At 41.7% G+C, this 576,716-nt stretch overlaps 1 protein-coding gene, 1 long non-coding RNA gene and 1 pseudogene across 3 annotated transcripts; 1 reads left to right on the top strand and 2 right to left on the bottom strand.

Annotated features, from left to right (window-relative positions):
• Positions 1-178,505: 178,505 nt before the first annotated feature.
• On the top strand, positions 178,506-206,635 carry LOC309831930. The gene is made up of 2 exons (XR_014297643.1): positions 178,506-178,571; positions 203,707-206,635. It is a non-coding gene; the product is annotated as an uncharacterized lncRNA (long non-coding RNA).
• On the bottom strand, positions 196,290-485,116 carry UST (uronyl 2-sulfotransferase). The gene is made up of 8 exons (XM_082669303.1): positions 484,790-485,116; positions 372,319-372,362; positions 322,311-322,466; positions 310,723-310,802; positions 300,223-300,376; positions 259,447-259,544; positions 257,451-257,608; positions 196,290-199,162 (listed from the first exon to the last, which is right to left on the bottom strand). The coding sequence occupies exons 1-8, from the start codon at positions 485,043-485,045 to the stop codon at positions 198,879-198,881; spliced, it is 1,230 nt and encodes a 409-aa protein (XP_082525429.1). The 5' UTR covers positions 485,046-485,116; the 3' UTR covers positions 196,290-198,878.
• LOC309831822 (serine/threonine-protein kinase 3-like) lies at positions 284,374-292,352 on the bottom strand (annotated as a pseudogene). Its single transcript has 2 exons — positions 292,201-292,352; positions 284,374-285,033 (listed from the first exon to the last, which is right to left on the bottom strand). The product of its transcript is annotated as a serine/threonine-protein kinase 3-like (transcript).
• Positions 485,117-576,716: the final 91,600 nt, after the last annotated feature.

Below are 576,716 nucleotides of genomic sequence, written 5' to 3'. Positions count from 1 at the left end.
CCCAGTTTTATTGAGGTATAATTCACAGACAGCACTGTATTAGTTTAAGGTGAACAGCATAATGGTTCGATATAAGTATGTAATGTGAAATGATCACCATGGTAAGTCTAGTTAACAGCCATCACCTTACACAGTTATGAATTTGTTTTTCTTACGATGAGAATTTTTAAGATCTATTCCCTTAGCAACTTTCAAATAGACAATACAGTATTGTTAACTATAGTCACCGTTACATCCCCAGGACTTATTTATCTTGTAACTGGAAGTTTCTACTTTTTTTTTTTTTGTGGTACACGGGCTTCTCACTGTTGTGGCCTCTCCCGTTGCGGAGCACAGGCTCCGGACGTGCAGGCTCAGCGGCCATGACTCACGGGCCCAGCCACTCTGCAGCATGTGGGATCTTCCCGGACCGGGGCACGAACCCATGTCCCCTGCATCGGCAGGCGGACTCTCAACCACTGCGCCACCAGGGAAGCCCAAGTTTCTACTTTTTGACCACCTTCACCCATTCCCCTTCAACCCCTGCATCTGGTAACCACCGGTCTGTTCTGTTTCTAAGAGTTCCGTTTTTTTCAGATCTTATGAGTGAGATCATACAGTATTTGTCTTTCTCTGTCTGACTTATTTTACTTAACATAATGGTGTCAAGGTCTATCCATGTTGTTGTAAATGGCAAGATTTCCTTTTTTATGGTTGAATTATGTGTGTGTGTGTGTGTATATATATACACACACACACATTTTCTTTACCCATTCATCCATCGATGGAGACTTAAGTTTCCCTCTCTGGCTTTTATTTTGAGTGAGGTGAGGGTCATTGGATGGTTTTGAGCAGAGGAAAGACAGGACATGATCTATCTTTTAAAAAGCATTCCCTTGATTCCTGTGTTGGGGTGCAAGTGCAGAAGTAGGGAAACCATTGACTTAAGAAAAGCTATTTGTGTGCAGTTTTACAAAGAACTGCCGTAAGTTCAAGACACTCTTATTAGGACATCATCAGATATCGTATAAGTTCCACTATCGAGTATTGCTTGGTCCTAATAAACCAAGTATATTACAAGTTCCTTTGTGCGTAGTACAATTGCATCATTCAAAAAGTATGCTGGAAATCAAAGTTTTCACAAATTTGATTAGCTTTTTCTGCAATGGTGTGGGTTGGAGACGTTTTGCTGGACAAAGAGAAGGCCCTTTTCTTTCTCTACCGGCAGTGGCATATCCCTGTCCCTCATCACTCATGTCTCGGGGACCCCAGAGATGAGCAGGAACAGAGGAAAAGGAGCTGGTAGGGTGGTGATGTGGCCACAGGGGCAGCTTGCGTTTGCTTGAGGCTTTGCCTTGAGGTGCACAGAGCCCAGACGGGGCAGAGGACCCTTGGTTGTCTCTGTGAGTTTGTAACTGTCTACCTTCCGCTGGTCCGCAGAGATGTGAGAGTAAAAGAAGAGGGAGCGAGAAACACATCCACTCTGCTGAGCAGACCGTGGTGTGAGATGGAAACGATGCAGGGACCACTGTGTTCGGATCTTTGCCCCTCGGGTTCCTCATTCAGAGATAACAGTGCCCACCTTATAAAGTGATTTTGGGATGGTTGAGGTAATCCACGTAAAGTGCTTTGCACAGTAGCCGGAGCAGAGCAAGGACTTCAAAATATTTACTGTCATCATGCTATTTGTTTGTTGCTGATATTTTTAAACAATTAACTAATTCATCATAACCATAATTTTATTCTTTGGCATGACAGTAATTTGATGGTTGAATTTAAATATGCTGCACATTTTTATGAGAGCATCAAAACTCCAGATATTATTTAGTGGGAAACTAAATTTTGTGGAGCAATTGAAATGAATGCTTAAGACCTCCTTGTAAAGATTATGCCCAATGCCTAAGTTCTGGGGACTTCTATTTACTTGTCCACTTTAGAGAGTGCTCAGAACTAACCTGCTTTTTCCTGAATTTCTCTTTACAGGGAATAGTGTTACCTGGCAGTTTAAGTGAGCACAATGTCTTTATTTATTAACTTATTTTTTTAACATCTTTATTGGAGTATAATTGCTTTATAATGGTGTGTTAGTTTCTGCTGCATAACAAAGTGAATCAGCTGTACGTACACATATATGCCCATATCCCCTCCCTCTTGCGTCTCCCTCCCACCCTCCCTATCCCACCCCCTAGGTGGTCACACAGCACCGAGCTGATCTCCCTGTGCTATGCAGCTGCTTCCCACTAGCTATCTGTTTTATGTTTGGTAGTGTATATATGTCCATGCCACTCTCTCACTTCGTCCCAGCTTCCCCTTCCCCCTCCTCGTGTCCTCAAGTCCATTCTCTACGTCTGTGTCTTTATTCCTGTCCTGCCCCTATGTTCTTCAGAACCATTTTCTTTTCTTACACAATGTCTTTATTTTAACACATATAAAAAATAAAACCAGGCACAGTACCACATTGAAAACAAATTCTGGAACAGGCTGATGGAGTGGCCCTGTGCTTGGTGGGCTGGAAAGGAAGTTGGTATACACATGAGTAGTTTGTATCAAAAGAAATACCTTTACAACAACTTTTAATAAGCAGATTTCATTTTCCTTCGGAAAAAGTACAACTTCCTACTACTCGTAAAAAAAAAGACACCCAGAAAACAAAGTTTGCTTGTTAATAGTCCCTCCAATATGTAGGGGAAGCTTATTTTTTCTATCCATTTAATATTTCTGGGAACATTTGCAGTTTGGGCATAAATTTATACATTTCAGGGGCTTCTACCCTTTTTATACTTGTTGCTAAAACAATGTTTATTGTTTTCTATTTATAAATTAATACATGTGTAATGTAGGAAAATATAAAGAAGAAAAGAAAATCACCTATAATCCTTTCATCTGAAGAAATGAAAGAAATGTTCATCTGTCAACATTTCGTGTTTTGCTTTCAGTCTTTTAAAAAATACATTCTTTTATGGTTACAAAGGCAAAGTTAAATGATATATACAATTGTTAGCCTGTTTTGTTCCCTTAGCATTATATCATAAATATTGTCCTATGCTACTAAAAATCCTTCATTTTAAGGGCTGTCAAATGTACCAATGTACAGATGTATCATAGTCTACTGAATTAGTCCCCTATTGCGATAGTTGGGCCTCAGATTTTTGCTATAATAAATAATGCAGTGGTGAACGTTTTTGTATATAAACCTTTTGTCAGGTTATTTCCTCAAGATTGGTTTCTGAAAGAGGAATGAATGGGTCAAGACATGTGAAAACTTCTAAGGGTTCTGATATGTACTGGCAAAGCCCTTTCTGGAAAGATTGAACCAGTTTGCCCTCCACGGGACTTCAAAGTACCATGCACTTTCAAACATATATTTTTTTAGAAACATTTTTTCCTTTTTAGAGGGTTTTAAAAAATGCTGTTTATATGCTGTGTGAATAACAAAGTAGAGTAACATCAAGTATTGGTAATAACTTAGAAAACAGCCATAAAAGCAAATTATTGTCTTAGATATACAGAAGTAATTTGTAAGAAATGTACACCGTATAATAATATTTGAAAATTGTTTTTTCTTCATGTTCTGTGCATATGTCAGATATGAAAGTCCATTGATAGCAGCTGGGATTTTTCTAAACTCTAAGACTTAAGACCAGGGCATTGGAAAAAATTAAATAGTAGTGTGTAACTAAGTTTGAGAAACTGGATTGGAACTACTAGATTATTAAAAAGAGGTTTTTTTTGAGTTATATATACCTCATTTTAAAAAAGGAGCAAATTATCTTAGAAGAATTTGTGAAGTATATTTTCAGTGCCTTTCTTTCCCTGAAAGGAAAACTAGGACTTTAGTTGTTTTAAGCCATACACAGTACTATTTAGAGCACTGGTTCTCAAAGTGGAGTCCCCAGGCCAGCGGCAGGAGCATCACCTGGGAACTTGCTAGAAATTCAAATTCTCAGACTCTAAGGCCTAATAATTGGACCCTCTGAGCATAGTTCCCAGCCATGTGATGATTCTGATGCATCCCCAAGATTGAGAACCACTGATTTAGGGTTTAAAAGCAAATCAGTTTGTCCATTTCCCCAACCACCACGACCTGAGGTGAGATAGCAACCGGTTAGACATAGAGAAGGACATTTCTGCCTTCCAGGTTTTGTTTATCTACAAGTGTTTGGGAAGTCACTCAATGTGCTTAATTAGTACATGTCTGTATGTGATGAGGCGGGTATATAAGTATATTAAAATACACATCTTAGAACTTTCCCCCTACTTCTTACTTCATAAGAAGGAAGGATTCTTTGTTGCTCCCAGAGTTTATAGGGATAATAGGTGGAAATGGAGAGAAAGTTAAGAGGAGGAAGTAGCTCACTGTTTAAGATAGGCCTAGTACTACCCCTGGGAGTACTACCCCTGAGATCTGTAAAGAGATTCTAGGAAATGTATAAGACTCTAGGCTCCAGGCACAATTGTAAAATATTTGAGAGTTGTCTTCAGTGCCCTCTGGCTTTCTCTCCCCAGGTCTATGCTTTCCATCTACCCACTTACAAGAGTGTGAGTGGTAACTAACTTATTACTTATGGAATGCCTGTCCTGCACCCTCTTGAAGAGCTCAGTGGGCATTGCATCATGAAATCCTACAACCACACCAGGAGAATGTGGCCTCTTAAAAGCAACTAATACTCAGAGAGGTAAAATAACCTGCCCGACATCACAGAGGTATGAGTCGGAGGCAAGTCAAACCAGACTTTCCTGATTCCGACAGCTGTGCTCTTCGTCTCTGAGCGGTGGCCCAGATGGGAAGTCTTTAGGCAGCGCCCCAGGCTGCAGAACTGCCCTCCTCCTGCCTTTAGCCAGCTCCACTCTCTCGCTCGTGATCTTAGATGCTCCTGGCTCTGTGGGGGCAGTGGGCGTGGGGAAGTAGCTCCAAGGGTATAGTGAGCACAATTCAGGGTAACCTCTTTCAAGATTGTTTGTACCTAAAGGAAGAGGCAGTTTTTTAGATGTTAACAATTTGCGGGTGGCCTCTCTGGCAGTATAGCAGCTAATAGAGAAGGTATTTTGGAGTGGATTCAGGGGAACTTTCTAGTAACTTTTCAAATCATGCCCTTCAGGCAACTGCCTACCCTGACCATGAGTAAGGACAGATTGTTCATGTGCTTTGGGAATGTGTGTGTGTGTGTGTGTGTGTGTGTGTGTCTGTGTAAAGGGATCATTGTGTGGCAGACACAGATTAACCCAGGGTGAAAATTAGCTCTAATTTTTGTTAGATGCTTCCTCCTCTTAGTCTTTGTGAGAGTTGCATTCTCAGAACTAACTAAAAAAGACACTTATTGAGCATTTACTAAAACTCAGCAATAGGCACTGGGATACAAAGACTGACTTCAAGAAAGGCTCTAGTAGGGAAACTAAAGATACAACACTATATAACTTTGTTGAAACAGTGATGGAGATGTTCACAAAGAATTATGGGAAAGAGAAGAGGCACCCAGCTCAGCTTGGGGGCAGTCAGAGGAGGGTTGCCTGTGGTGCAAGTAAGGTGTTGCTTATTCTTGGAGAAAGGATACAAGTCAGGGTAGAGAGCATGGCTAGAGGCACTTGGGCTGGGTATGTGGGGAGCTGAAGCATTTTGGTGTTGTGAACTAGTGGGGAGGTAGCAAGTGGGAGGCTGTTAAATGCGCTAGGAAGAGAAGTTGACAAAGGTCAACTTGCATCTTAAGTGTGTAAGCTGGCAAATGAGTGTTAAGTTTGGGGAAACCAAAGGTCAGATCCTAGTGATAACACACCTACAAGATTGTTGTTATTTGTATTCTGAAACCTTGAACTATTTGCCCTACTAATGTTAATGATTTTTATTATATTTCAAAAATGTTTTTAAAAATCAAAGTTACACATGCCCAGTTATAAGCCGTAGTGCCCTGCCCTCCTTTATTCAACTCTAGTCCTGTTGGGCAAAAGCCACCACTTCTCTTTGAGTTGTTTCTTCTTGCAGTTATTTCTACACCTCCAAATGAGACTCTTTTGCCCCTAATTTGTGATTTATTGATTCTAGTGAACTTCCTGTTACGTTATACGAAGATATGACATACCCTCTCCCCTTCTTCCATATTTCCGTTATACTTATATTACTTTTTAAATTTCCTCTGTTGGTTACTGATCTATTTACATAGGTCATGACCTGAAGTCCTTGGCTTCTACCTATCTACACCCACTTAGCATCAACCAAGTGGTGCAAACAGAGTGGGATAGGAGAGAGTTGCTCCTGAAAGGTTCCAGCCAAGGGAGCCCGCCATGATAGAACTACTCAAGTCTACTAACTGGAGAGATGTTTAATTTATTAGATAACTGTGAGATTATTCTTTCTAGAGTGACAAAACAGTGACAAAATTCAACCTTTTGTTTATTAAGGTAGGAAATAAAGTCTTTGCTAAAAGTTTTTTTTTAAGTCCACCCTTCCCAACAAATCCCCTAAGCTGTCCCAATCAGTTGCAATTTATTATGAACCGGCAGCCAAGAATGCTCTTCTGTGATGTGTTATTACCTGAGGTGGGTGGGAAGAGATTTTTTTTTTTAATGTAGGTAATATTTTATTTTGCCTGTATGTAGCAAGAGCTGCTTCCCTGAAGAGTGGTGGCAACCAGAGCTCCTTCAGTGTGTGACTAGTTCATGTGACCCAGTCACAGTCTTGGTTTTTGTGGTGGAGAGAGAATCAGTTCTGGCTGAATTCACATTTGCTCTGATATTTGTCCTAAACGATGATCTGAAAATGCAGTGAGTAATGGTTTTTAATCACACATTTAATAATCTCAATGGTTTCTCCTTCCATTCCCTTAATTTCTAATTTAATTCCATTGTAGTCAGAGAATATAATTTGTACGACTTGAACCCTTTAACATTATTTGAATTTGTTTTGTGACTCAGATTATAATCTAATTTGGTAAGTGTTCCATATGCACTTCAAAAGAATGTCTATTTTGTTGTTGGCGGAGGGGAGAGGAGATGTTCTACAATGAGGTATCACCTCACACCAGTCAGAATGGCCATCATCAAAAAATCTACAAACAGGGCTTCCCTGGTGGCGCAGTGGTTGAGAGTCCGCCTGCTGATGCAGGGGACGCGGGTTCGTGCCCCGGTCTGGGAAGATCCCACATGCCGCGGAGCGGCTGGGCCCGTGAGCCATGGCCGCTGAGCCTGCGCGTCCGGAGCCTGTGCTCTGCAACGGGAGAGGCCACAACAGTGAGAGGCCCGCTTACCGCAAAATTAAAAAAAAACAAAAACAAAAACAAAAAATCTACAAACAATAAATGCTGGAGAGGGTGTGGAGAAAAGGGAACCCTCTTGCACTGTTGGTGGGAATGTGAATTGATACAGCCACTATGGAGAACAGTATGGAGGTTCCTTAAAAAACTAAAAATAGAGTTACCATACGACCCAGCAATCCCACTACTGGGCATATACCCTGAGAAAACCATAATTCCAAAAGAGTCATGTACCACAATGTTCATTGCAGGTCTGTTTACAATAGTCAGGACATGGAAGCAACCTAAGTGTCCATCGACAGATGAATGGATAAAGAAGATGTGGCACATATATACAATGGAATATTACTCAGCCATAAAAAGAAACGAAATTGCGTTACTTATAGTGAGGTAGATGGACCTAGAGTCTGTCATACAGAGTGAAGTAAATCAGAAAGAGAAAAACAAATGGTGTACGCTAACACATATATATGGAATCTATTGAAAAAAAAAGGTACTGAAGAACCTAGGGGCAGGACAGGTATAAAGACGCAGACGTAGAAAATGGACTTGAGGACACGGGGAGGGGGAAGGGTAAGCTGGGATGAAATGAGAGGGTAGCATTGACATATATACACTACCAAATGTAAAATAGATAGCTAGTGGGAAGCAGCTGCATAGCACAGAGAGATCAGCTCAGTGCTTTGTGACCACCTAGAGGGGTGGGATATGAAGGGTGGGAGGGAGACGCAAGAGGGAGGGGATATGGGGATATATGTATATGTATAGCAGATTCACTTCGTTATAAAGCAGAAACTAACACACCATTGTAAAGCAATTATACACCAATAAAGATGTTAAAAATAAATTAAAAAAATGATTTTTTAAAATTATGAAAAAAAATGTCAGTCAGGTCAAGTTGGTGGATAATTCCGTTTGACTCCTATATTCTTACTGATTTTCTATTTGTTCTGTCGATTATTGAGAGGGGTTATTGAATTCTTCCAGTATAATTATGGATTTGTCTATTTCTCCTTGCCGTTCTGTCAGTTTTTGACTTCATGTGTTTTGAAGCTTTGTTGTAAGGTGCATAAACGTTTAGGATTATTCTGTTCTCCTGATGAATTGACACCTTTATCATTAAGAAATGACTTAAAAAAATCTCTGGTAAAATTCTTTGTTCTGCAATAGATTTTGCCAGATATTAATGTAGCCACTCTGGCCTTCTTTTGGTTAGTGTTGGCATGGTATATTATTTCCATCCTTTTACTTTTAATCTTTTTATGTCTTTATATATAAAGTTGGTTTCTTATAGGAAATATATAGTTGTCTTGCTTTTTAATCCATTCTGAATGATCTTTTACTTTTAATTGTGGTGTTTAGACCCCACTTGCATTAATATGATTACCTCTAAGGTTAGGTTAAAATTGGTCACCTTGCTGTTTGTTGTCAGTTTATCCCATCTGTTCTTTATTCCCTCCCTTTTTTTTTTCTCTTTTCTGCCTTCTTTTGAATTAATCAGGTATTTTTATGGTTCCATTTTATCCTTGTTGACTTACTAGTTATAACACTTTGCTTTGTTAGTTTGGTGGTGGCTTTAGGGTTTATGGTATACATCTTTGACTTATCACAGTCTACCTATCACTTCAAATTAGTATAAGAACCTTACAAGAGTATACTTTCACTTCCATTCCTCCCTCTTTTTGTGCTTATTGTTATATATCTTTATACAACTTTTCAGCTACATTGTTATTATTTTCATTTAAACAGTAAATTAATTTTCTTTTAAGGAGATTTAAATAATTATAGAAAAAAATTTTATATATTTACCTAAGCAGTTACCTTTTTTTTTTTTTTTTTTTTTTTTTGTGGTACGCGGGCCTCTCACTGTTGTGGCCTCTCCCGTTGCGGAGCACAGGCTTCGGACGCGCAGGCTCAGCAGCCATGGCTCACGGGCCCAGCCGCTCCGCGGCATGTGGGATCTTCCCGGACCGGGGCACGAACCCGTGTCCCCTGCATCGGCAGGCGGACTCTCAACCACTGCGCCACCAGGGAAGCCCAGCAGTTACCATTTTTAATTCTCTTCATTCCTCTGTGTAGATCTATATTTCCATTTGGTATCATTTAACTTTATATTATTAAAATATTTTCAAAGAGTGCTGTAATTAGGACTAAATGTATCATAAATCCTGGTTCTAAAACTACCTTTAGGCTGTTTTCAAGGAAAAATGATAGCAAACACTAAAATCGTGAATATCATGCATTAATTCTGTTTCTGTTATGAGTCATTTAAAGGAAATAGAAAATGTAATAACTAACTTGAATTCTAAGTAAGTGCATTTAGACTCTCTGTTATGTGAGTAAGAATTCTGAATCATAAACAGCAGCCTCCTATTTCTCATAAGGTAGAGTTTTAAAATGTTTCCTTTTTTTGTATAGGTATCGTGTTTATGTGGTTCTAACATCAAAAGGTATAAAAAGGTATTCTGTGAAAATCTCCTACCTCTGTCTCCCATTTGCCCAGTTCCTACACCCACCCCCATTCTTTATGCCCAACTAGATAATCACTGTTATTAATATTTGGTTTATCTCTCCAAGGACTTAAAAAATACATTTACAAGCTAATTCCTATCTCCTTATATATGTTAATGATACATCTACTGCTCTGCATCTTGTGTTTTTAACTTAATATATTTTGAAGATTTTCTATATCAATATATAAAGAACTTGCTTATTCTTGAAAAAAAATTATGTAGCATTCCATTGTAGGGATGCATCTTACTTTATTTAACCGACCTTGAATTCATAGACCTTTCAATTTTTTTGCTATTACGTACAATGCTGCAATGAATCCACTTGTACTAACGTTATCTGCATGTGTGTGAGTATCTCACACACACAAATTCCTAGAAATGAAATTGTTGGATCAAAGATATAATCTTTGTAATTTTGATATTGCCCAATTCTTTTCCATTGGGATTTTACCAATTTACATTCCCATTAGCATTGTGGGAAGGTGACTGTTTCCCCACAGCTTTGCCAGCATAGTGTACTTCTAGATTTTTGTATACATTATGTGATAAAAAATGCTATCTCGGTTTTAATTTATATATCTCTTATGATAAGTGAGGTTGAATAGCTTTTCAAATGTTTAAAAGCTGAGGGTAGAATTTTAAAAAGTATATGATTGATTTACTGAATCTCAAGAAAACACTTTGGAGAAAGTAGGGAAATCAAAGAAGGAAAAATTCAAATAATTTAAACATTTTTAACCATAAAATTCCTATTAAAGACAATAAATGTTTCTCAGAATCACTGAGTACCACCTCAAACATCTGCCACTGTTAATATCTCATGTTATATAATATTTTCTTTGGCTCCCAATAGAATACAAACCAATGCACAAATGTATAAGCCAATTAACAATCATACTGACGTCTCTAACTCTAATCCACTATCACATGGATCATTTTAACCTCTTCAAGGGTAGGATTTTTAAAATAGAAAATGATCATTTTAATTATGTAACTTCAGAGTATAGGTTTCCATTGAAAACTGGGGAGATGTATGGGGTATGAATATCAGTCCACAACTCAAGTTCTTTGTTTTCCTTTAAATCAACTTATATCTAGCTCTGAGTCTTATCCTGTGGAGGTAGAAAGAAATTCCATTTCAAACATGCTTGGGGCCTCATGCCTCAGGGCTATCAAAGGTCCAGGGGTCTTGTGTAGCCCCTTGGCACTGGGACGGGTTGTCTTTCCCCCCTGGTTGCTGCTGAGATGCCTGTGGTGGGAGCTCACAGGGGTCCTAAGCCTCCATGCCTTGTGCCACACATGAGGTGGGGTACTCATCAGTAAGAAGAGGGTCCTGCTCTGGTGCGTGTGTGGCCACCAAGGTCTGGCACCTCCTGGGGCCCTCCATAAGCATTGCCCTGGTCCTCACTTTCTCTGGAACCCCGACTTCTTTCCCTATTCCAATCCAGGCCCAAATCTCCACTCTTTTTTTACACTTTTCAAAGGCCCATTCCCTCCAGGACAATAAGTGCAGCTTCTTTAAAGGACTAAAGCTTTTTCAAAAGCAAGAATGGGAATTATCTTTTCAGGCAACCTCCTGAGACATCCCATTATTATAGGGTGCAAAAAATGTCTGGCTACCTGCTTCAAATGGTGGTAGGGGGAAAACACAGGCAGAGCAAAGATAAGGTAATATTTCAGTACATTTCTCCTATAAGTGAGTAATGGTGGGTTTGAAAAGCCAAGGTAATAAAACGCTTTCAATTAGAATTACGAGACAAAAGAAACACTTTCTACTTTGAGGTTGTACAGTCTACAGTTCCACTCTTAAGAACAAAATGCTCAGGTCACATCCATACACGTTAGCAATGGGATCCCTTAACTGGGTGCCTAGTTCCATGAGACTTTTGGATGACAGAAGGCCGGATCACCCAGCCACAGCAATTCTAATGCATTTGCTATTTATGTCACATAGAAAACTGTTAGTTCTGGGCCCGGGATGCAAGATTCCATCACGCTTTTGAGTTTTGAACTGAGGTCCTATCATGTTTCCAACAATGATACTGGTCAATGGAAATATTATACTTTTAAGATATAAAACTAGATTACTAACAGAGATTTAACTTTGTGAGGTGCAAGCCGAAACTTTTATTTTCTCCGATCACTGCTTCCAATTGCCGTCCGTCCTCTCTTTTTTGTTCTATTAAGTAGCAGATTTTTAAGATCCTTTTACTTTCTAGTCACTTTCCATTTATTGAAATTAGTCCAGTTTCAACTCTAATCACATATCACATTCAAAAGCTTCCGTCTCCCCATCACAGGTCAGACTTTTAAAGGACTTTGAACAAGGAAGCTATGTGGTCTGCCTTTCTGTTCCCTTTCCCTGTTTCTTTTTGAGGGATCAGGGACAAAGGGAGGCACAAGGACCACCTCCTCGTGTTGACTGTTGCTGGTTCTTTTGCTAAACTGATGGGCCATGGATACTGGCTCGGTGCCAGGTGAACAAAGGCTGATTCTGTCATGGAATGTATAAATCAGCACATGAAGCATCCTCATTGCACAAGTCCCTTTCTGGAACGTCTGGCCCTGGCCCAACCTCTGCCAGCCTCCTTTAGCACTGCCCTGGCAGTCTGCCCTTGACGGTAGAGTTCACTCACTTGGTAGACAGATCTTTAGAGTGCAGCACTACAGAGCAGATTCCTCTCAGCCCCCGTCCACGAGAGCCACTCAAGTATCTGTTCCACAGGATCTAAGCCACAGGAGCCTCGGGTATCTCTTCTAGGCCAAGAGTAGAAACTCATATGCTGCTCCCTGCCACCTCTTCTCTAAGACCTCTATCTGTTAGATGACAGTTGTGACCATCACAAACGGCCCCAAATATTGCCAAAGGTCTCCTGGTGATAGGGCGACCAACCTTCCTGGCAGTAGGCCTGAAAGTCCCATGTCCTGATGTGGTACACAGAGTACTGTCCCCCCAAAACTGTCCACATGCAAATCCCCCAAACCTGTGACTCTATTACCTTCCATGGCAAAGGGACTTTGCAGAGGTGATTAGTTCAGTATCTTGAGATGGGATGATTATCCTGGGTGATTTGGGTGGGCCCACTGCAATCACGAGGGTCCTTAGAAGAGGGAGGCAGGAGTGCTAAAGTCAGAGAAGGAACCGTGATGATAAGAGCTGAGATCAGAGTGATACAATTGCTGACCTTGAAGATGGAAGGGGGCCATGAGTCGAGGAATGCAGTCAGCCTCTAGAAGTTGAAAAAGGCAAGAAATAGATTCTCCTTGAGAACCTCTAGAAGGAACACGACCCTGTCAACACCTTGATTTTAATCTAAGGAGACTTCTGACCTCCAGAACTGTAAGATAATAAGTTTGCATCACTTAAGCCACTAAATTTATGCTTATTTGTTATAGCAGCAATAGGAAACAAACACACCCACAAACTCCTTGGTCCCAACCCAAACCAGGATTGTGGGTCATCCCACCTGGGGGGCAAAATTGCCCCTGGTTGAGAAACACTGCTCTGTCTTTTAGGAGTAGTTTTCTTGAACTTTGCTCACTTAGCTTCAAGAAGGGACACATGCTTTTCCCTTCTCCGAGGATGAGGAAGGAATTATCTCTTACCACAGAAAATTACATTCCCCACAAGGCAATTACTCAACAACTTCCTCTTACCTCTCAACCAGCTCAGCCTTTGGGAGGTTGAGGGTGGGGCTGGAGGTGTGTGGTATTGGTTTTGTGTCAGCCAATACTGACACAGTTGGTCTTGGCTCCCTTTTTTACTCAGCTTTTTCCAACTCTTTGCAAATTCCAAAGCAAAAGGAAAAAATCACATTCAACTTTCCATTAACCTCGGAAATGGCTTTAAGCAAAGCCTTTTGCAACTTCTGCTTTCTGGTTGTCCATAAGTGTGAGGAAGAAGATCTGACTGTCGGTATGACAGCTTCATTTCCTATCTCTGGTGGACTCTACTGTCCCCCAATATATCCTTTTCCATAGTAATAGTGTTTTAAGGAAACCACTTGGCTGCCCAGCTAATGAGTACACTTTCAAGCCTTCCTAGCAGCTAGCTGTAGGTCAGTGACTAAGATCTGGCCAAGAGGATGTTAGTAACTTCTGGCTCATTTCCTAAAAAGGAAGTGGCTTGCCCTCTACTTCCTCTTTTCCTTAGGGTAGGAATGCAGATAAAATGATGGTGAATTAACTTCAACCAAGCAGATGATGACAATATGTTAGAGGATGATGGAGCCACAAGATAGAAAGAACCTGGGTTCCGGGATGACCCCATGGAGTAGAGCTGCCTACCCATCCTTAAGTAAGCTTAAGCTGTGTACAGTATATACTAACTCACTAATAAAATTATTTGCATCCCTGTCCATTTTCTGTGTTCCGTATAGTAGGAATTCCCAAACACTGTCATGCCGATGACATTCTCGACAATATTTTCAACTGTCCAAGTCAAAATGAAAAAATAAGAATAATGCAGTAGCTAAGAGATGGAAAAGAAAAGCCGCAGACAAAGGAATTGTTTCCAGAATATAAAAAGAACTCTCAAAGGTCAATAATAAGAAAACCAAACAAGCCAATTAAAAATGGGCAAAAGAATTAAACTGACATTTCCTTAAAGAAGATATATAGTTGGCAAATAAGCACATAAAAAGGTGTTTAACATCACTAATCATTAGGGAGATGAACATGGAAACCACGAATACCATCAAACACCTATTAGCATAGTTAAAGGAAACAAAAATTGATGTTATCAAGCACTGTCTAGGATAGTAACCACCGGTGCCCCCATCTATTGCTGGTGTGATGCAAAATGACAGAGCCAGTTTGGAAAACAGTCTGGCAGTTCCTTGTAAAGTTAAAGGTACACATCGTATGACCCAGCGATCCCTCTCCTAGGTATTTACCCAAGTGAAATGAATACCTATGTTCACACAAAAACCTGTATGTGAATGTTTGCAGTGGCTGTATTCATAATCACCAAAAACTGGAAACAAACCAAATGTCTCTCAGTGGGGTAATAGATAAACATAATGTGATGCATTCATGTAATGGAATACTACTCAGTGATAAAAGGAATGAATTACTGATATATGTAACAACATGGCTAAATCTCAAATACCTTATACTAAGTGAAAGAGGTCAGACTCAAAAGTCTACCTATTATCTGATTTCCTTCTATGATAGTGTTGCAAAGACAAAACTACAGATCAGACGACGGAAAAAGATCAATGGTTGCCAGGGGCTGGAGGAGGTGATAGGACTGGATTGCAAAGGGGCACAGAGGAATTTTTTAGGGTAAAGGAACTGTTTTATTTGACTGTTCCTGACAGTCCTGACTGACACTGTGGTGTCATACGATTCTATACATTTGTCAAAATTTGAAGAATTGTGCACTAAAAATGGTGAACTTTATTGTATGTAAACTGTACTTTAATTAAAAAATGGAAAAGAAGAATAATTTGTGGTAAGTTTTAAATTTTTTATTTCTTTAAAAGTTTATTTATTTATTTTTGGTTGCTTTGGTTCTTTGTTGCTGTGCACGGCTTTCTCTAGTTGAAGCGAGCAGGGGCTATTCTTCGTTGCAGTGCATGGGCTTCTCACCGTGGTGGCTTCTCTTGTGGCAGAGCACAGGCTCTAGGCGCGTGGCTTCAGTAGTTGTGGCATGTGGGCTCAGTAGTTGTGGCTCATGGGTTCTAGAGCACAGGCTAAGTAGTTGTGGCGCACGGGCTTCGTTGCTCTGTGGCATGTGGGATTTTCCCGGACCAGGGCTCAAACCCGTGTCCCCTGCATTGGCAGGCAGATTTTTAACCACTGCACCACCAGGGAAGCCCAATTTGTGGTAAGTTTTTAATAAGACTACTCAGTTTTACAATGTTACATATTATACATGCTTTGTAACTTGTAGCACGATGTTGTTGCTTGTATAGTGTAACATTTCTTGGTTTTTATTTGGCACAGTAATGAGTTGGCCACTTTTTACTGGAATCCCAGATTTTTGGTGGACATCTTCCTGGTATATGTAATCTCAGCCTAGGATGCACTGCCTTAGAAGGCCAGGCTCTATAGACTTAATCAGGGATTGTGGTGCAATAAAATAAAACCTACTCAACTCATATCAGGAAAGGAGTTTATGAGGAGATAGAGAGGACTGTTGTAGAACCCAGATGCAAGAGCTCTTCTTGATCTGGGGAAACAAGAACGCCTCAGGCAGCTTTCTCCCCACCCACTCCCTCATTTCTCTCTCCGTTGTAACAAGGTCTCTCCTCTTTGCTGCTGTATCCATACAAGCTCCTCTGCCTTCGCTGCACCCCAGCCTCTTCTGATTATATGTGGCCCAGCATGGCAGCCAGCCCCAAGTCCTAAGTGACCCCTGACTCAATCTCAGTTCAAAGGAGACAGATTCTGGCCAGCCCAGCAACTCATGGGTTAGTTCTTCACTTCAGCGCAGGCAGCTGTGGCCAGAGAGAGGTCATATTATGAAGAACAAAGGCACCAGGGCTACAGGCATACATTAGATTCTTTATGATGGAGTGTGGGCAGGCAATGGCTGGTACCTTTACTACAAATGACTTGTGTTTAACGTTTGCTCTTATTAAATGCCTGGAAATGAGTGAAGTAAACCGAGAATATTCTAATCTTCTCCCTCCAGGTCAACCAGAGCAGGTCCCAAATTGTGAGACTTGGGCCTCCTGAAACTCTGATGTTTACAATATTCTCAGGGGATGCACCATGTTTTCACATCAGAGAGACTAACGAAAGCAGATTTTACTTAGGTGTCAAGCATCTGACTCAGTTCTTGACCTATCTTAAATAAAAACAACACGTTATGGCTTTACAGACTTGGTGAACGTTAACAAGTTGAACTTTCCAATGTCCTGAGTATCCTTATTTATTGCCCAAGGAACCTAAGATTCAGAGAGGTTAAAGGAATTGCAAAAGCTGACAGTGAGGGACTCTTGATGCTTTGATAAGGAATTGGAAGTTTCTAGCTCGCAGACGCATGCTCCGTCTACTAGGTCACTCTCTGAAAAAAAATTTTGATGTTAAAAAGATTGACTCATTCTGTAACCATGAGAATTGGAAACAACTACTGTATTGTGCTTTTTTTCTTTTTTAAAGTTTTTATTACACAAGCAGTACATGTTCATTATAAAGAAATCATAAATTATGGATAACCAGATAGATGAAATCACAGACGCATATATTTTATTTTAAATGCAGAAGGGAAGACTTGTTTTTATAATCACTGTGGTAGATTATCCTCTCTACATTCAAAACAGCACCAGAAAATTCTTTTTTCTCAGAGGTGAAGAAGGGAACATTTTCCTCCTCTTCCCACACTAGAGCTTCCCCTTTGGCCCTTCAGAGAGGGAGAATCTTTCCTCAGCTAGTGGCAGCCAATGTGCTTCCGGTGTGGGAGCTTTACACCCTTCACGGAGATAAAGCAAAACCACGGCTGAGTTTGGAGGAGGCCTGGAGCAAGTACCATGAAAAATGTACTTGAAAAAAAAAAATCCCAGCTCAGTTCAACAGTATTCAAGACCAAATGTATCATAGGCTAGGGAATAATAGTAACAGCCTTACCACCAGATACTCACCATAACAATCCTATGTGGAAAGACAAATCTGTTTTATTTATGAGGACATTGAGGATTTTGAGAGGTTAAATAACTTGACTAAGGAACCACAGCTAGTGAATAATACAGACAGAATTTGAATCCAGACAGTCAGGCTCCAGAGCCTGCTACCTTAACCAGTACTATCTGAAGGGATAAAAACAAATCCAAGAATGAAGAGGCAAAATTTGTAGACTCGTTAAACAAAAATTTGGGGGGGTGGGGGGAGAAGGAATTTAAGAATCACAAAAAGTACAGTGAAGAGATTGAGTCATCCATATTTCTACCACTCAGAATGAACTATGCAACATGTTTGTTTTCAGGATTTTTTTAAAAAGAAAAATCACATGCTTACAATAAATAAGTCAAATAATGTGGAGATATACAAAGTAGAAAGTATCACCCCGAATTCCCACCACATTAGACAAACATCACTGCAGACATTTTTCTGTTTATTCAGATACGGTGGCAGGCAGTTTGCTCAGTGCCTCTGAACTCATCCTGAAGCCCTGTTCAGTGATAAAGCATCACAGGAGATATTTTTCCTACTTCTTTCCTCATTCCTCTTCTTAAATTCATGTAGTGCCCATTTAGGGTAGAGCCTTCCTCCCTCCCTCCCTCCCTCCCTTCCTTCCTTCCTTCCTTCCTTATCATCCATGCAACAATTCAGTGGTTACTCTGTACCAGGAATTGTGCTAGGTGTTTGGGATAAAAAAGTTTCTGATACATGGTAGAAAAAAGCCTGGTGGAGAAAAACAGAGAACAATTGAGAAAATTGAGAACAATTACAGGTTTCTAATGAAATATAAGGGACCCTGCAAACACAGAGGTAAAATGGCAGTAATAAAACTTTACACCTATTGAGAACTTACCATGTCAGTCACTATTCTAAGCACATTATATATATATATTCATTCATTTGCACCTGTGGAGGTCAAGGAAGGCTTCCTGGAGGAAGTGACATTTGAGTTGAATCATGAAAGGTGAGGAATCACTTATCAGAGATTCAGGTGAAGACAGTGTATCCCAGGCAGAGGGAACAACTTGTCCAAAACCAGAAAGAATATCCCGTGAGAACTGTAGCGACCACAGGTGAAGCCCAAAAGGTCAGGTCATGAAGGCGCATCAGGAAGAATTTTAACAACCTGCATGGCATAATCAAAAGTGTAAATGATAAAGATCTCTCTGGCTATAACTGGAAGGTAGATTGAAGAGAATAGGATGAAGGCAAGAGGGTCAATAAGAACTACCTGAGAGTATTGATCCAGCTGAGAATTGATAAGGGCCTACATGGAAGCTGTGCCATTGTGAGTGGAGAGGAGGGAGGAGATTTGAGAGATGTTCAGGGATTAGAACCGTCAGTGAATAATTATAATAATAGGAACATTTATTGCGCATTTAGCCTGTGCTCGACAATCTCCACCATAGCTTGTGGGGCAGACGCCATCATTAGCCCTGTTTTACAAGTGAGGAAACAGAGTTGTTAAGTAACTCGCTCAAGGATATATAGTTAGCAAGTACTGGGCCAGTACTGAACCCAGGTTTTCTGACTCCAGAGTTCATGCATGTGACCCTGTGCTACGCAAACTCCTACCGTTTTCATCAACATCTGTAGAGGGAGATCAAGACAGAGACTCAAAGAACAACTGGACGTGGAAGTAAGAGGGTGCTACCTGTGATGACTTCCAGAATCCCGCACTGGACAAATCCTGGGAGCAACTGGGATTAGTGTAGTATTCTCAAATAATGCCTGGAGAACCATTGCTCTTTTTATATATGTGACAGAGAGAAGAATTTTGCAATGCTCCCTGTGGCAGAGAAAGCCAGTTATCTCTCACATTCATTCTTACCCTCTTCTTTAGTAAATAGTAGCCATTATTTTCAGGTGGGCTCATGACCACCCAGAATACCATTTTGCCCAGCCGCATGTGGGCCACATGACTAAATGTAACAGGAGGAAGAGTGAGCAACTTGAGAAGTGCCCTTTCAGGAGAAAGGGCAGCACTTCTTCTTGCCTTTCTTCTTTTTCCAGGCTGGAATGCTGACATGATGGCTGGAGCTGGAGCAGTCATCCTGAACCATAACATGGAACTGAGGATGGTAGAACGATGACCAAGAAGGAGCCTGGGTCCTTAACACCATGCAGGGCTACATCAGCCCTGGACTGATGACCTTTTTTGTGAGTGTTTTTTGTTTAAGTCATTACCATTTTGATTTTCCTGGTAGTTAAAGCTAACCTAAGTCTAACTAATACATTGATTATGATATCCTTTGGCGAGTATATTTCTCTATAGCCTTTGATTTTCACCTTTTGTTTTGGGTGATGATACTAATTCACTTATTCATTTGATGTATATTTATTGAGTTCTCACCATTTGCCAGAGACTGTTCTAGACATTGGTGGTGTAGCAGTGAGCAAAAAAAAAATCCCTAACCTGTTGGAGCTTACTTTCAAGTGGAGGAAAGAGACAATGAATGAAAATCTGTATACACAATATAATGTCAGTTATTGGGCTATTTTCTTAGTTCCAGACCATCCTTCTTTTGCTTTATGATGCTGGAGCTGGGATACTCTTCTGCTTTTCCTGCAGTATCCTTGTTAGGTCATACCAATAGGGGGCCCCAGAGAGAACTCGGACTACAGGAAGAGTAAGAAGGGATATGTACACTCTTTTCTCTGCAGTGCCAGTCTCATCAATTTCCCTCAGAAACATCAGCACCAGCGGCAGGTAGGTGTCCCCTTCTTAGTTGTCTGAGTTCCAGCTTTGCAGGGATCCCCTCCTTCCTACTTGTACAATATTAGTTTGCTAGGACTGCCATCTCAAAGTACTATATATGGCCTGGGTGACTTGAATAACAGAAATTTATTTCCTCACAGTTCTGAGGGCTGGAAGTCCAAGATCAAGGTGTCAGCAGGGTTGGTTTTTTCTGAGAACTCTCCCCTTGGCTGGTAGTTGGCTGTCTTCTCCCTGAGTCTTCACACAGTCTTCCCTCTGTACACGTCTGTGTACAGATCTCCTCCTCTTATAAGTATAACCAAGCAGGACCCTCTGGGGCCTCCCCTGGACAGACACCCCACCCTCCCCACCACAATGTCCTCTGTCTGCCTCTTGTTTGTAGTAAAACTTTAGCCCCCTAGGCTTTTCCCAACTTCCAAAGAATAAATTTGATCAGAGAAGTGAGAAAATGCAAAAACAATGGAAAACAGTCAAGTAAGTCAAAATAATAATAGTTTAACCATTAAACAAAGTCAAGGGCCTTTGGTTCCTCCTCAAAGGCTAGAGATGATATTCTAAGTCATATCCTTTGAGCTGTTACGCAGATATTGAAAGCCCCACCAGGTGGAAGAAGTTAACTGCATGCTGCCCACAAGCATGTAGACCCCGACATGCTGGAACCAGAAGGTTGATGATATTGACTCACTATGACCTCACCACCAACCAGTCAGAAGACTGTCTGTGAGATGATCATGCCCCACAACCCTCTCCCTCACCCTGTCTTTAAAAATCTTTCCCTGAAACCCATCGGGGAGTTCAGACTTTTTGAGCACTAGCTGTCCCGGACTCCAGCAATAAACACTGCACTTTCTTTTGCCACAACCTGGTGTCAGTAGATTGCCTTTACTACGCATGGGCGAGTGGACCCAAGTGTAGTTAGGTGACATAAGGACACTGGCCATATTGGACTTGGCTCACCCTAATGGCTCATTTTAACTTCATGTCTTTAAAGGCCCTATCTACAAATACAGTCCTGTCCTGAGGTGCTGGAGTTTAACATATGGATTTTTGTGGGGTGGGGAGAACACAATTGATCCCATAACACTACTCCAACTTCTATATGTGTATATTTTTAGTACAGTTAACTTTATTTTTTTTTAATTATTTATTTGGTTGCACCGTGTCTTAGTTGCGGCAGGCGAGCTCCTTAGTTACGGCAGGTGGGCTTTAGTTGCAGCTCGCGGGCTCCTTCGTTGCGGCTCGCCAGCTCCTTAGTTGCAGCATGTGGGCTCCTCAGTTGTGGCATGCAAACTCTTAGTTGCGGCGTGCGTGTGGGATCTGGTTCCCTGACCAGGGATGGAACCCAGGCTCCCCTCCATCGGGGGCGCAGAGTCTTATCCACTGCTCTACCAGGGAAGTCCCAGCTTCTATATTTTAATAATTACAATTTCTTCTCTTTGCTACCCCAGCCCTAGAAGTGGAAACTTCTTGCAGTTGTTATCTCCATGAAGTGCTGATATTCCCCTTTTGCATTTTTGCTTCTTTGATACCTACTGCCCAATTCTTTACATTAATTTCTCTCTGTTAAGGTAACTGGTGCGGGTTCCCACTCTTAATCAGTCCCCGACTGAGGCAAGGGGAGACTCTGTGTCAGTTACAGGGACAGCAGGGTGGTGTCCCAGGGGTTCAGGCTGGCCTCCCCTCCCACACAGGGCTTTCAGGAGGCACTACCTCTGACAGTTACTACATCTGTGCTCTGGTTCTTGGCTTGCGAGGGTCGAAAACCCGATTTGCTCAGTGCGCTTCGAGTTGGTCAGGCTCTCAGCGATGGATGCCTGCAAAACAAAGTCCTGGGAGATGAAGGTGTGGAGCACAAACCGAATGACCATTTGTTAGATGATGTGGGTTTGGGATGTTCATGCTCTCCAGTTAGCCCTTCTCTTCCCTAAGGAAACCTACATAGGAATTCAAATGGGACCAAAGTTTCCTTAGTCAGCATGAAATCTGAGCAACGGCAGAGTCGCTGGTCTCAGCAGCTCATGAGGTGACCAGATTATGATATTCTAGCATACTCGTCTCTACTGAGGGACAGTCTGCCAAGTGGATGAGAACAATCATGTTAACCAGGGAGGATGCCCTCTGCCCTGGAGAGTGACACAGATACGTGGACAATCTATGACTCCTTAGGCAATTGTGGGCTCCCCTTTCCTAGATTTCACACAGGCAATCCTTTTTCTGTTCACCCATCCTCCTTTCTGCACATGAATTTGACTACTGCTCTCCTTTGCGTTCGATTGACACCAGATGATATTTTGAGTTCCATTTATTCTTTTGACCTAAAGATTTTTTAAAAAATTTATGTTATTGAAGTATAGTTGATTTACAATGTTACGTTAATTTCTACTGTACAGCAAAGCGATTCAGTTATACATATATATACATTCTTTTTCATATTCTTTTCCATAATGGTTTATCACAGGATATTGAATAGTTCCCTGTGCCACACAGTAGGACCTTGTTGTTTATCCATTCTATATATAATAGTTTACATCTGCTAATCCCAAACTCCCAATCCATCCCTCCCCAACCCCTCTTCCCCTTGGCAACTACAAGTCTGTTCTCTATGTCTGTGAGTCTGTTTCTGTTTTGTAAATAAGTTCATTTGTGTCATATTTTAGATTCCACATATAAGTGATATCATATCGTGTTGGTATTTCTCTTTCTGACTTACTTCACTTAGGATGATAATCTCTAGGTCTATCCATGTTGCTGCAAATGGCATTATTTCATTCTTTTTTGTGGCTGAGTGGTATTCCATTGTATATATGTACCACATCTTCTTTACCCATTCATCTGTCGATGGACATTTAAGTTTCTTCCATATCTTAGCTGTTATAAATAGTGCTGCAATGAACATTGGAGTGCATGTATCTTTTCGAATTATAATTCTCTCCAGATACAGTGCCCAGGATCATATGGTAACTCTATTTTTAATTTTTTGAGGAACCTCCATACTGTTCTCCATAGTGGCTGCACCAATTTACATTCCCACCATCAGTGCAGGAGTAGTCTCTTTCTCCACACCCTCTCCAGCATTTATTGTTTGTAGACTCTTTTTGGCTCAGCAGCCATGACTCACGGGCCCAGCCGCTCCGTGGCATGTGGGATCTTCCCGGACCGGGGCATGACCCCATGTCCCCTGCATCGGCAGGCGGACTCTCAACCATTGCGCCACCAGGGAAGCCCGTTTGTAGACTTTTTGATGATGGCCATTCTGACCGGTGTGAGGTGATACCTCATTGTAGTTGTGATTTGCGTTTCTCTAATAATTAGTGATGATGAGCATCTTTTCATGTGCCTATTGACCATCTGCATGTCTTCTTTGGAGAAATGTCTATTTAAGTCTTCTGCCCATTTTTTGATTGGGTTGTTTGTTTTTTGTTATTGAGTTGTATGAGCTGTTTGTACATTTTAGAAATGAAGCCCTTGTCTGTCGCATTGTTTGAAAATATTTTCTCCCAGTTCGTTTTGTTTATGGTTCCCTTTTCTATACAAAAGCTTGTAAGTTTGATTAGGTCCCATTTGTTTATGTTTGTTTTTATTTCTATTGCCTTAGGAGACTGATCTAAGAAAACATTTATATGATTTATGTCAGAGAATGTTTTGCCTCTGTTCTCTTCTAAGAGTTTCATGGTGTCATGTCTTAAAGATCTTTCAAGGTGACTTACTGAAAGCTAATATCACTTAATACATCTCACTTGTAATGAGAGTATAACCCTATTTCTGAGTTTGAGTGTGGTAACGCATTGTAGCACTTATGAATGGGCTTCAGGTCAATAGAATCTCTTTAGGGAAGGACGTGGCAGCCATTGTCATCCAATAGGGCCCAGAGCAAAGCACAGAGAGAGCAGGGATGAGCGTGCCCTGTTCGGGAGTGACTTCCCAGTTGGCTGGAGAAGAGAATTTATGTGGGTATTGTGGTAGGAGACGGATGCGGGTCAGTGTCAGATTGTGGAAAACTCTGAATTCCAGGTTAAGGAGCCATACCTTATATAGACATTAGGGAACCCTGGAAGACTCTTGTGTGAGGCTTGCAACGTTAGCATTAGACCCTGGCCTTACGACTCCAAGTTCAGTGCTCTGTAGAAACCAGCCTCTAGGCACAAGCCCTTGTTATATTCCCTTTATCTTATTCTTCCCAAAACTTTACTTTCAGTAAAGATGCTGAGTGGAGCAGTGCTTGAAGGGGTAAGTGGTTGGGGAGGAGAGGGGCTGAGGAAGCTCAAGGAAGCAGGAGCAAAAACACAAACATAAACCACAGAAGAGGAAAGTGAGCTATTGGTTATTATTTCCATTCCTGTGGATATGAAATACTATCCCAATTGTGGGAAGCTGAGAAAGGCCACAGCAAAATAAAAGAGAAGCCGTCCCATTAGCAGTGATGTTTAGATGTTGGAAAACAGCTAAGGTGTAGACTTACGTTATGGAAACATCCTTAACCTCAACCAAATTCCAAGAACATTCTAAAAGAACGCTGGCAAAGCTGGTTTTGCTTTGTAGGGTCTTTGCCATTAGAGACCCACAAAATTGTAAACCTTGGAAACTGCTGTGTTTGAAAAAAAGGATTCTGAACCCTTGTCATTAAAATGCATTTTTCCAGCATCATTTCAAATGAGTCAAAACTCTCTCTTTCTCTCTCTCTTTTTAAGACTCCAGCTCACTAAATTTGTCTAAATTAGATTTAGAAATGATACAGTTCTAAAGATAAGTATCTCCTAAATTCCTAAGCCACTCCAGCTTGTACTGATGTGAAATGTTTGGGTAAAAACAACAAAATATAAGCAACTGAGCTTTCTGATCCTTCTAACCCTTCCTCTATCATGGCAGTCGCTGGAAATGTGGCCACGTTCCCAGCTTCCCTGCAGTGGCTCACGTTTCTCCTTCTCTTCGAAGGAGAGCAGAATATGTCACCCCAAAGCCTCATACTCCAATATATTGATTTTTTTTTTTTTTTCGGTACGCGGGCCTCCCACTTCTGTGGCTTCTCCCATTGCGGAGCACAGGCTCTAGACGCACAGGCTCAGCAGCCATGGCTCACGGGCCCAGCTGCTCCGCGGCATGTGGGATCCTCCCGGACCGGGGCTCGAACCCGTGTCCCCTGCATCAGCAGGCGGACTCTCAACCACTGCGCCACCAGGGAAGCCCTGTATTGATTATTTTGTGTTAAAGTTACTTAAGAAACAGCTGGTGCAAAAAGGACACTCTGACCCTCCCTTGTCCCTCCTAAAAGCAGGAAATAAATCTCCCATGAGAATGTACCCTCCTTGTACCAGGAGGTAGAGAGACATCCTTATCATCAGAGATGGGAAATTTAGGGCTGAGAAGGTTGTATAACAGGACGTGTTACTTCACTAATTTACTACCCCAAGCCCGAACTTCTTTGTCTTGTCAGTTCTTCAAAAACATATTGTTTCTTTGTCTGAAAGATTTGATAAGCTGCCTGTTTTGGTCACTTCTTTGAGTCTCATATTTTCATGAGTTCTCGAACACTGGAAATTAAATTTGTTTTTCTCCTGTTAATCTGTTTTATTATTAGACTAGCCAAAGAACCAAGAAGGGAAAAAGGGAAAAGTTTCCTCCCCTACATCATTAAGTTGTTCTCCAAGGCCAATGCCATGCACCCTGGATCCACTCCTCCTGGCCTCTGCAGTTTTCTGCTGTGCTCACCTTGCTGGGTCATGGGATGTGGTTGCCATGCAAACATCATTCCTGTCACCATCTCTGCAGAGTCACCCATGTTTATGTCATTTCTTGCTTTCCTGCTCTACTTCCTGGTTCCCCGCGTCTTTAGCAGTGACTGCACTGGGTGGAATAAGAACTCTCTCCCCACACAGTGTTACAGTTTTCGATGAGGCCCCTCACGAGGACTGCTTTGCTCCTTCTCTTAACCATGAACATTAGTCACCAATTATTAGCCACTAATGTTAGAAGTCTCGTTTCATTTGGTCTTTGTTTTCGTAAAGCCCCTCTGTGGGGACCCTGGCACACATTCCTGCAGAGAATGGGCAGATGTTGCCTCTTCACAGTAGAGTTTGGGCTTCCCACTGATGGTCACCAAGAGTCCCTGCACCAAGCGTTGGCGCTTCCATTCCGGCCTCACCGTGAGGCCAGGGAATCCCCAGGCCTCCAGGCCCTGCCAAGGAGCCCGGGGGCGGGCCTCGTCCCTCTTCCTTGTCCAGGAGGCTCACACCAGGAAATACCTGCCCCTTCCCCTGGGCCCTCGGGCCAGCACAGCCCACAGTGCCTGCCTTTGCATTTCTGAATTCCCATGACGGGCATGCAGGACAGGTATCGCCTTCAGCACAAACTGAAAAACATTCACTCGATCCTCCCTTGAAGCTGGCAAGAGGCAGGCTGGGAATATGCCATGGAAAGAAGAAAACAACCCTGCCAGATTCTCCAGTTTCCGAAGTCAAGAAGAGATCTGGTTGGTGCCCCAGAACTGACTGCCTACCAAGCAGCCCACAGAGATGGCTCCGTGTGCGAGGCGTGTCCGCTACGGAAGGCTTGGGACAACTCCTGGGTATGAGTACCGCTGGCATGTCCCATAAGAGCTGTTAGCAATTCCTTTTAGGGAAATTGTATGCCTGGGGTTGTGGAAGTGAAGAAGCCTCTTAAGTTACTCTGTGTTTTCAGGGCAGAGGAGGGACTAGTTTTCACCATTTAGGGGAAACTTTGCTCATGCCATTCATTTGGACTGTTCTGTCAACCTCCATAGGTTGATATCCTATCCAATCCTTTGGTTTGGTTAAAATGACACTTCTCCCTTGACCCAGTTCCTCTTGAACTCACTGCCTACACACAGCTTTCATACTATAAATTCCTGCAGGGTGGTGACTAGGAAATCTTGGCTCCCACAAAATATTAACATGATGTTTTGTGCATACTAGGTAGCCAAATTAAATTGAGGTTTCTCTGTCTGGATAGTAATTTGTTAAATTTAGGTTAAAAAATCTGTTTTGATATAGATAACGACCCATTTATTTCTAATTAAAAACATCTGTTTTTATTTTTCTGTAACAGCTATAACATGACTCCTTTTTACGAACAAGCAACAATATTTTAACAGCTCTGAAAATTAGATCTCATTATGAAAACTTCTTGTCTAATAATCTTTGCAACATTTATGCTTTGTCTGAACCCTAGAGGAAAATACAGAATTAAAATTTGATCAGTTGAATTTTTCTTTCACAAAAGAATATTTAACTTTTAAAAAGAGTTAAGAGAATTGTCAGTGTTAGATACAAAATTCAGTTTTTTTCCTCTTGGATTTAATTTTTTCTTATGGGACAGATTCATGGTGGAAGCTAATGGTTAATGTTGAAAATGACGGATAGTGATGTAGATTTGCTTCTTCTTGATGTCCTGTTGTTTTCCCAAAAAGCCGGGGATTTTTATTCAGCACGGAACGTAGTCCTCTCGAATTCCCGCCATTAGCTCCAGAATTTATTTTGCCAGGTGACAACTCTAGCATTTGAAAATTTTACCTAGAAAAGCAGACCTTATAGTGGCTGAATTTGATGCTTGGCATGTGAATGTGGCTATCAGTTAGTCTAATAATCTTCTTGCTTTTGCATTTGTCAAATGTCTCTGTTAAAAGTTTAGACACCCTTAAACATCCACACCCTTCCACCCAACCTGGATTCTTTAGCTAACAATTTCTTGGTAAATATTACATTTCTTCAAGGAACACAGATTCCACTGAGCTTCAACTATACTCAATATCACATATAAATTACCTTTGACAAGCAAAGTTCCACCTGCTTAGAGACAAGAGTCCTGACCTGAACTGGTGTCTTTGGAATTTGGATCCAGAGCTACTGTCGGGGGCTAAATTTATTCCCCTCAGAATGATAAAGTAGCCTGGGTTGTGCCTGCTGTGGAGGGGTGGGCTCAATCCGTGCAGTTGATTAGGACAGAAGTTATTTTACCTTGGAAGCTATTGTGTCTCAGCTGGATCAGTTTAACTTAGCTGTTCTTTGGAGGAGACGTGATGCCTCATTTCTCTTTTTCCTTTTTTTGCCAACAGTCAGCCATCCACGGGTTCTCGGACCCCCAGACATCAGTTAGCTATCATTAAATATAATTTGGAGCTTTAACAATGCTGTCGATATGCCGTGGTATTTTGTCATCACTTTACTATTGGTTACCATCCCTTTCACTTATGGAGACTTCTCCCTCTTTCATCTTTGTGGTTGCCAGACTTGTAATTTGTTTTTCTGTTTAATAGAAACCTTAGAATCATTGGTATAAAGTAAAGTATGCTATGAAAAACACATGCTTTTTAAAATAGCTCTTTTCATCTTTAAAAATTAAAATATTATGTTGTCATCTATTCCAATACCAGTAAATGCATATGTTATAGCATCTCCTTTAAACTCTTCAACAAGATAATTAAAAAAATTTTTGTATACCAAAGTAGTCACCTCTCTGAAACTACTTTTATTTTTTATATATAAATTAATTAATTAATTAATTTTTGGCTGCGTTGGGTCTCTGTTGCTCCACGCGGGCTTTCTCTAGTTTCAGAGAGAGGGGGCTACTCTTCATTGCAGTGCGCGGGCTTCTCGTTGCGGTGGCTTCTCTTGTTGCAGAGCATGGGCTCTAGGAGCGTGGGCTTCAGTAGTTGCAGCACGTGGGCTCAGTAGTTGCAGCACTTGGGCTCAATAGTTGCAGCATGTGGGCTCAGTAGTTGTGGCTCGTGGGCTTTAGAGCGTAGGCTCAGTAGTTGTGGCGAACGAGCTTAGTTGCTCTGCAGCATGTGGGATCTTCCTGGACCAGGGCTCGAACCCATCTTCCCTGCATTGACAGGCAGATTCTTAACGACTGTGCCACCAGGGAAGTCCCTGAAACTACTTTTATACATCTCTTCATGTCCCTTTAAATTTATGCAGTAGAAAGGACACTGTGAAAAATCTCCAATGCCAGCAAAGATTTTGTTTTTCTATAGATAAAAATGTGGAAGAACCAAAATGTAGTAACTCTTAAAATATCTGATTTTTGCTTTGCCTTTAAAAGGACCCCTTTGGAGAGAGTGGATGATATAGGGCCTCTCCACTCATCTTTCTAACTAGAAAGAAAATTCAAGTTGAGAATTGTAATTAAACATGACTTAGATGAAGTACTTTTCAACCTAATCAAGAGTAAATATAGCTTCTACATTTCTAATTTTTAGGATTTCAAAGCTCTAAAAATAGAAATACACCTTCATTTACAGAACTGTTTGGAAATTATGCATTTTATGTGGCAAACGAGGATTTTGTTTTGAATGAGGAATAACATACACATAGTAAAGTTCACAACTCTTAACCACAGGTCCATAAATGTCTTTCATGTGTATACACCTGTGTAACTACCACTCAAATCAAAGTCGAGCATGTTTTCAGCTCCCCAGAAGGCTCCCTTGTGTTTTTTTTCCTAGTCAATAGCACCCCACTCATTCATGCTCTTCCCCAGTAATCGCTCTTCTGACATCAGTCACCATGAATTAGTTCTGCCTGTTCTTGACCTTCATGTAAGTGGAAAATGCTCCTTTGTGTCTGGCTTCTTCCAGTCAATGTAAGGTCTGTGGTATGATTTGTCTGTGTGTGTGTAGCAATAGCTCATTTAAAAGTCAACATTACTTTACAATTAGCCAAGCAAGTTCCAGTAAAACCTCTTACCCCACATACCCACTCCAAAGCAGAGCTCTGATGAGTCCATGCTGGAGCTCATACTGGGTCAGGCCTCTGTCTCACCTTTCTTCTCCGTCCCAAACCCACACAGTAAACTTACCATCACCTGGCCAGCTACATGGTGCCATGACTGGAAAGCTCAGGCAAAGGAAAGTGAGGCCAGGGTCTGTCTCAGTGAAGAGGTGGGTCCTGGGCTACTTATTTCTCCCTTCATATGGAAAATAGAATGTAACCATGTTTGACATTTTAAAATCCAGTGATTCCCTTCCCAGGACAAATGTGGCCTGGTCCAAGTTTGCATTTGAAAGCCATCTTAGTATTGTGTCTTCTTGGGGGAAGATTGAGAAATACGGTAGGTAAAGAGGCCAGAGTAAGGGGGTAGGGGACTGGGAGTTCCTCCCCACCTTATGTAATCCTATATAACTTGCTTATTTTTCAAAACGGTGATATCTATTCTTTGACTCTTGAGTATAGAATGAATCGCAGAATCCAAGTCAGGGCTGCAGTGGAGAGAACAAGGGCTGGGAGGCGGGGCCAGGCTGTGGTCTTGGTTCTGGTGCCCGTGAACTCAAGGGGTGACTTAGGGGCCCCTTGCTTCATCTCTTGTTCCTCGTCTGCAAAAAGGGGATGTTTGACTAATGAGCCTCTTAGCACCGTGGAGAATTTTTAAAGACCTTGAGGGAGTATATATTTTATACCTCAAGGCTCTCCCACCTTTGTATGAATAAGCGTCTGTAGGACGGGCTGCTTGGCTCCTCTGGAGATTTCTGAATGTCCTGCCTTTGACCAGGGAGAGCAGTGGCCAGTGCCAGTTCTGACTGCTGTGCAGGTGTTAACTTCAGGCTAAGGATCTTGTTTTAGGGAATCCAAATGACATAGTGTGTGTGTGTGTGTGTGTGTGTGTGTGTGTGTGTGTGTGTGTGGAGTACTATGGACAGGCTTTCCCTGTCTGCTCTACAGGCAAATGTCGTCAGCGCTTCTAGGGCCATTTTTGACTTTCCATGTATACATTTTTCTTGCTTTGTGTTGCTTCTTTCCTGAAAAACAGGCTCTATTAGTTTCCTCTTACTGCTGCCAAAAATTACCACAAACGTAGTGGCTTGAAACAATACAGATTTATTATCTTCAATAATAAATTCTGGAGGTCAGAAGTCCAAAATGGGCCTCTGGGCTAAAGTCATGGTGTGGGCAGCCGCATGTTCCTCTCTGGAGGCTCTAGGGAAGAATTCATTTTCTTGCCTTTTCCAGGGTCAAGAGGGACCCACGTTCCTTGGCTCATGGTCTCTGCCGCCATCTTCAAACCCAGCCATGGCCCGTTGAGTCTTTCCTACATCACGCCCCTCTGACACTGACTCTTTTGCCTTTCTTCCACTTTTAAGGACTTCCGTGAAAGCACTGGGCTTGTCTGAATAATGCAGATTCATATATCTTAAAATCAGATAATCAGCAAACTCCATTCCGTCTTCCGCCTTAATTCCCCTTTGCCATGTAATTTAACATACGCACAGGTTCTAGGAATTAGGAGGTAGACATCTTGGGGGGGAGCATTATTCTGCCTATTATGTGCCATTATTCACACAGGTACATGGTACTTTCTTAATCCAAACAAAAATAGGTAAGTTAACTGTGATGAACATTTTCTGGATTCAAACTTTTTATTTAATTAAGGAAAATCATCTTTTGCATGAAAATGGATGCCATCTTAATATGTACATTATTAGCAAAGACTAGTTAGGGGACACATTCCTTCTTTTAGACATAGGAGTATGAGAAGGAAAAAATGGTATAAAGGTGAAGAGTGTCTTTATGTGAGGAGAGTGTGTGTGTGTGTGTGTGTGTGTGTGTGTGTGTGGAGGCCATTGTGTGCTGCAGCTGGCTAGTATTAGCCAATGTGAGCCATTATGTGCCTGTTTCCCTAAATCCACATTCAATGACATCTCATGTTAAATGGCTTGAAATTAGCCATGGTGGGAGAATTTACACCATGGAAATTGGCAAATGCTACAAGTCAGGGTTTTATTTTTCCTGGAGACCCTGCTGTTAAACAGTAACCATTAATACCAGCGGGGGAGAGACTCACTGCCTTCAGTTTATACACACAGCAACACTGTGTGGCAACACTGCACCCGTGGGATCTCAAGCCCTGTAGCTGGAGAAGGGGCAAGTTTCACTTGCATCAGGACCATCTGGCAGTTCTCCCAGTACTGTCAAGACCTCCCTACCTGCTGTCGTTGGCTGGACGGGGAGCTAAGTTTTCTCTCATGTAGGTGCAAGGTTGCTCCTTTGTTCCTCATTACTATTTGAACTCTGTCTGTCTAGCATTTGTTTAGGTGTTTGGCCTGACCAGTCCAATCCCCTGTTATCATTCCATCATTTGCACCCACCCTCGCTGGCCCTTTCTGTGTTTATCTTGCTGCTCCAGTAGGTAGGAGGTCACTGGTGTTCAAACTTCAGGGGAATTATCAGGGACACTTATTAAAATGCAGATTCCAAGGTATTGTCCCCAGAGAGTCTCACTCTGAAGGTCTGGGGTGAGGCCCAAGGACCTGCATTCTTGACAAGCACCATGTGATTCTGAGGCAGGAGGTTCGTGGATGCTGACTGCCCCAGCCTGGAAGATTCTGGGAGGCTGGAAGCTCCTTAGCTGCATCCTGTCCATACACCGTGGGTTCTCAGTGGGGAATGAGAAGAGTCATTTTAAAGAAACAGAGTTCCTAGTCTTTAGGAAGTTTTTCTTCCCATCTGGCATACAAGGTTTACAATGCTCCCACATGCAGTGGGTGCAGAATACCATGGCCCAGAGGAAGACATGTTTTGAAAGCTTTATCAGGTGGAAATGTGAAAAATTCCCATGTTTGCTGAGACTGGCCCTATGAGCCTAAATATTCTGAGTGTTTGAAACCATCTGAAGGGTTTATTGAACTTTTCCCTTTCCGTGGACGTGTTTCTTATTTATCGTGCAGATGTAAACCGCCCAGCCACAGACAGTGTCTGTCGAGAGGAGCATTCAGTCTTTACCCAACCCAAACCAACTTGTCTCTTAGCAGCAAACCATTCTGACTGTGGCAATTTTCTTAGCAGGAAAATTTGGGGACGGATGCGTGGTTTTTAACTTTACTCTTTTTCATTTTACATGTGAACTCTTCAGGATCCAGATCAGTTTTGTTTAAAAATATGGTCCAAATTAATTTCTACTGACTTGATTAAAAAAGGGAGAGCAAGAAATTACTACCTTAAGAGACTCTGGCCTCAAGTCCTTTGATATTTGAGACAATTTTTCTTTAATCCCCCAGGACGCAATCTTTCAGTAGCATGTAGGCAAGTTTCAAATAAAGGAAAGAGTAATGAAAAATCTAATATAAAGGTTATAATTTTCTAAAGAAGTCTGTTCCTTATTAAGATCAAGTGCTTGTCAGTCATCTTATATTTTTGGAACATCCACTGAACGGAGAGTGTACTGGGTGCTTCCATGCCTGGGAAATCTAACCCCCTGTAATTAGTTTTTCTAGTCCAATAAACATATTTTAAAAAGCAAATGAGATATTTTCTAGATGTCATCTGCAGAATAATTTGAGTTATTTAGTAGAAGAGACCCCTGATCGTATAGAACTTGGGCTTACATCCTAGCCCTGTCTCTGGGGGTCTCATTTATAGGGAGACTGTAAAAGAATGGAGAGGAGAATATTTGTCTTAGGTCCCACATAGGGAGGTTGTGAGGATCAAATGCAATGACATACGTGAAAGAGTTTTTATAAAAAAGTAAGAACAAAACAATGTAGTTTTATAATAATACAACATAGTTTTTGAGTAGAGTTTTTAATATTAAATTCTATAGGCAAGTAGAGCATTTCAGTCTTAATCCTTCCAAATTCTTTTCCTTCATTCCAATTCCTCTAGAATTGCTGTACCATCATTTTGAGATGGAGCTACTGAATTCTGTTTTAAGATGAATGATTGTATTTTCATTTAAGTCATCAATATGTTTCATCTTCCTTTCCACTTCTTTTTCTTTTTGGAAACTGCTTTCTTTTAAATAGTAGTCAGCCAGCCCCTGGAAGCATCTCAGCGTAATGTGGGTTTTCCCCGTGCTAGTCGGTTGGAGAGTTAAAGGTAGTCAGCTGCTTCCTGCGAGCTGGGATGGAAGGAGTGAGCCTCACTCACTCTTCACCCTCAGGTTGCTGAGTCTCATGACACTCTCTCTATTTCTCCTTTTTCCTGCCCCCCCTGGAAGTGTACCCAGGCTTTTGAGGAGGCCTGAGCAATGAACGTGGTCTGCAGTACCCGTCTGGTTCTTCTTCCTCTTTCCAAATTTCAAATCTGACTTGAAAAGAGAGGCAATTCTAAATGTCCATATGACTTTCTGATTACTTAAAAACATCCCTTTCCTTTGTTCTGTCTGTAGTTCATACACACAGCGAACTTGTGTAAATGTATGTTAAACATCAAGGCTCATTGAAAGAAGAAATATTAATGAATCTAGACAAGGAACACCTCAGGATTTATTAAATTTATCTAGGACAGGAGCATTGTTTCCTTCTTCTGGTGTTTTTCCTGTTTACAGAAGTAATAGGAGTTAATCATAGAAAATGTGATAAATATGGAAAAGCACAAAGAAGAAATAAATTTTTCATTATTCCACTATTTAGAGATAATCCTTATTAATATTTTTAGACTACCTCTCCAGTCTTACTTTCCATGTAGGTATGTACACACACTCCTTTTTCAAGTATTTAAGATCGGTAGTGTAAGTACGTTTTATACCTTGATTTTTTTTCTGGCCTATATTTAACATTCCCCCATCATCAAGTATTCTTCCCTAGCACAGTCCCTGAAACAAAGTAGGTGTTTTTGCCGAATTAACAAATAAACTTTTTAATGGATACTAAAATATGTAATATTTTATCATATAAAAATACCATAATTGATTTCATCAGTTCCCTCTGTTTTCCATTTTAAAGTAGCAATAGCATGGGAAAGGTGAGAAGTTATTTGATAATTATGGCCACATATAGAGGGAGAGAGAGACACCATCTGCAAAGGCAGTTAGGCCACATGAAGCTCTCTATGGAGAAAGCCTGAGGGAAGGAGTGTGGAACTTTCAGTAATGATTATGAACTTTATGCCTGGACTTGATATCAGATGACTCAGAGACTAGACCTATTAAACCTGAAATAATATGGAAAGAGGATCCTAAAGTGACTTCAGAAATGGTCTGAATTACCTAGTAAGAATGCTTTCAGCTGTAAGAAGCCCAACTCAAACTGGCTTAAACAATAAGGACATGTACTGAATCATGAAAATCCAGAGGTAGGTCAGACTTCAGGCATGGTTTGATCAAGCCTTTTTGCTTTATTTTTCTGCTGTTGTCATAGCTCTGTACTCCTTTATTACTGATTATATTCTCAGGCTAGTTCCCCTAGAGGTCTTTGGATGGCAGCTATGGGCCATCAGAGCTACAGTACTTTCTTGTTCACAAAGAAGTAAGGAAGAGAACAAGAGAGAGGACTTGGTGTGTCTTACAAAAGAAAGGAATCATTTCGCCTGAAGACTCCAGCAAATTGCTGTTATATTTTGTTGGCTGTGATGAGCCTAGACATCTCCATTCTGAAGCCAGTTACTGGCAAGGGTTATTAGGATTAACTCACACTAAACATCCAGGGTGAAATAATTGTTAATATGTGTACTACATTTCTGTGTAACCAATAGCCACAAAGTCTCAACAATAAGTGTTTGTTTGAGGTTGTCTGATCTAGGATGGGCCCGGCTGATATGACTTGGCTGGGTTGCCTCTGCTCACCTGTCTCTCCATCTCTGCTGCACCTAACTTCTCTTCCGCGACCACAGGCACATTCTTCTCATGGTGACAGTAGAAGTGAAAGAGGGATTGACATATATACACCAATATGTATAAAATAGATAACTAATAAGAACCTGCTGTATAAAAAAATAAAATAAAATTCAAAAAAAAAAGTGAAGGAGGGCATGTGACAGCAGGCAAGGCCCCATACGTCTTTGATTTGGAAGTAACACACCATCACTTCCATCTCATTTTATTGGCCAAAGTGAGTCACATGGCTAAAGTTAAAGAGGAGGAGAAATATACTCTGTCTGGTTGGTGGAGGAAGTTCAACATCATACGGCAGAGGCTGTGGGCCGTGCTAAGAGTAGGGGGAGGTGAGTGAGCACTTGTCTTCAGTGCAAACTTTAAGAGGTACCAAGATACTTAATTAAGATAGATTATATTTCAATGAAACATTTAAAAATTCAAAATTAATGCAAAAAAAAAATTCATCATGAGCAAACTAATTTTTAACCAAGACAGGATCGGTATGGGGGAGGGTAAAGAATTAGGGCCCCAAACCATAGACCACCAGCCGTAATGTTCCCGTTGTAGGACTCCCACGCCTCACAGCTTTAGGAGCCTTAAAACTAACTCTTCCTTCTTGAGGTTTGCTCCTTGCTTCCTTCTAGGTCTGTAGCTTGAGTATCTGGTTTTCCTGCAAGTCTCTAAGAAATTTAATAGGAATCGTTTCCAAAAACTATTCTGAAGAATAAAATGCTCCTTCAGACTTCTTTGGTAAAAAAAGAAAACAAAACAAGGAAAGAAAATCAAGTTCTAGTCAGCGGTTCTTGTATATTAATCCATTTCTTGATTGCTAGTTTAAGAATTGGTATAATAGCCGTAAGAATGGAAACTGGTAGGGTATGACAGTGATCCTCTAGAGACTGAGTTTCATAATATTTTTAGATTTTAAATACAGTACATGTCTTGACAAAGTACAGTGAAAGTCTTTTTGGCTCAATCACAAGTTATGCCATGGGTGCTTAACTTTTTGTAGATGAGATTGGCTCAGGAATTCAAGAGCATATATTAGTCTGGGGAGATCTTTCTCCCGTCTTGTGTGGCGAGTGATTTGCTGATCCCAGTACTGAGGATGTTGGCGGGAAGGAAAGACTTCCGAGGTCATAGGACTCATCCTGTGAACTTGTGTGGAACTGCCATTGGTCCACGGGCTGCCACAGAATTATGCAGGGAATAAGTTTCAAAGAAACTGGAAGGAAAAAATATTGGCTCCAAAATTTTATCACTGTTTTATTTCAAAAGTAAATCTAGTTTGAAATGCTAGAGATACAATTTATTTCTTCCTAAATTTGTCCCAGTGAGAATCATATGCTGGGTCTTATGGGGTGACAATCACCTTTACACCTCATCAGACACCCCCCAATCCAGCCGCACCCAAAGGCTTATAGAGAGGAGGGGTTGGGTGCAAGCTGGCACCAAACCAAGCCCGATGGAATCTTGTTACGTGGTGAGAACTGACCAATACTAAGTGAACCGTTAGTCTCAAAATACAGAATATTTCCCACGATGGTATGACAAGGAGCTGGAAATACTCACCTTTGTAGTCATTTACTACAAAGTAATGTAGTAAGGCACTGCATCTCCCAGAGTGTGTCAGAAGGCCAACAGGCTAATTGGCAAAGTTAACTCAGATAGTGACTGACTTGTGGTTGACAGGGCTGTGCATGCAGTGGGATTTAAAGTGGAGACAGAGAAAGAGTATAAATCCTTGAAAAGCCAGGGAAAGTGGGCTAGGGAGGACAGCAAGTAGCATTTAAAGGTAAGTGTGAGATTGAGTGAGATTTTGAGAGAAATTGAGTGAGATTTTGGAGAGGCAGAAACAAAGTCGACAGTGTCAGAGGCCTCTATGGCAACATACTAAGCATCAGTATGAAGTGAATTTGACATAGGGTGGTAAATGTGATTTCCAAATAATAAACAAGATTTGGAGCAAATACAGCAAAGGAGGGGATAAACCTAATCAAAGTCAACATACCCATTATAAATAGTTACTTAGTGTGATGCTCTATTTCCCCCCTAAATTTCCCCTTTGAAATCTATTTTATATACAATCTTGAGTTATCCCTTAAAAAGAAACCCCAGATGTAATTATGCCATTTCCTTGATTTAAAAAAGTTTGTTGAGGAGTTCCTTGGGGGTCCAGTGGTTAGGACTCGGCGCTTTCACTGCTGGGGCCTGACTTCAATCCCTGATTGGGGAGCTAAGATCCTGCAGGCTGCACCGTGCAGCCCAAAAAAAAAAAAAAATTAGACTACTCACCTGTAAAATAAAAATCGCTAGCAAACAGAGAGAGTTGAGGTCCAACAATGGCAACCACAGATGGTGTAGTCAAACCTGAAGCAGAGAACACTCCATAAATAATTACCATGCTGCACACATAACGTTAAAAAAAAAGGGAAAAAAGTTTGTTGGGTATTCACTGTCTACAAACTAAAACTTAGACTTCTCTGAATGACATAAAATTCTCTTTAAAATCAGGCTTTATCCTACTTAATTAAAAATCCAAAATAAGTATCTACTGAGGGCCTACTGTGTGCTGTTTCAGGATCTGTATACACTGGTGAACAAAACCACTCCCTGCCCATGCTTCCCACACTGTAGCCTCTAGTTATTTCCATGCGGAGACTTTCCCATACCCTTCTTGTCCTTTGCCCAAGAACTCCTATTCATCCTTCAAGACCCAATTCACATATAGCTCTTCTCCGGTAGCCTTCCCTCACAGGCCAAGCAGAAATGATTGCCCTCTCTTCTGTTTTCAAATAGCTCGTAGTTTGTATTTCAAGTATAAGACATAGAATTTTGTTACTATTATTAGTTGATTATCTATCTCTTGAATCGGTTTGTAAAACCAGCAACAAGTGAGGGCCTGAAACAGATTAGGCAATAACTGACTGTAAGGAAATGAGGAAACAAAAGAGTGACGGAGACACACATCCGTACAGGAAAGCAGAAACCTGAGAGCGAGAGCCAGGCTGAACATGGAAGCAAAGAGCGAAGGAGAGAGAGAAGCCTTCAGCTGGAGTAGTCCATTAGGGCAGGTCCCAGATTTGTAGGTCTTGGTGGGATGTTTTGGAGGGTCCAGTGCTGATGAGAGGAATATGGGAAATAAGCCAGGAGGTGACACTAAAGTGCCAGGAGCAGAGTTCTGTCTGCTTATACTATAAACAAGCCCCAGGTACTGTGCTGAGCTCTGGGGAGATGTACCAGGGAACTGTGCTAGTAGTGTGTGTGCACTACTACTAGAGTGTGTGCACATGTGCGTGTGTATATGTGTGTGTATATGTGGGTGCGTGTATGTGTCTAGGAGAGCAGGGAGTAGGGAGAAAACTCTGTAGCATAGCAAAGTGAGTAAAGCGAAAACTAAAGAAAACATAGGAAGGAATCTTGCAAATAAGGCTGTGTCCACCTGGCTTCCTCTTCTGTGTAATTTGGCCTGTGTGTGTGTGTGTGTGTGTGTGTGTGTGTGTGTGTGTGTGTGTGTGTTTGGGAGGATGGGGTGAGGAATGGGGAAAGAGTTGCCATGTGTCCTATGGCAGAAAATGGATAGAATTGATGGTGGCTGAGGTGGGGGGAATATTACCGCTCCTGGGACAAGACAGAAGAAAATGGCAGATGCCCCAGACTCAAGTCTGGAAACAGGCCAAGGGGGAGCAGTGATGGACAGTCCCCTGGACGTCTCCTTCCTTTTATAGCAGAGCTTCAGAAACAGTCCTGACTTAGCTTGTTGATACTTTCATTTCCCAACTGGAACAGGAGGAACTGGGGAAACTGCCCCCTTTGATAAATTTTAAAGAACAAGGCAGAATTCGAGTTCACGCAGGGCTACTTATGGGCACCTTGGGAGAAAGTCTGCGCTAGCTGGCCAGGGAAACTCAGACACGAACAATCTTTATGAACTCTAAATTTGTGGAATGCTGATTTCTTAAAATTCAGGGGAAAGATGGACATGATTCTATGGCCCAGGAGTTTGGAAGAGAGGGAGGCTCAAGAGGTCCTAATGAACTCACACCTGGGACTTAGGTTGTGTCATGACCACTGATCTTATTGAAAATAAAAGGCAGCCCCCTCCCACCCAGGACAGACCAGCCGCACTAGGAGCTCTCTACTGAACTTTACATCTAAAGGGGCAGGTACGAAAGCTGGGAAAAGAAGCATATAATCAAGATAGAAAGAAGTAAGGAACGTGGTAAACATAACAATAGTGTCAGAAATGCCGAAACCCCAAGAGCTGAAGGCTGTGAAAGGGGCTGAAGACTTGACAGTCATATTAGGTCAGAAGTTCAAGGGAAGAGTTCGGGTGGCAAGAAAGCCCCGTAGTTAAGAGTCTTTCAGCTTCCATGTCTATAAAAGGAACACCAGTAGTAGCTACCCCACAGGGTTGTTTTGAGAATTAAACAAAATACTGTGTATGAAACACTTGGAACAGCAGCTGGCCCACTGTGGGAAACATATATGAGTGCTTGAGGCCACCTGTGTCCTTTCAGGTACCAGGGACATGGCAGTGAACCAAACAGGTGCAGCCCCCAGCCTCCTGGAGCTTCCCTTCATGAGGGAGAGGCACAGGCTACCATGAGAGCTACTGACTGTGGCTGGAGGTGTAGGGGAGAGGGGGGTGCTTACCTGAGGAAGACATCCTTAAACTGAGACCCTAAGAGGGCATGGAGAGGACAGAGGGACAGCGGGAGCGGGGTGCCTGCTGAGCGAGATAAAGAACTGAAAGTTGTCCATGACTGTGGGGTGAGGACAGCAGAGCGAGTGGCTTAGAGAAAACACCAGTAGTAGCTACCCCACAGGGTTGTTTTGAGAATTAAACAAAATACTGTGTATGAAACACTTGGAACAGCAGCTGGCCCACTGTGGGAAACATATATGAGTGCTTGAGGCCACCTGTGTCCTTTCAGGTACCAGGGACATGGCAGTGAACCAAACAGGTGCAGCCCCCAGCCTCCTGGAGCTTCCCTTCATGAGGGAGAGGCACAGGCTACCATGAGAGCTACTGACTGTGGCTGGAGGTGTAGGGGAGAGGGGGGTGCTTACCTGAGGAAGACATCCTTAAACTGAGACCCTAAGAGGGCATGGAGAGGACAGAGGGACAGCGGGAGCGGGGTGCCTGCTGAGCGAGATAAAGAACTGAAAGTTGTCCATGACTGTGGGGTGAGGACAGTAGAGCGAGTGGCTTAGAGAAAACAGAACTCTTGCCCTTTCTGTTTCATTTTAGTCTCTTTGGCCTATAATAGTAGAGTTGAGATGGAAAGGGCCTGAGTATTGGAGGGGGAAATCAGAAGAGCGCCTAGCTCTTCAAGATGGGAGCGAGGTCCTCTACTGAGCCCACAGGCTCCTGACTACCTCACCTTGGGCGGCCCTCGTCAAACCGGTCATGCTTCACGGGCCGTCCAGTAGCACCTGCTTCAAACTTGGGATTTCTCTGACGTTTCGACTTTCATTTTAAAAAGTTGTCGTCAAGCAGAAAACAGAACAACTTCCAAGTAGTGATTTTTAAAAAGAGCTATGTTTCAGTGGTGCCAGTTAGGTATGTAGATTGAGGAAATCATCTTGGAAGATGTGAGTTTACACTTGCTAGAAATTGGTTCCCACAATGTGCCAGGGAAACAGTGTCCTACAAGAAGCAGACTATTGAACATGATTGAATTTTTAGGCCTGAACAAGCCATTTGCTTTTAGGAGGAAATTTTAGGCAGCTCTTTCCCTGTGAGGTAGGAGTACATCTTTGATAAAAAGTCCAGTGGCCACTGTATAATTTTTAAAGCCTAAAGGCACAAGAAGGAGGGGTAGATATACAGAGATATACGTTTCAGCATAGTTTGGAGAGATACAAAGCTGGAAGCCATCCATCAGTGGGGGAGTGGATGAAGCACAGTGTTGTGGGTGCTGTGCTAGACGGTGGTGCAGGAAGTGTACTTAAGTGCGCAAAGCAAGCTGTGCAATAAAGGGTGCACTTCTTCCAAATTCATCAGAAGAAACGGCAAAACCCCAATTTTGTATTATCATCTCATTGTACAAACATAGGCAGAAGTGTTACCTCAGGAAAGTTAAGACTGCAAAAGTGTTAGGAGGAGAAATAACTTTTAATTTATGTGACCATGGGCTCTTTCATTGAGTTAAATAAGTATGAATTACTTCTGTAATGTGAAATTTGATGTTTTAAATACATTAGGGAAACAATTGGAATCAGAGAGCAAAAGGAAGAAGAAACAAGGAAAAAATGTCTTGGTGATCTCACACCCTATTCAATAATATAAAACTGCATTTGAAAGTGAGGTGCTGCGAGATAAAAGCACCAAAGCTCTCCTCTTTGGGAGAATCAGACAACACACCATGTTGATCCGATGGCCGTGAGTCCTCTGGTCATGACTGTATGCACCCAAGGGTGCTCTTAGCCCAGTTTGAGAAGCCAAAGGCCAACTCCATCCAGATCAACACCTATTTTCCAAAGTTGGACTTTAAGCTCCACTGACGCCTAATGTCACGCTCTCCCTCTGCCACTTCACAACATCTATGACTCTTCAAAAAATGTCACTTCATGCCTGTCTGGCAGACTCTTAGCCTCTTGGTTAAGAGTGTGGCCGCTGCAGCGAGATGCCTGAGTTCAAAGCCCAGCTCTGTTGTGTGAGAGCTGCTTGAGTTGGCAAGTTGCTTGATCTGTCGGCACTCCGTGAAATAGAGATCATACTGGTGTCTACACACAGGGCCTTATGAGGATGAAACCAGTTAATACATTAAAAGAGGCTTAAAGCCCCTTCTGTCATGTGTTGCTATAGATGTTGCTTGTCTTTATTACCACTAATCCCTCCAGAGTCAGTCTGGGCAGCAGGGCTCTCCAGGACCCAGCTTTTAGACTCCTCCCCTCTTATTTCCTCAGTAGCCTGCACGGTGTCCTGCATACATTTCATCCCATGATTCTCTCTGTTAAATTGTGTACCCTTACTCCTCACTCTTGGACTTTGAGTAACTTGAGGGCAGGAATCGAGATTCCTTCATCTCTGAGTGGCCAGCATTCAGCACAGCGCCTGGCATAGAGTAGAGGCTAAACTGATGGCAAAGTGTTGGAAGAAACATGGATGGGTAAGTCCATCCCGGAGACCCTTCCTTATTTAGGCCATTTCCGAATACTCCAGGAAGCCTCAGTGCTTGTGTGTGCACCTGTTAGTACTTACATATTATTGGTATACATTGTCTAATTGATCTCTCTTTATACAGTCATGTTCCAACTTAAATTGTGTGCTTCCTGGTTCCTGGTGTGTATTTTCTTTCTTTGGTGTCTTTTTCAGTTGCCCACTAGGAGAGTCTGAGCCTGACTATTTTTTGCCAAATGGGATGGGAGACTCTAGGAGGGAAGAGGTGTGGAGGTGACTTCTCTTGGGATGTCCTAAAGACAGTGACCAGAATCTCAAGGGATGTTTTCAGATTCCACAACATAATGAGAGAAAAGGAACCAACCCCTTAAATGAAGAACTTTCAGTCACCTCTACCCAGGTCCACGTGTCAGTTTCATTTCTTTTCATTAACTCCTCTCCTTTGATGGTCTACTGAAGCGAAAACAGTTAGGAAAGGTAGGCTATTTAAAAGGGACCTACCTGTTAAAGGGACCTTGTTAGGAAGAGATTCATTTCAAAAAACAGCCCTTTAGTCTATCAGGAAATCCTTTCAGTCAAGCCAAAAGCTTGGGTTAAGTCAGTAAGGTGCAAATGCAGACCATCCCTATTCCATTTAAAGATAAAATATTACACGATGTAGTAAAAGGTTTCAGAAGAGGTGTTTCCCGTTTTTTAAGTTATGGGGGTGGGGAAGGGCTTGCACAAACCTATTTCCGTTTCCTAGTACACAGTAACTAGATATAATATCAATCTGTTATAAATAAACATGATGTCTCCTCCAACATTCGTCATTGCTTCTGACTAGTCAACTCAATCTGTGAAAATGAGATTATTTGAAAACCCTGTCCTAGATTTTAAAGCTGAACAAGATATATTGATTATACAAATATTTTTATGTCACTGTATATCTTAATAAAATAACATTCATGTCTGGAGTGCATGTCAGTCTGGAAAGCCTGCCCAAAGGCAGATCTATTTATTTAAATCAGGGATGGCAAAGGGCCGTGTTGGCAGCCAATCAGCTCGTCATGCTCTCATGGTTGAACACAGATAATAATAATTTTGGGTGCACACGAGCAGATTTCTCAAAGGAAGGGATCAACCCCTGTGTTTACATTATGAATCAGCAGGGAACTATTTCAGATGCTGAGACCAACAGTGGGGACAGCTGATTTCTTCTCTTTCTTTAGATTTCAGACACATGTGGAGATCCTCCTGGAATTTCAGACTCAGATTCTAATTTCTGGGAATTCCAGTTTATAATGAAGTGATGAAAGGGCTGGTTTCACAGGGTCAACAGCTGGTTATTCCTGGTGAGGAAGAGACTTGACCAGCCTAGCCATCCTTGGGTCGTTTGTCCAGGGATTCAATGGCCACCCTTGGGGCTGAGTCTAACAGTCCCCTGGAGAGGAGATGGGCCATCCTTATGTCAGATCCTTTTCTCCACTGCTAAACAGCCCAGAACCAGAAGCTGCCTTGGGGTTCACAGGGGATTGCCGAAAGAGAAGAGTTACACACTCCCCAAGAAAAGTGTTGTTTGTTTCACATTGGAAATTCTCTGAAACCATACATTTTGGGACACTCCAATTTTGTTGGCAGCTCAACTCCAGAGGAAATGTCTCCTTTTGGGCATTGTGAGTCAGTTATTAAATCTTTAATTAATTTTCATTGGGAGAAATTTATTTCTTATTTTACTCAAGGACAACTTTATGTACCTTGTAATAACACTAACTGCTACAGACTGAATGCTTGTGTCCCTCCCAAATTCATATGTTGAAGCCCTAACTCCCAAGGCGGTGGTATTTGAAGGTGGGGCCTTTAGGAAGTAATTAAGTTTAGGGTGAAGTCATGGCAGTAGAGCCCCCATGGTGACATTAGTGCCCTTATAAGAAGAGGAAGAGACTACAGTGCTCCGGTTCTTATCAGACACTGAAACTGTAGGCACCTTGATCTTGGACTTCCCAGCCTCGAGAACTGTGAGAAATAAATGTCTACTGTTCAAGCAATACGGTCTATGGTATTTTGTTATAGCAGCCCAAACTGACGATAAGACACTAACAATAAATAGAAAAACATAGGTTCACTTAGATTTCAAAGTGCTAATTGGTTTTGATTTATATTAAAAAATTACTTCTTATTGACATTAGTATTAATGGGACCAAGGGTGATATTTGAGTTATCTCAAACCCTGACTCTTGTGAAATTATATTCTTGTGAAGAAAAAGAATTAACAAAACTTGATAAAGATGAATATTGGGTCCATAAAACCATTATAACTGGAGACCAAAGACTAGAATTGGCATCATCAAAATGATTGCATAAGTTTAAGCATGATGTCTGCAAGGGTGCTGTTTGAATACGGATATGTTTAACTGGCTGGAAGCAGTGACGTACTGAGCAGTGACTTGCCCATTAAATAGAGATTAGCTTATCAGTTTCCTAACAGAAAGTGGAGCCTGATGGCCCAAGGCAGGTAAGCTTTGATGAGGAGGGTGATTGAGGAAAGGTCAGAAGGCTGGGGAGGGCAGAAGAGGATGTGATACCCAAGGAAGACCTTAGGGCCCCCAGGAGCCACCCTTCCAAGCAGTGGAGAGAGGAGGCATGGGTGAGAAGACAGAGTCATCTTCAGGTCAAGTTCCCGTTCCCAAGTCTTGCTGCTTCTTATTTGCACATACGTGTTCAGGGAAGCCTTCCTGAAGTCTGATTCGGTGGCTGTGTGTAGATGCAGTCAAAGTCTAATTTTTCAGCTTGAATTATGATAGAAATCACAATTTAGTTTGTAAATCACTCCAGATAGCCTTGTGTGAGATTAATTTCTGGTAACATCTGTCTGAGAGTCTCACATGTTCTCTTGAAGGTTGCCGTCAGCCTGACCTTCCTTCTGATTTATCTCATTTGCATTCTATTTCTTTATCCGTAGTGTTGAATCAGTGGCTTGTAAACAGAATTAATTTGCATGTTCAAACTAAAATACCTTTGCAGATATTGAAGCTTTTCAAATATTTATTGGATTGGTGTCTGACAGAACAAATCTAGCAAGTATATTACCATTACTTGTAATGACAATTTAAAACCATTGAAATAATCTAGTACACACAATCAACATCCTATTGATGAAAAGAAATTTAGGCAAAAAGTCACCATTTGAAAAAAAACACCATTTGAAAACAAAACAAAAAAAATGGAAAAGTGGTTTGCCTACATATATTATCAACTGTATGTATTAAACTTAGTCAAAAATGTATTGTTTTAGTCTGCTCCTGCTGCCATAACAAAATACTATAAACTGGGAGGCATAACCAATAGAAATTTATTCTCTCACAGTTCTGTGGCTAGAATAGGGTTCATTCTGAGGCCTCTTGTCTTGGTTTGTAGGAGGCTGTCATCTTGCTGTGCTCACAGGATCTCTTCTTTGTGTAGCCAGGAAACAGCCCTAGTGTCTCTTCCTCTTCTGATAAGGGCACCTGCCCTGTGGGATTAGGCCCCCACCCTTATGACCTCATTTAACCTTTATCACTGCCTCATAAGCCTTATTTCCAAATACAGTCACAGTGGGAGATGGGGTTTCAACCAATGAATTTTGGGGGAGGGGTCACAAACACATAGTCCGTAACAGATATCATAATTAAATGTGTAGCTTTAAATATTTGTTTTAGTTAAAATATAACTAGTTGACTTTGTATTATGTGTTAAAATATAACTATTTGACTTTGTTGGTCCAAAAGTAATAAACAAAACTTGATATACTTGACAGTATAATAACTGTCAAGTTTTGTCCAAGTCCATCCATGTTGCTACAAATGGCAAGATTTCATTCATTTTTTATGGCTGAGTGGTATTCCATTCTACAGGCTTATGTTGTTCTCTTGTTTGCTTGTTTTTAAGCATGTTAACAAAGGGTGAATTTTCTCTTGGACTGGGCACTTGGTTACTTCCTCAAGGCTCAGAATCTCTAAGTGTGAATCCTTGTCTGACAAAGGTTTACTAAGTACCTGGTACATGCCAGGCACTGCGTAAATCTCCAGGGATACAATGCTGAATGTGGCAGAGGTGTCTCCTGTCCTCACAGGAGTAACAGTCTACTGGACAGTGTGTCCTAGAGGTGAACTCGGCCTGTTGTCAGGCTTTTCTGCACAGGGTCAAGGCTAGTCTATTCAAATTCCTCAGCCGCAGGACTGGTAGCAGCCCCCGAATGGTAAAAAGGCCCCTGCGACCACAACTGACATCCCAGCTATGGGCACCCCTGAGTTGAAAGTGGTGGAAAGCAGAAGGAGTTTCAGGCCTGAAATGGCCAAGCTGACCCTGCTTATGGTTCTGCCAAGGTTCCTGGCTGTGCTTTTATTATTATTATTAATTCTGGTAACTACACTTTATTGAAGGTTCTCTAGGGACCCTGCCCTTGGCTAAGGGCTGTACCCGTGTAGCCTGCTTCTCTGTCTTGCAGGGCTCTTCCTACTTAGCTCAGGAAGAGGGGGAAGAAGAAGCTGAGAATTCAGTCTTACTGTTCCTTTTGCCAGAGAAGTCACCTAGCTTGCTACCTCCTGCAGTGGTGGCAGGATTCTTCCAAGCTATGAAAGATGGGGAACACTCCCTGCATCCCCCAGAGAGACTGTTCCTCTCTTCTGGAAACCTACCTCCATTCAGAAGACACAGGCATGCAGGGAGAGTTCTGGAGCCCAGTGTAAACAGGTCAGGTAGGTCAAAAGGTTTTGTAAACTGTGAAGTGCTATAAAACTGTAGAATATTATTATTATTATTATTAAATGATAGTGGTAACATCACAATTAGGCTTGCTGACTAGAGAAATTCAAATCAAGAACCATTACAACTTTACTTTTCTACTCTTTCCATTATCTTTTTTTAAAATTTATTAATTTTATCTATTTATTTTTGGCTGCATTGGGTCTTCATTGCTGTGCATGTGCTTTCTCTAGTTGTGGCGAGCGGGGGCTACTCTTCGTTGTGGTGCGTGGGCTTCTCGTTGCAGTGGCTTCTCTTGTTGAGGAGCATGGGCTATAGGTGCGCGGGGTTCAGTAGTTGCGGCATGTGAGCTCAGTAGTTGTGGTGCACGGGCTTAGTTGCTCCGCGGCATGTGGGATCTTCCCGGACCAGGGATTGAACCTGTGTCCCCTGCACTGGCAGGCAGATTCTTAACCACTGCGCCAGGGAAATCCCAAGGTGCAAACTATTATGTATAAAATAAGCTACAAGGATATATTGTGTAACAGGGAATATAACCAATATTTTATAATAACTCTAAATGGAGTCTAATGTTTAGAAGTTGTAAATCACTATATTGTATACTGGTAGCATATAATAGGGCACCTCAGTTATACTTCAACAACAACAAAAAAGAAGCCTGTAGAAGCTGCTTGAATAAAACACAGTCTGATTTTTCTTGCCAGTACCTAAGCTCCCTAAATTTAACTGAAATGTCCCAACACCATGTCAAAACATTTACATATGCCTTTCTAAGCAAAAGCCTAGGATTGTGGCAAGGTCTTAGCGTGCTTCAAGCACCTTTTTTGATCACCACAAATTCTAGGCTTGCCCATGACATTGTTTTGATGGTGATTTTATGGCTGGAGCCATAGCCTGCTCATCAAAAGGCTTAGCCTCTGCTTCCTGGCTCGTCTACTGGCTCAGGTGACCTCACTACATAATCCCAGTAAGCTCGGGCCAGGGCAACCCTGGGCAAGGTTTAAAGTAACGGTGACCACAAGGCTAGGTTCAGCGCGAGTTTGGGCTTGTCTATCAAGCGATCCTATGACATTTGTGTCGGTAACAGTCAGACCTGTCAGGCTCACTGGAAACACAGATGCCCCGAGTGTATGATATCTGCAATGATCCCTTTCTAAGAGTCACTTGAGTTTCAGACAGAGAACCGTATTCAGAGCTGGATATCAGTTGGTGAGGCACCGACATTCCACTGTCAGTTGAGTTAATCCCTTGTAGAGGTCCCGGAGATATTTCCACCACTGCTGTCTTCTCTTCTAAACTGGTCATCTGAATATGATAAATGTGAGTTTTACTGCTAAGATTAGCTCTTCCCTCATCCCTCGCTCTGTAAAGTGAGGTGGTTTTGAACACGCACATTAAAGAAGTTGAAAAGAATGCAAGTCTTGGCTGTACCATCTAAGATGTGGTCGCCTCCATGGGTAAGTCAAGAGGCTTCCTTTGAACAGGAAATATGGCTATGTTCACAAAGCCTACATGAGGTGCACAGGCAAAGGAAGCTTCCAGACTGTGTAGGTTTGTGTCTTTCAGGTCCTCTTCTCACAGGGGAATTACTCTTTTTTTTTTTCAATTGACGTATAATTGGTCTATAATAATGTGTTAGTTTCAGGTGTAGAGCAAAGTGATTCAGTTATATATATATATTTTTCAGATTACTTTCCATTACAGGTTATTACAAGATATTGAATATAGTTCCCTGTGCTATACAGTAAATCCTATTTTTTCTCTTTCACACACACACACACACACACACACACACACAAACACATACACACAGAGCTTTGAGAGTAAATGGCAGGCATGATGCCTCTTTAGTTTTGAATTTTATTTTATTTATTTTTATACAGCAGGTTCTTATTAGTTATCTATTTTATACATATTAGTTTATATATGTCAATCCCAATCTCCGAATTCATTTCCCCCCCCAACTTTCCCCCCTTGGTGTCTATACGTTTGTTCTCTACATTTGTGTCTCTATTTCTGCCTTGCAAACCAGTTCGTCTGTACCATATTTCTAGGTTCCACATATATGCATTAGTATACAATATTTGTTTTTCTCTTTCTGACTTACTTCACTCTGTATGACAGTCTCTAGGTCCATCCACGTCTCTACAAATGACCCAAAATAAAATATTACTTTTATGGCTGAGTAATATTCCATTGTATATATGTACCACATCTTCTTTATCCATTTGTCTGTCAATGGGCGTTTAGGTTGCTTCCATGGCCTGGCTATTGTAAATAGTGCGGCAATGAACATTGGGGTGCATGTATGTTTTTGAATTATGGTTTTCTCTGGGTATATGCCCAGTAGTGGGATTGCTGGGTCATATGGTAATTCTATTTTTAGTTTTTTAAGGAACCTCCATAACTGTTCTCCGTACTGGCTGTATCAATTTACATTACCACCAGCAGTGCAAGAGGGTTCCCTTTTCTCCACACCCCCTCCAGCATTTGTCGTTTGAAGATTTTCTGATGTTGCCCATTCTAACTGGTGTGAGGTGATACCTCATTGTAGTTTTGATTTGCATTTCTCTAATAACTAGTGATGTTGAGCAGCTTTTCATGTGCCTCTTGGCCATCTGTATGACTTCTTTGGAGAAATGTCTATTTAGCTCTTCTGCCCAGTTTTTTCATTGGTTTTTTTAATATTGAGCTGCATGAGCTGTTTATATATTTTGGAGATTATTCCTTTGTCTGTCGATTTGTTTGCAAATATTTTCTCCCATTCTGAGGGTTGTCTTTTCATCTTGTTTATAGTTTCCTTTGCTGTGCAAAAGCTTTTAAGCTTCACTAGGTCCCATTTGTTTATTTTTGTTTTTATTTCCATAACTCTAGGAGGTGGGTCAAAAAAGATCTTGCTGTGATTTATGTCAAAGAGTTTTCTTCCTATTTTTTCCTCTAAGAGTTTTATAGTGTCCGGTCTTACATTTAGGTCTTTAATCCATTTTGAGTTTATTTTTGTATATAGTGTTAGGAAGGGTTCTAATTTCATTCTTTTACATGTAGCTGTCCAGTTTTCCCAGCACCACTTATTGAAGAGACTGTCTTTTCTCCATTGTATATCCTTGCCTCCTTTGTCATAGATTAGTTGACCATAGGTGTGTGGGTTTTTCTCTGGGCTTTCTATCCTGTTCCATTGATCTATGTTTCTGTTTTTGTTCCAGTACCATATTGGCTTGATTACTGTAGCTTTGTAGTATAGTGAGAAGTCAGGGAGTCTGATTCCTCCAGCTCCGTTTTCTTCCCTCAAGATTGCTTTGGCTATTCAGGGTCTTTTGTGTCTCCATACAAAATTTAAGATTTTTTGTTCTAGTTCTGTAAAAAATGCCATTGGTAATTTGATAGGGATTGCATTGAATCTGTGGATTGCTTTGGGTAGTATAGTCATTTTCACAATATTGATTCTTCCAATCCAAGAACAGGGTATATCTCTCCATCTGTTTGTGTCATCTTTGAGTTCTTTCATCAGTGTCTTATAGTTTTCTGAGTACAGGTCTTTTACCTCCTTAGGTAGGTTTATTGCTAGGTATTTTATTCTTTTTGTTGCAGTGGTGAATGGGATTGTTTCCTTAATTTCTCTTTCTGATCTTTCATTGTTAGTGTATAGGAATCCAGGAGACTTCTGTGCATTAATTTTGTATCCTGCAACTTTGCCAAATTCATTGATTAGCTCTGGTAGTTTTCTGGTGGCATCTTTAGCATTATCTATGTATAGTATCATGTCATCTGCAAACAGTGACAGTTTTACTTCTTCTTTTCCAATTTTTATTCCTTTTATTTCTTTTTCTTCTCTGATTGCTGTGGCTAGGACTTCCAAAACTATGTTGAATAATAGTGGTGAGAGTGGACATCCTTGTCTTCTTCCTGTTCTTAGAGGAAATACTTTCAGTTTTCACTATTGAGAATGATGTTTGCCGTGGGTTTGTCATATATGGCCTTTATTATGTTGAGGCAGGTTCCCTCTATGCCCACTTTCTGGAGAGTTTTTATCATAAATGGGTGTTGAATTTTGTCAAAAGCTTTATCTGCATCTATGCAGCTGATCATATGGTTTTTATTCTTCAATCTGTTAATATGGTGTATCACATTGATTGATTTATGTATATTGAAGAATCCTTGCATCCCTGAGATAAATCCCACTTGTTCATGGTGTATGATCCTTTCAATGTGTTGTTGGATCCTGTTTGCTGGTATTTTGTTGAGGATTTTTGCATTTATATTCAACAGTGATATTGGTCTGTAATTTTCTTTTTTTGTAGTCCTTTGTCTGGTTTTCGTATCAGGGTGATGGTGGTCTCATAGAATGAGTCTGGGAGTGTTCCTTCCTCTGCAATTTTTTGGAAGAGTTTGAGAAGGATGGGTGTTAGCTCTTCTCTGTGAAATTCACCTGTGAAACCATCTGGTCTGGGACTTTTGTTTGTTGGAAGGTCTTTAATCATGGTTTCAATTTCATTACTTGTGATCGGTCTGTTCATATTTTCTATTTCTTCCTGGTTCAGTCTTGGAAGGTTATACCTTTCTAAGAATTTGTCCGTTTCTTCCAGGTTGTCCATTTTATTTGCATAGAGTTGCTTGTCATAGTCTCTTATGATGCATTGTATTTCTGTGGTGTCTATTGTAACTTCTCCTTTTTCATTTCTAATTTTATTGATTTGAGTCCTCTCCCTCTTTTTCTTCATGAGTCTGGCTAAAGGTTTCTCAATGAACGAGCTTTTAGTTTTCTTGATCTTTGCTATTGTTTTCTTGGTTTCTATTTCATTTATTTCTGCTCTGATTATGATTTCTTTCCTTCTACTAATTTTGGGTTTTGTTTGTTCTTCTTTCTCTAGTTCCTTTAGGTGTAAGGTTAGACTTTTTATTTGAGATGTTTCTTGTTTCTTGACGTAGGATTGTATTGCTATAAACTTCCCTCTTAGAACTGCTTTTGCTGTATCCCGCTGGTTTTGGATCATTGTGTTTTCATTGTCATTTGTCTCTAGGTATTTTTTGATTTCCTCTTTGATTTCTTCAGTGATCTCTTGGTTATTTAGTAATGTATTGTTTAGCCTCCATGTGTTTGTGTTTTTTATGTTTTTTCCCCTGTAATTGATTTCTAATCTCATAGAGTTGCAGTTGGAAAAGATGCTTGATATGATTTCAATTTTCTTAAATTTACCGAGGCTTGACTTGTGACCCAAGACGTGGTCTATCCTGGAGAATGTTCCATGTGCACTTGAGGAGAAAATGTAATTTGCTGTTTTGGGATGGAATGCCCTATAAATATCAATTAAATCTATCTGGTCTATTGTGTCATTTAAAGCTTGTGTTTCCTTATTAATTTTCTGCCTGGATGATCTGTCCATTGGTGTAAGTGAGGTGTTAAAGTCCCCCACTATTATTGTGTTACTCTCGATTTCCTCTTTTATAGCCGTTAGCAGTTGCCTTACGTATTGAGGTGCTCCTATTTGGGTGCATATATATTTATGATGGTTATATCTTCTTCTTGGATTGATCCCCTGATCATTATGTAGTGTCCTTGCTTGTCTCTTGTAACATTCTTTATTTTAAAGTCTATTTTATCTGACATGAATATTGCTACTCCAGCTTTCTTTTGATTTCCATTTGAATGGGATATCTTTTTCCATCTCCTCACTTTCAGTCTGTTTGTTTCCCTAGGTCTGAAGTGGGTCTCTTGTAGACAGCATATATATGGGTCTTGTTTTTGTATCCATTCAGCGAGCCTGTGTCTTTTGGTTGGAGCATTTAATCCATTCACATTTAAGGTGATTATCGATATGTATATTCCTATTACCATTTTCTTAATTGTTTTGAGTTTTTAAAAAATAAGTAATTCATTAATTTTTGGCTGCATTGGGTCTTCATTGCTGTGTGTGGGCTTTCTCTAGTTGCAGTGAGTGAGGGCTACTCTTCATTGTGGTGCATGGGCTTCTTATTGCAGTGGCTTCTCTCGTTGCAGAGCACAGGCTCTAGGTGCGTGGGCTTCAGTAGCTGTGGCTTGCAGGCTCTAGAGTGCAGGCTCAGTAGTTGTGGCACATGGGCTTAGCTGCTCCACGGTATGTGGGATCTTTCCCTGTTTCCCCTGCATTAGCAGGTAGATTCTTTACCACAGTGCCACCAGGGAAGCCCCTTTGGGTTTGTTTTTGTAGGTCTTTTCCTTCTCTTGTGTTTCCTGCCTAGAGAAGTTCCTTTAGCATTTGTTGTAGTGCTGGTTTGGTTGTGTTGAATTCTCTTAGCTTTTGCTTGTCTGTAAAGCTTTTGATTTCTCCGTTGAATCTGAATGAGATCCTTGCCAGTTAGAGTAATCTTGGTTGTAGGTTCTTCCCTTTCATCACTTTAAATATGTCATGTCACTCCCTTCTGGCTTGTAGAGTTTCTGCCGAGAAATCAGATGTTAACCTTATGGGAGTTCCCTTGTATGTTATTTGTCATTTTTCCCTTGTTGCTTTTAATAATTTTTCTTTGTCTTTAATTTTTGTCAATTTGATTACTATGTGTCTTGGCATGTTTCTCCTTGGGTTTATCCTGCTTGGGACTCTCTTCCTGGACTTGGGTGGCTATTTCCTTTCCCATGTTAGGGAAGTTTTCGACTATAGTCTCTTCAGATATTTTCTTGGGTCCTTTCTCTCTCTCTTCTACTTCTGGGACCCCGATAATGCAAATGTTGGTGTGTTTAATATTGTCCCACAGGTCTCTTAAGCTGTCTTCATTTCCTTTCTTTCTTTTTTCTTTATTCTGTTCCATGGCACTGAATTCCACCATTCTGTCTTCCAGGTCACTTATCTGTTCTTTTGCCTCAGTTATTCTGCTGTTGATTCCTTCTAGTGTATTTTTCCTTTCAGTTATTGTATTATTCATCTCTGTTGGTTTGTTCTTTAATTCTTCTAGGTCTTTGTTAAACATTTCTTGCATCTTCTCAATCTTTGCCTCCATTCTTTTTCTGAGGTCCTGGATCATCTTCACTAACATTATTCTGAATTCTTTTTCTGGAAGGTTACCTATCTCCACTTCATTTAGTTGTTTTTCTGGGGTTTTATCTTGTTCCTTCATCTGGTACATAGTCCTCTGCCTTTTCATTTTGTCTGTCTTTTTGTGAATGTGGTTTTCGTTCTACAGTAAATCCTTGTTGCTTACCTATTTAATGTTTAGTCGTGTGTATCTGTTAATTTCATACTTCTAATTTCTCTCTCCCCGATCTTCCTTTCCCCTTTGGTAACCATAAGTTTGTTTCCTATGTCTGTGAGGGAAATTACTCTTATTAATAGGGTTGGGTGGGAACTGTTGGGTAGCGAAGTGGAGGGGATGGGGAGTCACCCTGCATGGCCAGGGCCCAGAGTGATGGGCATTTGTCCCATGCTCAACACTGGGTCACCAGGCCAGGTCATGTAGCATCAGTCTTAATTGGTCAGTTGAACTTAGTCAGTTTTGCTGTGCCTTGTGTATCTGCGCCCAGGTTTGGAATCCTGGAGGAACACGGGCCAGAAACCCAACGCATCTTGTGACTCCTGTCTTGGGTAGAGAAAAGGAATGCAGAAAGACCAGGGGCCCTCTAAAATAAGAGAAAAGAAACATGGACTTTCAGGGACGTGAAGGGGGTCTTGGAAATTCCGAAGTTTCAATGTGGAGTTGCATGTTTGTTCAGTTATGTTCTTTCTCGTTAGGCCGTTGGATGCGTGATTTGTGCCAGGCACTGTCCTTGGTGTTGGGGACACTGGGGTGATGAGGACGAGGTCCCTGCCCTAGGAGCTCACTAGTTAATAAAGGCAGTGGACTAGCAAACATCAGTAATTGCTAGTAGAAACCCAGTCTACGTATGACAGAAATAGAGGGAAAAAAGAGAACCAAGTGCTGTGGGGATACTGAGTGGGGGTGTACTTCTGCCTGGGGTGGGGCGGGTCCAGGAAAATTTCACAGGGAAGAAATGTCTGAACAGAATATTAAAGAAGTAGACATTTGTCAATTGAGTGGGTTTGATGGGAGAAGTGTCTGAGTCAGAAGGACAGCTCAAGCCCCTGAGAGTAGGGATCGTGCCAGGGGACTGGCTGTCACCTGGGAGGCTCTTAGGTGTCCCCGAGAGGAGAGGGTGAGTGCTAGGAAAGAGTCCTTGTCAGAGGCTGAGCAACACACTGAGGCTAAGGATTTTCGTTTCACAGTGTAGGGCTTAGGAAGCCGTTGAAGGCTTTGTAAGCAGGAGAGGCCTGGATTCCAATGTGAATTTTACGAAGATCAGCCTGGGGCGTTGTATAGACTGTGTGCGAGGAGGTTACAGTGAGTAGCCCATGGAGAGGCAGGGGTGACTGCTTCTCCGCTCCAGCACAGGATTTGGCCCACATTTGGCACGTTGGTAGCTCTGTTGCATCAAAGGTATGTGCGGTGGCCCCGGGAGGTGCTGCCTGGGGGACTCAGTATCCCTGGAGAAGCAGCAGGAGTGCTAGGTGGATGCAGTGCCTCTTGGTGGAAGGAGGCTGGAGCCAGAGAAGAGGAAAACAGTGAAGAGGACCACATTGCATGTTTGGGGACCAGCTCCTGAGCACATGTGACAGTCCCCCGAGGCCTCCAGAAACACATTACAAGAAGACTTTGCAGAGAGTGCTGTTGCAGACTGACGGGAACATACTGTATAGCACAGGGAACTCAATGCACTGTGGTAACCTAAATGGGAGGGAAGTCCAGAAGGGAGGGGATATATGTATGTGCATGGCTGATTCATTTTATTGTGCAGTGGAGGCTAACACAACATTGTAAAGCGACCATACTCCAATAAAAATGAATACAAATAAAAAAAGGAGTGCTGCTGTGTAACTAGGGGTGAGTAAAATAGAGGAAGATTTTTTTTCTTGTATAAATTTACTTTCAAAGAAACAAGACGAAGGTCATGCGTTATATATGGTTTTGTATTTTACTCTGATCACTTAGCATTATTTCAAGAGCATCTGCTTATGCCCTTAGATATCTTGTTATTTCTTGCTAAATTCCAAAGAATCCTTTGTGCTCAGGAATAATGCTTCATAGCGCCTAACACAATCCGCAGAAGGGACCTCCATACAAATAAATTCAAATACTTTACTCAGGTCAATTTAAAAAGTAACGAGAGTTGGGAAGATAAATTATTTGGCTCAGCAGTGGCACATTGGACCAAGTATAATATAGCAAAATATCAGCCTTACAAAAAAAGTCAAAAGAAAAGATTATGTTCAGAATTGCTCCTGGCTGACTGGCCTCCTGGCTATTAATTCCAATGCCCCTCCTATTGGTACTGTTAATGGCGTCAAACAGATCTTGTCTCCTTTTATGCAATGGGGAAACTGGACCCATTCCAAACAAAATAGCAGTAGTAGAAGGAAGCCAACATTTGCAGCATTGTTAGATAACTCCAACTATTTATCTTCTTCAACCAAGTCCCTTTTCATTTTTCACAGATATTTCTTACACTGCTTAACTCTACAAGTTAGACATTCCAAGTGCTTAAACCCATTTTTAAATAAAAGAAGAATTTTCCCATTTGATTAGCATCCTGTCTCCCTTTTCAGGCTATTTCACCAGCACAAGGTACTGACGGAGCAGTAGAAGCCTCAGATGTGATGTGGTTCTTGGTTTTCAACTAGAGATAGAAGATGAGGGATGGGAAGGGACATTAGAATCTTTGGGGACAGGGAGGACAGCTAGGTAGAAATAATTTGAAAAGACTCCTCCCGTGATTCTGACATGTCCCCAGGTTGGAAACTCCTTGGAGTTGTTGAATCTTAGAATTTAAGGGCTCTCTGAGTTCAGCCAACAATGCCTCCTACCTCAGGTCAGAACCCCCTGTTTGATCCTCTGATCCAGCTTGAATAACTTGAAGGACCGCTTTATTTTATTTTTAAAATTTTTATTGGAGTGTAGTTGATTTACAGTGTTGTGTTAATTTCAGGTGTACAGTAAAGTGAATTAGTTATACATATACATATATCCACTCTTTTTTAGATTCTTTTCCCATACGGGCCATTACAGAGTATTGAGCAGAGTTCCCTGTGCTATCCAGTAAATCCTTATTAGTTATCTATTTAATATATAGTAGTATGTATATGTCAATCCCAATCTTCCAGTTTATCTTCCCACCCCTTACCCCCAGTAATCATAAGTTTGTTTTCTACATCTGTAACTCTATTTCTGTTTTGTAGATAAGTTCCCTTGTACCCTTTTTTAAGATTCCACATATAAGTGATATCATATGATATTTGTCTTTCTCCATCTGACTTACTTCACTCAGTATGACAATCTCTAGGTCCATCCATGTTGCTGCAAATGGCATCTATTGTTCTTTTTTGTGGCTGAGTAATATTCCATTGTATATCTGTGCCACATCTTGAATGACCATTTTAATATTTAGAAAGTATTTCTTCATCTTGAACTCTATGTAGTGGTCATTTTTCATTGTTTTAGATGCCTCAGATCCATTCCCCTCTTTCTAAGAGCACCATGATTTTCTTTGGGGGCATAACCTGCTTTCCATCGGAGCAGCCTGTGTTGGACAATGAACTCTCGATGTCCTCCTTCTGTGAACTCAAAGAGATCTCAGGAAGTTCCTCCTGCCAAACTCTTCCTGTTATTTCCCTGGGACAGTCAAGGGGGAGGCAGGTGACCTAAGCATGTCTAGTAAAATTCATGCTTCTGGGACTTGCTACAACGTGATACAAACACCAAGGAAATAGTGGGAATTCTTTTATTCTAGAGGCAGTGCCAGGCAAGGCACTCAAGAGCTTCCTGTTGCCAAGATCTTCCAGAGTTGCCTCTTTCTTGTCAGCCCCGAGTCTGGTTTCTCAGCCTTTCCAGTGCCTGGTGAACTCCTCTGTCCACGTCAGGTGATTTCTGTTGCTCACAACCAGGGGATGCCAGCTGACATCACCCGCCACTCGAACCACCCTCCCGATCCTAGTCCTGCTTTCTGCTGTTACATGAAGTACACCTGATTCCCCTTCAATACGACCTCTGAAATTTTTAAAGACATTTGTCCTGTCCCTCCTAGATCTCTCTTTCTCAACTGAACATCCTCGTTTCCTTGAACACATCCTCACCTATTATGGTTTATAGAGGCTTCACCCTTCTGTTTTCCTTGTGACGTAGAGCCCAGTTTATCAAGGTCCCTCTTGCAGTGTGTCATCTGAGATTGAAAGTATGATCTTTATTTGGTACTTTGACCAGTTCAGATTATGGTCAGAATTTTCCCTCCCTTAACCTCTGTAGTCTATTTACATGATTGCAAATGGAACTTGCATTAGATTTTATTCATTTTATGTAACACGCGACTTGGATTGAGTGTCACGTAGCAGGCATTTAAAAGGCTGGGGTTATTATGAATAATAAACCTCCTGGCGTTTTCATAAGCACTGCTGATGTCAGGTCTCCCATTTTGTATTTTTTGCAATTGATTCTGAAAATCTAAAAGTGTGAGTTAGCATTTATTCTTGTTAAATGTTGTGTCTTTTGGTTTTGGTCTATTCTTACGCCAGTGTCATTAAAATTTTTTTTGACTATTTCTAATCTTAATAGTTCCCACATTTTTTTGGTCATCTACTCATTTGGTAAACATGCCTTTGATGTTCCTTCAGGTCATTGGGAAAAGTGCTGCTCGGTTCAATGGTACAGCACCAGAGACCTCCCCAAAGGGGGAAGTCGATTCATTAATCATCCTGACAGTGTATTGCTTGCTGAGAGTCCAGCCTCACTGTACCAGATTTTCCCATCTTGCTCGTCCACAAGAAGATGATGAGCCACACTGTGGGATGTCTGTCTGAAAGCACCATATGCAACGTGTACGTGAAGGGGTGGGGTGGGCATCTCTGAAACGAGGAGGTTGATCTTCTATCTTGTTGTTCATAATGCTGCCAGGTCCCCCAAACAAAGCCTTAAGCAAAACCCCAATACATAGGAGATCATAGCAGGGTTAGCTCACGGTTAAGTGGGGCTGGGTGGGCAATGTGTGGCCAGGGACCTGCTTGGCTTCCTGCGGGCCCAGCATCCTGTAGCCAATTCCTCACCGCCCCCCTCCGCCCCCGCCACTCCTCATTGCACCACTTCAGAAAGGAATGACCTCTAGGGACTATGTTTTTTTTTTTTTTTTTTTTTTTTGCGGTTCCTGGGCCTCTCACTGTTGTGGCCTCTCCCGTTGCGGAGCACAGGCTCCGGACGCGCAGGCTCAGCGGCCATGGCTCACGGGCCCAGCCGCTCCGCGGCACGTGGGATCTTCCCGGACCGGGGCACGAACCCGTGTCCCCTGCATCGGCAGGCGGACTCTCAACCACTGCGCCACCAGGGAAGCCCGGGACTATGGTTTTAACCTTCTGATTTAAAACATCACGAGTAGCAATAGTTCCCTTTATTATTTCTACTGCCTTTGCATCTACAAATAACTGCAGGAGAAGCCGAGATTTTATCAGATAGTCTGCCTTTAAGTTAAGTTTCTATTTCACCTTAAAAATGTCATTGAAAACCTCCTGCGGGAAAAGCTTTGTGTTAGAGGTTGTTGGTGAATCTTGGGTGTGCCGCTCAATACATTTGCTATAGAAGTAGAGGAAAATATAGATAACAAAAGTGTGAGTGATGATCACTGTTAAGAGACAGAATAAAAAAATGTTCATAAACATTTGGAATGTTTATGAAGGACTGTCGGAATTACATAGAGATAAATGTAAAAATGCTACATTTAGATTTGAAAATGTTTAAAAATGAATTATGCAAGGATAGGATTGAGAGATGTGACTTAATGGCATTTTGCCTTTTTCCTTTTGTAGGGAGTTGCAGGACAAGGGTGGTGAAAATTGTGTTACCATTTATGGAGAGTCTCTTATGGGTCCGGCATTTGATATGGATCAAGGTTAGTGTCTGGCCTTGAGAAACGTATAATCTAAGTAACAGCTATGTGGTGGGAGAGTAGGACTAATTACACAGGGAACGCTTCTTGTGGGGATTTCATCTGGAGAATAAGTAATAGCCACAGATGGTGTGGTAAACAGTTAACCTAGTGCTTCTTGTATTAGGGCACATCCTGTGTTGGTGGTTCAGGGATAAAAAGCAGTCCTGGCCTTTAAGAGGCTCACGGTGTAATGAAAGGGACAGACAAGTGACTGGACAACATGTCTATGTGCCCAGTCTGACACAGGTGAGCGCAGTTGCTGGGCACTGGGTAGCTCGAGGTCAAGGTAGGAAGGAGGGTTAGTTTGCTTCTCCCTGGGGGTGGAACTCCCAGGATAGGCTCCAGGACATAGAGTAGGGGCCTCAAGATGGAGAAGCAAAGGACAAAGGACACTTTGAGAGGAAGGAGACTTACTGTGGACACTTGGTTGGCTGAGATTCTGTCCCTGCACTAAGCACCCCCAATCATAATTAGTGCCGGGAGAGCCCTGTTGCTCTCCCCTGGCCAGGGGGTCACTGTAGGAGTCATTACTTTATTGGTTATTTCCCCTCATCATTTATCCTCACCCACAGGCTCTTCCTGCTACCTCTACCTTCGGGTTAGAGAATTTCCATATAGGATGTCCCTCTCCTGGTATGATGTGTGGAGACAAATGGGCTTACCTCAGGATAAATGGGGCTCATTGTAAAGTGACTTACGGAGGACTCACACGGGAGTGGGTACTCCCTGCTGGGATCTCGGCTGTGGCGCTTGTCCAGCTTCAAGTCCAGCTTCAGGTCCAGTGATGGGAGAAGCACAGCAGCGTCCCTCACAAAGGACTGGTGGATGTGACAGACGTTCTGAGGCTTGTCCTGTTCTGGGCTGCTTCCTCAGGAGGCAATCTCAGAAGGCTAAAAGCAAGGGCTTTGGTTCCAGTGCTTATCAGCTGAGTGGTCCTGGGCAACTCCACTTCCGCAAGCCTCAGTTTTCTCATCTGTAAAATGGGACTCTACTTCATTGGGTTAAAGGAAGTAATGAATAGAAGGCAATGAGTATAATGTTTAGTAAGTAGTGAGAGCCAAATACATCTAATTCTTTTTCTTATTCAATATAGTGATACCCCCTCACCACTTCTGTTGTTGGAACAACGCATATCTTTCCCCAACCATATCCCTGTCACGGACCTAGTTCCCTATCTCCATGACCCTTGGGAGGTCATAGTTCCATCTTGTGTTAGAACATCAAGCTGTCTTTGACTCTGTGCTTCGGTCGATGGTCCCTGGAGGTCAGCACTGTACTCTCCCTTCATGGCTCCTATTTTCTGCTGCTCTTTAACGGGCACCTCCTCCATCATCCTTCTCGCTTTCTCTAGCACACTTCTTATTCCCTGTCCTGTAAAGTTCACCGTTATATTTGGGCAGTTTTCTCCCTTCTTCTCAAACTTCCATCTCTGGTCCTCTTGGTTGGGTCAGCAAGTTTCCGGCTGACATTCTTCCTAGAGTTTGTAGATGTGTTAGCTGTCCTTTGCCCACCTCTTGTTCAGCGTAATGAGCCCTGATCCAGAAACCCAAACCCTGCTCTTGGACACCATGTAAAAGCCAGCTGTTCACTCTTCATTTCCTTTCTTTTCGAAAGCTGTGACACTTTAACTGGAAGAAGAGATGTAAACACCTCCTATATCCTCAGATGTTGAGCATCCTACCAAGGACTACAGATACATTCTAGAGTTCTTCCTGATTGTCAACTTTCCAAACGAGAATTTTACACTCATTTAAAAAATACTTTGATTGATTAAATCGTGTTAATACAGGAGCTCTAACTTAGCTTAATTAAAGTTTTCTTTCAAGAGAAAGTAAACTCATTTATTATTATTATAATATTATAATATATAATATTAATATTATAATATATTATATATTATATAATATATTATTATCATTATTATATACAGAGAGATTTTTAAGTGCTTTTTTCAGATTATCGATATTATATAGAAAAGATATTTAAAGCATATTAAACTTAGTTTGAACATAATCCCCAAATCAAGTTTAAAATTTAATTTGTAGAAAAATTAGAAGAAAACACCATAAAACATTGTTAAACAAACCGTAACTCCCTATATACATGCAATTTACAGAATGCAGTTAAGTATAACTTAAGCACATCAGTATATAGCCACAAATGCATGTCTGTTTCCTTAGTACTTTTTTCAGCTTTTTCTGTGGAACAGAAAATAAAGTCTTCGGTATTACAGTGGTGACTGTTCAAGTTCGCAGAGCACGTGGTCATTAATCATTGGCCCCATTGCCCTTGTCACATGTATAATAAAAGAGAATCATTGTCTACATTTCATCTCTCCTTCCTAATGTTCCCCAAATACTGATGTCGAAGTTCAGAAGTACAAGAACTGAACTCTAGCGTCAAGGGTCCAAGTTCAGCGTGGCAGCCTGGTGTTAGAACAGAAGTGTCCTGTAGGCAGAGAGACCTGTCTTCTATTTCTCAAAGAAGGCCTTCCTGCGGTGAACCCCAAGTCAGAAGGGGGCTGACTTGCCCAGTTGGTGAACTTGCCTGGTTTCTATTCCATAACACCTCTCTCTCCTGCAGCAAAACCACAGGCTGTGAATACACAGAAAGCTCCAGGGAGCTAAGTGGTCTGTTTTCAGTTCCCCTAGGCTGCCAGAATACCAAGCTGACCGTAGAAAAACACTTAATGTACTTACCTAACCTTTATTGTGAATGCCAGCGTGTCAAAAGTGGGGTCAACCTCCTAGGACGAACCTAGACCTTCCAGTTCACCGCACAGCTCTTCCTTATGGCCTTGTAGGGCAAAGAGGCTTCCGCGGAGGCCAGCTTGCTTGTGTGCTGGTGGGATGGCCCAGCCAATTCAACTTGCAGATCCCCCTGTGCTCTATGGATTATGGCTGGCTTGAGTCATCGATTAGTTTATCATTGAAGAAATGGAGTCAGCCATCACATGGGTCAGCGAGCTTGGCTCTGATCCCTCGCTAGAGAACTTGATACATTTATTTTAAAACTCTATTCCTTGCTCCAGGCAATTGACCTAGGGAATATCTATTATTGACGTAAGTTGGACCAGAGACCAATTTATTATTAGTCCCTTCGGTAGAACAACTCAAGCCCCCTGACCCAGGTGGGAGAAGGAAACTGAGAAGCAGCATGCCCTCCACGGGCAGAACAGAACAACTTCTCAGGCTTGCAGAACTTTGGGGTTTTCCACAGGCCAGCACTCCTGAGATGAGGGCGGAGGGAAGGTCATCCCTGATGAAGGGGTTCATCACTCTCCCTGTCATGACTAGCATATGGGAAGGGCTCAGTCATCGAATACAAGAGCAGATGAATTAGTAAATGATCGTCCATGTTTACGCAGGATTAAACGGAAGAGATACCCATTGTTGCTTGTCGATGGCTCATTGCAGTAAATATTCCTCATCAACAGGATATTGCAATAAATACTCCAAAGCCTCTTGCTTTGTTGAATTTCCTCAGTTTCATCCGATATACGTTTGGCCTGAAAGAGCAGAGAGGGAGCTGGGATTTCATTACACCAAGTCCATTAAGCCAAACGTAGGCTTTTTGACATTCCACTGAACTCGGAGCCAAGTCTTTCCGTTATTTTAACTTCTTACCCACTTCTGGGAGAGGTGTTCAAACATATTTCCAGAACTTGAAACTAACCAATGTCCTGAGCAACTGCAATTAGAATTGGGGAAATTTGAAACGGGTCCACATGATAGCATGACCTCTGAAAGAACAAATAAACCAACACAACAGCACTCTGCTCCATAGTTTGAAAACTTAACCCACCAGGGCACTGTTGGAGTTAAGGCTGACACTGTAGGCCACCGGCAGTGCAAACAAGAAACTGAAGACCAGAGCTTGCAAGGGTTCAGACCAGAGTCTTACCGAGCCAGCCAAGCAGGAGGTGGCGGGTCCGATCGTCCACAGTACCCGCTAAGTCCAGAATCCCTGCTCCTCTGGGTAGCCATCCATTGCCAGGCTTCCTCTCTGTGCGCAGCTGACTGTGCAGGCTCCAGTTTCCCCCATGGAACGAAGCCCATGCAGCATTGATATGGCTTCCCGCATCCACGGCAACCAAACACCACCTCTGTGTACCAGCGGCCTGCCTCCTGTGTATGGGGTGGGTCTGCAGTTTTCAGGAGGGAAACCTGCGGGCCAGGGTGGTGGCGAAAGCTGCCCATTGTTGCCACCACCCCTCCCTTTAAAAAATATATGTAAGCCTTTCTTCACGTTTGCTGGGCTGTCTACAAAAAGCACATGTTTTCTTTGTTAGCGAAAGCACTGTGCCAGTTCCGGGTTTTACTTTGCATCGTTGTCAGTTTCATCTTCGCTCTTGTGTTTGGTTTCTGACACTACGTATTTTTTCTTCCCTCTTGGTTTTGGCATCTCTTGTGTTTTCTTCTTTTATCTGTCTCTCCTGCTCCCCCTGCCTCATCCACTTCAGTTGTAGATGGCTGGCTGGTTTGCTTTCTTTGTGCGTTCTGTTAAGAATACTAGTTTGAGGTTCACTCCTTTAAAGGTCCCTTGTGTGCTAACTTTCCCACTCTGTTTTATTATGTGTCAGTCTTTACTACCATCTTCCTAATTGTTCCTTTCCCCTTTGTTTCAACTCAAACAAAAAAAGAACAGTTCAGTTCTATCTGGGGGTTACTCTGCCCTCTCTCCAGGGGACTCTTTCAGCATCTGTGTTGACTCTCTGAACACACACACACACACACACACACACACACACACACACACACACACACACACACACACACACACACACACACACACACACACGCTCCCCTCTTGCTTAACTAATTGGCCATGGCTATCCTGGGGGTTTCTGTGGTTCTTAGAGGCTAGTGTGATTGAATTGGTACTTTGGGACTCTTAAACTGAGCACATTTAAAAGGTTGATTCAGAGAGAGCTTTGACAAAGACTCTTTTAATTATTTTTTCCTCTGCTTTGCCAGTGCACACTGCTGTAGCCTGTCAGAGGCCGGTCCCGGAATCGTTAGGGGGCCAAGCCATTAGGTGTTCCTGCTTACTCTGCAAATATAACAGGCTTATCACGTAGAACTCTGTCTCCAGCTGGTTTAAAATGTAGGTGGTGCCAGTGGGTAGCAGCTGTTACAGGCTGGGGAGCCAGGAGACAGTGGGGACGTTTTATGGTACAAGGAGGTCAGAGTTGACAACTGCATACAGTATAAGGGACCCTTCCATTCTTCCACCCGGGTGGCCGAGGATTCTGAAGGGCAATCTGCCTCCCAGAGTCCCCAGATGCTACCCTCCCCTGGCCAGCCAGATCTTAGGCCAGCTTAGCACTGGCTTTCAACACGTGGGCCCCAAACACTGTCACATTGTGGATAATGAATAATTCATGCATTTGTAATTCAAATGGTCACGGTGATGCATAATTCAAGTGGAAAGTTGTTATTGTAAATGCGGGGGAAATGGATTCATTTCAGAGATTAAAAAAGTTTAAATTATTATTTTCCTTAGGTTTCAGGGTTGGAGCGGCCTCTATTTTTGCAGCTGTTTGATCGGAATTGGTGCTGGGCTTAATGGCTTTGCCACAGTGTAGATTGGATAAGACAGTGCTTAACGGTTAGGGTATTTCACCCAATAACAGGTACTGATTTGCTTGTTTCATCCTGAGGAACGAGGTTAGTGTAGACATTCTATTTGTTCCCTCTCTGTGGACATGCTTGCTTCCTGCCTCAACTGTGTCAGCAGATTTTTTTAAAAAAAACCTTTTATTAGGGAGAGTTTCAACCACACACAAAAGAGAATTGTATAATGAACCCTCATGTGCCCATCATCCAGTATTAATCATTATCAAGACATCCCCTTTTATCCCCATAGATTACTTTAAAGCAAATCTCACATTAAAAAATCATTTCATCTGTTTCATTCAGTACACATCAGCCTGGTAGCAGCTCTTCTCGACTCTCAGGAAGGAGGGTCCATACGGCCCCTTTTGTACCCGAAGTCCAGTAAAGACTCATTGGTGACGTGCTCCGGAGCAGTTGTAGTTTCATGGGAGTGGAGGGCAAGTAGCAACCTGGTCTCACCCCCAGTGACATCACCTAGGAAACCAATCTCTTGAAGGAATGCCCTGAAGTACCTCCCCCTCCCTTCACCCCTCGGCAGTGGCCTGGCATCATGGGAATCTGCCTTGTCTGCTTGTTGGTGGTAACATGACTCTCTTTCCCTTTGAGCCCATATCAAATTTTTTAAGTCTCTCATATTAGCATGTAGTTGGGGCACCGAGGAGCTAGACTTTTCACAAGCAAGCTTCACTCACTTTTCATATTTTCAATACAAAGTAGACAATAAACGTTGTGGTTAAGATGATGAAAGTTTACTGGCGCAAAGCAAAGAGCGTCATTTTAAGATAATGCCCCTGGACATAATACTTAGTCATGTACAGGAAAAGACGGAAGGATTTGTTTACCATTTCTAATTACTATAATTCAGATAACATGGCAGAAAAAAAATCCTCTGTGATTGTAATATTAACCTTTGTTTATAAGAGGTGAGCTTTTCTTTCTATAATATGTGTTTTCTTGAAAAAAACAATGTATACATTGTTTTGCTTTGTTTTTGGTGGAGGGGAGGGCTAAATAATTTCTGTTGAATCTGGAGTTCTCCACAGGGATTTTGAGATAAATCTACTCGAGAAGCAAAGGATTTTTTATAAATGAATAAACACCCCCTTCCTCCACTCATTCATTCATCACTTTTGAGCTCTAAATACTTCGTTAACTTGTACAATTTATAAATCTGGGTTTGGTTGCATACAGCATTGTCCAGCTGGCCTTTTTCTCCCCTCAACAGGGGCCTCATTGAGCGCAGTAACTGACATGGATCTCATGGGATAGAAGCACATCAGTATTAGGAAACATGAAGGTCTTATGTTTGTTTTTACACTTTACTGTCTTACAAAAGCAGTGTTAAGTGAAAAGACACGGCCCTGTGGTGGGGTTTGAAGGGTCAGAGATCTGCCTGTCTCCATATAGCTCTACTTTCTGGCTTGTTCCAGAGGCGGCACCACCAAGATAGCATTTCCTGGGAAAGTGAGCAAATATCTATTTTTCTAAACTAGCAAATGATCCTAAGTAAGTGTATAAGGTGGTGTGAGCATCACAGTGCAGGGAGCTGAGGCAGTGGGGCCTGGACGCAGAGACCCAGGGACTGAAAAGCACCCCAGGTGTCAGTTCGGGTGCCTTTGCAGGGACACATACACACACACCTGCCCGAGGGCTGAGAGGATCACGTTCTTTGGTGTCCGTGAGGAATGGAAGCAGATGGGTCCTCACACCTCCCTTCCTACCCTGCTTTTGGATTCACTCTCAGCCACAGCTGTGCCTTAGCTGGAGGTGTTTCCTGGGTCCTGGAGTCAAGGGCAAGCACATGACCGGCCCCAAAGCCAGGTCCCCAGGCTGTACCAAACAACAGTCGCCACCTGGCATCGTTAGAACTCGGGAACTTCTCATTGTATCTCAGCCCAGTTTAATCCCGTCCACTTCTGGCGGCTGCTCTTTTGTGCGTTTGTCAAGTTCTTTTGTACTTCGTCTGCATGACCCCCCGGTTCTGCCTTTGGAGCTTCTGAGGGGAAAGACCTCAGCAGGACTCAAGTCCTTTTCACTTCAGCAGCCACCCTGGGCCTAGTGCCTGCTTATTTTCCCTGCTTATCCCCTTGAACTTCTCATGCTTTGATCTTGGCTTCTTAGCTGTTAATATTCTGCTTCTCAAATTCTGCTTGTTTTTGGAATGCTTGAAATGCCACGCTCTGTTTTCTCCCAATTCTTAAGCACTGGGATGACCTAACACCAGGACATACTTTTTCATTCACAGGCTCCAGCAGGGAGAATGTCCTGCTCTCTGCTGATTGCCTGGTGACTGTAACAGTGGAGAAAGTTAACTCGGGGGGGGGGAGGGGGGAGATGGGTAAGGCCCTTTAGTTTAAAAATTGTGCCCTGCTTTCCCCAGCTTTGGGACAAATAAAATTCCCATTCTTCTAACAAAGTGGCTGATCCACGAGAGGTGGGAAGTCCTAAGGGAAGCCCCCAGCTACCTTGTAGCCCAGCCCTCATCCTGCCAAATACTGCAGGAAGACGTTTGCCTTGTCTCTTGCTCTGCCTGGTGTCCCCTGGGTCATGTCAAAACACTTCGGGCTACATTTAGAATCCGGCAAATTCTGAAAATTTCCCTGAGCCGTTGAGTTCCACTTTTTCTTTTTGTGAACAGATCCATATTATTTTCCTTCCCACTTTTCTGATGTGCAAATTGGATTTAATGATGGTCAAGCTTTAAAACCGAGATGGATTTTGAAGGCCTAGAAGCAATGTCTCCGGTTGCTATTTCGGATTTTTCAAAAGATTCGTGTCCCTATGGCCTACTTTTACAAATAATTACCAAGTCTCCATTTCTGTTGTGTAGCACGTACACACCTGAAAGCAGAGATAGTGTCCGTTTGTAGTTTTTTTGTTTGGCTTTAATGTACCTAGCACATTGAGGTTATAAATACATTTTAACTGAAAATACTAGCTTTAAAAAAGTCGTAATAGAAATTAGAGGCACTTAACCAAGACACAAATTCCAGAAAGAGACCAATTAATCCCAACATCCTGTATCTACATAGAAATGAAAAATGGTCAAAGAGCATCGTGTGCTATCAATTACACTTGACACATGGAATTGATATGTATGTAGGAGGAAAATACCTTAATTCTTCTGTTAGTTCTCCTTTTACTTTTCAAGAGCCTGCTCAACTCCCCCGTAAAGGTATGTAGGGCAGCATTAATCTATGTGTCAACCTATCTACGGATTAAAAAGGCAAAGCAAAGAATACTCCTCCCCCGCCATTTAGGACTAGTTTCTTCCTGTTGCTCTTTTGTTCTTTGAGACATTTGTGTTCTCCCTCCCCCCTCATGGCACCATGGGCTGGCATGCTTCCCTGGATGGGCACCTGACCAGCAGGATGAATGTTCCCTTTGTGTAATCTGAGTGAGAACCACAGTAAGTGGTGCTGTAAATTACACTAAACCAAGGATTACCAGGAGCAAAGGGAAAACAGGATCCATCATTTCAGCGTTTAGCCTGGGAACCACTGACACGCGTGTCAGCATTTGACAGTACAGATAGGAAGATTTATGGGAAAAATCCATGCGATTTGACCTGATCCAAGAAAGAGTTTTTTGGAGTTTCAGAGTGCAACGTGAATGCATTTTTGCTAAAAATAGAATATCTCTTTCAAAAGGGGAGACTTCAGTTATCTTCCAAAATGATTGGGTCACAATATTGTAAGATAATACTTAAATGCAATTAGCTCCTTGTACTATCCAAAGTGCGTGCCAGAAATACATGACTACATCTCTTTCATTATCACCTTTCCCAGCTCGTGGGCCGCTATAACCATCATTTTCTTCCAAGGTCAGCTGTAGCTCCTGCACTAAGAACTGTCTAGGTATATTTAACTTTGGGGATGGGTCCAACATGCCACTTTAAAAGATGATCGTATTGTTTTTCCTGCTTTCCATTTCTGAAAAGGCGAGGCTTTGGCTAGTGGGTACTCGACATATCTGGCTGCAAATATGTTACTAGGAGCCAGGAAATGTGGTGCCTAATTTCAGCATTCACTTAAGTAAAATTATTTATGACAGTCCCTCCAATTTTTTTTCTTTTCCTAACGGGGGAGAGGTGTAGACTCAGCCAGATTGAAGGCATATTTGCATGCAGTCTCAGCTACTGGTGCCTTTAAAATATGAAGGTTGAAGTTTTAAACTAGCTACAGCATATAAGAAGTTGAATGAAGTGTCCCGAGAATGGAAAGCATTCATCTAAAACATTGCTAAATCGAATTCTCAAATAATCACATAGCTTAACTTTTTTTTTTTTTTTTTACATAAGCAGCTGAAACAACAAAAGAGCTCTCTAGAACGATAGGGTCAATCACTCCACAACAGGCATTTGGTCACTGAAGCCACAGAAAACCTAGATGATGGAGATTCGAGTTGAGAGAATTGTCAGTTATAACCATCTAAGTTTGCATTACAAATTGAGAGCATTTTCCAGTGGATTAGGATGAGGCAGAGAATCTGGACCATATACTTCACGAAGTGGCAGGACAACGAAGCAAGAGACACAGGCTCCAATTTGGAAACTAATGTGGGTTCTAGAATTATTACATGTCAGAGCTGGATGAGTCTTAGAGATGAGCTGTTTTAATTTCTCTTCAGTCGCACTGATTCTGCAAGCTAAAACAAAAGAAAGGAGGTGCAGGAAAAGATCATCTGAGATGTCCTCATTGATAGGTCAGAGAGTTCTGAGAACCAAATTTCACAGGAAGAACACAGAATAGGCTCCGTTTGCACTCAAACAGAGCTGAGAGAGTCCCACATTCTTACCCCAAAGCCTTTTGTGATGAAATGTTCCTTTTGACACTAATAAGATAGTCTTTTGAGTTTATAATTTGTTGCATGCTTGTTGTTACGCTGCAAAAAAGAAAAATTTTTCTTCTTAGACTTGATCTTGGTTCAGAAAATGAGATTGATGCAGAAAATAATGAATAGAAGGGAGGTAGATTCTGTACAATCTAACAGAAAGATGGATTTATAATACTCATGATCTTCCTGTTAACTTTACTTATTAATCAATAATTACTAACAGATGGGATATAGATTACTTAGGAAAAATGATTCCAGCAAAATCGCTTTTCTAACTGTACAGAATCTGAGACGTGTGTGTGTGCGTGTGTATGTGTGTGAGAGAGAGAGAAAGAGAGAGTGAGTGAGTATTGCACTACTGCCTGTGTGGCTAGGCATCAATAAGAAAAGTATGGGTAATACTTCCAATATCCATGAGTTCCTTATTTTCAAAGGGAGTAACTGTTACATACATTCATGTGGTCAAGAGGGGGTGAGTAATGTTCCCCAAGTCTGGTAGTGGAAGTGGAAATTGGAAATTGGAATCCTAGCATTTCTGAATGTCAGACCTGGGCTCAGATAATCAAGAAATTATTTCTCTCCTGCTTTCATTCCAGGATTGATTACCCAGCAGAACCTATTCTACCTAAACTTTATAAAGAGCTTTTGTACTCCCTCCTCCCTAGAATAACTAGACTTTTACCCAGTAAGTTAAATGCTGCAGTTAGAGAGTGTATTAATTGTTTCATTGTGGGAGGGCAGGGACACAGAGCCTGGAGTCTCTGAGGGTCTGGCTTCTGAGGGTTCTCCCTAGCCTCATAGTGGTAGTGGTTCTCCAAGTGTGATTTGTGGACCCCTGAGGGTCCCCAAGTCCTTTAAGGGAGATGTATCAGGTCAAACTACTTTTATCACACTGGGATGTTACTTGCTGTTTTCACTGGGTTGGCTTTTGCATTGATGATGCAGTAGCAGTGGGGGTAAGGCTGCTGATGCCTGAGGTCAAGGCAGTGGTACCAACCTGTCCCAGCAGTTCATTGTGAACTTCACTGTCCTGCGCTTCCTTGTAACGTATACTAGTTCCACTTAAGAGTGCCCTTATGAAGCAGTAAAGTGTATTCATTGCATTCATCTTGATTCTCGGCTACAGTTTTTTAATATTTTGACAAAATGGGAAGTGCACATAAAGCACTTCGTTGCATACAAAAGTACCATCACCATGGTCCTTCCTCTTGAGGAAAGACACCTGGGGAACTGTTTGAGTCGCGAGCTTAACTAGCTGCTTTTTTCATGGGACGCTGTTTTTCCTTGAAAGAATGACCGGCAAACCTTGGTTATTCTGACTAGGATATGTGGCAGATGTATTCTTGAAAATGAATTAAGCAAGCTGTCATTTCAAGGAAAATAACGCACAGTATTTGTTGCTAATGATAAAATTCAAGCTTTCAGGTGAAAATTAGATGTTTAAAATACCTGTATCTTCCACTGTGGGCTTCGTAGCTTCCCCAAACTCCAGTACTTTCTGATGATATTTGTAGTCATATTAACAATGTAAACTCTTTAGGATATTATACAGTGAAATGCATCAACATTTGGAAGATCTGAATAACTCAGTGAGTTTCCAAATGACCAGTGCATGATGTTACAAAATCACTCATGGGTTCATAGTGAAATATAGTCCAATAACAGAGTGGGAAAAATTCATCAATAATGGATTCAGATTCCATGTACAGCTAACCTTTCTAAGAGAAACTCCCACTTGAGTTGAGTTTGGTATGGCATCAAAGAGGAATATCCACGTTTATCTGAAAAGGATATGAAAATATTCCTCCCTTTTCCAAACACACATCGGTATAGAGCTGAATTTTTTTTCAACCAAAACAACATATCACAACAGACTGAATACAGAAGACATAAGAACCTGGGCAATCATTAAAGAGATTTGTAAAAATACACATCTCTCACTAATTTCTTAATATCCTGGTTATTCTTCATGAAAATGTTCTTTATGTAAACATGCAATGGGGTTATTATTATTTTTAAATCAATAGTTTAAAATAGTTTAAAAATTTCCCAGTTGAAAATTCTAAAATATCAATAGATATAACCCACATCAACAAAAGCTCTTTGAGGTCCTCAGTAATTTTTAAGAGTGTAAAAGGGTCCTGAGATTTAAAAAAAAATTGATAACTGCTGTTCTACAGGTTACAGTAATGGCCTCTGGGGCTCTCAGATCTATTAGAAATACACTGGGAAAGTATCCAGTCACAGAAGAATTTGGGACCTGGGGAGATGGGGAAGAGTTTCTTTGAAACAAGGGTGAACTGTTTCTAGGATACCACATAAATGTCTGAGGCTCGGGGGGTGAATCAGGTCATTGAAAATAAAGGCAACATAAAGCAGTAGTTAACTTTAAAAATGCTGCCCTTCCCTTAAGTGGTCCTAAAATCTTTTCTAGCTCTTCATTAAAACAAAAGAATCGTGATTAAAAGAGCAGGTTTTAAATGAACAGAGACTCGGTTGGAATCTCAGCAAGGCCACTTCACTAGCTGTGTAATCTGAGCAAATCTTAGTGTTTACCTTATCTGGAAAATGGGACAGTAGCACCAACCGTTATCAGGTATAAAGTGTGGCATTGCATTCTTATGTACCTGTCTTAGTACCTGGTAAGTGCTCTATAGATGTTAGCAACACACACACACACACACACACACACTCACACACACACACACACACGCACCAGTGTGACACACCTAGGAAAACAAGAGTTAATTTTCGGAACAGATCTGGCACAACTATGGCAACTGGTGCCAGAGATTTTTCTAACTATGAAGCTTCTGGACTCCCGTGGCTTGAGTTCCGAGAAGAGTCCATGGGTTCCTTTATTCATCTGGCTGTCACTGACAACCGTCTCCTTCCCAAACCCTCCCCAGAGACCACTATAATTAGTAACTGAGCAAGTGACAACAAAAGTAAGTTTATAGGGAAAAGATGAGAGAACAAAAAGAGAGTTCACGAGTTTCCTGGACACAGCTCTTTCTTTTCCAAATCTGGTTTTTGCTGGCCGTATACCAGCGGTCTCTTTTCTTTGCAGTCAGGGATTTTAATGGCATTTTAAAAAGTCCTAGAGTTCCCTTCTGTACTCATTAGTAGGTTTCCCAGGCCTCTCCACTGAAGCTCAACCGCCTTAGGACCCAAGATCACAGAAGATCCTTTTCCCAGAAACACCGGGTGTTCCCTGCCTCTGTATATTCTCAGTCAGCTCGCTCTGGAGAAGCAAACTCAGTCTCAGGTCCTCCTTGCCCAGGAGAGTGGGGTGGTGAAGGGTGATGGCCAGGCAGGCGAGGTCTGCTCTTCACACCAGCTGTGTGACCTCTGATGAGTTAGCTTCTGTGAGCCTCAGACTTCTCATCTGTGAGATAATGAAAGCAGTGTCCTTCTATCCTTATTTTCCACCCTGCCAGCTCAGAGCGCTGGCTTCTAAGGGGACAGCCCTTTCTGGGAGCATGGGCCTGTTTTATCCTCTGGCTGTGAGGACCAGCAACCCAGCTTGATCTACTGTGGGCACAAGAATTGGATGCTTTCTTCAAGGCTTAATGTCACACTCTCTCTCCCTCTCTTTAAATCTCCTTCTAAACCTTGATTCCAAATTAATCTTTCTTTCCGGAATAAGCATTTTAATAAATCTTTTTTCCCCCTGAATGAGTGTTAATCTTTTTTCCTGAATAAGTATAAAACATGTGCAATGTTCTTTTGGCATTCTGTAAGAATAAGTGGTCTGCGTGGCCAGGAACCAATTTATTCAAGTACCGAATTTACTACAAAGAGTTTTTTTAGGTCGTATATGAAATAGGAGCCCTTGAGAGCTAACAATAGCTTTGTGTTCTTCTAAATGGGTTTCGCTAGTCTATTTATTAGGATTAGGTTCATCGCTGAGTGCAGAAAATTCCAAATAGGGATCTGGGGATGCTACCGGGTTAGTATGCAGGTCTGCAGTGACAGGGACACAGGCTGCTTTATCTGGTGGCTCTGCCATGAGTGGCCTCCATTCTCAAGGTCACGTCATGTTTTAAGACCTTTCTTCCAGCTTCAGCTTTCTCCCCCCGTGTTGCGTTCTAGGCATCAGGAGGGAGGAGAGGGAAGACCTGTAAGGATTCTTTCCAGCAGTTGCATAAAGCACTTCAGATTACATCCCACTGGCCAGGACTCAATCACATGGCTCCGTCTGGTAGCAAGAGAGTGTGGGAAATGCAGTTTTTATTCCAGGCAATCCTGTGCAGGCTAAATATGGATTCGGTTACTGTAGAAGAAGGAGGCAAGGAGCAGCTGCTGCCACCCATAGTTCTTACGTTAATCTCATCATGGAGGGGGAGGTGCTATGGGCTAAACCAAAAGTTGGCGAACTGTCAAGGGCCAGAGAGCAAATGTTTTAGGCTCTGCAGCCATATTGTTTCTGTTGCAACTCTTCCATTTTGCTTCTGTAGTGAAAGCACACATAGACAAGGTGTAAATGTGTACGGCTGGATTTGGCACTTGGGCCTTCATTTGCCTTTTCCTGGGCTAAACAATAATGCTAATACTAAAAAGAACATTTATCCTCCATTTACTGTGTATGTGTTGGGCTCTGTGCTGAGCACCTCACAGCCATTTTCTTAACTAATGCTGCAAAAACTCTATGAAATAGGTCTCATCATCCTCATCAGTCTTATCTATGAAGAAATTGAGGCTCAGAGAAGTTAAGTGATTTGCTCAGGGTCACACAGCTGGTAAGTGGCAGATGGGTTTTAGACGGAGACATTGACTTTGCGGCCCACTCTTCCCTGCTCCCCCAAAAAGTCTGGACAAGGGGTAACCAGAGCCATGCGACCAGAGATTTGCTCTAAGGCAGTAAATTTAGGGGGCACAAAAGATGGATAATGAGTTTAAAAGCTTAGCACGTCATTAGCAAGAATAGTTAAAATGGGAAGAAGCTCTTACATAGAGATGGCTGGTGAGGAAACCTGTTGTGGGCCACATCGTGAATCACATTGCTGGTTTAAGTCTTCCTGTAAGCGCTCTTCTGGGCACCCTAATTCCTTTGGATCAGGATAACTTGCTATATAGACATTGGTGAGGGCTCTTGGTGTGAGGGCACGCTTGCACGGAGGTGTGGGTTGGTTGGGAAGGCCTTATGCTACCATGGGATGGCGAGGGGCCCCGGGGGGCTGTACAGTGTGCTTTCTGCATCACGGTCTGGGGTGGTCCCAGTGTTAGGTGAGGGCGGAAAGAGAGAGGATTTCAGAGGCTAAGAGAAGCCTGGCTGAGTTGGAGAAATGAGACGGAGACCTCAGCCTATGTCAGTGGAGGCCAGAGCCCAGGTGAGGTTTGTTTCAAACGTTTGGGTAGGAGGCAAGACTAAGGAGACAGGGCTTGCTTTCGGGGAAATGCTTGAACCCAGCACAGAGGTTTTTTTCTCTGGAGGAACTGGCAAGTCACTTTTCAGCATCTAACAGCTTTGCATGACATAGAAACAGATTTTTCTGGAACGATGTGGTCTCCAGGGAGAGCTGCTCAGCTAAGCAAAGCCTGGGCCTCCTCTGCTGGAGTGCTGCGTTGCCACCACAGGCCCAGAGTTCCTTTCCAGCTCCTTTATGACTCCTGGAAAGCCACCCGATTTCTCAAATCAGGGATAATTTATGAGGAAATCCTCTCATTTACGACAACGTGAGTCGACCTTGAGGGCATTATGCTAAGTGAAAGAAGTCAGACAGAGAAAGGCAATACTGTATGATCTCACTCATATGTGGAATCTAAAAAAACCGAACTCAGAGAAATAGAGAACAGATCGGAGGTTGCTGGAAGCAGGGGGATGGGCGGTGGGGGAAATGGGTGAAGGGGGTCAAAAGGTACAACTTTTAGTTATAAGATAAATAAGTCCTGGGGATGTAACGTACACTGTGGTGACTATAGTTAATAATACTGCATTGTATATTTGAAACTTAATAAGAGAGTAGATCCTAAGAGTTCTCATCACAAGGAAAAGAAATTTATAACTACGTGAGGTGATGATTGTTAACTAAACTTACTGTGGTGATCAAATTACAATTTATATGTATATTAAATCATTATGCTGTACACCTTAAACTAATACAATGTTAGATACTGATTATATCTTAATAAGATTGGGAAAAATAAAATAGAAAAAAGATAAGTTTAAAAACAGAATAATTTATTATTGATGGAATATTAATAATCTGAACACTACATATGATTTTCAGAGCACTTGTATATGCATTATCTCATTTAGTCTTCATAAAAGCTCTGAAGGGAAGGGTTGAGCAGAATAAAACTAATACACATTGACCTTGGATGCTATTGGTGTGACTGCCTGGATACTTTGATATGTACTTCAGCCTTCCGAGGAAGTAGGTATAATTTTGTGCCCACTTTACAGAGGGAGAAGCAGAGTTAGAGAAGTTAAGTAATTCCCCTGACCACTCTCAACTCATATGTGATACTGCTGGAAGTTGAAGTCGGTCTTCAAAAATCAAGTTTCATTGCCCCTCTTACTAGTTTTCAGCTGTGGGTCCCTTTAGAGAGTATGACAAGGAAGTCAACACTGCTGGATGTCAGGGTTCTCTGAAGACAACAGATTTTATCCAAACACCAGAGCTACTAGTCCAAATAAAATGGAAAAGCAGCAGTAGCAGTCCCTGCAGAGAATTAACCAGTGGAAGAAAACCAAGAGCCTCACGAGGGGTGCAGATCAGGCCTGGATACAGGGTGGGTACCTAATAACCCCTTCTTTATTCATATAGACCTGTGCTCATGTTGTAACAGTGAAATTAACCAAGAAACGTTTGTTGATTGATTCATTCATACCTTTGGTGGACAATTATTTAGAGCAAGGCTCTGTTGGGATGCTGGGAATAAGAATAAGAAGGCTGACATCCAGCCAGTGTGTTGAGATCGATGTCCTTTCTGATGCTTTGGTGTCCATGCTGTAACTGTTTTAAATAATTTGAATAGCACCACTGGATACAGCAATAAACAAATTATTGCCCTTGTGGAACTTATATCTTCATGAGAGGAGAGAGTCCACTGGGGAAAAAAAATCAACAAGTAAAGAAGTCAGGCGTTGGAAAGAGCCATAAAACAAATAAAACAGGGTGATGCTATGAGGGTGACACATTTCCTGATTCTCATCTTGTACTTAGATTACTGTATTAAGATATTTAATTTTGGATTGAATGACTGTCAATAGAAATGAAATACAAACTTGGATAAAAAGTGACGAAAACAACAACAAAAAACCAGGATGGTGTGACGAAGTTTACTTTAGGCGCAGTGATTGAGAAAGGCATTTCTGAAAAGGTGATCTTTAAGCTGGGACCTAGCGTCAGGAAGGAGCCAGCCTCTGAGAGAAGGATTGGGACGAGGTTGGGGTGTTTGGGGAATGGAAAGATGCCCAGTGTGGCTGGAGCAGAGGGGTGAAGGGGAGTCAAGTATATACAGGAGGTCAGAAGGGGGGATGTGGCTGATTCACAGGGTGCTCTGAAAGGGTTCTAATTTCATTGTGAGTTTCAAGAAAGCCATTGGAGGGTTTTAAACAGGGGAGGGACATGATCTGATTGACGTTCTTAAGAGTTCACGCTGGTTGCGCTGTGGAGAATGGATTCTAAGGGGGCAAGCCTGCCGCGAAGTGTTTGCAATAGGAAGGAGACGGTGATGTGGACTACAGCAAGGGAAGAAAGTGGATTGCTTGGGAATATATTTTGGGTACGGAGTTGACAGATAACTTGGATATGTTGGAAAGGGAGAGGCATCGTGTTTCCCTCCTAGGTTTTGGGCCTGAGCAATGGAGACTAGGAAAAAGCAGGTTTTACATGCAGTTCTGTTTTGGACATGTTAAGTTTGATATGCCTGTTAGGCATTTAAGTCAATATACTTTTATGTGCAAGGCCCATGGTGTGCAAGGTGAACTACATACATAACATACAGAAAACCGTAGTCATAAGATTAGAAAGGATTTCTTAAGGCTACTGTTCTGGAAGTGTGAAAGAGTGAACATCCGAGGTGATTATTGATGTCGGAAGCTAAGACTTGTGCAGGAGAAGAGTAGGAGGTGTATAGGAGAAGAGGGCAAGAGCCAGCTCATGGAAGGCCCTGGAAGGAGATGATGTGGAACTCTTGAAGGGATTTGAATGGAGAATGATGTGACCACACTGAATTTTTCGAAGATAACCCTGAAAGCATCATGCATGGGCGACTGGAGGGGCGCGAGGCTGGATTCAGGATGAACATTGAAGAGTTATTCCCAACGGGTGGGAGAGAATGAAAGCTGAAACTCAGCCAGCGACCTTCTAGAAGAAGAGGAGGAGGCAGATTCAAAAGATTTTCAAAAGATAGATTCGACTGTACTCGGGGATTTTTTGGCTGTGAGAGTGAGAGAGGAGTCCTTACTGAGTCAGTCTTTTAGCCTGGGGGCCTGGGTAGATGTCGGGGGCCATTAAATGAGATCCAGACTATAGGTCCTTGAGGGAGGGACAGATCCAATCTGATCCCATCCTGTGTTCCCTGCACCAACCCCAGGGCTCCTTTTCAGTCTGAGGAGCTGATTTGCTTTAGCGTCTCCACAAAGTGCTTCCTTATTCAAGAAGGTCTGGTGGAATGGATTAGAAGAGAGGTAAGGGCAGAACCTGGGGAACCGCCAACCTTTTAGAGGTAGACGTTAAGGAGACTTGGTAGGTGGCAGGAGAACTGGACATCAGGGGATCCAGAAACCAGCAGAGTAGAAAGTGAGGGAATGGTCAAAGGAAGTGCGTGATGCCAAGGAAAGGCCCAAGGAGAGGAGGTCTTACAAGTGTCCTTTGGATAAGGGCTTCGGCAGGCAGTAGCATCAGCCAGAGTAGTGTCAGTGGTGGTGAAGGTGGACGTCAGGCGGTGGTTGGTGGAGGGACAAACGGTTAGTTCAGGATGTGGGAAATCCTCAGTTGAAAACTTGTGGGCAGTGTGGACAGAGAATTGAGGGATTTCTCCCCCAAGTTGTTCTGTTTGCTCTGTGAATTAGGAGGTGGCACATGATGACCTGAAGCTGAGGGCAGTGGTGTGGAAGATGAAAATCAGGGGTGAATTTGAGAGACACGGAGTTTTAAAAACTCAACTGTGAGAAACAGAAGACTTTGATACTCATTTCAGTCTTATCCTGACCTCTAGAACTGTCCTTCAAGGCAAAACCTCTCGGCGCACGAGACTCAATTGGAACTCGAGTTAACCGAGTTGCGAACTCTTCCACCTCGGGTCACAGAATGATTCTCTGTCAGAACTCAGCTTTAATCCTGTGAGGGTAGCCTTGGTCTGACTAGTTAGCCCAGTTCCATCAGACTTCAGTTTCATTTAGTATTCTAGGTCAGGCCAGTTGGCTGTTTGCAGTTTGCCATGTTGATTTGTTTTAGCACTTTCCTTAAACACAGAAGAGCTTGGATTTGGGACCTTGAGCCATTACTGACACCGGTAGAGGCTGGGGAGGCCTGTTAGGAATTCTAAGTGTTGCTCTTCAGAAAGAGATGTTAAACTCGTGTTTCTCCTGATAGATGTTGGTCGCTGTCCAGAGGAAAGTTAAAGTTCCCATTGCTTTTTCCAGAAACAGTAATGGGGAGCCCTTGTGTTCCAGCCAACAATCCCTCTTCTCAATAAAACAAATAGGTTTTAATGTTGGCAACTTTCTGAGCTGTTGCTGAGAACATAAAGGCTGCTCTGTCTTTCTCTGTGGTAAATATACGGCAAGCATTTAACTCATTACTAGATAAATCATACTGAGACGGATCAGAAGAAGAGGTATCTGGTACCAGTTTTTAATTTTTTCCTTTCTTATTTTATGTTCTTTTTCTCGGCTTTATTGAAGTATACCTGACAAATAAAATTGTAATATGTTTAAACTGTACAAAGTGATGATTTGGTAAATTTCTCCTGTCTTGACGAATTCTGTCCCCTGGAGGGACACAAATAAACTTATTTAATAATGGCAATTTAAATGAGGTGATAATTAGAGAAGTGAATTGTTTAAAGAAATGGTGTGGTGAGATTCTTAGTGTTCATCCAGTGGTCGGGGGCTCTTCCACATTTCCCAGCTCACATAGGCCACGTGGAGTTGTGGGCTACCTGGCCAACGGGAAGATGGACAGAAGTGATCTAAGCCCTTTCTAGGTCTGGCACTTGAAATCATCCCACAGGATTTTCTGGCTCTTTTTCCCCTTCTGTGATGACAATGGAGGCCATGTGTTCTAGTTGGCATGCATTTAAGATGAAAGACGGCCACCCAATCTGTATCAGGCATTATGTGATCAAGAAATAAACTTTTATTGTGTTAAGCCATTGAGTTTTCTGGATTTTACTATTATTGTAGCAAAGCCTGCCCTAACCTGACTAACACACAAACCAAATGATATCACCTTATCAGAAAAGACAAGGTCTTTTACAAGTCCCCAGAGGCAGCAGATACTGAAATGAGACAGCAGGGTTTTCCCATCCCAGAGCTGACTGCAAAGGTCTGCCTTGGCCTTAAGATCATAGTCTATATATTTGCAGAAGTTTCCAGAGGTCTTCACATTGAGCTATTATTGTGGACCATAAGCTACAATAATAGGCTTCTGACAAGAAACCAAGGTTGTTTTCCTTTAAGGCAACAACTTAATGGCAGTCAAAAGAATGACTATTTCTGTATAATCTACTCATGTGCTGGAATCCCCCTAAGCCACACGAACCTATGAGTAAGCTGTAGCTGGGATCATAGTAACCTTCCATGTTTCACTGCCTCTTTTTCTGCTCTCCGGTATAGAGCCTATGAAAATCTCTTCATGTGTTCCTGGGGGTCCCTAGAGGATGCCTCCTACACAGTAATGAGCAACTCTGGTTATCTATAGCTGTCAAATGGCACGTTCCATCTCTTCTTTTGTACGAGCCTCCTCCACTGGGTCCCATCATCTCTGCCAGGTATTCCTTCCTGCTCACCCTGGATGTTGCTGATGCTGAGTACATCTGAGGGACCATCTGCAGTTGGGCACTATTTCTGTTATTTTTGGGCAAAACCAGTAGATAATCCTCATGAATACACAATGCTATAGTCAGAGTTACCTTCCCCTTTAATCACTAAGTCAAGCTTGTCTGTCTAATTCTCTCAACTTTTCTTTGCACAGGAGACTTCTGTTGGGTCTGCCTCACCAGTTTTCCAGATATACACATACACGTAGGATCTAGCAGTATTTACAGGGCTAATGGTGAGTCTCCCATTACACCTATAATGACCATTCACCTAAACATTTTGTTGATGTTGCTGTTAGAGGTTTATTAAACTGCCCAGGAGATTCTTATGAATTTTCTTCACCCACTCACTCATTCACTTACCCACTCACTCTCTTTGTCCTGGGCTTCTCCCATTTTGCCTGCCTTGCTCCAGAAGAGATGGGGAAATGTGGAGATTAGGAAGCAGATGTCAAAGGATGTTGGGTCTCCTCATTGGACCACAGTTTGGATAATATCTTCTTACCACCTACCCACTATAAATAAGCCCCAGACTCAATGGCACACCTTGAATCTGGAGTGAAGTCTTGAGGACTCCAGTCTTTTCCAGCCCATCTTCATGAGAAGTGCCTCATCTAAATCTGATCCCTGGAACCACAGCTAGCAATGAGCTGGTCTAAGAAGGCTGGCCTGCTTGGGATCATTCCTGTTGTTGTCATCCTACTTAAGACCCTTGGTACAATAGTCGTAAATACGTTTTGCAGGGATTAATAAGCAAGCCAGTGCTTTGAAAAATCCACTAATATCTAAGGAACCCCCTCAATGGAGTCTTCGAACATGTTCAAATATGCAGAGCCTTATTTGACCTATTTCCTCATCAGCGATGGTTGTATTTTATTGAGGGTCTCCTATGTGCAAGGCATTCTATAAGACTCCTTGCATACATTTTCTCATTATTTTTCATGACAACCATATGGACTAAATGTTGTTTCTCCATTTGGCAGAAATGGAGGTTGAAGTTCAGAGAATCCAAGTAAATTGCCCAGCGTCACAGAGTGCAACCCTGAGATTACAATGCAAGTCTGCTTGTGTCCAAAGCTTATATGATTTTTTTTAAAAAAACAATATTGGGTTATTGTAGAGGAAAGCTTCTAATCACCCAGTACTACTTATCTAGCCTATGCAACAACTCCTGGGTTCACTATAAAGGTCCAGAGTAGGCTTGAGCCCCTCCAGCTCTGGAACTTTCCATGGTCTCTGCCTCTCATTCTTCCTGATCTTGGACAGCAGGAATAAGAGTGGGGATTTTTGTTGTTATTGTTGTTGCTTTTAATATTTTCTCTTTATCTTTAATCTTTGTCAGTTTGATTACTGTGTGTCTCAGCATGTTCCTCCCTGGGTTGATCCTGTGTGGTACTCTCTGCACTTACTGGACTTGGGTGACTGCTTCCTTTCCCATGTTAGGGAAGTAAGAGTGGGGATTTAAAAAACTAGATTGAATATACTGAACACATCTCCCAAGAACGAATGATAATTCTCAGAAACATCCATATTAAAAAAGAGAGACATTTTTCCCAACTTGAAACACACTCTGCATGGATTTCCCTCATCCATGTTGTAATATATAAAGCAGTTTAAAGCAATTCACTCATTTAATTAATGAGTAGTGTCATTAGCTTCTTTTTTCATGTGACTGCTTTCAAACTTTCTTACTTTTTCACTCTTTACTTTCCCCTGCCCTGTCCAACCAGAAAATAAGAATTTGAACTGAAGAAAAAAATCACTTGCTCCTTAGCTATTCTAAGACCTAATCAAATCTTTGAAATTATTGCCTAAAAATTTAAGAAGTAATAGAGGCACAAGCATTACAGAATTCAAATAGTGTAGAAGGAGATATACTTTTAGGAAGGAAATAAGACCTTTCCTCCCCAGTCTCAAATCTAAGGCCTGAGAGATATCTACGTTTATTTATTGATGTTTAAATTATTTTGGGAACTACAAGAAATATGCTTACACTTCTTTTTCTTAATTTCTCAACCTTGATTAGTATCTATTGGTTGCCCACTAAGAAAGATGAAGGATTTTGCATACTTACAACTGTTATTTCCCACATGCCCTCCTCCTGACAATTGTATTGCATTTTCTGGGGAGGGAAGGGAGAAGACCAGTGTCTGCCCATCTATCCCATCGGCAGTCCTTTCAACAGTTACCCTGGTGCCTGACCCCCGGTTCACTCCTGTTCTCTACTGGTTGACTCAGAGCTTGGCATCTCTTGAAACTTGTGTCAATCCAGGGTCTCATCAGGAAAACAGAACTCATGCCAGATAATTCAATAGAGGGAATCTAATTAGGGGAATTAATTACAAAGTCCTTGGAAGAGCTGACAGAGCAAACGGGATGATGACACAGCTCAGAATTTGGAACCAGAGGAGAGTTAGGGGATGGAGTCCCCAGAGTTTAGTAGCTAAGCCTCTCCCTTGCTGGGTGTCAGACCTCTGGCACACCCCTTGCTGGGTGTGACCTCCAGAGTAGGTCATGCAGCTGGAGCAAGGCCTCCAGGTAGGAAATGGGACCATGGAGAAGATTTAGCTACTGATGGAGACACGGCTCAAAGCCAGAAAGAGGGGAAGAAACACCCTGGCTTCTTCCCTCCTCCCACTGCCAGTCTCTCACCAGTGCCCCCTGTTAGTTGAAACTATCCAGAAGCCAGTTTGGCAAGGGAGTCTGGAAAATGTAGATTGTAGGGGTTAGTAGCCTGAGAGACAGAACTAGTAGGGAGAGGATCTGAGAGCAAACAGGTGGATGAGGTGTCACGGGTTGAATTATGTCCCCCTAAAAAGACATGTTGAAGTTCTAACCCTCAGTATCTCGGAATGTGACCTTATTTGGAAATAAGGTCATTGATGATATAATTGGTTAGGTTAAGATGAGGTCATATTGGAGTAGGGTGTGCCTTTAATCTAATATGACTGGTGTACTTATAAGAAGATGGAGGACACAGAGAAACACAGGGAGAGCATTATGGAGCAACAGAGGCAGAAACCAGAGTCATAAATCTACAAGGCAAGCAATGCCCAAGACTGCTGGGTGTCACAGAAGCTAGGAGAGGGGCATGGAACAGATTCTCCCTCATACCCCTCAGAGGGAACCATCCCTGCCAATACCTTGATTTCAGACTTCCAGATTCCAGAAGTGTGAGAGAATACATTTGTGTTGCTCCAAGCCGCCCAGTTTGGGATACTTTGTTACAGCAGCCCTAGGAAACTGAGAGAGATGAGCACAGGGTTCTCCTGGGAAGAGTGCTCTCACTTTTTACATGTATTCTAGGCTACAACTTTCTCAGCAATGATTTTATATCAATATGATCTCATGTACTTCTTGGTTTTCAAAAATACGTCAAAATCTCTGGTCCATGGTACTCAGTACTATTACGGATTCATTCCAATCCAAGTGTCATTTCAATGGAATTCCATGAAGGAGAGCAAGTAAACATTAGCGCTCAATCTGCCATTCTAAAGCAGAACCCTACCACCCAACATGGGCGAGGTTCAATGTTGAGGGCATCCTCACCTCCTCCTGTCCAGGGGTGAGGTCTTCCAATTACACATACAGTGAATACAGTGAATACACATACAGGATATCAAACACAAAACAAGGTTTTGCATAAAAGAAATCACAACACCCCGTTTATTGAAGAGGGAACCTTTGAGTTTTAACTTACTGATTGATTTAACTTGTCAAAATAATTGGAATGCTGGGGCTTGTCTATGAAAATATCTATCTTATCTAGAAAGAGAACTCATGCCTTCCCTTAAGATTTAGATGATTAATTTATCATAGTTCATGGTTAACGTTTTTGAGAACAATGTTATCTAATGTCTCTTATAAATAACCAGTGTTGGATAATATGTTCTCCTCTGGCTAATCACACTCTATGTTTCTAAATTTTCTAAGAGTTCTTAAAAAGCAAACAGCAATAACAATAGCAATAACAACATGCACAAAAACCCATGTGGTACCAACAGCCTGAGACATGACTGACCACTAGCTCTGAGAAAAATTACTAGTGACGTGCCTACAGACCTGCCAGATTTAAAGGGACCACAGAACCACATGACATCTAGAAGTCCCATATGTTCTTATCATGAGCACTGAATCAGCTATTTAGTAATTGTTTAGGGTGTTCTTGTCTGATGGGAAAAAAATAAAAGCAGCCTTCTGATACATGATACTCCCTCAAAATGACTAATACTAAAAATTTAGAAAATATAAAACCGTTATTTTGGATGGCATTCTTACGTGGGTTTGTGGTATTACAATGCATGGTGTTTAAGATCTAAAAGAAAAGAAAAAAACTGGGACTTCCCTGGTGGTGCAGTGGTTAAGAATCTGCCTGCCAATGCAGGGGACACAGGTTTGATCCCTGGTCCGGGAAGATCCTATATGCCGCGGAGCAACTAAACCCATGCACCACAACTACTGAGCCTGTGCTCTAGAGCCCGTGAGCCACAGCTACTGAGCCCACACACCACAACTGCTGAAGCCCAGAGCCCATGCTCTGCAACAAGAGAAGCCACCGCAATGAGAAGCCCACGCAGTACAATGAAGAGTAGATCCCGCTCGCCATAACTAGAGAAAGCCCACGCGCAGCAATGAAGGCCCAACACGGCCATAAATAAATAAATAAATGAAGTATCCTGATCCACCCTTTCAGCTGTTTTAAATTATTTTTCTCCACCTCCATGGCAGTAAAATGATTTCCAGTGGGAACACTCCTTGTAAAGCTACATCCTGCTTTTTCTGTGTCTGGGGGAAGGAGAAAGCAGGAACTTGTCTTAAGGATTCTCTCAACAAGACTTTCTATGTTATGATCCCAGGGAGGTCTGCACATACTTGCTGATTTTTCTGGCTTCGTGCAAAACGGACTGGGTTTGGTGATAAAAAACCCAACTGTTTCTAAGGGTTAAGCTGGCTAAATTTACTTGACTTCACTGGAAAACTGTGTTCTTTACGATACTATGTGTTCCATTCCATAGGAATGGGAATTATTGTCTGGCTTCTGCAGTGTCGGTATGACACCGAGGTCATGTTCTAGCTCCTGGAAGATCAGAGGCTCAGTTCCCAACAGCACGATCCCTGTGCGTTCTCACAGCCATCTCACAGCTCATGGTCATACCAGAGCCGCAGTCCCTTAGCTTCCTGTAGAAGTAATATCCATTCTGGCAGGGTTCCAGTTTCACCCCACTGCCCAGTGTAAATTTTGGTGGCAGTCACCTGGGCTCTAGTTCATGGAGTCCTGAACTAGAATTCAGGCTCTCCCTAACTCTGTTTCTCCTGAGCCTAGAGCTCAAGACTCAGTTTCCCTATGGTATCTTCCATGAGGAGATGCTCAAGTTGTCTCACCTTTTGCTCCAAAGCTTCCTTAATCATTCAATAAAAATTTAGAGAGCGCTTACCTTGTGTGTTGCCCTTTGCTAAAGCATGGTGAGAATGACCAAGAAATATGTGACATGGGTCCTACGTAGGCACTTATTGGTTGATCCATAACCCACTCTCAAATCCCTTTTCCCTTCTCTGCCTTCCCTTCGAATACTGGAAAAAACAAATATTTGCTTCCTTAGCCTCTTTTTGCAGCTGACAGTGGCCGTGTGGCACAGTTTTAATTGAGACAGAGTTGTAGCAGGGCCAGCATCTCTGCTATTCCTTCCAGGTCAGAGCTATATCTAACTCATTATTTTCAATGTTTACACGATGTTTCCTAGTGTGTATGTATTAAACTCATCCAACCATGCCCCAAGTGATTGATAGTTGTTATTTCTTATTTTTCCCAATACAACAATGCTGCAATAAACATTTTTTTCATATATTCTATGTACTGGTTCTTTTATTTCTTTTAGGATAGAGTCCCAAATGCTATATTACTTTGTTAAAATATATACGTATTTAAATTTCAAAAGATGTTGGCAGTTTTTCAAAAATATAGCAGTCCCATTTCTCAGTAGCTGTATAGAAATGAGCTTATTCCTCTACATCTTTATCAGCACTGGAGTTATTTCTGTTTTCAACTTTTGCCAATCTAATGAATGAAAATAGATAATTAGTGTTGTTTAATTTTAATTTCCCTGAATCCTAATGAAATTGTTCATCATAGATTTATTAGCCATTAGATCCTCGTCAGTGAATTTCCTGTTTATATCCTTTGTCCATTTTTCTAATGGCTCGTTTGTTCTTTTCTTGTCAACTTGTAGACACTTCTTTGCACATTAGAGATATAACCCTATGCCTGCCATGTGTATAGCAAATATTTTTTCAGGCTGCTATATGTCTTTTGAATGGCAAAAGACAAAACAGTTTTAAAAAACAGTTTATATAATCAAATATGTCTTTCCTTTCCTTTCTGACTTTCTTGTTTAGGAAAGTCTACCCACTTCAAGGAGTTGGTTTTCTGAACTTGATTCAACATTTTAGTAACATATACTTTGGGGGGCCTACAGTGTGAGACATACCAATCTTAAGGAGAACAAGACCTGCAAAGGAATATTTGCAGAAAAGCAAGCTGTCGATGGGGAAGAGTATATAGTATATAGTGATTTAGAGCTCTGGAGTCAGATAGTCTTGAGTGTGAGTTCCATTTCGCAGATGGGAATGCTGGGTGAATAACTGCTGAGATTTTAGGCAAGTTACTTAACCTCCTCTTCTGCAGAAGGGAGTACTAGTACCTATTCATATGTTTACTGCAAGTACTAACAACTAACAACAGTGCATATAAAGCCTTTAGCAGAGGGGGTTTAGCACACAACAAGTGATAACCATTATTATTACTGTTATTAGTGCAGAAAAAAGTAGGAGAGAATTTCAGAAAGATACACCGGCGTTCAAGAGATTCGACATTAATCTGTAGGGGATGGAAAACAAAGGAAAGTTCGGTAGCAGAAGAGTAATATGGGAGAGGTGGTGTTTAATAAAAATTGACCTCTCTTTCTGGACCCATGGTTCCCTAAATGCTGTATTTATGTTTTTGTTTTTAAATTTAACATCTTTATTGGAGTATAATTACATTACAATGTAGTGTTAGTTTCTGCTGCATAACAAAGTGAATCAGCTCTATGTATACATATATCCCCATATCCCCTCCATCTTGTGTCTCCCTCCCACTCTCCCTATCCCAGCCCTCTAGGTGGTCACAAAGCACCGGGCTGATCTCCCTTTGCTATGCGACTGCTTCCCACCAGCTATCTATTTTACATTTGGTAGTGTATATATGTCCATGCCACTCTCTCACTTCGTCCCAGCTTCCCCTTCCCCTTCCCCGTGTCCTCAAGTCCATTCTCTACATCTGCGTCTTTCTTCCTGTCCTGCCTCTAGGTTCATCAGAACCATTTTTTTAGATTCTGTATATATATGTGTTAGCATACGGTATTTGTCTTTCTCTTTTTGACTTACTTCACCCTGTATGACAGACTCTATGTCCATCCACCTCATTACAAATTTATCTCAAAATCTTATCTTAGAAAAAGAAGAGCACAACTTAAACCCAATCATACTTTAAAAGTTATTGGGATTTGGTCAGATTGTGATTATTCTATCAATCCACATCTGACTTTAGGTGAAGATTTCTGTCTCATAATCAAAACCATATTCAGTCTAAGAAACAGAACAAAACTCTACAACTTCAACTTTCCATATCCTCATTTGTAGGGAGCTTGGTGTGGCTAATTCAGCTAAGAACATTTGAGGGTCGTCTCACTGGCTCTCACTGAACACCTATCGGCAAAGAGGATACCACCTTACAGAGAGATGAGTCCACCTTCCACAACTATTATGGACTGAAATTTTGTGACCCCTCCAAATTCATATGCTGAAGCTCTAAACACAATATAACTGTATTTGGAGATCGGGCCTTTGTGGAAGTAATTAAAGTTAAATGAGGTCCTGAGCCAATAGGATTAGCGTCCTTACAAGAAGAGACATCAGAGAGCTTGCGCCCCTCTCAGTGCTCATGCAGAAGAAAGGCCATGGGAACACACAGTGAGATCGTGGCTGCCTACAAGCCACAAGTAGAGGCCTCAGTATGGAACCAAACTTGCTGGTCACTTGACTGTGGACTTCCAGCCTCCAGAACTGTGAGAAGATAAATGTCTGTTGTTTACAGCCCCGGTCTGTGGTACTTTGTTATGGAAGCCTGAGCAGACTAATGCGATATTCAGCATCAAACTCTCATTCTACCTGTGAATGCTAGGAGTTATTTTAATCCGAGTAAAATTTATTTTTTAAGAATGGAATTTCTCCATTCCTCCCGAATTAAGGTTGTCTTTGTCTTCAAGGAAAGCATGTCTGGAGCCTGAATTCCAGGGAAGGATGAAGAAACAGCCTTTTTTTTTTTTTTCCTCCACTTTGCAGGATGCTGGGTCCCTCCTTCATGAAGCATGGGAGAATACGGACCAAGAAGCTACACGATCAAGTAAACCAAATACTTGGAAGAGTTATAAAATACAGGAAAAAATACGTCTTGACTTTAACCCAGCCTCATGAAATCCCAGTTATGGTTTCTTCCAGAGAGATGACATGGCTTTACTCATAAGCTGCTCTTCCTACTTGCTGATCTCCTTGTTTCAGAAAATACAGAGAGACTGGATATGCAAATGGACAATGGCCAGAGCATATATAAAAATAGAACTCTGATCTGCAACATGCCCAGGAAACCAAGCCCTTTATCTACAATAAACAACCCAGGCAGGCACCCTGCTGTGAGTCAGACTTGCGGATTGCTATCTCTAGTAACAATCCAGGAAGCTAAAGAATAATTTCTATGACAACTGACCCGGCATCACCAGAACCTGATTAAGAACTGCCAGCTTCTCTAATTTTTGTTGCTGGTTCCAGCTTAGGATCATCCAGGCAAAGCCAAATATGTACCCCAGCCCATCACACGGGAGCCCCACCTATAGTTAGCTCACCTACAGCTGCCCGGGCTAACGACCTCCCACAAGGGCACACCCGAAGCCTTCCCTTTTTTCCGCTAAAAGATTCCCACTACTCTGCCCGCCTTTGAGTCTCTGTCAAAATGTAAATGACTTTGGCCAACTCCCTTGCTATAGCAACTCTGAATAAATAGCCTTTGCTAGTTCTTCTTTGGTTGGTCTTCTTTTATTTCTCCGCTATCTTTTTATATATTCCCTAGAAGATTTGAGAAGTTCTTTTCCTCCCTAATTGTGCTCTGAAAGATTTTCTGTCGTGTTTGTGATGGAGACAGGGTTTTTTTCCCCCCCTCGGGATTGTAAATTGTGAAGGCGCACATGATGTTGTATAAAAAAAATCATACCAGATGTTTGTGAAGATATAAACCAATCCTTAGCATGAGGGAGAGGCGCATCGAGCCTCAAAAAGAGACAATTATCCCGTCTTTGGGTAAATGTGGACTTGGAATAGAGCACACAGGGCTCATGCCCCCAGAGTGATTGTTCTAGGCTGGTGATGTGCATACAGGGCCCCCCGACCACCTGTTCCTGCTCTCTCCCACCCCCGTCACTTTTTCAAGGGTATTTATAGTGACTTAAGCCCGTGTTTCTGAGTTCCTGGATCTGACCCCTGGCAGTCCGTGGCTTCCCTGCCTTCACTGTGCCACTGTCCATTTTGCTGTACTGGTTGTGTCGCCTCCTGGGTGTCCCCTTGGGTACTGGGCACCCAGTCTAGGTGCTTGTTTTTGCTTGAGCCAGTGAAAGAGGGATGGGGAACACCTCAAAGGAGGCTTTCCATCTGCCGATCTTGGCAGTTCTGCTGTTTTGAAAGACAACAGAACAGTGGGAAGGAGGACATTTCATTCCCTTAGTGCCCCTTTGCTTAGCCCTGGCAACAACAGTAGCAAAGTGCCTTTTGCGGGAAATCGTGTGAACCAGGTCCTTATCTGCATTGCTTGGAATAAGCTTTAATAAAAACAGAAACATCAGTCCAAAAAACTCTCCACGAAATTCAGACCAACAGCACTCGTTTTAGTCTGGCTTGCTTCTCATTAATAAAAATGAATAATTAACTCCTTAAAGTTAGGTATTTTTAATAAATAGAAATCCATTTAAATGAATCTGGAAACTGTGAGATTTCTAATTTAACCCTGTAGTTTGCTTCCCTGACAAACTTTAAGTGACTTGATGGAAAATGAAGGTTCCAAGGCGCTATTCGGTGTTCAGCAGCTTGCTCTTATGTTGGTAGATGGGTTGGGCATTTCTCAGGGTTTTCCTCAGCTTCACCTACACGGACATCGGCACTCAGCCAAGGCTCCACAAAGCACTGTATTTTGATTCATCAGCAGTTTTCCAGGAAAATGTTGCTAATGGTTGAACAAGTTAAAGTATCACAGTGTTCAGAATAGAAGAGGTGACACAGGCACAGGGTACCAACTTATCTCTGTCCACCTTTAGATATTGGTCAGGCAGCTACCATGGACTGGAGACATTGGGTCCAATGGCCAGTGACAGTGTAGACTGGAAATTGTGGTTCCTCCCTTTGTGTGAAGCTATCTCCTCGGAATCACAAATGCTCTTTAAAACTCTCTTTCCAGCTATCAGTTCTAAACAGCTGAGCGACCTTGAAGGAGAGGGGTCTATAAAGAGGTTAATAAGTGCAATTAATGGGAAAAATAAAGTAACCTTTCAAAGTATGAATACTAGCCCAGCACTACTCCCCAATGTGGAAGGGAGTGGGCAGTCAACCTCCCCTACGTGACTGTTAGCCAGTGAAGGGCACACAGAATACAGGAAAAAATGCGTAAAATAGGCCTTTATTTTGAATTTGGATTATACATTCCAATCTCTGTCCTGCTCCAGGTATTTCCTGATTCTATCCAAGTGCCTAGTTTCTCACTGGGAGGGCCTGGTAATCAACTCTCTGGGTACCCATGTGGCCACCACTGTGTAACCAGTCACCCTCTCTGACTTTTACCTTCCACACCTCCTTCCTTTCCCATGGCTTCTCAAACCTTGAACCCCGCTTTACTCATGACAAGGGCTCTCCCCTTGACTAAATTTTAGTCAGGCTTCTCTGAACCCTCTTTTCAAGCAGACCTCGTCCTTGGTCCCGTCCTTGGCTTGCTGAGTCCATCCAGCTTTAGCAAAGCATCCTGCTAAGCCAGTTTATTGAGAATTGCCCCACCCTTGATATCCAATCAGTCTCTTCTTCCTTCTACCCACCCTTGATACCTAACCTATTCCTCTTAGTAATTTTCCATCCACTCCCAGACCCTGCCTATTGGCTATGAATTCCTGCTTGTGCCTGTGGTTCAGAGGTAAGTCCAATCTCTCTCCCTTATTGCAGTAGTCTTAAATAAAGTCTTCCTTGCTGTTTTTAACAAGTGTCAGAGTAAGTTCTCTTTATTCCTTCCCAATCCCAGAGTCCCACCTCGCCACACATGGAGCTCTCTTTGTCCTTCAGCTCTCCATCCTCTTCTTCAGATAAATCTGGTGTCCTATTGTTGGGTGCTGGGTCATTGAATCCTGCAGGATGGAAGAGAGGAGAAGAAAAGACGTTTTCTCAGTGGCTTGTTCTCAGAGCCTGGTGGGAAGGATTATCAGAGCTTTCCTACTGCTCATGTTTACTGGAGAAAAAAAGAAAGAAAAAGAAAAAAAAAACCCTCTCATTTGTGATGCTGAAAGAACTCATCCTATAACTCAACCTTTAGAGCCTGGCCACCAAATTTCCAAACCACACAAGACTGCTTTCTGCTTTACAAGCTGGTGGCCAACATTTCTGGTCTCTGCAGAGTTCTCTTTGGTCCCAGTTGCACCCCAGACTTCTACTCCTTGGGAGATCTCTCCATGCCCTCTGTCCCACGTCGGACATTGGAGGGCCACCACCGGGCATTTAGTGAAGGTCCAGAGTGTCTTAGAGGGATTCCTCCCTCCCCTCCTACCCCACTCACAGACTTCACAGGGTTGTTGCTATGTACTCAGCAAAGGCCTAGTGTGCCTCGCAGGGACTTCTCTCCACTTTCCTGCCTTTCTTCCAGCCTTCAGCATGCCATTACCTAGTATTTGGAGAAGGCCTGTGTACCCCAGCAGGAATCTCTCTTTAAGCTCCTTCCCTGCCTTCAGTCTTGGATGGACTTTTTCATGAACTCGATGAAGGCCTATTAGAAAGAGTTGGCTCTTTGGCTGGTGCCACTCAGGACTCTAGTCCATCAAGTGAGCCTATGTAACTGTTACATGTTTGTTCAAAGTTCAACTGGCTTCTCTTGAGTCCCATCTATGAAAGATTTTTTTCCTCTTCCCACCACCCTGCCAAGTACAAAAGCCACTATGGATCTCTTCTCTCCCAGAAAGGATGTGTCACTTTTCTGAAATTAAGTTTCATTTGAGTTTGGCTTTTTAAAAACTATGATTTTGTAGCTTATCTTGTTATTCTTGTTGTTAGGGTCCTTATCATGTTTTTAGGCTTTTTTTTTAAAGCAACTTGTTCTAAAGCAAAATATTACTTGGAATCTGAATACACAAAACAGATCAAAGGTGAATCTCCGGATTAAAACATAATTGGCAGGGGTGGTGGTAGGGTTGGGTGGCATGGGGGGTTCCACTGGCTCTCTCATTACTTTCTGCTATGACTACTTAGAGAAATTTTCAAGTTGTTTGAAAATCATTGATCTGATCATCAATTGTGAAGTTTTTGTTTTACAGTTTGATTTTCTCCATGTTTCCAATGTCCAACACCTTGTTTTCTTCTCACATGCTGCTTCCTCTCCATGGAATGCTTGCCTCCCTACCAATTAAAATTATGTACCCTTGAGGGTCCAGCTCACCCTTAAGGATTTCTGTGTCCTCAGAACTGCTAAGGCTCTTACCATTTGGGCTAGCCAATTTAGACATACTGACTGCGGTATGTCTTTTTCTGGTTTGATGAGTCTTACTCTTGTCTCTGTGGCTGGACATCCTTCCTCCGGATCAAGACTGTGTTGGAACTTGTCATATGTCTTGTTAGGGGCCGAGAAGGATAGACAGACTACGAATATTTGCTGCTGTCACTCTGGAAGTATGAACACTGTCTTTTGGTCAATGACTTTCTGTTAGCCAGGATTGTTCTATATTCATGATTTAACACCATTGCATTGAAGCCCACATGGCTTCTGCTCAAAATAAGCCCTCATTCAGATCACTCTCAGCCCTCTGAGTCACGTGACTGCCTTTGTTTCCACTGGATGCCACGGGATGCGGGAACTCCATTAGTGATGCTTGAAAGCTCACTATACAGATATTTTAACTATCCTGCTTCTCCTACCCTTCATCTTCTTAGCTGGTCAGGTCTGCCTTTGCTAGCTTGGTGTTCCATGGAGCCTTGCCTCAGTGGGGTAGACTGGCTGTGATCCAGAATCACACTTCAGTTGGATTAATGTGGCTATAAGAGGCGCCCACTGAGAGTGTGTCTTTTCCCTGATATGCACTGAGCTGTCAGCAACACCACTGGCCTATTGCACGGTGGCACCTAGAATATCTAGGCAAGCTCTCAACATGTAATTGCCAGGATTTAGAATTAGTATGTTACTTTTGATTCAGCCTATTGCTTTCCCCAGAAACAGCTATTTCCAGGCATCTCTGACTCAAAGAGATTTCTGGGAAATGAGATATCTTCCTCCAACTTAAGGGAAATCAGAAAACTTTTAACTTTTCCTTCTCTAGGGTAAGTCAGCAGCCCCTTTGCCTCAAGTATGTTCTTTTTGAATCTTGGGGCTGATTATTATGATAACAATACCTACCCTAGAGAGTTGCTATGAAGATAAAAAAGGCATCAGCCTTGTTTAAATTCTATGAATGTTCTTCAATATAGATGTTTTTCAAGGTCTTTTATGCATGGTATGCATATTTTCATGCATGTTTTGTGCATGCTTTTCAAGCTCTTTTATGAGATAATTGGGGCCAAAAGCAACAAAGGAAATACACAAATAAACACCAACAAGGCTGTTTTCCTTAAAAAATTCAGACTTTTGGGAGTCTAGCTCCACGTTTTAGGACCATGGACTGAATCCTCATTATGGCATCCAGATCAAATCTGCAGCCTGGCTCACCTGTGGTAGAAGTGCAGGCCCTGAAGTTGTACGGATGTGAAGGCTAGATTGTGGAAGACCCAAATGTGTACACCTCTAACTTGGGAAGAGTTTTTATTATGTTTTCAACGGCACTCTAAAGTACAATTTGCTTAAACTAAATTTTTTTTTATCAGATTTACCTATCTTCCTTAAAAAAAACTTCACTGCATCTTTTAGTAATATTAGAGCTTGTGTATTCATTCTGTTTCGTAAAGTCATTTGCCCAGTTGGCATTCTGCAACTCTGAGCTATACGCTGATAAAAGCTGAAATTTAAAATCTACCCAGTCATCAGCTGGTACTCTGGGACTGTATTACACAACTCAAAATGAAACATGTTTTGAGGTGTGTGTAACTTTAAGTCCAGATTTAACCTTTCATTACCTGGGTGAATCCTGCCCTCTGGTAACCTGTATGGGCACAGGTAGTCAGATTACTGTGTGGATCTCCAGGAAGTTTACAGTAGGACAGCATATTCTCTCTCCCGCTTTGCAAAGGGAGTTGCCAGTATTAAAATTCATTGGAACTTGATTGTACTATTTGGGCACGTTATCATCTCCATCCTGAAATGAAATCTCTTAGGTAGCGGAAGGGCTAAAAACTTGGCTGGCAGCAGTGGTGGAGCAAACCCGCCCTCTTACCAGCTTGATGGGTGAGGGGATTTACTGCTTGTGCAGATAAGATTCGATGTAGTTAGGCCTTGTCAGCACGTCCTGGTGAAAATGCAGTGCCCTTCCTTGACTTTCCCAAGGAAAAACAGATCTCATGACATTGGCTTTTATTTCTCAACTACAATATCTAAAGCATCTTTTCTCATAAAGGGGGCTGAGACGTTGGCCTTTAAAGGTCTCCATTGCCGCGCAGTCTTAGGAACATAATCTGACGTGCAGTTTAATTGTTCAAACATGGACATGTTTACAAATGCAAGCATTCTTTTCTTTTCTTTTCAAGTAAAAAAATTTTAAATTAATTAATTAATTAAATTTTAAATTGAGGTATAGTTGTTTTACAATATTATATTAGCTTCAGGTGTACAACATAGGGATGCAAAACTTTTATAGATTATACTCTATAGCTATTATAAAATATTGGCTGTATTCCCTGTGCTGCACAATATGTGCATGCGTTATCTTACATGTAAATTTAGACACAGAGGAAATGGGGCATATCTGCAGGAAATAAGTATTTACTACTTGATGGCATTAGCATCAGCTTAGATTGTAATGACGGAGACTCCTAGATATCTCAGAAGGAATGAACTAAGCTTCACTGTAGCCAGTTTTGTGCTTGCTTTTTTGTCCCTTTAATTGGTCATTCATTCACTCATTCATCACTTGGTGCAGGCACTGGGCTGGGTGCTAAAGGCATATCTTGAAAAGCATAGATTGTTTGCTTGAGTGATTACAGCAGAATGGGAGAGACAAAATAAACAGGCAATTGGTATACAGTAGGAAAGAGGGGAGGTAGAGAAGCACAACAGAGGGAGTCAGCCTCTGGAAGGAGAAAGAATCCTGGTGGAAGTGAGTGCAGCTTTATATTGTAATATTTGACAGCATAAGGCTCACCCTCTCTCTGGTTCGCCTATTCCTGTTCTTTAAATTCCCCTGCCCCATTTTTCTATGTTTATTCTCCTACATGAACTATGTATTATTTTTATCAAATTTCAAATGTGGACTATGTTGAATAGATTTACGGAGCATCACTTTCTTTATCAGGACTGAGTTTTCTTAAGAACAATATACTTTCATCCCTTTGCTCACATCTTTTTTTTTTTTTTTTTTTTTTTTTGCGGTACGCAGGCCTCTCACTTGTTGTGGCCTCTCCCGCTGCGGAGCACAGGCTCCGGACGCGCAGGCTCAGCGGCCATGGCTCACGGGCCGAGCCGCTCCACGGCATGTGGGATATTCCTGGACCAGGGCACGAACCCGCGTCCCCTGCATCAGCAGGCGGACTCTCCACCACTGCGCCACCAGGGAAGGCCCTGCTCACACCTTTTAAAATGACTTTTAGTAGTGTTTTATTAATGTATATCCTACGCTTGTCTTGTTATGGTTATTCCTAGTTATTTTCTCTGTGTATTTTTTGTTGTTGTGATTGGAATTTTTTCATTATATTTTACAGCTGGTTAATTATGGTTATCAAGAAAGCTAGTGATTGTGGATATTTATTTTTCACTTGGGCATAGAAATATCACACCAGACACAGGTGAGTCCCTTCACATTTACTGATTGTCATAGGTCATGTTCCCTGGGAAACAGACTGGAAGATGGATCTCATGTGTATAGGAGATTTATTGCAGTTTTCCCTCAAGAAAACATCAGAGAGGGGTAAGGGAAGGTGGATTGGGAGAGGGAGAAATTGAACCAGAGTGGGGCTGAAACAGAGACCTCAAATGGTCACATAGGGAGCTCTAGAGCTAAGATCTCCCTGCAGAGACTTGAGATAAGACAAAAAGGGGCCTGGTCTTTGAATTCCAGCATGGACCTCTCATTGGACATGGGCTGCCCTTGAGGAGGAGGTGTAAGCTTGGACAAGGCAGTCCCTTCAGCAGAGGGCAATTCCAGAAGCCACAGGAGGTCACCACTCCCAGCTGCTGGAGGATTGAGTACCTCGGTCTGAAAGGGAGAGCTGGGCAGTGCCCCACATTTATTTTAGTAACGCACTGATATTTTAGTATTTTTTATCCCTAAATGACTGCAGTCAAGGACACCAACACTACTAAGGCACGAAGTTCAAAAACACCTAGGTAGCTCCCTCTTCCTTTACTTTTAAAAGACTTGCTATTTAAATTTACCTTTTAAAACTTGTAAAGCATTTCACTCTGAGACTGATATAGATGATGAAGTTTTTAAAAAACAGATAACACTTATTTTGAACTTACTTTGATGTTCCTTGGAGCACTAAACAATATTTAGGCCCAGAATAAGGAGACTTTCCAAGAAAAAAACAGTGGGTCTTCAGTCCACACAGTATTGGATAGGATTTTTTTTTTTTTTTTTTTTTGGATAGGATTTTTAAATGCTTTGACCAGCCTAGACCTGCTGAAAAAAATCCCACCTCCCCTTAACACACATTCGAAGGAAGACTTCAATACAGCCATTTCTTTGCTTTTCTCCCTAAACTCATTGGGGTATTATGTACATGAAATAAAATGCACCCATCTATTTTAAGTGTAGAGTTTGATGCGTTTTGACAAATGTGTACACCTGTGTAATCACTACTCCAATGAATGTATAAAACATTTCCCTCTCTCCATTCCATCCCATGTCCCTGCTGTATTCTTTTAATGAGCATTGGTTTTCCTCTTGGCAAGCAGTTAGGTTATTTGGGATCAATTTTATCAAGACTTTCTTGTAAGCTTGTTATGGTGGGTCCACGGTCACCTTCAGTCTAGGGTTGATTTATCCCACAACTCAGGCATCATGATTCCTGATAATATATTGTCATTATTTTATTTTGAAGACTTATTTCTAAAGATATTTTAAAAGAGTAAAAATTGGTGTTTTTTTAATAACATATTTTCCATTTCTTTTTCTTCATTTTAGATCATTTCCATTGCTATGCTCAAGTTTACTAAATTTTCCTTCTGTATTTTATATTTTTTTATACTGGTTTTTCCAACCAGTATATTTTTTTCATTTCAGATGTAACATTTTTCATTTCTAGAATTTCCATTTGTGTCTTTTTCATATCTTCTATTTCTCACATCATCATGTGCATGTTTTCCATATATCCTGACCATAATTATAATATTTGTATGAGCAGTTTAAAAATCCTTGACTGCTAATTCCATATTTGTCACTTCTGGGTTTCTTTCTATAGATTAATTGTTTTTCTTGGTTATGAATTATATTTTCCTTCTCTTTTTCATGCCTGGTAATTTTGTTTTTAACATCTTTATTGGGGTATAATTGCTTTACAATGGTGTGTTAGTTTCTGCTTTATAACAAAGTGAATCAGTTATACATATACATATGTTCCCATATGTGCCTGGTAATTTTTGACTAAGTACTAGGCATCATGAATTTTACATTGTTAATGGCTGAATTTTCTTAAATTCCTTTAAAGAGTGTTGGATTTTTTTTACAGCAGGCAATTAGAAGTTACTTGCAGTCTGGTTTAATCCCTTTGTGTTTTATTTTTCAACTCTTTTGGTTTAGGGCTAAATTAGCCTTTACTTTAGATCTATTTCTAGGGCATGGCCCTCCTAGAATAGTTACTAAATGTCCTGTGTATTCGTGAAGTTTCTCTACTTTGCCTCATGAGAACCTGAAATATTACTGACCCTGGTATGAACTCTGGGAGTTGTCTCCGTACACTTCTCTGGTGATTATTCTTCCCTGGAAGTTGTTTTTGCCCGGCCTTGTGGGTTTTCACCCCAGACAGGCACAGACTGGTATTCAGTTAAAGACTCCAGAGGATCCCTATGCAGATTTCTGGAGTTCTTTCTCTACATGGCTCCCTCTTCTCATATATTCTGCCCCACAGAGTTGCCTTGGACTCCCCCAAATTCATATCTTTGTCTCCTCAACTCAGCAAGATAGCTGGGGTCCGTTTGCATTTTACCCCCTTGCAATGAAGTTCAGAAAGGCTTGTCAATGGTAGGACCCTCCTCATTTGTGTTTCTTTTCTCAGGAAAAGCAGTACTGCGTGGCTTGTTATATAATGTCTGAAGATAGCTGTTTTCAATATTTCATCCAGTTTTCTAGTTATTTATGACTGGATGATAATTCAGAGGTTACCAGTACCCTTGGATACAGTACACTCACTACACTGTTAGGAATAATATTAGTTTTATCATCAACATAGAAAAAGCCTTTTGCCTGATTATTGCAGTAATAAATCCAAAGCTCACAGAACAGAAAATAGGATAGACTTTGGTCATAGGTACAAATAAAACTACACACATTAGAAACTAATTAAGGAAGTTGGCATTTCTGTTCCTTTTTTGTCTTTTCTCCTTCTGCATACCTGCTCGCTTTAAATGATTTATGCACATGAATAGTCTCCACCAAAGGATCAAGGTAGACTATGTCCCAACCATGAATAACTGCACATGATGTACCCAGGGCCTAAAAATATACCCTAGTGTTTCTTAAAAAGTCAGTCAGTGAGACTAAATAGAGATAAATATCCCCGTGGCATTTGAGTTTATAAGTCACTTCTGACCAGGAGAATGGTCCGTCAGTGCTTCTACCAATACTCATGGCTCCCCACCCAGAGAGGGTCTGCAACTGATGAAGGATAACCTGGCCGTGAACCTTTAGTGCTAGAAGGGGTTTTATAATCAAGTGCCCTTATTCATTTTACAGTAGAGTGAATGATTCTTGGTGTCCAGAAGGCTGCCACTATAGCTGTTGTGTTTTGTCTGGAAGGGAAGATATGTTCCTGATATATTCACAACCCAGGATGCATTTTTCATAAAAATCATTCACAAATGAGAGTGAGTACAGTTGCAGACAGATTATCCTACTCCAGTCTGCATATATGAGGGTCTCCACTGGCTTTTGGGTTAGATGAGGAACTTAGTGTCTGAGACAGTATGAGTTTCAAACTATAGGGGGTCCTTGTTATCCTCTTATTCATTAGAGGAGTCCCTATAGTTATGAGGATGCATAAGGGAGACAAAGTCAGGGGCAAGCAAAACCCATCAAGGCCTGAAATTGTTCACTAGTGATCTGAGGGCTTGGGAAATTGGTCCTTAGACAAACAGCCATCCCAGCTTAACACTAGAGTATTTCTCTGCTTATCATGTCAAGGCCTTCTGGGGCCTGACTTTTGTTGATGGTCAGATGTTAACATACAACAGTAAAGTACAAACACAGAAAATTCAGGAACTCATATAGTAATGTTGGAAAATTGCTGGAATCACACTCAAAATTTTAAACAATGAGAGTGTGTCAGAGTTAATGAACAATTGAAGGAGGGAAATCTAATGCAAGTAAGGACAGGATATATCCTCAGGCAGAAACTGATTTGATGATCAAAGGGTTAAGAGAAAAGCATTGAAAAAAATTAATGATGGCCAAGATATCTTTTTAAATTACTTTCTTTATGGTCATACTGAAAAAGCCAAATGTAAATATCAAGTGAACTATGATTATCATGCAATTTGTTTGAAAAATAATAATTTCACCCTCAAGAAATACCTTACGCAATTTATCTTTTTTTTAAAACTTAAGGCATAATTGCAATTTAGCCTAAATTTTGTTAAGTTTAACATAAATTTATCTTTTGTAAGTTTTAGTTTTATTATTCAAGATTAAGTTTCCATCAAACGGTTTTATATTTAGTGTGAAATTTTGGTCTCCATTTTAAAAGAGTTTACTTTAGCTGACCTTTAACCAATTGTGTTGCTGTACTTTTATACCAAAGAAATTTGACATGACAGCTCTTTAGTAAATTGAGGATCAAAAAGAAATGCCTTTGGGTGACTTTTCTAGTACGGAGACTTTGAGATCAATATCAATCTATCTGGAGATCTCCAGAAGTGCAAATTACTCACAAGAGACTAGTTGCGTTAAAGGACACTAGTCATAATCCATAGCTCTGGCCCAGCAGCACTTTCACACCCTCTTTATGGCAAGAAAGGGAGGATCCTACCAATCTAGAACCTAGAAGGTGTTCCTGCTGTGGCCCTGCTGTCTCCAGCCTCATCTCCCCTGCCTGGTCCCTGCAGGCCTTTCCTTTCTTACACAGGGCACTCTCTTTCCTGGCCCGAAAACATTCTAGAGCACCAGCAGTCATCCTGATAATTGTCCGAGTATGTCATTCAGCTTTGGGTATTCACAGCCAGAGGTGCATTACCCACATCACAGTCTTGAGGTACAAATACGGTCACAGCTTTAACTTCCCCAGTGATGCACTGGAGCCACCATTTCCTTCATGTAGCGGGAAGTTCATATTTCTTGCGCTTGATCTCACCTACCCCCACTCCCACAATTACTTAAGCATCCTGGAGCTTGTTCAGTTCAAAGGGTCAGTAAGTAAAGAACTGGAAAATCTGTTTAGTCTGCTGGTAGGTCCCACTTTTTGGTTACCATGATTCATTTTCAGCCCTACTGTGGTGTCACAGTTGAAAATGGACCTGTATAGTCCATTGTGTCCTTGTCTAGTGCTTTAAGGATGCCCTTTCTCAGCTAGCTAGATCTGCCAGGGCTTGATAGCACTGTTTTGTTTTTTAAAGTTTACACTCACACGCCCAGCCAACTGATCCCAAAGCCCAGTCTCTGTGCCGAAAGGGCTGTGTCCGGAGGGGTTCGCATCCTCTGCCGTCCCTGTCCCCTCCACCGTCCCTTCCCCATCCACTTGGTGCTGGAGCTGAGCCTGGGTTATCAGTCCAAACTCCTCATTCATCCCTGGGGGTGTCCCGTTTGAAGGCTTAGAGTTCTTCTCCTGCCAACAGACCTCAGCCTTCCAACCTATTAGATCACTTCTCCATAACATGGAACCTCAGAAAGGCTGTTTTCTTGGCAGTGAAGAGAACCACAAAATCTGTGAACTTGCAAGCAGTCATCTAGTTCAAACCCTTTATTTTAGAGAGGAGGAAGAAAGAAATTAAGGCCAGGGCCCAAAATAGAACAGCTGGTCAATAAGAGATGTGGGAGACCAGGACTCTCCAATCTTAGCACAGCGCTCTACATACACTGCTTTAATAATATCATGAAATAATCAATGAAACTGTTTCCAGAAAGCTTTATCTCATATTTTGTTTACCTGAAAGACAACCGAAGCAAGTCACGGGCTTCTTTGAATTGTAGGGCCATTCTTTTGTATGTCCTGCTTTGTCATATATGACAAGAGCAGTGGATGGTAGGTGAATATTAAAGCCCCTTTAATATTAAAGCATCCCCCCCAAATTTTTTATTATCTTAACGGTCAACCAACATTTTTTAAAAACAAAAGGGGAGGGGTAATGAAATACAGAATTGTCACATATATATGTTTATGTGTGTAATATTAATATAGTAACTTGATTGCCCTTTGAATATCACTGTGTTGAATGAATTCCTCTGGGACATTTGACTCCATGAATTGGACCGAAACCATTGGGGTCATGTTAAGATGGCAGATTGAAAGTCCTGACTGAATGTCTGTCCCCTGATAGCTCTTCATATGTCTTTATGAAGAATCTTATTTCTGGTTGGTTCTTCGGGCTTTCTTCTCAGGCTGTGTAGCTAGAGTTTCCTTCTTTTTATCTCAGGGCTGTACCTTTTCCAAACTTCAAAATACTACAACAAGAACTAGTTCATGGGACCAGAACTTCAGAGGTCGTTATTGCTACATTTCCTACCCTGTGGGCGCCTGGAACACTTTTGCAAATTTAGCCATTTGCAAACTGTAAGGTGCATTTGATCAAACCATAGTAAGACCTAGTACTGCTTCTCCCAGGATGAATGGTGCCTACGAACCTTATACTGGCCTAACTAAGAACACTGAGAACAAGCCATGCCATGACTCCTTCCTGAACTTGCGAAAGCCTTCCCAAACTGATCAGAAGGGGACTGTTCAACTCTCTTGCTAAAAAATGTTCAGTCTGCCACATTTTTCTGTCTTTGGATCCAGCTCAGTGCCGGGCACATAATAGACATTCAGAGAATATTTGTTGAGTAAAAAATTTAAAAATTAGTGACCCAACTGAATGGAGAACTCTACTTTGAATTAAAGGGAAAAACGGAGGTGGTGAGTGGGTTCGTGAAGGCTGGGTGTGCCGCAGGCAAGTATAAATGTTAGGAGTGGTTAATGTTGATTTCATAGATGAATTAAAACACTTGATAACCCGGTAAATAGACCACTGTACAGTTATATAAATGGCACACTTAGCTTGTAGTTATAAGGTGCTAAAATAACTATGAAAAATGAAAGAGTCCATCAATCAAATGGTTGTTTTTCCTACGTGAAAGTCAAACAACCAATGTTACTCATTTTTTTCTCCTCTGAATTGACCCTTTGTTTTGTGACCCAACACTGTAGTGCAAACTGCCTGTTTAAGGCAATACTGTCTGTTATGCTGATTACAGCATTCTGCTGGCCCCGGTGTGAAAAATGAAGCAAGGTGGATTTGCTAGGCCATGATGCTGGCTCAGAAAACATTAGTTAAAGTCCATGATCGAGGTTGTCTTATCACTGGGGTTATCAGGTGATTGTTTCTTCTTCCGGGGATTTGTATAGGTGGTTAAAGGAAGAAGAGTGGAATAAATGCGGAAAGTTCTATTTTATGATCTCTCCAACTGAAAGGCAACTCGACTGAATTCAATTCTTTTCTGAGCTGTAGTAGAGAAAGATATATTTATGTATCTGTGTAAGCATGCACTGACCTAAAGACCCAGTGGTAGGCTGAATGGCTCCCTAAAGATATCCAAGTTCTAATCCCAGACACCTGTGCATACGCTGCCTCACACGGCACAGGTCCTCACCCCCTCCCCGTCCCCCTTCCCCCCTTCGTCTCCATCCCTCTCATTCTTTTCTTCTTCTCCTCCTCCCTCTTTGCTTGTAGCCAGCATTTACTTACCGGACATTCTGGTGTTTTCCATGAGTGCTTAGGGGGTGAGCGGTTGCAACGTGGACCCTGCTTTGCATCCTCCACTTCTTCTTTTCTTTGCCTCACCCCAGGCAGGAAGGCAGCATCTTTATAACGTCCCTCCATGCAAAGTCTCCTGCTCTAGCACCTGTTCACACCTGCCCTTTTTGGTCAAGACTCAGCATTCTGGGACTTTTCTGAACTCCTTAGGAGCACCTGTGTTAATTTCCTAGGACTGCTGTAACAAATTACAAAACCTGGGAGGCTTAAAACAACAGAAATTTATTCTTTCAGGCTAGAAGTCTGAAACCAAGGCGTCAGCAGGGCCATGCTCTCTGAAGGAGTGCGTGAAGAATCTGTTCCAACCCAGCCTCTGGTGTTGCCTGCAGTCCTTGGCCTCCCTTGGCTTCAGAACTCCAGCCTCTGCCCCCATCTTCATACGGCGTCCTGCGTGGGTGTCTGTGTTTGTGTCTCTTTTCTTCTCTTCTTATCACATTGAATGGAAAACCCACCCTACTCCAGTATATGGCCTCATCTTAACTTACATTTTGATTACATCTGCCAAGACCCTATTTCCAGATGAGTTCAGATTCTTAGGTACCCAAGGTTAGGACTCCAACGTACCTTTTTTGGGACACAATTCAACCCATAACAGCCATCTTTCCACACGGATTGGCTGCCAGCTCACTCAGCCTTTGAGATGGTACTTGATCTCAGTGGCCGTTCCAGTCAGTCTTGACTCAGACAAACTCAGGTAAAGAAGGGCATCTCATGGCAGGAGTATACAATAAAAATGAGTCGTAACATCCTGGAATGGGAGCCTAATAGGGCTGGTCCTGGAGCTAGAAGGAGATTCCTGATTTCGGGAGGCCCTGAGGCATGGAGATCCATTCTTGTGCTCTGTCATTAACATACCTCAACCGGAATGTAGTGTTGCTTTTTTCCGGCCTCACCACAAAGTGATTTCTAATCTCTTCTCACTGATTTTGCTCCCCTACCTTAACTGCAGCTTCTTTCTGATTTGGCTTTTCCAGGTCTGATTTCACCTTGTGACCTTTCAGCTACATGGTGCACCATGAACTGACACATTCTTGTCATGTTTCTTAGTTCTCATGCTGTTATGGACTGTGTGTTTGTGTCCCCTGAAATTTATACATTGAAGTCCTAACCCTGGACGTGGTAGCATTTGGAGGTGGGGGCTTTGGGAGGTACAGACGTACCTTGTTTTCTTGTGCTTCACTGTATCGCAGACATTGCGTTTTTACAAATGGAAGGTTTGTGGCAACCCAGCGTCGAGCAAGTCTGTCAGCGCCATTTTTCCAACCACATTTGCTCACTTCATGTCTCTGTATCACATTATGGTAATTCTCACAGTATTCCAAACTTTTTCACGATTATTAGTTTTGATACGGTGATCTGCAGTCAGTGATCTTTGATGTTACTACTATGACTCGCTGAAGGCTCGCTGAGGGTTAGCGATTTTTAGCAATAAAGTATTCTTTAATTAAGGTATGTACAGTGGGTTTTTTAGACATAATTATTACACACTTAATAGAATCGTATCGTGTAACATCACTTTTATATGCCCTGGGAAACGAAAAAATTCACACAACCTGCTGTATTGTAATATTAACTTTATCACAGTGGTCTGGAACTGAACCTACAATATTTCTGAGGTCTGCCTGTACTTAGGTTTAGATGAAGTCATGAGAGTGCGCCCCCCATCATGGGATTAATGCCCTTATAAGAAGAGGAAGGGACACCAGAGCGCGCGCTCTCTCTCTCTCTCTCTCTCTCTCTCTCTCTCTTTCTGCCATGTGAGGACACAGCGGGAAGATGGCTGTCTGCAAGGCAGGAGGAGGCCTCTCACTAGGAATCAGATCGGCTGGCACCTTGATCTTGGACTTCTCAGACTCCACAACTGTGAGAATAAATGTCTGTTGTTTAGGCCACCCAGTGTATGGTATTTTGTTACAGCAGGCTGTGTTGACCGAGACACATGCTTTATGGAGAGATTCTTTGTGACTCAGGCTCCAGGGCAGGCCCTGTGAGGGTCAGGCCTGGGGTATTTGCATTCATTTCCCCTGGTCCCAGGGTTGTGTATGTCATGTGTGCGTGTGTTTATGTTGCATTTTAATAGGAGGTGGTGGTCTAACCTGAAGGGCCGCCTCTGTAATGGTGGTATTTGAAGCTTGACTGCGGGCTGCTGAGACACCCAAGCCTTCTCAAAACACAGCACAGATGTGGCCTCTGGTTCTCCTGGGACGGGGCTACCACCAGATTAGGGACTAAACGAGTTCTCAGCACCCTTACAGGCGGCGCTTCTGTGCTGGAGCAGATGCTTGTGCCTCTGACACTGCAGGACTGGTGCATCTCTGCAGGAAAAGAACACTAACAGAACACTCAGAGTGGCTCTGTCCCCAAGAGTGAGAGCCAGATCTGTGGATGTATGCTTGTTTGTTTGTTTTGTTTTGTGTTTTAAGCTGCTGAAGCAGGCACTCTTATATCATGAGTAGAGGCAGCCAACATATGGCTCATAGACCCCCTTTGTTGAACCTATTCCAACTTGGAGATGTGAGTCCCCCTCCTCAAGTGTAAAGAAGCCCCTTTGCTCGTGTAATTGAAATTTTAAGTACCACTCTGGCCTGGTTTCAAGTCTGGCAATAAAACAAAAATCTTTCTTACCATTTCATAGATTGGGTCTCCCTGGTATGTTTCAAGTCAGTGCAGTTAGCTGAACCCTCTAATATTTCTGGAGATGAATTGAATAGGGGTAATTCAGCCTCACCAGCTCAACAGCATCTTGCTTGCCTTCCTTTAATCACAGCTCTGGAAATGTTTTGGCTTGTCTTACTGCACGAGAGAGCTTGATTAGGACAGAATCCGGAAATGTAAGTTAGACATTTTTAAGAAGTAACATTGACTAAGCTCTAACATATATTGGTCTATAAATCTTTAAAAGTCATTGATGCGAAAGAACTTATTTACTCAAATCTTCTAATCTTCCCATTTTAAAGAAAGTTCTTCACAGAACAGTTTATATGTGTTCCAGGTTCCAAAACAAACAGAACTAAAAGTTTCAGATTACCAGAAAGATGTAAAGCACATGGCATTTCGTAAAAGTTTAAGTGGGCTCACAGAACATAGGCAGTAAGGGATTAAATGGCAAAACTAAGACCTCACAGCAGTTACATTACCTCCTAAGACCACTCTGCTGAGCTCTCTCAGGGATACAAAAACTAGAAGTGCTGACCCGCCAGGAACTTACAGTCCATGTGGGAAGATAAGATGTAACTCAGGGAAAAATTAAACAGCATTAGAGTGTTTAAGTGACAGTTTACAAGAGAGCAATGGGTGAACAATTTCATGGTCATCCTGGGCTAATTGCCAAGGCAATCCTATCAGCAGCGTTCGTTCTGCATCGGAAGAAAGGAACTGCGGCCAGAAAAGAAGTCGGGCTTGACCATGGGGGTGGGTAAGAGGTTATCAGATGAAAGGATGGGGGTCTTTCTAGGTGGGCAGAATGAAGTAGGAGATTGAAAGATGTGATCAGGAGAAGCAGAAACTGTGTAGAGATGCTGGGAAAAGCTCAGGCATTTGGACTTCGTGTTTTACAAATGCTCTGAGAAAAATGGGAGGCAAAGAAATCTTTTCTGCAAACTCCAGATTTTGTAATAACTGCTGATAATCTGGGCTTATTTACTGCAGAAGTGTTTAAATGCATGTTTTATTGTAAAACCTTATATCAATCTTGTATACAGCAATACTGAGATACAAACAAAAAAAAATCAGAGTTTAAAAGGCCAATTCTTATACAATTTCTTTGATCTTTTTGTGTCAGGATTTTTTTTTTAATTATAGAAGGAAATGTTGCCTTGTCCAAAGTGGTTTGAAATATCTCACATGGGAGGGTTTCTCAAAGAGAAAACAGTTATGTAATTATACTCATGTTTGCCTCACTTCTATGCACTTTAATTTTCTAGAAGTAAAGCTTCTAGCTGAGGGAACTTCACAGAAACCTCCCCAGTCCTAAGACAGAACTTCAGAATGTTACCATAGGGTAGGAAAACTGGTGGCTTTAGATCTAGGGCTTTATGTCGGTTTACAAAGTGTCAGCCAGAAGGAAGGAAGCACGGCTGCCTTTTTCTCATCCACGTTAAACTGGCTTCTAGCAGACAGACATCGGGACAGCCCCAGAACACACGGAAACTTCTTGCCATCCTGACCCTAAATTCCTGTCCTTCTCCCAGTTAACTTGCGAACGATCCACACTGAGTTAGCCAGTACCGCAAAGTGAGGAATACAAAGGGCACCTCTGGGGGTCTCCTTGGTATCGTTGACTCTTCTGCCCAACTGGTACAGCACAAAGATGACTCAGGGGCTTCAACCACACCCAGAAGGCATTTAGGCTATTTGCGCAAACAGTGAGCCTGGCCAGCTTCAGAGCTCTGCCCCGGCCCTGCCCCTCCGCGAGGGCATGGGTCACTGTTGGACAAAGCGCACTGAAATCAAGCCCAGGCCCAGAAGTTCACATTTTACTGATGAATGTGCCGCATTGTGAGTCTGTGTGTGTCTTTGCGGCCCGTGGCTATCCAGTAAAAAGGCCTGTGTGTGTGCTCTAATTGAAAGGATTGAAGTGTGACAGAGTCTCTGGCTTCTGGAGAAGCAAGGACTGAGGAACCAGGCTTTCCAGGGCCCAGCCAAGGGGAGACTAGAGCCTTGACAACCAGGTGTGTGTGCGGGGGAGGTGGGAAGAGGTGGGCAGCAGTAGCAAGACACAGACAGGAGAAGAAAAGGCTGGCTAAGCTGTGCTCAAGGCCCTTGTGGAGGCAGGGTAATGAAGGAGGGGGGAAAGACGAGTCAGGCTGAGAGCGCCTGCGCAGGTGCTTCTAGGGAGGCTGGCTCATCTTCTTCACTCTCTCTAACAAAGGTGTCTCGTGCCCCACGCTTTGGTATACTAACCATGTCTCTCGTTTTCTGTGTTCTGATGCTTTGACATCTGGGTCCTTGCTGACTCTGGAAGGACCGACTCTCCCAGGGCTGGCCAATTCCTAGAGATAGTCAACAACTTGCCCACAAGTGCACATTTCAAATACAAACCAACCGATCCAGAATCGACATCCGAACACCTCCTTTCCACCTCTGGGCCACTATCCACCTGCCCTAATCACCCCAGAGCCAGGCACCAGACAACTAGGGACAGCCCCTGTGTCCCAGAGCCCACTGAAATTATTCAAGCTGCCCAATCCTACCTAGCACACACTGCCCTGCTCATTCCTTCCTGCAGAAACCACTATCGAGGCTCTTGCCCACAGCTGTTTCCCTTCTCCCTTCTTCTCCTGCCCACCCTGAGGTTTCCCCGTGTGACCCCTCGTGGGAGCTGTGAGTGACAAACTATCTTTTCAATGGTTTTCGTTTATTGATCAGTTGACCTCACTATACGTGAATAATAATAAAACATATGAAACCGTTCAGTTCTAAAAAACTCTCATAAGCCAGGGCCCTGCCCAAGTCAGCATGCTCCCTAAGCCCCCATACTCCTAACTCCACTGCTCCCAGGGGCTCTCTTCTCTCTTTAGCATCAGAGACTTCATCAACTTAATAAGTAAGTCAATTAAGTGAAATTCAAGTGAAAATTAAAGTATAACTAAGAGTCAGCAGTTAGCAGAAGTGCCTAATGTTACCTCTGAAATTATGTATTTCAGGATGAAAGGAAGCCTGAAGAATCTATTTTCTTAGGTGCCCAGTGTTTGGCCTGGGCGTAGAAACTAGGTGAAATTAAGAAGTAGATTTCAGATCCATTGACCTAGAAAGATCCAGACCATGAGTAGGCTGGACTTTGGTGGCAGTCTTGAGGGATGCAAGCGCAAGAAGTCTAACATTTATTGGGGGATTAATATGTGCCAGGACTCTTCCAAAGACTGTGGCTCATTTAACCCGCCAACAAAACTGAGAAAAATGCCATTATTTTCGTGTTGTAGGTAAGGAGACTGAGACACACAGTTGCTGAGGAATTTAGCTAAGCTAAGTGACAGAGATGGAGCTCAAATCCAGGCAGTGTGGTTCCAGAGCCTGTGCTTTGCACCACTTTGTTGTCTGGTACAGTAGAAAGAGCCCCTTTGTGGGAGCAAGACAGACCCACTTATAAATTTAACTCTATCAATTATTAGTTGTGTGACTTGTTAGTAATCTGACCATCTATGATCTAAAGGTTCATCTATAATATAAGGGTGATAATATTTATCCAACAGGGCTGTTATGAGGATAAAATAAGATGATAATCATGAAATAAAAGCACTGAACACTCTGGTATGTAAAGAAGTGGTGGTTTCCCTTTTTTATTCCTAAGCAAGACATAGATGGTCACTGCCCTATTTTACACCAGTGATTCTGTAGCCGCTCATGTCCGAATCATCCCACGCGGCGAGAGTCAGGAAACTGGAAAATGTGTCATTAGCAAAGTCTTACTTCCGAGGAGAGGTATAGGCAAGCAGGGCTGACATCCAGCCGGTATGCTCTGGTGTACCCAGAGCAGTTGTTAACATATGAAATAAGCCCACTTGGGTGGGTCCTTAGCTGTTTTCTTGAGCCTCCTTCCCACCGTGGCTCCTGTCACTCCAAGCACCCAGGTCTGGGCCTCCAGGGTGTGGCTCACAGCACCAGAGCTGGTGTCCATTCTGGCCAGTCGGTGCACACGCCGCTCTGGTTATTAACCACCTAGCAGGTCACAACTGCAGGCAAAAGAAGAAGGGCTTCACAGTGGCCCTCAGAGGAGGAGCCCCAATCCTTGGGTGGGGGCCAGCCAAAGGGGAAGCATGTGCTGGGCGTCTTGCCATCCTTTTACCTGTTTCGGATCAAGGAGAGAAAGAGAGCTGGTTATAGCTTCCTCCTTCTTCTCCTCCCCTCGCCTCATACTCACCTTTGAAAGCAACCTCCTAGGGGCACGTGAACATTTTTAGACCCTTAGGAAAAATGAAAATGTCCATATTTATGAAAATATTATTCCAGAGCAGATCTGTGCTATACTAGGCTGACCCGAGAGATTAAAATCACCTTTCCTTGAGCTTAAGTCTAATCTCATGTGGCCTTTCTGAACTGTAACTGCTCACAATTATAAGAGCCACTTCTTAAAAACACCCTAGGGCTTCCCTGGTGGCGCAGTGGTTGAGAGTCCGCCTGCCGATGCAGGGGACGCGGGTTCGTGCCCCGGTCTGGGAAGATCCCACATGCCGCGGAGCGGCTGGGCCCGTGAGCCATGGCCGCTGAGCCTGCGCGTCCGGAGCCTGTGCTCCGCAATGGGAGAGGCCACAGCAGTGAGAGGCCCGCGTACCGCAAAAAAAAAACACCCTACCATGAATCCCATCTGTGCTGAGACCGCCCAGCCTCTTCACATTTACTATCAGTCTGGATACAATTGGCTTCGATTAGATCTTTTGAAAATATATCTGCAGTTTTCTGTAAGCTCAGTCATGAAGCCAAGAGGCATCTTAACAATCACATTTGAGCTCTCGCTTGAAACAGGCAAGGTTACTCTGCAGTTTGAGCCAAGGATTCCTCCCCTTCGCTGTGGGCATTTGGGAGAAGCCTTCTGAGCTCTGGCAAACTCAGCTAAAGGTGGTTCATGAACCACATTTGTCACACCACTTTCAGAGGGAAACACTCAAATCATACTTCCTTTCATATATAATAACTGCAAGCTTTCCCTGTGATTCCTCATATGTAACCTTGTCTGCTTTCTCAAAAATCCTGTAAAGTACCCCGTTTTACAGATGAAGAAAATGAGATTTAGAGGCATAAATTTCCTTGCTCACAGATGGACTAAAAATAGAATCTTTGAATAGGATACTCTGCCTTTAACCAGATTGCTTTGAACCTAGGAATTGTAAATAAATCAGTTAATAGTTCCTAGGAAGTAGGAGTCCTTTTAAATTATTTTGACCTTTTTTTTTTGCGGTACGCGAGCCTCTCGCTGTTGTGGCCTCTCCCGTTGCGGAGCACAGGCTCCGGATGCGCAGGCTCAGCGACCATGGCTCACGGGCCCAGCCGCTCCGCGGCATGTGGGATACTCCCGGACCGGGGCACGAACCTGTGTCCCCTGCATCGGCAGGTGGACTCTCAACCACTGCGACACCAGGGAAGCCCATTGCAGGGGTTTTTTGTATGTTCTATCATGTAAGCTACAGATGTTTGAAACCTGAGATCTTTAATTTTGATATAATCCATTAATTTTTACTTTTTTATGGCTTCTGCTTTTGAGATCTTTTTCAAGAAATCCTCCAGTATTTTCTCCCATTAATGTTATACCTTTATCTTCACATTTATAGTCTTAATGAGATTTAGATTTAGTGAGATTTGTGAGGTAGTCCTCCAACTTTAGTATTTGCCATGTAATGAGATAACACCATTTCTAAATAATCCATCTTTGCCCAAGAAATATGCCTTATGATTTCTTTTACCTTAAATTCTGTTTTCCCTAATATTACTATTAGATTAAATATAATGTATTACATATAAATATTAAAACTGTGATTGCATCTTTATTTGGTCCATATTTAACTGTTGCATCCTTTTTTCCATCACAGTCTTTTCAACCTTTCTGTATATTTTAATAAAATAAAAAATATTGGAGATAACATTAACAATTAATAATATAGATGTTGAAGATGTCTGTCTTTAGATATCTGTTTTAATTTATATTTTAGTAATAATGGTAGTATATTGTATCTTATATATATGATAAATGATATTATATAATTATTATTATATTAGAATATATTATATATTTCTGCCATCTGATTTCATGTTTTCCATTTATCATGGCTTCTTTTTTTTGTTTCCTTTACTGCCTTCCACAGCCGTCTCACATCTTATTTTGCTTGTTTTAAAGTCGTACCTTCCTCAACGCTGCTAGTTATTAGTGAAATGCAAATCAAAACTACAGTGATGTACAACCTCACACAGTCAGAATGGCCATCATTAAAAAGTCTAAAAATAACAAATACTGGAGAAAAGGGAACCCTCTTACACGTGTTGGTGGGAATGTAAGTTTGTGCAGCAGCTATGGAGAACAGTATGAAGGTTCCTCAAGAAACTAAAAATAGAGTTGCCATATGATCCAGCAGTCCCACTCCTGGGTATATATCTGGACAAAACTATAATTCAAAAAGAAGCATGTGCCTGTATGTTCATAGCAGCACTATTCACAAGAGCCAAGACATGGAAACAACCTAAATGTTCATCAACAGATGAATGGATAAAGAAGTGGTGCATATATACAGTAGAATACTACTGAGCCATAAAAAGAGCAAAATAATGCCATTTGCAGCAACAGTGATGGAACTAGAGATTATTACACTTAAATGAAGTAAGTCAGAAAGAGAAAGACAAATACCATATGATATCACTTATATGTGGAATCTAAAATATGACAAAAATGAACCTATCTATGAAACAGAAACAGACTCACAGACATGGAGAACAGACTTGTGTTTGCCAAGCGGGAGGCGGGTAGGGAAGGGATGGAGTGGGAGTTTGGGCTTTGCAGATACAAACTATTATATACAGAATGGATAAACAACAAGGTCCTACTGTATAGCACAGGGAACTATATTCAATATCCTGAGATAAACCATAATGGAAAAGAATATGAAAAAGAATGTATATATATGTATAACTGGATCACTTTGCTGTACAGCAGAAATTAATACATTGTAAATCAACTATACTTCAATAAAAAAGTCAACAAACCCACAGAAAAAAGAGTTGTACCTTCCATTTTTATTATTCTAGTTAGGTTGCCCTTAGTTTATTAGATTATCTCAGGGCGTTATCTAGTATTTCAAGAAATATTATAAAATTCCCTCTGAAATAAGATCTTCTAATTGACTTTAATAAAAGCAAAACTTTGCTCAATTTCCTATAATCAAATACATGCACATTGAAACCACAATCAAATACTATTTTTTTAAACCTCTAAAATTGGTAAAAAATATTTTTTAACATCTTTATTGGAGTATAATTGCTTTACAATGGTGTGTTAGTTTCTGCTGTATAACAAAGTGAATCAGCTATACATACACATATATCCCCATATCCCCTCCCTCTTGCGTCTCCCGCCCACCTTCCCTATCCCACCCCACTAGGGGGTCACAAAGCACCAATCTGATCTCCCTTTGCTATGCAGCTGCTTCCCACTAGCTATCTATTTTACATTTGGTAGTGTATATATGGCCATGCCACTCTCTCACTTCGTCCCAACTTCCCCTTCCCCCTCCCCGTATCCTCAAGTCCATTCTCTACATCTGCGTCTTTATTCCTGTCCTGCCCCTAGGTTCTTCAGAACCACAAAATTGGTAAAATTTAAAAGCTTGATAATACCCAATGTGGGGAGGTGAATGGAAACAAATATTGTTGGTTGAGGCATAGATTTTGGAGAATGTTTGACAAATATCTATCAAAATTTTGAATGTACATACTCTTTGATCCATTATTTCCACTTCTAGGAATGTATCCAATGGATACGGATTTTATTGTAGCAGTGGTTATTGTAGTAGAAATTCACGCTTTTTTCAATTTCTGTACTCTTTCAAATTCTACTGTATGTATCACTTTTATTATTAAAAATGCACTATATATAAATTTTATATAAATTTTATATTTTTTTTGAAAAGAGAGAAATGTAAAGATGTCACAGAGCTAAAACAAAGAGTTTCTAATTTTACAAGTTTGAGAATCTCTTGACATAACGTATCACTTTAATTGTTTTCTAAATAACGTTTGTCTTAGTTTAGGCTGCTGTTACAAATCACCATAGACTGGGTGGCTTAAACAACAAACTTTTATTTCTCACAGCTCTGGAGGCTGGGAAGTCCAGGTTCAAGGTACCAGCAGACCTGGTGTGTGGTGAGGGCCCTCTTCTTGGTTTGCAGGTGGTGGCTTTCTCCTTGTATCCTCACATGGTGGAGAGAGAGAGGGCTAGCTTTCGTCCTCTTCTTATAAGGACGCTAATCCTATTATGGAGGTCTAGTTAGCTCCTAGAGGCCCCACCTCAAAATACCGTCACATTAGGGCTTCAAAGTGTGAATTTTAGGGGGACACAAACATTCAGTTCATAGCAATATTTTTTTCAATAAAATAAAAATGGGGTTTTCTCTACTCATATCATCGTTTATTTGAGTGCTTCAAATATTCAATACAGTTTTCCTATTTTATTTTTATAGGTGAGTTACCAAAGCTAGGAAGAATCTAAAATAGCTTAACTAAGATCCCACAGTGAGTAGACCTATTGACTACTGTCATCTCTTGTGTGTGTGTGGGGGGGGCGTGTGAATCAGAGACACAGCACAAAGGTAATAGTGACTCTCATTCCTCAGTCATCGTTCAGTTCTTTGCATCTCTATCCCAAGAGGGAAAACCCTAACAAGAGCCAGGAAAGGGCCCGTATTTACTTTGGAATCATTCATTTATTTTTCCTTTCATGGACCATTCAAATTGTAACCATTGGTCAGTCATCTATGTGGCTTGGTAATCAATGAAATTTGATAATTTAAGTGGCCTCTTCCATTAGAAAAAAATGCCCAATATTCCATGAAATTATAATTTTGCACTGCATTCTTGACACAGGCCTAGAAGCCACAGAATGAAAGCAATGGGAAGTGTGAGTGTGGAATGGGCAGATCCGTGAAGCCGTGTTCCCAAGGTCTGGAAGCAGAGATTTGGCAAAATGGAATTCACAGACTCAAGAGGGCATCAGATGGGGAGCCCAGGCAGCCCCCGTTTCCGGCTTTGATTTATGTTGCATTCAAATAAAATACCTTGCTTCCTGAATGCTGCTTTGGCTCAATTTCAGCAGAGTAGCAATTCTTAATCCAAAGCAGTCGAAGAATTTGTTCAGTGGTCAAACAGCATTCTTCTGAATACTTGGAAATCGCAAAGGTCCGCTGTTGCACAATATTCTCTAGCAAACAAGGCAGAGAAAACCGATAAACGTGCCAGACTATGCCAGGGTCAGCCCTGACAGCCCCGAAACTGACCGAGACTCCATAGAAGTGCATGTCTCCATTGCCTCAGCTGTGAAATAGGTACATGATACAACTTTACGTTGAAATCGGAAGTTGTACTCTTACAGGTGAGTATATATATGTGTGTGTGTATGTGTGTGTGTTCACAATTCATCCACTTTACAACTGCCGTTTCAGTTTAGTCCAAAGGTGGCAGAAATAACTTTGATTAATCCTGAATTTTTAAAGAATATATTATTCACTACCGTCTCTCAGCCTCCAAAGCACTTTGTCCATGTTTTCATCAATGTATACATCACATTCTGTCATCATTAGTAATCTATCCATCTATCTTCCCAGATAGGCTTTAAGTTCCTTGGAGATAGAGACTGTATCTTCATCTTCATATTTTCAAAGCCCAGTGCAATGCCTGGCATATATTAGGCACTGTATAATGTCTAAGGAATGAAGCTATAGACCAACAACTGAAGTCTTCCTATATTCTGATCATGCAGTTACAAGATACTTTGAAAGAGTAAATATAACATTCACTATGCATAGATGCAAAGCAGGTATGTGATAGAATGTTAGAAGATAAGACATAGCAGGGGACTCTTCACTGAATGGCAAAGGAAAAAAATATACATCATCATCTTTAGATTTGAACAAAATTGAGGCCAATTTCCTTTTCCATCATTTATTATCTAAATTCTTGGCCACTAAGGTGACTGGAATGTCAAAGGCAGTACAAATGTGCATGATTTAAAAATATATTCCTGGACTTCCCTGGTGGCGCAGTGGTTGAGAGTCCGCCTGCCAATGCAGGGGACAGGGGTTCGTGCCCCAGTCCGGGAGGATCCCTCGTGTCGCGGGGCGGCTGGGCCCGTGAGCCATGGCCGCTGAGCCTGCACGTCTGGAGCCTGTGCTCCGCAACGGGAGAGGCCACAACAGTGAGCGGCCCGTGTACCGCAAAAAAAAAAAAAAAAAAAAAAATATATATATATATATATATATATATATATATATATATTCCTTAACTTCTTAGGGATAGTAATAAGGTCACAGAAAATGCCAGTGGCACAGGTCAATTTCAAGTCTCACTTTTTGCTCACAAAACTTCCCTATATGAGAAGAAATTATTTGAATTTTTACCCATCTTGAACCATTAATCTCAGTAATTTAATTTTACTGAATGTACATTTCTTATATCAAATTAATTTAAAGAACAGAGTAGACAGTGCCAATTATATTCCTAAATTTCAGTTACACCCACTACTCATTTATATAATGGTAACTTAAAAGGAGAATTTGTATATATTTGTATATACTAACATATTCATAGACCTGTGTGTTGAAAGGGACTTGTACTTCCAGAGAGCAGCCCCACTTCTTCATTTTTCAAGGTGGTCTGGAGGGACTAATATGAATTGGTGGGATTTTAGGAATGAATCTTTAGACAGTTGGGTGTAATCAGTTAATATTTTCAAAGAGTTGGGGAAGATTGATTAATACTTCCTAACGAAGAGAGAATCCTTGGGTTGGATGAGCAATTTTCCTTAGTCTGAGATTCAGTACCGACAATTTTGGTGCTTACTCATCAAGGAGATTTGGGGGAGCGGGTAGTGGGTAGCCAGGAGTGCAGCAACAGACACCTGCTACACAGCATCTAAAAATCTTAGAAAGTCAACTTAGGACACAAGAGAAATATAGATGAAATAAACATGAATAATGAGGGCAGGTATTTTCATTTCTTAGATGTAATGATAACATCATTTATGAAAAAACTGTGTAAGGTTATTCTCTGATATGGACCAGTCCTTGAGGACCTAAAGGAGAGAAAGGTAGGGCTTGGGAAAGGGGGCAGGGAAAAGGGGACCTGGTTCTAGATCAGCTGAATGTCTCTCACCCTCAAATTTGGGGGTGACTTGGAAAGTGGCAGTAGCAGTCTGAGTGGCAGCCCTTGAATTCTCAGAAGGGATGAAGGGCTCCACCCAAGATGAGGTGATGCTCTGTGGTCTGGTATTCCCACTGCAATGCAATTCTGTTTTGTAAGATTCTGGTCTTCTTCTGGATGGGAATACAAGCTGCCTGTCTTTCTAGATACTGTCTGCCTAACTACTGTCATCTCATGAACAGGATTATTTCCCTCACCCCAAGACACCACTAAGCTTAAGGGATTGCAAATATCTAGATGGGTAGAAGGAAAGGAATGAGCTTCTACAGCTTGTTCAGCTGAAACTGGGAGAATGTGCATTCCTATTACTTATTCTCAGTAAGACCCCAATACTTGATATCACTGGGATGAGTTCCTTGCAACTGATGAAATCTCACCAGAACATTCATTTTTGTATCCTCCCATCTTGGCACCATTCCTGGTGTCTGAATTATATTTGTTGACTGGAAGTGAATTAAATTTAACTGACTTTCCTGAACTACTTTTGCTTTCATCCCTCAGAAGGATGAAACATAGGACACCTCTCAACTAGCGGGTAATGTTGATGTTATTGATGGTGGCAAATATACTTTAATTAAACATCACTTTAAGGTTTTAGTCCTTTGTCTCATAAGAGCCACTGTGAAGTAGATAGGTAGTTTCAGTGGTACATTCCTGCTTGAGTAGCCTCCCTAATTCTTAGAGGCTATCTAGGCATTCAAATTAAATTTAGCTGGAAACAAATGTACTTCGCTGCCTTGCTTCAGAGTCCTGTATAAAAAACACACAAAAAACACAAACCAAACCAAAAAACAAAAACAGAAGAAAGGACTTCAGTAGTTTCCCCCTTACTTTCCAACTTTCAAAGCACCCTATTCTATGCATATTTTTTTCTGAGAGAGTTCAAATTAATGTAATTCTAAAATAGCATTTTAGATCACTTCTTAAAATTGGTATAGCCACAGAGCAAAGGCTAAATCTAATGTGTTTGCTGCTGCATCCCCTGGAACAGTGCCTGGCACTCACTCACCACTAGTTGAATGAAAGAATGTTAGAATTTTATTCTTTTTTAATTGAAGTGTGCCTGATCTTACAGACCCAAATGCCCAGTTCAGAGTTCTTAGGTTGGAAGGCTATACCCTTATGCCAATGATTCTGCCATTGTTCTAATCCCTTTTGGAATTCTCTTATTGGAATTCCTGTCTTAGACCAAGCCATGTGGTTTTGAAGGATTTATTGGTGGCAAACTTGGTTGTGAGCAGATCTGCTATTTAGAAAATGCAAAATGCATCTGGGGCCCAGTCTGGTAAGTAAGTTAAGTAATTTAACTTTTTAATCTCATTCATATGTGATTAGAAACTAACAAGACTCATTTTCTGATGCATTCCATAAACTATATCTGAGATCAATTCCAAACAGGAATTCCACAGATGTTTTGAAGAATGGTGGTACCACTGGAATAAGTGTATAATCTAGGTGGGCAAACACCTTAAATGGAACTACATTCCTCTTATGTTACTTTAAAAAAGTTTTGAAGTTTTGTCACATTAGAAAAACAAAATTCCAAGTGGTCCTTATTCCATATTTACAGGCAGTGCCTGTAGATTATTTGGAACTGACAGTGGCTGAGCCCATTCCTTTCATTACCTGGACCAGCGGTCCTGATTGCCTTGATGAGTTTGAGTTTGTGGTCATCTTCGCTGGCCCTTCAGGGTACCAGGAGGAGTGACGTTAGTACTCATGCTTCTTTAGCCAGTTATGTTTTTACTGGAATTAAAATAACGAGCTTCTGTGCTACCTATTAACTTCCTGCATGCTGAGATGAGAATAGGTTGAGGCTGTGGAAAAACGCTGATGTACTTAAAATAAAGAACTAAAATAGCCATATAAACAAACCTCAGGGAATTTTAACCAAGAAATTATTGCCAAATAAATCCTCGGCCTGTCAAAATGCTGAATATTTTATTTCGAAAAGGAACTATATTTTTAGTCTCTGCCATGCTTGTCAACACTCTAATAATAAACTTAACATTTGTTAAAATAATAAAAAAAAAAAGATGGGATTGACGATTTTCACAAACCGTACCCGCCTCACTATGCATCAGTGGAAGCAGAAATGCACAATTGACTACTGGTGATCACAAACGTTAGGTTGGGGCATTTGTAGTTCATAACAAAGAGTAAGAAAATAAACAGCTGCTGTCAGATGGCAGTCCCATGGAAACTGCTGGCTTCTGTGGGTAATTCCCACAAGAACAAAAGATAAGCTGAAAACAAAAGCAAACTCTGGTCATGTTTCATGGTAGTTCACTAGTAGTTTCTTCTCTCTCTTTCGCCCTTTAGTATTCATTTTACTGAACCCACTGTTGTAAGGTGGAGAGCTGAAGTAACAAATCAGAAAATTCAGGCAGCAAGACCATTAGAATACGTACAGGCATACCTTGTTTTATTGCTCTTTGCTTTATTACCCTTTGCAGGTATTGTGTTTTTTACAAATTGAACGTTTGTGGCAGCCTTAACTTGCGCAAGTCTGTAGGCATCATTTCCCAACAGCATTTGCTTACTTTGTGTCTCTGTGTCACATCTTGGTAATTCTCATGGTATTTCAAACTTTTTCATCATTATTATATTTGTTACGGTGTTCTGTGATCACTGATCTTTGATTTTGCCATTGTAATTGTTTTGGCATTTTTTAGCAATAAAGTAGTTTTAAATTAAGGTATGTACATTTAAAAAACATAAAGCTATTGTACACTAAGTAGACTACAGTATAGTGTAAATATAACTTTTATATACACTGGGAAACCAAAAAATTTATGTGACTCACTTTATTGTGATATATGCTTTATTGCGGTGATCTGGAACTGAACCCACAATATCTCCAAGGTTGCCTGGTATTTTAAACATATTTTATCTTATAAAGCCAATGTAAATCTGTCTTAGACAATTAGGAAAATAAAATAACAATCAAGAAGAAATTTAAAATTAACATGTCAAAAAAAAAAATTAACATGTCCCCACCATTCAGAAATAATCACTGTTAAAATTTTGATATACTTTCTTCTCATCTTCTTTAAATGCATTATATCTAATATAATATGAAAAATATAATATGAAAAATACTGTAATAATTCCTCCCCACTTACTTTTTTTCAAAAATAAATATTATACACTTGAAACTTGGGATTATTAGTCCCATCTCTATTGGGTACCTCTATGCAAAACCAAATATGATGTATAGGTTCACTAAGATGGACAGTTTGTCATCTCACCATCTGCCACAGGGGATAGGGTTGGATGTGCTAAGAGGTTCAAATGTGAATGCAAGAAGTGTGGTAAATATGTTTGGGGTGAATCCCTCATTCTTACAAATACCTTCATAGACTTTGTTTTAAGTGTAGAATTGGGCAACTATTTTTGTAACAGTAGATCAGGGACTTCTGACTCAACCTGAAGAATTCAGATATAAATCACAAAAATTTGACTTAAGAGACAAAGAGACGCTGTTGTTCCACGGACATTTTTTCAACTAGAAGACTGGACCAGTGCAGCCGTATTGGGGCCATGAGTACTGTGAGTAAACAGAGAGCCAGTCTGTTAAGAGAAGCCAGAGGATGGAGCAAAGGCATAGAGGGAAGTAGAGGTGAGAAACCATCAGGGTGGGGTTGGGGAAGGTGGAAAAAAGAGACAGAGTAAGCAAGCATTTGGTTACCGACAGAATTTCCTAGGTATACATTTTCAAGCTTCATGAAATACTCCTTGCTTCTTATAATAAACAACCCCTTTACTCAAGCTGACTGAAATGACCAAATTGTCCCGACCAAAACAATGGGACTGATGTTGATCCGTCTTCCCTACCACGGCAGTCTCAGGCACATGCTCTTTGCTTATATGGCCTGGTGTTGGTCAACAAAATGTAAAGAACAAGGACAAATTAAAACAATGCATAACTGCTGAATATACGTTAATTTGAAAACGGTATGGATTTTTCTTCTATGGATATGTCTATATCGGTCAAAACATATGCTGCACATAAATTTATTCCCACCAAATGAGTCATTTGGGATTTAAAAAAGCAAAAACTTCAAAAAACCCAAACACCTCCCAATTGTTCTGGAGAATGAAAAAGGAGCTAGTCTGTCTTATTGGCTTGTACTAACAAAAATTAAGCCCCCAAACTCAGTTTCAATATATTTAAAACAATAATATTGGCTGTTTCTGCTAGCCCAGTGGGAATAGAGTTGTAATAAACTGGATATTGTCTGGATTGGTGTGATTTTTAACCCAGCAGGGGACTGAAAAATACTTGTTACATAGTCCAAGGTTGAAATAGTAAGAGCCAGGTGCTCTTTTATTCATGTTTTTCTGAGAAGGTCTCTGTGAATAGAAGACTGTGAACCTGGCCATGTGCAGCTGGGACAGAGTTTTGAGGGATGTCAGCTTCCCTTCCCCCATCCCCCATCGCTACCTGGGTAATGTATGTACTGGAGCTAAGACGAGGTTCTGTGGAGACCGGAGTGTCTTTGGTTGGCTTTGCTTTTTGCTTCTATTTTGCAATTGCAAAGTGTGGGTGAGGAGAGGGTGATGTGATTGTTCAGAGACCCGGCAAGGACACAAGCAGAATCTGCTGCTTCTCCTTCTCTGTCTTCTTCCAAAATCTTAAATACTGTCATATCTTAGATCTGGTTTCTTGGGAAAGCCTCATAGAAAAGCTATTTCTCCAAACTCTACACCCAGAAAATTGCGGCTGTGTCCCGCCGGAGGCTTCTTGCAGGATGTCACCCACGTCCGCCTGTGTGTACGTGAAACACAGCTGAACACTACAGCTTTGGGGTCTCGAGCAAGCCATTCATTTAAAAATACTTCTACTGAAACTAATGATGCCTCAGCTGCATGAGTGAACTTGTTTATGAGAACATATCAGATATTTACGTGGGACCACCAAAAATATTTGGGGAACTTAGGGGCTCCCAAGGTCATACATCAACAGGTAGGGGCAATAACTGATTATATTTAGATTACTACTATTTTGGGAACAGCATCTGTGTCCCCCCAGTGAGGTCGACCCTGGATACAGATAAAAGCAGTGACATTTTACATGATCTTAAGCTAGTTATAATGAGCTGTTATCAACTGAGTGTGTTCCCCTAAAATTCAGATGTTGAAGCCTAATCCCCAGTGTGATAGTATTTGAAGGTGGGGATTCTGGGAGGTAATTAGGTCATGGGGTTGGAGTCCTCACGCTAGAATTAATGCCCTAAGAGAAGGGACACAAGAGAGATGACGGCTGTCTTGGCCAGTGAGGGTGCAGCAAGAAGGGCGCTGTCTACAAGCCAGGAAGCCAGCCTTTACCAGGCACCGGCCCTGCTGGCACCTTGATCTAAGACTTCCCAGCCTCCATAACTGTGAGGAATAAATTTTGGTTGTTTAAGCCACCCAGTCTATGGTATCTTGTTATAGTAGCCCGAACTAAGACACAGGCACTGAACTAATTTTATTTATCAACCCCTGCTTGTCAGAAACAATTGAGAAATTCCCTTCCCATAGTTTCAAGATGTCTGTAATTTTTTTCTTTATTGGAGAGACTTCATATTCTAAGAATAATTTTTGTCTCTGGCTCATCTTCTAACTGAGTGTCCAATTCCTTTCTGAATTTACGATTTAGAGCATTAATTTCCCATCTCTGGGTTTGCCTTGTGTAAATTAAGAATTATAGAAATGATAAAATATATGACAAGAAACATATTAAGAGGATACAGAATTTCACAAATGAAAAGACATTAAAATGTTGCAGTCTGATGTTGGTCACAGAGTACAAACTTTCAGTTGCAAGATGAGTATGTTCTGGAGATCTAATGCACATGGTGAATGTAAAAATGATATATTGTATACTTGAAATTTGCTAAGAAAGAAGCTCTCAAGTGTTCTCCCCCCCTTCCCACACACAAAGTGTAACTATGTGAGTGATGGATCTGTTAATTAGCTTTACTGTGGTAATCATTTCACAACATATATATATCAAAACGTCATATTGTATACCTTAAATATATACAATTTTTACTTTTAATTTTTTTTATTATTTTTTAAACATCTTTATTGGAGTATAATTGCTATACAATGGTGTGTTAGTTTCTGCTTTATAACAAAGTGAATCAGCTATACATATACATATATCCCCATATCTCCTCCCTTTTGCGTCTCCCTCCCACCCTCCCTATCCCACCCCTCTAGGTGGTCACAAAGCACCGAGCTGATCTCCCTGTGCTATGCAGCTGCTTCCCACTAGCGATCTATTTTACATTTGGTAGTGTATATATGTCCATACCACTCTCTCACTTTGTCCCAGCTTACCTTCCCCCTCCCTGTGTCCTCAAGTCCATTCTCTACGTCTGCGTCTTTATTCCTGTCCTGCGCCTAGGTTCTTCAGAACCATTTTTTTTTTTTTTAAGATTCCATATATATGGGTTAGCATACTGTATTTTTCTCCTGACTTACTTCACTCTGTATGACAGACTCTCAGTCCATCCACCTCACTACAAATAACTCGATTTCATTTCTTTTTATGGCTAATATTCCATTGTATATATGTGCCACATCTTCTTTATTCATTCATCTGTTGATGGACACATAGGTTGCTTCCATGTCCTGGCAATTGTAAATAGTGCTGCAATGAACATTGTGGTAGGGTACATGACTCTTTTTGAATTATGGTTTTCTCAGGGTATATGCCCAGTAGTGGGATTGCTGGGTCATATGGTAGTTTTATTTTTAGTTTTTAAGGAACCTCCATAGTGTTCTCCATAGTGGCTCTATCAATTTACATTCCCGCCAACAGTGCAAGAGGGTTCCCTCTTCTCCACACCCTCTCCAGCATTTATTGTTTGTAGGTTTTTTGATGATGGACATTCTGACTGGTGTGAGGTGATACCTCATTGTAATTTTGATTTGCATTTTTCTGATGATTAGTGATGTTGAGCAACCTTTCATGTATTTGTTGGCAATCTGTATATCTTCTTTGGAGAAATGTCTATTGAGGTCTTCTGCCCATTTTTGGATTGGGTCGTTTGTTTTTCTGATATGGAGCTGCATGAGCTGCTTGTAAATTTTGGAGATTAATCCTTTGTCCGTTGATTCATTTGCAAGTATTTTCTCCCATTCTGAAGGTTGTCTTTTCATTTTGTTTATGTTTTCCTTTGCTGTGCAAAAGCTTTTAAGTTTCATTAGGTCCCATTTTATTTTTGTTTTTATTTCCATTACTCTAGGAAGTGGGTCAAAAAGGATCTTGACTTATGTCATAGAGTGTTCCGTCTATGTTTTCCTCTAAGAGTTTTATAGTGTCTGGCCTCACATTTAGGTCTTTAATCCATTTTGAGTTTATTTTTGTGTATGGTGTTAGGGAGTTTTCTAATTTCATTCCTTTACATGTAGCTGTTCAGTTTTCCCAGCACCACTTTTTGAAGAGGCTGTCTTTTCTGCATTGTATATTCTTGCCACCTTTATCAAAGATAAGGTGACCATATGTGCATAGGTTTATCTCTAGGTTTTCTATCCTGTTCCATTGATCTATATTTCTGTTTTTGTGCTAGTACCATACTGTCTTGATTACTGTAGCTTTGTAGTATAGTCTGAAGTCAGGGAGCCTGATTCCTCCAACTCCATTTTTCTTTCTCAAGATTGCTTTGGCTATTCGGGGTCTTTTTTGTTTCCATAAAAATTGTGAAATTTTTTGTTCTAGTTCTGTGAAAAAGACCAGTGGTAGTTTGATAGGGATTGCATTGAATATGTAGATTGCTTTGGGTAGTATAGTCATTTTCACAATGTTGATTCTTCCAATCCAAGAACATGCTATATATCTCCATCTGTCATCTTTAATTTCTTTCATCAGTATCTTATAGTTTTCTGCATACAGGCCTTTTGTCTCCTTAGGTAGGTTTATTCCTAGGTATTTTATTCCTTTTGTTGCAATGGTACATGGGAGTGTTTCCTTAATTTCTCTTTCAGACTCTTCATCATTAGTGTATAGGAATGCAAGAGATTTCTGTGCATTAATTTTGTATCGGCTACTCTACCAAATTCTTTTATTAGCTCTAGTAGTTTTCTGGTAGCATCTTTAGGATTCTCTATGTATAATATCATGTCATCTGCAAACAGTGATAGCTTTACTTCTTCCTTTCTGATTTGGATTCCATTTATTTCTTTTTCTTCTCTGATTGCTGTGGCTAAAACTTCCAAAACTATGTTGAATAATAGTGATGAGAGTGGACAACCTTGTCCTGTTCCTGATCTTAGAGGAAATGGTTTCAGTTTTTCTCCATTGAGAACAACGTTGGCTGTGGGTTTGTCATATATGGCCTTTATTATGTTGAGGTAAGTTCCCTCTTTGCCTACTTTCTGGAGGGTTTTTTTTTTTTTTTAATCATAAATGCGTGTTGAATTTTGTCGAAAGCTTTTTCAGCATCTATTGAGATGATCATATGGTTTTTCTCCTTCAGTTTGTTAATATGGTTTATCACATTGATTCATTTGCATATATTGAAGAATCCTTGCATTCCTGGGATAAACCCCACTTGATCATGGTGTATGATCCTTTTAATGTGCTATTGGATTCTGTTTGCTAGTATTTTGTTGGGGATTTTTGCATCTATGTTCATCAGTGATATTGGCCCGTAGTTTTCTTTCTTTGTGACATCTTTGTCTGGTTTTGGTATCAGGGTGATGGTGGCCTCATAGAATGAGTTTGGGAGTGTTCTCCCTCTGCTACATTTTGGAAGAGTTTGAGAAGGATAGGTGTTAGCTCTTCTCTAAATGTTTGATAGAATTTGCTTGTGAAGCCATCTGGTCCTGGGCTTTTGTTTGTTGGAAGATTTTTAATCACAGTCTCAATTTCAGTGCTTGTGATTGGTCTGTTTATATTTTCTCTTTCTTCCTGGTTCAGTCTCGGAAGGTTGTGCTTTTCTAAGAATGTGTCCATTTCTTCCAGGTTGTCCATTTTATTGGCATATAGTTGCTTGTAGTAATCTCTAATGATCCTTTGTATTTCTGCAGTGTCAGTTGTTACCTCTCCTTTTTCATTCCTAATTCTATTGTTTTGAGTCTTCTCCCTTTTTTTCTTGATGAGTCTGGCTAATGGTTTTTCAATTTTGTTTATCTTCTCAAAGAACCCGCTTTTAGTTTTATTGATTGTTGCTATTGTTTCCTTCATTTCTTTTTCATTTATTTCTGATCTGATCTTTATGATTTCTTCCCTTCCGCTAACTTTTGCATTTTTTTGTTCTTCTTTCTCTAATTGCTTTAGGTGTAAGGTTAGGTTGTTTATTTGAGATGTTTCTTTTTTCTTGAGGTAGGATTGTATTGCTATAGACTTCCCCGTTAGAACTGCTTTTGCTGCATCCCATAGGTTTTGGGTCGTCATGTTTTCATTGCCATTTGTTCAGGTATTTTTGGATTTCCTCTTTGATTTCTTCAGTAATCTCTTGATTCTTTAGTAGTGTATTGTTTAGCCTCCGTGTGTTTGTATTTTTTACAGACTTTTTCCTGTAATTGATATCTAGTGTCATAGCGTTGTGGTTGGAAAAGATACTTGATATGATTTCAATTTTCTTAAGTTTACCAAGATATGATCTATCCTGGAGAATGTTCTAGGAGCACTTGAGAAGAAAGTGTATTCTTTTGTTTGGGAATGGAATGTCCTATAAATATCAATTAAGTCCATCTTGTTTAATGTATTATTTAAAGCTTGTGTTTCCTTATTTATTTTCATTTAGGATGATCTGTCCATTGGTGAAAGTGGGGTGTTCAAGTCCCCTACTATCTTGTGTTACTGTTGACTTCCCCTTTCATGGCTGTTAGCATTTGCCTTGTGTATTGAGGTGCTCTTATATTGGGTGCATAAATATTTACAATTGTTATATCTTCTTCTTGGATTGATCATTATGTAGTGTCCTTCTTTATCTCCTGTTAATAGTTTTTATTTTAAAATCTATTCTGTCTGATATAAGAATTGCTACTCCAGCTTTCTTTTGATTTCCATTTGCATGGAATATCTTTTTCTATCCCCTCACTTTCAGTCTGTATGTGTCCTTAGATCTGAAGTGGGTCTCTTGTAGACAGCATATATATATGGGTTTTGTTTTTGTATCCATTCAGCCAGCCTGTGTCTTTTGGTTGGAGCATTTAATCCATTTACATTTAAGGCAGTTATTGATATGTATGTTCCTATTATCATTTTCTTAATTATTTTGGGCTTGTTATTGTAGGCCTTTTCCTTCTCTTGTGTTTCCTGCCTAGATAAGTTCCTTTAGCATTTGTTGTAGAGCTGGTTTGGTGGTGCTGAATTCTCTTAGCTTTTGCTTCTCTGTAAAGGTTTTAATTTCTCTGTCGAATCTGAATGCGATCCTTGCTGGGTAGAGTAATCTTGGTTGTAGGTTTTTCCCTTTCATCACTTTAAATATGTCCTGCCACTCCCTTCTGGTTTGCAGAGTTTCTGCTGAAAGATCAGCTATTAACCTTGTGGGGATTCCCTTGTATGTTATTTGTTGTTTTTCCCTTGCTGCTTTTAATATTTTTTCTTGGTATTTAATTTTTGATAGTTTGATTAATATGTATTTTGATGTGTTTCTCCTTGGATTTATCCTGTATGGGACTCACTGTTCTTCCTGGACTTGATTGACTATTTCCTTCCCCATATTAGGGAAGTTTTCAACTCTAATCTCTTCAAATATTTTCTCAGTCCCTTTCTTTTTCTCTTCTCCTGGGACCCCTATAATCTGAATGTTGGTGCACTTAATGTTGTCCCAGAGGTCTCTGAGACTGTCCTCAATTCTTTTCATTCTTTTTTTCTTTATTCTGCTGTGTGGTAGTTATTTCCACTATTTTATCTTCCAGGTCAGTTATCTGTTTTTCTGCCTCAGTTATTCTGCTATTGATTCCTTCTAGAGAATTTTTAATTTCATTTATTGTGTTGTTCATCATTCTTTGTTTGCTCTTTAGTTCTTCTAGGTCCTTGTTAAATGTTTCTTGTATTTTCTCCATTCTATTTCCCAGATTTTGGATCATCTCTACTATCATTACTAAGAATTCTTTTTCAGGTAGACTGCCTATTTCCTCCTCCTTTATTTGGTCTGGTGGGTTTTTACCTTGCTCCTTCATCTGCTGTGTGTTTCTCTTTCTTATTTTGCTTAACTTACTGTTTTTGGGCTGTCCTTTTCACAGGCTGCAGGTTTGTAGTTCTCATTGTTTTCTGTGTCTGACCCCAGTGCCTAAGGTTGGTTCAGTGGGTTGTGTAGGCTTCCTGGTGGAGGGGACTGGTGCCTGTGTTCTGGTGGATGAACCTGGATCTTGTCTTTCTGGTGGGTAGGACTGTGTCCAGTGGTGTGTTTTGGGGTGTCTGTGACCTTATTATGATTTTAGGCAGCCTTTGTTCTAATGGGTGGGGTTGTGTTCCTGTCTTGCTAGTTGTTTGGCATAAGGTGTCCAGCACTATAGCTTGCTGGTCATTGAGTGGAGCTAGGTCTTAGCGTTGAGATGAAGATCTCTGGGAGAGCTTTTGCCGTTTGATGTTGCATGGAACTGGGAGGTCTCTGGTGGACCAATGTCCTGAACTCAGCTCTCCCACCTCAGAGGCAGAGGCCTGACACCCAGCTAGATCACCAAGACCCTGTCAGCCACATGGCTCAGAAGAAAAGGAAGTAAAAAAGAAAGAAAATAAAGAAAATAAAAGTTACTAAAATAAAAAAATTATTAAATATAAAATTAAAAGTAATTTAAAAATGAAAGAAAGAAGAGAGCAACCAAACCAAAAAACAAATCCACCAATTTTAACAAGCTCTAAAAACTATACTAAAAAAAAAAAGTACGAAGGACAGATGGAACCCTAGGGCAAATGATAAAAGCAAAGCTCTACAGACAAAATCACACAAAGAAACATATACATACACACTCACAAAAAGGGAAAAAGGAAAAAAGTATATATGTATCTATATTAAAAAAAAAGGAAGAGAGCAACCAAATCAATAAACGAATCTACCAGTGATAATAAACTCTAAATACTAAACTAAGATAAACATAAAACCAGAAACAAATTAGTTACAGAAATCCACTCCCAAGTCTACAGTTGCTCCCAGAGTCCACTGCCTCAATTTTGGGATGATGCGTTGTCTATTCAGGTATTCCACAGATGCAGTGTACCTCAAGTTGATTGTGGAGATTTAATCCGCTGCTCCTGAGGCTGCAGGGAGAGATTTCCCTTTCTCTTCTTTGTTCGCACAGCTCCCGGGGTTCAGCTTTGGATTTAGCCCCACGTATGCGTGTAGGTCACCTGAGGGTGTCTGTTCTTCACCTAGACAGGATGGGGTTAAAGGAGCAGCTGATTCGGGGGCTCTGGCTCACTCAGGCTGGGGGAGGGAGGGGTACGGATGCAGGGCGAGCCTGCGGCGGCAGAGGCCAGCGTGACGTTGCACCGGCCTGAGGTGTGCCATGTGTTCTCCCGGGGAAGTTGTCCCCGGATCACAGGACCCTGGCAGTGGCGGGCTGCACAGGCTCCCGGGAGGGGCGGTATGGAGAGTGACCTGTGCTTGCACACAGGCTTCTTGGTGGCTCCAGCAGCAGCAGCCTTAGCGTCTCATGCCCATCTCTGGGGTCCGCGCTGCTAGCCGTGGCTCGCGCCCTTCTCTGGAGCTCGTTTAGGCAGTGCTCTGAATCCTCTCTCCTCGCGCACCCCAAAACAATGGTCTCTTGCCTCTTCTGCAGCTCCAGACTTTTTCCCGGACTCCCTCCTGGCCAGCTGTGGCGCATTAGCCCCCTTCAGGCTGTGCTCACACATCAACCCCAGTCCTCTCCTTGGGATCAGACCTCCGAAGCCCGAGCCTCAGCTCCCAGCCCCCACCCGCCCCGGCAGGTGAGCAGACAAGCCTCTGTGGCTGGTGAGTGCTGGTCGGCACCGATCCTCCATGCGGGAATCTCTCCGCTTTGCCCTCCGCACCCCTGTTGCTGTGCTCTCATCTGTGGCTCCAATGCTTCCTCCCCTCCACCCCCCCCGCCCCCGTCTCCACCAGTGAAGGGGCTTCCTAGTGTGTGGAAACTTTTCCTCCTTCACTGCTCCCTCCCAGAGGTGCAGGTCCCATCCGTATTCTTTTGTCTCTGGTTTTTCTTTTTTCTTTTGCCCTACCCAGGTATGTGGGTAGTTTCTTGCCTTTTGGGAGGTCTGAGGTCTTCTGCCAGCGTTCAGTAGGTGTTCTGTAGGAGTTGTTCCACATGTAGATGTCTTTCTGATGTATTTGTGGGGAGGAAGGTGATCTCCACATCTTACTCCTCCGCCACCTTAAGGTCTCCTACAATTTTTATTTGTTAATCATACCTCAATAAAGCTAAAAAAAAAACCCAAAGCAAACAAAAAAGAAGTTACATATGCACAGAGTTTTATATCGCATCATTGATTGTATTAATAAAAGAATGTAGACAATATAAATATTTATTAGTAGAGGAGTACTTACCTAAATTATGGTACATATATTCATACAATGAAAACCAATACACCCATTAAAAAGACTGAGGAAGTTCCTTATAAACTGATCTGAAAAAGACTTCCTGTTGGGTAAAAAAAAAAAAAAATGTTGCAATCTGGGTGGGGCACGGAATTGGAGGAGAATGTGGGTAAGCAGAAAAATATTATGAAGATATCTTAGTAAATGATTGGGTAAGATGACAGAGACTAAGGTTAAACCAGGGCTCCTCTGGTCGGCCTGTAGCTCGGGTAGTATTGTTCCCTGCCAGCCCAATGGTACATGGCTGCAGCCAGCCAGAAGTGCTAATGCTGGTCTTCATTGAATAAGTTTGTAAATCCAGGATAAAGAGATTAATGTAATATTGATGTTGTTATGTAAGATATGTATTTGTGGGGATCATATGAACGTAATGTGTTGTCATTACTATGCTACTTTGAATATACTCTATCTGATTTTAAGATAGGTGAGATTAGGATTAATGGTTTCCTATATTTTAAAGTTTATTAGAGTCACGATAGTGACTAACAAAATAAATTTGTTAAATTTACTTGACAGACATTTGACAAGATGTACTAATTATAGATGTGCTAAATATATAATTGTAGTATGAAATGTCTAAGGAAATTTTGTTGGTAATTTAAGAGAGGAGAAATTAGTCCTTTAATTTACGAGTTAATTTAAATATTAATCAAGAGACATAAAAACAACTTTTCTTATTTTTGGACAGTTACTCTATTTCTTAAAAAAAAAGAAACAAGTTTGCAAGTTGAATTTAAATGTTCATAAAAACTGAGATTCTTAATTTATAGCTTTAATAAATTCAGCACTAATTTTAAGCTCTTCTACAGAAAACTTTTCTTTAGGGACACAAAAATTCTCTTTCAAAATCTCCATTGATCATTCCCATTGTGATATCAGAGATACAGTTACTTAAGTGCTTGAGATGGAAAAAGCTCAGAGAAAACCTTAAGTTAATTGTCTCTGACTTTTAAAATCCCTCTCCTATCTCCAGTTTAGCGTACCTTCCTTCAATATTGGTAATCTTGACACTGAAGCATGACTGACATTGACCTTTGCTCCTTTGCTCCTTTGCTCCTTTCCTCCTTGGGGATGCCACTGGAGGGTGGGCAGAAACATAAGATTTAGTTTCCCCTACCTGGCTTCCTAGAGAGGAATTAATTGTAAACATCTCTATTCCTTTCCTAACTGCTTTATCTCTTTTATTGGCTTTCCAACCTCACTCTTCTGCAACTATTCCCAACAAGCAATTAATTCACTTACAGAATTTCTCATTGTTCAAAAAAAGGTATTGAGCAGTGAATTCAGGTATACCAGAAGTCCGCATTAGGGACCCATGCAATGGGGGAGGTATTATGCATCTGCAGTTCCTAAATGGGTCTTGCTGTTCCTTGTCTCTATGACTGCAACATCCTTTCTTCTCTTTGTCTAACTTACTCCTCAGTTTTCAAAATCTCATCTTTTCCTGACTGCTTGAATATATTTTTTCAGGGACTTATTTTTCCCCCATCAACATTACTGAGATTAATTTAGGCTGCTGTCCACAGCTATTTGGTAGTCCATGCTATGACTGTGTCACATTTTATTTATTCATTTCACTGTTGATGGAAATTTCATGTTGTTTTCAGTCTTTCTATTTACTACAAATAATGCTGTTATAAATAATTGTATACTTGTCTCCTGCTGTACTTGTGCAAGAATTTTGCTAGTGTCTATAAATATGTAGGAATGGAATTGATGGGTCAATTTTAATAGGTGATGCACTGATTTCTACTGTGCTACAGCATATAAGACCTCCTCTTACTAAAGGTCTTTATGAACACTTGATATTGGCAAGATTTTTAAAATTTGCCAATCATGTGGGTCTGAAATTATGTCTCATTAGGGTTCTAATTTGCATTTCTTTGAGTACAAATGAGTTGAGCATCTTAGAGTGTTTATTAATATTTGGTTCCCCCCATTATGGAATATGTGTTCTTTTTTTGCCTGTTTTTCCATTCAGTTGGTTATTACTTTTTAAATAGAGCTTAGCACATAGAAATATGTATAAATATACATTTTTTTGAATATATAAAGAACTATACACAGAAGAAACTACCACAACATTGTAAAGCAATTATACTCCAATAAAGATGTTAAAAAAAAGAAGAACTATACTCGTATATGATAGGAGTTCTTTACATATTCATGATCCTAATCCCTTTGTCAGTTTGTGTGTGGCACATGTCTTCTCCCAGCTGACGGCATGTATTTTTCACCCTCTTTATGGTATCTTTCAATGAACAGAAATTATTTTAATCTAATTTATTTTGTCTATATTTTTCTTTATAAGTTTCATACTTTGAGTTGTATTTAATAATGACTTGGCCTTAAACTAGGTGTTAAAGATGTTCTATATTTTCTTCTAAAAGAGCTTTGGGAAAACAAAACTTTTTATTTTGAAATAGTTTCAAGCTTATAGATAAGTTGAAAGGATAACAATAGCACAAAGGACACCTGTATGCTTTATACCCAGATTCACATATTGTTACATTTTTACCTCTATTTCCTTTTGCATTCCCTCTCACTTTTTTTCTCTCTCTTCCTCTCCTGAAACATTTGAAGATAAGGTAAATAAATCTTTTTCTTCCCTCTAAATACTTCAGTGTGTATTTTCTAAAAATAGGGATAGTCTTTTAAAAGTTTTAAAATTTTGTATTCTTCACTTAAATCCTTTATCCCTCAGAAATTAATTTTTGAGTAAGTTATGAATTAGAGATCCAATATGGCTTTTTATAGAGGTAACTAATAGTCCCCCCCTATCTGAGAAGAGTCCAAGCTTTCCTCTGTAATGACACTTCCAACAAATATCAAGTTTTTACACATGCATGGCTCTGGGCTGATTAGTGTATCCCGTTGGTCTGTTTGTCCATCCTATTAAGATTGTCCACACTATCTTAACTACTATAGTACTGTAGTGAGCCTTGCTGTCAGGTTGAGAAAGTTCCCCTACCTTCTTTATCTTCTTCTTCAAGAGTGTTTTGACTACCATAAGCTCTTTGACCTTTCATATAAATATTAAAATTAGTTTGTCAACTTCCAAGAAAAATCATTTGGGGATTTTGATTGCAATTTCATTAAATCTATAAATAAGTTTTGTAAGAACTGACATCCTTGCAAAACTGAGCCTTCCGATCTGTGAAGTTAGTAATGTCTTTCCATTTATTCAGATATTTAAAAATGTCTCTTAATACACATTTATAGACCTTTGCTGACAGAAAGATATTGCATATATTTTTTAGATTTATTACTAATTGATATTATGTATACATATGTATATCTTGATATTGTAAATGGTATCTTTTTAAAATTTAAAACTCAAAATGTTTGTTATTAGTATAGAGAGACTCTTACAAATTGGGATTATGATTAGTAACCTTGCTGGAAGCTCTAATGTTAATAATTTGTAGATTTTTTTCAGTTTTTCTATGCATACAATCATAGGATATGCATATAGTAATAATATTGTTTCTTCTTTTCCAATTCATATATCTTTTATTGTTTTTTGCTTATCTAGGATGATTGCAACTGTTAGAACAATACTGAATAGAAGTGAGAATGGATATCCTTGAATTGTTTCTACTTCAAAGGAAGTAGTCTTTAATATCTCAACATTAAATAAAATAGTTACTGGAATTTTCTATGGGCACCTTTGTTTCAATTAAGGAAATTCTTTTTTATTCCTAATCTGCTGTATATTGAATTTTGTTGAATGTTTTTCTGAATCTATTAAGATGATCACATACCCTCCTCCCTTTAATCTTTATGTCAGTTATATCAATAGATTCTCTGAGTTTGAACTAACCTTGAATTCCTAAAATAAATCTTACTTGATTATAATGTAATATATATTATACTGAATTCAGTTTACCAATTCTTTTTAGAATTTTTGCCTCTATTTTCATGTGTAGGGTATTTTTTCTTGTTTTTTAAAAACTGAATTATACTAAATTTATAAAATAAGTTGAGGTAATATTTCCTCTTTTTCTGCTTTCTGAAAGAGTTTGGTAAGATTGAAAGTATCTGTTCCTGAATTTTGGGAGAACTCACCTGTAAAACCATTGTGGGAAGATTTTAAACTAGAGGTTTAATTTTGTTTGTATTTATCAAGCCATTCAGATTTTCTATTACTGCATGAATCATTTTTGGTAAATTATATTTTTCTGGGAATTTGTCCACTTCATCCAAGTTTTCAATTTATTTTTATGAACTTATTTATAATATTCTTCATTATATTTGTAATCTCTGCTACATCCATGGTTTGGTGCTTTCCTTTTCTTAGTCTTAATATTATTAATATCATCTGTCTTTTTTCTTGATCACTTTTGCGAGAAGTGTATCCATTTATTTGTGTTTTAAAGATCCAACTTCTGGCATCTTGATCTACTCTACTGTTTTTATTTTTCCTGTTTTGTTAATTTCTACTCTTATCTTTATTATTTTCTTTTGCCTACGCTCTTTGGCTGGATTCTGTTGTGTTTTTCATAGTTAACTTCTTAAATCAAATGCTTAGCTCAGTAATTTTTTTTAACGTAAGCAACATAATGGTTGTATTAGTTTATGAGACAAGTTTCCTTCTCTGTATTGCTTTTTCCCCTCTACTAGTTTGGAAGTTATACCGTCTATTTCTAGTCTTTCAGTGGCTCTCCTAGAAATTTTATCATGCGTATCTAATTAACAACTCCAATGTTAATATTTTATCCTTTTGAATAATCCAAGTGTGTCCAGATATCTTACCTACAATTACCTCTCAGTCAATTTCCATGCTCTTTTTGTCAGATATTTAATTCTATTTTGTTTTTATTTCCTAATCTCCACAAATTAGAGCTTTTATTTTTTTATAAATTTATGTATTTATTTTTGGCTGTGTTGGGTCTTCGTTGCTGCACGTGGACTTTCTCTAGTTGTGGTGAACAGGGGCTACTCTTTGCTGCGGTGTGTGGGTTTCTCATTGCAGTGCCTTCTCTTTGTTGTGGAGCGCGGGCTCTAGGTATGCAGGCTTCAGCAGCTGTGGCACGTGGGCTCCGTAGTTGTGGCTCATGGGCTTAGTTGCTCTGTGGTATGTGGGATCCTCCTGGACCAGGGCTCGAACCCATGTCTGCTGCATTGGCAGGCAGACTCTCAACCACTGCACCACCAGGGAAGTCCCTAGACTTTTTTTTTAATATTTAAAATTTTTTGGCTGTGCTGTGAGGCATGTGGGATCTTAGTTCCCAGACCAGGGATTGAACCCGTGCCCTCTGCATTGGAAGCGTGCAGTTTTAACCACTGGACTGCCAGGGAAGCCCCCCCACACACACACAAATTAGACCTTATTGTCTCTAAGTGACTCCCTGATAGTAAAATCATCACCACTTTGGGTCCCAAGTTAATTCTTTAAAGTCCTAAGATAATCCACTGACTTATACCAGCTTTCATATCCCTAAACAGTGTGGACTTTCAGTCCAGGCCTGACTGGGAAGATACCACAACCATTTTAAAAATCAAGTTCATGAAATGATTGCTGTTTCTGAGAACTGTTTACCTCAGACAAATTTCCCCTTGATTGAGATGATCAAACAACGGCTACTCTCTCACCCCTTTCCTGTTATCATACCCTGACACATAGTGTTTTCTCTCTAATGAAACAACTCTAGGGGAATTTTCTAGGGCCTTTGAAAACCTGCTTTAAAAAAAAAAAATTAATAAAACATCTCCCCTTTTACAGGGATTCCACTGAACCCCTGTCCTTTCCCTGTGGCTGAAGTCTTGAATCTTTATTGGCAAATAAATTATTTGGGTAAAGGCATGAGATACCTGATACGTGAAAACAAAGAGCCTCAGTAAATAGTGGGAATGTGGGCTTTACTTGTCAGAGTGCATTCCTCGTGCTTCCTGAGTAAACATTTCAGAAAACCCTTTAAGACTCTAATTGGGCCAGCATAGCACAAAAAGGGCCAAGTAAAAGCTTAAGATAAGAGAGAATTATGGGTATTCTCTCTTAAAAGAAAGCTATATTTCTGAAATGGAGTCTTTGGAGTCAAAGCAATTTAATTCTTTGTCCATATAGTCCTGCTGTAAGTGAAGAACCACTTGATTTCAGACCCCGGATGGACTGGCCGTCCCACTCTTAAACCCATGGCCTGACTCAAATGGCCCTCTCCATGTTTCCGCAGTAAACCACATTAGGCTTTTTTGATTTTGGTCTCTCCCAAAGTTCATTGTGTGCCTAATGTGTAAAAGGGATGGGAGAAGAAAAGGCCGATCTGTGACCATATGAGGAGACGATGCAAATCTCACCGGTTATGGTACTGGGAAGCCACTGCCCCACCACGGGGGCAGCTTGACTCCCCTGCAGAACACCTAGGACAGCAGACAACAGGACTGTAGAAGGTGTATCTGCATCGTTAAGCCACAAGCCACAGTGATGACCTCTGATAAGAAAACAAAAACTGGGCCAAGAAAGTTAATATGTAGATAAGGAATTCCATTTGCAGTATCTACACTCAAAATGAGATTTTTGGGTTCTTTTAGAACCTATAAAATGAGCTTTTTTAAGATAAACAGCCACCTCTTTGCTCAATAATGGGGAAATTTCTTCCATAAATATGCAATAATAGAGGGTTTTTTTTCTCTCTCTTTGAGAGTTCATTGCTTATACTATCTCCAAATCTCAACCTCTGAAAATGAGCAATAGTGGGATATTTTGCTTCATCACTAGGTGTCTTAAGTTTTACTTTTTACTTCTTGAATGGGACCTGCTTTATCTACCCTTCTGGTTGTGGTGTCTGTCAGGTGGAGGTTTGAGGCATCTCTTTGTAAACCTTCCCCAAATCCTTTTAGATCTCATCTTTTCTTAAGACTGAGGGCCGCCGTATTTAACAAATTTTTCTTTCTATGTCTCAAATAGAAAATTCACGTTTATTATCCAAATGAATACAAGGCATTCTTTCTGAGAGTAGACATTTTTGCCTTCTTCATAATAATTAGTTCAAACTATTTGTGTTTCATGAGAATATAAACTTTAGAATTTTACATTTAGACATATGTACCTGTATGTCATTTGTTTTAAATTATATTAACATTTGTCCAGAGCAGACCCTGTGCCAGGCACTGCTGTGTTTTACGTTCATTAGCTTATTTGATCCTCACGATAGCCCCACGAATAGGCACTGTAATTATTTCCATTTTACATGTCAGGAAACCCAGGAACAGAGAGTTTAAATGACTCGTCCCAAATCACACAGCTCGGAATGTTGGACCCAGGCTTCACACCAGGCAGTCTGCCTCAACTGCCCACTCTCGTCACGCTCGGCTGTGATATGTCTCTGGCCAGCTGTGCTCTGCATTTAACCTGTTTCCCAGGCTCATAGACATGTGGAAGCTGCATTAACGTCTAAAAGCCACTAGGACCTTATGCTAAGTCAAGTAAGCCAGACACATACATACTGTAGGATTCCACCTACACGAGGTACCTAGAATATCAAGTTCATAGGGGCAGGTTGGGGGAAAAAACTGGGAGTTGTTTAATGGAGACAGAGTTTCCGTTTGGCAAGATGAAAGGAGTTCTAGAGATGGAAGGTGGTGATGGTGGCACAGCAGTGTGAATGTACTTAACGTCATTGAACTGTGCTCTTAAAAATGACTAAACTGTTAAATTTTATGTTATGTATATTTTTATCACAATAAAAAACCCCCAAATAACCACCACCACAACAACAAACAAAACCTTACTAGGATTCTCTTTAATAGGCCTGTGATTTACTGAATACAGAGTATCCTCTTGTTACTAGGAGTTGCCAGGTAATGGAAAAATTGTGTTCAATTTCTTTGAACACTTCAGAAGTTGGGGATTGACCTGAGAAATATTTCTAATTTGGAAAAGTCTGTGTGGATCAGATTCAGTCACACACATTTCACCTCTGTGTTTCAAGATGCTGCTGTGTATCAGTGGGAAGGAGGGACTGGAGCGGTCTCTGGGCCGGAAGCCAGGAGACCGTGGCGATGCCAGCTCCCTCCCTGCACTGGGGGCCCACAGGTGGTTTGCCCTTGGGGTCCTCCCGAGGCTTGGCTCTGAGACTGGTTTTCAGAGTTCAGTGCTCCAGCCTTTTGATGCTTTTCCTTCTGAGCGATGGTCTGCAGTCCTATGTGTGTCACAGCTCAGCTACCTTCCTGGCCTTCTTGGCCAGCCCTGCTGGGGGATAGCCTCCCTTCCGTTCAGGGGAGAAGCCATCAGCGCCAATGTCCTTCCTCCTCTGTCCATAACCTGAGCCAAGAGGATACATTCCTGAATGTTCTGCCTTCACCACAATAATATAAGCACTGTTTTATCAGGCACCGTGGTGCACACACAAGCACGTTTAATTGTCACAGCAACCCCGCTGGCTCAGTGCTAATGCTCCCAATTAACACTAGGAAGTTGCCTTCCATTCCTCTGGAGGGAAGTAGCGCCCCCACCCCCCACCAAATATATCCTCTCATAGCATTCTGTACCTTTCAGTCAACATTTTTCTCAGTGTATATTTACAGATTTGGATGATTTGTTTTAACATCTAGCTCCCCTGCTAGACAGTAAGCCCCACCCTTGTTTTGCTCATAAAAGTCACTTTAGCAAAGAAGCATAGTGCTAGGTATATATTAGGCAAACATTTGTAGAATGAAGAAATGAGTTATTTGTCCAAGGTCACATGGTTAATAAGTGACAGGTTGGAACAGGATCCAAATAAAACCCCAAAACACATCTCTTCCTTGTGCTCTGTTTTTAAAGTTATATATGCACACATGCACATATATATGTGTTTGTGTGTGTGTGTATGAAATTTAAAAGAATAGGGCACAAGGAAGAGAAAAGGATGAGGAAAGGAAGACGTGTGTTCCCCTAAGTGATGAAGCGCACAGGGGAGGGGCTCTGATCCTTCACTGACCACCATCCTTCACTGGTGGGCAGGTGATGTCACAGAGGATCAGTGCCAGGGCTTAGCTCCTGGCCAGGGCAGCAGAGACCCTTGCGGCTGTCAGCCCTCCTTCCCAAGGCTGGGCTCTGTCCAGCATCAGGGAGAAGTATTGGCTGATATCAGAGCCATGAATTGCCCCCTGCATGAAACTCAGCTCTCACTCCACTCTGAGTAGCCCATCACGGTCACTGACTCACCCCGTCCCCCTTCACACACTGCTACACATACCCACACATTCATACTCACACATTTACACGTACACCCAGACACATGGCACTCACACACACCCACATATGTAGACATATGCACACACACGCAGACGTAGGTAGACATACTTGCACACACCCACACACATCCGCAGACACACACAGACACCCACACATATACATACCTATGATCTCCCACACAGCCTCGTACTCACACCTAGGTGCACACACACCACACATGCACACACACACAGTCACACACACTTGCACAGGTGTGAGTCTGAAAAGTTAATTTATTATGCCTTCTGAGGCTCCTAATACCCTTGGAATTAGGTTCAAACTCTTTGGCTTGGCATTTGGGGCCTGCCACATGGAATCCCAGCATGTTTTTCCAGCCCTTTCTTTTCCCACACCTCTCTGAATATATCCTCCATCAGGAGTCCTATGGATGACAGCCTGGACCATGCTAGCCAGAAGGGAGGTCATGAGGTGGACACCTGACCTGACGCTGGGACCCCTCTTTCCTTATCTACACCTTCCAGGCCTTCTATCACTGGTACGTCCCTGAGGGCTGTCTAAGGAACAAGCTCCCGTTAGGACCCTTCTCACCTTTGCTCAACCATTTTGGTCTGCCGTTATCCTCCCTGACCAACCTTATTGAAATCTGACCGTTCTTCAAAACATAGACAAAGGCACTATTTTGTGTATCTGCTCCCAGGCCCTTCATCCAGGAGGGAACTCTTCATAGCCCCAGGTCTCTATCCCTTCCTCACACCACACACCAGCCTTGCATTAAAGTTACTTGGCTTATTTGCCTCAGTAAGTCTCAAATCCTTGGTAACAGGCCGGTTACATGTTGTATGTGTGGGTACCGTTTCAAAGAATTTGGCAGGATACCTTGCACAAATCAGGTGCTCTAAAAACTCATTTACTCCTCTAAGATATAAAAGGCTATCAAATTTTTTCAGTCAGTAAATTCATCCATAGTTATTTAGCTCAGTTTATAACATTGTGTATTGAAATGTATCTAAAGCAACTATTCAAGTGTAAGTATTATCTGATAGGGATCCATCACTAGGCCTTCCTGTGTTGGTTGATGGGAGAAGCCCTTCCCCCGGCTCGTCCCCAGGGAACAATATCCTGGGGAGATCAGATGTGCAGGCAAGGGTTTCAGGGAAGGGCCAGCTTATGGGATCATAGCTCTTGGTGGGAAACAGGAAGAGGCAGCTAGGTCACAAAATAAAAGTGAGAAATTTCTAGAAAAAGGAATGCATAGAGGGAAGAGAACAGAAAGAAAGTTATAAGAGTTTAAAAAGACCGTTTCTCTTAGTTAAAAATTTTGCCTAGGCTTGACCTGCCAAGCCAAAGGGTCAAACATTAAATTAAGATGTTTATACAAAAGGATTCCCATCACACTCTCTATGCATTTACTGAAGTACACATTTTCTCATTTGAACAGTTTGGTGATTGTTGCTTCTTGTCCATTATTATTATCCCATATGAATAGCTTATCAACTTTATATAAGCTACCATGGGTTATGAGCTCTTCAGAGGAAAATGTCTATCCAAGTGAAAAAATATTATTATTGCTACTTTATTACTTTCAAATTCAGCTGAAGCCTTGCACTGGGGCCGCTAGGGCATCTTACAAGAATTACTTTGATCTCTACATTATTTATTTCCATATCAGCATGAGTGTTTTTTTCCCAGGAATCTCCAGTTTCTGGCTCAGGGATTCTTTGGCAGTACAGATGCTGTACCAAAAAGTGGGACTCTGGGATTTGCCATTTTAGTTCAACGTGTAGAGTTACCTTTGAAAGATTAAAAACTATCCAAAGTGGGGTTAGGAAGGAAAAGGGTTATTTTTTTCCTCCTACCTCTGAGTCCAATTACCAAATAAAGATTCATCATTCCTTTTGTCCGAGGAGCTCTGTGACCTAATTTTGCTCCTTGCCTCGGTTCAGATATCACAACCCATTTTTATGCATTCAGCTTTCCTAATGAAATCCACATGTCTTAAATCAATAAAACCATTGTTTAGCTTCCTTCTCTTTTCCTTTAGTGTCTTTTGCCTGGTCTATTTTTTTTTACATACTTTTTTGGTAGAAAATACAGCTCTTTATCTAGAATCTCTCCCTGTCCCTCCTCTTTTGGGGGTCTTTTCCTTATCTTTCTGTTTAATGACTATTATTTGGTTAGTGTGCAGCAATTAAATGTATAGTTCTTTCTTTAATGGGTTAGTCTAAAGGAAATTTTGTTTATGCAGGTTTTCTTTTTCATTAGTTGTTTGTTTTAGATAGGTTAAGAAATTAACAGTGGAAAACTCAATGTCTTTTTTCAATATCTTTGTATACACGGAGGATGTAAAAGCCTCCTGTGTAAACTTCAGAAACTCAGTTTTATTGCCTGTCAGTGTTCTCTCTTTTCCCCAGAACCCCCAGTGTGTCCCTTCTTTCACTCAAGAGCCAAGCATTACTTAGGATGTAGATCTTTTTATGTTTTGGGGGCCCCCAGATCATGTCAAGACCCTCTTTAGTGGCTTTCTGCTCCTAATGAACTACTGAAAGTAGTTGAAACCCATGAAAGTTGCCTGATGGATAGTCAGACTACTTTTGCTAGTAACATTTTACTTCTCTGAAAATCCAGAGCTTCAAAATAGAAGCCTATGTACAAGTTCCAGAGGTGGTACCAAAGGGTGTTTCTCTCTCGAGACTTGGAGCTGTCTTTAAGTCTCTCCCTAAATTCTAGGTAGTTTTCCGTTAACTTGTTACTGCGCCAAACTTGGGTCTGCTCGCTTGCCATGCAGCAAAGCCAATCTAGTGGCTCTGTGTGGTGGTGAAGGAAAGTACAGCATTTATTGCAGTGAGCCAAACAAGGAGAATGGGCAGCTCATGCTCGAAATGTCCAAACTCCCTGATGGATTTCAGGGAAGGGTTTTTAATGGAACATTTTGGGCGAAGGTTGCAGCTCTTAGACTTTCTTCTGATTGGTTGGTGGTGAGGTAACAGGGTGATATTTTGAGAATCTTAATCATCAACATTTTGGTTCCAACCAGTCTGGGGTTTATGTGCTTTTGGTCAGCATGTTGTCACCATCCTACACCTGGGTGGGGGGTCTTAGTTTCTTCAGAATAACTCAAAGATATGCATCAGATTGTTACGTATATTACCTGAGGAGGAACTGGGACTCTGTTTTATCACTGAACTATTGTTTAAGTTGTCATTACTTTTCTTGCTTGACTGCTTTCCCTTGGTTTCTTCATTCCCTCACTTCCCACTTAGTAACTGCTTAAGTCTGCTCTTTGGAACTCAGGGAAGGCCTAGGAGAACAAAACCTTTTTCTACAAACAAGAAATGGGGGACACGGAGGGGTTTTTGTACCCAGGAGGGCCCCACAGGGTCCTGCTTTGTTTTAATCCACTCCCCTTTTCTTTGATACTCCTCAACCCTGAGGGGAACAGGGGCAAGACAAGAAAGGGAATACAGTTTTTGATAGAGTGGTTAATCATAAACTCAGTTTTAGGGAGACTTGGTTTCACTGTCACTGACTTTCAACAGAGTCTGGCAAGAACCAGCCCAGCAGCATCTCCTGCATTTCTCTGGGAATCTTTCCTCTTCTCATCTCTCCAAGTTATCATGGCAGAAAGTGTGGGCCATCTTAGCAAGCTGAATATAGAAGGCAATGATGATGATGATATGCCAGCTTCCACTCTGAAGTGAAAACATGAGTGTTTGACCATTTTATTCCCTGAATTCTCTTGGATTCAACCTAGCCAAATGGGAGACATAAAAGAAGGAATAAAGAGATGGTGGGTCCTGATGTTCAGACATTCTCCATGATTCTGTTCTTTTTTCTTCTTTCATGATCTTTCTTGGTCTTTTTGTGGGTTCTTGCTCATCTCTCTTGCTCCTGTCTCTTTTTCTCATTTTCAGCATTTTGCCAGAGTCATGGCAACTCTTCTCTTCCCATATAATCTGCTTTTTCTGTAGTTTTATTGAAACATATACTAAGGGTGAAAAAATTTTTCTTTTCCTAAAGAGCTCTATTGTTACCATTCTGGACTTTGTCTGAGAAGGTGAACTTGGAATTCAACCTCCACATATGGCAGGGATAGCTAGCTAGCCACTTTAAAGGACAAAAAGAAAAACTCAAACCTGCACACAACTGCTTTATTAACCTCTTTCCTGGAGGGGAAATAGTTGAAAGGCAAAGCAACGAGCAAAAGTTTCCTGCTTTGTCACACTAAGAAATACCATCAGCTTACAAGTCATTTCAGTTTCCCTTGAGGGAGACAAAGGTAGAGAGACTCCTGCTCTATCTGCTGTGACCAAGGGTAGTCGCCAAGCCCCTTTTTTGTCTTATACATTCTCTCCCTCTGGACTCTTCATTCTTCAGAAACATTTCTTCTTTAAGGTCTAGAATTACTTCTCAGTTACTTCTGCAAACTCATTCTGCAAACCAATTTCAAGTCCTTCTGATATGCAGACATTTCCTGTGGGCAGGCTTTCTTTGGTTCTTCAGATGTATTTTTCGTCTTTGAGCTGGGGAGGTAAGAGGTGGCTGGAGCATGTTTTAACTGGGCTGAAGGTCCTTTAATTGAAAAGGTGAACACCATGTCTGAAAAGCTGGGAGAGTCCCCTGGAGTAACGTCCCAGACATTCTCCCTCTGTCTGGTGACGAGATCCTTTGGCTGGTTTGTGGGCTGGAGCAAGGCCGGAAAATCTCTACAAAGGCTCCACTTCCCCTCCCAGCCTGGGTTGGGAGTAGCACCCAGGACTCCCAGCTTGAGGCCAAGACCGCTGGGCCCCTCTCCAGTGCTCTCTTCTCTTTCCACAGGTGTTTGCTTCTACCTCTATCATGAATTGGCCCAGGCAGCCAAAGGGGGTGTCCTTAGAAGAGCACTTCAGAGCGTTATCAGGGGATGCACTAAGGACCCAGGAAGTAGTGGGCGGATCAGCAGAGCTGTGTGTGACCACCTGGTCACACCTTTGCTTTTGTCATCGTGATTTACCGATTGGGCAGTTCTGCTATGATAAGTCTTATGCCTGAGGTGTAAGTGGGTTTGAGATGTTTCAAAAGAAAGCCAGCTCTGTGTTAGGTAGGTAAAGTGAAAAGTTTTCAAGTTGACTGCCAGTTCCAGTCCCGGCTGCCTAGAGTACTGTGTTGACAAAGACTGAGATTTTTCCCTGGCTCAGTGAGAGTGGGGTGGTCTCGGGTGGGCCTGGGAGCCAGGAGGGGCAGCAAGAGTTTTGGCCCTTGGGGTCTTACTCCTTCTACCGTCTGCTCTCCCGATTCCCAGAACTGAGCTGGTCTAAGCCTCTTCCTCCTTCCTCTCATCCCTGCGGCTCCTTTGGTGCCTCCTGGTCATGACTATCCAGTCTTACCCCACAAGCTCAGCAAGAGACAAGCCACGAGAGAACCACGGGAGGGGTGACTCAAGAAAGAGAAAAGAGAGACTTGCCAGGCACATCCCAGGGAACACAGTGATTGGACACCCAGCTGCTCCCCTTACCAGCTGTGAGATGTAAGGATTCCTAACCACTTGGTGTAAGAGTTTCCACACAGGGTTTCCTAGAATAGGGATAATGAAGCGTTGTCGTGAGGATGCAATGAGATAACATGTGAAAAGTGCTTGGAATATTTTCCTGGCACATATTAAGTTCTCCATAAATTTTAGCTATTCTTATAAAATTATATATGCTGTCTTTCTGTTCTAGTACATGCTCCACCCCTCTGGTGGCCGCAGGTACCCCTATGGTACCTGCATCCCTTGATGACGCCATTTTGAGCTTATCCACGTCATGGCACCTCCCCCTGGGGACTCTCCGAGCTTCCCTTGAAGACAGAGTTTGTGACTTTTGGGGAAATAGAGACATCCCAGGACCAGAGAATGATAAGTGTGGAGGGAATCTGGACCATCTTCTAATTCTCACATGAGGAATTCACAGCACAGAGCCAGACACAATGGGTAGGAGAGGATGCTCAGTGTTCCTCGGCAGTCGTGTGAGTGGATAGAAGCTTTGATAAAACCATGAAGACGATGATTCTGGGGTCTTCCTGCTTCCCTTTCATCTTCTCCGACTTTATCAGCTCTCTTTCTTTCTGGCACCCAAGGGCCCATCTCACCTTGTAGCTCAGGGTGAACCCAGGCCTTTTCTCCTGAGTCCTTTAAACTTTCATTCCCTGGGCGAAGCAAAGTGGTTGGGCTTTAAGAAGTTATCTGACTCCTGTGATTCACATTGGTAGGAATGGTTGGTTCCTACCATTTGGCATTATTTACCCTTTAAAAGAGAAGGCCTTAACCACAATTTTGGGAGTGTTTGGTACACCGTTTAGTCCAGAGGGCTTTTCATTCTCCACCAATATTTCAGAAAATGAGGCGTTAGTAAAAAGGTACCCCCTTTTAGGAAATGGATTGCTGATCACTGATTCAGAGAGCATCATCTCCCCCTCAGTCCATGCTGAGGGTTTTTAAAAAGGATATTCAGAGAAGAGGGCTCTATGCTTCCCCTGTAGCTCTCCCTGACTATTCAACGATTCTCACTGTCAGCATGTTTTCTCTTGTATCTAAGCTAAATCCTGTCTGTGCTGTTTGATCCATTTTATTTCCCTTAGTGGAAACAGAAAACAGCTGGTGACTGTTCCTCATACAACACAAAGGATTCCGGCTTCTTAGGATCTTTGATGAAAAGGTAGCTCACTAGAGCAGCCGTCCCTGATACAGAGGGTTGGGGTAGAGTCTCGCATTTCAGGAAAACCAGGGGCACCGGCATACGCCAGTTTTATGTCATTGCCATGCATGTGTCAAATCCTGTGTTTAGCTTGGGCCAGCTTCAGAAGCTTCTCGCTGCACCACATTCCGACTAAGAGCTGCCACGAAAGGCCTCATTTGAGGCCTGTTAACGTTCTCCACAGCCTTTCAGACTTCCTGAGCACAGCCAACAAAGTAGCCACCGTGGAGGACATGGATAGTGTCACCGTTGTTGAAATGTAGAATTCACCCATTTATTAAAAAGGGGAGTATGCAGAGTGTTGACACGCAGAACTGAGGGGCCCAAGTTCTGAGTGGTCTCATTATACTATTCAGTGTTTCACAGAGCACAAATCCTTCGGCAGCTTGGTGAAAAGAGGGAGGCAGTTTTAATTACCAAATAGATTCAGAACTCTCACTTTAACGTGGCCATATTATGTCTATGCCCAAACATTCTTGCCAACACAACAAAAACATATTGCTTTATGTCTAAATTCACTATCCTGAAGTAGGAATAATTTTTCAGGTTTTTTACCTTGCAAGTTTATCTCTGCTGTGCTGTCAACTGCTTTTCTAGAGGGATCTATGCACTGGTGTGAAATGCCAGAGAGTAAATCATAGTGATACCAGCTAACATTTATTGAGCATGTGTACCAAGTGTTTGATGCGTATTAACTCTTATTTTCCCAACAAGCTCTGAGGTAGGCATGGCTGTAATCCACATAATGTAAATTAGGAAACTGAGGCACGGAAAGATTAGGAACTTGCCCAATCTCATCCAGTTTTCAAGAGGCAGAGGCTGGACTTGCCTCCAGGCAGTTTGGTTCCCAAGCGCAGACCCGCAGCTACAGCACGACACAACCTCTATGTCCATAGCTGAGAGTTGAGTATGGCCATCTCTCTGAAAGATCAGGTTGCTGGATGGTGAGTAATTCAACACATGGCTTTTTTTTTTTTTTTTTTACAGTGATAAAACAGGTATGGTATGGAGTTCTGTGCACATAAGCAACCTCAAGGAAATTTTTAGTGTGCAGTGGGCTCAGATGTTGGGTGCTGATAAGAATCTCTCCCATTTGCCTTAGACCTTTGGTTTACCCTTCTTCCCTCTTGGCAGTGTGAAGGGTAGGAAGGGGGAAGAGGAAGGTCATGCTAGCAGCCTTGCAGGGTGAGAAAGGAGCATCTCCGTAGACATTGGGACGAGCATCACAGAAGTAGGGGCTGTGTACTGTCACTGGCCAGTCACTCCCTGTGCCTTTCCCAGAGTCATGTCCCCCTGATGCCCCACCCCTGGGTGGGCTGCACTTCCTCCGCAGTGCTCTGGGCAGAAATAAGGAGCGATTCTGCATGTGTGCTCATCTCCACCCCATCTGTCTACTGATGATACCGTGAAACTAGGCAGAAGTCAAAGATGAGCTTCTTCTATCATTTAAAGAAGCAAAGATGGATCTGATGTTTGACTGAAGGATGGTCTTCTCAAATCTTGAAATGTGTTCGTGCCACATTCCCCTTCTTTCCGGGAATCAGGGGCACGGGGCTTACAAAAATAGGACCCTTATTAGCTTCTCTTTCATTACGTGTTTACAAAGAGGCACCAACACACGGCTGGGAGGACCTCTTCTGGATAGACTTTGAGTGCCACTGAGAGCTACACTCCATTTCTCATTGAAGAGTCAGCTGCTGGTGAGCAAAAAGTTTACCTTAGCAAAACAAATTCCCTCTGCTGATGTCTCATTCCTTATGCTGATGTGGTATTCCTTTCCTTTCCGTATTGAATCAGGCCAAACTAAACTCTAAGAAAGACTGTCATAAAATGCACCAGGGTGATAAATAGTAAGCTGAACCAGAGTCTATATTGAGAATTTTTCCCCTTGTACTGACTTTTTTCTCTCTTCTGTTTTTTTTTTTTAATTAAACTTTTTAATTTGAAATAACTGCAGAATCACAGGCAGTTGTAAGAAACAATACAGAGAGATCCAGTGTACCCTTCACCCAGTTTCCCCCAGGGGTAACATTCTACGAAACTATAGTAACAGTGTCACAACCAAGACATTGATATTGACACAGTCAAGGTATAGAACAGTTCCATCACCAGAAGAATCACTTGTGTTGATGTTTCATAGCCAAATTCACTTCTCTCCCTCTTGAGCCATTGTAAACCACTACTCTGTTCTCCATTCTATAATTTTGTCATTTCAGTAATGTTATATATATGGAATCAAATATAGGATTGGCTTTTTTAGCTCAGCATAATTCTCTAGAGATTCAGCTAGGTTGTTGTCTGTATCAAGGTTCATTCTTTTTTTGTTTCTGAGAAGTAGTCCATGGTAAGAACATACCAGAGTTTGTTCAACCATTCACTCCCTAAAGGACATATAGGTTGTTTCCAGTTGGGGGCTATTATGAAAAACGCTGCTATAAAAGTTTGTGGCCACGTTTCTGTGTGAACATAAGTTTCATTTCTCTGGGACAAATGCCCAGGAGTGCAATTGCTGAGTCATAAGGTAGCTGCAGGTTTGTCTTTTTTAAGAAACGGCCAAAATGTTTTTCAAAGTGGCTGTACCATTTTGCATTCCCACCAGTATTCTCAGCAATATATCTGCATCCTTGTGATCCCTATAGATGTGTAGTGATATCTCGTTGTGGTTTTAATCTTCATTTGCCCAATGGCTAATGATGTGGAACATTTTCTTGTGTGCTTATCTGTCATCTGTATATCTCTTTTTGAAATACCCCTTCATGTCTTTTGCTCATTTTCTAAACAAAAAATTTTTTATTGTTGAATTTTGAGAGTACTTTATATATTCTAGATACTAGTCCTTTGTTGGATGTGTAGTTTTCAAATATTTTCTCACTGTCTGTGGCTTGTCTTTTCATGTTTTTTAAGTTGTTTACAGTACAAAAGTTTTAAATTTTGAAGTCCAATTTATCCATTTTTTCTTTTATGGACTGTGCTTTTGATGTCAAATCTAAGAAGTCTTTGCCTAGCTCTAGGTCTCAAATATTTTCTACTTTTTTTCCTAAAAGTTTTGTATTTTTACATTTGAGTCTGTGGTCCATTTTGAGTTATTTTTTGTAGAAGGTGTGAGACTGTGGTCTAGGTTCATTTATTTGCCTACGGATGTCTAACTGCTTTAGCACCATTTGTTGAAGATGGCTGCCTTTACTCCATTGAATTGTTCTTATATCACTGTCAAAAGTCAGTTGGGGGCTTCCCTGGTGGCACAGTGGTTGGGAGTCCGCCTGCCGATGCAGGGGACGCGGGTTCGTGCCCCGGTCCGGGAGGATCCCACATGCCGCGGAGCGGCTGGGCCCGTGAGCCATGGCCGCTGGGCCTGTGCGTCCGGAGCCTGTGCTCCGAAGCGGGAGAGGCCACAGCAGTGAGAGGCCCACGTACAGCAAACAAACAAAAAAGTCAGTTGGGCATATTGTCTATTTCTGGTTTCTATATTCTATTCCATTGATCTGTGTGTCTATCCCTCTGCCAATACCACCCTGTTTTGATTACTTATTATGTAGTATTATTTATTACATAATAAGGCTTGAAATCATATAGACAAACAGATTCTTCCCACTTTATTCTTCTTAAATCATTTTTTTAGCTATTCTACTTCATATATATTTTGGAATAATATTTTATCTATAACTACAAAAAATCTTGCTGGGATTTTGATATAAATTTCATTGAACCTGTATATAAATTTGGGAAGAATTAATATCTTTGCTGTTTGAGTCTTCCTGTCCATAAGGTGTCTCTCCTCAGCATTGTGTTTTTAGCATACAGATCTTATGCATGGTTTGCTAGATTTATGCCCAAGCATTTCATTTTTTAAGCACCTATAAATGGTATTGTATTTCTAGTTTCAGTGTCAATTGTTTTTTTTAATATAAATTTATTTATTTTATTGATTGATTTTTGGCTGTGTTGGGTCTTTGTTGCTGCAGGAGGGGTTTCTGTAGTTGCAGTGAGTGGGGCTACTCTTCACTGCGGTGCAGTGTCTTCTCTTGTTGCGGAGCGCGGGGTCTAGGCACGCAGGCTTCAGTAGTTGTGGCTCGCGGACTTAATTGCTCCGCAGCATGTGGGATCTTCCCGGACCAGGGCTCAACCCTTGGCCCCTGCACTGGCAGGGGGATTCTCAACCACTGCCCCACCAGGGAAGCCCATCAATTGGTTTTTGTATGTTTATTTTGTATCCTGTGACCTTGCTGAACTCACTAATTCGAGGGATTTTGGGGTAGATTCCTGGGATTTCCTATGTAGACATTCATGCCGTCTACAAATTGGGACAGTTTTATTTCTTCCTTTCTTATGTGTATGTCTTTTATTTCCTTTTCTTGTCCACTGCACTAGCTAGAACTTGCAGCACTATGTTGAATTAGAGTAGTGGTTGTGGACATTCTTGCCTTGTTCCCAATCTTAGGTGGAAAACACTCAGTGCTTGCAAATGGTCTAAATACGTCAATTAAAAGACAGAGATTGGCAGAGTAAACTAAAAAACTGATCCAACTATATGCTATAAAAGAAATCCACATCAGAGAAAATGATATAAGCAGGTTGGAAACAAACAGATGGCAAAAGATATATCATACAAATATTATTTGAAGGAAAGTAGGAATGGCTATATTAATATCAGATAAAGGAGACTTCAAAGAAAAGGAAAATTACCAGAGACAGATAAGGAGATTATATAATTCTTAAAGGGCCAATCCACTGAGAAGCCATAGTAATCAACTGTTAAGTTTCCAAGTGTTTGGAGATTTTCTTGTTATCTTCCTGTTATTGATTTCTAGTTTGATTCCACTATGGCCCCAATACGGTCTGTCTTGATACCTGTTCTGTGGGCACTTGTAGAAAATGTGCATTCTGCTGCTGTTGAGTGGTGTTACCACCCAGTGGGGTGAAGTCCCAGCTCCCTATTCAGGCTCCTCTGATATCACCTCCATGCAGATAGGGAAGTGCATGGGGGAGGGGTGCCTCTTTGAAGCCTGTAAAGATGAAAGTCTAAGCTCCCTACTTAGTCTTTCCTGGCATGGCTGGGGTCACAGTTTTTTCTGTCATGTTTGACTGGAGTAGAACAGTTATTGTCTAAAATAACCTGTCGTCCCAGGTGGCCCTGTCCCTGTTCTGTTGGCTAGAGAGAGCATGGAGAGAGCATAGAGAGAAGATAGAGAAGACATAGAAGATAGAGAGGGCATGGAGAGGGGATAGAGAGGTTATAGAGAGGTTATGGAGAGGGCATAGAGAGGGCATGAGAGGGCATAGAGAGGACATGGAGAGGGCTAGCTTCACTTGGGACTTTCTCTTATCTGTGCCCATTGGTGTTTCCCAGTTGCCTGCTTCTTCAGCTCAAGTCTGGGACACATGAAGCAAAAAGAAAACTCAGGAACTCACCACTGTGTCATTCTTTGGGTCCCCAGGTCTCTAGCTGATCTGTCCTCTTCTTTCCATCTTTTGTGGTTATACGTAATATCCAGGGTTTCTAGTTGTCTTAACAAAAGGAATAGAGAAGATTGCAACTACCCCATCTTCCTGGAAGTAGACATCAGTCTCTTATGGTTTTAACAATGTTAACATTTTTTTAAAAACACAGCTTTTTGAGACTTCAATACAGTAACATTTAAATTTTTTTTAAATTAAAAAAATACAGCTCTTTGATGCTCTGGACCTCATCTGCTCCATCTCCCACTTCTTTTTTTTTTTTTTTTAAGTCCCCAAATAGGGCAAAACAGTCACTTCCTTTGGGGAGAAGCTTGAAGCTAAGGAGACTGAGACATTGCTTGGGTTACTATGAGCTTGTTAGACTCCATCTCTCTACCTTTTCTTTTTTCCCTCTCTCAGAAAATGAGACTTGGGCTTCCTGTGTTTGCCTAACGTGGTTTGTTCTTGGAGTATATCTTGGGTCCAGAATGCCAAACGTCTTCTGGAACTGAGGTCTGGACACAGATTAACGATAAGTTAAGGCTACTCAGGTGAGACCACCACAGTCAGTAGGAAGCAGGAGCGGGAATGTGAGTCATCTCAACCAGGGGAAGAACTTGGAGTAGTTTGCTTGAGTGCCATAACAAAGCACCACTGATTGGGTGGCTTAACAACAGAAATTTCATTTTCTTACAGTTCTGTAGACTAGAAGTCTGAACTCAAGGTGTAAGCAGGGTTGGTTTCTTCTGAGGTCTCTCTCTTTGGCTTGCAGATGGCCATCTTCTCCCTATGTCTTCACGTGGTCTGTCCCATGTGTGTCTGTGTCCTAATCTCCTCTTATAAGAACACCAGTCAGGTTGGATCAGGGCCCACCCCCATAACCTCATTTAACCTTAATTACCTCTTTAAAGGCTATCTGCAAATACAGTCACATTGGGGGATTAGGTCTACAACGTATAAATTTTGGAGATACAATTCAGTCTATAATAAGCCTCAGATAGGAAAATGTGAAAGTGGAAAGCAGAAGGGGTGGACTGAGCCCCTTGCTGAGACTTCACAATGGGCCAAGTCAGCAGAGGAAGTGTCCGCTGATTTCACCCAATGGTTTTTCCAGTTGATCCTGATGTGATGTTCAATCCCTGCTTCTCTCCCAGAGGGTCCCGGCCTTGCCTGGTTCAACTTCCAATATCTTTTTTTTTTTTTTTTAACACAAGGGAAAGTTAAGTCACTAGGGGAATTTTCCTAGGCACTAAATAGATGTGAGATCTATTTTTCCTTTTTTTTACATTGAGATATAACAGTAAAGAGCATAAAATGTACCAATCTAAAGTGTGCTGCTCCATGTTCAAATACGTGTACACCTTTGTAACCACCACTCAGATCAAGACATAGCACGTGTCCAGCACATGTGTCTAGAAAGTTGCTTGTTCTCCTTCCAGTCAATCCTTGGTTCTCCACCTGGAGTAACCACTCCAGACATCTGTTCTTGAACGTCATACAAGTGAAATCATACAATGCACCCTCTTTTGTGTCTGGCTTCTGTTGCTCAACATAATGTCTGTGAGATTCATCTATGTTGTTGGGAGTAGTTTGTAGCCTTTCTTGCTGAACTGTATCCCATTATATGGATATAGGACAATTTTGGGGGGGTGTGTGTGGAATAAGAAACATGTATTTTCTTCGGTGTGTTCACAATATATGTAAGAGTGATGATTAATGGGTAAATAGTTACCATACAGGATCACGGGTATTTTAAATAAAGAAAATGTAGAAAGTGCTGAGGTTTCATCTGTTCTCCTTGGGCCTTAGGGAAGGCTTCAAAGGGAAGGCTAGGGGGAATTCACCACTGGTACAGGGAGGAGGTTATTCTGGTCAGAGCAGAGACCCAAAGTGGAAAGGAGCATGGCATAGGAGTCCGTCCACACAGGGCATCGGGTCTGTGGGATCCCTGCTGGTGGGCCTGTGAGTTGCAAGATCTTGTCAGTTCCAGCCACACTCTCCTCAGAAGGAAAGAGCCAGGCTTGGGAGACCAACTGTTGTTCCCTTCCGGCAGCACCATTCAGCTACCCAGAATTTGACCTCGGGCTCCTGTGTGTCTTCGCTGCAAAACTGGGCCTAGTTCTGGAGACTAGAAGTCAGAGGTCAGGGTGCCAGTATGGTCGGGTTCCGGTGAGGACCCTCTTCAGGGTTGCAGATGGCTGTTTTCTCGTTGTATTGGTGGTGGGAGTGGGGAGAGAGAGAGACAGGGAGAGACTGGATATAGCGCAATTTACTTATCCATTCTCTGGATGTGTGGGTTGTTTCCAATTTGGGTTGTTATGAATAAAGCCGCTTAGAACATTCTTGTGTATGCCTTTTGGCAGGTCTATGCACGAATTGCTCTTGGGTATATAAACCTAGGAGTAGGATTGCTGGGTCATATTAAAACTACTTATTAAGTTAAATTTTATAAACTGATATAAGCACGTTTAGGTCACTTCTTTCCTTTTTTAGGTTAATTTTAGTATGGTTCCACAGACTTCAGTTAGGGATATCACATATCTTTGTGGTATTGAGTTATATCATAAATTTAATTGAAGGTAAAATAAATTATAGAAATATGGCCACTTAAAAATTTATAGATCAACTTTTTACATTAGACCTGAGATGTGGCAAGGAGGGGATTATCTGAAATAAAATAGAAGATATATTTTGAAACCCTTTGGTGGGATGTTGAATTTCAAAATAAAGCAGCCTTCTTCCAAAGATTTCATGGAAAGAAGAGATTAGGTACAAAATGCCCAGGAGTGATGGGAATCAGAGAAAATTCTTCCTTCATATGCTTTCTCTAGTGCACTGTCAGCTTTCTGGCTGTTTGAGAGAGACAGAATTGATGCTGTGTTGTCCAGTTGACCCTTCTTCACCATCAGGAGTTCAGTATTGCTGGGGGATTAGACTGAGGTGGAGTTTAGGCTCAGACAAGGGAGGGTTTAAGACCTTACTCCAGACCCCAAACAGTAGTGTTGGTTCCTGAGCTACCCGAGGGAGAGATATCCGCATCATTAATAGTAATAGGACTGGGCTCCTCTGGCCTTTCAGCAGACCATTCTATTGGCTTGTCCAGAGGTTCCCAAAGGTGTGCCCAGATTTTGGTCCCTCAGTTTTCGGAGTGGTGGGGGTGGGTCTGGGGCTTCCAGAGCCGCCTGGCCTGTTGCTTCTGGCTGTGAGTGGACACAATTTTTACTCTCTCCCCTGGTGTGTGGTTCAGGTATGAACATATTCTCTGTGTACTGTGACAGCAAAGAGGACGGGAAGCACCATATTGGACCATGTTCCCTCAAGTGAAGTCGTAGAGCCCACCCCAAAACTCTGTTGGAAGAGCTTATGTTTCATCGATCCTCTTTTCAGAGGCTTAATGCACTCAGTCTCCCCTTCTATTATGTCTTCTCTACAGCTACCCACGACGAGTCATTTTGGTAAATAGGTGCAGCAGAGATAATCCTCTGCTTACCTCCCTTAGGGCCAACTACCCCCAGGAGAACTGTGAGATCTGATGGGATAGTTATCTTGGAGGACATGAAAGAATCTGGTAGCCATTGGCTGAGAAGTTGCAAAGACCACTGTGGACACAGCAGTCCTGTTCTGCAGGTTGACAACGTTGCTCCAATCCGTGAAGCAAAGAGTGATGACCAGAGAGGGCATGGGGGACTTCTAACACTGGTCAGGAGTGAGCGGGGAGCAGGGAGACCTGAGCCCACAGCACCAGCAGATTCCACCTCCCCTTTCTTGGGACACACTGCGAGGGCCACTGCGGGCATCTTTGCTTGGTGGGGATCAGTTAGGGGGCAGCCTGAAGACCCTCTCTGCCCCGGGGCCATTTGCCAAAGGCACGGATGTGTTCTCTTCTCTGTTGTAAATGCTCCGTTTCATTTGCTTCTGATGATTAAATATAAGTCATTTGGGAAAAGAGAGAAAGAGGGAGAGAGAGAGAGAGAGAGAACTACCAATGACAGTTTTGATGAGCATGAGGTGACCGTGGTGTTATCTCAGGCTCATCAACGACTGGAGTTGATGTGATTCCCGCCAGGAGCAAAGCAACTCAGCACTTTAATCTTATCTGACCTTAGTGCAGACCAAGATGTGATTTCTCTTAGTTCTTATCGAATATCTACACTAGCTCAGGGATTCCCCCGTTACTGCCATTATGGCTACTAACCCTCTGGGGGAACGATAGCTGTTGTGTGACCACCAGTGATCCTTGTCTGGGCCGATAACTGTCTCCAGGAAAATTCCTTTTAGTAACACAGACCCTGGTGTCCTGGCTTTATCTCAGGTGCCCTACAATATGGTGTCTTTTCTGTCTTCCCCTCTCTATCCCTGCCCACACATGATGGGAGCATCTCAGGAATTTAGGACAATTTAGAACTTTCAGGACTCAGCACAGTGTGACTGGAATGATTTCAGGTTTTGGAAGCAGACTGACTGAGCCTTCCAGGCCATATAACTTGTTAACATTTCTGAACCTGTTGCCTCATCTACTAAATGGAAATTTCAGTAGGGTCCGTTTCCTAGGTCTTTCTGAGGCTTTGAAGAGAAACTGCATCTAAAGTGCCCAGCAAAGAGCCTGCCACACCACAGGTGTTCAATAATGTCGCGTTCCCACGTCACAGTTTCCCTGCACTCTTGGCAGAACCTGGGGAGCGAGGAGAAGAGAGAACAGCAAGGAGGTGTTAGGGCTTTATTCAAGCCCCTCGAAACCGAGGGCAGCTCAGAACCGACCCAGAACTCCCCTCCTGAGCCACTGGCAAGTGGAGCAACTTGCGGGGAGGTACCAGGTTAGCCAGTAACAGCCTGAATCCAGAATGGAGCTGGGACAGCTGGAGGGAACCAGTGACCAGCATCAGTCAGCAGCCGTCACGAAACTAAGTAGCCCCTCTAGGACAGTGGATATTAATCCAGAGACCCAGGGCACATTAAATAACCTCCCATCCAAGTAAGCAGTTTGCTTCCTGATGGGATCAACATTTTCGCTTGAAAATCCTTCCAGCTCCTTGAAAATGATCACTTGCGTAGCCTAACAGTTGGATAACACTGCAATTTTTCAATCCTTTAGGTTAAATATTAAAGTAAGAAATTTTAAACTATTAAATAACCAACTAGTGACCGGACCACACCAGCACATCAATAAGAAAGTACACCAGAGGACCCAAGGTCCTTTGGCAATGGGCAAAATCATCTCTCTTCATTATCTCCTTAAGAAGACACCCAGCTGGACAATGGTCCCAGGACTGGCTGCTGGTTAAAAATAGGGAGAGGCTGGGGGTAAGATGAGTAGTGAGGGAATTTCTTAGCCAGGATGTCCAGTGGGGAATTAGGAAGAATTGAAGAATCCTTTAACTCTTTGCACCACTGAACACATCGGGGAACCCCACGGCCTGCTCACTGTGGTCACATCCTCGCCTCCTGGTGCTGCTACTGCTTCCGTGGGGCGTCCTCAGACCCTCTCACTTCTTAAACTCCCTCTCCTGTTCCCGGGCTGGGGCAAGGCTATGCCCAGGGCCTTGATCTGTCTACAGTGGTAGTTTCAGTGCTGGAACCAGGGATGTGTTTGCTTTTCAATCAATTCTTAGAACATAGCTCAGGCCTATATTAAAAGCTTTTGACACACTTAGGCTAATATGAAAAGAAACCATCGGTGAGGTCTTCCAAAGTTAACATGGTCGAAAACAATAAAAACACCAAACTCCATTTTCAAACCACTGTAGATAAGCCAAACAGAAAACTGTTTTCAAATGTCTTGGATAGAAACTCACAAAACTGACATTTAAAAGCAGTCTTGGAAATCTTGATAATGAGTTGAGGCCGTTCCCGTATGGAAGGAAAAAATCCTACCGTCTCTCGGGTGGAGAGATGAAGCGTCTCATTATTCCTGTCTGCACAGGAAGACCCAGCCCTGGGGAAGACTCAGAAAGTCACCATCTGAATTTTAGGCTGAAGCAATCAACACAAAGTAGAATAAACCCATCCTGAGAGTAGGTTTTGTTACATGTGAGGCCAGCATTCTCCCAGGAAGAACTTTCTCCATCAAGAAGGCTTAGCTGCACAGCATCTAGGATGGGGTTGCAGAAATAGGAGGCTGGGTGGGAGGTCTAAGTCAAGGAATTCAAAATCTCTCAGTTGTCAGCTTGCGTGCCATGTCCCCTGGGGGACCTAGCTTGACCCCCCTCAAACTGAATGCCCCTCCTATGGGTTCCTATGCGCTGTTTATCCCTGTGGAAATATCACACCATATGCTTCCTTTTCAGAATAAAATATTTTAAAAAGTAAAAATTTCAAATAGGCACACATAGGCATGCACACACACACACATAAAACGTTTAAGGGCCATGTGATTTGAACTGCCCCGTGAAGGTTTAGTGGTCTCTTACAGGTTGCTTGGTGCAGGTTGACCAAGCAGCCTTGGAGAGAGAGAGAGACTCTTGCCAGCGTGGCAGGGCAACCTCCCAGCCTGGATCCACTTCCAGGGCCCCTCATGACAATGTCACTGGCCTGGTAAGGAGTCTGAGTCTATGCTCTGTGAAAGCATGTTTCTTGAGAGTTTTTCCACTTCTGAGTAAACATATAACCAGAAAATGCCAATGAACATTGCACGTGGGCTCCCAGATTGAGAAGCCAGTGAAAAACAATCCTGACCAGAGTGAGTAAAAGTTTTCACTTGCTCTGAAAAAGGCCCAGGGATCACGCCACTGACCACGTGAAGAGGTTCACCACACAGACAGACGTCACCAAGGTGAACGTTCTGAGTTTGGAAAAGCACCCAACCTTCTCTCCAAACATTCCAGTGAGGAAGACCCAGAGCTAGAGGTTGAAGGATGATCTGTGATGTGATCAGACACCGTTAGTGAATTCTGATGCTTATTTTATAAATATTTGCTATACTCACGTTTTCCATAAATGGCTTATTGACTATTCTTGATGATGCAACTGAGCAGACCACTGACATTTTTCAACCTCCTGAGACATATCTCAAGCCCTTTGTTAATTTCTTATGAAAAAAGAAATTTCACCGTAAATCTTTATAAAACACCTGACACATCTATGGATGGAAAACCATCACACTGTAAATCAGAACCCAGGCATATCGTCATTACATGTGCTTATGTGCATCTCCCCACTGTGAGCTGCTCACGATTCTGCCCTGAGTCTTGCACAGGCCTTGGGACGTGACCTGTGGGTGGAAGAGAAGCTCCAATACTCTATGAGGATGCGTGTGCTCTCATAGGCTGGCACACATTTGTGATCTTGTTGGCAGTCTTTGTACAGCTGTCTTGGCTTGATGTTCTTTTCTGTGAAGGTCTTCGCTACTGATCTGTGTGAGGCAGCAATGTGTTCAGTTAAAAAACTGCACTTTCCAGCCCCCCTCTTGGCTGGGGTGGGCTTAAACTCAGCTCTGACCACAAGACCTAGGAGAAGTCTGCTGGACATTTCTGGACAAGTTTTGCTTTTCAAAGGCAGGTATTGCCCATTCTTCCTTGGTGTGTCCTGCTCTTTCTGCTTAGAATATGTTTATGATAACAGGATTGCAGCAAAAATTGGCAGAGATCTCAGCCTTACCTCCTTAAGCCTCTCTACCAGTGCTGGTAATGGCTGATAAGGAAAATTAAACCTCCTGATTTGTCGAAGCCATTGGTCAGTCAAGTTTGCTGTTCCTTGGATAGAACATAAACTCTAACTGACCCAGGTTGGGGTGATGGATGAAGGATGTCCTACAAATGGAGGAGCAAAACCAATCAAAGAACAGAGAGAGGTGAAAGAGAGGAGACCTGGATTGGGAAGGGAGGAACAGGGGACAGTCTGCATCGGGGGAGACAGATCTTGTGAACATTCAAAGCTCATTTGAGGGACTTCCCTGGTGGCACAGTGGTTAAGAATCCGCCTGCCAATGCACGGGACACAGGTTTGAGCCCTGGTCCAGGAAGATCCTACATGCCACAGAGAAACTAAGCCCGTGTGCCACAACTACTGAGCCTGTGATCTAGAGCCTGCAAGCCACAACTACTGAGCCCACGTGCCACAACTACTGAAGCCCGCGCGCCTAGAGCCCGTGCTCCACAGCAAGAGAAGCCACTGCAATGAGAAGCATGTGCGCTGCAACGAAGAGTAGCCCCTGCTCACCGCAATTAGAGAAAGCCCTCGAGCAGCAACGAAGACCCAATGCAGCCAAAAATAAATAATAAAATAAAATAAATAAAATTTTTTTAAAAGTTCATTTGTGTAAGTCCTGGAGCCATATGGGTGGCTCAGGGAGAGAAAAGTCACAAGTACTCTGATTGACTGGGCAGTTCTGTTCCCCTGAGTCAATGAACACTTGTCTTTGGACTTAACAGGCCACTGCTAATGAATTTCTTTTTTTTAGCAATAATGTATGTTTTAATTAAGGTATATACATTGTTTATTTCAGACATAATGCTATTGCACACTTGATAGACTACAGTATAGTGTAAGCATAACTTGTATATGCACTGGGAAACCAAAGAATCTATGTGATTTGCAGTATTGCAATATTCAGTTTATTGTGGTGATCTGGAACAAACCTGCAGTGTTGCTGAGGTCTGCCTGTATTAACCTCCAATGTTATTCCAGTATGCCTCATAGGGTCTCATTTTCCATCTCAATTATCTCCTCCATGTATTTCTTCTAAACACATCTGTACAGTTCCCAGCAGAAACTCATAAAAAGTGATTTGTTCCAGGTCTTTATATGTCCACTAATAGCTTGAAACTCAACAATATTGGAAGGTCCCTCATTCATTGGCATCTCCAGATCAACCGTTGTGTTGTCTTGATTCTTAATACATAACTGCTAATGAATTTAATTTGCCTGAATCTTTTTTTTTGAATTTTATTTTATTTATTTTTTTATACAGCAGGTTCTTACTACTTATCCATTTTATACACATCAGTGTATACATGTCTCCCATGTGTACCCAGTCTCCCAATTCATCCCACCACCACCACTACCCCCTGCCGCTGCTTTCCCCTCTTGGTGTCCATACGTTTGTTCTCTACATCTGTGTCTCAATTTCTGCCCTGCAAACTGGTTCATCTGTACCATTTTTCTAGGTTCCACATATATGCGTTAATATACGATATTTGTTTTTCTCTTTCTGACTTACTTCACTCTGTATGACAGTCTCTAGATTCATCCACGTCTCTACAAATGACCCAATTTCATTCCTTTATATGGATGAGTAACATTCCATTGTATATATGTACCACATCTTCTTTATCCATTCATCTGTCAATGGGCATTTAGGTTGCTTCCATGACCTGGCTATTGTAAATAGTGCTGCAATGAACATTGGAGTACATGACTCTTTCTGAATTATGGTTTTCTCTGGGTATATGCCCAGTAGTGGGATTGCTGAGTCATATGGTAATTCTGTTTTTAGTTTTTTAAGGAACCTCCATACTGTTCTCCATACTGGCTGTATCAATTTACATTCCCACCAAAGGTGCAATAGGGTTCACTTTTCTCCACACCCTCTCCAGCATTTGTTGCTTGTAGATTTTCTGATGATGCCCATTCTAACTGGTGTGAGGTGATACCTCATTGTAGCTTTGATTTGCATTTTTCTAATGATTAGTGATGTTGAGCAACCTTTCATGTGTTTGTTGGCACTCTGTATGTCTTTTTTGGAGAAATGTCTATTTAGGTCTTTTGCGCATTTTTGGATTGGGTTGTTTGTTTTTTTAATATTGCGCTGCATGAGCGGTTTATATATTTTGGAGGTTAATCCTTTGTCCATTGATTCGTTTGCAAATATTTTTTCCCATTCTGAAGGTTGTCTTTTCATCTTGTTTGTAGTTTGCTTTGCAAAAGATTTTAAGTTTCATTACATCCCATTTGTTTATTTTTGTTTTTATTTTCATTACTCTAGGAGGTGGATCAAAAAAGATATTGCTGTGATTTATGTGAAAGAGTGTTCTTCCTATGTTTTCCTCTCAGAGTTTTATGGTGTCTGGTCTTACATTTAGGTCTCTAATCCATTTTGAGTTTACTTTTGTGTACGGTGTTAGGGAGTGTTCTAATTTCATTCTTTTACATGTAGCTGTCCAGTTTTCCCAGCACCACTTATTGAAGAGACTGTCTTTTCTCCATTGTATATCCTTGCCTCCTTTGTCATAGATTAGTTGACCATATTTGTGTGGGTTTATCTCTGGGCTTTCTATCCTGTTCCATTGATCTATATTTCTGTTTTTGTGCCAGTATCATATTGTCTTGATTACTGTAGCTTTGTAGTATAGTCTGAAGTCAGGGAGCCTGATTCCTCCAGCTCATTTTTTTTCCCTCAAGACTGCTTTGGCTATTCGGGGTCTTTTGTGTCTCCATACAAATTTTAAGACTTTTTGTTCTAGTTCTGTAAAAAATGCCATTGGTAATTTGATAGGGATTGCACTGAATCTGTAGATTGCTTTGGGTAGTATAGTCATTTTCACAATATTGATTCTTCCAATCCAAGAACATGGTATATCTCTCCATCTGTTTGTATCATCTTTAATTTCTTTCAACAGTGTCTTATAGTGTTTTGCATACAGGTCTTTTGTCTCCCGAGGTAGGTTTATTCCTAGGTATTTTATTCTTTTTGTTGCAATGGTAAATGGGAGTGTTTCCTTAATTTCTCTTTCAAGTTTTTCATCATTAGTGTATAGGAATGCAAGAGATTTCTGTGCTTTAATTTTGTATCCTGCAACTTTACCAAATTCATTGTTTAGCTCTAGTAGTTTTGTGGTGGCATCTTTAGGATTCTCTATGTATAGTATCATGTCATCTGCAAACAGTGACAGTTTTACTTCTTCTTTTCCAATTTGTATTCCTTCTATTTCTTTTCCTTTTCTAATTGCCGTGGCTAGGACTTCCAAAACTGTTGAATAACAATGGCGAGAGTGGACATCCTTGTCTTGTTCCTGATCTTAGAGGATAATTTGCCTGAATCTTCATCCAGGCTTGATCACACCTAGAGACACCTAGCATTGTCAGCTTCCTAATATAATCTAATTTGAAACATATTACTATCATTCTGAATGTAACCATATGCTCTTAGTTTTCTTCTGCAATGTCCTCGCAAGGCTCCATTACTCTTCCTGGAATCGAGCCCCAGTTGGGCAGTGGAGAAACCAAGGGTTGGAGCCATATCCACCTACTTCACCAAGCTCCACAGCTAAGAGCTGGTTCCTCATCTGTCAAAAGTCAACAGTAACCCTGACCTCACTGGATTGTGCTCAAAGAGCCAGTGTGTGCTGTGTCAGCCCTGCCCAAGGCCCCCTCTCCCCTGGCTGCTCATGTTAAATTGACTGAGCTTTTCCTGTCTGTCCCCATCTCACATAAAGTCAGGAATTACCCACTTTGAAACTCTTCCATATGCAGACCCTGGCCGTATCCAAACCTGGGATTGACTTCTCAAGTGTCAAGAGGCTGAGTTTGGCATTCTTTCTCTGTGCTCCCTGAGTTGCCCCAGCTATTTCTTGGCTAGCCCGCATCTGAGGATTGTTATTGGTCAGCGTCGCCGTATTCTTGAGAGGTTCCTGAGCTTAGGGACCTGTTGCATTTGTGATTCTATCCACAACCCTTAGAACAGTTCTCAGTGGGTAATAAACCCAAATTTATTTAATGTGTGAATGAATGAACTCCTGAGCATTACATACGTGTGTGTAGCACAGAAGGGTCCTACTAAAGTGCTTTGTGCAGGCAAATACTTAGATGACGTTTGTGGAATGAAAACATTCCAGTCCTAACTCCCCAGCTTTTGGAAACTCTCTTTAATTGCTATCAATTTCTTATGACTTTCTTCTCTAGTGTTTTGTAGCCAGGGCAGCACAGAAGCTCCATAGAGCTCTATCACCCTGTAACGATGTTTTATAATAGCTTTGTTCTTTCACAGAACTTCTCTTCCCGGCCTACTCAAGGGAAGGAAACTAGGACATTTATCAAACTGCCACTCTAATATTATCTCTGAAAAAAACAATTTGCCCTGGCTCACCAAGCTGAACATAGCAAGTTGTACATTTAAGAGATTACAATGAAACCTTGCAATTGCACTTTTTAATAGTGATGATGGGCCACAACTGACATGAACAAGCACCACTAGGTGCCTGGCACTATTCTAAGCATTTCACTCGTCAACTCTTCTCAACAACCTTATGAGGTGGATACTATAATTATGCCCTTTTTCTAGATGAGGAAACAGATTCAAAGAGGTCAAGAAAGTTGCCTCAAGTTAATGGTAATTGGTGAAGCTGGGATTCGAACCAGGGCAATCTGATCCAGAACTGGCATGCTTAACCATTGAGCTACACTAAAATTCATTATGATTTTGGCCAAAGAATTTAGTGACATTGATCCAATCCAAAGAACTCTCAGTTTTAATAGATTGAATGAAACTCCTGAAAGGACGATTTCACTACACGTCACTTCTCTCTCTCCCAGTTGGATCTCAGAGTTGCACATCGGCTTGCCTAGTCTTACTATGGCCTGGTCAATATTTTTCTATTTTATTTAGAAGAACTTGTAGACTAGTTCTTTGCAAACTCCCTTTGCATACTTCATAGAATGCATCTTGCTTGCACACCAGTCATGAGCCCACAGTGCTGAGTGCATAGTTGGGCCGGCAAAGAAAATGGCTACACCATAGGAACCGTCTGTCATTCTATCCATCTGCTGCCCTAGAGGGATCTTAAAATGGGTTCAATTCACCTTTAAAATCCGTCACTCTATGAGGGGCTTGTAACACTTGGCAGCCCTGGAAGGCTGCCTGAGAAACAGGACTGCTATTCGGACTACTGGTGTCCAGCTGTAAGTCTTTTCAGAGGGAAACAAGCCATCCATTCATCAGGCCCTTGTCAAATTTTCCTTCCCCACCAGCCCTCCCAGCCAAGGAGGAGAGTACCTGGAGGAATGGCTTCTGGATTTTTGTTGTTTCTAACGTGAGGTTTGTTTTTTATTTTTTAAATTGTCTACTCTTTTTTTTTTTCTGCTCAACCCTCTTCTGCTCCAACTCCCCAACCCTACAACTTTCTCCTCTCTTAGCTTTTCCTTCTTCAGCCCTAAAGCTAGGGGGGTTGGGAATAAGTGCATATTTATAATCTAGGAATTTTAAATCAGTTAGTGAGGCGACCATTTACAATTTATCACCCAAACCAGGACACTTTTGAGAATGAAAAGCCCAGACACGTGATCACCGTTTTAACTTTAGCTCCATTGCACAGCACCAAAAGGGCATTTATTTTATTTTATAGTTTTGAAATTCATGTTTATTGAGGTAACATTGATTTATAACCTTATATGTTTCTTTTTTAAAAATCAATTCTATTTATTTATTTATTCATTTGGCTGCATCAGGTCTTAGTTGCATCACGCAGGATCTTCGTTGTGGCATGCGGGATCTTTAGCTGCAGCGGGCGGGCTTCTCTCTAGTTGTGGTGTGAGGGCTCCAGAGCGCGCAGGCTCAGTAGTTGCAGCGCGTAGCCTTAGTTGTTCCACAGCACGTGGAATCTTAGTTCCCCAACCAGGGATCAAACCCACGTCTCCTGCATTGGAAGGCAGATTCTTAACCACTGGACCACCAGGGAAGTCCTCATATAAGTTTCGTGTGTACAGCATTGTGTTTCTACTTCTGTATAACCTACAGTATGCTTACCACCAAAAATTTAGTTTCCGTCCATCACCATACAGTTGATCCCTTTTACCCATTTCACCCTCCCCCCCCCACCCCTTCCCCTCTGGTAAACACTACTGTGTTTTTTTGTATCTAAGTGTTTATTTTTGTTGGGTTTTGTTTGTTTCTTATTTATTAGTTTTTTATATTCCACATATGAGCAAAATCCTATGGTATTTGTCTTTCTCCACCTGACTTATTTCACTTAGCATAATACCCTCAAAGTCCATCTATGTTGTTGCAGATGGCAAGATTTCATCTTTCGTATGGCTGAGTAGTATTCCAGTGTGTGTGTGTGTGTGTGTGTGTACACATCTTCTTTATCCATTCATCCTCTGATGGGCACTTAGGTTGTTCCCGTATATTGGCTACTGTAAATAATGCTGTGATGAACATAGGGGTGCATACGTATTTTCCAATGAGTGTTTTTGTCTTTGGATAAATATCCAGAAATGGGCTAGCTGGATCATATGACAGTTCTAGTCTTAATTTCTTGAGGAATTCCCATACTGTTTTCCACAGTGGCTGCACAAATTCACATTCGTACCAACAGTGTATGAGGGTTCCCTTTTCTCCACATCCTTGCCAATGCTTGTTATTTATTGTCTTTTTGATTATAGCTAATCTAACAGGCATGAGGTGGTATCTCACTGTGGTTTTGATGTGCATTTCCCTAATAATTAGTGATGTTGAACATCCCAAAAGAGCATTTAAATGCTCACCAGGGAGCAGCTGGAAATAACAGCATCACCCTTTCTTGGCTGTTGACTCGACTGCCTGATTGTGTTCAAGGTCAGCGCCTTGTCAATGGGGATTAAAACAGGACAGAGTGTTCTTTTTTTTTCTTACTGAATCTTCAGTCTATAATGATTCCTTTTTGTTCCAGTTCTTTATTTTTCAGAAAGGTCACAGTCTCAGTATTCAAATAGTTTAGCCTATTAGGTCTCTAGTTTGAATGTGAAAGTTATATTTTAAAATTTCAATTCAAATATGCAGGGGATTTTTTTTTCATTTCAAATCCCATCTAGGCTGTGAAACTTAGTTTAAAATAAACGTACAGTTAAGCTCCTTAACTATTCTTTGGGATCGATGTTATCAGATCAAGAATATCCTACATATGTAAAGAGTTCTGTATAATTGTGTATATTCTCATTTGATACCCACACTAAAGCTGTGAGATGGGTGGCAGCGTTGAACCTTGTTTTGAACACAGAACATGCCACTTTGGGTTGGAATCAAATTACGGCAACAAAAAACATTGGGGCATGAAGAATCAATAGTGTCAAACAGAGATTAACTGTCCAATGTTTTCATACTTCTGGTTCAAGTCTAAACACATAGTTACATCATTCTAAAAGCTATATTTGCTCTTGTTTTTTGTTTTTGCTTGTTATTTGTTCCTGAGAAATCATGCCATGGTGACTAGCAAATGGTTTTAATTGTAAACTATAGCCACCCTCCCCCCATATCTTTGCCAGCAGAGCCCACCTCTACTTAATACTGAAAAGGCTGGCTTTCCCAGCTTCCCTTGTAGCCAAGGGCATCTAAGTAAATTCCCGTGGGCCTCTAATTAAATCTTGGTGAATTCAGCCAGAAGGGAAGTCTTCCCTGGAGCTTCTGGGGACAGTCTTCCTCTTTGATAAAAAGAGCCATACAAGGGAAAATCAGTGACTCTTCTTCTTGGAAACAAGCTGAGCAGCCGCAGTTCTCTTGCTTCCATGACGGGACAAGCCTGAGGACAAATGCCTGCACGCTGTAGGTAGCAGGACGTCATCAGCTGGGCTGTTTTCCGTCTTAAACTGCTAAACCGATGTTGGAACTACCAGCCTCTGGGCTTCTTCTTATATGAAAAAATTGTCTTTGTGTTCTTTCTCTAAGCCAAATTTAGCACACTGTTACTTGCATTTGGGCATTCTTAACGATTCCCCGTATAAATGGTACTGCCATAGTTCACTATCAGACTTATCCCCTTTTTTGTTACATTCCTTTCACTCTCTTGGAATTAAATATCTAGATAATAAAACTTCCCTATACACACAATTTTTAAAAATCAATAGATGCCCTTATTATAATGTAAAGGAGGACTATTAAATAATTTAAAAGAAGAATATGCATTTAAATGTGTAAAGGATTGGGCACAGCTATGCTAGAAGACATGAGGATGGAGTCAGAGCTTGTAGGTCTGTGTAGGATCGCCATGAATGAAACAGCTCTCACGTGCAGCCAGTTGTGCTGTGCTGGTGACTCAAATCTCTTCAGAGGTGTAGACGCTGGTATCGAGATTTTTCAAAGGTGAACAATTCTTAGTGACGCTCCAAACCAAGCAATGTACAATCTTACATTGACTTGCGTGGTAGCCTCATTCTTGGAAAATTCAGTGTACATTCAAACGTTGCAAAAGATTACTTTGTGTTATCTAACACTGAGCTGACATCGAGGCTCGCAGAATTATAAACATGTTTTCACCTACATGAATACCTCATGGCACATGTGGAGGTCATGTGAGATTTTGGACAATTCTTTGCTATGTAAGATTTGCTTGCACATTGCAAAATGTCTGGAGTCCCTCCCAATTAACACTGATAGGCATCCCTAATAATCGTGGCAAGCAAAAAGTACCCCCATAAATTTTCAAATCACCCTCTGGGGCAGTTTTGTTACCTTCCCCCTCACCGCAGAGGACAGCGGACCACAGAGACCAAACTGGTCTGGGGCAGGTGCCTCGGGTCACTGACTCTGCATAAGTGTGAGAAGCACCCCTGCTCCCCACTCTGCAAGTTGTAGCAATGCTCTGTTTCTTTGGGTGAGGGTCTGGACAGGTGGAGAGAAAGCACAGAAACTATTGGTCAACGGGACACCCTTTCTTAGCACATGTGCATTTTTTCCCTGACCATTTATTGAGCTCCCACTGCATGCAAGGAGCTGTGGTCACTTCTGTTAGGCACAGGGCCAACCACGATTTCCTTCCTGCCCTCAAGGAGGTAGGAGTCTGAAGTAGAAACTGAGAAAAGTATCCAATTAAGATGGAACAGAGGTTCTTAGTCTGGGATCCAGGAATGTACTTCAGTGGATCCTTTAATCTCTTGACAATGCAGACGAGTGCATGTATCTGTGTGTGTGTGTGTGTGTGTGTGTGTGTTCTCTCATGCATTTTTTTTCTGGGTAGAGGGTGTTTAGGTTTAATCATATTCTCAAAGCACTCCAGGAAACTGTAAAGGTTACAGATTTTTGCATGGGGAAGGCCTGATAAGTAAATACTATCCTATTTGATGGGTTTTCACCAGTTGCCTCTGCTCAAAATACCTCTGACTCAGATACGTCTTTCACTGAAATTCCACAGGTAGACATTCATTTTGAACAGCTGAAGAGCTAGCATGGGTCTCTGTGAGCAACATCTTTCCAACAGTATTCAGGAAATATTTATTGGGACTAGGGACCCAGCCGTGAGTGGAACAGAGCTGCCAGTCCTGTGGACGACGTGGACTGGGGGAGGGATGCCGGGACAGCAGAAGTGCAGGATCTTTCGGGAACCGAGTGGGGTCCACTCCAGGGCAGCAGAGAAGTTCTTAGGAGATAACAAGCCAGCCTGGGCAGCTAACGCCCTGCATGGATGTGTACCAGCCAGCTGTCCCACGTGGACGAAGAGTCCTGGTCAAGAAGGACGTCGCGTTGGGTCTTCGGACACGGCGAGGCAGGGAGGTAGACAGCCTCCACCAGCATCAGGCCTCAGCTGTCTCACAGTTTGGCTTGGGTCAGCCACTCGGTGAACAGGTCGGGCCTCGTCGGATGACTCTGATAACAGGACCTGCATTTCGGTGCATATTTAAAATTCCAACTTATCTGGGCTATCGCTATTTGTTGCAAGAGTGTGTTTGGGAAGCAGACTGCAGACTATCTGGGCTGGAGAATGAGGGGGAGGGTGGTTTTTAACTGGTAAACTATGTGCTGACTATAACCGTGCTGAAAAGCAGTGTGGTTTCTATGGGGTTCATTCTGGAACTAGTACATTTCAGTTTCCCCCTGGAACGGAGCCTCTGCCGAAAAGAAAACATACCTTGGCTTTGAAAATGCAAAACGCTCTCCCTCTGCAGCTCTGAGCAGTTCTCTACGGGGAGGGTTAACGTGTCCTAAGGCCGTCTTGTCTTTGGAAACCCCTAAGGAGTAAAACACAGATCCTTCTATGCTTTCCCTTCCTTTACTAAAAAGGAACAGGAATAACTGCCAATTCGGTAGGCTCCTTGCGCTTTTGTGCATTTCAAAGGCATTTGCTGTTTGGGATTTGGAAGAAAATCAGGAGAAATGAGACTCTCTTGCTGTGTTGGCTGGAAGCAGGCTCATTGTTTGCAGAGAGAGCTGGTTTCCATGCTGTTGGACTAGAGACAGCTGCATTTTTTTTGTTTCAAGAGTAGTTTCTACTTGCAATGGGATCTAATAAACAGCCAAGGTAGTCGGTCTCCCACCAGCGAAAGGTCTCTAAGGTATTTGAAAACATCGTAATACGTTATCATTCACAATCAACTGTACATGTTTTTTAGTTATTACAAGTCACGGATTTCTCTCTGGATAGGCCGTCTTTGGCCCAAATTTCTGCTTTATAAGGACAGCCAATCATGTTTCAGGCTCAGGGTCCTAGTCTTAAAAGTAAACACATTCCTCTCCTCTAAACTACAGGAGACTCGGGGGATGGTCTGGGCAAGGAGAGCAGGGCAGGAACCTGCAGTTTTCAAGGCCTGAGCACTAGCCCTGGGAGCAGCTGGTGGAGCTGAGACCATCACAGCTGTAAGGGGGTGAGAGGCCACCCCTCCTCATGGCGCTGGAGCAGGACCTGCCCTCACAGGAACCATAGGGTGCACTGCCCATGAACCAACACGTGGAAACTGCCTATTTTACTTTCTGTCACTAAAACAGGACACAGGACGAATTTTTGCTTCTTTTTTTTTTATGACATAGAAACAAGAACAAATGTGCTAAAATGAAAAAAAACAATTGTTTCTTGTCTTACTGGGACACTGGCTTGGAGCTAAGGAGGATCAGGTAATGAATTTAGCCATTTCCATGATTAGTAGCAGCAGTAAAGCAATATATCGGGTCCCCGATATCTAGAGTCGCGGGCTCAGCTCAGTGGATTGACCCTAAAGCTGGGGTCTCACTACCATGTCAACAACACACGTAGTCCTTACGGCCCTTTAGCAAAAACCTATATTCTTTTTAAACAGTGGAAATACATGACCACTCTTAAAACCACTAATATTGTCATAATTTTTTTTTTGTGTGTGTGGAATGTTAGAGTCTTTTCTCCCTTTCCTGAACTTACGGTTCTGGGTCATTTTTCATTGTGTTGGCTTTCTCATCATCTGCCCCCTTATATTGCTATTTGATTTTTCTTCTGTTTAGACCTTGCCTTCCCAACTGATTCATTAGTTCTTTGGGAGCAGAGACAATTGGATTTTTTAAATGTTCCTGTGTATCCTGTTTCCCCACATAGAATGGATTTCTGGGTCTCACTCAGGAACCCAAATGGGCCTGTGTTGGGCTGTCTTTCCAATAACATTTTCTTCAAATAGAACTACAGATAACCTTTTTCCACATCCCTGCCTCTTCTCTAAGCATCATGGTTGCTGTGGGTGAGAGTTTTTTGAGGCTCACTTAACCACAAATTTCCCTCCAAATGTATAAAATTCAGAACAAGATCCATTGGATAGATTAACTAAAATTATACTAATGGTAGTTTAGAGTGGAGTTTGGGAAATTAAAGGAAAGGATGATACTTTAATCTGTGACGTAAGCATTGCAACATCTTATTTTTTGTAGCCACCGCCCATCCCCTTGGCAATAACAAGATCTCTCCCCTCTGCCGCTTGAATTTTCTCACTCTCAATTGAATAAACATTTGGCTCGGGAGCCATTATTTCTCTTCCATGGGGACCAATCTGAGAATAATAATAATAATAATAATAATAAGCATTTACTTTCAAGTAACAGAGCACCAAACCTTTCAGGGCCAGGCAGATATGGTCAGAGAAGTTTGACTCACACTCAGAAGAGCATTTCTGGGTGGAAGGAGAAACTCAAGAATGTGTCCTCTGGGGTGAGTGCCCCAGAGACCTGAGGCCCAAGCCCAGCCTTGCCCTTCTTCCAACAACCTCTGTAGCTTGGTTGACAAATGGGGACCAACACCAGGAACGTTGCCCCTAACTCAATTCAGTCTTATAAAATGATATGAAGTCACTTTGTCAAGTGCACTTTCAGGTCATCAATACTATTAAAAAAAAAATCATTGCAAATTCTGCAATGACACTTGAAAATGAGAGTGTTTCAATGTTGCTTTCATAAGGAAACTTCCATTTCTCAGGAATCTAAATACCTGTTACAGTGAGATACAGAGTTTTCTCCTTGGTGGTCTGCTGATGTGTGGAAGAGAAGCCTGCTGATGGGGGAGGGGCTGGGAGAGGGGAGGGGAGTGGAGGAGGGGCGGGAAGAGGAAACACCAGGAGGTGAGGGGGAGAATCTCTGAGTGGACGTGTTTCTATGTGGGACTGATTGTTAGAAAGCAGCTTCCACAATGTGCTTTGAGGTGAGAACTGACTTTAGTCAACTCCCTGTTGTAATGTTGGCATATTTTGTACTTAAGGATGTTAAGTTATGACCCAGCAATCCCACTCCTGGGCATATACCCTGAGAAAACCATAATTCAAAAAGTCATGCACCACAATGTTCATTGCAGCTCTATTTACAATAGCCAGGACATGGAAGCAACATAAGTGTCCATCAACAGACGAATGGATAAAGGAGATGTGGCACATGTATACATGGAATATTACTCAGCCATAAAAAGAAATGAAATTGAGTTATTTGTAGTGAGGTGGACAGACCTAGAGTCTGTCATACTGAGTGAAGTAAGTCAGAAAGAGAAAAACAAATACCGTATGCTAACACATATATATGGAATCTAAAAAAAAAAAATGGTTCTGAAGAACCTAGGGGCAGGATGGGAATAAAGATGCAGACCTACTAGAGAATGGACTTGAGGACATGTCATTGGGGAAGGGTGAGCTGGGACGAAGTGAGAGAGTGGCATGGACATATATACAGTACCAAATGTAAAACAGATAGCTAGTGGGAAGCAGCCGCATAGCACAGGGAGATCAGCTCGGTGCTTTGTGACCACCTAGAGGGGTGGGATAGGGAGGGTGGGAGGGAGACACAAGAGGGAGGAGATATGGGGATATATGTATATGTATAGCTGATTCACTTTGTTATAAAACAGAAACTAACACACCATTGTAAAGCAATTATACTGCAATAAAGTTGTTTAAAAAAAAAACTTACTGGCACCCAACCCAAATGACTGTCATAGAATAGACACTTTTCAATGCATTATTAAATATACAGAAAAAGTTTAGTATCTTGAAATAACTTGAATATACAAAGATGAAATAATATTTTTAAATTTTTAAACATGCATTGCTGTAGCATGTGAAAAAAAATTAGTTTTTACATTAGTACACGTTTATTGAATGTCTCCTAATGTCAGGCACGGAGTCCCCACCAGGAAGAGCCATGAGGAAAGGCACCTTACAGGCGCTCATAGGATACCTTGAGGAGCCAGACATGAGCACGAACCATGAGAGCAAGAGCCACGGAGCTAAGCAGATAGTTGATGAAATGAATAGACGATTAGCTAGACGGCTTCTTTCTTCAGTCATTTGGGATCAATGGGAGTTTGTTTTTGATCTCTGAGTTCTTCACACTGAAGATGGACTTAGACCCCCAGATCACTGAGGTCCTCGGTTAAACAGCACTTAGCTGAGCACACGGTGGTCAGAAATCCCAAGAATCTCCTCTGAATTTTCATTTTAAAGTGCTTCGTTCCTAAGATCTCAAAGGGGAGAAACATGCAACTTCTGGTCATTTTTCTCAGCCTGAGAATTAGGCTTCCTGAGTTCTGGGTAGTGTTGAGGTTTGTCCCAGATTTCCTGAATCACAGCCTCCAGTCTGCACACCAGCCCTAGGGCAGTTACATTACTAAGATGTTGACTTCTTTCCAGGAGTAACTCAAAAAGTACACGAAAAGATGGAGTGAGTTGACTTTTAAAAAGTTAAATGAAAGAAATCGTGCTTTTCAACCTAAGTACATTGCTGCTTAACTGTTAAGAACATCTAGATTTCCAGTCATAAAATGCTTGGTGACCTTCAGAAGTATGTTTTTTCCCCTAGTAGACAGTGATATTGTACTTGCTAAAGTTGGAATACACAGGTATTTCCAACGGCCGGCACCATTGCTTGTTCTTGTTCTGTGGTGTAACACAAAGTTTTTTTTTTTCCTTTCCCTTTGAAGAAGCTCTGCTGTTGAATTATTGATTTTATGCTTCATGCTTCTCCATCTCACCCACCACCTCCCTCTAAACATAAATCTGTGATGAAGCAGCTGATGTCTTTAACAAATAAGATCAACTGAAATTCTAGATGATTTGTAGTTAGTCCTAATTTCAGTTAGCTTTGTCTTTTGCAGAATAGCTTAGGTTATCACCTCGATAGCTAAACATACTGTTTTTGCCTTTAGCTTAACAAAGATTCTAACAAAGCCACTTATTAACCATTCCTTGGCTTCCCTAGAGCTTACCAAACTATAATACTGTTGAAAGACAACTTTCAACTCATGCATGGGTGTTTTACACTTCAAGTTCTTGAAAAACAACTTTCTTTTCCTCTTTTCATTCATTCATTCATTCATTCATGTGATGTGTCAGATTTCGCTGCTGGAGGTTTTATGACAGATGTCACTTACAGGCTCTAATGCTTCCAATATGCTGTAGGTTGAAAGTTAGTCACTCTTTTCAAAATTAGTGAATTTAGCATTCTTTTCTTTGTACTCCCCCTGCGCTCCAGCCTACTTTCTTTGAAGCAAAACTTCAAAGTTTTGTGTCAAGGAAACATGGGCTAAACATGGGCTAAATATCTGTAAGTTGACCTGTTGCTCTATGACTTCAAGGTTTCACTCGGCTTTGTCACACCTCCCACTCACCGTCCTCCACATCACAAGTCCTCCAAGGTTACGACTACTCAGAGGACCTTTTGCTGGCAGTGACACAGACATGTGGGTGGGGGAACCTCTAATTCAAAGAAATCATCAGACTTTGTTGTTACTGCCGAATTTACCAAGAAGGGATGGACAAGAGGGGCAGATGTGCCCAAGAAGAGAGACGTGAAACGGCCAAGAGAAGCGTCAAGGTGAAGGGAAAGAACGAGCCTCAGCCCCCACATCCCTGAGGGGCGAGCTGGGGGTGGAGGAGACTGGTACCTTTTAGGGCCCAAGAGCCCAACCCCAATTTCCTTCTAGGCCTAGGAGCCTGGCCTGCATCTTTGCTTGGCTGGATCTAGATTCCTGCTTTGGGTAAATACAGTTTATGTCCCCTAAATACAAGCTGGCTGCATGTTTTCTCTCCACGCTTTGGAATGTTACCAAAACTGAAAAAGAGAATCCCATAAATCTCTGCTCATCCAGATCTTTCTTGTTCTGAAAAGAAGCCCAGTCAAGCTCCCCATCCGGCATGACCTTCTCCAACTCCTCCACCCCACACTGAGTTCTCCCCTTGAGCCCCTGCAGATTCGGGGGCTGAACCATGAAATCCAGCCGTTAATCATCCTCCAGCTTAGAGGGGTTGTGAAGCTGGGAAATCCCAGGACCCCCGAGGCCAGGACACCCGGACAGCGAGTGGGTCTTGGTCCGACTCTGCTCCCTCCCACCTGGATCAGTTTGTGTGGTCTCTGTTTCCTCATCCGGATCATCAGAAACGTGGGCTACATATCTGTAAGTTGACTGTAAGTTGCTCTATGACTTCGAGCTCACACGTTGCTTTCTCATTGTTGCTGGTTTCGAGTACAAGAGCAAAAATTGTGTTTTATATTCTGCTTCCTCTTGCTCTCCATATGGTAACAGAGAGCTGGGTATGCAGCACTTTGTCTACTCATGAATTTAACGAGCATTTATTGAAGCTCTCCTGTACGTCAGGCACTGTGCTGGATGCCGTATAACTGGTACGTGAGACAGAGGCTCTGAGCAGCTTTAGAGCATTCAGTGAGCCTCATACTTCAGCATCTCCTGGAGGCTGTTTACACACAGATCGCTGGGTTGCACCTTCAGTTTCTGACCTAATAGGTCTGCAGCCCCCCGATTTGTATTTCTAACAAGTCGCCAGGTGATGCAGGTGTTGTTAGCGAAGAGAACCACCTTTGGAGCCCCGGTTTGTTCTCACAGCAGTTAGTGACAGCGCTATTTTACCCAGGTGTTATTTTAACAGCTGGCACCTGAGCTCCTCTTTAGGGAGAATCCGCCACTGCTTGAAAAAGCAGGCCTAGATGAGCCTGCTTGGATGGGGTGAGACCCGTTGGACGCCAGCCAGCACCAAGATATCAGGAAGAGGAAGTGACTCCTCAGGAGACAATGTGAAGAATGTGTGGGGCTTGCTCCGGAAGGGGAGGGGGAGGTGGATGGAGAGGGTGAGAAGGAGGGCAGGAGAAAAGGAGCAGGTGTGGGGCGTGGCCAGCACTCCCTGGAAGGCTTTCGTGCTGTAAAGCCTCTCTTTGCTTCTTCCCTCTGCCCCATGCACCGGCCCTGTATCTTCAGCACAAAGAGGCAGGAACCCAGGAGAGAAGAGGCCATGAGAAGGTAAGCCTCTCTGGAAAACACAAGGATCCTACAGAGGGTCCGGAGGCCCCATGGGCTGCAGAGCTGAAATTCGTGGTGGTGTCGGAGGCCATGTTGGCTGGTGTTTCGAGAGGCAGGAGACCCTTGAGAGCATCTGGGTTACTCCACGGCTGAAAGCCAAGTTTCCATGAGGTCCTGTAGACTGAGACAAGCATTTATTTTATTTGGTATTTTGTTTGTTTGTTTGTTTGCGGTACGCGGGCCTCTCGCTGTCGTGGCCTCTCCCGTTGCGGAGCACAGGCTCCGGACGCGCAGGCTCAGCGGCCATGGCTCACGGGCCCAGCCGCTCCGCGGCATGTGGGATCTTCCCGGACCGGGGCATGAACCAGCGTCCCCTGCATTGGCAGGCGGACTCTCAACCACTGCGCCACCAGGGAAGCTCCTATTTGGTATGTTGTAATTTTAAACTTCAGGCCTTTAAAGAAAGAACAGAGTTGAAACTCCAGTAATATTACCGTGATCACAGTTTTATACCATATTGCATTTTTTAAAATTTACTGTGCTGTGAACTTTTTCAGATCTACAGTGTTCTTTGGTCTTTGCCCCAGTCTTGTTAGAGAGAATCGGCTGGTATTAGTTTTACATTCCTGTTGGGAAACAGAGGCTCAAAGAGATGAACGATCTAGATGCTGTTGAGGGCAGCTCACCTGACAGCCGAGCTGGTACTTCTCCTCAAGGTTACCTGGGAAAGGCCTTGGTTCTTACTGTTCCAGTTTCCTCTACAGAGTTCAGTTCTAATTCTGAGCAAATCAACGTTTAAAACAGCATCTCAGAGTATACCAGTGAGGAGGTGATATCATTTTGCCCAGAACATCTCAAATCCAGAGCCTTAGCTCTTTCCTTTAAAATCTGCTTGTCATTTGTCTGCAGGAGGGAAGTGGGGAGGAGTGTGATCGCACTTAACTCTCGTACATTTTGCGGCCATATCTTCCACTCTGATATAAATCTTGTAGCTAAAAAGGTCTACGGAATGCAAGAACCAGTCACGGCCAAATCCTCTGTTTTTTGGCAACACGTACTTCATCTGTCTTTATGGTCGACAAACAAATCAATTTTTTCTAAATCAAAATGATGGGCTTCTTAGGAGCCCTAGGGGGCTTCCAGCGCTGGCCCAGGAGAATCCCGAGATGGGCAGGACCCAGAGGCCCCTCCCACCTAACTTGTCTCTTCAGGTACCATCTTTAGTCAGATGAGATCAAGTTTAACTGGACTCCCTAACAGGGAAGAGGACAAGATCCCACAGAATCTCGTCTGAGGGGAGGGGTTTGTGGTCCAAAAGAGGCACAGCTTCACGTTGGGGGGGTGGGAGTACCAGGAGTGACCTTTCCTTTCTACCCTTGGCCCCAATCCCAACACTTACCTATACTCACGCTTAGTCTTAGAGATAAAGGAGGGTCAAAGGATACACCCAAGAATAACAGCAGATACTATTTATTAAGCCCTAATGTGCCGGGTTCATTTCCTGCTCACAATTGCCGTTAAGTGAGTGTCCCTGCCTCACAGAAGAGGGAGCTATGTCTGGGGGACTTGAAACAACCAGCTCTAGTTAGTTAGTAGGTGGTCAAGTCGGGATTTGACCCTGTATTGCTTCAAAGCCCACATGCTACACTAGTCCATCAGTTTGTTCCCCAAAACCTGCCTATGAGAAAATGAAAATGAGTGATTTTTTCCATAAATATGAATTCATGTCTTTTTAATTTGGAGATTTTGTTCTTAGCTTTGTGTGTGTGTGTGTGTGTGTGTGTGTGGTGTGGTGTGTTACACTGTCCATTCTTTTCTCGAAATCATGGTCATGGTGGACTGAAGTTCTCTCCTCTTCCCCACACTTCTTTCCCCCTCCCCCTCCTCCTTCTCTCCCCCTCCCCTTCCCCACTTCGTCCTCCACTTCTTATTCCTTCCCTTCCTCTTCCTCCGTTTCTTCTCCTTCTGCTCCTCCCTCTTTGTTTTAACTTGACCAAAAACAAAAACAAAAACCCCTGACAATCCTATTTTGGGTCCATGTCTCCATTAATTTTTTGTTGTTGTTCCCTTCATTCCAGAAGTCTGGGACCTCAACCTTATATGAAGTAACTCTTCATAGTTTAAGACTAGCACAGCTCTCGAATCCAGGGCCACGCCCGCGGCCTAGGTAATGTGCTGAAAATTCGATTTAGGATTCGCTGACACAGTACATTTGGTTCAAGTTTGATGAGAAACTGTAGATAGAACTTACTAGGGACATTTTAGTGAAAGGTCATCTCTTCTGTAAGCTGCAGCCTCTTGTTCCTTTAAGATTTCCATTTTTCCTTCCTGTATTCTCCCTATGTCTGGCTTCTTGAACTGACAGAATGTGCAAATCAGCTAATATCTCTTGGAGACCACTCTTATTTTGTTTTACACACAGTTATTTTCTTTGTATGTAAAGCCTGAGCGTATTTTTTTTCTATTTCAAGCATTCTAATGATTTTTACAAACAGTATGAAATTGCATTAGGCTGTATCAGGTATGATGGCCCCTTACATTTGAACGAAATGCTGCAAATTGGGGACCAACTGAGGAAGTCTGCAGCCTGATCCACGCCCTCCTCCCCTTTCCGACTTTACATTCCATCGTTTTAATCAGCCATGGACAGAGCTGCTGCTGACGCGTCTCCTCTTTTGAACTCCATCCCCCGTGGACTCAGGGCAACTGTGAACCGTCCATCCCTCAGCCTCAGAGCCACGCCTTCAAATACAACCGTGTCTGCGCCATCCCAGCTCCAGGCCTCTGGAGTGTCTCTCAGCTCAAAGTCCTTTAGTTTGCTTTATGGGTGTCGTAAATCATTCCACACACCATGGAGCCAGAGGAAAAGCCTGATTTATTAGACCTACCTGCTTGGTTCTTTCAGAGTAAGATTCCCATATTGAATGATTTTCTCTCTTCAGATTTTTTCTTTTTATGTGTTTTAAATGTTTAAATAAAATACCATGGAGTATCCCTTAGAAGCGGACCAGGGGAATTCCAGTCCTGTCAGACCCTTAGTGATAGTTTCCAAGAGGTAACAGGTTATGGTCGCTTTCTTTCTCTCTCCATTTCTCCTATTTTTTTCTCCTTCCTCTGTCTCACTGCATATTTCCCACCCCTCTTTGCTCAGAGAAAAAGGAATAGTTCATTTATTCACTCGTTCATTCATTCATTCATTCGTTCGTTCACTCATTCATTCCAAATGCTGTGTTAGGTGGTGCAGACCCAGAAGTGAAGAAGACAGGCAAGGTCCCTGCCCTCAAAGAGGGTGTGGTCTATAGGGTAAGGTCATGGTTAGATGGGCATTTACAATGTAGAGTGGCGAGTGCTAGGGAGGAGCAGTTTCTTGAGGGTCAGGTGGGGCTTCCAGAAGGTTTCCCCTAAACTGGAGGCTGAACCCTGGGCACTGGGGAGTGAGCCCTGCCATTCCAAGCTGTCTCCACTGGATTTTCTCAGTTGTTGGGTCTAGTTGCTTTCTGTGTAGTAAAGAACCTATTTGATCAATACATTTTTTCACTTATCAAGGTTAACTCTAAAATCTGCTTCCCATGGGCCGAATGGGAATCCAACAATAAGAAAGGGAGTGTGAGTTTAACCTTGAGAAACTTAAAAGAATTTTATAATTGAGAACTGGATCTTGACATTTCTGAGGAAAATGACTGTGATGAACACCTACCAATCGGGCAAATCAGAGAATGGATCTGAATGAATGGAAACATTGAATGGAGGTGTGGAATTCAGAAACCTCAGCTAAAATTGGAGTCCCAACAGACCTGTAGGGGTAGCTCTCAAGCCCCCGCCATGCATCTTCAATCACTCTGAATAGGAAGAGATGTACACCTACATCTCCAGCAGGAAGATGTTGCTTACTTCCCTACCCAGCCGGAAGAAGAAAAGTTCTCTCGCGGGACAACAGCCCAGGCAATCAGAGACTAGCAGTCCAACCAATGAGAAGCCTCCATACTTTGGATTCTCAGCTTCCTCCAATGGACTCTTTGGTTACTTCAGCCCCTCCCACTCCCCCTTTTTTCCCTGTAAAAGCAAGTTCCCCTTCCTTGTCTCTGCACTTGCCTGTGCTCCGCCGTATTTCGCGTGTCCCAGATTGTAGTTCTTCTGTCTATTCTTGAATAAACTCGCGTTTGCTGGTTAAATAATCGGCTATTATATATTTGAGGGTGACAGAGGCATTTTAAGTAGCAGCATGATGACACAAAGCAGGTGGAGACCTGGCTCTACCTGAGAATGTACCATTAAAGTGGCAGCTGGGGGTTCTTTACGCTGGACCTGGGCTCCCCTGCAGAATGGAGACCCAAGGCAAGTTTAAATGTGTATGTGGTTTTTGTTGAGGGTGAAAGGGTAGTCCCTTGGCAAACGAAGATTAAGATAAATGTGTGCCTAGGAACAGAGAACATGACTTGGGTGAGGTGAAGAGAGCGTACAAGGCTACACTGGATGGAAGGAAAGTTTGCCGTTATCAAATAGTTTAATCAGAGCAGAATCAAAGAGGGTTAAATCCACTGAAGTTGTATGCAGTTCACCACGAAGGGGAGACTTGAATAATAGTTGGCTATTTAATTTATATAGATGAACTTAATACTTTGCCTGAAACCTCTGCTTTTGGCTTTGAATTATCTGAACGATCTTGTCCTGAAGGCACTGCTCCAAGCTCTGTCAGTGCCTAGGAGCCCTAGTCATTCAGGCAGTGAAATAGCTTTAGGCTAAATTGGTTCAGCGAGTTCTATCCATGCCTCTGTAATTCACCAGCAGCACCCTAACCACAAGCCCCTCAGATCTTGTGTTCTCTCTCAGAATCTTAACTCTATAGCACACCACTCCCCTCCCTGCACCTGCCAGCCCCCTTCAACTGTTAACCTTCACAGTTTATAGAAACAGGCGGTTCTCACATTCACAAGTATTAGTCATTATGTGAGGATAAGGGTGCTTGGCTGGGCGGAGATGCTGGTGGACGCCAGCTAGGCTCGCCCACAAGCGAAGGGTCTGGCGTGAACACTTGTGATTCAGATTCATTCATTTACAAGTTGCAGTGTGCCTGTGCCTAATGACACCAACCTTTGCGTCACTTGTGACTAGATGCGAGTAAAATATTAAATATGCAGCAGTTCTGAGTCTATTGTAGTGTGTGTGGAAGTGCTTTGAAAACTTGAATGGCATAGTTCTTAACCATTTTCTTGGTCACAGACCATTTTGAGTATCTGGTGAAAATTTGGACCCCTTCCCAAAAGAAATACACACCAATATGCTTATAAGATTTTGCATATAAAGTCAAGAAGTTCACGCATCTTCTGATGTATTATAGAGCCCCTTATCTAAAGGGATTTATAAGTATAAAATGTTATCAATAATTTTTGTTACATTCAAATGAACAGCACAATATAGAATTGTACATTTGACACGATCTCAGTTATATACTAGATATAGGAAAGAATACATGTATATAGAAAAGACTGGAAAGATATGCCCTAAAATGTGAGATTGTGATTGATTTTAATTTTCTTCTCTAATTTTGTTATATTTTCCCAATTTAAAAATGACATTTTCACTAGTTTATTTTCACAGAAGTATCTGTTCCTTGTGACTGATTATAGAAATACTGAACAGAGCTTTCAAAAGCAAATCTAAAAAGATGCTCCAGTGGACACTCCTTTTTTTTTTTTTTAACACCTTTATTGGGGTATAATTGCTTTACAATGGTGTGTTAGTTTCTGCTTTATAAGAAAGAGAATCAGTTATACATATACATATGTTCCCATATCTCTTCCCTCTTGCGTCTCCCTCCCTCCCACCCTCCCTATCCCACCCCTCTAGGTGGTCACAAAGCACCGAGCTGATCTCCCTGTGCTATGCGGCTGCTTCCCACTAGCTGTCTACCTTACGTTTGGTAGTGTATATATGTCCATGCCTCTCTCTCGCTTTGTCACAGCTCACCCTTCCCCCTCCCCATATCCTCAAGTCCGTTCTCCAGTAGGTCTGTGTTTTTATTCCTGTCTTACCCCTAGGTTCTTCATGACATTTTTTTCCCCTTAATTTCCATATATGTGTGTTGGCATATGGTATTTGTCTTTCTCTTTCTGACTTACTTCACTCTGTATGACAGACTCTAGGTCTGCATCATTCACAATATTTACCAGTCTCTGGGATCATGTGATCTATACCACGGGAACCTTCCTCCGGGCCTTCTGCGGGGGCTGACTCAGCTAAACCAATCAGTGTCTTTCCCCAAGAATTCTCTGAGTTCTAACAAGGAGCCAGTTTCTCTGTGGTGATAGAAGCTCTGAGTGAGGTCTGGGAGCTTTGGAGCCGGGAGGGGGACACATTCCGGCTGGCCTGTAAATGAGACAGAGACAGAGAGAGGCAGAGAGACACCAGATAGTTCCTGGTTCCAGTTGCCCCGGAGCCCAGCTGCTCCCCAGCCCTTCTTGCATTTTGTTTTTTTCAATTCTTCCTTTGATTTTATACTTTTTACTCTTACAGCAGATTTCCTTTTTGTCTGAACTAGTTAAGGTTGGGTTTCTGGCCCTGAAACCAGCAAGTCCACACAATTAACAGAAGTAGATTTATGAGTAGTCAAGAATAAAATTTGACCCAAGCTGTGAAAGAAATGCAATCAACGATATTTCTGGACACAGAAAGTGGCTGGCTTGGGGTGTCTGGCTCTGTGCGGGAAAGAGGAGGTTCAAAGAGCAGAGACAAACCGGGTTGATTGGCTCAGATCTTTAGATCATTCTGTTCCTTTAGGAGGTAGAACTTGTCTTCTTGGCTCTGTGTAGAAACAGACAATAATGGGATTGTTCAAACCTTCGTGATCACCTTAAAAATTGCAAGTCTCTTCTCTCATTTATGAATGCGATGCTTGGGATAACAAACTTACAAATGAATGAAAGGTAAATGTATTTTGTCACTCAGTGAGCTAGAAATTAATCCCTGCCTGAATCTGGCAACCAGAAGATATCTGAGCTCTGTTAAAGAGAAAAATCTCAGCAAATGGCTAGAGATACTCAGTAAGAATAATCACTTTACATGTGGGTTTGTACCCTCCATAGCCAATTCCATTTCAACAAATCTTTAACTGTGGTGAAAGCAGTTAAAAAATACTGAGACATGGCTTAATTATGCTAAGAATGCTTGACATAGTGAAATTTCACAACTTTTTAAAATTAAAATATAACTCATCCGAGCAAAAAGCTCCAACTTCAAATCCAGTCCTATCCATATCCCCAGTGACAGTGTGCAAAACTGTATTTTGCACAAATACAAATGTGTGTTTCTATTGAGTTTAGAAATGGGCTGCCCAGGATGATGTGCTAAGCGGGCCGTCGTGGAGCCGCTTCCGCCTTTGGAGGCTGCTTAGGCTGGCAGTCAGTGGGAAGGAGTTTACATCCAGACTGACTCTAAGATAATGAGACTAATTTAACATTGTTTGATTCAATATACTATAACCTAAATGCTCTAAATCAAATAAAGGCCATGTTCACATTTCTTGGAGATTGAGAGATACTGTTATCACAATATTTTAGACCAAGACTTTGAGTCATTTGCCTGATGTCTTTAGATGATTCTAGATTTTGGTTATGATGCTATGAAATCAGCACTTTCAGCTGAGCTTCCAAACTAGTTAGCATCTCAGTGTTTACCTTATTGTGGGTTTTGGTATGAATTACTAAATTACCTTTCAGAAAGGTACTGATTTTATTGCTATCAGCAGAGTGAGAATGTTTCACCATACTCTGCTCATCCCAGACATTAGCCCACTTTTATGTCTTACGTTTTGTTTGTCACTAAAGTGTCAAAAGTGGCGTCACAGTGATTCAGTTCACATTTCTTTGGTTATTTATGAGGATGACAATTTTTTCATGTTTTTAGCTTTTTGTAGAGCTGAGTTCTGAGAACTAACATGTCTTTTGCACATGTTTTACTCTTTTTATTGATTTATGTAAGTTCTTTATGTAGCAGTTTCAATCTTTTATCTGTCATTTCTGCTGCAAGTATTTCCCCCCATTTGTTATTTACCTTTTTTTATAATTTTTAAATTTATTTTATTTTAAAATTTTTTCAATATTTTTAGGCTGTGTTGGGTCTTCGTTTCCGTGCAAGGGCTTTCTCTAGTTGTGGCAAGCGGGGGCCTCTCACTATGGCGGCCTCTCTTGTGGAGCACAGGCTCCAGGTGCGCAGGCTCAGTAGTTGTGGCTCATGGGCCTAGCTGCTCCGCGGCATGTGGGATCTTCCCAGACCAGGGCTCGAACCCGCGTCCCCTGCATTGGCAGGCAGACTCTCAACCACTGCGCCACCAGGGAAGCCCTGTTATTTACTTTTTAATTGTGATTCTTTTTTTTTTTTTAACCTCAGAGATTCTAATACTTTTTTCTCTGTGAGTTTTCCTAATGTGCTTCTGCTTAAAGTCCTTACTCATCCCCCAATCAGAGTCCTCTATGATTTGTGTTCACTTGCACAAAACAACATAAAGCCTGTCAATTCACTGGAGCATAGAGGCATATATGGGGTAATACAGCAAAATCATTTTCATTTTTTCTTTTCTTTTTTGAAATTGTAGTATAGTTGACTTGCAATGTGGTGTTTGTTTCAGGTGTACAGCAAAGTGGTTCAGTTATACATATGCACATATTCTTTTTCAGATTCTTTTCCATTATAGGTTATTACCTATATGATAATATTGAATATAGTGCCCTGTGCTGTACAGTAGGTCTTTATCTGTTTTACATTCAGTAGTGTGTATCTCTTAATCCCAAATTCCCCATTTATCCCTCTCCCCCCTTTCCCCTTTGGTAACCATAAGTTGGTTTTCTATGTCTGTGAGTCTCTCTCTGTTTTGTAAGTAAGTTCATTTGTATCATTTTTTTTAGATTCCACATATAAGTGATATTGAACAGTATTTTTTATTTGTGCTATTTTAAAAAAAGAAAGAAAAGAGAAGACAAGAAAAGAGGGCATAATAGAAGGGCAAATATCCATAGTCCCTGAGATCCGAGAGTGTTTGCTGCATCTGAGTCTCTGCGTAGAGGCCAGCGACTGGCCTCTGCCCTCGTAGTGCTCCTGGGTTTCAGGCTAGCGTTCTGGCCAGAGTCAGGAAGATAGCTAGAGGCCTGGATTTGCCTAAGACAGCCCCAGTGCAAGCTACAACTAGAACACATATCTCACCTGACCATCACAGGGATTAAGTGCCTGGAAGTCCAGGGATGAAATGAAGGGGAGTCTTTTGGGGAAGGAGGTAAAGTGCGGGGAGACTGGGAAACCTGATTCCTGACATCTTTTCTTTCTGCCCCCGCCTCCCGCTTCCTCATTCTTACAACCTGCCCCCAAGACTTGGACACTAATATACAAGGAATGGGAAAAGGGGACATTTTTAGATTTCCACTTAACTAAGTTTATGTCTTAATCCAATCACATTGCATTTTTTCTCTTTATTTCCATGAAACTAAAATTTACACTAATAGGTAGTATGTAGTAAAGATCAAACCAGGTAAAATATAGGTCTTATTTCAGTAGAATCTCCCCCGTGAAAGGCTTGTGTCTGAGTTAAGAGCTTCAAAAAAATGCCCCAAATGAGGAGCAGCTGTTTCTATTATGTTAAATCAAACTCTTAGTATAAGAGTTCAAATGTTGCACTCCTGTGGACTCCCAGGGGAACCCTGAAGTTATGATGTAGTAAGCATATCTAATGAATGAAGAAAAAAGAATATTACTTCCTGTATGTTGGCTGTGGAGGCATAATTTAGACAAGAAAGCAACAGACAAAAAATTAGAAGTTTCTAGAATCAGTTCAGCTACTCTGTGACTTCATGTAAATCAATTTGCCTCTTTGAGTTTCAGTTTCCTATATATACTCCTATCTTATAGCTGGCTACACATAGGGCTGATACAACATATATCAAAGTTTTTTTTTTTTTTTTTTTTTTGTGGTACGCGGGCCTCTCACTACTGTGGCCTCTCCCGTTGCGGAGCACAGGCTCCGGACGTGCAGGCTTAGCCGCCATGGCTCACGGGCCCAGCCGCTCCGCGGCATGTGGGATCTTCCCCAACCGGGGCACGAACCCACGTCCCCTGCATCGGCAGGCGGACTCCCAACCACTGCGCCATCAGGGAAGCCCTATGCAAGTGTTTTTAAACATGATTTGGAACTATGCAAATGTGCGGCACAGTATGTGTGACTGAAATAAATGTTTACCTCTGACTCCTAAACTATCCAGTCAAATAAACTACCTTTTGCATTTTTAATTTATGAATTCTAAAATATTAATTTCAAACTATTTTAATTTTAGCATGCATATATTTGAATGCCAAGTAATATATACAAAACCCTCTTTGGGGATGAATATCAAGACTGGATATTGATCATGGTTTAGCTGATCAATACTAAATACCATTTATACTTATGGAAGCATTTTACTTTTTAATCATTTCAGTGACAGGGAGACTCTAGCTGCACAGCTTAATTATTTTCAGCATGAGAATGGTAATAAATGTCTGATTCCTATTTTTCTTTGGATATATGGTTGGCCAGTTTGTTCGAGGCGGGTGCTCATGAAGCTGAAATCAAAGATTTGCTTTTATGTCAATTAGTTTTGCCATGTTCTCCAAATTGGTCTGTAGCAGTCTAAGATGGACACGTTTCTAATCCATTATCTTTGCTAGAAAAATTAAACAGGTCCCCTTATTGATGGTGAATCAGTGCTCTGGTATCTGTATATGCTTACTTGGAAGTCAAATAATGATTAGCGTAAAAGAAAAGGAATTGCAGGACCTGGAAAGAAAAGACTTGTGTTAAGAAAAAAAAAATCAAAAGAATTGTGTGTATTTTGGGTAGAGTAAATTAGAAGTGGGCTTCCCAACCTTTTTCTCCACATCATGGCACACCTAGAAATGGTTAGATTTGTACAGCACTCTGGTGCTGACTAGAGGGAATTTGGGACCCAGTCCCAGGTGCTTTGTGGCCACACAGAGGGCTGGGGGGAATCCATGTAATGTCCACTAGGAACCCTGCCACTGAGGACAATGAAATAGAGGAAGGGGTGAGCAAGCACATTGATCTCAACACAGCCACACATCTCCAGCTGCACTCCTCTACCCACTAAGTCAGCTCTTTCACCCCACCATCTCATTTCTATGACTTACATCTCTACCCAAGCTGGAAATATTTGAGTTAATGCTGTATTTTCCCTTAGCTCCTTGTGGTGTATTCAAATCAGCAAATATTTACTGAGCACTTCTATGCAAGGCACTGTTTTCCACTGATTGAAATCAGTCAACTTAAAGTTCTGGCTTCTGTCCTTCCTCTCCAGTCTCATGGCCAACACCAATGAGCCCATCCCCCATGCACACATGGGATGACTAAACCAGAGTTTTGCCTTGTATTTCTTCCCCCATTATATAGTCAGAGGCAGAATTCCATTCAGAAGTTCCCCATTTCCTGCACGCCACCCATCGGTCAAATCTACCAGAGAGGCAGCAGGCAGTGAGGCCAGGTGACACAATTCACAGGGACCAGCATCTCAGGAGATGGAGTCTGTGAAGAAGGGTAGTGAAAGGAAGGGGATGAGGACAAAGGGAGAACAATCAGCTCACCTGTTAATTAATTTAGAAATAGAAAAATGGTTTCCTCATGTTGCTTTCCTCTTCTGAAATGCCCAAGGGAGCTTCTCGTTGCCCTCAGAGTGAAGTACAAATTTCTTCCAAAGTCCTTGGCAGTCAGCCTCCGTCGTATCTTGCCTTTTTGGACATGCATCCTGGCCCTGCTACTTACTGTGCTACCAGGAGCTTATTATTTAACTTCATGGGACCTTTATTTCCTATTATACACACAGGGTACAAGACCCTTCTTGCAGATCTGCTATAAAGGTAGAGTGATCTTTGTGCTTTAGATCTGCCCTGCTATTTTCTGCAAATTCCACTGTCCCTGGGGGTGTAGCACAAATCCCATATGAAACCTTTTTATTCAGGTCTTCACTGATCGTTCACCTTCTCCACATTGAGCCCGTCTGTGTGCCAGTGAGTTTTTGTATATTAAAATAATATGAATTGAGAATTATCTGAATTTTATAGTTTGGGCTGCCTTGATGACAGGGCAATATGGCATTCTTGACTTCTTCTGACATCCATGTTTGTTTCATTGTACTACTTTCTTTTTTCTTTCTTTCTTTCTTTTTTTTTTTTTTTTGCGGTACGCGGGCCTCTCACTGTTGTGGCCTCTCCCGCTACGGAGCACAGGCTCCGGACGCGCAGGCTCAGCGGCCATGGCTCACGGGCCCAGCCGCTCCGCGGCATGTGGGATCTTCCCGGACCGGGGCACGAACCAGCGTCCCCTGCATTGGCAGGCGGACTCTCAACCACTGCGTCACCAGGGAAGCCCCACTGTACTACTTTCTATTTACCTTTTTAGCTGCAATGGCGGGCAATGGCGGGATTGCCTTGAGGGTTATGACGATCATCGAGTCATCACATGAGTCACCTCTTGTGACTCATCAAATCAGAGTTTCAATCATGTTGTAATTATACAACACACTCAGGAGAGATTGATAAAGACTGATTTTAAAAATACTATAGTGGTTTTAGAACAAGAGCAACAAAACTAAAGTAGGTTACAGAGCCTGGGAGAAATAATAACCTATTGCTGGGTTGACAGTGTGTATGTTGTGTCTTAAACACCTTAACCATGACTTGCCTCGCCCATACTACCCTAAAGCATTGAAGGAAAATAAGCAGGAATGGGAGAAAAATTAGGTTTGGAAAGACCTTGGCATTTCTTGAGTAAATTGTTATGGATACGGCTCCCCCTAGTGTGCTGAACAACACAGGTGCAAAAGCTGAGCTCAGGTTCAGGAGCTGAGAGTTCTTATCTCCAAACACCAACCTTATCTGAACGACTTGAGATCTCTCTTTTGCCACTGTTTCCTTCCTACTGTATAACCAACCACAGACCAGGGAAGATAGGGTGCAGATGTCTGTTACCCAATTTGATTTGAGCACCATTGTCATGGAAGGACTGAATGGATTTGAGGTACCCAAATCATATTAAAAAGCAAAAAAAGTTTTATTTTAAAAAGACTTTCTCATGAGGGAGGGAACTGAAATTAGGGCGAATAAGCAAAATTAGAATATGATTCCTTGTTAATTATTTTACTAAACATGTTATTGGCCTTCATCTTCTATTTGTCAAAATGTTAATCATTGGTAAATATATTTTCCTCAGGCAGGATACATGGACCATTGGAAGACCAAAACATGAACCACAGCAGAGGGAAAGAAACTCTTCCAATGAGGAGGAAATGACTTACATTAAAACAATGCTTCTCAAAGCATAATCTCCAGAACACTAGTTCCACAGGCTATTAATGGGTCTTAGTTCTGAGAAATGTAGGGTTTGACAAAATAAACTGAGTTTTTTAACTGCAATATTCCTCCAGGCCCTTAGCATGCCCTTAAAATACCGCTGTACTGTATGACACTAGTCTTTGAACTTCGGCATTTCCCAGGTAAACACAAGGGTTTTCTCCACGCCTATCTCACACACCTGGTTCGTGAATTATCCTTTGGGAACATGCACTGGATTAGAATTTCATTAACTTTCAATCAAAGATGGAGAACACATAGGAGAGTGTGCCAAGGAAAGGAGGAAAGAAAGCAGTACATTTGATACAACCAGCAAATAGGGTGGCTGTAAGGACGTTTGCGGTTAGTGTCGTAGCTCTCCTTTGCATGTGAAACATTAGTAACCAACGTATTAAAGTCTCAAACCATGGCCGTCCTATAGTGGAAGGAAGGCCCTCAGAAGGATGGGCCATGCTGAACACATCAGCAGCCCACAAAATCATTACCAGATTTCTCCCACATCATAGCACTGATGCCACTTCTGAGAATGAGAAATAAGGTTCCAAAAAGTACAGCACCCGTCCTGTCAGGTTTTCAACTTTTATTGAAATTTTCCTTGTGCACAGCCTGTGCTAATTCGCAAGGATGGTCTAAGCTCCTTATTAATAGGATCACAGACACAGGGTCCTTCAAAGGACTTAGAGGAAGGCTGTATTTAGTACAAGCTGTGAGTTAAAGAGGAATCCTATAACTCACAGCTAGATAAACTCCCGAAGGGAGTGTTGAGAAAAATGGAAATCCACAGAGTCGTTTGTCTTGGATAATAACACTGACTCACATCCAGTAGAATGAGCCTCTTCCTATCAGCTCCGTTGACATTTCGGAAGTGCTGCTTTTCGACTCATTGGTACACTGGGCAACTGCACTGGAAGACGTGAGGGACTGGGGGCATCAACGGATCTGGACTTATGTGTAATTCTATTCTCTTTTGCTGGGGACGCAGCCTCAGAAGGACCGTGGTTCTTAGTCTCTTAGCATATGGGGGTAGAGGGTGGGACAAGGTTCAGCCCAGAAGCAGCTCTTCGTTGTCAAGGGACGTCCTATGTTCTTCCTAACGCTTTCCAGCTGGGTTGACTTCAGGCGTGGGGAGGTCAAGTGATTTACTCAAATGCCCAGTGAAACAGACCATCTGAGACTCGGACCTGGGGACTCTGCTGCTTGCCCCAGTCAGTCAACGCTCTGCTTCCTGCTTTTCGCCTCTTCTCTGAGTTGCACCAAGCAGTCAGTGTGCTGCGTCTGGCACAGCCTGTCCTCCCGGCTGTCCCTGCTCAGGACTGGAATGAGGCGTGTTACAGGTCAAGTCTGAATGTTCTGGCAGTGCAGCGTAAGGCAGATTGCTCCATGCCTGCCCAAAGCATACAGTGTCTGGCAAAAGCCAGATTGAAGATAGCTACACCCACACGCCAAGATTCCAAAAGGAAAAACTTAGCTCACAGTTTTCCTTTGCGTGGTGATTTTTCTTCCCTTCCTTTTTTTTTTCTTTTTCTTTCTTTCTTTCTTGCTTTCTTTTTTTAAAAAAGGGAATCCCCATGTTTACAAGTTGAGATCCAAAATGCACAAGTGGTCAGTTCACAATTCTGTGACCCATGAACATCTGTGGGCCTGGGTGTTCCCTGGGAATCAGCAGTGCCCGAGCTGTGAGCCAAGCCTGCCCTAGGCAGAAAGGAATTCTCAAGTGAGTGGAACAGTCGGTGAGCAAGGAGGCCTGCGAGTGATCAGGGCCTGGTTAGCCTCTAGTTCTGGTTTTCCAAGGGCATGTCTGCACTCACCTTCAACTAGTTTTATGAGCTGCGTTTGACTTTATTTTTTGAGATGGGTCCATCTGAAACGCCTTACAGGAAGTAGGACGTGACTTTTCATTTTGCCTCTAAGAAAAATGAAACTCTATAATTTGAGATCGGCGAGCGTGGTTCAAATCTGTTTATCCAAAAACAAGAACCTCTGAGTAGAGAGAAAAATCTAGAATATCTGACACCGGCTTCTGAGGATGTAAGTGCTTGAAAACCAATAGGGCCTCCCTCTGCGGGAGAGGGTCCTACACCCCCAGCTCCTAGGAGAGCTGCAGAGGGCAGCTTGCTGTGCTCCCTTCAGGTGGCAGGTGGTACTGGGAGCGGCTAAATGTGCCTTATCATTTCCACTCCGGATTCTAGGTCGGCAGGTGGACGCTGGCTCCATCACTATTTTACGGTTTTAATTTGGTAGATACTCAAAAGTTAATTAAACTCTGAATGGAAAAAGCCCCTGATGTATTTGCATCTCCCATCTGGACCTTGGTTTCCTCATCTGTAAAATGAGGGAAAGGACCAGATGACTGCTGAGCCCCGTTGCAGCCCTAGTGGTCTGTGATTTTAGGTTTGCTTTTCTGCTAGTTGGAGTTTACTTCATCTCCTCTAACTTTTCTGCTGTCATCTGGGTGTTACAGGCTGATTCGTGTCCCCATGAAATTCATATATTGATGCCCTAACCCACAGTACCTCAGAATGTGATTATATTTGGAGGTAGGGTTTTTACAGAGGTGATCAAATTAAAATGAGGTCTTCAGAGTGGGCCTTAATCCAGGATGACTGGGATCCTTATAAAAAGAGGAAATTTGGATACAGACATGAACACACATGGAGTGAAGACCACGTGAAGACACAGGGAGAAGACGGCCGTGTGCAAGCCAAGGAGAGAGGCCTCAGAAGAAACCAACCCTGCTGACACCTTGAGCTCAGACTTCCAGCCTCCAGAATTGTGAGAAAATAAATTTCTGTTGTTTAAGCCACTCTGTCTGTGGGACTCCGTTATGACAGCTCTAGCAAACGAATACACTGGGTTACACCACAATGAGTTTTCTGAGCTGTGAAAGAAGTTCCATGTGTTTTTCTTAACAGACTCAATACTGGTAGCCTAAAATAGACTTTTCTTTGGCAGGGTATTCAAAATACTTTAAAAAATCGATTTCTTTGTCATCAGGTGGAAGTAAATTATTTTAGTAAAATAAATCCTCTTTATTTTTATTTGAAGGGAGTTTCACAGTTTTGACGCACAGAATTGTCTTCCTGAATGGCTGTGGAGCATCATTTTGCCTTTCAAGAAAGGCTGCCGGGGCTTCCCTGGTGGCGCAGTGGTTGAGAGTCCACCTGCTGATGCAGGGGACACGGGTTCGTGCCCCGGCCCGGGAGGATCCCGCGTGCCGCGGAGCGGCTGGGCCCGTGAGCCATGGCCGCTGGGCCGGCGCGTCCGGAGCCTGTGCTCTGCAACGGGAGAGGCCACAGCAGTGAGAGGCCCGCGTACCGCAAAAAAAAAAAAAAAAAAAAAGAAAGACTGCCGTTGCCTATAAAATTCATTTGAGGCCAAAGAGCTCATTGGGTAAGCCCGCGGGTAACAGCACATTTATAGCGGACTTCAGAACACACAAGCAGCTGCAGAGGGGGCAGAGTCCCGGTTTTGTGTAGTACTTTTGCCTTGAAAGTTCACTGAGAGTCAAACATCTTGTGACTGGGTTACAGACAAATGAACTGATAAAGAAAGGTAACCACTTATCACTTTGCTGTTTAAGACGCTCAGATTCTTACTTGAAGTTAAGCATGCTGTGTTTACCAAAATGGATTTTTCTTTCATCTAGTACCAAGATTCTGGTTCTTTTCTTTTACAAAATAGTCACATGGAGTTGGACTGGAGTGTCCAGTATTTAGAAAGCATGGGGATTCCCTCTCTCTCTGTGTGAGTTCCATTTGATGCAGCAGTGAAACTTCTCAGGAAGAGCATTTCTGGATAAGAGCCTGCTCACTGGGGAGGTTAGAATCACCCACCTTTGGAGGCTCTGCATGTCTGAGAAGGAGATCAGAGTACTCGCCGAGCGACGTGGGATGGCATGGCCTTATTTTCCCACGTGACTGCAGGTGGGCAGCGTAGATACCCCACTATCATGGCTGGGGATTCCAACGAAGCACCCTGACACCCAACCAACCAGTGCACATAGCGACGAAGCCAGCAGGTGTTTAGTGTCATCTAATTATAAGAGTTTCTAGATTGTTAAAAATACATCTTTCCCAAAATCACATCTTAAGGAAGAAGCTTGGCCTACTAAGAAGGCTGAGGGGGCAGTGAGGATCTGCAGGCACCTTTATTTCCAGCTATCGACAGAACGGAAAAAATTTCAACTTATTTATATTCATTTATTTATACGGGTAACGAATAAGTTAAGGAACACTTCATCTCAAACACAGATTGCTTTTATTTTAGCTAAGCTAATGTTTCAGTTCCATATATATTTTTGAATTTCCATCAATGTCAAACACCATGTTTTCTTAAAAAAAAAAAAAACAAAACAATTTACAAGCACTTTTACGGCACTCAAGGAAAGTAGGCTGAAGGTTCATAATAATAATTTTCCTTTTAAAAAACATCCATCAGACCAAAATAAAATCATTTTAATTAACTCCTTCCTGAGTAACTAAAACCTTGGAATGTGCTGAAAGCTTATAATAAATAAGGCAGTCAAAGATCTACCAGCTTAAAATGTATTTTTTTAAATTAAACTATGTAAAATGTACAATATATTTCATGAAGTACAAACTGTGTTGGGCTCAGGGCCAAAGAAACGTTGTCGTGTGTGCCAGACAAACTGATGAAGTGCCTCGACTTTTAGGGCCTAGAGGCTGTTTGTTGGGGCAAAATTACATTAAGGCCCTGTAAGTAAATCAGCCAGCCTCGTTCGCTGTGACGCTATAATGATCACTGCTGACAATAAATGCCTTTGAACACACAGGCAGAAGTGCCCATGTGAACTTGCACTGAGAGGATGCATTTTTTTAAATGACGAATTGTCCTGATGTGCTGACAACAGCAGAGAACACTTAGCAGACCTTATTTTCAGATAATGAGATTGCACAGTGTGTAAACTAACGATCATTCTTTATATGCGATTTCAAAGGAATGGACTCACAAGGTACCAGGCAGCAGCTCTTGCTCTGTTGTTAGTATGATAGCTCGTCTCCAGGTTGATTTTTAAAGTAAGCCTAATGGTAGGGCCCTGGTCTCTCTAAACAGGACAAAGGATCTTTCCTCTTATAAGAACATTTCCCTTCATCACTTCCCTGCCCCAGTTCTCTGAGGCAGAAAGGAGGCCCACAAGCGGCCAAATGCTGGACTCTGTGCCTCTGTGGTCCCAGCCTTCACTGGACTCCTGCGGGGTGAAGCCTTCTCAATACATCTCATAATAAAGTAGCTTTAGTGCACACTTGACAGGTTCCAAACGACTTGCTTTATATCTTGGCTACCGTCCAATTTTAGTGAACGAAGAAAAAATTCTAGAGAGACTTGTTGGTTTCTGAAAAGCAGAAAATGTGTCGCTTGTGTAAAGTCAGTCTTAGTTACTGTTAAGTATTCCCAACTCACACTTTGCTAGTGCTCTTGAAGGGCTGGCTCTAGGGGAAAAAACATGAAGGAGACAAAGTTTGTCCCAAGTACCTTGACTGTCACCAGCACCTGCACCCCTGCTTCTCGGCTGGCTATATAGTATCCACCCAAGAGTATATGTATTTTCGGGGCGGGGCTGGTCAAAGATGAAAACATCTCAAATCCGAAGAAATAGATTTCTAATGACTGAACCAAGGCATCACGGAGATGGGCAGGTGATGGGAATGGGATGGGGAAGAGATATTGTGGAGGAATGGAACTGCCCAACTTCTACTCAGATCACTTTGGGGGCAGACAACTACTCATAATTCTAGCCAAGCAGTCTCTTACCCAGAAGCTCCTGCTTCTCTTCCCGATGTCCTAGTAAGCGTTCTCAGCAGGGAGTTGCTTCCCTAATAAGTGGAACTGTATTTCGACTGCTGCCTGCACAGAACTCAGTATCCCTTTCTGAGCCCCCAAAACACCAAAAACAAGTACCTCTTAAGGGATTAGAAGGTAAAAGATACCAGCTGCTTTGGGACACAGCTGGCCAGGGGTGTGCCTGATAGATCATGCATCATCTGTGGTCAGACTTGGAACTTATGCCACAGGAAATGTCAGAGCTAAATTGGTTCCTGGGTTTCCAGTTAAAGCAATGCTGGTAAGAGACATGCTTCATATAGGGTGCAAAGGACACAGCCATGCCATTTTCCTAGGCCACATGTCCTCCAGAGTTGATCTGTCTTGCCTGTGCTCTTCTTTACACAGCCAACAAACTCTTTTCCTGGCTATGCTACTTTGAAATCTGTCAGAATGGTGCTCGGAAATGAAATGTCTCAATGGAGTTTGCTGTGCGCTTTGACCTTGAGAGGTACTCAAGGCTCTGGACTGGGGAAGGGTGTGGCACAAGCCTACTTGCTCTTTCAGAGATAGTAAGCGTGCTGCTCTTGGTGAAAGTGTCCCCTGAGATGGACCAGAGGCAGAATTCTACCCATGTGGGCAGAAACCACTTACCCAGGGACATCCTTCCTTCTGATGTCCTTATCTGTCTGACCATCTCCTCTTAGATCCTTCTAGAGTAGATTCCCTGGTCTCTGAACTGGTTTTGTGTTTCTACTGAAGTATACACGTCTGGATGTTTCCTACCACTGAGGTAATATTTTTATAGGTCATCTTACAAATGATAAGTTACTGGGCTATAGGCGCTATTTCTCCACGTTCTCTTGTTTATGCTGGGGGAAGAAAAGCTATTTTATGACGAGATGCCTTGTGATGGAGCCATGTAGCGTACCTCAGAAGGACCCAAGGAGCCAGAAAAACACAGAATAAAATCAAACAAAACCCGCAAAACCGGGCATCTCCCAATGACCCCAACCTGTGGGAACGTTTTGTTCTTTTTAATGCTGCCGAGCATTAATTTCGTCCCTTAAGGATTTTTCTTCCCCAAACAAAAAACTTTCTGGAAAGGGAGATTAAGCCATTGGAGGCAACACAGAGCTGGCATCACCTCTTATAAATATCTTCGAGCCACTTCTCATCGTCCTGTTCCTCGTCATCAATCGGCTCCTCTGTTTCCAGTGGGGTCGGAAGGAAGAAGTGGGGTCTCAGCACGGGGTGGCTGACCCGGGACTTCAGTCCGAACTTGCGCTTCAGCAGGTGGAACTGCTCCTTGACGTAGTGGTAGAACTCGTACTCGTATCGCATTCGCTGGTAGAGAATCTGCACAGCCTCAGGAGAGGGGACGGTCTTCTTCACGGTCACAGTCATGTTTCCAAGTTTCCTATGCTCTGCAAAAGAAGCAGGGTTGCACGTGAGCCGTTGTCTGCAATGCTGCAGCTTAAAGGGGATGATGGTGCGGTCCTGTGTTACCTGCATAATACTGGCAGCTCCTAAGGAAAGAAACTAAACATTCAAGGAATAGAAGGGGTAAATGGCTTCCCAACAACATTGGGAAAGATTTCACCGTATTCCACGTGTTAACATCAACACCAGTTGACTAAAACTAGCTAACATCCCTTTCGTGGGATGTGAATAATGAGATTTGACCACAATTCAATGGTAACTATAAGTTATACTTTTTTTTTTAAACCCCACATTTGTTTATTCATTTATTTTTGGCTGTGTTGGGTCTTCGTTTCTGTGCGAGGGCTTTCTCTAGTTGCGGCAAGTGGGGGCCACTCTTCGTCGCGGTGCGCGGCCCTCTCACTATCGCGGTCTCTCTTGTTGCGGAGCACAGGCTCCAGAAGCGCAGGCTCAGTAGTTGTGGCTCACGGGCCTAGTTGCTCCGCGGCATGTGGGATCTTCCCAGACCAGGGCTCAAACCCGTGTCCCCTGCATTAGCAGGCAGATTCTCAACCACCGTGCCACCAGGGAAGCCCCTATACATTCTTTTGGGCAGCAAAATCTACCTGCTTTTCATTTTTATTTCCTGTTACTTTCAGAAGGAAGCACAGAAAAAAGCTGTCTCACCACTTGCTAATCATCTTGGTTTTTTATTTTAAAATATCGACGTCTATTAGTTAAAGTTTAATTTGATACAAACGACATTGCATTTCACTATTTCAGCAAGGTGTCTGCTGAGAAAAGTAAAGGAAGGAATGTTAGATTCCCTAAATACAATTTTAACTGTTGTCAATTTTGAATGGTTATTTTTTATTGTGGTAAAATATATAACTGAAATTTGTTTAATTTAATATTAAAACTTAATAACATAAAATGCTATTTATATGTTATATATATATTTATATGACAAAATTTTAAACATTTTGAAGTGTACGTTTTGGTGGAATTAATTACATTCATAATGCTGTGCAACTATCTCCACTATTTTCAAAATTCTTTCATCCCTCCAAACAGGACCTCTGTAGCCATTAAACAATAGCTCCCTTATACCTCTCCTCTTCCCACCCTTCCCCAGGTCACCTCTAATCTACTTTCTGTCTATGAATCTGTCTATTCTAGGTACCTCATATAAGTGGCATCACACAATACTTGCCCTTTTGTGTCTGGCTTTTTTCCACTTACATAATGTTTTCAAGGTTCATCTATTTTGTAACGTGTATCAGTACTTCATTAGCTTTTATGGCTGAATGATATTCCATTACATGAAAGTACCATAATTTGTTTATCCATATATCCATTGATGGACATTTGGGTTTCTCTACCTTTTGGCTATCGTGAAGAGTGCTGCTATGAACATTTCTGTAAAAGTCTTCATTTGAGTCCCTGTTTTCAATTTTTTCTGGGATTCTACCTAGAAGTGGAGTTGCTGGTTCATACGGTAGTTCTATGTTTAACTTTTTGAGGAACCACCAAACTATTTTCCTCAGTGGCTGAACCACTAAATATTCCTAGCAGCAATGCCTGAAGGTCCCAATTTCTCCAAATCCTCTTCTACAATTGTTATTTTCCATTTTCAAAAAATTGTAGCTATCCCAGTAAGTGTGAACTGGTATCTCATTGTGGTCTTGATTTTCATTTCACTGATGGTTAATGATGCAGAGCATCTTTTTCATGTGTTTGTTGGTCATTTGTATATATCCTTTTTTGATGAATGTCTATTCAAGTCCTTTGCCTGTTTTGAATTGGATTGTTTAATTTTTTTGTGGTTAAGTTGGTATTTTTTTAATATATTCTGGATATTCTACATATATATCAGGAATATGATTTGCAAATATTTTCTCCCATTCTGTAGGTTGTCTTTTTATGTGTTGATAGTTTGATGCACAAAAATCTTTCATTTTAATGAAGACCAGCTTATCTATTTTTTATTTTTTTGTTACCTGTACAAAGTGGGTTTGTGATAGAACATTTTGTAATATCTGTCTTCAGTAAAGATATTAACTATAGCTACTCTGAGGCGATACATGTTAATAGGCTTGACGTATAGATCTCTTTGGGTTTTTAAAAGACAGAGCTTAAAAAGCTGGTATTAAAGATAGACAAGGCACACAGAGGCTCCTCTGGTGCCTTCCTCTTGAAGCACTCTTAAATGTGTGGGGTCTTGCTATCTCATGCCAGAAAAATATTAGGATTCCTATGATTTTAAAGGAAATTCTTTAGTTAAATTATTCGACCCAAGCTATTCCAAAAAGAATGTAAAGAATTTTACAAAAATACATATGATGCAATTAGCTAAACAGTTAAGGAAATTGGGCAAAGGCAGAATGAAGGTAGGAAAGAAAAAAGGAGAAAGGTCAGTGTTGGGGGTAACGGCTTCCCCTCCCCATATGGGAGGGTCTCCACAGAGCCATGCTCCTGCCTCTTGCCCCAGCCCCTCATTCGGGGAGGTAAGCCAGGTTCCAGGGCCAGATGGTTTTTCTGATTGTGCCTTTGGGATAAAGGATTGAGATGCTCTCTCCTCTGGGGAGAGTGTGCCTGTCTGCAGAGACTTCACATCCTCCTGTAGAGGAGGGCGAGGGCTTTCAGCCACAATCTGTGACTCGATGGGCAAGTCTGTGGAAGTCAGGATGGAATGTTACCGGTCCATTTCTCCTCACACCGCAGCTGAGTTCTCCCGCCCAGCTTTACTTGGTAATAAAGCTGACATGTGGACCTCCATCTCTGTCTCCAGTATTGATTTCTCACATAGTTTAGAACCCAGGCAGGAGGAAAGGGGTGTTATTTAGTCATCCATCTCTCAGACTCCAATATCGAGGAACACAAAATATATGTTGTGAAGTCCTAACTGCTTATGTAGGAGGCGGGTCAAGAGTTTGGCCCTAAACTTTCAAGAAGCTAACAAACAGTGTATATTACTCTTTGTGGAAAACAGTCCATTCACATCTATTCCTAGTTGTAATGCCATAGAGAAATATATTCTATGAATTTTCATAAGAAAAAATTGTATGGAATTAGCAATATTCTGATAACATCCTTAGAGCAAGTTCAGCCATGGGTTTCACGGGGGCCAGAGGAAAGTGGCACGTGTCAGGTTCTCAACTCTGGCTTGACTGGGGAACACATTACAGAAAATCTAGAGCAGCGGTTTCTAACTCTCCTGAAAACCTGACTGAAGCCCATGTTCAGGAAGACAGGAAGGGTGCATGGAAACCCATATAGGAAGATCTTAGGCATTTATGGATCTGTAGAAACCCCTGATTTTGAGAAACCAAAACACTGCACTTCCTTCAACAATCCTTCATCTACTCTGTTTGTTCTAATATTAGCCCCAGTGTAATTGATAAATATTGGAATTAGTTATTTTATGCGCTGGCCTGATATATAGTCATAAACATTGCAACGGCAAAGAGAGGAGGACTTAGATTTACATTTTATGAAAAGGGAGGGGCTTAGCAGTGCCTGGAACTTAAATAGAAGGCCACCCTACCCTGTTCTGGAGGAAGGCCCAAGAGAGTAAGCATGGGGAGAGGACTGGGGTTGGCTGCGTAACACAGTCTGAAGGGGGCTAGTGCGCCACAGCTAGATGGGAGGGAGTCTGGGAAAAAGTCTGGAGCTGCCGAAGAGGCAAGAGACCATTGTTTCAGGTGCATGAGGAGAGTGGATTCAGAGCACCGCCTAAACGAGCTCCAGAGGTGGGCACGAGCCGCGGCTATCAGCGCGGACCCCAGAGACGGGCATGGGACGCTAAGGCTGCTGCTGCCGCCACCAAGAAGCCTGTGTGTGAGCACAGGTCACTATCCACACCTCCCCTCCCGGGAGCCTGTGCAGCCCGCCACTGCCAGGGTCCCGGGATCCAGGGACAACTTCCCCAGGAGAGCGCACGGCGCGCCTCAGGCTGGTGCAACGGCACGCAGGCCTCTGCCGCCGCAGGCCCGCCCCGCACTCCGTGCCCGTCCCTCCCCCCAGCCTGAGTGAGCCAGAGCCCCCAAATCAGCGGCTCCTTTAACCCCGTCCTGTCTGAGCGAAGAACAGAGGCCCTCAGGCGACCTACACGCAGAGGCGGGTCCAAATCCAAAGCTGAACCCCAGGAGCTGTGCGAACAAAGAAGAGAAAGGGAAATCTCTCCCAGCAGCCTCAGGAGCAGCGGATTAAATCTCCCCAGTCAACTTGATGTACCCTGCATCTGTGGAATACATGAATAGACAAAGAATCATCCCAAAATTGAGGCGGTGGACTTTGGGAGCAACTGTAGACTTGGGGTTTGCTGTATGTGACTGACTAGTTTCTGATTTTTATGTTTATCATCTTAGTTTAGTTTTTAGGGCTTGTTATCATTGGATTTGTTTATTGGATTGGTTGCTCTCTCTCTTTTTTTAATACTTTAAAATTTCTTTATTTTAATAATATTTTTTATTTTAAATTTTAATAAGTTTATTTTATTTATATATTTATTTATTTTTCTTTCTTTTTTTCTCCCTTTTCTTCTCAGCCACGTGGCTGACAGTGTCTTGGCGCTCCAGCTGGGTGTCAGGCCTGAGCCTCTGAGGTGGGAGAGCCGAGTTCAGGACATTGGATCACCAGAGACTTCCCGGCCCAACGTACTATCAATTGGCGAGAGCTCTCCCAGAGAGCTCCATCTCAACACTAAGACCCAGCTCCACTCAACGAACAGCAAGCTCCAGTGCTGGACACCCAATGCCAAACAACTAGCAAGACAGGAACACAACCCCACCCATTAGCAGAGAGGCCGCCTAAAATCATAATAAGTTTCACAGACACCCCAAAACACACCATCAGATGTGGTCCTGCCAACCAGAAAGACAAGATCCAGCCTCATCCACCAGAACACAGGCACCAGTCCCCCCACCAGGAAGCCTACACAACCCACTGAACCAACCTTACCCACTGGGGGCAGATACCAAAAACAATGGGAACTACAAACCTGCAGCCTGTGAAAAGGAGACCCCAAACACAGTAAGTTAAGCAAAATGAGAAGAGAGAGAAATTTGCAGCAGATCAAGGAGCATGGGAAAAACCCACCAGACTAAACAAATGAAGAGGAAATAGGCAGTCTACCTGAAAAAGAATTCAGAGTAATGATAGTAAAGATGATCCAAAATCTTGGAAATAGGCTGGAGAAAATACAAGAAATGTTTAACAAGGACCTAAAAGAACTAAAGAGCAAACAAACAATGATGAACAACACAATAAATGAAATTAAAAATTCTCTAGAAGGAATCAATAGCAGAATAACTGAGGCAGAAGAACGGATAAGTGACCTGGAAGATAAAATAGTGGAAATAACTACCACACAGCAGAATAAAGAATAAAGAATGCAAAGAATTGAGGACAGTCTCAGAGACCTCTGGGACAATATTAAACACACCAACATTCTAATTATAGGGGTCCCAGAAGAAGAAGAGAAAAAGAAAGGGACTGAGAAAATATTTGAAGAGATTATATTTGAAAACTTCCCTAATATGGGAAAGGAAATAGTTAATCAAGTCCAGGAAGCACAGAGACTCCCATACAGGATAAATCCAAGGAGGAACACGCCAAGACACATATTAATCAAACTATCAAAAATTAAATAGAAAAAATATTAAAGGCAGCAAGAGAAAAACAACAAATAACATAAAAGGGAATCCCCATAAAGTTAACAGCTGATCTTTCAGCAGAAACTCTGCAAGCCAGAAGGGAGTGGCAGGACATATTTAAAGTGATGAAAGGGAAAAACCAACAACCAAGATTACTCCACCCAGCAAGGATCTCATTCAGATTTGACAGAGAAATTAAAACCTTTACAGACAAGCAAAAGCTAAGAGAATTCAGCTCCACCCAACCAGCTTTACAACAAATCCTAAAGGAACTTCTCTAGGCAAGAAACACAAGAGAAGGAAAAGGCCTACAATAACAAACCCAAAACAATTAAGAAAATGGTAATAGGAGCATACATATTGATAATTACCTTAAATGTAAATGGATTAAATGCTCCAACCAAAAGACACAGACTGGCTGAATGGATACAAAAACAAGACCCATATATATGCTGTGTACAAGAGACCCACTTCAGACCTAGGGACACATACAGACTGAAAGTGACGGAATGGAAAAAGATACTCCATGCAAATGGAAATCAGAAGAAAGCTGGAGTAGCAATTCTCATATCAGACAAAACAGACTTTAAAATAAAGACTATTACAAGAGACAAAGAAGGACACTACATTGCGATCAAGGGATCAATCCAAGAAGAAGATATAACAACTGTAAATATTTATGCACCAAACATAGTAGCACTGCAATACATAGGCAAAAGCTAACAGCCATAAAAGGGGAAATTGACAGTAACACAATCATAGTAGGGGACTTGAACAAACACCCCACTTTCACCAATGGACACATCTTCCAAAAGGAAAATAAATAAGGAAACACAAGCTTTAAATGATACATTAAACAACATGGACTTAATTGATATTTATAGGACTTTCCATCCATAAATAACAGAATACACTTTCTTCTCAAGTGCTCAGGGAAAGTTCTCCAGGATAGATCATATATTGGGTCACAAATCAAGCCTTGGTAAATTTAAGAAAATTGAAATCGTATCAAGTATCTTTTCCGACCACAACGCTATGAGACTAGATATCAACTACAGGAAAAAAATCTGTAAAAAACACAAACACATGGAGGCTAAACAATGCACTACTAAAGAATCAAGAGATTACTGAAGAAGTCAAAGAGGAAACCAAAAAATACCTAGAAACAAATGACAATGAAAACGCGATGACCCAAAACCTATGGGATGCAGCAAAAGCAGTTCTAAGAGGGAAGTTTATAGCAATACAATCCTACCTCAAGAAACAAGAAATATCTCAAATAAACAACCTAACCTTACACCTAAAGCAATTAGAGAAAGAAGAACAAAAAAAGCCCAAAGTTAGCAGAAGGAAAGAAATCATAAAGATCAGATCAGAAATAAATGAAAAAGAAATGAAGGAAACAATAGCAAAGATCAATAAAACTAAAAGCTGGTTCTTTGAGAAGATAAAATTGATAAACAATTAGCCAAACAACTCGTCAAGAAAAAAAGGGAGAAGACTCAAATCAATAGAATTAGAATTGAAAAAGATGTAACAACTGACACTGCAGAAATACAAAGGATCATGAGAGATTGCTACAAGAAACTATATGCCGGGGCTTCCCTGGTGGCACAGTGGTTGAGAGTCCGCCTGCCGATGTAGGGAACACGGGTTTGTGTCCCGGTCCGGGAAGATCCCACATGCCGCGGAGCAGCTGGGCCCGTGAACCGTGGCCACTGGGCCCGCGCGTCTGGAGCCTGTGCTCCGCAACGGGAGAGGCCACAACAGTGAGAGGCCCGCATACCGCAAAAAAAAAAAAAGAAAAAAAAGAAAAAATAAGACACTATATGCCAATAAAATGGACAACCTGGAAGAAATGGACAAATTCTTAGAAAAGCACAACCTTCTGAGACTGAACCAGGAAGAAATAGAAAATATAAACAGATCAACCACAAGCACTGAAATTGAGACTGTGATTAAAAATCTTCCAACAAACAAAAGCCCAGGACCAGATGGCTTCACAGGCGAATTCTATCAAACAGAGAAGAGCTAACACCTATCCTCAAACTCTTCCAAAATATAGGAGAGGGAGGAACACTCCCAAACTCATTCTACAAGGCCACCATCACCCTGACACCAAAAGCAGACAAAGATGTCACAAAAACAGAATACAGGCCAGTATCACTGATGAATATAGATGCAAAAATCCTCAACAAAATACTAGCAAACAGAATCCAACAGCACTGTAAAAGGATCATACACCATGATCAAGTGGGGTTTATCCCAGGAATGCAAGGATTCTTCAATATACACAAATCAATCAATGTGATAAACCATATTAACAAATTGAGGGAGAAAAGCCGTATGATAATCTCAATAGAAACAGAAAAAGCTTTCTACAAAAATCAACACCCATTCTTGATAAAAACTCTTTAGAAAGTAGGCGTAGAGGGAACCTACCTCAACATAATAAAGGCCATATATGACAAACCCACAGCCAAACATCGTTCTCAATGGTGAAAAACTGAAACCGTTTCCACTAAGATCAGGAAGAAGACAAGCCTGCCCACTGTCACCACTATTATTTAACATAGTTTGGGAAGTTTTAGCCACAGCAAGCAGAGAAGAAAAAGAAATAAAAGGAATCCAAATCAGGAAAGAAGTAAAACTGTCACCGTTTGCAGATGACATGATAGTATACAAAGAGAATCATAAAGACGCTACCAGAAAACTACTAGAGCTAATCAATGAATTTGGTAAAGTAAAGTAGCAGGATATAAAATTAATGCACAGAAATCTCTCGCACTCCTATACACTAATGATGAATTATCTGAAAGAGAAATTAAGGAAACACTCCATTTACTATTGCAACAAAAAGAATAAAATACCTAGGAATAAACCTACCTAAGGAGACAAAAGACCTGTATGTAGAAAACTATAAGATACTGATGAAAGAAAACAGATGGAGAGATATACCATACCATGTTCTCGGATTGGAAGAAGTAACATTGTGAAAATGACTATATTACTCAAAGCAGTCTACAGATTCAATGCAATCCCTATCAAACTACCAATGGCATTTTCCACAGAAGTAGAACAAAAAATTTCACAATCAGTATGGAAACACAAAAGACCCCGAATAGCCAAAGCAATCTTGAGAGAGAAAAACGGAACTGGAGGAACCAGGCTCCCTGACTTCAGACTATACTACAAAGCTACAGTAATCAAGACAGTATGGTACTGGCACAAAAACAGAAGTATAGATCAATGGAACAGGATAGAAGCCCAGAGATAAACCCACGCACATATGGTCACCTAATCTTTGATAAAGGAGGTAAGAATATACACTGGAGAAAAGACAGCCTCTTCAATAAGTGGTGTTGGGAAAACTGGACCGCTACATGTAAAAGAATGAAATTAGAACACTCCCTAACACCATACACAAAAATAAACTCAAAATGGATTAAAGACCTAAATGTAAGGCCAGACACTATAAAACTCTTAGAGGAAAACATAGGCAGGAACACTCTATGACATAAATCACAGCAAGATTCTTTTTGATCCACCTCCTTGAGAAATGGAAATAAAAACAAAAATAAACAAATGGGACCTATTGAAACTTAAAACCTTTTGCACAGCAAAGGAAAACATAAACAAGATGAAAAGACAACACTCAGAATGGGAGAAAATATTTGCAAATGAAGCAACTGACAAAGGACTAATGTCCAAAATATATAAGCAGCTCATGTAGCTCAATATCAAAGAAACAAACAACCCAATCCAAAAATGGGCAGAAGACCTAAGTAGACATTTCACCAAAGAAAATATACAGATTGCCAACAAACACATGAAAGGATGCTCAACATCACTAATCATTAGAGAAAGGCAAATCAAAACTACAATGAGATATCACCTCACACCAGTCAGAATGGCCATCATCAAAAAATCTACAAACAATAAATGCTGGAGAGGGCGTGGAGAAAAAGGAACCCTCTTGCACTGTTGGTGGGAATGTAAACTGATACAGCCACTACAGACAACAGTATGGAGGTTCCTTAAAAAACTAAAAATAGAACTACCATATGACCCAGCAATCCCACTACTGGGCATATACCCTGAGAAAACCATAATTCAAATAGAGTCATGTATCACAATGTTCATTGCAGCACTACTTACAATAGCCAGGACATGGAAGCAACCTAAGTGTCCATCAACAGATGAATGGATAAAGAATATATTCCATATATACAATGGAATATTACTCAGCCATAAAAAGAAACAAAATTGGGATATTTGTAGTGAGGTGGACGGACCTAGAATCTGTCATACAGAGTGAAATAAGTCAGGAAGAGAAAAACAAATGCCGTATGCTAACACATATATACGGAATCTAAAAAAAAAGAAATGGTTCTGAAGAACCTAGGGGCAGGACAGGAATAAAGACGTAGACGTAGAGAATGGACTTGAGGACATGGGGAGGGAGAAGGGTAAGCTGGGACGAAGTCAGAGAGTGGCATGGACTTATATATACTACCAAATGTAAAATAGATAGCTAGTGGGAAGCAGCTGCATAGCACAGGGAGATCAGCTCGGTGCTTTGTGACCACCTAGAGGGGTGGGATAGGGAGGGTGGGAGAGAGAAGCCAGAGCGAGGGGATATGAGGATATATGTATACATACAGCTGATTCACCTTGTTTTACAGCAGAAACTGACAGCATTGTAAAATAAATACACTCCAATAAAGATGTTAAAAAAAAAGAGTGGATATATGTATATGTATAGCTGATTCACTTTGCTGTATACCTGAAAGTAACACAACATTGTAAATCAACTATACTCCAATAAAATTTTTTTAAAAATTAAAATAACAAATAAATAAAATGTTGATCTATTTAATGGATTGAGTTGACTTGCTCTAATGGGTTATTAATATCAAGCTAGTAAAATTTTGTGAAGGTTTTTTAAAATGATGGCATGATGGATTTATATGTTTCCCTGTTTGGTTGTGATTAGGTTAACTAGGTCGATAGATTTAAAGCTACTCTTGGTTCATCACAACAAAACTCTCTTCCCTGCATGTTTTTCTCCATGGCTGGGGATGGGCAAGTTGGTGGGTGGGCAGAGCAGGTATGTCAAAGATGACAGTATGTCATTCAAGCACAATGGAAAGAACCAGGATATATTTACATCATTCGTTCATTGATTTGTCAAGAGATGCGGATGGTCTCAGCTGAGCCTGATCCCTTGCGGTGTATTTTTATAGTAACAGTTACATTTAGTGAGGACTAAGGTGTGCCAAGCACTAAACTAGGCACTTATACATGGAATCGTATTTAACCCTCACATGAACCCCTCATGGAAGAGCCATGTTATAGATGAAGAAACTGAGGCAGAGCAAGACTCTGACTGCTTCAAGGTCATGTAGCTGAAAAGAGGCAGAGGCAGGAGGGTCTGCATGGTAAGCAATTGTGCTTTTGCTGCAGAAAGGCCAGCAACCTTATCACTGTCCCTCTCATGTTTCTCCAAAAGCAATGGAACATAACGGTAGTCAGCAGGTGGGCCTAAAGCCTACCACTCCTCACGTTGACCGGGGAGTCCAGATTGTAGTAGATCTTGCAGGAAAGAAGCAGGCATTTTAGTAGGGATGGCTAGTGGGTTTATAATCCGGAGGAAGAAAAAGGTTGATTTAAAAAAGGAAACTGGACTAGGTTATCTCTGGGTCCAATAAGAAAGGCCAATGTCCAGAGTCAATGATGAAAATGAACATAATCATCAGTATTTGGAGAGTTCCTCAGTTCCAGGAAACCTCTTCCTGGTGTTTTATTTAGCCTGAACTTTTAAGTGTTTCTAGTAGGAATCATTGTTCAGGAACCCCGTCAGAAAATGACCCAGGATCTACAAAGTCTGGGAAAAGTCAGCCTTCTTGCAATGACCAGAGTCTGAACTTCATAGTGTTCTCCATCAAGTCAGTGCTGGGGATCCCACTTACAGCCCCATTCATTGACTTATTTTATCCAAATTTTATAAGGTAAGGGGAGATCTCTACTAAGATTTATATTTGATAAGATTCCAATTAGCCTTTCCAACCAAATTTCAATGACACATCACCTCACTCTCCTGATGAAAGTGTTTGGGCTATTGGGTAGTACCAGTAAGAACAAACACTAGCAGACTGAGTCCTGTGCTTGCTAGAAAACTCAACAGATAGGACAGACTTTTAGGCTAAGAGTAAAGGGAAATGTTTCATTTGTGGCTACAAGACAAAGTTTTGCAAGATCCTTTTTTGGACAGCAACAGATTGCCAAGTGTATTTTGGTTACCTCAACCCTCCTTACCCTCCTTAGACCCTGTCTAAACATGAGGGGTACTGACAGCTGGTTCAGAGGACACTTATGACAGATGATTTTTTTTAAATTAGGCTCCAGTTTTGCATTGATATCCAATCCTCGCTCCATCCATCTATGCCTTCTCTCTCCCTCACTCTTGCTCTATCTACCTTCTCTCTTCTTCATTGTCAACCTCTCCTTCTCAACTGGCTCCTTACCCCCTGCAAATCAAATGTAGTCAAGTCTCCTTAAAGAAAACCCTTAAGTCTCATGTCCTCCTCTATCTTCTGTCTTCTCTCTCTCCTCTCCATCACAACCAGACTTCTTGAAGAGCTGTCTAAATTTGCTGTCACCAGATTTTCAATGTACTCACACGATTGGACTCATCAAAACCTGGTTTCTGTCCTCTCAATGCTCCAGTCCAGTCAAATTGCTCTTGCTTCCTTGTTGATAACTCAGTGGACATTTCTCAGGCCTTCTATGACTTCTTAGCATGACCTCACAACACGGATGGCCACACACGCCATCTTGGAACCATCTACAAGAGCATTTCCCTGGTGGTCTTGGACTCCTGATTGCTTCCCTTCAGTGCTCTACGCCCAGTGCTCTTTCCCTGCTTGTCCCTTAAGTGTCAGCACTCCCAGGGCTCTGGTCCAGCCTCTTCCCTTCTCCCTTCCTTCCTCTCTGGCTAGTGTCATCCAACCCTCCACCCTCTAGTTTTCATACCACTGTGGACACAAAACCAAAAGTTTATATGAGACAATTATAGCTTCTTTGCCCTTTTGTCTTCCACAGAGCTGCCAAATTTGATAGGAAGGTTAATGATATTGCCAGAGGGTTATGTCATGGTCAGAAATAGTGCAATTTCGTGGCAGGAGAAGCAGAGATTCAGATTCAACCAACACTGATGGCAAATACCTATTGTGGGTTTGGGTTATGCCCACACGTATGTTAGTTTATTCAATATTCCCAATTACCCTTTGAGGTGTCTCAGCCCCTGTTTTGCAGATGGGGGAATAGAAGCTTTTGGAAATTAAATGACTTACCCAAGGTCACATAGCTAGTGAGTAAGCAACAGAGCTGGAATTGGAGCCCAGGTCTCTCATTTGTGATGAGGTTTCCCCTAAGTACTTGGCCATAACCAGCGCAGCCTTCGTGAGCCTGTAGAAAATTATCACCTTCATATGGAAAGAGTAGAGGGCAGTCTGCCTTTTATGGTTAGTGGAGAATTTTTAAAATCACATTTCGAAGACATATGGTTAAGTGTCTTGCTGTACAATAATCAGTGCTATGGAAAAATCATTCCAGTGCTAAGTGTTCCACATTTTTATAAAAGGCCAGACTTTCCCTCCAAACAAAACAAAGCTATGTGAACTATGGAATCAGCCTCTTTCCAGGTTGCCGTAATAGCAGCAGCAGAGGAAGTTGTTAGGAATTGTTGGAGACTGTTGTTATTTCAGCCAGAAAACAATCGTGCTTTAAAAATCCATACTTATTCTCAGTATTCTTTGGGAAATGAAGCAGCCCACGTTAGGTGGGCATATACTGTAGAGCAAACCCATCAAGAAGTGGAGGCCTAAGCCCACGTGCACCCCCTGAAAAGCAGGACCCCCGAGATGACTCCAAGGGGCTCACATCTCTTGTGCCCCTGGTGAACATTTCAGAAGGAAGACACAAATACAGAGCAGCTTCCGTGAAGGCAGGGGCAGCAAGCAGGCAGCCTGAGATCTGACTGCCGGGCTCTGTGTTGTTTGACCTGTGGGTACTTTTTTTAAGAAACTGACTTAGTTGTTGGAGATGTGGTCTGCTTCACAGGGCGTCTGGATTTCTGGCTTCTCTCAAGGTGAGGCGATATTCTTTAGGAGCCGAGTATGGCCGTCCCCTCCGAGGGGCCAGCGCGCTCTGTTTTGTCCCAGACTCTAAATGCCAGTTCATTCTTTCATGTTACCTGCCTGGCTGCTACAGAAATTGGAGTTTTATGCTTCTGATGAAAAGGTTTTGAAATTCTGGGTTTCATAAAACTAGGAAGCAAGTGCTTTTGTGTCAAAATTTAGGCTTCAGTTCGGCCTCATTTGTGTGTCCAGTGTCACCCCCCTTCCTTTTTTTCTGTATTTATTGAATGACTTTTCTGCACCAGGCACAGGAGTTACTAGCAGTGAAGGTAACTTTGTCATCGTCATCATCATCATTATCAGGTATTTCTGAGCACTTTCTCAGTGCAAGGACTGCAAGTTATCTAACAGTGAGTCAGGCTCTCTTATTATCATCATTTTACAGATGTGACACTGGAATTTGGTAACATGGTCAAGGTCACACAGCTCGTAAGTGGAGATGCCACAGTTTGGGTCTGGGACAGTCAGATGACTGAGCCCAAGCTCTTAACCCTTCATGTTGCTCATGGTTGAAGGGGGCTCACAGTGTAAGAGGAGCACCCCTCCTCACGGGCCTGCTCACCGGCGGGGCAGACGGGGCATTTCCCTCCGGTTGGTTTGATGTTATCAGTGTTTCCTCTTCTTGGTCAGAAATCCCTAGAAGAGGAACCAAGCCCAATGGACTTGTCTAACTACTCTGCACGGAGTTGGGTCTTTCATAACTACTATGATTACTGAATCCTGTAGAGGTGCTGTGTGTGCAAGTCTGAGTGTATAGGGTATGTTTGTGTGTGTATGTCTGTATGTGTGTGTGTGTTTCAACCAAAAGATGGAAAACTTTTAGGAGGCCTCTGAGGCACCATGAAACTTTGAAAATATTTTCCCTGGATTTGTTTTCTTCACATGCCCACCAGTTTCATCTAGCTGTTCTCCTAATGCAGCCTATTTTGCTGCGAGTGTCTGGAGAGGGATGGTACCCCTCTGTCTTTGTACTTCCACAGCTCAGCACCTGGGGAAACGCAGCACCCTCTGTACATGCTCATCGAGTGAATGAAAGAAACCAACAGACGGAAGAGGGTGTAGTCAGACCCGAAGAAGGCTTGGCTGTCTCTGTGAGGTGCAGACAGGGCCAAGTGGAGACAAAGGCAGTTATCTGAGTGTGCTTAAGAGAAGATTCTCAAGAGACCCATGAATGCTGGGTGTACCCTCACATCTGGGATTTTTTAGCTCCCACTGGAGTCTATAAATTCCAGTGTTTAGCTTTGTGGTTCAGTTGCCTCTTTGGAACCATAGTGCTGGCCATGTCATGTTTTCCTGCCGCTGTCCTTTAATTAATAAATACATTTTGGCAAAGGGAAGCTGTGGTTTCAGGTGGCTTTTAATTTTTTTTTTCCTTTCTCTTATTTACGTTGAGGGATTGGTCAAAGAAGCCCATTAAATCACAATAATTGCTGAAAATTTCCTCAAAGTAAGCACTGGTTTTGAGCTGTGAAATGATCAGAAGGGCAAACAAACAAGCAAACAAAAAACAACTTCTGATCTTCCGACTTGAATAGCAAAAGAAGGATGATTTTTCCTTATAGACATGTCCAGAGTCAGCCACAGGATCAGGACTGTGTGGGGACAGACTCTTCTGGGCTCCCAGACTCTGGCCTCTTCCTGAGAAGTGGCCCTGAATGGGGACCCTTTTTATACTGTTGATCCTCAACAACAGAAAAATTTGCAGTTGGTCATCCAATGCGGGGAGAGAAAAAAACCCAAGACTATATAATAAGGTCAGTTGGGAGACTGCTGAGTTGGGTCAGCTTTCTGCATTATTAAAGCCTTATAGATAGTGGTATAAACAGCTCAATTAGCAACCCACCCCCCCACACACACATATTCCTCCCACAGCCCATCAGAATAGCATCCCCTTCGCCTGCACAGAGCTCCGCGGATTAACATGTTTTCAAATATCCCCTCCTTACTTCATGCAATCCTCACAACCTGTTCCACAGACACGGTGGCCTGAGAAGTCACAGGACTGGCTCGAGGTTGTACAAGTGACTGTCCTGAGACTAGAAATCGAGCTTTCTGACTCCCAGTCTAGCACCTTTTGCTTCATCACTGGCTGTTAATTTCCAAATTGAGTGGAGATCTATTACCACCCACTTCCCCTCGCCCCGTGTGTACTCTGGCATTAAGGAGATTGGTTGAAAATAAGGGCTTGAGTGTTCCAAGTCAAGGGGAATGCTTTGGTAAGTCCGGGAGAGTCTGGTGAAAAACCTGCAAGCCAGCAAAAACGTTTTCAGACTGAAAGGGACTGTCTTTTTCATTTCTGGCTCCCAAGTGCCCAGCTCCATGCCTGGCACATAACGACCCTCAATAAAGGTTTGTTGATTTGAAACCTGTATGTTGAATCCATCTGTAAGACTGGATTAACCCAGAGGGCAACTTTTGGTGTCGACTGTACATATGTTGTTTTTGCAAAATTCTTTCCTTAGCAGAAGGTCCTGCCTGAGCAAACTTTCCGTTTCTAGAAATTTCTTTAGGGTAGGCTGATAGAGAAGGTTAGGCTTGCTCTGGAGAGGGGGCGGTATTTGCCTTTCTGGGCCCCTCCACTGGAGAGCACCGTGTTATGGTGACAGATCACTTACAAAGACTTAGCGAAGCTTAAGAAATACCTCGATAAGGGACATTTGCTACAAACATAAATACCTTTGTAGAAACATAATATACACCATGACCATGCAGCTAATGAATTTATGCCACATATATTATTTACAGCCATTCACTAAAGAAATCCAAACACTGTTAGGACAATAAGGCATCTGTGTGACCTAATTTTGCTATATTACTTAATTGTAGTTAAGTAATTAAGTTGTTCAATTACTTAATTTGTCATCATTTGGGGTGCTTTTTAATTGCGATTTCTCCATCAGCAAAAGAAAATGTTTCATTTGGAAGGAAAACATTCATTCAGATCACATGAGCTTGACCCAAGTGCAAAGAGCTTTGCTGTGGGTGTCATTTAAACTGTGGCTCTTTGGCCAGTCTTGTATGCTCCCTGCAGAAAGAACTTCAGGCCAGGCCATTGGGAGTATCTTCAGAAGGCTGGTGTCTCTGGGAAAGGACCGCAAGGGAGAAGTTCTACAGTGACCTTGGAAAAGCCTCCGCCTGTCTGCACAGAACGCCGGCCAGTGGAAGGCAAGCAGGCTGGGTTCCCCAACTCATTGCTGCTCCCAAGGCACTGCCAAGCAAACACCAAGAGCTTGACTTTTGAACGTGATGCTAAATGTCATTTACCAGTAACCTGTCTGTATGCAAGACTGAGCAGTGACAAACTGTGCTCCCAACACAGCCTCAGGCTGAGGTCATACACGGATTTTGCTTTACTGCCCAAGATCTGGGCATTTTTGCAAAAGCAGTGGCTCCGTCTACCTCTGCCTCACTGACATTATATTTGGACTGGTTCATAACCTTCAGAACTCTTAAAAGTCCCTCTAACGTAAATAAAAAGGAAATCACAGACCTGCCCCGTGAAATCCCCCTTCCCACCCCTCTTCATCTGTCAAATGTGCATAATGGAAAAATGATGTAGCCCTGGCTCTGGGCCAAAATAAACAATCTGGAAATACTGTGTAAACCCAGCTGCTGCACCGGAGGACAGAGTCCTCGCTTTATGACCTCCGAGATGGTTAACCATATGCAAAATAACAAAACCTCACCACAGGCTTGCCATCTATTCTGCTGCTGGGCTGGTTTTGGCATTCCTTCCCTTGATCTAAGTAAATGCACACTCCACACCTACCAAAGCCCCCTTTCCCCAACAACCCGAGCTTGCTTGAACCTGGTCCAGCAGAGATTATGTGCAAGCGATGAATACAAATTGAATAACAACCAGAAGTTGGGCCAAATTTTACCGCTGGAAAAAAAAAAAAGCATCATCAAAAGACAGGCACCAATTCTTCAGCTTCAGGGGAGTCAGGCCCTGCTGTTGGAAGAAGTGGTCTGTGTTAAAAACTGGGGTTTACGAATCTCAGGTTAGATTACATCCAGACATTTCCAGCACCCAAGGGATGAGGCATACTTTCTCAGGTGGCAGGTGTGATGAAAGTCACGGTCAGGTGGAGAGGGGCTGGGGCTTTGGCAAGCGCGAGGGAAGCACGGTGGGTACACATCCCTGGGCTGCTGCTGCAGAGCCCCACACCCTGCCGGCTGCTCCCCAAACCGTGTGAACACGATGCTTGTCACAGATACAGTAAACTCATTTCCTGAATTATATAGGGAGGCCACACAGTTCAAACACATGCGGCTCCCCTGCAGCTGCCTGAACCAGAAACGAATGTGTGTCACTGTGGCTCGCAGCAACGCGCTGGGCTGAACGGGCCACATTTGATTTGTCACTGGGATGATGGATGGTATGTTAAGACCAGCTTCTTGGAGGTAAGGCAATTAGGGGAGAAAAGAACAAAAAGCACTTCATGGCTGACTCGGAGCTTGGGGTTGGTAAAGTACACAGAGGGTTTTTTTCTTTTTTTTTGCAATCCTCAGATCTGGAAATATCAATAATTAAAAAATAAATCGAGTTCACTTTGAATTTCAAGAGAACCTTTACTCTCTGTGGCCAAGTGAAAGTAACATGATTTACTTTTTTTTTTAACGCCTGAAACTGCTAGGCTCCTTTGATGGAAGAGAATAAAGACTTTTTATAACGCTTCTACTCTGCTTTGAATTTTGGAAGCTGGAGCAAAACAGAAGGAACCAGAAAGAAAAAGTCATTGGCCTGTGTGGGGTGGGTCACGAGGGCGCATGAAGCCCAGGGCACTGGCCTCGTTTGGGAAGGCAGCAGGCACCCAGCCCTGCAAGGAGGCATGCATTTCCAGAGACGTTGCTCAGGCAACGTCCTAACCCCGTGGAATCTTGAGGTGAGGGCGGCCCAGTGGAGGAGCTTCTGGGTTCTTTCCTGGGTGAGCCAACTCCACAGCACTTATCCTCAGAATCTGCCCTGATTGCTGGGGGTGGGGAGTGGTGGTAATTAGTTACCATCTTGCTGTGGCCTCTGTTTGCTCATTCATTACCTCTGCATTGAGCAACTACTAAGCAGACTGACTTCAGGAAATAAAGGAACCGCTAAAGCTGAAAACACAGGCTCCCTGCTGGAGGAGAAAAAGTAAACAGTAAAGAGAGAAACAAATGTACAATCCACCCGACAACTTCCCAGGAGATCTGAAAATCCCTGCTTCACTGCGGGCCAGGAAGGGCTCCCTCAGAGGGGAGCATCAGAGGACGGATGAGAAGGGGGGCCACCACCAAGGGGTGGGCGTTGAGGGCTACCTCTGGTGTCCTTCTGTAGGACCAACGAACACCTGGCTAGACGAATTTAATATGCAACAATTCACCTGGTGAGATGGATGACCCCCGCAGTGACTGCCCTACAAGGGTCTGTGGCCAGGCCCCTGAACTTGCATTTCCGATTAGCACCCCAGGTGACTGTGATGTGGGATCTGTTCAACCCCACTCAGATCCTAAAGCTTAGGATGAAACATGTCAGGGCTGGAAAGATGTCCCAGCTCATCTGTCCAGATACTCATGTGCTCTGAGTAATCGGGGCGAGGGGCACTCCAGTGCCCACAGGGTCAACTGGCCCAGCTCCCCCGCTTTCCCTGCTGCCCTGGTTCACTGCGTGGAGGGCCATTTGCTCCTCTTTCTTTCTCCCCAACTTTGGCCTCATGACCCAGATCATAAAAAAGCTGCTACTATATTTCTTTGAAAGTATAGCCCACCCAATTATACATGCGTGCTTTCCCCAACACAGCATTTTGCCATCAAAATACTGGCTTGATCGTGAGAATGGCAATAACAGAAGGATTTATTTTCACAGCAACAACTGAACCAAACATTTCTGTTTGAAAATATCTATTTCTGAAAAAAAAAAAAACTTACTGGAAGACTTACTATGGCAATATTAATAAAATGTATTTGTTGGAAATACACTTTTTATTTGAAATCTTTATTGAGAAATGCACTTTGTTACTTTTTCTACTTTATTTGGAATCATATTATGGTGGCCCTTATCAATGACTGATGAGGGTATCCAGATCAAATGGATTTATCTGAACAAAAAAGATCGAGAGAAACACTGACCTGGTAGTTCCATCCAAATTTTTTTGGCATCTGACAATCTCATAAATTCTGCTTTTACTTTCTCTGCAAGATTCCTTTTTTCCCTCTTTCTCACAGTCTGTATATTGTTAGCAGGCCTAGGCTATTTGTCTCATACACACACACACACACACACACACACACGCACGCACATATCCCTTCTTTGACAACACACGCATGCATGCACGCACACATCCCTTCTTTGGCAGGGAAGAGGCCCTCTCCTGGAATCACACTGCATTGTCTGAGTCTAGCCCTGATGGTGTTAAAGACAACTGCTGACACCCACAGTCATTCTGGGCACACTACATATAGTCACATCTTTGTCTCAGTTTTTATGTTGCTCTGTTATTTTTTTCTCCAGGGTTTCATATACATCAAGCTACGTATCTACTTATGTATAGGGTCAAAATAAAGTCCTTGGGTAGTTTAAGTTTTAGCTTTGAATTTTAATTTTTGGGAAGGTCTTTTACAACTTAAAAATTCATTTTTTCGGGCTTCCCTGGTGGTGCAGTGGTTGAGAGTCCGCCTGCCAATGCAGGGGACACGGGTTCGTGCCCCGGTCCGGGAAGATCCCGCATGCCGCGGAGCGGCTGGGCCCGTGGGCCATGGCCGCTGAGCCTGCGCATCCGGAGCCTGTGCTCCGCAACGGGAGAGGCCACAACAGTGAGAGGCCCGCGTACCGCAAAAAAAAAAAAAAAAAAAAAATCATTTTTTCTGGTTATGATGTACATAATATATACATAACATACACATACACACTCACGTATACATACTTACACATGCAAATGTATAGATGTGGAAAAAAACTAAGTGATAAAATGACTTTAAATCAAGCCACATTTATTGTAGTAATATATATCCTAGTCTTTTTCTTGCTTATGTATATGAGTTGTAAAATAGACCTCTGCTATACTGTTTATTTAGTTTTATAATCTTTTAAAACTTAACTGATGACAAGCATTCGCCTATAGCATTAATTATTTCAAGTCCTATTTTGCAGTGTATTTTTATGTGCTTCATTTTATGGATGCCTTATAGGTCATAAGCGAGTTTGCGATTGTGGGATAACTGAGCTGTTTTTCAGTTTCTGTGACTAAATAATATGCGATGAACATCCATGTTCGTAAGGGATCATGTGCCTCTTTGCTTGTCTCCCTAAAATAACTGGTAACTTCAGGTATTGAGTGGTGCTCTTCCTCTGATAGCTGATAAGGTCTTAAATTCTGACAGTTCTAGGACACCATTTACTTCTTTTGTCAGAGATCCTGAAATTTGTGTAATGCAATTTTCCTAAATTTTAAGACGTTAAATTTACACAACGTCCGTCTAACTATAACCTAACTTACTAACTGTAAAATGCACAGGGCTTTTTGAAGATCTTGTATGTACTGTCTGTGAGAATAGGAAGTACTTAAGCATAGCACTTAATATGGGAGTACGGTTGCTTGAAAACATTTAGTGCACAAGAAATTCTTAGTAAATTTCACCATATGATGAGTAAATAGTTCCTCATTCTTGGATTCTATAAACTGGGTACTCAGAATCTAGTTTGATCTTTTTTATCATTCGTTCTAGATAAATTTTCTTCAGCAGAACATAGCCTACTTCATTTTCATCGTTGTTGTTTTAGTATTATATTTATCACAGCGATCAGTATCCACGAGTAGACTAAAGGTAAATCCCAAGAACCAGCAGCCTGGATGTTCTCTCTGGAATGTTAAACATGGTGAGATTTTGATAAACCCTTGAAAGTCTTTGAATGAAGTAGCTGTTCATGGAAGCCCAATGTGTAGATAAGTGAGCTATTTAACCTCTTGCCCAGGCATTAAGAAGTTAGGTTAATAAGAGATGCTACTCAAAATAACCATTCCCAAGTCAGGAAAGTGTGAAATGTAGTTCCAAGGATGCTGTCAATTCCACCGAGAGAGTTTCCAATGTTAAGTTAAAATTAAATTTACTTTATCTGGGTAACTTATAGCACGCTGGTAGTACCAGGTCTTAGGAGGATGTAAATTAACAGCTTTATCTCCTTCTCCTTCTCCCCCTGTTAGACATCAGATTTTTTTTTTTTTTTTTTGCGGTACGCGGGCCTCTCACTGTTGTGGCCTCTCCCGTTGCAGAGCACAGGCTCTGGACGCGCAGGCTCAGCGGCCATGGCTCACGGGCCCAGCCGCTCCGCGGCACGTGGGATCTTCCCGGACCGGGGCACGAACCCGTGTCCCCTGCATTGGCAGGCAGACTCTCAACCACTGCGCCACCAGGGAAGCCCTAGATATCAGATTTTTAACTGCATGCTCTATAAGACAGTGTGTACGTCTAAAACGTCCACTTTGCTTTTGCTTTAAGCAAAATCCTAAGAACAGTGAGATGAAATTGCCTCCTGTCCATTTGTATGGAGGAGATCCATTTGTTTACTTAAGGAAGGCCTGATATTGACAGGCTAATACCAGTGGGTACCAAGACCATCTGAAGGGAAAATGCCTGGGTGCCATGGCTACTACTTTGAAGAACAGTAATAGATGTTTGCTATGAATATTTAAATACGGTAAAAATGTTAGACAGTAAAATTTACATTAATTGGAGAAGAAAAAGATAAAATTTTTTCACAATATATTTTTGAAAGGTTTGGTTGTGATATAACTTGTCTTTGTAACTAGAACTTGCCTATGAAAGATGGTCGGCAACAGAAGTTACAGGTTTCCAAGAGAAGATATTTAAATGATTAATTGCCTTTGGGCAGAAGTTACCATTAGAAAGAGATGGTGGGGGAGAAGTATTTTTATTGAGGTAGAATAGAAATGTAAACTTCTTCTGATGAGAAAGATTAAGTTCTTTCATTCTGACAACTGAAAGAGAAAAAGGGAGGAACACTGACCTGTGTTAGGTAGTTAGTGGCTATAAATGAAGGCGTCAGGGGTGATGTCTTGAGCTGAACTTTCCTGGCTAATGGCTGTGAGAAGCTGCAGAAACCTGTGAGGTTTGGTCGAAGGGAGACAGAGGACAGATTGCCAGGGTAGGGTTTGGATGTGGCACGAGCTTGAAATTGTGTAGTTGTGCACCAGATTTCCTCTTCGGCATGATTGGGGCTGAGGGGAAAACTAAAAAGAATCCACCAATGCTGGAAAGACCATACTGGTGCAGTAGAAGCAGCCAAGAAGGAGGTGCTAATGTTTCCAAAAATTGTGCATAGGTATCATTAGGTTCTATCAGGATTGGTTCACTTTAGAAACTGCTTTAGAGACAGGTGGAGGAGGTGACAGGAGAAAAGAATAATTTGAATGACATGCAAGACATTGAAAAAAAAATCTGTTCAAAGAATGGAAAATCAAAAAAATAACAATAAAAAAATAAAGGGGCTTCCCTGGTGGCGCAGTGGTTGAGAGTCCGCCTGCCGATGCAGGGGACACAGGTTCGTGCCCCTGTCTGGGAAGATCCCACGTGCCGCGGAGCGGCTGGGCCCGTGAGCCATGGCTGCTGAGCCTCCGTGTCCGGAGCCTGTGCTCCGCAATGGGAGAGGCCACAACACTGAGAGGCCCGCGTACCGCAAAAAAAAAAAAATCAAAGATGTTTGAAGGAGAAAAATCAACAAACAGAAAAGCTGTAACCCATTACATTTTAGTTTTATTGAGGCATGAAATGAAGCTTCATGATATTCTAAAAACAACTTAAATGCAAAAAAATGAATAAATGAATTAGCATTAAATCCGTACCATATTTTTACCTCATTTTGATATAATAATAGAAACTGGTGAGTTATGTCACAGTCCTCTTCTTAAACCGTACACAGAGAAACATTTAAAAAATTTCAAATGGTTCCTACATTCTAGCAAAACCAGGCATAGACAGGCTGGTTCATTTATGACTTTCCAGTAACATTTCCCTCTAATGGCTTTTACCAAATGATTCATTCACTCAGTCTGTGTTGAGGTAACCTCCTGGCCGCACTGTTTGCAGTTCTCACAGCTCAGACTCTAAGGGCCTGAGTCTCTTCACTAATGTGTCTAGTGAGTTTCTGTGAGGGTTGAGAGTTCTCATGCAGACAAACTAGGAGTCCCGGGTTCATTTGTAAAATGTCCCACTTTCACTGTCATTTCTCTTTGGAGAAAAGAGAAAATCGCGGACACTTTTGACCCACTGAATATTGTAAAGTGGCAAAGTTTCCATACCTTTGCAAAAGGCTGAGTATTTCAAATCTTTGCTGGCTCCGCGGTTCTGATTCACTTTTCTCTTGTCTTTACTGCCTTACTTCCTCTTAGATTACAAGATGAATCTACTAAAAGTCACCTAAAATATCAGGATTTTAAAGTAAGCCCTGTATGGATTCATTAGCTTTCCCATTAGGTATTGGCGTCGCCTCTGGCCCCAGCAGTATCTAGAATTGCAAGAGGTTGTAAAGACAGTGCTAGTATGTCTATGACCTTCTTTAGCTATGAGCTCAAGGTGGCGATGGGGTTGAAGATCAATGATTGTAGAACAGGCTAACAGGAATTAGCATGTACTCCTTAACAACTTTACACAATTTCTACCAAAAAAGATTCTAATTCAATGCTACTCAACTTAATCATCAGTTCTTGGGTTTTACTTGAGACAAGAAAATGAAGGCCTGACTTGCAGGAAGTGAAAGTGAGGGAAAGCTCTTTGGCTTTTCTTTGGGTAGATTTAATCTCACGCTCTTTTTCTGAATGTTGCAAAACACTCTGGAGCATAAGAACTTCTCTTTCTCGCCTTCCTTTTTTTTTTTTTTTTTTTTTGCGGTACGCAGGCCTCTCACTGCTGTGGCCCCTCCCGCCGCGGAGCGCAGGCCCAGCGGCCATGGCCCACGGGCCCAGCCGCTCCGCGGCATGTGGGATCCTCCCGCACCGGGGCAGGGGGTGGGGGGGTGGGGAAACAGTCCACAAATGATAAATGCTTAAGAGGTTGCGGAAAAAGGGAACCCTCCTACACTGTTGGTGAGAATGTAAACTGGTGCAGACACTATGGAAAACACGTTCCTCAGAAAACTAAAAATAGAATTACCACATGATCCAGCAATCCGACTCCTGGGCATATATTTGGAGAAAACTATAATTTGGAAAGATACATATACCCCAATGTTCACAGCAGCACTATTTACAATAGCCAAGAAATGAAAACAACCTAAATGTTCATCAACAGATGACAGATGAATGGATAAAGAAGATGTGGTATATATATACAATGGAATAAAAACTCAGCCATAAAAGAGAATGAAATAATACCATTTGTAGCAACATGAATGGACCTAGAGATTATCATACTAAGTGATGTCAGACAGAAAAAGACGAATGATACCTTTTTTTTTTTTTTTTTTCCGGTACGTGGGCCTCTCACTGTTGTGGCCTCTCCCGTTGCAGAGCACAGGCTCTGGACGCGCAGGCTCAGCGGCCATGGCTCACGGGCTCAGCCGCTCCGCCACGGCATATGGGATACTCCCGGACCAGGGCACAAACTCGTGTCCCCTGCATCGGCAGGTGGACTCTCAACCACTGCACCACCAGGGAAGCCTCGAATGACACCTTTTATATGTGGAATCTAAAATATGATACAAATGGACTTTTTTATACAACAGAAACAGAATCACAGACACAGAAAACAAACATGTGGTTACCAAGGGGAAAAGGGGGAGAGATAAATTAGGAGTTTGGCATTAGCAGATATGAATTACTATATATAAAACAGATAAACAACAAGGTCCTACTGTTTGGCACAAGGAAATATATTCAATATCTTGTAATAACCAACAATGAAAAAGAATCTGAAAAATAATATACATAAACCGAATCACTTTGCTGTACAGCAGAAAAATAACACAACATGGTAAATCTACTATAGTGCAATTTAAAAAATTAAATTAACTCATTCTACGAGGCCACCATCACCCTGATACCAAAACCAGACAAAGATGTCACAAAGAAAGAAAACTACAAACAAAACACCAAAAAGGAAAACTACAGACCAACATCACTGATGAACACAGATGCAAAAATCCTCAACAAAATACTAGCAAACAGAATCCAACAGCACATTAAAAGGATCATATACCATGATCAAGTGGGGTTTATCCCAGGAATGCAAGGATTCTTCAATATACGCAAATCAATCAATGTGATACACCATATTAACAAATTGAAGGAGAAAAACCATATGACCATCTCAATAGATGCAGAGAAAGCTTTCGACAAAATTCAACACCCATTTATGATAAAAAACCCTCCAGAAAGTAGGCATACAGGGAACTTACCTCAACATAATAAAGGCCATATATGACAAACCCACAGCCAACATCATCCTCAATGGTGAAAAACTGAAACCATTTCCATTAAGATCAGGAACAAGACAAGGCTGCCCACTCTCACCACTGTTATTCAACATAGTTTTGGAAGTTTTAGCCACAGCAAGCAGAGAAGAAAGAGAAATAAAAGGAATCCAAATTGGAAAAGAAGAAGTAAAGCTGTCACTGCTTACAGATGACATGATACTATACATAAAGAATCCTAAAGACGCTACCAGAAAACTACTAGAGCTAATCAATGAATTTGGTAAAGTTGCAGGATACAAAATTAATGCACAGAAATCTCTTGCATTCCTATACACTAATGATGAAAAATCTGAAAGTGAAATTAAGAAAACACTCCCATTTACCACTGCAACAAAAAGAATAAAATACCTAGGGATAAACCTACCTAAGGAAACAAAAGACCTGTATGCAGAAAATTATAAGACACTAATGAAAGAAATTAAAGATGATACAAATAGGTGGAGAGATATACCATGTTCTTGGATTGGAAGAATCAACATTGGGAAAATGACTATACTACCCAAAGCAATCTACAGATTCAATGCAATCCCTATCAATCTACCATGGACATTTTTCACAGAACTAGAACAAAAAATTTCACAATTTGTATGGAAGCACAAAAGACCCTGAATAGCCAAAGCAATCTTGAGAAAGAAAAACGGAGCTGGAGGAATCAGGCTCCCAGACTTGACTATACTACAAAGCTACAATAATCAAGACAGTATGGTACTGGCACAAAAGCAGAAATATAGATCAATGGAACAGGATAGGAAGCCCAGAGATACACCCACCCACATAAGGTCACCTTATCTTTGATAAAGGAGGCAAGAATATACAATGGAGAAAAGACAGCCTTTTCAATAGTGAGGCTGGGAAAACTGGACAGGTACATGTAAAAGAATGAAATTAGAACACTCCCTAACACCATACACAAAAATAAACTCAAAATGGATTAAAGACCTAAATGTAAGGCCAGACACTATCAAATTCTTACAGTAAAACATAGGCAGAACACTCTGAAATAAATCACAGCAAGATCCTTTTTGACCCAGCTCCTAGAGAAATGGAAATATAAAAAAAAAATAAACAAATGGGACCTAATGAAACTTAAAAGCTTTTGCACAGCAAAGGAAAACATAAAGAAGACGAAAAGACAACCTTCAGAATGCAAGAAAATATTCGCAAATGAAGCAACTGACAAAGGATTAATCTCCAAAATTTACAAGCAGCTCATGCAGCTCAATATCAAAAAAACAAACAACCCAATCCAAAAATGAGCAGAAGACCTTAATAGACATTTCTCCAAATAAGATATACAGATTGCCAACAAACACATGAAAGGATGCTCAACATCATTAATCAGTAGAGAAATGCAAATCAAAACTACAATGAGATATCATCTCACATCAGTCAGAATGGCCATCATCAAAAAATCTACAAACAATAAATGCTGGAGAGGGTGTGGAGAAAAGGGAACCCTCTTGCACTGTTGGTGGGAATGTAAATTGATGCAGCCACTGTGGAGAACAGTATGGAGGTTCCTTAAAAAAATAAAAATAGAACTACCATACGACCCAGCAAACCCACTACTGGGCATATACCCTGAGAAAACCATAATTCAATAGGAGTCATGTACCCCTATGTTCACTGCAGCTCTGTTTACAATAGCCAGGACATGGAAGCAACCTAAGTGCCCATCATCAGATGAATGGATAAAGGAGATGTGGCACATATATATAATGGAATATTACTCAGCCATAATAAGAAACAAAATTGAGTTATTTGTAGTGAGATGGATGGATCTAGAGTCTGTCATACAGAGTGAAATAACTCAGAAAGAGAAAAACAAATACCGTATGCTAACACATATATGGAATCTAAAAAGAAAAAATGCTCATGAAGAACCTAGGGGCAAGATGCGAATAAAGACACGGACCTACTAGACAATGGACCTGAGGACACGGGGAGGGGGAAGGGTAAGCTGGGACAAAGTGAGAGAGTGGTAGTGTATATATGGACATATATACACTACCAAATGTAAAATAGATAGCTAGTGGGAAGCAGTCGCATAGCACAGGGAGATCAGCTCGGTGCTTTGTGACCAGCTAGAAGGGTGGGATAGGAAGGGTGGGAGGGAGGGAGACGCAAGAGGGAAGAGATATGGGGATATATGTATATGTATAGCTGATTCACTTTGTTATAAAGCAGAAACTAACACACCATTGTAAAGCAGTTACACTCCAATAATAATGTTAAAAAAAATTAAATTGATTTCCCTACTTGGTAACCATATTTATTTCTGATAGATTGTATATTTTGATAAATAAATTTAAAAATAAATGTTACTGAAGGTTGACTCACTATAATTTTAACAGTGAATACATCATGGAATATTTTCCTATCTAAGCAACCAGAATAATGATGATAGGATCCAAAAAAGATCTTAAAGAAGTGCTCATTGGGAATTCCTTAGCTGTCCAGTGGTTAGGACTCCCAGCTTCCACTGCACGGGTTTGATCCCTGATTGGGGAACTAAGATCCCGTGTGCCACATGGCACGGCCAAAAAAAAAAAAAAAAACTTAAAAAAAGAAGTGCTCATTAATGACCTTTTTGTTATATGTGATAAATCATGTACTCTAAGAATTTTTAAGACTTCAACAGACATTTGCAGCAACTAGACTGGAAAAGATTCCCATTTTTGCTTTTGCTATTTTAGAAAAATAAGTGATTTTCCTTAGATTGTTTGCTTTCTTAAATTCCATTCCCCGATTCATTAAAATCCTTCTGAAAGCCAAAGTTGTTGACACGACTGAAACAAACGACTTCACTGTTCACCAGATTGAGGCTTTGCGAGCACTTTATTAAAGCAGTCATTTCTGGTGATTTCAACTAATAAAGAATTTCTCCCAGAAAAAAAACAGAACAAAGTAACATATCTAACAGAACAGTGAACATCATCTCAACAGAATTTCTAAGCTTTCCAGAAACACTGGGTTCTAAGAATTTAGCAGAAAAAAATTTCCTAGAATCATAGGTTTTATTAACTACCCCATCTCCCTCAGAGCTTTATGTTTTTGGTTTTGCTCTTTACATGGAGAGGCAGTAAAGTGGCCAAGAGCAAGGGGTATTGAAAACCCAGGCCAGAGTTTGAGTGCTGGCTCTGTGGATGACCAGCTCATTGACCTAGGAAATCCTCTCTAACTTATCAATTTCCTTATCTGTAAAATTGAGATAATAAGAGTATCTATCTCATAGGAATGTTATTAGGATGAAATGAAATCATATAACTAAAGGATTAAAAAGTGCCTAGGAGACATTTCTCCAAAGATGACATACAGATGGCCAGTAGGCACATGAAAAGATGTTCGTCATCACTAATTATTAGAGAAATGCAAATCAAAACTACAATGAGGTATCACCTCACACTGGTCAGAATGGCCATCATTAAAAAGTCTACAAGTAACAAATGCTGAAGAGGGTGTGAAGAAAAGGGAACCCTCCTACACTGTTGGTGGGAATGTAAGTTGGTGCAGCCACTATGGAAAACAGTATGAAGGTTCCTCAGAAAACTAAAAATAGAATTATCATATGATCTAGTTATCCCACCCCTGGGCATATATCCAGACAAAACCCTAATCCAAAAAGATACATGCACCCCTATGTTCATAGCAGCACTATTCACAATAGCCAAAACATGGAAACAACCTAAATGACAGATGAATGGATAAAGAAGATGTGGTACATATATACAATGGAATATTACTCAGCCATAAAAAAACCCCAAAATAATGCCATTTGCAGCAACAGTGATAGAACTAGAGATCATCATACTAAGTGAAGTAAGTCAGAAAGAAAAAGACAAATACCATATGATATCACTTACGTGGAATCTAAAATATGGCACAAATGAACCTATCTACAAAACAGAAACAAGACTCATAGACATAGAGATCAGACTTGTGGCTGCCAACGGGGAGGCGGGGAGAGAGAGGGATGGACTGGGAATTTGGAGTTGGTAGATGCAAACTATTACATTTAGAATGGATAAACAACAAAGTCCTACTGTACAGCACAGGGCACTATATCCAGTCTCCTGGGATAAACCATAATGGAAAAGAATATTAAAAAAGAATGTATATATCTGTTAAACTGAGTCACTTTGCTGTACAGCAGAGATTGATACAACATTGTAAATCAACTATACTTCAAAAAAAAAAAAAAAGTTCTGGGCTTCCGTGGTGGCGCAGTGGTTGAGAGTCCGCCTGCCAGGTTCGTGCCCCTTCCGGGTTCGTGCCCTGGGCCGGGAAGATCCCACATGCCATGGAGCCGCTAGGCCCATGAGCCATGGCCGCTGAGCCTGTGTGTCTGGAGCCTGTGCTCCGCAATGGGAGAGGCCACAACAGTGAGAGGCCCGCGTACTGCAAAAAAAAAAAAAAAAAAAGGAATCCGCCTGTCAATGCAAGGGACACGGGTTCGAGCCCTGGTCCGGGAAGATCCCACATGTCGCACAGCAACGAAGCCCATGCGCCACAACTACTGAGCCTGTACTCTAGAGCCTGCAAACCACAACTACTGAGCCCACGCGCCACAACTACTGAAGCCTGTGCGCCTAGAGCTTGTGCTCCGCAACAAAAGAAGCCACCGCATTGAGAAGCCCACGCACCACAACAAAGAGTAGCGCACGCTCGCCGCAACTAGAGAAAGCCCCTGCACAGCGACGAAGACCCAACGCAGCCGAAAAAAAGCTTCCTAGGACACAATAAATTCCCAAACAGTTGTTCACTGTAACAAGAACAATGGTGATGGTGGTGATGATGATTACTATTATCATCTTTCTCAAAATCTGTTCTCTCGGAACAACAGTATTCGGCTACTAAAACAGAAAAATGCTAATCTTCCCAGTTGAAACAGAAGAATTTAAGTTTAAATTTAAATGAAACTTAGCAGATATACTTCCTGCAATTACACACATCAAAACTTCAAGATGCACTTCTTCAAAAGTTTAAGACCTGGTGGTCAATGAAAGTAAAGATTCATATCCTATAGAGTATTCATGCACAGTTATAGATAGACTTTCCCCACCTACATATTAACTAGCTTTATAAATTTCTCAGTGTGCCTTTTGCTTACTAATGCCACACAATCTAGAATTGATTCTATAATGCTGTAAATGTCAAAAATTTATTTTGGATATTTCATGTCTTTTTCTCTCCCCAGAGTTCCATTTGGGTAGGACTATCTCTTCTCTCCCCATTTTCTCTTCTGTTGCATTTTGCCTGGGCTGGGAAAATAACAAACTTTAAAAAAAATATTTCATGACTGCAGCATCTGAAATGCTTTAAAAGAAGAATAAAAGTAATATTTTGTTAGAAACTCACCCCCAACCCATCATTATAATAGTGGGCAGTCTAGGGAAATACAATAAAATGCTCAAGATAGAAAGGACAAAACATGGCCCTGTTGAGATCTGGAGTTATGCCATTCAACCCTCTGCCCAATTCCCTGGGTTGCGTAATTTGGCCAAAACCAATTCAGACTTGCTTTCTTTCGGCATGACATGCTATTTAACTGAATAATAAAACACGAAGAGAATCAATTTGAGTTGGTGGGTCAAAAGACCCAACAATACCCATGAATTGGTGTTAAGAAAATCAGGTCCAGTCCCAGGACTTCTTCTGTTCTGTGTTGACTTTCCCATTTTTTTCCAGAATAAAAACCACTACTTGGTGGAAGACCCCAAAAGGTGCACATGGGCTGCCTAACCCTCGAGGTCTTTTCTGGTCAGCTGCGTCCCACAGGGCTGACCAAGGGTTGCTGAGGGCAGTTTTGGAGTTCTCTCCTCTTGAACGTAGGTGTTTCTGAATGAATATGGCTGGGCGAGACCTATAGCTCAATGTGAAACTGAGAGTTCTCAGCTCGTGGCATCCATATTCCACCACGGAGTCTTCTGGTCTCTGTCGGGCTGTGGCCCTCACCCTTACTACCCACTCACAACACTGTTGTCTTCCTGCGCTGCCTACCTGATCTGTCTCTACACTGCAGCCACCTGACATGCCCAGGGCTTGGGTTCCTTGTGCCTTGTGTCCCAGCCACCATCCTAGCTGGGCTGAACTGCCTGCCCAGGTGTTGCCCTGACTCTGGTTCCTTGACCAGTCTGGTTCCTGACTCTCAACATTTTTGTACAATTAATCATTACTTTTATAAAAAACTCAGAATCAATTTGTAGCAACCAGAGGTGTGATGATTATGGCTAATACATATCCAAAGAAAAGTCCATGGCTTTTATTTTTGCCCCTTAATTTTGAAGCAGTTTTGAAAATCGACTTTGAAAAGTATCAACAAAATCTAAACTTCACTCTTGAATAACACTAGTGTTTACCTCTCAGAAAGGATCACCGTCAGTCAAGAGGAAAAGTAAACAGGCACATGTCATCTTAACGTTCCTTTAGAATCGTGCTAAGGAACGCCAGGGAGGGTGACTGGAATTTGGAGTGTCTACACCTACCAAACTTCATCAATCAATGACCTCAAGATATCACAGCATGAAGACTTTATTAGGTGCCACCTGTAATCACTCAATTAAAAACAAATAAAGGATGCGTATTTAAACTTCAGTCCCTGACATGAAAATAATGACACAGTTCACATCTGGTTTGGCTAAACCATGATACTGACATTTACCCTTCGTACTACGATGACTTGTGGGGAGGAAGGTGAGTCAGCTACTGCAGAATAAAGTCAATTTGTTTTCAGACTAAGGATGGTCACACTGCAATAGAAAAGATCTATGAGCTAACTTCGTGTAATTAAACCATCTTAAAATTTGTATGGTTGACCCAAATAGTCAAGTATTCAAGCCTAGGAAGCCAATTCCTGCCCTTTCGGTGTTTATACCATAGTTCTTAAAGCAAGATAAAAATTTCAAGACTATTAAAGAGTTAAGTACAGAATTACAGAATTTTAGTATTTCAGAGTTAGAAACCTTTACACAATTTCAGAGCTCCAATATATCCGCAGAAAGAGCTGTGTGTGTGTGTGTGTGTGTGTGTATGTGTGTGTATGTATGTTGTGTATGTGTGTGTGTGTGTGTATGTATGTTGTGTATGTGTGTGTGTGTGTGTGTGTATGTGTGTGTGTGCGGCTGGCAATTTAATGAACTCCAAAGGAGAGATGCTGATAATAGACTGAACATCTTTAGGGAGTAAGGCTGATGAAGTGACAAAAAGTTGGGCCCTGGATTCCATCTGCATGAATCTTTATTTATTCCATCTCCATGAATCTTTATTTATGATGCTCTTTATTTGTCCCTTCCCGGTCAATGTTGCTTCATGTGCACAAAAGAACATGGAAGAGAGAAAGGATAAAAGTTCTGTTCAATCCCAGCAATGCCATAGTGATCTAGTGGGTACTGTTTCTGCTTTCACATATAAATTTTATGTGACTATTCAATTATTTTCTGAAAATTAATAATCCCTTTCCAAAATTTAAAATTCTATGTGCTTATTATATATTAGTTGGGAAATAAAGAAAAAAAAGTCACTAGAAATCCCACCACCCAGAGATATGAATAATGACCATGAACACTTTGAGTTATTCCAATTTAATTGTATTCCTGTGTTTATATAGTTTTTCTAATAACATTGGTATCATATTGTAAATACTGTTGGCTATCCTTTTCCCTTGCACTTCATGTCCAATCACACTTTGAGAAATCACCTATGTCATTAAATGTTTTCAAAAGCATGTTTAAAGTATGCAATTCAATGAGTTTTGATAGCTACATATACATGTGAAGCCACTGCCACAAATAAGACACAGGATACTTCTATTAGTCTCCCAGCTATGACACCCTGAAGGTTCTTAATATGTATTATTAAATTTCACTTAATATTTATTATTAAGTTACTTTTTACCCCCGTTTGTACTAATTTGTCCTTCTAAAATGCCATTTCTCTACAAAATCCCCATCATCAGGGACTCTCTCATTCTGCTAGAGTTTGTCCATTAACAGATGTATTAATAGAAAATAAGGTGTCATTTTAATGTGCATTTCTTAAATTATTAGTGAGGCTGGGCTTATTTTTAATATATTTATTGGCCACTTGTACTGTTCTCCACTTTTTTCTGTTGGTGTCTTTCTTATGGATTTATAAAAATTCTTTATATATTAATGGTAAGATATTAACCATACTATACCTTATCATTGCTGGAAAAAATATTTTTGCCAACTAAGTGTTTTAGACATGCTTACTTTAAAGTTTTAAGTAAGCATATATATTCTTTATTCTCTTTGTATGTATATATGTGTTTTGTTGCTTTTATACTTAGTAAACCCTTAGCAATACCCCACCACCACAAAAATAGCCACCGATTTTTCTTCTATTTCTTTTTCCATTAAACAAAATAACTCTTTAGAACAATCTGGAACTTATTAAGGCTCATGTTATAACGTGAGATTCTATTTTTTTCTCTGAACGTTTAGCCAACTATTTGACACCTTTATTTACTCCTTCTTTGTAATGGTCTCTACATTTGACACCACAACACTTTTTACACTGGCATGTATTTCTTTTCCACTGACTTGTCTGTCAGAGCTTGTGCCTTTACATCGTCATACTAAACCCAGGAACTTTCTAATATTTTAGAGTCTTGTAGGGCAAATGTCCTCTCATTTCCTTAAAAAAAAAAAATCACTAACCATCTCACATGTTTATTTTTCCAGATAAGCTTGAGAATCACTTAAAAAAAATTCTCTTCGAATTATATGCTAATTTGAGAAAAATGACACATTTACAATATTTTACATTTTCAGGCACAAACATGGATTACCTTCCTGTTTTGCATTTGTGGTGGTTGTTTTTCCCCAAGTAAAGCTTGGTGCTCACATTTCAAGTAGAAATTCTGGGGTCTCTCAAGGGCTAGAACTATTGATGAAAAATTTTGAGCTCACGTGAAGCATACTACACACCAATGGCCAAGGGGTGGGAGAAGCACAAAAGATTAAATTTCACCAAGCCAAGAGGATTTTTACATTTTGAAATGCTCCGTAAATGGTTATGAAAATGTTTCCCTGACTCTGACTAATAAGCTTAGGTGTTAAAATCCTAGTCCTAGCACATTACAGAAATAAGGGTTATGATCACAGTACCATCCTGTACCTATTCCTTAATTCTTCTTAAAAACTCTATGTAATTTGGCATTAGCAACAACTAGTAAAATATGCCTAAGTATTAGCACCATTCTTTTTTCCACTAGGTTACTTACTCCACTTTACAGATATGTGGGAACACAGCCAGGCTTCAATTTGCATCTGAGATGGGGTGTTTTGTATTTTTACTCTTGGTTTATAATACAAATAAACGGCAAGAACAAGTGGGAATGTGCTGCAGGATGTGGTCAGTCAATTTCATGTGCCCTCAACATCTGCATCAGAAAACAACTCTAACTATTGACTTCAAAGGTGATTTTCAAAATAGTGCAGAAGGAAAATAATTCCTCCTTTATTCCCGACAGAGATGCTTCCTTAAAGTTAAGCTGCCCAGATCAGTAGGCACTAAATGGGCAGTTCCACTACGACAGGAAAAGCTGCAGCCCACAGACAACTCAGGCCACACACCACTACGGAGCATGTCAGCGAATACTGGAACTCAGCACTATGACAAATGGACTTTGGAACCATTGTGTTGGTCTCTCCTTTGAAACTCAAAGACGGGACTGCATGAGCACTTGTTGAAAACACTGCCCTATACGAGACTGAAAATGAGGAATCAAATGAGGTGGTTTGAAAAGGGCCCTGGAAACTGCATTTGTGCAGGAGTACATTGTCTCCATTAATCTTCTAAACAGCTCGGTTACCATCCTCTTCTTTCAGATGAGGAAACTGAAGTTCAGAGAGGTTAAGAAACGTGCCCAGGGTTAAACAGCTGCTACGAATTAGAGCTGATTTCAAACCCAAGTCTACTGGCTCCAAAGCCCATGACTGTGACCTGTGTCTCTACTGCTTTCCCATCTCAGGAAAGGAGAAGCAAACCTTGTTAACAGAAGAAACCCTGGGAATTCCCTGGCGGTCCAGTGGTTAGGACTCAGTGCTTTCACTGTCAAGGGCCTGGGTTCAATCCCTGGTTGGAGAACTAAGACCCTAAAAGCCACGTGATATGGCGCATATATATATATATAGTATATGAAGCCTTTTGTGAAAGAGCAGCTGTTAGCTTCCTAACAGACTGTTGAGGACAAGGTGAAGTGAATCAGGCTCCTAGAAGCTCAGCTAATCCCTCGGCCTGCTATAGGGAAGTGGAGGCCCCAGCCCTGGTCAGTAGACCGGCTGAGGGTCCAACCTGCAACCCTCGCCAAGTGTGGCCTGCACAACCCAACCAAAAAGCCTCTGAGCCTCCTTTGGTTCAACTTCCGGGACAGGGCTGCAGCCACTCCTGCTCACCCATAGACTCTGTCCACCAAGTAAAATTCCAAGCTCCGTACCTAGGGTTGCAATGAGGCACTCCAGGCACATGCACATTCGAGGTGTGCTGAAGCTCTGTATGGATTTAAGAGGAAAATCTCTTTCCAATTCTCTATTGAATATTTCTTGACTGTAGCCTGCAGGAAACAATAGTAATTGAGAGACATATGTCTGGCACCCAGCAATCTGGAATCTGTGCTCTCTATGGTGAGCTGGGAAAATTTCCACAGTGCTCCCAAACAGATTTTCTGGGGGATGGTTCTCTTTAGTTATAACTGAAATGACTTCAAGCTTCTAAACTTGGGTGACTGACAAAATGGTGGTGCTGTAGGGCAATCTATCTCCCTTTAAATAAATAAAACACGAAATTTCACAAAGGTGATTAAAGCAAGCAGAGAACCCGAAGGGGCTGCTCTGCTCCTAAAGACTCCGCTACTTCCTCTTGGAGATTCTGGTTGACTTCAAGCTCAGTCTTTCAATCCCAGGAGAGAGATGCTCAGTGTGGGAGGTGGCGACACTGCACTGGAATCATCTGGGGCTTCCCGGGCTGGCACCTCCTGGCACCTTGTCCCTGGGTGGACAAGAGAGTCAGCATGTCCATCATGGGGAGGGGTTCCCCTGGGGACCCTTAGCCCACCAAGAAGCCACTTTCCTGAGAGTTCTTCCTGAGCCCAGCAAGGTCAGGCACATAACAGGTGCTCAAAAACATGCTTGTGACACTGAATTGAGTTTGTTCACCAAATAAATCCCTTTTCCTTATTCCTCTATAGTGCTGCATCTTTAGTAAAAAAAAAAAAATTACTAAAAAATGAAGGGAAACTTATGGGAAAATAAGGAACATAAAAGCAACCCACAAAAGAGACCAGCTTCATATAAAAAAGATGAACTTCAAATACATAGATTTCTGAGCCCAAAATAAATAATGATAGCCTTCAACAAGCAGAAAATCCTGTCCACACATCCACACTTTAGATAAAGACTTTGTCCTCAGAACCTCAGAACTCCTAAATCTCTCTGAATCTGAAAACAGTACCGGATTAGTTACACCCCCTCATAAAGAATGATACTTATCAATTTACAGAATTGGGCACACTGTTGATGAGACATTGATTATTTCAGCAATGTGTGCTCTCTACGGGGTAAGATTGATTATTTCAGCAATGTGTGCTCACTACGGGGTAAGATTCTTTTCCATTTTGTAAAACAAAACAAAGCAAAACAAAACACTAAGCCTTTGATGCTGGCATATTGGCCTTTTTCTCTTGGGTGGATTCCTTTTTGCAAGTGTTTCCTGCCGCACATAATCTGATATCCAAAGCACGTGTTATTGGAAGAAGATTTGGCTGTTTGTGTCCAAAACATCAGACTACTGAGCATGTTATTAGGCAAACTTGAAAACGACTTGGATCTTTCTTAGAAGCTCTCCAGATGCCTTACCGCCTTTCAGCGGGGCCCTGCATTCTTGTCTCTGGTGGTATTAAGCTGGAGCCACAGGCACGTAGCAGATGCCATGTTACCACTAAACCCCATGAATGAGACGTAGAAGGCACCAGTCATGCTCGATATTAAGTTCGACCTATAGATGCAGAATTCTGAATAACACTCCCATCCACTCTCAACACCTTCAGAAAGCAAAATGCAGAAATGCAGAAAACTATAGATGCAGGTCATCGTTTGGACACTGTTTCCTCACTGATACTAAGACAAAAGGAAGTGAGGGAAAAGGGGGAAACTATAACCACAATACTATAATTGAGGCCTCCAATAAGCTACTGTATGTCAATGGAAGTCAGATACTGACAAGAGAACTTCTTTTAAATGGAACAATACTGGCATTTTAAAAGAATACGCTAATACTTCTTAAGGGTTAGGCACTAGTAGAAATCTCGGGCTGAACAGAGGGAACTGGGTAGCAGAACCCTCATGAAATTGATTTAAGTTTTACAAGGAATTAAGTTACAGTTTTTGACTCTGGACCATTAAAACCAACTATTCAGCCAAAATCGTATTTGGGATTTAACATTTTCTTTTGGAAAAACGTCTTAGAAGTGTCATACCCTGGTCACTTAAAGGCTGTGAAACTCTAGTTTAACAATATGATGGGGTCCACTTTCAACCAAAGCAAAGTTAATAATAATATGGTTTAAGATCAAGAATAATAACACATGTGGTTTGGTATCTACTTATAGACACTCTGGGATTTGTGTGGTCTTTCTTGATAGCCATGGGGACTGACTCTGGGTTGGTGAACGTAAGCCAATCTTCCATGGTCGATGCCAGGAACCAACTCATATGCCCTATTATACTTAGGCAAACAATATCCTGTGCTAGAATGTGGAAGTCTGGAAGTACGGCAGAGCCAAAAATCACCCTGAACAAACACAAGGCTTCGTCACCATGTGGCGCTTCAGCTCGATATTCTGGCTCCAAAGAAGATGGCCCACCTCAGGCCGTCAGGCCAGTTCAATAGTCCTCCTGGTCGTTCTCCATCAGATCAGGCCTGTGTCAAAGCTCACAGCCATGGGGCTCCCTCTTCTGTGGTAGGGCTCCACCACAGTCCAGCTGGATGGGCATGTTATCAAGTGGGCAGGCCTTTCCAGAGACCAGCTATTGGAAAGGGAGTATGTGAAACAGCGAGTGTGAGAGGCCCGTGGGGCTGGCCTTACATACAGACTGTGATTCTTACTGTTCGGGGGGTTGGGAACATCTGTGCAAGTCTGAAAATACTTTGCTTCCCAGAGAAAAGAAGGCACACAAAATATTTTCATATTAAATGGATGGGGATGGGGCAGTGTAAGGAGTCCCTGAAAACCATGTGATGGAGCTTCAGGTTAAGAACATTTGCTGTGGGCCGAACAGATAGTCCTATAAATGGTAGGTTTTCTGGGGCTAATGAAGATCCATGCCTCTAGAAAAAGCTCTTGTTCTCAGCAGTAGAGCCCATGTCTGGATTTCTACCATTAATAATTTCTCCCCTTGAAGTGGACTAACAACCTCAGGAAGAACACAGTACACCACAGGAGGCAGGATGCATGGTGGTTACATCCAAATCCTGGTGCTCTGTGACCTTGGATGGGCTACTGGCATAAAGAGTATATTACCACACCCCCAGCCAACCAAGAGTTCACCCTCTGTCCTAGCTGCTGATGTGACGAATGAAAGGAAGTGCCAAAGATGTAAAATAACAAACTGACTTAATGACCAACTGAAGTTCACATCCCCTCCCTATGTTTCTAGTGCACTAAATTTAGGTGAGTAAAGCAACATATTTCCTCCTAAGAAGCTCTTTAGAAACCATTTTTAGTTCACATATAATAAAATGTATCTAAAATGATTCTTTTTCATTTGAAAAAGAATAGATACATGTATACATATAACTGAATCCCTTTGCTGTACACCTGAAACTAACACAACATTGTTAATCAGCTATACTCCAAATTGGGTCATTTGCAGAGACGTGGATGGACCTAGAGACTGTCATACAGAGTGAAGTAACCCAGAAAGAGAAAAACAAATATTGTATATTAACACATATATGTGGAATCTAAAAAAATGGTACAGATGAACCTATTTCCAGGGCAGGAATAGAGACACAGACGTAGAGAATGGACACGTGGACACGGGGAGAAGGGGAGGGTGGGATGAATTGGGAGATTAGGATTGACATATATACACTACCATGTGTAAAACAGATAGCTAGTGGGAACCTGCTGTATAGCACAGGGAGCTCAGCTCGGTGCTCCGTGATGACCTAGATGGGTGGGAAGGAGGGTGGGTGAGAGGGAGGTCCAGGAGGGAGGGGACGTAGGTATACATATAGGTGATTCACTTCATTGTACAGCAGAAACTAACACAACATTGTAAAGCAATTTATACTCCAATAAAAAAAATTTTTTTAATGATTCTTTTTGTAAGGGATCTCCTAATAAAAGAGTGATGTCATCTATATCTCTTTAAACTTCACTTTACTCATCTGTAAAATGGGAATAATGAAAGTATCTACGTCATTGCATTGTTCTGAGGATTAAATTAGAAAGTCCACATAAAAAGCCTTCAATATTATTTCAATAACTTTTTGTTGATTACTCACAATGTGCAAAGCACTGTTCTAGGGGTTGCTATTATTATCATTATTGTTAGAAATTCCCCTGGGCAGCACAAATTGTGTTACTGTCAGCTGTTAAGCCCTTCAAACTTCTAGAATTATTTATCAGGGCTCTAAGGGAGTCATAAGACAGCTAGATTTCGAGAGAGGATAGTTCAGGTGCCAAGTGCTATTAGCACGGAGAGGGCAGTTTAGGGTGTGGGAATGGTGTACAGCAGGGGTCCCCAAGCCCCGGAACATGGACTGGTACCCGTCCGTGGCCTGTTAGGAACCAGACTGCACAGCAGGAGGTGAGTGGCGGGCGAGTGAAGTTTCATCTGTATTTACAGCCGCTCCTCATCACTCGCATTACCACCTGAGCTCCGCCTCCTGTCAGATCAGCGGCGGCGTTATCCTCACAGGAGCTCGAACTGTGAATTGCGCATGTGAGGGATCTAGGTTGCGTGCTCCTTATGAGAATCTGACGCCTGATGACCTGCGGTGGAGCTGAGGCAGTGATGCTAGCGCTGGGGAGCAGCTGCGAATACAGATTATCATTAGCCGAGAGGTTTGACTGCACAGAGACCATAATAAATCGATTGCTTGCAGACTCATATCAAAACCCTATCAGTGAGCGGCAAGTGAAAACAAGCTCAGTGCCCCGCTAATTCTGCATTATGGTGAGTTGTATAATTATTTCATTATATATCACAATGTAATAATAACAGAAATAAAGTGCACAATAAATGTAATGTGCTTGAATCATCCCAAAACCATCCCCCTCCCCCAGTCCGTGGAAAAACTGTCTTCCATAAGACTGGTCCCTGGTGCCAGAAAGGTTGGGGACTGCTGGCTTACAGGTGGACTGGAAGGCTGGAGGCAGGCACAAAGGAAAATGATGCAGTAGGAGGATGCAGAAGAGAAACTTCATTTGCTCACAATGAGGAGGGTCCATTCTGCTCACAGTGACGCATGAGTGAGAGAGGGACCTGGTCTCCAGTTATGGGAGAGAATGAACACTGATGAGGCATCCAGACCGTGGCATGTGCGCTTCACAATGACCAGAGACTGTCGTCAATATTCTCCATCGTCGCAGAAAGTCTGCACGACTAGACTGAAGGTTGGTGCAGTGGGTGTCCCTGGAAAGAGGCGGACGTCTCCAGAAGAGCAAGGAACATGGACTGGGGGACACAAGACAGGAATGCCACAGCTCCAGGTCCTTTCCTTGGCTATGAACCTCGGGATGCCAGTTAGACCTTGCAGCCAAACTACCCAGGTTTATGCCCCTGTCTCTGTGCCTTTCCCTCTGCTCTCCTGCGGAACATTCCAGATCTACCTCTCTGGGCTGGAGGTTGAAGAGGGAGCACAGGGACCAGCAGTGCAAGGAGAACTCAGCCACAGAGACAAGTGTCACGACTATTAAACGGGTTAATATCTATAAAGCGCTCACATGCTGCCTGGCTCATAGTAAGTGCAAAATTGATGTTTGTTAAGTAAGTGACCCAGTTGCTTCTCTCTATCAGGAAATTTCCTTCCTGGGAATAATGGGCTTTACTTATATTTTAGCAAGGAAGGTGACATTTCTGTACAATTGATACCCACCCAAGCTCTTAGGGGAACACACAGACTGTCTCAGAGCAAGGAGGAGCAACGGGCACAATTCATTCATTGGGCTGAAGAATGAATCTGCTACAGCATATTAGGAAGATGGGTGAGAAACGTATTCAGATCACGGAAATAGAATCGGGTAAGAAGAGGCCTTGGGAGTCTTTACCAGGATGCTACTGAGCCTTTAAAGAGCTGTGCCATGGAGTTAACGCCCAGGGAAGTGGCACACCCTCCTAGAGAGGATGCGTGCAGGTGACAGACTGAATTGAAGGCCTTTCACCGACCTACATAAAAAATAAGATTTGATTTTTACAATGCTTATCTGCTGGTATCTGGAGATATTTTTCAGAAAAAATATTAAAAATATAAATAAAAATCAGATCAAAATAATGGAAACAAAGAATCAGACAAATGAGAATTAAAATTCGATGATGAAACTATTTGATATACTAATGGAATAAAACTTGTTTCAATAGTCTATTAAAAATCAACAAGTTTTTTATAGTTAAGGTTTGAATTATTCAAATTGGAAAGGTTCAGGGCTACATCAAACAGAAAACAGTACAGCAAATTTTTTTTCATGCTCTCACTAGCCTTCAGGTGTGCGGGGGCGGGGGGGGGGGTTGGAGGAAAAGGACATCTGGTCACCCAGGCAGGCACTCCCAGGTATTTGTCCTGGAAATGCTCAGTAAGTAACTGTGCTTTACCTAGTGTTCCCAAAACTTTGCCAGGAGGGGGTTTCAGAGAGAAGGGAAGGATGGGAGGACAGCCAGGCATCACCTCTGATGAGTAGCATTCTACAGTGGGTACTACGGGGCATCAGGAAGGTAGCAGCCATGGTCCCTGTCTTCAAGAAGTCTCTGCAGAGTTAATGCCAAAAGGATAACTCCTCTATTTCATACAAATGACCGAGGATGAGCAAGCCCTGCCTGAAGGGGCCATAGTGACAGTCTCTTCCTGTTTCACCACTGTTCACTTGTGCCCCTTCCCACAATCCTTTTTTTTCTGATCATGAAAGTGGAAGAGGCCACCAAGCATAGTGGGTTTGGAGCCAGACAGGCTCTGCCTCTCACCAGCTATGAGACCTCAGATAGAGTCCTTAGATTGTCTGGGTGTGTCTTCTCCTCAGTAGAATTTGGATAATAATATCTAATTTGCTGCACCACTGTGATGATTAAGAAGATACATGGAGGGTACAGAGCACAGTGTCGGGACATACCGCACTGTGGCATCTGCGACGCATGTGTGTTATAAAAAAGGTAGATAAAACAGAAAAGTCTAAAGGAACAAATGAAAACTACTCAGAGCCCACAAGCACAATTAACAACTGCTATTCTTTTGTTTTTTTCCCTTTTAGCTTGTTCTTCTAAGCACATTGTGTGTACACTATAAACATATTGTACAATGTAACAGTGTGTTTGATTTTTCATTAGTGGTTCAGAATGAACAATTCTTCAAAATGAAATTCCAATGGCTTCTTCATATTCCATTGCATTATTGTAAAGTCATTTATTTAACTTTCTCCATATGTTAGATATTTCTTTTTCCCCCAATTCCTGTGTCCCACAAAGACAGGCAATCTGGTGTATTGGGTAGCGCTCACCTTTGCTTAAATCCAGGTCTTGCTACCTGCTGGCTGCTTCGAACGTGGACAGAGCTTATTATCACTGAGTCTCCAGATATTCATCTGGAGATGGGATGAAGATTTCTACTTGCATTAGTTTCCCAGGACTGTCATAAAATTACCATAAACTGGGTAGCTTAAATAACAGAAATGTATCCTTTCACCGTTCCGGAGGTTAGAAGTCCAAAGTCAAGGTGTCAGCAGGGCCATGTTCCCTCTGAAGACTCGAGGGAAGAATTTTTCCTGGCTCTTTCTAGTTTCTGACTGTCCGTGCTGACAATCTTTGACATTCCTTGGCTGGTGGCAACATAATTCCAATCTCTGCCTCAGACTTCAAACGGCCTTCTTTCCTGTGTCTCTGAATTTCTCTCTCTGTATAAGGACACCAGTCATTGGATTTAGGGTCCACCCTAATCCAATGTGACCTCATCTTAACGTGATTATATCTGCAAAGACCCTGTTTCCAAATAAGGTCACGCTCACAGATACATGGGGTTAGGACTTCAGTGTATTTTGGGGGAACACAATTCAACCTACAACACTACCTAACCAAGTTGTGAGGAAGAAGTGAGTCAACATAAATCTAAGGTGCTCTGTTAACTGTAAAAGTGCTATCTTAGTGTGAATCATGACTTTTAAAGGTTTTAGGTCAAGGCACCAGTTTTAGGAAGGCAGAGTTTCAAAGTATCACATCTCCTTGAGTTTGGGTGTTCGGCCACTTCTACGGAACAGCAGTCTGAGATGTGAAGCCAAGAAGGCAAAATCATATGGAAGAATCATGGCGCCTCAGAAGCCCCAAATGCCTTAGGACTGGTCTTGTCAATTGGATGACCTCCTACTTGCTAACCTGGGCAGCCCAAGCCGGTGGGAGAATCTACAACATTGCTTCACAAAAGATCTCTGAATTTTTCCCACTGTAATCCATCTCAGATTGATACTTTTGTAAACTACAATAAAAATGAGTTATTAAAAAAAGAATCAGAGCCATACCAAATTACCATCAAAGTTTCTACAGGCTCATCTCAATTTCTACCTCGTCTCACCATGGGCTGGTAGCAAGCAGCTTACGGGCTGGCAACAGTCCTTGGACCACACTTTGAGAAGTGGTGCTCGTCTGGAGCCAGGGCCAATGCCGACACAGGGGCCCCACTGGACCGTCCTGCTCCCAGGCCTCTGAGGAGGGGGGCTAAAAGGTTCCCAGCCTTCAGCCCCATTCCAGGGGTCATGCCTGGCTGGGGAAAACAAACACACCTCCCACACCCACCTGAGTCTCAGTGTTTTCTTTGAGTTTGTTTTCCCACTGACTTACTTTCCTTTCAGTCTGGGCTTTAAAAACAGCCTTCTGAGTGAATGCAGGAGATCCCAGCTGTCCCAACACCACGGCTCATATGGAATGCATTTAGAGAGGGGAAAAACCTTGAACGGAGTGGTGATACGACTCTGAACTGGCTTGGACATGGCGTGGCTGGAATTTCGGAGCTGGCTTTTGCTTGCATTCGTCATGAAACATTTGTTATATGAGCTGCTGCTACTGCTACCAAAGCAGCTGCTGCTGAGAAGCCCTTTCAATGGCTGCGTTTTCTCCTGGACGTGTGCTGACTGACAGCGCTCGTGGACCGAGGCCCCGGACCCTCCAGGCTTGGGATACCTGTGGCACTATCCCTGCATTAGGTTAGGGAAACGACACAGGACAGCACACAAAACGGTGGTGCCTGTTTCTGCCAAGTTACACGGGCATGGTATCTTTGGATGGTCGGGTACTGCCTCTGATCATGAGAGAGTGTCTTTTTTATCAGTTCTTATAATTTACATTCTCTCCCATCAAATAAATCTCCAATATGGCCCTGATCTGTCTTCCAGGTAATTTTAAAAAAACAGTAGTTTGGGGCCTCATCATAGCAAACATCATTCAGTAAAAAGACGTGGATAGATCTAGAGACTGTCATGCAGAGTGAAGTAAGTCAGAAAGAGAAAAACAAATATATAATATCGCTAATACGTGGAATCTAGAATAACGGTACAGATGAATTTATTTGCAAAGCAGAAATAGAGACACAGATGTAGAGAACAAACTTATGGATACCAAGACGGGGGGATGAATTAGGAGACTGGGATTGACCTGTATACACTACTATGTATAAAATAGGTAACTAACGAGGACCTACTGTATAGCACAGGGAACTCTACTCAGTGCTCTGTGGTGACCTAAACAGGAAGGAAATCCAAAAAAGAGGGGTTATATGTATACGTATAGCTGATTCACTTTGCTATACAGCAGAAACTAACGCAACGTTATAAAGCAACTCTACTCCAATAAAAAGTAAAAAAAAAAAAAAAACACAAAGGAGTTTAACTAATAAACTACCATTAAGGGATCTTGTTTTTGTTTGTTTTGCTTTTGAAATTTCATCAGTAGTATAATCCCAAGATACGGATGCTGAAGGCAGTGCTACGGTGGCCCGATTCACATCATGGCTACGCAGATATCACATGAAAGAAACATTTATAACAGATCTAGCTAGAAGCTATACACACAAAACTGGTAATAGAATCGTAAAGTTCAGGTAGTTAGCACATTCCCAGATAAACGCAGTAGGCTGACTACAGGCCTTCAACACCTCTCCTTTGAAACACTTCACTAAAGTGACAGTAAAGGACGATAATTTTATAAAAAGATTGCAAGGACAAAGAACTGGAGAAGGATTTCAATAGAAGACAAACTTCAAACAACTTCTGGAAGATGAAAAGTGGTTGGAGGAGTGCATTGCACGTGGCAGAGCAGGGTATATGCACTGGAGTGTTGGCAGAGGGGAGACATACATCAGGAGGGTCAGCTCACCCAAAGAACCCTTGAGAGAGAGACGAGTGGCACCAGGTAGCCCAGATGGGAAAGCCGGGCATGAGGCAGGTAGTCTGGCTATGAAGCAGTTGGGCCCCAAATTCCCTCCACACCTGCATGCAGCCAGCTATCTTGCAATGCTTCTTCCCCCATTCTCCACTGCCTGTGATCCGGCAATCTTAGGATTAGTCTCCAGAGAATCTGGCAGAGGCTCCAGACTGATTTGCTAACCCAGCGGAGAGAGGAGAGCATGGGCTAAAATGAGAACAATGAAGTGAATTGTGCCTGAACGTGGGCCTTCAGCTCCTGTCCCTCACCAGCAATCAGACGTGTGTCCTGCTCCCCCATTCCCTCCTCACCTCCCGTCCCCCAAGGGGATATTTGGGGGACTCTTCAGTGGGGAAACTGGATCAACTCCAGAGAAAAAAAGACCTAAAGTCACGAACACATGTTTTCCCAGCAAAACTTCTATCGCTGCCTGATCATCCCAAGTGGGTCCATTAGCTGATAAGCCTCCCCTACTGCACAGCACTTTCAATGAGCGCTTTAGTGTCTCACCCTCAAGTATGAGGTCTGACAAAGATTATCAGAGGAAAGACTTCAGACTGAAAAAGAGATGCCCAAATCAACCACACAGTGAAAAGGGTCCTGGAGCAAGTAGAGATAATGTAAGAAATAGATGAAAACACGTTTCAAAAATCTCTGTACTTTTCAGAGATTTAAGGGGGCATTGTACCCAACAAGCAAGAGCAAGATATTATGCAAAAAGATTAAAAAAGATTAGAAAAGAGCTCTTGGAAAAGAGAAAATTCAACAGAATGACTGGAATACACATTGAGGAACTCTTCCAGAGAGAAAAAGTTGAACAAATGGAAATTAAGAGAGGAAAAAAATATAAAGCACATAGAGAGGACGCACCTAGGGATTCAAATACCCGACCAACAGCATTCCAGAAATGACTCAGAGAAAATGGTGCTGATAAAAGCATGAAAGAAGTAAAACAAGAAAAATTCCCAGAAATGGAAAACACGAGCTGTAAGCTTAAATGTATCTACTGAATGCTCAGTACCCTGAGGCGTTGCAAACTTTCATAAAAGGAATAAACGGAACACTCCAGGAGAGAGAGAGAGAGAATGAAAAAGGCCAGAGAAAAAGATGTGGGAAATGAAGTGCATGTATGAAGAAATCCATACCCAGCCAAACTGGCAATCAGGTGAGATGGTAGAACACTGAGCTTTTCAGACACGCAGCGACTCAAAGAATTTACTACCTCCCACGCACCTTTTATCAGGAAGCAATTTGGGCCTATCTTGGGATAAAATGAGTTATGAAATCAAGAAATAGAATTTGAGGGATTCAGGAGATCAGGGATACAATACATTCAGTAAAATGGTAAAGGGAAGTTGCAGGACAGCTGCGAAGGGAGCTTCTGAGTAATCAGCCCAGATGGAAGTAGGAAGTTAGAGCTCTGGATGGGAAGGAGGGTAGTGGTCCTGGGATGGGGGAGCAGGTATACTTATCTGATAAAAATATGGAAAAAAATCAAAAGTAAGATTGATACAACAGATCTAATGGCACATATGAAAATTCTGATAGGTATAAATAAATCTAAGCGGATAAAAAACCCAAGGCAATAATCAATTCTAGAAAAACAATAAGTTATGCAAGAAATGAAACAAGATGATGGTGTACTACTTGGATCAGCATCGAACAAACATATGCAGTCACAGTAACGTAAACAGGGACTACGCACGTAAAACATGGATAGAGCTATACTATAAAGATGGTGGAGGAGAGGAAGTAGAGGTAAGGGTGGTGGAATAAGAGAACTAAATAACATCTCAAATAAATACATCAAGACAATAAAAATAAAACAAGCCTGTGCATACTAGTTATAATTAGTGTGATGATTATCAGAAGAACCAGCTAACTGTGCTGAAAGTGTTTGCCTCTGCAGAACCAGACTTTGCAATGGAGAGGGTTGAAATAGGAAATGACTGCTTTTCATTACATGTCTTTTAGTACTATTTGATTTTTAATTATATACATGCACTACTTTAATATATAAAGTATAGTTAAAAAACAGGAAGGTAAAATTCTAGGAAAACGTGCTTTGAAAAGTAGCCCCAGTAGTGTCTGGCTATGACAAGGCAACAGAAGTACTTAGAAGCATACTGTAAAAACTGGAGAGGTGAGACTCTCCAGTCAGAGTATCTGAACCTCCCACTCAACAAGTAAAACTTCCCTACTCTCATCAGTGGGGAATTAGGTTGGATTTCTCTATGGGTTTGTGGACAGTGAAATGAATATGCTTAATATAGCTCACAAGAAACCACTAAAAACAGCAATGTTCTGTACACAGGTATATTTGCAGTTTTTCACTGTGTTCTTTCACAGTCCAACACCATTTGCAAGACGTGAAAAGCTAGGACATTATATGTTGATAAAAATGTATGAGATATTAAAAAAATACAGCCCAGGAAATGATATTTTTATTTGAACAAGATTTAGTTGAACAAAAATAGAAGTTTCCATTGTAAAATGTTGAGTCATGCGAAATGGGTAAGGATTGTACTTCGCCCCAGCTGGGGGTACATTTTATAAGCAAAGAATGTCAGCAAGGCAAGACCGTGAGTCAAGGGCACAAAGACAGTTCTGAAATTCTCTGTCTGAGGCCCTTTCCACATCACCACATTAGGCCCTGGGGCGGGTACAGACCTTGGAAGTTTGGGCATGAAAGAGCAGGAAGCTCACTGGGTCTTTTATAAAAAGATCAACTATCACCCTCTGGGGTCGGGTCTCTAATCTTTGCCCCGGCTCTAGGAGCATTTCAGCTTTGCTGAGTTACCAGGAAAGTCCAAAAATTGAAATTTGTGGTGACTAATTCCACACTTAGTAACATTCTTACTCAATGCAAAGCATATTACTGTCAAGTTCAACTAAAAACTGCTCAAAGTAGAAGTGAATAAATTCCCAAGTAGAAGAAATTCACCTATAAACACAGAAGAATGCTGGTACCTCCACCACACACCCAGATATTATTAGCCACCTTTCTGTCTGGGGAAATGAATCATAAGAAAGAAAACTGCATAGCCCATGCTTGGCCACACTGTGGGGAGCATCTGGGGTTCTCCAGAGGATGAGGTTGGGACCTAGAAGAGATCCATTTCCCAGGGTGCATGAATGGGAGGTGGAGACTGGGGGAAACTTCTGGAAAGATGATTCCAAGGGCTCCTAGTGAGGGAGGCCAGGAAGACCAGAGGCAGCATCAAGGGATACAGCGAGCTCACCGGAGTCAGCGAGTGCCTGGGAACAGAAGGGGAGTCCACGCTGGTGGGCAGAGAGGGGAATCTGGGGGTCAGGCAGGGCAGTAGGTGGTATCTGGAGAGGTGTGGTGGGCTCCCCAGTGGAACAGTGCAGGACCGACTGGAGCCAATGGTTACGCCAGGCCTGGAGAGTGGCTGGGTCTTGGGTGCAGAAAAACAGAAAGAAAGCAAGGAGGAAGAATCCCAGCTCTAGGGACCTGGGAACCTGGCAGTATCCTGACACACTGTTAGGAAGTGAGGGATCCTTGGGTGGTGGTCAGGCTTGCAGAGGGCAGGGAAAGCGGGGTTGGGGGAGTGACACATGGCCCTCTGGCAACTGTGGCTTGGCCACTGGTTCTGGGATTGGTATGAGTGACTCAGTTCCAGGTTGTACCACATAGAGATCTAAGGCTGCGGATACTTTTATAAGAGAACATTTATAAGAGAACAGGCTGTGGACTGGCTTAGCAGTAGGGTGACTGAGCTGCGAAGAATTGGGGGCTCAGCTCAAAAAGGCAAGGTCAGTAGGCAAGGGCCGAGGTGGGCTGGACGCCCCTCATGCCTCCCAGGTATGGGACTTGGGACTTCTGTGTCTTCACACCTCCAGGTCTGCACTCATGTTATTTTTTTCTGCCTAACTTGCCTCCTTCCACGTCCACCTTGTGAAGAGCGATGCACCCTTCAAGGCCTGGCCCAAATATCTCCAGTAGGAAATGCCCATCCAGTTTGCGACAGCATTCATGCCAGATATGGTTTTCTTTATCTTTATACGGCTGTTGCCCAGGACTGGAGTGTATTGCAGACATGGAAACACTTGCTGAAAGTGCTTGTTGAATTTTTCTAGTATTTTCAGATTATACCTGCTATTTAGATATTAGTCTTCAAAGAAGAGAAATATTTTTGGAACGTTATTACTACAAAATCAGACCATGTGTTGAATAGAGATAATCTGTAGATTTTATTTTCAAGCATTTACCTTCAACTGCAATACATAAGAGTGCTTAGTACCCACTTAATGCTCTGTATTAGTGATTAAATATGAAGGATGTTCGGAGGGTCATAGATTCATGGAGTTTGTGGTGGTTCTGGGGACAGAAGCTTGCATGTCTGTGGTCACTTAGGACTTGATAACTGTGGGCAAAGCTATTCTACTCTTTGACTCTCAGCTTTCTTATTTAGAAAATGAGACAAAGACTCATTGTCCTCCTCAGCTTCAGAGGATTCCTGTAAGAATCAAATGAGGTCATCTTATGGAAGTGCTTTATAAATGGTAAATTGCTATGCAAATTATTATTATTTAGGAACTGTTGCTGGTGTTCGCATACAAGACTATTCACTAAGATGCCATTGCTGTGTAATAAGGAGTTTAGTTGTTTGAACATGAATGGGTGTACACACACACACACACACACACACACACACACACACGTAATGCAGTACCAACCTGACTAGAATCTGAGCCTAGGACATGACTGGTGATAAACAAATCATTATGGAGAATATTGATGGTACATGAACCAATAACAGATTGGTATCCTAGTTTTTATAAATGATAATTGTTTTGTTTTGTTTTTTTTTTTTGCGGTATGCAGGGCTCTCACTGCTGTGGCCCCTCCCACCGTGGAGCACAGGCCCTGGACGCGCAGGCCCAGTGGCCACAGCTCATGGGCCCAGCCGCTCCACAGCAATGTGGGATCCTCCCGGACCGGGGCACGAACCCGTGTCCCCTGCATCGGCAGGCGGACTCTCAACCACTGCGCCACCAGGGAAGCCCGGTAATTGAGGTTTTTAAATAACTTCATTGGTGCCTGTAAATAGTCTGAATTTCTCCCAACCATCAGTTGTATACCCGTGAAGTTCCAGAATGTTTTTGGGTTTTGTTGTAGCACAAAAGTAATAAGAAGATGGAAATAAAAAATGAGAAATAGCATGTTTAATCCAATCGTTGTAGAATGATGGATGATTTTTATAAAACCAGAGCAGACGGTACATATATTTTTAACCCACGCAAACTTATTTGTAAACTATCCCCCAATTCCCGACCCCACTGGCTCTCAGATAATGTGCTTTGGACTACTGCAATCAATTGTACTTGGAATCCTTTTGATACGATCCCATTTTCAGGCCCCATATTGGGCATAATTGTACATCTGTGTTCAAGCATTCTGTAAACGCCTGTCAGCAGATGCAAACTGTTAGGAAACCACAAGCACTTCCTTGAGAAAATGGAGAGACACTGCCACCTGCTGGACAAAGTTTAATTCATTAACAGCGCTCTGAAGTATGCAATTCTGCATATGGAAAATAAAGGTTTTTCAAGAACTGAATCTTAGGGTCATAGTTAAAATAAAAACGCCATTAAATCACTGAACACCCATCCTATATCTACTAAATAACGTGATGCATAACAGGCTGAAAGATTCAACATTCAACTCGAGTTAATGGTAACTGGTCCTGGTCACATCTCAACAGTGGATTTCATTTAAGGTTGAAATTTTAGCGCCCTGATATTTCTGCTAAGAGTTCAGGCATACAAATAGATGATTTTTAAAAAACCCTCAGTGACTTGCATGGTGTGTGTTTTTCAGTCCTGAGCATGTCACTGTAGTAATATTTCCATTAAACTCATTCCCTGTGCTTGTTTCAGGAATAAAGTATTGGCCAGAATATAATTGTTCCTCTCCTTCTAAGTCAGAAATACTATTTCCTAAAGGCATGCGATTTCACAGTCAGGTCAGCTGTCACTGATGAAATAAGTGAAGGGTGATCAGTTTTTTCTTCTCCCCCCCCCTCCTCCTCTCTTTCCTTCTTTCATGTAGAAGTTACAGAGAGAGCTGAAGCCCTAGTTCCTCCCAGATAATGGCCCTGTCTCTCTCCTGTAATGTGGTTGGCAGGTTAATAGCTAATTATTGAACACTTAATCATATGTTAAGCTCTGGGCTAAGGGCTTTACATGGATTCGATCAGGTTCATCTCTCACAACAACACTGTGAAGTAGACAGTACTGTTTATGTGCTGTCAGATGGGGAAGCTATGGGGTACAGGGGTTACACCTTACCTCTGGTTATCCAGTTAAGTGGAGAACGGGCTTTAATGCCCGGGCTGCCTACTCCAGAGCCTGTGCCCTAATAATTATGATATTCTGTCTTCTGGACAGAAATACATATGGTATGGAGAGAGAAGGGTGGACAGTGTGACCAGAGAGTGTGTTGGGATCCCCGGCTTAGGGAAGAACGGATTCTGAAGGAATGACCCTGCAGCGAGGATTCGTCATGTCCTCTAGGTGGCGATAGTCTCCATAACTAAACCTGGGAATTACGAAGGCAATGGGGACTGCCTGTGGTTTTTGCGGGGCGGGGGGCGGGGGGAAGCACCGTATAATTGTGCTAACCAACAGAAGGTAGAAAGAGCCTTAAAACCTTCTATGTGATACTTTAGTATCATAATAATATAGACCTTAGCGATCAACCACCCAAAGCTACATTTGCTCGGGTCCTCTGGGCAGAACCACGGCAGAAAGAGGACAAGGAGTCTCTTCAAACTCCCAACTCAGTGTTCTTTCCTTAAAAAATAACTTTTCTTGGGCTTCCCTGGTGGCAAATTTTCTTGGGCTTCCCATGTGGCTTCCCTGGTGGTTGAGAGTCCGCCTGCTGCTGCAGGGGACACGCGTTTGTGCCCCGGTCCGGGAAGATCCCACATGCCGTGAAGCGGCTGGGCCCGTGAGCCATGGCCACTGAGCCTGCGCGTCCGGAGCCTGTGCTCCGCAACGGGAGAGGCCACAACAGTGAGAGGCCCGCGAACCGCATAAAAAAATAATAATAATAACTTTTCTTTATGAATAATAGGACAATTTTAATTTTCTATGTAAATATCCTCAGATTTGAATACTGCAATGCAAATGAACTCCAAGAGTACACTGCTATACCCTTAATAGGAGTCTAATTATCATTCATGCCTAGGAAAAAGATATTTAAATTTGTACTTTATTTATCATTGTTGTTAATAAAAAATATTTAAGTATAAGCATTTTTTTTAAAAAAAAAACAAAGCACCCAATTCATGAATGAACTTAAATCCTCAAAGTTAGCACGGAAGTCATTTTGTTTGGAATTAGACATTTTTCCTTTGTAGTATAGTTGGTGGCCAGATTCTCAAGACAGCCCACAAAAGTCTTGTAAATTCTCTACTGAGGTTCCAGTGTTTACATTTGTAACGGAAACAAGTTGAAAATGAATACTAATGTAATGCTAGTCACGGAAAGTATTTAGAATACAAGGGAAAAGGGTTGGAAAGTATTTAAAATGCAAGGGAAAAGGATTAGCTTTCAAGTCCTCACATAGTCCTCACGTAGGAGGGTTAAAATATCAGGTCCTATTGTTCCATATCTGGATGCTAAGTGGCACTGCTGAACTGGAACAGCTGGGTTACTCACCAAGTCAGGGGCGGATATGGGAGACGCTGATATAAGGACTTTTCCTATCACAGATATTCACTTATTCTCTGTCTTTAATTAATTTTCTTATTTATTGTGGTCTTTAACACCACGGTGATTTTAGCTCCTAAAGAAACTATGACTAAGAAAGCGTGTCCCTTTTAAGAGCTAAGGGGGAAAAGCATTCATGAACACGTTAACGCTTGTGGCTCAGAAACTCTTAAGTTGTAGCCCTTTGGTTCACATTTTGGTGGATGACCATGGAGCTGTCTCTCCAATTCTTTGGGCCGGCTCCAAGCTTCTCGTTTTTGAAAGTTAAGTAATGAGCAAATGTAATCGAGATTAATCAATAAAAAATGAGACCGCATAAGTTAAAGAAGTGAGGTCACTCTTACCCAGTAAATCTGTTTCGGCCTTGGTTCCCCCAATTCAAACTCATACCCAGGTTGGGCGGAGTTTACTGAGCCCTCACTCCAAGGTACTGGCCTCAACATTAGCAACTGCCCTTGGGCTGGCGGGAAACACCAGAGTGTGTTCTCCTGGTTATCCACCAGGCTACAACTTTCATTCTTATTTCATCTCGAGTACTTACTATCTTCAACTTCTTCTGAGATACACTACCTGGGTCTCCACAGAATGCAAACATTAATATAAAATGACTAAATTTCAAAAAATTTATGAAGATTAAGTTTCTCAAATATTTTTGGTAGGAGACAAGTTTACTCACCAGCATGTACCTTCTTACAGGCAATGAATGGGGTGAGGGAGCACAAACAGTTGACCTATTATTTAGCGAAGTTATTAACTTCTCTAAATGGTGGGTTATTGGAACCCACAGTACTGATTGGAAAGAATTAATGACTATCTTTCCAATCTAGAATAAGTGACAACCCATTTGACTAGCAGACGTTATTTTTACCAGCTCCCCGGTTATTGTTATTAGTGTTTTTTCTTCAGCAGTGAGACTGGTCTAAATACTTTTCGTCTTGCTGGAAGGGGATGACTGAAATCCGCACACACCTGCATTTTTAAAATAACAGGATGAGCACCAAAGAAAAATGGCCAGTGGAATGTTTGCCTCTTAATCCAGCTCCATGGTCCGTTTAATTTACAAATATTTAAAGGTCTCAGATTTTAGTGTTTCTTCCCTCTGTCCTCTAGTCTACTCAGTTATAAAATTCTTGTATAAAGGGCAAGAGCAAGGATTTTAGTGGGCCATTATCTGTGAGTGTAGATTGAAAATGCACGGGTGATGAGGCTCTGGTGTGAACGATGAAGGGACCTGCTGCTTCTCTTCCTTTAACCTATTCGATACCAGCTCACTGATTTGTGGCCATGAGGAAACAATACAGGGGCTTAGTCTTTGCAGAGGCTAAAATATACCAGAAAGCTGGCCAGGCGAGGATGCTCATCTCCTGTCCCCTGCTTCAGGGGATGAGGAAACTCTTTGGGACAGAGCCACTGTGGAGCTACTTGGCCTTCAAGGTTACCATAGAAAAATCTCACGGGAGGTGCCCGAGAGACCACAAAACACAGGGGAAGTTACTGCAGAATCACTCAAATGTTCACTTTGTTGTCTACGTGCCGTGTGGCAGCGGAGACCATTACACTGGAGTGATATGCAAAATATTTAACACCAGTTCCACTCAGGAACTAAATTAGAACAGTTGTTGAGTCCTGGGCCAGAGTCCTGAAGACCCCCTTGCGGTGGTGGGGGAGGGGGCGGTGAGGGTGTGTGTGTGCGTGTGTGTGTGGAAGTGCCCCCGGAGGGTGGGAGCCCAGGGCAGTGTAGACGTGTCTCGCTGTTTTAACCACTAGTATAGCTGGACTGTGTGAACTGGTAATGTGTTGGCTGGCCTGCGTTCTCCCTGGGGCAGCAGCCTCGGAAGTATTTCATATATTGCTATGCCGAACTCAAAGGGGAGAAAAATCTTTATAGGTGGAAAGATCACAGCTAAAGACAAAAGAGCTAACAGTCACTCAATCTTCAAAAATATGTTCTACTTTAATGAATGAGCTTCTAGGTCACGGGACAAAGGCCTACAATTCCCGAGAAGTCAGGTATTTAAATGAGGAAAACAGTTGGGAAGTGAAGATGATACATCCTGACAACAGTAGGTAAGTGAGCCCTTGGGGCTAAGAGTTTTGTTTGTGGTTTATTTGTATTTAGGAAGAACAAAGATTAAAATGTCCTCTTCTGAGTTATCAGACCTACACTTCTGGTGTTGACCCTTGGTGTGCTGGGCTGTGACATCCTGTGAATCCTGTCAATCCCAGATCCCAGGATGGATGAAGTGCGTGGTGTGGCCTCACCCATACTCTTCCCAAGTGCTGGGATAAGAGTGTGTTCTTCTTATCTGACAGCTATGTGTCTCCAAGACCCAGTCAGCCTTTATCTCATACTGTACATCTCACACCCCCACACCCCCACACACTATACAACAAGATAAAGCAGAAGAAGGGAAATAACAATGAACAACGTAAACCTTTTCTTCAAAGGAGCCTGATTTAGGGTGAGACTCCTCCTTGCACAAAGACCAGAGTTTACTTTGTCCTACAGAGCTAAAAACTGGTCCCAGGAGAACTCTTTAAATTCTTTGAACTCTTTAAATTGCCCAGAGTTGAAAGAGCAAAGGAAGGCCCTATTTCAAAAAACGACAATTTAGAGTTTGTTATGCTTCTAGCTGTTCCAACCACACTTCTTGCTGCGGAGACACACCTCGAGGTCCATGGTCATGTAAGTACATGCGAGTTTGCCTCTGAATAAGAGTGTTGGGAGACCAAGGCAAAATCACCTTCCCCCAGCGAGTCCCTGGTAGTGGTAGGGCCACCCGATGGAACCGAAGTCAGGGCTCCTGCAGGCAGAACCAGTTCACCTGGGCATCAGCACCTGTCAGTGATGCAGGTGTGGTACGAGGTCCCTGCCTGGCTGCGTGGCATGTGAGGCAGAGGCTTCGCTGGGGAAGCCCTTCCTCTGTGCCTCGTTTCTACAAAGCAGAATAACACCTTCCATTTCCCGACAACAAAACAAAACCATAAACGGATTAGTGAAGAGGTATTGTTGAGGCAGCAGTAGATGAAGAACAGGAAAGAAACAAACAAGTTGAGAAAAACAAATGATGGACTTCTGAAAGTAATGATTTTACAGTGACACTACGGGCAACCCTTATAATCGCTTTGCTGCATTCTCCTTCTTCTGTTCGGACACCACTCCATCTATTAGAGCAAAATCATAATTGCATTCTCAATGTGCTGCTTTATGGACTCTATGCGCCGGGATTTGCTTTTGTCAAATGGAAGTAGGGCCAGAGTTACCTCATCACACTCCCCCAGGGCTCCAACACACACCTGCCCGTTCACTGGTTCACCCCAGCACCAGGACACGGCCCACGGGAATGCTGCCCATCTCACTTTCCAGAGGGAGAAATGGAAGCATCTGGCCTTTAAAACACGGCGAGTTTATGTTTGGGCCTGAAGCTCAAGGTTTCGGTATCTGAATCTCGTGGTTCTAACCTTGCTTTGAAGCCAGGGGAGCTCCCCTTCACTAACGGAAGAGATGATTTCACGCCTGTATTTCCCGAGTCCTTTTCAAGGTGAGTAAGCCTCAAAACAGAGAAGCACGTGCTTACAGACAGAGTTACCTGGGTCTTTGTAGATACTGAGCACACCCTTGAAGTAATGAGGTAAAAATCTTTCCAGTAGAAGCAGCACATCTTCCAACTCTTCCAGAATCCCCACAAGCAGGAAGTTTTCATTCACGTTCAGCTTTGCTCTTTCAAGGGCCCACTCGCCAGGCTCCCTTTATGGATATAAAAGTGATTCTGAAATCAAAGATTGGTCTTCGCATTGCAGCAACAACGTGCTGGAAGCTTCTCCCTTCTCCCACCCATCCCCAGTCACATACGTCCAAATCCCACTTTCTCCCGGGCCCAGCGAGCCCCACCTAAACGTCTGTTAAGAGAAAATGGGCCCAGGCAGCTAGGTCTCAATAAACGCTGATTAGAATGGCCTTTTAATAGGAGGACCAAACCGAACCCATAAAGTTAGAAGTTTTGAAATATGAAACTTACTGATTTTGATTTCTGTAGAAATCAAAATAGGTGTCAGGTCATGACCACTAATCATCTTATTCTCTTGAGGAATTTGAAAACAAACTTTTTTTTTTTTTTCCTTCAATTACAGAAGGAAAACAGCCTCATCTTATTTGTAAGGCAGATCTGTGAGCCAACAACACGGATATGAATGTAACGCCTGGCTGGCGTTGACTGTCTGGGGGAATTTGGGCAAGCCAGGATTCTTTTTTGAAAATGTTTAATAATCCTTACTGAGCTCAAATAGTTGTCATCAAGGTGGAACAAGGTGACATTTTGAAAGCATTTTGAAAATCATCACGAGATAAGGCATCAGAAGTCCTCGCCCCAAGATTGGGAAATATATAATTTTAAAAGTACTTTAAGGAGTTAGAATCTTGTTTCTTGGAATAAATATCCTCATTTTGACAGAAAGCGAGTCAACTGGCCCCAAACCTTCCCAGGATCTGAAGCCCTGACCGTGAAGCAGAAGGCATTTACTACAGGGGCCAGGGTGGGTGAGGGAGGCCTCCTGAGCTCAGGAGTTTATAATGAAGCAGAAAACTGACACTTCTGGCCCCAGAATTCTGACCGTAAACCAACTGGTTAACTCGGCAAAACGTCAATAATAACAACACACATAATAACGAAGCAGCAGTCACAGTGTAAGCAAAAAGTACGAGTGAGCTGCAACTTGGAAACAGCCGTGTCCCCCCCAACCCCCAGTCTCTTAAGGAACACAACGACCTTCTAATCAATGTCTCCTTTCGGGGAAAGTGCCGCTTCTGGCAGCAGGGTTTATCTTCCACCGAGCAAAGATAATATTCATCGTTACCACCATTTCTCCTGGAGGCCACACATTTGTCTAGTACAACGAATTTCAAGTGTAGCTAGACCAGAATCACCTGGCAGGTGGTCACAGATGCCTGGGCCTCACCTCAGAGACTGTGATCAGGTGAGGGTTCCTAACAAGTACCCCAGGGATGCAGATGCAGGAGGTGGGTGGACCACACTGAGGGCCCTTACTATCTGAATAAGTCACTTTCTAAAGAAGGTCTTGCAACCAAGTAAGGTTGAGGAGGGATCACTAGAAAGTACTTTCTTCTCTTTCTACTAAGCATGCCTCAGGAGAGAGACACTCTGGAATTTTGGGTGCGAGCATCTAGTGTTTCAGACCCAATCAGACACACCACACTGGCAAGGACAGCTGTGGATGCAGCACAGACACTAGAGGAGCAGGTTGGGCGCACCCCCTGGGCTTCACTATCTCATGGGCTGGGGAGTGACAGGTGTACGTCAAAGGTGAAGAAGAGTTTGGCTGGCATTTCAGTTACACAACTTTACGGGTGGTTCCCAAGGCCTCTGCCGGACCTTGATTTGTTCATTTCTTTATTTACAGGACATTCAGAATCTCAAATGCCATCTTGAAAGATTAACAGTAAATATTAACTGAATTCCAGAAGTTAGAGAGACTGGGGACGCAGAAGACGCCCACGCAGGGCCAGTTGGTGGGTTTCCCGTCATTGTTGTCCAAGTGAGCATGTCATGAGCCTGTTTCAGTCCTTACCTGCATCTGGGATGCTGTCCACAAAAGTACGGAATGATGTAAAACAACCTGGGGTTGGAACACTCAGGATAGTTTTCAAGGATACACTCGTTGATGTCCTAGAAGAGAAAACACAGCAGTGAGATGTCTGGCGGTCTCTGCAGGGCTTTGTCTAATGTCATACAGTGTAAGTAAAATTGATACTTTAATGATACGGGAAGGCCTTGAGAAGATGTACAGAACTGATGGATTTCATGAGAAGAAATGAAATCCCTTTTTTGCCTCGCACCAGCCTGCTTCACTGGCCAGGTACACACATGCTCAGCATTTCACAGAGTGCTTGGTCTGTTGAGTTAAATGAATTTCTGCATTTCCCAGTGGCCTGAAGTCTCTAGCTAGATGACAAGCATCTTGGAGCAGTTCGACTGACTGTGGCTAGCTGTGGCCCCAGCAGTTATGAGAAACTGGGAAGTATACAGTGGACACTTAACAAATATTTGTTGAATGAATTCAGTATGACTTAATTCATTCAGACTTAATCAGAGATCCCTGTACAGCCAGTCCCGTAGAAATGTGTTTCCCTGTGTATCCACACGTCCAACAAATACTTATTAAGTACCTACAATAGTCACATAGAGGGTCTGTAAATTTTGGAGGGGCTGTAAAACCATTTCTAATGTTATATTAGGTTAGGAAGTGGCCGGATGTTTGCATATAGACATTCTCTCACTTTCAAAAGCAACAGTTGTGATTTTCAAATAGAAAATCTGGAATTTCTGCATAGAAAGTTTCTCTTCTATGAGGTTGAGTGCAGTGTCTGTCAGCATTACTAGAGCTTACAATGACATGAAAAGAAGGGCTAAAAATCCTCTTTCATCAAGGCAGATTACACTGGATACCCTAGATAAGACATGTCTGGTTCTTAGGTATTTCTAAGGAGAAAAGATAACCCAATTTACAAACAAACCAAACAGCTATGGGATGTTTCTTCAGACACAATACTGGCAAGGCAAATTAAGAGTGGATATAACTCAGCAAACACGGTCCTATGGTCAATGAAGTTTATGAGTCAGTTGAAGCCACTGAATCTAATACGATTAGGGTAAATGGTTAGTTATTAAAAGGTTTTTTTTAGTTCAAGTTGGGAGTTGGAAAATATAACTTAAATATCTATTTTTTTCAACATTTTCTTTTCCCTCTCATGCTTCTTTGGTTTATATACCACTTAAATAAATTACACAATTACAGTAACAAATTCAACCGGAATAAAGAGATTCAGGAACAGACACACTCCAGCTGCGCACCTGAGCCTTGTGTGGGAAGCACAGGTGCACAGTTCGCAGAGAGGAGTATACGAGAAGCACGTGGAATGGTGTACGTCAGCCCATCCAGCCATGCATGAAGTGAAGGCAATAAGAGCACCTCACTGCATATGAAAACCCATTACAAATGCATGATGTTAGACCCCAAATACCTTTCTAAGAAGAAACTGACACAGAGGGATGTATGTATAAGACTATTCATTGCTATAAGATTTATTACAACAAAATATGGCAGAACGTACAGGTCGTTAATGGGGGATTGATTCACAGAGCAGTTATGGCACGTTCCTATGATGAAATACTGGGCACCCAGCAAGGATAAGGAGGATCTACACGCACTGTCCTGAAAAGTGTCTGTGATGAGTTTTCAGATGAAATAAAGTCAATTATAGGACAATATGAACATGTAGGACAACATAAAAATAAAATGTGTTTACATAAGGACAGAAATATCTGGAAGGGGCTTCCCTGGTGGCGCAGTGGTTGAGAGTCCGCCTGCCGATGCAGGCAGGGGACGCGGGTTCGTGCCCCGGTCCGGGAGGATCCCACATGCCGCGGAGCGGCTGGGCCCGTGAGCCATGGCCGCCGAGCCTGCGCGTCCGGACCCTGTGCTCCACAACGGGAGAGGCCACAGCAGTGAGAGGCCCGCGTACCGCAAAAAAAAAAAAAAAAAAAAAAATCTGTAAGGATAAACACCAAACTGTTAAAATAAGTCATTTATGGTGGTAGATGTAATGGAAGATGGGAATACACTGAACTTTATTTGTTTTTGAAATGTTAGCTTTAATTATAATATATATATTTTAGTTTTATCATCAGAAAAGTTTAAGGAGATCTACACATTGTAAAACAAACTAAAACTTGTATAGAGGGTGACCAGGCTTTGCCATGAGGATGCTCTGACCTCCCTTCCTCCCTCACCCTCCAGGTATCCTCTGGCAGTTGGCTTCCCCCAGGGACCTGAGCCTTAGGTCAGGGTGACCCAGGAACTGGGCTGGGGTCAGAGGGAGGGAGCTAGGAGCTGGGTGGGAAGCAGAGCACAGGAGACTCCGGGCACGGCCAGCGTGGTCAGGAGGGTCTGTCCTCTGAGGTCAAGATTTCACAGCAAATGGCTGAGTAAAATGGTAGTGATTTAGGGGGTGTCCAGAGATCTGCCCCCCACACAGTCAGCCCCCCAGAGACCTGCATTAACACGAGGGGCGGGGCAACTGAGCCCACCCAAGCCTCCTGCAGAGACTCTCACAGCGCCTGCGCTTCTCTGAATTCACTTTACAGTGGCCTTTTAAGAAGAACTTGTGTAATTGTTTGTTTAGGTGGTGACTCCAGGAGAGCCCAGATGCCTGTTCACTGCATCTCCAGCGCTTAGCACCCTTCCTGGAAAAAGCAGAGGTGCAATAAATACTCAGCGACTGAATGAGCAAATGGCAGAAGGAACAAGCCAAGACACACACCCCTGATTCTGTTCCCAGAGATCCTGGCCTGGGGCTCGCAGGAGGGGGCAGAGGGCATCGGTTGGTGGGGAAGGGGAGGGCTGAGGACTGCAGGGACCTAGGAAAGACGCTTCTCTACTGGAATCCACAAATAACCTCTCAAGGTCAATTTATGGGAAGACATAAATTCCTAGTTTAAGAATTACTGTTAACAATTCTTCCTTTCTTAGAGCAAGGCATGTCGCAGGAGATTTCAAAGGGTTCCATTTGAGCCCATTAGGTTGATGGATGGTGTTGGCCACAAGCATCTTATGGAAATGCTATAGGAGGACATAAATACAAGATGACTCAGATGTAAGACCAAGCGGAAGCAGGAAACGAGCTGTGAAGACCCACGCACTCAGCTGCCTACGGCTTGGCCACAGTGAACACTCATCTGATTCCCGGCAGCTCAAGGACGCGGGGCTTTGGGAAGCTGCTCCTGGCCACTCACACAGTCCACTCTTACTGGAACCCAGAACTTCAGTGAATGACCTTTCAGTGTTTTTGGCAACCAAATGTGACAAGTGTCAACACAGCTGTTCCTCCAGTGCTCTGCTCCAGTCCCCCCCAGGGCCATACGGTTTCCCCCCAGAATTAATGGTTTTACTTTTGGCGTTAGGCTTCGCCATCTTGTGTTGTTTTACAATCCCCTTTTTATACTGAAGTTCTCTTTGTCCATATATAGTTTAAAATGATTATGCAATTTCATTTTTTCTTCCCATGCAGTGTTTCTAGGATAAGGTTGTTTTAAACGAAAACCTTAATATTTATTTTAAGACTTGCTCTAAGGTCTTCACGACGGTGATGATTTAGCCAAGCGGGCCCGCTTGCCAGACTGCTTGCCAGTGCTTGATCCACGATTTGCTTATCTGGTCCTTGGATCTTGGCAGCTGCCATGGCACCCCACAAAGTGTCCACGACTAGCCCTCTTGTAAGACTGGGTTTCAACAAAAGACCCCACTCTCCCCACATTCTCAATTTATTTGGGAAATGAGATATTCTCTAGGAGCGAACATTCCAGATAACTGAGTCCTTTTAATTGCCAAAACTACAAAAAAAAAAAAAAAAGGCCAATTTTGGTTGAAATTTATTCTAAACTGTGCTATTTTTAAAAGCATACACTTATACCCTCTAGGTTTTCTTAGTGGCTTCACCTTCTTCCACTTTGATTGGACAGCAAAATCATGTTCAATTGATTTTCTCCCATAACATTTTCACTGGATAGACTGTGATGAATAACACGCACCTGTCAAATGCCAAAGGGCCCTCAGTGCCCAAAGGAAACCCCAGTCACTACAGCCAGATCCCTGGGGGTCACTCCCGAGTCCTCTCTCACCCTCACTGTTCACGTCACTCAGTGGCCCGACCCTGCAACCTGACCCCTAAATGGTTTTCTAATGCGCCTTCTGGCATCCATTCCACACCTCAGGCCCTGCTCAGCTCCTTCGCAGCTGGTTAGTATCTCTTCCTTTCATTTCTTCTCCCTGAACACATTCTACACAAAGTTGCTGCAGTAACTTAGCTGAAATGCAAATTCATCCACTTCACCTCTCTGTTCAAAAGCTCTGAAGGACTCTTAGTGACAGTGCAGTGGCAATAAGGATCAAGTAGGGCACCTGTTAAGAAATGCTAATTCCCGGACCCCACCTTGATTTAAGGGAGAGCTTGATTTAACAGGCTTTTCTGGGGACGAGGCTAGAAATCTGCATTTTATTTATTTATTTTTATTTATTTATTTATTTTAACATCTCTATTTGAGTATAACTGCTTTACAATGGTGTGTTAGTTTCTGCTTTATAAGAAAGAGAATCAGTTATACATATACATATGTTCCCATATCTCTTCCTTCTTGCGTCTCCCCCCCTCCCACCCTCCCTATCCCACCCCTCTAGGTGGTCACAAAGCACCGAGCTGATCTCCCTGTGCTATGTGGCTGCTTCCCACTAGCTATCTACCTTACGTTTGGTAGTGTATATATGTCAGTGCCACTCTCTCACTTTGTCCCAGCTTACCCTTCCCCCTCCCCGTATCCTCAAGTTCATTCTCTAGTAGGTCTGTGTCTTTATTCCCATCTTGCCCCTAGGTTCTTCATGACCTTTTTTTTGTTTGTCTTTTAGATTCCATATATATGTGTTAGCATATGGTATTTGTTTTTCTCTTTCTGACTTAACTTCACTCTGTATGACAGACTCTAGGTCCATCCTGCATCTTAAAGAGGAGCCTTGGTGATTTTGAGAACCTGGTTGCCCTTCATGGGCCTCAACACTGGGCCAGAAGGTAATTCCATGCCTGACTCATCTGGGTCCCTTGCCTGGAATTTCCTTCTGCCTCCTCCCCTGGTCCCATAGCGGGCCTACGTTTTGGCGGAATTCCTGGCAGGACGAGTGTTAGTATATATGCCAGTCCACCTGTAGCGAAAGGAAGGCTCCAGAAGCTGGAGAAGAATTCAGGATCTGACAGCAAGTTCAAGGTCACTCCTGGTGAGCCTTCTGGGTAGACAAAGCACACACAACCTACACTGTGTGCTTTGCAGCATCCTAAGCATCCTCTCACCTCTTACCAAACTGCGAGTGGTCCTGGGACTCTGTTCTTCTAGTAAGACAAAATAAGTGAAGTCTCTAGTATACTTCTCATTCATTCCACGATCTTTTGTCGTCAAGCCCCCTCCAATCCCATGGCTAATCCTGGGCCCAGAAAGGAGGGATTTAAGGAGTTCCAGTAAAAGGAAAAGTTGAGCTACACCTACGGTCCATGGTGAGGTGAGGGCTGTGCCAGATGGGCAGGGCTCCAGCACCCCCCAGCCCTACCAAAACCGGAAGAGCTATGCTTTGCCTGGGTTTAGCTATTGGGTTCCGTATAAGATTTCAGCTGATAACAAGGCTCTAAATCTGAAAATCATTGCTTCAGGCCAGCACGCAGAGGCTCAGGGTATTGGAACAGCTAGCATGACCCGCATCACACCGCCCCTCCCTTTGCCCTATATAAGCAGGTGATTCTGATTGTAGGGCCCAGGAAGTCAGATCTTACTAGCTGGGTCATGACTGTTAGGGTCCTATGATTAAAGAGCACCTTGTGGAAAAAACCAAAACTATGAGGAAACATTTTTCCTCTTCCTCTCCTTCCTGGGGTCCAGGCTGCTGATAGTTCTATTTTTCCCCCACCTCACCCTTTAAGGAAAGAGGGGATACCAAGCCCATGCTAGCAAGGGGAAGAGTAGGTTTCTTATGTGCACAATAGTGTTAAACACTATAGAGTATCTATATTCTAAATGTCAAAAATATCTTTAAAAATGCATGGCATCTTTTATTGAAGAGAAATTTAATTTATTATAATTTTGGTGTATAGTGTCAATCCCTTGATTATTTTAGTTTTCATTATCAACTGTGAATGAATAGAGGCCTTTGAACCTATGACAAGCTGGGCACGAACGTGGCCTTCAGGAAGGCATACTGTACACAGGTGGGGTGCTGGGCAGACTTCCCGAATTCAACTCTCTGAACGTTTTGAAAGCCACACCTGCTGGGCCGATGCTGTTCCAGGCTCCTGGACAGGAAGGGTTGCCAAGTATGCAGAATTCTGCCAGATTGTGCAGTTATTTTATTAGGCAAATAAATGTCTACAGATTCTAGTGCAAAACCACTAGGCCCAACCCAGTTTTGTACAAACATTTTCAAAAGTAAAAGTGGAATACATTATCAGTCACTCCTTTTCATAATTATAGTTTTTTTGGCTAACGATCATTTCCCTTCCTTCTACATATAATGTCTGGAATATTTGCACAAAGAATATCTTTAAGCGGAGGTTAGCCCCAGTGGGAGTTACTTAAGAAACCACTGGATACCCTAACTTTTATACAAGTGGGACACTTTAAGAAAGTCCATCTCGACAAAAAATTTCAGGCATAAATTTTATAGAATCATAAATTATGAGAACTGAATTCAGTGACTAGCTGAAGGAAGACTCAGGAAAAAGAGGTAGAGGAGGGCTATCAATCCTTTAGTGCTCTTTATTAGAAATGAAACACATGATAAACTTCACCTGGGATTCTAATTTTAAACTTTCAACTAGAATTTTCTCATAAAGTTTACATCTATGATGCCACAATATGGTCAAATGCAATCTGATTTCAGAGATTCTTAATTTGGAGTAGCTCAAAATCGGTTGCTTGTTGTGTTTAAATAAATCAAGCTGAAATCTTCAACAAACCAATGCCAAGGTTCTTTAATTATTTTATGAATTAAGGCATCTACTGTACATAAGACATCATGGTAAGCACCCTGGCCTCAAGTAGCTGACAAGTAATTGTGCCTGTCTCCCTTTACTTGTAGTTTACAAAATGTAACTTTACTAACATTTATATAGAATATATTCTTGGTAGTGGTTCCCTTTATTTGTATGTGGTTCCCTTTTTATTAATGCTCTTACCTTATATTAAAATTTGGCTCATAAACTTTTTTTTAGCATTTAAATGGTGACCTTTTCTCAGCCCTTTACTTCCAGTCTCTATTTTCAACAGATGACTCCCTCTCCCTGTTTAATAGATGAATGTAATCATTTATCTTATTATGATTATTGATATATTTGGATTTATTTTTGCATCTTTCTTTGTGTTTTGTTTGCTATTCTTTTCCTCTTTTTTTTTCTTTTCCGTTCGTTTTTAAAGTTTTTGATAATACCACCTGCCTTTCTTCTTTTGCTTTAGAATCTAAAGATTTTCTTTCTACTATTTTCACAATTACCCTTACATTTTTTAACGTTCTAAGATTTTTTCCCCCAGATATGTGGTTCTGACAGCTTAAAAAATACAAACGATAACAATGCAGCTTAAAATACTCTCATTACTTGAGAAGTACTGAGGAGAGGTGCAGAATTTTAAGAAATCATTCATAAATGGTCAGAAAGGTGAGTTGATGGAAGAGTCATTTAAAAATGTTTAACGTTCAAACTTGATTAATTTTTTTCTAGTAAAGTCTGAAGTAATTTGGTCTTTCTATATTTCTCCTGAATCTGGAAAGATCTTAGCACTTTTAATTATCCATTAAACACTGCCCATCCCATCTTATCAATGTTGTCTAAATCTAATCCTTTTTTAACACAAAAAACTCTTCGCACTCAGTATTTAACTCATTCTACCAACAGGTGTTAATCAACGGTTATATTCACTGTTGCATCTTGTGTCCTGCACCTCCCTTACTTCTCCTCCTAATCCATCTTTTAATGATCCTTTTAGTGAAGTCGTTAAGTGGTTAACTCTTTCTATGTCTGAAAAAGTCTATAGAGTGATTGTGTAGCTGGATATAAAATCCTAGGTTGATGGTTATTTTCCCTCAGCACTGTGAAGATATTACTCTGCCGTCATCTGGTATCTACCGTTGCTGATGGGAAATCTGCTATCAGCCTAATTATGCTTCCTTCACTGGTCATCTGTTTTTCTTCCTTTTCCTTGATATCCTGCAGTTTTACTCTAAAATATCTGAATGTCAATTTAACTTTGTTTATTCTGTTCACAGGCTGTGGTTTTGTTCTTCCACCCCTCTAGGTCTGCCCTTTAAAAGCCATAGTCTCAGTGATGGGTCAGCAGTCGTTTTGTCTGGCTTTCTTTGCTTGGCTGTGAGGGAAGTGTGGCTCCCCACCCGAGGCCCTGAAAGCACTGATGCTGGCCCCCATCTTGACAGAGAACCCAATGCCTGGCTGCCGCTGCCCCATTCTGGACCGGAGCTCAGCTGGCCTGTGATTTCACCACTGCTCATCACTCTGGTATTGTTCCAGGCATGGGGACCCTCTTTGGATTTCCTTTTTAAATATTCTATCTATCATTGCTACATGTTTGGGGCCAAGGGAGAGTGAAATCTCTATACCGTCTCGCTTGGGGGTCCTGTATGGGCTGTTCATGCTTTTTTTCCTTCAGGGTGTTCTATTGGAAAGAATATGGAGTGCAGAAATGTGTGTGATGGATGTGGGGAGTGCACCTTGCTGAGTCAGAGGAAAGATGCTTGGTAAAATGTCAAGTCCATGCCAAAGCAAGGTCACGTGTTTAGTGAAATGTGATCATTTCTGCTTCATGAGGATGTCAGAGGCCAAAGCACAGTTTAAGCCGGACCTCGAACAGTATGATTCCTGAGGATTCTTCTTACAGACCCTGCAAGATATTAATATATTGTAGCAGGGATTTTATTATAACGGTGTTGCTTTGAATCTTTTAATTGCTTCAAGTGTGTCGCCGAAAGTTCCAATATGTGAAGTATACCACGAACACAAAAATGGCATAATCTTCACTCTACATTTTCTTTATTAGTATTATGTAGACTCTAAAATTCTGGAAGGAAAGCTTCCTGTCTCCTCTCTGTATGATGGTACCCACCCAGGGCCAGGCAGGTGCTCTTTTATAGCTCATAAAAGTAGCCTTTGAAGATGATGAGATTTTAATTTGAATTGTGCTATGCCTAGCAAATCACCATGGGAATCTGGTAGAAGCTTTCAGAAGACACTGCTGTTTTTCAATAAACAACATCATAAAAAATTCAGCAGCAGAGTGAAATGCAGAATGAAAGTACTGGTGCATTTTAATCAGAAAATGCTTAAATGATATTGTGGATGAAGATATATCATTATGGATATATTTTTTTAGTAGACATCTGGAGGACTGAAATGTCATTAAATGACCTCTAACCCACTCCCTGCTAGAAAAAGTACATTCCAGATTTGGTCTCCACTTAGAGGAATAATGACTTTGGGGCTTTGTGATTCTAGTCGCCAAGGCCCAGAAAAGCCATGTGGCTGGACCTCTGCCACCAGCAGCTCTGCCGTGACCTCTCAAAGTGGTATCTTGGTTAACCAGCCCCCTGTGGGCAACTTTGCCCTGTGCATTCGGCCCAGCACATAGATGGCAGCAATCTTTGCAAAAGGGGGCTATGCTGATTCTATTTGGAAGCATAGAGTCAGCAGGACTCTCTGTCCTTCTAGCACGACTAATGTTGAGATGCTGACTAAGCCCTTAAAATAAGCAGGAGGACAGGTTTATGGAGAGATCCACCGCCCTCTCTCCTACCTAGTCACATAGAAAAATAGGTCACCACTCTGTGGGCTTGCTGTGGGGTGGTAGTATGATATCATTTGAGTGGATTGCCAGTGGCTCCTATGCGCCTACAGCTTTCCCACTCTAGATCTTAATAAAACCATGGAAATGCATTTTAACTTGACTGCTTTCCGTGCAACACCAGAAAGAAAAGATGCCGGTAAAACCTAGGCCAGAGATCAGAAGGACCACTGCAGATGTCACTTCAAAGCTGAATTATGAACTGGAAAGAAATGCATCGCTCACCTCGCATCTGTTCATTTCACCTGTTAAGAGAAGCCTCAGGAGTAGGCTAAGTCCCCACACAGTTCAGTATTTCCTGGAGGTAGGACTAGGCAGACAAATCAGGCTCCAACAGAGCTTCTCCACCGACCTGAGCCTTTGTGAGTGTAAGAATGGCAGGAATTCCTGGGAAACCAAGTACGTTCTTCAAGGGTTTTTACACCATAAAAATTATTTATGACTCCTTTGGGCCACACAAGTTTCTAAAAGCCACAGAAACTTTCTTAACCTCATAGAATTTTGATGATTTTGCCTTCCCAGCTGAAGAGGTTTAGAATTCCCTTCTCTTTCTTTCACATCCAATAGTCTAATAGTTTTGGCCTAAGAGGCCAAATCTAACCACAAAAGTCACACTTTCAACTTCTGGTTATCCAGGGCATAAACAACATGTCTGTAGATCTTTGAAGGCTCACAGCCTCTCCTTTCTGTGGCCCTGTAGTCCCAACTCAGAAGGTCATACAGAATCCACAACAGGTTTAATAAAGAGAAATTGAAACTAAAGAGGCAGAATGATTATTTTAGATGAACTGGGAATTGCAGTTTCTTAAGACAGTGTAATCATGAGTGACTAAGAATTGACTGGGTGAGAGAACTATAGGAGTGAATAGGCGGTTTTGTTTTTGAATGCATTGATTAAGGGCTATCAAGGATTCAGCAACATTGGATAAAGCAGTCGTGGAAATACAAGGGCTTGAGAGTTCAGCTCACCCCTAGAAGGAAAGCTATGCAGTGAGAAATACAAGGAAAGCAGGGTGAAAACTACAAGAGCTTAGTAGTGGGGTCCGGAAGGAGAGCTGTGGTTTATAGGAGCATGATTCCCTTCGTGACTTACTAGGACCACAGTGAAACCCTTGACTGACGGACGAAGTGGTGAATAGCCACCTGGTGGGTTATTTGTGGCAAATTTAAAAGCGCAGGCTGGCTTCCTACTCTCGGGATATTTTCAAATCACCAACTTCCCTCTCCACCCTTAAGTCAAAGAATAAGAATTCATTTCAATATTAGCCCAAGAAAAACACAATCAGAGGAGGTCACAATGCTAGAATACCGTTATTAATCCCAAGACTAAATACAGTTGATTTCAAAGCTTTCACCAGAAGAGTGGAAAATTTCCCCAGGGGGTTATGATTGGTTTCACTCTTTAGGTAACCATACTGTAAATTCTTTGCTTCTTCACTTTTAGCACTAAGGGCTAGATAGTTTCTCAAAGTACAATAAGCCTAAGGATGTTGCTTTGATTTAAGAAGCAGAGAAAAGGAAGGGAGTTATTGATATGAAACGATTACCGTTTTTCAAAAAGAGTAACCAACATTTTAGAAAGTCCCACTAGAGAACCCTCGGTAGTCCTAGACTATTAGGGAGACAGTGCCCAAGACCTTTCTGTCTGCAGCCCACGACCGTTCTCCTTTAGAGAGAGGCAGGATTTAGCAGGAGGTATGTGCCGCTCAGTCCTATAGAAGGTGGAGGAGAAAATCATTCTCCTTATTCTACATTCTTGCTCTGGACTTGCTAGGTCTAAATCTATCTCATTTATAGTCAGAATTTGGGGATTTAAGATGTCAACTGACATGCAAACAAATGCATTAAAAAACAAATGTCATCCCTAGCTGTTTCTCCTTGCCAGTAAAGACTGAGGGAAGCAGGTGGTTATTAACTTGGAGTACAGAGTACACACACTCCCCCACCCTCGCAAAGGGGTGTGGGGCTATAACTGTATTTCAATATGATTTGTTTTGCATTTAAAAACATTATTCTGAGAGGTCCGTAGGCTTCACTAGACTGCTAAAGCAGTTCACGACATGAAGGAGGTGAAGACCCTCCGTACTGGATATGGACAGCGGGCATATGTCTCTGCCGTAAGATGTATTTCCTAACTTGTACTACAGCACTGGCCCATCCAAAACTGTCAACAGAAGATTATTTTTTACCAAGATTTAAAAAATTCCATTTCAAAGAGTTGGAGAGCAAACTACAACAACCACCAACAAATATTTTTACGCAAATAGAGTCCCCTTGGTGGTTTCAAGTGCTTAAAAGAACTTCTGTACTTGACACTTAATCTAGCACAGTGGTTCTCAAAGTGTGGTCCACAGATTGCTGGCGGGACTTGAGACCCTTTTAGGGGTCCACAAGATCAAAACTATTTTCATAATCATACTAAGGTGTTATTTGTATTTTTGATGGTGTCAACATTGGCACTGATGGTGCAAAACGGTGGTGATAAGTGGTTGGCTCATTAGCATGAATCAAGACAGTGGACCAGGGTCTTCCCTGGTGGTGCAGAGGTTAAGAATCCGCCTGCCAATGCAGGGGACACAGGTTTGAGCCCTGGTCTGGGAAGATCCCACATGCCACGGAGCAACTAAGTCCCTGCGCCGCAACTACTGAGCCTGCGCTCTAGAGCCGGTGAGCCACAACTACTGAGCCCACGTGCCACAACTACTGAAGCCCGTGCGCCTAAAGCCCGTGCTCCACAACAAGAGAAGCCACCGCAATGAGAAGCCTGTACACCGCAACAAAGAGGAGGCCCCGCTCGCCGCAACTAAAGCCCACGTGCATCAACGAAGACCCAACGCAGCCAAAAATTAATTAATTAATTAAAAAAAGAAAAGACAGTGGACCAGACTTGACTAGATATCATGGTACTCTTCACCACTGCACATACTTCAAAAAAATTTTTAACTTAAGAATGTCTTTGACGGAGCAGTAAAAACTGTCAGTTGTGCTCAATTCCAGCCCTTTCAACTCTGAGGAGATAAGGGAAGATTGCATAAAGCGCTTCTGCTACTGACCTCTCAGCAGTCTGGTGGAGTCTAAGGACCCACTTCTCAGATCAACGTGCTTGAATGTGTAAAATAAAACATATGATAGTAGAAAGAAAACCAAATATATTGAATTATTTATCAAAATACTAAAAAGTTGGGGTAAGTAATATATGTGCTTGTTAAAATATTAAATAACAAGATTTCTCAGTGGGTCTAATATCTACCATCATATCAATCCAGGTATTATGGTAGTGTGAATGGTTACTTAAAGAGATCTCCAATAAGAGTAATTGATATAAAACAGAAATGAATTCTATTGGTGACATTATAGGTATTGTGAATACTGCTATAGTTTGTTGCCTATATTCAAAAATGAAGGAAATGCTAAGTTAGTGAAAATAATGACGTAGTTTTTTCCTCTATTGGAGTTCATAGACTCTCCTGGACTTTATCCATGGACAATTATCACCACCTGACTACTGCCTATTATTTGTCTATCTATTTGTTTACTATCTGTTTCGCCTCACTAGGGTATCAGCTCCAAGAGAGGTGGGACTTTGTGTTGTTCAGAGTGGTCCCAGGGCTTTGAAGGGTGCCCGGCCCGGAGCAGATATTCAGCCAGCATTTCTCAAGTGAATGAGGAAGTACCATCAGTTCCAGGCCCTACTCAATAAACTTGGCCCATTCTCCTCTTTCCACTTCTAGGTCAGACTCCTAAAAGAACATCACTGCAGATTTCAAATTTACACCTCTTACAAATATTGTGGTTCGCAGCCAGTCTCATTATTTGATCCAAACTGTTTTAGAAAGAAGTTGGTGCTTTAAAAGAACTTCTCAATCAGTGGATACAGAGCCTCCTAGCACTGTTCTCTGGGGGTCTGGGGGTGATCAGCGCCTACTACTGTTCCCTACTGGTTTTCACAGAGAAAAGGCAAATGACTGAAACACAAGAATTTTCTGCAAAAGCCCCAAAGTAAAGCTTCTGTGCGCTAAGATGGAAAATATGAATCTGAAAGTCTGTATATCTGGGATTATAATTTTATCCATGAGAACACCCTGGTGTCATGTGAACGAGGTCAGACAGGTAAATAGAGAAGTAGCATCCAGTTAACTTGTCCCTGAATGTTTTCTTTGGCTTCTCAATCTTAATGCACTAATTTGTTTAACTATTCAAATTCCAAAGCAAGAAAGATCTTCTTGGTGTCAAAGCTTAGCCTTGCTCCTCCAATATTTTTATTATAAAATCAACCCATGGGATTCCCTGGTGGCGCAGTGGTTGAGAGTCCGCCTGCCGATGCAGGGGACACGGGTTCATGTGCCCGTCCGGGAAGATCCCACATGCCGCGGAGCGGCTGGGCCCGTGAGCCATGGCCGCTGAGCCTGCGCGTCCGGAGCCTGTGCTCCGCAACGGGAGAGTCCACAACAGTGAGAGGGCCGCGTACCGCAAAAAAAAAAAAAAAAAAAAAAAGCAACCCATGTTTATTATAGAATATACAGTTAAGCGAAAAAAGGAAAATAAAAAGCAACCATAAATCTGCCACACAAATATAAATATTTTAAAATACAAGATATAAGGAATTAAAATATAATAGATAAAAAGAAAAATATTTTGGTGTATAACCCTTTTTAGTATTTTTTATACGAAAGTCTATTTTGGTTACTGTGGGTTGTCCTGACTCTAATGCCAAATTCCAAATAAAATATTAAAAAGAACAAAGGAAGCAACGGTCTTTGAACTTTATTACCCTACACACATATTTTTCTTTTTATATTTAAGTGTGAAATTTCTTCACAAAGTGGCCCTGTTTCTTTAGTTGCATTTCCATTGACTTAAATGTTCCTCCAGCTACATTACAAATGGAGAGGAGTGGAATTAATAAAGTAAAAACTCACTGATTACCCAAAAGCTCAGGAAAGTTTGTTATTTACCATATGAACTGGCAACTTATTATTAACTCTTGTATTTAAGGAAGAGATGTGAAGATTAGACAAAGCCTTCACCTCTCAAATGAGAATGGTCAATGGCCCTGGCTGGGCTTTGATGTCTCAGTTTTACAGGTCCCGTTTTGGAAGAGTAAACATGGCTGCCTTAATTTAGTAAGTTATCTGTTAACCTGGAAAGACACGGGACAGAGTTGAAGACACATAATCTGCATTTGCTGTTGTTAGAACAGATGCTTCTATTAACGCAATCCAAGTTGTTTTCAGTTTATTTGAACGAGGATAAAGACCAATCATTTTTGTTTATCCATTATTTCGGTAAGGGTCTCATGGGTTACTTTTTTTCCCGCTTAATGCCCTGGCCCTCCGTCAAATCAGTCTACAGTACTGGTAAAATGCTAATGCAGTTTGTAAAAAGTAATGGAGACCCAGGTGTTGGATTTCTGCTGTGGCTTAGCTACTCCTTCACAGAGGGAAGGCCCTGAAATTTCTGACTTCAATAATCCACCTCGGTTCTTCCCTCCCTTCACTGTCCTAAATCCTTTTGAACTTTTTAAACTTTTTAACCAAGGTTTTTATTTGGGGGCCCTTACTGAGGTCAAAGAACCCCACCTTCGTGAAGTTCCCACAAAGCCATAAATTGCTGCTTTAGAAGTCTAGAGGCTTCAAATGATAACAAGAACACTGTGAATTACGTGTTTCTTGTATTTTCAAAGCCTTTGAACATCTATTATCCCATTTTTACTGGCTGATGGAGGACTGATGAGGTTCCTACATTTCTAGAAGGGCCATTCCAGAGGAGCAGAAGCGGCTGTAAAGCCCACTCCTGGCTCACTCACTGGTGGTAAAAGGGTGTTGGAATGTGGGTGGGAGAGAGTGCAGGCTCTGAGCTGCTGACTGACAGACCAGTGAATTACCATGAATTGGCCGGAAGCAGGGCAATGTGGAGGAGGAACCAACTAGCTGCATCCTTGGAAACAGGCAGAGGTCTCCTTTGAAGAGTGGATTTGGCAATGGAAAGAGGCGAGTTGCAGTGTTGAAGTGCAGAGGGCTGGGGCGTGGCTGGGAGGGGGCAGGGAGCATGAGACAGTGCATCACCTCGCAGGTCTACACCTGCAGGTCAGAGACCAGAGAGGCGGCCTCCTCTGGCTTCCTGCCTGTCTTTCAATGCAGAACAGCAGCCGAAATGAAGGTCAGGAAGTTGAGGCTGTCCTGTTTTTTAAATAACTGAAATTAATGACATCATGATGCAGGCTCTGCCTACCTGTCCAACCTTGGGTTCCTGTTCCCGCCTCATCCTTTATGCCCCAGCAACCTTTGCTGTCTTTAGTTCCTCCTATGCAGCAAGCCGTTTCAAGTTATCCCCTCTCTGCCTGGCTGCCTTCTACTTATCCAGCAAGACTCAACTCGTGTCATCTCCTCCAGGAAGCCTCCAGGCATGACCTCCACAGCCGTCCACTGATGCTTGTAGATAATGCCCTGGTGTTAGGACCCAAGGGCTATGTGCCTGCCTCTCCCCTTAGACTGTATTTCTAAGAGCAAAGTCTATCTTGTTTCCCCAGCCCTTACCACTGCACGTGGCCCAGAGCAGACGCCCAGTGCCTGTTTGGCTGAATGATACACGTTTGATAAATGAACACATACACATCTGATGAAGATGAAGAGGGTTGAAGCAAGGAATAAAACTTGAACATGGGGCTTCCCTGGTGGCACAGTGGTTGAGAATCCGCCTGCCGATGCAGGGGACACGGGTTCGTGCCCCGGTCCGGGAAGATCCTACATGCCATGGAGCGGCTAGGCCCGTGAGCCATGGCCGCTGAGCCTGTGCGTCCGGAGCCTGTGCTCCGCAACGGGAGAGGCCACGACAGTGAGAGTCCCGCGTGCAAAAAAAAAAAAAAAAAAAAAAATTGAACGTGAGCTCCACAGCAATAGCAATTTGTGTCCTATTCCCTGATGGTCCCAAGTGCCAAGAAAAGGGCCTCTCTCTTACTTTTTTATTTAAAAAGTGTTTTTTTTTTCGGTATGCGGGCCTCTCACTGCCGTGGCCTCTCCCGCTGTGGAGCACAGGCTCCGGACGCGCAGGCTCAGCGGCCATGGCTCATGGGCCTAGCCGTTCCACGGCATGTGGGATCTTCCCGGACTGGGGCACGAACCTGTGTCCCCTGCATCGACAGGCGGATTCTCAACCACTGCGCCACCAGGGAAGCCCTAAAAAGTATTTTAAAATAATAAGGAAGAAACGTTTTTGGAAGTGGTGCAGAAGTGGTGATTCACAGATTCTTTTGCAATGTCAGGAGATTTCAGAGAGCTTTGCTTGAGGGCAAGGGTTGCTGTCACGACAGACCTGCGTTTTCATCTGGAGGCAGGCTTCCCGGCATAAGCTGCTTCCTCAGCTGGGTCATGTGCACTAGAAATATTTTTAGTAGCTCTCATATTTTGCAGTTTGAAGTGACTCTGAAACCTGCGTCTTCTGACTCTCAGGGACACTTAGGGCACATTACTTTCTACAGCGGCCAAAGTCCCTGGGCTTCTTTTCATCCTAACCTTTCTTGGGTTGTTCTCTACGGATGCTGTGCTCTCAGACTCTGGAGCACATGACACAGACAGCATGCAAATTTTATTTCCCAGGCTGGAGAGTGCAGAGCTGGGAGGATAAACAATTTCACAATAAGCTGCCAGTGACCAGGCAGGCAGGTAATTAATATATCCTCTGGTCTGTGGGTGGGAGTAGGCAGGAAGAATATCAATTACATCACTGGGCTGTAATGGATGTTACAGTCCTCTTCAAAGGTCATCTTGAGGTTGAAACACACTTTCCAGTAGTGTCTGCCTTTATAAATGTAAGATGCAGGAATTCATATGAGTGGTAACAGATGTAACTGTACCAGACCCAACATTTTACATAATTTCATAGATTACCAATCCCTAATCATCAGTAGAGGAATGTACGTATATCCGTGCTACCTTCGAAGGTAAATACTTACTCAGCAGGGGCAACTCTGGAGTCAGATGACCTGGATTCAGATCGGTGGCATATGATCTACCACTGATCTGCCACCAGTGGCTATCAGTGGTAAATGTATAACAACCACCCTTCCTGAAAAAAAGAAGACCTGATTTACAGCATTTGCAGATTTCCATGGTGTGAATACGCCTACCATGGCCAAATTCAAGCCACCATCTTGATGTCAACTAAATAGCACAATTCCTGAAAATTTAACAGTTGCTCAGAGCCAGTCCAAGCCAGCTCCAGAGCACCATTGGTTGAAACCCAGGCTCTGCTTCTTACTAGTTGTGTAAACTTAAGCAAGTTACACGGCTTCTGTAGTCCTTAGTGTCTCATCTGTGAAACGGGCATAATAATATTTATCTTAGAGGGATGCTGTAAAGATTACATGAGATAGTGTACGTGTGGCAGGTATGAACCTCTCCTGCTGTCGGGAGAGTAACTGACCAATGGTCCGAGATGCTTTGCTCTGAGTCTATCACCCCATTCCTGCTGAGGCCACGGGCTGCTCTAAGCCAAAGACTGGCAGGGAGGTTATAGCAGGTCCATTCCTGCAAGCTGCAGGACTCCTCCGATGGATGACTTTGGCTTAAAGATTCCCCACTGGCTTGGCCAAAACTTTATTAGAGCTGCACTGTAGTCTGAGCTTCTGCCTACCCAATTCTTCCTTCTCTGCTCTTCACGGGGTCAGACCTATAGCAGGTATGATGTCTTTTTCCAATTCCCTTTTCCCTCACGAGCATTTCTCCCAGTAGATCTCTGCATGTCCAATCTCATCTTGGCTTCTGCTTCTCAGAGGAACTTAGCATGCTAGTCACTTTAGACTGTGCATATAGCAAGTTCTCAATAAATATTTATTTTTTTAAAAAGAAGAGTGATGTGGGATTCCCTTGCCCTTGAGGACCTACTTCTTCCCCTGGTAAGTGATCCCGAGAGAGAACATCCTCTTTAGGAGAGACGATGACTATCAACCCAGGGGTGCCTCTGCCTACCTCACCAGGGCAATGCAGACCAACACTTCCATCACTATCTCCATTTTTCTAGTTTTCTTTTGCTTGCCCCTCCCAGCCACTTTCAACAATGATGAACTATCCTCCCTTCTCAAGACTTTTTCCCTCTGATTCTCTGATGCCACATCTCTATGTTATCCTCTTCTTGGGACTGACGCTCTTGTTTCCTTTGTTTCCCACTCCTCAAAGAGTGCTAAAAAATGGGTGACCCACAGGCTTTTTATCCTCATCCTTGATTTCACCAAATGGCTTCAATTCAACAACTTTCAGCAAATAATCAGTGAGCACCGCCATTGTTCCAGACATGATCTCACCCCTCATGGAATATAGATATAGATATAGATGTAGATATATGCAGATAGGTATATATAATTACCCTTTCTCTGGATACTGATAATTTCCAATTCTATATATCTAGCCCAGCCCTCTCTTCTGACTGCTGGATGTCTCCATTCACGTGAGCATCTGAAACTCAGCATATCTCTCCCGCCCCTCTGTACCTGTATTCCCCACCTACAGTAGTACCCTCCATCGAATTGCTCCAACCAGAAACCCAGGATCTTCCTTAACTCCCCTCATCCTCCAGCTCCACATTCGATCACTCAAGGAGCAATGACTGATTCTACCTCAGACATGTGTCTGAATCTTTTCATTCCTATCAGTCTCCTCTGCCGTGCCAATTCTATTCCAAACCAAAATAGTTTATCTTGCCCTACTCCAAGCATCTTCCCCTTGCACAAGATTTCAAATGCAAATCCTGTCATGTCATGCCCCCCTCCCTGACCACAATTCGACCTGAGACTTTCCATTGTTTTCAGAATAAAGCCTCACATACTTATGATATATTTGCCCCTGCCCACCTTTCCATCTGCATAGCATACCCCTGTGCCCTGCCTTCTAAAACTCCATCCATATAAGTTTTGTAGTACCTGGGACTCTTGATTTATGTACATACTATTCCCACAGCCTGATCACCTCTTCCAGTCACTTGTTTAATGTCTGTTTCCCTGACAGATTAGACACTCCATGAAAGCTGGAACCTGTGCTTTTCAGTACTGCATTCTCAGTATCTGCCAAAGCACTGGCTACAGAGTAGGTGCTGAATACTTGTTGAAAGAAAGAGAGAATGAATTAACCATATCAGAATATAAATAGTCCAAACATTTATGCACGAGACGTACATAACCTTGTGGATGGGTAGGTTCATTAAAAGATGCTGGTAACAAAATGCCAGACCTACCAGTTTTATTTATAATTAAAGAAAAGAACCCAGGAAGAAGAGTTTAACATTAAAAAAAAAAAAAAAGCTGTCAATTTCAGTCACTGAGAGAGTGTGAGTGAGCATGTGTAGGGGTGTGTGTGTGTGTGTGTGTGTGTGTGTGGCGGGGTGGTGACAGGGGGTCCACCATGGTGATCTGGTCATCTTGAGATGACTGTGTCCTCCTTTTCTGCACAAGCATGAAACTGAACTAGGCTGTCATAATAAGGAGACTGGTGAGCAATAGACTGGAAAAGTTTAGGAGATGGCCGTCACTTCCGGGCTTTATAATTTTGTTCCAGAACTTAACATACACCCTTTTCAGACTTTCTTATATTTCACAAATTTGTTCATGATATTCTATTTCTAAATTCACTTTCTCTGATAAATATCTGATTTAGCTTAGCCTTTACAGTCAACACCATCATAATGAGGGCAGCTCCATGTGGTATTTCCAACCTTCACGCTCCAGTCCTAACTCCTTAAATGAGTGGATGAGATGAGATAACCTCTATGTTTCTTTTTTTTTTAATAAATTTATTTATTTATGGCTGTGTTGGGTCTTTATTGCGGTGTGCAGGCTTCTCATTGCGGTGGCTTCTCTTGTTGCGGAGCACGGGCTCTAGGCACATGGGCTTCAGTAGTTGCAGCACACGGGCTCAGTAGTTGTGGCTCACGGGCTTAGTTGCTCCGCGGCATGTGGGATCTTCCCGGACCAGGGCTCGAACCCGTGGCAGGCGGGTTCTCAACCACTGTGCCATCAGGGAAGCCCTCCATGTTTCTTTTCTGCCTTAAAAAGTACTATGATTAATTAAGGTCTGTTTTTTTTCCCCTCCCTTTTCTCAATTCCCTGGGACCCCATGTTAAAAGAGCCCTGATGACAAATCCTGTTCCTACATTTGCCTTCCTCCTTCCTAATCTTTTTTCTTCCTTCTTTGTTTGTAGCCTCTTCTAATTTACCAACGATGGTGTGATTATAAGTCAAGGGCCTACCCAGTATGACACCATTCCAATAGACCCTGGTAAAGACATTTAATTGCTTCTTGCCACAATTTTGTTATTTGCAAAATGGGACTAATAGGGCTATCTTGGAGAACAGCACAATTTTGGAAGGCTGTAGACTTAATGAGAAGCTTTGAATTTCTCAGAAAAAAAGCCTTTCGAAAACTTGGTGTTAATTCAGCCCTTGATGTAAAATCATTTATTTTGACTGAATTTTAAAATTCGCAATGCTAAATGTGGCTTTGCAAATAAATTAAATACAGGTTTTGCTCTGCAGAAGCCTGACTTCCACTAATAACATTTAGAGAGGATTACTTGAGGTATCTTTGAGCCAAAATATTAAAGTTGATACTGGATGAAAAGTAGAAACCAAAGTAGTCTTCAGGAGTAGGGTATGAAGCAAATAATGCCCTTCGCCAGGTTAGAAGAACTTTTTCACGAAGAAGAAACACTTCTAACAATTAAATTTTGTTGGATTATCGATAACATTTTATTTACTTATAAATAATCAAGTGCTATAGACCTCAAGTTTAAAAGTACTATTTGCTAAGGCAGCTAAACCTAGCAAAAGTGTTTCTTTTTGCTTTTGATAGTAAAATATTAGTCTAATTAAATTGGTGTAACTTAATTTCATCAGCTATAATAGAGAGCTGAACTCCAAGACCTGCCGTGCCCTGGGAAGTGCCTTTAGATCCGTAGAGGCAACAACTAACTTAGCTGATAACAACTAAGCACCCATTTTATCCAGAAAAAAAAATCCAGCTAATCATCAGTTATGGCCTAGAGGCAACTGAGAGACCTGTACATAAAATACAGATGTGCACATTTATATGAATGGAAAAACTTGAGAAGGATACACTGACATGGTCATATATTTATCAAACTGTGAATCCATCCAATATTCATTTAGTCATTTATTCAACAAATAATCTTTGAGCACTTACTATGTGTCAGATCCTGTTCTTTTATTTTTAAAAAAACTTTTTTTAGGTGCTGAAGAAATGCTGGTGAGTAAGGCCGCTAAGTTCCCTGCGCATATGCAGTAAATCCTATTAAGTCCTTCCTACATGATGGGCTCCAGGGAAGCAATAAATGGGATGTATACAAAGCAGGGAAGATGATACGTGACCAACAGCGGATGGAATACTTGACAGTCAGGCTGAGAAAGGACTAAGGAAACAAGCTGAGAGTCACACAGGATGAAAAGAGGCAGTTCAGCATGATGGTTAGGGACACGGCCTCTGAAGCCAGACTGCCGGAGTCTGAATCCTAGTTCCATCACTTCATGGATGTAACTTAACTCTGGGCAAGTTGCTTAACCTTCCTGAGCAACAGGCTCATCATTAAATTGAGATCATGATAACATAATAATAATCTCATAAGATTGTGTTATGAGGATCGAGTTAAGTATTCAGGTACTAAGGAACAGTGACCCAAAGGTTGGGATCAAGAGAGAATGGTGATGAGATTTTGAAGGATGGATAGGATATGGATGGAGAGAGAAACGAGAAGAAGACTTTCCAGCTTAGGGTAGCAACATAAGGAAAAGAAAGGATATGGGAAGGAGCCTGTTCTCAAGAGAGAATTTGAGAAGCTTGGTTCAATTAGCATTTAATTGGGAAAGCAGTAAGTCAAGGTTGGCAGGATAGGTCCAGATTATTGAGTCTTGAAAGCCGCAGAAAGGACTTGAGAATTCATCACAGAAGGCAGGACACACCAAGCTTCTTGAGCAAGGAATTAAATGACAGGATGTGAAGTGCTGCTTTGGAAAACGAATCTGGCAGCACTATACAAGGTGAAAGGGCGAGAAAGTGGCTAAATCAGAGGAGATTAGTTAGGAGGCTGTTCCAGCACTGAAAAACATTAAAGACAGTGCTAATGGCAGTGGCAACGGAGAGAGGGTGAGCGACGCTGCAGAGACATTCTAAACAAAATAAAAGGGGTTTCAGTGCCGATTGGACTGAATGGATGAAGGGGAAGAACTTTCCAAAAAAAATCAGGGTAGTGGTATATTGATGATGTATGTATATTATTCAAGTGTTTTCAATTGCAGAGTGATCAGATTGGGCAAACAGAGAATAGGCAAGATGCAGGAAACTGGCTGCACAAAACTCTCGCAGGATGCCCACAGAAGACTGAATGCGAGAACCCGATGAAGATGCAGGGCCAAGGTATTAATGGAAAGAAAGAAATATTGTGTGACAGGAGGAGCCCACCTGTGAAGGGCCAGAAACAGAACCCTCCATTCAAAGTAAATGATGAATTACTCAGGCTTTCACGTCTGGAGTTTGCACACAAAGGTAAAAGGCATATACTAATGTATGATATTAGGGATCTGAATTTAATGAGGGGAGCAGCTGGAAGTGACCAAGTTAAAGTCTCAGATGCATATTAAGTCAGAACAATTCAAGTGAGGGGTTTTATCTGCTGACTTCAACTTAGTTCCCACAAGTAAAGGAGAAATAACACTTATCCGGCGAACGTGCTGATCACACAGGGCTAAGAGTGAGCACAGTGGGAGATGCGGTGTCACTCAAGGTCTCCCACGGTGCTTCTCAAGTCCATCTAAAACTTAATGTTTTCTGGGGATGTACGTGGGGGGAGGGAGAGCTGAACAAGCTGATTTTAAAGTTTCTATAGAAAAATCAACAAAGACGAAAGAGCTAGAACAGTTAGGGGAAAGATTAGTGAGAAGAGATTAGAGCCTACCAGATAATAAAATATTTAGTATATAATAGTTATTGTATAGTACATTAATTGTATTGATGATATTATTGTCTATTATATAATAAAATGTATATTATGTGATTATATATTAGTTTACACACAAGAGCACACACACACACACACACACACATATATGTAATAGTGTTCTACTATACCTAAAGACACAGATCAATGGAATAACATAAAAAGTCAAAAAATTGATCCCTCCAAAAATAAGAGTTTATTACATGGTAAAGGCGACACTTTAGTGTGAAAAAATAAATTATTCTGTAAAGGTTGTTGAGATAATTTGTTAACCATCTGGGAAAAAAAAGATATTGGATTCATATGTTACACCTGACAGCAGGATGGATCAAAGATTTTATACTAGACAACAGGAATTACAACAAAAACTCCGGAAGACACCATGGAGAATTCTTTTAATAGCTTCAGAGCAAAGAAGGTCTTTCTAAGTGTAACACACAACTTAGAAGCAGCATTTCACATCCTGACATTTAATTCCTTGCTCAAGACGCTTGAGTCCTGCCTTCTGTGATGAATTTTCAAGTCCTTTCTGCAGCTTTCAAGACTCTCAGTTATCTGGTCCTGTCCTGGCAGCCTTGACTTACTGCTTTCCTAAATAAATACGTGTTAATCAAACCATGCTTCTCACATCCTGTTTCCAAAACTGGCTCATTCTCACTTGCATTTTTCCTATGCTATTCATTGGTTAACTTATCCTTTTTCTCTTGGTTTGTGAAGCTTCTTTTCATTGAAGTTTTTTACTGAGATAATTGTAGATTCACATGTGGTTGTGATGCTTTTTGGTTAAGTATTATGATAATATATTTTTTAAAATAAATTTATTTATTTTTGGCTGTGTTGGGTCTTCGTTGCCGTGCGCGGGCTTTCTCTAGTTGCGGCGAGCGGGGGCTACTCTTTGTTGCGGTGCGCGGGCTTCTCATTGTGGCGGCTTCTCTTGTTACGAAGCACGGGCTCTAGGCACACGGGCTCAGCAGTTGTGGCGCACGGGCTTAGATGCTCCACGGCATGTGGGATCTTCCTGGACCAGGGAGCGAACCCGTGCCCGCTTCATTGGAGCAGATTCTCAACCACTGCGCCACCCGGGAAGCCCAAAGTCAAAGTCTCCATCTTGAGGAACTTGCCAGTTATCAGGAAAAACATTTTTGGACACAGGGAAGGGTTCATGCATATTCTGATTACAGTTTTCATGACTCTTATTTTGAAGTCCTGTTTATCAAAGTAATCCAAGAAAGATGGTCTTTGTACTTGTGGTGAAGTTGCATTTCTTTTCATAGTTCCATCTCCTTCCTCATCCTCACTGTTTATAACCATGGCCCCAAGTCAGACTCTAACATTGTGCTGTTATGTTCAATCACGGTCTGGGCCCCTTCACTCATCGTGCTTGTGGGCCTCATGGTGCGCACGCTTTCTGAGCTAGTCTTCACCATGGTGTGGGAATACAGCTCATCTTCATCCGAATTTTCTTCTTCCTCTTCCATTTCTCGCTCTATTCCTCATGTCTTTTAGCCTTGATTTCCATAGCTTCTGTGATCAAGTCTCTTAAAATTGATACAGGTTTTGCATTCCTGATAAAAGGGTGCTGTAAAAGTTGTGTTGCAGTAGCTCTCTGCTCAGGATTCTTCACTAGGCACTTTTTAAAAAATTGGTGAAATCATCAGAACAAAGTTCTGGCTTCCTGAATGTTGGTGGTGGGTTTGTGGGAATCAAAAAAATAGCCGGGGGTCTGGCAACAGGAGGAGGAATTCCCAGAGAATCAAACTTTGAAGGCTAGCAGGATTTGACTGCAGGACTTCGACAGGACTGGGGGAAACAGAGACTCCACTCATGAAGGGCACACACAGGGTAGTGTGCGCATCGGGACGCAGGGGGAAGGAGCAGTGACTCTGTAGGAGACTGAGCCAGGCCTCCCTGTTGGTGTTGGAGGGTATCTTGCAGAGGCGGGGGGTGGCTGTGGCTCACTGCCGGGACAAGGACACTGCCAGCAGAAGTTCTGGGAAATACTCCTTGGCGTGAGCCCTCCCGCCATTAGCACCACCAAAGAGCCTGCATGTTCCAGTGCTGGGTCGCTTCAGGCCAAACAACCCTAAATATTATGATAATATTATAACAATATCGATAGCTGACATTACACCTAGGGAACAGAAAGACACAGAAGAGTTTTAAGCAGGAGAAGGACAATGTCAGATTTGCACACTAGAGGCTATGACTGTGGGTTGGAAGATGAACTGGAGCCAGGCTGACAGCCTATGAGGCTTTTGCAGATATCTGGGTAGAACATGAGGAGGGCTTTGTTGATGACCCTGATGGGGAATGATCTGAGAGACGTCAAGGAGGAAGAAGCGACAGTCTTGGCAGCTGGACTGGACACTCTTGTGCCCTGCCTCCCGTCCTCTTGGCCACTTTTTCTCTAGCCATTGCTGCAGCCGTGAGATTCATGCAGAAGTAACCTGAGAGCAACCTCGCTTTCTGCTCCCAGTGCTACACCCAGAGGAACCCACATGGCCCCCCTGTGTGCACAGCCCAGATGTGCGGGGAGTTAAGGCTTCATGAGGTGAACCTGACAACAAACGATGAAAGCAGTGGGTAAATGCTTTCTGCTTTCCTCAGTCAGAAACATTCTAGGGCAAATTCTACCCTGTCCTCCCACAGTGCTGGCAGGCTTGAGCCTCGGTTTCCACGGGAGTGACCAATGTCAGGACACGCCCTTGTGCTGACCTTCCCTCCTTCCCCCTCTCTCCAGTCCCCTACTCCTAGTCCCTGGGATCACTGTCCAAATTCTAAAACCCTTCCTCCAAACCCTTGCCTCAGGCTCTGCTTTCAGGAGGATTCCAGGTTAAGCTGGTGACTGATTGCATATGGGTTGGGGGGCTGGGGAAAGAAAGCAGGCAGGGATGACTCCAGAGTCTCTTGTATGGGTGACTGAACCGATAGGGGTATCACTCACTATTAATGGGATACAGGAGGAGATGGGTTTCTTTGTGTGTGGTAGAGGCAGAGAGTAGGAACAGATGCTCATCTTGCCACAGCTATTCCCATCACAATGCCTGACGTTTTGCAGGTGTTCAAAATATATTGAAGTTGTAAGTGGAGAGAGGAGGCAAACATTGGTGCTTGGTCCACATTTGTATCTATTGTTAAGTATGTACTGAAAGTTGGGCTGGGTGTTGGCCAGGTGGCTGTGAAGGGTGCTGGGATTAAAAGAGGAGATCATGTCCTATCATCTGAGAGAATTATATTTTAGTTAAACATAGAAGACATACAAATGTGAAATAATTTGAAGGATTTTAGAAGCAATATATATTAACAAGTAAAAAATACATATTATTTATATTAGCATGTAAAAACTAAATATAATTCACACCAAGTAATAATTACCTGGAGAAATAAAGATGAGCAGTAATCAAGGTTGGCTGAGGTTAATCTTATTGTCTTGGTTTATTTTTTATTTTTTTGGCCATGCCGTATGGCTTGAGGGATCTCATTTCCCCAACCAGGGATTGAACCCAGGCCGCAGCAGTGAAAGCCCCTAACCACTAAGCCACAAGGGAACTCCCTATTGTCTTGGTTTAGATCACTTTTCTTAATCTCATAGGGTTTTTATTTATTAATAGTGGTCAGATATGGAATGCCATAATTATAGTGAGATTTCATCGCCAACAAAGTTTCCTCTGTCTCTTATTAAACTTGATAACTTTCTTTTATGCATCTGCTGATTCTTTTGACAAGTCTCATCCAAGAGTTTAGTTTATTTCAAAAACTGGCAGTGAGTGTTTAAAACTCTGCAGAGTGGTGAAGGGGCAGCCAGCTCACTATGAAAGTCATACCAGGGGCCGCCCTGGTGGCTCAGTGGTTAAGAATCCGCCAGCCAATGCAGGGGACACGGGTTCGAGTCCTGGTCCGGGAAGATCCCACATGCCGCAGAGCAACTAAGCCTGTGCGCCACAACTACTGAGCCTGCGCTCTAGAGCGACACTACTGAGCCCACGTGCCACAACTACTGAGGCCCGTGCGCCTAGAGCCCGTGCTCGGCAACAAGAGAAGCCACCGCAAAGAGAAGCCTGTGCACCGCAACGAAGAGCAGCCCCCGCTCGCCACAACTAGAGAAAGCCCGAGCACAGGAATGAAGACCCAACACAGGCAAAAATAAAAACAAATTAATTAATTAATTTAAAAAAAAGTCATACCGGTATAACCTTCCTCTTCAATGCAAAAAAAAAAAAAAAAAAATGAGTATAGAAATGTTTAGCTACATGTTGATACAATTCCATTGTGTTTTTAGTTTGTAATATGAAATGCAGAGTCATTTTTAAAAAGCTTCATTTGACTTGAAATCGAGTAGGCTTTGGTTAAAATTCTTTCATTTAATCATGAATGAAGATTCATGTCATGTCAGGGAAGAGTCTCCTGACATGGTACCGTATCCCTCTGCTTAGTTTCTATCCTCCCTGTAGTCGGAAGTATTTAGCCTTGTCCTTCAACTTCCAGCCATTAGAGGGCAAGGCTATTTAGCCTTGTCCTTCAACTTCCAGCCATTAGAGGGCAAGGCTGCGGCAGCTAACAGATTCTAAGACTTGTTTTGAGAGAGCCTGAGCAAAGCAAGCGTTTTTCCAATTACACACTATCTAATTCAATTTACAGTTATTAGAAAAACTGCCAGCCATTTCACGTTAATTTTGACATTTTCATAAGTACTTGCAATTAGAATTCAAGCTGAGATTCCAATAAATCTCTTAGACGTTTTACACTTACTTTTCCTGTCTTTAGAGTTCACGAAATATTTTTCAGAACACGTTTGGAGGTCGTTCTGCCTTTGGGGAATTTATGCTGTGTATGTAAAACAGTTGGGCAGTGAAAAAATATTACAATTTGGCAAAGCAAATTGAGGAAAACGACAGAGGTGTGCCAGGTTCTGGAAAACAAGTGTAGGATATGAGATTCAAAATTTTAACACAGATTAAATCGAGCCGTTCGTTTTTTACTTTATATAAAACTTCACTGCATAACTTCTTTGAATAGCAAGCTCCCTGGCTGCATTTAAAAAACATTATTTTAAAGAACATTTCCTGACGGCATTTAAAGTGTAGTTCTATTCATCCATGTCTTTAAATTTAGCATTTATTGTATTTTATGAACTGGCCTGCATCTAAAGAGTGACGCACGTCTCTGGAAAAATGGCAATGGATTCTAAATGCCTCATCGGCCAAATAAGAAGATGTCTTCATGCTAAAATATTTTATTCATCAAAGTACTTACTCTGTTTTATTGCCTAAAGCACGCTTCCTAAAGTGAGATCTTAAATGTAGAGTATAATATACTCTTTGGTTTCCCACTTCAGTTTAAAAGAAAGCCTGACTTAAGACCTACACAGAGTATTCATAAATACAACAATTCTTACACTATACCATCAAGCTCCTTTAACGACATTTATTTGCACACGCCAACTAAAAGTCTACCAAATACAAAAATTCCTGAGGCCAAGGCAAGTAGAGCTTTTCCAAATGTGCAGAGGATATAGAAAGTAAGCTTCTAGAAGATATGCGGGAGGTATATCTCTCAGTAAAAATAGCTCCTGCTAATACAGACAAGAATGGATGTGTTGTTATTTCTCAGTAGTTCTCAGCCTTAGCTACATGTTGGCCTCACTTCCGGCTTTTAAAAAGTCCCAAGGCCCAGCCTGCACCCCTGACCGATTAAACCAGAATCTTTGGGTGTGGGACCCGGGCACTGGTAGTTTGAAAAGCCTCCCAGGTGATTCCAATGAGCGGCCAGGCTGAGAACCACCACCTTCATAAATCTGAGCCATGTGTCCCAGCTGGGGTGCAGGGCTGAGCCCCCAGCAAGGAGGCAGCTGCAGCTGGTCGCTGACTCACAGGGAGACGCGGGGGTCCGGAGCAGATGAGCTCAGCTGACAGGTGGCCAGCGGGATGCACCTGGCTGTGCTCTGGCAGCTTGGATTTGATGCCCCTGATGGGACCTTCCATTGAGAAAGCAGGTCAGGCAAAGCTGATTTGGCAGCCCCCTCGGGGACATCTGGAGAATCGCTTCTCAGTCCCAAAGCTCCTTGCCTCCCTAAACCCTCTGCTCCGGCCAAGCTGGGTGGCTGACCATAGGGCAAGCCTCGGGCTCTCGGGCTTTTACACAAACGCTCTGCTCCTGCGGTCCTCTTGACCCTCACCCCTGCCTGAATCCGCATCCGTCCCCAAAGACTGAGCTCCCACCTCGTCCAGGAAGCCTCCCGCAAAGATCCCACCTCTCACTGATGTTTCTTCTCCTGAATTCTCCGGTGTCTGCATCATTCTTTTGCTAATTAAACATGTCCCAGCCAATGACAACTCCTCAAGTTTGGGTCTTCTGTTGCCAGCCAGGCAGTTAGCAAGTGGAAGGGCAGTGAGGTGGCCCCCGCACTGTAAATGCGCCCCCATCACCGCCCCTGCCCCTAGAGCTGCTCATCACACATGGTCCTCGCTCCATAAATACCTGCTTTTTGATTGTTTATCTCCCCCTTGATCACTGCAGTAGCCTCAGATCAACTGGAGCCCTTTTCTGCTCTGTATATTGAAGTTAAAGTAATTCTTTTCCAAAATGTAAGTTTTAGGATCCCACGTAAACATGCTCCCCCATCCCCAGCCCTGCTTTAAATCCCTTAGTGTCTCCCAGGCCTCTTGAACAAGCCCTGGGAGGTTCTGTGGGGCCCGACCCCTGCCTGCCCACACTGTGGGGTTCAGCTCTCCCTCCCTCCATCACTCACCAGGCCACTCACCGTCTCCCTCCCTCACCCCACTCCGGCCTCCCTGCTTCTTCCCCCGTGCTCACTTTGCTCCCTTCTGCCACAGGACCTTTACATGTGCTGTTCCCAATGTCTGGATATTCTTCCTTCTCTTCTCTCCCTTCACATCTCAGTTCAACCATCACTTCTCTGACTTCTAGACTTGCCAACTACCCCATTCTATGCCTGGACAGTGGCACATCTCTCTGTGTTATAAAATGTGATGCAGTTACTATTTCACATGAATCTGTGTGGTTTGGGGATTAATACCTGTTTCCCTCTCAGAACTCTGAGCTCTGTGAGGACAGACACGGGGTCTAATTTTGCTCAGCGTTTTATTTCCAGTTATTATTGTGCTTGTCACACAGAATACTAAATCAATATTTATTGAATGAATAAATGAATGATGAATGAGTAGATGGATGGATGAATAAGTCACCCATAGGAGTAAAAATAAAATGTATGACTGGCCCCTTGGTTTTGCAGACCAGAGACAGGAAAGCCATAGTTTGGTGCCACTGCATGGCAGCATGCCACAGTGGAAAGCCAGACGTGGGCTCCCCACCAGTGGCTGGGACAAGCCAAGTTTCTAAATGCCTGTCATGCTCACAACCCCTCCACAGGCCCCTCAGTCCCCGCAGTCCTAGGTGACACTGTGGTGGGCAGGATAATAGACCCCAAAGACGTCTACACCCTTAATCCCTGGGACCTGTGAATATGGGACCTTATACAGCAAACAGGATTCTGCAGATGTGATTAACGTTACAGTCCTTGAGATGGGGAGATGATTCTAGACTATCTGGGTGGGCCCAGTCAGTTCACAGAAATCTTTAAAAGTGGAGAACCCTTCTCAGCTGGTTAGAGAAATGAGATGGAAGAAGCGAGGAGGAGAGGACTTCCCTGGTGGCGCAGTAGTTAAGAATCCGCCTGCCAACGCAGGGGACACGGGTTCGAGCCCTGGTCCGGGAAGATCCCACGTGCCGCGGAGCAACTAAGCCCGTGCGCCACAACAACTGAGCCTGTGCTCTACAGCCCGTGAGCCACAGCTACTGAGCCCGCGAGCCACAACTACTGAAGCCCGTGTGCCTAGAGCCCGTGCTCCTCAACTGCATTGAGAAGTTCACGCGCTGCAATGAAGAGTAGCCCCCACTCACCGCAACTAGAGAAAGCCCACGTGCAGCAACGAAGACCCAACACAGCCAAAAATAAATAAATTAATTAATTAAATTTAAATAAAAAAAGAAGAAGAAGGGGGAGAAATGTCAAGCTTGGGAGGTACTCAACCCACCACCAGTTACTTGGAAGCTGGGAGGGAGGGAGCCACGGTTTAAGGAGCGTAGATGCCTCTAGAGAATGAGAACAGTACACATCTGACCACCAGCAAGAAAATGGGATCTCAGTCTACAACCACAGGACATGGCGGCTCAACCACCCAAATGAACAGGGAAATGGGTCTTCCCCTCAAGCCTTCAAAAAGGAATCAGTTTTGGAGACTTCCCTGGTGGTCCAGGGGTTAAGAATCCCCCTTCCAATGCAGGGGGTGCAGGTTTGATCCCTGGTCGGGGAGCTAAGATTCCACTATGCCTCGCGGCCAAAAACCCAAAACAAAAAAAACAGAAGCAGTATTGTAACAAATTCAATAAAGACTTAAAAAAATGGTCCACATAAAAAAAAAAAATCTTAAAAAAAAAAATCAGCTTTGCCAACACCTTGAGTCTAGCCCAGTGGGACTGGTGTCAGACTGCTGACCTATAGAACTGGAAGATTAGAAATGTCGGTAGTTTAACCCACTAAGTGTGTGGTAAATTGCTACAGCAGTAATGGGAAATGAACACAAACACTATACCTGGAGTTGACTCCATCCTGTCCCATCTGTCTGACCACGCCCTTGAACACAGCACGGATGAGACTTGTCCCAGGGGCAGCCAAACATGACCTATGGCTGGTCAGAGTGACCAAGTGGACGAACAAGTCACTCTTAGAAGCCTGAATGTGAGCTACAGAGGAACACCAGGAAGCATCCGTCGTGGGAGCAGAGAGGAGAGCACAGCAAGCGGCTGAAGTGTGTCAATAACCAGGGAACGGGGAGAAGGGAACCCCTGGGCTGACCGGGTGCCCACATACCCCGGCCGCCGGACCCGGCTCCCGTTCTGAACCACTTCTAGTTTTCCCGCAGGGAGGCTGAGCTGCGCTCTGCTCTTTGCTCTTCCCACGTGGCCTGGCTCTGCGTGGCATCTCCTGGTCTTTGCTGGAAGTTGTGGCCCTTCTGTTCTCATTACCGGATACATCCTAATGATAACTCTTACTTTTCTCTTCCCCTGAGGCAACCTGAGTGGACCTGAACTCCTTGTAACTAATGCAGCCTAACACACTTCCTCATGTTCAAGGTTTGGTCTTATCCACTTAGCCTCTCGGAGTTGCCTTCCTAGTCTACACAGTAAGTCCCCTACATACGAACCTTCAAGTTGTGAACTTTCAAAGATGCGAACGTGAGTTCACATGTCCAATCAGGCAAGTTAGTTCATGTGTCTGGTGTATATTGTCATGTGTGTGCATCCTCTACAAGTGGTTGTGCTTTTCTGTACTTCACTGTACAGTACTGTATAGAGTACAGTGGTACAGGGTCTTTATTTCAAGCCCAGGATGTCTGGAAGTAAGCGTAAAAGCAGTGGTGATATAGCTGCTGCGACTGTGCTTTTCAAGGTACTGTACTGTAAGATTAAAAATGTTTTCTTTATATCCTGTGTTTGTTTTTTACGTATTGTGTGAAAAGTATTATAAACCTATTACAGTACAGTACTATTGCTATACATACTGACTGTGTTAGTTGGGTACCTAGGCTAAATTTGTTGGACTTACAAACAAATTGGGCTATGAATGTGCTCTTGGGATGGAACTCGTTCGTATGTAGGGGTCTTACTGTAAAAAGAGGTTGAAGGGGATGCCCTGGGGATGAATGCGCTAATATGGGGACAGCCCGCTGACTGCATCAAGCCACACACTTGGCTGTGTGTGTGGTTATTCGGTGACATCTCAGGTGGTGGCTGGTGGCGTTCTGTTCTCCCCTCGCAAAGGCTCCAAGCTCACGGCTCTCTCATGACCCCTCCTTTCCCCCCAAATCCCTTTGTTGTTTTCTTCTCACCTCGTGCCTCTCCTCCTTCTATGCCCATCAACTTCTCTGTCCCAAGCTCCCAGGGATACTCCCTATATTGCTAAACTGCAGAACTGGTCTTTGGTTCTAAACACACCTGCGACCCCTGCTTTCGACATACTTCAGGACAAATGGATGTCAAAGACATCTCTCTCCGGGGGGGCTCCTTTGTCCTCCGCGCGCTCACGGCATGTCAGAGCCTGCCGGCCCGCGCGCCTCTCCTCCCCACCCCTCGGGGGTCAGAACGTGCTGCTTCGGTGACTTTACAACCGCGTGCCTACACCAGCTTAAGTTTCCAAGTAAATAAACACGGGAGAAATGGGTGCCAGCAGGCTAGGATCAAAACGTGTCTCCAGCTGTTGGGAACAAAGAGAAGCTGTTTCCTTAGAAACGGATTCCCAGGAGAAGGGGTCTAGTGGGGCTATCTGAGATCTCAGCAGAAGCCACATGGACCTGACGGTTCAGGACACGGCCCAGAGTGGCCTGAGCCACAAGAGAACAGCAGCCCCTGCTGGCTCCCCGGAGGAGACAAGCTCCCTGGATCTACAGAAAAAAGTGGTCTCGTGGAGCCACTGATAGAGACAGGGGTGTGAAAGCATCAATGCTGAAACGTGTTTTGTAAAGTTTCAGCTTTCAAAGCACCTCTGTATAGAATGTTCAATTGATCTTCTCAAGAAGCCTGTAATACAGGCAAGGTAATATGTTCCCATTGTACAGATGAGAAGAGTAAGGTTTGCAAAGGCTAAATCACTGGCTGAGTCACCCAGCTAGGGCAGCCGAGAGCGCAACCTAAGTACACCATGTCCTGGGCCGTTAGCTCAGCCTGCAATCATAAGCCAAATGTGACCTAGTTGGAGACAAAGAACTTTCTTACCTTCAAAGATTTGGAAAACAGAGATGTTTACTGAAATACGTAGAAAGCAGATGATCCAAATCCCTTATTCGTTTTCTTCCTTTAAGAAAAATGATGCTCTAGGGATGAAGGCACAGCCTGAGGTTTCATTCCCAGGATGGCCTCAGCCAGTCAGGACTGAGTGGAAATTTCCAGAAACGAGTATCTCATACATACACTTCCAAAGCTAAAGGATGCTCAGACTCCAAAGCTTTCAAGCAGATTAAAATGCATAGCTTTCTGAAAATTTTTGCTGACGCTGGCCAGTGTTCAGGCTTCTCCAGAATCCAAATGGGCCAACATGATTTACTGAATTCTTTATGAATTAAGAAGCTGTAAATTACCATCTTTTTTTTTCAAACATGCATTACTTTCCACGCTTTATAGCCAAGATGAATAAACAGTATCACAGAGGCAGTTTTCTCCCTGGGAAAATGCCCTCCTCTCTCTTCCTGCTCTGCAAATGGAGGGTCACCTAGTGAAGGATGGTCTGGTGAAGTTGCAGTAAGGTTGGGTAAGGAGCCCAACTTGGTATTTTTTGGAGTCTGAAAGTGCTAAGTGCTGTCTCTGCAGGATATTTTACCATGAAACTTTCTCAGGCCAGGTTTTAGGCAAGCAACAAGCACAAATCACACACGTGTAACTGACAGAGTAAAAATGGCAGGTGACTGGAAACTCATGGACTGCAAAAGGGAGTGGCTTCGGCAGGAATGAGATTCTCCCCCCTTGCTTGTAAATCACAACAGTTGCTCTTCATGAGCAGACATTCATTCTCATTAACTGCATTCTGGGTGCCAGGTATTTCCCTGCCCTGGAAATAACGCAGCCTGAACTCCAGCTGGAGAAGAGTCGCAAGTGCTGGAACGTGTCAAAGTGTGCCTGGGCTCAGATCTACCCCACCTCCTGAGTCGAAAACCGAAAAAGGATGCAGCTACATCTGCACTCTGGCTCTGGACAAAGAGAAATGAGCCTAAGAGAATTGCCTTTTCACAGCGTGGCTGCTATAAGTTGAATTTGTATCCGTTCTAGCAATAATTTATTGTAAAATTATTTCCTGATAAATACAAGTGAAGTTGGTTTGGGAAGAAACAGAAACTTTTAGAAAAATCTAATTGTTTCCAGAAAATATGGAAAACAGCTATAAGATGCTTGGGTGTTTGAAAAAAATTGTTATAACAGCTATGTCTTTGTAAAGATGTGTCAGACAAAATGATTTTGCTCAAAAAGCATGGAACTCGGCCCAGTCCTCCTCTCCCTTTACCATTCAGGAAGTCAAACATAAGGTCCAAGTGATCCAGCAACACAGCGGTGGAGTCAGGACAGCCTCTACGCCTGGCAGGACCCCTAACCCATCACTAGACCCAGGCCCTGTTCCTACATCTGTGAAATGAGAGGTTCCTCATGACCGACCTCCAGGGACCCTGCAAATCCTACGATCCCTGCGCCCTTTTCCATTTTCTTCCCAACCACCCAGCATCAGAGATGATAATATTTCAGCCCCAGAGGCCCCGGCCCTCTCTCAGCTGTATGCTAAGCAGCTCTGCAAGGCTCACGGCCAGGAGCAGAGCTGCCTGATTTTTGGCAACTGGATAAAGCAAGTGGCTTTGGAGCGCTGAGATCTGGAATCATGTGGGGACATCAGTGGACCCGTTTCGGGCGCCCCCCCCCACCCCGTGACTCTGTGTGTGTAGCGAGCAGGGAGAGGCCTCGCCGCGAGGTCCCCCGAGGGGGTGGCCTGCCCTGCTTGCCCCCTCTGGTGCAGGGTCACCCTGCGTGCATCCCCTTTTGGGCCCTCACGCCCAGGCGGGGCCTCACTGAGGGAACCAGGTCTCCTCACAGCTGCCCTGCACCCCAGCGAGACACAAACAACACCCTCTTTTGAGTGAAACAACTGACCACCCAGGCTTGCCAAAATGAGGACAGGCTCTGAAAGGGGGCAGTTTTATTTCAAGGGTCTGATGGGACCAAGGAGATGGAATGAAAAGTTTCAGCTATTAAAAAAAAAGGCTGTAGACTGTCTTCTTCCAAATAAACAAACCATCCTTTGAACAAGAAAACAGCCCTGCTAACGGGGTCAGGCTGGAGCTGGATCATAAAGGAGTCACGTGTCCCTGGGGCCCCTCTCCACTCCTGCTCCCCTGATTTCTCCCTCTGCTGCTTTTGGGAGCCCAGTGCTCTCCTGCTGGGGTCTTGCCAAGGAATGAGCTGAGCTCATCTGACACCGGCCCTTCCCAGGACACAGTGCTTTACATTTGGAACGGGGGCCCCTGCAAATCTCTAAGGGTAGAATTCCAGGCAGGGAAATTTCCCGGAATCTCTCATATCACAGCATAAAGGCTCTTCAAAAATATAAGAGTTGCCTCCATTACCAACTTTCAACATTTTATGGGCTTTAAAAAAAAAGACTAAACCATGAGTTTTTTTCTCGCATGTTTACACAATTTCTCTCGCTAATGATTACAGCTTATTGTTTGTGTGAAGACTATGTTATGTGGAATGATTTACAGGATGACAGGGTAGAAAAACGTACAAGATTCCCCCAACTCCATATTAACTACATTACAACTGTATTCATATTTTTGTTGTTGTTTATTTTATTGATTAAGTAGTATATTGAGGCTTCTACTAATTCAGCCCCTCTTCTGAGTACCAAGGACATAGATGGAATTCTGATCTTATCTTGTCCTCAAAGAGCTTATAGGCTGTTGGGAGGACAGAAGAGACGTGAAGACATTATATCACCCAGAGAAATGACATGGCCAGCCAGCGTAGAACCTGGTGGGAGCACTGAAGAAGAATATTGGGACATCCATGTACAGCTGTGTAGGTTGTGCACTGCACAACTTTGGGGTCTCCATCCCACAGACCCCATTTTCAATAGAACCCCTGGAAACTTTGAGTGTGAGGAGGCTTCTGAGACTTCAGAACAAGCACCCAGGTGTCAGATACAGGTCTAGAGCAGCAGGGAGGAGTCCTGACTCCCAGAAAGAAGGGGGAGAATTGCTGAGGATGTTTGAAGGCTCATGAGATGACACATCCCCTGCTGGGAGGAGGGCTCTGCTTTTTAGTGGAGATACGGGGGAAAGAATCACTGATTAAGGTGTGTACAATTTGCGGCAAGGGCTTAATTTCCAAAATATAAAAACACCTCATACAACTCAACAACAACAAAGCAAACAGCCCAATCAAAAAATGGGCAGAAGACCTAAGTAGACATTTCTCCAAAGAAGAAGTACAAATGGCCAATAGGTGCCTGAAAAGATGCTCAACATCGCTAATTATTAGGGAAATGCAAATCAAAACTACAACGAGGTACCATCTCACACCGGTTAGAATGGCCATCATTAAAAAGTCTACAAATAACAAATGCTGGAGACGATTTGGAGAAAAGGGAACTCTCCTACACTGTTGGTGGGAATATAATTTGGTACAGCCACTATGGAAAACAGTATGGAGGTTCCTCAGAAAACTAAAAATAGAATTACCATATGATCCAGCAATCCCACTCCTGGGCATACATCCAGACAAAACTCTAATCCAAAAAGACACATGCACCCCTATGTTCATAGCAGCACTATTCACAATAGCCAAGACATGGAAACAACCCAAATGTCCATCAACAGATGAATGGATAAAGAAGTTGTGGTACATATATACAATGGAATACTACTCAGCCATAAAAAGGAATGTAATAATGTCATTTGCAGCAACATGGATGCAACTAGAGATTATCGTACTAAGTGAAGTAAGTCAGACAGAGAAAGACAAATACCATATGATATCACTTGTATGTGGAATCTAAAATATGACACAAATGAATGTATCTATGAAACAGACTCACGGACATAGAGAACAGACTGGTGGTTGCCAAGGAGGAGGGGTTTGGGGGATGGATGTAGTGGGGGATTGGGGTTAGCAGATGTAAGCTATTCTATACGAAATGAATAAACAACAAGGTCCTACCATATAACACAGAGAACTATATTCAGTATCCTATGATAAACCACGATGGAAAAGGATATAAAAAAAGAATGCATAAATATGTATAAATGAGTCACTTTGCTGTACAGCAGAAATTAACACAACATTGTAAATCCACTATACTTCAATAAAAAAGGGTGTGAACGATTTGGGGTTATTCATGTTACTTCCCAACTCAAAGTTACTGCAGTGCCTCACAGGGCCTTATATGATCTGTGGTCTCCAAGACTTACCTGCCACTTCCCTCTCCCCACACCTCACTCTATACCAGCCACTCTGTTCTCCCTGCTGATTTCTGAATGAGCACACAAGTGCCCACTCCAGGCCTTTGGTCCAGCTGCCCCCTCCACCTGGAGCTGCATTCTCCCAACCGACCGAGTGACCAATTCCACTTCTCATTCTAATTGCTGCTTATATGCCAGATGCAATGCCTTCCCTGACCTGCTTATCAACATCGCATGGCAGCCTGTCCCTCATCTCTCCCGCTGCATGATGGATCCCTGGGACTGCCCATCCACTTTCCCGAATCACTTTTCACTTTCTGGTAGACTATGAATTTACTTATTACCTACATTAATATTTGAAGAGTGGGATTCATAAAACTTGTTTTCGTATCTTTGGTTTTTCAGCATCTTCTGCTACACTCGGTTCTAACTTCTGTAGTATCGGATTGAGCCAGGAACTTTGTAGTATATTTTGATTACATGGAAGATGCTATATGTTTTCAAAAAAACATATAATGCTAATCAGGTCCAATACAAACTAGAAAGACATTATTCCTCTAGTAAGTGGTTCTATACTCTGAATATGTACTTGCCATTGAATAAAAAAATACAGAGCCATATTCATAACATGTATTTTAAAGAAAAAGATCAGAGTTTTTGCCATCAAAAGTGAAAAAGAAAAAGAAATAAAAGTCACTTTAAAAATATACCATCAGAATATTTCATTGAAGCATTAGGTAGCTGAACAAATGCTAAATGGTGAGTGAAAAGCCTTGGTCGCTAGTGATGGCCCATCTATAACTAATTGTGTAGCACTGGATACGATCCTTAACTTCTGTGCATCTCAGTTTTCTCAACTCTAATTGTGAATTTTAAGACATGAAAGTGACATTATCGAAAAATGCTCCATCCTCCAAACACATACGTTTATCATGCTTTTTAAAATCAAATGAGGAAACAGAAGTTCTGGCGTTGTGCTGGAACTGTGACTAACGATACTCTTCTTTAGCTCGAGGATGCTGCCGCGCACACACCAGCAGTGGGCATGGGCTCTGTGTTACATGCCAGCCGTGGAAGCAGATCTGCACAGAGCCCTCCATACATCCTTCTCTTTCTGCTGTGCCTGACAGCCCGGGACAGTCTGGGTGAACCTGACGGGCTCTCTCAGACACAGAGACCAGCATTTCAGCCTCTTTAACACTTTAGTGGCTGAGGCTCTAAGCTACTCTGCAAGTGTTTGTCAATCTAGGTCACAAACTAGTGGGAAACGCATCGTTTATTCTGGTGCTGGCGGCCAGATGCAATACTTTCATCTGTTACCAACTCCAAGCTGTGGAAACAATTACTGGGATCAAAATGAACATCCCTATGAAGCTGAGGGTCCCCAAACAAGGTCCCGAAAAGCAAACTGATTTTGCCAAGATGCCGGATTCTGTTGTGCTCTGGTGGAAAGGACCTTGGACTTGGAGTCAGAGGACCTGGAAACAGTCAGTCATGGCTGTGCTCACATCCTTTTGGAATCTCAGGGTTCTCATCTGAAAATACCCCTCCCTCATGGGACTGTCACGGGAACTGAATGGCATGAAGTATGAGACAGTACTTTGTGACCTTTTAAGAGAAATCCCCAAACACACCAAACGACAATAGTGCTGGTCAGGATTCCCTGGGAAAGACTATTTCTTCTCTGGGGCCTAAAACCTAGCACTAAAGACCACCTGAGGAAAACAAGATTAGAAAGTCATTTGAGAAAATGTTCGCTAAGATCTGGGTCATCTGAAAAATTAATTTTTCACTGGCAAAAACTTGCTCCCTGAGGACGTGCCCTCATCACACGGAGCTCGTGGACAGGACGGCCACAGGGAGGGGAGGGACCAGCTCTTCGATGTGACAGGACTTACCAGGTAGCGCTCTTCCTGCCTCATGCTGGGGGTACGGATCATGTGATTCTGTTCTCCTCTCCAGTCTCCAAATCGACGGAAAAAATAGTTAGATAAAAACCGGTTGACAGGGTCTCTAATGATGTTGATGTAGACAGGCTGGTCTCCTCCAAACCTATGACGCATACAAACATGGAGCTGGTTACAAGCCATCACTTCTGGAGGAAAATCAAGCCCACTTAGATACTGGCTCCCCTCTAAGTTAATACATCATCATCAGAAGACCCTGTCTGCTCAGGTGCCAGTGCACAAACTAATCAGCAAGCAGTGTTTCCTGATGGGCACCTAGTATCCTGCGGGAGGTGCCTGTCCAGGTACCTGCTGAGAGGCGGTGAGGGCTGTGCAAACTGCGGTATTTGTCAACGTGAAGGTATAGATACGGTCTCCTTTTCTCAGGAGGCTGCAGGGCCACGCTGAACTGGGTGTTGTATTTCCACCGGCCCTCATGGAATGTTTTGACTGCCTGGTAAATTCCGAAAGCCTCGTTGGGTGAAATGGTACTTATTCTACATTCTAATTCAAACAGTCTCAGATAAGGGGCTCTGCAGGAAGTGGATAGTAACAGCCAACACTTATGAAACGCTCCCTGTTCACCTTGCTGTAAATACTTTGTAACCGACTCACCGAACCCTCCCCACACCTCAGTGGAGTAGAAGTCATAATTATCCCCATTTATACGGGGGAAACGGAGGCAGGGAGCTCATAACTTGTGGCTGGGCCCGGATATGAACCCAGGCAGTCTGACTCCAGAATCTGTGCTCTGAACCATGGAAAGAAGATTCCAAAGCTGAGAAAAGTAACAGTGTAAGGGATAACATGAACACAACAAAAATCAATATAATTATCCTCAAATGATGGCAAGGAGTTTTAGATAAAAATAAAGCAAATATCTAAGTGTGCCATTTTAATTCCTTCCGCAAAGGGAGTAGACAAATGCACTGAATTGTGGCCCAAGAGCGAGGCCTTCGCCAGGCAAAAGGATTAGGTTGGTTGAATTTGTCTTACGGATTCCTTCCCTTTCTCTTTGAACTGCCTGAAAGCAGTGACCCTGAAGGGCCTGGGAGAACTCTCCAGGCTCTGGGTCTTGCTCTGGGGACCTCCTGAGGGACCCACAGGCTTCTCTCACCCCGTGACCTTCCGATGAGGATGCCTAGACATTCTGTCAGGGGTCAGAAAGAGCTCAGAGAAAACAAACTGACGCAATCCTGCTGCCACCTCTCCAGCTGGCAGACTGTTCACCTTTCAAGACCCAGCCCAGAATCACCGTCACATCCTTCCGCAGTTGACTCCCATCCTCGTGTCGATCCCTCCCTCCTCTGGCTCAAATGCTCTCTCCACTCTGTGTGTACATGTCTGCCTCTCCCATTAGACTATGGGCCTCCAGAAGCCAGGAACAATGTCCTTTAGACAGTGTGTGGCACACAGTAGGTGCTCAACCAATGAAGGCGTGGTCTTAGAAGACACCACGGGTGGATGTTTCTGAGTTTGCAAGTTTCCACCACTATCACAGGGCTCTGTGGTAAAGGAAAGTAGACATAACGAGCCACCAATCGTTTTTTGTGTATTGATACACAGAAGGCTTTCCCCAGGTTTTTTTGGGTTTTTTGAATGTGGACAATTTTTTAAGTCTTTATTGGATTTGTTACAATATTGCTTCTGTTTTATGTTTTGGGTTTCTGGCCGCGAGGCACGTGGGATCTTAGCTCCCCAACCAGGGATTAAGCCCACACCCCCTGCATCGGAAGGCGAAGTCTTAACCACTGGACTGCCAGGGAAGTCCCTCCAGGTCTTTGCATTTTAAAAGAGACTCTTCAGAGAGAAGAATCCAAAGGCACAAGAAGGGATGACTCTCCAGTGGTGTGATTTCAGGCGCCAGGATGCGTGAGTGCGATTCTGGACTCCTCGAATACACCACATCTGAAAACACACCACTCAGGAGCAGGGTTAGCCATGCCAACACGACTCTTTGTCAGATCCCAGATGTACACAAGGTGATGTTCACGCAGCTGGGCGAACAACTAACTAGTTCCAGAAATCAGCTGTGCCAACCACGGCTAACCACCATCATCCTGGAGGTATCTTCCTCTTTTTAATTAAATTGGGTTCATATGTATGATAAATAGCAACTAAAGTAATAGGGTTAGGGATTAGAAAGACAAAGCCTGCATACCAGATGAGAATGCAATTCAACCCTCAAATGGCAACATGCTATTAAAAACCTCAACTGTGCTTCCATGGTCATGTGAAGAATGACTATTACCGCCAATTAGCAGAACCGCCTGGTGCGGTGAGTCCATGCACGGCTGCCCACTACGAGATGGTTTTCTCAGCCTGGTCACAGCCACCTTCCACTGAAGGCTGAGAAGAATGACAAGGCTTGTCGAGCCGGGGCGACCTGCTCCTGTGTGCACATTGTGACCCAATGCAAGATTTCCAGAAGAAGTTTTAGACAATGTAGGAATTTATTGTCAAATAGTATCAGATACTGCAATAGCCTCTCTAGAAATTTCTAACTGTGAGAGAGGTATCTGATACGTAACTTTCCTCTTCCAGAAAATGACAGTAATAATGGTTTCAGACCACCAGCCCTCAGCCTTTTTCTAGGACACACAGCTCCTTCCCAAACTGGCAAAACCTGGGGTGACATGTCAGTTACACAAAAGGGGCCAAACACCACCCATGTGTCCCTGGGCTTGAGAAGGGAAAAATGTCCCACTCTCATCCCATCCTCTCTCAGGAACAGTTTGTCTTCTCTCAGTAATATTAAAATTCTGGTCAGAAGTCCAGGTCACCCTTGGAAGGTCTCTGGGTCACCTGAACTGACTGTTCCCCCTGCCCCTCCCCCACCTTCCCAGGAAGCACAACGCTCTGCCTTATTTTTTTAAAACCCTTGAGAGGAGATTCCACAGTCTCCCTGTGAAGCCCATCAGTTGAGGCGTCCTTGTTACGCTCAACCAAAATTCCTAATCTTCCTTCTGTGCACGTTTCCTTTGGTTTGATCCACTCGACACAAAGGATCAGCTTCTCTTCAGATGCTTTTACAACTTTAAGCCTTCTCAGCTCCTTTAGCGTTCTCTTGCATGTGTTTCTTTTTCTTTTTTTTTCTTTCTTTTTTTTTTTTGCGGTACGCGGGCCTCTCACTATTGTGGCCTCTCCCGTTGCGGAGCACAGGCTCCGGACGCGCAGGCTCAGCGGCCATGGCTCACGGGCCCAGCCGCTCCACGGCATGTGGGATCTTCCCGGACCGGGGCACGAACCCGTGTCCCCTGCATCAGCAGGCGGACTCCCAACCTCTGCGCCACCAGGGAAGGCCATGTGTTTCTTTTTGAAATCCCTTTAGCATTTGTCTTGAGATTCATTTCCCTTAATTTTATAATCTATAGCTCTAATTTCATCTTTACCAAGTTTTTTAAAAACCTGAGCCGACCACAGCTGATGAGAGGTTCTGTGCTTTGCATGTACTGGAGAGTAGGAGAGTCAGGTCATATTTTGTCTTTCGCTTAACAACACCCCCTCTTCGCCCTTGGTCACCACAATAACCACAGCATATTTCGAGCTCTTTCCAGGCATCCTAAAATAGCAGGTATTTCCAATTTCACTGATATCTGTTCATAGGTCATATTTACCAACTCTTTAATTACCCCTGTGGGTCTCCTTCTGACCGGCTGCAAATTTACCATATTCTGTTTTTGGCTTTTTGATGAGAAGATGAAGGTCCAAAGCAGGACATAATTCTCTAGAAATAATAACCGCATGGTTCTCACTTCTCCCATGCATTCCTGAATATCTCATTCTGAGGATTTTCTTCACCATTCGCCCCACACAGCTACCTCCATGGATCAAACCCTTCAAGCAACACTAGTCACCTCCCAGTAGCTACACAAAGCCCTTGGGAGAGAATTTCATCAGATTGCAGATGATATTCTTCCTGGGCCATTACTGCATGTATCAAACAACAAGACTTAAGGCCAAAACTATATGCATGACTCCTCTGCAAGGCAGAAAACCATTCAAAAGTGACCGTCCCCAAATGCCTTATGTCAAATATAGCAGATTGCACTGAAGGCCATCAGACTTGAAGGAAATGTTTCAAATTTTATATTTAAGGGGGGTGGGGGGGAAATGGGCAAGTAAAGACTGAAAAAGTTTAGTAGCAGTATCAGTAAATCATGTTTACACATGAGATTTATAGGCACGGGAGGGAATAAAGTTCTGTTACATTGCCTTGCTTGAGTTTCATACCAGATGCATTGGTCCGCAAAGGATTTGTATCATGAGAGATGGGACAACATTCTGCTCTGAACTAAAAGTAATTCTTTGGAGACGTAACCTGCTTACCAATACCTGTCTTTGATTCATATTTTCATATTTTACTTTCAATAAAGCATGAAAGTGAAAAAAAATTATTCTAGAGAGTTAAGACTATTTTGTCCTCCTACTACAGTAGAGTTTTCTATGAGTGCAAACAGCTTTTGAAAGTATACATATATGTAATTTTTACTTGTGCTAAAATACACGTAACATAAAATTTACCCTTTCTGCCAGTTTTAAGGGTCCAGTTCAGTGGCATCAAGTACATTCACACTGCTGTGCCACCATCACCATCATCCAACTCCAGAATCTTCTCATCATCCCCAGCTGAAATTCTGTGCCCAGTAAACAATAAGTCCCGTTGCCCTCCTTCCTCCTTACCCCTGGCAATTTCCATCCTACTGAAAGTATATCTGTATCTTTCACCTCTGGCCTAAAAGTAGAGGTTATTCCTGTGCTGTCACCCACATCAAAAAAGGAAGAGTGTCCCCAGGCTAGTGGCCCATGCTTTGATCCCTGGCAGTGAGGAAGGAGACACTTTGAAGTGAGAGAAAGGCCACCGTGGAAAAGGATATAGTTGTTTGGGGGGCAGCATGAGGGCTGCCTGTGGGTGGAGGAGGGGCAAGATGGTTAATTAATGGTCATTTGCTGCAACGGGGTGGAAGGGCCACCCTCCATCCTCACAACCTCATTCAGTGGACACTTTGGTCCTTGGTACCCAGGACAGAGCCTCCCATCACGAAACGCAAGCAGAGGCTGAGCTACTCTCTGCTCCCTGAGTGTCCTGAGGGAAGAGAGGTGGGGGCTTCTGCTGAGTGAGGGTGGGGCAGCTGGGACACTGGAGTTAAGGTTCCTGCTGGGAGAGGAAGATGACTTGATGGAAGCCAATAGACAACAAGGAGGAAGCCCTTCGTGGTGTGCAGGGAGGTGGGCTCAGGGCAAGTCCAGATCACACCACGCCCTGACGGGCCAGCCACGAGTGGGGGCTCACGGGGCAGCAGAGTCCACCTGCTGTGAAGGGAAAAGAGAAAAGGGAGGCGGAGAGCGCCATTTCCGGAAGATAAGTCCAGCCATGTCTTCACAGGATAAACTGAGAGAAGACTCTTATTCTGAAAATCAAACTTCTGGGCTCTAAGCAGGTAAAGATAGCATTCACTAAGCGCTAATATCAGTTTTATTTTGACGCTCTCTTCAGAGCTTGAGGTGTCTGTCACTATTACAAAAGATTTGCAGGACACAATTAAAATGGATGACTTTGCTAATGAGAATGAAAACAAAGTCAACATTTAGAAATAAGATGTGGAAACCCGTTTGAATTATGGAATTAGCGAGATCGGATTTGTTTTGTTAAATGATGCCATCAGAGGGCAGACTTTGTTCACATCAGTAACTAAGACCTCCCTTCAAGGGAAGAAAGAAAGTGTGTCCAAAACTCACATCGTGTCCTTGCACATCACACCCTACTTACTTCCGCAGCGATTGATTGATTTTTAAATGTTTTGCTTTTGCAAGTTAGTTTTGGCATTGGAGCCACCATCAGAGACAAATAAGGAAAGAGAATTGGACACAAAGAAGGGTAAGGGGGTCATGGGTGAGAAAGGAAGAGACACGGAAAAAGGTTAAGAGTAGTGGTAGTTTGAGATCAGTTAGTGTATTGATATCTCATAATTCGCTTGGGCTATTTTCATAGCATTGCGCTCTGACACAAACCTTCACAGTGTTTTCCCTGCAAGACCCAAGTTGGGGGTTGAGAGGAAATGTAGATTGGAAAAAAATTACTTCCCCCCCACTGCCAAAAAATAATCTTAGAAAACAAAACGGGGCAGGATGGGGGGAAGACAAATTGAATTGTCTGTCACAGTCTTGATGATCTAAGACATACTTAAAGAGGTGATGTTGGGAAGCGGAACTTTTTCAAAAATTCTAATTCTTTAGGTGACTTCAACAACTGGGAACAGACACATGAAACCAGAGTACAAAAATATTAAACATCCTACTTAAACATCACAACAAAGAGTAGCATCTTTTAGGCCGAGGTAATTTTGACTCACTTCTCCAGGTAGACCAGGTGAAAAACACCTGTCTGGCCTGAACTTTCAGGTAGCTCAAAAACCAAAGAGCAGTGGAAAACCTCACAAACCCAAATTGATCTGAGGTTTCTGCTGACCTCGTAGTGTTTATCTCCTCTGGCAGGGAGCCTTCCCGGAGGCAACTACAAAAGCACTCTTTTGGTCTGATAGTATTGCTTTCTATGGTTGAATTAATAAAAATGGATATGGAGAAATTGTTCCTTCTAGGTCTAAAAAAAAAAAAGAGAAAAAATGGGACAGGACAAGATGCCTAGGTTATGAATAAATGAAACTTATTGAATCACCAAAAACTCACAGGAAAGAATTTTACATCCCTCAGAGTATCTAAATTCCAGACAAGAATGCCATACTTAATGGAGAAAAAACATAAGGGGTGATTCATTTTGGTATAATGCCGTACACTTCAAGAGTTCAGAACATAAATGTACAAAAGAAGGTGTTGGGAAGGTTAGACTTTCATTCTTACATGCCGCTTCCCAGCAAGTGTTTTGCTGCATGTCAAGAATGTAAGGAAACTTAGACATAAAGCATCAATACAGAATATCAGGTTGCAGCGTCAATTCTTCTCTTAATAACCTCATTATCTTGAAACAATGCGTGTCAGCAAAGATCAGGGCAGGTGTCTTAAGAGCAGCTTAATTATCTCTATACCTTATAATTCAAAATACAGACCTCAGTTTTAAAAGTATGTGAAATCCCTCTAAACAAGTCCCAACATAGTTGTTTTTCTCTATTAATTGTGTATTTGGGGGCTTTCCTTGTATGCCCACAGTTTGCCATTTGTACCCAAGAAATTTTCCTTAAATAAAGCTATTCCCTTGAAAAAGAAAAGCTGATGGCTTAAATTCCCATGTTCAATGAGTGTAATAGTCTTGCAATGTATTAAAATTCAATGTGTCATTCTGTTTATGCTTATGGAGGTCTCGTAGCTGAGGCCCCGAGCCTTGTGCATGTGGGATGGGAAGAGAAAATGAGATTGAACCCATAGTCAGCGTGAGTTTTTTCGAGCTCAACAGGCCAGTCTCTACTTTTTCCTGCTTGAAACTCTTCACTACTGTTCCATTCCTGCTGTGCTCCCATTTCCGGGATTCCTTTCCATCCTTCTCTTTGTTCAGTTTTTGCTCAGGCTGGCTCCTGGGCCGCCAGTGCCCTTCCCCTGCGTTTGTCTAAAGCTGGACCATCCCTCACAGCCCAGCAGCAATGGCTCCTGCTCTAGCAGGGAGGGTCCTGCCCTCCCACTTCCCCTAGGGGACACCCACTGAGTCTTTCTCCTAAAGCTCATCATGTTTCGTTGTTGCTTCTTCCTTAATGGACGAAGAACTTACAGTTCCCTGAAGGCATGGACAGCATTTCTTGTTCACTGCAGAAGCCCCAGTCCTAGCGCAGGGTCCAGAGATAGAGGGTCGTCAATATGTATGTATTTAATTGAACAAAGTGGAATCGAGGGAGGAGAAACCAGAGAGAGCGGGGCCCTGTCCTCAAGGCGTTACATTAGAGACACTGCCAGGCTACACTGGGACAGGAGCCAAACTTGGGGCTCAGGCTGAGGCTTCTACAGAAATGCCTTTTAAATGCCACTCGGAATACACATAATATCCTTCTCTCCAAGAACTTGGAAGGCTTTCCTTCACGTGTTCAGAGCATCCCTACAAACCAGGGGTGGGCAGGAACTGTCCCTGTCCCTATTTTATAGATGGGAAAACGGAGACCCTCTGCCCTCAAAAGGTTAAACTGTTCGCCGAGCCTATGGTCAGCAGGAAGGTCTGACACCCAGAGGTCCTGACAGCCAGGCTGACACTGCTTCCTGAAATGCGGTGTCTTCTAAAAGGTCTTTACCATTTTTTTTTTCTTTCAGAACTAAATCAATCAAGATTAAACCCTTGGTAGTGTAGGCCATGATAAAATACGGTCACCAGGCTGTGCCCAGCTCTGCTGATCCAGTTAAGATATTGGTGTTGGCTTGTCGTTAGAGTGCTATACCATCCTGATTAAAATTAGTTGTGTTGCAGTTTGTTTGGGTTGTAAAGATTTGCCCTTGAAGCAAGAGGAGTAAATGAATGAGGTTTGACAAACTTATGGTTCCCAGGGAGTAAGGGGCAGGGGGAGGGATAAATTGGGAAACTGAGATTGACATATACACACTACTTATATTAAACAGATAACTAATAAGGACCTACTGTATAGCATGGGGAACTCAACTCAATACTCTGTAATGACCTATATGGGAAAAGAAACTAAAAAAGAGTGGATATATGTATATGTATAACTGATTCACTTTGCTGTACACCTGAAACTAACACAACATTGTAAATCAACTATACTCCAATAAAAAGTTTTAAAAAAAGAAGAAGAAATGAATGAGGTTTGAGGATGTCAGGGGTGACGCAGAAAGGAAGGACGGAAGGAAGCGCATGAGCGAAGCAAGGGGTCAGAGGGTCCGTGCTCTGCCGTCTACAAGTCATAAAACACAAGGCCCGGGCTTCCTTGGTGGCGCAGTGGTTGAGAGTCTGCCTGCCGATGCAGGGGACACGGGTTCGTGTCCCGGTCTGGGAAGATCCCACATGCCGCGGAGCGGCTAGGCCCGTGAGCCATGGCCGCTGAGCCTGCGCGTCCGGAGCCTGGGCTCCGCAACGGGAGAGGCCACAACTGTGAGAGGCCCGCGTACCGCAAAAAAAAAAACCAAAAACCACAAGGCCCCAAATAGCTACCCAGTCCTCGTTATCTAATTATGTCTAATTATATGTTCTTGGCCCACCGGAAGTGAGAGGCAAGGCACGTACCCCAAACAGTCCAGTGACAAGCCACTTTAGAAATGTGGTTGGAGACCCACGCAGCTCCCCTGGGCCACTGAGGGCAATCCGCAGGTGTCCTCCTCACCTGTTCACCACCCCGAGGGGACCCTGTGTATCAGACAGGCTGGGGAAACTTCAGAGGAAACTTGCTTTCAAAGATAAGGCAGCAACTCCCTTTGCTGCTTAATAACTTGCTTCGCTGAATCTCATTCTCTCTGCACTTCATTTGCACAGGGCCTGCTGCACAGCAGGAAAGTGCTTTGAAGGCTAAAACCTTCTCCCAGCCCGGCAGACTGTTAGGCATCCTGGGGCTGGGCAGCCAAAGTGCCTGCCCAGTGCAAACTCAGGCCTCCCTGGTGGCCCGGCCCGCGGGGCCATTAAGTCAGCACAGCTAGCAGGACTCTCCTGTGGGCCTATGAGGTCCCGTTATCCCCGTGGGAAAAGCAGTGAGGGAAGTGCTGGTCAGATGACTGATGAGGGAGGCCCAGGGTCCCGGGCTGGTCAGCAGATCTGCCCCTGGACCCAGTGCTCTGTCAGCCCAAACCAACTGTGAGCTCAGACAGGCCAGCCTTCGAGGAGGAATCTGAGAACTCCTAGCACAGTGACAAGGCCACCTGTGCTAATGGATTCCAGGGGAAGAGAGGAACTTGCCCAGAACTTGCAGTTAGCAACCTGACAGGTCAAGGGTCTAAACACATAAATTTGAAGATTTGCATTATTATCAAAAGGTCCCTGCAGCTGAAGAAAAAAGCAGGTTTCTAGAATACCCACCAGCATCAAACACACAAGGCTTAGAGTAATCAATTGGAGTATTAAAAAGGTAGAGAGGCTGGTCCTAACGTTTTGGACCCTATAAAATACACATAATTCCACCACTAAGCTAGTGCCAGAGTCCCGTGAGAGTTCAGACTGTATAAAAATGTGCAATGAAATGTGTCTGCTAAAATATCCATCTCTTGCCTATTTCGTTTCAATACAAAACCTAATTTTTTTTTTTAGAGAGAACTATCATGTCAAATGGCTTCTCATTAAAAATAATTTCAAGTTTCCACAAGATTTAAGATCAGTATTCTAGAAAGAAATGAACTTCTGTCCAAATATTTCAATTTTTGATCCCTCTACAGCAAAAATAAATGGATTAAAAATGCCTTTTGAAGGGCAATTACACTACCTTGGAAATGAAGGTAGATTTTAAAGTAATTGTTTGTTAGAAGGAGAGTACGTACTGAAAAGAAACGAAAGAACCATTAAACTGGAAAATATCTTACCTTGAGAAGTTGAGGAAATGAACATGTCGAGTGAATAAATAGGGCTGTTCGGCAGTACTTATATTTTTAATCAGTTCCATCTATTAAAAAAAGTACAAAATTAGCATATATAGGATCTAATTTACCAAGCTATATTAAGCTAAAGGTTATCTCCCCTACTCTTTTGATCCTCATTACCTCTTGGACCAGGGCCAAACAGCTGTGTTTTGTGCAACATTTATGAACTTTACATAAGGCTTCTTACTAAATAAAACACAGCTATCCCAATGTATAGTCCTGTATTTAATTTAGCTGATTGCCACCATGAACACAAAGTTACAGGTTAAGTAATTTTAGCTGGAGAAGTCAGCCTGTTGCTGTACATGCAAATAAGAAAATGCCTTTAATCCCCTCCTTTAAAGGCAAACCAAGACAGGTTATTATTTTACATTTCTATAATGATCTTACTGGGAAATACAGAAGTATGTGAAACTAGTTCTGCAGAATTGAAAAGTGGGAATAAAATGAGGCAATATTTCATTATTTTTCTCTTTGATTATAAAATTTACAAAGCAAGTATTTCATAGGAAACACACAATCCTCCCACCCCCGGGCCCGCCCCAAACACACACACACAGTCTCGGTTTTTTGGTGGGTGGTCATCTGAATTATTTATTTGCAGTTATCAGCAAGGCAAAAAGTAGTTTTAATTTGTATAAACTAACAGTTACGGTCTTCTGGAACATGTCATGATCCAGAAAATGTTTAGTAAAATCTGTTAGAAATTCCAAGCATTCTTATGACTCCCTGACTTCCTGAATTCCACTTTCCTTAGCTTTTCTAATTTGCCCCATCAAAGCTGACACACTGGAATTTTTAAGAAGCACATTGAAAATTGCTACTTTGGATAGACATCAGAAGGGCAGCACTTCACATTTTATAAAATAGTTCAAGTTGAAAACTGGAAACAAAAACGGTCATTCATGTGTAAACTATAATAGCAATAACAATAAAAAAAATCAGAGTCTGGAACTCCAGGTTTGTCTCAAGCATGAGAGGAAACCTGGTCTGCCGTGTTCCCTCCTGTCCAGCTCAGGGCTGACATACACCGAAATGCCCAATGAATATTTCTTAAATGAATTAATTCCAACTAGTGCATGACTTACAGATCGTTACATGAGGACGTCGTTACCTAAACCCTTTCATTAGATATTCCTGCTCACAAGGACTGTTTGAAGAAATGAAATTGAATTTTAAAAGTAAATGACTTGCAGTTCGTAACTAGTGCTTCTGTACGTCAGTGGCAGGCACGGGTAAATAATGGTCTGCCTGTCCCCAGGCTTGAGCGTAAAAGGAAATTGAATCCTGCCTTTTTATCTACTGTTTACCCTCTACATCCCCCCTGCATGCCCCAGAGCTTGTTTTCGGTAATAAAACTTTCGGTTTCCTTCGTGCTGTAAATTTTGACTTTCGTTGATCTACCAGTAGAATCACCGATTCGGAAGCACAACCACAACCGAAGGTAACAATCTGAAAGCGCAACCAAAGGTAACTGATCTCTGAGGATGTCTGCTTAGAAGCATAACCGTGTGGATGTTTAATATAAAGCCCATTTAATGCTTTAATCTTTAGATGATTTTTCTTCAGACATTTCTCTGCACACATAATATGAGAAAGCATCCTAGCATTGCACAAGACTGGAAAAACAGGTCAGAAGAAAACCCGTTTCTTTCACATATTCAACATTATATTACATTCTCTAAACACATGTCAATGTGTTAAATTTAATGGAAGAACAGTAGTGGTTAGATTATGAAAACAGTGTCATAATAGTCATAAAGCTGTCTATTTCACGAGGAAAAATGGATTAGCAGTGACAGTGCATAACTCATTCGAGACATATCTTTAAACAAAGAATAAAGGTTACTAATGCTCGCATTTATTGCACTAGTACAGGGAAGTCAGAGAGTACATCTCAGCTCTCATGCATTTGACCCACACACCAAATAGGAAAACCCACGTGAGGTACCATAAGACATCAGGTTCACGGTACCACATGATGGTCTTCAAAAACGCTAACTTTCCCCATGTCTAGTGACAAGGGGGTCTCCTGAGCCCCCGTTGGTCATCACCTGAGTTCCCTCTTGGTCTTCCCATTGCTGCCAGCAGCCTGCCTTTTCTCTCGTTCGACTCTTATCTGCATGGGTGGCAATGGCACTACCTAAAATTACCAAAGAAACTAAGTCTCCTCTTCCTTGGCTCATGCAGGACCACTGCTGGCCTTTATTTTAAATCCACTGCATTCATTCATTCAGCATTTATTGGGTGCTTACTAAGCCCTGGACATCAAAACCTGAATAAGATCAGTGGGAAGACACATAAAGACAAGACAGTGGAATGTGTCCTAATAATGTTCCCAAATCCACCCTGGCCAAAACCACACTCTTGATCTTTGCCCGTCTTCACTCCTTTTCCAGTTAATGGTACTCCCCATATCCTCACATTTGATCTGGGTCTTTCCTGAACTCCATACTCAATCCCTTGCTGAGTCATGTTAATTCTGTCTTTACTATCTCCCTCAGCTGGTTCTCAAGACCCCACATCCTGTGGCCAGCCAAACTAGACTCCTCCATATTCCTTCCTCACACCATGTCCAAGACTGATGTCCAAGCTCAAGCTCAAGATTCTTCTTATAGAATGTTCTTCCTCTTCTCTCTGCATGTCCAAATCCTAATCACTTTTACATCTGGCTGAAATGCTCGCCTCCTCCCAGTAGCCTTGCTGGATGTCTCCTTTCATTCACCATCTGTTGATTTCCAACTCTGTCAGGCAATGTGCCACTCTGGGTTGTGGCTATAAAGATAGAAGATTTGGTTCTTGCTTTCAGGAAGCTCAGAGTTTTGGGGGAGAAGTAGACGAGCAGGCAGGGACCATCATGTGATAATCACCATGGGGTAGAAGGCACGGAGGTGAGGCACCTGTCCCTGCTTGCAGATGGAGAGGTGATGTTTCCCCACGGAGGTGTTTCTAAGTGGTTTGCAAGGACGCATAGGAGTTAACAAGTGAAGAAAGGGACTCGCGGCGTGGCAGACAGAGTGAACAGTGGATGTGAAGGACAAAACACAAAAATGACACGGATATTAAAACTGCCAGGAGGTCCGGCATGGGATCAGCAAGGCAGTAGATAACTAGAGAGGAAGGTAGGACCTGGGTAATTGAGGGTCTTGCAGGTCACATGAAGGATTTTGACATTTATCCTCTGGGCAGTCCACAGCCACAAAGGATTTTTTTTCTCTCAGATCTAAGGTCAGGTGGAGAACGTGAAGAAAAAGAGGGTGAGGTTTAGAGAGGCAGAAAGCTTAGCTGGGAAGACGGCAGTAATCCCAACAGGAAATGATGAGGTCATGAACGCATCACTTCTCAGTGTGGGTCCCACACCCGCAGCATCAGCATCAACTGGACATGTGTCCAACAAGAATGCAGATCCTCAGGCCTCATTCCACACCTACGGAATTAGGAGAAACTCTGGAGGTGGGGCACATCAACCCGCGTTTTGACAAGCCCACCAGGAGAGTCTACGGCTTAACAGTTTCAGAACCACAGAATGAAGTGCATGGAAGTGAAAATAAATGGAGAGATTTGGGTACATTAAGGAGGGGGAATCTGCTGAGCCTTGTGGCAGCAGAAGGGAAGGAGAGGGTGTGGTCAACAGAGCTTCCTTCTCAGAGTCCTGGCTGGGATCTGAGCATGTGGTAGCACCCATTGGTGGAGACGGGGAACACTGCAGGAGGAAGCAATCAGGCTCCACAAGGGAGGGATAGTGGGTTTGGTTTCGAACATCTTTGGGTAGAGATGACACTACCTTCTTTAACTTCCCACAGAACTTTGACAATTTTCCAGGACATGATCTGTTTATGTTACATTATCGCTGAGTTTGAGTGCTGGCTTTGAACCAGCTTGAAAACTCCTTGAGGGTTGTGGTCAGGTTTTATTTCTCCCCCAGAAAGCCAAGCCCAGGTGCCTACCCATAATTGTTTATGCAACGAAGTACCCTCTTTAAAAAAATTTTTTTGGAGTTAAGAAATATACAGTTCACTGAAGACAGAATTAGCACTAAGGCAATGAATTCAGCCTTTCTGGGCCAGATATGTGCCTTCATTACCGTGGTGTCACGTGGAGTTAACAGTTTTACTACTACAACATTTAGGGTGTAACGACACCAAACAAACTGTCATTTTCTGAGTGGTTCCCAGGCTATGCACTGTATCAAGATGCTCTTTATACACATACCATCATCTCATCTTCAAACGACTCCGTGAGTTCAGTATTATTATCCAGAGTTTACAGGTTAAGAAACTGAGGCACAGAAAGGCTACATAGATTGCTTATGGTCTCACCACTAGAAGAAGTTGGAGCCAGGATTCAAATCCAAGTCTGTCTGACACCAAAATTCCTGCTACTTATCACTAAGCTACAATCTCCTTATCATTCCCACTGCTTTTCAATCTATATATAACCTATTAAAATGGGAGAAAGGGGTCGGTTAGCAAAACAACTCTGGAGACTGAAGAGGGTTTACGGGGATATGAATTTTCTACCTTTTATGTGATGGGCTGAAAAATTAAAAGAAAGTTCTAACAGGTGGAAATGCATTAAAAATAATTTTTAAAAAAAGCATTAAAATACCAGAGAGAATATTTTTTAAAGTTCTAGGTAGGAAAACAGTATATTATAACAAGCCAGGAATGAATTTAAAATACTAAAAAGAAAAAAGAAAGAAAAAGAACTATGTAACGGAATGGATCTAAACGCAGAAGTTAAATCACAGCACATCTGAGAATGAGACAGAACTGAAGTTTAAAAAAAGAGGCATGAATCAAACAGAATTTATAATGCAGAGGATATGCCAGGCAGTAGCTTTTAATCTTTCGCTCTCAACCTAACTGCCTGAGATGATAGAGCAGAAAACCTTTACACTGCAGTTCTACAAACACAGCTGGTTAGTAAAAGACTTCTTTGGGAAATGCTCAGCAGCGGTAACTGGCAGAGTATTGACCCTACTCTGATCTGAATTCTTGTGTCACTCGTGAACAACTAGATGCCCTATAATTTTGCACAAATCTTAAATGAAAGAAAAGCATGTTTTCACACAGTAAAGCCAAATAAGGAGTAGCTCAGAGGAGAACTCCTTGGTCCTTTAACCTCAGAGGCCAGGAGGATGGCTGTGGGCTCAGGTTATCTTCCCCTCTTCCTCCTGCAAAGAGGAAGCCCTTCTTGCAGGAGGTAGCATGATCTTCCCACCTTCAGCCTGGGGCTGTGCAGTCAGTGCAACACATGCCTGCAATGAAGAAGAAGACCACCAGGGGGAGCAATGATGTGAACAAGGCTAAGAGGCTGCATCTGAATAGAGAAAAATCAATCTCATGGCTACAACTGGAAGGAGAGGAGAAAACGTCTTAATTTCTCAGGTCTTGTGGCTTCTTTCTTTTCCCGCTTTTCTTTCCACTGAGTTTTCATTAGCAGACTCAGCTTTTGTCTATAGGACTACAAGATAAGACCTCGTTTGCAGAACTGGGTGAACTTAGCCCTGTGGCCTGGAGACGGGCTCAGCTAATCTTTTTGGTTTGCTTCCAAAGTCTGGTTGGAGCACCTCTCATGCCTGTGGACACATCCCTCCTACTCTAAAGTCAGGAAACGCTGAGGGTCATTCTAAGAAGACTTTTCCAACACGTCTCAAGCAAGGGTAAGGCTTCTGAGATAAATGTGCAGGCTTCTGAGGAGATACCCCTCAATAAGACTTCAGGGGAAATAAGATGTCTTCAGAGTTTTGAGGGATTCTCAGGTAAAAGAGGAATTGTTCTTGCTTAGTGGAGGATTCCCCTTAATAGAGAGAAAACTTTCTAATAATCAGAGGCTTTCATGCAATGATTCTTCACTAGAATTGTGCGTGAGCATCTCTTGGGGAGTTTTTCCCCCCATGATACAAATATGTGGGCTCCACCATTAAGAGTATATAACTCAGTATTTTGTAGTAAGACCTAGAAATATGTGTTGTGAAACAGCTCCCAAGAAGACTCTGATGCCCCTGATAGTTAAGAACCAATTTTTTTATTAACCTCCCACTTCCCATGAATAATGTTCTATCTCCTTAGCCTAACATTCAAGATTCTCCAGGATTTGACCCCAGTTCACTTTCAATTCTTATTCTCCCACATTCTTCTTGAGCACTTACTTTTTCCTATGAAGAGGGTGATAATACTTTCCTAATAATGTTGCTTAAAGGATTAAAGTAAGATGTACACACATCTAGTGTGCTGTCTGGTGCTCAGTATACACCAATAACAGTAGGTCCCCAATGAATATACATCACAATGGATAAAGAAACAATGGCGAGACCTGCCGCAAAAACAAATGAGTGAAGCTTTGCCTTTAAACAGAGGCCATTGACCCTGCTTTAGGGAAGCCTAGGAGGAAACCCCGTGGCCCCAAGACCATTTCCAAATCTAACACAGTTTCTTTAGGAGCACTTTCTCTTCTCGAGTCGCAATGCTTTGTAGTCACAGTCAGACTTGGACTTTGCAGTAGGTGAGAGCAGTGGGGAAGGAAAGTTAAAACACTATAAAGAAATTCTGTTTCCGACCAAGACGCTAAAGCAATCTAGAGCACACAGACGTAGGGGCTCTGTCTCCTCTACCCTTTGAATACTTTTCAAGATTTTAGTCATTTGAATGGCTGTTGAACAGAGTCAGAGCAGATGTGGAGTTTATAGTGAAAGAGTAGCCTTTACTGATATGGCTGATGGAACCATGTAGGTTGGTCCACCAGCTCCAAACTGTGAGAGTTCTGTGGGATGCAACTGAGAGCCACAAACACTCATAAAGAGTCCCCTGGCCAACTAAGACTGGGAAACTCTAGGTGAAAGCTGGTTAAACAGATTTTTCATTTTGTTTTTAATTGAAAGAATTCTCAGAGTCTTTTTTTTTTGCGGTACGCGGGCCTCTCACTATTGTGGCCTCTCCCGTTGCGGAGCACAGGCTCCGACCGCGCAGCCTCAGCGGCCATGGCTCACGGGCCCAGCCGCTCCACGGCACATGGGATCTTCCCAGACAGGGGCACGAACACGTTTCCCCTGTATTGGCAGGCGGACTCTCAACCACTGCGCCACCAGGGAAGCCCCTCAGAGTCTTTAAAATGTGAATAATTGTCATGACTTTCCTAGAGGGGGACAAGGGGACAACATTTCCCAGATTTATTGAATCATGGTATTTTCTTTTTTTTTCAGTGTCTTAGGGGACTAGGATACTCAGTAACACACTTAGGGAAATGCTGATATGATGGTTTTGACAGGGATCCTTAACTCTGTAACTCCCGTGGCACTTGATCAAAAAAAAACCCAGAAGTTTTCTGGACTCTACCCTAGAATCTCCAGGAGAAGGGCCATTGCAACTATATGTTTCAAAAGGCTCAGCTGGGTATTCTGCTGTGCAACCAGAGCAGACAGCCACTGCATAAGGAGAATGGCTCCTGGATTCGGGAGGGCCTAAGTTCAAGTCCAGGTACCATGGATAGTCATTTTATTATATTTGGAAAGTGACTTCATCTGGTTGTCTTAGTTTTCTCATCCATAAAATAGGAAATCATACTCACTCACTGGTACAATTTTAGGCCCAAAAGAGTTAAATGAAATAATGAAGTAAAACAACGATCACAGAGTAGGTGCTGTTTGCAATTTGGAATCCTCAGTAGCTTCAGTATAAATAAAAATAGAAAAAGTATTTGCTTTCTCCATCTTTTAGGCTCATATGCCAACAATTTTTGCCTTTCTCCAACAGGAATGAAATAATTTTGAACTCTTATGTCTGTGATATGCCTGTGACACTTTGACTTTTGTTATCCTTAGAGCAATGTTCTGAAAGATAGGGTCAGACCGTTAACAAAGATGGTTATGAGTCTTTTGGAAATCACGCCCCATGTCTTCTGGAAAATAGTTCTTTATCTTTTAGATTGTACATAATCTCCATTTTCCAAGTAATTATCTAAACTAGACCAAGAAATTGAAATCCGGTTTTAGAGCGTAAATGAAATGATGTCATCCTAGGTTTGCATTATATGCCCTGCAAAGGTCCAACATTTAGCCAGCACCAGCTGTCCATGTTCTTCTGTTGAGGCAGAGTTTTCTAAAATATTAACTTCAAAGGCATTTCTATTTCTATAAGGGCAGATGTAATGGGATTTTTATAGACATTCTAACATTTGCTGTCTTTCGTGTTCTCTTTCCTTTTAAATAATCCCTCAGTGTCTTATCCCATTAAATAGATTTTTGAAGTCTAGTACTGAATGGGGATGTGTGGGGATGTGTGTGTGTGTGTGTGTGTGTGTGATGACAGCTACCCTCCAGGGAGAAATGTATGTGTGACTTTGACTCTGGCCCAGAGAGATGCCACTGTGTGTGAATGCAACAGTACAGATGATTCCAGCCTTGTATGTGGATACTTTTCTGAAGTTCATTTGGAAGTCAGTAGTTTGGAACTTGGAACACACTTTCTCATAAAAGAAATGTTCTACATGGTGGAGAGAGTCCCGGGCCAGCCCACAAGAGCCTGTTTAACTCGTACTGCACCTGAAGCAGAATCGTTATTAACGCCAGAGAACAGTGTTTCCATGGAAACACATTTTCAGAGTTCTACTCTTTAACGTTGAGAACCACTGACTATAAAATTTAAACTTGTCTCCTAAATCACTTACCCCCTTTTCCTTTAATAAATTATCAAGAAGAGGAGCTATTCACACCACAAATTATTTCTTGAATATGTTAGGTTAAAATAATAGTTTTTTCTTTGCTTGTTTCATGCACTTTGAAACTTTAGGAAAAGGATGCACGTAACAAAGAAAAAGAGTTTCTTTAAACATTCTTGAGCTACTTCAAACTTGTTTTTTTTTGTCCTGGCATTTCCTGGCTCTCCTTGTATGTCACAGCCTACTCGTCTAGCTGCAGAGAGGCAACTGTCACTATCCTTATGTTTGTTTTTAAATACATCAAAATTGTTTGTTTTTTTTCTACCATATCTTTACCTTTCCCTTAAGTTTTTAAAACTTGCCTTATAATTTAATAGGAATCTGGAATAACTAAGTAATGAAATATATTCTAGGTCACACTGACCACAGGAATCAGAAATGTTTCAACTAATTATACACAGATTATGGTAGAAGTTGTATAAATATATCACAGAATCACAGGGCTGGAAAGAACCTTAAAAGATTGTCTAGTCTATTCCCTGGCTTCTAGACAGGCCAGTCATTCCAAACAGATGAGAGCTAACCTCTATTTTAGAGAAGAAGGGTGACTTTGGCTTTAACCCTTTCTAAAAGATTTAACAATTCATGCACCATTAGTAAATTATTCTTCGTTTTTAATCTAAATTCTTCCCTTGACAGTTCCTCACAGGAAACAAAGTAGGCTGATTTGTGTAAAATCCCACAGTATATTTAAATTTCGTAGTTTGTGCTTGCTCTTCTAGGGCCTTCCTGAACATCTGAGGGTCTAATACTTTTGTTACTTTGCTCCCTCTGGGTCGTTAGACTTTTCAGCAGTGGGAACTGAAATCCAGCTACTGTGTTTTGTTAGGCTTCAAGAACTGAGCATAGTTTCCACACATAGGAACATTTAAGTCTAACCTGATAAGCAACCCAAAGACTCAAAAGAAAACCAAATTTTATACTTATAATAAAATTGCAATAGCATAGGCTATTTATTATAGTCACTCTCTTTCAGCCCTAATCTTATTCGTTCTTCAGTAAGGTAAGGAAATCAAAGAGAACCTACCCCTATGAAAATTATTGATAAACTGTGATATCCTTAAATGTCACCAAATATAATTTTTCTATTGAGCACCTACTACAGAACCTGCAAGGGGTAATCTCAAAATATTTTTTGCTGATTGATAATGCCTATTTAGACTTGTTACTCAGAGACTCTTTAATGGAAGTTTCCAAAGGAATGGGCATTTTAATCTCTATACTGTGGACAACACTAAACATACAGGCTTTATAGCAAGTACTGCTGGCTGTGTTATGCACGTAAAACAGTCCTACCATCCCCTGTGATAAGAGAGACAGGAAGGCTCATTGCATATTCCATTTGTGTGTGAGATTTTGAATGCCTCAAAGGTGGAGATTATCTCAGAAAGAAGCAGACATGGGTGGAAATTTCCATAATTATGGCCTCAACCTGACACTCAGCCATATACCTTGTTTATTCCCCAAACTTATCTTGTCACTGAGTGGTGTGATGGTTAATTTTATGTGTCAGTTTGACTGGCCAAGGGATGCCCAGATTAAACAATATTTCTGGGTGTATCTGTGAGGGTGTTTCTGGATGAGATGAGCATTTGAATCAGTGGACTCAGTAAAGTAGATTTCCCTCCCCAGTATGGGTGGGCCTTATCCAATCCCTCGAAGGCCTTAACAGAACAAAATGTGGAAGAAGGAGGAAGTCGATTTTTTTCCCGCCTCACTGATTAAGCTGGGACATTCCTCTGCCCTTGGACTGGGATTTACATCATCGGCTCCCTTGGTTTGCAGGCCTTCACACTCAAGCCCAGACTCAATTACACCAATGGCTTTCCTGGGCCTTCAACTTGCAGATGGCAGATGGTGGGACTTCTCAGCCTCCACTGTTGCATGAGCCAACTCCTCATAGTACATCTCCTTTTCTTTATTCCTATCTATCTATCTATCAATGTATCTCCATCCTACTAGTTCTGTTCTCTGGAGAACCCTGACTTACAGTGGTGGCTACCCATCCATCCTAAATACCTAAGGGGACCGAAGCAACTTTCTGAGAGCAGGCTAACAAACTTGACCCTGTAAAATGACTGTGGGAGCCCTAGGCCTAACTTTTCTGCATTAGCGAAGTATTTCAATGGAGATGGTTAAGGCTACTTCGTGTAAGCGTACAAAAGAATCTGTCTGTACAGCTTCCTGGCAGAACCTAGCACCCCTACACTACCACCAGCATGACCCTTGTATGGTTCAGCTGTATGAGGGCAGATTTATTCCCGGGAAATGGGGCAATTCTTTTGTTACCAGTGAATATGCCAGAAGCTGTTTTGGAGACTCAAGATCCCCTGAACTTACCATAATAGGAAGCTCATGTCCCCATCAACCAACAAAATTCCTGGACCAAAGAGGGTTTTCTCTTTATGATAACCATAAAGACTTAGGACACTTGTGAGAAAACACAGAGGAAGAAATATTAAAATAAAGTCTTCTTACTTTTGTTCCCAAAATGTCAGCATTATTTATAGCTCAGTGGTGTAACTCTCTGATATTTACGCATTGCTAATGTTAGCTGAATAGACAATGACCGGAGTACTCTAGCCTTCATTGGTCTTAATAAAAGTATCCCTTCAGGTAAACTTCCTGGTTTGAAGACTTCTGTCCGAACCCTTAACTTAAATTTCCTTCCGCACTCTGGCAAAAACACAGTGTGACATTATAACTCTGGTATTCATCTGTTAGGGACTCAAAGGGTCTTCCGGAAGGCACCCGCTAATTACACAAATGAATTGCAACGAAGTACAACTTAACCACGGGCGAAGACAACTTACTTGTTCATTTTTGGTAAGTCTGGTTTTGTTGTGAATGTCTGACGTAACCAAATTGAATCCGTGCTTCTCTGACAGGATTCTCAGAAGCAAGACCACGGTCCGGCTCCCACACTTGCCAACTCTGTTGTACACCACCTGGCTCGGGAAAGGCAGCGCCTGGGCAGAACGAGAGAGCAAATGAGAGGGTGTGGGTTAAAATACTTCGGGTGCTTCCCTCAATTTCTCTAAATGAGAAGTGTCCATACGAAACTAACAAGAGAATGGAAGCGACGAACGCGTATTTATCTTCACAGTGGAACTTGAGAGAAACGTTGGACTCCTTATCCATCTGCCCTGATATTTAAAACTGGTAAAATTTCATGCCATCTATAATACCGATTGTGAAACTACTTTTGTTTTTTTCTCAGGAACAAAATATGTAAATATGTGCTTTAATGATAGTGTTCTTTTGCAAGTTATATTATGCTTTATCAGAACTTAATCTGCAGACTGCTCAAGAGAAATATAGTAATTTAAAAAATTGAGACAGGGCTTCCCTGGTGGTGCAGTGGTTGAGAGTCCGCCTGTAGATGCAGGGGACACGGGTTCATGCCCTGGTCCAGGAAGATCCCACATGCCGCAGAGCGGCTGGGCCCGTGAGCCACGGCCGCTGAGCCTGCGCGTCCGGAGCCTGTGCTCCACAACGGGAGAGGCCACAGCAGTGAGAGGCCCGCGTACCGCCAAAAAAAAAAAAAAAAAAAAAAAAAGTTGAGACATAATTTCCATACAATAAAGTTCACCCTTTTAAAGTATACATTCAGTGAGTTTCAGTATATTCACAAAATTGTGAACCATCACCACTACCTAATTCCAGAGCATTTGAAAAGAAACTCCATACCCATAGCAGTCACTTCCATTTACCTCACTACCTTGATCCATTGAAACCATTTATCTACTTTCTGGCTCTGTGGCTTTGCCTATAGCATTCTGAACATCTCATATAAAAGGAATCATAGGCTATGTGGCCTTTTGTGTCTGGCTTCTTTCACTGAGCATAATGTTTTTAAGGTTTACCAGTGTTGCAGCATGAAGTATGCACTTCATCTCTTTATATGGCTGAATAATATTACATTGTACGGATATACTGTATTTTGTTTATACACTCATCAGTTGATGGACATTTGGATTGTTTCCACCTTTTGCCTACTATGAATAATGCTGCTTTGAACGTTTGTCTATAAGACTTTGTGGAGACACATGTTTTTGATTCACCTTGAGTAAATCCTAGGAGTGGAAATGCTGGATCATATGGTAACTACGTTTAATCTTTAGAAGAACTGCCAAACTATTTTGAATACAGCTGCACCATTTTATATTGCCACCAGCAACGTATGAGAGTTTCAGTTTCCCACATCCTTGCCCACACTTGTTGTTGCCTGTTTTTCTTCTTATTATTGTAGCCATCCTAATGGGTGTGAAGCGGTATCTCATTGTGGTTTGGATTTGCATTTCCCTGATGACTAATGATGTTGAGCTTATTTATTTCATGTATTTATTGGCCATTTGTACAATTTCTTTGGAGAAATGTCTATTCAAATCCTTTGCCCATTTTAAAATTGGGTTATGTCTTTTTATTGTTGAGTTTTAAGTTTTATATTTTTTCTGGATTTGCAAATATATGATCTGCAAATATATTCTCCCATTCTATGGAGTGCCTTTTCACTTTCTTGATAGTGTCAAAACACAAGCTTTTAATCTTAATGGAGTCCAATTTATCTAATTTTTTTTTGGCTCCCCACGCTTTCGGTATCATATCTAAGGAACCACCGCCTAATCCAAAGTCACAAAGATATACACCTGTGTTTTCTCCTCAAAGTTTTATAGTCTTAGTGCTAACATGTAGGTCTTTGACTCATTTTGAGTTAATTTTGTGTATGGTGTGAGCTAGTGACCTAACTTCATTGTTTTGCATGTGAATATCCATTTGCCTCAGCAACATTTATTGAAAATACTGTTTTATTTTCCATTTAACTGTTTGGTACCTCACTGAAAATCCGCTAAGTATAAATTTATGGGTTTATTTCTGGACTCTCAATTCTATTCCATTGATCCATATGTTTTTATCCTTATGCCAGTACCACAGAATCTTTTTTTTTAAACATCTTTATTGGAGTATTATTGCTTTACAACGGTGTGTTAGTTTCTGCTTTATAACAAAGTGAATCAGCTCTATGTATATATATATCCCCATATCCCCTCCGTCTTGTGTCTCCCTCCCAACCTCCCTATCCCACCCCTCTAGGTGGTCACAAAGCACCGAGCTGATCTCCCTGTGCTATATGGCTGCTTCCCACCAGCTATCTATTTTACATTTGGTAGTGTGTATATGTCCATGCCACTCTCTCACTTCGTCCCAGCTTCCCCTTCCCCCTCCTTGTGTCCTCAAGTCCATTCTCTACATCTGCGTCTTTATTCCCGTCTTGCTCCTAGTTTCTTCATAACCATTTTTTTTTCTCTTAGATTCCATATATATGTGTTAGCATACGGTATTTGTTTTTCTCTTTCTGACTTACTTCACTCTGTATGATAGACTCTAGGTCCATCCACCTCACTACAAATATCTCAATTTCGTTTCTTTTTATGGCTGAGTAATATTCTATTGTATATATGTGCCACATCTTCTTTATCTATTCATCTGTCAATGGACACTTAGGTTGCTTCCATGTCCTGGCTATTGTAAAGAGAGCTGCAATGAACACTGAGTACCACAGAATTTTGATTACTATTTCTTTGCTATAAGTTTTGAAATCGGGAAGGGTGAATCCCTGCAACCGTGTTCTTCGTCTTCAAGACTGTTTTGGCTATTCTGGGTCCCTTGCATTTCGGTATGAATTTTAGGATCAGCTTATCAATTTCTGCAAAAAAGGCAGCTGAGGTTTTGATAGGGATTGTGTTGAATCTGTAGATCAATATGGGGACGACCGCCATTTTAATAATATTAAATCTTTCAATCCATGAATATGGACGTCTTTCCACTTACTGGATTTTCCTTTCATTTGTTTCATTGATGTGTCACAATTTTCAGTGTAGAAACCTTACAATCCTTTTATTTATGTTTTGATGCTATCATAAATGGAATTGTTTTCTTAATTTAATTTTTGGATTGACTGTTAGCTGATAGAAATACAGTTGATGTTTGTATATTGATCTTGTATCCTCCAATCTTGCTGAACTCATTCGTTAGCTTTGATAGTTTTCTGGTGTGGATTCTTTACGATTTTCAATATACGTGATCATGTCATCTGCAAACAGAGATAGTTTTACTTCTTCCTTTCCAATATGGACGTCTTTTATTTCTTCTTCTCTTTTAATTGCCCAGTTATGACGATTTTGATAGACTAAGAAGTAATTATAACAAGTATCTGATTAAATATTTATATCCCCAATAAAGATATTATTTCCATTTTGAATGCTCAGCATTGAGCAATAATTAACAAATGATAATCAAAAGATTCCTTCATTCAGCACATATCCATAACCGAAGGCCACAGAGAGGCACAAAAGCTAAAGAATATAGTACAATATAAACATAAACACACCCCGAACTTGCCTATGGTATGCAACTTGAATTTTTGCCTTTGTAATTCTAGGTTTAATTTCCTAAAATGTTTTATATGCAGAGCAGCATGTCGTAAATTTGGAGTTTCAAAGCTAATTGTCATTGGAGTAAAATATAATACTTATATCACTCACTTAGCAACCAGTCATGTACCATTCTGATATAATTCTTCATATATATATTTTTTTAAATGAGCAGTACTTTGTTTCCTTAGGGCCAGTCAGTATGTTCTATTATGTGTCCTCACAGTGCCTAGAAAATGCCTTGGATACACAGGGTCTCAACAGACATCGATTGGTTCTTGGCAGCTCTGATAGGTTTAATGTACTGTTTAACACTAACGCAGTGATTGCAGTAAACTGTGAGACCAGGAGAATCTTCCAATGCAGCTCTGATCTTTCTGACCAAATGCTAATACAAGTCATCAGGGTAAAAGACCATCATTATAATAGGTCGTTTTACTTATGGTTCAATCAGTGAGTACCCCAAAAGTCTGTTCTCGGGCAATGACTGCAGAAGTTCAGATATTCAGATAAATTATTTAGTTCTTACTTTATGAGGTTATGACCCAACGAGGTTGAACTGGGCTTCATGTTTAATAGAATGATATTAACAGTGTTTGTAAGTTGAATTTTCCATAATAACCGGGCTGGGGGATAGACTATGGTTGTGACAAAGCTGCCAAAATAAACACAAATTTTAATTTCTTTCAGGAATTAAACTGTTCAAGAATTGGGTGAGTGCATTTTCCCCTGTCTTCTAGCCCAGCATAGAACAGCAAGGGAGAATTTGTTATGACTAAATTGATGACCTAGAAGATGTGAGTTACCACATATTAAGCACTTTATTTTAAGAGTGCAGAGTATATCTTAGAAGATTTAGATGAAGAACAGAGGCACTTAGAAACCTTAGCTGGAAACACTTAATTTCTCCTGAATTTCTTGGGTAATCAACACAGTAGCAGGCTTAATATCTACCTACTCTCTTTTGCTAATAGCTAAGGACGTTATTTGCCTTTGGGTTATGGGTTAGTTAGTTTTTAAAAATATGTTCACTCCAATTCTTTCGTTCGTTTTGTGGGAAGCTCCCAAATAATGATTATAAATATCTGATATTTAAAAAGAACACATATAAAAACACAAATCCCTGCATCATTCCTGCTGCTATAATACAGTGATATTTGAGAAAAACAGCTACATCTACAAAAAGGTTTGAAAAACCCACAACGTGACTCCAATTTTACCATTTATTTAAATGTCAATGTACAGCTACAGAGTATAAAGATAGAACTAGGAACTGTGTTTTCAGATAAAGCTTCTGGAATCAGTCTTGTGACCTTTAAAGACACAGCATACACCATCACAAACATAAACCTCTCTCAAATTTAGGGTGGGGCTCTTAGGTCCTTTTCTAAACCTATGGAATCCACTGGAAATTGGCAAATTTAGTCAGGCCAAATCAATGTGTTGATTTGGTGGTTTGGGATAAGGTGTTAAAATGAACAATGGCAACAAGTTGATTCATCCCTGCTTTTGGCAGATCTATAAATTTGCTCCTGAAGTCTGCTTTACCAATCACTGTCATCTTCTGTTGACGACAAAAGACCCTGTCCCAGGCTCTGTGCCATGTAAATGCTTTCAATCCTTGTTAGAGACAGTGAATCAAAGAGCATAATTGTCTTCACTCTATTGTGCCTTTCTCTAGGAGTTTAAATTATCAAATGATTTAAGCATCATTCATACACCTAAGTGACTCTCCTGTGTGCCCTCCTCTGTCCCATAGATCATCATAGATTCACAGAACGACAGGGTTTGAGGTCTAGAGGCAATGTGGACTAATCCATCCATTCCAACTCCCTCCCCGCCCTGCACGCCCACCCCTATCACCCCCAGCCCCAGCCCAATCTGCGTTTGACTTGGCTAGAGCTTTACCTTGTCTTTATGACCTTGTCTTTTCATCCTCTCGAGTATTCTGTGAGGTAGATAGTAGCACTATATTTAGGTGAGTAAAACGAGGCCAGAGAGATCATTTGGCATGTTCAAGGTGACAAAGCCAAAAAGTGGCACGTAACAACTAAAGCCCAGCTTGTAGCTCTCCTGACCCCAAAACGACACTCTATTTAATATACTACCACATCAAAGGGTGAAAATGACCTCTAGTTTGGCTTCTGCAACAGAGATGCTCTTTCTTTTTGTCATGTCTTGAACGTGTCCAACCTCATTAAATGCTACTGTTCAACAGTCAACTATCACAACGTGTATCATCGGGCATGACTCATCCATTACTGATATCCCCAGATCCTCAGCTGGAACTGACAGGAGTCGACTGGCCTCTCCTTCTCCTTCCTCTGGACAGATTTTATAAGCTAATGTAAGCCCAGAGTGTCAGAGCAGCTAATGGGAGAAGAGCAGAAGGATATAGTTTTCCCTTTATTCCTTCCCCTAATCTATCATAGGCAGTCACAGCTGCCTTGGATATTGTGACCCACTTCACTAGGAAAGGAAAAAACAGGAAGCAATAAGTCATAGTAAAATATATATAAAATCCTAAATGCACTTGAAATGTCTATCAAGACAAGCAAATGGTAAACTTAACAACTGTGAAAAGACGCCTAAAGACCTCTTAAGATCAACCTCAAATCCCTATTTTCTTCAACAGATATTTGCCAATTGTCAGGCATCTCAACTTTAATGTTCCTATTATCATTTGCACATAAATTTTGAATACTTACTCTTTCTTTGAGTGTCCTATAAAGACGTACACAACAAAACCCCTCACCCCCCCAGCCCAAATGATTCTTCATTCTTGACAACCATGGTTATACGAATGTTATGTCTGTGGTTTCTATTTTATGGCCAATTTGTAAAAGCAAAGGGAGCTCCAAAATATTTCACTCTATGAATTATATATTTTTATGTTGCCTGCCTTGTAAGTTCTGCAAATGCCACAAATCCCCAGGGCCTGACAGGCTTGTGTGGAGCGTGCCCAATAAACAGAAGTCTGTCCAAAATCCTAAGCACAACAGTAAATACCACCAGATGATGTCCACAATTCAACAGCTTCTCCCAGGTTTGAAATGGGCCGGGGAAAGAAGACTTTTTAGGTAAAAAGCGAACTTGGTCTGCACCGAGACTTTCATAGTCCATGATTATAGGTCTCTCTGTGGACTGGTCTTATTGGAAGAATGAACATCAATCCTGCTTTTAAGTCTTTGCAAAATGATATTTAATACAGTACGTGACAAGCTGTGGTTCCCAAATGGCTATATATATTACCTACGGAACTTTTAAAACTCCAGATTTCTGGGCTCCACTCTTAGACCAACTGAAACAGAAAGTCTAGGGTGATGAGGGTCAGGGGTCTGGCTTTAAGAGCTCCCCTGAGAACCTACTACTTCCAGGTCCGTTCCAAGAACTACTCTTGTAGAGGACTCCTAGCCTTCCATGTTAAGCTGCTGGGTGGTTCCATAGAGCCTGATGGGAGATTAAGGTGGGGAGAGGGTTGCCTGCATGATACTGGAGAAGAGTCTGGGTGAAAGGCACTCTCATGTCCTCCTTGGGTCTCCCTGGAGTGCCACTGGCCTCCCACCCATAGTTCAAAGTCATGATCAACCTGACCAATACGCTTACACTATGGTAAGTGCCTACTCACCTAGAATGATTAGAGAACAGGTGTGCTGGGTAACTGAATGTGTAGGTTGACTGAAATTTATACTAAACACTGTCAGAGCGTTCGACCCTTAGTACCAATATTATGCTAATGATGAATGAGTTTCTTGGAGGAATAAAATTCACTTTGTGGTTTCACAGCATCTCCGTTCCACGGTTCCTCACGCCAATGCTGGGAAGGGTCACGGCCAGGGCTTTGTGAGGCTTGAACTCAGGGACAGTTCTGGTGTCCACGGTCCACAGGACTTGGAGCAGCTCAAATCCATTCAGCGAATCCCTACTTTAAAGTTTCCGAGGACACTGCGGTGTCGGGAGCTAGTCCCATCACACCTCAGAACCTCAGCATCTTCATCGGTAAGAGGGGAGGGCTGGGTTCAAACCCGGTAAGTGATGCTCTCTTCTGAGGGTATCAAATGATTCATTTCAATCTATATTATCAAGATATCACCTGGAAATGCCTTAAAAATTGACACAAGATTTTTACATTTTTCCTTGTCAAATGTATTCATAAAATAAACAGAAAAAACAGTTCCAGTAATTTGTGCTGCAGACACGGATTCCAGCTCCATGGGCATTCACGGTTCTCTTGGAACCTCTGGCATTTCCGTACATGTCCCACCCTTGTTTGGGCTTGTCATGTAAAAAAACCTTCCTTTGTGCTCCTCTTATGCTTTCTCCTCCCTTCTACAGCTTCAGTCACTTCGAGGTTTCTGGTTTTTTTAAGACCATCCCCAAACACCGAAGTCTGTACAGGGCTCAGCCTTCCAGCAGTGCTGTCCAGAAATCAGCAGTGATTCTCACTGGCTTTTGCCCGTCAAGGCATTCTAGGTCTTCTAACAGATGCATCTCTGTTTTCTAATCACCATCGACTCTCCAGACCCCTAGGCTCATTTCCTCCATTCTAGAGGAGGAAACACATAGGACCCGTTAAAGAACTATCTTTTCCCTCATTGCCACCTCCTGAATGGAAAGCTCTTCCCACCTGCAACTCTCGAATGACATCCTTGTATCTTCTAATTATTCATAACCCATCTTCTTCCAGAAGCCTTGCCAAGTCTGAACCTTATGCTTTCTCCTTTCCCCCTGCTCCTACTTGAAACAGTTCCATGTCTAATGTTATCTACAGAAAGACAAATATAGCTATAACTTCTTTACAAATCCATCTGTTTTATTCCTCTGATAGACTGGGTCTACCTGGAATGTGCATAGTCGATAATTAATAAATATCTGTCTATTAAATAGACAAACTGTTGGGATGAAAATACTATTAAACGTTGTTTTAGAACCAATGCTGTCATATTTATTATTTAGAAGATGCTGCTTTGGTTGTTCCCTAAGACTGTAAGGGAAGTTCATCAATTTTTTTCTTCACACTCATATTCTGCAACTTTCCTTTTTTTTTTTTTTGGCCGCGCTGTGCGGCTTATGGGATCCTAGTTCCCCCACCAGATATCAAACCCGGGACCCCAGCACTGGAAGCATGGAGTCCTAACCACGGGACCGCCAGGGAATTCCCTGAAACACCCTTATTTGCTATATTACATAAGAAAACGTATGGTGAAGTGAAGAAAGTCCCCTGGACTGAAAGTCAGGAAATACTCACATGTTTGACAGAAAAGAGAAATGAAGTCCACATGCCATGGGGAGGATGCGCAAGTTTTAGGGGATAAAACATCCTGAAGGAATATTTCAAAGTGTTTACACAGGACTCGGCCGTGCTTCCAAATACATATGGTAGCCCTACTGCACTTGTGTTTGAAACCTCTGACCACTCTTCTAAGAGTCCCTTAAACCTTCTCTACGGTTTTTATAATCAAAACGAAATGGAGTAACCCAATATGGGTTTGGCAATCCATTTAACCCTCATCTTCCTCTGTGTGTGTACATGCATGTGTATATGCCTTATATGCTGCACTCAAAGGCACTATAAGTAATATTGTTGTTGTAGTAAATCTGGACCAATTCTAGCCATCTCTGGCACTTTCTTCTGTGCTATGTATTCAGTGATCCAAAAGTCTTTATTAAACAAAACTCTGGGAATCAGAGTTGCAGATTTCCCAGTAAGAACAGAGAAGAACTCAGGTCCTCAAATTAGTTTTAGATCTGGAGTTGTTCCATTACGATTATTAATCAATTCAAGTGATTTATACATTAACTTCTGAACTAGAATATGTAATTTTGTAGATGCCTTTGGGTTGATAATCTTTCTACCAGACCCACATACTTCATTTAACTTGCCATTCAGATCTATAACACATTTTCTCTTAATCACACACTTCTTCAAATAAAACATGCATAGACACTTTATATAGACCTTTAAGATTAGAAAGTCTGCTTAAAGTTAAGCTTTATTTATTTATAACTGTCCTATTTTTATTTTTAGTTAAGAATTTATACTCTGAAACTAATCTAAAAATTCATTTGTTATAATGCAATAGAGGAGAAGTGGTGGTTACTGATTGTACATGTCCTAACTTATAGCAGGTATTGCTGGGATGGGCCAACCAGTCAGTTTAGAATGGTCTCCTTTGGTTATTGGTAGGGAGAAGAGTCAAATATTCTCACGACAGGCTTCACAAGGGAAGACTGCCCTCACTGTAAATGGTACAAATGCTCTGTGACCAGCCACGCTGGGTTGCCAATACTCCTCTTTCTCATCAAGGCACCATGTAAAATGCTTAAAACCAAAGCCTTAGATTCATCGCTCATTGTGAACCATATCATTTTTTTCCGTTTAAAATGTCTGAATCAAATTTTAGTCTGAGTGTGAATTTGGAGCAAGAACCTTATTCTTGGATTCAGATGACCATCGTTTGAATTCCTTGTCTGAGTTTAAGCTTTTCAAAACATAAACCACACTTTAAAATAGTGTGGCAGATTGGGGCAGTAACTGCCCCCAACCAATTCCACCTGCCTATATAGCCATGAAGAGTATAACGTCCTCCCACACGGACCTTGGGCCTGGCCTTGTTACTTGCTTTGGCCAATGAGACATCAGCAAGCAAATGTAAGCAGAGGCTTGAAAAGAGCTTGTATACTGGGGCTGAATCTTGCTTGTCCCTGGGAGCCTTTCCCCCACAATATGAACTTAGGCTAGCCTCCGGGAGGATAAGAGACTCTATGGAATATTGAAAATACTGTGACTGAATTCAACAGATAAGTACTGAGTGCCATTCATTTGGTTAATGGCAAGAAATTAATCGGTTATTGTGACGATCTGATTATCTGCCTTGGATTAGAGTCTAAATTCCATGACTATAGGGACACATCTGCTTTTCCTTACTATTGTATCTTCAATACAGCTCAATGCCTGGCACATAGTAGATACAGAATAAATCATTGTTCAGTGAGTGAATACGACAAAGGTTACAACTAGTTCCCTGCCCTGTGTGAACTCACGATCTAGCAAGTGAACCAACCACTGGCACCACCTCCTCTGATCACCTGTGGCAAGTGCCCTGCCAGGGATATGGTACAAGAACAGGGAGAAGGAGTGATGAACTTGGCCTTGGGGACTCAGGGGAGGTTTCACAGAGAGCATGACATTTAAGCTGGGTATCTCTAGAAATTTTGTTGCTTTAATTCAGTCATTCTCCCTTTGCCAAAACACCTAACTCTTGTTGGTATGAACCGATAAGGAACTTTCTTGCCCTCCAAGCTTCATTTGGCTACAGAGAGTTGGCTTCTTGGCATCTTTCACATTCAGGAGTGTGTGTGCGCTGCATGTGTGATATGCAAGGAAAATGCACCATGCAAAATTCATCAACTGCTAGCATTGCCCCCTCATGCCCACTGGGCTTAGAAAGACAAGGCAGGAAAACTGAGGAGCGGCAGCCTCTAAGAACAATTCACTGAACATGGCTAAGGATTTCCGTGATTGCTTTATGTCTTATCTCCATATATCAGTAAGGATGCTTTTGTTGGCAGGTAACAGAAAATCCAACCCAATTCAAACAATAAGAAAAATACATAGGCATACCTCGTTTTACTGTGATTTGCTTTATTATGCTTCACAGATATTGTGGTTTTTGTTTTTTTTTTTACAAATTGAAGGTTTACGGCAACCGTGTACCCAGCAAGTCTATGGGCGCCATTTTTCCAACAGCATTTGCTCACTTTGTGTCTCTGTGTCACACTTTGGTAATTCTTGCAAAATTTCAAACTTTTTCATTATTATTATATTTGTTAATGGTGCTCAGTGATCTTTGATGTGACTACTACAACTTGCTGAACACTCAGAAGATGGTTAGCAGTTTTTAGCAATGAAGTATTTCTAATTAAGGTATGTAATTTGTTTTTTTAGACATAACGCTACTGTACACTTAACAGACTGCAGTGTAGTAAACATAACTTTTATGCTCACTGGGAAACCAAAAAAATGTCACTCACTTTATTGCTATACTCACTTTACGGCAGCGGTCGGGAACCAAACCTGAATATCTCTGTGTTCTCTTAGAGATAAATAAACAAAACAAAAATACATTCTCTTTCGAAACAGAAGTCCTTAGGTATGGAGATTTCAGGATTCATTCCATACTTTTGTTCCATTTTGCTCTGCTATCCTCGTATGTCAGTATTGTCCTCAGACCAGCCTTCCTCAAATTGCATCATGGCTGCTGCAATTTTAGCCATCTCATGAAGAATGTCAAACTCCAGAGGAAGAAGAGACTATCTTTCTTGAGTGCTTCCTTTAAGATCTGAAAATCTTACTTAGAAGGTCCTGAGAAAATTTCCCCTCATGTTTCCTTGGTCAGATCTAAGCCACCAGCCCACATCTCAACTAACCATTAGCAAACGAAATGAGACAACCGCTATAGGCTTAAATTACTCATGATTCACCTTTGAGCTGGGGATGGGATTACCTTCCCCACGGAGTAAAACTTGAGCAAAATCAGATTTCTGCTAAAGAAGAGGAGACTGAGGGGAAATGAATGTGGGGTAAGAGGCAATAGGGCCTGCTGTACAGAGGACTCAAAGGCCCCACTGCTCTTGATTCTTCAAACACCCATTCATGAAACCCCATTCCTCAGCTGCAGAAAAGCGAGTAAGAGTGGCAGACACGGAGAACGTTTCTAAACAACAACAAGGCTCTACTTGCTGGTTGTGGCCCATATACACCCCTGCAGCTTCCTCCCAGGCACAGGTTTGCTGACAGCTGGAGAAGCAGACAGATGAAATACATTCCCCTTCTACATAAAATGACATCAACCCCCACGCGCTGAAATGAGATGGAGAATTAGCAACAAGGTGAACTTGAGCTGGAAGATTAACTCCACACAAGAATCTAGAATTCATAAGGTATTTTTAGCTAGAGATGGTAATAAAAATTGCTCTCAGATGAAGAAATTTCATACTGCATACATATTGGAGGCTTTTTACAACTTTTTCATAAAAGCTGTACTTTTTGGTTCACAATTTTATGAAAATTAATTTTCATAAAATTAATTTCATGAATTAATTTTGAACAAGTGTGGCATGCAGTATTGACCCAATCCATCAGCATGGATCTGACCACGGAGAGTCTGTTTCCATAGTATCGGTAGGCTGGTTTTTATTTGTTTTCACTTGTTACTTGGTGCTGGGTAAACAGCTTTTTCAGAAATCCCCAACAAGATAGATGAAGCATCCCACTTCCTGTAGGGAACTGTTATTACATTCAGGCTATCAAACACTGCTAAATGAAAGAAATCATTAGCTTCCAAAATATTTTTTAATTGACACGAATGTTTGCCATCCCTCAAGACTCTACCATCTAATAGAAAGAGAAAAAAGGAAGACAATTTACAGAGCAACAACTGTCTTAACAGCTAGAAAGTCCCCATCAGGTATAAAATTTCTGATTTTCCCTGTAATTGTCAAGTTGACCGGAATAAGCAATAAGAAAACTGTTCTTAGGAGAGTTTATGTTAAGACAGATAAATGTGGTAAAATTAAGAAAACTGAAGAATGAATAGAGAGGAAGAGGCAGAAGTTTTAAGAGTCCATTGCTGATTCTCTGACTGGGATTTTCCCGGAGCAGTGGGGTTAAATTTAGTCCTTGCCCACAGGATGACCCTCATCCTGGACCAGAGTCTCAGTGAGGCCTGATGTCCAATCTACATCACTGACTCACAGGGGCTTAACATCCGCCAACACCTCCACTCCAGGCCCCCATCAGGGACTATATCATTGAGTGGCTCTCTGTTCAACTCTTTCAAAAGGCTCGCTGATGGACATGATACGTAAGGAAGATTGTTTGAAGAACAGACTCAATCATTTCTCTGTACCCTCCGGATTTTTTGTCTTGGACCAAGTTAGGCCATCACAAGGCTGTTTTTTGGAGCATAATTTCTTAGCTCCATTAAGAGGTGCTTTGACTGAGTGATATTTTGTCATCATGTCCCTGGCGGTCATCAAGGGACACTATAAGATACAGCATCACTGGGCTTCCCTGGTGGTGCAGTGGTTGAGAGTCCGCCTGCCGATGCAGGGGACACGGGTTCGTGCCCTGGTCCGGGAAGATCCCACATGCCACGGAGCGGCTGGGCCCGTGAGCCATGGTCGCTGAGCCTGTGCGTCTGGAGCCTGTGCTCCGCAGCGGAAGAGGCCACAGCAGTGAGAGGCCTGCGTACCGCAAAAACAAAAACGAAAACAAACAAACAAAAAAGATACAGCATCACGTAATTCAGTTTTGTGTTTGTGATTAGGATGTAATTGACCACACTGTTTCCTAACTTTCTCATTTCTTTCTTATCTCAGGGCTCTTATTCGTTGGTATCTTATATGCAGTTATCTTCAATTTGTGAAACAACCCAAAACCATGAGCACAAGTACTCCCACATAAAAGATGAAAAAAACGAGAATTAGTGGGATTAAATTATTTGTCCAAGGTCAACTGCAAAGCTAGTATTCAACCCCAAACTCATGCTCTCTATCCCACTCACTATCTGAAAAACTAGTATATTTCTGCTTCATGGAAAATGAGAACTCTGCAACCACTTACAGCCTCGTTCTTCCTTTAGCTACTAGGAAATTCAGAGTAAAGGCTGTTCAACTACAGCAATTTTTTGGAATTTATGGTCTCTCTTATATAGTTTCTATTTTAATTTATATTTTCCATGTCCCTGATATGTTTTCATTTATATTTTATCATTTTCTGTGTTACATTTTCTATAAATAGCCTCAAATTATTTGAAGGTGAGCAAAATATTAAATAAATCCATCAACAAACAAATAAAATGCATTCCCATTACCCTCTTGACTGTTAAAGCATCAGCTTATGATTTACCTTTCTTTGCCTACAGTCATATCCACAACCTCATGGTAGACTGCCTGCAAACCTGACTCAGTTCACAGTAGTTTATTAAAATTAACAATTGTAGTTGTTCTTCTTTCCTGTAGCAACAATACCTCCATTTTTTTCTGGAGCATCACTCCCTCCCCTGCTGTTCATGGGATTCCGGAGGCCTACCCTCAACTCTTGCTTCACGGGAAGGTGTTTTAATCAGGCATGGCCAACCAGCACATCCATCCACCGAATATAGTGACCGGTTAAGAAACAGGCACCTGACCCAAGGGTGTCCAGTGAGACTCCATCTCAGGATTTTGTAGGTCTATTGAAAGTCAAGATCTTTCTCCTACTATAGCTTCTAAGTTGGGTGCAGGCCTGGACCGGCAGGGATCCATCTAACTACCAAAAGAGAGGATCTACCTAAGAGTTAGCCTGCCCAAGAACTGGGAGATAAAAATAGACCATATAGCTTTTTCAAACCTAACTGCTATCAACCACATAAGATACTTTGAAATGACTGCCAGCCCTCTGGCAGATTCTGCTTGTTGCCTGCCTAATATCTATTCTTCCTCTCATCTGAATATAATCATGGTTTCATCATAGGTAACAATATAGCCAAGCTAAAAATATTCACTTTCTTAGATTCATTTGAACCTGGAGGTTGAAATATGTCCCCGAAAAGGTTCTCATAAAGTATGCCTGCTTTCTTTCTTCAAGTGCTTCAACTTTATAAGTCCTTCACATAACAGGGTGCTCTCTTTTCCGGGTAGTTTATAAAATATTTATAGTTGGAAGTCAAAGGTAGCTTGGATGAGGAAGCCCGTTTGTTACAAACATACATCTGCACCAGCAGCCTGTCAAATGTAACTCACTGTAGTGTTTTTAATCTGCTCAGTTATGGTAAAGACTTCCTCCTTTACCAGGAGTAAGGTTTACTTACAACACACACACACACACACACACACACACACACACACACACTAATTTGCTCAGAAACACAGCTAGAGTCCTTCAGCCCTCATGTCCCCTCCCGCCAACTTCAGTGTAAGTGCATTAAGTATATACTTTGCACCTGGAAACTTATGTGGTCAATAAACAACTTTTGACCTACTTCTGTGAGTTGTTCTCAAGGCCAAACTATGTTCTCGAGTCCGTCACGGGGAGTGATCTCATCCAGAGGATCACTTGCCTCCAAGGATAAAAATGCAATTTTATTTTTCAGGAATTTATAAACATTTCCTTTGAAGTTTCAGAGGAGTAATATTGTGCTTGGTAAGCTTTGACATAAATTGTTCAGAATTGTGACTTGAAAATCTTTTACTCCTTCTACTGGTCAATATGTTTGCAAACAACATGTATGTTGGAAACCTTAGGAAGTGTAATGATTTCTTTTCTTTTTTCTTTTCATTTTCTTTACTTTTCTTTCTAGGTAGAAAGTTAACAGATCATGAGTTGCAAATCCTTCATTTGGGTCCGGCACCTTCCTTTTCAAGAATTCTTCCTTGTCCGTTGAAAAATTCTATACTCATTTTTACCAAAAGTTATAAACTGCACGACTCAGATACCTGAAAGCACCTTGAACATCTGCTCCCTTGAACATGTGCTGCCTTGCTCGCATCTTACGTCTTTTCATCTCAGACCCTCTGGCCTTTCTTCAGGCGACAAGTGGTCAGGGCACAAATCAATCTCGCGCGCGCTCTCTCTCTCTCTCTCTCTCTCTCTCTCTCTCTCATACACACAGAGCTTAAAATAAATTTTAAAAATCATGTTTAGAATATAAGAAACCAAACAATGAAGGTATATCATGTCAACATAGTTTGCACGGCTGATTCCATAAAACTGCAGTGAAAGCTCTAGGGTAAAAGCAAGTCATCTGTTTCTGCACAAGGAATTCAACATAAGCATGAATATTAGACAAATAAGTAGAGGCTTAAGAAATTCTTTTAAAATGCCCCTAAGTCATAGACTCAAGCAGGCAGAGTCATGCCTGCTTCTCTCGTTTAGACCCTCAAACACACTCTCACAATTTCTTTCAGTCCAGCCTTGTCCAAGAGGGTGCAAATCCTGAATTCATGCTGCCTAGTTGAAAGAAAGCCACGGTCCCTTCTCTCTGGGAGCGGCCACAGGGCTATTGGACAGGGACCCGTTCCCCACAGGCCAAGCTTCCTTTCCAGAGGGGAGCTGTGTATCACAGAGAAATGTGTTCCTAGGAAGTCCACACCATGCACATTAGCCAAGGGGGGATTCAGAATGTCTTTCCAACTAAACTACTGGATGGTGTCCCTCATACTGGGGGCCAAAGGTGCTGCTCAGCTAAAATGCAACGCAGAGGAGAACAGCTAAACTAAAGGGCCAGTCTCCTCACGTCAGGACTTAGGCAAAATTGTGAAGTTGACAAAATTGTTCTTCAGTGTCTCCCCTTCCCTCCCCCTTCTTTCCCTGAACTAATGTCTGTTAACTTCCTACTATGTCCCAAGAGATGCAGGGGTGAAGAAGGCGCTGGTGGTCTCGAGGGGGATTCTGTGTGAGAGGCTATGATGGAGTCGGGGCCAAGGTGACTGGGGCCATGAGTGGGAACATCTAGCCCTGGAGTAGGGGTGGGCAGCCTGAGGGGAGGGGGGCTGTCGGAAAAAGGTTCCAGAGCAGGGGCTGGAAACTTCTACTGTAAGGAGCCAGATAGCAATTATTGGGGGAAATATTTTAGGACATAGAGGACATATTTTCTTTATTGCATATTCTTCTTTGTTCCACAGCCCCTTAAAAATGTAAAAACCATTTTTAGCCTGTGGGTGGTATGATATAAGGCCGACTTGACCCTTGGGCTATGGTGTTTTCTAGTCTTCCAGAGGAAATAATACTGTGCTGAATCCCTCAGGACAAGACATAAAATTAACTACTGTTGTAAAAGCACTTTGATTTGTCAGGCTCTGGGCGAGTTGCTTTATAAAGTTCATTTCATTTAAACATCACGATACTGTAAGAGGGTTCTATTATTATCATTATGATTCACTGATGAGGAAACAGGACCAGGGACATTAAATCACTTGCCCAAAGTCACAGCGCTGGGGTTCAGCTGAGACTGGAGCCCAGGTCAATTTGGCTTCAAAGTAGCCAAGTGTAGGCTAAGTACACTTGTGTAGGCCATGCTCTGGATAAAGGCACCCGCAGAAGAGGGGTGAAGGGCTGAAATCCAGCCCACATCCCACTGGCCAAGCCCCCAGTCTGGGGGAGGAGCTGTGTCCAGCATGAGGAAGGGGAAGATGACCTTTTCTTTACACAGAGATGTCACCTACTCATCAAGCCAGGCATTTGTATGGCTGTGCTGGAGGGATTGGGGGGGTGCCTATTCCTAACTGGCTCAAAGACTATCATTTTTAGAACCGTAACAAGGAAAATTTAAGGAGGAAGACTAGGGCTTTGCCTAGATCTCTGCACTATAGAACATGCTAATACTTTAAATAATTATTTTAAACTATTGTGTAACCACACTGAGATACCACTTCGTACCCAATAGTATGGCTATAATTAATAAGATGGACAATCACAAATATTGGCAAGGATGTGAAGAAATTGGAACTCTCCTACCTTGGTGGTAGATTGTAAAATGGTACAGCCACTTTGGAAAATAGTTTGGCAGTTCCTCAAAAAGTTAAGCATAAAACAACCCAATTAAAAAATGGGCAGAAGACCTAAATAGACATTTCTCCAAAGAAGACATACAGATGGCCAAGAAGCACATGAAAAGCTGCTCAACATCACTAATTATTAGAGAAATGCAAATCAAAACTATAATGAGGTATCACCTCACATCAGTTAGAATGGGCATCATCAGAAAATCTACAAACAACAAATGCTGGAGAGGGTGAAGAAAAGGGAACCCTCTTGCACTGTTGGTGGGAATGTAAATGGATACAGCCACTATGGAGAACAGTATGGAGGTTCCTTAAAAAACTAAAAATAGAACTACCATATGACCCATCAATCCCACTACTGGGCATATACCCTGAGAAAACCATAATTCAAAAAGACACATGCACCCCATTGTTCACTGCAGCACTATTTACAATAGCCAGGTCATGGAAGCAACCTAAATGCCCATCAACAGACGAATGGATATGGTACATATATACAATGGAATATTACTCAGCCATAAAAAGGAATGAAAGTGGGTCATTTGTAGAGATGTGGGTGGACCTAGTAAAAGAAGCCAGATACAAGATACAAGAGGCCACGTGTTATATGATTCCACTTATATGAAATGTCCAAAATAGGCCAAGTCATCGAAACAGAACGTAGATTAGTGGCTGCCAGAGGCTGGGGGCTGGGGAGAAATGGTAAGAGACTATGGTGGGTAAAGAGCTTCTTTTTGGGGTGATGGAAATGTTCTGAAATTGGATAGTGGTGATGGTTGTATAACTTTGAGATTATACTAAAAACCACTGAAATGTACACTATAAAATGGAGAATTTTATGGTAAATAATATCTCAATTTTTAAAAATACTATTTTCTCTCTCTTCCTCCACCACAAGGCCTTCCAGCCCACCCTCTGCCTCTCCCCTTCATGCCTTCGCTAATCTGAGGTTGTTTGCCCTGTCAGGTATCCAAGTTACTGGCCCTGATTCTGATTATCCAGGCGCTGGAGGAGGGGGACAGTGCGGGGGCCATGCTCTAGGCAGCAGTGGGAGCAGCCCTAAGAAACACGATTAACCCCACATGGCTGGAGAGTAGGAAAGCAGAGCTTGGATGGGGATGGTGGGAATAGTAAGATAGAGGGAGATGGGGCTGCAGAGGGACGGGCTCCAGACCATGGCGGGTGGCACTCCATAACTGGCCTGGATGCTGGAGGTCCTCTCCCCCCTTTCATGCTCCCATCACCCACAAGGCTGCTTCAGTCCCTCCTGCCCAGGAAGCTTCTAAGAGTCCACCCTGGAGTGCTGAAGGCTCAGCGGGATCCCTCCCCCCAGAGGTGTGTGTGTTCCAAAAGAGGACCTGAAAGAGAGCAGTGCTTCACTCTAACACAATACCTTGTTCATGGCCAAATACCAGGCACCGAAGGCCCCTGGAGAAGAAGGAACTTCGCCAGTGGGGTCCCAGCCTAGACACACCATAGGGGTTGAATACTTTTTCACAGGAGACCCATGAAACACCGTCTGTGCTATAAAATCACTGGGAAAAGCAACTTGTGATTTGTGCTGGACCCAAACACCCGCATCTTCTCCAGCTCTTGGGGATTTCCTGCTCACCCACTGTACTGACAATCACAGGGACACAGACAGGCACTAAGTTATTCCGTCCTGCATCTACAGGTATTTAATCTTCCCCAGTGGGCTGCAGGCTCCCAGAGTCAGTGGCTCTGTCTTCAGAGATCTTTTCTCCCGCTCGGGGAGGAGGGTGACGCTCACCCCGGGATACCTCATTCTGCCTGCTGCTTACCACCAGCAATTGGCCATTAACTGATGTTATTTAAACCTTCCTCGTTAGAAATAATTAATAGACTCGTGTGCGATCAAGAAAATGCCTCTGAGATTTCTGCAAGGAACTGCATCTAATTAACTCTCAAGCCGGCTATTTTAGGTGCCAGCAGTGCCTAATGAGGAAAGCTTCCAAGCTGGTATGTTGCCCCCCACGGCTCCCTGGCGTGGGATCACGTGGCTGCTGTCTGTCCATTTGACACACTTGATAGGAACACAGCCAAGGTACAAATGGAGATTTGATAAAAATAACCCAGACAAGTTTCCAATCACCATCTCTTAAATATTCGTAGTCTCACTTTTTTAAAAAAAGCAGGCAGGACATCACAGCGGCTATTAAAAACAAAAGCAAACAGACAAGAAAACCTGCCCAGGGTAGAGAGAGCGGGAAGGGGTTGGGGGAGGCCCAGAACCACATTGCCGAGAATGTGGAGAACAGGCTGGAGGGGAGGAGGTCTGTGAGATCCAAAAGCCTATTTAAAATGTCACAGTAATTGGGAGCAAGAAACTCACAGTACTGACGTGTCCGCTAAAGATCAATGTAGAACATGAAACCCCTGAAAACGAAACAAAGTCTACCTATATTTAAGCACTTCTATTTAAGCACTTGACATTGCTTTCTCTTTAATGTGTGAGATAAAGCCTCCTGAGGAGATTCCAAGACGATGTGTGAGGGAGGAGGTCAGGGGCTCTGCGGGGAAGCACCCATGGGGCCTCTCAGGGTGGGCATGAGGCTTCGGTGGCTGTTCACTGGGCACGTGGCCGGACTGCTCTGTGCCCACGGGCCTGACCTCACTTACCCCTCGCACCAGACCTATGAGGTGGGGCTACTGTCACCCTCAACTTACGGGTGAGGAAACCCTGGAGAGGTCAGTAAGTCACCAGGTTCATACTGCTAGTAGATACACAGCTGGTCTGCAAACCTATGTCTGCCTGACTCTAGACCTCACACTCAACACACTCAATTTTCATGGACAACAGTGGTCAGAAATCACCTAGGGCCACTCTAGAAAGTCTAAAAGGTTTAACTGACACCAAAGCCATAAAACCTGAGATACATGTAAAAAAAAAAATGGCCATTATGAAGATTACTTGCTTCTATCAATGATGATGAAATGTTTAGAAGAAAAACCCCAAGAAAAAATTGCTGCTGAGTAACTGTCTTCAGAAGACAAACTATTCTGAAATCTTACGGGTCCTGTATTTTGCCATAACTGCCATGATACTTGTGGGACAGTATTATTAGCCTGATTCTTTCATTATACAGAAAAACCTTATATAAATCTTCCTTATTAGACTGTGAACTCACCACGGTGACAGAAGCAGGCATTCATTGCCACCTGTCTGCAGCCCCTACCACCAGAAGTGTCCTTACACACACGCACACACACACACACCACCCTTACACAGAGAACACTGTGGAGAGAGAGAGAGAGGCTCTCCCTGCTCCATGGTGAGCTAACATTTCCCTTTGCTGGGCTGGAGCAGATCTGGGGCGGCAAGAACTTCTACAGTGATGAGCTGGCATGATTACTGGCCGTGGCAGCCACGTTGGAAGATACCCGGCTTGCTGTGAGGAGGTAGTGGGTCCCAGACAGCATCACTGGGGAGGAGATGGGGGTGCTCCCTGGTGGTAGGGGTGCTGGGAGAAGAAAGACACATCCTGCCTGGGTGGAAGGAGGCGTCTGTATGTAGGGGACACTTGTGATTTGGAGACTGGATATCAAGGGGGCTCAAGTTAATTTTTCTGGGAGAGATTAGAGTGCTCTGGAGGGATCACAGGACTATAGCGATGTCCATGCAAAAATAATGCCGTGAATCAAAATGAACCAAAAGTCGGATGAATAGAGATGAATATCTTAGTTTTCTCTATTCATGCATATTAACGATATTTATTTACACATATTCTAGTTTATTTCAGAAAGGATACAAGGTAGGTGGCTCACAAAGATATCTTCCACATAACAGAGAAGCACAAATTAAAAACAGGACAAAATATTTTTAAATTAATAAGAAAAATAAATTAAAGAAAAAAGGTACAAGGCTTGGGATCTGACATGGTACAGGGAGTCAGAGCTAAAATGCACACCGTAAGGAGGCTATCGACGGATTTCTGGTGTTCTATCAGCTATGGCAGGAGCCACCTGTCTGAGCCTAATCATAAGATATATGGGGTTGGCCAAAAAGTTCGTTCGGGTTTTTGGCGGGACGTTACAGAAACACCCGAACGAACTTTTTGGCCAACCCAATTGTTAGGAAATACGAACTCAATCACACATTTCCTGTGGAACTTTAATCATCATATGAAAGCAAGTAAGAATAATAAAAAAGACAGTGTTCTGTTTGACAAAGAAAAATCTGAAGAAGATGGCCCTATAAAATTTATATCAAAAGCACCATGTAGGCCAATTTTTAAAAAACACTCTGCAGACAAATTCAGGCGCCGGCTGATAAAGAACCACTGACGAACGGGGGCCTCGTTAGACGCTATATTAAATCAAATGGTTATTCAATAGCTGGAAGTAGCAGAGGAAGATTGGAGAAAACCTATTAGTTCAGATAACATGCGTAGTACAGGATAAAAATGTTTCTCTTCCAAGCCTACTCTTAAAAAAACAAGTCTTTATATGCTTCTTACATGGAAATGGTACCTTAAAACTCACTTAAGGGCATTCAATGAAGATTCTGAATGGAAAACCAAAGTTCCACTGATTTGGGACTAGTTCCAGGTTATTATTCAATCATAGAGCAATGGTTTTTTTCCTCCTCACAGATTATTCTGAGCAAACCCTAAGCTCTTCTGGACTTTTAACCGCACGAGGACTCAGCTTCCATTCTTAAGGAAGTGGGGACTCAGTCGCCAAGGGTGTATGCACCAGCAGGCCACAGTTGTCAGAAAGATGGAGAAATGCTTCTTAGGTTGTATTTCAAGGTGAGTTCCACAGTCTACCTGCTTTAGAGTCACATGTTACAAATTCAGACCCCCAAGCGCCACTCTGCCTGCCCCTGCACCAGGCTCTCTCTCAGCTGGAGCCTGAGAACCTGTATATTTTTTTTACAAGCTCACAGGTAACGGTTACATGCACGGATGTCTGAGCATCACTGCTGTGGGGTATCCTGAGCAATGCTGGGGGTTTTATATCAGTCAGTGTGTTTATATCCAGTCAGTATGTGACTTCAGCTTTACTGAGTTCAAGGGCTACGATAATAACTAATGCATTTTATTCATTATTTACTGAGGGCCTGCTATGTGCAAGCCTCTGTGGACTAGCATGGGAGTAAATGCAGGTATTCAGGTGTGTAAGATGGTCCCAGCTCTCACAGGAGGGCACACATGCTGGCAGAGGAGAGAGATGCAGATTTTCCAGAAAACTGAGCCAAGGCCTGGGCAGAAGAGCCAGTGAGGGCTGCTCCCCTCGAATCATAAGCAGTCCTTCCTCCCCAAGCCAGTGATCCAATCTGGAGCCCACAGGGTGACAGAGGCCGCCTGGGGGCCCTGCCAGGACCCGTCTCCTCCTCCCTCCTTCCACTCCCCTCTGCCCTTCACACGCTGCCCAGGAGCCTGGGCTGTGTTACTGGTTCAGATCAGAGGACCACAGGAACGGGGACGTTGTGGGAGCTGGGAAGGGAGGTGGGGAGGGAGGGAGGGCTTGAGGGATTGACCCTAACTGGACAACGTGATGGGCAAGCAAGAAAACATTTCCTCTGCTCCAGTCTGTTTTTTCCACCAAGGTTGTCTCCTGCTAAATAGCTCAATTAGAATTATTGGTCAGTGACTTTCATGGCCAATTGTAGGCCAAATACAAATCATAACATCGAACTCAAAATCTAAGGCCTGCAAAATCTAAGAAGTGCTGTGCTCCAATGCAAGGTGTTTGGGGTATGTATGTGGTCAGCCTCAGGGAAGGGCCACGGCGTCCCCTGTCAAGACCACCCGCAGAGGTGGAGGAAATGAAGAAGCAGTAGAAGGGAGGGAGGCGGGTTCAGAAGGATGACACAAGTTCTGGGGTCTAAGATCTCCTATTAACTTCCTGGGCTGAGAGCTGCCAGAGTGAGCGCCCTCCTCCCAGCATGGAGGATGGAGCATCCAGGACACAGAGCCATGTCTGTACTCAACTGTGAAACCCAGATGATCTCTTGTCCGTGTCACTACTTATGATGAAACAAAATTAGTGCCAACACCCCATCTACCTCCTCTTGCTTCCTCTAGCAATTCACAAAAAATACTTAAGGCGAATACGTATTACAACTGATCTATTACAAGACAGCATGGTGCCAGGGTTCAAATTCCAGCCTACCTCTTACCAGCACTGTGACTTTAGGCAAGTTACTTAACCTCTTTGTGCCTCACTTATTCCATCTGTAAAATGGGCTGATAGTAGAACCAATTTCATGGGCTGTGAGGTTTAGACGTAAACTACCCGAAACAGTGAGTACACAGTAAGCACCCAATACACCTTACCTATTATTCTTTCCCTTTCCAAAGTTCCTAACAAAACAGCTGAACAGACCACTTACTTGGGAAATATAAGTGCATGAACGTTCCAGTTTCAGTGGAACAAAGGCACATTCTTCATTATTATTATTTTTTTCATTATAGTTTATTATCAGATATTGAATATAGTTCCCTGTGCTGTAGAGTAGGACTGTGTTGTTTATCTATTTTATATATAGTAGTTTGTATCTGCTAATCCCAAACTCCTAATTTATCCCTCCCCCACCTTTCCTTTTGGTAACCACAAGTTTGTTTTCTATGTCTCTGAGTCTGTTTTTGTTTTGTAAATAAATTCATTTGTATCATATTTTATTTTATTTTTGAATTTTGAATTTTGATTTCTGGCTACACTGCTCAACTTGAGGATCCCTGGCCAGGGATCAGACCTGGGCCCCGGCAGTGAAACCGAGTCCTAACTACTGGACCGCCAGGGAATTCCCTCTGTATCATATTTTAGATTCCACATATAAGTGATATTATATGACATTTGTATTTCTCTGTCTGTCTGACTTACTTCACTTAGTATGATAATCTCTAGGTCCATCCATGTTGCTGCAAATGGCATTATTTCATTTTTTATAGCTGAGTAGTATTCCATTGCATATATGTACCACATCTTTTTTATCCATTCATCTGTCATCTGTTGATGGACATTTAGGTTGCTTCCATGTCTTGGCTGTTGTAAATGGTGCTACCATGAACACTGCGGGGGCATGAGTCTTTTTGAATTAGAGTTTTCTTCAGATATATATTCAGGAGTGCGATTGCTAGATAGTATGGTAACTCTATTTTTAGTTTTTTAAGGAACTTCCATACCGTTTTCCATAGTGGCTGCACCAATTTACATTCCCACCAAGAGTGTAGGAGGGTTCCCTTTTCTCCACACCCTTTCCAGCATCTATTGTTTGTAGATGTTTTTGATGATGCCCATTCTGACCAGTGTGAGGTGATACCTCACTGTAGTTTTGATTTGCAATTCTCTAATAATTAGCGATATTGAGCATCTTTTCACAGGACTATTGGCCATCTGTATGTCTTCTTTAGAGAAATGTCTATTTAGGTTTTCTGACCATTTTTTGATTGGGTTGTTTGTTTTGTATGTTTTGGAAGTTAAGCCCTTGTCAGCCGCATCATTTGCAAATATTTTCTCCCAGTCAGTAGGTTTTCTTTTCGTTTTGTTTATGGTTTCCTCTGCTGTGCAAAAGCTTATAAGTTTGATCAGGTCCCATTTGTTTATTTTTGCTTTTATTTCTGTAAAAGGCACACCTTGTAAAGGCACATCCTCTTTAGAGATGTGAGAGTCTGTTGAACATAGTTCCTAGAGAAGCTATTAGTTCTGTGTTCCATTGCATCAGTGGGTACACCTACATAACACCTACATCCCCACACCTGGCTTAAGCACCCATTCCCCCCACACCTACCCTCCTGTACCGATTTCTGGAAACCATCTTTCACTCCACCCTTCAAATTGGAAGTATCCTTCCTTTTCTTGGACAAATTTGACTTCAGTTCCCACTTCAGCCTGGCTTTCTTGGATACAATCAGTCAAATTCGTCCTACAACAACAAAAACCTATCATATGCTGGCAATATGTTAGCTAAGAATTTCTCTGCATTTTTATGCATGCCTTTTTTTTACCTATTTGGATCAATATTTTTTTTCTAGAATTTGGTAATTATGTTCACATAATAGTTGGTTGCACTGGGATACAATTCCATACTATACGTAATGGACATTTATCATTTGTGGCTGCCTGAGATCTTTTGAACACTTTATCAACATTATGACAGCTTTCCGCTGTGTGAACAACTTTTCTTGCTTCCCTTGAAGTTATGGGTGACTATTTAGAAATATACAGAATTCCTTGGTTGGGATTCTGGGACAGCTTCTTAAAGTAGACTGACTTAGCTGGGAGGTAGGCTCTTTTTCTACCTCCTCGCCTCCATCCCTGCTACCAGCCTGAGAAGCACATGTGATGTCTGGAGCTTCTGTGGCCATTTTGGACCACGAGGCAATCTTCAGCATGGAAGCCATGCACAAAAATAGTGGCTCCTTGATGATTATGTAGTTGTGATGCCAGTCTAGAACTGCCTATCTTTGAACTTATTTCATAAACAAGGAAAATAAACTTCTATTCTTGAATAGACCACTTTTATTTTGTCTTTTTTATTATATGTAGCCCAATTTAATCATATATTTTTATATTATGTATATTAAATATATAATTACATGTTATATATTTAGTCCTATATACAATATTTCACTTATCAAAGATGGCATCAAACTTTGATTCAGATTTCTGAACTCTCATATGAAAGATAACACTGTATTTAACAATATAGCAAAAAAAGAGATAAAACCAGACATTGTGTATGTCTCCTAATGAGATGCAATGGAAAGCATGCAGCACCACCTATAATGTATTCTTACCAAAACACTGAATTGGAATCTGAGTAAGCCTCTGCATCTAACCACCAATTTACAGGAAATACAGAAAGCAGAGTAATATGTTCTGTAATACCACAGGAATGCAATCGTCAAAATCCATAATGTAGGAAACTCTAGGAAGACAAATGGTTCAGTTTCTTCAAAATAAATAGCAAGGTCGGGTGAGGAAGAAGGACAAAGAATTTACACATTAAAAGAGATTTGAGAGGGCTTCCCTGGTGGCACAGTGGTTGAGAGTCCGCCTGCCGATGCAGGGGACACGGGTTCGTGCCCCGGTCCGGGAAGATCCCACGTGCCGCGGAGCGGCTGGGCCCGTGAGCCATGGCCGCTGAGCCTGTGCGTCCGGAGCCTGTGCTCCGCAACGGGAGAGGCCACAGCAGTGAGAGGCCCGCGTACCGCAAAAAAAAAAAAAAAAAAGAGATTTGAGACATATCAACAAATACAGTGCATAGAAACTTCCTCTGATACTGAGTTGAACAAACCAACAGAAAACATTTTGAGGCAATCAGGGAAAAGCAAATGCCATATGGATTTCTGATAATATTAAGGTGTTACTGCTAATTTTAAAAGTTGAAATAATGGTATTGCAATTATATTTTTAGAGTTCTTATATACATGTTTGTAGTGATACATACTGATATATTTATAGATGAAAGGACATGATATCTGACATTTGATACAAAACAATCCAAGGACGAGGTGGGGGATTTGAGGATATATAGGAAATAAAACAGACCATGTGTCGTAGTCAGTTTGGGCTGCTATAACAAAAATACCATACACTGGGTGGCTTAAACAACAGAAATTTATTTCTCACAGTTATGGAGGCTGGGAAGTCCAAGACCACACCATAGGCTGATTGGGTTCCTGGTGAGAGCTCTCTTCCTGCTTTGCAGATGGCTGCCTTCTTGCTATATCCTCACATGGCAGAGAGGGATATCATTTCTCTCATGTCTCTTCCTTATAAGGGTACTAATCTCATTCATGAGGGCTCCACCCTTATTTCCTAATTACCTCCTAAAGGTCCCACCTCCAGATACCACCGCACTGGGGATTAGGGTTTCATGTATGAATTTTGAGGGGACACAAACAATCAGTCCACAGCCTCATGTGTTGGTAACTGGTGCAACTGGGGTATGAGTACTGAAGCAATTTTCTTCTAATATGGCGGATTCTTCTCTACAGAAACAATAATTAATAGAATCAGAAGCTTATTTGAACTGGCATAGGAAAGCCAAAGCATTGGAATCAGGATTTCACATTAAGGAATCAAAATCCCAGGAAATATATAAACTACTCACTGCTTATGGCTTTCCTCTGAAAATCCTTCTTATCATGTGTCCAAAACTTTTAGGGACATTCATCACTGAAAATGAAATTATCTTTTGATGAATTAGCATAATTACATCTACTCTTATCCAGTTGGTTTCTTGGGTCACCCCAATCCACACAGCAGTTTTCTGGTCCCTATAAGACTGCACAGCTGCAGAAATTGCTTGCTCATGTAATTACAAGGTTTTATATAGTTCTGGAAGGGAGTCCTGCAGGTGGAGTGGCTCTAGAAAAAAGGCATTCTTCAAGCAACGCTTCCAACAGGTGGGTCAGAACATCAGAACCAATTCAGGTTGGGTGTTTGCACAGGTGCTGCTCTGGCCATAGCAAAGCATTTACAGATTATCCTCGCTTAAACTCTTGGTTTCCAGGTGCAATTTCTTTAATGATGACAAGCTAAGGGGGCCGTAAAAAAACCGGCATTGCAAGTCCCTACTGGCTCCACTAATTCAATAAGAAATTTCTGCACAAAGCTATTTGAAACACCTAAGTTAAGACTTCGCTGTGTAAAGTGAAACCAGGCACCAGTAGTAGTACTGTAACCCGGGAACATGTTGGAAAATGCAGAATCTCGGGTCCCACTCCAGATCTACTGCATTTTAACAAGATTCCCCTTGATTCATATGCATATTATCATTTGATACCCGATCTTTCAGAAAACTACGTCGGTGTCCCCATCTGCTCTGAAATAATGTGCAGTGAACAGTTCATTGTGAAATGACCATCTAGTTGGCATTCTGCAACAGAATTAAATACTTATTCTCCAAAGAGATTTTCTTTTTTAAGTGCCATCCTCTGTGCTTCTCAGAGGGTGATTCATGGAAAGATAAAAATAAAACAGACTCTCAGGGCTAATCTACCACACCTGATAACTCTTTATCTTCATTTCTTGCCAAACAAACTATGAACAGGTTCTGGCCGGCCAGAGAGGAATTTTTCCAATTGCTTGTTTCTCCCTATGGATAAATGATGGCAGCCATTACAAGCAAAGGCAACGGAGATAAGAGTTGCTTCTCCTTGATCCTTGCGTTCTCTTAAATTATACACCACAGGGTTAGAGTTACTGGTTAACAACAGCAAGGCCTGAAATCCCCCTAAGTACAGAATTTAATGAAACAGCTCAGGACTGATGCAGTGATACCACCTTGCTCTCCCTTTGTCCTCTGCTTCTGTTATGGTTGCATGCTGTTGCATGTCATCTGATACACAGCTCTGAGATGAAAAGAAACAATTCATGAATTGAAATTTTCATTGATATATTTTCCAGTGAATTAAATGAAATCAGGAAATGCACACAAGGTGCCACAGGGACTTCCCTGGCGGTCCAGTGGTTAAGACTCCACCTTCCAATGCAGGGGGCACGGGTTCGATCCCTGGTCTGGGAACTAAGATCCCACATGCCGTGTGGTGTGGCCAAAAATTTAAAAAACAAACAAGGTGTCACAAAAAAAGACCCATAGATGGGGCATTTGAATCTATTTTTAAATTCTCATCTCTTTGCTGCTAAAAATTTTTGAGGCAGTTGACCACTGTCTTTTCTACCACCCCCTGCCCCCCAAAAAAGCACAGAACCAATGAAGCAACTAAAACAAGAACAAAAGACCAACAGGTAAGTAAAAAGGAAAGGAGACAATATAGAAAAAGAAGACAATTTCAGACCTGATTATTTTTCCTGAGAATTTCTTTTTATTTTATGTTTCTCTTTTGAGCTTCTAAGATTTCAGTTGTGACCTACTAAGAAAGCTATTTGCTTTGAAAGCCAAATTTTTCCAACCCTAAGTGATCGAGGGAAGAGTGATTTGTAATTCTAAAAGGCAAAGTCTGAAGGAAGAAGACATCAAGTTTATCAACAAAGTCAAAGATTGGTGAAGGAATACAGTAAGAGTTTAGTTCCTTCCCAAAAGGCGATAAAGGTTTAGTTGGCCACTGAGATAAGGATGAAGAGGGTCAAGATTAGATCTTAGAAGTTGTCTGGCTCCCTAGGAAAAGGTCTGGGCCCCAGCCAAGTGGTTTGGGGAGAGTCAGGTTGACAGAAACCACAGATCATTTGTGGGAATCCCAGAGGACAAGGGGCTGGCCTCACAGATGTGTCCTCGGAGGTTCTAGGCCACATCGAGAGGCCAGGCTTCAGACCAGAGCTTGAGCTTTAAGGTGGTGAGGGCTAGGGAGCTACTCAGAGACATGGTCCTGGGACAGGGCACTACGAGAAGTCTTCTGGGGCTTTTCTGAAGCTATGAAACAGGGCCAGAGGGAGCTGGGCTCAGGACAAGGAAGATGCAGCACACATGGGCTTGTTGATCAGAGGCTCTGGTGAGGCCAAGGTCAGCTGACTCAGATGGAGAAGCAACAGGCTGAAACCAAGATGAGGCCTGGTGACTTGGGACGATCCCAGAGAGAAGACAGCATCTGGACAAGGTGTCACTCCGCTGAGGTCACACAAAACCCCCAGGGAACTTGATCAGCCACAAGGAGAAGGGATGAAAGGAAAGGGAAGGGGAGACCCCTGAGAATTTGATTTCAATTGGAAGAAACTGAGATACCTTTCTGTCATCAGTGAAATGGGGATTCCTGTGCTAGGTTTACTTATATTAGGAAAAAATCTAAAATGCTACATTTTTGCACACCCAACCTCATACCTTTTACAGGTATGTATAGTATACGGATATGTATATATACTTAAATTTACTAGAAAGTTGAACTAACTCTGATTGATGGAGAAAGTGGGAGAGAGGGGCCCATCTAACAGTTCTGAGTTAATTTCATTAACTTTCTTTAAGGTTGTGAGCCTGTGGTTGTGCCTTAAAGAAGAGGTGGGCTCTGGTATGAGGATGGAGATGGCTTAAATTGTCATTCACACCTGGAACAGAGCTCTGGAGGAAGGAGAGGGGGCATTAGGTAAGAGGGAGGGTCCAAAAATCATTCAAGGTTACCTTAGAAGATTTAAAGAATCGACTTTGATTGTTAAATTTATCTGTTTCCCCAACTCAATCAAATTAGTTCTAGGCTCCATCAACAGGAAACAAACTTCTAAATCATTAAATAAATAGCAGGTAACATCCCTCCCCTCTAAATAAAGCAGAACAGTTGCCTATTGCTCTTCTTCAGTAAGCTCTGTTACTTCCTTCTACATTTGCATAAGTAAGACAATAATTTTTAAAATAGGATGCACTATTGATTCTGTGAAAATGGAACTTGCCTATTTGGTCATCTGAACCCATCACATCTGCCACCATTTTTGATGGGGGAAAAGTACTTGAGGAATTTCTATCTAGCAAAAGATTTTTCTTGACAGGAAAGATAAATCTTCGACCATAGCAAAGTAATCACTTAGAAGGCAGAAGCGGAGGTCGGCAATTTTCTAAGTGAGAATGGAGGTGGTCTACCAGCACACGCCCCCTCTGCTAATGTGCTGTCCCAAGGGCGGCACTGCTAAACAACACCGCGCGAATAATGCAGATTCTGAGAGCTTCTCGGTAGCTAGGGACCTACAGCCTCCACTGCAAACACAAAAACAAAATGACAAAAACTGCTTGCCCAAACCTCCTCTGGACACCTGAAATGAAATACCAGTAAAGCTCTTTAGAGTGAGATGGAAATTTTCAATCCTTTTATATATATACATATATGGAAGAATATTAAATCATACACTTAAAAAATCGACCATCTATTTTTAGTGCCATTAACACAATTATTAGGAAACCATTTCTTTTTCTATGTTTTATGTGGTGACTTTTGAGAAACAGGAAGAGCATTTGTCTCTATGCTGTTGGTGGATCGTTTGGAACTCTTTTTTCTCCCGTTGGCGGACGCGCAGGCTCAGCGGCCATGGCTCACGGGCCCAGCCGCTCCGCGGCATGTGGGATCTTCCCGGACCGGGGCACGAACCCGTGTCCCCTGCATCGGCAGGCGGCCTCTCAACCACTGCGCCACCAGGGAAGCCCTGGAACTCTTGTTGACACTTTTCAAGGCCAAAAGCACTGCTGTGGCCTCTCCCGTTGCGGAGCACAGGCTCCGGACGCGCAGCCCCAGCGGCCATGGCTCACGGGCCCAGCCACGGGGCATGTGGGATCTTCCCAGACCGGGGCACGAACCCGTGTCCCCTGCATCGGCTGGCGGACCCTCAACCACTGCGCCACCAGGGAAGCCCTGGAACTCTTGTTGACACTTTTCAAGGCCAAAAGCACAAGGGCACTACTTATTTACATACTTTAGCATCCATTACTACCAGAGCTTCTTAAATATAAAAAAGCTGAATTACTTATGGTTAAATTTGAGCTTCTGACAAAATAGAGACGTTTCACTAAAATATATTTATTCTTAAAGAGAACATTATAAGATAAATACAATTTGCAATAAAATAATATTGGAAACACTATACTCATATAACACTTAAAGAAAGTGTTACAAAAAGATAATTCTACTTTTAAAATTGTGAAATATAGAATATATACAAAAAATGTATGAATACACATCTCTATAATCCTTAATTTTGAGTGATTCGTGGCTTTGAGCTGTTAAGTATTTAAGGATCATACAACCATAACATCAACTGTAAATAATTAGATTAAGAGTAAACTGTTGAAAATATTTTTGCTAAGGTTAACGAATGAAATTCATGTGAACTGATGGAATAATCTAAGTTCTTAGACATCCCGTAAAGGGATGATTTAGTATTTTCATCAACAGCCTTTTTGTGATGCTGTAAAAAATTGTTCTTCTTTTCAAATACTATATTCCAAAATGTTACAAAATTATTTAGTAATTAAAATAAAGGAAAATTCATCTTTCATTTGCATTTTTTGAATTATATATATGCGGCTGAAAATATATTGTCCGTATAACTCACTCATTCAAATTACTCATGTTCACATCGAGTCAAAAGAAATTTGGTATTTATAATTAAAATATAAAATTATAAGTCTGTGAATACACACTCAAAATATGAAAAGCATAAGTAAAACAATCAAATACAATAAATAAAATAGAAACTCTTATCATTCTGGATAACAATGGTTGACTTCCACACACACCAAGATAAAAAAAAATACACCCTCAAAAGTCCAGGATATTGAAATGAAATTATTCTTCTCTGGGACACTTCACTAAAGTGCTAATTGGCTCTGAGTACATACCAATAACCAAGTAGCCCTTTACACTTCTGACTGGATAAAACAATAGCTATAAACGTATCCCAATGTATCCCTGCTTAAAAATATAGTATGTATACCTATTAAAACTGCTCAATGACAAAAAACACTTCTGCTAGGGAAAAGAAACCTGGCTAAGCAGGCTGATCTGGCTTGAACCAAATGCCACAACAAATTTATTTAAAACTTTACCCTGAAAGGCCTCAACGGATATTATAGATGGACATTTGTTAAAATAATATTTACAAATATTTAGCAATTCAGATCAGGATCCAGTAAAACACAGTTCATCAATTAGTGGCATTAGGGAACACAACTTAGGTAATGTAAATTGTACTAGGACTGTGCTAAGCATTTTATATGGTTTCTTTCAACCAACCCTTTTAGCAATTCCATCAAATAGGGACTTCTCTCTCTATTATACAGAGGAGGAAACTGAATAACAGACATTCAGAAATCGGACCCAAGTGACATAGTAAGAGGCAGAGTCTTAATCTGCATATGCAGGTTCACTAAGCTCTAGAGGCTGATCTCTCATCCACTGTGTCACAAGGGCAAACACACTAACAGTATCACTCCTCAGTGACCACCTGTTACCTCAACAAATTGCGTAATTTTAGAAACATCTACTGGATAACCCTCATAACTTGTCTGTTAACTAGACGAATGACAAACCCAGATCAGCTTATTTTTTCCTCTTCTGATATTTTTACCCACGATGCAGTTAAACTGTAGCACAGAATCAAATTCTTAGAATTTGAATTCCAGGGACCTGAGATCCTCATCCAGCTAGAGTCTGCACATTCCCCTTAATGCCCTGACATATATTTCTAACGGGATATTCCTTTGGTCCAAGGCAAGAGGGGCATCCAGTTTTGAAGAGGGGAGGAAAAAAGTGGGAAAGGCATGAGAATAGAAGTTGGAGAAAGAAGTGAGTCCAGGCAAGAAGCGTCCGCCATTCCAGGCCACCTCTGATTATGAATAGTCCACAGCACCATGCTAAGCCAGCGCTGCACCACGGAACCACGCTGGATACAGCTTATGTAGTTGGCAAGCTCATTGGATACCTCTGACCGCCAGATAAAAGGATTCCTCTAGGTACATATAACCAGTACATATCCATTAAACCAAAAGGGATGTATAAAACATGTTCCATGCTCTCAAGGAATTACAATCTAGGTGGGGAGACAAAAACATATTCACGCAGGTAACAGTACAAAGTATAATGGCGTATGCTATCTACTGTTACAGGAGCGTATGATAAGATCATAATTAACATCTGTGGTGCTTTATAGTTTTGCACACTATGATCTCTAACAGGAGCTCAAGACTACCTTCTTCTTCATGGAGGAGGAGGAATCCTAAGGTCATGTATTTCTCAAGGACAAAATTAGGCCATGGTGGCAAGAAATAATGCTCTCAGGGGACAATATAAAGGTTTTTAAAGTCATCTTCCACTTGGCTCCCTATCCTGTCCTCTTCCTGTTGTTGGCCTCCTTTGCATTGCTCCTTTTCTCTTATGTTCCGTATAGATAGTGAAATAAGTAAATGGTTCCCAATTTCCCTTATTGGGGAGAAAAAAAGGCCAAGAGGGAGTCTGGACATGGCCGCAGGGAAAGGATATGGGAAGAGTCCTGCTGGTTCTGCTGTGCTCTGGGTCTTGGGAAAATAGCTATCATTCCCTCTCTACATTTTCTCACTGTCAGATGAGTGACGTGATAAAAGGTCACCTTCAGATGGTAGAAGCTCAAGGTCAAGATGAAAGTGTGAGCCTGGAAGAGGGTTGTCAGGCTGTCACTCATTCTGCCCTTCACTAGGCTTTAGGCTTCAGGGGCCAAAAGAACCCTGTAGCTCCACAGTCAAGCCAGCTCACCAGAGCAGCAGGCCACACTGGGGTTCATTTGTTGGAGGGGGTTCCCCTCAGGAACCTGAGAAGAGACAGGCAGCTCCCTGAGGGCTTATAGGTTCGGGAAACAGGCCATCCCCATCTTGACCTATTAGTGACATAGCCAGCACCTTACAGCTTCCAAAGCACTTTTACAAAAACATTATTTCCTTTCACAAAAATGCCAATGTGAAGAATACAGGAAAACCATTATTTCCATTTTATAAACGAGAAAAACAAAACTCGGAAAGAATAGTTGGCTTTGGCCAGGTCTGAGAACTAGTAAGACCTGGAGCCTGGGCTGGTACCAGGATCTTCAAACACCTTGTTCTAAAGTATTCACACGACAGGGTCTCCAGCTAGGGCAGCCGCTGAAGGTGTAGGATTTAAGCAGAGCCCTACAAGATGGGTAATCTGAACAGTAGCAATCAGTGAATGATTTAAAGACAGGCATCAATAATGACTAAATTGTAAATAAGAGTCAAAAATTACTAAATGATACTCTAATTGGGGAAAGAAGAATGTTCATTTTCTGTATATAAAATGAGCATGATCTTCCTGGATTCAAGAACATCAACTCTGAAACATTAGGCTGTCCCTCCAAGCAACCTTGTTCTCGACCTAATCCAGTATAGCTTTGTCATCCATGAATTATATAAACTTTTATGAGGACAGATTTATAGTTTTGACCCGCACTGTCAACTGTGCAAACGAAATCCAGGGGTTTACTATCCTCCATCAGAAGCACAATATTCTTCAATTTATCTTTGACCTACCCTATTTAAGATTTGCGGGGCATTGTGTCTATTTATTTCAGACCAGAGATATGTTCAAGGCCTTGGTGAACAGTTTTGTATTCACTTCAAACATATACTCCTTCTGGCTTTATAGATTTTGATCATTTTCCCATACCAATGTCTTTCCTGACAAGAATCGTAATCAGTTTAGTATTTTCTTCTTCCTTCCAAGATCATTCTAGTTGTTACTCTCTGGATGTACTCCAGCTCAATTATGCCTCTTTTGCTGTTTGTTGATGAAAATTGCATATAATCTTTTGGGTATAGATAAATCATAGCTTGCACAGGGCACAGCTACTATCTCTGCTGGGGGATGTCCAACATTTTGATGGCCTCTTTGGGCTGCAGCATCGTACTACGTAGAAGCCCCTAGGGGGTAGCTGACAAAAGCACTGGGCTTAGCAGATAGTCCTGTGGTTCAGTGCTAGCCCTCAACCCCCGCTCCCCCCAAAAGACTAGAGTACCTGTAAAGCAGAGATTTTTCTGAGCATTTCCTCTTCCAGGTCATCCGTAAAGATAAGACAAATCAAACATTGATAAAAAGTGCCTGTTTATACTTATCAAATATATCTATCTCCCCCCCGTTAAAATTAAAGTGAATTAATTCAATTCAACACATGTTTCTAAGTGCAAGGTCACAAGTCACAAAGGGAACATGATTTTTAAATAGCCAGAAAATTAAGAATATTTCATTAACATGATAAAGAATATCTATCTTCCCTGGTGGCGCAGTGGTTGAGAGTCCGCCTGCCGATGCAGGGGACACGGGTTCGTGCCCCGGTCCGGGAAGATCCCACATGCCGCGGAGCGGCTGGGCCCGTGAGCCATGGCCGCTGAGCCTGCGCGTCCGGAGCCTGTGCTCCACAACGGGAGAGGCCACAGCGGTGAGAGGCCCGCGTACCACAAAAAAAAAAAAAAAAAAGAATATCTATCTTCAACTAAATGTCAAAATTACACTTAGTAATAAAACACTTGTAGCATTATCATTAAAATTTCAAACAAAACAGAGATGCTTTTATAACCACCATTCATTGATTTGACAAATATTTACTGAGTGCTACTGTGTGCCAGGGACATTTTATAAGTGTGGATGACACGGTGAGAATACCCAGTCCCCCTCATGGACTTTATATTACTTAGTATTATTCTGGATAATGTTATAAAGCTTGAAACAGAATTAGGTAGAAGGAGATAAAATGAATATTGTTTGTCTGTTACATGAATCCCTATCAAGAAAAAGAGGAAGAACTGAAAAAGTATTGAAATAAAAAGTTCAGTAACGTGAGTATATATAACACACAAAATCAATAATTTTTCAGTATTACAGCAGTCAATTTAAAACATAGTAGAAAACATTCCATTCAAAATAACAACCACAAAAAGGTAAACATCTTGGAATAACCTTTTGTAAGAAATGCAAAGACCCTTTATGAAACCAAAGAATGCTATAATAAAGAACATTCAGAGAAGAATAACAACAAAGCTCTCGGCCATTAAAAATATGAGAACAATGAAGAAGAAACTCAACAGAAAAGTTGGAAGACCAAGTTGAGAAACTCTTCCAGATTGTAGAGCAAAAACACAAAGAAAATAAAAAATAGCCGGGATAAAGATAAGAAATATAAACAACTAGTTCTGGAGGTTCAACAACCAAATAAGAGGAGATCCAGAAAGACAGAAAGAGAAAATGCAGAGGAAGAAATCATCAGTGAAAAAAGTCAAGGGCTTCCCTGGCGGCACAGTGGTTAAGAATCCGCCTGCCGAGGCAAGGGACACGGGTTCGAGCCCTGGTCCAGGAAGATCCCATATGCCGCGGAGCAACTAAGCCCGTGAGCCACAACTACCACCGAGCCTGTGCTCTACAGCCTGCAAGCCACAACTACTGAGCCCATGTGCCACAACTACTGAGCCCGCATGCCACAACTACTGAAGCTTGCGTGCCTAGAGCCCATGCTCCGCAACAAGGGAAGCCACCACAATGAGAAGCCTGCACGATGCAACGAGTAGCAGCCCCCGCTCGCCGCAACTAGAGAAAGCCCGCACTCAGCAATGAAGACCCAACGCAGCCATAAATAAGTAAATAAATACATAAATAAATACATAAATAAATTTATTTGAAAAAAAGAGAGAGAAAAGTCAAGCAAATATCCCAGAATAGGATATCAGTTTCCTGATCAAAAGGTCCACTGAGTATCAACAATAGTACCTGAAAACTGACACATACTAGGCACAAAACTATAAAATTTTAGAATACTAGGCATAAGAGGCTGCAATAGAGACAGATTATATTTTCATATAATGGGCCAACAGTTAGCCTTCTCAATAGAAATACCAGAAGCTAGAGTAAAGTGGAGAAGGACCTCAACATTCAGAGGGGAAATGATTCTGAGGCAGAGACACAATGCTCACAGCACCCATGTGCTCTATTTCTCAGCCCTCTTGCACTTGAGCAGGGCCTTGTGACCAGTTCTGGCCAACAGACTGCTGACATAAGTGACACGTGTCATTTCCAGGATGAAGGAATGAGAAGTCTTCACGCACACACCCAGCTTCCGTCTGCCCTGCCACAGTGACATGAAGGTCCAAGTTGAGATGGTGAAGCCATGAGATGGAAACAGCCCAAATCCCTTCGTAAACTCCTAAAATGTGCTTCCCTAAGAACCAGTGGACGCACTGGACTCACTGAGGGTCTTATATAAGCAAGACGTAAACTCTTATGTGTGTAGCCACTGAGATCTTGCATCACTCTAGCCTCTACTGATTAATACAGATTCCCAATCTGGAATTTTATCCTGTCAAACAATTCATCAAGAATAAAGACATTTTCAGAAATGCAATATTTCAGAAAATTTCCATCCCATGCACCTTTTCTCAGTAGGCTGAGGAAAGAGAAAGATATGCATGGAAGGCAGAATAATGGCCCTCCCACAGATGTCCAAGTCCTAACCTGCAGAATTTGTGAATATGGTATCTTAACATCACAAAAAGAGATCTTTTGATGGGGAGATTATCCTGGATTCATCAAGTGGGCCCAGTTTAATCACAAGGGTCCTTATGAGTGGAAGAGGGAGAGAAGAGAGACAGAGTTGGAGATTTGAAGATGCTATAAGGCTGGTTTTGAAGTTGGAGAAAGCAGCCATGAGCCAAAGAATGCGGGTGGTCTCTAGAAGCTGGAAAAGGCACAGACATGGATTCTCTCCTGGAGCTTCCGGAAGAGCCACGCCGACTCCTTGACTTTAGCCCAGCGAGACCCATTTCAGACTTCTGACCTCCAGAACTATAGGGCAATACATCTGCATTGTTTTAAGCCACTAAGTTTGTAGTAAGTTGTTATAGCAGCAACAGGAAACTAATACAGCATGGGATGCAGGAAGTGGGGGCAAACAGAACAGAGTGAAGGGAGCTCCCAAGGCATATCTGAGTGGGATGCTGAACGCAGTCAGCCCAGAGGGAATGGGCAAGAAGGCCCAGGACAGACTTCAGCAACTCAACATTGACAGAATACCTAATGTGTCTGGAGGCACTGAGAGGATATTTCCACAACTGGAGAAGAGTCTGAGACAACCTGGGGATCACAGAAAAGCATGAAAATACATGTACAAAACAAGACAATTATTTGTTACAAAGAAAACAAAAAGATGGACAGGAAAGGAAACCTTATCGTAATGGCTCAGCTGCCATTTTATTATTTACTAGTGTCAACAATGAAAACAGTGAGTACTGATTTAGGACTCGCTAAACAACACACACCCAGTTTAGAGGATGGGGAATGAGGAGAGTGCTTGTGTGGTGGCAGGTGGGCTCCAGTGAAAGACCTCAATCCTCCCGTTCACAGAAGGATGTCAGCGGACAATGCCTAAAGCCGGGGAAATCCAAGAGGAAAGTAACACAAGCAAGTCATTCAAAGATATGAAAACTAGCACTAAAGACTCAGTTAAAGGAGTTTAAAGTATCAATAGTTGTTTCTCAAGAGCAGAAAGGAATGGGGAAGGGTGTGGTCAGGGTTCACTTTTTCACAATAAGCTAATAAGCTCTGGTGCTTTAACCTCTGCATTACGTATGTGCAGAAGGCCACATACAAGGACTGGCAAACTATTTGCAACAAATGGTACATAAGACTTTAATATTCTTAATATTGTCTAAAGACTGGACAGGATTTTGAAAAACTCTTCATTATGGTTTGCCTCTGAGCGGTGGCATTCTGGGTGATTGTTTTTTCCTGCTACTCTATAATTTTCTGTACTTTCCAAATCAAAAAAAAAAAATAGGAGCATGTATAATTTTTAAAACAAAAAAAAACTGATCAGATGGTCAAGGAAGAAATAAAACAAATAAAAAGAATTAGGTAACTATATTGGGAACTGCTAAGACGATTAAGTTACTACAACTTTGAAAATCCCGAGGCCAACTGTTACCCTGCCAAAGAATGGCAGCATGGGTTTTCTTAATTTACTAAGGCAAATTCTTGATTAAATATGCTTTCCAACAACAATATGCAGTTTTGAAATTTCATGCTTCATTTAAAGCCCTTCCTTTTTGTAAAAGGCAGCCCAAATCCAACTACTAAGTCCATGATTGTAACCGGTGCTGGTTTGGATAAGGTTTGGAGAACATCTATCTTATCAATGATAACTGGCCCTTGGGGAGTGTGGTGGCACAAATGCTAACAGAACAATTACATAAACCACATATTTTTAAACCTGTGGTTTTACAAAAAAAAAATTTTAATTAAAAAAAAAGAAGTGGAAGATGTGTTTAATAGCACTAAACATATGTGGAAGAAGAAATGGATTCATTATGTTCTTGGGAAAAAGAGAACACATTACATGCTCATAAGATTGATAAATTTATAAGTACTGTCTCTGAACTTGGACACAGATCTCCATGGAAAGTTGAAATCTCAAGAGGCCGCTAGCTGGGCCCAAGACTTCCATGTTAATGGTTGAGAACTGTGATGAGTGCAAAGGAAGAGTGAAGCAAGAATACAGGTGACTTCGGGATAAGATTACGTAAGGCTGATTTTTCTTTAACCTTCTAAGCTATTGATTACCCATCTTAAACCAAATACCAAAGCGTGAAGTTCTTTATAGCACACGCTGAGCTCAGACACTCTTAACAGTTATTCAAAAATAAAATACTCGGGGGGGCTTCCCTGGTGGCGCAGTGGTTGAGACTCTGCCTGCTAATGCAGGGGACACGGGTTCGTGCCCCGGTCCGGGAAGATCCCACATGCCGCGGAGCGGCTGGGCCCGTGAGCCATGGCCGCTGAGCCTGCGCATCCAGAGCCTGTGCTCCGCAACGGGAGAGGCCACAACAGTGAGAGGCCCGCGTACCGCAAAAAAATAAATAAATAAATAAATAAATAAATAAAATAAAATACTCACGTCATTAATTTTCCTATCATTTGCAATGATCAACAAAATGAGGGTGGAAGGGATGCCTTCAAGGTCATGCTCATCAGAGTGAAACTGATTCCTGACTCTCTGCCTCATTCGGTCCTGCTAGGTCTTTCTCTAAACCTAATATATTTACCATGAATCATTAAACACAAACCTATTACCCAGTACAATTGATTTGTCCATAAAATGAAAAATCAGCTGCACTTCTGTAGTTTTTCAAAGGGACTTTGGGTAAGGTCAGGTGTGGACACAGAGAACAATATCGCTTTAAGAAAAGCTAAGAGGCAAGGGGATGGTGGAAGGCCTTGCTTGCTGTGCTAAACTAGCCCAGGGAATAAAAGAAGGGATAACCACGGGACCTGAAAGTTTCCGTAAGTTAAGAGATGGTATCTGGGATGCCAAATGACATGTAATTAATTGCTTTTAAAAATCCAAAGAAAATAAGGTTGGGGGTTGGGAGTGAGGCTTACTCTACATTACAGCAAAGTGAGCTACCAGAATTTGGAAAAGGCCATATAAAGGCCTTTTATAGTATATAGTACTAAGGACCCAGTGCTGGGAGCTCACCTGTGTCTGGCATCATGCTAAGTGCTTTCCATTTATCACGTTTAAGCCGCACAGCTCTAAGAGGTGGATATAGCTATCCTCTTTTAGAAATAGAAAACTGAAGTTCAAAGAGGTGAAGTTTTTATTGTGGGGTAACTAGGCACATGGCCAGAATGTGAACTGAGGTCCGACTGCAAAATCCATGCTCCTCGACCTCCTGGCCACCAAGAGTAAATACGAAAGTCAACATGAGAATCTGGCAAGTTAAAAGAGTAACGTGTTTGAAATCTAAGGGGCAGGCATATTGGATATATCAGGCATATATGTATTATTTGTCTCCCTAATTTTTTGTGCTTGGAATATTTCATAATTTAAGAAGGACTCTAAAGAAACTTCATTGTTTCTGCCTTAGATAAAAATAAGAAGATACAAACTTCTGGGAGAATGCCGATTTTTTTCCCAGAAGAAAACCAGATAACGGGGGTCTTTAACCACATCCGATGCTATTTACAGCAGGACAAAAAGGGGGGCCCTTTTCTCAGCAGCAGTGGCTCCAGCAATTGTGGGAATGGAAGCAGGCAGACAAGGCAAGCCCAGCACACAGCCCAGTTCTGTGCCAGAGATTTACCTGCTTCTTGCAGGTCCTCACAGACAAGAGGAAAGCAAGGTGGATGGCCAAGCCTATACCCTGAGAAATAGCTTTGGAGGTTTCGGGGGAAGAAAAGCAAGCAATTACTGTTCCTCTTGAATCTCAGCTCTACTCTTCCAAGTAAAAAGTGATTCTGACCGAGGGAGACTGTAGGTGCACATAAATCTCAGTAACCTGCCTTCAGGGAAAGGGGGAATTTTGGATGCAGACACGCTCTCCAAGTTGGCAGATGTTTGGCCAGGACACCTGAAAGTAATTGTACTCCCAGTATCCTCCGGAAGTCACTTACCTACTATGATTACCAGATATGTGGGTTTTCCTTTGTAGGCTCCAGACGGGGAATGAAAAACATGGTTTCTTCAGTAGAAAACATTAAAATAGCTTCTTTCAGCAGATGTATCTCCAAGTTGAAAGGAGTTATTGAAAGGGAAAAACGAACGTAAACAAATATGCAGTCTTTCTTAGGGACTCAGTGGTAGTGGTGTTAAAGGGCAGCTGAGACATCCCCGATAGAAATAGGGACATATTTTTTGAAGTGCAACGGACTTCTGTACTATTTTAGCTTCTTGCTCTCATAGCTCCCTGGTCCTGTGAAAATAGGAAGTTTCCTTTAGGTAACTTCCTAAATGCATTGCCGCTGAGATCCTTTCCAGGAAAAAGTATGATGCAATATAAAATGATTTTTGAATATTAAAAAACACAATTTGAACAGCAGAAACAAATGTCAAATAGAAGAATTTGGGGAGAATACTGGGGCTAATAAAATAGCTAAGGCATGGGAATTACAAAGAAAAAAATTAACAAAGTGAAGAAGGAATGCTGGGGGAAGATGTGAGTAGTACTGAATGTTGAAAAAAATATGAAAATGCACTTAAATTATCCCAGTGAGAGACATGTAAGGATCGTTTCAATGTTTATTAAGTCAAACCAAATAATGCCTAACAGGGCATGATGCAATGCTATCCTGGTAACTGAAGATATTAAACTCAATGTAGAATTACTTTCTAGGGCTGCCATAACAGAGAATCACAAATTGGGTAGCTTAAGGCAACAGAAATTTATTCTCTCACTGTTCAGGAGGCCGTAAGTCTGAAATCGAGGTGTCAGTAGGGTGAATTCCTTCTTGGGGACTCACAGGAAGAATGTGTTCCCTGCCTCTCTCCTAGATGCTGGTGGCTGCCAGCAATCATTGGTGCTGCTTGGCTGTGACAGCGTAACTCCAATCTGCCTCCAACGTCACATGGCATTCTCCCTGTATGTCTCTGTCTCTGTGTCCAAATTTCCCTCTTCTTATAAGGACATCAGTCACATGGATTTAGGGCCCAATGTGACCTCATCTTCATGACATCTGCAAAGAGTCTATCTCCAAAGAAGACTGCATTCACAGATTCTGGGGGTTTGGACTGCACCAGGTCTTCTGAGGGACCCAATTCAATTCATAACACCATTCAGAACTGCATTTGTCACTCCTTTCTTACTAGTCAAATTTTTCTACTATACAATTATGCCAACATGGTCTCCATCTCCTAGGCTGTCATTTTTTTCACTCTTTCCTGTTAAAGCCAAGCTCCTCAAAGCAGTTCATATCTCCATTTTCCACCCAGCACCCCTCAAATCTCAGAAACGAGGCCTGTCCCTCCTCACCCCATCCATACCAGACTCTTTGACCTGGTTCGTTCACCTTACTCCATTTTCTGGACTCTCACTTGGAAGGAAGGTCAGGCAGAGACTCCTGGGTTCACCCTTATTATAGCGATTAGCCACCTACTTAATGTATTAGAGTGGGCCTGTTTGCTAGCCGGTCCTTCCCACTAGACTCTAAACTCCTTGAGGGCAGGGACTGTGCCTTCTGCAGCCTTATAGCCTCAGCGCCTAGTACAGAGCCCAACACAAATTTGGGGCATAGTAAACACCTCAATGAATGAATGGTTGTTATACGGTCATTTAGACTAAAGAATACATCCACCGCAGAATCATGTGCTCCCACAGTCTTTGCCTCTTTGAAACCTTAAAACGCAACTAGATTATAAAGTATTAGACAGCAGGGGATTATTTTCAAGTTTTATCATGTCCTCCTGATCCTTAGCACAAAGCAGTCACTCATTAATTAATTGATACTAAAGGGAAATTAGCTTCTTGGGGGTGGAGAAGAAGGACTAACCTTTAATGAACAATTGTTCATTGCCAGACACTGCTAGGTGCATATAAATGTCACCTCAATTAATATTACCACTTATTCATTTGGAGGTTTCCCAGCATAATAAATTGTAAGCCCCCTTCTAATGAACCCCTTTAAAAACAGAATTTTGAATACTAAATTACCTAGCACATCACTTTATATACAAAAATAACATATAAGTATTATATGTCAAAATACATTTGCATACAAGTGTAGACATGAGTAATATATCTTAACCCTCAGTATACCATCAGGATTCCCTGGACCCAATTTTAGTGTTTTAGGTTTTTTTGGGGTTTTTTTGAGCAGTTCTAACCATTTGTATGGATTAATATTTCTTGACTTTATTCTTTCTTGGAGATCTTCCAAAGAGAATGTACTTTTTTAAAATAAAGAGAATAAAACTCATCCTACCTTGTAATTACCATATAATAGGTCCATATAATTATAATTATATAATAATAATAATATGTAGTATGTAATATAATTACCATGTAATAGGATCTACTAGCCTCTTTTAAAAATTTAAGATCCATTATGGAATCTTAATGATTTTATTTTTCCTGTATCTTGAAATGCTTTGCTAGTTCATCATCTTAAAATAATTACCTACCAGCTATGCATTAATTACTCCCAACTACGCTTAAAAAAGACTAAAGTAACAGAAAAATGGAAGGATGATGGAATAGCTTAGAACTACACTGCTGTTCAGTGATGACTGAAATGTTTTATTCTGTGTTTTTCAATACAGTAGCACTAGTCACACACGGCTACAAAGAATTTGATATGTGGCTAGGACAACTGAAAAGTGAATTTTTATTTTTTGAATTTTAATGAATTTAAATAGCTACATGAGCCTGATGGCTACTGTACTGAACAGTGCAGGCTTAGAACGATTCATTAGGGAACTAAATTGTCACTATTTCATCACTCTTCATATTTTATTGTGCTGCCTAAAGTGTTACATCATCTTTACAAAAGATATAGCAGAAGACTGGATATACCATCTTTGTAGTTAACTTTCTTTTTTTTTTAATTTTATTTTTAATTTATTTATTTTTTGGCCATACCGTGCGGGTTGCGGGATCTTAGTTCCCCGACCAGGGATTGAACCCGGGACCCCTGCAGTGGAAGCGTGGAGTTTTAACCACTGGCCGCCAGGGAATTCCCTGCTTTTAACTTTCATTGACCAGAGTGGAGATTAAGAACGTTTCATTCCTGACGATAATGACAAAGAGAAGAAAATCGACGGAAGGAGAGGTTTCCCAGGCATTAGAAGAATCAGAGACAAATGCTTAGAGTCAGAGAGCAACACTCAAGACCCTGATGATGATGATGAAATGAAATTAATCATGAAAGTGAAACCTCAGACCATGAGTCTTCCAATGATGACATTCTAGATTAAATCTCTCAAACTCAAGAGTCTATGACGGAACAATATTTTTTTCTAAGGACAAAAAGAAAACATGGTATTCCCATGCAGTTAGTCATCCAGGGGAAGGACTTCATCAAACATTGTTTTGCAACAAGAACCTGGACCATGCCATTTTGCTAAATGAACGTGGGACAGTCTTCTTTCACCTTTGATGATGTTTGTACACCAAAATTTACTCTGTATACAGTATGTAAATGAACAAATGCCGAAGGTGGGTATGTAGAGAAAGGTGATTAGAAAGAAAAAGATGAAAAAAAATCTCTGGATTGGTATTTTTAAAAAGTTATAAAGGTCCATTGGACCCAACAGTAAATGGAGATGACTATTTTTTTTTCTGGTATTATACTGAGACTTTGTGTACTGTACTAGTTAAAGTACTAGAGAACTTATATAAAAGGGTAGAACTCCAGAAATAAGGTAAAAAATTGTTGTCTTTACATTAAATTAGTAATCTTGGAATGGTTAAAAGCGTGAACCTTGGAGCTACATACACAGCCTTGGGCTGGGATCCCAAGTCCAATTCTTAGTAGCTGGCAAGTTACCCAGCCTCTCTAAGATCCGGTTCCCTCATCTGTAAAATAATGGTTAAATAATTACTTCCTCTTCTATAGAGTTTTATAGAGACTAAACTTCCATGCGAAGTGCTTAGAAGAGTGCTTGCCACATAGGACACGGTAGACATCAGCGATGGATAGTGATTTTATTTTCCTTGAGTTGCTTAGACCAGCTCTCCTTATCTATCGGATCTGGGAACCCAACATATGTGAAATAGTAACTGTATTCTATCTGCTACCTCCAGAATTGATCATTGCCGATGCCAGCAGCTCACATCAGGGACCCACATCCTAGGCGAAGTGAAGCCAGGAAGGAGAAGACATCACCTCCAGAGGTCAGGCTGCTCTGGGTGGGGTGGACGGAACCACAGGTGATGCTGCAGAGGCCAGAGCACCTCAGGCTTTTCAGCCCAACTTTAATCTTCTCTTACACAGTATTTCCCCACCACCACCACCGCACACACCCTGATTTCTAGATTGAGCAAGTATTACTTTAATAAACTCAAATTTACACAGAAAATAAGGAAATGAGTAAAAGCCTCCTGAAGTCTCACCATCCGGAGTAAACATCATTATCCTTCCAGGCTTCTCTCTGTACACACACATACATATGCACACAAGTTTTTAAGACATAAGATCACACTATACTGCTGCTTCATGCCTGTTTTTGTACCCAAGAATATCTTTCTCATTCATTCAACAGCGATCTCCATGTCAGTCTCAGTAGGGTTCTAACCTTAAACCGCTAAATTTTGTGTACACACAAAGCGGTCGTAAAAAGTGGTCGACAAAAGAAAATATTAACATCCGCCTTTAAATAATGACTTAGATCAAAAACTGGGATGAGCTGTGAGATTTAAGTAGATTTGAAAAAACAAGTAAAAGTCAGAGGCATTTGGTTCTTTTTCATGAAAATACCGGAGAGAATGAAGACCTGGGCTCTGGACGTGCTGTGTGGCACACACCCCATTCCCTAAATGGCTATTACTAGTGGAATGTGAAACTTGTGGAACTGAATCTTCTAATAAAATGAGAACTTGCCTGTAAACCTCAGTCCGTACATTTTCAGGGTTTAAAACCTTATTTCATCTAGATCACAGCTCTTTCGATCTTGGCATCAAAAAGTTATTTCTGAGCGCTAAACAAACAGGAAAACTGTGGACCTGGACTCAGTCTTGCTTCTCACTGCCAGGCTGGGGGTTCACTCCGGAGGCCACACACGTGTGAGTCCTTATCCCCTGGGTGCCACCGTGTCCCTGAACACACCAGTGGTCTGTAGATTTACATAACCGCGGCTTCACCTCGGGGACACTTAAGGGACCTGCATCTGGAACCCTGACCTCATCACTTCTGGGGTTTCTTTACGCCCTGCCAGAAGTAATAAGCATGGATGAAAGATGTTAACATACCAATATTATTTTTACCTATTTTTATATTCTTCTTATTATTTTGGCTACTGCTTAGAAAGTCGAGTGTTTTTGCCACTCCACCCCTAGATAATCAGCATCGCTTGGGAGCTTGTTAAAAATGCAAATAGTATTGCTATTATCTGTGTTGTAAGAGAGCTTGGTATCAGCATCTCTTGGGAGCTTGTTAAAAATGCAAATTCTCAAGTCCCACCCTGGACCTACGGCATCAGACACTCAGGGGTCTGGGCCCAGCAATCCATGTTTTAACAAGCCTCCAGGAAATCCTGGTGCAAGCTGAAGTTTGAGAATACTGGCCTAGTGGAAAGAACCTGGGATGGGAGCCAGGAGACCCGATTCAGATTCCAGCTCTGGATTCCACGGTTCAGTTCAGTGAGCATTAATGAATAGTCATGATGTGCCTCTCTGTGTGTCGAGGCTAATGCAAGGATGTGAGGATGCTGAGATGAGCTAGATGAAGTCCTTATCCTCAGATGGTGTCTAACCCTCTATATTCCTTTGTTTCTCCTGGGTAGGGGCTACCTTATGGTTACTCTTGTTTTGTTTCATATTTGTGTTCCTAGCGCCTGCAGCATCGCAGGCACTCAATACATATGCAGTGGGCCAAGTGGCAAACCATTCACCACTGTGATAAATACCACTGTACCATTCATCAATAATCTTAATGCTATTCCAGTCTAGTTAACACTATCCACCGTTTATTTAATGCTTATCACATGCCGGGTGCTGAGTGGTTTTCATATATCAGCTCGTTCAATCTTTTTACATGTCCTGTACTGTGGGTCATATTTTTAACCCCACCTCGTACATCAAAAAATTGAGGCTTGAAATATTAAATTTGTCTAATGTCATATACTGATAGTGGTAGAGCCCGAGATGAACCCAGAAATACCTTATTCCAAAGCTCATGGTCTTAAATGCGGTGGAGTTCTTCTTCAAATCCCACAAATGCAGAAGCCAACTTTAGGGTAAATTTCCAGCCTCTAAGGTTCCTGGTTGATTATCTTTTCACTATGTACTTACAACCGCACTTTGCAGGCATCACCTTAAGTGGTCAAAGAGTGTCTGTATTTCTCCTCATTTTTCAGTAGATTGACATTTGGTTTTCACTGCACTCAAGAAAGTAGAGAGCGGCAGGGGGAACTCCACTAATACTTCACTGGACTGTTCTGACCCTTAAAAGTCAGACCAAAATTGCTGCTAAGAACAAAAGTGATCGTACAGGCCAGGCCACGGCAGACTTGCAAGGGCACTGGCAGAGAAGGCCAGTTCCAGAGGGCTGAGCCTTTGTGGAGTATCCCCAGTAAGGCAGGCCATGGAGAAAGGGGCAGAGGTTAGGCTAGCCCAAAGCGTGAAGACATGAGGAGGCTGGGGTGTGGACATCACATCACAGTCCAACATGGAGAGTAAAGGCAAAGGAGGCAGCAAACAGGAGACGCAACCAAAAGTCTGAAGTCAGCTTGAGGCTCCCGTGCCTGGGATAGCTTCAGCTCCTGATGAAACGACGCCTCTTGCTCCCTCACCATTTAGGCTATCTTTGTGCGCTTCCTTTTTCCACCCACTGTTAGTCAAAGATTAACTTGACATCTGCTACCTACTATTTTCTTGTGAACAATTCAGGGCCCGGAGGGATCTGGGTGGGGTTACTGAAGGCGGTAGGTACTGAGAAAAGGAAAAGGGGATTTATACCACAAGCAAAGGTCTTACCTTACTAGGAGGGGGTCCATGGTCATCTAAGTAAGTGGAATTTCCTAGGAAAAAAGAAGAAAACGTTGATGAATTAACAGTCTTAAACCCCAAATGAATTTAGTGCAAAGTCATGGAACATAAGTACTCTAGATATATTTCTATTCAGACAAAAGTCCCAAAGGAAAATGGGTAATTAATCTCCAGTTTGGTGGGACTTTGCTGATACTACCAGGCTTGGTTAACAGTTTCAGCAGTTACAAACAGTCTACCCATGTGGGTATGTATGCACACGGACATACACATGCAGAAACAGGCACCATCATTCTCCACCCAGTATCTGTTGAGTTTACTTTAGACCAGTGGTTCTCAAACTTCAGCGTGCATCAGAATTACCTGCAGAGCTTGCTAAAACACAGACTGCCCGGCCCTGAGGTTCTGATTCAGTAGCTCTGAGAATCTGCATTTCAAGCTCCCAAATGATGCTGACGCTATGGGTCCTGAAACCGCACTTTGAGAACCACTGCATTGTTTCTCCACTTTGTCGTGATTGTCAATTTTCCTTCATCTTTTCAGTCTAGCTTGCTTCCGAAGCTCGATTTGTCTTCCCTAATAGCCACTTAGTGGCACGGGTGTTTTTTCAGAGCGTGTGGTTATTGTTTCCTGATGAATAAAGACTCAGGGGGATTCTGACCGGAACTAAAGCTTATTGAATTCCTTCTCTGCTAAGTGTTTTACAGGTACTTATTCACTTAATTCACATATCAGAGGTCAGTTAGAATTACCCCTATTTACAAAGAAGAGAATAGAGGCCTGGAGAAATCCAGTAGTTTGCTGGCAGCCACACAGCTGTTAAGCTGCAGAGAGGAGGGAAGACTGGTTTTTCCAGAAGGTGTTCGGGCATCTGCTCATCTGAAAAGCCCACCTGGAGTGTTGCCATCTCCAGCTTTTGTGCAGCCTGGGCGCCAGCAACATTACCAGCTGGCCACACGTTTGAGTTTGATCGTGTAGGGGAGCCAATGATGTGGTGAGTTTAGGGGAAAGTGAAGATGACCAGACTTTCTAACAGAGCAAAATGTGGGAAATATTGAAAGCAAAAGGAGGCTTACAGAAGACAGTAGATTAGGGAATAAGGTCAATGAAAGGTGCTTTTTCAGGAGAGAGCAAAGTAACTTAAGAAATAGGAATAAAAAAGGGAAGCAGAGTTTAAGCCAGGGACAGTTCAAGTGGGGAAACTTATCCAAACGTAATAAATAAGTGTATTTTGGCTTATAGATTTTTTTTCCATACTGAGGCCTCATCCAACCCCTTTTTCTTCATAGTCTTATGATTTATCACCCACATGATGTGCGCAATGACTGTACTCTGGCTGTCTGTGTAAGGCAGAGGGAAAATGAGGTCCAATTTTCATGTACAAGACACTCACACACAAACACCTGGAATGCTCGTGACTGGGTTATTTTCAGTAACCTGTGAAAGGTGAACATGAAGAACAATTTGTAGTTCTTAATTATTGTGCTGCACTCCACTGGGAACACACATGAATAGGAAGTCGATCTATATCTGACTTGGTAAAGAGGACGTGCGGTGAAGAATTCAGAAAAATGGTTTCCTAAGTCTAGAGAAATCCTCAGAACGAATTCCACCATAATGCAGTCAGGATAGCGGCAGAGGGTCCTTTCTGCTCATCGTGTGAACGTGTCTTCCCCAGGAGGGATGTGAGAAATCCCAACACACTCCAGCATGTTCTCCAGGTATTCATCCCAGGAATCAAAGGGAGCTCAAACAACTAAATGTTTCTAAAAGAGTAAAAGTTTCCATAAACCAAAGTTCCCAGGAACTCCTTAAAAGGAATGATCTCAATGCCTGACTGCTACCTCAAACTCCAGACATGGGTATCCCCTGACTCCTTAGCACCTCACCGTCCAGACAGAACTCTTTATCTGCTCCCATTCCATCCCCCAAATCGCTGTCTCTCCTGTCTTCTTCATCAGGTTACACAACACATCCCTACCCCGACAGGCTCCAAAGCCCAGAGTCATCCTTGATCCATCCCTTTCCCTCACCCCATCCGTACCAACTCATTTGCAAGTCCTGTTGGCTCAGCCTTCAAGATATTCCTCTAATCAGACCACTTCTCACCAACCCCTCTGGGCCACCTGCGAGAGCCCTCTCTTCGCTGATCGCCAATTTTCTCCCTTACCACACAGCAGCCAGAGGGATCTTTTAACCTTATTAATCTGGCCGTGTTGGCCCTCTGCTTAAAATCTATTTCTCTAAGAAACAAAATAATCAATTCCTTACCATGGTCTCTAACCCTGCATGACTCAGGCCCCGCCCCCTGCCACACCTGACACCAGCACAACAGCCCTCCCTCTGCTCCAGAACAGCCAACCTGTAGTCAGCTAGGAACCTTTTTTTCTTTTTGCGGTACGCGGGCCTCTCACTGTTGTGGCCTCTCCCGTTGCGGAGCACAGGCTCCGGACGCGCAGGCCCAGTGGCCATGGCTCACGGGCCCATCTGCTCCGTGGCATGTGGGATCTTCCCGGACCGGGGCACGAATCCGTGTCCCCTGCATCGGCAGGCGGACTCTCAACCACTGCACCACCAGGGAAACCCTAGGGACCTTTTGAATGGGCTCTTTCCTCTACCAGAAAAAGCTCTTTCCCAACCCCTTCACTCAGGCTCAGGTCAAATGTCCCTGCTTTCTCAGCTCTTCCTTCCTTCCCTCTCTCCCTTCCTCCCTCCATCCCTCCCTCCCTCATCCTAAAACATCACTTCTTTCTGCACAAAGAAAGGAGCAGGGCTGACCAGCGTTGGCACTTGTACCATAGACCCCATTGTTACTGCCACCAGCAGATCCCTGAGCTCCCATCCACAGCTGTGTTCCTGCGGTTTATTAGAACACAGAGGCTATAAGGGCCTCGCACTTGTAGCAGAGGCACGAAAAGGGAAAAGAAAAGCTACACAAATAAAAAGTATTTCTTTAGCTGGAGACAGCAAGTTTTTATTCTCCTAGGGTATAACCGTGTTATTTTTTGGTGTTTAGGTAGAGCTTTTCATCCTAGGATCTTACACTTTCCGAGTGCAAAATAAACAAGATTGTCAGGATTTTCAAACCTGAAGTTGGTAACTTGTGGGCTGTGGAGATCAAAGGATGAGCGAGCCGAGCACTCTTATCAAAAGGAGCTCCCAGGCATCAAAGAGGCTTCTTGCTGCACGTCTTAGGGAGGATTCCACGGAAGGTGTCAAGTGGTGGGGAAGGGAGATCAGGCCCTTGGAGCCTTTGAGCTTAGAGCTCACAATGCAAATTCGAAAAGAAAAGGCGGAGGAGGGCTGACGAGGGTCTGGGGCCAGGACAGAGGCCAAATGCTTACCTGCCACCACTCTCCACTGCCCTGCAAACGTCCACTTTCGATACCTCCGCCTCCGATCCCTGTCATTTTTGGAGGCCTGGAGGGGTGTCTCATTTCATTTCTTTCCAGAAACTAACCTACACGTTTAGAGCTCTGATTTCAGCCTCCTCTTCGTGTCTCAAGTCCTTCCTTTGGGGATCAAGGATTACAGTATCTTGTCAAGTTAGAAAAAAAAAGAAAGGCATATACCCCACATGGGTCCACTCCTACCATCAGTCAAACTTTCAGAAGGGCCTGTCTCCAAACTGCCAAGAAATCACTAGCTCTGGCTGGCATGGAGATAAACCTCTTACAGAACGTCAAGCTTGTGGAATCTGCTTAGGTGGGTGCAGGAGGCAGGGTGGTTACTGATTTGAAGCGACACTCCAGCCCTCTGAGCTCTATGCACTGGTCTATATCCTGATGGTGGTAGTGCTTACATGGCTCTATCCATGGGTTAAAACTGATCGAGTTATACACCAAAACCACCACCAACAAAAGACTCGTGGTTTAATGGTTTTAAAAATGCCCTCCCTGGGCTTCCCTGGTGGCGCAGTGGTTGGGAGTCCGCCTCCCGATGCAGGGGATGCGGGTTCGTGCCCCGGTCCGGGAAGATCCCACATGCCGCGGAGCGGCTGGGCCCATGAGCCATGGCCGCTGAGCCTGCGCATCCGGAGCCTGTGCTCCGCAACGGGAGAGGCCACAACAGTGAGAGGCCCGCATACCGCAAAAAAAAAAAGCCCTCCCTAGAAGGCAAGTGATCTCAGACTAAATTATGACACATTCTAAATCTCGCCCTGCCCACCTAGCTCTTCCTGGTGGAGACCTCCCAGCGAGGCTGTTAATATAACATGAAAGCTCATATGTGAATGTGCAAAGATGTTAGGTCCAAGCACATGGGAGTTACTGTTTGTGCGCTTACTAGAGCAATGATATGAAAAACCAGATATAGTGTACCTAGATGAACAGGTTAAGTCTCATTTTCATAGCAGAGCATATCCCCAAGAAGCGTCATTTCACTCTGAATACATTGCTTTACCTCCTCAAAGTTTCTCGTATACGTATCTGGAGAAGTGAAATAAGCTCATAGGTCACTGTAAGGAGGACATGAGGGTAATCTCAGTCTATGAAAAATGCCTAGAACAATACCTGTACGTACTAAGCACCGCGCAAGTTGCAGCATGTACTGAGTAGCGGCAGCAGTGCAAGGCCACCCCTTCACTGCCTCTCCATCCTCCCAACTCAATAGTCTTCCACCCCCGCTGCACATTCCACTGCCTACAATAATTTTTAAGGAATGTGGATGCCAGGCGCCAGCCTCAGCTATTCCGATTCAATTATCTGGGGACAAGTCATTTGACAATCGGGATTTTCTCGAGTCCTTCAGGTAATTCTAATGTCTGGCCAAGGCTGAGAATCACTGAGCTAAAAAAAAACACAGCTTAAATTTCTTAATTCAGGCTGAATCTCATTTTCCAGAAATAAAAAGTAACAGATCTTATTCAGGCGGATCTTAATCAGAGGTCACCTCCATCATTTCTGGTGAGAGATTATACAACATGAGTTTCCCGTCAAAGGAGGATCGACCTGGTAGTTCCAGTGAGCACCTGCTCCAGGGGGCCGGGCCGGCTCTAGGCACAGAGATTACACTTTAAACCACATGGGTTGCCCAGACCCTTCTGGGACTCCACAGATCTTTTGAAGAATAATTTTCTGAGCTTACACGTTCAGAACATATTTGTTCCTGCACAAATACGTTCCTGTTCACATATATTGTTCTGCTGACCCTCCTGTTTCATGGTAGAAAAGGGGATAAACGCATAATTCTCCCTCTGCCCAGAGCCTCTCCAGACCCCACTTGACTTAACAAATAGGGGGTGCTCCATTGGTCTGAGAGACACCCATGTTTGTTCCCTTGAGGGAACCACAAAGATCTAAAAGGAAAAAGCCTCTAGAAAATCTGACGCACAAACACTGGCTGGTCCAAGCCCACTGAGGCTACCTGTCTTTCCAGGCTGGGGGCCTGGAGTGAAGCAGAGGTGAGGGGACCTGGCCAACACAGAGGAGCCCACTGCCACTCCCATGTGAATCCAACAGAGACCAACACAGCCAGATAAAGAAGAAACTGCCAGAAGCACTGACGTGAAAGCACTGATACTGAAGGACTACTGAAGAGAGTTACCAATGTGCCCTGTACTTTAGGTAGCAATAGTCACTCTAATGTAAGAGGAACAGTCGAAAGGAGCCCCAGGGGAATCATCTAATGGGTTCAGGAAGACACTGCTAATAGAAGTGACCATCGCTGGTAACAGGAACAGAAGCCCAGGGGTGGCCGAGGGATTACTGTAGGAGCCAGAACAAAGGGACCTGGATTCAAACGTCAGTTCTACCCCTTACTGGTTGAGTGACCTTGGAAATATCACTAAATTTCCCTGAGGGTTAATCTCCCCATTTGCAACCGAGGACATTAATAACAGCACCTAAGTAACAGGGTTGTTATGAAAATGAAACAAGACATGTATAAAGCACTTAGCATAGTGCCTGCCTGCTACATATTAAGCCCTCAGTGAGTGGTAGCTACTTCCTCATCTTATATTACCCAATTGTATCCTTCATATTCAAGTTTGTAATATTATTTATTATTGAGGAAATCAAAGAGAATCCTCAGGCCAGGGGAATAGTTTATCGTATCAAGAATGAATATTACTATAAAATAACTATTTGATATTTTCTATTACTTTCCAATACTGGCTTGATATGTCCTCCAAAACATACAAAAATTCTTTCCCAATTGTCTGAAGTACCTTTAGCGGTGCGCAAATGAACTTAGGGACCCTTCAGGGGGTGTAATTTATTCTTGACTCTAAGTCGTGCATTAGCAGATCTATTTTTGTCTGAATTGGTCCCTGAAGAATAAAGTTGTTTTAATTCGAATTCCTCTTATAGAAACCATAACATGCATTAGTGTCAATGTCAAAAAAAGCCGCCTCTACACTGTCAATTTTGATCAAACACCAGCAATTCTCTTCAGAGTCTTTCTTCCAGGGGCCCTTTTAAAATCATAATCATAAGCAATTGAAATCCTTTCTTTTTTTATGCAGAAGCGGGCATTTCACACAGGATTTTGGTTACCTACAGCACAGTCATGTGGCTGCATCTCCCCCCTAGAGTCTGGGTCTCTGATGAGACACTGTTAATGAAGGAGGATAGAAGGCAGCACTGCAGTCCCAGCTCGGTCCTTGCCAAAAAATTATGCTAATGCCACACTTGCCACCATGAACCGCGGGTTACGTTTCCCTAAGAGGCAGCTGTCAGCGCACAGCAGCCACGGTTAACAATGAGGAGTTTGTGCACTGCGTAAACAGCTCTAATAGCTCCACTTCTTACAATTAACGTAGCCCCAAGGACGCTGTAATGCAGGAGAACTGCTTGCACAAATTTATTCAAGCCTTAATAAAATTATATTCCACTAAATTCAAGCAAATGGTTTTGTTAACTATCAATACTTAAATATATTTACAAAAATACCTTTAAAAAAATATTGAATGGTCCATCCAACCAGTTAACAAAGGCGAAAAAAGCCTGAAAAAATTTTCTTGAGCCTAAATGATAAAAATGAGCATTCCAGACTATGACAAAAAAATCCAAATTGTTATCAATTATGATTTAGAAAGTGTCTTCCATTTCTAATTAATTTTAAAAGCAAATTAATGCTTTTCTCTGTGTATTTCAGGCTCAAACCACTGCCTTGATTCTTAATACCTCGTTTTTTTTCCCATTAAATCTGAGTATGCATTATAGGATGTCGAGGGTATATTTGTAGAAGGAAATTACTTTTGAAATCAAATGATCAGTGCAATATTGCTGTAATAACAACCTGAATATAAATATGAATTATTGCCAAATTAGCTCAGGAATTCATCACAACTGTATTATATGATATATGCAGGTAGGAATAAAGTATCAAAGCGAGATGGAATCACTTAGGTTTCTGTTTCACTCCATTAGATTTTCCTCTCAAAGTAATTACTACAGTCAACTGATCCCACCTTTGCGACTCTAATACACCCACTAACAGAGCAGCCCCAGCCCAAGGCCGAAAACCCCAAGGCTCTAACCCGAACCCGATAATCTTCTTCTTCTATCAGGACCTGGCCACCATGAGAATGGACACTTTCCAACAGATGCTTACTGCGTGAAGCACCCCTAAATGTAGTGTAAAATGTAGTGGAAGATGGGCAGGACGAAGAGGACTAAGAATCTACGCTGGGAGAAACAAAACAAGGCCAAAAAAATTCCATACCTTCCTTATCATCCTCGATGGTTCACATCAATGCCGATCTAAGCTCTGTGCTAAGCACTCGACAGACCTCATCCCATTGCGTTCCTACGACAACCTCTGAGACAGGACTTCTATTATCCCCATTTTACAGCAGAGGACGCTGAGGCTGGGGGAGGTGAAGTGACCCGTACCACCTCATACAGCTCATCAGCAGGCGCTCCTGGATCTGAGTCCAGCTGCCTGACTCTGAAGCCCTTTTGCTCACCACACACTCCCTGCCTCGCTCCGAGATTCCAGTCTGGGAGCCACAGGTGCTTTGAGATGCTGACCCTGTTAGCTCTCAGGGCTCCTCAGGCTGATCAGTCTGGGGCTACTCAGGGATGAAGCAGAGAGGGGTCTGAGCTCTCTGAGCAACACCCAGGCAGGATACTCACTAGTTCACCCATCAAATACTTCTCAAGTGCTTCCTCCGTGCTGGGCACTGTACATGGGGATACAGGCATGAGTCAAAAGATATGATCCCTGTCTGTCTTAGTCAGTTCGGGCTGCTATAACAAATTATAGACTGGGTGGCTTAAACAATAAACACTTATCTCTGACAGTTCTGGAGGCCAGAAGTCCAAGATCTGGGTCCATCGTGGTCCAGTTTTCCTCCTAACTTGCACAGGGCTGTGGTCTTGCTCTGTCCTCACATGGTGGAGGAAGACAGTTCTGGTCTCTTCCTCTTCTAATTAGGACACTAATGCCATCATGGGGGCCCCATCTTCATGACGTCACCTAAACCTGATACCACATGAAGTCCCCACCTCCAAATGCCATCAAATTAGGGGTAGGGCTTATATGTAGCTTTTAGGAGTGTATAAACAGTCCATAGCACTAGCCCTCTGAAGTCTGCAATAAAAATGGATGACAGACATTAAACAAATGGCTATAAAATAAGTATTCAGTTGTGTTTGTGATGAATCTTCTAAGAAGTAAAGTACAGGGTGGTATGAGAAGGAACAACAGAGGCTCCTTAACTCAAGGAAGAGAAAGAGTAGGTCAAAGAGGATGGTGAATCTAAATTAAGGATGTCCTGTGACCTTGAAATCAAGACCCAAAGATAAAGTCTCATTTAAGAAGCAAAGGGAAGTTTGCGCAAAGATTCCAAGGGCTTTGGGGCGCATCGGAAATGAGCTTACGTGTGTCTGGAGCTCTAATATTCTCATGCATCTTCTCAGCAGCCCACACCCCCATCAACCCTGGGAGGTCAGCAGGACAGAGTGAGTGAGGGTCCCTTTCCACAGGGAAGATCTGAGCCCAAGGTCACACATCTGGAGGTGTCAGAGCCGGACTTGAACTTGGGTTCAAGCTCATAGGAACCCCAGTCCGCGCTTCCTTAGGGCTCTATGCAAGGTGGGACAGTGGGCAGAGGGGAGAGTTTCCTGCGGCTGCCGTGTGTGCAAAAACGACACCACTGTGAGTCTGGAGGAAGGCTGAACCCAGAATCCAGATGGAAGAACTCTGTGAGGTCTAAGTAGGAAAACACCATGGGAAAGTCATTAGCGGGCCTTGGTGATGTCCTCTGAATGAGATAATTCTTGCTGAGTTATGGATCACTACTTTCTGAAAGACTGTGTCAAAGCATACATATTTTTTAATGGATAAAAAAAAGTATGTTTCTAGTTCTGTCTGCTGCTTGATGGGTTTCTGGGCCATGGCCTGAGGCCACTGGTAAATGAGCATCTGTGTCCTCTATATTCTAAATGAAACAGTCATATGTTTGACAGAGAATTACTTGTCACTTGCCAATTCTTTTCATGCTGTAGGGAAATTAGTATGAAAGAGCATTCTATGGGGTGTTTCAAATAAACTGCACTAAAATGATATGCATACAAACAAGAGATTTGAAGAGTTGCTCATAAATGCTGTTCGGATGAAATGGATTTCATGGCGAAGTCAGTCTTACACAGATGTTGTAATGCAGACAGAGCTATCCCATCTGGGATTATACTTTCATATGAACGTTCAGGTAACACAAGGAAGAGATCATAGTTTCTTGTTTATTAGGTCTTCAAATGTAAAAGAGGATTTTTAATAGAGCAGCAGAAATTATTGATGTCATTCAGAACAGTAATCCTCCCGAAATTAACTAGCAATCGAACATATGAGCCTGGCGGTGTCTATTTAAAAAGAGTAGGCTTCAATAAATTCAACATTGCTCCCTTTTCTATCATCTCTCTAGTTCTATTTTGTATCAGATTTAATAGGATTTAGGTGAGATTTTGTGGTTCATGGAACTATAATATTGGAAGATAAAAGAGGGTTCTTATACCACCATATGTTACTCTGTAGGCACAGATAAACACCCCTCCCCCCAAATAGAAAAGGACAAACAAATCAGTAAGTGCCTAAAAATCAGATATTCTTTGCCAAAGAAGAGCTGAAGTACAGAACGCAGGAGAAAGGATGTGGGCTTTGCAGCAAATCAGTCCAAGGTGGCAATCCACTTATTGAATGTGACCTTGGGCTAGGTCTTGAAGTTCCTGGGTTTTAGTTTCCCCACAGGAAAAGTAGGAAGAATAAAACTTACCTGATAGGACTGGGGGGATTAGAATTACATTTATAAACTGCCTGGCATGCATACAATAAAGTGTAGCTCTGATGATTATATTTAAAATAGAGCTAATTTAAAGACACGGTGCGTTAAATAAAACCTCTTCCAAGTAACCACATACATAAACATCAGTCCCAGCACTGAAATATGCATCTCTCATTATGCACCAGAATGGCCTGTCACTGTCTTCCTCCACAATTTCCAGGATTTATGATGGGAGGTTATACCTGGGCATGAATGAAATGTAATTTTTTAAAACCTGGCAGAATTTGGCTATTTGTATGGTTGCATTATTCGGAAAGATAAAGTATACTGGAGGTCATAAATACTCTCTAGCACATAGTAGATTGGTTTCTTTTCTAGCAAAGTCTTAATCCTGCCTTTCAACAAAATGAGCTGGGGAGGTGTGCTTTCTTATATCCAGCAAGAGGAGTCTTTCTTAAAAGCCTGGCTGCCTTGAATTCATCATAGATCTGGAAATATTAATGGTCTTTCAAAGTTACAGTGAGTCACTCACTTTTCTGAACCACTGAAGGACTGAGTCTGTGGGTGGAGACAGATATAGAACTTGGGAGCAAAGACCAGCATGAGCTCTGCTGGAAGAAAATTGGAGTCCTTCTTTCCAGCAAAACAAACAGCTAGTTTCCTGGTTTTCATGCTCATGAATTCCAAATATACGCAAGCCTACTTAATATCAATTTGCTTATTGGAAAATACTTCTTAATAAAGTTTTCCCCAAGAGCACAAAGCACCAATCAAATGAATGCACGCCCACCCAAAGTAACTTAATTGTATGGTGCAAAGGGAGCCTCTGCTCATCAAGACAGAACTTTCAGGCTGAAGAGTCGTCTGAAGTGGAATGGGGCCTCAGAGCAGCATCCTTCCAGAGGCATTGCTGAAGCCATGCTGACCAGACCCTGCCTGGCGTCAAGGACAGGATGCCTTCGCTGGATGGAAGGAGGTGCAAGGCGACCTCTCGACCTTCCTTCCAATTCTCAGATTCCCTGAAGACCCTTTATGGCAATGAGCAAATGAAACTGCTCATCTTTCAAAAATCACTTTCTTTATCATGTAGATTTCAATCATCCATGTAAATGTGAATAATATCAAGAACAGAGATATCAATGATATCAAGAAGACATTTTAGGGCTTCCCTGGTGGCACAGTGGTTGAGAATCCACCTGCCAGTGCAGGGACACGGGTCCGAGCCCTGGTCCGGGAAGATCCCACGTGCTGCAGAGCAACTGGACCCACGGGCCACAGCTACTGAGCCTGTGCTCTAGAGCCCACGAGCCATAACTACTGAGCCCGTGTGCCACAACTACTGGATCCCGCGCATCTGGTGCCCGTGCTCTACAACAAGAGAAGCCACCGAAACAACAAAGAGTAGCGCCCCCTCCTCGCCGCAACTAGAGAAAGCCCATGCACAGCAACGAAGACCCAATGCAGCCAAAAATAATAAATTTTTAAAAAAAGACATTTTAACATGGGCACGACTCTTTCTAGCATAGAATTTGACATACGAAATGGCTTTTTCAAATTTATATATATATATTTGAAACTTCAATATATATACTGAACTTCAATCTTGCAAAAGAAAGGTAGGAATGGAAGGGAAAGCTGGTGAACGAAAACTGTGTTTTTCTTTTAGGAACAACTTTATGCCAAGCAAATGACATAAGTGTCACAGATTTTTCTCTGTTGCGAATGCCAGGCAGACATGTCCTGATTTATGCCCACTGAAGTGGTAGGAACTGGGGCTGCATGAGGATGAGACAGTCTAATTTCAAGACAAAGGACTGAAGTTAGAGTTGAGTACGGGAGAACTGAAAAGTTCTTGTTAAGGATTTTGTAGCTAAGGTTTTACGAACGAAGGCATAGGCCAGGCAACAATAAGAACAAGACTCCGGTTTGTCTAGAGGCCTTGAACACTTCAGACTCAAGCAAAGCCATTACAAAGGTGAAATTTAAAAATCATGCTCTTTGAGAGCTGTGAAAAGATAAATCATAGGAGGGTATGTGAATGCTTTTCTACGTAACTGAGAACAATTGAAGAAATCACTCGGCAATGGAGAAATATATATTTCATGACAGTGCAAAGAGGCACGGGAACAAAAATAATTTGTAAGGATTATAAAAATAATAATGTACAGTTATAAATAATAGGAGAAATTGAATATGCTAATGAAATTGTGATGATGAAAATTAGAAATAGAGAATTAGATGATACTAGCTAATAGAAATATAAAGCGCTGGAAAATGGATTTTTAGGTAGGGATGTCTTGATCCTTTCCTGAGGTACAGAAAAGTAGGGAAAGGAATGAATATTTATTATGTGCCAATCACAGATTGTACATTAGGCAAATCATTACATATAGCTCTGCCATTCAATCTTCAGGTAGATATTGTTTTCTCATCTTGTAGATAAGGAAACAAACCCTCAGAGAGGTCAAAAAACTTTCCTGAGAAGGAGCAACTAAACAAGGGCAGGGCCAGGACGGAGCAGGACCAGTCCACTTCCAGAACCCTCGGCAGATTTTTCTTGCCACTCAGACCCACCACGCACTACTGGCTCTTCTGCCTGCATACCACCCGTAATTTAATAAAATCAGGGATTTTACAAAGTCTTTCAAATCCATGAAAGAAGTAAGGTTGGGGGCCCATCATAGGTTTTTAAAAATGTTATTTTTTTTTATTACTACATAAAATAACTAATGTTGTCATGGGACATAGTAGGAAAGAACTTTAAAACTCACCTACACCACACATATATTCTAAAGTTCAGTAAATGATGTCGCACAAAGCTGTACATATATGTAAAAGATATTTGTCTTGGGAAGATATTTGTCTCAGTTGAAAAGACTCATTCTATTTTTAAATAAATTCCACGCACATTCCCTAAAACATTTAAGTTTACAAAACCTTTAAGTCAAGTTTACAATGGATAGTTTTTGTTGTTTTCTCATGTAAAGTGTTTGTTTTGTTTTTTTAATGCCCAAGAGCACACATTTAATACTTGGAAAATCCAAGATTTCTTTTTGCCACTAAATCTCATTTGTATCACAAAGACATTCATTAACTGACTGAAAGCATGAGAATTACATGGTCAGATTTTCAACTTAGATAAATCTATGGGGGTAAATATGGGAATGGATCATGTTAGCCATAGGAAGATCGGATGAGAGGCAGATAAAATTCTAGGTGAGAGATGACACGGGCCTCGCCAAAGGCGGTCTTCACCTAAAGTATTTTATCACCACTTTTTATTCATCTAAATTTTAGCCATTCGAGCCCCACCTAACTTCTTTCATTAATTCTATTTTTTTAAACTCAGCTACACTCATTTGTGTCTTATCTGAATTTCCACTATTGGGGCGGGGGCAGGGGAAATATTTTTCTACCTTTAACGTCTATCCTCTCCACCCAAGTGTTGCCCATTTACACTGTGATCTACACCATCCACATATTAACCTCATTAATGAGGAGACAGAACCTTTCTACCCCCACCCTCGCTCCTTGTCCCCCCTGATATTTCTATTCTAATGCAACATCTGTCTAAAACTTTATTATACTGACTGCTCCCCAAGCATGGTGATATTCAAACCAAGATATTTCAGGAATAACCTTTTCCTGAAATGAAACACCAGGACAAAACCAGTCTCATTACTAACATGTTAGACAGCATAGCACAGTGGGGAGAGTGTAAGTAACTATGAAGAAAAGCACATTTAGACAAATTGTAACTCTCAGTTCTGCCAGAGGAGAAGAGAAAGCGTGGGCGAGAGCTTTTGGAGGAAATAGGACAGTCTTGAAATAGACTGGGTGAGTTCCTCCCCAGCCATACGTTCAACATCACATCAGCCCTCCATGGCCTTGCAATGCCCAAGTCCATCCCCTAATTTTGAGATCCCACAAAGCAGACTCAGTAGTACAGAGGCCAGTGGCGGGCTCCAGGCCACATGGTGGCAGAGGGGCTGTACTTGGAATGCTCACTGAAGTGTTTCCAAGTCCTATTTCCATAATCCAGTCAAAGTGGTCCTATCCTGAAGACCAGGATCTTATACTGAAGACCACAGGTTTGCTTTTACCTAAAAATTTTGTTTTTTGATCAATTACCTGCCAGGGGTTATCAGACTTAATCATGTATGGTACCTGTTAGGGAATAAAGAAAGGAGTTTGTTACATGATGAAAAAGTTGCACATTTTGGTCCTTATGTATCTAGCAGAGTAGAAATTGTTTCAACGTCACACCAAGGTTTTGGGTATGCAGGGGACACGGCAAGGGTGGCCCTGGGAGTAGGAAGTGTTAGCAGCACCCAGCAGGTTCCCACTGGAGGACAAATGCCTTTGAGAAGACGGGCATCCTCATTCACTGAACAGACGTTTACTAAAATCCTAGGGCGGGCACTGTCCCAGGTGATGTGCTTCTGACCCTCACCAACCATCCGCTGTAGAGGGATAGAGACAGGGTCCAGGCAACCACAACCAGGTGTGACAAGTGGAAGGATGGAGAAATGCAGAGAAGTAACCAAGTCAGGCTTGGAGGGCTCAGCAAAGGCTTTCTGGGAAAGTACTATCTGTAATCCAACGAGAAAGGTAAATAAAAATTAAGATATCAAGAGTGGTTGGTGAGAGAGAAGCACATTCTTGGCAAAGTGAACAGAGTTCTCTGGGCAATTCCCATCTTACATGCACTGGAGACAATTTCTTATGCTTCCAAAGTTCTGAATATTATGATATGAACGTTTCTTCATACAAATGGATGAAGAAAAAATGGGTTTAGTTTATATAGGGACACACAGTAATATCTATTTCAGTAGAATCCCTGGGTTGAAAATCAATAAATTTGAGGATAGGAGCCTCAGTGTAACATAAACAAAAAGACTCTCTTCCTGTGCTCTAACAGTTCAAACATACATTCAGTTCCAGGACATGCACCCCAGGCCTTGGCAGCAGAAGGGTAAACAAGAGATTAGCATTTAACCAAGCACAACATGTGTTTTTAATAGATTCGGTACAATTTGTTTATTTACGTGGACTGTCACTTTTTCCCAAAGGAAAGATCAGTAGACTTTGTCTACGTCTGTTTCTAAACATTTTAAACACAATGGTCCTGCCTCTGTTTTGCTTTAGGTCCTTTCTTAATTACAACACTGGCATTTATCACAGATTCATAACATGAGTACAGTTAAAACCGTCCTTTCTGGAGAGAGATGAAAGAATCTAGCTGTTGGTGGGCTTGATTCTTTTTGCTGCTAACTAAAGCAGCACCAGCCATCATCCCAGGATTCCTCACATCTTGTAGGAGCAAGAGTAAAAAGTCATCATTCGAAACTTTTCCCAGCCCCACGCAGCGTGTGCCTCACTCTCGAGATCTTGTCAGGGCCAGCTCCAGGGTCAACACCACGGGCAACGCTTGTGAATATCAACCCCTCGGTCTCTTCACTTGCTGGGCCCTAAGTGACCAGCCAGCGAGCTGGAGGGCTCCTCCTGGCTTCGCTCATGCCCTTCCTCGTACTTCCACATTCCATGTCCACATGACGTTTTCAAAGATTTAAGAAAATCTGCACATGACCAGCTGTTCTGATAATTCTATTCCCAGATGTCTCCTTACCTTAAGAAAGCCTAGTCACAATATTCTTCTAACTTCTACTGACTACACTGATGGTTTGGATCAACATATATTGACCATGGGAATTCCCCAGCGGTCCAGTGGTTAGGAATCAGTGCTTTCACTGCTGTGGCCCGGGTTCGATCCCTAGTGAGGGAACTAAGATCCCACAAGCTGCTCAGCTCGGCCAAAAAAAACTACCTATCTGCCTACCTATCTGTCTAGATATACACACCATGAAAGACCTCCACATAACCTTACTGGGTGGAAAAGTTTACCGATGGCCTTCTTAGGATGAATAAATTCTCATTCAAGTGTATGAGTATTACATAGCTATATATGCATAGATATTTGCCTGAAAGGGTGTTTAAATGTTAATGTTCATTTTTTAGTAAATAAAGCAATATCTGTGAGTGACTGGATTTTAGGGGATTTTTACCTATTTACTTTATAAATTTCTGTGATGTTTGAATTGTTTTTATAATGGGAAGGTTTTATTTTATTGTCAGTAAAAACTATAAATAAATATGTACATGTAAAAACTATAAAATTGTACATAGATATATTTATAAAAACCATAAATTTGTATATATGTGTGCCGATATTTATATATTTATTTATATGTATAATCACACATATTTATTTATAGTTTTTTTTTTAAAGTAAAGTAAGCCAGGGTAATCTGAAGGGGCAGCTGGCTAGACTGTCCCCAGGCTACATTCCAGCGACAAATGGTGTTAACTGTCCACAACAGTAACTGCTTCTGCAGATGTGCGGGAGGAGTCAGGCCAGCTCCAGCGGGGTCCACATGGCAGGTTGAGCCTTCCTCTGCTCTCACTCCTGTCTCCCCCATCAAGTCCTCCGTACAAGGGCAGGAGGCCCTGAGCTGTCTGCTTTACAGGGATAAGTTCCGGAATGGTACAATGCCATTTCAAGGCCGTTTTGATATGGTAGGCTTCAAAGGAAGAAGGCTCTGCTTCCCCTCCAGCCCAGGAACACCCCAATGCCATGCAAGTCGTCCACAGGGTGTCTATGGATGGATCGAGCAGAAAGTCATCCCTGGCTTCCGAATGTGTCTCTATGGAAGGACTCTTCAGGGCAGGACAACAGGAATTGGGGTGGGGGTGGGTGTTAGGGTAGAGTCCATGACACCGGCCAGGCCACACTGCTCTTCAGGAACTACTCACCTCTCCTCACGGTTTTCCCCTCCTTGGCTGCTCTATAATCCTTATGTCAACCTGGAGACCACACCTCAAGATACCCATTGAGACTTTTTGTAGCGCTCCAATTATTCCTGAAACTTTGGGGGGTGGTTTTTTAATCCATTTGGGAAGCATTTTATATTGTCCTTCAGAATCATAATTAGACCGTTATCGTCGTGTTTATTTTTTTTAAATAGTGAAGTATGGGTTTTTTCTTAGATTGCTTGTCCTAACACAGAGGCTTGGACCAGGCTGGAGGGAGTGTGCTTCTTTGGTTTGTTTGTTTTCCTTAAGCTGGAATGCACTGGTTTGTCTTGGAGTCTTTTGTTGATTCTGCTTCTTTAGTGTTGGTAAGGGTAGCCATGGCCTATGTGTGAAAACAAATTCCTCAAGCCTGGGGAGAGTGTGACAGTTAACAGCAGAGACTCCCTAGTTCTGGCTGCTGGAGTTTGAATGCTGGTTCCACCATGGACCAGCTGTGAAGCCCCAGGCAAGCTGCCCAACTTCCTTGTGCCTCTTTTGCCTCATCTGTACACTGGAAATAATAATAATACCTACATCATAGGATTTGTCAAAGCATAATTTTGAAAAAGTTAAAACACCACTCTCAAGAAAATATAAAGTGAGCATGAATGAAATATTTATTTCACTCATTAATAAGAGAACGACCAGGAGGAGAACACTGCTGTCAAAGAGAATAAGTAGGGCTGGTATACATATATTTTGGATTTTTTTAATAGGTGGTTATGAAGATTAAATCAGTATATATGTTTTTACATAGATATATACGTGTATATGTGTGTATATACTATATATACTATGCTGAGTAGAACTGTACCTAGCACATAATAAACCCTATATAACTGTCACCATTATTAGTATTTTGTAACTAAAATAAAATTGCTCTTTCAATGTGCATCCATCAAAAGAAGATTTTTTTTTGGTTTCAATGTAAAGTGCCTAGAACGTGGCAAAACTAGTTTCCAAATGTCTATTAATATTATCTTTTTTTTTTAACTAGAAGAGATAAATACACTGTTTTCCGTTTTGTTGAAATGATTCATTCCTATACTTGACGAAGGAGGTTATACAGCTTACTGAGGAGATGAATTTTGAAACAAACTTTTTTTTTTTAAGTCTAGCTATCTGACCTTTAGTTTCCCAAAGCTTTCTAAACAATTAAAGGATTATAATAATGTTTCCCAAAAGTCGGGAAATGAACTTTTGTGCTTGTTTTAAATTTGGAAAAACATTTAGGGCACTCAAACTCCTTAGTGATCAAGGATAGGCAGAATAAATACCACATGGTCAAGGTTGGACGAGGCTCTCCTGTCTTCCTTGACCGTCTAAACTCTCCAGAGCTAAGGGTTAAAGCCTGAACATCTTCCAGGTATCTTTTAACAAGTAAAATATTTTGTTTGCACTGCTCTTCTTTATACGTGTGACTTACATTTTTAATCAAAAATCATCTCCCCCAAAGTATGGCAATTTAGTCTTTTTCTGTGTTTGATCTGAGTCAATCATTCTATTCCAGATAAGCAAATTCATTGCCAAAAAGTCTGGCTTCCCACACTGGGGGTACAGGCATCACTCTGCCAATCTCTCTCCTTCTTCAATCCATGGCAAATCTCAGAGCAGAAGCTCTGTCCAGTAGCAGGTCATAGAAAAGACTCAGTTCATCTACCCTGAATGAACCCACTGAGAAGTATTTATCCAGACATCACTTCATGTTTTCCTATCCATCAGGACAATAACTGCAGATAATTTATCCAGAACAGGGCCTCTCTCTGTTGGGGTAATGTTGGAGCCTCTGAATCTATTCATTAGAACAGTAAAAACATTTAATGCCCTCTTTGGATCAAAACAACTATTTTCCTCATAATATCTGTATTTTTCTTTTTTTATAAAGAATTTTAATTGACCATCTGTGGCAGACACACTAAGATGGCCTCCCATTATCCCTACCAAGGTATTCATGTCCTTGTGTAATCTTCTTCCCTTGAATGTAGGCAAGATCTATGACTTGCTTTTTACCAGCAGAATATTGCCAAGGGAACAGGATGTCATTTCCATAATTATATTGCATAAAATTCCAACATCCATCTTGCTGGGAGTTGCTCCCTTGCTGGCTTTGATGAAGCCAGCAGCCATGTCAGGGAAGCCCACATAGCAAGAAACTATGGGTGGCCCGTGGTCAAAAACTAGCAAGGAACTGAGGCCCTCAGTCCACCAACCCACATGAACCTGAATCCTGCCAGTGACCATGTGAGCTTGGAAGCAAAGTCCCAGCCAACACCTTGATTGCAGTCTTGTGAAGCAGAAGACCCAGGTAAGCCACGCCCAAACTCCTCATCCACAGAAACTCTGCAATAATAAATATGTGCTGTTGTAAGCTGCTAAGTTTGCTGTCATATCGTTATGCAGCAACAGTCCTAAAAGAATGCGGGTCAGAAGTCAACACTTGTGCTTTCAGTGATGTTCAAGTAGACTTTCCACGTCACATGTGCCTAGTGCTGAGGCACAGACTCCCAGCAAAGAGTGGGACCCACCACGCCACCTCACTCAGGACGACGGATGCCTGACTGGTCACTCCCTTTCTCAACAGGGATCACCCATCTCCACCTCCCTTTGGAAAGGCTGCTACCCTCTGGAGAGAACTGTCCAAAGCCCTTTCAGATAAAACCATCTGCATACCACATGGCATCAGGTTAGAATGACAGATTTTCATTGGTAGAAAGGACCATGACAACCATTTCTGCAATCCTCAAAATCAGTTTCACATGCATCAGATTCGTGCCAGACACTGAGTTAAGCCTGGATACAGAAATAATTGGCACCTATCTTCTGACCTTCAAAGGTTCACAGTTAAGTGGGAAAGAGAGCATTTTAAAAGATAGCATAAAACTTAAAAAGACCAACAGTATCAAATGTTGGAGAAGAAATGGAAAACTAGAACTCTCAGACATTGCTGATGAGAGTGTCAATTGGTACGGCCACTTTGGAAAACTGGTAGTTCCTTATATAGTTAAACACGTTTCCACTCCATGACACAGCAATTCCACACTTAGGTATTTACCCAAGAGAAATGAAAACATATGCCCTCAAAAACACTTGTGGGGCTTCCTTGGTGACGCAGTGGTTGAGAGTCCGCCTGCCGATGCAGGGGACACGGGTTCGTGCTCCGGTCCGGGAAGATCCCACATGCCGCGGAGCGGCTGGGCCCGTGAACCATGGCCGCTGAGCCTGCGCGTCCGGAGCCTGTGCTCCGCAACGGGAGAGGCCACAACAGTGACAGGCCCGCGTACCGCAAAAAAAAAACACTTGTTTACAAGAATGTTTATAGTAGCCTTATTCACAACAGCCAAAACCAGTAAAGAGCCAAATGCCCAACAATAGGAGAATGGATAAATAAACTGTGGTTTATTCATAACATGGACTACTACTCAGCAATTAAAACGAAGGGACCGTTGATACGGTAGATATCATTAGATACCATGACATGGATGAATCTCAAAAATATTTTTTTATTATTTAATTTTTATTGGAGTATAGTTGATTTACAATGTTGTGTTAGTCTCAGTATACAGCAAAGTGAATCAGTAATACATATTCAAAAATATGTTGAATGAAAAAAGTGATAGACAAAAAAAAAAAAATATATATATATATATATATATATATATATATACTCTCTAGTTCAATTTCTATGAAGTTCAAGAACAGGCAGCCTTAATCTTGAGTGGCTGAAACTGACAGAGAAGGGGCATGAAAGAATTTTCTGGGCAGTGAAATGTTCTGTATCTTGATGGGTAGACAGATACACAGATGTGTGCACTTACCAAACTCATCGAACTGTACACTTAAGATATGTGTACTTCACTGTGTGTAAATTTTGCCTCAATTAAAAATAAAAGAATACATTGCAAGCACAGGCTTTAGGAATCGGTTAGATCTGGGTTCCCACTGCATCTCTGAAATGCACTCCCTGAGACTGAGGGCAAGTTATTTAATCCCTCTGAGCTTCAGTTTCCTCACCTGTAATATACGATAATGATGCCTAAGGTTTGTTGTCCCCCAGGGTTGTTTTGAGGATTAAAAAGAGATAACATTTGTATTTAGCTTCATGCCTGGCACAGTGCACAATAAACAGAAGTTAGCATGATCATTCTTAAAAAAAAAAAACTACATGAAAGTATATATAAAGTACTAAGTCATACACAGAAGAAGAAATTCTGCCTCAGTGACAAAATGGGTCAGAGAAAGCTATATAAATGAGATGATGGCATGTACTGGCCTTTGTTATAGGATTTTACCAGGTAGAAAAAAAGGTGGAGGTATTCCATCTCTGTACCTTTTCTAACCAAGGTTACTCTGACCCCTGTAAGTTAAGCAGCTTTTATGGGGCTCAAGATCCATGAAAATGGATTGATTCCAGTATTCATTAATTATGTGCTACATACAGCACATCACGCTCGGAACTATAAATGGGAGAAATAACAAAACACAAAAATAAACCAAAAATACCTGGATGATACTGGAAGTATGATTAACTTCAGGTAAAATGGAAAACTCAGCCACATTACAAATGTATTTGACCCTGCGAGGCCCAGGTCACATTGAATCATGGCTATCAAAGTGTTTTGGGGAGATGATACGGTTTTAGGCAGACAAGCTGGGATTGGAGTCTGGAATTGAATACCTATTTACCCTGTGGCCTTTGGCAAATTATCTCACCTCTTTAGAGTCTCAGTTTTTTTTACCTGGAAAATACCTAAGAAAGTTATCTTGGAGATTAAATGAGATAGCCTGAGTGAAAACATCTAGGACAGTATAGTATTTAGTATAGCAGAGACTTGAAAGACATTAGCTGACTTCCCATGCAAATGGATACCAAAAAAAAATCTAAAGACTTGGGTTAGCATTTATCCACAGGAGAAGGGGTGTCTCTTAACCTCAAACTGTGATAGAATTGATTGGCTCACTGTCATTAAAAAATCAGTCCTTCTAAAAGAAAAACTTATTTTTAGATCTGCATTTTAAGTCACAAAACAATTCCACAGTAATGGTCTACATCTTACGAGACGGCCAAAAATCTCCTAGTGGAAAATACGTGACGACGACCTGGATGGGGTGCTCTTCAGGCTTACTAACCGTAAATGGAGCCACTAAGGAAGGAATGTTGCTTTTGTGGGCACCTGTCTCTCTCAACATGTGCTCCCTGTTTCTCCTACAATCAGTCAAAACGTTTTCAAAATATTTGATCTAAATAAGACACTTGAGATAGACATTCTTTCCTGAAATTTTAATCTGGGAAATTATGTTTATCTACAGAATCTTCAGGTGCCTAGACCACATTCAAATTTAGGGTTTCAAATGTTCATTTCTGGCAATAATTACATAGGTGTGTTCTTTATTTTATTGAATATCTCTTTCCTGTGTTTTATTTAGCTTCCAGAACCACACTGAGTATGTCATCACCCCCACTGAGTGGTTTGTAAACCCTCTAAGTGCTACTCACCAGTATCGCCAACAGACCAGCCCTGTTATAAGAAACGTCTTAAAATACACAGAATAGGGCCCCGCTGTATTTGCTGCCTCCAAGGGTATGAATTAAGGCTAAGTACAAGCATATGCCTCCTGAGGAAATGGTCTTACACTTTTTAAACATATCAAATACTCCAGCAAAATAAAGTACAAGGTTTAAATAATATTCTCACTTTGTTAGGATAACCACAGAAGAAGGGACGTGCAGATGGGAAGAAAATCCCCACAGCTTTCCTCAGGCTACTCACACCTTTGGGGGAATGATACCTGTTAACTCCCCTCCTGGAAGGCTGTACACCATTCTCCTTAACAAAGTAAGCCAGCAGCCTCCACAAGCCCTAGTGATCAGAACCAATATCTCTTTCTTGCTCTTCTCATTTGTAATTACCAAATAGTAATTCAATCACGGCAGAATATAAAATAACATCTATTAATTATTTATTGGGATTTTCTCTCTTCCTAGTTCCAAAACATAAATATTCTTATCATAGATGGAAATTGGGACAGGGTGAAATTCTGGCAGGAAAAAAAAACTATTTCAATAATTTCTTCTCTTTGTAAGTATTAAATTAATCATGAGAGAGGAAATTATGCAAATAAATGCGGGTATGCGAATTCGTTTTACGGATACAAATTAACTGCTGATACCATAAGAAATTTTCTAACTTCATTTTTTTAAACATCTTTATTGCAGTATAATTGCTTTACAATGGTGTGTTAGTTTCTGCTTTATAACAAAGTGAATCAGCTATATGTATACATATATCCCCATATCCCCTCCCTCTTGCGTCTCTCTCCTACCCTCCCTATCCTACCCCTCTAGGTGGTCACAAAGCACAGAGCTGATCTCCCTTTGCTATGCGGCTGCTTCCCACTAGCTATCTATTTTACATTTGGTAGTGTATATAAGTCCATGCTAACTTCATTTTTTAATGTACCACTTAGTAAGAGGTGATCTTTCTCTGCTTTTTAAAAACATTTTCTTCACAAGTTATGAGAAAGACAATTTTATTCTATTTTAAACCTCACTCGTCTTTATTTTGCATCTGTCAAAATATCTAACAAAAAATCTATCAAAATCTATCAAAACAGGGCTTCCCTGGTGGCGCAGTGGTTGAGAGTCCGCCTGCTGATGCAGGGGACACGGGTTCGTGCCCCGGTCCGGGAAGATCCCACGTGCCGCGGAGTGCCTGGGCCCGTGAGCCATGGCCGCTGAGCCTGCGCGTCCGGAGCCTGTGCTCCGCAACGGGAGAGGCCACAACAGTGAGAGGCCCACGTACGGCAAAAAAAAAAATCTATCAAAATAAAATCTATCAAAATCTATCCAAATATCCGGAAAAGCCATTATACTTTTACAGTTCTTTTCTTTCTTTCTTTGCAAAAGTTTCTTGGTCACTGAAGAAGTTCAATCAAGCTCAGAAGACAGGCATGGTCAAGCACAAGGGCAAGTTTTCACTAACAAACACCAGCAGGGACAGCGTGGTAAGCACACACACTGCACAGCAGAGAAAGGGTAAAGTCACCAACCAAGGGAAGACACAGCGAGCACAGCGCGAAGACGGGGGACCTGGCGGCGTCCATCACCGGGGCTCAGCAAGTACAAACGCTCCATGGGGGTAGGGCTCAGAGCAGAAGAGGGTCAGGCTCCAAATACCAAAGAACAATACCTGCTTCCTTCTGATGGTGACCACTAGGACATGACCAATAGCTAAAAGTTTCAGTGTTCAGAACATCATCTATCATATCCTTCTGCATACAGAAGAGGCGCATTCTAGTAAATACAGCCTTCGGACAGAATGCATAAGTCAAACCCCATTTGCCTACCAACAACCCTTTTTAAACAGGGCTTAGATTCAAGTGGGGTTAGGGTTTGGGGGAAGCATGGGTCCAGTGGTTGCAGCGTGACCACAAAAGACAGCATCTCTGGCAGTGCAGTACCAGATGCAAGTTCATAGTTTCCAGCCCAGGACCATGACGGTTTCCTGATCTCAGGGAATATCCTTTCCTTTTGTCTCTTCTGCAACAGTTTCTTCCTTTTTAGCCTTCTGCAACAACTGTTTCTTCCCTTCTGTTCCTTCTGCAACTGCCCCTTCCTTTTTTCCCTCTAGCCCTCTCAGTGCCACTGTAACCAATCACCTGTACTAGATTCCCTCTGTTTGAAATACCTGAGTTTCAGTTTCCTCATTGGACCCTGCCTTATACAATGTTCCCCTCAATATCTAGCACAGTGAGCTTTGCCCAAAACGGGGAAGTACGGAATTAGTATGGTACTATGAAAAAAGCACTAAATTTGGAGTTCGAAGAACTAGGTTGAAATCTCTGCTCTATCATTAAACTGGCCATGTGACCTTGGGCAAGTTAACTAGCACCTATTTACCTCCTCTGTGCAATGGGAACAATAGTACTAGCCACCTCCCCAGAGAAACTGGGTGACCATCGCTAGCTCTGAGGGTCTCGGCCCTAACTACACATTAGCATCACCTGGGGAACGTCGGAAAAAAATACACGTCTGGGCTTCCCTGGTGGCACAGTGGTTGAGAGTCTGCCTGCCGATGCAGGGGACACAGGTTCGTGCCCCGGTCCGGGAGGATCCCACATGCCGCGGAGCGGCTGGGCCCGTGAGCCATGGCCGCTGAGCCTGCGCGTCCGGAGCCTGTGCTCCGCAACGGGAGAGGCCACAGCAGTGAGAGGCCCGCGTACTGCAAAAAAAAAAAAAAATAATACACACCTGGGCTCCTTCCCCAGAGAGTTTGAAGATTCATCCTGTGTGATCTAAGCACTGGTAGTTTTAAAATTTCCCAGGTGACTCAGTCTCATAGTATGATTTAAAAACCACCGGGGTACAGCTCGGAGTATGCTCTGCAGACTAGCACTGTCAATGTTGCCTGTTAGAAAAGCAGACTCCCAGGCCCCACCTCAGACCTATTAAACCAGAATCCACATTTTACAAGATCCCTGAATGATTCCTAGGTACATTACAGCTTGAGGAACACTGATCTGGAATATAGTAGGTACTCAATAAACAATGGTAGGAGCTGAATATTAGCCTTATTGAAATACTTATTGAAAAATAATAAATACTTATTGAATTTGAATATTGGGTTGCTGCATATTGGGGCACATATCTGTGCGATACCCTTGAGTTGAACCTACTGGAACCTCTTTTCTGGAATACCAGGCCTCAGTCACACGATCTTAAATGTCCATGCCCTTGTGCGTCCTGCAATAGCTTCACGCTGATCTCCCTGCTTCTACTCTTAACCTTTGCAATTCATTCTCCACCCTCCACAGGGCCAAGTGATCTTTTCAAACATGATTGAGAACCTTGATACTCATCGTTGGGTCCATTGAACCAGCAGCAACGGCATCACCTGTACGCTGTTAGAAATGAAGACTCTCAGGCTCCACCCCAGGTCTAATGAACCAAAGTCTTTAGTTTAGCAAGTTCCCCAGATGATTCAGAGGAACCTGCTTAAATACTCCAGTGGCTTTCTATTATACCAGGAGGAGCCTGACTCCCAGAGGACCTGGCGCATCTTTCTTTCCAGCCTTGCATCCCACGCTCACTGTGCTCACACACACTGGCCTTCCTTCTGCTCCTCAAGCCACCAAGCCCATTCTTGCCTCAGGGTCTTGGAACAGGCTGCTCCCCTAACCCTCATCCCCAGGCCCTCAAGTCATCTGTTACCTCCTGAGAGCGGCCTTTCCTGTCCATCCTATCATGGGTCCCCTTTCCCTCACCCCATTCTTAATTGTTCTGTCACATTATTTTGTTTTAATTTCTTACAAATATTTGAAATTATCTTATTTCTATGTTTATTATTGTCTCGTCCCCCAAGAATGTAAGCTCCGTAAGAAGAGAGACCTTGGATGTCTTGTTCTCTGCTGTATCTCAGAGCCCAGAAGAGTGCTGGCTACTTGATAGGCATTTGATAAATACTTGTTGAATATATACTTCTCTCACATTTTTCAACCACAGTTCCCAACACTACACTGAGTTTGATGCTAACTGTTAGCAGTGTCCTTTTCTACATCTTGGGACCCAAGTGAAGGAACTGCAGCCAGAGAACATTCCTGGTCTGACCTCTCCCAACTTTTTTTAGTGACTTGTTTGATAGATGAGTTTTGGAGAAAGTAACTGAATAGTTCCAGCTTTTGGAACCAGCCTATCTCCTCAATTCTGATACCCTCTGCCACTCCCTTCTCTTAATGGCATGGGCTTTGTCCCAGTAAGGGAACATAGCGCATGTTCAGGAGGATATCTTCAATTTAGAGGAGAGTTAGCAAGCCCATGGGGATGCAAACTGAAGCCATTTTGATCTCGAATTGCCTGTTTCCAATGGTTCCGAATTCGTCTAAAATTCAGAAGAGGACTAAAGCAGTGTTATTTATTAAGCCACCTGAAACTCTAACACATATCACTACTCATGCCAGGTATACTGATAATACCTATCAATATAAATGGGTATTTTGGGAGAGCTGAATGGTTTTCTCAAATATCCATGAAACTATCTAGAATTCTGTTTTCTCCTCCAATTTAAGCCCTCATGAGTCATCAACTGAGGAAAATGATTCTGACTCAAGTGGTTTCCCATTACTTCCGAAGAAAATTGTTAATCTCTTCTTCATGGCATAGTAATCCAGTCTCCAACATCTCAGTGCAAGCTATTTCACCTGGGAAGCACCTTGCTTTCTCACCCACCTTGGGGGGAAGTTCTTGCCTCCCCAGGGGATCACCTGTGCACTCTTCAGACTGCCCACCCTCCCATCCTGGATACTTGGTGGACCCAGTGTCCATCCTTTTGCAGGGCCTCTGAGTGGTACCAACGGCATCCGAAGATGGTAACAAGTCTCAGAGAGTTGCAAATTCATCCTGGGAACAACTACATTCATCAAATCCTTCAGAACTAGAGGGAATTTAGAGATTTTCTGACTCAATCCCTGTATCAAGACTCCAGTGCTCAGAGAAGTTAAGTGATTCACCCAAGGTGACTCAGCTAGGAGCGTGGCAGGGCCTGAACACACTGTATCAATTCATGATGAGCCATCTTTACTATGAGTGTCAATAAATAAATTAGGTAGTTGTGTGAAACACTGCCAGCTGCCAAGTAGGTCCTATGAACTTTATGTTTGTTTGGGTTTTTGTGACATGGAGTTAACACAAGCTAACATGAGCCAGACCTAAGAAAAAATGATGAAATGCTGCCAAGTTATTACAGTACCAATGACAACTATAGCTAAGGAAAGTAACTCATGGCTCAGAATAGATAATTTCCACGCACATTAGCTTCGCAGTGCCTTTTGGCAAGAACACAGCTGAGCTCAGGGAGCTGTGCGGATTAACTGAGAAGGTCATCAAGCAGATGCCCCCGCCGTGCATGCCGGGGACCGCCCCTCCCTCTCCACAGAACATGAACTCTGCAAGTTCAAATTCAAGAAAAAAATGAAACTCCCAAAAGCTCTGCTTTCAGTCACCACAACCCAGACCTGTAGATCAGCACTGCTCATTTTAGTCAGTTATTGGCTAGACAACAAAAAAGGATGGTTTCTTTTAGTCTTTACTGAAAATAATTATGTGCCACCATGAAAGGAAAACACATACTCATCTTTAAACTAACTCAAGTTTCTAACATCCCTTTTTAAAAATAGCCATGAAATTGAAAAGGAAAAATATTTTCCAAGGAAAGCTGATTGCTCTGAACTTCCTGCCCTACACACTCCCATATTTTTACACAGATGTCAATGCTTGAGATTCAGGAATGAGTCAACTAGGCGTCATCTTGGAAAACCATACAGGTCCCCAACTAAGCATGCAGGCTGGCCAACACTCTGGGTGCCAGTGAGCTGTCTTGCTCAGTGCAGGGGGGCGGGGCGGGGGTGGTACCCATTTGGAACATGTCAAATGATAGACTAGAGACTCAGAAAATGATGGTACTTGAGCCCTTCATGAAAAGACCATTTCACAAATAAATCGATTAAATCTTAACAAGCCCTGAGGAGAGCTAACCAGGGACCAGAGACGGGCTTGATTAAGCTTATTACCTTTCTCCCAACTGAAAAATAGACCATTGGCCACCTTCCCTTATATTGCACAGGGATCATAAAATGTTTTGTAATTCCTCTTTAATTCAATAAAAAGTCTTTGAGTTTCCTGGAATGGAATTCAGAGTTGGTACCAACATACTACCTTAAAGATTGACTATTTACCTATATACTATAGGCACTGCATGTTGACCGGTCTTATTAAATGGCTGTTTTCCAATAAATGCTGGAAAGGGTGTGGAGAAAAGGGAACCCTCTTGCACTGATGGTGAGAATGTAAATTGATACAGCCACTATGGAGAACAGTAAGGAGGTTCCTTAAACAACTAAAAATAGAATTACCGTATGATCCAGCAATCCCACTACTGGGCACATACCCTGAGAAAACCATAATTCAAAAAGAGTCATGTACCACAATGTTCATTGCAGCATTATTTACAATAGCCAGGACATGGAAGCAACCTAAGTGTCCATCGACAGATGAATGGATAAAGAAGATGTGGCACATATATACAATGGAATATTACTCAGCCATAAAAAGAAATGAAATTGAGTTATTTGTAGTGAGGTGGATGGACCTAGAGTCTATCATACAGAGTGAAGTAAGTCAGAAAGAGAAAAACAAATACCGTAAGCTAACACATATATATGGAATCTAAAAAAAAAAAAAAGTTCTGAAGAACCTAGGAGCAGGACAGGAATAAAGATGCAGACTAGAGAATGGATTTGAGGACACGGGGAAGGGGAAGGGGAAGCTAGGACAAAGTGAGAGAGTGGCATGGACATGTATACACTACCAAATGTAAAATAGATGGCTAGTGGGAAGCAGCCGCATAGCACAGGGAGATCAGCTCGGTGCTTTGTGACCACCTAGAGGGGTGGGATAGGGAGGGTGGGAGGGAGATGCAAGAGGGAGGAGATATGGGGATATATGTATACATATAGCTGATTCACTTTGTTATACAGCAGAAACTAACACACAATTGTAAAGCAATTATATTCCAATAAAGATGTTAAAAAAAAATGGCTGTTTTCTACTGGCAATCTTCAGTTGAAATTTACCTTTAAATAGTGTGAATTCCATGACAGCAGGATCTGTATTTTATTTATCCCCACACAGAGCACAGCCTCTAGCTCACAGTACTCCCTCAGTAACTGTTTAATAAACAAAGAACTAAATGAATGAGTGGCTTATTTATTGGAAATAGTGCTGTTTCAGCAAAGATAATGCTTTCTCAAAATGGTTTACTTTCACCTAGAAAATCTAAAGGTTACCTCCTAGTAAGGGCTTTCCTGCAAGAAGTGACTAAATGATAATACACTGTTTTTTTAAGGTAGTCAAAGAAGTATTTTATTTTGACATTGGGTATTTTTTTTCTTTTGCTTAAATGTATTGAAGATTAAAATGAAATGAATCTTATAACTGTATGTCGGTTTTTTTTCCCCTTGTATCAGTGCTATTCTTTGGAAGTCCCTTTAAAAGCTGTTAAACAATGTAAAACCATAGAGAGAAGAGGTGGAAAAAATTACATGTTTGAGACAGATGCTCACCCATATTGTTTCAATAACAGCACCAATTTCTGAACAAAAAACAAGAAGGTAAAGCTCAGCATGGCAAGTGCTTCTCTCAAAGTCAGTCATTTCACAGAACACTCACATCGATAAGAAAAAGACCTTGCTCTTTAACCATCAAGATGTATGCAGGCCCTTAAGACTGTGCTTAAATCTGGAAAAATATTTTTTCCCTTAATCTTTTTTGATGAAATGGCTGGTTTCAAAGATATGTTTTTAAAAATTAACATTCAGCTTTGTGCCTGTTGAATTTCAGGTCACTCTACTTCTCCGAGCTGTAGATCTCTACGGTAGACTCCATGAAGTTTATAGGTGGGTGGCTCCCTGGAAAGGTGACAATGTTTCCAGCAAGGTTAGAACATCTAAAGCCTACTTGTCCTTCTCCTAAATTTCCTGGACCACAAGGTGTCCTTTTCATCTTGGACACACACTTTTTCCACTGAGAACTTTCTTGTTCTCATTTCATAAAACCAGGGTTGTCTTTTTTTCCTTTCTTTCTGTAGGCTCCACAATTTTAAAAAAAACATGTTTGTGATGTTTTCCTATCACTGCAAATAATTGTTGTGTTATGCCCTACCAATAACGTCTTCACAGAACTAAATGAAACAGTGTGAGAAGGTCTCCAATAGGCTGGTGCTTTTTGCAGGGAGGACAAAAGGGTCAAGAATGATTCCACCAAATGGTGCTGGAGAAGGGAATTCCTATACCTTCTTTTCTTCTTATTAACATCTCAAGATGAAAGCTTTCTTGCATCCTGTTTTACTGACTATTTGTTCTGACAGTTATGACAAAGAAAAGACAGAAATACAATACTGACTTGGCACTACTTGCTAGTTATAAGACGCAAGTTTAAAAAAATCAAGGAATATAAGTAGTTCATTAGTTTTGAATCCTTGCCTACATATCAAATAAAATTTATCTGCCAAAAGTCCTAATATAAACTGACTACATTTCTCCAATAGGTATCTCAACTCTAATAAGGTATAGGATTCTGCTATGCAATTGGATTTGTGTTTTCTGATTCGCTTTCCTGTACAAGTCAAAGATTACTTTGACTTTTCTCCTGAAAATGCTCCTCAAAACCACTAAATCACCATAATCGTTATCACTAATGCAACATGCGAGAGTCTCACCTTTATTTCCCTATCACCACGTTACTGTAACAGGGCAGTGCAGACCTGGGGAAGTGCTATATGTTGTCCTTGCCCTTTGTGAGATGCTGACTAGTTTTTAGGTGTCTCTCAGTTATACCTTGAAATTAAATCTGCACTGTACTAGGATCCTAAGGGCTTCACACTAAGATATGGAAATTACATCCATAAGCAATATATTCAGTTTATAGATTTCTTAAGGACTAAAGAAAATTAATATGCACAGTATTGTTGTCGACTGAATGCCTATGTCCCCGCAAAACTCACGTTGAAGCCCTAAAGCCCCAATGTAACCATATATGGAAGTGGGGCCTTTAGGAGATACTTAGGTTAGATTAGGTCATGATGGGACCCTCATGATAGGATTAGAGCCCTTATAAGAAGAAGGCAGAGAAATCTTACTCTCTCCAGGCACATACACCAAGAAAAGGCCATGTCATCACACAGCAAGAAAGCAGCTGTCACAAGCCAGGAAGCAGGCCCTCACCAGGAACTGAAACTGCAGCCATCTGGATCTTGGACTTCCCAGCCTCCAGAACTATGAGAAATAAGTGTCTGTTGTTTAAGCCACCCAGTCTATGGTATTTTGTTATAGCAGTCTAAGCTGACTAAGACACTCACCAAATCTTGACATCTAGTTATGGCTGAGTTCGATAGGGATCTAACAATATCCTTAGACAGATACATCCCTGAGTTTTTTAAAAAACGCATTTTATGATGTCTGGTCTAATGTTAATTAAAATTTAATCAAATGCATTTGTATGTATCAGACCCACTAGTTGTAACCAGGGTAGGTAATTGAGTTTAATTGTAATGAGTCAAAACTGAATTTTAATCCACCACATACTAGCTCTATGACTTAGAGCAAGTACTTAAGCAATCTGGGTCTCAGCGTCCTTATCTTTAAAATGAGGATAACAATTATACCTATCTCTTAGCATTATTATAAGAATTACATAAGTTATTATTTGTAAGGCAGTGAGAACAATGCCTTGCTCTTAATAAGCACTATATAAATGTCTGCTAAATGAAAATAGAAAATATTTACAATGCCCGGCATTAGAAGGGATTCAATAAATGAGCTAAATCTGAAACCAATAGCAGTACAGCCTTAATAAAACAACATTAAAACTATAAAGCCAATTTCCTGTAATAATGGGCATCGTATAGTCAAAAGAACACTCTCCATGAGTCATGAAATGATTGTCCCAATCACAAACACACACTGTGATATTTGGATAAGAAACTTCCTCTCTGCATCTGAATTTTTAATCTGCGAATGAGAGAACTGTACTACGTTAATTTCTAAATGCTGGTATGTAGTTGTGAACCAGTCGGTGCTGATCCGGTCTGTGACAAAAGGAGAAAACAAAGGACAATGAATTGATTTTTTTCCATAAGGTTACACTTAATTATTTTAAAGGAATATTCTTTAATCTGAGATCATTCCTCTCCTTTCCTTCCCCCTCTTATTCTCTTTCCTTCTGTTTTTTTTCCTTTTCCTTTCTTCCTTGCTTTTTGATGTGAAAACATCCTTTCTTTTATGCAACAGTTATGAAAGTAGATGGTAGATTACTTTAATTGTGATAAAGTATCCATAATAAAAGATTTACCAATTTTACGTGTGCGGTTCAGTGGCATTAAGTACATTTACGGTATTGTGTAACCATCCACCATCCATCTCCAGAACATTTTCATCTTCCCAAACTTTCTTTCTCTGTGAATTTGACTGCTCTAGGTACCTCACATAAGTGATATCATATAATACTTGTCCTTTTGTGTTTGGCTTATTTCACTTAGCATAATATCTTCAAGGTCAGGCTTTTTTTCTAATGTTCTTACTTGGCAGTCCCCAAGCAACATTCTTACCAGTTTCTCATCCAAAAGCTTGGGAACCATTGGACTAGAAAACCTTCAACTTCTCATCTTGCACAAATATTCCACAGTTCTATGATCAAGGGCAATGGTCGCACTTTCGATAGACCGCACATTACAGTGGATGCTCAATAAACCTGAAATAATGTACTAGGACCCTGGGGCTACTGCTCACTGGTCCCTGCAGGGGGAGAATCGGACTGAACCTATGTTGGGTGTATCACTTCCTATATTAATTGCCATCCTCTTTCATGCTCTAAACTAGTTATGCTACAAATGTAAAAAATGAGTGACAATATAAAATATTATTTTTAAACATATACCTCACGTTGCCAACAAAACCTGGCCTACTTGCCATAAACTGGCAAAAGGAGATTGATAGTTTGGTCCAGTTTCCAACTAATTCTACAAAGCACCTCCTCGTGTCTGCCCCCAAATAATTCAGCAAGTTGCTTTATTAAGGGAACTATTTTAGGGAGGCACTTGTTCCACAAATTACCTTCAAAATATAGACCTTAAGTCTTGCTGCTTTGTACTCACACTTCTTGAAGTACTACCCAGCCTCACAGACAAGATGCTTTAGAACTCACAGCCCTTTATGCAGCAGTTAATCATACATAAAATACCAGTGCCCAGTGGTTTTTCAATGTTTTGGAGATGGTGCGAAAGCCTTTGCCCATGCTACTAACTCCAGGATGTCCTTGCTCTCTAAGTCACAAACTGTGAAATTACTAAAAATAACAGCTTCCAAAATAATATTCCTTAGGTCATACCAAAGTAAGTAGAGAAATACATAATGATGGGTGTGGTAAAATTGTTTCATTTTTGGAACTGAAGCTACGAGTCACTATTAAAAAGAAGAGGAATACAGAGAAGAATAAGAAAACGTCTTAAAATAAATATTTTTGAATTCATAAAAAATCAACTCCCCAAAATTTAAAATAATCAGGGGGTAAAAATAACTAGTGAAGACAAAGAGAACAAAAGAGACTGTGAGGGAAAGGCTGGTACAGAGCCCAGAAAAGAAGTTATGGACTGAAAAAAAGGCAGGTGGAGATGCAGAGAACAGGAAAGATTCAAGATGAATCTTGGAAGCAGACTGAACAGAACACACCATATTTAATAATACTTGCACCTGGCCTTTCACATAGTACACTGTTATCCCATGTGCCCTCCCAGCTTCACTATGAGGTCGGGACATGGCTGACAATTTCTGCATTTTCCAGATTGGGAACTTGGCATGGAGAGGATCATTAGAGCACAAGTGCCCTGCTCCAACAGTTGGGTGGAAGGGGCAGAACCAGGCAACCTGCATTCATGGGTTAAAGGGAATTTGAGAGCAGAGGACGCATATACATATTAAGCCCTAAGTAGGGATCTATTTACCTTACCACTCTTAAACATGTGTGGTCTTACATTTAACAACTAAAAGAAAAAATCCCAGGGTGTAACTTGAAATATCCACTTTGTCCCTGGGAACCCTCAATTAAATAGATCAGGGACATACGTCTTAAATGAATTTTCCACTCCTTACTTCAAGAAATCGGTGGCATGGTGTTTACGGTGGACGACGTATATTTTGAGTAATTTCTGCTTACTCCCGGGCAAATAAATAGCATCTGCTTTCTAATTTTTAAGAAAGAGGAAATTCTGGTTTTAGTTGGCCTATTCAAATGGAGTACTAAGAAAAAGTTAACCACAATATACTACTGGTTATGAAATGTCATTGTAACATTAAATTCTTTCTACTGTCGATCTGATTAATTTCAGGATTTTTTTAAGCCTTGAAAAATGCTTAATAAGGGTTATTTAATGCATAATCTTGCTGTAAGGCTTAAATAGAATCATCACCATCAGCAGCAGCAGTAGCATAACAAATACTTTGATTCACCTACTATGGATCAGGCATTTCTCCAAGTGCTTTAGGTACGTAAATTTGTTTAGTTTTCTCCTCCATTTTACAGATGAGGAAAATGAAGCCAGGTGGAGGTAAAGTGACCTGCCCAAGAACACATATCTAGCAAATGGCAGAGCCAAGGATTTCAACCCAGACAGAATTGTTCTTGTCTGTGCTCTTAATATCACATTATCCTGCCCCTCTTAAGCAAAAGAATTTTTTATTTTAAGGAGCATATGATCACTTAGATGTATTCCCAAATATTATATTCCAATAACTCACACTGCAAGCTTAATTTTTCCAACAGTAACATGATGGCATTATTAGCTTATGATATTGCTCTTTCCGAGCTCCTTCTTTATATAATTCTTGACTTCAAATCTGGTGATAACAGACCTACTAGAGAATGGACTTGAGGATACGGGGAGGGGGAAGGGTGAGCTGTGACGAAGTGAGAGAGAGGCATGGACATATATACACTACCAAACGTAAAATAGATAGCTAGTGGGAAGCAGCCGCATAGCACAGGGAGATCAGCTGCTTGGTGCTTTGTGACCACCTAGAGGGGTGGCATAAGGAGGGTGGGAGGGAGGGAGATGCAAGAGGGAAGAGATCTGGGAACATATGTATATGTATAACTGATTCACGTTGTTATAAAGCAGAAACTAACACACCATTGTAAAGCAATTATACCCCAATAAAGGTGTTAAAAAAAATCTGGTGATAAAATAAGAATCAGATTTCTAAACAATCACGGTTTTCTTTGTTTAAAATAACACATAGACTAACAAAGTATTTGAGAATATCAACCTGTCAGACCGAAGTTAAACAAATAGAAATTTAGAAGTCAAAACCCTGTAGGATTATCCAAAATCCAGAAAGTGAATAGCTCAATCTCACTTGTTAAGTGCGTGGAAACACCTGACAACCTCTATGAAAAACTTTTTGTCTCTCAAAATAACAAATGAAAATGGACTGCTATAGACTTTCCCACTCTCCTTAATCCAATCATTTCAAAAAAGGTATAAAAACACTTTAAAAAAATATATGCTTGAGGGTAAAATGTTCCTATCCTATGTTTTAGAAAACTACATATGTTCATCTAAATATCATGTCAACATTACTATTTTAATAAATAAAGAGCAAGTTCTTTAATTAACAATTACATTTCTTTTTACAAACTAGAATAATTTAAAAATTGAAAACATGGCAAGATGACCAGGATCATGATGAATATTCTTGTTGAGATCATCTCATTTGAAGTTTAGACATTTTTTGTTCCAATAGGAGGCCACGGACTCCTCTCTCAGAATTAAAGAACAAATCTCATGTAATTCTTTTCATTCAGAATCTTGTTCCACTCTATATACAGAATAAAAGTTGAATCTGTTTTGATGATAATTGAAACGTCCAAAAGTCCATTTGCCAGCAAACCAGAAGTACGTCCTGTTAATTGCTCACACTGTAGAATGACGAAGATCATCTGCATTTAGCCATTATCAGCAATGCCCTTATTTTTTGGTATTTGTTCGTAGGCAGAATAATGGCCCTTAAAGATATCCATGTCCTAATCCCCAGAACCTGTGAATATGTTACCTCACATGGCAGAAGGGACTTTGCAGGTGTAATGAAGTTGAAGATCTCGAGGTTGAGAGATTATACTGGATTATATAGTTGGTCCTGATGTAATCACTGAGAGAAGCAGAAGAGAAAGTCAGAGAAGGAGTTGTGACCACCAAAGCAAGGTCAGAGGGATACAGTAAGAGAAGGACACAACCTGACATTGCTAGTTTGAAGCTGAAGGAAGGGGGTACGTCTTGTGCTATGATTGAAGCCAAACAAGTGATTTCAAGACAGCCTGGCCAATAAAATGACTTCAGGCTCCAACTAGGGTGGCAGAATATACTGGCCTACCATTAGGGGGGGACATATTAGTCAGACCAACCTGCCAACCCACATCTCTCCCACTGTGTCTCCCAATCTTCCAGTTGCCTTTCAAGTCTAGAAAGGAGATGCTGTACACCGACACACACACACACACCAATAACATTCTGCAATGATTCAAGTAACCCAGACAGCTGTACTGACAAGATTCTGGTACTAAGAAAACACAATCTAGATAGACTTAGAGTCTGTCATACAGAGTGAAGTAAGTCAGAAAGAGAAAGACAAATACCGTATGCTAACACATATATATGGAATTTAAGAAAAAAAAAATGTCATGAAGAACCTAGGGGTAAGACAGGAATAAAGACACAGATCTACTAGAGAATGGACTTGAGGATATGGGGAGGTGGAAGGGTAAGCTGTGACAAAGCGAGAGAGAGGCATGGACATATATACACTACCAAATGTAAGGTAGATAGCTAGTGGGAAGCAGCCGCATAGCACAGGGAGATCAGCTCGGTGCTTTGTGACCACCTAGAGTGGTGGGATATGGAGGGTGGGAGGGAGGGAGACGCAAGAGAGAAGAGATATGGGAACACATGTATATGTATAACTGATTCACTTTGTTATAAAGCAGAAACTAACACACCATTGTAAAGCAATTATACTCTAATAAAGATGTAAAAAAAAAAAAAAAAAAAAACCACAATCTATCCCCATCAAGTTCGATCCAGAGATAGTGAAAACAAATGAGGAGAGTACCTTCTAGCAAAAACCATCTCCCAGTAGCCCATGGTCTCTTCAGTGTATCAGTGTTCTCTAGTGTGACAGTGATTGGATGTTTTCAAATAGTACCCAGCCCATCCATCCAGAAGTTGATCTCTAAAGCCCTCTATTAGTATTATATTGCATAATATAAGCCTTCAAAGAAAATCTGTGTTTTGTGTCAAGTATGTTGGCCCTGAGTTTGTCAAGTAGGAGGCCAAGGAATTGCCTCTTACTATATCTGTGATTGCACAATCACCCAGTAGCTATAGCACAGACCTTGGCCCAATCCATCTTCTTTTCAGAGCTAGAGAACAGCCAGGTTTATCCAACACATTCTTGTGATTCATCCCCCAAAACCTAACTTCTTTGGGCCACCTGAGCACACTTCATCAACATAACTTGAACTTAGATCTCCAGAAATATGATCTAAAGTTCATGAAGCTAAATGAGCTCAGATGCTCCTAACAGGCCAAAGATACCGGCTGTAGTGGAAAAATACTCAGAACATTAAGTACATCTTCAGATTTCCCTGGTGTTATTGGTCCTTCATTCTCATTTCCTCCCTGCATTTTAGCTTCCTTCTGTTATCTCCTTGTATCCGTCAAAACCATCCTCAGACTTCCAAATCTTCTCTTTAAACTTAATGTGAATTCTTTTTTTTTTCTGATCATTTATAAGTGATAGGATAATTGCTACAGACAAGTGGTGAAAGACTAGGACTCTACCTTGAGAAATAAAAACATCAAACATAAGCTAATCATCACTTGAAGCTGTATTTGTCAAGTTTTTCCTCTTTCATCCATTCTGAATCTATTTTGTCTAATGTAGGTATAGCTCCCCCTGTTACCTTTTGGTTTCCATTTATGTGGAATACCTTCTTCCATCCCTTCACTTTGAGCCTATGTGTGTCTTGGAAACTGAATGAGTCTCTTGCAGGCAGCATATAGTTGGGTCTTATTTTTTTATCCATTCAGTCACTCTGTGCCTTTGGGTTGGATAATTTAATCCATTTGCATTTAAAATAATTATTGGTAGGAAGGACTTACTATTGCCATTTTGTTAATTGTCTTCTGGCTCTCCTGCAATTCCTTTGTTCCTTTCTTCCTCCTTGCTGTCTTCCTTTGTAAATTGATGATTTTGACCCAAAAAGGTCCTATTTTGAGTCGCTTCTCTTTATCTTGTGCATATCTACTATACATTTTTGTTTTGTGGTTATTGAGGCTTACCTGAAATAGCTTATAGATATAACAGTCTATTTTAAGCCAATAACAAAACTCCAACTGCATACAAAAATTCTACCCTTTTGCTCCCCCCTCCACGTTTTATGTTTTTGATGCCACAACTTAAATCTTTTTATATTGTGCATCCATTAACAAATTATTGTAGGTATTGGTATTTTTCAAGCTTTTGTCCTTTAACCTTTATACTAGAGTTAAGTGGTTAACACACTACCATATGACAGCATTAGAGTATTCTGAATGTGACTGAATACTTACGTTTACCAGTGTGTTACATATTTTCATGCTACTCGTTAGCATTCTTTCATTTCAGGTTGCAGAACTCCTTTCAGCATTTCCTGTAAGGCAGGTTGAGTGATAATGAACTCCCTCAGCTTTTCTTAGGGAGAACCTTTATTTCTGGGTAAAGTACAGTTCACCTTTGAACAATGCCGGAGCTAGGGTTACCAACTCTCCTCTCAATCGAAAATCTGTGTGTAATTATAGTTGGTCCTCTGTATACGTGTGCCCTCTGTATTCCCTGGCCCTCCATACTCATGGTTCCGCACCCTCAGATTCAACCAACTGCAGATCATGTAGTACTGTAGTATTTACTATTGAAAAAATCTGTGGCTAAATAGACCCATGTAGTTCAAACCTGTGTTGTTCAAGGGTCAACTATCGTCTTGGTTGGTGGTTCTTTTTTTTCAGCATTTTGAATATATCATTCCACTCTCACCTGGCCTGCAACATTTCTGTTGAGAAATCAGCTTGTAGCCTCACGGGAGTTCCTTTGTATGAAATAATATTGTTTTTCTCTTACTGCTTTTAATATTCTCTGTCTTTGATTTTAGATGTTTTATTATAATGTGTCTTGGAGAAGAGAGCTTTGGACTGAAATTTTGGTGTGACATATTAGCCTCCTGAAGTTGGATGCCCAAATCTCTCCCCAGGTTTGGAAAGTTTTCAGCCATTATTTCTTTAAATAAGCTTTTAACCCTTTCTCCCCTTCTCCTCTATGACACCAATGATGCATAGATTGCTTCTCTTAATGGTGTCCCATAAATCCTGTAGGCTTTCTTCTTTTCATTCTTTTTTCTTTTTGCTCCTCTGACAGAATAATTTCAAATGATCTGTCTTCAAGCTCATTGATTCTTTCTCGTGCTTGGTCCAGTCTGATGTTGAAGCTCTCTATCGAATTCTTCAGTTCAGTCACTATAGTGTTCAGTTCCAAAATTTGTTTGATTCTTTTTAAATGTTTTCTTAATTTTTTGGTTGAACTTCTTATTTTGTTCTTGTATTGTTTTCCTGATTTCTTTGAATTGTTTATTATCTGTTCTCTTGTAGCTCTCCAAGCATCCTTAAAATAATTATTTTGAGTTTTTTGTCATGTGATTTCTGTATCTCCATTTGTTTAGGTCAGTTACTGAAGGTTTGTTGTGTTCCTTTGGTGGAGTCATGTTTCCCTGAGTCTTCATAACCCCTGTAACCTTGTGTAGATGTTTGAACATTTGAAGAAGCAGTCACCTCTTTCAGACTTTATGGACTGACTTTGTTAAGGAAAGATCTTCACCTGTGGGTGGGGCATGCTAGAGCATGCAGTAACCCTCAGTCTAGGGGTGCAGGGCACTAAACGTGGGGGAGCCTGGTGGCTCCAGGCCCAGGGGGACATGGTGACTCATGCCCTGAGGCCACTAGTGTCCACACCATCTATAACTGTGTGGTGGTTGGTGAGCACTGTGAGTGATCCACAGAGAGTGCAAAGGCTGTTAGGATGAAACCAAAGCATGTCCTTCATGTGATACCTCAAAAGACTGAGGGAGCTGGCTGCTCACCCTTTCCCAGCAAAGCAAACTCTTTCTATCTGGGGAGTTCCCTCTTAAAATTGAGGAATGCCGGCTTAAGGGATGGCATGATGCAGGCAAAATGAACCCAGTCTTCCTTCCCTTTTGTGTGGTTATTCTCAACTTTTTTGTTCCACTGTGTTGCTCAAGTTTCTTAAGTGGATTATAGAGCTCTCCCAGAGCTGGTTTTGTTTGTGGATAACTGTCTCATTGTTGATCTTTGTGGTGGGGTCAGAGCTGGGGTCTCCTACTCTGCCATCTTGGTTACATCACTTCATTCTGAATCTAAAATCTGTAAAAATCCCTCTCATTCCAGTCTACAGTACACAAGATAGAATCCACCAGAGAGTAGTGTTAACCGAAACTCTAAACACACTAGTTAATCTTTCTAATTAAGGAGACAAGTTTTAAGAAAGCCTTTATTTCCCACCCTTCCAAATTAAGTTGTACTGCTACCAATCTTAATATCATATTTCTTTTTCTGTGCTATCAACTGAATAATGAAAAGGAAATAAGGGTAACAGAATAAGGCAGCACCAGTAGCTAATAAACTAAGGAAGAAAATATAATCCTCCTCTAAATTATGTTTATCACAAGAGTGCACAGTTCCTCTTTGGCTTAAAGCACAGGAGGGCAACTGTTCTCCGTAGGCAATCAGATTACTATTGATTTCAAGAATACCTGATATTAGCTGGAGATACAAAAGGCTTTCTTAGAGCAAAGGACTGCATATTAACTTATAGATTACCTTTTTTCCCCAAGGGTAAATTTTATATAGTCAGCGATAAACCTCCTTTTTTTCAGCTTGCTATATTTAGGTTTTTTTCTTAAAAAAAAAACTTTTCTAAATCATGCTTTCGGTTTTTGTCATAAACTTTTACGCCGTCCGGAAAAGCATGCCATTACGTCAGAAAAAGTCTCCCCAAATCAGCATTTCGTGTCATATTTCACATTTTTCAACTAAAAGAACGGTTTCTTGCAACCGTCTCTTCTAAAGCCAAAGGAAATTATCTATACCTCTCTGGTGATGCGGGAAGATGTGGCAAACTCACCCTCCTCTCAGCGTGTGCAAGTACATGCAGGTACACCCACCCACTCCCACACGCACAAACACAAACACTCATGAGTCTTGTAAGAGCCATGACTACTTTGCATCAGCTCCTTTTAATGGTGAGCTTATTTAATTAGCTTATTAATAAAAACAATTAAAATCTTATTTGCTCTTTCCAAAAAAACTGTTTTCTACTAACCACAGTATATGAAGTTTGCCTTTTCAAGTTCTTCCAGTAAGATTCTGACTTTTGATGCAAAAATAATGTCTTAGGCTTATATATTTATTTTTTACCTTTAAGATTACAAACCCCCTCCCAAAGGAAGGAAAATCAGTTTTGCTCATATCATTTAAGAAATACCAAGTTACTCGTATTCCCCCACAGAAGTGTTTCATGGGCCATGATTACTTAGGCTCTATATGTCAAAAACCTGCCTTGATACCGTATACCAGGCTTGTTTTTACAGACTGTGTGCATTAATAGATATAGATAGATATAGAAATTGGTGTAGAAATGTGTGTGTGTGCGTGTGTGTGTGCGTGTGCATAATGTCACATATTTTCTAGCTCTGTTCATTCACTGATGGCCTAGAAGCAATGACCTTCCAGTAGCAAAGTGCATACCTAGCACCTAGATCTTGGTTTTTAAATACTATTCTCTACTAAAAAGAACCAGATACCATTGGAGAAAATTTTGATTCCAGGGCAGGGAAAGTACAAGGTGAGTCTGGAACATCCTATTGGACCATAAAAAATGGAAGTACACTAAGAATGATGGGGATATGTCAAAGGACACAGAAGCCAGCTTGACGGAGCGATCGCTGGCCAATTCTGGGAAATAAATAATGATAGTAATGAGTTATAATCCACTGAATCAAATAAGACTTCATGAATCTATAGTTAAATAAATAAAGAAGAGGAGAAAATTCTACCTTATAGTGGAGTGTCAAACAATGAAAGTAGAAAAAATGAGAATGTAGAAAATCACCGTTGGTAACAACCTGGTAATAACTCAATACATTTAGTAATAATTGATTTTGTCAAGACTTGTCAATGGATATTAAAATAAGAGCATAAGAATCTGATAAAGAACAGAACATTTATATAATTTTCAATGTCTCCTCATAAAATATTTATTAACTACTTATTAGCTAACAACTACATGATACTTGTTATTTAAATTTATATGTAGAAATCCAGCAGGTGCCATTTTATTGAAGTGCTAAAAGTTAACATCACCAGTGATAAGACAAGTCAACATAATGAACCCAACATGATGCACTGAGAACTCAGAGTCACTTCTCTGGTATTTATTCCTGTCTCCAAGAAAGCATAACCCGAACCCAGCCAGGAGGAAACATCAGACAACCTCAAATTAAGGGACATTCTACAAAGTTATTGATTTAGAATTGGAAAAAATTGCTACAGAAAGGTACTAAAGACTCACGACAACTAAATGCAATACATGATTCTAAACCAGATCTTGGACCTATAAAGGACATTACTGGGAAAACTGACAAAATTTCAGTGGGGTCAAAGCATTTACTAGTAGAATTATATCCGTGTTAATATTCTGATTTTGACGGTTGTTCTGTGGTTGTATAAGAGAGAACTCTTAATTTTTTAGGAAATATATATTAAAGGTTTAAAGGGTAATGGGACATTGTGTCTTCATCCAGCTCTCAAATAGTTCAGAAAATTAAATAACATATATAGAGGAGATACATGTGTATGTATACATACACAGACATAGAAAGAGAGAAAGAGCAAGAAAGAGAGAAGCAAGTGCGGTTAACTATCAATTTGGGGGGAATCTCAGTGAAAGGTATATGAGAATTTTTGTTTTATTCTTGTAACTCTTCTATAAGTTTGAAATCATTTCTAAAGAAGTATTTTTTACAGGAAAAAGATTCGAGATTTTAATATACTGATACCTTCAGATGGTGCTCACTGAGCACCTATTTTTTGCCAAGCTCTGCAACACACTGGGAATATACAAAGAAACCAGACCTGACCTTGAGGCTAATGAGCAAATACATGCAATATGACGTGAAACACCTGAGACTAAGAGATGGAAGCCACCAGCAGGCATAAATGGACTGCAAGGGCAGTCTAGAAAGAAAAAGCAGCACATGGAAGAATACTGAAGGGTAATAAAACCCAAAATAGCTGGGGAATAAGAGTTTCATGGAAGGAGGCGTGGCTAACAAGGCTACTCTTAATCAGAAGAACTTTCAGTGGAAGATGCTATTTTTCCCTTTTCATTTACAGAGAGGTTCCAGGCAGCCTACACTACATTTGGTGCAATGAAAGAAGAGACCATCACTAATCTTGACGATCACACTCACTATTCATGAACATAAATTACTACTAACTCTGCTACCGAATCGGTCTACTAGACCCGCGTTGGGGTCCTAGCCTGGGCCGAGACCCCTTGTCTCAGCCAGGGAAGTTCTTCTTCCGATCGGATTTGTGCAGCCAATAACGAAACCGATGCTGAAACTGGAACAGCACAAGCTCGATTCAATGGGCAGAGAATGGAGAAGTGGGAACCTAGCTCGCAAATCAACTTCTCAACCCAACTTGGGCAGAGACACAAATGTATAGGACGGTCAAGGTAAAAGTGAGGGAATTGGAAAGAGTGGAAGGAATACTCATGAGTTATCCAAGAACAAGGTGTGCTTTGGACCTGGAATGAATGCAACACTCCTTTTTAGTCCTTGTTTGGGCTTTTCCGGTTATTGCCATAGCAACTGTCACGGTCAAGTCACGGGTGGGTATGTCATTTAGCATGTTCATGCATTACAATGAGCGTATAATGAGGCTCCTGGTCCATTGGAATCTTCCTCCATCTTGGGCCTAATTGGTTCTAACCAGTTCTTGTTTTTTTCTCTTTGCAACTTCCTCCTGAAACTTAGATAAGAGTAACTGGTTTCCATTCGAGGGAGGGGCAGGAGTATGACTCTGGGGCAAGACCCTTGGTAACAATACAAATACAAAATAATGCTTTTTAACACCCACAACATATTGACTTTTAAAAACAATAGGCAAAAAATACAACTCCAATTCTTAACTTCCTTAAGAGCATAAAATGCATTAATATCCACCTGGATACCCTTCTATCAGAAAACATACAAAGCCTGTATAAGTTGTCAGTAGGGAAATAAGAGAAAGTAAGGTAAGAGATTCCAATATCTTTCTATCTCTAAGTCAATAGCTTTACCAGTCCAATTCAAGTCACAGTCTTGATTGCTTTTGTAAATGTAAGAAGTATGAGGTAACAGGCTAGTTTTCTGAGCCCAGGGTAACTACACAGTGAACATTATGTCAAATCATATTTTGTTCTACTGAGTAATGCGAGAGAGTAAACCAAGAAGCTACAGTGGTATGTTACAGTCTCCTTTAACATTTAAGCCATACTCGCTTTGCATTTCATTACTATCTCTGCTAACAGGATCAGCGATTGAATTCAGACTATTTTTCAGGCTGAAAAGCAACCTAAATTGAAATCTACTACCTTCTTTTGCAAATCTGCCCTCTCTTTGTGATGTGAGGTTCACTCACAGAACCCAGCGGGACTCTGCTTCAACTGTAGCCTCCCTAAGGAAGTGAAAATTCAGTGAACGTATTAACCCTTCATTTCTTGGGTCCAAACTCATTCTTCCCCCATCCAGTGGTCTTACATTACATAAGAACCCAGATTTTGATTACCCCCCAGATAGAAAACCAAAATTGGACAGAAAGTACTATATGGGTCTGAATACCTTAACAGTTAGGCACTAGAAGATAGGAAAAGAGAAACAAATCCATTTCTTTCCTTTCTCATTTCTCTCTCTCCTTCGAGATAATCCCCTGTATATGAAGTACCAGCACAAATACACACATATGAATATTCACAAATATATAATTTGAATGGACTCAAATGGTGTTAACTTATATCCCAATCACACTCAATGAACAACATAATCCTGTCCTCAAATAATATAATATTCCTTAGAGTAGTTCACATGTTTCTTAATATTTGGCAAATACTCTTTGAACTCGGCTACCAGCCTACAACTTCCTTGCAATCACAGAATTTGCCCCAGGGTTAAAAGCCAGCCACCCACGTTTGAAACCTTTATGTCTGAACCTGCAATTTGCTGGCCACCCACACTCGCTTATTAAAATGTTGGAACCAAATTTGCTTTGCCAGCTTAATTATCAGAGCCAAGAAATCCATTTCCTACTAACTGAATTAATGACTGTTCTCTGTCAATGGAAAAATGAAGACTTCTGTGTTACCTCCTTCTCTAGGTTAGTTAATGCACCTGTCTACTTCCAGTGAAAGGTGAGATAAGAACACAAGAAGAGTCACACCCAGCAGGGGGCCAGGTAGATCCCTTACTCCAAGCCATGCTTTGGTAAGTGAAATAAATCATTTATTTCAGTGGCCTGAGGCCTATCTTCTCCTTCAAGTTCTATGCCATTTTACTTTAACTTTTTAATTTTCCTGACTAATGGAAACAGACTCCCAACTTGCTAACTAAATATCCCAGTCTCCTGGTGAAGGTCTTATTTGTTCTTAGGGAAATATATGTAATACATTGGGTACATGCTCGTCCTTTAACATGGTGGTCAGCAAACTTTTTCTGTAAGGGGTCAGATAGCAAATATCTTGGGTTTTGCAAGCCATTTTGGTCTCTGTCCCAAACACTCATCTTTGCCCCTGTAGCGCAAAAGCAGTCACAGACAATACGTAAACCAACGGGCATGGTGGTGTGCCAATGAGACTATATCTACACAAACAGGAAGAAAGCTAGATTTGGTCCATGGGCTGTAGGTTGCCGACCTCAGCTTTAATAGTTCTTGGCTTTGCTCTACAGTAAAACTTAGCCTTTCTATAGAAAAACAAAAACAAGAAAACAACAGAAACACAAGAACAGGGTTTCTAAAGGAACAGTCCATACATCATCTGCACCCAAATCTCCTAGCATGTCTGAAGAACATTCATATTCCTGGGTGCCAATCCCAGGTTCCTGAATCAGAATCCCCAAGAGAGAGGCCCAGGAATCTACATGTTTACAAGCTTCCCAGTTAACCCTTAGAGCCGCATATGTAAGGGCCACGACTTCAAAGTAAGATAGGCTATAAAATTCTGCATCTACTGGGGGGTGATGGTGTGAGAATAACACAGAAAACTCTATTATCCAAACCTTAAACCCAAAAGAGAGATTCACTCTCATCTCAAGAACCGTTTTTCACCCCACAGATGGGTAACATTTTGCTGTTTGTTTAAGAAAACATTTAAAATACAACAAAAAGGAAATAAATGTTCCATATTCTATTCTCTGTTTCTCCTATATAAAAGCCATTTAATATCAGCTTTGGTTTTCTTATATGTAAATAACTGGATGTAAACTTTAATTGCTTAATACTTCACAATCCATTCTTCATACATCTGTTTATATACTCGATAGCATTGCTCTTTTATTTTAGTTTGGTTTTGGTATCTCAAGAAAAATTTTATTCCAACTGGAATTGGCTATATAACATGTATAGACAGCTGCATAGAACTCTATTAATTCCCTTAACACGTTAGAGTTGGTACAGAAGTCCCTACCAGGGGTCACAAAGGACATTTCCTTTTTATCCTATCTCTTCCTTCAGTAATATATGCTCAATTTGGAATTTAATTATCTTCTTGTTCCAGAGTGAGAAAGTCCTCTCACGTGAGCACAAGGGTCCCCTCTGCACATCCGCTTGGATGTCATAGTCATATTTCACCTGAAATGTATTGAATTCTCCCCACACAGTGACGGCAGAGCCGGAATGCACTGTTTGGGACCAACCGGGGACTATGGCGCATAAGTCATTAGCTTACTTTTCTTAGCCTCTCTTGAGAATTTTAACTCAAGTGTGTGAATCTGGGTGAAAACAACACAATATGCAATTTCAATCCCTCCATTTACACCCAGGCTATCCCAAGGACCCAACAGTCCCCTGCATGGCAGAATCATGGCGCCTAGTAGGTCATAGTCAAGCCCCCTTAAAGAGTCTACCATCTGGGGCTTCCCTGGTGGCGCAGTGGTTGAGAGTCCGCCTGCCGATGCAGGGGACAAGGGTTCGTGCCCTGGTCCAGGAAGATCCCACGTGCCGCGGAGTCCGGAGCCTGTGCTCCGCAGCAGGAGAGGCCACAACAGTGAGAGGCCCGCGTACAGCAAAAAAAAAAAAAAAAGAAGAGTCTACCATCTGGTGGGAGGCCCATCAGGTCCGCCACTCACGAGCAGTGAAATGTCAGCCAGGGAAATAGGGAAGAAGGAGGGAAGCTGAGTGGAAAGAAGGAGACTCAGGACTCAGCCTGCCTTTAACTACAACATCTATAAGCACCTAATTAGTGATAAAATTCTCTCATTCTATAATTTAAGTTCACATAATCAACTATTTACACCTGACAATAGGGCTTTACACACAATAGGAAAATTGTTAACAAACATTGATAAAAATATGATTCCAAATCCAAACTCCTGACCCAGACAACTTTTCATTCTGAATATTCTGGGTTTTTTTTTTCTGGCCAAGACAATTTTCGCACTGAACAGCATTGATTTTTAAGAATGTAATATACACTTTAAAATAAAAATGAACTGTGATTTTCCACGTGGTATGTATTTTTCAGTTAACAATATTTTTTAAGATCTACCATGCACCAAGCGCTGTGCACTCACTGGGAACATAAAGGCAAAAGAAAAAGGGAGTAGAAGGGGCTTGGTTCTCTGCCCTTCAGGGATTGGTTCACTTCTGCCATCTTTGTTACAACATTGTTTTCTTTCAATATATTTTTTTTCATCTTATTTACTTGTTAACATTCAAAAGGCACAGAAAGCTATACAATGAATAAATAGTACCCCTCCCATTCTGTCTTCCAGCTAGTCACTTTCCTCCCTAGAGGCAACCAATATTATTAGCTCATATATAGCCTTTCAGAAAATGTTATACTACTCAAGCAATCAAGTATTATATACTCTGTCTTTCCTTTACTTTAAATACAATAAATACGTCATTTATATGCTCTGTATTGCACTTTGCTTTTTATACTTGACAAGACTTGGAGTTCATCCCACATTGGCACCTCCTGTTTATAGTCGTGTCGTATTCCACTGTGTGGCTCTACCACAATTAATTTAACAAGTGCCTCTTTCAATCTTTTATTATTACAAACTATTGACACGTATTCTATCATTCACATACACACACACATTCTTTTTTTTTTTTTTCACGCACACATTCTGACACATAAAGCCATCCTTAATGGGGTTACTTGGCATAGATTAGTCCTTGCATATGCAGGCACTCTCCAACCCATAAGCAGCAACAGTGGGCTGACCCTGACCCCTCCATACGGGTGAAGCCTCCACCACCCCTAAACAGAGATGTCAAAGAGAATGCCATTCAGATACTGGTGTGCTATGTGTCCTGGAAAGTTTCCTTGTGAGAAAGAAAAAGTGAAGAAATCTAGTAGAGACGCTGGAAATCTGCAAATTATCATCTTCTTTTCGTGAAGTCTACAAACAGCTACAGCAAACTGCATCAGGCCCCAGTGCAGCCAGAAGTTGACCAGATCAGCTACAGGGTTAAGGGCTTGCAAACTGTAACCCTTGTGTCACAGATGGAGTTCAGGCACCGGGTGTCATAAACCTGTAAGAATTTCTTGGTCAAAGGCCCTTCTGGCATGATTTTTTTAATTCTGTCAAATGCTCAGTTTTTCTTTATCCGTCCACTCAGCTGCAAACTCTACTCGCTTGCATGCCCCTACAAAAAGGCAAACTGGAGTGTTTCCTTTTAAACCTTTTAAATCAAACACCTTCTATAGGTACTCTGGCATCTCTTCTAAGTCTTTAAAAGCAGAAGGGGGCAGAGAGAGGACCACCCACACACAGCTTGGTTTATTCGTGCAGCATAATCCTCACTGCAAGCTTTAAAATGCAGCCCTTCCTCACATACGCCTCTTACAGGTCGGTACTCCTCCTGGCCCCTCGGTGGCCCGGACTTCATTATAAATGCAAACCTTGTCATTAGTGTAAACGACCAGAGCTCTATCCTTATTACCCCATCATTTAACTTGGTCATGGCAATTTAGTGAGAGCCCACAACATGGAAGGTGCTATAAAATTTATGAAATTTTGAAATGATTGAAAGTACATCATGTAAATGAATCCAATGTATTTCTGGAAAAGCTGGAAAGACTTTTACAGACATGAAAATGAATCAGTTATATTTTATATAAATGGCGAAGGGAGGGGTGTGAACTCACAAAACGTAGGAGCATTCATTTATAACATATTAAATTAGTGCACAGATTGTAATAAAAGCTTTAAAAATCACCTGACATAGAACAGTCCTTTCAGTACCCTGGTCTGGAGCACATTTCTTTATGCTGTCTCAAAAGTGGTAAAGATAGCAGAACTATCACAGCCTAAACGGTGAAGAGCATGTTCTATTTTGTAATGGTCAAGTTTCTTGCCAATTAGATTTTCTTCCATTAAACGAGCTATTAATGGCAGTGGCTTATATTAGGTTGGGGTCAAAGTGGCCTAGTTTATGGAAACCAGGAACTAAATTTAAAAGTAAAAGGTATTGGGAGATGATGCACCCAGCAGTTCCCCCCCACTTATTTCTCTTTTTCTCAAATCAAAGCTTACTGAGGGCACCAGCAGCTAAATGCTTTGTAAAATGTTCTGAAGTATTTTGTGTACTCATTTAAAATATAAGAATAATTGCAATGCAATTAAATATAAGAATATCCTACAACACAAAAAATATTTATAAGAATACTTTACAATTTTTTTCAAAAGGTGCCATTGAATTGCTGATCTCTACGATTTGCTAATTCCACGCTAGGGGGATATGCCGAGAGTAAATTTCTCCTTTCCATTCATCAACAAAAAGCAATCTGTGCAAAGATGTTTACAGCAATGTGTAGTAAACAAGCTCCAAGAAGACCCCACCAATGACCCTCATCTCCTGGCATTCACACCCATCTGCAGTCCCCTCCCACACTGTACCAGGGTTGGTCTGTGTGATCAACAGAGTATGATAGAAGTAAAGGTATATAATGTTCAAGACTAGGTTATAAAAAAAACCCTCGGCTTCCATTTGGTCAGCATCTCTTTCTCTCTTTCCTTTTCTCTCTCTTTCCTTCTCTCTCTCTCTCCCTCTCATCACTCACTTGGGGAAGTTGGAGGCCATATCTTGGGCAGCCCTGTGAAGACATCCAAGTGGCCAGAAACGGAAGCGTCCTTACAGCTGCCAAGTGAGTGAAGGTGGAAGTGGAATCTCCAGCCCCAGAGAAACCCTCAGATGAGACCACAGCCCCAGGCAACAGCTGGACTGCAACCTCATGAGAGACCTCATGAACGACCAAGCCATTCCTGGGTTCCTAACCCACAGAGGCTGCCTGAGGTAATAAATGGTTATTGTTTCAAGCCACTAAGTTTGGGGGTAATTTGTTACATAGCAATAGATACCCAAACATGGCACCATCAGGTTAGTGTAATTGTAAGTGACTGAGCTACCTAAACTGGGAAACTGCTAAGCCAATTATGCTAGTATTAGCTTGATGAATTCCTAGATAATTAAAATAAATATTACAAGCATTTTTTTGTTTATAAAATAACTTAAAAAACTAAAGCACAAATATATACACTAATTAAACTATGTAGAAAGTACATACGTATGCATTTTCTCAAAGATCATTGAGAATTTGGAATGAAGTAAACAGCTACCCTTAATCATTTCTTGGGTTACTTTATAATATACAGAACTATACAAAATAAGAAATCTGAGTATGAAAATTGTAAGTGCACTATTTAATAGGAATGGTGAGTGCTAAAGATGTAAAGATCATAGTACTGTGACTTAACATCACAGAACCAGGGAACTGATTTCTCTCCATTGAATAACCGCTATAGATTTGTGGAGAGTTTTAAACATGTCTGCAAATTCTCCAATACTTCTTGCACCAAGAGGTGAGTCTATTTCACCTCCACTTGAATTGGGCTGATATTAATGGCTTGTTGTTACCAGTAGAAGGTGCTGGAAGTTTAGACATGTGGTTCCCCAGGCTACATCAGACAAGGTCATTCACCTTCTGCCTTGTTCACTTGGGATACCACTCTGAGGGAAGCCATTGTCATGTAAGAAGTCTGACTACTTACATGTTGGAAAAGCCACACATAGGCATCAACTGCTTGCCATGTGAGGGAGCCATCCAGGATGCCTCGCTGAATCTTCAGATGACTGCAGACCCAGCGCCAGTGACTCCCAAATGAGAACTGCCAAGCTAAGCCCCTCCCAAATGCCTGAACCACCAAATCGTGAGCAAAATCAGATATTGTTTTATATCGCTAAGTTTTAGGAAATGTGGAAAAGCAGTAGTAACCAGAACAAGTTGATTGTAAATTTGGTGCCAATTCTCACCAATCCCCTTACGCATACTGTTTGCCATGTGACATAAAGAAGTAGAGTCTCCTTCCCCACTTTTGAACCTGGGCTTGACTTGTGGCTTGCTTTAGCCAACAGGATATGGCAGAAGTAATGGTGTACTGGTTTCAAGCCTAGGCCTCAAATGGCCTTCTGCCCTTCACACTCTCAACATCCTGCTACTGCTGAAAGAACCAGAAGATAAAAGTCCTCGTAGAGGTGAACCCAGTGGTCCTAGGTGCTCCCAGGCAAACCAGCTCCCAGCTGACTCACCAGCTGACCACAAACACATGAGTGAGCCTTCCATGCCAGACCACAAAAACTGCCCAGCACTCATAAATGTATCTTTTTGTATGTCAGTGAGTATTTTGTACTTGTTTGTTACACAGAATCGTGGCAATACATAACTGATACAACAATTGCAGAAAAGCAATGTCTTTGATAAACCTATGTACCCTTTACACAATGTGAAAATGCCAGCTTGCAAAAGTTCAGTAATGCTATATTACATATGTCAAAATTTCTTTCATGACTTAATGCACACTAATTAGTATACAACACTCCCTACTTTGTTTTAAGAATTATTTTGCAGCTTAACTGTAACCTGTAAGTCATGATGTATATGAAGGAATACTGGTTTAAAAGAAGTAGGTTAACCCAAGAGTAAGGATCACTGGCAAAGCACTGCTGGGAATAACAATTTGGTGAGTTTGGGGGTTTTTTAAATTGTTTTTCCTCTCTGGTGACACCTCCTATTGTAGTTTTTAGAATTGAGAGAGAAGAGTTGAACCCACCTCCAAAAAGGCCAACGTCAGAACTATCCTGGTATTTATTTTGACCCCACATTGCTTAGCAGATGGGCAGTAAGGTTCAGACATAACCAAATAGCAGGGTTGATTTTACCCACACAATTTTCCTAATAATAGCCATGCGGTAATTATGTGCATGGCAACCATGTACCAAACTACTATGGTGATCTATTTAAGTAATAGAAACGGAAATCTCTACATACAATACTTATTACTCATAGGAAAAGACAAACTTAAACACTATTTACATCAATTCAGATAATGAACTACTACTAAAGCCAATAGCAAACCATATAATGAAATGTCGAGGACATTTTTTGAACCATATTTATGGCCTTTATTCTAATCCTGATCCATGGTAGCTTACCAAAAATTTCCAAAAGCAGTTATAATTCTAAGCAGACTAAAAATACATTGCTCTTCAGTCCGCCCTCCTTCTAACCTTTTAACCTAAAGATGGTCAGCCATAATGTTCAATATTATGGTCAAAGTTCAAAAATTTTAATGTTCAGCTTACTTCTGGCTACTGACTTTTCTCTTCAAGCTACTAATTTAACTCAACTTCATCCTAAAATTGACTCCGGCAATACATTAAGAAAATGTGGTAAAAACACAAATTCTGCTGTCTGCTCCCTGTCCTCCAGCACAGAACACTCCTTCCCACTCAAACTGATATCAAATTTTCTGTTCATGACATTGTTGTGGACACCAATTGACATACACCAGCAAAGCTGGGCTGAGGATGGACATATATACACACTGGGCTGAACAATATTAAGATTCAAATAAAAGGTCAAGATAACCGTTGGAAAGATGCCACAGGGCAGAATGTGAATTTGAGAATAAAATGCAGGATTGGACAAAGTGACATTTATGGGCTCTTCAAATCCTGAGACTCACTAATGAGTATCCACACAAATAGGAAAAAAGTTTGGAAGCAAGAGAAACTTCTTTCAGGCTGAGATATTCAAGGAAAGGAAGACCTTCTAGAAACAATGCTGCCACAGCGGACATCAGCATGCCTAGCTCTTTGCTTTCAATTTCTAAACACTATTTCCCAATTCCATTCTGCTTGGGATATACAGAGCTACAAGAGTCTATCACTTTCACCCTAACAATAATAAAAAAAGAGAAAAAAACAATCCATGAAGTCAGCATTTTTGGAGCCCATTAGAATGTTGAGGTCAGATCAGGAAACTTGCACAAGCCTCTTAGACAGCCTCATCCACCAGAGGGCAGACAGCAGAAGCAGGAAGAACTACAATCCTGCAGCCTGTGGAACAAACTCCACATTCACAGAAAGATAGACAAAATGAAAAGGCAGAGGGCTATGTACCAGATGAAGGAACAAGGTAAAACCCCAGAAAAACAACAAAATGAAGTGGAGATAGCAACCTTCCAGAAAAAGAATTCAGAGTAATAATAGTGAAGATGATCCAGGACCTCGAAAAAAAAAAGGAGGCAAAGATCGAGAAGATGCAAGAAATGTTTAACAAAGACCTAGAAGAATTAAAGAACAAACAAACAGAGATGAACAATAAAATAACTGAAATAAAATATACACTAGAAGGAATCAATAGCAGAATAACTGAGGCAGAAGAACGGATAAGTGACCTGCAAGACAGAATGGTGGAATTCACTGCTGCGGAACAGAATAAAGAAAAAAGAATGAAAAGAAATGAAGACAGCCTAAGAGACCTCTGGGACAACGTTCAAAACAACAACATTCGCATTATATGGGTCCCAGAAGGAGAAGAGAGAGAGAAAGGACCCGAGAAAATATTTGAAGAGATTATAGCCGAAAACTTCCCTAACATGGGAAAGGAAATAAGCAACCAAGTCCAGGAAACACAGAGAGTCCCATACAGGATTATCCCAAGGAGAAACAAACCGAGACACATAGTAATCAAAGTGGCAAAAATTAAAGACAAAGAAAAATTATTGAAAGCAGCAAGGAAAACACAACAAATAACATACAAGGGAACTTCCATAAGGTTAACAGCTGATTTCTCAGCAGAAACTCTACAAACCAGAAGGGAGTGATATGATATACTTAAAGTGATGAAAGGGAAGAACGTACAACCAAGATTACTCTATCCAGCAAGCGTCTCATTCAGATTGATGGACAAATCAAAAGCTTTACAGACAAGCAAAAGCTAAGAGAATTCAGCACCACCAAACCAGCTCTACAACAAATGCTAAAGGAACTTCTCTAAGTGGGAAACACAAGAGAAGAAAAGGACCTACTAAAACAAACCCAAAACAATTTAAAAAAAAGAACATACATATCGATAATTACCGTAAATGTGAATGGATTAAATGTTCCAACCAAAAGACACAGGCTCACTCAATGGATACAAAAACAAGACCCATCTATATGCTGTCTACAAGAGAACCACTTCAGACCAAGGGACACATACAGACTGAAAGTGAGGGGATGGTAAAAGATATTCCATGCAAATGGAAATCAAAAGAAAGCTGGAGTAGTAATAATCATATAAGATAAAATAGGCTTTAAAATAAAGAATGTTACAAGAGACAACCAAGGACACTACATAACGATCAAGGGATCAATCCAAGAAGAAGATATAACAATTATAAATATATATGCACCCAACATAGGAACACCTCAAGACATAAGGCAACTGCTAACGGCTATAAAAAAGGAAATTGACAGTAACACAATAATAGTGGGGGACTTTAACACCTCACTTACACCAATGGACAGATCAACCAAAATGAAAATAAATAAGGAAACAGAAGCTTTAAATGACACAATAGACCAGATAGATTTAATTGATATATATAGGACATTCCATCCAAAAACAGCACATTACACCTTCTTCTCAAGTGCGCATGGAACATTCTCCAGGATAGATCACATCTTGGGTCACAAATCAAGCCTCAGTAAATTTAAGAAAACTGAAATCATATCAAGCATCTTTTCTGACCAGAACGCTATGAGATTAGAAATGAAATACAGGGGATAAAACATAAAAAACACAAACACATGGAGGCTAAACAATATGTTACTAAATAACCAAGAGATCACTGAAGAAATCAAAGGGGAAATCAAAAAATACTTAGAGAAAAATGAGAATGAAAACACGATAATCCAAAACCTATGGGATGCAGCAAAAAGCGGTTCTAAGAGGGAAGTGTATAGCTATACAAGCCTACCTCAAGAAACAAGAAAAATCTCAAATAAAAAATCTAACCTTACAGCTAAAGGAACTAGAGAAAGAAGAACAAACAAAACCCGAAGTTAGCAGAAGGAAAGAAATCATAAAGATCAGAGCAAAAATAAATGAAATAGGAACAAAGAAAACAATAGCAAAGATCAATAAAACTAAAACCTGGTTCTTTGAGAAGATAAACAAAATTGATAACCCATTAGACATACTCATCAAGAAAAAGAGGGAGAGGACTCAAACCAATAAAATTAGAAATGAAAAAGGAAAGTTACAACAGACACCGCAGAAATACAAAGCATCCTAAGAGATTACTACAAGCAACTCTATGCCAATAAAATAGACAACCTGGAAGAAATGGACAAATTCTTAGAAAGGTATAACCTACCAAGACTAAACCAGGAAGAAATAGAAAATATCAACAGACCAATCACAGGTCATGAAATTGAAACTGTGATTAAAAATCTTCCAACAAACAAAAGTCCAGGACCAGATGGCTTCACAGGTGAATTCTATCAAACATTTAGAGAAGAGCTAACACCCATCCTTCTCAAACTCTTCCAAAATATTGCAGAGAAGGAACACTCCCAAACTCATTCTATGAGGCCACCATCACCCTGATACCAAAAACAGACAAAGATATTACAAAAACAGAAAATTACAGACCAATATCACTGATGAATATAGATGTAAAACTCCTCAACAAAATAATAGAAAACAGGATCCAACAACATATAAAAAGGATCATACTCCATTATCAAGTGGGATTTATCCCAGGGATGCAAGGGTTCTTCAACATATGCGAATCAATCAATGTGATACACCATTTTAACAAACTGAAGAATAAAAACCATATGATCATCTCAATAGATGCAGAAAAAGCTTTTGACAAAATTCAACACCCATTTATGATAAAAACTCTCCAGAGAGTGGGCATACAGGGAACCTACCTCAACATAATAATGGCCATATATGAGAAAAACACAGCAAACATCATTCTCAATGGTGAAAAACTGAAAGCATTTACTCTAAGATCAGGAACAAGACAAGGATGCCCACTCTCACCACTATTATTCAACAGTTTTGGAAGTTCTGGCCATGGCAATCAGAGAAGAAAAAGAAATAAAGGAATACAAATTGGAAAAGAAGAAGTAAAACTGTCACTGTTTGCAGATGACATGATACTATACATAGAGAATCCTAAAGATGCCACCAGAGAACTACTAGAGCCAATCAATGAATTTGGTAAAGTTGAAGGATACAAAATTAATGCATAGAAGTCTCTTGCTTTCTTATACTCTAATGATGAGAAATCTGAAAGAAAAATTAAGGAAACACTCCCATTTACCACGGCAACAAAAAGAATAAAATACCTAGGAATAAACCTACCTAGGGAGACAAAAGACCTGTATGCAGAAAACTGTAAGACACTGATGAAAGAAATTAAAGATGATACCAACAGATGGAGAGGTATACCATGTTCTAGGATTGGAAGAATCAATATTCTGAAAATGACTATATTACCCAAAGCAATCTACAGATTCAGTGCAAACACTATCAAATTACCAATGGCATTTTTTACAGAACTAGAACAAAAAATCTTAAAATTTGTATGTATACACAAAAGACCCCGAATACCCAAAGCAGTCTTGAGGGAAAAAAACAGAGCTGGAGGAATCAGACTCCCTGACTTCATACAATACTACAAAGCTACAGTAACCAAGACAATATGGTACCGACACAAAAACAGAAACATAGATCAATGGAACAAGATAGAAAGCCCAGAGATAAACCCACACACCTATAGTCAACTAATCTATGACAAAGGAGGCAAGGATATACAATGGAGAAAAGGCAGTCTCTTCAATAAGTGCTGGGAAAACTGGATGGCTACATGTAAAAGAATGAAATTAGAACACTCCCTAACCCCATACACACAAATAAACTCCAAATGAATTAGAGACCTAAATGGAAGACTGGACGCTATAAACCTCTTAGAGGAAAACATAGGAAGAACACTCTTTGACATAAATCACAGCAAGATCTTTTTTGATCCACCTCCTAGAGTAATGGAAATAAAAATAAAAATAAACAAATGGGACCTAATGAAACTTAAAAGCTTTTGCACACCAAAGGAAACCATAAACAAGATGAAAAGACAACCCACAGGAGGGGAGAAAATATTTGCAAACGAATCAATGGACAAAGGATTAATCTCCAAAATATATAAACAGCTCATGCAGCTCAATATTAAGAAAACAAACAACCCAATCCAAAAATGGGCAGAAGACCTAAATAGACATTTCTCCAAAGTAGACATACAGATGGCCAAGAAGCACATGAAAAGCTGCTCTACATCACTAATTATTAGAGAAATGCAAGTCAAAACTACAATGAGGTATCACCTCACACCAGTTAGAATGGGCATCATCAGAAAATCTACAAACAATAAATGCTGGAGAGGGTGTGAAGTAAAGGGAACCCTCTTGCACTGTTGGTGAGAATGTAAATGGATACAGCCACTATGGGGAACAGTATGGAGGTTCCTTAAAAAACTAAAAACAGAATTACCATATGATCCAGCAATCCCACTACTGGGCATATACCCAGAGAAAACCATAATTCAGAAAGAGTCATGTACCACAATGTTCATTGCAGCACTATTTACAATAGCCAGGTCATGGAAGCAACCTAAATGCCCATCGACAGACGAATGGATAAAGAAGATGTGGTACATATATACAATGGAATATTACTCAGCCATAAAAAGGAACGAAATTGGGTCATTTGTTGAGACGTGGATGGACCTATAGACTGTCATACAGAGTGAAGTAAGTCAGAAAGAGAAAAACAAATATCATATATTAATGCACATATGTGGAACCTAGAAAAATGGTACAGATGAACCGGTTTGCAGGGCATAAATTGAGACAGAGATGTAGAGAACAAACGTATGGACACTAAGTGGGGAAGCGGCGGGGGGGCTGGTGGGGGTGGTGGGATGAATTAACCAATTGGGATTGACATGTATACACTGATGTGTATAAAATGGATGACTAATAAGAACCTGCTGTATAAAAAAAAAAAAAAAAAGAATGTTGAGGGCAAAGGCAGCTAGGTGAACTGCGCCCCAAAGGGTGGCCAGTGCCTTTGTGGGGAGAAAGGACACATCAGCTGTCTTACCTTTGATAAAGCCTGAGAGAAAGAGGTGGCAGCCAGAAAAGCAGGTGAGAAACAAAAAACTGAGATTTTAACAAATTCTGTGTAGGTTAGTGTGATAGTTTAGGGATCCCTGGATCCCTACAAGGGATAACTCTTTTTCCACAGACCTCCACTGAATGCCCATGAGCAACTCTGGGGACAGAGCCAAGACTTGACGGGCTCCCTCAGTGCTCAGAGCTGCTGAGGTTTGAGGTGGGGAGCAGAGGGAGCTGGGGAAGCCCACGCATGCTTTGGACCTGACACGAATACAAGGTGGTGAGCAGCTGCAGATGAGGGCCAGTGTCTCAGGCAGCCTGCGCTGCTATAACAGAATACCAGAGACAGGGTGGCTTAAACAATCAACATTTATTTCTCACACTTCTGGAGACTGGAAAGTCCAAGATCAAGGTGCTTACTGGTGCAGTTCTTGGTGAGGGTCTGCTTCCTGGTCTCCGTCTCACTGTGATCTCATAGGGTGGAGAGAGAAAATGGTCTGATGCCTCTTCCTCTTCTAAGGACAGAAGGACACTAACCCCATCATGGGGGCTCCACCCTCATGACCTCATCTAACCCTAACTGCTTCCTGAAGGGCCCACCTCAATACCATCATAGTGGGGTTGGGGGCTTCAACATATGGATCTGGGGGTTGGGGGAGACACACAACCATTCCAACCATAGCAGACAAGCACAAAACCTGCCTCTGTCCCGACCTGTCTCTAACGGCAAGCAAAAGCCATCTGCTGCTGTGCAGAGGCAAGAAACTGCCCAAGTTGCATACCTGACCCGGTTTTGAGGGGAGGCAAATGCAGCATGCCACCGGGGAAGGGGCAGGAAACCCTCCCACCCACCCTATTGCCATCCCAGGTAAGGAGAGCTGCCTTCGGGGAGGGGTGGAAAGCCCCTCCCCTCACTAGGACGGGGCAAAAGCCATTTCCCTTTGGGGATCCTGAACCGGTACAAAACAGAAAAGAAAGAAAAGGCAGGACAACACTGGCCTGTGAGGGTGGAAGACTAGGGCGCCTGTTGCTCTTGCTGTCCCCAAAGCCAGGGCACATGAGTGAGAGGGTAAGAAGACTTAGTGTCCCCAAGGAGACCCTGCTCGTTCACAGACACTTGGTTCCCTCGAGGCCTGCCTGAAACACCCTTTCTATGAGTTGACACTCAGGATTCAAGCATTAATGCTCCTTACACCAATCTCCCTAAAACACCCATAGAAACTCCAGCCCCCTCGAGAACAAGGGTGCCTGATCTTTGGAATTTCTCGCCCCTGGTACTAACGGCTCTGACCCCGCACCAGCCCAGCCCTGCCTGCCGTCCAGGCTTCCCACCAGCTCCTGCTCTCACCACTCACAGGTAAGTATTCAGCTACCAGGGCCTGTAGCGTGGTGCTGTGAATCCCAGGAGCATCTTCTCTCTCCTCGCTGGTTGGTTTCTTCTCAGCCAGAAAGAGAGTTCACAGGGCCTATTCACATTCCTGTCTCACATCTTTAAAAGCACAGCATTGATATCCGTAGCCAGTATCTTCTCCTTACATAACAATCCTCCAGCGTGACCCTGTAATCTCTTTCAGACATACAACACAGGTCACATCGTGGTTACAGGCCACCTTATCACTATTTCTCAATATAAAAACATGGCCTTCCCCTCTGGCTTCTTTTTGCCCAACCCACCCAAACACTCAAGCTAAATAAATCTACAGCTACCTCTATAAATGTCCCATATAATATCTTACCCTGAGTTCCCCTTGGCACAATTCATCTTGCTGGTCCAGCCCCCTGTCTTCCCACTCCTGACCTGCTTACTTCTGTTAAAGAGAAGGAAGCCAGTATTTACTGTACAGGTACTAAGCAACAGGTGCTTTCGTAGACATTCAATTCTTGTAAGTTCATTATTATCCCCATTTCACGTCAAAGAAACAAAGGCTCGAGTAACTTATAAATGATCACAAGGCTGGGAAATTGAGACCTAGGATAGAAACCACTAACCCCATAGCCCATATCTTTCCCTCTACTCCTTGACGGCTCATTTGAAGGCCCAAGGATGGAAGGACAATGAGGAAAATGTAGCATCTCTCCAACCCAATCAGACCATGCAGCAGAGGCTTCATCAGTCATTTCTTCCAGCCACCTGCCCGAATCACCTGCATCCACATATTAGCCAAAAGGTTAATGCTTCCCACTCTGGGCAGGTGACGGAGGTACTGACCAGACCCACAAGAGACGAACTTTCCAGCCTTAGCCAAAGTAACTCTTCCACATTTTGGAAAACTTTCAATTGCTCCTCTCTTTTCCACCCTCAAAACTCTAGTACGGCCCAGCTTTCAATATGTAGAGATTACCAAAGAAAAAAGGAAAGGAATTAGAAATATTAGGAAAGTAAATTCTTTTCTCTTTTAATTTCAAAAATAAGCTTGGATAGTAATAACTTCTAAAGTCATATAATCACAGGGTAAAGGCCTAAAGATTAGCCTGGTTAAAAGAGCAGATCTTCATCTCAATAGATGCAGAAAAAGCTTTAAACAAAATTCAACACCCATTTATGATAAAAACCCTCCAGAAAGTAGGCACAGAGGGAATTTACCTCAACATAATAAGATCATATATGACAAACCCACAGCCAACATCATTCTCAATGGTGAAAAACTGATAGCATGTCCTCTAAGATCAGGAACAAGACAAGGATGTCCACTCTCACCACTATTATTCAACATACTTTTGGAAGTTTTAGCCACAACAATTAGAGAAGAAAAAGAGATAAAAAGAATCCAAATCAGAAAAGAAGAAGTAAAACTGTCACTGTTTGCAGATGACATGATACTATACACAGAGAATCCTAAAGATGCTACCAGAAAACTACTAGAGCTAATCAATGAATCTGGTAAAGTAGCAGGATACAAAATTAATGCACAGAAATCTCTTGCATTCCTATACACTAATGATGAAAAATCTGAAAGAGAAATTAAAGAAACACTCCCATTTACCATTGCAACAAAAAGAATAAAATACCTAGGAATAAACCTACCTAAGGAGACAAAAGACCTGTATGTGGAAAACTATAAAACACTGATGAAAGAAATTAAGGATGATACCAACAGATGGAGAGATATACCATGTTCTTGTATTGTAAGAATCAACATTGTGAAAATGACTATACTATTCAAAGTAATCTACAGATTCAGGGCAATCCCTATCAAACTACCACTGGCATTTTTCACAGAGCTAAAACAAAAAATTTCACAACTTGTATGGAAACACAAAAGACCCCGAATAGCCAAAGCAATCTTGAGAAAGAAAAACAGAGCTGGGGAAATCAGGCTCCCTGACTTCAGACTATACTACAAAGCTACAGTAAACAAGACAGTATGGTACTGGCACAAAAACAGAAATATAGATCAATGGAACAGGATAGAAAGCCCAGAGATAAACCCACGCACACATGGTCACCTTATCTTTGATAAAGGAGGCAAGAATATACCATGGAGAAAAGACAGCCTCTTCAATAAGTGGTGCTGGGAAAACTGGACAGCTACATGTAAAGGAATGAAAGTAGAACACTCCCTAACACCATACACAAAAATAAACTCAAAATGGATTGAAGACCTAAATGTAAGGCCAGACTATAAAACTCTTACAGGAAAACATAGGCAGAACACTCTATGACATAAATCACAGCAAGATCCTTTTGACCCACCTCCTAGAGAAATGGAAATAAAAACAAAAATAAACAAATGGGACCTAATGAAACTTAAAAGCTTTTTCACAGCAAAGGAAAACATAAACAAGACAAAAAGACAACCCTCAGAATGCAAGAAAATATTTGCAAATGAATCAACTGACAAAGGATTAATCTCCAAAATTTACAAGCAGCTCATGCAGCTCAATATCAAAAAAACAAACAACCCAATCTAAAAATGGGCAGAAGACCTAAATAGACATTTCTCCAAAGAAGATATACAGATTGCCAACAAACACATGAAAGGATGCTGGACATCACTAATCATTAGAGAAATGCAAATCAAAACTACAATGAGCTATCACCTCACACCAGTCAGAATGACCATCATCAAAAAATCTACAAACAATAAATGCTGGAGAGGGTGTGGAGAAAAGGGAACACTCTTGCACTGTTGGTGGGAATGTAAATTGATACAGCCACTATGGGGAACAGTATGGAGGTTCCTTAAAAAACTAAAAATAGAACTAACATACAGTGCAGCAATCCTACTACTGGACATATAGCCTGAGAAAACCATAATTCAAAAAGTCATGTACCACAATGTTCACTGCAGATCTATTTACAATAGCCAGGACATGAAAGCAACCTAAGTGTCCATCAACAGATGAATGGATAAAGAAGATGTGGCACATATATACAATGGAATATTACTCAGCCATAAAAGGAAACGAAATTGAGTTATTTGTAGTGAGGTGGATGGACCTAGAGACTGTCATACAGAGTGAAGTAAGTCAGAAAGAGAAAACCAAAAACCGTATGCTAACACATATATATGGAATCTAAAATATATATATATATATATGGTTCTGAAGAATCTTGGGGAAGGACAGGAATAAAGACACAGACATAGAGAATGGACTTGAGGACACGGGGAGGGGGAAGGGTAAGCTGGGACGAAGTGAGAGAGTGGCATGGACATATATACACTACCGAATGTAAAATAGATAGCTAGTGGGAAGCAGCCACATAGCACAGGGAGATCAGCTCCGTGCTTTGTGACCACCTAGAGGGGTGGGATAGGGAGGGTGGGAGGGAGACGCAATTGGGAGGAGATATGGGGATGTATGTATATGTATAGCTGATTCACTTTGTTATACAGCAGAAACTAACACACCATTGTAAAGCTCCAATAAACATGTTTAAAAAAAAAAAGAGCAGATCCTAAAAGAGGAAAAAAAAAAATCACAAGAAAAAAATATTTATAACTATGTGTGGTGATGGGTGTTAACTAGACTTAATGTCGCGATCACTTCGTAATATATACAAACATTGAAAAATTATGTTATACACCTGCAACTAATGTAATGTTATATGTTAATTGTATCTCAACTGTTAAAAATTGGCCTGATTAAGCATGAGCCTACAATAGCAAAAAGGTTAACCAAATTCAGGATTCTTCTCAAAATTCAATCTGGATAAACTTGGTTCAGATTATAAGCAGCAAAGAACCGCTGCTTTCAAACAAAGCATCAATTGCACCGTAAACAGTGATAAGAGGAAAACTTAGCCCTTTGATCTCTCAAAATGTATATTTAGGCCAGCAAAGAAACAGTTCCTGGCTCCTATAAACTTGAGTCCCCACCTTTTTTTTCCCCTTGAATAAGCTCTACGACCTCTGTAAAAATAATAAGAAAAGAACAAGAATTGCTCAGAGCACCTAACGGGGAATCCTGCAGTTTAAATCTCCACTCACTGGCTCCATAAAGTTTTCTTGTAGAGATAAGAATGCAAAAAATGTTCTGAAGTTAGAAAACATGTGTTCTAACTGCCTTCATAATCTGAGTCGTCTGGATATCCACTACTTTTCAGGATACAACGGAGAAAAAATAAAATTTCCAAAGTGACAACTGATTTTAAGGAAATGAAAAGTTTAAGAATATGAACCTTTAAAGCCTGAATTCTGGAATAGTGTTGGAAAATTACATCAGCTTTCAATTTCCACTCCAAATGTGAATAGCCCTAAAAAGAGCTGTAGTCCCTTTTTCTGGGAAACTTATTCTAGAAATCCTGACCATTTTATTGTTACCTTCACTTACAATAAAATGACTTTGAGAACACTAAGTTTTTAAGAGAGAATCATTCCCCCCCACTTTTCTCATGTCTTTTCTACATACCTTTTAGAAGAAAAACAAAACAAAAAACCTCCCCTAATTTTCCAGTGTCTCGGACTTTTTCCAGTTGACTTTGGATGGCTAATCCTGGAATCAAATCTGCAGGCGGATTATTCATTTCCTATTCTTTTCTAATTTACATGATTTCTGCACATTTCTACACAACATAACAAAAACTGAAATAATTCTTCTGCAGAATCCCTTGAAGACGTTTACATAAAAAACCAAATGGCATAATTACTTGGGGATACTGAAGAATGTCCTTCAAAAATGAAATAGGAAATAAACAAAAAAAATATCTGGGAGAACAATTTGAAGCCCTTAGCTACAAAAAATGGTCTATCTTATGCACATATTTACACCAACCCTCTGATGGAGAATTTTAGTCATGTGGAATTCCTCAAAATGAATACACACACACACACACACACACACACACACACACACAGGGACACCACCCTGGAAAAATACTACATTTAAAAATTAGAGGGAACATTTAGAAGGGATCATCTTGCAGGGAGGACTTATAAGCATCATCAAATTGAGTTTCCTCCATGTGACGGGAAGGAGAGTTTCCAATCCCTCCATCTCTGAGATCACAGCATGATCACTTGCAAAGCTCTGTATCAGCCACTCCATCTGACCCCTCCTGATGTGAGATTGGCTCAGACATTCACAGAAGTCATCTCTAGAGTTCCAGAGGATTGCCCAAGAGTGGGCTAGTTGCCCTGTTGCTCAGTTCCTGCATTTCCCTCATTTCCTTTAGTTTATTCATTCAACAAATATTTATTGAATCCTATGTGTGAGGCCACTGCAGGCCCTGAATATAAAGTGAAGACCAAAACCATACATCTTCTCTGGCCTCATGGAGCATATAATTAAGTAGGGGAGATGATGAGGAGCTGGGAAAGCAGTTTATAGGGTAACTTGATCCAGTCAAGGATTCAGGGAAGGCTCTCCTGAGACCTGAAGCTGGGGGACTGGGGACACCAGCCCAGAGAAGGACGTGGGCAGGGCACCCACAACATGCACTACAGGCCGTTTTCCCAGCGTGAATTTGCTTTCTTCTAAAACTTTTCCATATGTGGAGTGCCCATGAGGTTATTATGTTCCTCTCCCTTTACAGAGGAGAAAACAAATTCAGAGAGGTGGAATCAGTCCTACAAAGCTAGAGAATCAATTAGCAGAGCTGGAACTGTAACCCAAATCTTCAAACTTCGACTTCCATTTATTGAACCTGACAGCCTGAAAACTTTCCCAGCATAAAATACCTAGAAATGTTGGATAAAATATATAAACATTTTACAAGCTTGGTTGAGCTCAGGGAGAGAACAGGATGTGTCCAGAGGCCAAAAAGAAAGAGGCCACTGAGTGGGAAGCATGTGCTGCTGCTCAGGCAGCCCACGGGGATGGGGGGCAACCCAGGAGCTTGCATTTTAGTGGCCAAAGAGGATCGAGAGTTTGATCTTAGACCCCAAAATGGGGTAGAATGAAAACTGAGAACCCCATGTAAAGCTGAGAACTTCACAGGGCTACACTAAAAGGATGAACTAGATACAAAGTCTACCCACTAGCACAATGAGACAGTAAGGATGCTTGTCTCAGTGTGAGCTCCAGCTGCAGAAAAAAGAATGAAAAAAGAAGTCTCCCTGAGAATAACTAGGAGCTGATTTTCATTTGGGTTTTGAAATCAAATCTACACTAGGGTGAGTCTAGGAACCCTTGGGATAACAGATTAACATAGTGGTCTCAGGTCAGAGATATCCTAGAGCACCACTCAGCAGTAAACACAACACCGCTCCGTACAGAAACAGACTTAACCAGACCCCAAGGAATCCCACAGATGAAGTCCACTGACGATAAGCCCGCAAATCAAAACTACAAAGTACCCAAGTGGGGAACAATCTACCCTGACTGCGTCAATAGACATAATAAACAGCAAAACTAGATCCTCATGCTTTCAAACTCCAAGTGCTCTTCCTGCCATTTAACTTTCCAAAGACTGAGCTGTTAAGACAGCTTCACTCCTGAACTATTATTCATGGAAATGCAAGCCATCCTCTACTATTTTATTAATTTAAAAAAATCTGTTCATTTATTCAAAAAAGTTTCTCTTTGAATTTAGTTTTAAGGGAAAAGGGGGCATAGCTTTCTAATTCTTAAAAACAGAAGGACTTACCAATATCTTAGATAATTTAAACATAGGCCTCGCTGGAGGAAAGCAAGTGGAAAAGTTGTCTCCTTGAATCCCCTTAGAGTTTTAGGATTCTGTGAGGATTCCTCTAGAGCCATGTGTCTCAATCAGCTGCCCCCCCACCAAAAAAAAAAAAAATTGATCTAAACATGTTATGCAATCATTGGCTGTGATCAAAAAGAGGGTGGGTAAGGAGGCTGAATTGTTTGCCAACCAAAACAGTAACTACAATAGAAAAACACAGCTCCTTCGTATTTGGCAATACTGCTCACTGTGAATCACAGATGATACAAACATCCCTTGAAGAAACCCAAAGCTGCCTGTTGTAAACAAATATATAATCATTCCTCATAACCACTAAGGCAGGCCACAGAGAGCAGCCCAAGTCTCATACCATGAGGCAAGGACACTTTCCAGCTCACACCCAAAGCCAGATACTTAAATAAATGGAGGAAAAGGAGTCCTTTCTCTGCATAAAATGATTATTTGACTGATTTTCAATGTTTTGTCCTTAAACAAAAGACGGAAGAGGAAGAAAGTTGAAGTAAAAAATGTGGATTTAGGGAATAAAGGGGACCTTAGTGCTGGTTATGACACAGGCCCTGTGTTAGGTAAGTTACAAATATTATGTCACTGAGTCCTCACAAAATCCTTATGAGGCTGGCTTCTGAACTGACTTACAGGTGAAAACACCTTGGCCCAATGAGGGTCAGTAATTGCCCAGGGCCACAGAGCCACTAAGTGGCAGAGCCTTGGGTCTTTCTGACTCCAAAGCCCAGAATTTTCATTAACCTCTGTTCACGAAGTCCCTGTTCAAATCAAAAGTTCATGAAGATGAGGTGGACAGACCTAGAGTCTGTCATACAGAGTGAAGTGAGTCAGAAAGAGAAAGACAAATACCGTATGCTAACACATATATATGGAATTTAAGAAAAAAAATGTCATGAAGAACCTAGGGGTAAGACAAGAATAAAGACACAGACCTACTGGAGAATGGACTTGAGGATATGGGGAGGGGGAAGGGTGAGCTGTGTGACAAAGCGAGAGAGAGGCATGGACATATATACACTACCAAACGTAAGGTAGATAGCTAGTGGGAAGCAGCCGCATAGCACAGGGAGATCAGCTCGGTCCTTTGACCGCCTGGAGGGGTGGGATAGGGAGGGTGGGAGGGAGGGAGACGCAAGAGGGAAGAGATATGGGAACATATGTATATGTATAACTGATTCACTTTGTTATAAAGCAGAAACTAACACACCATTGTAAAGCAATTATACCCCAATAAAGTGTTAAAAAAAAAAAAGTTCATGAAGGATCTTCCTCTTCTGGGTTCAGAAAGTTCTGGTATTCCTCTTTGGGTTTCCAGTTTTAATGAAATATTTTTTCCATTGACATCTGACAGGTTTGAGAGCATTTATATTTATTAAAACGTGTGTGTGTGTGTGTGTGTGTGTGTGTGTGTGTGTGTGTGTGTGTGTGTGTGTGTGTGTGTGTGTGTGTGTGTGTGTGTATGAGAGAGAGTTGCCCTGCTACCTCCTCCTAATTCTACTTCACATACTAGGCCTAACTGAGGCTTCTATATAAATATTTCATAAAGTATTTCACTAACCACCAATGAAAAGGATCCCACCAATCAAAAGGATGCCACCTGTATTTTGCATATGGGCAAAATAAAGATTGAGTACACACATATGAGTTTCTGGGTACATTCAGATAAGAATGAGCATACAAATAGCAACTGGGATAAGAGGAAAGAGATAAGAAACTGGGAACAAACAAAGAGGGAGGAGGGAAGGGGGGGTAAGGGGATAGGGAGAAAACAAAGGGAAAGGGAGAAAAGGAGAAATGGAGAAAGGGAAAGAGAGAAGAGGAATGAAAGAGACAAAGTGCAGATAAAAGAGGCAAAAAGGAACAAGTCTTTTCTTGCATGGCTTAAGTAGGGAGGATGTAGTTGATTTCCCTGAACCAGAAGGAAACCGCAAGAGCGGAGTTTCACCTCTCAGTGTGGTGTCCCACCAGCTCCTGCCACCTCATCAATTCTCTCAACTGGCATCTATTAACTGACCACTTTGCGACAAAACTGTGTCATGTGATTGGCAGATACAGAGAAGAACAAACTACTGCCCTGGCTATTGGGAGCTTAGGGTCACTCTAGGGAGATCTGACTTGTGAACAACTAGCTACAAGACAGAAAGTGCTACACGTCCCGGTGGCATATGGATTAAGTGTTATGGACGATCAATCAGGAAGGAGTGACGGCTCCCAGTTTGCGCAGAGACAAGGCTTCATCGAGATCAAAGAAGGCTGTCCATAAGAGATCAGGCTGCAGTGGCCCTGAGGGCAGAGCTGGCCCTCATTTCCTATGGGTCCCAAAGACATGTCCTCCACTCCGAGTGGACACGCCTCCTCCTAAACCACTGTGACTGGAGACGTCTCCTCCTAAACCACTGTCACTTTGTCACTGCCATGACTAAGTCACTAACTTGACCTGGGATGTCTGCCTACCTTCCCTCCATTATCTAAATTCTATATATAATTTTAAAGTATTTATTTATTTATTATTATTATTTTTAATAAATTTATTTATTTTTGGCTGCGTTGGGTCTTCTTTGCTGCGTGCGGGCTTTCTCTAGTTGCAGTGAGCAGGGGCTACTCTTCGTTGCGTTGCACAGGCTTCTCATTGTGATGGCTTCTCTTGTTGCAGAGCACGGGCTCTAGGCGCACGGGTTTCAGTAGTTGTGGCATGTACGCTCAGTAGTCGTGGCTTGCAGGCTCTAGAGCGCAGGCTCAGTAGTTGTGGCACACGGGCTCAGCTGCTCCTCAGCATGTGGAATCTTCCCGGACCAGGGCTCGAACCCGTGTCCCCTGCATTGGCAGGTGGATTCTTAAGCACTGCGCCACCAGGGAAGCCCCATTAAAGCCTCTGTTTAACTCCTGCCTCCTCCTTCATTGCTTTTCCTGACCACACCAAGCCTCAGTCATTTCCCTCTCTTCTGTGTTCCTAAGTCAATAGTAACAAATGCTTGTGAGCATTTACTCGGCCCCAAGCACAGTGCTGAGCATCCCTGCAGTGTCTGACCCTGGTGAGCACCCCTTCTAGAAACTTACCCCTTCCCGGCTTCCATCACATCACTCCCAGTTGGCCGCCTGCACCTAATGCCCTCCTGAGACCCCTCTTGCCCTGCTCATCAATTAAATGTGGGTGGTCTCCAAGGATCCATGCTTGGTCCTCGATCTTCTCAGCACACCCACTTCCAAGGCTGCTTCATCTACATCCTCCAGTTTATTCAGCGGTAATATGCTGATGCCTCCCCAGTCCATATCTCCCAGCCTGAGCAGATTCCTGAGCCCCTAACCTGACCCAACCATCTATGGATCATTTCCTCTGAGATGAACTATTTACATCTCAAATTCAATATTCCCCAAATACAACCTATTAGCCTCCCTCCCATTTCCCCATGCTCCTCTTCAAGTATTCTCTATCTTAGCAAGTTGGAAAACAAACAAACAAAACCTATTCATTCTAAAAATAGCCACTGCTGGGCTTCCCTGGTGGCGCAGTGGTTGAGAATCTGCCTGCTAATGCAGGGGACACGGGTTCGAGCCCTGGTCTGGGAGGATCCCACATGCTGCGGAGCAACTAGGCCCATGAGCCACAGCTACTGAGCCTGCGTGTCTGGAGCCTGTGCTCCGCAACGGGAGAGGGCACGACAGTGAGAGGCCCGCGCACCGTGATGAAGAGTGGCCCCCGCTTGCCACAACTAGAGAAAGCCCTCGCACAGAAACGAAGACCCAACACAGCAAAAATTAATTAATTAATTAATAAAAAAAAATAGCCACTGCTCTCTCACTTGGCCCTGAGGCAAGCTCAAAGCTAAGTTGTGTAGCGCAGACGTACCCCCAGTCCACAGTCAATCTACCAAGCCCACAGATTCTACTTCTCTAATATCCCATTCTGTTCTTCACCAGCGTGCCTGCCTGGGTTCAGGCTGTTTCCTTTTCTCATCTGGATCACTCCTGTATCTGCGTGCAGTCTCCAGGTCAGCCTTTCACACCATTCCCTACCTTGGCCTCATGGTGAACACTCCAAAACTCAAATCTGACCTTGTTGCCCACCTACTTAATATGATTTGTCATCTTTCAGGATGATGGCCAAACTCCTAACTTCCCAATGGAGTACACTGATGTGCTCCATTATGTACGGCCCACTGCTTACCTACCCAGCCACATCACTTGCCACCCTTCCTACCCTCCCTAACACACATCTCCTTATGCACTAGGCTCTGGACATAATGATGGGCAATCCTCAAGGATCATCACATTGGCCTACACATGCATGTTCCTTCTGTCTGATTGGCTTCCTTCCCTCCTTCATATGAGCAACTCCTCCTCATCCTTCAAAACTCAATGCAAGTATCAACTTCTCTGGGAAGCCCTCCCTGCTTACTCCTTCCACAAAATCCCATTGCCCCTCTGTGCTCGCACAACATCCTATGAGTACAATTTCCGTCATATACTTTATTACCCGGTACTCTGCACACTCATTTATCCCCCCGTCTTCCCTTCAGGGCAGGGCTTGATTCTTTTTAGATTTTGTATTCCCAATGCATGCCAAAAGACCCAGCATATACTAGGTATTCAATAAAAGTTTGTTGAATAAACAAATAAAATTTTAGGACTGTTTCTTAACATGTTTCTTTGCTTTTCCAATGTATTAACTTTTGGATTAATCTGTGAGAACTAAAATTAACAAAACAGGGCTTCCCTGGTGGCGCAGTGGCTGCAAGTCCGCCTGCCGATGCAGGGGACGCGGGTTCGTGCCCCAGTCCGGGAGGATCCCACATGCCTCGGAGCAGCTGGGCCCGTGAGCCATGGCCGCTGAGCCTGTGCTCTGCAACGGGAGAGGCCACAACAGTGAGAGGCCCGCGTACCGAAAAAAAAAAAAAAAATTAACAAAACAATATGTAAGATAGTGCTTTTTAAACTGTTTTAAATTATCACAGAATATTGGCTTTTAAGGAGATACCATGTGGTTAAAATAGCCTGTACTTTAGAGGCAAGTGTCCCTGGGTTTCACTTCTGAGGCCTAGGAGCACATTCTTTTTTCTTTTTTTTTGCGGTACGCGGGCCTCTCACTGTTGTGGCCTCTCCTGTTGCAGAGCACAGGCTCCGGACGCGCAGGCTCAGTGGCCATGGCTTACGGGCCCAGCCGCTCCATGGCATGTGGGATCTTCCCGGACCGGGGCACGAACCCGTGTCCCCTGCATCGGCAGGCGGACTCTCAACCACTGCGCCACCAGGGAAGCCCTAGGAGCACACTCTTTAAGTTCAGTATGCTTCACTCTCTCTCCCTTTCCGCTCTTAAACTATTTTGATTTGATTTACAAAACTTCAGCTTATAGACAATGATCAAGAAATATTTGTATCTAAAAAAATGAATTAATATAACAAAACGGAAACAGACTCAAAGATATAGAGAACAAACCAGTGGTTACAAGTGGGGAGGGGGGGGAAGGGCAAGATAGGGGTAGGGGATTAAGAGATACAAATGACCATAAAATAAATGAGCTACAAGGATATATAGCCAATATTTTATAATAACTTTAAATGGAGTACAATCTATAAAAATATTGAATCACTATGCTGTACTCCTGAAACTAATATAATATTGTAAATCAACTATCCTTCAACAACAACAACAAAAATAAAAGTTCAAACTATAAGGAGAAATAAAAGTGGCATGGAAACCAAAGCAATAAAATTTTGGAAGCAAGGAAAAAAAAAAAGAAATGTGTATTTTTAAATCGAAACCCTACCTCCCTTCTAGGTATGTGGATGCATGTGCTGAAGAAAAGAGCGAAGTCCCGTGTGGATTCTTATCTCAATCCTCATCCTGGATAAGAATTCAAAATCACCTTTACATTTCTTGGGCTGTGAAAGTTACAAAGGGGGGCGCTCTGCCCTCGCTTCTCTGCAGGAACTGTTAGTGAGATCATCCCCCACGCTGCCCTACCTTGTTTGCTGACTGATTAAACCACAGTTACTTTAGGCCTAAACAAGATAAGGTGAACTATAAATATTTTCCTGGTGATAGTATATGCAGGTGTAGTTAAGAGCCAACCTTTTGTTTTGCTTATAATAAACTACCTCTGAAAATAAAATGAATGGTTGTATATCACTTTAACCGGCCCACAACGAATGTGCAGAGTGAATGAATCAGTATCATTACATAAAATTTATCACACCTGACATAACAGTTATACAAATCAAGTCCACAGCATGGTTTTATAGCTCCATTAGAAGGCAAAAATATTGAATACATAATTTGAGCAAAGACGGAATATTTTAGAGCAAAACTAACCCCAGACTACAGACCTGAGATCCCTCCCACCCATTCCACAGCCCCACCTGAAGAAGTTATTCCACTTACGGGTATAATTTTTTTTAATCTCTAGGTAAAATATAGCAGGTGTTGAGAGGAATTTTTTCATATACTGTAGAGAAAAAAACTTCTGAAACCCTAGTAAAGAGTTTTGAGCCCTGCCCAAAACCTAGCCTTTAAGGAAACATGTTCACACCAAGACCAAGAAGTCCAACAAGGAGGCACTTTGCGTCACAATCAGAAGCACGTCCATGACACGCACGCTCTTCTGAGCAAGGCGACCTTTAAAGTTAACCAGAAAGGAAGTCTCACTGCCTCGTCCGAGAACTTGGGGAAGGCCCAAGACGGGATAACTCAGCCTCTTCCTCCCACTATGCCTTTACACACGAGCCAGGGACACCCCCTTGTCGTCAGCGCTCCCCACTCAGCTCACAACCTCTACCCCAGCCCTGACACTCCCAAATATTTCTTATGACACCTTTGTAAAGTTCTGAGATTTATTTTTTCATTATAAAAAAAGTATTACAAATCACACTGCAAAAAATCAGAGAAACGATTCATTGCAATTTGCCCAGAAACAGAAGTCAAAAAACTCCAGATTCATTATGCTTTGCCTCAACAGCCAGTACCCTGTAATACTTAAAAGCAGTGTGAGTCAGTATTTAGATCGATGACTGATGGCCTTCCCTTAAGATGTAGGAAAGACCAAGCAGCCTGCAAAGAGAACTGTGGGCCTCAGCACTTAGGGACAAGCCCAGAAGGAAGTTTTAAAAGGACGAAGGACACCCATGGCAGTGTAGAGAACGTGGTAAAAACAGATGGAATAAGTGCCCTTGACCTCCACACTTTATTAATTTTTCCAGGTTTTTATGGGCCTCAAATGAAAGCTCTTCCACCCAAAGCTTTTGTGAATTCATCAGATGTTCTAGGACAACACCAGCAGCCAGTCCTGCCCGGGTCCAGCCAGAGCAGGATAATGTTTTGGCTGTCAGTCCAGAGCAAGCATTATATGAATTAAATCTTCTGCCAGTGGATCTTGCTGGCCTTCCAGCAGTTTATCAAGTATTTCTGCTTAGAAGTGGGGCAACACTGGCTAAAAAAATATCATCTATACGATCATCAAATCTTTGGTTCCTAATCCAAGACTGACAATAACTTGTAAGTGGATTTTGTACCTCTAGCCATACCACTCCAGAATTTTTTAAATCAAAAAATCAACTTCAGGGTCTTCCCTGGTGGCGCAGTGGTTAGGAGTCCGCCTGCCAATGCAGGGGACAAGGGTTCGAGCCCTGGTCCGGGAGGATCCCACATGCCGTGGAGCAACTAAGCCCTCGAGCTACAACTACTGAAGCCCGTGCTCTGCAGCAAGAGAAGCTACCGCAACGAGAAGCCCCTGCGCGCAGCAATGAAGACCCAACGCAGCCTAAAATAAATTAATTAAAAAAAAAAAAACAACTTCCGTGTAAGTAAAATTCTGCCAATGGGAATGGAAGTGTGGTACCCTTGCAATTCAAATAATACAATTATTAAAAGAAAAACTTTGTCACCTGTTCTTCGAGCACAAGTATAAGAAACTTAAAGCTGTTCTGAGCAAAGAGAAGATTCTAAAAAAATGTAGACAATGACTCAGAGTTTTCTAGAACATTTATTTTGGGGCTGGAGAACAGCATCCCAACCACATTTTTTTTTTTTTTTTTTTGCGGTACACGGGCCTCTCACTGTTGTGGCCTCTCCCGTTGCGGAGCACAGGCTCCGGACGCGCAGAGTCAGCAGCCATGGCCCACGGGCCCAGCCGCTCCGCGGCATGTGGGATCTTCCCGGACCGGGGCATGAACCCGTGTCTCCTGCGTTGGCAGGCGGACGCTCAACCACTGCGCCACGAGGGAAGTCCTAGAACATTTATTTGATATTCAAAGTATAGTTGCAATCACAACAGAGTAGAAATTATTTCCAGTAAGATGGCATCAAACAATCCAGGAGAGTTCAAAACAGCTTGGGGAAATTTTGTGGTATTAGAAAATACAGAGGGAAAAAATACAGAGTGGAAGCGTGAGCTGTTACAGCTACTCTGCAAAACTGCTTGGCAGAAACATACCATGTGAACTAACAGTTCCATTCCTAGGTGTTCTCTAACAGAAATGTGTTAACAAAAGGAGTGTTCACAGCAGCACTACGCATAACAGAGCCAAACCAGAAACAACCCAGATGTCCCTCAACAGCACAATAGATGGATTCAAACTGGTATATCCACACAATGGAAGAGTACAGAGCAATGAGCCTAAACAAACTGCAGGTACACACAATATGAAGTACTCACAAGCACAATGTGAAGCAGAAGACGCCATCAACCCAACAGCACATATACTGCATGATTTCAATTATATAAGGTTCGAAAACAGGAAGGAACCACTGCAGTTAGGAGTCAGGACAGTGATTATCCCTAGTAGAGGATAGTGGGGCAGGTATTAGTGACTGGAAGGTGAGCAATGGGGCTTCCGGGGCCCTGTACATTCTAGCTGAGCTGGGTACTGGCTATATGGGTGTATTTATTTTGTGAGAAAATAAGCTGAACATTTATAATCTGTGTACTTTTCTATACATGTTTCACACATACAACTTTCATTTTGAGTAATTTTTATTTTTTTTTTACTTATTACAAAAGTAACTCCTATTCAATGTAAAATATATAGAAAACACAGATGAGACAAAAACAAATAACCTGCCTATAATCCTATCATCCAAAGATAACCACTAGCGACATTTTCAGGACAACTACACAGGGATCATTCCCTACCGCCGTGATCTTGTTTCACTTAATGTCATAAATCATTTCATGTCGTTAAATAGTCTTCTACTATATCTTTTCAACTGCCGTATCACAACCCATCCCATACACGTACAATAAGTTATTTAACAAACACTTGCTTCTCTAGACATTTAGGTTGTTTATAATTAATCATTATTACAGTCAATACTGTAGTAAGCATATCTGTTAGCTAGATCGTTAACTACATCTATAATTATTTCCCTAAGATAAATCCCCTAAGGAATATCTGGATCAAAGGGTGTATGAGAAACTACCCCCAGGAAGGAGTTTTGCGAATTTACATTCCCAACAGCCGTGTTTAAGAGTTCCTTCTCAGATGACATTAATTTTTGAAGAGTGCAGCAAAAGGTAGTTAAAGCAATGCCGCTTCAAATAATAGATTTTTTTTCCCTCACCTATTTTAAAAACAGGTCTCAGAAAATGTAGAAAGACATTAAACCATAAAACTTCCCATAAAATTGAAAACACCAGCTACACGAGACTTAAATGGGTCTCAATCTGAATCGTGAGCTCGGGCAGTTTGGGACAGTATCGAGTCATAAGCTGACAGCAGAAAAGGGACAGACGGGAGGCCCTTGACGTCCAGACGGCCTCACACGTTCCCTTTTGGAGGATTTTCCAAATCTGTCTTGATCCTTCAATCAGAACTGTCTGGGGAGCAGTTTCCACACTTCAGGCCCAGGGGGCTTCTGGGTCTTGTTGGACACAGAAGTCCGGGTCCTGGAGTTAGCAGGAAAGTCTGCAAGCCCTCACTGCCAGCACAGGATCATCTCTGGACAAGTGACAGCCTCTTGGTTTTTTCCAGTTTATGAAACTCAATACAACTTGAATATATTTTGGTCTGCATAGTGCCAAGGTGCAGTTACTGAAGCAGAGAAAATATTTTTTAAATCCCACTAACAGGAAACAGATTATTCTCCAGGTCATCATCCACAATTAATCCCAATATCTTGAAATTTTACAAAATTTGAATGGAGCTGGGGAGAGCCTGCATCTTCTCCTTCCAGCCACCTGCTGACCCTTCCGCCTCTTGCCCTTCCTTCCAGACATGATTTACCCGCTTCCTTGGAGCACTGTGCGAACTATGTCCTCTTGCGTGCTGCTTTCCAGCACTAGAGTCCGTTAGATTAACTATTTGAGGATGGTGTTCTCATTTGTTTTGTTTCGCTTTTGGCAGCACTGCATGTGAGATCTTAGGTGCCTGACCAGGGATCGGACCCACACATGACCCCTGAATTGCAAGCTCGGAGTCTTTACCACTGCACCAGCAGGGAAGTCCAATGGTGTTCCCATTTGAATGTCCTAAAGTCAACCTATAAGCTTAGACACAGCATCATACATCCTGTCATATGAATCTCCAGTGCCGACTTCTTCATTGGCTCAACAATCTTTTCTTGAGCTTTGTGCTAATGGATCCAAGTGCCCATTTAACACATGAGACTGTCAAGAAAAAACAGGAAACCTAGACTCCAGGACCTTGATATGGAATTCCTAGGTTCACATTTCCCCTTTATTGTTACTTAAGACAGAAGCAAGAGGAAGGATTTACTATTTACATCCCAAGAGAGACAGAAAATCTAGGACAAGTAGTCATAAGACCCAGGACAACAGGAGTGTTGTATTTAAATGCTTCTCCACAGGCTTCATGATCAGAACTGCTGCCAGCCTGAAGATTACAGAGTAGACCCCGTTTTCCCCCCAGGGAGCAAAGGAGTGGAAATACTGACTTCGAGTGGCATTTCTACAACCCTACACACTTATGCGCCGGCCTTTGGTAAATGGAAACTCTGCAAAACCTATGTAACAAAAATACATTTATCCACGTAATAGTTTTAAAATGGAAGATTTTTTTAAAACACTCAATCCATGGAAGTGCACTTTTTAATTTTTACTTCCCCCGTCTCATGCATCCATTGGGCAGGGTTTCTCAACCTTGGCACTATTGGTATTTGGGGCCAGACAATCCTTGTCGTGGAGGCCGTCCTGTGCACCGTGGGACGTTTAGCAGCACCCCTGGCCTCCACCCACGAGATGCAGTTAACAACCCCCAAGTCTCCAGACGTTGACAAATGTCTCCTGGAGAATAAAATCACCCTGTTGAGAACCACTGCCTCAGAGTGAGTCAGAACACTGGGACTGGAAAAGCATTCAATTGAGCCAGGCTCCAGTCTAGATTCAGCTGTTAGCTGACTATGTAACCTGGTTACTGAGGTTCATTGAGGTTCACGTAAAGCACCTGTTTTAGCTGATGCTCAGACTCTGAGGCAGAGATGTGCATCTCTCAGGCACGACCTGTAAGACATGAGGGAAGCAGGAATGGGCAGAAGGAGAAGGTCAACTGCAATGCAACTGCAACAGAGACCGCAGCTAGTCAGTCCGGAGCTCCGTAACTGGGATGGCTCTTCAGAGCTGACCCAAATTGAGGCAAGGGGATCGGGCCTTTTCACCCGCACACCAACTAGGCATTGGAGGTGGGCTGCCCCCAGGAAAGAGGCATAACCTTGGGCGAGGAAGGGCGCCTTCAGCACAGAGCAAGGCTGAAGGAGGGGCCCAGCTGTGCGCACTCAGCAGCCAATCACACTCAGGGGATGAAGTGCTGGACGGCACTCCCCAGCTCCACTACAGCATCCGAATGACAGGGAGTGAGATTCACCAGGCACCAACACGTACGTGGAGGGCACTAAGAGCAAGGACCTCAGAATCAGGTTAGAGAGGCAGGAAGCCCAGCTACCCAAGGGCACACGGACCTGTCTCCATCGGAATCACTGGTCTCTTTTTCAGACCCCTGTGGTCCCTACACCACTCCAGTTATATTTTGGTTATATTGTGGTCCCTACCACTCCAGTCCCTACCACTGCTTGTGGTCAGCAAAAAGATAGTGATGGATGTTAGGCATTGTTAGGCAATGGAGATACAGAGTAGGGAACAAAATAGAGTCTCTGCTCACCAGGAGCTGTCATTCTAGCGGAAAGGTATAGAAGGGCAAGGAGTGAGATTAGCACCGGCATGAAGTGAAAGCTAAAATAACTGCTACATCCACCGAGATAGGCTGCAGCAAAGGAACAGTGAACAAATCACTATAAGCCGCTGAAGTCTGAAATCACTTTAAGGATAAATATGACAACAATGTGAATTTACTGTTTCCAGAGAAAGAAAAGTGCTCAAAGAATCAGCTTTTCCAGAGAAAAACAATAGGAGCTGAAAACTGAAAAAAATCCTGAAATCGTGATGACTAAGAAAAAGATGTTTGGTGTTTAGCTGACATGTGTGATCTTTATTTCACGAGCTTTCCTTATCAAAATACTTTCAGTGTTACATTATTTTCTTTTAATTCAATGAGCAAAAAGTTTATAAAATTTTTTGGAAAACAGTGCGTGTGTGTGTGTGCGTGCGCGCGCGCGTGTGTGTGTGATCTGTAAAAGGTCTAGATCCTTGGTACTCAAAAGTACTGTCCAAGAGGGAAGGCATCAGGCTTCTGAAGTCCTGCACAGATATGTCGACATTCTTTCTAACATGTGTGCACATATCACTCCACTTTGCTGTGAGGCCTCAGCCCAAACTCCAACGCAACTGAAAATTTCCACTTACCAGTCTCTTATGCTAAGTGCCTCCCGTCAATAAAGAAAACATACCATCTCTTTATTATTCAGATACTGATTAGCTATTTTGGATGGTGATGCTGATAAAGGAATAACAAAATAGTGTGATATCATAGTGTTTGTACTCCTAGGAGGCATTATCTTTGGAAAAACACACAGATACAGCTGTTGGTTTCAACAACACTTCATTGATAGTCACCCTGGATATTATTTGTTAAAATTTTCAAGCTGCTAACTCTAAAGGGGAAAAACATGCATATTCAAACCGAGCCCAAAACAATATTTTTCTACACATTATCATTAGAAGCAGGGGGAACCGTGAAACCATGCATTATAATAAAGTTAATATCGTGCTATCAAAAAAATAAAAGTATGCTCAAATAGTGCATTCTATTGATATTAAATTCAGATTCTAATTCCATGGGTTTGCCTTGGGCCTCAGTCTCCATTGCTAATAAGTTCATAGGTGATCCCACCCTGCTGATTCAAAGACTGCCGGTTGAGGAGCAAGTTTCTAGATCATTCAGGTCAAATGATTATTAAAGTTCAGGTGAAGAAATAATTGAGCATCCTAGAAAGAAAAAGAAATGTGGAAACAGTATTGCACGAAGAATCTAGTAGCTTAAACTCTGCTGTGTTAGCAGCAAAGTGAACCCTAATTAAAACTTTCAACAAACCAGAGATATTTCCTCCCATATTTAAACATTAGACATCTGGATCTAAGACAACAAGTAGGCTAGTACCATTTGCTGGCGGGCTCAGGTAGTTACATGGACTTTGAAAATATTATTTACAATATAAGTACCATAAAACAAGACCTGAATAATATCACTCCATGTGAAAATGGGCCAGCCCTTAACCACAGCATTTTCCTGAACTGAACTGGCATTCACAACTGTTGCCTTCAAACGTCACAGCTTAGCCCTTAAGTGAAAATAATCTGCTAACAGACATCATGTTGATGAGATAGTTACAGAACGTTTTTAATAAAGGAGTAAGAGTTGGTCCTAAAATTAAGCAAAGGCTGTCAGGGCCAAAAGTAGTTGAGTTTCTCTTGACAGTTTTATTCTAATGTCTGGCATCATTCAAGAATTTTATCATTTTTTAAAGAGCTCATAAGACATATTAAAGCATCTTGGATCATATTTTTTATCAAAGCCATCCAGATTAGATGTGTCAGATAATTATTATAAGAGGATGATGAGTGGATCCTTGGGAATGGTCCAATTTTATGGACATGAGCAGAACTTTATAAAATGAATAATAGCACGATAACAGCATTTTAAAAAGAAATTCCTAATGTATTTTAGTGATCTTTTCATATAATAACTCTTCCTCACAGTGACTTATAGCTCTATTATTTAAATACCCATTGAGGCTTATCTGGATTAATTAATAAAACTAAATACATGTATACATATATATGTATATTTTAGTTTAAAAATCTATTATTAAAACTTAACTAAAATTCAAGAAGGTTAAACTATTAAAATATGACCTAACAGGAAGAAACTACTTAAAAAGATTTACCATGTAACGTTAGTGGCTTTGATTATAATTTTTTTAGTAGCACTGTCACTACTTGAATTACCAAGATTTGTGATGTAAGAATTTATACTAAGCAAAAAAGTCTTAAGATTGGGTTCTAGAGGTATTATATTATGGAAAAAAACTGGCTTAATTTTTTTTGTCTTAACAGGGCAAAATAAACTAATTCTTGTTAAATTCTACTCCCCCAAGATACCCATAAAAAGAGAATTCTATAATTCTACTCCCCGACATCCCATGTCAGTTCCCCAACTCATATACTTTTTATACTCAGGGATCGAGAATAAGTAAACATGTGTTTTATGAACTACTTTTTTTAGAGTAAACTATAGGAAGATAAATGACTAACTGGATGCCCAAACCTATCTCAGTCAGTTATCTTCCTATATTTTTCTACATCCCATTGCAGTGTTCATGTGCTGGTCAAGAAATATACAGCAATATCTGGAATTCTTATCCAAAGGATTAATTGTGTTCAATATAGCTTTGATATTAAGGATATTTTATTGTAATTCTTTTAACTAGAAAGGCATTTACAATACCTCTTTTATCCAGAATATTCCAATAATCATAATTCCATGTTTTCCAATCTTTCTGAATAAACTGAGGTTTACTGGTCGTTTTAATGGTATGTAATTTCAATAAAGACAAATGAGTATAGTACTTTAGTCTTCAAAAAGGTATTTTCATATGTATTGCCTTACTAAATCCTCACAAAAACCTTTGAGGTGGGCATTATAATAACCTCACTTTTAGATTCAAGGAGTCCCATAAAAAGATTATGCAGTTCTCCTCAAATCACCTAGCTACTGGGTAGTAAAATCAAGATTCAAATCTGGGTCTTCACTGATCTTCTCAAGATGCACTGCCTCTCTGAGATAACATACAGGGAAGTGTGACATAGACTATAAAAGATAAAGGGCTAAGCCTTCTTAATGCCTGTATGCAGATGTGCTCTTCACAATTAGTTAAATAGTCCATGGCCATGCTCTGCTGATACTGGGTCTTCCTTACGTCATGCCCACTGCCAAGAATTTTAAGGTGATTTTGGATAAAACACAGCAACTTGCTAGTACCACAGTCTGTTGATTCTACCTGACTTGATATAGCACTATCACTTTCCATTCATTCATTCATCAACATATATTTATTGGGCTTCTACTATGTAACAAGCACCGTGTTTTGAGTTTTTCCAGTGGTTCAGTGGATATACACACAACACGAACAGCTAATATCTATTCAAACTCTCACTTGCTCTTCTTTCCAATGGCATATTCTGACTGCAACTAAGTCTATGATCTTATAATTAGTCTGGATACAAACTAAGCTATGATTTGCCAGACATGGTCCTCCATTTTGGGAGCCAGCACCCAATATATGGCGCACAGATCACTCATTGGGGGAATCTGAGAGGATTTTAGATGATGTGTGGGTGGGCAAACATTACTTAGACTTAAATATGGAGAAGGTTATCGCCTTCAAAATTCTCTTTCAATTTTTCTTATTGCACAAGAAAGGCATAGTTTGGGGCAAATATATATTAACATCTCTATAACTGAATAATCTTTGTAGCAGAGCGAAAGGTTCAGGCTCAGAACGTTGAACAGGTAACTTTATTGATTTAAAATTTAACATATCTTTTCATTGCATTATTTTTAATGTTACCTTTTTTTCATAGCAAGTGGAACTGGTTGTTATATGTCCAGATAGAACACTGATATAAAGTTTATCTTACAAATTATTTACATATAAAAGTTAGTCTTTGATGGTAGATGGGGGGGTACATGATATGGCATCAATTACAGAAGTAGTTCAAAATTCGCTGACATTTCGGAAAAACTCGGGAAAAAAAGCAGTGGGTTGATCAGCAGCAGCCAGGCTCTAGGCCAAGTTGTGTGACTCTGAACAAGTTACTGAACCTGGCAGGCTCTCCATCTCCATCTGTAAATGTGAGGATGAAATGGATCTGTAATGCAACGCTTCTGTCCCCAGCCCCCTAGGCGTGTGACAGGTTCCTGTTGGGCAGAGAGACCTCTCAGTTGCAATGACGGAGGAGCAGAAACTGGAAGATTAGAAGGAAATGTGTGCTTTTTCAAAGTTCCCCAGGCTTTCACTCGCAAGTGTATGTTCTTTGTCATGCTAATAACATGCTTGGGGGTTGAGAGTCACTGGACAAGACAGTCGCTAAGGCCTCTTCCAGCTCTAAAACTCTAAGAAGCTCTAATTTTACATATAAATGTCAGTGCTAAAATAGCAAGACCATTTCTAGAATTCCCTGGAGGTCCAGTGGTTAGGACTCCCCGTACTCACTGCCAAGGGCCGAGGTTCAATCCCTGGTCCGGGAACTAAGATCCCACAAGCCGTGGGGTGCAGCCAAAAAAATGAGATGAAATGAAATAAAGTAAAATAAAATATCCAAACCATTTGGTAGCTGTGTGAAGAAAATACGTCCATAATTTCCCCAAAGAAGAAAGAATTCTTAAAAAATAATGATAGTTCTACTTCTTTAGGGAAAAGGTATACGTAAACCAGATTCCAGGAGAAAAATACTCTCTGCAAGGTTGACTGAAACTTGAGCTCTGGCAACAGAGAGAATATGACTTAACTGCATCTGGCAAAACACTCCTACCTAGTTAGAGACATGTGTCTGTATCTGTACATGTATTTGTATATGTACAGTATATCATAAAACATAATAATATCTCACTGATCCAAACTTAGTGCCTGGAGACTTCTCAGGTGGAATAAACCTGAGAATCAGTAAGGAAGCTGCCAAAATAAACAGCATAAAGTCTTTTCACCAAGTTCACATGCCCTCCAAGAATTCCACTCACAGTAGTTGAAAGAGGCAACTAACAACATGGGAGTGAAGGGGATCAGAATACACCACCCTCCAAATATGCCACTTTGCATTAGGATTATTTTTTTAGCTGAAGGCAATTGAGAGACAGCAGACATAAGGGGAGCTCTCTGTCCTCCAGCTCTCTGCCTAAAAGAACGGCACAAATTTTCCTTTGTAAAGGTGACGCAAAGTTTTACTTGTAAAGATGTCCCCCTCTCCTGTACCAGGAAGAGGAGAATGTTTCTGGAAATGACTTTTATTACCAGAGACAACTGGGTCTGCATAACAAACCTTACTAAACAACTATTATCATCATACATTTTCTAGTCTCCTTCCCACAATTTACTCACCTGGAAGCCCAAATCCCTATTTCCTTTGTCTAGTCACTTCTCTTCAATTTATCACCCTTTGTTAAAATGGCATATAAGTCCCCAAGTCTAACCACCTCTTTGGGGTTTTACTTCTCTTCTATGAAGCCCCTGCACATGTAAAAATTTTTAAATTTGTACGCCTTTTCTCCTGTTAATCTGTCTGTTGCCAATTTAATTCACAGGCCCCAGTAACATAATATAAAAGGACAGAGGAAGTTTTCCATCCTTTATAGGAGGAAAAAATTTGGAGAAAGACTAAAGTTAAATAGAATTAAATAGGACCTCTTATCTGTAGGACTTGGGGGAACCCTTAATATGTTAAAATATGCTGTGAATCTCCAAGAAGAGAATAATTCACTATTTCCTAAACTTATTTAGACCAAAGGTCCTCTTTTATCTCAAAGTCATATTTATATTTCCAGTAAGGATGATACCTACATTTCTAAAGCTTCTGAATTTTTCAAGTGCTTTCACGTATACTGCATCAGCTCACAGAATGTGCGGAGTGGGATTTATTTCCCTGTGGCTATGGAAGAAACAGAGGCAGGCCAGAACAAGAACCCCTCAACCCATGCTCTTTCCTCCAGATGCCAGCATCCTCACTGGAGTCAGTTAACTAAATTCTCCTGTCCTTCCATCACATCTCTTCTATAGAGTTGGAGATTTCCTTGAAAACACCCAGTGAGGAACCTCCAGGAGAAACTAATGTTAAGGAGATTTCCTTGAAAACACCCGAAAAGTCTAAAAGTACTGTCTGAGAGAGTTGTGATGATAATTTGATATTACATAATATTTTCCCTCATGTCTACTTCATTCCCTCAATGAAATGGTGAGTGTCTGAAATCCACACTTGAAAATTAGAACAAAAATGCTGAGTCAGCAGAAGACCAGTGATGTTTCTGAAATAATGAGGAATTTTCCAGGAGGTTTTAGGTAGTACTTTCTGGCTGGAAAAAAAAAAAAGGGTTCCACAAAGAAACAACTTGGTAAAGTAAAAGCTTAGTCACTCTGCAGAAAAAGAGAGAAGTCCCATATGGGCGCTACAGCTGGTAAGGACAGCACATCGTGGGCCCAGGGGGGCTGGGGTAGGGCCTTACAGAACAGGGCAGAGGGGCTGGGTTTCTGTGCCCACCATGGGATGAAAGACAGAGAGAAGAGAGTGGAGGATAAGCTACGGCCAGTGCATTCTGGACAGGATGGAGCGGACAAGACTTGGGCAATGCCAGAAAAGGCCAGAGCTCTGGCTCCAGGCCACACCCCACCGTGTATTGGCTTTATAATCCTCATAAGTTGCCCCAAGGCCCTGGGTTTCGGTCCCTAAGTCGACACAATGTCAGTGATGATGTCTTACGGGCCTGCAGACCACAGGTATCCTGGATGGACCCTGAAAGTGGAGGACTCAGACCTGTGACCCTAGAATGATCCTCCTGCCAAGTCCCCACCGTGACATCGGAGTCCTTGCATGACCACTGTCCACACCAGTGTGCTCTGCACGAGGTGGTCTGCAGTGGGGCGCAGGCAGGGCTGAAAGGGAGGCCATGCTCTATTTACCAAGCCATGGTGCCTGCATCCTCCCCGAGGATGGGCACCCTTGTATAACCAGTTATCCCCAAAGGGATACTTCCTTCTGTTTCTAACCAAGGCACAGGATATCCAGCCAGGGCCTGGGATACTCAGGACTTTAAACCATTTAGTCAAATCACTTGATATAAGTAAATAAGACAGAAAGTATCTCAAATAGGCCAAAATCTCCCTACCTTGCTTCTGAAATTATTTTTTAAGAGAGAAAATAAAGAAGTTAACAACATTGCATGAGTCACCTGAAAAACAAAAAAATTTGGGAACTAGGACTCTGAACTCCTTACAGGAAAAGAGACCAGCCCGATACCCCAGAAAGCCATCTCCTGCCCTCTGTCTACATGGAAAATTAAATTAAAGCTGAAATTTTAAATTATTATTATATTATTTTTATTTTTGAGATCCTGATTTTATTGATATGTAAACATAAGGAAGTCAATTTAAAATAGTCATGCCCTGTTTTAGAAAAAAAGAACCTTTAATATTTGTTTGGCTTTATGTTTGATTAGGTATTATCTGAGAAAAACCTATCAAAATCGCGTAATCCAATCAAATCATTTATTTAATCAGAGTTATCCATCAGGCTCCTGCATCTAAAACACAGCTGAAAACAGGAGTTAAACAAATAAAAAAGGCTTCTGATGAGCTCATGGTCTAAAGCCTAGGAGATTAAGGTTCATGAATGCTCATCATTTATTCATTAAATACAGTCTCTACTAAGCTGGTAAGTGAGCCGGGCACTGTGTGCAGATAAAATGACAACAAAATTAGGGCTTCCCTGGTGGCGCAGTGGTTGAGAGTCCGCCTGCCGATGCTGGGGACACGGGTTCGTGCCCCAGTCTGGGAAGATCCCACGTGCCGTGGAGCAGCTAGGCCCGTGGGCCATGGCCGCTGAGCCTGCGCGTCCGGAGCCTGTGCTCCGCAACGGGAGAGGCCACAACAGTGAGAGGCCCGCGTACTGGAAAAAAAAAAAAAAAAAATCAAACAATGAATAACAGTTCCATGTGAGAAGAAAAGAATGTGTAATATGCTTTAGAGAGATTTCCATCAACGTGGTTAAAGAAAAGGGGCAGCATGATGGTTAAAGGTGCAAACCTTCTCCTTCCAGAAAACATTGTTGTCCGGAGCTGATGTTCTTCTATATACTGGCACTCCAGATAATGAAGGTTTTACAATACTTTTGATTACAAGTATGTCTTTTCAAAATGCTCAACTCCAACTCCTGAGTCTAGTTAAACTTTGTTACACTTTCTGCTAAAACTGGTCGTCACAATAAACCAGCTCTGTTTCCAAGTCCCAGAAATTCTCAGTTACATCACTGACCACACTCCTACCCTCAACAATCCACCACAAACACTTTTGCTGAGAAAAGGGTTGAACGTGTTGGAAAATGGAAGCTAACGGTCATTCTTTTTTTTTTTTTTTAATTTGGAAGAAGATTCACTAAATGCCTGAACGAGAACCAGAAAGCACATCTCTGGAAAGCAGGACCGGAGGGTCTGGAGTAAATGTCACAACTGCCCTGGCCCAGAACAGCATCACGCTGGGGTTTAAAGATAAGATCGGTCCAGAGAAAGACAAACACTGTATGTTATCACCTATGTGTGGAATCTAAATAACTAAAGGAATGAACATAACAAAACAGAAACAGACTCACAGATACAGACAACAAACTAGGGGTTACCAGTGGGGGCAGGGAAGGGGACAGGGGCAAGATAGGGGTAGAGGATTAAGAGGTACAAACTACCATGTATAAACTATAAGGATATACAGCACAGCACAGGGAATTTAGCTAATATTTTATGATAACTTTAAATAGAGTATAATCTACCAAAATATTAAATCACAATGTTGTACCCTTGAAACTAATATAATATCGTAAATCAACTGTACCTCAATAAAATAAATGAATAGACAAATGAAAGAAAAAAATAAAGATTTGTCATTTTTGCTTGTTTCTTTGAGATGAGATAAATTTGCCCCATTACTTCAGCCAAGAGAAATAAGAACAATTCTCTGAAATTCACATATCCTTTAAAACATACATAAAAGAAAATATAAATAACAAAGTTTTCAGCTTGCTTTTTCAGTTAAAAAAAAAAAGACAAAAATATATGTCATATTCTCCTACAGTCCCAAGTATAAAATTCATATTTTATCAAGTGTAGATAATTGTGACATCATAAAAATAGTCCCCATATTTTGGATTCTTTTCCAATAAGGTTAAAACTATGGCCAGCTGTCTGTCTTTCACTGCCACAGACTGACAATGGAGCAGTTCGTGGTCTGGAGTAAGACTGTGTGGATTCAAGTCCCGCATCTCTGCTTACCCAGAAAGGTACTTAACATCTCTAAGCCTCAGCTTTATCCATCAGGAAAATGAACAGGATTTTGTGATGATCAAACTTTTTAAAATGACATTGCCACTGAGCCCACGGTAGACAATTAACATTAGAATTTTTTTTTTCACTAGACTACAAGCTCCTTGAAGCCCCCTGGCACATAGTAGGTGTTCAATAAATATTTCTGACTAAATGAATACATCAATGTAATCTAAATTCAGTAAATTTCCAATTTAATTCTATCTATATTGCATTTTCCTTGATAAGTACTAACATGGCACCAGATTCGGTGAGGAATCAAAAAAAGATGTGTAAGGCATAGTCCCTGCCCTGTCATCAAAGAATTTACAAACATATTGAAATAAGGTGCATGGCACAGTTAAATAACATCCAATAAATGTTATCAGGATCAAGTTAAGTTCTACCTACCATCATGACCACCACCAAAATGGAACATAATTTTTACTGGGGCAATGAAAAAAAAAATTACGTGCTATTTATAATCCCTGATGCCTCTTAGAAACTGGCAGGCAACTTAAGGGCTCTCTATTCACTAAGGGATGGGTGTGGGAATGTCAAGTTTGGAAGACTCAGAGTTAAATGCTCCAAATGAGATCTAAGAACCTTGCAGATAGAAACATTTAATTTTTGTTCTTAATCCAGGGTGTAACTCAGATCAATGACAGGCTGGTCAGGTAGAGGGGAGTAGAGAAGCAGTAAGGGGAAGGAGAGGCAGACGGACGGAGGAAACTGGTTTTCTATGCTTCCCTGGCAAGCAGATGTGAAGCCAGGACATAGCTCAATGTGCAGCCATGCTCTCAAGTAGCAAGACCTGGTAACAGTCTTTGGTGACCAGGACCATTTCCTTCATTCAGAAACCTTCAAATACACTGGGGGATTCATTTCCACCCATGGTGGTGAGGTATGCGTTCTTCTTCTAAGTGTTAGAACAGCATAGACTACCCTGTACCATGCTGGTCTTCAAACTTTTGTGCTCACATAACCCCATAAGGATTTTGAAAAACTCTATATGCCCTAGCACATTTTAGGTTAACATCCAGAATTTTTCATATGTTTAAAAAGCTGCAAGGGATGTGATTGCCATTTTAAAATACAACAATTACATCATTTTATACATATATCCAACAGAATGCACACACACACACACACACACACACACACACACACACACACAGGTAGATTCACAGTGAAATTACTGAAGCTTAAGCCTCAGGAGCCCTTACTTGCATAAATAAACTTACTAGCAGTAAGCACATGGTCACGTGATTTTGTAAACTCTGCAATGGTAAGCTGTGTAACTGCAATGGGTTAAGACCACTGTCACCTTCCTCTCCAATTTCCCGTTCCTCATACAACATCTCGAATTGGGTGACATGGTGCTGGTTGGGCATTTTTAACTCATGATTTTTAATTCTTCTTCTTAAAGAAGGCTCTCAATTTCATAGATTATTCAAGCCCCGCAAAACCTGGCAGAGAACAGAAAATAGATGATTGAGAACACTAGTTACCTCGGTCTCCTGGGAGACCAGGAGAGAGTGGGAGAAGATAACTCAGGTATATGTAAGTTATCCTCAGTACTGGGAAATCCTTGTTAGAGGCGAGTCCATTCTGAAGGAAGGACAGGCGGAGGAAGGAATTAACTGGTTTTTCTTGCATTCATTTTTTTCCACTAACACAATGTATTTTCATTTCACTTCCCTGACAGATTTTTGTTCTAACAGAACATATTTTTATGTTTGAGAGTATTTTTTGATCACTCTATTCTATTTTGTTCAATGAAAATACATATGTAAATTGAAGTTTATTTTTAAATTTTTTCTGTGACCAAAATGTCTAAGGGTTTCAAAAATATCTTCTGCATTGAGTTACTGTTAAGATTGCCACTGGCTCACAATTGATCAACATAAAGGTTTCACAAATTTCACAAATAATGATTAAAAAGCAAAAGTACAATTTTCTTGAAAATGCATCTATTAATGAGATGAACAGGGCTGTGGTATTTAACTAGTTAATGTATCTATAACTGAATTTTACTTGTTTCACTTTTATTCCATTTTTCATTTTAATAAGTGTGAACACTGAGAAGCCTTGCTCACACAGATTAGTAGATAGGAAAGGGACGAGTTATATTATTGCCCTGCCACTCACTTCTTTAATGCTTTCTAAAGCCCATAGTGATCTGTAGATCATCTGCTTGAAGGGATAACTTGATTCCTTGATAACTTGAACTCCTTCACTTTGGTTGAAAAAAAAAAAGAACTGAAACCACCTGACTTGGAAAAACGTTTATTACCTTTACTAGTCATTCATTTCCTTAACACCAGCCTTTGAATTCTTCCTTTAGCACCTGGCGGTGTTTGGCACCCAGCATAGCAAGATCATGCAAAGTGGGGGAAGGGCATCAAGGGGGAACTGGTGGGAAAGGACAGCCAGCGTGACGTTCTCAGGGAGATCAATTTTAGAAAAGAATAACTGGGCAGCTGACGACTGAGAATTTGATTCTCTCAGACAATCCCTTCTCACTCCCTCCTGGAAAGTCGTCAAGTGCACGATGCCCAAAGGCATTTTGAGATGTCACAGAACCCTACACCTGGCATTTGGTGCAAATTCACAAATTTACTCTTACATCTGTCCCTTACACTGTCCCTTTCAAAAGGTAAAAATAGAAAATATGAATGTCCTGCAAAAATGTTTAAACAAAATGTCACCCAATGGAAAAGACTTGAATATTTACCATTCCAGCGTACAAAAAATACGTTCATGTGTGCGTGTGTGTGTAAAACAGTCTTCTGGTGTTTCCGTTTACTTCATGGACACCTGAAAAATAAATTAGACTTCTAATATGCATGTCATCTTATTCCAAACATGAAAAAAATGACCATTTTCTAATTCATATAAATTTGGATGAAATTAAAAGATATGGAAAGAAATTTAAGTCCCAAATTCTAACCTCCTTTACAGTTGATTGCCCAATATCCTTTATTTTCTATGATTTTTTCAAAGTTCCTCGGATATTTTTGTGAGATCATGTACCCAAGAGGGTCTAAACTATGGCAAGACTAACAAAAGTTTGCTCAGTTGGAAAAAGGGGTCCTCAATAATAATAATAATAATAGCTATTATTATTAAAATTATAGAAGAAAAACTAGTAAAATGAATTCCATTCTCTCATTGACAAATATGTTAGATTTTTTTTTTTTTGAAAAGGCCTTTGAGAGATCAGGCATTAAGGCATTCAAAATATGTTTACTCAGAACTTCTACCTCCGACAAAGATCCCGGCCCAGATCTCAGCCGCCAGAGCCTGATTCCTGCTGACCAGGAGTGATGCTGAGAGTCCGGGAGGGTCCCATCTAAGGCCAGGCCCCCAGCAGGCCCAGCAGATCCCAGCAGCCTCCTCAGCCCAAGCGAGGGTGAATAAACCTGAACACTGCTCCTGCTGCCTAAACATCCACCATCTCGACGCGCAGACTCACTCAGCCACACTGAAGTTCTACACCCCAGCACGTCCGTCATTCAACAGACTGCTCTCCCCTTCCTGCCAAATATAAGCCCGAAGAAACTGACACTTGAGAGAAACAATCAGGGCCAAGTTCAATATCCATTTTCTAAACCCGCTGAAAAGCAAGACACCTCCACTGTGACAGCTCGCTCCCCAGGGAAATGCAATTGCTGATGAGGGACTTTACAGCACACTTTTCACTTTTTATAAAGGGCGAGTGTACGGCACAGCCTCAAGAAGGACATGTCGCTTTCCGGAAAAAATTACTATAGAAGACATTGTCTCTTCTAATACTCTAAGATCAAATCAATTTCTCCTATAAGTTGAAGGTAGAAAAAGAGAGGCCACCCGTTCCCAATGAACACCTATGCTTCTTACATTAAATAATGACATGACACACTTTATTCCCTTTTGCCTTCAGATATATATTTAATGTTCAGCTACAAAAACTCTCTCATTCCAGGCACATGTTCTAATTACCTTAATAAACATCTATCACCCAATAAGTACCAGACCCTGGGCAAGTTCACACAGTCTCGTTCAGGGCATGGAGCATCCCTCTGGGCTTTTTTCCCTTTGCCCCTTCTCTAAAAAAGTGTCCTGAAATTCAAGGGATCAAAAAATCATTTCAAGGACTATCTACCCACCCACCGCAATCTTAGCACAGTTCAATGCTTTTGTGACCTGAACACCTCTCCTCCAACTGTGTTTTCACAAAATTGGAGATTTAGAAACCTGGTTTTGGTTTAAAAAACAAAACCAAAAACAAAACAATTAGACCATTTTGCTTCAAACGTCACAGAGCAGGTGGCAGCACAGGTAGGGCTGGATGTCTTCCAGCAGGGGTTGGAAGAGCTGAACTGCTTCACAAAAAGCTACACTTGGAATGTGAGATCAATAGCCCCAGAATATGGGCCTTCAGGTGAGACATAAATGGAGTCACTTCTAAAGAGTCTTCAGTAAAGCTGCAGAGAAAATAAACCTGCCATACACAGTGAAAAGTCATATTTAAAACAGCAAGAAATCATAGCCTAAACGCCAACTTAATCTATGACAAAATGGCATGATCAAAGTTACTGAAATAAATGAAACATAAAATCAAGATATTATAACCTATCCTAATAAAAAAGCAGTGCGGATTTTTCTTCCCATTTCAGCTACTCAGAGAAAATAAACCATCAACTTGTAGAACGCTATCATAACAGGAAAACGTCAGCAAAGAGGCAACTCGACATGACTATAGTATACTAAATAAACACCTACAGGATAAGAGTTAAGCTGATTTTCCTGTCAAGCTTTCTTTATCAAGATTAAAAGTACTTCGAAAGTTCAAGCCAGAAGAGTGAGAAAAATACTTGAGTACTTTTGTTGAAATACGCTTCCATATGGCATGGGGTGAAACGGAAGAGATTTCTGGGGCCTGGGCAGACCCAAAGTGGATGCAAAATTCTCCCCACCCTGTCAGCAGAGCAGCTCAGGGCCCTCCAAACGACTCTGGGTTCAGGTTTCTCCTCTGCAAAGCAAGCTTAACACCCACGATTCGGGAAAGTAAAGAAGTGAGCTTGGTGACACGTGTGCAAGTATTTTTTGATCTTTAAAACACCATTCAAACCTGAGGACCATTTCAGACACCTGCTTAGCCTCCGCGTGGCTTTCTGTTTCCAGAGCTATCTTCATGAATAACAAATCTGCTATCACACTGTGGTCTGAAAGTGTTCAGTGGTTTCCCCATTGCTTGCCAGGTAGTATAAGATACAAGTTCCTTTACAATCTTTTCCTTAGAAGCCTCCCTGTAGCAATCCCACTTCCCCTCTCTCTGTCACAGTCTCTCAACAGCCACCCGTACTACTCAGTGGACTCAAAGGGGCCACAACTGTGCCCACTGGCTTGCCTTTGCCAGTGTTGTTCCTTCTTTCTGGAATGCCTTTTCCCACATCTCTGTCAGGCAAACTCCTATTTATGCTTCAACACCCAGCTCATGTCACTTCTTCCATGAAGCCCTCCCCTTCTCCCTATTTTCCCCCCTTGCTCCCCAAGGGATGTGAATGAATCTCTACTACTACAAACACATACATGAAAGTAATGAATTTATACATCTATATCAGAGACTCGACTAGAAGCTCTTGAGATAATCTTTGTGTCTCTGGCACACTCAATTTTGAAAAATAAAACTGAAAAATTAAAATCTTATCAAATGATCACAGGGTAAATGTTTTAGAAGTTTTAGTCACCAAACTATTCTTTGCAAGAATATTCTTTCAAGGATAAAAATATCCGATAGACTAAAATGCAATGTACATGATCTTTGGAGGTCTTCTTCCTACACACAAACTATAAATTACAGAAAGGGCAGGAATACACACAACATATAACCACAGTTTGTGAATGCCTAGAGACAGAATTTTGATGGATGTGTTTGTTTGTTTGTCGACACAACGCACACACATCCCACAGTAAGTAACATCCCTCTGGCTCCTACACTCTGGAGTGCCACCTGCTCTGGCTAGGCTTCTGCCTGGATAATTAAAATGAAGATGTGTATTAGCAGATATTAAAAATGCAAATTTTCACAGTATTCCAGTCAGCAGAGTATCAGATAGCATTCTCTTTATAATCTAGTGGTTGTTGTCCTGGAACAGAAAGAGTCCCTCTAAAGTTTCAATGGAGACTCAGAGAGATTAAGTGAATTACCCAAGGTCACACAGCTGCACGCTGGCAAAGCCAGGACTCAAACAGAGGACTTCTGATTTGAAGCCCAATGCTCTTTTACACTACATTGCCTCTTGTAATAGTAAACATCCTGTTAAAGGTAAATTCACAGAAGAAATCTGATTTCCAAAGAAGAAAATGTAGCTCTATTAGACCATAGGGTTGGCCTTTAAATGTCTGTGTCTTTGGGCTTCCCTGGTGGCGCAGTGGTTGAGAGTCCGCCTGCGGATGCAGGGGACACGGGTTTGTGCCCCGGTCTGGGAGGATCCCACATGCTGCGGAGCGGCTGGCCCCGTAATCCATGGCCGCTGAGCCTGCGCGTCCGGAGCCTGTGCTCCGCAACGGGAGAGGCCACAACAGTGAGAGGCCCACGTACCGCAAAAAAAAAAAAAAAATGTCTGTGTCTTCAAATGTCTGTGTCTTCAAATTGTGGTCTCTTGAATTTTATAAACATTAAAAAGAATAACAACACACAGGAACTAAACTTATTATCCTCTAGCTGCTTATAAAAATAGTGTTTAAAAGAGTGCTGTCATTACAAGGTGCTGCAAAGGGCTGAGGGTGGCTTGAGCCAGGCTGTTGATGAGGAGCTCACCTATCACCACCCCCTAAGGTTTCTAGCTAAACTGAAAATGATGCATGTGTCTGGAGGTGGGGTGTGCTCACTTTTTACTCCAGAGACCCGAAAGGAATCAAGAGACTAAGACCTATCCATTTGCCTCGTCCCACACTCACTCAGGCAACTCAGGCAGCGTGGGCAAGGAGAGTGGTCATGTCTGCCTGGCCTTGCCAGCGACTCCACAATCCACTGACTCTCAAAAGTTCTCTCCAGAAACAATGGCACTGGGCTGGAAGCTGGGGGACCTTGTTCCCAGAAGTTTAGGAATTAAATGGCAAACAGGGGTTTCAAACCCTCTAAAAGGAGTTAAGCTTGAAATCACTTCCAACGTTTGAAAAATGAATTTAATGTTAAAGAATGACATCACTCAAGTATGACTTCGTCTCCAGCTAGACTTGCAAAACGATTGAGTTAATTTATACCAAAATAAACGCCGAAAGCATGTAAAACAAAGGTGAAACAACAAAAGAATCAGAAGAAAATATAGGGACAGGATATAAGGCCTTTCTAAGCATGAAAGCAAAGGAAAAGTAATAAATGGAAAAAACTTAATTAGCATAAAGGAAAAATAAAAGAAACTGATTTGAAAAACTAAAGAGCAATTCAAAAAAACATATGTGCATGTATGGTAAAGGGCTAATACCCTTCATCTCTAAAGAGTTCTTAAAATTAGTAAGAGAAAGAACACATCTATAGGGAAAACATGGGAAAGGGTAAAACTGTAATTCCCAAAACATAGTCAAATTGTTCAGTTTCACTAATATTCAAACAAATGTGAATTCGAGCTTAAATATCATTTTTCACCAACTGAATGGGTGAGGAGTTTTGTAAGATTATATCCAGTGCTTGTAAAATAGAGCAAAGCAGACTGCGGCTGAGACACACCGAGATAAGTGACAGTTTGTACCAAAAGCAATTTTTAAATAGGTGCACACTTGACCCCAGCAATTCCAAGTCTAGGAATTTCTCCCTGGGAGGTAGAGAAGTGTGCAAAAATGTAATACTGCTCATCACAGCTTTATGCAGAATCGTGAAAAACTGGAAATACGCTAAACATCAAAAGGCCTTGCTGGAGGAATGACTGTACATTCACAGGAAACTCTGCTGCTCTGAAAACCAATGTTGTTGAAAAGTAAAGACATGGAATAACATTTGTGGTACTGCTGAGTAGAGGAAGAATGTAACCAAACCAAAGCAGTTCTGAGTAAAGGAATTAACATGCTTTTCACTTTCTTCTTTGTGCTCTTCTCTCTATTTTCCAGTTTTCTACAATGATCATGTAAGGGTTTTAATTATCTATTAAAATTGTGTTTTCAAAACATTACACCGAGTCATTCTAATTATTTGCTTTATTTATATCCAATTATTCGCTCTGACCATAAAAAAAAAAAAAAAAAACTTTACCTGGAGTATTTGGATAATAGGACACTTAGCAATGAATTCTGACATCATTAAAATTTAAAACAGTGCAAGAATCTGCAATAACTGTTTGAAGAAACTTTACATCCAAGACCAATTGTTTAACTTCCTATGCTTATTAATGAACTTGACATTAAGTCAAATCTGTATGTTCACAAATCTCCAAACAGCCTGCATTTTAACACTATGGATTGCAGAAATTAATAAAAGCAGACATTTTAAACTTTAATCAGGCAAGTGTGTGATTCTTAAGAAAAATCTAATGTTCTCAAATTCGAACAATCAAATTGGTGAATGAGAATTCAATTAAAAGAAACTTATAAAATGTTTAATAGCACAGATCTTTAGTGGGCTAGGATGAACCCTCACTCACTTTTCTGTTTACAAGTATTAATCACATTCCAAACATGCTACAGTGTAGACGCTTATTACTCAAAGTGTGGTCCTCCGACTGCAGCACCGGTGACACTGGGAGTTTGTTGAGGATGCTGAATCTCAGGCCCCACCCCACACCTACTGCACCTGAATCTACAGTTTAACAAATTCCCAGGTGATCTGAACGCACATTAAAGTTTGAGAAGAGCTGGTATAGAGAAGCTGAAAGCTAAAGTGTTATAAGTCACGGCCAAATAAAAGACTATAGGCTAAGCATCTCTGAATAGCACCACGAGAAGACCTAATGCACACACAAAGCTATCCGGCCACGTATCAACTATACAGGTTCTCCAGTTTGGTTGCCTATCAGAATTGCATGAGGAGCTTTAAACAAATACAGATGCCCAGGCCCCACCCCTGACCAAATGAATGGAAATCAGTATTTTCCAAAGCTCTCCAGGTAATTCTGTCGCGCAGCCAGATTTGAGAACCCCTTAGCTACTGGCATAAACAGGGTCTTAACCAAAGACATCATTAGCCTAATCACAGCTAGGCAGATCCAATCCCTGCTTCTACTCTCCTCCTGTGGCTTCCCAGACACCCCTGTTCATCACTCCTTACATTTATCCTAAGTCCTTCTCTGCCCCTCCTAGTAGAATGCAGCCCCCCAAGGGCAGGGACAGAGTTATCAGTCACACTACTTCCAGCACCCAGTGCATAACTGGAGTTTGATGAACATTTGTTGAAGGAATAAACTTGATTAGATAGAAGAGATGACAGAGAGAAGCCAAATGGGGAGGAGGGCGGGCATATGAAAACAATAGGAAAACTCATGTTCTCTGATCCTTTAAGTCTCATTGATGTGAAACTTCAATGAAGTGTAAGCCTTGTGGGGAAGACTTACTCTGAAATTAACAAAACGTCACCTACCATTCCAACAAGGTGGCCGGGAAATATCTGGCGAAAGGGAGCTAGCTGTGTTTTGAAACAGCAATGCATTAATGCCATAAAAGAAACGAAACACAAAAGTAGAAGCCTGCCCAATAACCAAAGTATGTTCTAGTAGGTTCTCCCTATCCAAGCTAGGGAGCACACCTAAGAATGTGCCCACACCCACACTTTCTATGCCAGAGTGCAGGTCACAAACAGAGTGGCACCATCGTAACTGTGCACACTTCAAGACGCAGGCTCATGAAACCTACACACCTCTCCCCAGCCATAAGGAACAGGAGAGCAAGACGCAAGAAGGCCTGAATAAAGCCTTGTCTAAATGCATTTGAAAAGTTCGCCATCAAGCTACAAACTCATGAGACTGGAAATGTTATCACTAAATGGTAGCTGTAGGTATCCTTTGCCCAGGTGAAGAGAGCAGTGAAAAGATAGAGACTATGGCTGCTAACACATATTTCTTTCTCCCTCCCTTTATTTCCGGGAACCTCTTCATCTCACAACGGGACTAGAAGAACATGACCACAAACCTTTCAGACTCCGTAAGGCCTCAGATCTCCGCCGGGCAAGCAAAGAGCAGCCTTCTGAGCTGGGAAAAGCACGAGCAAGAAAATAATACGACCTCAATCCAGTCATCTGCTAAAGCAAACTAAAGACACTGCACCAATTGGCTTTCATGTTTATGGAGCTTTCCAAAATCCGTTTCTCCATTCTTACCTCCTTGTCTTACGTAGCTCTTAGTTAGAGAGCGGCTTCTAAGGAGGGACCCTGGAGAGCGCACACACATTTTCAGGAGGAACCAACATTAACCCCACACGGCTTAAACATGCATCATACGCAGAGTTTATGTCAACATTCTCCTCCCCCAGGCAGGTCTACCACACCGGAACTCCTCACTCGACCTGCTAAGAGGCGACCACACCACAATTCCCAGGCCAGTCTGGCGAGACTGGAGATGCAGGTGTGCCCCAGCCTCGCCTCCTGACTCAGCCCTGCCTTGGATTCTCCGCCAATCATCACTTTCTGTTTTCTTCCCCACTATAGTAAAAATAACTTCCTCTTCAAGCGTCTAAATCTGTATGTGACTTTACACACTTTTTTTGGCACATCGTTGGTTGAATTTTGACACTAAAGCAGAATGAAGTCGCAAAAAATCTGCAATCACATTTCTGTAAAACTCCAACCAGATGAGTCAGTTCCACTGTTCTCTGGAATACTGAGAAAATACTTCCAGGCAAGATGCTGCATTCTAAGCACGACGTCAGTTCCTCCTGTCCTCTGCTTCTTACAGACTCAGCAAAGTCTCAGGGATGGAAGGAAGCAGAGCAGAATGCACGGTGCTATTTGCTGTGAACTGGAAGTGGCTTGCGGGCTGTGCTCCTGAGTGAGGAGAAGGGCATCTCAGGGGGAGACCATCCAACACAACTGTGGCGCCAAGGACTCGGGAAGTCTTGTATTTAGGAGCTGAGACAGAGCTCCAGAGAGCTGCACGCCCTCACCTCCCACCCCTCACTCCAGTCACCTGCCATGACTACAGAACAGGGGTGGATGTGGCACAGTCATTTCAAAAGAAGACAATTTAGAAGAGAGTCACTTCTGATACTCCTCTCCATAAAGGAGGCTCACCAACCAAGGGAACTGGAGAATTCCTCAGTTCTACAGGCCACTGAAGGGCCACATAGACAGAGGAAAGTGATTAAGATGCATAAGGGAATGAAAATCATTTCATCTTTTTTTTTTTTTTTTTTGCGGTACGCGGGCCTCTCACTGTCGCGGCCTCTTCCGCCGCGGAGCACAGGCTCCAGACGCGTAGGCCCAGCGGCCATGGCTCACGGGCCCAGCTGCTCCACAGCACGTGGGATCATCCTGGACCGGGACACGAACCCGCATCCCCTGCATCGGCAGGCGGACTCTCAACCACTGCGCCACCAGGGAAGCTCCGTTTCATCGTTTCATGTGCTTATTGGTCAGTTGTGTTTGCTCTTCTGTGAATTGCCTGCTCCTATTCTTTGCCCGTTTATCTCATGAATTCTCCTTCTCTTATTGATTTATTGATCTTTTACATATCTGCATACTAATCCCATTTTCTAGAGAAACATCTGTCTCCAATCTGAGTCTTTCTGCCTTTCTGCTTTGTTTATGGGATGTTATTGTTCAGAAGGTTTCGCTTTTATGTTGTTCTTTTTTTTTCATTTATTGTTTGTGCTTTCTGCATCTGAAAGTAACTTCAGATGAGGAACTACTGGAAGATAGATCTGTTTTTCTGGACAAGATTTATGGCGGGGGCATTACAGTCACCTTCATAGCTTCAATTTTCTGAAAGAGGGTGAAGTCCAACAGACTATTCTATGTAGCTCCCAGAAGAACTAGCAGAAGAGAGAGAAGCCACAGAGAAGTAGCCTGCCACACTGTGCGAACTCCCTCAGCCACTGGAGCTGTCCACAATGGAATGGGATGACCAGCAGTAGGCAGCTGGGCCAAGACTGTGAGAATCCTCTTTGAAAACACAGCTTTCTTACCCCTACTTGTTTTCCTTCTTTCTTCCTATCACACTTATACTCTGAATTCTGGAGATCCATGACTTACTCTGCTTCCTCTCTCTCTTTGCCTTCCTAAGGACATTCTGCTTCCCACAATTTCTGAAGCAAGATCCTCTCCTTATCGTCCAGATAGGCTGGGGCAAACTGGTGATGGGAGCAGGGATGGGGAGTGCTGCTAATTTTAATTAAGATCAAAACAAAACAAAACGAAACAATGATTAAGACTTTGAAAATGATGGCCTAAAATATTCTGGCATATTCTACTGGCCTTGGTCACTTGACTACTGAAACCTTTTAAATAACCATTTGGCTCCAAAGGAGATACCCTACAGTTTCAGTTGTTACAGTCAAATGGCTTCTTAACTCTTTCAACACATGATTTTAAAGTAGGTGGGACCTTAGGAAGCGCCTAATTCAGTCATTCTAAAGAAAAAAGGGGCACCATCACCTAGAGAGCTTCTTTAAAGAACCCCAGAGCCACACCCATTCTCCCTTTCCTGGCCACTGGGACATATTCCCAGATAGACCATCAAGACCACATGGAAACACTGCTGCTGATGAGGGAGGGTCCCAGGAAAGAAAACCAATTGAGAATCCCGGACCTAATCAAACGTCTTCATTTTGGAGGTGAAGAAACATGAGCTTAGGAGGCTCGTGTGACTTAACAGCACTGACCCGTGAGCTATTTGCGGACTCCCTCCAGACCCAGGTCCGCTGGCCCTGCCAGCCACTCGCACAGCTTTGCCTGACAGTTCTGCTTCTCCAGTGAGAAGGTACTTATGTCAAGCAGCCCACATGTCAAAACAGGAAGCTCTGTGTTGGAGCTGCAAGGTCCCGGTTTCCCTAGACAAAATTTAACTTTCTATCAAATAATGTAAGATCCCATTTGTTTTCAAGTTCTCAAGGAATTGGGTAACCATCCACACCAGATAGTAACGGCCCTGTGGCTCTGGCCCCTACACTCATCCATGGCTGGGCAGGTGAAGGCAACGTGAAGAAGCGGAGAATGGAAAACAGAAGCAAGTTCCCCAGCCTTCTGAGAAAGAAACGATCCACTACTTTGGTTCTCTGCTCTTGCCCTGACTTCCAATGGAAGGGAAATGGGAACCAGAGAAAAACCAGTGCCAGGCTACTGGACGCGGTAGTTCCATCACAAGTGGGAGAAGCTCTAGCAGCAGTCCCGGTGTATGCCTGACACTGTGATCGTCTGAAAGGGTCTGATTCACGTGGATCGCCAGTCCAGTCCTAGAACGGCTGGCGACCGCAGAGAGTGCGCTGCGTCATACTCCCTCTGTACAACTACTTTTCTTTCGTGAATGCGGGGAGGGGGCGAAACGTGTGGATAAATTCAAAACAGAGGAAAGCAGGCTGTGCAAAGAATACGTTTCTTAAAGATTGTTTCCAGGAGGCAGAAGAGAGGATGAGAAGCAGAAAGGTTTGTGTGTAAAGTTAACAGGGCAAATGACTGGAGCTTATCAGCTGTTGAAGAGCCCTCACCAGTTTGAGGGTGAGGGTGACAAGATAAGCCACAAAAATGCTGATTCAGTCATTTCATATTTCTTGGGTCTACTAGAATGGTGCTTTCAAATGGAAGCAAACCATGAATGAATTTGCGTACTCCACTAGTATGTGTGCTTGTGCAAGTGTGTGTGTGCACGGGTGTGTGGGCCAAAAGAAAAGGGCATCTGAGAGACACAAAGAATAAGGTGAGAAAATTGGCATTTGCTGAAATCAAATGCCATGCCTTGAGTCAGATAAGTACTTTATAAAATAGCAATTATTAATCCCATCGTATAGACTAAAACATCTAAGGTTCGGAGAAGTTAAGAGAATCGCCCAAGTTCTCCCAGCTAGTAAGTGGTAGCACAGTGATCACACCCAGATCTCTGCTCTAAAACCTCTGCTCTTTCTAGTATTGGATGCTTCTGGCCCACAGAAAGCTTTCGATGAATATTTTCTGAGTGACTGAACAAAGGAGTTTATATGTCTCAGAATACTTTCATTTTTATTTTCATCAAGACTGTGAAAGTCATATGCACTGAGCTAGAAAAACATCAATGGTGTTTCCAGAAATGCGTTACAGCTTAATGTAAATGGTTATTTAAATCATCTATCAATGAATGAACTAAGAATTACTCAATCGAGGCCATGACTTCAGGTTATTTCCATATCTTTCATTAAACAAGGGTCAATGGGTTCGTGCATTGAGCCTTAATCTTATAATCTATCATTTTGCCATTCTAGGTTAAAATCTGCTCAGTCACTATTTCAAAAACCACATAATCTTATGGTCTCATCTCCTTAAAGAGTCAAATTCATGCTTGAAACGTACTAGCTAATTTAGCACAAATTGCTACCTAAGGAAGATGTTGACTTAGAGCAAGAGATAAACTGCTATTCTGCAAACTCCCAAAACTGGTTCAGGGTTCAGGAAAATGACAAGAAACAAGAAGTTTGAATTCTAGTATGCAGCCAGATCTCTAGGCTGACCGCAGGCATTCTTAATTACAGGGAAAGCTCTATAAATGTAAGTCCAAATCCCCACAGGTAAGAGGTGGACAATTATCCCTGTGCACAGAAGGAAATGTTTATAGAAGTATATGTCATAGTGGTTTTAACATCTTTGCTTGTAGCATATGCTTCAAACAGCCAGAAAGAGATGGGTTGTAGACTCAACTGGCTTGAGTCTTTCCTGGCACACTGCACCACGGTGTCTACTTAAAATAAGGGCAAAGCAAAGCAGAATATGGAACCCTAGTAAAGAATAGTCTGCTTAGGGCTTCCCTGGTGGCGCAGTGGTTGAGAGTCCGCCTGCCGATGCAGGGGACACGGGTTCGTGCCCCGGTCCGGGAAGATCCCACAGGCCGCGGAGCGGCTGGGCCTGTGAGCCATGGCCGCTGAGCCTGCGCGTCCGGAGCCTGTGCTCCGCAACGGGAGAGGCCACAACAGTGAGAGGCCCGCGTACCGCAAAAAAAAAAAAAAAAGAATAGTCTGCTTAGCAAATATATTGAATCAACAGACACTTCCTAAGGGTTCCTGTGGGGTACCCAGCAGAGGTGTCACAGTAGAGATGGAAAGTATTTGAACGAGCGTCCTCCTTTCAAGGAGCTTGCCCACAAGTTATCACAATACAAGGTAGAATGTCAAAACTTCAAAAGTGATCATGAAATAAATACTACAGGAGTTCACAGATCATCACTGGAATTTGAGCTTCCTTAACTATCAGCAAAGAGGCAATAGCAGAAGCAAAGGCAGGTAGTGAGGCAAGAAAAATGAGCCAGTGGCTAGCTTTGGGAAATTACAGACAACCGCTATAAAACCCGAGATAGATGGAGAGGTGCAGCATACCCTCAACACTAAACTGCTATCTGGCTCCCTGATAATTTTAATATGAGAGTGTCACAAATTATTCAAATTGAGTCTCTTTCCAGAAGGCATGGAATTGACTGTACTTATTTTAAAGCTTCTTATTTTGATAATATATATTTTAAAACCTACTGAAAGTTTCCAACACTTTTGGAAAAAACAGTTTCTTCCTAAAAATTCCTAACTTATTTTACTAATTTACTGAAGGACTATATATTTGTCCTGTATATTATACCACAGTGTGAATAAAAATGAATTGCACATGAATTCCAATTTTCTCAAGATTTCCTTGGTAGCCTCATAGTACAGTATATAAGGAACATAACGTACCCAAATGTTTCCCTACGCTGAGCTCATCAGCTCCTCTCTAGTGAACAAACACAAAGACAGAATACTCATTTCCATTGTACTACAGTCTGCTGCTCAAGATTGACTACACTCATATTCCACATATAAGTCACAATAATCTTTGTGACATCTGTAAAATAGTTAAGTGCTACCTATTTATGAATATTCATACATTAGAGCTAAATGCAAAGTGTTTACTATTCAAAGTCATCCATAACTGTAAGACCCCCAAGAGTCTTTTAAAGAGGTCTTTGGGTTCAATCGTTAGGAATTTATTTAGGTTTTACTCTATACCCAGATACTGTACTTAAAACTCAAAACGAAAAAGACAACTTAGTTCAAAGATGGGCAAAGGGTGTGAATAGACATTTTTCCAAAGAAGATATATGAATGGCCAACAAGCACAGGAAAAGATATCCAACATCACTAATCATTAGGAAAATGCAAAAAAAAAAAAAAAAAGCCACAATATGATGCCACTTCACATCCATTAGGATGTCTACAGTCTAAATAATGGAAAAGAGCAAGTGTTGGTGAGGTTATACAGAAACTGGAACTCTCGTACATTGTTGGTGGGGATGTGCAATGGTGCACCCACTGTGGAAAACAGCTCGGCAGTTCCTCGATAAATTAAACATGGAATTACCATATGACCTAGTGATTCACTCCTGGGTATATACCTAAAAGAACAGAAAATACGTGTACATACAAAAACTTACACACAAAAGTTCACAGCAGCACTATGCACAACAGCCAAAAGACAGAAACAACTGTAATGAGAAACAGATAAATGGATAAACAAAATGTGGTATATCCATACAATGGAATATTATTCAGCCATAAAAATGAACGAAGTACTGATACATGCTACAATATGAATGAACTTTGAAAACAATGTTCTAAGTAAAAGAAGCCAGTTACAAAAGGCCACATATTATATGATTTCATTTCTATGAAATGTCCAGAAGAGGCAAATCTACAGATACTGAAAATAGATTAGTTCCTAGGGCTTGGGGAGACGGAGGAAGAGTGAAGGGATAACTAAGGGGAACGAGGTTTCTCTTTCTGGTGATGAAAATGTTCTAGAAGTGACTATCGTAATAGTTTCCCTTACCTAGGTATATACAAAAAACAATTAAAAGCTATTAAACTATTAAAAACTTTAAGTGGGTGAAATGTATGGTTTGCGAATTATAGCTCAATAAAGCTATTTTAAAAATTAGTAGCATAGGGCTTCCCTGGTGGTTCAGTGGTTAAGAATCCACCTGCCAATGCAGGGGACACAGGTTCAAGCCCTGGTCCGGGAAGATCCCACATGCCACGGAGCAACTAAGCCCGTGAGCCACAACTACTGAGCCTGCATGCCACAACTACTGAAGCCCACGTGCCTAGAGCCTGTGCTCCACAACAGAGAAGCCACCGCAATGAAAAGCCCACGCACCGCAACAAAGAGTAGCCCTGGCTCGCCGCAACCAGAGAAAGCCCATGCGCAGCACGAAGACCCAATGCAGTGAAAAATAAATAAATAAATAATCTAATTAATTTTTTAAAATTATTCAAAAAAAATTAATAGCATATACTGAAATGTGCTTTGTTTGTAACGTTCTTGCACAATAGTCGCTACATTCTTTTGACTATTGCAACTAAGGATTTTTGGTGAAATGCTACTGTTTCTGTCCCCATTTCTGACAAATAAAAGGATTTATGTATATCACTGTTTGCTTAAAGTTGAGTTTCTATAATAAAAATAAATATAGGTAAGACAAAATTTATTTGTGGTCAAGTCTCATTTCTTTCCAAAAAAAAAAAAAAGCAAGTGACAATTCCTAATCATTCTAGCAGCTACAGTTGTCAAATAAGATGCCTTTTCACTGCCCATCACTGACCCCCTTCAGTACAGCTGCAAGGCAAGCTACAGTTTCTGCTCCTGCAGCTTCCCTGTAGGGAAGCAAAAGATACTCTTTCTTTGGGGACTCAAAAAGCTTGAGCACTTTCATTCTAGTTTCTCAAATACAAAACCAACTAGTGTTTTAAACCTGGACTGATGACAGGGAATTTGAAGAAAGACAGAATCCAGATAATGCATATTTATCTGTATTTTAAAACAATTCATACTGAGACGAGTCTACGTTAAAAACAGTTTACAAGACAGAATGTTTTTCACTATTCATGCTGTGTGTTTACAGAACAGTCTGCCATAGCTGAATTCCATTTTCTGTCTTCTTCTAATACAGTGCTACTGTGTCCCCAACCAACCCTATAAGATAAATTTGCAGCTATGAACAAGAATGTCATTTTCTTTTTATGTCAACAATTTCTATTGATAACATCATATTTTATGCATTCATTTCCTAGATTGCTGTCTGGGGCCTGGAATACTATATTTAAACCATGCGTGATGTGCAGAAGGAAAATTAATTTGACTTTTAAGGTTCAGAGAAACTATTTTGTAACAGATCTGGACCTCAATTTTCACATTTTCCTTTAAATTCATTTAAACTCAGAGAACTTCAATAAAGTTACATCTTTTTCTTTCATTTCTGACTCAAAATTGCCATGCTCATATATAATATACATATCAAGATTAGCAATTCTGGGCTTCCCTGGTGGCGCAGTGGTTGAGAGTCCGCCTGCCGATGCAGGGAACACGGGTTCGTGCCCCGGTCCGGGAAGATCCCACATGCCGCGGAGCGGCTGGGCCCATGAGCCATGGCCGCTGAGCCTGCGCGTCCGGAGCCTGTGCTCCGCAACGGGAGAGGCCACAACAGTGAGAGGCCCGCGTACCGCAAAAAAAAAAAAAAAAAAAAAAAAAAAAAAGATTAGCAATTCTGAAAACTAAAGTAATATATCTCCATTTTAAATAGTATAATTTAAAAATGGAAAGGAAAGCCTATTAACTTGAGATCAATCTGACAGCTTTAGTCCCCATAAAGGATAAATCACGTACCCAAGTCCTGATAATAAATCATTCGAGTTTGCCGGTTGTACAGGATCAGTAGTAAGCCATCCGACTTATTCGGTTTACATAGATGTAACGAGTGTTATTCCAAGTTTTTGATATTTCCACAGCTCATAAGTAATGAGGCTACTGGCAGAGGCTGCATCATAATCTAATTTCTGCGGGAGATTTTATTTGATTTTGGTTGGTTTTCCATAGCAAGTCGAAGTCTGAATGCCACTTCAAAATAAATGAAATAATTTCACTGAACTGGAAAGACTATGGTCTCCAAGTTAAGTATAGCAATTTGCTCTATTCAGCTATTTATCCCATTGTGTGTTTTATGCTCTCCTCTCTCCACCTATTTCAAGGAGGAAAAGAATCAAGACAAGAGTTATGCCTGCATAACTTTCCTCTCCCTGACTTACTGACTTTCCTTTTCTTTTGTAATAAATCTGTTGCAGCAAAAAGCATCTTTAAAAAGAACAGACTTTGCCCTTCCCCAAAATGACTAGAAAAAAGAAGCTGTGTGACCCCTGTTCCTGTGAGAATAAAAAGCATCATTACCAACTCTTTTCCCTTTTTTTCTCCACACCATGCTTTCTGGTTGCCCCCCTTCACCTCATTCCGTGCATCTTCTAACCTCAGAAACTCGAAAGCCAGCTGGGGCTGCAGCTGTTGGCCGGTCCTTCCCTTGAAACAATGGGGCGTAAGCAGCAAAGCAGATGCATTTCTAAAAGCTGAAGTTTAAAAATGAAACCATGGGGCTTCCCTGGTGGCGCAGTGGTTGAGAATCTGCCTGCTAATGCAGGGGACACGGGTTCGAGACCTGGTCTGGGAAGATCCCACATGCTGCGGAGCAATTAGGCCCGTGAGCCACAACTACTGAGCCTGCGCGTCTGGAGCCTGTGCTCCGCAACTAGAGAGGCCGCGATAGAGAGAGGCCCGAGCGCCACGATGAAGAGTGGCCCCTGCTTGCCACAACTAGAGAAAGCCCTCGCACAGAAACAAAGACCCAACACAGCCAAAAATAAATTAATTAATTAATTAATTTTTAAAAAAAATGAAACCATGTCCATCACTTTTTAAATATTTTATAAATCTCTTCTCTCTTCCCCCTCTTTCTCTCAAATACATAGGAAACTTTGTGAAAGCAATTGAAAGCAATTGTTTGTGAAAGCAATTGCTTGTGAAAGCAACTCTAGAACAATGTTCTTGAACTTATGCAGGCATCAGAATCATCTGGAAGACTTGCTAAAATGGATTCCTGGGTCCCACACTCAGACTCTTTCATTCCATAGGTCTGCGATGAGACCTGAGAATCTGAACTTGTAACAAGTGTCCAGGTGATGCTGATGCTGCAGGTCCAGGGACCGCACATTCAGAACTACCCGCCTAGACCGTGAACGACTGCTAAAGAAAGAAATTAGGCATTTAAGATTTAATTTGATTCCAATTCACATCACCTCCAGTTGTGTGGCTCTGGGAGAGTTCATTTGCTTAGTACATGGAAGCAGCAACATGGAGATAAATACAGGAAGGTGGAGTTAAGGGCAGGCCAGCTGCTTGAAGTATTTCCCTTCTCTGTTGGCCCCTCAAGATACTCAAAGTATCAAGAAAAGGAAAGTGAAATTATGGAAATAAAAATAATCATTTTTTGCCAGTCAGCCCTTTAGATTTCCACTCGCATCTTGGCTCTATTTCCTTTTTCTCTCAAACTGCTTGTAGTGCTAATGCAATGGGTACTTGATTCAGCCGGATGTGGGTTCAAATCTTGCCTTACTTACTATGCGCCCCTCAGCAAGTCGGTGAACTTCGTTGCCCTCCCTTCTCCCATATCAAAAATGGGAATAACAGCTGCACCTACCTATGATATTGCTATGCTAATACAATTTCATCCTACATGTGCACTGATTGGCACATACCCAATAAATATTAGCTTCTATCATAAATGGTCCTTTTTTTTTCCTGTGAGAATATTCAATATGTTAAACATCACACTACCTATTTGATACAATAGGTGCAGTCATCACTTTGACAAATATTTATTTAGTAGCTACTATGTCAGATGTAATATATTATACAAGTATATTAAAAATAATATCCTGTCAAGACAAATATTGCTATAAATATTATTTTGATTTGGAAAATTTTGACTTTATATGAACTTTTATTTAAGAAAAATACTTGCCTCCAAAATTGGCTACCTAGGAAAATTGAGAGGATGTGTTTACTAACCACAGTTTTGTTTTCACAGACACTAAAATAATAGAATGGAGGAAACAAGGGGAGAGTAGTTCTGCAGATACCTTGGTCTTATTTTATTAAGGGTATATTTTAGATCCTCTTAAAGACCACAAGCCTGCTTTTCCTGAAAATCATTATGTTTACATAACAAAACAACAGGGAACAAATTTGGCCAAGGGTATCCTATTTTCAGTTCACAATGATGTCATTTTTTAACCTGTTACATCAGTCAGAAACTCAATGGTGAGTTAATAATAGGAGCAATATTCCATCCTTCAGTTCTTCCTGGTTCCCTGAGTGAATGCTGTGAATTCACCCTTCCAGCAAATAAGCCTCCAAATTTATCAGGCCTCATTTTTTGAAATATAGAATGAAAGCACACTAAATTCTGGATACCACACGTATTTGGTTGAATTTTCAAGAGGTTAACATGCTAGATGCTGCGGTTTCCTGATTTTAGCCTCACTACATGCCTTTGCTCCTTCCTCCTCCCAGGCTCCCCAGCCCCAAGAAGGGTATCAGAGCCATAACATTTTAAAAGCTGTGTGGAGGTGTCAGAGACAATCTGGTCCTGCCCAGAATTTTACCTATGGAAAAGTTGAGGCCCATGTGGTTCCAGTGCCCTGCCCAAAGCCAAGTGCTCCTCAGGACACCACAGATGTCTTCCTTCCCTGTCCACTGTACTTTCCCTACATCACTTGCCTGCATATTTTGCTTTAAAAGAACCTCACCAAAGAATTCATTATCAGAGTTTATGGAGAAAGGCCCCTGAGCTTCCAAATCACTTCCCTCCCTATGCCAGTTAACAGTGATTGTCGGTAATCGTAACAATTGTGACCTGTGTGGTACTAGCAGGAATCGGAGAGCCTATGAGGCTGTGAGACTTCCTATCACAGAACTCGAAAGAAGAGAGTTGACTCCTTAGCAAAAGTGCATATTACCCCAAATCCTCTAAGAAACCAGATATGTTTGGAAATCTACTTGGGCAATATTTTCCTTTAATTTTCCCTAAAGCATCTTAGAAAAACCGTAGTTCCCTAAAGTTTCTACTGAAAAAGAAGTGTAACTTTTAAAATCTGAGCTTCTCTACGTGGAAAAAAACATTATTTTATCTGCGTGTACATTTGAAAACGCTCTAACACATTTGTCACTTTGTTGAAGTGGTTTTTTCCTTCGAAAACGATCTGCTATCCAGACCTGTGGTTTCTGCGACGAAGGGATTTCTGTGGGTGAGGGTGGCAGCCTCCCGCCGCCGGAGTCGTTTGGCCCATTATGGTGCCAGCGCTCCGGGGGCTTCCCTTTGCGCCTTCGCTCCCGTCACGCAGATGCCGAAGTTTGCCGGGGGCTTAGGTTTATCCCCTTGGACGTTCGCGATTAGCTGAATCCCTCCCAGCCTCTCCCCCCGCCCCGGCCCCCGCAAGACTTGTGAGAGATGTGCATCCTCCCTTAGCCAAGGCGCGCACCGGGGGCCTGGGGGTTACTTTCGCTGGGCCCTGGCACCGCTCTCCCCGTGCCTGGACCACCGAGCTGCGGGTCACGCCCTCTCTCTGGAGACGCTCTTTTCTCTCTTCGCACACTCCTTCCTTACCTCTGCTAAAATAGGCGACCTCGCTCCTAATAAGCCAGGCACAACCCGCCCTCCCCTCAAAAGTTCAGATTTGAGACACAGCGCTGAGGATCGTTCAGTCGAAGTAGGCGACACTGCTGGCCAGGGTGACTCGCGCCCCGGACCCCGGCTCCCCGCGACTCACTCGCTGAGGACAGTGGGGTGGGCAAGGGGTGCCCCAAGCACAAGGCAGCTCAGGGACAGCGTGGAGCCCGAAAACTGCCCCTGGGCCACCCAGGCCAGGGGGCAGGAGCTCTCGTGGGGCACAATTCACAGAACAGGCCGTGGGTAGGAGTCAATCCCACCCGCGCGACCCCGAGCGCCGGACGGGACGGGACTGTGGGCGCTAATGCCATGGAGGGGCAGTCGCTGCCCCTCGTCTCTCCCCACTCTGCCAGGCTTGAATATACACACACTCGCACACACTCACTCACACGCCTGCACTCCGCCCAGAGGGGGTGGCGGAGGCGGGGGAAGGTATGCAGCGCCCAGCCCCGGGCTACCTGCCCGGCACATCAACCCCGCGGCGCCCCCGCCTAGGCGCAGACAGACTGACGCGCTGGAGGCAGCAGCAATTCGGGGCCGCCGCACCGATGCTCCCCAGCGTCCCACCTGGGGAGCCTCGGGGAGGCGGCGGCGGGGGCAGCTCCAGAGTGCCCGGCGCGCCCCACTCTCCCCTGCACAACTTCGAGCAGCGCGCGCCGCCCTCGCTCCCGTCTCCCTTCCTTACCCAAATACTGCCGCAGGTCGAGCAGAAAGCGCGGGGGTCCCCCGCCGAGCTGATAGAAGAGGGAGCCCAGGCAGAAGACCAGCAGGGTGGCCATGCAGAAACCGTAGTCCCGGAGGGAGAAGCGCAGGAGAGGCAGCAGGGAGACCCGGCGCTTCCAGCTGCCCAGGCCGGGAGGGGCGCCCCCCAGAGGGGCCCCATGGGGCCAGGGATCCGCGCCGCTGCCGGGATGCTGCTGCTGCTGCTGCTTCTTCTTCATCGCCTGCTCCGCCGCCTTGCACAGCCTGCCCGTGCCAGGAAAAGGTCACCCATCCGCCTGCGAGGAGGAGAGCCCGGCCGGCCGGCTGCACATGGACAGGGCCGCGCCGAGGGCAGCCCGGGTGGGGGCGGGGAGGGGCCGAAGTTGCCGGGCTCAGGAGACTTTCCTCGGCATGGTCCCCGCCGCCGCGGCCCGAGCGGCCGAGGTGCCCAGCCCCGGCTCGGCGGCACTGCCCGCGCCCGGCCCGCGCCCGCTAGCGCCCCCGTGCCCCGCGCCCCGCCGCGCCTCGGGCTCGCTCGCGGCCGCCGGGGCTCGCCTCCAGCGCCAGCGTGGACCCCCCGGCTTTGTGTCTGTCGGTCTCGGCGTGTTTTGTCCGGGTTCAGGCTCCTCTAAAAAACGGCAGGGAGGAACGGGAGGCGGACACCATCCCCTCGCTCCACCTCCTTGACAGGGGTTTTCCTCCCTCTCCTCCCCTTTCTCCCTCCGGCTCTCCGCCGCTCTCTCTCCTCCCTCTTCCCTCCCTCTCTCAGCTCGGGTCTACGGGTTTCTCTCGGGTGTCACGTTACTGCCTCTGCCTGGAGCGGGGGAGGGGGGGTGAGGGGGGGCGGCGATTATTCGCTACAAGGAAGAAAGTTTCTGGGGTTTTTTTTCCTTCCCCCTTTCTCTACAATCTGGCCTCAGTTCCTGCGCCACCAGCGACCTCTTGGGGGCCCCGCTGACTTCCCTCTCGTAAACAGTCACCGGCAGGAAGAAGCACGACTTCTTCTAGTACTATATGGTTTTTGGTTTTTGTTTGTTTTCTCATTTCAGAAACTCGATTCTCCTTCTGTGTGCCGAGCTGTTTACAAAAGGCCGATGAAAGGTACTTGGAGATAGGTTCAAGACTTTGCTGAGATGGTGAAAGAGCAAGTGGTGTAAATTGTAATTAAAACATGACCCCATAGGGCCAGGCTCATCGCCCCAACTCCTGGAAGAGAACCAGAGGAGGACGCTTGCTCCTTGCTCGCCTTCGCTCTACAGCTGCTCATCCAGGAAGCGACCAGAAAGGCAAGGGGGGGGGGGTTATAGGGCGGACTCAAGGAGGTCTTTCCTCTAGCAGATATGAAGAGGAAAGAGCCCTTGCATACCCATTTCATCGCTGCCACCCTTCCTTCCAAGGGAAGTTTCTGGACCTAAAAGAGCACCTTCCGGGCAGGGAAGCTGCATCAAACACAGACCCTCTGGCGAGGGTTGGTGATGCACAGAAAGCGCTGCTCGCATCAGCCTCACTTCAGTAAGAGTAATTCATGGCTAGACATAGGAGCTGTGCCACCTGAGACTTAAGTGACTTGCCCAAGGTCACGGAGATGCCAGGAGTCGAGTTGGGTGCCACACTCAAACCTGTTTGACGCTCAAGCCCACTATAAGAACCACTGCATGGTGCTATCTCCCAGTCAGGGTGCTTTTCCTAATAACTTGCACGGTGACTGGAAGATGGGATACACGCATTTAGCTCAGGCCACTTTGAGAAACAGAAATGGAAATTTCAGGCTCCTTGTGCCTGCCTCACACCTCTGGTTTCCTATTCACTCTGTACATTCCAGTGACTGACAACGGATTAAAGGAAGAACCAGGAGCCAGGGACATCTATGATTCTAAGACTGTTTTCCTGAAAACCTTTATAAAGTTGGGTATCTGAGAAAGTTTCTATGGAAAATCAGGGAGTAGAATCCTGAGATCAAGAGTTTACAATTTAAAAATAATACGGTTTAACCGTCATCCAGACGTGAGTATCTCTGATTCCCGAAGAAGACACATAGATCATGAACTGGAGACAGTTGTGGATGAGCTGAGTGGTGCCACACACATCCACACACACATACTCTACTTCCCAATTTTATGTTGTCCTGGCCCACCTTCTCATGAATGGGAAGGCTGCTTTGAGGCGGAAAGAAAAGGGAAGTCCCTGTGTTCTAGCACAGAAAATCCTAAAATAAAGTGTTAATGGTTTGTTTCACATTTATTCTATGAATCAGATTTATTTGGATTAATATGCACATTTTACAAATGTGAGTGCCCCTGAGAGAATTACGCCAATCAGTCATTGCCCACTAATGTGAATGACTTTAATCAGCATGCTGAGTACCTGAGAATCGGCTCCCAATTAATAATTTTTGAGTTAATGACGAGGGACTAGGAGACGGGAGGAGCAAAGCAATTTGCATAATGTTTCAGAGACCACCTGTGACAAATCGGACCCGCACCTGAGGCCTGGCCCTATCATCTGGAGGTTTTTCATTAGATGTAGGATAATGTACAAGATCCTGTGTGCTCACGAGACCCCCAGGGTCTGGAAACTTCTCTCACAGAATGAGTTGGGAAACTTCCCAATTCTTTCTCCTAAGGAAAGGAATCTCAGCAACAGCGAGGTTATAACAGGCAGTTGGAGCAGGAAGAAAGGAAATAAACATCTTAAAAAATAACTAAATATGGGAATAAGAGTTTAGAAAACAGTGAAAAAGTTATGAGGAAAATACGAGGTGGCAACATTTGGCTTAGCAAAAAATAAGCTATGACATGAAGAATTTTAGAGGGGGGACTTCCCTGGTGACGCAGTGGTTAAGAATCCACCTGCCAATGCAGGGGACATGGGTTTGAGCCCTGGTCCGGGAAGATCCCACATGCCGCAGAGCAACTAAGCTCGCGAGACACAACTACTGAGCCCATGTGCCACAACTACTGAAGCCCGTGCACCTAGAGCCCGTGCTCTGCAACAAGAGATGCCACCGCAATGAGAAGCCCATGCACCACAAAGAAGAGTAGCCCCTGCTCGCCGCAACTAGAGAAAGCCTGCACACAAAAACGAAGACCCAATGCAGCCAAAAATAAATAAATAAATAAATTTTAGAGGGGAAAAACCGGGCAGTTTTTAAAAGATTGTGTTAAGGGACTAACTGCCTAAAAAAACTCACCGAGGGAAAAGGACGGATCTTAAGATACGAAGAAATTTAACACAGAGAAGATTGCTTTATATTTTCACTCCACAAAAACTTAGATGTTTGGGTAAAACTTTGTTCTTTGAAATCCTATAAATGTCCCATCAAAAAAACAAAACTTTGAATTTAAAGTACTTATACTGATGAATGGTATCTTTATTCAAACTAGTTAACAAACCAACTAACTAGAGGAATTTGTGAACAACATTTATTATTAGTCTTATAATTCAACATACTTTATTTAATAGCTTGAGCTTTCTCATCCCTTCTCTCTCTGGTGATTTTCATCTCTCTCACCTGAGCCACTCATTGTCAACAATCCCAACCCCGGGCCATCATCACCTTCTCTCCTCTGCTCATGCTACAACCGCCCACACTCGAGCCATTTTCAGTCTTTTCAAGAACCCTCAACTTTTTAATCCATCACCCATCTCGTATGCTTCCTTCCTCCTTTGTTCAGTTCTGATTCCTGATCCATCGTTCTGATCCCTATCTTGCAGACACCCTTTCATTCCCATGTTCCTGTCATCTTACATGGTACACACTTGTCTGGCAAAACCCAGATAAACACAGCAGTGCCACTGGACCAGATTGCAGAAGACACCCAGCACTGCTAACTGCTTCACTTTAGCACAAATTTCCTTGGACGCTCACTCATTGCTGTCCAGCAACCCCACTCTCTAAAATGGCTATTTCATACTTCTCTCTTCTACTCCCACTACTTTCATCTCTTCTTTCTCAGCTGACGACCTGGCCTCATGCTTTTTTGAGAAAATAAGAGCAGTAGGACAGGAGTGACCTGATTTCCCCACCAATCTAAACCCTCTCTCTATCCTTCCTTCTGTTTCACTGTGTCCCTCTCTGCTTCTAGCAAGGCTAGTCTGTCACTGCCCTAGACTCTTGGATCCACCCAACCCCACCCCCAAGCATGCTCTCTCCCAAGGCTTCTGCATATCTATAAATGATGGCACTATCAAATCACTCAGGGGCAAAACCCAGAAGTCTTCCTTAGTCTTTCTCCTTCTCTCACTCCTGTGTCTAACCCATCTGCAAATCCTATAGGCCCTACTTTCAAAACAGTATCCAGCATCCAACTTCCTTTGCTACCACTCTGGTCCAAGCCACCATCTTCTCTCATCTGGGTTACTGCAGTGGCCTCCTATGTAAGTTATATTTAGGTTTAGCTGTGTGTAACTGAAAAACCCAAAATAACAATGGCTTAAACAAAATAGAAGTGTCTCTCCCTCTCATATGAAACAAGTCCAGAAGAGTTGGTGAGGCATCTCCACGCTCTCATCAAGGAACCATCGGAGCGTTCACCATCCTCAGCACGTGGTTTCATTTTAAAGGTAACTTTATGATTCAAGATGGCCACTGGAGCTCCACCCCTTATGCTTATATTCCAGGCTGACAACAGGAGGAAGCAAAAGAAGAAAAAAGTCTTCCTCCAAATGGCGTGGGTTCTTTTAAAGCAGTGTTCCAAAAATGCCATGAATCATCCTCTTACAGATTTTTGGCCAGAACATAGTCACAGGACCATGTCCAGCTGCAATGGAGGGCTGGGAAATAGAGGTTTCAGCTGGGCACACTGCTGCCACAAAAGAATCAGGGTCCTATTACTAAAGTAAGAAAGGACAAGTGACTACTAAGTGGCAACCCGCGGTCCCTGCCATTCCTCCTTCTTGATCCCAGACTTTCACTCTATTTCATCCCCTTCACAACAGCCAGAGGTAACTCCCCTGCACAGAATTGCTAGTGGCTCCCAACACACTCAGAGTCAAAACCAAAGTTCTTCTAGTGCCCTACAAGTGCCCTTCTATTTGGCCCCATTGTCTCTCTGACCTCATCTCCTGTCACTTTTCCCTACTCGTCCTATCTCATCATTGTTCATTAGACAAACAAAACTTGCCCCTCCATCAGGGCCTTTGCAGTTGTGGTCCCCTCTGCCTCAAAAGTTCTTTTCCCAGATCTCTACATGGTTTGTTTGCCCTTTGACTTCCTTCAGTCTCTGCACAATGTTACCTTAGCCAAGGAATCTTTTCTGACTACCCTATACAAAATGTACACATGACCTGCATTCTTTATTCCCTTGACCTTCTTTCATTTTCTCTGTAGAACTTACCATAATATGACATGTTGGTATTTTTATCTGTTGTGTATCTCTCCTCACTGGAAAACAAGCATCATGAGGGCCATGATTTTGTCTCACTCATTCACTGATCTTTCCCCAGCACCTAGAATAGTCTGACAGATAGTGGTCACTCAGTAAATATTTATTGAATGAGAAGGTTAGTTTTAATATGAAGGATCTTAAGTTCAATGGGTCGCCTCTCATTATTCCATGTCTGGCCAACTGGGGATGAGAGATGGCGGCACAATGGAGAATAGGTCTGCATCCTCCTGGAACATTCAAATGACCATTAAAGGAGTTGTTTGAGATGAAAAATATATTGCTGAGGGGAAAAAAAGAATGAATGAATGAGTGAAGTAATCCCTCACCACCTCCATGACCCACAGTCTAATTAACAATTCAACTGCTTCCTGTGACTAAGAATGCCTCACGATGTGGAAACAACCCAAGTGTCCATCAACAGATGATTGGCTAAAGAAGATGTGGTTTATATATGCAATGGAAAACTACTCAGCCGTAAAAAAAATGACATATTGCCATTTGTAGCAACATGGATGGACCTAGAGAATATTATACTAAGTGAAGTAAGTCAGCCAAAGACAAATATCATATGATATCACCTATATGCAGAATTTCATAAATAATACAAATGAATCTATACACAAAACAGAAACAGACTCGCAGACATAGAAAAACTTATGGTTATCAAAGGGGAAAGGGAGGGGGGAGGGATAAATTAAGAGTATGGGATTAACAGATATAAACTACTATACATAAAATGGATGAAAAACAAGGATTTACTGTATAGCACAGGGAACTATATTCGAATATATATATATATATATATACACATAACTGAATCATTTTGCTGTACACCTGAAACTAACACAATGTTGTAAATCAACTGTACTTCAATTTAAAAAAGAAAAAACAGAATGCCTCATGGAATCACAAAAGGAATATGAACCCATGGGTTTTGCCAGGTGTTACCATCCACCTTGGCAGAAGTATTGCTTGTCTTCAGAATGTTGCCAATTTCAGGGACTGGGGCATTCACTCTTTTGGAGAACCAAGCTCTCTGAGCTTTGGCCTTGGAAGACCACCAGGGTTGTGTTCAGACCCTCTTCTTTTACTGCTTTGCTAAACGTAGGGCTGTTTCAGGAAAGTTGTTGAGTTGGAATGTCCCTATTGTAATAACGATAAATTACAAGCCAGCCTGTTCTGTTTTTCTGCCTCAGATTTGAGAAGTCAAATGAAAGAATAAGGTTTTAATAAAAACATTAAAACATTGCTGGTTTCCAGTCTTGTGGGTCCCTGGTCCACTGAGTGGACGGGAACTTGGTCTTAGGTTCCCCGTATGCTCCCAGTGTGTAGCAGGCACATCCTTCCGCGCACAGCTACACACACACACAAAGAACAAGAGGTGCTCTCCACCCCTGCTCCCTTATGACTCTTACCCCTCTCCTGAGACAAGGCATAAACAGATAAACAAGAAAGCAAGCAAACGAATAAGCAGAAAAACAAAGAAAGCATTAAACCAAAGGGCCTTTTACCTCAAGTATTTTGTATTTAAAATGATAGCTAAACTATGTTAGTATTGCTACATTCCTAGCATGTTCTAATCTCTTTACCTGAATTGTCATTTAATCTTCACAACAACCTCATGCTGCAGATACTCTTATTTTCCCCATTTTACAGATGAGGAAATAGACGATAAGAATAACGAATATCAGATACGGGAGACTTAGTCTGAAAAGCTTTCCCGGAAAGGTGGTAGGGGAGCTGGATTGTAGGATAAGGAGGATTTATCGCTGGGCAGTAGCCCAGAGGGCATGCCAAGTAATGAGAACTAACTGAGAAAGAAAGAGCACAGAGATGTGTTTGGGGGACAGTGGCAACCCTGCCTGGAGAGGGACAGCGGAGATCTGTGAAACTGCGTCATCGCTAAGAATGCTGGACCCCAATCCCAGACACCAACTGGAGTTTTGTCTAAAGGTTCTTTAGAGATTCTCCCCTTCGGGCCAGTGCTCACAGGCCTCTTAGCTCTTAGGCAAGTCTTGAGCAGAAATTCTTGATTCTATTATAATTAAACAGATCCTGCAGAGAAAACAATATTAATATAGGGCATGCATAAAAGACAGAGATGGCTTAGATTTTGCAGAAAGAAACCACATATCCAAAAAGGTACTGTTAAGTGCAGACACTGACTCCTAGTCTTAACATAGCACAGAGAAGCCTCATTGCTGCAATTTGGTTATAGCTTCCAACTCTGAGAAAAGGGTGGGCCCACGATGCCTATTTTCTTTCTACAGTGAATTTTCTTTAAGAGTCTTCATTCAGTCTAGATAAAAAGCCTAAAAAATTAACTCTGTTTACAATTAATGAAAAAAGAAAAACCTTCTTAATATGTCCAGATATTGAATGTGTTACCTTACAGTGCAGACTGCTGTTTGGACCATATATTTGAATCTCTGCAGTACAAATGATTACACTAAATTTAGAGCGGCTTTTCTGGCTGAATTATTTTTCACAGTGCTCCTAAGAGGTTCTAAACTGCATTCAATTTTCTGCTTATCTTTTTCTTTTAAAAATTCTCGACCAGGCTCAATCTATGTTAATATAGTATAAAATCAATATGTTCTTTGCAATCATCCAATAAATATATATTTAGCACTATTATGTGCCTCCCACTCTGTGAATTGCCATGAAGCAAAACAGAAAAGTGTAAGACCAGCTGTTCAGCCTTCGAAGAATTTGCAATCCTTTCGGGAAGACAGGATTGTTCATAAGTGAAGCAATTTGACAATAATGCAAGGCAGCATGTAATTAAATGATAAATTGTTTGTTACACATTGGAAATAGCAAAGTCATTCCAATCTTTAGAGAAGCTCAATATTCATTTCCAAAAGGAATAATTTTTCTTTGATTTTTAAAATTGTCTTACAAACCTTTGTCCTTTGAGTGTAGAAGTGATTTTTAGATTTGAGAGTTATTTGTAAGCAAATAAGAAAAATAGATGATTGAATTGGTGATTGTTTTTGATCCAAGAGTGCTGTGACTCTGAACTCTTGGATTTGATTTCCTCGTGCAGGTTTTACATTGACTGCATCTGATGCACATTTTCCGTGGGAGGAAGTCGGATGTCCTGGCAGAGAGACCAAGGAGTCTGCAGGGGGCAAGAAAAGCCTGGGAAAGTGGGAAATTACGTGGGACCTCTAAAAACATTATTTCCAATAACTAGTTGAATAATTCTTTTTCAGATGAACTTTGTGTAATGCAGTGTTATTGGTTTATTATGAAATATGCCTGGTGCTTTCCATGTAGCTGAGTACCAATATGAATCCCCAAATATTCATTTATCACAAGCTATCTTTTGTGCCTTTAATTAGATCAGTGATTTGATCGACTCATCTGCCTTGCTTAAAAGATATGAAAATAAAGTAATCGAATTTTTAAAAAATTATTAATCCAAATGAGTGTTGTCACATTTAAAGTGTGGATATTTGTTTAAGTCCCAATGCATTGCTTAAAGTATAAAAATATGACCCTTTATTTCCTGTAACTGATCACATCTCACTCAGGTCCTATCTCCTCAGAGGGTAGGGGTTAGGGATGGCAGGAGCTGATCTAGCTCAGCCTTTTTTGGTTGGAAACAATCTCTTTCAGGGCACACTTACTATATTTGGTCATTTGGGGTTAATATTCAGTCAAATTCAAGGTGCAAACTCCCTGCAAAGGCTCCCCCTCTTCCTGGCCAAGATGGTCCCACGCAGGGAGTGTAGTGCGTCACAGGCAGGGGCGCGGGCGCTGTGTCTCACGGCCATTGCAGTCCACGGCTCTCTGTTTGCACCTCTGCTTCTGACTGGTGTGGCTCCTAGTTTAGGGCCATCTGCTTAACAGCCTCTGCTTCAAAGTCTCACCCCACATGACGTGACCCCCAGCTCTGAACCTTCTGTGCCCCCTCTGCCACCTCGAGGGACCCAGGAACTTTTCTGGATTTCAGGGCGTCCTGCTTGCCCAAGGCAGACTTGAGGGGCCATCAGGCCATCTCGGCTTCAAATCCTTCCTCAGCCACTTCTAGCCTCTGTCTGGTTGGCACTATGTTAACCCAGTGATTCTCCAAGAGGCTTCATATATCCCACATCTGTTCCAAGGAAGTACAAAGAAACCCCACCATTCTGGGAATGCCCTTGTCTTAGTCAGTGCAAGCTGCTATAACAAAATACCATGCACTCAATGACTTACATGACCAACATTTATTTCTCCCAGTTCTGGAGGCTGGGAAGTCCAAGGTCAAAGTGCCAGCAGATTCCACACCCCGACTTGTATCCTCACATGGCGGGAGGAGGGGAACGCTTTATTCTTCTTATAAGGGCATTAATCTCATGCATGAGATTGACCTAATAATCTCCCAAAGGCTCCACCACCAAATACAGTATCATCACATTGGGGATTAGGGCTTCCACACATGAATTTGTGGGGAACACAAACATTCAGCCCATAGTAGCCCCAAACTATATGGTTGTTTTCAAACTTCCCTGAACAGGATTTGGCCCTGGAGTGGGACAGCTAAGACCAATGTTTCTCATGACTTGCTTTTTTCTCTCTCCTTTTCTCTGTTTTCTGTTCTCCTGCTCAGCCCCCATGAACCCGAAGTGCTTTCTTTGTCCATATTGATGAAAGAGCTACAGGGAAAGAAACTAGAAGACAAGGAAAATAATTCAGAGAAATAATTCAAACTATATCATCTTCATTATGCACCTTTGGGCCTTTTATTTTTTAATTTCCTTTGGTGTCGGCAGTTCCTTGAAGGGAACTTATTTTCATCCTTTGAAGACTTACTTGATTTTTAGAGATGGCCAAAATTATTCCAAGGCAAATCTGTTGAATAAAGTGTTGAGCTATTTGGTCAAAAGACTAAGGCATTAATAAAAGAGAGGAAGGGGAAGCAAAAGGAAAAGAAAGAGAAAGAAAGCAATCATAGAGCTGCCATGATAGATGGGACAGAAATGCACTGAAAACAATCAGGGGCTCATAGCTCCTGCCCTTTTCCCAAATGTTCTCTAGAAAGTCTACCTGATCTAGAGGTACATTTGGATGAGAGGATAATAAAAGCCAAACACTTAGCTACCAACAAACTACTGCTTATATTTAAGCGCCTATGCAATGGCACAAATTTTAAAAACTGAGCTTTTAACTTATAGTTAAGGACAAATGTATTTAAAATCAAATGTTGTACTGCACAGCTGTTTCTTGGGACTGGACAATATGCTATCGTTGGCCAACTAAAGGCTCTGTTGAATATTGTCTTAGTCTGCTACCTATTTCTTACAAAGTGTCATAGACATGGGTATAGATAGAGTGAAAGGGAAAAAGTTTAAGTCAAATACTCATCAGTTGCTTTTGTGTTGTTTTCAGCTGCCTCTTACTTAGCCATGTACCTGCAGAGTTGACTCTCTACTCAACCTTAATTCCTCATTTCCGAGATCCTTGTCAATTCACAATGTTAAGCTGGTGTTTTCCTCATTCTAGAGGTCATTGTCTGATGTTAATGTGTAAGAGCCGAAATCGATGCAGAAGTGATATTATTTTTCCCTCCCTGCTTAACAATGCCATTAGTCCTTGTTCAATGGGCATGTCACATACCTCTCTGTCCTCTTAGAGAAAAATATTGCTCAAGATTTCCAAAGTACTTTAAAATAATTTTCTGAAGAACAGCCAGAAAATGAACTATGAAGATAGGGAGCCAGCTCTCTAGTCAAAACTCTTAGTTAAATAAAGATTCCCAAGGTCATCTTAATAGAAAATTTAAGAAAATATTAGAGTATGAAGTATAGCCTTCCAGCTGTGCAAATTACTAGCTTTCTGACCTAAGGTCAGTTACTTAGCGTCTTTGCACCTCAGTTTTCACTTCTGTAAGGAATGGAACATAAGGTCTGCATTCCTGAACTCACAGTCTTTTCTGGTTCAGGATGACACTTAACCTGTGGAAGAAGCACATCACCAGCGAGCTGCCTTCCTATGGTACTTGCAGTGAAGTGTCCAAGAAATTATCCTGCAGCATGTATGATAGTGCAAACTCTTTTTAAAGAGCAGCCAATTTGGGGCTTCCCTGGTGGCGCAGTGGTTGAGAATCTGCCTGCCAGTGCAGGGGACACGGGTTCGAGCCCTGGTCTGGGAAGATCCCACATGCCTCGGAGCAACCAGGTCCATGAGCCACAACTACTGAGCCTGCGTGTCTGGAGCCTGTGCTCCGCAACAAGAGAGGCCGCGACAGTGAGAGGCCCTCGCACCGCGATGAAGAGTGGCCCCCGCTCGCCGCAACTAGAGAAAGCCCTCGCACAGAAACAAAGACCCAACACAGCCAAAAATAAATAAATTAATTAATTTAATTAAAAAAAAAAAAGAGCAGCCAATTCAGATGGTGGAAGGAGCATGAGTCTTGGTCAAGAACCTCCCTGGGGATGAAGATTATCTTGAGCAAGTAACCCAAGTGTGCTCTGAGCCTCCGTGCCATTATCCATGAGATGCAATAAAGCACCTGGCATTCAGTGATGGAATTAAATACATCTTTACAGTGCCAGGTACATGTAAATTAGAATACAAAAGGTTATTTTTAGAGATGAGGAAACTAGAATGCAAATAGATTACATAATCTGCACAGATTTATATTATTTGTAAGCGGCAATACCAGAACTCAAATACAGATCTTGTGACTCTATCTCAAATACTTTTTCTACAATAAAGTGAACTTTATTTCGGCCACAAACCCCTCTGATAATCTGACAGATATATTAACTCACCTCCCAGAAAAATGCATGTAATTTTCACATATAATTTCAGCTCATCCATGGGCCTCTCAGCGGACCATGGACCCAGATTAAGAATCTCTACACTACAGACTGTTGTCTCTCCTAAGTACTTCTGGCTGCATCTACCAAATGAGGACATCACTTTTCGTCCTTATGTCAGAAGAGAAGGATAGATTTTATGGTACTAAAGCGGTACAGAAAGTCCTTAAGTGCCATTGGAAATAAACAACCGTTCTTCAGACTGTTATGATCCTTAAAGCACTCCTGAGATGCTGAGAATTGTCCAAAATCGGAGCCATATTCAGGCATTCACTCAGCAAACCCTTCCTGAGGGCCCAAGATTTGTGTGGCCCCGGTGTTACAGTGGAGCCCAAGGCAGAGCCTGCTCCCATGAAATTTATATTCCCTGTGAGGGGAGACGGACAATAGACAAATATATTATGCCAATAGGGTATAAGACGGGGTGATGTGACAGAGAGTGATGTGCTGATTTACTGAAGGTTGTGTGGAAAAGGAAGACTCCTCTGAGGAGTTGGCATTGGAGATGGGACTGAAAGGATGAAAAGTAACTGTCTGGGGAGGGAACACCTCATCCAAAACCCCCAAATGGAAGTGGACTTGGTATGTGTCTCTGTGGTGGGCATGGGATCACCCAGAAGGCAAGTGGCAGGAGATGAGCCTGGGGAGGGAGGTGGGGCCGGTCCCTGTACGGCCTTGTAGACCAGGGTAAAGAGTCTGTCTTTTATTCTACAGGAGATGGGAAACATTGGAGAGCCCAGGCGAGTAGCATCTGATTCATGTTTATAAGAGATCGCTCAGGCTGCTGTGTGGGCATGGGTTGTTGGGGAGCAAGAGTGAAAAAAAAGGCTATGAGGGCTTCCCTGGTGGTGCAGTGGTTGAGAGTCCGCCTGCCGATGCAGGGGACACGGGTTTGTGCCCCGGTCCGGGAAGATCCCACATGCCGTGGAGCGGCTGGGCCCGTGAGCCATGGCTGCTGAGCCTGCGTGTCCGGACCCTGTGTTCCGCAACGGGAGAGGCCACAACAGTGAGAGGCCCGCGTACCGCAAAAAAAAAAAAAAAGGCTATGAGTAGTCCAGGGATGGTAATGATGATGATAGAGAAAAGCTGGGAGTTCCCTGCAGGCCTAGTGGTTAGGATTCGGTACTTTCACTGCTATGGCCGGGGGTTCAATCCCTGGTCGGGGAACTGGGATCCCACAAGCCACAAGGCGCAGCCAAAAATAAAAATGAATAAATATAGATATTAGGGTTTTTAATAAAAGATAGAGAAAAGCTAACAAATTTGGGATGTTTTCTGGAGGTTGAGAGTATAGGACTGGCCAATAGACTGGATGTGAGGAGACGAAGGAGAGTAAACCCCTAAGGATGACACTTAGGGATTGGCCACAGCAACTGGATCAATGGTGCCACTATTTCCTGAGGTGCAGCCGACTGGAGCTGGAGCAGGGGCAGGCTTGGAGGAGGGGGAGGGGCGGGACAAGCAACCAGGAGGTACGATCTGCTATGTTAGGTCGGAAGTTAGATACATGATGTTAGTGCTCCAGTGAGAGGTCACGGCTAAAGGTATAGATTCAGAAATTATTTCTATCTGGATGGTATATGAAATCATATGCTTGCATAGAATTAACTAGAGAAGCATGTAAATAGAAAGAATAGAAGATGGCACAGGACAAAGCCTTGGAGAAGTCCAACATTTTGAGGTCAAACAGAAGAACTAGAGCCAGCAAAAAAGAATGAGAAAGAGTTGGCAGAGAGTAGTAGGAAACCCAGGAGAGCACTGTGTCACTGAAGCCAAGGGAATCAAAGCATTTCAAGAAGGAGAGAATGATCAACTGCGGCAAATGCTCCTTAGAGGTTATAGCAGAGACTCTCTTTTCCTGGTTCCTATTTGGAATGCAGACATGGAAGTGACCCAGTTTCGATCATGCACATGAAGACAGTACTCTTAGGAATATCAGAGAAAGTGAAGAAGGGAAGCTGGATCCCTGAATGCTTTTGTGGAGCAGAACTGCCCCCATCTGCTATGGAATGCCCGCTTCCCTCTGGACTCCAATGTGAAAGAAATTAATTTCTCTCTGGAATGACTATACTTTGGGGTCTCTATTTTAGCAGCTGAGGCTGTACCATAACCTATTCACATGTCAAGAAAATAGCAGAGAGTAACATGGAGCTGATTGGTAACTCTGACAATTTCAGATGTATCACTGGGACTAAAACCTGATAGGATAGATTGAAGAGCTCATCCATTCATTCACTCTTACATTCATTTAAAATATTTATTGAGTTTTTACCATGTGCCATGCACTGTCCTAAGCCCTGGGATATAGCAGAGAACAAGAGAGATAATGCCCTTGCCTTCATGGAACTTGTATTCTAGTGGAGGAGACAAAGAGTAAACATAAAGACAGGTAACGAATAAACAGATATGAATACCAGGTAGTAACGTGCTAAGAAGAAAACAAAGCTGAGAACGTAGGTAGGACGTGCTAGTTTAGATAGAGTGGCTGGGGAAGACTTTTAGAAGAGGTTAATTTTGAGCAGAATTAAGTAAATGGGAATTAAGGGAAAAGCTACATTGAAATCTTAGAGAATAGTACACCAAGTAGAGGGAACAGAAAGCAGAGTCCCCCCAGGCAGGAAGTCACTTGTACCAGGAATAGCAAGCAATCTGAGGTGCTATAGAACATAGTAAATGAGGTAGAGAAAAGCAAGAGATGAAATTAGAGAAAAAGAAAGATGCCAGATTGTGGAAGTCCTTGTACACCAGGACAAAGGGTTTCAATTTTTTTTTAAATTTTTATTGGAGTATGATTGATTTACAATATTGTGTTAGTTTCAGGTGTAAGGGGTTTCAATTTCATTGTAGGTGTGATAAGAAGTTGTCGGAGTCATGATAGAGGTTTTAATCAGGTTTGGCATTTTAAAATATTGATCTTGCTGCCCTTTGAAGAACTAGATGTAGGGGATGACTGAAGTAATCCAGGCTAGAGATGATGGTGGCTTGGACTTGAATAACAGTGGTGGAGGTGGTGAGAAATGGCCTGATTTGGAGAGTGTGTGTGTGCTGGGGTTGGCTATAAACGTCTATAGAGGCATCTTTGAGATGATCTGTTTGCTGTGAAAGGGAGCAGGAAAATGCGGCAACAGCTGAAAAGTTCATAGGGGTTTAGAAAGTCTCTCTGTCTCCCTGGTGTCTCTATCTGTCTCTGTCTCTCTGTCTCTTTTGAAGGCAGGAGTTATTAGTGTGGTGATAGGAATGATCCAGTAGAAAGGGGTGGATTGATGATCTAGGAAAGACAGGTGATATTTGCAGGAAAAGGATGGATCCAGAATTAAGTAGAGGGTTTGGTCTTTAACAGGAACAGACAATTTATCCATTGAAAAAGACAGCATATGTTAGAGATTTACTGGCATGGAAATAGAGAAATTCTTGGGTGATGGCATCTGTTTTATCAATGGAATATGAGGTAAGTGAGAATGAAGATGTGGGCAAGAGGAGACATAGGAGGTTTGAAAAAAGAGAACGTGCTGTGGCATGATTGTTTCAGAGAGTGGAAAACACACATGAAGAAAGTGTAGTAAGATTGCTGAACAGTACTGAGCTCATTTGAAATGGGTGGTTCCGAATTTAAAGTGAATCTAGTCGGCACCAGTGTTGTGTTTTCCTGTGGTCCAGTTTGCTTACTTGTGTACAGGTGCTGTGTAGGTGTTTAGTTGTGTTTAACCTGGGCTGGAGTTTTACCAGGGAAAGGGAGGGAAGGCAGTGGTTTTCAGGGTATTTGCAAAGGAGGAGTACAATGTTGGATGCTGGAATCTAAACTGAGTAAGAAGAAAAATAATCAAATGAGGGGACCAACGATGCAGATTTTGTGGGCCCCAAATTAATACAGCTTGGAAGGCCCTCTTAAAGACAAGAATACAAAATTATGAATACAGAATTAAGCATGGGAGTTAATATTTATTTAAGATGACAAAAATAATTACAAGAAGTTATGAACATTATAAAGCTAACTGGGATGGTTAATTTTATTTGCCAACTTGACTGGATAAGGGATACTCAAATAGCTGGTGAAATATTATTTCTGGGTTTGTTGGCAAGGGTGTTTCCAGAAGAGAGTAGCATTTGAATTACTGAACTGAGCAAAGCAGGCAGCCCTCCCAATGTGGATGGGCATCATTCAACTCACTGAGGGCCTGAATAGAACGAAAACGTGGAGGAAGGGTGACTTCACGCTCTCCTTGCTTGAGCTGAGCCATCCATCTCCTGCCCTGGACACTGGCACTCCTGATTCTCATGCGTTTGGATGCAGATACGGACTTACACCATCAGTCCCCCAGTTCTCAGTCCTTTGGACTCAGACTGAAGTATACCACCAGCTTTCCTAGTTCTATAGCTTGCAGTCACACACTGTGACTTCTCGGCTTCCATAATTGCCAGAGTCAATTTCTATAATAAAACTCTTCCTATATATACCTATATATATTCTACTGGTGCTGTTTCTCTGGAGAACCCTGACTAATACATTGATATATACCATAAACATCACAAAATCAGAGCATTTACATGATACTTTTATTAATTAACTGACTGAAACATCTCTATTATATTATTTTCCTTACGTATTTTAGTTGCATAAACTTTGGTCACCTCTTCATGTGACAACAATTTTGTAATAATTTTTTAATACAGAAAATAGAAAGACAATTCAGTCCTTTCTCTAGCATGGATGACTGAAAAATGTTGATATCTAGGATGTAACCATGTAACATCACACACAGATATACTTGCTCTTGGTAGTATAGCTACAGGTTTCTGCCCTACTACCGTAGGAATTTTGATAAATTCTATTTTACATAGTTTCTGTCATAAGAGAAAAAAGAGAGAAAAGTTTCTCATAAGGGAAAAAAGTTTACAGGGCATTTTATATATGTTGCATTATCAAGAATATTCATAACAGGAGACAGCTTCGGTTTTGACTGTGAATTGGTGAGAATCAAAGGCATCACTTACACAATTTCACAGGACAGGCTTCCCTACATTTTTTGTTCGTTTGTTTAATCTTTGTTGGAGTATAGTTGATTTACAATGTTGTGTTAGTTTCAGGTGTAAAGCAAAGTGAATCAGTTATACATACACATATATCTACTCTTTTTCAGATTCTTTTCCCATATAGGTCATTACAGAGTATTGCATAGAGTTCCCTGTACTCTACAGTAAGTCCTTAAAGTAAGTCAGACAGAGAAAGACAAATACCATATGATATCACTTATATGTGGAATCTAAAAAAATGGTACAAATGAACTTATTTACAAAACAGAAATCAAGTCACAGATGTACGATTACCGGGGGGAAAGGCAGGGAGGGATAAATTGGAGATTGAGATTGACATATACACCCTACCTATACTGTTTCTTTTCCACCACCTGCAGCACAAGGTCAGGTAGCGATCTGTCCCCTTGCCCTGCACTTTCGTTTCATGACATGAGGGGAGATGGTGTAGCAGGCAGTTGGAAGAATCCTGAAGCCATTGCTACACTAACACCTAGTGACTACATGCCTATAATCACAGGTGACTGTGAATCTTCTATCCCAAGTAAACCAATCTAAATGTGTCCCCAACAACTTTCCCTTAGCTGTGTCTTAAAACGCCCACTGCCACACTGACACCATCATACTTCAGGGAAATGGGATAGAAGGGAAGGCAGGGTGAAAGGAACAGCACTGTTTTTTTTTTGCGGTATGCAGGCCTCTCACTGTTGTGGCCTCTCCCATTGCGGAGCAGAGGCTCCGGACACACAGGACCAGCGGCCATGGCTCACGGGCCCAGCCGTCCCGCGGCATGTGGGATCTTCCCGGACCGGGGCACGAACCTGCATCCCCTGCATCGGCAGGCGGACTCTCAACCACCGCACCACCAGGGAAGCCCGGAACAGCACTCTTAATTGGTATTGTTAAATATCTAACAGCTTCTATCCAAGGGTCTCAGTTTCTGTCCTTTGCCCATTTTTCTCCTAAAGTGACTTTCTCCCGTTCGATTTTTAAGCATTATTAATCTTAAAGCTTTTGTTTGTTATAGTTTAAGACATGTAGAATGGTCCAAACGTCACTCCAAGACCATACTCACCACAAAAAACAACTGACCACGTGAATGCTTTGCTAGAGCCCTTTCCAGACCTTGCAATGGGCAGTTCTGGGGAAGGCCTTAAAACAGGCCTCATTAGCTTCCTGTAAATCTGCCTCTGGCTTGGACCGAGAGAGATCAGAGGTAATGATGAAATTTTAAAAGATTGCTTTTCTTCCTGAGAAATCCAGTCCCCCACAGCTTCCTCTGCTATCCCAGTTGTCCCTTACTTCAGGGGTCCCCAACCCCTGGGCCATGGACGCGTGTTAGGAACCGGGCCGCACAGCAGGAGGCGAGCGGCGGGGCGTGTGAGCGAAGCTTCATCTGCCGCTGGCCACCGCTCCCCACTGCCCGCAGTACCGCCGGAACCCCCGCCCACCTCGTCCATGGGAAAACTGTCTTCCACGAAACCGGTCCCTGGTGCCCAAAAGGCTGGGGACCTCTGCCTAACTTATCTGTCCCTTCCAGCCCCAGAACTGCACGGGGGTGCACGGTGAGCAGTCGAGGGAGGAGGTGGGTCGGGATGGACTAGGAACGCATAAATCCAAATCTTTGGGTCCCACACTTGGGCCAACAGTTTCTTTGAGGCTTGTTTTCTGCTTCACTGTGGGCTTGGAGTTCCCTCTGCAGGGTACGGGTGAGGACACCAATGAGAAGAGAAATACATGGGAACAGAAAACCACACTAATACTTTGCAACCGTGACGCAATCGAATAAATGGATTAAAATAGCTCATGGGTATCAGACTTCTCAAAAGATGAACAGCCCCATATAGCTGTTACTGCTGGTAATATCGAGGCTATAACTAAATCCCTCTGCAGGGCCGGTCTTACTGGAAGGGCCCCAACACCCATTCCATCTTGCTTTATGAGAGCCCTTGAGAACCAGCTTCTTCAGAAATGTCGGCCTCACAGATAGACCTGAAACTCCCCTCACTGGAATATCCCCCTAAGTTCTTCCAGGAGGCTGTTTGTTTCGTTTTATTGAAGCATAGTTGATTTACAGTGTTGTGTTAGTGTCAGGCGTACAGTGTCAGGAGTAAAATTCACCTATTTTAATTGCACATTTTGACGAGGTTTAGTAAACTTACACGGTCCTACAACCCATCATTACAATCATGTCTAAGACCAACTCCATCATCCCCCAAATGTGACTGCTGCTGCTCCGCCCCCAGCCCCAGGCAACCACTGATTTGCTTGTGTAAATACACAAGTGGAATGGTAGAGCGTACTCTCTTCTCTTGCTTCTTTCTGTCAGATTCACCCATGTCATGTAGTAGCATTTTGTTCACTTGGGTTTTGTACTTAATTTTTTTCCTTGTGGTAAATTTTGCATAAAATTTACCATTTTAACCATTTTTATTGTGGTTGTGATGTAATTTATAATAAGAAATACATATTTCGTTCCTTCCAGTTTCTGGCACAGAGCTCCTAAAACCTTTGGAATTTCCTAAGTGAGGAAAGTAGCAAAGTTGTCTTTTGTATTAAAACAGATCGCTAGTGGGGAGCAGCCGCATGGCACAGGGAGATCAGCTCGGTGCTTTGTGACCGCCTAGAGGGGTGGGATAGGGAGGGAGACGCAAGAGGGAAGAGATATGGGAACATATGTATATGTATAACTGATTCACTTTGTTATAAAGCAGAAACTAACACACCATTGTAAAGCGATTATACTCCAATAAAGATGTTAAAAAAAAAAAGTTGTCTTTTGTTATGTTAATGAGGTGACTTTTGGAAAAAGCACCTAGATTTCTTAAGGATGGGGGCTGGTTGCCAAGGGACCCAATTAGGTGATCGGAGGGTTGGAACTCTCTGCCTCCCTTTCTCTGCCCCTCTCTCCTCTCCCCTGAGCGGAGAGGGGCTAGAGGATGAATGGATAGCCAATGGCCAATGATTTAATCACCCCGCCTGTTTAATGAAACCTCTGTAAAAACCCAAAAGGACGGGGTTCTGAGAGCTTCTGGGTTGGTGAACACTTGGAGATGCTGGAGTATGGTGGTCTCAGAGAGGGCATAGAAGTTCTGCCTTTCCACATGACTTGCCCGAAGTATGCATCTCTTCATCTGGCTGTTGATTCATATCCTTTAATACCCTTTGTAATAAACCCACAGTCTAGTAAGTAAACTGGTTTCTTGAGTCCTATGAGCTGCTCCAGCATTAATCGAACCCAAGGAGGGGGTTGTGGGAACCGCTGATTTATAGCCGCTTAGTCAGAAGCACAGGTAACCTCCTGGACTTGTGATTGGCAGCTGAAGTGGAGGGCAGTCTTGTGAGACTGAGCCTTTAACCTGTGAAATCTGATACTATTTATGTTTCTGAGTAAATGGTGTCAGGATTGAGTTGAATTGTAGGACAGACATCCAGCTGGCGTCTGAGAATTGTTGCTTGGTGTGGGGAAATACTCCCTACGTTGGAATTGGGAGAAGAACTCTTAGTGGTAAACTCTACATAACATAAAATTTACCATTTTAACCATTTTTAAGTGTACAGTTCAGTGGCATTAAGTACATTCACAATATTGTGCAGTCATTATCACTAACGACTTCCAGAAATTTTTCATCTTCCCAAATGGAAACTATGTACCCATTAAACACGAATTCCCTATAGCCTCCTTCTAGCTTCTAGGAGCCTCCATTCTACTTTCTGTCTCTATGAATTTGCCTATTCTAGGTCTTTCACATAAGTGGAATCATATAGTTATTATCCTTTTATGTCTGGCTCATTTCACTTAGCACAATGTTTTCAAGATTCACTCATGTTGTAGGATGTATTTATTATAATTTCATTCTTTTTTAAGGCTGAATACTATTCCATTGTATGTACATACATTTTTATCCATTCACCTGTTGCTCCTGGACATTTGGGCTGTTTCTACCTTTTGGCTATTGTGAATAATGCTGCTGTGAACATAGGTGCCCAGCAATATGAGTCCCTGTTTACAATTCTTTGGGGGTATATTCCTAGGAGCGGAATTGCTGGATTATATGGTAATTCTATGTTTACCTTTTTGAGTTCTTTGTTTCTTTATTGGGACTGTTTTAATGGGCGTGTAGAGGTATCTGATTATAATTTTAGTTTGCATTTCCCTAATTTCCAGTGATGTTGAACATCTTTCCACATGTTTGTTTTGGGCTCTTGTATCTTCTACTGTGAAGTATCTATTTTTGCCCATTTTGGGGGTGTGTGTGTCTATTTCATTTATTTTTTAAAACCACTTTATTGAGGTATGATTGACATACATATATTGAGTTGTCTTGTTATTGAGTTGTCATATTATTGAGCTGTAAGAATTCTTTTTATATTCCTTTTCAAATATATATTTTACAAATATTTTCTCCCAATCTGTACTTGTACTTTCATTTTCTTAACTGTGGTTTTCAACAAGCATGCATTTAAATTTTTGATGCTGTCCAATTTATCAACTTTTTCTTTTGTGGTTAATGCTTCCTATGATCTCTCTAAAAAAATCTTTATTGAACCTAAAGTAACAAAGAGTTTTTTCTTTTATAAGTTTTATAGCTTTAGCCCTTTTATCTAGGTCCATTATCCATTATTAATTAATTTTTGTCTATGGCATGAGGAAAGAGTATCCATTCCCTCCATATAGATATTCAGTTATTCTATTTTCATTTATTGAAAGAAACAATCCTTTCCTCCACTGAACTATATGGCAGTTTGTAATTCCTCTTAGTAATATTTTCTGTTTTCAGTGCAAGACTTTGAAATCTTTTCTTACATTTATGTTCAAGCATTTTAAATGTGATTATAAATGGAAAATTTTAAATCCAAGTTTCACATGGTTTCTCATGTATAAACCTCCTAAATTCACTTATGAGTTCTAATAGTGTTCTGTAAATTCTCTATAATATTCTAAATACATAATCATGTTTTCTACAAATAAAAAAGTTTTACTTCCTCCTTTTCAAACTATAAGCCTTATAATTCTTTTGATTTTCTTATTTCACTGGCTGGAGCCATCACTACAATTTTGAACAAAAGTGTTAAGAGTGAACATCCTTGTTTTATTCCTGACCCTTGGTAGAAAGTATTCAATCTTTCACCATTACATATGAGATTAGCTGTAATTCTTTGCTGATACCTTTATTAGATGGAGAAAGTTGCTGCCTATTTTTACTTGTTGGAAAAAATTTAATCTTAAATAGGCATTAGAATTTGTCAAGTGCTTCAATGAAAACTGGACATTGTAGATAATATGCTTAAGCAACTCTATATTGTTTTATTTTTTCCAACTTTTTTTTTGTACTAGTTTAATGAGGAGGGACAGGGAAGAAATTTTACACAGACTTTGTCATCATACTTAGGAATTTACGAGTAGGGCAGTCTTCCGTTGTCCATGGGGGGGGTACATTCCAAGACCCCCAGTGGACGCCTGAAACCACAGATAGTATGAAACTCTATATATACTATGTTTTTCCTATATATACATACTTATAATAAAGTGTAATTTATAAATTAGGCACAGTAGGAGATTAACAACAGCTAATAATAAAATAGAGCAATGATAATAATATACTGTAATAAATGTTCTATGAATATGGCCTCTCTCAGAATATCTTCTTGTATAAATTTAATGTCTTTTCATCTTAACTAAGCACATATCATGCACTGTGGCTATACTTTTGCAGTTTGAGGTGAAACAGCAAAACTAGTACAGATTTCTTTCTCCTTCTTCACAATTTCCATAGTGATATCCTGTTTTCATTCCTGATATTGGTAATTATTATCTGTCCTCTTTCTCTTGATCAATCTAGTTAAAGTTTTATCAATTATGTTGACTTCTTTCAAAAAACTGACATTTGGCTTTCTTGATTTTTCTGTATTTTTAAAAATTTTATATTTTATTTATAATGTTGGTCACTATTCATACTGTTGTTCCCTGTATGTGATCTGTCATTTTTCTCTTGCTGCTTTCAAGATTTTCTCTTTGTCTTTCTGCAGTTTAACCATGTCTCTTGGCATGGTTCTCTTTGTTTTTGGCCAACTTGGTATTCTTTGAGCTTCTTGATCCATAAGTTAATTTTTTTCACAACACTGGGAAATTTGAGAGACTTTGTTTCTTCAAAAATTTTTTCTATCCATTTTTCTCTCTCCTTTTTGGGTGAGCCCATTTATATGCGTGTTGAAATACTTGATATTGCCCCATATATGTCTGAGACTGTTCATTTGTTTTCATCTGTTTTCTTTTTGTTAGTTTGTTTTTACTGAATAATCTAATTATATATATATATATATATATATTTAAATTCATTGATTCTTTTTCCTGAATATAAAGTTGCATCCACCTAGTGAATTTCTAATTTCAGCTATTGCACTTTTTCAGCTCCAGAATTCCCACGTGGTTCTCTTCATAGCTTCCATTTTTCTATTTCTGACTCATAGTTAACATATTTTACTTCAATTCTTTGAAAATATTTATTTTGAAGTCTTTTTACACTAAAATCCAATATCTGGGTCCACCTGGCATCAGTTTCCATTAACTTTTTTTTTAAACCTGTATATTTGTTTTGTTTCTTTGAATGTCTATGAATTTTCTTACTTGTATTGGTTGTCTAGGGAGAAGCCCTCCTCTCCACTTCTTTTTTACTATTAGAAAAGTAATATCAGCACTTTCTATATCAGCATGTGTTCACATATTGTAAGATATATGTTTCATATGCCCCTTCCCAGTCTCAAGTCATAAATACTGATTAATCTTAGCCAATCATGGTCATTCATATCTCTTGAGAGCTATTAGTATAGGCACGGGCTTATGACACAACCCTGGCCAATGAGATGAAAGGAGAATTCTGCCAGGTGGCTTTTGGAAAGGTTTTTCTTTCTCATACAAAGAGATATAGGCAGGTATTCACGAACTGTCCTAATTCTGATAGTTGTCCAATGAAGATATGATACTTAGAGCTGCTCCAACAGGGCAAAAGCCAAAACGGGGCCCTTGATGATATGATAGGGTTACTAACCATCCCAGTTGACCCGAGACTGTCACAGTGTTAGCACTGAAAGTCCCGTGTCCCAGGAAACCCTTCAGCCCTGATAAAACCAGGAAGATTGATCTCCCTAGATTGCTCTACCACTAAATTAACCAACACAGGCAAAACCCTATCACCAGACTTCTTGAAATAGGAATAATGAACTCCATATCATTTAAGCTATTTTTAACTGAACGGTCTACACCTTACAACCAAAACATCCTCACTCTTACAGTACCCAAATCTAAAGAGGTTTAACCAACTCACCATTATCTACCCATTCTCAACTAGTTAAAGAAGTCTTGCCAAAAAACTTTTGATCAGTACTAGAGATGTATGTCATGATTGCAGTGGTAGGTCAACGTTAGTTGTCCACTAAGAAAAAACAGCAAAATAAGCTCTGTAAAATTAGAGACCTTATCCATCTTGTAAGGAGCTATATTCCCCATCATTTATCACAGTGCTCAGCACATGGCGGGTGATCAATAAATATTTGCCAAATGAATATCGCTCATTACTTTTACTAAAATTTCTCAAGCAAATAAGAAAGTATCCCTAGGTACCAGGAGAGTGAATTAAACAATGAAGTAAACTTCCTTAAGATATTGATTTCTATATCAAGCTTAGATAGATCTGGTATAACACAAATCAGAACAAGCTAGTGAACCTGAAATCTTGTTAGGGATGGTCAACCAAGAGAGGGACAAAGGGGAAAGCATGCTAGGAGTCTTAGAGTTTGAGGGTGAGGAAGGGATATATAGCTAAGTACTAACTCTAGATTGATATAAAGTATACATTTAAGTAAGTGTTAAATTTGTGGGTAACTGCTTTTAAATTTATTATGGAATATTGTGATCGAGAAGAGGCAGAGCCTGAGAGCTGGTGGGCCAGCCATGGGCAAGGTGACCCCACAATAAAGACTGGGAGTGGACAGCCAGTCTAGCTGGCTGGCTGGAGACCCTGGCAAAGGCTTCAGGGTATGCAGCCAACAGGAGCCAAGGTGAAGTTGCGTCAGCACAGGGAGTGGTGCTGGGAGAAGAGCCTGTGCCCAAAGGACGGATCATGAGTTCAACAACCGCAGACCTCAGCCTCGCAGACCAACAGCGTGCCCAGCAATCAAATGGATAGGACATTGCCCAAGGGACCATAGGACAGCTTACCCAAGGACCCTGAGTCCCCCTTCTCCGCTTGTACCCTGACACTACCTTAGGGGAGGGGAGGTCTGAGAGACAAAACTATTTGATTTACTAGGGAGCCAACATAGAATACTGGATTGAACTAAGGTTTAAACCACATTGGGCATTCCATTCATTTCTTATGGTTAGTCAGTGATTGGGAGCTGTGGAAGACTGTATGGATGGTATACCAAATAGAGAAACCTTATTTTTTCAGTACATAAGTTATTACTGAGTTAAACTTTTCACCTGCTTCCCTCATATATATAATACATGTGTTCTGTAAGGAAAAAGTAGTCTAGCTTTCCAGGAAAGTTGGAGCTGGAGAGGAAAAGCACTGGAGAAAGAGTGAAATCAGAAGACTTCCTGAACTGTTCAGAATGAAGGTCTCTCAGGCCACAGCTGGGGGAGCTTTGATCCCAGAAAATACTGGAGCAAACTTGAATCTGCTTTAGTGATTCATCCCACTGCTTTTGGTCAGTGTTGTTCAGCTTCCCTCTGCCCCTAAGCTCTTCTCTTTATTATTCTTTATCATGAAAGACTGGCTATGTGGGCATTTTCTACTAGTGTGACGAACCACTGGTTGGGTGGAGAGTCAGTGTTCATGTAGTCAAGCTTCCCCCTCCACACTTGGCTTTCTCTTTGGGTCTCATTTCACTGTCTGATAATAATGGTGTTTTCATCTCAAAAATGTTTTGTTTAAGTGCAAACTTTAGAAAGTCATCAAAATCTATGGACTGTGCTGGTGGCACAGTGGTTAAGAATCTGCCTGCCAATGCAGGGGACATGGGTTCAAGCCCTGGTCTGGGAAGATCCCACATGCCATGGAGCAACCAAGCCCGTGCACCACAACTACTGAGCCCGTGTGCCACAACTACGGAAGCTTGCGCACCTAAAGTCCGTGTTCCACAACAAGAGAAGCCACCACAATGAGAAGCCTGCGCACTGCAAGGAAGAGTAGCCCCCGCTTGCCACAACTAGAGAAAGCCCACGTGCAGCAGCGAAGACACAACGCAGCCAAAAATAAATAATAAAATAAATTTTTTTTAAATCTTTTTTTTTTTTTTAAATTTGTTAAAGGCTTTATTCAGCTGGTGAGCATCGAGGCTACTGGAAGACCAGATGATTCCAGCACTGAAGTAGGATCAGGCTTTTTTTTTTTTTTTTTTAGGAATTTCATGTAATGTCTGAAACATTTATATTAACGTATTTCCATACAAATAACCCAAAGAAAGTTTAGTATCCTTTTTTTTTGAATTTTATTTTATTTATTTTTTTATACAGCAGGTTCTTATTAGTCATCAGTTTTATACACATCCGTATATACATGTCAATCCCAATTGCCCAATTCAGCACACCACCCTCCCCACACCCCCGCAGCTTTTCCCCCTTGGTGTCCATATGTTTGTTGTCTACATCTGTGTCTCAACTTCTGCCCTGCAAACCGGTTCATCTGTACCATTTTTCTAGGTTCCACATACATGCGTTAATATATGATATTTGTTTTTCTCTTTCTGACTTACTTCACTCTGTATGACAGTCTCTAGATCCATCCACGTCTCAACAAATGACTCAATTTTGTTCCTTTTTATGGCTGAGTAATAGTCTATTGTATATATGTACCACAACTTCTTTATCCATTCATCTGTCGATGGGCATTTAGGTTGCTTCCATGACCTGGCTATTGTAAATAGGGCTGCAATGAACATTGGGGTGCATGCGTCTTTTTGAATTGTGGTTTTCTCTGGGTATATGCCCAGTAGTGGGATTGCTGGGTCATATGGGTCATCAAAATCTAGAGTAATGAATTTGTCAGGTGACTGCTTACCTGGTGGTTTTTTAAGTGTCCAATATACCTGAATATCCTGGGAAATATGTTTTAAAATGCAGATTCCTTGGTCAGTTCTGCCACTCTCCACTCAAGAGTGGGCCTCAGCAAATCCAAAGACAGAAAGTAAAACAGAAGTTACCAGGGTGTGAGGGAGAAGGGAATGGGGAGTTGTTGTTTAACGTGTGTAGAATTCCAGTTTGGGATGATGAGAAAGTTCTGGATTGACTAATGGTGATGGTTTCACAACATTGTGAATGTACTTAATACCACTGAATTGAACATTTAAACATGATTAAAATGATAACTTTTATATTATGTATATTTACCACAAGAAAAAGAAAATTTTTTTAAAAAGAGTAGAGCTTAGGAATTTGCGACTTAAACAGGTGTCCCTGGTGATTCTAATGCAGGTGGTCCAGAGGCCATGCTGTGAAACATTAGACATCAAGACAAGATCAGTAGAGAATTGTTTATGGTCAGGAGTCTAATCTGACTCCATTTTACTTCATGTTTCCCAGTACATCAGTGGCCTCACTGGGACCCAGTCCTTTCAAATTCCTTCTCGTTAGTATCTCATAAATTACTGTCTTCCACCAGCTTCCCACCTGGCTTCGTGACATCCAAGGTGGCTGCAGCTGGCACTGCCAGATGCTCCCAATGTGTCAGGTGCCTGTTTCTACCTTTGATGGTTGTCCTCACAATAACCACTGACTCATGTTCCTGCCTCCCTTCAAAGAGATGCTTTTTCCTTATTGCTGGTATGAGTGCGTTAAGCTGAAAGCACTACGTCCCATGTCTTCCATTTCACTGAGACGCTGGGGATGCCTTTCGTTCGGGTCACCATACCACAGTCTATGTAGGACTCTGGCCTTGGTCTAAAAAGGAACAGAACTGTCAGTGGTATCACATCAAAACATACGCAACAGGCCCTCCATGGCAACCCTAAATCATTTCCCCATACTCTTTCTTTCTTCAGGGTGAGCCCTTCCCCACCTGGCATACTGTGTAGGAGATGAAAGGATGTCCCTGGTTTCCCAGGAGCTGAGGGGGAGCTGGGGGCATCTCAGAAGTCTTGGTGCACTGAGCATCGATTTCTTTTCCCTTCACACACTGTGTGCCTTGGTTCTTCATTCCAATACCTTTCTAGGAGTGCTACCCACACAGCCCTTTACACATGCCTGGGAAAGTGAAGACTTCCGAACCTAAACCTTCCAGGCCCACAGTTTGGATTCTAGTTGCATATGTGTCCAAGACTCACGACTCTAAATAGTATTATGTGACTGGTTTGAATATATTGGGAGAATCTGCTTTCAAATTAATATTTAGAAAGTTATTAACAGAAATAGAAGACAGTTTCCAAAGTTTTTAACACATTTAATTTGTGATTTAATTTTGTGATTTCAAATTTGCAACTTGATCCAAAAAAAAGCCTTCCAGGTTTAGGCTCCCCCAAATGCAAAATAAACACCCTGTGATTAAATGCAAATTGCTTATAAAATCAATTTATCTTTGGCTGTGAACTAAATCTTACAAATCTGCATTTTGATGAAAGATGTTTCAATTATTTAAAAGTAGACTAATTTAATTCTCACTGAAATAAGCAGGGTTTGAAAATTAAAAGCAATTGCTAGAATGTTTTGAAAGTTTAAGGAACTGAGTACATTAGTTGGTACAAAATATTTTCAGATTTCCCCATGTCTTTTCCCATTTTTCCTAAGCACAAACCCACGTAAAGGATTTATAAGTTGTATTTTGATGAATTATTACCAAATCTGATTTTCTCAATACTTTCCGTTTCTTTTCTGTTTTCAAGGAATTAAGGAGTGAGACTCAGAGAGACGGAGACACAGAGAGACAAAGACTGATTTCCTAACTAGCTGTTCTCATCTTTCCCTTTAAGTTAAGTTAAGGTTACTCCTGTTTTTACAGGAGTAAAGATAAAAAGAGAGAATACTATAAAAAGATTTTGAAGAACTCTTACTTGGCACTTCTTTATGAAAGTACACTCATATTATGATTTAACAATGCTCTCTTAATACAAAGTTGTTTGAACCAGTGCCTCCATTGCCTATATTCTTAGGACTATATATGTGTTAATATCATAACTCACATGACTAAACTATATGTGCATTCTCTCAAACATTTGAGAGATTATTTTACATAAGAACATGAGAGCTGCCAGACTACTTCTGTCTCATTCATTCAACACTCACTTGTATCAGTGTTCACTCAAAAAATCCTCTTGGGATCCCTCTTACGCCAGTGCCAGGGATATAAGGTCAAATAATCTTGGCTCCTCTTAAGTTGTTTAAAGGCTTTGTATACTGGTCTGTTTTTGATTTGAAATCTTGCAATGCTTTTCATTTAAGAATAACAAAGGACCAATTAAATTACTTAATCTTAGTCGTTTCATTATCCTTTCCACAAGGAAATTTTAAATTTAATCTCTGTTTATGGGATTCCTCTCCTCTTCTTAGCCAAACCACACATTCTTCAGATCATTATATTTTCAATATGATGTGATAATAGAAATACAACTCAATTGAAGTAAAAATGATTCAATCATTCATTCATCAACTACTAGTTTTCTGTTAGAGGTCAGGCATTGTTCTAGGCATTGTGGATATGGAAGTAACGTCCCTGCCCTTCAGGAGTTTACATGCCATGAGGAAAGGAAGACACTACTAGTTACTTGTTCAGTAACCTCATTCTGCCTTATTTTTAACCATCATAGCCCTGATTTAGTTCAGAGCAAAAATATACCCAGTCAAATTATCTGCCTAGTCTTCCATGTGGCTAAGGATGGCAAAGTGATCCATTCTCGCCATTGAAATATAATTATAAGTCACTAGGTAAGACTTCTTTAAAAATTTTAAAAGGCATGCTCCTTTGTCTTTTGCTCTCCACTCTTCTTCTCCTCACCTAGAACATGAAACTGGAAGTGGCGCAACCATCCTCTTATATGGAAATGAAAGCCACAGTCTAATAGTAATACAGCAGAAAGCTAGAAGGAAACTAGCTCCTTGATGCCAGCATGGAGACAATGCAGCACTTATTTAGAGATATATAAAAGCCCAGTTGGTCTAGCTATGGCGGTAGGGTTTCTGTCATATGAAGTCAAGGGTGATTCTAACTGACTGATGAAGGTTGGGTTCCCTGGAAGCAGACTCTGAAACTGGTTTTCATACAGGAAGTTTATTAGGGAGTGCCCTTGGGACCAACTCCTATGCATTGGGCAGTGGGAAAAGTTGGGCTATCTTTGAGCCTGGGATGGCCCTTCAGACTTCTTCCAAGTTGAGTAAATGGGGCTGGGCCTTTGTTCACTCGCAATGGTCAGTCATTGCACGTGGATTGCCCTGGAAAGGGAGTATGAGTTCAGGTGAGACAGTTCTTTTCAGGTGGGTCACTTCCTAAAGAGGGCCGAAATTATTTTTGTGTATGGTGTTAGAGAATGTCCTAATTTCATTTTTTTTTTTAACATGTAGCTCTCCAGTTTTCCCAGTACCATTTATTGAAAAGACTGTCTTTCCTCCATTGTATAGTCTTGCCTCCTTTGTCGTCGATTAATTGAGCTTAGATGCATGGGTTTATCTCTGGGCTTTCCATCCTGTTCCATTGATCTACATTTCTATTTTTGTGCCAGTACCATACTGCTTTCATGACTATAGCTTTGTAGTATAGTCTGAAATCAGGGAGCCTGATTCCTCCAGCTCCGTTTTACTTTCTCTAGATCGCTTTGGCTATTCGGGGTCTTTTGTGTCTCCATCTAAATTTTAAGATTTTTTTGTTCAAGTTCTGTGGAAAATGCCATTGATAATCTGATAGGGATTGCATTGAATCTGCAGATTGCCTTGTATAGTCATTTTGACAATATTGATTCTTCCAATCCAAGAACATGGTACATCTTTCCATCTCTGTGTCATTTTCAATTTCTTTCATCAGCGTCTTATAGTTTTCAGAGTACAGGTCTTTTGTCTCCTTAGGTAGGTTTATTCCTAGGTATTTTATTCTTTTTGATGCGATGGTAAATGAGGTTGTTTCGTGAATTTCTCTTTCTGATCTTTCATTGTTAGTGTATAGAAATGCAACAGATTTCTGTGCATTAATTTTGTAGCCTGCAAATTTACCAAATTCATTGATGAGCTCTAGTAGTTTCTGGTAGTGTCTTTAGGATTTTCTTTGTATAGTACCACATCATCTGCAAACAGTGACAGTTTAACTTCTTCTTTTCCAAATTGGATTCCTTTATTTCTTTTTCTTCTCTGATTGCCATGGCTAGGACTTCCAAAACTATGTTGAATAAAAGTGGCAAGAGTGGACATCCTTGTCTTTTCTTCCTGATCTTAGATGAAATGCTTTTAGCTTTTCACCATTGAGTATGATGTTAGCTGTAGGTTTGTCATATATGGCCTTTATTACGTTGAGGTATGTTCCCTCTATGCCCACTTTCTGGAGAGTTTTTATTATAAATGTGAGTTGAATTTTGTCAAAAGCTTTTTCTGCATCTATTGAAATGAATATAATGGAATATTACTCAGCCATTAAAAAGAATGCAATAATGCCACTCACGGCAACATGTATGGACCTAGAGATTGTCACACCGAGTGAAGTAAGTCAGACAGAGAAAGAGAAATATCGTATGATATCACTTATAGGCAGAATCTTAAAAAAATGATACAAATGAACTTATATACAAGACAGAAACAGACTCACAGACTTAGAGAACAAACTTATGGTTACCAGGGGGGAAGGGTAGGGGGGAGGGATAATTGAGGAGTTTGGGATTGACATGTACACACTGCTATATTTAAAATGGATAACCAACAAGGGCCTACTGTGTAGCACAGGGAACTCTGCTCAATATTCTGTAACAATCTAACTGGGAAAAGACTTTGAAAAAGAATAGATACATGTATATGTATAACTGAATCACTCTGTTGTACACCTGAAACTAACACAACATTGGTAATCAACTACACTCCAATATAAAATAAAAAGTTAAAAAGAAAAAGAGGGCTGACAACAGCAGGGGCTGCTAGCAGCACTTCCAGCAACTGGGGGAATAAGCCCTTCATTCCTAACAGAAACTCTGAGCAGTACATAACAGCATCCACAGCTGTGCATGCTATATGGCCCTTGAATATACTTTTTAATATAAGTTCCATGAGCAGCCCCTTTGGATTCCATCAGACCTCTTTTTTTGGGAGAAACTTGTAAGCAAAAGGTTAAAGGAGTGAACTACAGCCCCCAAAATAGTTTACAGAAGAGAAGAACTGCATCTGGTCTTGACTGAAGTTACAACTGAAGCTCAATGAATCCTTCCTCCACTATCCATTTTATATTCCCCTTGCCTTCAGCTAGCATCTCTGCTGGTCTCAGTGGCTTACCTGGTAGTGTGACTCAGACCCTAATCACTGAGGGATGTGAGCTGCTGGCTACCATGTGTTCCCCAGCCAGCACTGCTGCACATGCCTATTAACCATCAAATCAGACAGGGAACTACCAAGAGATGCCCAAGTGGATCACTAAGTGACAAAATTTTTCTTCCTTTCCCCCATTATATAACAGCAGCCCTACCGTCTTCCAAGGATTAGGGTCAGTTGTCCCTAATAAGATAATAACTACTTTTCATTCCTGCTGGTTCCTTGTTACATGAAGATCAAAGTGCCTAGACAACAGTCATGGCTTATTGATCGGTGGGACTACTGATGTGTCACTTGGTAGAAGTATTTCTCTTTGTGAATCAGAATCCCCAAACCCACAGAACACAGAACTGTGGAGGCAGGAAGCACAGATTCCCTGAGTGGTCACTGAGAGTGATGGTAAGCAAGACCCCTCCTGCTTCTACCCACAGGTTCATGGACCCGTGAGCCATGGCCGCTGAGTCTGCGCGTCCGGAGCCTGTGTTCTGCAACGGGAGAGGCCACTACAGTGACAGGCCCACGTACCGAAAAAAAAAAAAAAAAAAAAATTCACTGTTTCGTTCTTAATGAATTTGATTTATTGCTAGGGAAACGTGATGAAAATAAACTTTCTCACACAGGAAAAATAAAACATAACTACATAGTAAAGTATTGCAAGAGACTAAATGTTTGTGTCCTCCCAAAATCTACATATTGAAGCCCTAGTCCCTGATGCTATTTGGAGGTAGGGCCTTTGGGAGGTAGTTAGGTTTAGACAAGGTCATAAGCAAAGATAGGATGGATGCCCTTAACAGGGGATGAAGAGGCCAGAGCTTTCTCTCCTTCTCACTCTGTCTCTCTCTCCCATGTGAGGATACAGCTAGAAGGAGCTCTCTGCAAGACAGGAAGAGGGCTCTCACCAAGGACTACACCATGCTGGCACCCTGATCTCAAACTTTCAGTCTCCAGAACTGTGAGAAATATACATTTGTTGTTTAAGCCACCCAGTCTGTGGTATTTGTTATAGCAACCTGAGTTGACTAAGACAAGTTTCTAAAGTATTTTAAAATCAGGGGTACAATTTAAGCTGCAAATACATGTAAAATTCTCAATTTCGGAATCTGCTATGTTTACATCTTGCTTGTCAAAAGAAATCAAATGTTTATAGGACATTAAAAATTGTGATCATCTTTTCTTTTCTTTTCTTTTTTTTTTGCAGTACGCGGGCCTCTAGCTGCTGTGGCCTCTCCCGTTGCGGAGCACAGGCTCCAGACGTGCCGGCTCAGCGGCCATGGCTCACGGGCCCAGCTGCTCCACGGCATGTGGGATCTTCCCGGACCGGGGCACAAACCCGTGTCCCCTGCATCGGCAGGCGGACTCTCAACCACTGCGCCACCAGGGAAGCCCTGTGATCATCTTTTTTAAACGAAAAGATTCATAAAAGATATTCATAGCATTATATAATTTAATTATATACACTTATGCAAGCATATTAAAGAAAAACACTGTCCTTCACTAGGCTAATTCTTATTTATTGTACAAGTCTCAGCTAAATGTCAGTTCCTGTGGGAATCCTTTCCTGACCCGCTGAGTTTGGGCTGGGTGTCCCTCTGCTGTGCTCCCACAGCACAATGAATTTTACCTCTAGTGGAGGGGTATTAGAACTGCCTGTTTCCCTGTAACTCTTCCTACTAAATTGTAAACTTTTTGAGGATGGGGTCATGCCTTGTTCAACACGACATCCCTGGCATCTATCCCTGTCCTGCTCCAGATAGGAGTTCTGTGTCTATTTGTTGAATGAATAAGTGAATCATCTCTAGCGGAGCCAGCAGCCAACTGTGTTCATTGTAAAATATACTTTGGAAAATGCAAGGGGTTCCCCTCCTTCTTATTTTTTTGAATCAAAATGAACAGGAAAAAAAGTAAAAGGCCAGAGTTTTAAAAACTGCCCATGTGTTAGAAATGTTGGAAACATTAAAAAAAAAAATTAGAACACTAAAGCAAAACAATGAATTTTGCCAAGAAGGAAATAAGAATGGGACATTAAAATTAGAATAGCCATTCCAGAATTTGAAATGGCAAGTATCAGAGGAATTTTTGAGAAGGATAATAAAAGGTTTTGTTCATATGGAACTGAAGAAGCACACACACAGTTCATATAGAGATTTTATTCAAATCATTTCATTTTATGCAAACCAGATAGTGAGCCCATTCTGGCACTTTTGTTTGTTGTCTTTGTCTAAAATCATGTGCTCTGAGGAAAACTATGAATTGCTTTAAACATTAACAGATGCTGGATTTAAACAGTGATCAACTTCTAAACTGCTGATTTCCACGGAAAAACTAAATACATATTCTCTATTCTGTATCAAGTTTGAAGCTATTATACTATGAAGCGGTTTCTTATGTTTGAGAAAATGTAAAATAAGTGTCATAAAAAGCAATGGTTTAATGGCTGTTTGTTTCTTCTTTGTATCTGGAATTGGTTGACATCAACCAATTTTTGCTAAAATGTACCCAGCATGATGATAATAGCTAACAGTTATTGAGGGCTTACTATGTGCCAGGCACTGTTCTAAGGGCTTTATATGTATTAACTCATTTAAGCCTCATAATAACGCCATGAGAGATATTATCCCACTTTTACAGTTGAGGAACCTGAGTCATATAGAGAAATTTGCTTAAGGACACAAACTAGTAGGTTTGGCATCTGGGAGTTGACCCAAAGTTGTCTAGCTTCAGAGCCTGAACTCTTCTTAGTTGCAAGCAATAGCCAACTTTGTTCAACTTAGTAGAAAAAGGAGTTTATTCGAAGGATAGTAGGCAACCCACAGAACCTTGGGGAATGCTGGAGAAGTAGGCATGAGGCTAGAGAGCAGGTACAATTCCCGAAACCACAGGGCAGAGCTGCCCTGGTGAGAAAACCACAGCCCTTTCTACCGCCACTGGCCACTGGATGTGCCATAGAATAGGTGCAATAAACCTTTTCCTTCTTTTTGACATGAGCAGGTAACTGAAAGTCTCGCTTGCTCTTTTTTCTTTTTTTTTTTTTTGTATAAACCAAATTAACTGTGTATCACGATTTCACCAATGTCATTCCATCTTCCACTGAGGCAGAAAATTGTACTCATCCACGCTTATTGAATAAACTGGATCATACAGAGTGGAAGTGGTTCTCTATGGAGAAATATTGCTTTTGAACTAAAGAGGTGAGGGATGTGGCCTCGGGGAACAAGGGTGTGGGAAGACTGTCAGATTCTGCTGCATTTTTAAAGCCTTGGTATATTTCCTCCATCATGTTTGGGGAGCTAGCGCACACAGCAGAGATGCATGGTTAGGTGACAAAGGCTGGTTTCAAGGCACAAGGAACCCCTTAGAGCAGGGGTCTAATCAAAGATCTGGTGCAGAGGTTAAATCTCCCTTTCTGTGATATAATTAGACCTGGTATTCATACCAAGCAGGAGCCTGAAAGCCAACTGTATGCACCTCTTACCAACACCACATGAGTGACACCCTGTTGGGGGCCTGAAACAGGTGGTGAGGGAGTGTTTATACCATGGATATTGACAAACCCCTCCATAGCACCAACTGCTCAACATTTACCCATTAGGTAGAGGTACCACAGACAGAACTGCCAGAGCGGAAGCAGAGGGGCTTCACACACGGTGTTTCCATTAAATAAAACCTAGTACTGGATTCCAAACCAGGATCTCTACTGTGCTTATTCACTTAACATCTGAAAAGTCATAGCGGCTGAACCTGAAGCTCCTTGGGAATTTATTTTAAAATGAGTAACTAAAAGAGTGTCCCCACTGATATACTTTAACAATGCAAGTAATTAGATTTCAATGTATTGTATTTCAGAAACAATAAACTAAAAATAGATTCAGGGTCAAAGGTCTCTTTGAGAATGTTCATTTGGAGGACAGAAAACAGTAAAGAGACACAACTGAAAGAAAAGAACATTCACAGTAAGCAGTAACAACCAGAGCATGAAACTAAGAATGAATCAATCAACATTTCACTGATTACTGTAAAAAATGAACAAATCACAATCAGCCCAGTGCCTGCAAGCCTCGCTCCCCTTATACAACCTGCGTATACTCCCTCTAAGCTGCTCCTAATGAAAAGGGGCCGTTTAGTCACAACCTTAGCACAGGCTGCAGGTGAGCAAATGAGGTGGCGAGGAGTGTTGGGAAGAACCACAGACTTTGATGGGGTAAAGATGTCAAAATAAATTCTCTACTTTGCTGCCAAAAGTGGCACTCAAGGATCACGCAGAGAAGCAGAGTTCAATTTCCAGTCCCTTGTGGTTTCTTTCCTGATCACCCACAGGTTAGTTAGTTCTGGTGAAAGTTACTGACCATCTGTGTCCCATCTGTAGATGTTATGACAATGCTCAGTGTGTCCAACAGTTGTGTCACGAGGCTTGAACTGCTTTCATAACAAGCTAAGCAGACACAAGGGCAGTCGTTACCCAGAAGTCACACTAAAAATGCTGTCTTATCTTAGGATTTCCAGACACACTTATATGTATAGGAAAAAATGCCATCACTCCAAACATGAAGATCAGTGATGTGGTGTTTTTTATTGCAGGCTTCTGGACTGCCAGGGCTGATACCATCTGTGTCTGACAGAATCTTATGTAATGACTATCTCCCTCTCTGAGGGAATGTTAGTCTGCTGGGGTTGCCATAACAAAACCCAATAGACCGGGTGGCTTAAACCACAGAAATATACTTTCTGGAGGTGAGAAGTTCAAGTTCAAGGTTCCAGTTGATCTGGTTTCTGGTGAGAGAGCTCTCTTTCTGACACAAACAGCTGCCTCCTTGCTTTGTTCTCATGTGTGTGGAAAGATGAAGGGTCGAGGTGGGTAGAGGAAGGGAAAGAGAGAGTTCTCCTGTGTCTCTTCTTAAAAGGAAACTAATCCTATCAAATCAGGGCCCCACCCTTACAAACTCATTTGGCTGCACTTACTTCCTTAGAGACCCCATCTCCAAATACAGCCACACTGGGAATTAGGGCTTCAATACATGAATTTTGGGGGGACACAAGCTTTCAGTCCCTAGCAGCCATTGTCCAGATCAGTCTGAGACAGAGGATTGCTCACGATATGGGTCAAGCATTTAGCGCAGCATTTCTCGTGATTGAATATTAGGCCTACTATAGATTTTTCAGCAGAGCTTTCCCTTAGAATGAGGAAAGAGACTGGAGACAGAGATTTCCTTTTCCTTTCCTGGGTAGTCAGGGCTGAGGTAAGGTCCAAAGCGGGGACAGGGCAAGTCCTATATAATGATTTTTATCTAGTCCATCATTGTTTCGAGCATCCTTCCCCACAAAAGTGAATTTTCACTCAGGCCCAGAGTCCTTAGGAACTTTTGGCTGGTGACAGAAACTAAGCCAGCCCTACTGTAAAGTCAGGAAGCCTGTGGCCTGGTCTATCCGAAAAGGTCTGACTACAGAATACAAAGGGGAATTTGTCATGCCATGCAATGGTACCCTAGGCAGTGGGGATGACAAAGAACTCAAAGGCTTTAAAAATGATCTCCATTTTTTAAAATTAGGAATACATTTTTTTTTAATTAAAAAAATTTTGTAATTCCCCGTTCAGAGAAATCCTAATTCTGCAACCCCAGTGATAAGTCCCCATCCAAGCCCTTGGAGTTGTCATGGAAACATGCACAGCACCTGCCATCTGAGGGATCTGGTTGTTGCTCTGGGTGTTTTCTTTGGGGATCTAAGTCTGAAACCACCTCAGCTGTGCCTCATCAGCTCTTCCATTTTCTTTGAGCAGTCTGATTTTGTGTTGTTGGTGGTTGTTTGCTAACATGTGGGTTTTGCCCACTATATAATTATTACCTTCCATCATTACAGAGGATGAGTCTGTACTAGCTATTGGAATGAAAGGCAATGTTTTATACTGGCATTTTAATCAGTGGAACTTACTGTCATAAAATCTCTGTAAGACAGTAATGATTTGCAAAACCTAATATTACATCTTTTGTAGAGCCTTGCATCTGAGTATAATTGACTGATTTATTAGATGTCTGTGGTTCGTTGATTTTCTAGACAGAAAAAAATTGGATTGCAGTTTCTGGCCGCTATTTTCTTCAAATTGATCATGCTGGCTCTCATAAATGTTCCCTTTATACTCATGTTCTTATTTTTGCACAAAAGGAAGTGTATTATATACAGTGTGGTATCGTTGGCCTTTGAATTAGAGTCAGAGTTTTGTTTCTGGTTTTTCCTGCAGAAGCTCTTTATTTGTTGTTGTCGCAAAGTATTTTGAAGGCAGTTTTATTCAGAGGAATTTTCCTTACAAAAGGCTGCTTATTTTCTGAGCATACATCTCTTCAGTCCAGCATTATCCCTATAAAGGGAAATTTTCTGAACGCTACTTTGCTCAATTTACAATGATGCCAAACAAATAGACAGGCATTTATTGACAATTAATCTCGGTACTATTGCCAAGGCAAGAATGACTTTCAGAAAATTTTTCTTTATGCTAATGTTGATAATAAGGTATTTCTGGCTTGAACAGGAGTTTAACTAAATGTTAAAACCTAAGGCCACAAAATAATTAAAAGCTAATAGCTGTCCCTGCTCTCTTACATAAAATATGATGCAACATACCAAGTGAGACATTTGAGTTTAGGATTATTGACTCTTTTGAGGCTTATGAATAAGTCTAGAAGTAAACAGAGTAAGGAGAAAATAGAAACAGGAAATACTTCCTAACTAATTCTATGAGGCCAACATAATCCTAATACCAAAACTAGACAAAGACATTATAAGAAAGAAAACTGCAGACCAATATCTCTCATGAACACGAATATTTTGTAGAGGTGCAGAAATCCTCTACAAAATATTAGCAAATTGAATCCAACAATGCATAAAATGATGTATAAACCATGACCAACTGGAATTTATTCCAAGTATGGAAGGCTGGTTCAACATTTGAAAATCAATTAATGTAATCCATCATAACAAGTTAAAGATGAGAAATTATATGCTTATATCAATACAAGCTGAACAAGCATTTGACAAAATCCCAATATCCTTTTATGATAAAAAAAAAAAAAAACCTCGGGCTTCCCTGGTGGCACAGTGGTTGAGAGTCCGCCTGCCGATTCAGGGGACACGGGTTCGTGCCCCAGTCCGGGAAGATCCCACATGCCGCGGAGCGGCTGGGCCCGTGAGCCATGGCCGCTGGGCCTGCGCGTCCGGAGCCTGTGCTCCACAACGAGAGAGGCCACAACAGTGAGAGGCCCACGTAACGCAAACAAAACAAAACAAAACAAAAAAACCTCATCAAATTAGGAATAGAGGGGAATTTCCTCAAATTGATAAAGAACATGTACAAAAACCCTACAGCTAACATCATACTTAATGGTGAGAAAGTAGATGCTTTTCTTCTAATATGAGGAACAAGGCAAGGATAACCACGCTCACCACTCTTTTTCAGCATCATACTGAAAGTCCTAAACTAACGCAGTAAGACAAGAAAAGGAAATAAAAGGCATATAGATTGAGAAGGAAGAAATAAAACTGTCTTTGTTCACAGAAAGCATGATTGTCTGTGTAGAAAATCCCAAAGAATCAATCACGACAGCAAAAACCTCCTGGAACTAATAGGCAATCATAGCAAGATTGCAGCATACAAGATTAATATACAAAAGTTAATTGCTTTCTCATATACCAGCAATGAACAATTGGAATATGAAATTTAAAACACAATACCATTTACATTAGCACCCAAAATGAAATCCTTAGGTATAAATCTAACAAAATAGGTATAATATCTACATGAGGAAATTAAAGTCCTCTGGTAAAAGAAATCAAAGAAGATATAAATAAATGGCGAGATATTTCATGTACGTAAATATAGGAAGACTTCAATATCGTCAAGATACCAACTGTTCCAACTTGATCTATATATTCAATGCAATCCTAGTCAAAATCCCAGCAAGTTATTATTATTTTTTTAATATTTTTTAACATCCTTATTGGAGTATAATTGCTTAACAATGGTGTGTTAGTTTCTGTTTTATAACAAAGTGAATCAGCTATACATATACATATATCCCCATATCTCCTCCCTCTTGCGTCTCCCTTCCACTCTCCCTATCCCACCCCTCTAAGTGGACAAACTGGCTCTGAAGTTTATACAGAAAGGCAAAAGACCCAGAATAACCAACACAATATTGAAGGAAGGCACAGGGGACTTATACTACCCAACTTCAAGATTTACTCTAAGGCTATAGCAATTAAGACAGTTGGTATTGGCAAAAGAATAAACAAATAGAAAAATGAAACAGAACAGAGTGCCCAGAAATAGGCCCCCACAAATAAAGTAAGCTGAACTTTAACAAAGGAGCAAAGGCAATTCAATGGAAACAAGACGGTGTTTTCAACATTTGGTGCTGGAACAACTGGACATCCACATGCAAAAAAATTAATCTAGACACAGACCTAATCCTTTCACAAAAATCAACTCAAAACAGATCACAGAATTAAATGTAAAATGCAAAACTATAAGACTTCCAGAAGATAACAAAGGAGAAAATATATAGATGACCTTGTGTTTGACAAGGTCTTTTTAGATACAATACCAAAAGCATGATCCATGAAAGAAAAAAATTGTTAAGTTGGATTTCATTAAAATTTAAAACTTCTGCTCTGTGAAAAACATTGTTAAGAGAATGAAAAGACAAGCCGCAGGCTGGGAGAAAATAATTATAAAACACATATCTGATAGGAGACTGGTATCCCAAACAAAGAATTTGTAACACTTAACAGTAAAAAACCAAAAATCTCAATTTAAAAAATGGGCAAAAGATATGAACAGACATATCACCAAAGAAGACAGACAAATAGCAAATAAACATGTGAAAAGATGCACAACATCTGGGAATTCCCTTTCGGTCTGGTGGTCAGAGCTCCATACATCCACTGCAGGGGGTACAGGTTTGACCTCTGGTCAGGGAACACAGCCAAAAACAAACAAACACAAAAAAACAAAAATAGATGCACGACATCATATGTCATTAGGAACTGCCAATGAAAGCAACAGCGAGCTATTTCTACATACCTATTAAAATGGCTAACATCCACAAAACGGACTCCACCAAATGCTGGTGAGAATGTGCGGCAGCAGGAATGAACTCTCACTCATGGCTGGTGAGATGTAAACTGGTACAGCCACTTTGGAAGACAGTCTGTAGTTTCTTACAAGACTAAACATACTCTTGCCATATGATCTAGAAATTGTGCTCCTTGATATTCACCTGAATGAACTGAAAACTTATGTCCGCACAAAAACCTGTACGTGAATGTTTACAGCAGCTTTATGCATTTTTTGACGCGCAAGCCCAGCGGCCATGGCTCACGGGCCAGCCGCTCCGCGGCATGTGGGATCCTCCCGGACCGGGGCACGAACCCGTGTCCCCTGCATCGGCAGGCGGACTCTCAAGCACTGCGCCACCAGGGAAACCCCAGCAGCTTTATTCTTAATTGCCAAAACTTGCAAGTAACCAAGATAGCCTTCAATAGGTGAATAGATAAACTGTGGTGCATCCACACAATGGAGAGTTATTTGGCAATGATAAACTCTCAAGCCACAAAGAGACACATGAAAAAATGACTGGGAACATCTATATTTTGCAGTAAATTGGACCGAAAACAAAAAAGGTAGGAAAATAAGCAGCCAGAAAGAAAATAATGTATCTACTCAAAATAGAAAAAAACATAACCACAAGGTAATAAAATGAGCATTCTAAAGGGTTGTGATACAAGCAAAAGCACAAATAACACCCCAAAATCAACCTCACTGAGGTTTTGTGTACAGGTTGGGCCAAAAGCCCACTCTACAGATGTCCTATAAAAGTCAACTGCAGGGCTTCCCTGGTGGCGCAATGGTTGAGAGTCCGCCTGCCGATGCAGGGGACACGGGTTTGTGCCCCGGTCCGGGAAGATCCCACACGCCGCAGAGCGGCTGGGCCCGTGAGCCATGGCCGCTGAGCCTGCGCGTCCGGAGCCTGTGCTCCGCAACGGGAGAGGCCACAGCAGTGAGAGGCCCGCGTACCGCATTAAAAAAAAAAAAAAAAAAAAAAAGTCAACTGCAGCAGCCCCTTTCCAGGTCAGCGGACATTCTCTGGATCCCTGTCCCGATCTCAGTAGAGTATTTGAGAGTGTAGAAGCCTCTGCAGCAGCCAGAGAACGTGGCAAGCCTGGATCCCCATGTATCAGTGGATGACCCAGGGCAGGTGACGACCTCTCAAAGACCGGAAACCAGAATGCACTCAAGCATAGATACGACATGTACAGGCTCTCTGCTCCCACCACGCAGAGCAGATTCCAGCTCTGTCCGTTTCTGGCCATGAGACTTTGAGAATCAAATGAGAAAAATGAATTACTATATTACGTGTTACTGTTTTCTGGTTTTTACTCCAATGCCCACCAAATGGATTCTCTGCTTGGCTCACTAGGATTGTTAATACTATTGGACAAGATGGATGACTTTTGTTTTGTTTTCCTCTGCAGGGTGCTGCGCCTTAACTCTCTGTTTTTCATCAAATGCTGCTTCTGTCCCCAGCCCAGTTTCTGGGTCTTCGAATTCCAGCCAAGTTTCAGCAAGCCAAGGCTGCTTATTTCCAAAGGGAGAGCAACTCCTTTGTAGCTAACACGCCAATGGCAATATCGCTTCACTGAACCTGCAGGGTTAGGATAATAATTATCTAAATACCATTAGAAAAAGACAAATAGCATTCTCTATGTGGAAGCTGAAGCAAAATGAAAGTGAAACTAACTTTATTTAAACAAGTAAGAGGTTCTAGGTTGTTATCAATAGGCAATTACTTGGCTGGTCCCATAGATGATGCATATTGAACAGGCTCCTGAATCTAAGAAATACAGGGAGAAAAAGGATGCTTTCTTGGATGCTGGTGCCAGTGCCACACAGCTGGGCAGCAGGCAATAGGAACAATTTTGCATCTACTTTCTCACAGCCTAGTAACTGGGCAGAATTTTATAGTCAGTGGCAGTAAAAATGTGGCAACTATACATTTGAAGGCCAGAAACTGAATCACCAAAACAACCCGGGGGAAAAAACAGAGACAGAAAGATAGTAGAAATTCACCTAATAACTGAAAAAATAAGATAAAGAAGATTTTTTAAAAACACAGAGGTTTGGGGCTTCCCTGGTGGCGCAGTGGTTGAGAGTCAGCCTGCGGATGCAGGGGACACAGGTTCGTGTCCCGGTCCGGGAAGATCCCATATGCCGCGGAGTGGCTGGGCCCATGAGCCATGGCCGCTGAGCCTGCGCGTCCGGAGCCTGTGCCCCGCAACGGGAGATGCCACAACAGTGAGAGGCCCGTGTACCGCAAAAAAAAAAACCCAGAGGTTTGGGAAAAGTGCAAACTTTTGGTCAAAAAGAATTAAAAAATGAATAAAGGCTTGGGGAGGAGAGCATTATGCATAAAGAGTTTCCAAGGCTTCAGGAAATGAATGGGACGTACTTTAGAAGATCCAGAAATTGCACAATTGTTCTTTGGAATTAGTACAAGATTAAATTAGAGATGTAACGATAAGGGAACATCTAAGACAGAGTAAAGAATTTCTCTGTATCGGAAATAACTATTTGCTTTGTTAAGAAAAGAAAAGAAAAAAGAAAGAAAAGAAGAAACCCACAAGTATTCAAAAAGACGTTTCATTAAAAAAAGTATACACTTAAAGCACTGAAAACTATTCCAATATTTACTGGCATCCAATTAATTAAAATCCTAAGAGGAGAAGACATGGGATCAGCACGCCTAATTCTGAAGAAATCATATTTATTTACTAAATTATTGTATCAGTGGGGTTTATAAACATCAAGTCAGTAAAGTTATTATTTTAATTATGAGTTACATTGGTAGGAGATGCTGCTTTTTAATGAAAAGTTAGGTTAACAGAGTAAAAGCATTGACCTAGAGTCTCCAAAATACTGAGTGTCAGAGTATCTGTTCATGTCAGAAGAATTTTTAACACCTAAATAATTTATCTAGGAGGAAACTTCTTGTTGAATAATCACATTTTATCAGCCTAATCCCAAAACTTCTCCCTACATAGTGGTTCAGAGTACAGATCCTGATACCAGGCTGCCTGACCCAAGTCCTGGCTCTGTCCCTTGTTTGCTGGGTGACCTGAGGCAAATTACTTATTCTCTGTTCCTGTTTCTTCATCTGTAACCTGAAGGTATTAATGTTACCTACACTAGATGTTTGCTGGGAAGATTAAAAGAGTTAAAATAGGTAAATCCCTTAAAACAGTGAACTAGGTAGCTGATGAGAGTGTATCATGGATTTAACAATTGAAGAAGCAACTCCCCCTCTACCCACCCCTTCCAGCCAGAGTCCGTGGGTGGTACCTCAGGGGTCCAGACGACACCTCCATGCCCTGGCAGAGTATGCAGACTTAACTGGGTGACAGATCTGCCAGGAAGTGCTCCAGACGAAGTCAAAAGAACCTGAAAGCAAGGCTGGGAGGTGGACCGTCTCAAGCTGGCCTGCTTCTAAATAGAGGTGGGACTCAGAGGGACTGCAGCAGTATGGGAGCCAGGGTGGGGGCAAGATAGCAGGGCAAGTGACTCCTGGGCCTAGAGAATGCTGACAACCCTGGGAGGCGCTCCACTGCAGCCATTCGGGTAGCAGATGCGTCAAGGACACAGTTCTGCACCTCATGAACTAGAGGGTTGAGCTGCCCATCAACCAAAGGCCAACAGGCTCAGCAAAGACTACTGAATGGCCCTTGGACCAGAGGATCCTTGTTTAAATGCACCATCTTCAGGAAACTTCCCCAACACCCAGATGTTACCAGGAGAAAGAAAGAAGGAGAGATGGGCAAGTCTCTGAGAGCCTGAACATTTGCCTCTAGAGAGACTGGGGTAAGTTTTAAATTGGAATTAGGTTCTTTTTAAATGCCCAAATCAAGTGTTTTCAACTGTCAGCAGAAATAGAGGCTTAGGGAAAAGCTGAGAACAGTCACTAAAAAAAAAAAAAGCAAAGAAAAACTGGCACCGCAGCAGTTCTCATAGTGCCTGTCATCACTGCGATGGTCATCGTTTTGTTTGACTTGACTCCGGTCCCAGCGTTACCAATAGCATCCTTTTCACTCTCAACGGGGTTCCAATTTGGATTTGCAAGGGCACCCTAGTCATAACCCACTCGAGAATTGTTATACAGGTTTACTAAATAACAGATAACCCTAAATAGCAAAGTGGAGCTGAGCCATTGAGAAATGGGGTGCAGATGAGAGGTGAATTCTCAGAAGCAAGAGAAATGTTGAAAACAAAATGTTGTGGTAACTCCTGGTGAGGTGCTAGAGAAGAGCGTCACCTAGCACAGAGCCCAAGGTGAGTCCAAAAAGCTAGATTAAATATTTAAAGATAAGAATTCTACGAGTAATTTGTTTTGACTGTGCTCCAGGATGCAAAGACTTACTTATGAGGTGAATATAACAGAGTGATGCTCGTGGCCAAAACCAGAGCCGCTGAAAGTCAACCTGGGGCCAGTCAGGAGCCAATCAGGTAGGTGACTCACCTGGCCCTCGCTGCTTCTGCCCAGGGAGGGACACAAGCAAGTCCCTCGAAACTAGGAGAACCAGAAAGAGGAGCCTGTGTTAGGCGTGAGAAGAGGATGGAAGTCCTGGGATAGAAATTTTTAACTGGCCAGTGACTGATAGAGTATTTGGCTTTGCCTGGTTCACGTGTTGCTCCAGAGCGTGTGGACTGCTGCAACCACAATACCGAAAAGTCATCAATATTGAAAAGTCATCAATATTGCAGTAGCAGCAGTCTTAGAGAGGGTCCAGGAATCTGCACTTGGTGATTCTGACAGTACATTTGGTCTCATGCCCACCCTTGGAGGAACACTGAATGTTGCTGGAATTGAGTTTTGAAATCAAAAGTTAAATATCAAGGCTGGAGAGTCTCCTTTGAATGGGGGCGGGGGGGGGGAATCCAGAAGTCGTGTTAACATAGGCAATCTTTGTCAGCAAGGTCAGGTTAAACCAAAACAACTTAGTTTTTAATGATTGCCAACAACTTTTTTCCACTTCCACTTTATATCCTTCATTCATTATCTTACTCATTACATTTATATTGCATTGTTACGTTTCTCACACTTTATCTAATTATAAACCATATCTTAAGCGAAAACTATTGAGATATATTTGGCTCTTCCTGTTTATTATTTTTTTTTAATCCTTTTCCAAGAAGTGAGATGAACTTTGGGATTTTCCTTCTCAGAGAAGTTTATGTTTCAAAGTCAAGTGAAAGTTGCCTGAAGATAACCTCCCTTCCTGGCTTTTGTTTTTGAAAATTAAAAAACAAAATTAAAAAACAAAATTAAGAGATTTTGACAGAGGAAAGTGAGACAGGTATCCACTTTGGGAGTGAGGGAGAAGATAAGGGACAAGAGAGGATGGTTAATACAAGAAGGGAACAGTAGTTAAATGTTAACTCTTAGTGACTGAGGAAGGGAACAGAACCTCACAGTACCATGAGTGAGCAGTCCCTAGGCACTGAGCACCCTTCCCAAGGGTGGCACTAAAACTGGAGCAATTTCCAAGGCCTATAAAGTCATAGACAACTGTAATATCAAGCACTTACAGGCCACAGAGCAGTGGAGTTTCCCAAATGTTCTGCTTTGCTGTAAGATCTCAGAAGCCCTCAAAAGGTCCTGGCTAGCAGGAACAGAAGATGGAACACAGAGAATCGAGTCCCAATAATGATTACTATTAACTTTCCTCTGAGTTAGATTTAATTTGACTTTTGAAAAAATAAAGTGAATGATATATTTCATGTCTTAACACTTGGTATGGGAAGGTAGACACCTATCATGCAAAAGGAAAATTCACCAGGAATGGTACAGATAATTGAAGTTCATAAAAAAGTCCCAGGGACTTCCCTGGTGGTACAGTGGTTAAGAATCCGCCTGCCAATGCAGGGGACATGGGTTCGAGCCCTGGTCCAGGAGGATCCCACATGCTGCGGGGCAACTAAGCCCGTGCGCCACAACTACTGAGCCTGCGCTCTAGAGCCTGTGAGCCACAACTACTGGGCCCACGTGCCACAACTACTGAAGCCCATGCACCTAGAGCCCCTGCTCCGCAACAAGAAAAGTCACCAAAATCAGAAGCCCGTGCACGGCAACGAAGAGTAGCCCCTGCTTGCCGCAACTAGAGAAATTCGGCACGCAGCAATGAAGACCCAACACAGCCAACAATAAATAAATAAATAAATAAATAAATAAATAAATAAATAAAACAGTCCCAAATCTATTAACTTTTTAAATTCAGCTCTTTGAATCAGAGTTCCAAACAACTCTCGAAATTAATGAATTCAAGTTTTAGTTCTTATCATTCTATTCTCCTTCTAGAGCCATGTGTTTAGAAAGAAGGGAAGTCAAGAGTGAAACAGACTAGCAATAGAACAAGACAATTGGTAGACTGGAAAAGCGACGTCTAAATTATTAAGAGGAGGCTAATATTAAGATGTATTGGGGAGGAGAGGAACCAAGATGGCGGAGTAGAAGGACATGCTCTCACTCCCTCCTGCAAGAACACCAGAATCACAACTAGCTGCTGGACAATCATTGACAGGAAGACACTGGAACCCACCAAAAAAGATACCCCATATTCAAAGACAAAGCAGAAGCCAAAATGAGATGGTAGGAGGGGCGCAATCACAGTAAAATCAAATCCCATAACCTCTGGGTGGGTGACTCACAGACTGGAGAACACTTATACCACAGAACTCCACCCACTGGAGTGAACATTCTGAGCCCCACATCAGGATTCCCAACCTAGGGGTCCGGCAATGGGAGGAGGAATTCCTAGAGAATCAGACTTTGAAGCCTAGTGGGAATTGATTGCAGGACTTCGACCAGACTTGGGAGAAACAGAGACTCCACTCTTGGAGGGCACACACAAAGTAGTGTGTGCATCGGGACCCAGGAGAAGGAGCAGTGACCCCAGGGGAGACTGAACCAGACCTACCTGCTACTGTTGGAGGGTCTCCTGCAGAGGCAGGGTGTGGCTGTGGCTCACTGTGGGGACAAGGACACTGGCAGCAGAAGTTCTGGGAAGTACTCCTTGGCGTGAGCCCTCCCAGAGTCTGTCATTAGCCCCACCAAAGAGTTCAGGTAGGCTCAAGCATTGAGTTGCCTCAGGCAAAACAACCAACAGGGAGGGAACCAAGCCCCACCCAAAAACAGTCAAGCGGATTAAAGTTATACTGAGCTCTGCTCACCAGAGCAACAGTCAGCTCTACCGACCACCAGTCCCTCCCATCAGGAAACTTACACAAGCCTCATCGACCAGAGGGCAGACAGCAGAAGCAGGAAGAACTACAATCCTGCAGCCTGTGGAACAAACAACACATTCACAGAAAGATAGACAAGATGAAAAGGCAGAGGGCTATGTACCAGATGAAGGAACAAGATAAAACCCCAGAAAAACAACTAAATGCAGTGGAGATAGGCAACCTTCCAGAAAAAGAATTCAGAATAATGATAGTGAAGATGATCCAGGACCTCAGAAAAACAAAGGAGGCAAAGGTCGAGAAGATGCAAGAAATGTTTAACAAAGACCTAGAAGAATTAAAGAACAAACAAAGAGAGATGAACAATACAATAACTGAAATGAAAACTACACTAGAAGGAATCAATAGCAGAATAACTGAGGCGGAAGAACAGAAAGGTGACCTGGAAGACAGAATGGTGGAATTCACTGCTGTGGAACAGAATAAAGAAAAAAGAATGAAAATAAATGAAGACAGCCTAACAGACCTCTGGGTCAACATTAAATGCAACAACATTCGCATTATAGGGATCCCAGAAGGAGAAGAGAGAGAGAAAGGACTAGAGAAAATATTTGAAGAGATTATAGTCAAAAACTTCCCTAACATGGGAAAGGAAATAGCCACCCAAGTCCAGGAAGCGCAGCAAGTCCCATACAGGATGAGCCCAAGGAGAAACACGTAGAGACATATAGTAATCAAATTGACAAAATTTAAAGATAAAGAAAAATTATTGAAAGCAGCAAGGGAAAAACGACAAATAACATACAAGGGAACCCCCATAAGGTTAACAGCTGATTTCTCGGCAGAAACTCTACAAGCCAGAAGGGAGTGGCATGATATACTTAAAGTGATGAAAGAGAGGAAACTATAACCAAGATTACTCTACCCAGCAAGAATCACATTCAGATTCAGAAGCTTTACAGACAAGCAAAGGCTAAGAGAATTTGGCAGCACCAAAACAGCTCTACAAAAAATGCTAAAGGAACTTCTCTTAGTGGGAAACACAAGGGAAGAAAAGGATCTACAAAAACAAATCCAAAACAATTAAGAAAATGGTCATAGGAACATACATATCAATAATTACCTTAAACATGAATGGATTAAATGCTCCAACCAAAAGACACAGGCTTGCTGAATGGATACAAAAACAAGATCCAAACATATGCTGTCAACAAGAGACCCAATTCAGACCTAGGGACACATACAGACTGAAAGTGAGGGGATGGAAAAAGATATTCCATGCAAATGGAAATCAAAAGAAAGCTGGAGTAGCTATACTCATATCAGATAAAATAGACTTTAAAATAAAGAATGTTACAAGAGACAACCAAGGACACTACATAATGATCAAGGGATCAAACCAAGAAGAAGATATAGCAATTATAAATATATATGCACCCAACATAGGAGCACCTCAATACATAAGGTAACTGCTAACAGCTATAAAAGAGGAAATCGACAGTAACACAATAATGGTGGGGGACTTTAACACCTCACTTACACCAATGGAAAGATCATCCAAAATGAAAATAAATAAGGAAACAGAAGCTTTAAATGACACAATTGACTAGATAGATTTAATTGATATTTATAGGACATTCCATCCAAAAACAGCAGATTACACTTTCTTCTCAAGTGCACACTGATCATTCTCCAGGATAGATCACATCTTCGGTCACAAATCAAGCCTCAGTAAATTTAAGAAAATTGAACTCATATCAAGCATCTTTTCTGACCACAATGCTTTGAGATTAGAAATGCATTCCATGGAAAAAAACGTAAAAAACACAAACACATGGAGGATAAACAATATGTTACTAAATAACCAAGACATCACTGAAGAAATCAAAAAGGAAATCAAAAAATGCCTAGAGACAAATGACAATGAAAACATGATGATCCAAAACCTATGGGATGCAGCAAAAAGCAGTTCTAAGAAGGAAATTTATAGCTATACAAGCCTACCTCAAGAAACAAGAAACATCTCAAGTAAACAATCTAAACTTACACCTAAAGGAACTAGAGAAAGAAGAACAAACAAAACCCAGTGTTAGTAGAAGGAAAGAAATAATAAAGATCAAAGAAGAAATAAATGAAATAGAAACAAAGAAAACAATAGCAAAGATCAAGAAAACTAAAACCTGGTTCTTGAGAAGATAAACAAAATTGATAAACCATTAGCCAGACTCATCAAGATAAAGAGGGAGAGGACTCAAATCAATAAAATTAGAAATTAGAAAGGAAGAAGTTCAAACAGACACCACAGAAATACAAAGCATCTTAAGAGACTACTACAAGCAACTCTACGCCAATAAAATGTTAAAGCTGGAAGAAATGGACAAATTCTTAGAAGGTATAACCTTCCAAGACTGAACCAGGAAGAAATAGAAAATATCAACAGACCAATCACAAGTCATGAAATTGAAACTGTGATTAAAAATCTTCCAACAAACAAAAGTCCAGGACCAGATGGCTTCACAGGTGAATTTTATCAAACATTTTGAGAAGAGCTAACACCCATCCTTCTCAAACTCATCCAAAAAATTGCAGAGGAAGAACACGCCCAAACTCATTCTATGAGGCCACCATCACCCTGATACCAAAACCAGACAAAGATACTACAAAAACAGAAAATTACAGACCAATATCACTGATGAATACAGATGCAAAAATCTTCAACAAAATACTAGCAAACAGAATCCAACAACACATTAAAAGGATCGTACACCATGATAAAATGGGATTTATCTCAGGGATGCAAGGATGCTTCGGTATACGCAAATCAATCAATGTGATACACCATATTAATAAATTGAAGAATAAAAACCATATGATCATCTCAGTAGATGCAGAGAAAGCTTCTGACAAAATTCAACACCCATTTATGATAAAAACTCTCCAGAAAGTGGGCATAGAGAGAAACTGCCTGAATATAATAAAGTCCATATATGACAAACCCACAGCAAACATAATTTTCAATGGTGACAAACTGAAAGCATTTCCTCTAAAATCGAGAATGAGACAAGGATGTCCACTCTCACCACTATTATTCAACATAGTTTTGGAAGTCCTAGCCACAGCAATCAGAGAAGAAAAAGAAATAAAAGGAATACAATTTGGAAAGGAAGAAGTAAAACTGTCACTGTTTGCAGATGACATGATACTATACATAGAGAATCCTAACAATGCCACCAGAAAACTACTAGAGCTAATCAATGAATTTGGTAAACTTGCAGGATACAAAATTAATGCACATAAATCTCTTGCATTCCTATATACTAATGATGAAAAATCTGAAAGAGAAATTATGGAAACACTCCCATTCACCATTGCAACAAAAAGAATAAAATACCTAGGAATAAACCTACTTAGCGAAACAAAAGACCTGAATGCAGAAAACTATAAGACACTGATGAAAGAAATTAAAGATGATACCAACAGATGGAGAGATATACCATGTTCTTGGACTGGAAGAATCAATATTGTGAAAATGACTATACTACCCAAAGCAATCTACATATTCAATGCAATCCCTATCAAATTACCAATGGCATTTATTATGGAACTAGAACAAATCATCTCAAAATTTGTATGGAGACACGAATGACCCCGAATAGCCAAAGCAGTCTTGAGGGAAAAAAACGGAGCAGGAGGATTCAGACTCCCTGACTTCAGACTATATTACAAAGCTACAGCAACCAAGACAATATGGTACTGGCACAAAAACAGAAATATAGATCAATGGAACAAGATAGAAAGCCCAGAGATAAACCCACGCACCTACGGTCAACTAATCTATGACAAAGGAGACAAAGATATACAATGGAGAAAAGACAGTCTCTTCAATAAGTGGTGCTGGGAAAACTGCACAGCTACATGTAAAAGAATGAAATTAGAACACTCACTAACACCATACACAAAAATAAACTCCAAATGGATTAGAGACCTAAATGGAAGACCAGACACTATAAATCTCTTAGAGGAAAACATAGGAAGAACACTCTTTGACATAAATCACAACAAGATCTTTTTTGATCCACCTCCTAGAGTAATGGAAATAAAAATAAACAAATGGGACTTAATGAAACTCAAAAGCTTTTGCACAGCAAAGGAAACCATAAACAAGACGAAAAAAACAACCCTCAGAGTGGGAGAAAATATTTGCAAATGAATCAACAGACAAAGGATTAATCTCCAAAATATATAAACAGCTCATGCAGCTCAATATTAAAGAAACAAACAACCCAATCCAAAAATGGACAGAAGACCTAAATAGACATTTCTCCAAAGTAGACATACAGATGGCCAAGAAGCACATGAAAAGCTGTTCTACATCACTAATTATTAGAGAAATGCAAATCAAAATTACAGTGAGGTATCACCTCACAGAAGTTAGAATGGGCATCATCAGAAAATCTACAAACAACAAAAGTGGGAGAGGGTGTGGAGAAAAGGGGACCCTCTTGCAGGGTTGGTGGGAATGTAAATTGATACAGCCACTATGGAGAACAGTATGGAGTTTCCTTAAAAAACTAAAAATAGAATTACCATATGATCCAGCAATCCCACTACTGGGCATATACCCAGAGAAAACCATAATTCAAAAAGACACATGCACCCCAATGTTCATTGCAGCCCTATTTACAATAGCCAGGTCATGGAAGCAACCTAAATGCCCATTGACAGATGAATGGATAAAGAAGATGTGGCACATATATACAATGGAATATTACTCAGCCATAAAAAGGAATGAAATGGAGTCATTTGTTAAGATGTGGATGGATCTAGAGACTGTCATACAGAGTGAAGTCAGTCAGAAATGAGAAAAACAAGTATCGTATATTAACGCATGTATGTGGAACCTAGAAAAATGGTACAGATGAACTAGTTGCATGGCAGAAGTTGAGACACACATGTAGAGAACAAACGTATGGACACCAAGGGGGGAAAACCGCAGTGGGGTGGGGATGGTGGTGTGCTGAATTGGGCGATTGGGATTGACATATATACACTGATGTGTATAAAATTGATGACTAATAAGAACCTGCAGTATAAACAAACAAACAAACAAAAAACTAATACTAAACTTTCTTTGGGTTATTTGTATGGAAATATCTTAATATAGATGTTTCAGACATTACATGAAATTTCTAAAAGTCTTTTATGTTCTGGTATAATGTTATAAGTCATAATTCTAGCTATTACTTTAAAATGTATATCTCAGAAATAACTAAATTTCCTTGTCAACTGCAGTATTATGAACTTTCATCAAATCTTTAACTGCAGTCATGTTTAAGTCCTTTGTCATTTCCAGACAGTTCTGGGTGTACTCTGATGCTTTTGCAAAAATGTTCCTATAAAAGCGTTTCATCTTCAAGGAATTCATGGAAAAGACTCTGACAAGTACAGGTTTCTGGTAACTGACTATACTGCTGAACTGAATGAATAAGCATTTTCAGAACTCTAATGGAAAACTGATGAATTCATAAAAGTGCTAACAAAAGATCAAGATGAAAAAAAAATTAATTACATGGGACTGAGTGAACTGATGAGGATGATTATAATTTTTGTGACTTTCTGTCTGAATAAAAAAAAAAATCCGGGGCTTCCCTGGTGGCGCAGTGGTTGAGAGTCCACCTGCCGATGCAGGGGACATGGGTTCGTGCCCCGGTCCGGGAAGATCCCACATGCCGCGGAGCGGCTAGGCCCATGAGCCATGGCCGCTGAGCCTGCGCGTCCGGAGCCTGTGCTCCGCAACGGGAGAGGACATAACAGTGACAGGCCCGCATATCGCAAAAAAAAAAAAAAAAAAAAAAATCCCACAAGGACTCAGAGGCAAAAAATATACAAATCAATTTTCGCTGCAAAGTAAAGGAGCTGTTACAGTGGAGGATTACTGGACTGAATGTCAATATTATGACATAGTATGAGTGTTTCATGTTTGGTAATTGCAATCATTGTTGCTTTTGTTGTGGTCATCCAAAAAAAAAAAAAGACACATGCACCCCAATGTTCACTGCAGCACTATTTACAATAGCCAGGTCATGGAAGCAACCTAAATGCCCATCGACAGTTGAATGGATAAAAAAGATGTGGCACATATATACAATGGAATATTACTCGGCCTAGAAAGGAACAAAATTGGGTCATTTGTTGAGACGTGGATGGATCTAGAGACTGTCATACAGAGTGAAGTAAGTCAGAAAGAGAAAAACAAATATCGTATATTAATGCATATATGTGGAATCTAGAAAAATGGTACAGATGAACCGGTTTGCAGGGCAGAAATTGAGACACAGATGTAGAGAACAAACGTATGGACACCAAGCGGGGAAAGCCGCGGGGTGGTGTGATGAATTGGGCGATTGCGATTGACATGTATACACTGATGTGTTTGAAATTGATGACTAATAAGTACCTGCTGTATATAAAAAAAATGTGATCAAACGTATTCTATTGGAAAGAAGCAAAAATTGACCATATTTACTGTCTAAATTATGTAGTAAGTTAATGATATTTAGCCTCTATTGAGATGTGTTTATTATTGCAGATTGTATTTGCTTTATCAATGCCTTTGCTTTGGTAAAAAAAAAAAAAAAAGACTGTCAAATACATAAATTTTAAAAAGAAAAAATAATAAAAGATATGAACTTAAAAATAATAGTGATAAAAACATCATTAATTTTGGGAAAAAATAAAAAAATAAAAGTCCACATGTCAAACAAACAAACAAACAAAAGATGTATTGGGACTTCCCTGGTGATCCAGTGGTTAAGCATCTTACAGCATCGTCTTCCAATGCAGGGGATGTGGGTTCGATCCCTGGTCGGGAAGCTAAGATCCCACATGCCTCACGGCCAAAAGAACAAAACATAAAACAGAAGCAGTATTGTAACAAATTCAATAAAGACTTTAAAAAATGGTCCACATCCAAAAAACCGAAAAATCTTTAAAAAAAAATGTATTAATGCTAGCGTTACTTGTATTCCAATAGGGACTAGTGACAATTTAGCCATAGGTCAACCTCCGAATGGCTTTTTAAAAAAATTGTTTTCTGAATTAAAGATCTTTTAAAATTGATGGTATTTTTAAGTACTATTGTCACTAGGCCCTCTAATATAATGTTTCTTTAACATGGAATAAAGAGTCTCTGACTCTGTGAAGAACGCAACTTCGGCTCTTTTGAATAGAGGTAAAGGTAGCAGCATGGCTTGTCATCAATAAAATCAAACCGCTCATGTTCAGCAGAAACAAAGATCATATTTTTGTTATAACCTTTTAGGAAAAGTGCTATGGACGTGTTAGTCACATTTCACTTTAGCAGCCAACAGCAGACTAAGAAGCAAGCTACCATGCCCATACAAAAGACTGCCGCTTTCACGTTAGTATGCTAAATATCTAAATATAATTTTTACTCTTTTTTAGAGATATTTGCTCAGTTTCAATGGAATCTCCCCAAGTAAAAACTTATCCAGTTGAAGATTAATCTTTAGCATTAGTCACTTTCCTTACACTTACTCATCAATTTGAGATTATTGTACAGGAGAAAACTGGTTGCAAAATTTAGAGGAAGGTTTAGGTCTAGAGAGAGAGACAAGAGTTCTTAGCAGCTGAATGTGTTTATAATAAATCATTTTTGAGAGAGTTGTTTTTTTAAATAATAGGTTGTTATTAAGTTTTTTGCGAGAAAATAACACCATGATGCATCCATAAGTAAATAAACTGATTTATGCCAGAAGATCATTTCAGCTACCCTTTCAGTAATGTCCACAGTGTGTAAGAACTTAAAAGGTGAATTGCTGGGGCAAAGAAAAAGATGCTTTTCCAAGCATTAGCTTAATTAGTACTTCTCTGTGTATGGCAATGTGAACTATTTAGTCAGAAGCATTTTCTGAGGAAAAAGGACTTTCTAACTGAGGACCCCTGATTTTGGGCAGCCAGGCTTACTCTGGAGAGCTGCTCTTTACTGAGTCTCTATTAAATCTAGGACTGTCATCACGGACCTGTTTCTGTGAGTCTGCAAAGCCTTCATCAAACCTAGCCATGAGGAGATAAACATTGGATGTGAAGCAAGGTGAAAAGTAATTCAACTCATGGCATTCCAGACTCTGTGGCTCCTCAGAAGAGTTTTTTATTGAAGTGAAGTTGATGATGAGCGAGCCACCTAGCCTCATGAACTCCATTTAGCCCCTGCTCTGTCAGAATAAAGTACAGAAAGTCCTCATTATCCAAGAATAATTGGTACCAGAAAAGAACCACTTAAAAGTAAATCTGCACAAAATGGGAACCAACATTTAATAGAAAATCAAAAAGAACGCTTGATTAGGCTGTTATTTTGAAAATGAAGCCAAAATTATGAAAATTAGTTTTACATTACCTTAAAAATGTTAGCATATCATTGCATGTATGTGATAATTCTTAGGCTAAAGGAAGAATTAAGTATTTTGTCCCAGCAAGGTTAAGGGGTATAATATTGTCCCAGCAAAGTTATCTTATAGCACAGTTTGACATTCTTCACACTGGACTTTCAATGCAAACTAGAAAGGCAGTCATTTTTTTTTTCACAAATATATTCAAGGATTTCCTCATGTTTTACAAGATCTTTTCTTAATCCTTTGATATTCAAGTCATTCCTTTTCAAAGCATCATCATCCTTGTCAAGTGTCTCTTCTTCAGTTGTCAAGTCTTCTAACTCTGCCGGAAATTTATTTGCCAGTGGCTTTGTGAGTGAGTGAAGCCATTCTTTGCCATTCATTTCAATGACTTCATGAAACTGTATATATGGCAAGATTTGCCATTTTTCTTTTGAGTGAATTTGCCTTGTAGCATGCTAATAAAAACAAACTATTATCAACATTCAGATAACCAAAGGTTGTGAAACATGTTTTGAACCTGTTTGAGTAGGAATTCTCTTATAAATGTGGTCAGTTTATTGTTAAAGATTTCCAAGTTGTGTCATCTTTTGAACCTCATAACATTAGGGATTCAGTAATGAGTGTTTAGATAATGAGAACACACCTTTTCCACCTAGAAGCTGAGAGGAGTGTGGCTGGATGGGAAAGGACCCAGAGGAAGCCAATTGTTAAGTTTCAAAAAATAAACAAATCAATGAAACACTACGTTTAACCCCTCTATTAAAAAGAAATTGAAAAACCTTTATTTTTTCTTTCTTTCTATTTTTCATACTCTTAACAAAGGAGTTCATCAACAGGATGGAAAGGAAGCTCTCTTCTATGTTGCCATGGAAGGAGACCGTCTGTGCAATGACAAAACGTCTGTGCAATGACTGTTCTTTGAAAGACATTGCCGGTTCTTTGAAAGACATTGCCGGTTTTATTTTGTATAGCATACTCTGCTGACATTCCCAGTTGTGGCTATTTTACTTGAAGTAGCATTACCTTGAAAATTTTAAGAACACTGAAAGAAATAGTCCCTAGTTAAAAATGCATAAGTGTAAAATTGTTAAGGATTGCCAGATGTCAACATTTCTCTTTGACGTGTATCTATAAAGAGAAAAGGTGGCTTCTGGTTTGGTAACCTCTTGGGAGTTCATTTTAGGAGGACTCATTGTTTGTATCTATAGACACACTGAGTGCAGTGGTTAAGTGCAGGGATGTTAGAGTCACTGTCTGGGTCTGGGTCCCAGATCTGCCTTTTACTAGCTGTGTGATCTTGGACAACAATGTGCAACAATGAACATCAATGTCCTAACCTACCTCTGCTCAACCTAGAAAATCATGGTTGAACAGAACACTCTAAATTACATAAATGGGCAAATATACCCTGCCAGGCTCTGCAACAGAATGTGTTTTGAGGTTGCAAACATCACTAAAACCCTTGACAATTTCTCTCTCTCTCTCTCCCTCTCTCTCTCTCTCATCTCTACCTTTTCTACTAGTACTGATGTTCCTGTTTTCAGGTTGTATAGCTTCTGGTGTAATTCTTGTTTTACTGAAACAAGTGTTTACCTGCTAACGTGGGTCCCCAGCTACTACGAAGCCTCACTTTGCAGATTCCCCATATGAGTTTCACACATGCTTAGAATCATGTTTGGTCAGCTTTCAGATCATCTCCCATCTATCCACACTGATGTCTGGGTCATAGGGAGAAGGCCTGGCATCCCTGTTTCTTTAATTCTGAGTATTTCCTCTTTCTCTTCTTATCCCTCTAACCTGTCTGGATCTCTGGCAGTTTGGCCACAGCTCTGTTTCAGAGACCCTTCTTTCTTTGAAAAGAACAGATTCCATTTGGGACTTAGAATGTGTATTAGTCAAGGCACTCTGGAGAAACGGAACTAATAGGAAATATATAGATACAAATATGAAGAGACTTATTATAAGGAATTGGCTCACGGAACTATAGCGGTTGAAAAGTGCCCGCAATCTGCCATCTGCAAGCTGGAGACCCAGGAAAGCCAGTGGTGTGGTTCAATCTGAATCCAAAGGCCTGAGAACCAGGGGAGCTGGTGGTATAGATTCCAGTTGGGTCTGAAGGCCTGAGAAGTAGAAGCATCAAGGGCAAGAGAAGACGGATGTCCCACCTCAAGCAGCCAGGCAGGAAGGGCCAAATGCCTCCTTCCTCCACCTTTTTGTTCTACTCGGGCCCTCATGGATTGGGTGATGCCCACCCACACTGCGGAAGGCAAATGCCTTACTGAGTCCACTGATACAAATGCTAATTTCATCTGGAAACACACAGTCACATCCAGAAATAATGTTTAGCCAAATATCTGGGCATGCCATGATCCAAGCTGACACAGAAAATTACCATCACGGAATGGGATGACACGCTCCCCATCAGTTCCCCACAGGAAGCACCTCATGGTGTCTAGAGACACTGAGACATGAGGAAGGAGAGGGAATAAGGGCACCTTAGCCACAGCCCCTCAGCTAGAAAACAGCTCAGCTGGCTCTAAGTCTATTAAATTTGCTCTGTTGTTCTCAACTAAGTGAGCAAGGGTTGGTGGTTTCAGTGTATATGTGAATGGCACTTTATTCAACTTATTTTTTGCTAAATTTTATACTAAAGTTATAGGTTAGCTTTGACATAATTGCAAAATTGTTTTCTGAGCTATTCTAGGAAGCTTAATTATGGAGCCCTAAAGGAAATCAAAACGTCTTCCTGCAACTGACAAAAATCTACTTGCAATTCAAATTCTGAGAAATAATATACACTTACACCACACACACGCTGCACAGGTGTACATTATAACATACAGAGTGTGCTCTACAGAGACCATTATTGAGATTGGGCGCTGATCATCAGGCTCCTCCTTCCTGCTGTTTTGTTTTTGTTGGGTTTTTTTTTTGCGGTACACGGGCCTCTCACTTTTGTGGCCTCTCCCGTTGCGGAGCACAGGCTCCGGACGCGCAGGCTCAACGGCCATGGCTCACGGGCCCAGCCGCTGCGCGGCATGTGGGATCTACCCAGACCGGGGCATAGAACCCGCGTCCCCTGCATCGGCAGGCGGACTCTCAACCACTGCGCCACCAGGGAAGCCCCCTGCTGTGTTTTAAACAATTTGATACATACACACAGGCAACAGTTGGGAGGACCCAGCGAGCAGCAGAGTTAGGAGGGTGGGCTGAATCCGGCTTGCTCTTGCAACCAGTAGGCAGTGCAGCTGGAGAACCTCAGGCAGGAGGTGCCCTTCCTGTTGTGCTCACCACAGGGGAAAACGGAATGGGGAGGAGATAGCCACCGGCCTGTTTTCTGATGCCGAGTTCCACTTCTGCATTGGCTTCCTTCACAGCCTGATGGGCTCTCCCATCTTTCCAGGCAGAAAGTCACTCCTTCTTCCAAAGTGGGGGAGCTGGTGAAGAGGTGGAAAGAATTCTGAAGCTTCCTTATTCAGTACCTCCTGGAGATGGTGGACATACCGGTGGAGAGGAAGGAAGCTCTTATTTTATACATGAACGTGAGTTCAAGGGTTCAAGGGGAGAAAAGTGCCTTCCTTCAAGATAGATCAAGCTAAGAGGCAAATTTAGTTTTGATATTTTATATAAACTACTGGAGAGTTGGCAAAGGCTGTAGACAGGTGTCTTTAAAGCAATCATGGCACAATAAAACCATAGCTTAGGTTTTCATTTTACATCTAGACTGAACCATTCTATTTTAAATTGGGATTTTTAAAAAAATTCTGTCCGATTTGTTATGAACCACACACACACACACACACACACACACACACACACACGAATAGACAAAGTAATGGAAGGAAAGACACAAAAGCGTCTCTGGGTAATTAAATTATATACGGCACTTTTTTCCATTGTTTGGTTCAACTAGTTTTTTCTAAGGTTTCCAAAACATTACTTTTGTAATAGGAGAAAAAAATGTGTGTGTTTAAACAGAGTGTACTCTGGAGCATCAGAGCATAATCTGACCTAATACTGGAAAGAGGAAAAAATAAAATAAACCCATCACTGTCCTGGAAAAACCTTGGAGGCAAATGTAGGGCTGGGAAGGGCAAGAAGGTTAATGCCAACAAGATTAAGCAAGAAGAGCCCTTGAAACCCAGAGAATGACGGCGGAGCATTGTCACATGTCCTCACAAGACACGTGGAAGTACATCCAAAGGCTGTGAAAGAAATTAAATCAAGTAAGAGATAACAGCTAAATTAGTTCCGACATCTTGGTATGTTTACAAGTTGGGCTTTTATAGCCAGCAGACTTTCCACCCAAATTCTTACATCTCAATAACTTATCTAATCCTTTGTTTTCCCGTTACAGACATATTTTTAATTTAAAAAAAATAGAAATATGCATTTTAAATCTTATTTTTAAGGTGTATTTTTTATTATAAAATATAGAAATGTAGAAAGAAGGAATAAATTTTCCCTAGTCTAAACACAACCACTGTTAATATTTTGATATAATTTCTTCAGTTGAGGACGTTTTCTTCCTGCACCAGCACGAGTCCACATGCCTTATGTGGTGATGGGCAGGTAAAAGGAGAGAGCATAGAAGTTTAAAGATGAAGAACAGATCAGGCAAAAAAGATTTTCTTCTGGGTAGAAGCTATGATACTTTTCCGCCTTCTATTTAATATCATTTTCATGACAAAGAGATAGTGGTCTTGGTTGATTTTTCCATGGCTGTTCCAAAGGATGGGAACATAGTGTAGTGGAAAGATAATGAGCTTAAGCTGCGGTCTCAGCCCTACCATTCCTGACTTTGTGTCCTTGAGAAGTTCCCTCAGACACTCTGAGCCTTGGTTTTCTTGTCTGTAAGAAGGAATTCATAATGCCTATTTCATACGGCAACTGAGAGAACTAAGTATGATAAGGCACTAAAATATTGGACACATAGCACTTCCATATATTTTTTTTAAAGATTATAAAAGAAATTTAGTATTGCTGGTAAATTCATCTTTCCACTTTAACTTCTTATGCTTAATTATAGCATTTTAAAACACTGTACTTGTATTCGATATCTAAAGAAAGAATTGCTGTTCTTAACATGGCTTAGCTGCCTTTCACTAGATTACATATTGAAACGAAAAAACTCTCTCTAAAATTCTGATCTATGCAAATACAACTCCAAACATCTAGGTTAGTAACTAAGGTGTCAGAAAATAGGGACTATTAAGCCAAGTTTCAGCTGCCCCTTTATTTCAAGAAAAAACCCCAGCATCGCTTAATTATAGTTTGAGGATGACTTTTTCCTACATGTTAACAAAATGAAGTTCCTCTTAGTAGTTGAGAGTAAAAAGGAATATTACGGGTACTCTAATTTATATTTATCTCCCCCTTTTAAATGTGTCCTCAAAACTGAGTGATGAATAAAGAGTATCAATAAGCCATTTAGAAAATAAAGTCGGGAAATTAAATTTTATTTTCATCTGAGAGAGTTCACTTTATAAACTCGTTCCAAGGAAAAAGCTCAAATATGATGAAATCAAATATCAGTTGTGAAAGCAATTATTTAGGTGTGGTGGGGCAGTAAGTGAAATATCCGAGCTTTAAGGAGCTGTGGTAGCTGGACTCTCTTCAGATTATCCAGAATTATTCAGAAGACACACCGTTTCTCATCATTTTCTTTATTCCTTAATTTTTTAAATTTCTGAATTGCCTGCCACCAAGGAAAGTCCCAGGGGTCCTCAAAAACTAACTAATACAGAATGCTTTTTTTAAGACCTGGGGGTGAGCAGCTGTAAGTAAACACAAGTGCTTAGCACAGTCAAAGATGCTGTGGCCAAATTAAAATTGTGATGAAAATTTAGAGAAATGAACCTTCATGACCTTGATATATACATGCCTTGGCTGAAACCCAAACTTTTCACAAATCCCAACGCTTACATCGCTAGTATTTATTCTACAGAGAGAAATTTTTTTAAGTTCTCCTTTCCGGGAAACATCACAACCTCCTGCCTGAGTTGATGGTAGAAGTCATTCAGCGATCTTACTAAGAGGCAGGAGCCCGCAAAGCTGAGTCAGGAGCAGTGTAGCAGCCATGTCGGACGCTACTGCTTGACCGGCCATGTTTATCTCTGGATCCAACCTCTGGCAGTGTCTCTACACAGACGCCTGTTATCAGTAAGTAAGAAGTTTCTTCATGTCCACAGTTTGCTTCTATAATTCTGAGGACTTTTTAAAATTGATAATTATAGTTTAGAAAAGAACTTTCCAATATAATATGAAAATTATTCACCTTTAGAAAATCCTTCCTACCATAATATATCAAATCAAACTATTTTTTCCAGCTTTGAGATAGTATTGACGTATATCATTTGTAAGTTTAAGGTGTACAAGGTGATAGTTTGATACATGTATATATCACAAAGTGAGTACCACAATAAGGTTAGTTAACCCCTCCAGCACCTCATATAATTACCATTTTTTTGTGATGATTCACACTTAAGATCTGGTCTCTTAACAACTTTCAAGTATGTAGTACAGTATTGTTAATTACAGTCACCATGGTATATATTAGACTCCCAGAACTTATTCACCTTATAGCTGGGAGTTTGTACCCTTTGACCAACATCTCCCCACTTGCCCCACTTTCCATCCCTGGCAACCACTATTCTACTCTGCCTCTATGAGTTTGGCTTTTTTAGGTTCCATATATAAGTGATAACATACAGTAGTTGTCTCTGTCTGACTTATCTCACTTAGCACAATGCCTGCAAGATCCATTCATGTTGTTGCAAATGGCAGAATTTCCTTTTTTAGAGCTGAATAGTATTCCATTGCCCGTGTGTGCGTGCGTACGTGTGTGTGTGTGTGTGTGTGTGTGTGTGTGTGTGACATTTTCTTTATCCATCCATGCACTGATGGACACTTAGGTTGTTTCTACGTCTTACCTATTTTGCATGATGCTGCAGTGAACGTGGAGGTGCAGATGTCTCTTTGACATAGTGATTTCATTTTCTGAGCACTTCTTGTTACTCTTCTTTAGCCTCTATCTTGTCTGGGCCTCTAGCACTCTTTGGATCCCTGAGGGAGATGGAAAGACTATCCTTCTCCCCCTAGGATTCTCTGAGAGCTGAGGGAACAGAATCCACAAAAGAGGCCCCAGAGTTGCTATGAAGTTTATCTTCAGAGTTTAGAACATTATTGCTAATTGTCTCCCCAGGGCCATCCCTGTGCCCCTCTGGAGGTGGCAAAAGCCTGCCTACAATATCGGAGGGCCCTGCTAGAACCTGCAGTGGTGCCAAGTGTCCCGACCGCCCATGACCCTTGAGACCTTTCTGCAGAGAATCTCATCAGAGACAGCCTCTCGCATAGGGCTAACTGTGAGGAAGTGATCAGAATTCATTCACTCAACTACTTCTGGTAAATCGTGCCCTGAGGAATATGACACAGAGCCAAGAAGGGGAGGAGGTCCGGGACAGCCTATCCTATGAGGAGAAAACTCTGTAACCATGAAAGGAAAGGGTGACCTCCCCAGTTAAAAATCCCCTATTTCCCAGAAGAGTCTCTTCCTCGCATGTTATTGGCCTTTGCTCACTGGATCCCTCAGCACAGCCTTCCAGGATTTCTTCTTTTCTACACATGAGCTAAATTCCTTTAAGCCAGCAACCGTCTCCTGGTTGGCTGCCTCTTTTCTCATATAATGTAATTCTTTCCGATGAAGATAGATTTGAGATGAAATTTTATAATGCTGCTATAATATTTTTCTTTCACTCTTCTTCACACTTGCAGTGACATTTGGGCCATTTTTGTCTCAGCATCACGCATGGGCTTGCCATCCATAACGCCAAGGGCAGCTATGAATGAAATGAGCATTAAATGCATTCATATTTAACGCTATTAAGGCCATTAAGCATATTAGCTGGCCCATTACTTCATTTTCCTACAGATGTTTCAGTCATAGCGCCATGATCTCCAGTCATGACGAAAATGCAAAGCCTTCCCAAGCAGAAGCTGATATAGATGTGGACAGGAGGTGAAGTTCCCATGGGTCAAACTGGATCATTAATGGAACATTATGCAGGCCCCAGCCTGCCAGATGACACGGGTGAGCATGAGATGAAGGAAGGAGGACACTAACCTGAGCTCACTTTGCCACCCATCTATTTGCATACAGCTCATTAATTTGAAAACTAAAAAGGAAAAGAGAAATCGAAAATTTCAGTCTTGATCTGCCTCTCTTCTGCCCTTCAGGTGGCAGCTGTAGAAGCAGAATAGCCCGAAGGTCTAGAAAAATGTAAGAGCTCCTTGATTTAAGTGTAAAAAAATGGACCAGCAAGATTTAAAGAAGCCAAAAGTAAAGAACCTCTAATTGAAGGAGTCCTTTCAGAACAAGCCTTGGAAACACTTTGCGTATTCTTTTAATTAATTAATTCTAAGGATGGTGCTGAAAATATGTCTACGTACCTCACGGCAGAAGGAAAAGCCTCCAGCTCTGCCTTCTGCCTCGATTTGTTTTCTCCTTGCTGAGACGTCTAGTTTACTCATCATAGGAAAAGCGCCAGGCTCAGTAGCTTTCCGGAAACAATGTGCCCAAATGCAAAAGAGGCATTCTATAGCAAAACTGGTGCCAGTGGAGTTGGGCAGGAATGTTTTAAAACTTTGCAAGTTACTGTTGGAGAAACTTAAACCTAATGTAAAATTTTAAACTGTAGCTTCAGGCTCAAAACTTCTGGTTCCCTGGTATCTCATGTGTAAAAGTGAGAAACCCTTTCAGCTGTAGGTAACTGAAGACCTGTCCTTAACCATGATGACATTTATTGTTTGCTTAAGAGGGCAGTGGTCTCGATGTCGGTACAGTAGCCCAATACTGTCATTAGGGAACCGGACGCTTTCTGTATTTCCATGCTACCATTCTTAGTATATTGGCTTCTTGTCCTCACAACTGCTGTTTCATTATCACAACATGGCTACTGAAGCCCTTGGTATTACATCTATAGTCAAAGCCAAAAGATGGAGGAAAGAGCAGTCCAGCAGCTGAGGTCCCACCAAAAAGAACAGACCCTCTTCACTATATTACAAAGCCCTTAGTACAGAGACTGTGTCTATTTCATCTTTTTTATCCCCATCTTCCCTGGACAGATCTAATAAGGACACACAGTAAATGCTGAAAATGGTGGATTGAAAGAGAAAACCACGTAGAATACCCTAAGCATGCTTGTCACCCACTATTTGTCAGTAATTATTTTTCCCCTTGGGTAACTCCTAGAATGCTCTGCCCAGTGCATCCACACTCTTACCAGCCCAGGACAAATAACCATAGAACGTGCCATTTGTAAGGTGACTAGCAGGGCAATTATGGATCACACAGAGTGACCCTGATGAACAGATCTGCTAAAAGGAAAGTACCTGCTAGAGCAAATTCTGTTTAAAAATAAAAATCATGAATTAACACAAAGCATAGCTGGCTTATTACCACAGCTCAGTGCTCAAGGTGATGTTCCTACCGCAAGGCATAACAAAAATATCTATTCTCAACTCAAATTGTTTTATCCTCAAAGTATTAAAAATAAACGTGGCCAACCCTAAGTCAAACCATGAAAATGCATAAAAGTTATGCTCTCTTTCTCCATTTTTAGGCAGTTAGGTCAAAAGCTATGTACGCCTAAGTGGCTTTTGACATATACTGTCAAACCGCCTTCTGGAAAACTCTCTGTAAGCGCTGATAAGAACGTCCCTAAACAGAAAAGTTGTGTATTGATCATTTAGTCCTGTGTTTGATGTCCTCACTTTTCTTCAATATGCTAAATTAGGAAGAGAGATCCAGAGAAGGGCCTGACTACAGTTGATAAATACTTCTGGGGGCTTGTTGTGGGTAACTGTTATTTTTAGCTTATCCTCAGATATGGTCACTTAGGCAGAAAATCCTATAGAAACTACAAAAAAGCTACTAGAAATTATGAGATTAGCAAGGTTTCAGGATACAAAGTCACTATAGAAAAATCAATCATATGTCCATATAGTAGCAATAACTGGAAATTGAAATTTTAAAAAACACCAGTTATAAAATACTTGGGGATAAATTTGACAAAAGATGTGCAAGACCTGTACACGGAAAGCTATAAAACATCACTGAGAAAAATAAATGAAGACATAAAAAATGGGGAGATACGTCATGCACGTGCACACTGGAAGACTCAATACAGTTAAGATGTCAGTTCTCCATAAACTGATCCATAGTTTCAATGCCTCTTAATCAAAATTCCAGCAGACTTTTGTAGACATTAGTAAGCTGGCTCTAAAATGTGCATGGAAAGACACAGGATCTAGAATTGCCAAAATCTTTTGCAAAAGAAGACCAAACTTGGACTGTTAACACTGCCTGATTTAAACAGTCATTAAAAAAGGAAGGTAATTAACACAGTGTAGGATTGCTGTAAATACAGACATAGAGATCAATCATATATATCAGTGGAATAAAGTAGAAATTCCATAAGTAGGTCCAAAAATCTATGGCTGATTGGATTTTAGTATACTCATAGAGTTGTACAGTGATTCTAAGTTTAGAACATCTTTTTACCCCAGAAGGAAACCCACACACATTAGCAGTCACTCCCATTTCCTCTCTTCCCCTAGCCCCTGGCAACTAATAAATTACTTTTTTCTCTATAGATTTGATTGTTCTTGACATTTCATATAAGTAGAATCAAACAATATGTGGCCATTCGTGTCTGACTTCTTTGACTTAACATAACGTTTTCAAGGCGCATCCACGTTGTAGCATGTATCCGTACTTTATTCCCCTTTACTGCTAAATAATATTCCATTGTACGATATGCCACAGTTTGTTTATTCATTCATCAGTTGATGGACATGTAGGTTATTTGCACTTTGGGCTATTGTTAAAAATGTTATGAACATTCATGTACAAATTTTTGTTTTACTTTCTTGTTGCTTTATACTTCGGAATGGAATTGATAGATCATATGCTAACTCTATGCTAAAACGTCTGAGGAAATTCCAGGTGTTTTCCAAAGTTGCTGCACAATTTTACACTCATACCCATAATGACTGAGGGTCCCAATTTCTCCACATCGTCACCAACACGTCTTACCATATATATTTTAAATTATGGCCATCCTAACGGGTGCAAAGTGGCATCTAATTGTGTTTTTGATTTGCATTTCCTCATGACTAATGGCATTGAGCATTTTTTTCTTGTGCATATTGGCCATTTGAAAAATACCTGTTATTTCTGTGCCTATTGAGGTTTTTGCCTTTTATTATAGGACTACAGCATATTATATTTGATTTTCATATATTAGATCAATCTTGAATTCCTGGGAGAAATCCCACTTGGTAATTGTGCACAGTCCTTTTCCTATGTGCTGGATTCAGTTGGATGACATTTTGCTGAGAATTGTTGCATCTGTATTAATAAGGAATAATGATCTGTAATAATTTCTCTTCTTTTCATGTCTCTATCTGGTTTTGGTATCAGGGTAATAGTGACCTCATAGAATAATTTAGAAAATATTTCTGCTTCTTCTATTTTTTGGAAGGGTTTATGAAGAATTGGTATTCATTCTTTAAATGTTTGGAAGAATTCACAGTGAAGCTATCTGAGACTGGGCTTTTCTTTATGGGTAGGTTTTAAATTATTAAATCAACCTCTTTACTGCTTAGAAGTGTATTCTGATTTTCAGGGTTTTTTCTGGAGTCAGTTTCAGTAGTTTGTGTTTCTAGTTTATCCATTTCATCTGAGTTATTTAATTTGTTGCCACACAGTTGTTCTTAAGGCCTGCCTCTCCCCTTGGGCAGAAACTCTGCACCACTGCACAGGAGCTAGGGTGCAGTTAATGGCCTCCTTATCCTGGAGGATCCATTGCTCTACTAATGGATGCTGGAGGGGGGAGGTAGTAACCTCTGGTCTTTTTGGCTGGCCTTTTCCTTGTGGAATCTCTGCCTCACGAGCGAGCTGGAGAGGAAGCGAAGGGGACTCCACTGTTCTCAGACTGCTGGTCCTGAAACAGTGTTTCCACCCGATGAGTAGAGTCTAGGAAGGGAGCCTCAGTCCTCTAGGCCACATACGATAGGAATGGAGCTTCTGCAGCACAGGGCTGAGAGGAGATGAGAAATACCGGCAGCCTACCCCTCCCCAGGTGAAGCTATAGCCCTGTTCTGGGACACAGGAGGGAGAGGGAACCCCTATATAGTTCTCTGCCACAGCTGCCTGAAGTAGAGGACCCAGAGCAGTGTTTCCATAAGATGCAGCTTGGCGAGGGAAGGGGGGAAGGGCCGGTCATGGCTCAGATGCCAAAGACTCTTCCTCTTATCAAGATTTAGTAGATTTTCTTGAATGAATGTTTCTTCATTTGCTGTATACACTTGGAACAATTCCCAGAAAACTTAAATGATTGTTTTTAAATATAATTTTCTTCAGTAAAATGACTGTCATACTGAGAAAAGGGACCGTTCCACTTCTCACTTCTGCCTTCTGAAAATCTGCTGCACGTCACCCCATTCCCCACCCAGTCAATTGATCTGATTTTTGACAAAGGTATCAAAGGAATTTGATATGGGGGGATCATCTTTTCAATAAATAACACTGGAACAACTGGCTGTCCATATGCAAAAAAATTACCCTTGTTCCTTACCTCAAATCATATACAAAAATTAATTCAAAATGATTATAAACCTAAAAGGAAGAGCTACAACTATAAAGTTTTTAGAAGAAAACATAGAAGACAATCACAGTAACCTTGGGTTAGGAAATGTTTTCTTAATCAGGACACTAAGAGCACAAGTATAAAAGAAAAAAACAGAAAAATTGGATTTCATAAAAGTTAAAAACAGTCTTCAAAAGACACTTAAGGAAGTGAAAAGGCAAGCCACAGACTGGGCAAAAATATTTTCAAATATTTTCTAATAAAGAATTTGTATTCAAAACATGTAAAGAACTCACACAGTACAATAATAAGACATAAAGCCCAAAAGGAAATGGGCAAAAGACTTGAACAAATATTTTACTAAATAAGATACACAGATGGCAAATAAACACATGAAAAAATGCTCTACATCCTTGGTCATTACGGAGATGGAAATCAAAACCACAATGAGGTACCACTATACACCTATTAAAATGGCTAAAATTTAAGAGACTGATCATTACCGAGTGTCAATGTGGAGGCACAACTGGAATTATCATACACTGCACGTGGAAATGTAAAATGCAACATCAGCAGCAGACTGTCAGTTTCCTAAAAACATAAACCTACTCTACCATCCTGCCATTCCAGCCCTAGGTATTTACCCAAGAGAAATGAAAGCATAAGTTAATATTAAGACTTGTACACAACATGCATAGCTGCTTTACATGTAATAGCCCATAACTGGACAGAACTCAGATGTCCATCAACAGGTAAATAAACGAACAAATTGTGAAGTAGCAATACAAAAAAGTACCATTCAGAAATAAAAAGAGATGGTCTATTGATAAACACAGATGAGCAAGTATCATAAGTATTATGCTAAGTGAAAGAAACCAGAAACAAGCATATATACTGTATAATTCTATTTAGATAAAATTCTTTAAACTTTAAAATTCTTTAAAATTTAAAAGGCAAAACTATGGTCATAGAAAGCATGTCAGTGATTGCAAGGTCAGGTGATCGGTGGGAGAAGTAACTGCAAAGGAGATTTCTATGTCATGATTGCTGTGGTCCTGACACAACTGTGTACATTCATCAAAATGTGTCAGATTTCACACCTAAAACTGGTGGGTTTTATTTTGTATGTATATTATACCTTAATATAGTTGATCAAAATGCATGTATACAGTATGTCATTTACATAAAATTGTAAAATACCAAAATAATACTATATATTGTTTATTAAAGTATGTGTGTGTATATATGTTACAAATGTAAAAAGAAAAATGGGAAAAGACACCAATTTTAGGACCATGGTTACATCTTGAGGGAGAGAGAGGAAGAAGGGATGGGTTTGGGGAACTTCATATGTACTTGTAAAGCTTTCTTCCTCCCTCCTTCCCTCTTCTTTCCTTCCTTCCTTCCTTTTACTTTCTTTCTTTAGTACACTATATTTTAGAACAGTGTTAGATTTACATAAAAATTGAGCAGGTAGCACAGGGAGTTGCTATAGAACCCTGTCCCCTTCACAGTTTCCGCTATTATTAACATCTTGCATTTCTGTTGTACATTTGTTAGAATTAATGAAACAACACTGATACATTATTATCAACTAAAGTCCATAATTTACATTAAGGTTCACTTTTTGCACTGTACAGTTCTATGACTTTGACAAATAGTGTCATGTATCCATTATTAGAGTATTATACAGAACAGTTTCCTAGTTTGCCCTAAAAACCCCTGTGCTTCACCTATTCATCCCTTCCACCTATCCCCCAAAGCTGTGACAAACCCTGATCCTTTTACTCTCTCTATAGGTGGCCTTTTCCAGAATGTCATACAGTTGGAATCATATAGTATGGAGTCTTCTTTCAGATTGGCTTCTTTTACTGAGCAATATGCATGTAAGGTTCCCTCATTTTGGGGGTGGGGGTGGGGGATGATAGCTCATTAATTTTTATTATCAAATACTATTTCATTGTCCGGATGTACCACAGTTTGTATATCCACTTGCCTGTTGAAGGATATCTTGGTTGTGTCTAGTTTTTGGTGATTATGAATAAAGTTGCTATAAGCATGCATACGCAGATTTTTGTGAAGACATAAGTTTTCAACTCAATTGTATAAATAGCTAAGAGCATGATTGCTGCCTTGTATAGTAAGACTATGTTTGTCTTTGTAAGAAACTGCCAAACTGTCTTCCAGAGTGGCTGGACCACTTTGCATCCCCACCAGCAGTGAATGAGAGTTCCTGTTGCTCTGCATCCTTGTCAGCATTTGGTATTGCCAGTGTTTTGGATTTTTGCCATTCTAAGTGGTATCAGGTTGTTTGAACGTGCAATCCTTTGATGAAGAATGATGGTAAATATCTTTTCATATGCGTTTTTACCATCTGTATACCTTCTATGGTGCAGAGTCTGTTCAGATTTTTTGCCCATTTTTAAATTGGGTTGTTTCTTTCCTTATTATTGATTTTCCAGAGTTGTATATTCTAGATACAAGTCCTTTATCAGATACATATCTTGTAACTATTTTCTCCCAGTGTGTGGCTTTTATCTTCATTCTCTTTACAGTGTCTTTCACAGAGTAGAAATTTTTAATTTTAATAAAGTACAACTAATCAATTTTTTCTTTCACGCATCATGCTTTTGGTGTTGTACGTAAAAACTCATCACCAAATCCAAGGTCATCTAGATTTTTCTCCTATATTATCTTCTAGAAGTTTTCACATTTTACATTTAGGTCTATGTTGGATTGGACTTTCTATCCTTGTGTTGAGGATATTTTCATCCATGTCCATGAGAGATATTGGTCTGTTGTTTTCCTTTCTTGTAATGTTTTACATGGCTTTGGCATTAGGGTAATGCTGGCCTCATCCAATGAGTGTCCATCTCTCTGCTTACAGTACTCATCAGTTCTTGCATGCTGTCTACTTTTTCCATTAGAGCCCTTAACATATTAGTCATATTTATTTAAAATTAGATATCTGATAATTTTAAAATCTGTGACATAGCTGAGTCTGGTTTTGATGCTTGCTTTCTCTTTTCAGACTATGTGTTTTCTTGCCTTTGAACATGCCTTGTAATTTTTTGTTGAAAGTCAGACATGATGTATTGGGTAATAGGAACTGAGGCAATTAGGCTTTTAGTGTGAGGTTTTATGTTAATCTGGCTAGGAGCCAGGCTATGTTTAATGTTTTCTGTAGCTGCCAGGGACTTCAGTTTCCTCTAGCTCCCTAGTTTGTTTCTCTTTCCTGTTGTCTTTGAATTTCCCTATGACCTCCTTCTTAAATAGAGTCTGTGCCTTACAGCTCCTTCATTGTAATCCACCATTATTATACTGGAGCCCTGTTGATGTGGTTAAGACGTTGGGGAAGGGAAGTATTCCATAATCCTATGATTAGATATCAATCTCTCAGTACCTACAGTCCCTGGGCTTTGACCTTCAGAAGTGTTTCTTAGGCACTTTTTCTCCCCTTAGGAGACAGAAGAAAGTTAGAGGGGCCTAGAGTTGTCTGACTGCCCTTTCCCCAGGTCAGATAAAGCTTGGTAAAGTAGTTTGCCCTAGAGGACAGGTCTTTGTCATGGAGAACACTCGGTATGTACTGCAAAATGATTACTTTTTCTCTAGGCATAATTCAGAAGGTTACTTTCCCCCTCCTCCTTCCTGAAACAGGGAAGGAGTTTTCTCTGGTCTTCACTGGGAGATCCTGGTGGGACTCCTGGAGGTAAACCCACAAAAGTGTGACACCTCCTCAAGACTGAACCCCCAGGAGTTTTTAACTCTCAAGCTAGTCTACACTTCAGCCTCCAGCAACTTGTCAAAATTACCATTTTAAGTGTTCCTACCAGTTACTGGCTCTAACAGCTTCTGCTCCCAACAAGCTGATTTTGGCTGTGATTTTCTTTATTTGCCGTTCTCTCCAGTTTGCTGGAGGCAGTATGCCCTGTGACCTCAGTTCTCTGATGGATCTAAGAAAAGTCATTGATTTTCACTTTGTTCACCTTTTTTCTTGTTGTGAGAATGGGAGCTATGACTTCCAAGCTCTTTACATATTGGAAATGAAACCAAAAGTCTCTCTTCTCTCTCTCTGTCTCTCTCCCCTTGCTTCTTCCCTCTCTCCCTCCCTCCTTCCCTCCCTCCCTCCCTCCCTCCCTCCCTTCCTTCCTTCCAATGTAAATATAGCAAAATGTTAATGTCTGTCTAATCTCAGTGATTCGTAGTCCTTTAAATTCAGGTTAGAGGTGATGGTGCTGGCCTTCCTTAAGGAGACAATCCTGTTCATTAGAGTGAATTTACATTCCTGCCTCACTTTGCAGTCATTAAAATAAAGTGGGCTTCAGTTTCTATAAAAAGATTCACAGTCAAATCAGCAAGAAAGCACACAGCCCTCCAAAGTTCATTACTCATCCTTTGGCACATTGAAAAGGCATTTTAAAACATTTCAACAGGGCTTCCCTGGTGGCGCAGTGGTTGCGAGTCCACTGCCAATGCAGGGGACACGGGTTCGTGCCCCAGTATGGGAAGATCCCACATGCCGCGGAGCGGCTGGGCCCGTGAGCCATGGCCACTGAGCCTGCGTGTCTGGAGCCTGTGCTCCGCAACGGGAGAGGCCACAACAGTGACAGGTCCGCGTACCGCAAAACAAAACAAAACATTTCAACAGCTACACTGAAGTGTGTTCTGGATGAGAAGATACTGTTTTGAAAGCCCTTCCCTGTGCATCCTATTCACCTGCCTTCCCTCCAGGCAGCAGTAAGGTTGATGAGAGTTTTCAATGAGTTAGACTGGTAGGAAAAGATGACTAATGTCCACATGGGGTTTAAATTGAAGCACCTTATTAAAGCAACACACTGGGATTTTTAAGTTAATTAAGATTTCTATTATCGCTTTTAGCCATCATTACAATAATGGCAACAATAACTACAGTTGACCCTTGAACAACACTGGCTTGAGCTGCACGAGTCCACTTATATGTGGATTTGTTTTTCAATGAATGTAGTACTTGTATCTTCATTTTACAGATTTTTAACTGAACTGAGAGTGGGGGAAAGCTTGTGTTCTATTAGAGATCATAACATGTGGAATCAAAAGAACGAGGGTTTGAATCCTATTCTAGCCAAACTGTTTCAGCTTCCTGCCCTTGGATGAGTCATTTATCAATTCCTTGGGGTTTTTTTTAAGTGAATGGTGGTTTTTTAAAAATTTATTTATTTTATTTTTGGCTGCACTGGGTCTTTGTTGCTACACCCGGGCTTTTCTCTAGTTGAGGCGAGCGGGGGCCACTCTTCGCCGTGGTGCTCCGGCTTGTCCTTGCAGCGGCCTCTCCCGTTGTGGAGCACAGGCTCCGGATGCACGGGCTCTAGAGCTCAGACTCAGTAGCTGTGGCGCACGGACCCAGCTGCTCCGCAGCATGTGGGATCTTCCCGGACAAGGGCTCAAACCCGCATCCCCTGCGTCGGCAGGCGGACTCTCAACCACTGCACCACCAGGGAAGCCCGATTCCTTTGTTTTTTGACACGGAGATAGCAGTACACGATTTTCGACTGTACCCTGGGTTGGGGGAATAGGTGACCCTAACCCTCACATTGTTCAACGGTCAACTGTACTTTTTAGTCTGTTCAGCACGTAATTCCAATAATGTTTGGTTTTATGTATAAATGGTTTAACACACCCATTATTAAAATTTTTATTTTCTCTTACTCATAAGATAAAGTTTGTTTTATCAGAGATTTATATCTTGCTTGGATAATGTTGACTTACTTCACATTCATGGTATTTGTTTTTCCTTCACATAGTACACACCAAATGGTTTGGCATGAGTCTAGGTGTCCCTGGTACACTATCACCTACAAGCTACGGCTACTTCGGGATGTTAGATTTCTCTCCCCACAGTGGCCATATTTTGCCATGTGCCCTTCTGCTGGAGGTGGGGTAGGGGTTGGTGCTTACATTAGTTTGCTAGGGCTACCATAGCAAAATACCACAGACTCACAATTCTGGAGGCTGGAAGTCCTAGGTGGCTATCTTCTCCCTGCTTCTCTACATGGTTTTCCCTCTGTGTACATCTGTGTCCTAATCTCTTCTTCTAAGCACACCAGTCATAGTGGATTAGGGCCTACCTTAATGACCTCATTTTAACTTAATTGTCTCCGTAAAGACCTTTTCTCCTGTGGTGTATGCGCATGTGCACGCACGCACGTACACACACACACACACACACACACACACACACACACACACACACACAATGGAATACTACTCAGCCATAAAAAAGAATGAAATTTTGCCATTTGCAGTAACATGGATGGACTTGGAGGGTATTATGTTTAGAAATAAGTCCGAGAAAGAAAGATACTGTATGGTATCACTTATATGTGGAATCTAAAAAATACAACCAGCTAGTGAATATAACAAAAAAGACGCAGACTCACAGATATAGACAACAAAGTAGTGGTTACCAGTGGGGAGAGAAAAGGGGGGGAGGGACTATTTGGGATGGAGGATTAGGAAGTAAAAACTATCGATATTATATATAAAATGTGCAGCACGGGGAATATAGCCAGTGCTCTGCAGTGGCTACAGATGGAGTATAGCTCTTGGAGATTGTGAATCACTATATTGTACACCTGTAACTTATTGAGTGTTATGCACCAACTGTACTTCAATTTAAAAAAGAAAAAATAAAGAAAGACCCTGTCTCCAAATGCAGTCTCGTTCTGAGGCACTGGGGGTTAGGACTGCAGCACATGGATCTGGGGGGACACAATAACATTGCTGGAGGGCAGGGAGAGAAAGATCACTTCTTTTCATGCTCACTGTATTTGAGGCGCTTTACACACGTTATTTCATCCTCACAAGATCTCATGAGGTAGGGGGTATTATTACTGATTTACGGATGAGGAGACTGAAATATAAACCAGGCAGTCAGGAAGCGGGAGAGCCAAGATGAACACCTGACTCTGTCTGGCTTCACAGTCCATGTTCTGTCCACCATTTCACATTGCTTGTCTTTGCTTTAGTCTGACACTCTCTCCTCCTCTGTGTCTTGCCCCTTTTGGCCCCCTCTACTAAGTGACTTGTACTCTTGGTACCACTGCGCCCTCCCCAGCCCAAATTATCTATCAACACGCTTGGAGAAATAAAGATAGCTTGTTATCAGAACGGGTAACGGGCTCTTGTCCTCGACTAACCCAAAGTCTCAGCCCTTCCTCACAAGCTCTATGTCAGCACACACTTAGTAACTCGAGCAGGGCATTCGTTCAGTCAGTTTTCTTTGATGTCTCGTCCCAACTTGGGATGCTCTAGGCATCACTTAAAGAAAACCAGTGCTCAGGGATCTGGTACCATGGTCTGAGGCAGTTGCTATAGGAATGCCTGTTATCCCCAGGCATGGTGTCCTAGAAATACCTCTTCTGAGTTTAGCACATTCCTTGCAACTAGGACTCATGGCAAAATAATCCTTTAGTACAGGCCTATCACACGCCAAACACGTTGATGAAACACTTGCATTGCTACTTTTGAAACCTACAAATAGGATGGGGCTTGAATGTAGGCAGAGGAGACAGCTGCCTCTGGGGTGATTTCAGGAACCCCAGGAAAATGTCCTTGGTTAAAGTACTTTGTCTCCCACTGGATACTGCTTTTGTGTTTTGTGGGGTTGTTTTTCTTGTTGATTGCCTAAATTTTCCACTCTATAATTGAGAGATAAATTATTTTTGTATTATTGAGCAATTAAATCAGATTCTATTTACAGCTCTCAGACTAAGTGCTAAGCAATTGCTTCATCAGAATTTCCCCACTTGCAAATGAGTTAGGTTGATTTGCGAGGGGTTCAGAGCTAATTCAACCATTTGATTAGTACTGATGCTGACACAAAGCAAAAAGAGAGTCATTGGACTTCAGCCTTCAGCTCTGCACACAAACACAAACACAGACATATCATTTCATATCTCTTTATGCAGGCAGTCCTCCCAGGCTGATCTGCTTCAACTCAAGGAGACGTTCTCAGTATTTGTACTAATGGGTAAATATTACTCTGTAAGACTTGGCTATTTGCCTCTACACAGAATAAGTTATAAATATAGACAAAAATGATCAGAACTAGAAAGGGATTTAGAGATCATTTATTTCAGTCCCCTGACTTTTATGGTGGAGAAAACCCAAGGTTAGTACACTTAAGAGATTCATCCAGGGCTTCACAATTAGTTAATGACAGAACTAGACATTATCTCTGAGTCCTGGCCTCTCCCTACAACACCATTTTCTACTATACCCTGAATATGTATGTAACCTCATACATGTGGTTGTTATAAAGTGTCTCTACCCGCCTCCAAAATTGGATTTTAAAAAAACGTTGTTTCTTAAAACTAAAAATAAGTCAGGAAAAAGCTATGTCTTAGTCTTTAAAGACATTCAGATAACTAAGTTATTACTTCTGCCAGCTTTTAAAAAAGAGGAAATGTGATATTTAAAATAGCATAGTAAAATATCATCTATTTCCTAAGTTTTATTCCAATTTACGGTAAATATTTTTAAACCTCTATGTGTACTTCCTATACTTCTATGATGTAGCTCTGAGGTTGAACTGACAGCCAAAAAAGAAAATACTAGGCAATAAATGCGGTGCCAAAACCCAGGTCATTTACAGAAAACACCCTAAAATGTTCTGAGGAGACACTGTCAAGTATTACGGCCCTAAAGTGCAATCTGTTTTGGTCCACAGGCTCACACTGACACAGATGATGTAAGTGCTTTTCTGCCAAGTTGACTTAACCTTCAGATAGTCTACAACATTCTTGGGAACAGGTGCTCATTAGGATGCAAAGGAGTTTTCTCAGATGCTGCCGTCTGTGGTCTTCCTCATCACATTTGGAAATAAGCACTCACTCCCTTGTACTTTATGGTAGCTGTTATCTGTGACTCCCTGACCCGAGTGATCACACAGACTGACTGGCACCATTCTTATTTACGTCCCTGCCCTAGCTGTCTTATTCGATCTTTAGATGATCATTTTTGGATGTCTGTGCCCATTACAGGACCCAGGACAGAATCTACATGCAATATGTGGCTCAGAAATATTTTCTGAATAAATAAATGACCAAGTGCACGCTGCCTATGATGAAAAATCACATCCGTTACAAACCAGTTGCAAAAGAAAATACAATATATTTAATGTGTTTAAGATGTAAAAGTTTAGTATGAAAGGAAATGTCATTTCTTATAAATGTGTACGAATGTCCGTTATCCTTATTCCTCACACTTTTCTGTCCAGTTGGTGGGTTTATATGTTGCTTTGGGATCTTGGCTTGCATAAGTGAATATAATTTATGCTGAAGATGTCCATGGGAATGGCTAAAATAGTCATGCTTCTATTGTAGGAAGAGAACCTTAGAATAGTCCAAGCTTCTGAATTTACAGGTAAGGCAATCAAGGCCTGGTAAATTATATTTGTTCAAGGCCCAAAAGCAAGGTAATGACAGAGATCGATATTTGTGATAGGTATCCATCCAATGGGGATTTTGGAAACATATTTGTGAGCTGTAAAAGGGTGTGCACCTGCCCACACCTCTTCTTGGCCTGTATGTTAAGATTAACTTGCAGAAAAGAACTCAAATTACACTGGAAGCGTTAAAGATCCCACATGAATGTACCATTAACCTAACTTTGTGAAGATTGGTCTACTGCTAAAGGGGTTTAAATATTGACATGGATTATTAAGGCTGGGGAAGAAGGACAACACAGAGGGGCAGGCCTGATATTCTAATTTCTCGGGAGGCTGTAGTTTTTTTTTTTAAGTAAAAATGAAAAGGGTGGACAGGTTGTCATTACAGGCAATGCCAATTTAAAAAGTTTATCACTTGGAAAAAAGTGAGTCTTGAAGAATGAAAAAAGACAAATTTTGAAAGACTGAACAGTGAATGGATAAAAGACTTTCCTACATGTATATACAACAAACATTAATTTAATTACTTTAATCAAACTTTTAAATAGAAGATGACTGAAAAACACAAACACTAGTCTTTATTTAGTTAGGTGGTGAGACCAAGTAAGGTTTTGGTTTTAAAAACTTCAAACCCAGCTTCCTACATTAGTGGAATTTTCATCACAGTTGACTTACTTTTCTATCGTCTCTCACCACAATGCGCTAGCGGCTCTTTTCTTTCCAGTTGATCTATTCCTTTTCTTACCTCTGCTCTTCCCTTGAGTAAAGTGCCTCTCTCCCTGGGATGCCTGATAAAGCCTATTCATCCTTCAAGTCCAACTCAAATGTTCTCTCCCAGTGGGGAATTTACTCTAATCCTCCGTTAGAATTACATACTCCCTTCATTATACTTTCATAGATTTCTTTTACTCAGGATTGGCTTTTGTCTAGAGCCCAAGTTCCCCAATATTATAGGGCCCTCACCAGCTCGTATCACTCACTCTGAACTTGGTCATCGCCCTAGATGTTAAGTCCTGACTCTGGGCGTCCAACCTCAATTGCTTCCTACCTTCTCCTTTTCCTCCTTCCCAAATTTTTGCACTGTACACTCTAGAAGCCATACTGCAGTAGCTTTGAAGATATCTTGATCACAAACCAACAAAATACTAAATCTTTTTCTTTTATATAACTCAGAAACCACATGGAATATATACACATTTTATTTTAAAATGTGCAATGCATTCTATTGTCTTTTTTAAACAAATAACACTGCTGTGAGGCAACTGCACACCCACAGGCAAAAAAAAAAAAAAAAATGAAGTTATATCCTTACCTCATACCATACACAACATTTAATTCAAAATGAATCAGAGACCTAAATATAACAGCTAAAACTGTAATACTTCTTGAAGAGAATATAAATCTTTGTGACCTTGGGTTGGAAGGAGTTCTTAGATAAAAGACCAAAAGCAAAATCCATAAAAGAAACATTAAGAAATCGGATTTCATTACAAACTTCTGTGCTTCTAATGTGATACCATTAAGAAAATGAAAAGACAAGCTACAGGGTAGAAGAAAATGTTTGTTAATCTTGTATCTAGTACAGAAATATATCCAGGACTCTCATAATTCAATAATAAGAGGATAACCCAGTTACAAAATGCACAAAAGATATGAAGATATATGAATGGTTAATAAGCTCATTGTGTGCTCAACCACATTAGTCATTAGGGAAATTAGAACCACAATGAGATATCAATACACCCACTAGAAGAGTTACAGTCAGAAAGACTAACACTACCAGTTGGAGAGTGTGCCGCCACTGAAACACTCACGCATCGCTGCTGGGATGTAAAATGGTACAGCCACTTTGAAAAATAATTTCGCAGTTTCTAAAAAGTTAAACATAAACTTTTCAGATGACACAGAAATTCCACTCCTAGGGATATATCCAAGAGAAATGAAGACGTGTCCACCCAAAGACTTATACACAAATGTTCATAGCAGCATTATTCATAGTAGCCCCAAACTGGAAACTGTCCAAATGTCCATCAACTGGTGAATGGGTAACACGATGTATCCATACAACGGACCATTCGGCAATAAAAGGAACAAACTGTTGATACCTATTCAACACGGATGAACCTCAAAAATGCCATGCTAAGGGAAATAAGCTAGACACAAAAGACTGCATAGTCTATGATTCCATTTATATGAAATGTCCAGAAAAGGCAACTATAAGGAGACAGAAAGATCAACGGTTGCCTAGGGCTGAGGAACTACGCATGAACTTCAAACAACACAAGGAAACCTGCTAGGTGTTAAAAATGTTCTAATATTGGATTGTGGTCATGGCTTTACAACCACAGTTGACCCTTGAACGGTGCAAGGGTCAGGGATGCTGACCCACTGAGCAATTTAAAATCCATGTATACCTTTTGACTGCCCCCAGACTTAATTACTAATAGCCTACTGTTGACCAGAAGCCTTACCGATAATATAAACAGTCAATTAACACACATTTCGTATGTTATATGTATTATACACTGTATTCTTACAAAAAGCAAGCTAGAGAAAAGAAGATGTTATTAAGAAAATCATAAGGAAGAGGAAGCACACTTACAGTACTGTACTATACTTATCCATACCATAAATTTACATCATCTGTTTACAAGATGAATCATCTGTCAGTACCTACATCAGTATTGTCTTATATGATACAAAACACTGTAGATGTTATGTGTATTACTAACACTAGACATCAAAAATGAAAAGATAATGTGAAAAAGAAATTCATATTTATTTACAGGTATAACAATTCATGCATTGATAACAAAGAAGCAGCAATATGATTGCTTTATGGTCGCCTAGTTGTAATCAATACAATTGCTTCACAGTAGCCTAGTAATATACACTAATGAATGAATCGTTATAAAAAAGCTTTACGTCATACAATATTACAGTCATATTCATAATACAGTATTGGAAACATTGTTACAGTTTTTAAAAATCCACTTACCTGTGATAATAGGCTCCAATTACAGGAGAGAGGGGCATACTCTACAGTAATATAATTCTTTGAAAGCAAAGTTAAAAATAGTAAAAAAAGAAAACCCTAACACATTATTAATTGTAGATTAAATATCACTCACTCACCTTACGTGCATGTAAGGATAGGCTAGCATCTACATAAATTTATGCATCCATGGCATACATTTTTCCTTAATTTTTTTGATATTTCTAGGCTATGTGGTTCATCTGCAAGTTTTTTCGAATTGTTGCAAGTTTCCAAAAAATTTTCCAATATGTTTATTGAAAGAAATCTGTGTATAATTGGACCTGCGCAGTTCAAACCTCTGTTGTTCAACGGTCAACTGTACAAATTGAAAATCACTGAATTGTACACCTGCAATAGGTGAATGCTATGGTGTGTAAATTATACTTCAAAAAAGCTGCTTTTAAAAGTAAAAACAGGACTTCCCTGGTGGCACAGCGGTTAAGAATCCGCCTGCCAATGCAGGGGACACGGTCCCTGGTCCGGGAAGATCCCACGTGCCATAGAGCAACTAAGCCCGTGCGCCACAACTACTGAGCCTGCATGCCACAACTACTGAAGCCCGCGTGCCTAGAGCCTATGCTCTGCCACAAGAGAAGCCATCACAATGAGAAGCCCGCGCACAGCAACAAGGAGGAGCCCCCCCTCGCCACAACTAGAGAAAGCCGGCGTGCAGCAACGAAGACCCAATGCAACCAAAAATTAATTAATTATCTTGAGAAAGTAAAAGTAATGGTAGTCAAAATCCACTAAATGGATTTCTTGACCCACTGATGGGTCAAGATCCATTGTGGAAAACATTGTCTTATTGTATAGTAAGCAAACTCCCCTAGATCCTTAAATTCTCCCTGAAAGTTCTCTCCACTTCTTGCCTTAAGTGAAACCAGAACATCAGCATTATTTCCCAGTGTCACGTCCAGATTTCCTCCCAAACATGGGCTCACACCCATCTTCTGCGGAGTCCCAGTCTGGGGTTTTCCCCCTCCCTACCCCTTCCTTGCATCTCATCATTGCCCAAGTTCTCCAACAGTACTTCCTCAGACATGTTCACTTCCCTCCGTTTCTACTCCTCTGCCTTAGTTCAGGCCACTATCATCTCTTGCCTTGATCATTGAAACAACTTCCATTGGTGGCTTTGACTCTAATCTTGCCACTTTACAACAGATAGGCCCTTCTAGTCAAGCTAGTGCCTGCTTAAACATTTTAATGGCTTCCAGTGCCCATAGGATAAAGTCTAAACTTCCTAACAAGGCAAGCAGAGTGTCTAGCTGACAACAGATGATCAGCAAAATCTGTTGAAAGAGAGAATGAATGCATGTCATGGCACTAATTTTTTATTTATCTCATTATATCTCTTTGTATGTATGCCTGTCTCCCCTAAAAATTGAACACTCCCCTAAGACAGAGATTTATGTGTTTATATTCCTTTGTCTTCTCTAGCCCTCAGCACAATGCAGTTCACACTGCAGGAATCTGATTGCATTTGTCAGTGAAGGAGTGGAAGAGGGCTTTTCAAAGAACAGTATTAGAGCCCAAGAGTTTCTGGTTCCCCAGAACGTTCTTGGTTTTGGTTTAACCTGCAGAGAAAACAAGAGGCTCCTGGTACAATATGCAAACTCACCGAATGTTCTACATTCCTGCAATCTGCCTGGGGACTCATCATTCAGACACTGTTTTGACTTCAGAGAGTTGATTAGTTCGGTTCTGGACTCCAGTCAGCAGCCTCTTCTTGCCGAACGCCCCTAGAATCTTCCAAAGAGAAGGAAGAACACATTTAACGTTTATGTTGAACATAAGAGGTTTGAAGGATACTATTCACGTGTGTGATAATAGTTTCTATCCCAAATGCTTCTAGAAAGGCTTAGTCCATCTCATTATCAAGTCTGGTGAAGTGACAAATATGCTCTATGGGTAGTACAGGAAAGCATCTCACTGGTAATACAGGAAAGCATCTCACTGTCCTTTCCTTTTCACCAACTTGAAAATAAACTCTGTCAAAGTGCATCTTCTTGGTTCGCTGCTAAAACAAAGCCGGGCATCTTCATGAATTACTTGGCTTCCTGTGTCTAAAAAGGTCATTTTCATTTGATTCCAAAAAATCTGCTGCATTTTTCAGAAGAGTTGGCATTTTTCAAAAGAAGAGTTGGATAACTATTTTTTTACCCAAAGCTCTTATCAAAAAGAAAAATTACTATTACATTCAGCCAAATTAAGGCCGCCTTCTGTTATAAAAGAAGAGCATTCTTTTAGGGCTTCCCTGGTGGCGCAGTGGTTGAGAGTCCGCCTGCCGATGCAGGGGACACGGGTTCATACCCTGGTCTGGGAGGATCCCACATGCCGCGGAGCGACTGGGCCCGTGAGCCACAACTACTGAGCCTGCGCGTCTGGAGCCTGTGGTCCGCAACAAGAGAGGCCGCGATAGTGAGAGGCCCGCACACCACGATGAAAAGTGGCCCCCACTTGCTACAACTAGAGAAAGCCCTGGCACAGAAAACGAAGACCCAACACAGCAACAATAAATACATTAATTAATTTAAAAAAAAAAAGATATCATGGACCAAATAACATTTGTACTCTCCGAAGTCCCTGGCTGGGCTTCCGGAGTCATATAATGGGGAATGCCTCTGAGACCTGGACAGCCTCGCTGTGAAAGCAGCAGCTAAGATTCAGCTGATAACAGCAACAGATAAAGTTAAACTCTGTGTGGCTGAGATTATATGTGCATCGAGTCACTAAATTCTTGTGCATTTGTTTATTCCTTCATTTGTAAGTTCTAAACGGAGTTTCATTTTGAGAAACTTGCCATGAGAAGAAGTGAGCCTGGGCAGAAAGGATACCATCTGGAATAGAGATGGCACAAAGGAAAAACCGTTACAAAGAGCTCACAAGTTTTCTTTGTTTTTATTTTCTATCTTTATGAAAATAAAAACAAAGAAAACAAATGCAAATACGAAATGTAGCTGATGTTATGCTTTTTTGACAAATCTATTAGGGACCTTATCATTATCTGGGAGCTGATATCACAGCCCAGTCTCTAATTATTTCTGTTCTGTTCTTGCTTCCCGGGCTTGTTGCCTTCCCATCCATGACCTTTGTCCACTTCTCCACACTGACTCTGCTCTTTCTTGTGCTGATTCAGCTCAGGACCTTCTTCCCCTGGAACCATTTTAGGAATGACCCTCCCACCCAGAATCCAACTCACTACTACCATTGTAGGACAGTTTCCAGAATGTTCCCTGGAAAAAGTCATTGTATTCAGCATGATAAAATTTATGAGGTGTAGATTAAAACATGGAGTAAGATATAAAGAGATCAGACAGACAAATGGAGATTCTGAACACATACTTTAGTAGAGATCCTATACATGTAAATATATATATATACATATATACATATATACTGATGTTATATACATAATCCATGAGAATTTAGGGAGATTATTTTGTTTCTTGAATTCTTGATCTACACAATATAACTTAGTACCTCAGATTAATTACAAAGATACAGAGGACCCTGGTTAGCCAGATGCTTCATTTTCTTCTGAACAGGATTAAAAATACAACAGATTTGTTATAAGGCACAGGACACTCTTAAGACGATAAGTCATGGTCACTGACCTTTCACTCCATTCTCCTAATCCCTGTCAACTGCTACATAAAATTATGCTCCAGGAAAATGATTCCCCAGCTCCTTTCCCTAATGGTCCCTGGCAGCAGAAAGTGAAGAAACATTGCTCTTAGGGAAATCCCTGAAAATCCATAGGCTAAGAAACAAAAGAACTGTGGGATCACCCAAGGAACTAACAATGTGAAGACAAAGCAGGTGAGGAACTCTGAGGATTTTCTTGCCCCTCTCTGGAATCCCAAGGGGCTGAGCAGAAACTTGATGCTATCAGTTACACCCCAGACCAGCAGAGGGCAGTGTGATAGAAGCTGCCCCAAAGAAAAGACTAGTTCACAGCGGACGGAGTCCAAGACCAATCCAGTCAGGGCTGCGTCCACCATTCTGGATTCCAGAATATAAGAGAAAGTAAAGCACAAGTTTCAGAGGCAGCTTGACTCCACTTCCAATCACTACCAGATAGCTAGGTGACATAACCTTAAACAAGTGACTTCTTGATATTTATCGTCATTTTAAAAATGGAACTATTTATACCTTCTTCACAGGGCTGTTCTGTGATTTAAAGATGATAACACACATGAAAGCATTTCTGGTGCATCGCAGTACTGCTTCTTACAAGTGTGTGAACTTGACAAGCGGTTAAACTCTGCACCTCCATCTGCTCATTGATAACATGACGATAATCCTCATACCTGCCTCATAGGGGTCTTATGAGTATTAAATGAGATAATACATAGAAAGTATTTGGAATCATTCCCAGTAAATGATATCAGCTTTGCTATTGCTATTGCTATTTTTAGTAATAGCAATAAGTGTTAGCTATTAATATTAGGAGTGAGCACTCAACAAACGAAAGCTATAATCATTATCATCATTCAGAGACTATAAGTGAATGAGAGAAACATTTAATATGGAATTTTCCAAACTCACCAGATCCACTCATTACAAAACTTAAAACTTATCTTCTTTCCTTTTAATCAACTTCCTTTAACCATAATACGGCCAAGTATTTATAAATGGAAATCTCAGGTCAGGCTATTGGGTGCATTTCTGGGACTTCTTAGTGCTTAAACTTAAGCCATGAAATGCAAAGCTGCACGGGCCTTTCCAGCAACAAGAGGTACTTTCATAAAGATTACATTTATACAAATGCTGACACATACCCATGGATACAAGGCACTCCTGATTAACTTGGTCAGAGGGTTCAAATTTCTGGCTTTGGCAGTTTGAAATAGCTGGATTCCAACAAAACTGTCTAGGTAATGCACTGGATGCTTGCCATATCGTTTAAAATCAAAGAGTTACAGGAACTTAAAGATAAAACAGATATCTTGGTGGTCATTTAATTCAGCTTCCCACCCAATGGAAGCTTCTTCATCAACAGGAATTCGTGATCAGTCCCTCCCTTTGGGAAGAGCTTGCTCTGTGACTGACCATGGTTGGACAACATAACTCATTATAGAATTTTTTTCACATATTGAACTAAAATTAGCTTCCTAGAATCTTCTATCCAGTAATCTTATTTCTATCCTCTGAATATAAGAAATCAAGCCAGTGCTCTCTTCTCCAGGAAGACTCTTCACTCGTCACAAGCTTTAAAACAGCTCTCACGCCTCCCCTTAGGTTTTTCATCGCAGTTCTTCTAACCATTTTCCATCCCGTCTTATCCAGTATTATTGTGAATAGTACAGTGGGAATATTACCTTCAGGCTGATCATCTGTTGTGTTTGCCTATCTAGTATCCACTTCCCTCTGCTTCTATTCATAGGATGCCTCTTTGTGTGGGAACCTACCTCATGCGGTTTGGATAGAAATGATCCTATCTGCTGCTACTAACCCTTCCAAACCTAGAATGGGAACACGACCTACATATGGCCACCCTACCCTGTCCACAGTGACTGGTGTTGGGATGTGACCTAAGTCAGGTCAATGAGAGCCCACCTTAGGGCTCTGGGGGAACTAATAGGAAAGGGATTTTCATTCTGCTAAGTTCATAGAATATGTCATAGATGTTGAGGGTCATCTTTATCCCCATATAATGAGAACAAATCTAAGAATAAATACAGCACACAGGAAACAAAAGTCAAGAGATTGAGAGAGGCAGATTTCTCCCTACCAGGAGCACTTGGCTCCAACTATACTGCACATAGGTTTATCTCTGGAATTTGTTAAGTATGACATGCAATGCGTTTTGTTTGTTTTTTAGTTTTGTTTATGTTATTTTCAACTTCAAACAAAATTGATTAACACACTTCCCTTACCTATGTAGGAAGCCATAGAGTCCAATCTACTCCCCTCATCTACCCCCTAGCAGCTCCACAGTTCTCCCGGGTTAGGCCCCCGAGAACTTGATGCTATCAGCTGTCTCAGCTGGGGATCTCTTAGGTGCAAGGAAAGAAATTGACATAACCAGCACTAACAGTAAGAATGTTTATGAGGATACAACAGTACAATCATAAATGAAGCCTTCTTCCTTTTTGAAGTTGGATCTGATTTATTCTGATGCTATATCCCAACAGATTGAGATCGCTATAAATCTTGATTCCATTATCATTTAAATTAGTTGTTTCCGGCAGGTGTGCATCTGCTGCATACATTTATGAGTATGCCTTCTATGACTTTATTAAACCACTAATACAAAAGCGGAATAAGACAAGGGCTCAGAGCCTTGCAGCCCACCACTAGAAATCTATACAGGTTAACTGACTATTCATTAATATCCTGTGGGTCTAGTGAGCCAGCCAGATGCAAGCTGTCTAACATTTCTCTACTCCAGCTCATATTTCACCATCTTAACCTTAACCTATCTCACAGGAGACACTGAAAAATACTTTTCTTAAAAACAGAAAATTACCACTGCACCTGGCATCCACTATCCCCTCACAACTTTCCAGTGGTAACTTCTACTAGAGACTCTGTCATTCTGAACTGTTACTGTCTGTCTTTCCAACAAGACTATGAGTTCCTTGAATGTTTGTGTCCCCCCAAATTCTTATATTGAAATCTAAGCCCCAATATGATGGTATGTGGAGGTAAGGCTTTTGGAAGGTGCTTAGGTCAAGAGGTTGGAGGCCTCATAAATGGGATTTAGCACCCTTATAAAAGAGGCCCCAGAGAGACCCCTTACCCCTCTACCATGCGAGGACACAATGAAAAGACAGCCGTCTATGAACCAGGAAGATGGGCTCACCAGACACTGAATCCTTGGCACCTTGATCTTGAACTTCTCAGCCTCCAGGACTGTGAGAAATATGTTTCTCTTATCTACAAGCCACCCTGTGGTGTTGTGCTATAGCAGCCTGAACAGAGCAAGACACCACTATTTGGATTTTGTAACTTCGGGAGTTGAGTGCAGTTCAGACGAACTGGGATATATAGTCATATATGTGGGAACACCTCTACCAGCAACTACTGAGCTTGTACAAAGTATCTATTTTAATTTCCATATTAATCCTGAGAAATAATCCTACCACTCTCCTTTTTTGCAGATAAACTGAGGCTTGGAGATATTAAATAACAACCTTAGGTCAATGCCAAAGTTATAATGTCACCAGAATATGATTTCAGGCCATCCCTGCCCGGGCTCACATGATTATCTCAGGCTTTGAGATCTCAGAACTTGATTTACAGCTCACTAGGGACTAACAGACTAAATGTGTTTATCATTACCTCCTTTTAAAGACGCCCATATTCTTCTTTTAAAAAACTGTGACACTGAACTGTATTTCACCACTCACTGTTTTTTCAGTAAGGTTTTTCATCCAAACTTCAAGGTTTGGATTCTCACTTTAAAGCAAGGAACAAACCTCTTTGTAACTGGGGGTAATATTCATCACTCTGAGGTTTGAAGGGTATTGTCTTGCTCACAGGTTGAAAGGTAACACAGCTGCCTGCAATGAATCCCTGATCACAGACTTCGGAGAGTTGGTGAAAGGGCCCTGGTCAAAACAAACGGAACATCTGACTGAAGAGCTTAGATTTCCTCCTTCCATTTTTCCCTCCTTCAAGTGCCATTGCATAACCTCTGATGATCACTTATGATCCTTGGAAGTAAAGCCCAGTTGTTGGTCATGCTGTTAGTATTTCTTCTGTACTATCATTGTTATCAGGAAAGCCATTATGAAGCAAAAAGATGAAAGAAAAATAAAAAGACCACTTCTCTAAGAAAGTCTGCAACTTACAATACTTATAAAGGCAATGAGTGGACTCTATAGCTGGATGTTACATCATTTCTTTAATAATTAAGCAAGTATTTCATGAATTTATTATTATGGATAACTATTTAATGAAACCATTAGCATAAGTTCCTAAAAGCAGAATGCACACACTTAAACTGTAGCTCAAAGGGTGGGATTTCACCACAGAAACTACTTTATACACAAGGTAGTTGCTGAAAAATAACACTTTCACAGTAAGAAAGCAGCAAATCTGCCGCCATTTTTCCAAGGCCATTTTTCTCCTCTTCCTCTTTTAGGTTCCTACTTCCCCTCTCTGTTTCAGCACTTCGCAAACCACTGCTACAGAAACTGATATCAAATTTAGAGCCATACGACAAGTTCTGATTCTGAGTATCTCCGGGTAATAGAACTGCCCCTAGAAACTTTCCCATCCTGAATACCGGGAAAGAGTCAGCTGGTTCCAATTCTTAGGAATTCGGATGGCACTCAGCTGCTTTGGGACACAGTTTAAGGTTTCTCTTCATCAGACCCCAGAAGCAACTCAATACGGGGGGTCCCAGATCAATTGTATCATCTTGATTCAGTGCTGTCTGGGCCCACTGGAATCCCTGTCAACCAAGAGCCCCAGAAGTATAGCCCCTGTCCCAGATGTGGGAGACAGGGTTAAGACTGGAGGTTCCCAGTTTGCAGGGCAGAAATAGAGACACAGATGTAGAGAACAAACGTATGGACACCAAGCGGGGAAAGTGGCGGGGGGTGGTGGGATGAACTAGGAGATTGGGATTGACATGTATACACTAATATGTATAAAATAGATAGCTAATAAGAACTTGCTGTATAAAAAATAAATAAAATTCAAAAATTAAAAAAAAAAAAAAAGACTGGAGGTCCCCCAGGCCTACGGCTTGCCTATAGTATTATAATTGTTTGCTTTAAAACTTCATTTTTTTGCTTGTTCTTACTCTGTTTTGCTCCCTGGAGACGTGGGTTATCAGAAGTTGTGTGACATGTGAGCACCTATGGGGTAGAGAAAAGGGACAATGAGCTAAGGGAATAAAGTGGTTAAGAATAAAACAATTGTGACACTTGATGGCAAAGGAAAGGAGACATCTGCTCAGCAGGTATGAGAGAAAAAAGATTTCGTCCAAGCTGTGAAAACCTTGTAAACAAGAAGAAAGCTCATGCGTATAAGAAATAGGACGAGGGCTTCCCCGGTGGCGCAGTGGTTGAGAGTCCGCCTGCCGATGCAGGAGACACGGGTTCGTGCTCCGGTCCGGGAAGATCCCACTTGCCGCGGAGCGGCTGGGCCCGTGAGCCATGGCCGCTGAGCCTGCGCGTCCGGAGCCTGTGCTCCGCAACGGGAGAGGCCGCAACAGTGAGAGGCCCGCGTACCGGAAAAAAAAAAAAAAAAAAAAAAAAAACGAGCCTTAAGCAGTATCTGACAAATTCAAAGTGGCCATAGCAGATCCCCCCAGGAGCAGAGTTAGTATCATGCCAGGCTCAACTCACTATCTCAACAACCCTGTCGGGACTATGAAAGAAAAGTAAGATGGATCTTCCAGTCGGAGCTCACTGGACTGCCAAGAACTAGAA

Source organism: Grampus griseus (genome assembly GCF_964374135.1).
Source record: "Grampus griseus genome assembly, chromosome: 13".
In the NCBI taxonomy this organism is placed as follows: domain Eukaryota; kingdom Metazoa; phylum Chordata; class Mammalia; order Artiodactyla; family Delphinidae; genus Grampus; species Grampus griseus.
Note: the sequence above shows the minus strand (reverse complement) of the source record. Positions and strands in the feature narration are given on the sequence as shown.

Bases quoted from the DNA above. Each gene is read 5' to 3' on its own strand.
- UST (XM_082669303.1), bottom strand. From the start codon at position 485,045: ATGAAGAAGAAGCAGCAGCAGCAGCAGCATCCCGGCAGCGGCGCGGAT. The intron at 372,363-484,789 runs GTAAGGAAGGGA...CTTTTTTCCTAG, and splicing joins CGACCTGCGGCAGTATTTGG to GAAATTCCACTTACTTAGAT. The intron at 310,803-322,310 runs GTAAGTTGTCTT...TTTTTTTAATAG, and splicing joins GACTTACCAAAAATGAACAA to ATGGAACTGATTAAAAATAT.